General features: G+C 39.8%; 1 protein-coding gene, 1 non-coding gene and 1 pseudogene across 4 annotated transcripts; all 3 read left to right on the top strand.

The window, feature by feature from the left end:
* ANO6 (anoctamin 6) lies at nt 157,255-390,784 on the top strand. 2 transcript variants are annotated; one of them, XM_005680057.3, is made up of 21 exons: nt 157,255-158,142; nt 214,202-214,261; nt 257,621-257,700; nt 297,966-298,094; nt 314,109-314,174; nt 314,954-315,241; nt 315,463-315,576; nt 318,592-318,707; nt 326,337-326,471; nt 337,921-338,026; nt 341,930-341,990; nt 350,242-350,384; nt 353,391-353,468; nt 359,767-359,992; nt 361,031-361,200; nt 361,412-361,509; nt 367,904-368,034; nt 375,231-375,436; nt 379,714-379,913; nt 381,652-381,757; nt 387,676-390,784. In XM_005680057.3, exons 1-21 carry the CDS (start codon nt 158,070-158,072, stop codon nt 387,883-387,885), a joined length of 2,796 nt encoding a protein of 931 aa, XP_005680114.3. In that variant the 5' UTR covers nt 157,255-158,069; the 3' UTR covers nt 387,886-390,784. The 2 variants fall into 2 exon arrangements, with proteins under 2 accessions (XP_005680114.3, XP_017903388.1); XM_018047899.1 differs by lacking the exon at nt 214,202-214,261 and having other exon boundaries at nt 157,258-158,142.
* On the top strand, nt 277,365-278,903 carry LOC102169161 (annotated as a pseudogene). Its single transcript, XR_001918051.1, has one exon. The product of XR_001918051.1 is annotated as a mitochondrial fission factor pseudogene (transcript).
* TRNAS-GGA lies at nt 319,115-319,186 on the top strand. The gene has a single exon. It is a non-coding gene; the product is annotated as a tRNA-Ser (tRNA).

The raw sequence follows: 576,716 nt of genomic DNA, 5'->3' as shown, positions 1-576,716 counted from the left end.
TCAGGTGCTTTTGTGTATGTTTGGAGGAGAGAGATTTTAACTACTGGATTACACTAGTTTTCTATATTTTTATTGAGTCACCTTTAATAAGTTGTATTTCCTAGAAATGTATTCACTGCAATTTTATAGGAAAAAATATAATATACTTTTTTCTGTATATGTTCTGTGAAATTTCTGAGTATTTTTTATTCATAATATTATTTATTTATTAGTTTTATTTTCTCTTGATTAGTCTTGCTAAGTTGGTTAGTAACTTTTATTAATTTTTACAAAATATTAAATTGACATTTTGACTCTATTTTATTGTTGTTATTGTGTTTAGTCATTTCAGTTCAATTCAGTTCAGTTCAGTTGTTCAGTCGTGTCCGACTCTTTGCGACCCCATGAATCGCAGCACGCCAGGCCTCTTTGTCTATCACCATCTCCCGGAGATCACCCAAACTCATGTACATCAAGTTGGTGATGCCATCCAGCCATCTAATCCTCTGTTGTCCCCTTTTCATCCTTCCCCCAATCCCTCCCACCCCCAATCCCTCCCAGCATCAGGATCTTTTCCAATGAGTCAGCTCTGCTCATGAGGTGGCCAAAGTATTGGAGTTTCAGCCTCAGCATCAGTCCAATGAACACCCAGGACTGATCTCCTTTAGGATGGACTGGTTGGATCTCCTTGCAGTCCAAGGCACTCTCAAGAGTCTTCTCCAGCACCACAGTTCAAAAGCATCAATTCTTTGGCACTCAGCTTTCTTCACAGTCCAACTCTCACATCCACACGTGACCACTGGAAAAACCATAGCCTTGACTAGACAGACCTTTGTTGGCTTCAGTTCAGTTCAGTTCAGTTCAGTTCAGTTCAGTTCAGTTACTCAGTCGTGCCCAACTCTTTGTGACACCATGAATCACAGCACGCCAGGCCTCCCTGTCCATCACCAACTCCCGGAGTTCACTCAGATTCACATCCATCGAGTCAGTGATGCCATCCAGCCATCTCATCCTCTGTCGTCCCCTTCTCCTCCTGCCCCCAATCCCTCCCATCATCAGAGTCTTTTCCAATGAGTCAACTCTTCGCATGAGGTGGCCAAAGTACTGGAGTTTCAGCTTTAGCATCATTCCTTCCAAAGAACACCAAGGGCTGATCTCCTTCAGAATGGACTGGTTGGATCTCCTTGCAGTCCAAGGGACTCTCAAGAGTCTTCTCCAACTTCAGTCATGTTTAATTCTTTGTGACCACTTGAACTGCAGCCCACCAGGCTCCTCTGTCCATGGGATTTCCCAGGCAAGAATACTGGAATGGGTTGCCATTTCCTCTATGGGATCTTTCCAACCTAGGGACCAAACCCAAGTCTCCTGCATTGCAGGCAGATTCTTAACCTCTGAGCCACCAGGAAGAATCCTATTAATTTAGGTTAATGTCAGGGCAGGTAGACAGCCAGATGACAGAGTTAGGAGGACACTGACCTCCTTTCCCTCCATGAATTCATCAAAAATACAGCAACATGCAGAGCAGCTCTTGTTGGAACAACCTAGAGACTGGCAGAAAGGGTCTTCTCTAACCAAGGCCTTACAGAAAGATTCACATGGAATCTGGTAGGAAGGGAGGAGAAGCAATCTGCTTGGGATCTGCACACCTGATGGAGGACCCAGGAAAGGAGAGGGATACCACAGGTTAAGGGATCTTATCCAGGGAGCAAGGGGTTCAAGCCACATATAAGACACCCCAGCACTGGGGTCCAACACTAGGAAGGCAAATCTCCTTAGCTGGACTGAAAACTAGTGGGGCTTACCAGAAGGTAATAAGAAATGGAGACTCTGCTCTTGAAGAGCATACACGTGCTTCCTTACTCCCAGTCACAATGCAGAAGCAGCAAATTGAAAACTGCTGGTGCTCTGGCTGGCTCGTCAGGACTGCCCCAGCGCAGCTCTAAGCCTATACCAAGCACATGATCCTGCCCATCTTGCCCCCAGTCCTGCTCTCCATTAGGGCAGAGGCTGCCATTGCCAATGGCAGTGTGTAAACTTAGAGGGAACAGAGCCAGCTTGGACATGACTCTATCTCTGATCAGAAAGAAGGTAGCCATTGCCAGCACACACATCCCTACCTGCATTTAGGAGGAGTGAACCTAGCTGCAGGACAGAGACTGACACTGCTGGCAGGAGTGAAACCAGCACAGTAGTGTGACCTCAACCCCTGTGGTCCTGACCCAACCTCTAAGCAAAGCACACACAACAGGGAAAAGTGAAACCAACACAGAAGTGAAGTCCCATGCCCTAAGGCCCAATGCCACTTAACCAGTCAAGGTAGAGACTGCCATCACCAACATAAGAGAAATCCAGTTCCTTTAGGGATTTTGCTCCAGCACCCTGAGCCCTGCACTTATACCTGATAAGACAGGGACTACCACTGGGCATCAGAGAAGCCCTGGATCACACCTGGCTATAGCCGTAGCCCCTCCATCTTTGTTGCTGCCTCCCACCAAGGTGGTAGCTGACAACATACCCTGGGGGAACATGTGACCTGTGCTCACTTCAGAATTAGCCTTCCTCCAAAGCCAGTGGGCACACACAGACTGCATAGAAAGCTCCCATACAGGGGCACCTCTTTAAGACTAGGATAGGTAGGCAGAGAAAGTTAAACAAAATATCAAGACAGAAGAATATTCTTAAATGAAAGAACAGGAAAGGAAACCTGAAAAAAAAACCCTAATGAAAGAGGGATAAAAAAATTTATCAGATAAAGTGTTCAAAGCAGTAATAAGAATACTAACTGAACTTATATGAACACAGTGAGAATTTTAATAAATAACTAGACAATATAAAAATGAACCAGTCAGACCTGAAGAATAAAATAGCTGTAATGAGAAATAAGCTAAAAGAATTAACATCAGATTAGGTGACACAAAAGAATGCATAAATGATCTAAAACAATTATGGAACTCACCCAATCAGAATAGCAAAAGGAAAAAAACTTTTACAAAATGAGAAAAGTTTAAGGGACTCCTTGGACAGCAACAAGCATACCAACTTATGCATTATAGGACTCCCAGAAAAGCAAGAGAGAAAAGGGTCAAAAATGCATTTAATGAAATTATGACTGAAAATATCCTGATCCTGAAGAAGGAAACAGATATCCAGGTTCAGGAAACAGAGAATCCCAAATAAGATGAACCCAAAAAGACCCACACCAAGACATAATTAAAATACCAAAAATTAAAGGGAGATTTCTAAAGGCAACAAGAGAAAAACAGAGTCACATAGAAGGGAACTCTAATAAGACTATCAGCTGATTTTTCTGTAAGAACTTTGCAGGACAAAAGTGAGAGACTTGGTACAAAATCCAATAACCTAGGCTATTCTATACAGCAAGATTATCATTCATAATTGAAGGAGAGATAAAGAACTTCTCAGATAAGCAAAAACTAAAACAGTTCCTCAGTACTAAACCAAACCATAAGGAAGTGCTATAGAGTCTTCCCCAAGTGGGAAAGAAAAGGTTACAATAAGAAAAATTTATAAGCAAGGAAAGATAGATATATAGTAAAATATATCCCACTAGTGAAGATAAATATATAGTAAGGGGTGTGAATCAACCACTTTGAAAAGCTAGGACAAAGATATAAAAATTGTAAAATCAACCATAGCTATAATAAATAGTAAAGGATAAATATGAAGATGTATAATATAACATCAAAAACACAAAATGCAGGAGAGGGCAGTAAAAACAAGGTAGATCTTTTAAAATGTGTTTGAAGTTTAAATCAGTTTAGAACGAGTAAATATTGTTATGCTGCGGCTAAGTCGCTTCAGTTGTGTCCGACTCTGTGCGACCCCATAGACGGCAGCCCACCAGGCTCCCCCGTCCCTGGGATTCTCCAGACAAGAACACTGGAGTGGGTTGCCATTTCCTTCTCCAATGCATGAAAGTGAAAAGTCAAAGTGAAGTCGCTCAGTCGTGCCCGACTCTTAGTGACCCCGTGGACTGCAGCCCACCAGGCTCCTCCATCCATAGGATTTTCCAAGCAAGAGTACTGGAGTGGGTTGCCATTACCTTCTCTGAAATATTGAATGAAATTGAATGAAATATTGAATATGAATCCCATAGTAATCACAAGTCAAAAACCTACAATACACACAAAAATAGAAAGAAATGAACACAAGCATACCACTAAAGAAAGTCATCAAACTACAAGGGAAAAAGCTAAAAGAAGAAAAAAAACAAAAATTAAAAACAACCAAAAAACAAGTAATAAAATGACAGTAAGTACATACCTATCAACAATCACTTTAAATATCAATGGAATAAATATCCCAATCAAAAGACATATAGTCATTGATTGGATGAAAACACAAGACCCATCAGTGTGCTGCTTACAAAAGACTAGAGCTAAAGACAAGTTTAGACTGAAAATGAGAAGATATAAAAAATTTTTCATGCAAGTGGAAACAAATTAAAGTTGGAATAGCAATACTCAGGTCAGACAAAATAAACTTTTAAACAAAACCTGTAACAAAAGACAAAAGAGAGTGTTTTATAATGGCAAAGGAGTTAGTACAAGAAGAGCATATAACATTCACCTAATATAGGAGCATGTAAATATATACAGCAAATATTAGTAGACATAAAGGGAGAAACTGAAAGTAATACAATGATAGTAGGGACTTTAACATAGCACTTACATCAATGGATATATCCTCCAGAGAGAAAATCAGTAAGGAAACGGTGGTCTTAAATGACACATAAGACCAATTGGACTTAATAGATATCTATCACACATTCTATCCAAAAACAGCAGAATACACGTTCTTTTCAAATGCATACAGAACTTTCTCCAGGATAATGAAATGATTGGTCACAAAACAAGTCTCAACCAATTTAAGGGGATAGAAATAATATCGAGGATTTTTACATCTGCGTTGATGTGAAACTAGAAATCAATTACAGAAAGGAAAATAGGAAAAAAATAAACATGAGACTAAACAACATGTTACTAAAAAACTAGTGGGTCAACAAAGAAACCAAAAAGAAAATCAGAAACTACTTTGAGAAAATTGAAATTAAACCACAACTTTCCAAAATCTATATCAGTTCAGTTCAGTTCAGTTGCTCAGTTGTGTCCAATTCTTTCGATCCCATGAACTGCAGCACGCCAGGCCTCCCTGTCTATCACCAACTCCCGGAGTTTACCCAAACTCATGTCCATTGAGTCGGTGATGCCATCCAGACATCTCATCCTCTGTCATCCCCTTTTCCTCCTGCCGTCAATCTTTCCCAGCATCAGGGTCTTTTCAAAAGAGTCAGCTCTTTGCATCAGGTGTTCAAAGTATTGGAGGCTCAGTTTCAACATCAGTCCTTCCAATGAACACCCAGGACTGATCTCCTTTAGGATGGACTGGTTGGAACTCCTTGCAGTCCAAGAGACTCTCAAGAGTTTTCTCCAACATCACAGTTCAAAAGCATCAATTCTTTGGCACTCAGCTTTCTTCACAGTCCAACCCTCTCATCCATACATGACTACTGGAAAAACCATAGTCTTGACTAGATAGACCTTTGTTGAGAAAGTAATGTGTCTGCTTTTTAATATGCTGTCTAGGTTGATCATAACTTTCCTTCCAAGGAGTAAGCATCTTTTAATTTCATGGCTGTGATCACCATCTGCAGTGATTTTGGAACCCCCCAAAATAAAGTCAGCCACTGTTTCCACTGTTTCCCCATCTATTTGCCATGAAGTGATGGGACCAAATGCCATGATCTTCGTTTTCTGAATGTTGAGCTTTAAACCAACTTTTTCACTCTCCTCTTTCACTTTCATCTAGAGGCTCTTCAGTTCCTCTTCACTTTCTGCCATAAGGGTGGTGTCATCTGCATATCTGAGGTTATTTACATTTCTCCCAGCAATCTTGATTCCAGTTTGTGCTTCTTCTAGCCCAGAGTTTCTCATGATATACTCTGCATGTAAGTGAAATAAGCAAGGTGACAATATATAGCCTTGACGTACTCCTTTTCCTATTTGGAACCAGTCTGTTGTTCCATGTCCAGTTCTAACTGTTGCTTCCTGACCTGCATACAGATTTCTCAAGAGGCAGGTCAGGTGATCTGGTATTCCCATTTTTTTCAGGATTTTCCACAGTTTATTGTGATGCACACAGTCAAAGGCTTTGGCATAGTCAATAAAGCAGAAATAGATGTTTTTCTGGAATTCTCTTGCTTTTTCAATGATCCAGTGGATGTTGGCAATTTGATCTCTGGTTCCTCTGCCTTTTCTAAATCCAGCTTGAACAGAAGTTCATGGTTCATGTATTGCTGAAGCCTAGCTTGGAGAATTTTGAGTATTCCTTTACTAGCATGTGAGATGAGTGTAATTGTGCAGTAGTTTGAGCATTCTTTGGCATTGACTTTCTTTGGGATTGGAATGAAAACTGACTTTTTCAAGTCCTGTGGCCACTGTTGAGTTTTCCAAATTGGCTGACATATTGAGTGCAGCACTTTCACAGCATCATCTTTTAGAATTTGAAAGAGCTCAACTGGGATTCTCCACTAGGTTTGTTCGTAGTGATGCTTCCTAAGTCTCACTTGACTTCACATTCCAAGATGTCTGACTCTAGGTTAGTGATCACACCATCATGATTATCTGGGTCGTGAAGATCTTTTTTGTACAGTTCTTCTGTGTAGTCTTTCCACCTCTTCTTAATATCTTCTGTTTCTTTCAGGTCCATACCATTTCTGTCCTTTATCAAGCCCATCTTTGCATGACATATTCCCTTGGTATCTCTAATTTTCTTGAAGAGATCTCTAGTCTTTCCCATTCTATTGTTTCCCTCTATTTCTTTGCATTGATCACTGAGGAAGGCTTTCTTATCTCTCCTTGCTGTTCTTTGGAACTCTGCATTCAAATGGGTATATTTTTCCTTTTCTCCTTTGCTTTTCACGTCTCTTCTTTTCACAGCTATTTATAAGGCCTCTTCAGACAGCCATTTTGCTTTTTTGCATTTCTTTTTCTTGGGGATGGTCTTGATCCCTGCCTCCTGTACAATGTCACGAACCTCTGTTCATAGTTCATCAGGCACTCTATCTGATCTAGTTACAAATCTATTTCCCACTTCTACTGTATAATTATAAGGGATTTGATTTAGTTCATACCTGAATGGTCTACTGGTTTTCCCACTTTCTTCAATTTAAGTTTGAATTTGACCATAAGGTGTTCATGATCTGAGCCACAGTCGGCTCTGGGTCTGGCTTTTGCTGACTGTATAGAGCTTCTCCATTTTTTGCTGCAAAGAATATAATCAATCTGATTTCGGTGTTGGCCATGTGGTGATGTCCATGTGTAGAGTCTTCTCTCGTGTTGTTGGAAGAGGGTGTTTGCTATGACCAGTGTGTTCTCTTGGCAAAACTCTATTAGCCTTTGCCCTGCTTCATTCTGTACTCCAAGGCCAAATTTGCCTGTTACTCCAGGTATTCTTGACTTCCTACTTTTGCACTCCAGTCCCCTATAATGAAAAGGAAATCTTTCTGGGGTGTTAGTTCTATATAGGATACAGCCGTTCTAAGAGAAAATTTTATAGCAATACAGTCCTGCCTCAAGACACAAGAAAATTGCAAATAAACAATCTAACCTACAATTTTAAAAAATTAGAAAAAAGAAGAAACAAAGCCCAAAGTCAGCAGAAGGAAGGAAATAATAAAGGCCAGAAAAAAGTAAATAAAAGAGACAAAAAAATGATAGAAAAGATCAATGAAACCAATAATTTTAAAAAATAAAATTAATATTCCTATAGTCAGCCTCATTAAGGGAAAAAGAGAGGATCCAAATAAACAAAGTAAGAAATGAGATAGAATATCAACCAATATCACAGAAAAAAAACTCAGAACACTGTAACAGTTATATACCTACAAACTGGACAGTCTAGAAGTACAGAAACATTTAAGACTCTGGACAAAGATATCAAACAACTAAGAGACAAATGTGCATAGGTGCTTAGTTATGTACGACTGTTTGCGACCCCATGGGGATTCTCCAGGCAAGAATACTGGAGTGGGTTGCCATGCCCTCCTCCAGGGGATCTTCCCAACCCAGGGATCAAAGCCAGGCCTCCCGCATTGCAGGTGGATTCTTTATCAGCTGAGCCACCAGGGAGGGCCAACAGAGACAAATAAATATAAGTAAAAGTATATTTACTAGACAATTTCTCAAAGCTAGGCCTAAGTAAAGAAATAATGCCTTAATAATGCCTAATTAAGGAAACAATTTTCTATGTCTTTCTTAAATAGCCAGACTGCCTTTTTAGTGAAGAAATAGATTGTTTTACCAGACTAAAAGGATTTTACAGGCATACCTCGGAGATATTGTGGATTCAGTTTCATTGTGGTGACAATACAGTGAATAGGCAAAAAAATAAGTTACATGATTTTTTTGGCTTCCCAGTGAATATAAAAGTTTCATTTATACCACACTGTAGTCTATTAAGTATACAATAGCATTATGTCTAAAAAATTGCAGTTTGCCAAAATGTGACAGAGACACAAAGGGAGGAAATGCTATTTTTTAAATGGCACCAATAGGTGTGCCTGATTCAAGCTTGCCACAAACCTTGAATTTATAGTTGCACACTTCATATACTATTTTGTATAGTGTAAACATACTGTTCATAGGCACTTAGAAACCAAAAAGTTTGTCGAACTCCCTTGATTAAAATATTTGCTTATTGCAGTGGTCTGGAATGGAATCTGTAATATCTCTAATGTATGCTTATAATCTATCTTTTCTTTCTTGCTTGCTTTTAAGGTTTCACTGTAATATACCTAATGGTTACTTTTTACCCTTTTTGAAAAATCCTTTTCAGAACTGGTAGTGCTTCCTGAATGTGATGATTCATATAGTGGATCGATTCTAAAATATTCTCAGCTATTATCTCATTAAATGTAGCTTCTCTTCAGACTGTTCTTTAATCTGTCTTTTCTAAAATCCTACTGGACCAATTCCAGACACTTTTTGCTTGATTTTCCAGTTCTCTTATCTACATTTTCATCTTTCATTTCTTCAGTCTTCTAGGTAATTTCCTTATATCTATATTCTAGACACTATTTCAACAAATTAAATATTTGCTATTTGATTTAGTGAAATTTTTACCTAACTGGTTATATTTTCAACTTTAATTTTTAAAATTCTATTTTTAAATCTTCTTGGTCATTTGTAATACTGTAGTGATCTTTTCTTATGTTTTCATTCTTTTAAACGTCTTTACACAATTTAAGAATACTTATTTTATGGGTTCTATTAATAATTCTGTTATCTGAAGATCCTAAAGTTCCATATCTGTTTTTAATGTGTTGCATGAAATTTGCTTTTGCTAGATTGCTTCCTTATGTATCGCAGCATTTGATCATGAGGTCATTTTTAATGGAGTTGTATCTTAGAGAAACCCACTATGAACCAGTCAAGTTGCTCAGCAGTGTCCTACTCTTTGCGATCCCATGGACTGTAGCCTACCAGGTTCCTCCATCCATTGAATTTTCCAGGCAAGAGTACTGGAGTGGGTTGTCATTTCCTACTCCAAGGGATCTTCCCGACCCAGGGATCAAACCCAAGTCTCCCGCACTGCAGGCAGATGCTTTACCACCTGAGCCACCAGGGGAGCCCCCACTATGATCTGACTTTAATGTGTATCACTCTAGAGATACTTTGTGGCTGCTTGTCCCAATTTTTCCAGCCTGGCTAAGATGAGACTTTGGGAAGATGCAAATTGAGCAATTGAAACTGAAACCCAAGCTATATATTTCAAGTGAACAGGTCATATTTTACCCCATAATTGTTAATTGTTTAATAGCAGTAGGGATTTTAAGACACCATATTACCAAAAATGGAAATGCTTCGTTTTTCAATAGGAACCAGATTAATCTTTTTATAAAGTATAAATCGAGTTATATAACTCACCTGCTTAAAACTCTTCATGGTTTTCATTTCTCTTTTTCAGAATGGTACGTGTTCTTCTAAGCCCTGGATGATCTGCCTCCTGGCATCTCAGTTTCCCCTGGGTTACTGCTCTTTCTTTGGCTCCTTTGAAGGTTTTTCTTTTCCTCCCTATCCCTGAGCCTTTTCACAATCTCTTCCTGCTGCCAGAAAGCCTCTTTCTCAGCTTCACCTGGAAAATGCCCACATGCCTTTTTGGTCTGAGTTTAAGTGTCACTTCCTTGGGAAACCTTCCCTAAGTTCCCTAATCTTACAGTCAGCTGAGGTTAAACTCATGTTATCCGCTCTCAGAGTACCCCAAAGCTTGTGTCTAAGTGTAACCAGATCGTCTGTTTTTCATTTAATGGCTGTCCTCTGCACCTTATTAAGCTCCAGGTGAATGCAGCTTGGTCATCAGTTCTGTTCATGTGAATATACAGCTCCATGTGCGTGATGCCAGGCTGTCAGTTCTGCTCATTCCTACTCGTAGGTACATTGCTTATGTTGAATAATAAGAAAACAAAGCTTACTATTGTGTTTAATGTTTTGAAACAGACAAACATTTTATTTAATAAAAACTTGCTGCAAAAAGCTGTATCAGTAAATCAAACTGCTGTTTCAGATACAAGGAATTATATGGAAGTTCTTAGAGTGCTGAAGACTGAAGAGCTTAATTCTAGACAGGAAAATATTTTTATAAAGTAATTTATGTTAAATTCGATTGTTTCTGAAGTAACCAATAATAAGGATAATTTATAGACTATTCCTATTGCCTGCAGAAGCCATTGTTATTACCTTTTTACTATTTATATTTCTCAAATCTTGGCATCTATTAAAAAGCTAAGAACAACAGTTTATAAAAGACAAGCTCTGTTATAATGATGATAACATCTAATTAAAAAGTTCCTTTTTCTTTATATTGAATGGCAGGAAATTTAACAAAGAAATATGTCACTTATGATAAAGCACAGAGCATTCAAATTTAATCTTAAAGTATGTTTAGTTAGCTAGCCAAATTTAGCCTCTTTAATACATACACATTTTACAAGAAAGTATCTGAATAAACAAAGTACTCTTTGATTCAAGCAATTCTTTTCATCACCTCCATTTAATAAAAGCTGATTTGTTTCTTAAAGGGAGACTCAGATTTCTGATTTCATATTTTTTCTTTCTCAAAGAGGAAACATATTATTCTCTCCATGTGTGCCACATTATATATGGTAATAAATACATGTTGAATAAAATGTTCAACTACCTGAGTGTCACTTCATCATGACTGATTGAACCTCATTCAACTTCTTAATCCCAGGAGGGCATCAAAATGACTCTTGTTGGGTTTTCAAGCTTGTATATTTTTTCCTGCTTTCTTTTGAAAACTATTTCCAATGTGCTGTTTTAGCACCAGTTCTTATCCCTGACCTGAATTATTGCAAAAAGCATCCCAGCCACATTCCTTGCTTCTTACCTGTATTTTCTCCAACCACACCTCCATGCCAATGTATCATACAACATTTCTTCACTCAAAATTAACTAGATGAACATTTACTGAGCTACATTGGTAGCCTGGTATTGTTCTGCTGCTGCTGCTGATGCTAAGTCGCTTCAGTCGTGTCCAACTCTTCTGTGACCCCATAGATGGCAGCCCACCAGGCTCCGCCGTCCCTGGGATGCTCCAGGCAAGAACACTGGAGTGGGTTGCCATTTCCTTCTCCAATGCATGAAAGTGAAAAGTAAGGGAACTTGCTCAGTCGTGTCCGACTCTTAGCGACCGCATGGACTGCAGCCCACCAGGCTCCTCCATCCATGGGATTTTCCAGGCAAGAGTACTGGAGAGGGGTGCCATTGACTTCTCCATGGTATTGTTTTAGGTACTGAGAACTCAGAAGTGAACAAAACAGGTGCTTCCTGTGTCTCATAGAACTTACTTTCTCAAGTGAAAACAGACAACAAACAAAGAATAAATATAAATTGTGTTGGCAGGTAAAATCGACTGCTACTAAGAACTAAAAAGCCACTTGATGAAAGTGAAAGAGGAGAGTGAAAAAGTTGGCTTAAAGCTCAACGTTCAGAAAACGAAGATCATGGCATCTGGTCCCATCACTTCATGGCAAATAGATGGGGAAATAGTGGAAACAGTGTCAGACTTTATTTTTTTGGGCTCCAAAATCACTGCAGATGGTGACTGCAGCCATGAAATTAAAAGACGCTTACTCCTTGGAAGGAAAGTTATGACCAACCTAGATAGCATATTCAAAAGCAGAGATATTACTTTGCCGATTAAGGTCCGTCTAGTCAAGGCTATGGTTTTTCCAGTGGTCATGTATGGATGTGAGAGTTGGACTGTGAAGAAGGCTGAGTGCCGAAGAATTGATGCTTTTGAACTGTGGTGTTGGAGAAGACTCTTGAGAGTCCCTTGGACTGCAAGGAGATCCAACCAGTCCATTCTGAAGGAGATTAGCCCTGGGATTTCTTTGGAAGGAATGATGCTAAAGCTGAAACTCCAGTACTTTGGCCACCTCAAGTGAAGAGTTGACTCATTGGAAAAGACTCTGATGCTGGGAGGGAGTGGGGGCAGGAGGAGAAGGGGACGACAGAGGATGAGATGGCTGGATGGCATCACGGACTCGATGGACGTGAGTCTGAGAGAACTCCAGGAGATGGTGATGGACAGGGAGGCCTGGTGTGCTGCGATTCATGGGGTCGCAAGGAGTCGGACACGACTGAGCGACTGAACTGAACTGAACTGAATTGAAGAAAATAAAGCAAAGTGAGGGGAGGAATGCCAAGTTATTTTGGTTGGGACCTTTGTAAATGCCAATCTAAGAAGGTAATAGTATCTTGACAAATTTCTGAATGGACACAAATCTCGAAAATATCTAGGACAAAGGATTAGCAGCTAAGGAATGTGGGCCTGAGATGAGTGCACACTTGGTTTTGAAGAACAGTAAAGAGAATAGTGGGGCTACCCAGGTGGTTCTGTGGGTAAAATAATCTGCCTGCAGTGCAGGAGATGCAGGGTCCATCCCTGGGCCAGGAAGATCACCTGGAGAAGGGATGGCTACTCACTCCAGTGTTCTTGCCTGGAGAATCCCATGAACAGAGGAGCCTGGTGGCCTGCAGTCTGTAGGGTCACAAGGAATTGGACATGACTGGAGCAGCTGAGCACACACACAGGCAAGGAGACCGGTATGGATGGGACGTGGTTGGCCAGGGAGAGAGAGGAATTCATCTTGGAAAGAGAACCTGAAGCCAGATCATGTATACCTTAATAAGCATCCAAAGGACTTTTTTATTCTAAGTGTGATAGGCAACCATTGAAAAGTCAGGAGCAGGGCAATTAGGTGATTTGTTTACATTGTCTAGTAGTCACTCAATCCTCTAAGTAGGGAAACTGGAAGGGAATCGTATGCATTTAAGTAAGGGTAACGGTGGTGTGGAATAGGGTAGAGAGGTAGTAGAGGCAAAGAGTAGTCGTCGTGAAACTGAAATTGAAAGTCACTCAGTCATGTCCGACTCCTTGCGACCCCAAGGACTCTACAGTCCATGGAATTCTCTAGACCAGAATGCTGGAGTGGGCAGCCTTTCCCTTCTCCAGGGGATCTTCCAACCCAGGAATCAAACTGGGGTTTCCTGTATTGCAGGCAGATTCTTTACCCACTGAGCTATGAGAAAACCCCTGAAGTGGTCGTATTTGAGGACTGTTTTGAATTTAGTTCCCATATTTGCTTCTGTACTGGGGAGTCAAGAATTCCTCCTTTTGTCATTTTCCCTGAATCCCATGAGATTCCATGAGGTGCGATGAGATCAGTTTTGGTAGTTTTAGTTAGGGATGGCCTATTAGACATACAAGTGAAGATATTTCTTAGGAAACTGGATACAGGAGCTTGGAGTTCAGGGAAAAGTTGAGGTTAGAAATACACATTTGAAAGTCATCAATATATAAATAGTATTTACTTATTTTTATTTATTTTGGCCATGCCACATGGCATGGGGATCTTAGTTCCCCAACGAGGAATCAAACTCTTGCCCCCTGCCATGGAAGTCGGCACTCCTAACAACTGGACTGCCAGGGAGTTCCCTATAAATGGTATTTAAAACCAAGCAATTGGGTGTGATCATCCTAAAAGTACTTTCTAATCATTTTCATGCAGTGGCCCACATAAAAATTATACTACTTGTACACTTGAAAAACAAGCTCCCCAGCTGGAGCAGTGGTAACGTATCCGCCTGCCAATGCAGGAGATGCAAGAGATGCAGGTTTGGTCCCTGGGTTGGGAAGATCCCTGGAGGAGGAAATGACAGCCCTGTTCCAATATTCTTGCCTGGAAAATTCCACGAACAGAGGAGCCTGGTGGGAGATGCAAAGAATTGGAAACAACTGGGTGATGGAAAACACACACACACACTCACACACATGAAGAAGCAAATAGATAGTATTGCCTGAAGCTTCAAGTGATGGTCCAGAGACTTCAGGAATCACATTGTGGAAATATTTATAGTTTGTGTGTTCATGATGGTTAGGACAACTGTGAAAAAAGAATATCATGAGCACTCCAACAATTACAGGTCAAGAAGTAGAAGAGTTCAAAAGAGTCTGACTAAGAGTTGCAGTTAAGGTTAGAGGCAAACTAGGACCATGTGTCATCCTAGAAGCCAAGTAAACAAAGCAATTGAAGAAGAAAGAAGAACCAACCAGTCAGCTTCTGCAGCAGGACTGAGTAAGGCAGGGATCGAGACTTGACTATTATCCATTTTAGAGATAAACTGAGGCTCAGAGAGGTTGCCCAAGGTCTTGGATGGGACATGAGAGTCTGCACTTCTAGTAGGATCCCAAGTGATGTAGAAGTTGCTGTTCACGAATCATACTTAGTAGCAAGGCTCTTCTCGACCAAACTCTGCTGCTGAGTTCTCCTTACTTTTTAAATTGGAAACACACTTTTTAAAAGGAATGACTACATTTGACAAAACTGAGTTCGTAGGGACCTTTATTATTTTAGCCTAGACATGAAGACTAAAGCCTGATTGGAATGGGTCAAAGAATATAGAAGTCTATTTATAGTAGCCAAGACATGAAAGCAACCTAAATGTCCACCAATAAATGAATGTATCAGAAAGATGTGGTATATATATATATATACATTTATATATATATTTATATATATTAGAATATAAATTAGCCATAAAAAAGAATGAAGTAATGCCATTTGCAGCAGCATGGATGGACCCAGAGATTATCATATTTAGTGAAGAAAGAGAAAGACAAATACCATATGACATCACTTATATATGGAATAATTAAAAAGTGATACAAATGAACTTATTTGCAAGACAGAAATAGACTCAGGGATAGAAAACAAACTAATGCTTAACAAAGTGGAAAGGATGAGGGAGAAATTAGGAGTTTGGGACTAACAGATATTCACTGCTGTATGTAAAATAGATAACCAACAAGGACCTACTGCATAGCACAGTGAACTCTATTCAATATCCTGTAATAACATATAATGGAAAAGAATCTGAAAAAGAATATATATGACTGAATAACTTTGCTGTATACCTGAAACTAACACATCATTGTAAATCAACTATACTTCAATTTAAAAAAAGAATATAGGAGACGAAGAAGTGGCAATGCATTTAAGGAAATCTCTTGAAGAATTTTATTATAAAGGGGAGCAGAGTGATGGAGCAGTATCTGAATGGGAATGTGTAAGGTTTTTTGTTTTGCTTCATTTTCTAAGGCACTAATAAGAATAAGAAAAGTGTTAAGGAAAAAGTGATAATTCAGAAAAAAGGGCTAATGACAGAAGCTAAGTCTGAGGGTAGGTAAGAAGATCCTCACCTGCATACCTGGGCTACTGTTCCATGTACAACCGGATTACTTAGCCTTACGTAGGAGTCTAGACAATTTATCCATTTCAACAGGTCGAAAAGCAAAAGCTGTAAGTGCAGATGTGATTGGTTAGTAGATTTAAAATAAGTTCTTAACCAATTACTTTTCCATATAATGAAATAAATAAAGATACCAACAGTGAACGAGTGGAGCAGGAGTCAATTTTACATTTGAGAACAAAGGAAACCGTGGTTTTTTTGTAAAGTATTCCCAGAAAATAAGGAAGTGAACTGACAGATGTTGGAGATCCCACTTAAGATTTGTGGTTGTAAATTTAAAGCGAGAGCATTCTGTATGATTTTGGGTTTAGCTGCACCAGGAGCAGAGAAGATGGAGAATTGGACTTAAACATGGTTTGTGTTTTTTTCCAGTGAATTCAGCAGGGGGACAGAAAGGCAAGAAGCTGAGTTTAGATTGAAGGGACTTATTATAATAATTAACAATGGAACCTAAGCTGGGTAAAAAGAGTTGCGAGTACACAGGTGGGTGATGAACTGAAAAAGTTGGTGAGGTCAATGGGCTCAAAAAATTCCCATGGGCTCAAAGAATTGTGAAAATCTTAGTGTTTGAAGAACTGAACTAAAAGGATATTAAGTGGTGCTCTCTAGAGAATAGGCACTTGCTGTTGGGAGCGCTACAGACTGAATGTTTTGTCCCCTCAAAATCCATACTTTGAAATCCCAACTCCCAATGTGATTATATTAGGAGGTAGAGACTTTGGAAACAAATTAGGTCATGAAGATGGAGCCCTCTTGAATGGGATGAGTATCCTTATAAGAAGAGATTCCAGAGAGATGGTTTTTCTCTCAGCCATGTGAGGATACAAGAGGAAGATGGCTTCTGCAAACCAGTAAGAGTGCCCTCACCAAACACTGGATCTACTTTGATCTAGGACTTGACTTTGAACTTCAGAGCCTCCAAACTGTGAGAAATAAATGTTTTTGTCTAAGCCACCCAGTCTATGGCATTCTGTGACAGAAACCTGAACTGATTAATGAGATGGGTTGGATGGTGGTGGTGGTGGTGGTTGTCATTGTATGATAATGACAAGTTCTATGGAAGTAGGTACCAGGAGGAGTGAAGACAAGATCACAGGCAGGAGGATTTGGCTTGAAACAGTCGTGTGGAAACAGAAATGACCAAAAATGATGACAGTTCATTGAGTCATGTGCAGGCGTTTAAAAAGCAGTGAGGGATGTGCTAAAATCTTCAGTGAATAAGGAAAAGTCCCCAGAAGGATCATGGGTGTCTGCAGTGTGGTGGCGTGAAGGATGATAAACCAATATAATTCATCAAAAGAAGAGGAATTTTTAAGCAAGGAGGTAAGAACGGTTGTTGGGAAATAACAAAAGAGTAAAAGGGCAACCATCTCACTTTCAGGTCCAGTGATTTGCAAGATGGAGGTGGGAGCAGCCATTACTTGAGAAGGCTTGGGTGATGCTCTGCTCTTAGAGAAGTACAAGATTCGTGTTAGAGCAAGTATGTGGATGGAGCCTTCGGAGAAAGAAGTCGAGGATAGAGGGGACTTTGCTGATGGCAATGAGAAGCTCCAAAGGGCATCATGGAAGGATTTGGAGATCAAGGATGGGTGGGATTTGGGTTAGACTATTGGATGTACAGGGACAGCAAGTGTTCAGGCAATACAGGAAGACCTTAAGGGCCTAAACTTCCTGTGATGATTTCGACTGGGGTATATGACATATTAAGAACAGGGATTTAGTAAGGAGTTTGTTTCCTACCTTTCCAGTCTGATCTCGAGCATACTCCTCTGAAATCCTCTACCCATTCAATTTAAAACCTTCCACACACCAATATACTTGGTTCAAACTGATCCTACTGCACACTATGGCTTTATCACTGCTCTCTCCTGCTGCTTCTAGGAAATTTCCCCATGTTCTTACCAAGTTAGGGTTCATTTCTCCACATATCATTATAATTGCCTAATATAATCTGCCACTTACCTATTCACTTATATATAATTATGTCTCCCACAATAGATTGTGAGCCCCTGAACCACAGATATAGGATGGTTTCTATTCTCCATAGAACCTAGAACTGTTGTCAAAGGTCAATAGAAATGTACTGACCCGTTTATTGAATTCTCCCCTTTATTCACCCTGGGGCCTCCAGACTTCAGCACTGTACCTATGATGGTAGTAAATACCCTGCAGGGACCCAGGTAAAGGTAGTCCTCCTGTCTCTACCCCATTCTCCCTCATCTCAAGCAAGACTGGCCAGTGCCTTTGGGGATAGACAGCATAGAGCTGAAAAGTCATTTTTGATTTGTAAACCATAGAATTACCCACAAAGATGTGAACATAAAATACCGCCCAAGTTGTACTGGAAATTAAAAAAAAATAAATTATTTCTTGCAATATGTGGTCTTGTTTCAATATAAAAATACAACTCAAGGAGTTCAATATCTCAAGTATGGAAACTAAAAGACGCTGGCCTCATAGTAATGATTAGGGCCAAGAGTAACTTAATTTCATGAAGTTATTTTGCTTACCAATTTTAAATATACACACACACATGTTTATAGAAGCTAATTTTTGTTTATATAATTAAAACTACTTGAGAGTATTTTAAATCAATTAGCTGTATCTGCTTTTATTACAACAGGTGATAAATAGGTACAATTGTTCTGTTATAATGTAACTTTAATAGTATTCATATAACTTTATGTTCCATAAAGTGAAAATGTGATTTCACAATGTTAAAACTTTTTTTCCTACATAAGCATCTTCTACTACTTTAACTTTGCTGAAAAGATTTAAAGATATACCCATTTTATTTTTAAATGTGTGCTTGTATTTTGTGTTTCTTTTTCTGCTTAGTGATACTTAATCTTATTATAAACCTTTTATGTGATTTGTATGCATATTACTGCTTTTCAAAGCTGATGAGCTGTTCTCACATTCTTTCAAACACATAATAGATTGATTTTAAAGTTCCCAAATGTTATAAATAGTTATTTCTAAAAAAGTTCTCTGTGAAATTAAAACTTTTCTGTGAAAAACAGATGAATTTTAGCTTATTTAAGCTTTTCAATGACTGTCAGTTAATTTCTGTGAATACTGTAATAGAGTACTATAAAGACTTTGAGGGTGGAACTGAGAGTCAATGTATTCAGATGATTTTATGGGTTCTGGATGGAGAATTAAGTTAAAGTACACTGTTTTCAAAGTCATATGCTAGGCCAAGAAGGTATAGGCTTTCAGAGTGTGTCAGGCTGCTTCAGTTCAAATCCCAGCTCTGCCACTTACTAGAAATGTGACCTTGGGTGAGTTACTTAAGCTGTCTATGGCAGACATTATTGTTCACTATACAAAAGACATTCTCTACCTATTCTCCTTTGCCTTTTTCTGGTTGACAGAGCCTTCACATCCCTATAGAGGCCAAAAATACCGATGATTCTTGTGACCTCCCTTGAGGTTAGGTATTGGCCTGTGATCCAATGCTATCCAATGGGCGGTAAAGAAAGCCTGCTAGAGATATCCTAGGACAGGTTTCCCTCACTGTTAAATAGAAAATAGGAGGTAATGAATGCAATGCAGTTTTTCTTTGACCAGATATTGTTCTGTCTCTGATGCCTGAAGTTGTGGCAGCCATCTTGAAAAATATGAAAGGGTAAGCCAAAGAACCAACCTGAGGGGAACAGAGGAGAAAGAGTTTGGATCCTTTATGACATTACTAAGCCTCTGGGAAAATCCAGGCACTTTTTAGCAGAGTTTCTGTTTTGTTAAAGAAAACTGAGCATTGAAAAATTGATGCTTTTGAACTGTGGTGTTGGAGAAAACTCTTGAGACTTGGACTGCAAGGAGATCCAACCAGTCCATTCTAAAGGAAATCAGTCCTGAATATTCATTGGAAGGACTGATGCTGAAGCTGAAACTCCAAAACTTTGGCCACCTGATGAGAAGAACTGACTCATTGGAAAAGATACTGATGCTGGGAAAGATTGAAGGCTGAAGGAGAAGGGGATGACAGAGGATGAGATGGTTGGATGGCATCACCGACTCGGTGGACATGAGTTTGAATAAACTGTGGGAGTTGGTGATGGGCAGGGAAGCCTGGTGTGCTGCAGTCCATGGGATCGCAAAGAGTTGGACATGACTGAGCGACTGAATTGAACTGAACTGTTATGTTATATTAAAATTTTTTCTCATGATTTAACCCATATTTTATAGGGCCTTCTGTGAGTTTCCCTAGTATACTCTCCAGTTCAATATTAGACAGATACAATGGTAAGCAGATACCCTTGTCTTGTTTTTCATTTTAAGAGAAAGCTTTCAACATTTAACCATCATCAAATTTGATGATATCTCTAAGGGCTTTTAGAAACCCTCTATCAATAAACCACTCCTAGTTTACTAAAAGAATTTTAAATTATAATGGAAGCTGCATTTTTTTGCATCCAATTGCAATGATATTTTTCTCCTTTACTTCATTAATGTGACAAATTATACTAATTCATTAGCAAATTGTATCTAATCTAGAATTTTTGAAGACCCAACCAGTTTATGATATAATTAATCTAGTATATATTTTGGATATTATTGTTGAATTTGATTCGTTATGTCCATCCATGTTTATAAATAAGATTGACTTCAAGCTTCCTTTCTCATAATGTCCTTGTCAGACTTTTGGATTGAAGTTATACTAACTTGTTGAAATGAGTTCACAAAAGTGTTTTTCTACTTTTCTGGGAGAGTTTTACAAAACTGAAACTATTTCTTCTTTAAATATATTTTAGAATTTGCCACTTATGCTATGTGGGCCTGGAACTTTGTTTGTAGGAAAATTTTGAGTTTAAAATTAACTTTTTAAACAATTGTAAGAATATTCAAATTTTCTTTTTGGGTCAGTGTTGGACTAAATATGTTTTTCAGAAATGTGTTGATACCTATTTCCCCTCGTTTGTTATTCTACTGGTATAAAATTATTTTTAACACCCTTTTACTATTTAATATCTGCATGATTTGCAAAACTGCGCTCTTTTAATTCTTAGCATATTAGTCAAGTCTTTTACATTTTTTCCTAATCTTTTTGCTTTCCGCTTCATTAGTTTCTGCTTCTATTTTATTTCCTACTGTTTAGTTTCTTTGAGTTAATTTTGCTATTCATTTTCTGACTTCTTAAGATAGATACTTAGGTAATGAATTTCAGAATTTTTTCCAAGTATTTTGCATTTTAAGACTACATATTTTCAAAGCACTGCTTTTACCGAAAGTTTTAAGTTTCAAAATATTTTCTAATTTCCAATGTATTATAATTTCTCCTTTGACATATTGATTACTTACAAGTGTATTTTTAGTTGCCTAATATGTTGGGATTTTCAAATTATCTTTTCATCATATTTTTTAGCTTACTCAATTTTGGTGTGAAAACATCCTTTGAAATTTTTTGAAATTTGCTTGTGTATGATCAATCTTTGTGAACATTCTGTACATGATTAAAAATAATGTACATTCTGCAGTTGTTGGGTAGAGTGTTACGTCTATTTCCATCATGTCTATATTGTTAATTGTGTTGTTCAATTCTTCTGTATCCTTGCTTCATTTTATTTTATGTTTTGCTTGCTCTCTATAACAGTTACTCATTATAATCATGGGTGTTTTCTTTTTTCCAGTAGTTTTGTCAATTTTTTTCTTTGTATATTTTGAAGTCACTTTTTTTTAGCCACACCGCACAACATATGGGATCCTAGTTTCCTGACCAGGGACTGAACCTGCACACCCTGCATTTGAAGCACAGACTCCTAACCATTGGACCGCCAGAGAAGTTCCTGAGGCCACTATTAATTTCATACATTTTTATAACCATTTACCTTTCTGTAAAAATGAGCCTTTTCTGTTATTTTACCTTTAATTTTTCTGACTATATAGCATACATACTTTAGATGAATCTGTTATAAAGATACATAGTTGTATATGTTAATTCAGCCTGACAATATTTTTCTTTTAATTGGGTTGTTCAATTCATTACTACTTAAAGTAAGCATTGGTTTACTTAAATAAAAATATGCCATTTTACTCAGTTTTTCTATTCATCTTGTCTCTTCTATGTTCCTTCTCTCCTTTCTTCCTTTATTTTGGATCAATTATTTTTATTATTTCATAGTTTTCCTCAACTAGCTTGGAAAGTAGTTCTACTGTCTTTTGTTATTCTTTAATGCTTTTTCAGAGGTTTCAATGTTCATACATAATTTATCAAAATCTAATCTTAGTTGATGCTTTTACTCCCTTCTGAGATAATGAAACAATCTTGGAATACTGAACACCATTAACTCTGTTCCCAATATATATGCTATATATGAAACTGTCATGTTTCAACTCCATATATATTTTTAATTACTTGAGTCATGATAATTATTTTATATAGTTAGTATTTACTTATATTTACCCACATTTTTATCATTTCTATTCTCATTTTTCTCTTCCTTACTCTCTGACTCTTTATTTACCATCGTTTTCCTTCTTCCTAAAAGAACTGTCAGGTTTCATATACTATGAATCTGCTGGTAATAAGTTCTCTCCATTTTTAAAATTTTATCTTTACTATGGAAGGATATTTTGATTGGGTAAATTATTCTAGATTGGCACATTAGCAGTTTCATACAATTGCCATCTGATTTTCACTGTTACAGTTGATAGATCACATCTCAGACTGTTATTACTTTAGTGGTTATCTTTTTATCCCCTGGCTGTTTTTCTTCTTTTTAATTGTTTGTTTTTTAATTTCTATTATGATATATCCAGATATGAATATTATTTTATTTATCCTGAATCCAGTTATATCCAGTTTCTTAAACCTGTTGTTCTTTCTTAAAACTTTGTTGTCTTGCAGCAACTTTTGGAAAAAATCAGCCATTCTCTCTTCAAATATTGCTTCTTTCCATTTTCTTATCTCTTTCTGGTACTTCATTTAAATATAGATTAGACCCTTATATTCTTTCCTTGTGTTTTCTTTCTCCTTTTTCTTTTCATCACCTTTTGCCTTATCTCTCCATCTGAAGTTTGGATATTTTCTTCTGAACTCTCTTTTCAGTTCACCAATTCTTTCTTCATTTGTGTCTAATACAATGTTTAATCAATTCATCAACTTCTTGATTTTAATTGCTGTATTTTTTACTTATAAAATTATTTGGATAAGGATATTTTGTAGGGGTCAAATGTCAATATTTTTTGTAGTTTCTAGCTCTCAACTGAATTTTTTAATTTTACTTTTTATATCTTTGAACTTGGCAAGGAAGTTATTTTAAAAACAGTATCTTATTAATTTAATATCTGAAGCTTCTGGGGTTCTGGGTTTTTTTCTGGGTTTTTTTTTTTTTTTTGGTCTGCTGTTGCTACTAATTCTCTCTATGCTAACTAACTCATTTTGTGTCATGTTTTCTTTTATTTTGTACCACACATTGTATATAAACATTTGTTTGTGAAATGATTTTGAGACCTGGGATAATGTTACCATTCTCCAGAGAGGATTTTCCATCTGCTTTTGCCAGGCATCTAAGGATTTTAGCAATCAAGAATTACCTTTAATCAATGTCAAGAGCTGAAATTATCTAGGACTCACAGAAGGGCTGGATTGCTTGTTTCACTTTTGTTAGTAGAGTGTAGCCCTTCAGGGTCCCAAGCCAAAGTATTCACATGCGCACTCAACATTAACAGGTCCTTGACTCCAACTTTTGTTGCCCTAGTCCTATGAACCTATCAAAAGTATTCCTCAGCCATCCTTTGCAAACTTTCAAGCTCCAGCAGGGGAACTGTTCTCATCTTCTTGTATACCCTTTCCTCAAATACTAAACTCATATTTCTCTATTTCTATATTCTTCTGGATTGAGGGCTATAATTATTCACTGCCTCATCAGCAATGTTCAGTTCAGTTCATTTCAGTCGCTCAGTCATGTCCAGTTCTTTCCGATCCCATGGACTGCAGAACGCCAGGCCTCCCTGTCCATCACAAACTCTCAGAGTTTACTCAAATTCATGTCCGTTGAGTCAATGATGCCATCCAACCATCTCATCTGTTGTTCCCTTCTCCTCCTGCCTTCAATCTTTCCCAGCATCAGGGTCTTTTCCAATGAGTCAGTTCTTCGTATCAGGTGGCCAAAGTATTGGAGTTTCAACTTCAACATCAGTCATATCTTTTCTCCCAAGGAGTAAGCATCTTTTAATTTCATGGCTACAGTCACCATCTGCAGTGATTTTGGAGCCCCAAAAAATAAAGTCTGTCACTGTTTCCACTGTTTCTCCATCTATTTTCCATGAAGTGATGGGACCGAATGCCGTGATCTTAGTTTTCTGAATGTTGAGCTTTAAGCCAACTTTTTCACTCTCCTCTTTCACTTTCATCAAGAGGCTCTTTAGTTCTTCTTCACTTTCTGCCATAATGGTGGTGACATCTGCATATCTGAGGTTATTGATATTTCTCCCACCAATCTTGATTCCAGGTTGTGCTTCATCCAGCCCAACATTTCTCATGATGTACTCTGCAGGTAAGTGAAATAAGCAGGGTGACAATATGCAACCTTGACATACTCCTTTTCCTATTTGGAACCAGTCTGTTGTTCCATGTCCAGTTCTAACTGTTGCTTCCTGACCTGCATACAGATTTCTCAAGGGGCATGTCAGGTGGTCTGGTATTCCATCTCTTTAAGAATTTTTCAGTTTGTGGTGATCTACACAGTCAAAGGCTTTGGCATAGTCAATAAAGCAAAAGTAGATGTTTTTCTAGAACTCTTGCTTTTCTGATAATCCAATGGAAATTGGCAATTTGATCTCTGGTTCCTCTGTCTTTTCTAAATCCAGCTTGAACATCTGGATGTTCACAGTTCATCTACTGTTGAAGCCTGGCTTGGAGAATTTTGAGCATTACTTTACTAGCGTGTGAGACGAGTGCAATTGTGTGGTAGTTTGAGCATTCTTTGGCATTGCTTTTCTTTGGCATTGGAATGAAAACTGACTTTTTCAAGTCCCGTGGCCACTGCTGAGTTTTCCAAATTTGCTTGCATATTGAGTGCAGCACTTTCAGAGCATCATCTTTTAGGATGTGAAATAGCTCAACTTGAATTCCATCACCTCCACTAGCTTTGTTCATAGTGATGCTTCCTAAGGCCCACTTGACTTTGCATTCCAGGATGTCTAGCTCTAGGTGAGTGATCATACCATTGTGATTATCTGGGTCATGAAGATCTTTTTTGTATATCCTTCTCCATCAGAGGGCCGACAAACTGAAAACCACAATCACAGAAAACTAACCAATTTGATCACATGAATCACAGCCTTGTCTAACTCAGTGAAACTATGAGCCATGCCATTTAGGGCCACCCAAGTCAGAAGGGTTTGGTAGAGAGTTCTGACAGAATGTGGTCCACCGGAGAAGGGAATGGCAAACCACTACAGTATTCTTGCCTTAAGAACCCATGAACAGTATCAGCAATGTTATGTTCAAGCAAACATTTTGGGGGTTCCTCCCAACTTTTCCAGTTGTCTAAGTCTAAATTGCCTATCTTCCAGTCCCTGAAACTACTGATTTACTTTCTGGGCTTTGATCTCCTCAGGTGTAAAATGATAAAAACAATGATATCTCTATCTTACAGATGAAAGAATTAAATAAAATTACACAGGTAAAGTGCTTAGTAAAGTACTTATATGTAGTAAGTGCTCAATAAATGTTGCAATAATAATAATAATAAAATAATCATAGCATCATTCTGATTAATATATTTGCAAAATGTGTTTCTCTTTAGCGCTGAGCAGTCCAAGACAGAACTATTAAGGCAAGCAGAACTTTAAAGAAATGCTTTGTACTTACCAAACCAGATATAAACCCCAAATCTCCAACATGTTCCCCAGATGTCTGGCCATCAAAGTCTTATGCCAATAATTCTATATAGTTGGCCAATCAATGACTTTACCATAGGCCAGAGGCAGAATTTGTCCAAATCATAAACATTTACAGGTTCAAACAGATACTTAGCTATCAAAAACACATACTCAAAAGGAAAATTCCTGAGCATAAAAATTCCATCTGTGTTAATCTGTCTTTTTTTGTGACCTTTTTAAAAAAATAGTTTACTAAATTTCTTCTAATGATATCAAAATCACCATTTAAAAAAACTTCCCCCTACTTCAGTTGGTGTATCTGTTAGGATTATTTCAGTTGTGTATAACAGAAAAACCTAACACTGCTCATGACTAGAATCATAGTTCCATAAAGTTATCCAAGACTCAGAATCCTTGCAGTTCACCACTCTGCCATCTATAGGACGTGAATGTAATCCTCAGGGTCCATACGGCTGCTAGAGCTCCAACATCACATGTATATTCTAAGCAGTTGGATTTTGGGGTGAGCATGGAGGTAAAGAAACTCCTTCCTTTTAGGAAGACTTCTTGGAGAGTCTACACAATACTCCTGTTTGTCTTTTATTGGTTGGAACATAGTCACATCATCACCCCTAGCCACAGAAGACTGGGAAATGCAGTCCTTTACCCATGCATAAGTGTGTTTATTCACTAAAGAGAAGGGGCTGAATCAGAGTCATGAGTTAAAAGTCTGTGCTTCAAAGTTCTATGGACAAAGAAATAAAGAGAGTTGTGATGAATTTCCTGAAAGACAAATTGAGTTGTGAAAAGATATTTTCCAGGTGACTTTATCCCTACTGCAACCAGCAGCCAGGGGGACATCTTGAAGAAAGGAATCAATGCTTAAGGACCTGGGCTGGAGGGAGAGAGAAAAAAAAAATTATTAGGGAAAAGAAAAAGGACTAAAACTTTATAGTCAAAAAGAAAGAGGTAAAGAGTGAATTTCTGGAGATTTTGCTACAATTTAGAAAACGTCAATTAAATGCCACGTTTCTGGTTTTCAGGTGGAATACTTTTGTACTATACCATTGGATGCACAGGAAGTTAAGTCAGAACACCTCTAAAAGTGTGGCTGTCGCTTTCATGATGAATACTTTCAGAAATGGTCCTTAAACACTTTATTCTGCCTCTTAATTAAACACATGACAGTTCGATTTCTCACTCATGAAATATTCTCTCCAGGCCATGTCCAAAACAGCACTTCAGCTGGCTGGGTTTGTAAGGAATTATGCACAGCGCCTGCCTCTGCTGAATTCCATGGGACTCCAGTGGATTTTACACAGTGATGTCAAAGGGAAATACAAGATATTTTGTAAAGTAGGTTAGCATCCACATTTCCAAATAATTACTTGGTTTGGGGACCATCTATTCATTTAAAACATTTTCTGGGAATTCCTATTTTTTTATCAACTTTCCTCCTGAGTCTCCAAGAAATTGTAATACATATTTATGCTGTTAAATTTCTAGTGACTATTCTAAAATATATCAGTGGATCTAAATTCTAAGTGCTGTTATGTTTTAAGATGCAAATCTACATTGTACAATGCTCCTTGCTTTCTTTTTCCTTTAAGGCTTTCTTACCTCTGGCCTGGGCTTTAAAATATTATAGCTTATTATAACCTGTCTTTGATGCTGGAAACCAAAGTTAAGAAAACCTACTTAATTCAACAAGAACAAAAAATTCTTGGAGGAAAATTTGTGCTTTTGTCTTTGTTTAGAAGCAAATGAAAGTTTAGCTTTAAAGAGGGAAGAGAGATAGGCCACACTGTTTCTTTTGCCTGCTTGCCAGATGATGCTAACACGTCATTGTTTTTTCTCACTCAGGCATAAATGCCTGAAAACTCCTTTTTCTTCTGCTTACCATTGCCTTAACTGGTAATACTCTTCTCAGACAGCAAGATACCTGAATGTCTAAACATTTATCTGTACTAATACAGGCACATTTCATGTGAATGCCTGCCAGGCAGGAACTAGGCTGTCAGCTTCATCCCATCAGAAAGACTTTCAGTCCCCAAGACTGATGGCAGGTTCCAATTGTTAAGTCATTCTTGCTTGGACTGAATTTTAAAGTCAGGCTCCTACTGTTAAAGAATGGCGCTCTAAGAGGGTATTTAGCCAGAAATGTTGCAATTCCAAATATAATACTCTTAGCTATGGATTTTGTTCTTGTGGTCATTATTTTTTAAATTTGGGTACTGAGTGAAACTCCAGGGCAGCAAATAATGTGTAAGGGCAACCAATACTGCATAATAGTTCTTGTTTTGGTACAATCGCTTTGTAGTGATTTATTAAGGGAGACTGAAAAAGCCTGATTAAAATGCATAAACAGTGCTGAACAGTAAACAACCATGTCTAAGGATGAAAAAATGGGACCCACATGCTGTGCATGGAAATTGCCCTTAACAACATGGCCTATTGTTGAACAGATAGGAAGCCAAAGGTTGCTTGTAATCAAATTTGAAGTTTCCCATCACTTATAAAAGCAACACTTCCTTGTGCAAACGTTTCAATTTGTTGTAGTTAGAAACTGCTTCCTGACTTAATCCTTATAGAAACCAGGAGTTCTTTTGACTGTCAGGTAGATAAAAAAAAAATTTAGACTGAGAGCCCACTAGACTCGAAAAGACCAAATGAAACCAAATTTGTGTATTGAGAGGGGAATAAAAGCTAAAGACTCAATAGGAGAAAATTAAATCAGCAATAGAATTCAAGAAAAAATTTTCTTGGTATTTCTTTTAAGCAAAAGAAAAAGAATTTAGTAAGTTGGCTAGATACTCAAATCTCTTTTCTCATTCAAAAATAAAACACATTTTAAAGAAAAAAAGATTAAAAAAAAAAAAAAACTGGCTCACTGTAGCCTAAACGAAACCTATGGGAAAAGATTCGAAGAGAATAAATCATTAATAATATAAGACTTATCTGATGGGCTTAATTACATAAATACAAATACTTATATAATAGTTCCTAAATTTTATGCTTTGAAGAATAATGACTGCTAATTGAAGAAACAATAAATTAACTGCTAAATATTTAACCATGTTTATTCTTCCACTGTTTGGATAGAGTATAAAGAAAAATAAGTTAAGTAGTGTCTTAGTTAACATTGGGAACATTTTTAAATGTTTTGATAACTTTTCCAAAGAAATTTAAAGAATGAACAAGAAAGTCATAACATTTTATTCTCCTAACCAAATATCCTTGTAGAGTAAATTTCAAAAAAAAAAAAAATTCACAAATCTCTTATTGTTAAGCAATTAGGTCTTTTTCATTTCCCAATACTAGCATTGTAATGAATATAATTATACCATAATCTGTGATATATATTTAAAATTATTTCTTTGGCATGAATTCCCTCACCTATAATTTAGAAATTCTGGAGCATGAAACTTTCAGTTACTGAAAAATGGCCTTCCATAAAAGTCTTACCAATTTTCATCTTATTAGTAGTACATAAGACTATATCAAAACCAGCATTTGCTGTAATTTATTCTTAATCTTTACAGAATTAATAAGTTAAAATGGCTTTTTTAATGATATCTTAATACACCAAAATGTTGTATCCAGTGAGTTTTAGTTATAATTATGTGTTTTGATTTGTTTTATCTCTTATTATAGGTATAAATGTGGTCAATACAAAAACTCAAATTAAGATTACATTATTATTACTCTGAAGATACATGCTTAATTGTAAAATAAAAGAATCACTTCTATAAAGAACCTGAAATCACAAATTCATGGAAGGAAAATGTTCTTGGATAGTAATCTATCCATGACTCTCCCGGTCCCTGTAACCATCACAAGAACATCCCTTTGCTTGGAAACAGAGTGGTGAGTCCATGAATGTCCAGGAATATGTTATCCCAGGAACAGGCCTGTGCACCACTTAGACGTGTAGGGAAGTGTTGCGGCCTGTGATCCACAGAGCTGCCAGCTATGCTGTGTTGTGCTGTGCCTAGTCGTGTCCAAATCTTTGCAGCCCTATGGACTGCAGGCTGCCAAGCTCCTCTGTCCATGGAATTTTTCAGGCAAGAATAATACTGGAGCAGGTTGCCATTTCCTTCTCCAGGGGATCTTTCTGACCTGGAGATTGAACCCACATCTCTTGCATCTCCTGCATTGGCAGGTGGGTGCACCACCTGGGAAGCCCTACAGGGAGAGAAATGCTGATACGGATCGAGTGAGACCTCAGAGGCCAGGACCAACAACAGAGGTGGCAATGAAAGGACTCTTGCCACTTCAGAAGCAGAAAGTAGGCTTTTCAGTACATTAAAGAGAGAGTGATTACCTTTTACTAAAATCACAAGATATCAATTGTTAATAATTGCAATCATCCTGCTAAGCTAGCTCTCTGCCTCTAACTTCTTGCTTCACCAAACCGTCATTACTTTGCTAGACATGTTTCATCCTGAAACACAGGATGGATTATGCTCTTCTCAGAGTAAGTACTTAGGCTCTTCCTACACCTCCACATCTTTGCCATGAAACTCGTAGCACCACATCCGAGACCCTTCTCCATCCAACCCTGACCTACCTTTCTCAGCATCAACTTCATCTAATTTCTCTGTACATTCTGCACTCTAAACATTGGTTTACTCACCACTTCTCAGATATGTACTATGACTATTTATTCCTCCAAGTTTTTGTTCATGTTTATTGTTCCATGAGCCTAGAATACCCTTCTTTGCTTCTCTGGTCACAAAATCCTACCCAAATTCTTTCCATCAAACTTAATCACTCCTTCCTCTGGAGTCTTAAGACACACTCTATTTGGCATCTTTCCTTCTGCCTTGTAATGATGGTTATTCACACTCATGCTTATAAGCATATGAGAAACGGTGACTGTATTTTAATCACATTTGATTTCCCCACAGCTTATCTACACAATAAATACTTTGTAAAAGGAAATGCCTGCTCAGTATTTGTTCTGTGAATTGAATCTTTAATTACCAGTTTTAGGTGCTTTCTATAAATGTGTGTGTGTGTGTGTGTGCACGCACTCAATCGTGTCCAACTCTTTGCGACCGCATAGACTGTAACCCACCAGGCTCCTCTGTCCATGGAATTCTTCAGGCAAAAATACTGAAGTGAGTTGCCATGCCCTCCTCCAGGGGATCTTCCAGACCCAGAAATAGGAAGTGGCAACCCATTATGACAAGTTTATGAGAAAAAGACAGTCCTAATTAGTTCGAAAGTAGAGTTGCCAGGTAAAATAGAGAACATTCAGTTAAATTTGAATTTAAAATTCTAGTTTAACTGAAGGTCCTATATGTTCATTTGCTAAATCTGGCATCCCCAGTCCAAACACATGACAGTTTCACCACTGTCAGTGTTAACTTCTGGGCAATAGTGAATTAGTGTAGGTGTGAATCTGTTCACATCCGATTCTGCTATAGCAATATGTGTATGGTGGTGGTGGTTTAGTCTCGTAAGTCGTGTCTGACTCTTGCGACCTCATATATGGTAGCCCTCCAGGCTCCTCTGTCCATGGGATTTCCCAGGCAAGAATACTGGAGTGAGTGCCATTTCCTTCTCCAGGGGATCTTCCCAACCCAGGAATCGAACCCGGGTCTCCTACATTGCAGGCAGATTCTTTACCGACTGAGCTATGAGGGAAGTCCCATGACTATATGTGTTTAGCCACCATGAATCCTCTTGGTGTTAAGGGGAAGGTAATGTTTTGGAAGAAAAAAAGAGCAGAAGAACAAATTTATAGCTTGAGTCTTATAGTCTTACAATTATAGTGGCTATTTGAGGAACCCAGGAGAATATTTTCGTGTATTAATATAAATTCTTCAAATAGCTGGTTGTTCTGATCAACAAGATAGCCAAGGGAAACCTTTGAGGTCTTTGAGACATTCTGCTTTTGTATCCTCACCCAGGACGTTTTTTCACACTGCCCTTGGTTTCTTTTATTGTTTCTCTAGCATCCCAACCACAATGGGGTCATTGTGTGGGCGCTGCTTGTGCCAACCTTTCATGCTTGGCCCTGAGGATGCATGTCTAGCCCAAGCTATTTGATAACATACTCTCACCTTATCCCTCACCCGCACTTTTCACCCCACCTCTTCTCTCTTCTAGTTTCCTAGGCAACAGTTTGTTAGTCTAATAATAAACCAATGCTTGCCATTGTACAATGAGATCAATAGAACCCTCAGGATTCTCCTCTGCTCCCAGATAACATCTGCAGTTTAACACTAACCTTCTGGGGACAAACCCTGGCTCTCCTTAAATTGTCTGATCAAAGAGGGTTGGAATTTCCTGTAGGGGTGGGTGATGTCCTCCTTGAGGAAATTTTTTTTTGGAGAGAGAAACTTTGCAGTATTCTTCAAATCAAATTATGTGAGCAGCTGTCTGCTGATGAGTTAAGCAGAGTTTCTTATTTGCAGAAGTGTAACCAGTATGTTCAGACCTCACCATTCTGACTTCAAAGTAATTTCCTATATATCCAAGTCACACCTGAGTCGATCTCCCAGTTGCCCATAAGGAACTTATTGCTCCTCTGAGGGTGCTCTTCTGAGGGTGCTATCATCATCTATGATCATGACCTCATCAGAGAAGAAAACCTTATGGTCTTCAAGCCTCAGTTCAGTTCAATTCAGTTGCTCAGTCATGTCTGACTCTGCGACCCCATGAATCGCAGCACTCCAGGCCTCCCTGTCCATCACCAACTCCCGGAGTTCACTCAGACTCACATCCATCAAGTCAGTGATGCCATCCAACCATCTCATCCTCAGTCGTCCCCTTCTCCTCATGCCCCCAATCCCTCCCAGCATCAGAGTCTTTTCCAATGAGTCAGCTCTTCTCATGAGGTGGCCAAAGTACTGGAGTTTCAGCTTTAGCATCATTCCTTCCAAAGAAATCCCAGGGCTGATCTCCTTCAGAATGGACTGGTTGGATCTCCTTGCAATCCAAGGGACTCTCAAGAGTCTTCTCCAACACCACAGTTCAAAAGCATCAATTCTTTGGTGCTCAGCCTTCTTCACAGTTCAACTCTCACATCCATACATGACCACTGGAAAAACCATAGCCTTGACTAGCGGACCTTAGTCGGCAAAGTAATGTCTCTGCTTTTGAATATGGTATCTAGGTTGGTCATAACTTTTCTCCCAAGGAGTAAGCGTCTTTTAATTTCATGGCTGCAATCACCATCTGCAGTGATTTTGGAGCCCCCAAAAATAAAGTCTAACATTGTTTCCACTATTTTCCCATCTATTTCCCATGAAGTGATGGGACCAGATGCCATGATCTTCATTTTCTGAATGCTGAGCTTTAAGCCAACTTTTTCACTCTCCACTTTCACTTTCATCAAGCCTGGCCACTGTCAAATCTCCATTCCTCAGCTTCTGCAGAAAAAAAAAAAAAGACTCCCAAGAGCCCACAGTTTCACTGGAAAAATACTCCCACAGAACTACAGACACATTCAAAGCAATACAATTGTTTAATAAGGGTCTGGCCATGTGATACACTAAAATGTAACTGTCATCAGGATGAAGTCAGCGACTTCAGCCCTTTAGCAACTACAGTTTTATCAGTCACACAAGTTATGAACAGGTATGTGAAAGACCCAGTGGGGGAACTGACTGCTGAGTTAAGCCAAACAGAGGCCACATTTGGGTTTTCAGCGTGACTTCTGACAGAAGAATGAACAGCTTTCTCCCTGCCAGCACATAGTTCCATGTTCTACAGTTGTGAAGACCAAGATATACATAGTAGGCTCCCTAGGACTCTGCTTGCTGGCATCTGAAACCAATCATAGCTGGCTTTTAACAAACAAAAATAAAGAGGAGTGTGTTACAAGGATGCAATGATCCAAGGGAATTCAGGGGAATTCAAGGGAATTCTCAGAATTTAAGGGAAGACAAGGCTACCAGCTACTGTAAAAGGGAATCTGGAGAAAATCCATCATCCTGCTCTCCCCACCTCTCCTTCACTCTGTGTTGTATCATTTTTCCCCCTCTTCTGTCATTCATTTCATCTGCTCCTTTAATATGCATGGAGGAATATAGCTTTCCACCATGTTGCAGTCAGCACTGTAAAGATAATTAAAGCTTTATTTGAAAGGTAAGGTTGTAGTTCTCACCATGGCTGTGAGGGACCCAGCCTCAGTGGGATGGGAGGGAAGTGAGGCAGTCAACATGGCTGCTAGGGATCCCGCCTCAGCAGGATAGGAGGAAAATGAAGCAGCCACTGTGAGCCAGAGCAGACACAGCACCATGTCCCTAGGTTTTGCCTGTGACAATATCAGAAGAGGGAATGAGAGAAGTATTGGATATCTTGTTGCATGCTGAGGTTAGACTTGTGATAAAAACATGCAGAATGATTAAAAAAAATTATAATTCACAAAATGCAATGTACTTATTAAATATTGGCTTCCCTGGTGGCTCAGACAGTAAAGCTTCTGCCTGCAATCCGGGACACCCGGATTGGAGCCCTGGGTTGGGAAGATCTCCTGGAGAAGGAAATGGCAACCCACTCCAGTATTCTTGCCTGGAAAATTCCATGGAGAGAGGAGCTGGTAGGCTACAGTCCACGGGTCGCGAAGAGTCAGACACAACTGATTGACTTCACTTCCACTTTAGCAAATATCAGGGCTTCCCTTGTGGGTCAGCTGGTTAAGAATCCACCTGCAATGAGGGAGACCTGGGTTCAACCCCTGGGTTGGGAAGATCCCCTGCAGAAGGGAAAGGCTACCCACTCCAGTATTCTGTCCTGGAGAATTCCATGGACTATATAGATAGTCCATGGGGTCACAAAGAGTCGGACTTTCACTTTTCAGTAAATATCCGAAACCCTTATTCCAGAAGCCTAATTGTTCACTTATTTGTCGGCCTTAATTGCTAAGCAGGATATCTGTTAAAAATAAAACTTAGTTGAATTGGTTTAAAATAACATCACTCTGTTTGGGCTTATAAAGGTTTTTTATTGTAAAATTACCAAAGATTCACCATTGGCAGAGTTCAGACCTTCTGCCTCAGTAAGTTTCCTCAGTGCAATCAGATTTTATTCAGATACTCTCTAAAGAAGTGGAAAATAATCTGACAAAAAGCAACCTTTGGATCCATTCAGCTTTGTGAGGACCAATAGAAGTGAATGAAGCCCTACTCAGTTCTACATTCATTCTTACCCTTTTCTTTGATACCTCTTTAATGCAATGCTTATACTTTCCATTCATCTCTTACAGTCATTTCCAAGGCGTTTTTGTTCATTTTATCTTGCCTGGAAAATCCCATGGATGGAGGAGCCTGGTAGGCTGCAGTCCATGTGGTCGCTAAGAGTCAGACACGGCTGAGCAACTTTACTTTCAATTTTCACTTTCATACATTGGAGAGGGAAATGGCAACCCACTCCAGTGTTCTTGCCTGGAGAATCCCAGGGACGGGGGAGCCTGGTGGGCTGCCGTCTATGGGGTCGCACAGAGATGGACATGACTGAAGCGACTTAGCAGCAGCAGAATCTTTAAAAAATTAGTACATTCTTCCAATTTATGTTTATTTATTTACTGAAAGATATTATAAGCTTAATAAATAATAAAACCTTTAAAATGCAATCTATACTAAATGTAACTAGAAGGTATATTTTCTTCCCACACCCCACTGGTCACCTTGTGCACTAGCCTATCGTTACAAGACTGTCAGTTTGTCTGAGCTGAGTTGTTCTTAGTGTATCAATTTGAGTGTCCTAAAGGACAGTTCTAAACTTTAGGTATAAGCCATTCTTGGTAACCATATCTTAAAATGAATTCTCCAATTGTGTAAGTGCCATGAAACTTTGTCTGTAGCTCCCCCAAACACTGAATGAGACACAGAATCAAACAAGTAAAGTGAATTTTCTTAAAAATAAAAAACTGAGAAAATTGTTATTTTTCAGTAAGGAAAGGCTACACACAGTGAAGCAGGTAGAGGCTTCAGCCTATGGTTGAAACAAACAAAACCCTAGCAGGCACAGGGAAGCCAGCTGGCTAATGTTGCTCTCCAATAATCAAATTATCTTGCTTTTTCTCTGCATTTATTCTTTTTGTCTTCTTCCCAAATCCAGAGAACTTAAGGTGATGTTGACCCTGCCACTATATTTCAGGCCACAGGAAATCATAAGATACAGTAACAGATAAACCAGCAGTCTTCTTCTTGAGTAAAGCCTCTCTCACAAAAGGAACAACCAAAATTTAACAATAAACTGAAAACAGTATTTGTTAAAAGAGTGGTAGGTAACGAATTCATCTCTCTGATCTATAATAAGTGCATATAAATTAATATCTGCTCAGCTGCTCAGTTATGTCTGACTCTTTGTGACCTCATGGGCTATAGCCTGCCAGGCTCCTCTGTCCTTGGAATTTTCCAGGCAAGAATACTGGAGTGGGTTGCCATTTCCTGCTCCAAACAGGGTTGCCAAATAAAAAACACAGGACCTCCAATTAAAATTGAACTTTAAGCAAATAATAATTTTTTAGTATAAATATAATATTTTGTCTGTCAACTTTAACTCTCAAGGAGTTTAATTTAGTGGAGGATAAATGTTCTACAAAGACCATGAATTAATTTTTCAAACTTATTTTCTGTAGTAAAATAGATATAACATAAAATTAACATTTTAACCATTTTAAAGTGTACAGTTAAGTGGTAGGAAGTTCATTCACAGTGTTGAGCAACCATTACTACTACCCAGTTTCAGAACTTCCTCATTGCCTCAAAGGCAAAATTCTGTACATATTAAGCATTCACTCCCTACACCCCGCTCTTCATAGTGCCTGAAAGTCACTAATCTTATTTCTGTCCCTATAGGCTTGCCTGTTCTGGACATTTCATGTAAGTGGAGCCGCACAAGATGTGACCTTTTGTGTTTGATGTCTTTTAGTTAGCATGATGTTTTCAAAGTTCATCCATGTTGGAGCATGTATCAAAATGTCATCCTTTTATGGCTGAATAATGTTCCATCATATGTGCACGCCACATTTTGTTTATCCATTTATTTGTTAGTGGAAAAATTGGTTGTATCTACCTATGGAGTATTGTGACATATGAATTAATTTTATACTTTAAAAAGTAAGTTTTATTAAAGCTATTAAAAGCCTTAAGGGATAATGAAAATCTTTCTCAGAGCTTCCTCTATCTCAATGTGATGTGTTTAAATTACTCTGAGTCAAGTAGATGGACAGGCAATGTTCATTCAACACAGAATCATGTAGTAAGTGACATAAAATAAAATGAGGCAGATATAAATAAGCATAAAATAAAGATCTTGTCATCAAGAAACTTATACCAAATTCTGGGAAATGGAAGTCAAAAGTTCAGCATTTAATCAAAGCAAGCCTGCATTGCCTCTCAGTCAGAAACAGCCGCGTTTAGATTACCCATTCAGGGCTTCTCTTAAAACAATAAGTAGAGTGCATCACATCTGCCTGATTAAACAGCTTCAAAAAAATCTCTTTATGAAACCTTTATCCAAAAACAAATCATATTTTCCAACACTGAAAGCTACAAAAGTTCAGAAATATTGGAGCCCTTCCTCTAGTACCTCCTCACAACACATGTGAGATAACTAACTCCTGCCTTCCCATGTTTAGTCAGAGTTCTTTTGTTTTAGGTCCTCTGAGGTTTGGAGACTACATCAGTAAATTCGTGTTCCAACAGCTGGAGGAAGCTGGCTTACAAAACCTTGTGCTGGCATCATCTCAGAGCATCAGGAAACATGAGAAATGGAAGCAGACGTGAAGGCACCTCCAGACTTCTCTCTCCTTTGGGAGGACCCCAGACAGCCAAAGCCTGACCCAAGGCCAGAGGAGAAATAGAGAGGTGACCTGAGTAAGATGGGGAGGTTAAGAGCAGTCAGACTCAAGATTCCCAGGTGTCTTCTCTCGCTCAACAGGTTCATTCCCTCTTCCAGAACTTACCAGACTTTTCTTCCTTTGCCCTCACTCAAATTACCTGCCTTGCCTTTACGTCTACTGCCCATGGACTAAAATTATGTGTGTTTTTCCTTAAGACTCAGTGTAGATCCTACATTCTCCAAAGAAGCTTTTCAGATTATCTTCCTTCCTGTGATAAAATTAAGAGGATGGCTTCCTTCTTTGGACTTTTATCTCACCCTACGTATTACAATTGTTGAATATTCTAGTTATTCGTGGTTTTGTGTCTTTTTGCAACCCTATGGACCATAGCCCACCAGGCTCTTCTGTCCATGGGATTCTCCAGGAAAGAATACTGGAGTGGATTGCCATGCCCTCCTCCAGGGGATCTTCCTGACTCAGTAATCAAACCCGTGTCTCCTATGTCTTCTGCATTGGCAGGTGGGTTCTTTACTATCAGCACCACCTGGCAAGCCCATGTGTTGTAATTGCTGAATATTCTAGTTATTCGTGGTTTTGTGTTGGCACTTGCTCCCATGCACTATCACCATTCAGCAGACATAATACAACTTCAAAACGTTGTCTCTTCATGATAACAACTACATTCCACTTGTTTCTAAGTGCCTGCATCCTTCTGTTTACTCTGCCACACGCTCATAACAAGTTGACCAGTATCATACATAGGTTTAATACTTTAGAAAAAGTACAGTGTTGAATGGGTGAGTGGTTAATTATTTTTAGGCCCCAATTTCACTAGCTAAGTCTTTTCAAATTAAAAATACTTGAATAGCAGAATAGTGATATTTACCTGCCTGCTGCAAGCTACAAGTGATTGATTGAATCTGTGTATTATCTAGGTAGATAGAGCGTCTTTTTTTTTTTTTTTCTTAAAAGAATTTGTCTTTTAGGGTAAAAAAGAGAGAATTTAGCTCACTCTTCCCTGGATATGTCCCAAAGAATACCTTTCATTCCTTTTTTTCATTAACCACTATTTTTCTACACTTAATTTCTCAATTTAATTCTCTACATCACATCATACAAACTTTTCCATGTTACTATTTTGATGATTTTATAATTATTCCAAATATTCCAATTGGTTATGCAATAGAATAAGTTCCATCTTAATGTGAAAAGTAGAATAAAATCAAGCTCTTTTGGAGAAATTAACCAACACATTAATATCCTTAACCAGCAACACCTGGGTATGTTGCTAGTGTTGCTATGAATTATGTGCTGACTTTTTATGTTGCTCCAATTGCAGTATAGCTGTCAACACTTCACTTTATTAACTCATTCATTCCTCCCATAAATATTTATTGAGTATGATGTCTGAGACACGGAGATAAGTACAGTGCTGTGTACTGGCTCATTTTTCTCCTAATTCTGACAGATGTTATTTACTTTTGCAACCACAAGTTTCCCACCATCCCTGAGAAACTGGTGTCCTCTGGGGAGTTGTTCTTGAGTCTCCTGCTTCGATTACTGGGGATGGCTAACATCTGTCCCAGGTAGTCACTCGCATCTCCAGAACCAATTGTAGATCCTGCACTCTTGGCACTCTTTCCACCATACCTGAAGGTGACCTCAAGTTGTTTCTCAATGCAACACCTCAGGAAGCTCTGTCATTTGGATGATATGCAACAGGAAGTCTACTTCCTTTTCACCTCTCTCCTGAATGATTTTGTCTCCTCCTACAACTTCAACATTCACACCTATGAAGATGGTTCCCAAACTTTGCCTGACATTTTTCCTGAGTTTGAGTTTTGTATTTCCAATAACCTAAAGTCCTTGTTCACCTAGTATTTCAAACTCAGCTTGTTCAAAATCAAACTTATAATATTCTCCAAAAACCTGCTCTTGGGAATTACTTGGGAATCATCTAGCCTAGAGATTTTAGGCTTATCTCTTTTTCTTATCTCTCATTGCTCATTTCCATAAGAGTTTGATCATTAAGTTACATTAATTCTACTTCTTAAATGTCTCATAAATATGTGGCCTCTTATCCTTTACCACCTTCCTAGGTAGGACCATCAGGGACAGTCTATTGGATTCTTACAATAACATCTAGCCAGTAATGAATTACTCACTTCTCCAAATCATTCTCCTCCTTGCCATCAATTATATTCCTGAAGCATTGATCTGACCATATGAGTGGTTTCCCTCATCTCCATCAATGGATCCTTAAAATCTTTCAATGTCACCAATAGAAATATGAATTCCTTCCTGTCCTCCTTATCTCCTTACCTCTCCCCTCCCCTGCACAGCCTCCACTATTGGTGCATGTTGCTATGTTGTATGATGATTAGTTGAATCTGTTCCACCAGGCTGTCGAAACCTAGAGTAGTTTTATTCATTTTTGTATCTATAATATGAATAACTGAGTCTCTAACACATAGCAAAGGATTAGTGAGTGTTCTCGGCATATACCAAAGCAAAGCATACCCCATCTTCTACATCAGTTTCCTCTTTAAAGAGTTGGTTGGGTACCTACAACAGTCAAATTTAAAGAGTCAAAGAGTATATTGGTGGATGCCAGAGGCTGGAGGGAGGGGAGGAAGGAGGGGGAATTGGGAGCTAGCGTTTAATGGGGACAGAGTTGCAGTTTAGTAAGGTGAGAGATTCAGGAGATGGATGATGGTGAAAGTTGCACAGCAGTAGGAATGTACTTAGTGCCACTGAAATGTAGACTTAAAAATGGTTCAAAGAGTATGCTTTATATTATGTGACTTTTACCATAATAAGAAAACATTAAAAAAAAAAAGAGTAGCTGGTTGGTAAAAGAAGATGATTCATTTTGGCTTATATTTGAATCTTATCACATGAACTTGAATTGGAAATTGTTGCGTTGCCAGTATTTTTTTCAAGTCTTCAGTGAAATTTCCTTGGAAAGTTATGCAGTGAGATGATTCATCCAGACTTTGTGAAACAAAATTGTCCCTTCATTTCCTTGTTTTAGAAACAAACAAAAAAAGCCATCATGGCTTGATTGACATCAGTGAAAAAACCCTTTTGTTTCCTATAATCCAGTGTTTTCATTAAGTAATTTGCAATGTAGCGGGGAGGAAAAGAGTATTTGTAGGGGATTCCAGAGGCATTCTGCCTAAGAAAATCTGATTAATTTGAATAGTGGAGTTGGAGCCTCCAATCATACCTCATCAAAGCCCCCCTTTACACTAACAGGCTGCTTCTACTTCTGGGTAGAAATCCCATTTTGTGCAGCCTGCAAGCCCCTGGAAGACATGAATTTTTCAGACTGAAATACATTTCAAAGAGGGAAACCTGCTTATGGCAGTGGTTGGGCATAATAATATGATGAAATCAAACGCTGGCCTCTGTAATGACATAACTCTTTACTATAAAATTAAAAATATTAGAAGGCACATCAGAGTTAATGCAACTAGACCTTAAAATTAAAGCTAAACTAGTACTGTGGATGACAGGTCTCCCCTAAACTGATCTAATAGTATTTTCCTGGATTAAACTGTGTTTAATAAGGCAAATGGATTAATGTATTACAATGTAGTTTATGAACAAATGAAGGCCTCCAGTCCAGATATTGCTGTCAGCAGTTCGCAGTGGAATTCTTTCATGAACTGTGGGAGTTTATTTTAATTATGTAGTCTAAAATGTATGTGAGAGCCTTAAGAAAGGAATCAAGACAGGGAAATGTACAAAAAAAATCCCACAAGGCTAGGATACCAGTAAGTGAATCTTTCCTTCAAAGAAAAAAATGCCAGATTACAAATGAGTGCTCTCTTTAGTTAGTGGGCTAAATTAGTGTGCAGGCCTAGATAAAGGGAACAATGGACACCTCCTGACACCAGGCTGTGCGTCTGGTGAGCATCCCTCAGTGCAAATGTTAGTACTGTGTGAGTATTTATTGTGTTTCTATAAAGTCCTAATGAGCTCCTTGGGTGAGAGTGAAACCCTTTGCTTTTTCACACTGTGCTCAAGACCCCTAAACGTCATGGGGTCAAATCTAAAGAAAGGGTAATGGACCATGAGGTCCAGCTTAATAGACCTGATATTAACACAGCAGCAAGAATGTCACCAAATGCAAAGTTTAGGGCAAGCAATGAATGAAGTATTTGTTACACTTAAAGAATATACAAAGGTTATAACAGAGTAGCAGCACTACATCAATGTCATCATTGCAGGACTTTGAAAATCTCCCATGTATGAAATAACCCTGTAACACATCTTTAAGTTGGTTACAATACATGAATTTGCTTCCCAACCACAAAGAACATTAGAATAGAGAATTATGCGACCTCAATGACTACCTATAATTTTTAGACATTGACAACCTCTTGCCCATAGAAATAAACAGGATATTCTCAGTATCTAATATTCATTGAATGGAAATAAAATGTACTTACTTTTAGTGTTGCTTATACAGTTCATACACTTTAATATATACTTTCTCTAAATGAAACAGAAAAAAATTTCTCCTCTAGTGGTCTGGTTACTTAAAGATAGGACTAGTGTTCCTCGGTTTGAAATAAGTAAAACGTAACCACGCTGAGTATGATGTCATGAAGAGAATCACTTGTGTAAATGTAGGACCCTTTAAGCAGACTCGTTGGTCCATGTAGTTGCTGGCTCATCACAATAATCCTGGTCTGTTATTACAATGAACTTCAGTTCAAATGATGCAATGTAAGCCACAGACCTGAGGTCTAACAGCACCACACTCCATGGTTTTGTTCCTAAGTTAACAGTTAAAAGCATCATCACTCTCTCACATGGGTGAAAATGGAAGATCTGAGGGTATGAGCCAGTAAAAATATTTATGTGTTTATGCATCTTCCATGTTTTTATTTTCTGCGGGGTAAAATAGTTTTCTTTGAATCACACAGGCTATAAATTATTTGAAGACAAGGACTCTATCTTTGGGCCTCCAAGGTGGCACTAGTGGTACAGAATCTGCCTGCCAAGGCAGGAGACTCAAGAGATGGTGAGTTCGATCCCTGGGTCGAGAAGATCCCTTGGACTAGGAAATGGCAACCCACTCCAGTGTTCTTGCCTGGGAAATTTCATGGGCAGAGGAGCTTGGCAGGCTATGGTCCATGGGGGTCACAAAGAGTCGGACATGACTGAGCACACACACACACACACACACACACTCTACTTCTGTTGCTTTATGTTTCTCTTCCCAACACCAAAGATAAAGCCATGCTATTGTTGGTAGATAAAAACAACTCGTTACTTACCAACTCCTCTTTTTTCCATGACTTGATTACTACAAAAGTAGAAAATCGTGTTTATTCAGGAAGTTCAGGCAGCATCAGTTCAGTTCAGTTGCTCAGTAATGTCCGATTCAGGCAGTATATTGTCAAACTATTGATAACTAGATCAGAAGACACATATGCCATCATGTACTTGCAACAGCTTATATATTTTTTTACTTTTTACTTCCTATTATTTATTTATTTTGATTTTGGCTGTGCTGGGTCTTGCTTGCAGCATGTGGACTTATATCTAGCACGGCACAGGGCCTCGAGGCATGTGGGGTCTTAGTTCCCCAACCAAGGATCAAACGCACATCCGCTGCATCGAAAGGTGGGTTCTTAACCACTGGACCACAAAGGAAGTCACTTTCAGCAGATAGTAACTCTGGTCCCCCATTTTACTTTACATTATTGATCTGATTTTCAGTCCTCTTCCCCATCCACTAATTTTCAGAGGTTACTTGAATGTCACTTTCATATTTGTAAAATCAGACCAGGTTCAAATAAACGAAAAACCTCTTAGTCTTCAGATAACTAGTTTCAATGTTCAAGGCTGTAAAGAATGGACATTTATAGACTGGAAATACTCCTGGACTCTTTAAGATACACAGTTAATTGCTGTCACAGCTCTTGGACTGTTTTCTTTAACTAATAGGAAGGGAAAGAATGACATAATCATTTTACTGACTTGTTGCTATTTTTAAAGGCAATGCAGAGAAATTTAGAAGTAGAAACCAACTAATATTTATTAATAAAGAGAAAGCTGGAAGCATGTATCTGTTTATGGGCTTGACCCTAAAGAAGGGAGAGTACAAGCCAGCCGAATGTGTGTGATGCAGGAACGTCAAAACTCTGACCTACCTAAAAATATCACTTCCACGAAGCTGCCAAAATACCTAGAATTTCCATCACTGGAGTCATTGCTGTGCATAAAACATTCACAGAAGGCCCATTAAGATGCAGACACAGTATATTTACCCAATAATATCCATTCTCTCTCCAGTATATATTAGTCAAAAAACACAGGACACAGTCCAGAGCAGATTGTCTGAACTGAAAGAGTGCAGACTGGAGTAAAGTAGGATGTGAAAGGAATTGTGGAGATTCAGGTCATCCTAAGGCACTGTACAGAGAGAGGAATAAGGCACTTCTGAGGGGGGCTTGGGGGTGATGCTCAAGGCTGCCTTTTATGAAACTGGGCACAAAGCCTACTTATGTCTATTAGTGAAGTGTTTTCTTTAATGTTTCTTTAAATTAGTGGCTCTTAAAGAAATTTGCATGTATACTTTCTGGCTTAAAACATATAAAGTATAATTTTTACACTAAAAGTAAGTGTAATTTTTTCTTCTGATCTAATTTTAGAAGTGAGACCAACAGAGATGTTGGAAAAGAGACACTTCCACTTCCAGCTAAGATGAAGTAACAGGGGCCAGATTTACCCTCCCATCATAAATATAAATGATTGAAACAGTGTTTTTCTAGACACTGAACATTAGGAGTTTACGGACAGTGATGCTCAAAACGATGATTTTTTTCAAAAATAGACTTTATTCTTAGACTAGTCTTAGGTTCACAGCAAAATTGTGTGGAAAGCACAGAGTTCCTATATATCCTCATCCTCCTCCATTCACACAGCCTCCCACTAGCAACATCCCACCCCAGAGTGGTATGATTGTTACAGCTGATGAGCCTACATCAGTTGGTTAGCTAGTTGGTTAACATCAGCTAACGCTCAAAGTCCATTGCTTACATTTTCACTCTTGGTGTTGTACGTTCTGTGGGTTTTAACCCATGTGTAATGACATGTATCCATCAGAGTAGTATCATAAAAAACAGCTCCACTACCTTAAATTCCTCTATGCTCTGCCTATTCCTCTTTCCCTTCCTGTTAACCCCCGAAAACCAATGATTTTTCACTGTCTCCGTGGTTTTTCCACATCGTATATTTCAATTCAGTTGAAATATGTTGCTTTTTCAGGTTGGCTTCTTTCACTTAATAATATGCATTTAAGATTCCTCCATATCTTTTCATAACTTGATAGCTCATTCCTGCTTCAGTTCAGTTCAGTTGCTCAGTCGTGTCCGGCTCTTTGCGACCCCATGAATCGCAGCACGCCAGGCCTCCCTGTCCATCACCAACTGCCGGAGTTCACCCAAACTCATGTCCATTGAGTCGGTGATGCTATCCAGCCATCTCATCCTCTGTCGTCCCCTTCTCCTCCTGCCCCCAATCCCTCCCAGCATCAGAGTCTTTTCCAATGAGTCAACTCTTCACATGAGGTGGCCAAAGTACTGGAGTTTCAGCTTTAGCATCATTCCTTCCAAAGAACACCCAGGGCTGATCTCCTTTAGGATGGACTGGTTGGATCTCCTTGCATTCCTGCTTAGCACTGAGATGTACCACAGTTCATTTATCTATTCACCTACTAAAGGATGTTTTGGTTAATTCCAAGTTTTGGCAATTATGAATAAAGCTGCTATAAACATCCATGTGCAGGTCTCTGTGTGAACATAAGTTTTCAATTCATTTGGATAAATATCAGAGAACACAATTGCTGGATCATATGGTGAGAATATGTTTAGTGTTGTTAAAAACTGCCAAACTGTCTTGCAAAGTGGCTGTAACATTTTGTATTTCTATCAACAATGAATGAGAGTTCCTGTTGCTCTACATCCTCACCAGCATTTGGTGTTTCAATGATTTGGATTTTCACCAGTCTAGTAGGTGTGTAGTGGTACCACATTATTATTTCAATTATGCATTCCTCTAATGACATGTGATGTTGAGCATATTTTCATGTGCTTATCTGAGATATATGTATATATGGTTGGTGAAGCATCTGTTCAGGTCTTCTGCCTATTTTTCAATCGGGTTATTTGTTTCCTTACTCTTGAGTCTCAATGGTTCTTTGTATATTTTGGATAGCAATCCGTTCTTTACTTAGTACGTCTTTTGCCAATATTTTCTCCTAATCTGTGGCTTGACTTCTCATTCTTTTGACATTGCTTTTTGCGAAGCAGATGTTTTTAATTTTAATGAAATCTAGCTTGTCAATTATTTCTTCACAGATTGAGCCTCTGACGTTGTATCTAAAAATTTATCACCGTGCTCAAGTCCATCTAGATTTTTTTCTATGCCATCTCCCAGGAGATTTACAGTTTTGCACTTTGTATTTAGTTCTACATTCCATTTTGAGTTACTTTTTTTTGAAGAATCTAAAGTCTGTGTCTAGATCCATTTTTTTGCGTGTGGATGTCCAGTTGTTTTAGCACCATTTCTTGAAAAGCTATCTTCTCTCCATTGTACTTTAGGTAGTCCGTCATCAAATATCAGTTGACTAAATGTCTGTGGGTCTATTTCTAGGCTGTCTGTTCTGTTATATTGATCTGTCTTTTGTCAGTACCACACTGTCTTGATTACTATATTTTATGGTAAGTCTTGAAATCAGGTAGCATTAGTCCTCCAATTTTTTTTTTTTTTGCCCTCCACATTGTATTGTCTATTCTCGATCTTTTGTTTCACCATATAAACTTTAGAATCAGTTTATCAATATCCACAAAATGACTTGTTGGGATTTTGATTGAGATTACATTGAATCTATAGATCACATTGGGAAAAACTGACACTTTGACAATATTGAATCTTCCTCTCTGTGAACATGGCTGAGATGATTACATTTTTAATGTTTTGCATATATATTTATCTAAAGATAAATAAGAGATACTTTAATTTGGAAATTTACTGATATCACTATTAGAAAATAATAATAAAATCAATGGTTTTAAAAAGAAACACATTTTGATGCTCATGATTCTCTAATTCCTCTTCCAGATTTAATTTTCTTTGGCAGACTCATCCTTTCCTGACATATGTTAGAAATTAATTTTTTATTGCCTGTCTCCCCAACTAGATTGCAAGCTCTGTAAATAAATAGCCCTTTCTCCTTTCTTCTCTGGGTCACTGCTGGGCAGTGTGTGATGTGTGTACTGGGGTGAGAAAGGGAGCGTTGGCTAGAAAGAAGGACACACAGAGATTGCAGGAAAATTAACCAATTTATTGTTGCCTGGGGGTATGTCTGACAAATACCGCAAAGTGTAAGTGTTTTCCAGATTTTTATGTACATATTAAAATTAAATACTAAAACTAGGGAAATCTGACAGGATTTTAATTTGGGAGCAGAGAAATAAAAAGTATTTGCTGACAGTTTTCTTCAGTTTTCTGTAATTAGAACATGAGGGAAACCTCTGAAGGTCTTTTTCACCTTCTGTGGTCCACCTCAGCTTGTTTCCTTGAATGAGAATATAAGCACATTACTAAAATCAGGCCCTTACCCTTTCAAATATATTTAAACAAAAATACCATTTGCTAAGTAATAAAACAAAATTTTAAAGATAAGTTTATTGTTCTAGCCCAATAAGACTGAAATGGAAAAACAATTGGCTAGATAACTACAATCTAAACACAAACCAAAAAGAAAATGGTTTTGTTGGTGAAGAATTCTCATAAATATAAGACTACTGTTTCCTGGTCTTTTTTTTTTTTTCTTGTTCTTTTTCTTTTCCATTCCTTTAATCTCTTTATCTCAAACAATTACTTGTAGACTATACCAGTAAAAAAGGAACATACAGAAAGTCATTGTAACAATAAAGTAACTATACCATGACTGAAGTAAAAAATATATACTTTCCTTAGAAGGCAGCAAAGGAGAAGAAATGCAGGACTCATCCCATTAAAAGCATGATTAATTACACTTCACTTACATCATCGACTCACTAGGTCAGCAGTTTAGCTGAAACAGCTCCTGACAGTGATCAGCCTCATCAAAGTTTGGCTCCTTTTCTCTATTGAAATGTTTCTCCACTAAATTGTTTGCATGCCTATGCTTCAAAGCATTTCTTTCTCTCTTCCTTTTAAACTCTAAAACGTATGCTTTCCCTATAGAAGTTACATACAGTCTTATCAGCAGTTGGAAATTGACTCCTTGATTGGCAGTAATGATGATCAGTTAACTGATATAAACAATTGGTAGTTATCCAAAATGTCAGCATCAAACATTAAGTAAAAAAATATGAGATTTCATGTTGTATTCTAAAGGCTTAAACTCTTCTGTAAACAGACATCAAGAATTAATAGCGTTTTGTGGCTTCCTGGGGAAATTCTGTCACCTTGAATTTAAATATAGGAAGCTACAGTTAGAAAAATTAAGTAGACCTAGTTTTAGAAGGAAAACACATTGTTCAAGTCTATACACTATTACCTATGGAGAAAAGAAGAAAGGAGGAAAGCAAACCTTAGGATTTAGGACACAAATTATGTGAAGTTCACAAAGCAATTTCACTTCAAGTCTGAATAGTTCTCAAGGCACAAAATTGTGTACAGCTAGTAATCATAGCTCTAGATCTGTCTTAGATACAACCTCCACTTGTGTGTGGACTCTGTTTTACTTAATAAGCCTTTATTAAAGTACCACGTGTCAGGAAACGTGATATCCACTGACGAGGGAAAATTTGGTTCACCTTCTACTGGGGAAGAGCTACCTTTAAAAAAGATACATTTAACGCCCCAAAGAATTGAAAGCAGGGTCTCAAAGAGATGGCTGTCCACCCATGCCCATAGCAGCAATATTCACAAGAACTAAAACGTGGAAGCAACTCGGACATCCGTGGGCAGAAGAATGGAAGAGCAAAATGTGGTATATACATACAATGCATATATTGAGGCTCAAAAAGGAAGGAGATTCTAGCGCATCCTACAGCATGGATGAAGCTTGAATACATTATACTAATTAAAATACATCAATTACACCAAGAAAACTAATACTGTGTGAGTCTATTGCATGAGGTATCTAAAACACTCAAAATCCTAGAGGCAGAAGGTAAGATGATGGTTGCCATGGTCTGGGAAAAGAGGAAATGGGAGTTATTGTTGAATAGGCACAGAGTTTTGGGTTTGCAAGATGAGAAAAAGTTCTGGATATGGATGGTAACAGTGGCTGACTTTATTTTTTGGGCTCCAAAATCACTGCAGATGGTGATTGCAGCCATGAAATTAAAAGAAGCTTACTCCTTGGAAGGAAAGTTATGACCAACCTAAACAGCATATTAAAAAGCAGAGACATTGCTTTGTCACCAAAGTCATCTAGTCAAAGCTATGGTTTTTCCAGTAGTCATGTATGAATGTGAGATTTGGACTATAAAGAAAGCTGAGTGCTGAAGAATTGATGCTTTTGAACTGTGGTGTTGGAGAAGACTCTTGAGAGTCCCTTGGACTGCAAGGAGATCCAACCAGTCCATCCTAAAGAAGATCAGTCCTGGGTGTTCATTGGAAGAACTGATGTTGAAGCTGAAACTCCAGTATTTTGGCCACTTCATGCAAAGAGCTGACTCATTTGAAAAGACCCTGATGTTGGGAAAGATTGGGGGCAGGAGGAGAAGGGGACGACAGAGGATGAGATGGTTGGATGGCATCACCAACTCAATGGACATGAATTTGGGTAAACTCTGGGAGTTGGTGATGGACAGGGAGGCCTGGCCTGCTGTGGTTCATGGGATCGCAAAGAGTTGGACACGACTGAGCAACTGAACTGAACTGAACTGATGGATGGTAATGATGGTTGCACAACAAAGTGAACATACTTAATGCCACAGAACTGTAGACTAAAAAATAATTAAATGGTAAATTTATACTGCATGTATTTTATCACCATAAACAATTGAGAAAAGTATATTTTAAATTATAAGTATATAATAGAAACATAAACAATGTACTGTAGTCACAGAAGAAGTGATCACCTCTGTGTGTGGTGGAGAGATGCCCAGAGAAGGCTTGCAGAGGAGGAAATAGTTGAGTGAGGCTTCAGAAGATACAGAACACATTAACACTTGCTCAACCAACTCCACTCAACCCCAGATTTACTGACACTCCCTCCCATTCCCTTTGTAAACATGCTTCCTGATGATCATGGCTACAGGTTGCTGGTGGCAGTAACCACCCTCTAGAATGTGCCAGCCTTCCCCTCTCACTTGATGACTTAAGTGCTTATCAAGAGTCAGGGGCATTTATTCCCCGGTGTTTGTGCCAATTATACTTGTTACTGTAATTACTGAATTGAATTAAATATTAGTTAAACATTCTATTTTTGCATGATAAGGAAGAGAATGATTTGTCTATAAAAATGATTGCTTTGGAAAGGCTTCATAAATTAGTCCCTATAAAAAATGAAATTGGTGTTGTATTAGGTGTAGGTAAGACACCTATAGATCACTGGAAGAACACTCTAAACATCTAGATGGATTTTAAGCCTAGATTCCTTTGCAAATGCGCTTAAATTTCTCTTCCTGTTTAATGAAACCAAAACTAGAAATTATAGAACAATGCAGAAAGAACAAAGATAATGCAAGATGAACCAGCAGAAACTTGAATCCGCAGCATCATTCTCAAAGAAAAAATCTTGGCAACTGTACTAAAGTTTGGCAACTAAATGAGGCATTTATATGTTTTAACATAAACAGCTATAGATAGATAGGTAGATAGGAGAAGTGGGAGACACGGATTCAGTCCCTGGGTCAGGAAGATCCCCTGGGGTAGGAAATGGCAACCCATTCCAGTATTTTTGCCTGAGGAATTCCATGTACAGAGTAGCTGTGTGCTACTGGTATGGTGAGCTGCAGACCATGGGGCCGCAAACAGTCTGATATGACTGAGCACAGATAGATAGAAAGAAAGAATCTGTTTTCTACTACATTAGGTATGATATTCCTGGTAAAGACATAGTGATTTAGAGCACAGATTCTGGAACCAGATTGACTGAGTTAAAGTATAGGTTTGTCATTTAGGAGTTATGACCTCAGGCAAGTTAATCAGGCAAGTATTGATACTTTTGTTTTATCATCTGTTTTTAATGAGGCTAATAATAGTGCCTACCAAAGAGATTTTTTCCAAGAGTTAACTTATTTAGCACAGGTAAACCACCTAGGAAAGGCAATGCCAAAGAATGCTCAAACTACCGCACAATTGCACTCATCTCACACGCTAGTAAAGTAATGCTCAAAATTCTCCAAGCCAGGCTTCAGCAATACGTGAACCGTGAAATTCTAGATGTTCAGACTGGTTTTAGAAAAGGCAGAGGAACCAGAGATCAAATTGCCAACATCCGCTGGATCATCGAAAAAGCAAGAGAATTCCAGAAAAACATCTATTTCTGCTTTGTTGACTATGCCAAAGCCTTTGACTGTGTGGATCACAATAAACTGTGGAAAACTGAACTGTGAAAGAGATGGGAATACCAGACCACCTGACTTGCCTCTTGAGAAACCTGTATGCAGGTCAGGAAACAGCAGTTAGAACTGGACATGGAACAACAGACTGGTTCCAAATAGGAAAAGGAGTATGTCAAGGCTGTCTATTGTCACCCTGCTTATTTAACTTATATGCAAAGTACATCATGAGAAATGCTGGGCTGGAAGAAGTGCAAGCTGGAATCAAGATTGCCGGGAGAAATAGCAATCACCTCAGATATGCAGATGACACCACCCTTGTGGCAGAAAGTGAAGAGGAACTAAAAAGCCTCTTGATGAAAGTGAAAGAGGAGAGTGAAAAAGTTGGCTTCAAGTTCAACATTCAGAAAACGAAGATCATGGCATCTGGTCCCATCACTTCACGGCAAATAGATGAGGAAACAGTAGTGTCAGACTTTATTTTTCTGGGCTCCAAAATCACTGCAGATGGTGATTGCCGCCATGAAATTAAAAAACGCTTTCTCCTTGGAAGGAAAGTTAGATAGCATATTCAAGAGCAGAGACATTACTTTGCCAACAAAGGTCCGTCTAGTCAAGGCTATGGTTTTTCCAGTAGTCATGTATGGGTGTGAGAGTTGGACTATAAAGAAAGCTGAGTGCCGAAGAATTGATGCTTTTGAACTGTGGCATTGAACAAGACTCTTGAGAGTCCCTTGGACTGCAAGGAGATCCAACCAGTTCATCCTAAAGGAGATCAGTCCTGGGTGTTCATTGGAAGGACTAATGTTGAAGCCGAAACTCCAATACTTTGGCCATCTGATGCAACGAGCTGACTCATTTGAAAAGACCCTGATCCTGGGAAAGATTGAGGGCAGGAGGAGAAGGGGATGACAGAGGATAAGATGGTTGCATAGCATCACCAACTCAATGAACATCGCTTTGGGTGGACTCCGGGAGTTGGTGATGGACAGGGAGGCCTGGTGTGCTGCAGTTCACGGGGTCACAGAGTCGTACACGACTGAGTGACTGAACTGAGCTGAAACCACCTAGGACAGTGCCAGACACAATGCATGCTAAGTGTTAGTATTACCAGTATTAGTAATGGTACTGATATTACTACTAATAACTGTTTTTTGCCAGAAAAGGGAGACAAAAGAAGGAAGGAAAAAGTACATTCTGAGGAGGGAATGCAAACTACTGAGCTGCGATCATGCCAACTGAAGGGGAAGTACATGTGAAAAATGAACGATGACGTGGTCTCAGGCCCAGATGGTGAAGACGCTTGTCCACCGTCTCATTCCTGACCCATCCTGTACCTTTAATTCCCTCTGCTCTCGTGGTCACTTCTTACATGACAGTTTTTGAGATGCTAATAAACATAGAGATTGAGGGGCCTCAAACCCTAATGAATTTGTAATTTAGCAAGAGATTCTGACATATAAATAATATAAGAGAATACATTGAGAACACATTATATACTCTATATCTAAAAATGTGTTTCTTGTGCAAAGAGGAGGGTACAACGAATTGACCAGAGAGAGTATGACAGAAAGTGATAATTGAGCTGGATGTCAAGGATGAATTAAATGTTTCTCTATAAATGATACAACAAAACAATACGCATCTAAACATGGATAATTACTATCACTAGAACTGACAGATAAGGTAATCAAAGTTCCCTTCCCAAGCAATTAGAGCAACAAAGAAATCCTACACTAAAAGTTATGGAAAGTATAACATCTGCATTACATGGTCATGGATGTTTTCTCCTTGATTTATCCTTGATAAAACTCTGAAATATGTCATTGAGTGATTAACATATATATATATCTGTGATTAAGTCTTATGATTTGTGAAATATTCCTTTCTTCCAGCCTCCTGGATTTTAAGCTCTCCAGTTTATATAACTAGCAAGATAAAAATGAACATGAAATGTTGAGAACAACCAAGAAAAGCCTATAACCATTGTTCACTGTCTTTCCCTTCAAGACGATACAATAAAGCAAGATGCCCTAAAATCATTACACTTGGGTATCATTTATTATGGGCAATGTCATTCTGACATTTTTATTCTGCACCTCATGTTGACATTATAGAGATGCGAAGGAGAGAACTAATTTTCCCCTGAACGCTCACCTCAGATTTGAAATGGACAATGAAGAGATCAAACACTCAGCAGTGAGATTCAGCACAGAAAAGCAACTGTTCCCCAGGCACTTGAAGTCAGCTGGACTCCTACCCACAAATTTATTCACTGTGTGACTCTGAAAAAGTTACTGAGCTTCTATAAAATGTGGTCACTAATTCTTCTCCTTCAACATTTCTGGAAAATTAAGTAAAAGAATTAACATGGAATACCTTTAATAAGTGTTTCTTAAATGAATAAACTTTTTATTCCTTGCCTTTTCAAAAATGCTATATTGGGGGTTTTTTAAGCTTCTGTGCTTTTTTGTTTATTTATTTATTTTATCTTTGGCTGTGCTGGGTCTTTGCTGCTGTGCACGGGCTTTCTCTAGTTGTGGCAAGCAGGGTCTACTCTCTAACTGCGGTACCTTGTGGAACAAGAGCTCGAGGCGTGCAGGCTTTAGTAGTTGTGGTGCACAGGGTTAGCTGCCCTGCAACATGTGGAACCTTACCAGACCAGGGGTCAGACCCATGTCCCTTGCATTGGCAGGCAGATTCTTTTCAACGGATTTTTAATTTTAATTTTTATTTCTTTTTGGCTGCTCTGGACTTTCTCTGGTTGTGGAGAGAGGGGGCTACTCTTCACTGCAGTGCGCAGGCTTCTCATTGCTGCGGCTGCTCTTGTTGCAGAGCACAGGCTCCAGGCACACAGGTCTCAGCAGATGCACACATGGGCTCAGGAGTTGCGGCTTGAGGGCCCCGGAGCACAGGCTCAGTAGCTGTGGCACACTGGGCTTAGTTGCTCCACGGCACGTGAAATCTTCCTGGACCAGAGATTGCACCCATGTTTCCTACAGATTCTTAACCATCGGACCACCAGAGAAGTCCTACTGTATTTTTAATTTTTAATTTCCACAGCAATTATCTTCATTTGCCAGGGCTTCCATGACAATGTGGCTTAAACAACAGAAATTTGTTGTCTCATGAGTCTAGAGGCTAGAAGTTCAAGATCAAGGTGTTGGCAGCAACAGTTGGCTCTTGCTGAGGCTGTGAAGAAAAGATGCTTCAAACCTTTCTCTTTGGCATATAGATAACCATCTTCTCCCTGTATCTCTTCACATTATCTTTTCTCTTATGCCTGGCTGTTTCTGTATCTAAATTTCCCCTTTTTATAAGGACAGCAGTGATGAGGACACCTATTCAAATATGATCTCATCTTCGCTTAACCAATTTACATCTGTAACTAATTCCAAATAATATCACACTCTGAGGTACTGGGAGTTATGACTTCAACTTATGAATTTGCAGTGGGGACACAATTCAACTCATAAGTCATGTGTAATCATTCAAGCAACATGGAAATAAAAAAAAAGTTAATGCTCTCTCCCTGTAATCCAATTCCATTCCTCTACTTTTAACATTTGTAATGTATCCTTACATAAGTTTTTCAATGTCTACACACACATGCACATACTCACACTCATTCACACATGCTCATACACATACCACATATTCATCTTATATTTAGACACACACATATATAGTCTTTTTCTGTTATAAAAATCCAATCATACTACACATACTGCTTGGCCCCTTACTTTTTTCATTTTGTAATAAATCATGGACATTTTTCTAAACTATAAACATATGTAAATATTTGCACAATATTCTATAGTATGTATGAATAATAATCTATGCAAACACTTGTCAATATTGGTGAATATTCAGGGTATTCCCAGGGTTTGGAGATGTCCATTTTTAAAAGCAGCAATATGAAGTTTCACTCAGCTTTTTCGTTAAAACTGCTGCTTTGATTTATGTAAGTTAGCTTCCTAGAAATGCATTTCTAGGTCAAAGATAAGCACATTTAAATTCATGTTACCAGATGATTTTCAAAAATGTTTTAACAATTCACACATTCACCAAGAGTGCCTAAGAGATATCAGTTTTCTCCACCCTTTTGCGAAAGTTGATTTGAAGTTTTTTCTTTAATTCTATCTCTCTGATACCTAAAAAATAATGTATCTTTTATTTATTTAATATTAATATCCTTAACTACCATTGAGGTACAGTACCTTTTCAGAATATTTATTGGCTATTTGTATACTTCTTTTGAGATTTGCTAGATCATCTTGAGGACCTATTTTTAAGTTATATTTCCTGTTTTTTATCCATTCACAGGATTTCTTATATACAAGGGAAATTAACACCTTGTTATAAATGCTACAAATATTATTTTCTAGTCTATCATTTGCCTCTCAACTTTGTAATAGTACCTTTTACCATTCAGAAGTTTTAGGTTTTTATGGAGTCAAGGCTGTCCATTTTTTCTGATTTATGAATTTTTGTCTTGCCCATAAATCCCTCAACCCTACCCTTCATTATATTCTAACATTCTCCTTGTACTTGTTGTAAGATACAAATATATTTTGTTTCCCTTCCAGGTGAATATTCCTTTACTTTAACACTGTTTATAAGGTAATTCTCCCTCTTCTCACTAAATTAAAATGTTAGCATCACCATACACTAAGTTTTTACTTTAAAGAATACTTGAGAGTTTCTGCGCTCTCTGTCTCATAGGTCAGTTTGTTCATTCCTGAGCCAATATTCATAATTTCTGATTGTATTAGTCATATAGGAAGTTTTGCTGGCTGGTATGACAGGTTTCCCTTCACTATTTGTATCTTTCTTAATTTTCTTGAGAATATTTGTACACTTTCTCTTCCATATTAACTTGAGAATTATTTTGATGAGTTAAAAACAACAATAACAATAATGACACTCTGATTCAAATTACTTGAAATTTAAACACATACTTGAGAAGTTTAGCAATTTTCCCTGCCCAGGAATCACACACATCAACTATATGAGGTGAATCTGAAAGCTGTAGGTTAGAAAGTTTCTGAAACTTGCCCAAGGCCATACAGTCAGCAAAAGACAGAAACTGCCCTTAATATATAGTGCAAATTCTACAACATTAGTCACCTCTTTTGTTCATATCAGAGACGGAAGAGTAATAAATTAAATTACTGAGGTTCTCCTGAGTAAACTACAAGTCTGCTTAACCATTTACAAGGCTGTCAGGCCCAAGTAGAGCTTGACCAAGTATGGCGCCCATTTATAGGCAAGCTGTTAGCTTTTATTGCAACAAACTGTTTCTCACTCTTTAAAAGATCTAGATAGAATGAGAATAAAACTCCACTTAATAAGTACCTGGAGATTCCTGGCTTAAACACATCTTTACTGATATGAACTTCTGTCATTACAGCTTTATTTTTTGGTTTAAAAACTTATTCTTCTATAATGTTAATACTCATAAAGATTACTGCACTTGTTATGAAGTGATTTAATTGCTACTGTTTTAACAACCACGTAGCAAAATCTCTATCAAAATAAATTTTTGATCTTGAGACAAGGATATGGAGATGGTTTTGGAAAATGGGACACCACCTCGGAGTAGCCAAGGTTAAGTAGAGCATTAGAGGCCAGGAGTAATTTAGAAAGGTGGACAGATTGAAAAGCTGCTGCTGCTAAGTCACTTCAGTCGTGTCCAACTCTGTGTGACCCATAGACGGCAGCCCACCAGGCTCCCCCGTCCCTGGGATTCTCCAGGCAAGAACACTGGAGTGGGGTGCCATTTCCTTCTCCAATGCATGAAAGTTTAAAGTGAAAAGGAAGTTGCTCAGTTGTGTCTGACTCTTAGCGACCCCACGGACTGCAGCCCACCAGGCTCCTCCGTCCATGGGAGTTTCCAGGCAAGAGTACTGAGTAGTTTGCCAGTGCCTTCTCCTAGATTGAAAAGCAAATAGTGCCAAAAGGCCCAAGAACTGGGAGACAGGGCAGAGCAAGAGGCAAGGGGCCATGTCGATACTCCACACTTTCCTTTGGGTTAAGAACTACTACCCAGAGAGCTTCCCAGGTGGCACTAATGGTAAAGAATCTGCCTGCCAATGCAGGAGACACAAGAGACACGGGTTCCATCTCTGGGTCAGGAAGATCCCCTGCAGTAGAAAACGATACTCTACTCCACTGTTCTTGCCTAGAAAATTCCACGGGCAGAGGAGCCTGATAGGTTACAGTCTGTGAGGCCACAGAGTTGGACTCAACTGAGCGACTGAGCACACACCCAGACACTAGCTGACAAAGGAAGCAAGTTACCTGTGAGAAATGGGCTGGCTGCCTCCCTGCATCAATGCCACTGATATGCCTCCTAGTCCTAGAGCTGGCACTATTTTTCTAACAGGAAAGCTGGTCACAGTTCCAATTCTGCTGCTCAAAAACAAAGCCCCTTTTCGAAAAGAAAGACATTTCAAATATATATATATATATATGGAACAACAGAAGAAGGTTAGTTTCAAGAAAAAAACCTAGTCTGAAGCTAATTGATAAGAAATGGACCAATCAGGCAGCAAATAGGAAAACAAATTATGGACTAAACCAGCCAAATTAATAACTTATTAAAGTCAGTTAACTAATCAGTCAGTACTATTGAGCACCAGCTACAGGAAAAATCAGTTACATCAGATTTGTTTAAAGCACTCAGTTTAATGACTGATCTTGGATGCGCATCACCAAAGTGTTTGGTGCTTTTGCCCACTTCCACCCCCTTTTTGTTCTCAATAGAATAAAATTAGATGCTGTCCCTCTTATAAAATCAAAGTGGTGATGCTGAAGGCAAATTTTCTACTCATTCTTTTCGTGTGTTATGCTTATTTTTTTAAACTATTGGATCAAAGACATGCTTATACTATTTCCTCAAAAAAAAAAAAAATCCAGGGGTCTGGCATAAATTGATGTAATTTATGAGAAGTAATGTCATAAAAATTGAGAAGTAATGTCAAATTATTACTCCAGAATATAAAATAAAATATCAGTAAAATGTTCATTAACATACTAAGAAGATTGGTTATCTCCTAAATTTACCATACAGCGTGTTATAGATTTTCTTAAAACATATTCAAATGAAAGGGAAGTAACTTTAAAATAAGTTACAATATGTCCATTATTTAAGAGTTTAAATAATATATCTCAATATTCTGCTAAATGCACAGTATTTTAATATAGCCAGGGGTTCAAAACAATTTTATGTTATTTTTAATAGACATGTACCTTTACTAAAAAAAACCCCAATGGACTAAAAACAAAAAGCACCTCATAGGAATGGAGTTTCGTGAAAGGGGTGCTGAATTAGAAGTTACGCGTTCGATACTATGCTGTGTTTCTGTGCTATAGAATATTACACATTGTCGGTAGAAGATGTGAGACAAGAACCAGTCACAAGCTTTGAGAACTTAAAAAATCCTATCAAATGCAAAATGTTCTATTATCACAAAATATTTTATTATCATACAGGACTCTGTGGAATGACTAAGTAAAAATTGTATCAATATCAAAATGTATATTTGAAAGAAAAGCTCACTAGTTGAAGATTTTGCAATGTTTTTGTAATGTAAATTTGTTTTTTTTTTTCGGATTTAATTCATTTGGTTTTCTTAAAATGAAGTTGCTTTACTGTACATATAAGGTAGTTTCATTTTTGTTCTTTTGATTCGTTTGAAACACTCTGTACTCAAAGCTCCCCTACATGTTTAGTATGATTGTTTTCAGTGCAAGCCCTCCTTGTATGGACAAAGAAAACAAAGGCAGTGCTGCCACCAACAGGAAAATGCAAGTCCCCGTGCCTCCGCTTAAACCAAAATTCTCCATTTCCTCTACTTACACTTCTTAGGAAATAAACTAAAGCACAATATGGGCAACAGAAAAAAATGGAAGAGAGCTCCTTAGATGAATGAAACTTATATTAAAAAATAATTAAAACTGCATCTTGTAATAGCGAAAAGAAGAAAAGAGGAGGCCTCCTGGGATAATAGACACAAAGGCATATGCTCTGGGTATAGGCGCAGTATGGGCTTTGCTGGTAGTGACTGGTCACTATTATTAACAAGTATTTAGTAAGGAATCTCTGTGAAAATATTCTCCCTTCTCTGCATGACTAAAATACAAAGAAAAAGACAAAGAAAGTACTAGCATGCATTTAGTAAATAATTTAGGTTGGTATAATATAAATTTCATGACTGTACTATGGTGTAAGGGTACAGATGTGTAATTTGCACTCTACTTGCTGAAAAGTTTTGCTTTTATTGCAAAAATAGAGGCTTCATGTTACAAAAGCATCACTCAAAATGACCAAGGAAAATGAAATACTAGTATTTAAAAAGTATATAATGTGATTTTTTTCTTAAAGCTGAAAGATTTATATAATTATAAATTACAGTTACATAGTGATATATATTGATTATTATTTGATTATATTTAAAATTTGGATGCAATGAAGAGGTAGGTGCATGAATCCATTTAAGCTTTTATAGCTCTTATATTCACAGGTTCTCATGGTCCTTGATCTAGAATCATCTCTGTGAACATTAGAAAAAAATTAGAAAGTATTCTTTCTGTAGTCACAGTTATGAGAAGAAAATTGCAGGGTGCAATTAAACCCCCAGCTCCCCCCATCCAGTTTTTTAAACTATTCAACCCTTCTCATTTCAAATAGCTCAGAATTACAAAAGACCAAATTCTTCATTCAGTTACACCCACACGATTCCCACTGCTTTTTTGTAAACTGTATTAAACACTTCAAAAGCTGTATTTATCACCAATGAATATGGTATTTATTTATTTTACTTCCAATTAATATTTTATTTGGTGTTAAATAAGTTTTTTAGAATTTTCATGAAGATCATCAAAGGTCCTAGAAAATCAGTTCTAGTCAATGTGTTTTTAATTCTTGATTTTCAACCACCTGTTAAGTACTTTATATATAGCAGTTACTTTTTGAGGTTCTGAGTGTGCTAAAATGAACATGATACAGTCTTCTTGGTTCAAAACTAAGAATTAATAAAGGAATAATTTTCAGCTCTAACCTATGAATATATGAATTTGATGCTTTTGAACTCTGGTGTTGGAGAAAACTCTTGAGAGTCCCTTGGACTGCAAGGACATCACACCAATCAATACTAAAGGAAATGCTGAAGCTGAAACCCCAATACTTTGGCCACCTGATGCGAAGAACTGACTGATTTGAAAAGACCCTGATGCTGGGAAAGATTGAAGGCGGGAGGAGAAGGGGATGATGGAGGATGAGATGGTTGGATGACATCACTGATTCAATGGACATGAGTTTGAGCAAGCTCCAGGAGTTGGTGATGAACAAGGAAGCCTGGCATGCTGCAGTTCATGGGGTTGCAAACAGTCAGACAAAAATGAGTGACTGAACTAAACTAATGAATACATGTACTTCATGAAGATACTCCATGGAGAATTCATAACATAACTATGAGAAGATATTATAACAAGTTTTGGTGAAATATGACACCATAATTTTCTAATAATTTTCCTACCTGGTTTCATCCATCTTTTAGGTATCACGGGTCAGTACTCAGTGTTTCAGTGTTGAATAGCAAGACTTTTACCCTCTATCAGATTACATTATTGAGACCACAGCATTCTGAGTATGTGATTCTTTAAAAATGAATATGACATGATTTAACAATTCTTAAAAGCGTGGAGAGCACACATGGGTTCCAGATTACTCCACCCCCATTTCTTCTTTCTCGGTAAACATTCAATTCACAGCACACAGCTGTAAGAAGGTGTGCCATGTTGGGTTTGGAGTTGGGGCCAGGCCACCATGCTTCCTAGTCTGCATTTGCACAATTGCCTCTTAGCTAGAATTGTTGCTTCCAGACTCACCTGCATGTCAATCCATTCTCTGTATACTCGATCATCTTATATCTATTTAAAACTCTTTAGTGTGGTCTTAAAACCATCAGTATAAAATCCAAACTTCTTGAAATGACATATAAGGATCTGACTCTTCCTTAACTTCATAATCTGACCCTTTCTTAACTCCAGCTGTACCAACTTCTTGCTGTTTCCTTAATCTATCCTGTTCTCTTTTGTGTCCTTTGCATATTTTAGCCCCTTCACTAGGATTCCCTTCTTCCCTTGGGTTTCCTTATTGTGGCTTTCCTTTATGAGTCCTTCAATGCTCTGCTTAGTTATCTTCTTCTCCAGAAGTTTTTCTGATCCATAAAGGAGTCAAGTAACTATCATAGAATAGATTAGGAGCCTACTAAAAATTGTACTGTTGGGCTTCCCTGGTAGCTCAGATGGTAAATCATCTACCTACAATGCAGGAGACCTAGGTTTGATCCCTGGGTCAGAAAGATCCCCTGGAAAAGAAAATGGCAAACCACTCCAGTATTCATGTCTGGAAAATCCCATGGACCAAGGAGCCTGGTGGGCCACAGTCCATGGGGTTGCAAAGAGTCGGACACGACAGCGACTTCACTTCAAAAATTGTACTGCAGAACTTTGAGCTCACCCCCATTCTATCTTAGTGCACATCATTTTTTTGGTGGTCATGTTTCCCCCAAAGCAGAGAGACAGCTTTATTCATCATTGAACCATCAGTCCCTAAATGTGCTTAATAACAATATACTGACTAAAGAATTGAGGAGTAAATTTGTTGTCCCTAGAATGACAATGATAGGCTTGTCTGCTCACATAATCACATAATCTGCTCACATAATCTACCAAACTGAGCATTCATGGAAGATGGATAACTCACAGGAGGAGATTCTCTTGCTATGAATTATGCAAATAGAAATCTGAATGAGGACAACTGACAAACCATTTTCTTTTGCCTTAGCATTAAGAATCAACTTGCATCTGATTTTCAGTTCACTGATGAGCAGGATGATACAACATGGAAAGGAGATGGAGAGCTGAATGCAGACTGAGGGGTCATATGCCATGTCTATTTGTCCCAAAGAACCAATTAGGGAGGGGTGATTAATAAGCCATAATCAGTTGTCTAATCACCTTTCAGGCTGGGTCAAGTGGACAACTATCCTCCCTAGATGACACCCTTGTCATCTCCCAACCATAACACCTCTCCACACATGAATATCCAGATTTAGATTCATTACTCACATAACAAAAGAGAAATCAATACAGGTTGACTGAAGGCCCAGTCATGAAAGGAGGTCGGGTCATGATGTATTCCCACAACTGCCACTGATACCAAATTTTCTTCATTACCAGATAGGTACATTTAGACCAGGAAATCCTTTGCAGCACCAGCAACCTATTCCATTCATTTTCTTAACATTTCTGTTTTTCTTTATTCTTGTGCTGGTGTTGCTTTTAATTAGTATAACGTCTTACACTTAAAAAAAAGAAAAAAACTGAATTCAGCCAATGTCAAAAATATTTCACAGGGATTAAAACCAAGAAGATTAAGAACCTGTTCCCAGAAACTATTTCTACTGCTGGTAACATGTCTCTTCTTCACCTGTTAGAGCAAATTTCCTTTAGCTCTCCAGGATTTTCACCTTAAATGCAGGGGGAAAAATACTAAAAATATTTTTTAAATTTCAAGAGCTCCAAGTAAGAGTATACAAAATTTTATATTAGGAGTGAGCTTTGCCATCAAAATAAGCAGTGTAGGTATCTTGATAGCATCTTCTTTATTCTCATGTTTAAGAAAATGTCTATATAAGATTTTTTTGTTTGTTTTCCTGTTAGGTTAAGCAGCATCACTGATAAAGGCAATATACTGGAATATACTACAGGGTAGTTTTCACTCTTCCAGGATTTGATTAACATTTCTTCCAACTGTTATTTCCCTTAGCTACAGGATGATAAATGGCATATATAAAAGTTAGCCTAGGGCACAGTAAGACTATGTGACTTGTGAATCATCAAAGACTAATTAAATAATGGCTAATCCTGGTCTAAGATTTGAGTGTGTTAAAACACATCATAAATGATGTCTGATAGCCACAAAATAGCAAGAGGATACCAGGCTCTGAGTCTCAGTCCTGTTCATGCAACTCTAGGTTTATAATTTGGGGCAAGTCAATTCACGATCCCTGCCTTCCTCCCTTCATTCATTCACTGGGCAAGGCACTGAAAATACAAAGATGACTTAATAAAGGCCTCACAAGAAGGCTCTGACTGTTTCTTTATCTATTAAACCAGGCTTTTAAAATTTTTATTTTATTGAAGTACAATAGATTTACTGAGTTGGCCAAAACGTTCATTCAGGTTTTTTCTTAAGATCTTATGGAAGATGTTTTAATTTCTGTTGTCACAGAAAAGTGATACAGTTATTCACATATATATATATACATATATATTTATATATATACACACATTCTTTTTCATTATGGTTTATCACAGAGTAGTGAATATAGTTCCCTATGCTACACAGTAGGGCCTTGTTTTTATCCATTCTTTATATAATAGTTCGCATCTGCCAACCCCTAAATCCCAATCTTCTCCCTACCTCCACCTTGACAACCACAAGTCTATTCTCTGTGTCTGTGAGTCTGAGGTTACTGTTTCATAGATATGTTCATTTGTATCATATTTTAGATTCCACATGTAAGTGATATCATATATATTTGTCTTTTTCTTTCTAACTTACTTCACTTAGTATGATAATTTGTAGTTGCCTCCATGTTGCTCCAAATAGCATTTAAAATGACACTTTCTTCAGTTCTCTTCAGTCACTCAGTCGTGTCTGACTCTTTGCGACCCCATGAATCGCGGCACGCCAGGCCTCCCTGTCCATCACCAACTCCTGGAGTTCACTCAGACTCACGTCCATCGAGTCCGTGATGCCATCCAGCCATCTCATCCTCTGCCGTCCCCTTCTCCTCCTGCCCCCAATCCCTCCCAGCATCAGAGTCTTTTCCTAATGAGGATTAAATAAATAAAATGTGTGAAAGTACTCTGTAAATGGTTAGGAGCAATGCAGATGTTTTTATTATTATAACTAAAAATGTTATTCTTTTATTATAACTAAAAATAATATTATTATAACTAAATAATATCAATATTATATTTATATTAATATTATATTATAATATAAAATCATAATAATTATTATAATAGTATTATTATATAATAATATAATATAAATAATATAAAATATTATAGATATATAATATAAATAATATAAAATAATACAAATATAATATTATATTATTATTATATAAAATAATGTGAATATAAAATTATATTATTATAATATTATATTATAATTAATGTTATATTATAATTAATTTTAAAAATATTTAGTTATAATATTATAACTAAAAATAATGATGAGGATGAATAGAAGACTTCATTAAAATATTTGTCTCACTTTTTAAAACTCGTTGGTATTTGGAAATAAATTCAAACTTACAGAAAAGTTGTACAAATAAGAATAGCACAGAGAATACACATATACCTTTCACCCAGATTACCTATTTATAACATTTTTTCAGAATGACTTCAGGAGTATTAAATAGTGCCAAAGAATTGATGCTTTCGAACTGTGGTGCTGAAGAAGACTCTTGAGAGTCCCTCAAGGAGATCAAAACAGTCAATCCTAAAGGAAATCAACCCTGAATATTCATTGGAAGGACTGATGCAGAAGCTGAAGCTCCAATCCTTTGGCCACCTGATGTGAAGAACTGACTCACTGGAAAAGATCCTGATGCTGGGAAAGATTGAGGGCGGGAGGAGAAGGGAATGACAGAGGATGAGATGATTGGATGGCATCACTGACTCAATGGACATGAGTTTGAGCAAACTCCGGGAGATAGTGAAGGACAGGGAAGCCTGGTATGCTGCAGTCCATGGGGTTGCAAAGAGTTGGACATGACTGAGGGACTGAACAACAACTTCGAACCTTATTTCACTTGAACCTTAGAACAACTAAACATATTCAGGTAATTGATTATTATCATTTTGCAGATAATGCAACAGCGACTCAGACACATTAAGTGATTTTCCCCATAATCAGGTGCTTAGAGGCATGAAATACAAGGCTTCTGGTTTCCTGTCCAATATACTTCCCTACTACACTACTGTAAAGAGGCACTTTAAGAAAAATTAAATATTAAATCAACCAAATACTTTTTTAAAGAAATAAAACTCATTATTTGGGGCTCTACTGAAAACAATACAGGTGAGAGATTTTTAGCCTCTGAAGAGTAGGAAAGAGTAAGGCATCTTAGAGTCGTCTAATCTCTTTAAGGATTTTTCTCAAATTGGGCAGTCAGCTGAGGCTTGAGATATCTGTGACAATCATATCCATTTCAAGTTAATTTTTGTATGTGCTGCAGGGTACAACTTGAGATTCAGTTTTTTTGCATACAGGTGTCCAGTTCTTCCTGCACCATTTATTTGCTGTTCTGAATAATAAGATAGTCAAATTCCAGAAAATCTAAAACATCAAAACTGTACATAGGCAATGTGCATCAGTTAGGGACTGATTCCTTATGTAGGGTTTCATGATTCTTAAACATGTGGTCATACCCTTTAAATAGACCTCTCTAGGAGATAGAGTTAGTGTTTAAAAGTTCTCCCAAAAATCATGAGGATCTGATTTTTTTTCCCAAAATATAGTAAAATAAAAGGTAAGCACACATGATATTGTATACCATGACACTTTCATTAGGAATTTTCTTAAAGAAATCAAGCAGAAGTTAAAGACAATAAAATTCCAAGAAGTTTAAGTGAAGCAATTATCAGAATTCATCATTCAAGGCATAAGAATGCAGAGAATAAAAGCTGCAGTTCCCTAAATGTGCTGGCCACCCGTGCGCCAACTCCAGATTGACTTGCCAGTTCATGATGAGTTGAGTTGTTCGAAAACAGGCCACTTGGTGGCACCATGGTGCTGCTGCAGGAATGAGCCTGTTGATTTGGATAAAGGTTCATTTAGGGACTAATCTCTTACGTAGGGTTTCATGATTCTTAAACATGTGGTCATACCACAGTGTGTGCCAACAACAGAAAATTGCCCTAGTCATTTGCGCAAGGGAAGAAAAAGAAAAGAGCATTCTCTCAAGCAGAGAATGGGCAGGATTTAAGAGGACTTGTAGGGCAAGCTGAACAAGTAGGTGGGTGAGGGCCAACTCAACTTGGCTTTTATCTATGTTCTCAAGACAGAAAGGCCTCTGCAGGTTTTTTTCTATCTCTCTCTTTTTATGTCTTGATGCTGAGCAGAAAAATGGCCACTGAAAACTTCAGCCCAAATGAAAACTCAAATTGAGCTTCGTTTGCTCCTTAATAAATATTTATTGAGCACCTGCTTGCCATAATTATTGAGTATAGGTAGTTACATGGCAGAAAACAAAACATGGTTTCTATCTTGATATAGCTGCAGTCTACCTAAGAAAACAAGATGTATGTGTGAAACAGTAGTGGCTAAATTGTATGCTAAAGAGACTACCAACTGGGGGCCTTCCCTGGTGATCCAGTGGTTAAGAATCCCTTCTAGTGCAGGGGACAAGTGTTCAGTCTCTGGTCAGGGAACCAGAGACACCTCAAGGCAACTAAGCCCAAGCACTGCAACCACTGAGCCAAATTGCCGCAGCTAAAGAAAAGCTCCCATGTTGCAACTAAAGAAGCAGGCACACTGCAATGGAGGTCCTGCGTGCTGCAACTAAGACCCAACGTGGCCAAGTTTTTAAAACAGAAAGGAGAGTACCAACTGGAAACTGTATCTGTGAAAGCCTTCCTTGAGCAGGTGGGACTCCAGCTGACCTTAAAGAATGCCTTCATTGTGGCTGGCTGCCTGTTGCTGCACAGCTGAGCCAATCGTGCAGGAGGGAGCAGAGCCGATGGCAGTCATTCTGGAGGCAAGGCTGGGGAAAGAAGGTCATGGCCTCCTGCTCTGCAGGAGTCAGCTGGGGAGCAGCCATTCCAGCTAGATTTCCCTACCCCTCCATCCAGCTGAGCCATTATTCCACGTAACTGTTGGCCACTGATCCACTGTTTTAAATTATGCAGACTTTTTTCCTCATAGATATTGAAGTAAACACAACCGATGAATTCATTTATTTTATAAAGTTGAGTTGGACATTTGAACACCAAATGCATGGAGTATTTATGAAATAATTTGGTGAATCATGAACCTAGAGAATAAGATCCATACTTCTTAGAGGAGTGTTGATGATGTTTAAAAACTTGAGCTCAACTCATTCTGAAGTATGTAGGAGTGAAATGACATGAAGCCTGGGGTATTCTTTTACATATTTCAGCGAAGAAAAACAATATATATAGCAATGTTGTATAATTTTGATAACTATTAATTCTGAATGATGGATATAGAGGGATTTATTTTACTATTCTGCCTTTGTGTATGTTTGAAATGTTCTATGACACCTTTTTCTTAAAAGGTCAATTGATGGTTTGAAAAGATAATTCTGGGACTGGGCAATATGGAACCTGAAACTAAGGGAGTTGGGTCCAGATGAGAATGTAGATGAGGAGAAAGTGAAGCTGATGTTAGCACTAAGATCTCCAGCTGGAAAGAGCACTGTTGACCAATTTATTCTACCTAAAGAAAGTGAAGTCGCTCAGTCGTGTCTGACTCTTTGCGATCCCATGGGCTGTAGTCTACTAGGCTTCTCTGTCCATGGGATTTTCCAGGCAAGAGTACTGGAGTGGGTTGCCATTTCCTTCTCCAGGGGATTTTCCTGACCCAGGGATCAAACCCAGGTCTCCTGCTTTGCAGGCAGACGCTTTACCCTCTGAGCCACCAGGGAAGCCCATTCTACCTAAAGTGTGATGGAAATAATGTCTGTCCTCCCAGAGAGATTTACCAGTTAAAAGAAGAATCTTTAGGAAATGGACTGTTCCACTTGCTCCAACCCACTTTCCAAATTTGACAAGTGGGGATTAAAGAGGTATTCAGTCAAATGTGGGTTGTCAGGGACTGGGCATTGGGAAGATAACAGCACCAACTAACACGGAATGTGTGCATGTTTAATTGTTAAAGTACTTTTGTATGGATTCTCTCAAATATATAAGAAAAGATGTTCTCACATATGTCTGTTTTCTAGAATTATTATGGCATTCTCTTATCTGCAGCCTAAAGAGGAAGAGGCTAGCAAGTCAAGAAAAGCTGAAATAGAAACATTTTTTAAAATGAACAACCATGTTATAGCAGGCAGAGCAAAGGACTGAAAATAAGAAAAATTAGCTTAGAATTCTGGTTCTTCCACGTTGGAGAGTGGTTGAGGATAAGACATTTAATTTTTCTAAAATTCAGTTTTTGCTTCTATAAGATAAGGGTGCTAATAACTCCACAGGTGGCACAAGTGGTAAAGAATCCACCTGCCAGTGCAGGAGATGCAAGAGACTCAGGTTCGATCCCTGAGATGGGAAGATCCCCTTGAATAGGAAATGGAAATCCACTCCAGTATTTCTTGCCTGGAAAATTCCATAGACAGAGGAGCCTGAGGGGCTTTAGTCCATGGGGTTGCAAGGAGCTGGACACAACTGAGCACGTACACACACATACAGACAATAACCTCACAAGTCCGCTGTAAGGAATAGAGTGTGTAGTGAAGTGATTTTTGAAGTGCTTGCTTGTGGTCATAATTTGCACTGTAGGTACGATCTCCTCTGACTTCCCTTGCATGCACCTCGCAAGGCCTCAAGTCCAAGAAGAGGAGGATAAACACACAAGATTGCAAATGATCGTTCAATAGAGACCCAACCAGACATGAGATGAAAGCCGCATGTGAATGATAGGAAAAGCGGAAGACCCTGTTTGGGGTCCCCCAGGTGGCAGACAAGATAGAGTAAGCCAGCAGATTGAGAGAGAAGTAGGAAAGTATGGGAAATGACTTCAAAAGGAGAATAAGAGCAAGAAGAGGAGGTAGATGAATTGGGAAATTGGGATTGACATATATGTACTACTGTGAATAACAAGATGTCTAATGAGAGCCTACTGTGTAGCACAGGAGGTGGGGGAAGAAGGTACAATCTGTAGGACATATATTGTTAAGCTTAAACATGTGTTCCAAGATACATTGCTGCTGCTGCTAAGTCACTTCAGTCGTGTTCAACTCTGTGCAGCCCCATAGAGGGCAGCCCACCAGGCTCCCCCATCCCTGGGATTCTCCAGGCAAGAACACTGGAGTGGGTTGACATTTCCTTCTCCAATGCATGAAAGTGGAAAGTGACAGTGAAGTCGTTCAGTTGTGTCCGACCCTTAGCGACCCCATAGACTGCAGCCCACCAGGCTCCTCCGTCCATGTGATTTTCCAGGCAAGAGTACTGGAGTGGGTGCAGACAAATACTGTTTGATTCCACTTACATAAGATACTTAAACAGTCAAATTCAGAGTCAGAAAGTACATTGGTAGATGCCAGGGTCCGAGGAGGGAAAGGAAAAGAGGACTTGGCGTTTAACAGGAACAGAGTTTCAGTTTAGAAAGGTGAAAAATTGGAGAGATGGATAATGGTGAGAGTTACACTGCAATTTGAATGTACTTAGTGCCACTGAACTGTACAATTAAATATGGTTAAAATAGTATGTTTGATACTATGTGAATTTTACCACAATTTTTAAATGCATTTAAAAAAGGAGACTAATATAAGGAAAACCTCTTTTTACTCCCAATGTTTCCTGCCCTGTGGAGGGAGTTTTCTAAAGGAACACTCCAGGCCTCTCCTTGCCCTCTCACATAACTCCCCCACCAGACGGATGGAGAAGCCATCTATCTGCTTGGTGACACCGGACAAACAAAAAATAGCCCTTTCCTCTTCCTTTCCCTTTAGCATCTGCCTGACAGCCAAGAGCAGGAATTCTGGACTGCTTATATTTACACTGGGTAAATATAACATGGGTCCAGACAAAAACAGGCTTTCCAATACTGAAATCCAGGATTAGACCGAATTACCCACATATTCCATGGGGCTTCCCTCGTGGCTCAGATGGTAAAGAATTTGCCTGCAGTGCAGGAGACCCAGGTTCAGTCCCTGGGTGTGGACTGAATCTGAAGAAGGGAACGGCTACCCAACTCCTGTATTCCTTCCCAGAGAATTCCATGGACAGAGGAGCCTGGTGAGTTACAGTTCAAAGAGTCACAAAGAGTCAGACACAACTGAGCGGTTAACACTTTCACTTTCACCCATGTATTCCTTACTGAGCACGGAACTCTTCATCTTCCCTCATGTGTGTGTTAGTTGCTCACTCGTGTCTGCCTCTCTGAGACCCCATGGACTATAACCCGCCAGGCTCCTATGTCCGTGAATTCTCCAGGAAAGAATGCTGGAGTGGATTGCCATTCTCTTCCTCTCATCTTCCCTTATCTCCCCATATAAACCACCTTCCATAAATTATAAAGCTCTGGTAGATGTCATAGCTTTTTTTTCAGCTTATCTTTACAGTCTAGGGAACCTTCCACAGTCCCTATTTCCTGTTACACACAATGAGTCTGGCACAAGTCGCCAGTAACATATGGAGCAAATGTTGCCAGATCTTAGTTGTTGTTTATTCTATCTGAGAGTATCTGAACTATCATCGGTTCAATACATTTATATTCATTTTAATTGTGCTGTGTTCAAACTTACTCTGCTATCTTATTTTATACTTTACTGTACTTTATTTCTGATATTCTGTCTTCCATTAGTAAGTAAAATTTTGTCTGATGTGAAAATTATGCATTCTGTTTTTATTTTTCTGGTGAGTACTCATTGTTAGATTTCTTTTTCTGTAAATTTCTTAAACTTATGATCCATTTTTCCCTGAATAAGACAAGTACTGCAACATACTCTAACTGTCCTTTTGTCTCTCCTACCACACCCTTATCTTGAATTGTCATGATAATACTATCTAGAATTTTAGACTTCATTAAAGGTTGTTAGATACTTTTTAAAATTTGGCTTTGTATGTAAAAAATACTTACCTAAATTATTAAATCACTCTCATTACTCAAATATTTCTATACAAAAATAAATGAATGTGGGAAAATTATGCAGTATATATTTGAGTTTAAATTTGATGGAGACTCTTCTTCAATCTACTTGTAAATCTACAGGAACAATAAAGTAAAAATTGGTACCAAAACTAAGGAAAATTTTATTAATGTGCTAAGTATGCAGATTTAAAAGGCACATTACATCCCAGACAAAATAAATGAAATTAACCATCAACTATTCTGGCAAGTTTCCTGAACATCAAGGATAATGAAAAATTTCTGTAGCCTTTCACACAAACTGTTCCGTTTCCTATTGAGGAACAAAGCCAGCTTCACTTCAAATCTCATGTACCACTAAATGCCAGAAAACACTGAATCAAAGATCACAAGTTACAAGGAAGAGACTGTGAGGCTCAAGAATGTAATAAACTGATAAATTTCTGATAATTTACTTAGGCCATAGATACATTATCTCAGATATGTAAAAACTTATGTTCTAACCTACAGAGAAAAAATCAAAACTTAGAAGAGAAAATATGTGATATAAAAAATGTAGTTGCAACTTAAAAAGAAATTAAAAATGAAACTTATTCTAAATAATCGTGGAAAATATGGTTACAAAATCAAATTGATATGGTAAGAATAATTCAAAAGAAAAGGTTTGTAAAAATTATAATTTAATAATAAATGCAATCTGGACCCCAGATTATATTAACAATATAGGTGGATGTGAAAAGGAGAGACAAGTGTATGCATATGGGTCTGGCTCGTCCTTCTTCCTGACATGAAATTTAATGCAAATTCTATGATTCTCCTCATTACCTTCAGGTAATAATTAATATGTCAAGTAATAATTAAAATTTAAACACTATTTAAAGACAACTCCCTTCCCCAACTCAGGCCTTTTACAAATTAACCCTCTGAGAAAATTTGTTTGGGCACTGTTACTGATCCTTCCCATCTTCTAATGTAGTTTTTCTTTTGAACTCACTTTTATTGAAACTTAGAGGAGGAAAGGAAATCAGCATAAAGATGAATTAGCTCCATGAATAAATTTGAAGGGATGCCAATAAATAAAAATAAAGTTGCTCAATGATTACATTCCAAGGGTTGTACTTGTCCAATGCATGTAATGGTTCCACAATTGCACCCTTTGTTTTCTTTCCTATTATCTCTCCAGTATCAAGAACTGCCAGGCCCATCATAGGAACAGGGCAAATAGTTGTGATAAAGGAGGAAGTATATGATGCAAATAAGAGATGCCCTAAAACAAAATGACAAAGGTTAGAATACAAGGATGGACCAAGATATTCCAGCCAAGGGGAAATTAAAATAAAGCAGAAGAAAAAAATTTAAAAAAATAAAATAAAGCAGAAGAAGCAGGATAAATTTTGCAGAGTTCAAGTAAAAAAGAAAGAAATAACATAAAAGGCATCAGTTCACAATAAAAAAGTATCATTAACCTTTAAGCTGTAAATAAGATAACTTTGAAATATAGAAAGTAATGAGGGGAATTCCTTTGCAATCCCATGATTAGGACTCAGTGCTTTCACTGCATAGGGCGTGTTTTCAATCCCTGGTCAGGGAACTGCAAGCTATAAGGTAGGGCCAAAAAAAATAAAAATGAAGAAGAAATAAAATAATGATTATTAAAAATAAAAGCAGAAACAAAAAACATGTTATTCTAGAAGATCATTTTTAACCTTTGACAGATCAAGCACAAAAAAGTAAACAATGACATATAGCATTTGCAATACAAGGGGGAAAGGAGGCCTATAAAAAATATGTAGTTCATTGTTGCCTTTGCAGCAACATGAATGGACCTAGAAATAATCATACTAAGTAAAATAAGTTAAGCAGAGAAAGAATATATCATATGATATCACTTATGGAATCTAAAATAATGATCCAAATGAACTATTTACAAAACGGAAATAGACTCACAGCAATGCAAAACAAACTTATGGTTTCCAAGAGGGCAAGGTAGAGGGTAAATTAGGAGTTTGGGATTAACATATACACACTACTATATATAAAACAGGTAAACAGCAAAGAGCTACTGTATAGCACAGGGAACTATACTCATATCTTCCAATAACTTATAATGGAAAAGAATCTGAAATTTTTATTTTTAAATCAATTTTTATTGGTGTATAGTTAGTTTACAATGTTGTATTGCTGCTGGTGGTGCTAAATTGCTTCAGTTGTGTCTGACTCTGTGTGGCCCTATGGACAGCAGCCCACCAGGCTTCTCTGTCCACGTAATTCTCTAGGCAAGAATACTGGAGTAGGCTGCCATTTCCTTCTCCCAATGTTGTGTTAGTTGCTGCTATATGACAAAGTGAATCAGTCATACGTAAGCATTTGCTGTTGTTCAGTTGCTAAGTCATGTCTGAATCTTTTCAACCCCATAGACTGTAACCCACCAGTCTCCTCTGGATTGCCATTTCCTTCTCCAGGGAATCTTCCCAACCCAGGGATCAAACCCATGTCTCCTGCATTGGCAGGTGGATTCTTTACTGCTGAGCCACTAGAGAAGCCCGTATATATACATATATACACTCCTTTTAAGACTGTATTCCCATATAGGTCAGGGCTTGCCTGGAAAATCCCATGGACAGAGGAGCCTGACAGGCTACAATCCATAAGGTCGTCAAGAGTCAGACAAGACTGAGGCAACTTGACACACGTGCATGCCTGTATAGGTCATTATAGAGTATTGAGCAGAGTTTCCTGTTCTTATTATTTATCTATTTAATACATAGTAGTGAGTATATTCGGAGAAGGCAATGGCAAGCCACTTCAGTACTCTTGCTTGGAAAATCCCATGGACCGGGGAGCCTGGTGGGCTGCAGTCCATGGGGTCACTAGGAGTCGGACATGACTGAGCAACTTCACTTTCACTTTTCACTTTTCACTTTCATGCATTGGAGAAGGAAATAGCAACCCACTCCAGTGTTCTTGCCTTGAGAATCCCGGGGACAGGGGAGCCTGGTGGGCTGCCGTCTATGGGGTCGCACAGAGTCCGACATGACTGAGGCAACTTAGCAGCAGCAGCAGTGAGTATATTACTTTGTCAACAAAGGTCTGTCTAGTCAAGGCTATGATTTTTCCAGTGGTCATGTATGGATGTGAGAGTTGGACTATAAAAAAAGCTAAGCACCAAAGAATTGATCTTTTGAACTGTGGTGTTGGAGAAGACTCTTGAGACTCTCTTGGATTGTAAGGAGATCCAACCAGTCCATCCTAAAGCAGATCAGTCCTGGGTGTTCATTGGAAGGACTAATGTTGAAGCTGAAACTCCAATACTTTGGCCATCTGATGCGAAGAGCTGACTCGTTTGAAAAGACCCTGATGCTGGGAAAGATTGAGGGTAGGAGAAGAAGGGGACAACAGAGGATGAGATGGTTGGATGGTATCACCGACTCAATGGACACGGCTTTGGGTGGTCAACTGGAGTTGGTGATGGACAGGGAGGCCTAGCATGCTGCAGTTCATGAGGTCACAAAGAGTCAGACACAACTGAGTGACTGAGCTGAAATGAGTGAGTATATGTCGATTCCAATCTCCCAGTTTATCCCACTCTTCCTTGGTAACCATAAGTTTGTTTTCTACATCTGTGACTTTCTGTTTTGTAAATAGATTCATTTAATTTTTTTAGATTCCACATTTAAGATATATTATATATATATATATATATATATATATATATATATATATATGATATTCCCAATCTGGAGATCCGGCAAAGGGGCTGAGAACCCCCAGGGAATTTGACTTTGAAGGCCAGCGGGGTTTGATTACAGAATTTCCATAGGAGTGGGGAAACAGACTCTTGGAGGGAACAAACAAACCCTTGTGCCCACCAGGACCCAGGAGAAAGGAACAGTAACTTCACAAGAGACTGAACCAGACTTGCTTGTGAGTGTCCAGGAGTTTCCAACAGAGGCATGGGTTGATAGCAGCCTGCCTTTCGGTCAGGGGCACTGAATACAACAGTCCTGGGAGCATAAGTACTAGCATAAGTCCTTTTGAAGGAGTTTGCGATTATACCATTAACCCTACCATAGTTTGGCCTCAGGCCAAATTACAGAGAGGGAATGCAGCCCTACCCTTCAGCATAAAATTGAATTAAAGATTTATTTAGCATGGCCCTGCCCACCAGAGCAAGACCCAGTTTTCCCTACAGCCAGGCCCTCCCATCAGGAAACTTCCACAAGTGTCTTATCCTCATCCACCACAGGGCAGACAGAATGAAAATCACAATCACAGAAAACTAACCAAAACTTATCACATGGACCACAGTCTTGTCTAACAGAATGAAACTATGAGCCATGTCACGTAAGGCTACCCAAGACAGATGGGTCAAGGTGGAGAGTTCTGAAAAAAATGTGGCTCACTGAAGAAAGAAATGGCAAATCACTTCAGCATTCTTGCCTTCAGAACCCCATGAACAGCATGAAAAGGCAACAAGATAAGACACTGAAAAATGAACTCCCCAGGTCAGTAGGTCCCCAGTATGCTAGTGGAGAAGCATGGAGAAATACCTCCAGAAGGAATGAAGAAGCTGAGCCAAAGCAGAAACAACACCCAATTGTGGGTGTATCTGGTGGTGAAAGTAAAGTCCAATGCTGTAAAGAACAATATTGCACAGGAACCTGGAATGTTAGGTCCATGAATCAAGGTAAATTGGAAGTGGTCAAAAAGGAGATGGCAAGAATGAACATAGACATTTTAAGAATCAGTGAACTAAAATGGACTGGAATGGGCAAATTTAATTCAGATGACCATTATATCTACTACTGTGGGCAATAATCCCTTAGAAGAAATGGAGTAGCCCTCATAGTCAACAAGAGTCTGAAATGCAGTACTTGGGTACAGTCTCAAAAACAACAGAAAGATCTATGTTCATTTCCAAGGCAAATCATTCGATATCACAATAATCCAAGTCTATGCCCTAACTACTTATGCTGAAGAAGCTGAAGTTGAAAGGTTCTATGAAGACCTACAAGACCTTTAGAAAGCTAACACCAAAAAAAATGTCATTTTGGAATGTAAAATAGGAAGTCAAGAGATACCTGGAGTAACAGGCAAACTTGGCCTTGGAATACAAAATGAAGCAGGGAAAAGGCTAACAGTTTTGCCAAGAGAGCTTACTGGTCATAGCAAACACCCTCTTCCAACAACACAAGAGACAACTCTACACATGAACATTACCAGATGGTCAGTACTAAGATCAGAATGATTATATTCTTTGCAGCTGAAGATGAAGAGGCTCTATACAGTCAGCAAAAACAAGTCTTGGAGCTAACTGTGGCTCAGATAATGAACTCCTTATTGCAAAATTTGGACTTAAGTTGGAAAAAGTAGGGAAAATCACTGGGCCATTTGAGTATGACTAAATCAAATCCCTTACAATTATTAAGTGGAAGTGACAAATAGATTAAAGGGTTTAGATCTGATAGACAGCATGCCTGAAGAACTATGGATGGAGGTTCATAACATTGTATAGGAGGCAGTGATCAAAATCATCCCCAAGAAAAAGAAATGCAAAAAGGCATATGGCTGTTGGAGGAGGCCTTACAAATAGCTGAGAAAAGAAGAGAAGCAAAAAACAAAGGAGAAAAGGAAAGATCTGAATGCAGAGCTCTAAAGAATAGTAAGGAGTGATAAGAAAACTTTCTTAAGTGTACAATGCCAAGAAATAGAGGAAACCAATAGAATAGGAAAGACTAGAGATCTCTTCAAGAAAATCAGAAATACCAAGGGAACGTTTCATGCAAAGATGGGCACAAAAAAGGACAGAAATGGTATTGACCAAACAGAAGCAGAAGATATTAAGAAGAGGTGGCAAGAATACACAGAAGAGCTGTCCAAAAAATCTTCACGACCCATATAATCACGATGCTGTGATCACTCACCTAGAGCCAGACATCCTGGAATGTGAAGTCAAGTGGGTCTTAGGAAGCATCACTGTGAACAAAGCTAGTGGAGATGAGGGAATTCCAGCTAAGCTATTTCAAATCCTAAAAAATGATGCTGTGAAAGTGCTGTACTCAATACAACAGCAAATTTAGAAAACTCAGCAGTGCCCACAGGACTGGAAAAGGTCAGTTTTCATTCCGGTTTCAAAGAAAGGCAATGCCAAAGAATGTTCAAACTACCACACAATTGCACTCATCTCACACACTAGCAAAGTAATGCTCAAAATTCTCCAAGACAGGCTTCACCAGTTCTTAAACTGAGAACTTCCAGATGTTCCAACTGGATTTAGAAAAGGCAGAGGACTACTCCCCCTAAAAGGCAAATCTAGAGGGAGAGAAAATGATGTTTTTCTTGAGTTTGAATGTACATGGACACAAGGGATCTTTTAGGGGTGATGGAAATGTTTTAAAAGTTGACTATAGTGACATTTGTGTAACTCCATTAACAAGCTAAAATTCATGAAATTGTAAATTTAACACAGATGACTTTATGTTGTGTAATTATACCTCAATAAAGATGCTTAAAAACTGAAAAAAAAAAGAAAAGAAAAGACAGAGAAACCAGAGATCAAATTGTCAATATTCATTGGATCATAGAAAAAGCAAGAGAATTCCAGAAAAACAGCTATTCTGCTTCATTGATTATACTAAAGCCTTTGATTGTGTGGATCACAACAAACCATGGAAACTTCTTAAGATATGGGAATACCAGACCACCTCACCTGCCTCCTAAGAAACCTATATGTAGGTCAAGAAGCAACAGTTAGAATCACACATGGAACAACTGACTGGTTCAAAACTGGGAGAGGAGTACTTCAAGGCTGTATATTGTCACCCTGCTTATTTAATTTATATGCAGACTACATCATGTGAAATGCCAGGATGGATGAAGCATAAGCTGGAATCAAGATTGCCGGGAGAAATATCAATAACCTCAGATATGCAGATGACACCACCCTTATGGTAGAAAGCAAAGAAGAACTAAAGAGCCTCTTGATGAAGATGAAAGAGGAAATTGAAAAAGCTGACTTAAACTTCAACATTCAGAAAACGAAGATCATGGCATCCAGTCCCATCCCTTCATGGCAAATAGAGGGGGAAACAATGGAAACAGTGACAGACTTTATTTTCTTGTGCTCCAAAATCACTGCAGATAGTGACTGCAGCCATGAAATTAAAAGACGCTTGCTCCTTGGAAGAAAAGCTATGACCAACCTAGACAGCATATTAAAAAGTAGAGACATTACTTTGCCAACAAAGGTCCGTCCAGTCAAAGCTATGGCTTTTCCAGTGTTCATGTATGGATGTGACAGCTGGACCATAAAGAAAGCTGAGTGCTGAAGAATTGATGCTTTTGAACTGTGATGTTGGAGAAGACTCTTGAGAGTCCCCTGGACTGTAAGGAGATCCAATAAGTCAATCCTAGAGGAAATCAGTCCTGAATATTCATTGGAAGGACTGATGCTGAAGCTGAAGCTCCAATACCTTGGCCACCTGATGCAAAGAGCTGACTTACTGAAAAAACCCTGTTGCTGGAAATGATTGAAAGCAGGAGGAGATGAGGACAACAGAGGATGAGAGAGTTGGATGCATCACTGACTCAGTGGACATGAGTTTGAGCATGATCCAGGAGATGGTGAAGGACAGGGAAGCCTTGCATGCTGCAGCACATGGGATTGCAAAGAGTCAGACATGACTAAGGGACTGAAAACAACAATATATATATAGATATAATTGTCGTTGTTAAGTCCCTTAGTGTATATACATATATTATATATATATATATATGAATCACTTTCCTATATACCTGAATCTAACACAACATGGTAAATTATCCATATTTCCATTTTTTAAAAAAATTTTAATTGGAAAAAATATATAGTTTTCTGTTTTAAATATGTTTATAAAAATTGATAGTTTACTATATTCACTAGGTTGGCCCACCAGTCATTCTGAATTTTATTACTTAAGACCAGAAACTAAACAGCTGTATTCTCCCTGTAGCTGGGGGTGCCCACATGGCTCTGTTCTGGCCAAAGACACAGCAACATGAATCTCCTAGGGCTGCCTCATTGCCTCACTCCTCGTGTCTGTCTAGCCCATACATGGAATACCCAACATGGCCACGCCATCTCTGCAGATCAGGAGAGCAGGAAAAGAGAGAGCTTTGTTCCTTCATGGTTGTCCTGAACTTCCTACTGTTCCAGTACATAAGTCAGCCCCTTGTTCTGGGACATAAGTCAACCTCTTCCTTGAGTGTGTTTTCTGGTACTTGCTGCTAGGTATAACACTAACTTAAATGGCTACAAAGGAAATATCAACAAATACACCAACGCAACGGAGAAGGCAATGGCACCCCACTCCAGTACTCTTGCCTGGAAAATCCCATGGATGGAGGAGCCTGGTGGGCTGTAGTCCAAGGGGTCGCAAAGAGTTGGACACAACTGAGTGACTTCACTTTCACTTTTCACTTTCATGCATTGGAGAAGGAAATGGCAACCCACTCCAGTGTTCTTGCCTGGAGAATCCCAGGGACTGGCGAGCCTGGTGGGCTGCCGTCTATGGGGTTGCACAGAGTCGGACACGACTGAAGCGACTTAGCAGCAGCAGCAGCAGCAGCACACCAACACAAAACCTTTCTGTACACAGTCTTTAACTAAATTCAAGAAAACTAGAAATAAATATGAGTTTTTAAATCAGTTATAAAATTTAGAGTATTCTTCTCAATGATGACTGGCAAAGCAGGAAATAAGCATGCAAATATATACTGGGACTAAAATAAAATTAAGGTACTAAATTGAGAATTCTCAAAATATAATAAATTAGCAATTCTACCCCCTAGAATTCTTTTTCTACCCTTTCTGCTTTCTTTTTTCCCTAAAATTTATCACTTTCTCATATACTACATAACCTACTCTATCTTTTACTTAAGTTCCACCTTCTCCTACTAAAATATAAATGTCACAAAGCCAGAGATTTTTGTCTGTTTTATTCAGTATTAAATTCCCAGCCCTTGAAATATTGCCTGGCTCACAGTAGACTTTCAATAAAATTGTTGAATGAATTAATAATTTCTCTGAAGGCAAATGCGTAATTTTAATTATTATTATTAAAACCATGAATGAAAATAAATAATCCCAACTTGTTGAAAGAGATAAATTATACTCAATTATCTAATAAAATATCTAAGTAAAGAAGAGAAAAATAATCAAAGTAAACAGTAATTAATGAATTTTGAAAAGTAGGTTGAACAGTTAAATGAAGAATCTCTTGGTGAAAAAATATAATGGATAAACTTCTAGTAAATCTAATCAAGAAAAGTTGAAAACCACAATAAAACAAAACTAGGGACAAAAAAAAGCTATTATAACAGCTAGAAAAAGAGTAATTAATGATGGTAGAGGTCCATTTCTAATTCCTTGCCCATAAAATTTAATCTTAAAAAACAAACAATTTTCTGTGAAAATATAAATTTAAGAAAATCACCAAAATCTGCATAGAGGAATAATCATCTATAACAAAGAAATGGAGGGTAATCAAACCATTATTTTTAAAAACAGAAAACTTTCAGGATTTTTCCTACTAGTTCTTTTCAACTTTCAAGGAAATATAAGTCTCTTGTGCACAGAAAACTATTAAGAATATAGGAAAACATGAAATTTTTGTTGAATTGCATCAAGTATCTTTTCACTATCCATTGATGTTATTTTCTCTGAGTCTATTCATCTGATTTATAGTGTTAATAAAAATTCTAATAACAAATCATTGCTGCATTCTTGTGGTGTAAAAATCTTTTTCTATACTGTTGAATTATGTTTGCTGGCCCAACAGCACAATAGAAAATTAAACAGCCAATTAAAGAGTAGGGTCTAAAGGAATTTTTATGACATGAGAAAATGCTTACAAAATAGTGTTCTTTAATCATTTCATTTCCTCTAATTAGTTGAAAATTACACATCTTTATTCTTCCGGTACAGTATTTCTCAACCTTAAATTCCACCTTGTCTGGAACTCCACTGTCATCTCGACTTTTAATATTTCTTACAGTGTGGCTCATGATAACTGGTGGTCTCCAGCGGTCTATCAAATTATGTTCCGGGATCTTGACAATTTTAGATGAGAAAAATAATGAAAGTATTTTGTTCACATACATCCCCCCACTTTGAAATATAGATTTAATAATGATTTTTACAGAAATCCCATCACTACCTAGAAACTGTTGTGTTTTTTAAAAGGTCATGTCAGATCGCCTCAGGTAATAATAGTATGAAATTCTTCTGTTAACTCATTTTTATATTAATTGCATATTTGCACATTTTCATTAATTAAAAGACATAATCCAAAAGAGCTGGGCAAGTTAGACCCCATTTTTCTCCCCCGGACTCAGCAGCTGGTAGGAAGCCCGTCTGCCTCTAAAGTCATGGCATCATCTACCTGTTTTCTCTGTGTACTCCACTTGCGGAAGCTAGCATTTTCCCACATCATTGGCACATCATTCGCATATTTGCATTATTTGCATGCTCTTTGCATTTGGTATATTTGCATTTTGTTTTTTGCCTTAGAACTCAAGTTCAACAAAATGGATCAGTGGGTCAAGAGTATTAGATTAAGGGGTAAGAGGGTTAAGACAGTAATTGACAAGCTGATTCAAAGATGTGCATGGAAATACAAACAATCTTCAGGAGTCAAAACTGTCTCAGTTAAAGAATAAGATTTATTTTATTAATTTAAAGATATTTTTATGATTTTGAATGATTGGTACAGTATAGGTATATTTCTTGAATAGCATGAACCTGACATTTTAGGACTGAAATATGTAGAAAATAAGATTTCAGACAGTAGAAACTAACACGTTGAAAAGCAACTACATTCCAATAAAAATTAATTTAAAAGAGAAAAAAGAGATCAGACTTTTTAAAAAATTTATTGAAGTATAGTTGATTTACAATGTTGTGCCAATCTCTGCTGTACAGCAAATGGCTCATATATACAGGTATATATATTCTTTTAAAAATTATTTTCCATTATGATTTATCACAGAATATTCAATATAGTTTCCTGTGCTATACATTAGGACCTTGTTGCTTTTCCATTCTAAATGTAGTAGTTTGCATTTACCAACCCCAAGCTCCCAGTCCATCCCTCTCCCTCCCGCCTCCCCCTTGGCAACCACAAGTCTGTTCTCTGAGTCTGTTTCTGTTTTGCAGATAGGTTCATTTGTGCTATATTTTAGATTCACATACCAGAATTTTTAATAAGATATCAGAAGTGAAGATATCAGAATTTTTAATATGACAAAACAAATAGCACAAAATTATGGTGCATTGGACTCTTTCCCATTCAGTTCAGTTCAGTCGCTCAGTCATGTCTGACTCTTTGCCACCCCGTGAATCGCAGCACGCCAGGCCTCCCTGTCCATCACCATCTCCCGGAGTTCACTCAGACTCACGTCCATCGAGTCAGTGATGCCATCCAGCCATCCCATCCCCTGCCGTCCCCTTCTCCTCCTCCCCCTGTCCCTCCCAGCATTAGAGTCTTTTCCAATGAGTCAACTCTTCACTTGAGGTGGCCAAAGTACTGGAGTTTCAGCTTCAGCATCATTCCCTCCAAAGAAATCCCAGGGCTGATCTCCTTCAGAATGGACTGGTTGGATCTCCTTGCTTGAACATTTTCTTCAGCTGTCCAAAAAAGACAATGACAATACTGGATCTGTTTAAAAACTCAACACCCAAATGCTGCAACTCTTCACCTCCTCTGAAAGGAAGAGGGGTCCAGCTTTCAGTAAAGCAGGGAGTACCGGTGGTAGTCCACTGGAAGAGGGAGTTCCCTGCTTGTTTGGTGCTGACATCCGGCTGAATGTCCCCTCTGTCAGAAAGCCTACTGAACTCTATTAAGGTTTTATGCCATGAGAACGTGCCAAAGTCTCTTGTTCCCTTCCCTCCTTCCTCCCCCTAACTGTGAGTTCCAGACAACTGCAACTCTTTCTCTGCATCCACAGCTCATGCTAGACCAGCACCAAGAATTATACTCCCTTTATTTAAGAAGTGGTCGGAACTTTAATCTGGAGGTCATGAGTTGGCTTGCAGCCAATTACGCAGTATGGGGGAGAGAAAAGGGGTCAGCTCCACCAGTCACAATTAATTATCCTGATCATTGCCCTCAACCCCCTTCGTGCTCTTCGTAGTGTCCGGACCTTTCCTGGAGCTTGTCCAAAGCTTCCTGAGGAAGGAGACTGAGTTGTAGGAAGATGCTCCTTATGGGTATTTTGGGTGGTGTTTTTTCTTCTCTTAGCTGCCCTAGCAGAGGAGGAAGCAGCAGAAAAAAAGGTGAATGACAGTAAACAAAAGAAGAAATAATTTGACAAAGCAAGTTCCCTGAAGGTCTAGAAAAAAATAGAATTGAGAACACAGATAGAATAGGAATAGCATCATTTTTTCTTCTGTTAAGAGGAGAGAAGTGAGGAAAGCAGGAGGCAAGGAGAGCCTTAGAGAAAAGATCACAGTGCCTTGGGTGTAATAGGAACTCAAATACTTATTGAATTCAATAGAGGTTAACTGGGCTTCCCAGGTGGCGCTAGTGGTAAAGAACCCGTTTGCTGATGCAGGTTCATAAGAACCCCTGGATCAGGAAGACCCTCTGGAGGAGGGCATGCAACCCACTCCAGTATTCTTGCCTGGAGAATCCCCTGGACAAAGGAGCCTGGAGGGCTACAGTCCATAGAGTCACAAAGAGTCAGACACAACTGAAGTGACTTAGCACACATGTAGCTGTTAACTAGTGACACAAACTACCAGCTCCTAGTGAATAAGAAAGTGTCATTGAAACAGAATATCCAGGAATCAGCTACAGGGAAATGTAATATATCAATAGATATTAGAACAGAACACTGGGCTGGATCAGCCATGAGTTCACCTAATAGAGCAAATGGGACACTCAGTAGTTGCCCATTACTTTAAATATGATTACCAAATGCATCACAGTAATCAACATTCCAGGGCTAACCTGCCCCAGAAGCACAAGTGCCTTCCCTCCCACCTTTAAATATTTCCAAAAGGTTAAAGTAAATTAACAAGGACTGAGCTCTTAAGTGTCAGGCTCTATGCCAAATACCCTAATACACTGCAGTTTCATTTAATTCCTCACAACAACACTATGGAAGAAAGTGACTCAGAGAAATTAAGTGCTTTGCCAAAATTATGGATCTAGAAAGCAGAGCTGGAATTCAAACTCAGCCCCACTTCACTTAAAAACCCACTCTTCGCACATATGACAATGCAACAATGAAGAAAACAGTTTAACCTCCAGTAAATTAATTGCATGCCAGAAAGAGACCGTTCAGGTATCAATACCTAACAGTGACAATATCCAGCAGAAAAGCGTCACTTAACCTTACTCTTTTCTATAGGCCTGTAAAGCGTTGTAGATTTGTGGGCATTTTCAGAAAACTGACAATTTTGTGTGAACAGAGCATAACTTTTTGTCCCTCTCTAGACTTCCTCTATTCCAGTGAGAAAGCAATTTTTAAATGCCTCCTATATTTCTCTCTGAATCTGAGGTCCTCTATTATTTTCTGTTGTCAAAACTCAGACAAACCTTATTATTTTATTAGGTCATGGGATGATTTATATGTCTCCTAGGGGAGTGACTGTGGAAGGGAGAGTGATGGGGCGCGTCAGGCCCCGAGTGGACTGAGCTCACCCATTAAGTTAGCCAGTCTGCCCTGCTCTTGACAGTTATTAATGCTCCTGCCTCCTGCTGCTTCCAAGACTTGTTCTTCAGGAACGCCAATTCCAGGTGTTACTGTTGCATCATGGCAGCACTTAACAGCCCAAATGTGCCAGTGGTTTAGTCTTGCTGGAACAGTTCCCTAATTGGCCCCCTTCCAATGCATCATCTAGGAAGCCCAAAGAGACCAGCATGAGCAGTCAGCCTCTGGAACAAACCAGCACACCTTTGCTCGGGCAACTTCCAAGTTCAAATTGTTTCTCAGGAAGCAAAGCATTGTGTACTGCTTACTATCCATTTGTCCAACAGTTCTTGCTTTACCTTCATCAACTGGGTGAGCCCTACAAGCTGACTGCCCACAATAACAGCCATTTCTTGCCATACGCTGGGCAAATAGGGACAGAGAGAGGTGTGATTCCCTTGTATCAGTTGCGTCTACTAGGTTAAGCTGGGTAACAAACGACCCCAAATCTCAGCAGCTTACAACAACAAAGGTCTCATCTGTGTTATATGTCCACCGTGCGTTGGCTTCATCTCTGCACCATGTCCTCTTCACTCTAGGACCCAAGTGAACGGAGCAGTCTCTCTGGGGAATATTGAGTCCGTGGCAAGGCAAATGAAGCATGACAGAGTGCAAGCTCGTTCTTAAAGCTTCTGTCCCCACTTCATCAACAAAGCAATCATGTGGCCACTTCTGATACCAACAGAGCGTGTGTGCATGCATGCTAAGTTGCTTCAGTCATGTCCGAATCTGTGCAACCCTATATACGATAGCCCTCCAGACCCCTCTGTCGATGGGATTCTCTAGGCAAGATGCTAGAGTGGGTTGCCTTGCCCTCCTTCAGGGGATACCAATAGCTAGGGAACATGAAACCCTCCTTCAGGGTACAGCATCCCATAGAGGGGCAGCAAACGTTTTGAGCATTAACACAATTTGTCACCCTCACTGTGATAGTGACCTGGTGTTACATCACCAAGTTCCCTTGGAAGAAGCATCACCTGTGAAGCCCCAGTCTCAGGACATCACGAGATTCTGCCAGGACAGCAGAGACCTGCTCATCTTCTCAGTCACTCTGGCCACGCTGAGTTCAGCGCCTCTGACACTGACAGATGGCACTCTCCTTAGAGACTCCCTGAGGTGAGTCAAGGTGTTGCTCCTGGTTTTTGTAATTCCTAGGTTGTGTAAGATCCTAGTACCTAAAGCAGATCTCAGCCCTTGCCCAGCCCCCGAGTCAGAGTGGCTAGAGAAATTCCTCCACCGGAGGCCACATTTGTGCCAGTGAAGGACACTGCACTCTGACTCACTTCTTTTTACAGCCTGACAGAGACCAAATTAGATCACTTTGAAGGAATACATTATGACCCATCTGTCCATTCAAATAAATCACTGACCTTTCTCTTTTTTTTGCCCGAGTAGAAGGGTGTTCGAAACAGTTGTCTCTGTGATAAATCTTTACCAGTTTAGTAGTATAAATGTTGTTGAGCTTGACGTTTTATGCTATGATTATTTCTGCATTAAAATGTAAAGGACTCAAGAAGATAAGGCAGCCCTCAGCAACATCAGGCACATATGAAATCAAGATGATTTAATGATTTGAATTATGTTAATATACAGAAAATGCTCGTGCAGAAAATTCTTTTTCTAAATATGATTATTCAAAATTTACTAGTTTAAAACCATTTCAAAATGTTAATAATATAATAATTTTAAATATACCATTTGGGATACCATTCACATAAATTATATGTACACATATGTATAGTTTATTGAGCATCATGCATTTATAATTCATATAAATCAGGGAGACAAAGAAAATTCACTCAAAATGTGTCTTCCATGGTGATATCAGAGAAGGCACTGGCGACCCACTCCAGTACTCTTGCCTGGAAAATCCCACAGATGGAGGAGCCTGGTAGGCTGCTGTCTATGGGGTCACAGAGTCGGACATGACTGATGCAACTTAGCAGCAGCAGCAGAAGCATAGTGATATATTATGCCGCTGCTGCTGCTGCTGCTAAATCGCTTCAGTCATGTCCAACTCTGTGCGACCCCATAGACAGCACAGCCTCAAAACTGCTGGACTATTGTAGTTGTTTTTAAACTCACATTAAAAACAGCTGATATTGCTTCATTCAACAAATCTTTACTCAGCACCAATCACGAATCAGGCACTGTTCTGGGCACCAGGGATACAGTGAGAAGAAAGCAGATAAAAATTCCAGCCTTAGATGCATGCTTTCAAATGTTCACTACAGTGCTATTTACAATAGCCAGGACATGGAGGCAATATAAATGTCCATCAACAGAGGAATGGATAAAGAAAATGTAGTACATATATACAATGGAATATTACTCAGCCATAAAAAAGGAACGAACTCATTTGCAGCAACATGGATGGACCTAGAGTTTGTCATACTGAGTGAAGTCAGACAAAGACAAGTACCATATGGTATCACTTAAATGTGGAATCTAAGAAAAACTGGTACAAATGAACCTATTTATAAAACAAAAATAGAGTCACAGATGTAAGAAAAAAACTTACTAGGGAGGAAAAGAGGGGAGGGATGAATTGGGAGACTGGGATTGACATATACACAGTACTATATATAAAATAGATAACTAATGAGGTCCTAGGCTTCCCTGGTGGCTCAGATGGTAAAGAATCTGCCTGCAACACAGGAAACCTGGGTTCCATCCCTGGGTCGGGAAGATCTTCTGGAGAAGGGAATGGCTAACCACTTCAGTATTCTTGCCTGGAGAATTCCATGGACTGAGGAGCCTGGTAGGCTACAGTCCATGCGGTCCCAAAGAGTCAGGCATGACTGAGCGACTTTCATAATAAGGACCTACTATATAGCACAGGGAACTAAATATAATGTAATGACCTATATGGGAACAGAATCTGAAAAAAGAGTGGAGATATGTGTGTGTGTATATATATATATATATATATATATATGGCTGATTCACTTTGCTGTACAGCAGAAACTAACACAACATTGTTCAACTATACTCCAATAATTTTTTTTTTAATTCCAGCTCTCACAGAACTTAGGTCCTAGTTGGAGGAGAAAGATGACAAAAAATAGACAGTGTCTATTTTCTGTACACATCACCTGACCAACTCTCTAACCTTCTCCATCCCAATCTATGAGTCTGTACAGACCACACAACACACTTGCCCTCTGACCTCTGGTTGCATTTGGCCAAAGGGAGGCACTTGTGACAAAAAGTGAGAGTAAAGTTGGGGCATTTATTCATCGTGGAATGGCCACATCCTCCTCTCAAAGGCAGCCCTCCTCCCGCCTCCATCCTCTCTACACTCCTCTCTCCATTCTAGAGATTGCCCCTTCCCTTGGCCTCTCCACTCCTAGGAGCAGCAGCGGCTCCCCACCCTCACGGCCACCGTTACGGCCCCACGGCACTACACCAACCCTCACAGGCTTCTCTAAACCTTGCCCACACTTTCCTTAATATTCCCTTTATCAGCCTGTCCTTGGATCACCAAGTTCAAGGGGATTGTTTCCTGTTATAACCAACACACAAAAAAACACAAAGAAGCAGACTATATAGTAATTTAAATGTTGGTAAGTGCTGTTGGTAAAAACAAAGCAGGGAAAGTTGAGAAGGTGTAGTGGGTTAGGGCAGGTGGGTGCTTCTTAAATCCTGTATTCAGAACAGGCTTCATCAGTAAAAGTATGTAATCTATTTGCATACCTCCTAGCAGAACTTTGGCTTCCCTGGTGGCTCAGATGGTAAAGCGTCTGCCTGCAATACGGGAGACCCAGGTTCGATTCCTGGGTCAGGAAGATCCCTGGAGAAGGAAATGGCAATCCACTCCAGCACTCTTGCCTGGAAAATCCCATGGACGGAGGAGCCTGATAAGCTGCAGTCCATGGGGTCGCAAAGAGTCGGACACGACTGAGCGACTTCACTTTCTTAGCAGAACTTTCAAAGGAAAATTTATTAAAAAAAAAAAAAAAACTTAAAATGTAAAACCTGGATTTGAGGACCATCGCTGGTTGAAGCAGAGTTGGGGTGAAGGCTCAGAATTCTCCCACATTGCCTGGTCCTCCTGGGCCCCCAAAGTCACACAGGGTCCTCCCACCATTGACTTCTGATACATTGCTATTGACCCTAGAACTCTTAGATACTCAGAGCTAAGGGTGATCAAAAATACTTAGTTCTTACTCCTCTCCAAGTTTTATGCCACGTTGTTCCTTAGAAACATAAATCTACTCATCTCACCCTCAGCAATAGCTTTTATAGAACCATGATTTAATTGTGTTCTTGATTTTTCATATTTATTTGTAATATTGGCATTAAAGATCTTGTCCCTGTTTTTTCTGTGTCTTTTTTTACAAAGACCTATATTATAAATTATATCAGGAGCAGGAAAATCTGTCACTCTTGATGAGATAAGCTGTTTCCTTCTGCTGGACAAGGAAACGTATGTATTCTTTCATGTCTTCCTCTTGGTGCTGGCTGACGGGAAACTCAGAGCTAAGGGTCTTGCTTAACTGCTATGACTTTTTTCAAAACCGTTTTCTTAGTGTAATTTTCCTCTCCAGGTTCTCTTTGTTTGGCTTTTGTTTTGTATGTTTTGCATCATTGCATTTATGGTTTTCTTATGGAGGTAGGTAGGCTGGAAATAAACATCATGATGCAATCTAATTGAAATATTTGACTGATTTTGATTAACTTCTTCTGGCTATATCTATAACATCAAAATAATCTATCAATTATAAAAATTTTTGGTCTCTATGCTAACCAAAATAAGCAATTTGACTAATTTTTCAAGGTACTGTCTTTCTTCATTCATGAAAAGAGAAAGCAATACCTCTGAATAACTTATTATTGCCAAGGTTGAAGGCTCAGTGTGTGCATGTCTGCTAAGTCACTTTAGTCGTGTCCAACTCTTTGTGACCCTGTGGACCATAGGCCACCACATTCTTCTTTCCTTGGGACTCCCTAGGCAAGAATACTGGACTGGGTGGCCATTCCCTTCTCCAGGGGATCTTACCAACCCAGGGATCAAATCTACTTCTCTGAAGTGAAGTGAAGTGAAGTGAAGTTGCTCAGTCGTGTCCGACTCTCTGCGACCCCATGGACTGTAGTCTACCAGGCTTCTCCGTCCATGGGATTCTCCAGGTAAGAATACTGGAGTGGGTTACCATTTCCTTCTCCAGGGGATCTTCCCAACCCAGGGATCGAACCCAGGTCTCCTGCATTAGAGGGAGATGCTTTAACCTCTGAGCCACCAGGGAAGCCCCTACTTCTCTTAAGTCTCCTGCATTGGCAGGCAAGCTCTTTACCACTAGCGCCACCTGGGAAGTCCTGAATGCTCAGTACTGAGAACTTAAAGATGAGTATTTCCTCATACTCAAGGTATGTCCTGTCCTCAAGGAATTTATTGTCTAGAATTAGTTATTTTATTCTTTCAAACTTCTCATTCAGATCCAGTATTTATTTGTAGTTGAAAACTAATTTTCAAACGAATACATTTATTTCTTAATTTTACTGCAGTATAGTTGGTTTATAATGTGCTGTTTTCAGGTGTACCACAAAGTGATTCAGTTATCATATATTCCTTCATATTCAGATTCTTTTCTCAAATAGGTTATAGCAGAAAATTGAGTAGAATTCCCTGTGCTACACACTATATCCTCATTGGCTATATGTCTTAAATATAGTAGTGGTGTGTGTGTTAATCTTGAATGTATTTTAATCCATTTTTGAAAGCAAAATTAGTTTTCCCATATAGTTCTATTCTCTCATGCCAAAAGATACAGAGAGAAAAGAGATAAAAATTCTAAACATCTTACAACTATAGATTGCCCTCAAACAAGTATTAGATTTTTTAAAAATGCTTCCTACAGTAAGCATTTGTGGAGGCCCGCCAAGGCTCTGACAAGTCACTGGGGCCATGTGCTTTTGCTCTTGAGCCCTCCTACTCTCCTTACATCAAATCCTCCTAAAACATTTAAAATCAATATTTGGCTTAAAAAACCTGAAATGTATTCCCCTATCAGGTCAAGCTACCTTTTTACATCAGTCATAATTCCTAGCAAGTTTTGTAGCTTTCCAAGTTTGATAAATTATTGCATGCCATTGACTGTGTTAAAACTATCCATCAAGGTGTTTTAAGATCTGCAGCTTACAGACATGATGAGCCCCAGTGAATCTCCAGCTTCTATACTGTTCATTCATTTGACAAATATTTGCTAAGCATCTATAGTGTTCCATGCTCAATACCATGTGCTGGGATATAAAATGGTAAATGAGACAGATATGTTCTCTGCCATAGAGCTGCATCTAACAGAGAACACAAACAGAAATGACTCGATACCTATTGTATCCAAACACGCCAACTTAAGCTCCTCTGCATAATTCTGAGAATACCCAGAAAAGGCTCACACTCCGCTGTGGTTGTCCTCTTATGTAAACTTCTGCTCCCCTAATTTCCCTAATCATTTCTGGCAGCAGCAGCATCACTTTTATATGCCTACCCAACAGTTCACAGGTGCACATTGTCCCCAAACGCAGACTCCCTTTATTCCACAAAGCACAACTGAGGATTCAAAAACAGAGATTTGCAGGGGAGAGAGACAGAGCTTCAACTGGGTTATCAACTCTCACTGTTATCATATCCTGGAAGTAGGGTCCTCTCTTGGCAACCTCTCCATTGCCCCCAGCCAGCTGCTGTGTTGCTGGAACGAACGTCGGTTCAAATGAGGCTCTGGCTCTTGCCCAACCTCTCCTTCCATGTCCACAGCCCAAACATTCCTTTCCCTTAAGCCCAACCAGTAGGGGCTACACCAGGGAGCCCCATAATAATCTGTAAAAGTTGCCAACCTACATGGAATGACAGCAGCTATTTGCACTCCTAGAGGAAGGAGTTTAACCCTCTGTGTTTCAGCCTTTCCCTTCCAGACTGGCCCCTGGGATTTACTTAACTTAGCAAACCAAGAGGCCCACTGCAACAATTTCTTCCAAATTAAAAAGTAATCTTCCTTTGAAAGATAATTCTGCTACATCCCCAGACATGAGGGCAGTTTTTGAAATAACATTTTTATTTGCTTTATAGATGTACAAATATATATGATGGGGAGAAAGTTATACATACACCCACACAGCATTTCTCAAATTTCCAAAGTAATTATTCCTAACAAGCAAGAATTCCAGGAGGAACTGGGCATATTATCTCAAAGCAGCCTATGCCAAGCATATTATTTCTTTGGAGTCTTGAATTTTGTCTTCTAAAACTCACATATACTTTTGTATTCCACTTCATAACATGCCCATTTATTTCAGTATGTCACAGCTGAATGAAATACATTAAAACCCAGCCATAGTGCTCTAAGTGGGACCCACAAAATTCTATGATATAAAATACAGAATTTCATCATCCCAAGATAATTAAAATGACTGGGGCATCCTAAAGACTTTGGAGTTTTGGGGATCCCCAAGTTATATACACCTCACATTACAAAGTCATTTGCATTATTGTGGGCATGATATATCCTCATACTTTATAAAAACAATGTAGTAGGTGACTTGTAGCCCCCAAATGTGCTAAGGAAAAAATATAAACTAATCAAGTGCCACTGGGATATGGATTATTGGTACTTCTTAGTGTTCACTCACTTCTAAATGACTTGATCCCATCCATCACCTTTGAGAAGCCCACCATCTTTGAGAAGCTCACCACCCTTGAGAAGCTTATGCTTTATTCTCTTGCCTTGACAAAATTAAAAATCAGTGCATGCAATGAAAACTTTGTGTCACTCTCAAGGAGTTGAAACCTTAAACATTGTCTTCACCCACATCTTCTGGGAAACAAGAATCTATAGCAAAGATTAAGATGCTGATATTTTATACAAGAGGAACAAGCCATGAGCCACGAGGGTGATAGAAAAGGGAAAGTCCGGTAAGGCGCAAAGCATTATCTCAAAGTCAGGATGTTAATCTTGAAGAGGTTATTGGATGGATCTGCTTAGCACATGCAAACTCTCTGGAAGGATAACAGTGAGAAACCATACTTTAGAGTAGCTCATGGGAGAGCAAAAAGAGAGGGAATTGATCTGTCTCCTGTCTCAAAGGTTTATGGTAAAAGAATCCCACTCCCTTATGCTTCCATTCTCTGGGTGACTGCAGTTCTATCATGTTCAACAATAAATTCTGTCATATCCATCCTGATTCCAAAGTGAATGAACTTCACATAAAGCCTACATTATTATTCCTCTAAGTTGAATTCTCTAATCTATGCAATTTTATAGCAGTTATTAGTTGGTAACCTCCAAACTTACTATTTAATAAATAGTACTTTATATTTTTTCTACAGTTTACTATGTTTGTGCATTACTTGTGCCTCTCATCATGTTGTTGACTGCTGTAAGTCAGGGACCAAAATAATATAATTGTTAAGAACATGGGCATCGGACAACTTACTAACCAATTTAAGTCTCGATTTCTTAACAAATGCACTCTTTCAATAAATAACAAGTGAGATAATTCTTGAAAAATACCTTTTAAATGCTTTGCATGTAGCACTTAAGAAATATTTTACATTGTTAATGCCCATAATTGTTATTAAAATTATTTTCATACCACAAATCAATGAATAAAATACAAATGTTCCATAAATGTCCAACAAAAATTTTTGTTTAGTGATTGACCCATGTAGGCTATGATTTCATAAATAATGAATCTAATAAGAGAGAATAAAATACTTCTCTAAGTTATTTTTTATGTATTTGTCAAGTGAAGGAGTTAGACTAAGTTATCTCAAAACCATAAAATTATTTGCTATTTGTTAAATGTATCTGTTGGAATATCCACTTGCAATTTATTCTAGTTACTAGCAAATATAAGTACAACATGTACTATTATTGGAGAAATTATGAAAATAAACATGGGGTGATTAAGATGTGATTCACAATGATGACATAGATGATGTTTGACTTAGATATCAAACTGTCCTACTGAAATTAAATATGTACAAAACTAAGCTCATCATCTTGCCCCATAAAGATTTTATTTTCTATCACAGTGAGAAGTATGTCCATCCACCCAGGAGTTTATGACAAAGACAAGAGTGTTGGTCTTGACATTTCCTTTACTCTAAGCCCATCTTATTATAACTATAATCTATTTCCATATATCATGTGAATCTATCACATCCATCTCCATTAGCACCACTTAGCTCAAGTCACCATTGTATGTCTCTTATAATAACTTGATAATCTCCTAATTTGTTTTCTTACAGTTATTCCTGAACCCTCTAATCCATTCTCCACACTCCCTAATATGCTCATTTTAAAAACAAATCTGTTTACTCCACTTCCAGGTTATAGTTGTTGTGTCCTCTATGGGAGATTATATTATTCTTAAAAAAAAATCCTTACTCCGTCTCCTATCATCTCCTTTAGAAGATTATACTTTGTGCCCCCTTGATGTTGAGCGTGACCATGTGGTTTACTTTAACCCATGAGATATTAGTCGCGTGACAGCCAAATTTTTGCCTATTGTTTGCTGCCAGGCTCGCTCTTTGGGGCTTCTGCCATCACCATGAAGAGAACTTCCTCAGCCGCTGACCCTTAGACTGCTGCTCTAGAACAATCCATATGAAGCAGAGCCTCTTAGCTGACCATCAGACCTGCAGCCTCTAGCCAAACCAAAGTAACTCAAATGACATGTAAACAAGAAATAAACACTTCCTGTCTCAAGCTCCTGAGATTCAATGGTTGTTTGTTATGCAGCAATAGCTAACTAATACAGCTACCTGTAAAATCAACTTAAAAATTTTAATATGCCCTTATACCATGCTCCCTCTTTTTCCTCCCCACACTATGCTGTAATCACTCTGTCAGTTCTTCAGATCTACCAAACCCCTTCTCCAACCTGGAGTCTCTACACATGTTGTTCTCTTGGATGGGCTATTATTTCTCTTTCTTGCTCTAGCCAACCTCTACTTACCTTCAGTCTATCCTTACATGTCCCTGACTCAGAGAAACCAGCCCTTAAATGCTTCCTCATTCAAACACTGGACTATTTCCACTTCACATTGTGCATTTCTTTCATGACATTCATACAAATTGTAATTTGTTACTTTGGGGAATGCTTATTTAATGTCTCTTACACTAAATAGCTCCATCATATCAAGGACAATGTCAGTCTTACTTACGTCTGTTCCTTCATGACTGCTGCTGCTGCTGCTAAGTCACTTCAGTCGTGTCTGACTCTGTGCGACTCCATAGACGGCAGCCCACCAGGCTCTGCCGTCCCTGGGATTCTCCAGGCAAGAACACTGGAGTGGGTTGCCATTTCCTTCTCCAATGCGTGAAAGTGAAATACGCTCAGTCATGTCCGACCCTTCGTGACCCCATGAACTGCAGCCCACCAGGCTCCTCCATCCATGGGATTTTCCAGGCAAGAGTACCGGAGTGGGGTGCCATCGCCCTCTCCGTCCTTCATGACTAGTACATGACAAATATGGTAAATACTTGAATAGACAACTTGAGCCACTCACAGTTCTTTGATTAGAGAAGACTAAAAGAGTAGTTACACAGTATTTATTTATATCAAATGAAGTCAATAAATTTGTACTTTAAAGCCCTTCAATTGCAGGTTATTTTGCTCAAATAGACAATTTTCATGTCTTTCAAGAATTCAGTTTACTTATCCTATTCTTGTCACTACAATACATCTAAAGATGTCACGAGTCTGAAATGATAGTTAACAATCTGCCTTTTCCTTTTTGTATTTCTAGCAATAACATTTGACAACTTGAGTTATGATTTCCCATAAGTACATAAAATATTAAAAGAAGTCATAACACACCAGAGCTTATTTTTTTTATGTTAAAGACATTTTTTAATTAAAATGTTGCTAAGGGAGAAAAGTAAAGTGAAAATATCTTGAGTCTATAATCATGATAGGGGAGGAAGAGGCATACCAGGTAGCATTAAAAAAAAAATCAACCTATTATCCCATATTTGCAATAAATGGTAATTGCAAGAAAAGAAGGGGAGGAATGGGAAGTGGAAGGAGGCAAAGAAGGAAACAAGGGGAAGAGAAAAGGAAGGAAATAAGAATTTTCCTTTTCATCAGCTCCTCTGGTCAAAACTGAACTGGAACAGAAATGCCTGTCTATAAAATAAGTAACTCTTATTAGGCTTCTAACTAACTGACAAGGAGTTAACAAACTGTCTGAAGGCTGGAGCTCAGTCTGGCCACTCTCTGCTAAAGCAGCTGTAAGCAACAGACTCTGTAACCTTCAGAGCAGTTGCTAAGAACAGCAGAGAATGGGTCAGCCCATACAGGAAAAAAAAGGTCAAATCAGCATTTTTGCACAGAAAATTTCAAGGTAAACCTTCTCACAGTGTTTTTTGATAGTACTTGCTATATCATCTAAAATCTGTTTTCCCATCACTGTAAACCACTTAGCAAACAAGACCAGGTAGGGTAGATTTTATCAGACTTCTCTTCCAGAATGACCCACACAGAGGGGCCCCAAAGCACCTGCATTTTGATACCTGAAGACAAAAACGATTTGATAATAAGCTGAGTTGAATCCTAAGGATTGTTTGCATAAGTGGTTGGATTCTCTGAAGTAATATGTGTAAGATACTTAGCACTACATCTAAGTAAGAAATGACGTTCAGATCCGCTCAAAATAATACCTCTTTCTGGAATTAGGCACAAGATTAAAAGAGAAATTGCCATTTTCTTACAAACCCCAACTAGTCAGCACCATTGATTGACTGACAGATGCTTATCGGACAGAAAGTGTATCCCACACCCTGGATGCAATTTACTGGTCTGGGATAGGGAAAATGATATCTGTTAAGATCATTCAAACTTTTCCTTAGGCTACAGTATTTGTTTGTTTATTAACTTGGGACTAGAGAGCATCTTGGCCTCACCTCAATGGTACATTGGCAAGGAATGAGGAGAAAAGCTACTGACATGTTTCCCACTGTGTCATGAAAGCCAGCAATATGCAGAGAAGAACAGAAAGAAGATAGAACAACCTAGTGGCTGCCAAGTCCATGTCCCCATCACTCTAAAACCAGCTGGAGTCCCAGCTTCTGTAACTTGCAACCCAAAGCTCTGGCTCATATACACTGACATCAAGTAACAATTCAACACATGATGAATTGTACTGTTGAGTGTATCGACCATGATTGAGAGATCCCAAATCAAGACTTAGCCTGATAAAGGATTTCTCATGTTTGGGATTCTTCTATATCAAATTCTTACAAATGTGTAAATGCTTAGTGATACTTTGTCAAATATTTAATCTGTCATTGTTTTACAAAATAATGCAATTGTATGGTGGTAAGGATAACCTTCCTGGAAATATCCAGGAAGTATGGATGCCCTAATCTTGGGTGCTGAAAACAATAGATATCATATATAAAAACACATAATTGGACTTCTCCTCCATAAATGAAAATAATTCTTAATTGGAAAAGAATGAGTTAAACTGCAATGCTTAAAATCTACATTAAGATTGTTATTATATTCCTATGGGTACCAGAACAAATATATTATCTGACTATTCCTATGGAGAATTTTGTATACAAAACTATGAAAAGAGAATATATTTATGATATTAAAATGCATCCAAATGCTATCAAGCTCTAAGCAAAATAGATTAGGTGGCTCAGCGGTAAAGAATCTGCCTGCCAAAGCAGGAGACACAGGGTCTAGCCCTGAGTTGGGAAGATCCCCTGGAGAAGGAAATGGCAACCCACTCCAGTATTCTTGCCTGAAGAATTCTATGGACAGAGGAGCCTGGTGGGCTACAGTCCATGAGGTCACAAAGAGTCAGACACGACTGAATGACTGAGTACGCATGTACAGCTGGTCGTCCAAGACCATTCCTCCACCTAGGATGGAGTTAATCAAAAGCGTGAAAGAGACAAAACTTGTTTCCCATGTTTTTGTCATAAGTGCTAGATATTATATATCATGTATCACATACATGTATATATATCATATGATATATCACATATCTTTTATCACATATCACATATAATATATCACATATATATCATAGCACTTTACATCTTTGTGAACTGTGAAGATATTTCTTAGGGAACTCTCTTGGCAAAATTCAATGCTCTTTTTGCTCTGGATTCCTATAAGATTTTGCTTCATGTTGAATCTCTCATAGTGTGTATGGTACAATATAAGATTTCTTTGCTACAATTTTAGATTTTCAAGGGCAAAGATTGTTTTGAAAAACAATAAGTATTAACCAAATCCATTGTTCTTGCCTCAAAAGAACTGAATTGAAGATATGAGTTAAAATTCAATCACTAAAGATTACATTAAGATAAGCTTGCATTTCTGTCACTCAAGGACAGAAGCTGTGACTGTTTTTTGACCATTACCCAAAGTAAGAAATACATTATACTTTGTAATACAGTACACATGTACATAGATACATAAAACCAAAGGAGAAATTTCACAAAACAATATTTATTCTTGAAACACGTGACAAACTCTGTCATCTAATCTGTTTTCTTTTCATTTTATTAATAATGGTTGTGATACATTAAATCAATTTCATGACCCCCTAATGGGTCATGACTCATAGTTTGAAAACATTGTTCTAATGAGAACCTGTGATTTAGTGCATGCTTATCAAATAAGATAGGAAAACAGAGGACTTTGCAAACCAGGTGAAGTGTCAAATGGCCATTATACCTACATACCTATTCAATTTATACAAAAGTATAAACTTATAGAAATATTAGCCCAGAGGCAAAATTTAGGGCACTCATTCTCTCACTCTAGAATATTATTCATCTACAGATTACAAAATCTGCATTAGGTAAGGGAAACAAAATCTTGAAGGATTTGTTCATTCCTTCAGTGATTTACTGAGCACTGCATTCTAGATGCTTGCACTACAGAAGTGAATAAATATACAAAATTCCTGCCCTCATAGAATTTACCTTCTAGTGAGGATATAGAGAAAAAAAAAACAGATAAATGAAATACAATGTCAGGCAGTGATAAATTTTTCAAAAGAAAAATGAAACATACTTTGGAAGGAATGATGCTAAAGCTGAAACTCCAGTACTTTGGCCACCTCATGTGAAGAGTTAACTCATTGGAAAAGACTCTGATGCTGGGAGGGGTTGGGGGCAGGAGGAAGAGGGGACGACAGAGGATGAGATGGCTGGATGGCATCACTGACTTGATGGACGTGAGTCTGAGTGAACTCCGGGAGTTGGTGATGGGATCGCAAAGAGTCGGACACGACTGAGCAACTGAACTGAATTGAACTGAAGGGGCTAGAAAGTGGTGAAGAGGAAAGGGCTGTTGCAGACAGGGTGGTCCCTAAAGTCTTCTCTGTAAAGATGTATCAAGAAGGCATTGTGCTTAGTGAAATAAGTCAGACAGAGAAAGGTCAATACTGCATATTCTCATTTCCATGAGGAATCTTAAAAATGAAACAAACATGAACATAACAAAACAGAAACAGACTCACAGATACAGAGAACAAACCAGCGGTTTACCAGCAGGGAGAGGAAAAGGGGAGGGGCAAGATAGGGGAAGTGACTGACAGGTACAAATTACTCTGTATACAGATGGCCAATAGGTCATCTGAAAGGGGCTCAACATTATTACTAGTGATATGCAAATAAAACTACAATGAGCTACCAACTCACACAGCCAAAATGGCCATCACTAAAAAGTCTACAAATAATAAATGTTGGAGACAGTGTGGAGAAAAGGAAACATTCCTGCATTGTTGGTAGGAATGCAAATTGGTGAAGCCACTACGAAAAATGATATGGAGGTTCCTCGAAAAACGGTATGGAGGTTCCTCCAAAAACTAAAATTAGAGTTGTCATATGATCCTACAGTCCCACTCCAGGGCATAAATCTGAAGAAAACCATAATTTGAAAAGATACATACACCTCAATGTTCATAGCAGCACTATTTATAATAGCCAAGACATGGAGGCAACCTACATATCCATCAAGAGAGAAATGAATAAAGATGTGGTATACACACACACACACACACACACACACAATAGAATACTCAGTTCAGTTCAGTTCAGTTCAGTTCAGTCACTCAGTCATGTCCAACTCTTTTTGACCCCATGAATCGCAGCATGCCAGACCTCCCTGTCCATCACCGTCTCCCGGAGTTCACCCAAACTCACGTCCATTGAGTCAGTGATGCCATCCAGCCATCTCATCCTCTGTTGTCCCCTTTTCCTCCTGCCCCCAATCCCTCCCAGCATCAGAGTCTTTTCCAATGAGTCAACTTCTCGCTACTCAGCCATAAAAAGAGTGAAATAATGTTATTTGCAGTAGCATGGATATGTCGAGATTATCACACTAAGTGAAGTAAGTAAGGAGCAAAAAGACAACTGCCATAGAATATCACTATATCATAGAATCTAAAATGTGATGAACTCATTTATGAAGCAGAAAGAGACTCACGGGCATAGAAAACAAACTTATGGTTACCAGAAGGGAAAGAGGGTGGCAGAGGGATAAATTAGGAGTTTTAGATTAGCAGGTACAAGCTATTTTATTTACAAAATAAACAACAAGGTACTACTGTGTACCATAGGGAACTGCATACAATATTCTATAAAAAACTATAATGGGAAATAATATGAAAAAGAATATATGTATATAATTGAACAGCTTTGCTATATACCAGAAACTAATACAGCATTATAAATCAACTCTAATTCAATTTTTAAAAAACTCTTATGTATAAAATAAATGAGTTACAGTTTGTATTATAGAGCATAAGGAATATAGCCCATATTTAAACTTTAAATAGAACATAATCTATAAAAATATTGACTCACTATGTTATACACCTGAAACTAATATAATGCTATAAATCATGCTTCAATAAAAATAAATAAATAAAACAAATGGCTCAATAATTTAAAAAAGAAAAGAAGAGAAAGCAGCAAGTACTGCAAATATGTTTGTGTGAAAGAAAGGAGAGATGTTAGGCAGATGGCAGGACTGATAGCTTTAGCTATCACATCAGTGGTGTAGATGGGTCCAACCCCATCTCTTCCAAGGGAACCACCTTGAACATAATCACTGGCCATCTGGAAGATAAAGGCAGTCATGATGGCAATATCTCCTACCTCCTCTTCCAGCATGCCAGCCTCAACATGTGGACCAGGTATGGACATTTGACCCAAGGTATCCTAGATTTGGGGTTGATTTCAAAAACTGCATAGAAAATAGCAACTATATCTTGCTATGGATTGAACTGTGTCCCCCTCCAGGTTCATTTGCTGAGGCCCTAACACCTAATACCTCAGAATGTGACCTTATTTGAAAATAGGATCATTGAAGATGTAATAAGCTAAGATGAGGTCCTATTGGAGTAGATTGGGCCCCTAATCCAATATGACTGATATCCTTACAAAAGGGGCAAATTTGAACATAGATAGGCATTCAGGGAGAACACCGTGTGAACATGAAAATGATCACCTACAAACCACGCAGAGAGACCTGGAATAGCTCTTTCCCTCATAACTTTACAAAGGAACCAACCCTACCAACACCTTGAGCTTAGACTTCCAGCCTCCAGAATTGCTAGACAATCCCTCACAAACTAATACATCTCCCCTGGGGAGAAGTTGAGTGTATTCTATGTGCAGTAGGATGGAGAATACACAGGTGAATTGTGGCACCTGTGGCAGGCTGCTAGTTGATCTATTTCATATTAAACATATCCTCACTTTTTAGCTGAGCCAAATTATGTACATTTCTCACTCTCCAGTGCAGCTACATTTGGCCTGGTCACTAAGTTCTGGCCAATGAGCCATAATCAGATGTATCTGGTGGCAGCTTCCAGTGGTACTCCTTAATAGACAGCCTAGAGCTGTCCTTTGCCCCCCTTTTTTCTGCATTCTTTCCTGCTATCTGGTGTCTGAAATGCAGATGTGATGAGTGTATTTAAGCCAAGAGTGACATCAGGAGTTGCTGCCATGAGGGATGAAGAACCAGAGTAAAAGGAGTGAGTAATCAAAAGCTTGGTGGAGCAGAGACATCACACAACAGTGAACTGCTCATATCCGGACTTAAACATAAGAAATAAGCGGTATTTTATCTTGTCTAAACCACTGTCTTTGGGTGGGGGAAGTGGGGGCGTTACTATTACTTGCTGTTGAATCTAATCTTAAACAATACAAGAACAGAGAGTGGAAATAGAAGACAAGCAGTGACTTAGCAGCAGCAGCAGCAGCAGCAGAACCCAAGAGACGATTTTAGCTACAGAGGTGGGGGAATCAGACTGAGAATGAATAATCAAAGAGATAGGAAGAAAACCAGGAGAAAATTTTATCTGAAAAGCTAAAGAAATAACTAAAAGCACGGAGAAACAATGCACTAGGTATTACCTGATCAACTGTTGTAAGAACCAAGAACTATCACATGGTAGGTCTGTGCTTCTCCAATTTTAACATGTGAAGGAATCACTTAGTGTCTTGTTAACATGCGGAATCTGATTGGGGTGGGGCACTTCTAAAAAGCCCCTGGGTAGTGTCAATGCTGATGGTACACTTGAAAGGCAAAGATTGAGGCCAGAATGCTTCTCAAAGTGTGCTTCTTGAACCAGAAGCATCATCATTACCAGGTAACTTGTTTAAAACGCACTTTCTTACCCCACACCCCAGACCTCCTGAATCAGAAACCATATGGGTGGGACACAGACATCTGTTTTAACAAACCTACCATGCAATTCTTTTTTAAAAATCTTTTATTGGTTTATGTAGTGGATTTACAATGACGTATTAGTTTCAGCTGCAGAGCTAACTGAATTAGTTATATATTTATATACACACATATCCACTCTTTTTTAGATTCTTTCCCCATATAAGTCATTAGAGTATTGAGTGGACTCACCTGTGCTATAGTAGGTCCTTATTGGTTGTCTATTTCATTTATAGTCGTGTGTATATGTCAGTCCCAATCTCCCAATTTATCCCTCCCTCCCTCTTTCCCCTCTGGTAACCAGAAGTTAGTTTTCTACATCTGAGACTCTATTTCTGTTTTGTAAATAGGTTCATTTGTACCATATCTTTTAGATGGCACATATAAGCATCAAGGGAAATGCAAACCAAAAAACCACAGTAGATACGCACACAAAAGAAAAGCAACCCAAACTCAATTCTAAAGATGGTCACCAAACCACAAGAGAAGAGAACAAATGTGGAATGGAAGAAAAAAGACCTACATAAATCCAAAATAATTAAGAAAATGGCAATAGGAAAAGACATATCAATAATCACCATAAATGTAAACGGATTAAATGCTCCAAATAAAAGACATAGATTAGCTGAACGGATACAGAAACAAGATCCATATATATGCTGTCTACAACGGACCGACCTCAGACCTAGGGACACATACAGACTGAAAGTGAGGGAATGGAAAAAGGTATTCCATGCAAATAAAAATAAAAAGAAAGCTATCCTGAGATTGTGATATGCACTGCAATCTGACATCCACTGATGTGAGCAATTATAAGAACCTCATGATGGCGACCACAGAAGCTGATCACCAACCGTGGGCTATGCCACTGGACACTTTTCTTACATCATTTCATTTGGTCCTCACAACAATCCATTTTATCAGTGAAGAAACTGGGACTGAGAGACGTTAAATACATAGCCAAGGTCATACAACCAGCAAGTGGTAGATCTGAGAAACCACATCTGTCTGACACCATAGCCCATTCTCAGACCACTTTATCAACTCACTTCAAGGGTCATCAATGATATAATCAAACAATTTCAGCAGGATATCAAGACAGAAGCCAGCCTGCAGGGGCTTTGGAAGTGAGAAAGTAGGGAAAATGAGTGCAAATATTTTTTCAAAAACTTGAATAAAGAAGAGAAATAGAAAGCTAGAAGGTAATGGAGACTGAGCATGGGCTTGCTTATTTTTAAAAGAAAAAAACAGAGAAAACAAAATGAGAGCTTCAAGATATCAAAATGATTCAGTTCAGTTCAGTTGCTCAGTTGTATCCAACTCTTTGAGACTCCAAGGACTGCAGCACGCCAGACCTCCCTGTCCATCACCAACTCCCAGAGCTTACTCAAACTCATCCATTGAGTCAGTGATGCCATTCAACCATCTCATCCTCTGTCATCCCCTTCGGTTCCTGCCTTCAATCTTTCTGAGCATCAGGGGATGTTCAAATGAGTCAGTTCTTTGCATGAGGTGGCCACAGTACTGGAGCTTCAGCTTAAGCTTCAGTCCTTCCAATGAACACTCAGGACTGATCTCCTTTAGGATGGACTGGTTGGATCTCCTTGCAGTCCAAGGGACTCTCAAGAGTCTTCTCCAACACCACAGTTCAAAAGCATCAATTCTTCGGCGCTCAGCTTTCTTTATAGTCCAACTCTCACATCCATACATGACTACTGGACAAACCATAGCTTTGACTAGATGGATCTTAGTTGGCAAAGTAATGTCTCTGCTTTTTAATATGCCATCTAGGTTGGTCATAGCTTTTCTTCCAAGGAGCAAGTGTCTTTGCATGGCTGCAGTCACCAACTTCAGGGATTTTGGAGCCCCCCTCCCAAAATAAAGTCTCTCACTATTTCCATTGTTTCCTCATCTATTTGCCATGAAGTGATGGGACAAGATGCCATGATCTTGGTTGTCTGAATATAGCCATGAAATTAAAAGATGCTTACTCCTTGGAAGAAAAGTTATGACCAACCTAGATAGTATATTCAAAAGCAGAGACATTACTTTGCCAACTAAGGTCCGTCTAGTCAAGGCTATGGTTTTTCCAGTGGTCATGTATGGATGTGAGAGTCAGACTGTGAAGAAAGCTGAGCGCCAAAGAATTGATGCTTTTGAACTGTGGCGTTGGAGAAGACTCTTGAGAGTCCCTCGGACTGCAAGGAGGTCCAACCAGTCCATTCTGAAGGAGATCAGCCCTGGGATTTCTTTGGAAGGAATGATGCTGAAGCTGAAACTCCAGTACTGTGGCCACCTCATGCAAAGAGATGACTCATTGGAAAAGACTCTGATGCTGGGAGGGATTGGGGGCAGGAGAAGAGGACGACAGAGGATGAGATGGCTGGCTGGCATCACTGACTCAATGGACGTGAGTCTGAGTGAACTCCGGGAGTTGGTGATGGACAGGGAGGCCTGGCGTGCTGCGATTCATGGGGTTGCAAAGAGTCGGACGTGACTGAGCAACTGAGCTGACTGAACTTAACTGAGTGAGCTTTAAGCTTACTTTTTCAGTCTCCTGTTTCAATTTCATCAAGATGCTCTTCAGTTCTTCGCTTTTTGCCGTAAGGATGGTGTCATCTGCATATCTGAGGTTATTGATATTTCTCCCAGCAATCTTGATTCCAGCTTGTGCTTCATCCATTTCAGCATTTCTCATGATGTACTCTGCATATAAGTTAAATAAGCAGGTGACAATATACAGCCTTGATATACTCCTTTCCTGATTTGGAACTAGTCTGTTTCTCCATGTCCAGTTGTAACTGCTGCTTCCTGAACTGCATATAGGTTTCTCAAGAGGCAGGTTAGGTGGTCTGGTATTCCCATCTCTTTCAGAATTTTCCACAGTTTATTGTGATCCACACAGTCAAACAATTTGGCATAGTCAATAAAGCAGAAATAGATGTTTTTCTGGAACTCCGTTGCTTTTTCGATCCAGTGGATGTTGGCAATTTGATCTCTGGTTCCTCTGCCTTTTCTAAAACCAGCTTGAATATCCGGAAGTTCATGGTTCACGTATTGCTGAAGCCTGACTTGGAGAATTTTGAGCACTACTTTACTAGCTAGCGTGTGAGATGAGTGCAATGGTGGTTTGAGTATTCTTTGTCATTGCCTTTCTTTGGGATTAGAATGAAAACTGACCTTTTCCAGTCCTGTGGCCACTGCTGAGTTTTCCAAATTTGCTGGCATATTGAGTGCAACACTTTCACAGCATCATCTTGAAATAGCTCCACTGGAATTCCATCACCTCCACTAGCTTTGTTCATAGTGATGCTTTCTAAGGCCCACTTGACTTCATATACCAGGATGTCTGGCTCTAGGGGAGTGATCACACCATCGTGATTATCTGGGTCATGAAGATCTTTTTTGTACAGTTCTTCCGTGTATTCTTGCCATCTCTTCTTAATATCTTCTGCTTCTGTTAAGCCCATACCATTTCTGTCCTTTATTGAGCCCATCTTTGTATGAAATGTTCCCTTGATATCTCTAAGTTTCTTGAAGAGCTCTCCAGTCTTTTCCATTCTATTGTTTTCCTCTATTTCTTTGCATTGATCACTGAGGAAGGCTTACTTATCTCTCCTTGCTGTTCTTTGGAACTCTGCATTCAAATGGTTATATCTTTCCTTTTCTCCTTTGCTTTTCGCTTCTCTTCTTTCCACAGCTATTTGTAAGGCCTCCTTAGACAGCCATTTTGCTTTTTTTGCATTTCTTGTCCATGGGGATGGTCTTGATCCCTGTCTCCTGTACAATGTCACGAACCTCCATCCATAGTTCATCAGTACTCTATCTATCAGATCTAGTCCCTTAAATCTACTTTGCACTTCCACTGTATAATTGTAAGGGATTTGATTTAGGTCATACCTGAATGGTCTACTGGTTTTCCCTACTTTGTTCAATTTAAGTCTGAATTTGGCAATAAAGAGTTCATGATCTGAGCCACAGTCAGCTCCCAGTCTTGTTTTTGCTGACTGTATAGAGCTTCTCCATCTTTGGCTGCAGAGAATATAATCAATCTGATTTCAGTGTTGACTATCTGGTGATGTCCATGGGTAGAGTCTTCTCTTGTGTTGTTGGAAGAGGGTATTTGCTATGACCAGTGCATTCTTTTGGCAAAACTTTATTAGCCTTTGCCCTGCTTCATTCTGTATTCCAAGGCCAAATTTGCCTGTTACTCCAGATGTTTCTTGACTTCCTACTTTTGCATTCTAGTCCTGTATAATGAAAAGGGCATCTTTTTTGGGTGTTAGTTCTAAAAGGTCTTCTAGGTCTTCATAGAACCATTCAACTTCAGCTTCTTCAGCATTACTGGTTGGGGCATAGACTTGGATCACCGTGATATTGAATAGTTTGCCTTGGAAATGAACAGAGATCACTCTGTCATTTTTGAGATTGCATCCAAGTACTGCATTTTGGACTCTTGTTGACCATGATGGCTACTCCATTTCTTCTGAGGGATTCCTGCCCGCAGTAGTAGATATAATGGTCATCTGAGTTAAATTCACCCATTCCAGTCCATTTTAGATCTCTGATTCCTAAAATGTCAACATTCACTCTTGTCATCTGTTTGACCACTTCCAATTTGCCTTGATTCATGGACCTAACATTCCAGGTTCCTATGCAATATTGCTCTTTATAGCATTGGACCTTGCTTCTATCACCAGTCACATCCACAACTGGGTATTGTTTTTTCTTTGGCTCCTTCCCTTCATTCTTTTCGGAGTAATTTCTCCACTGATCTCCTGTAGCATATTGGGCACCTACTGACCTGGGGAGTTCTTCTTTCAGTATCCTATCATTTTGCCTTTTCCTACCGTTCATGGGGTTCTCAAGGCAAGAATATTGAAGTAGCCTTGAAGAGATACCCCATGTCCAAGGTAAGAGAAACCCAAGTGAGATGGTTGGTGTTGTGAGAAAGCATCAGCGGGCAGACACACTGAAACCATAATCACAAAAAACTAGCCAATCTGATCACATGGATCACAGCCTTGTCTAACTCAATGAAACTAAGCCATGCCGTGTGGGGCCACCCAAGATGGGCGGGTCATGGTGAAGAGGTCTGACACAATGTGATCCACTGGAGAAGGGAATAGCAAAACACTTCAGTATTCTTGCCTTGAGAACCCTATGAACAGTATGGAAAGGCAAATACATTAGAGATTTCAAAACATTAATTTTGAGCGCAATCAGGAGAGGGTGGGTAAGAAACAAAAATTATTGATTAAATCATGGGTGCTTTGAGAAAATAGAGTATTTATCCAGGAAGGAGGAGAAAGTTGGGTTAAATATATTGATAATGGTGAACTTTGAGTATCTTGGATTATTTTACAGAAGAGAAACAAATCTTATTCTTATAGCTCCAGAGAGAATACCATGGAATGGAAGTTTCCAGGGATAGATTTCACCTTACAATGAGAAAGAATAGCCTAATGATTCAAGTTATTTGAAAACAGAATGACTTGCCCTTTGAGACAGTGATTTTCTTATTACTGAAAGCATTTAAGGAATAGCTGTTTGACGTCCATGAAGCAAGTTGTATAAGGGATTCCTGCAAACTCACCAGGCATTTTAACTATGCGAAAATTCTGTGCTGTGTCCCTGTACTGCCTGTTCTTTAGGAAATCAATGAAGTATAGTACTGCTTATGGTAAGAATAATTTTCTTTGTGTAGTTCATATCCTGAAGCCTCCCTGCTATAATCTGTAAGTAATGGGTATGCAAAATAGGTGACTGTCTACATCTTGAAATTATTAAAACAATTCATGTATTTAAAATCATTTGAGTGGTGATTCAGACTTCAAATCAGGGATTCTAAATTCTCACTTTTTAAATAAATCCTGTTTTTAAGCCTCTACTCACTTTCCTCAAGATCATTTTGACCATTTAGACAAATGACCTCGATTTTTCTATCATGTTAAATTGGAGCTTCTTTATCATATATTTTCAGCACCCCTCCTTTTAGCAGCTTTTGCTCAGAGCATTCTGCAAACATCACCATGACTGAATAGGTAGAAAGTCTCTCATCCCATATGACAGACATCAATATTTCCAAAGCAGAGGAAATTACATTCCAACGAGTTTATAAAAAAAAAAAAAAAAACCAGCATACCTCAACAGATCCAAATCGACACTGCAGAGACTGCTGTATTCTTTTTTCTCTTAGCCTAGAGACAGCAGCATGACCTAAACAGGTTTCTGGCTGCTTCACTGTGGACCACCAAGCCATTGAAAATGGAGACAAAAGTAAAGTCTTCCGCCCTCCAAGATGAACACAATTTACCAAACTAAGTGGTGGCTTTTTTGCCCACTGATTAAAAGCGGGAAGGAAATGGCAACCCACACCCAGATACTCGCCTGGGAAATCCCATGGACAGAGGAGCCTGGGGTGGGGGGGGCGTGGTCACAAAAGAGGCGGACATTACTTAGTGACCAAACAGTAACAACGGTAAAAGGGCAGAACAAAGGCATCGTGGGGCGTGCCGGAGGGTGACACCATCTGTTGCACCTGTTGTGAACAACAGTTGATCCCAGACCATATTGTAGATTGCAATCAAGAGTTGGCATTTACAGAATTGCTATCTCCTCATGGGTTCAAATTTATTGCTGTAGCAAGTGTTTTGTGAAACTTGATTTAAACCTCAGTTTTGCCAAGTTTTAAGTGATCAGAACCCTCTGTCTCTTAGGATAAACTAAAGAAACAGGGCATTGATCATTTGTTCTTGGCTTGTGAAGTTGGAAAGGTTATACTCAAGTTTTTAACCCGAATCACAATATGTGGATTTGCTTTTGAGCAGAATAATGTCCCCCTCACATACCTGTGTAATGTTTTGTAGAATACAGTAATTAATATATAATCAGATATACATCATACACAGATACGTGTGAATATGTGTGTATATATAGATATATGTAAGATTTTGGACACGTTACTGAAACTTCAGGTTGAAAGTGGCAATTCCACTGAACACACTGTCACATGGTATTTGCAAGTACATGCATTATTAGGAACATATCAGGAGAGAATGAAAAGAACAACTACCAAATGCAGTCCGTTCCTTTGCAATAGTTAAAAGAAAAACAATATTTTTATTTGGTGTTTTATGTATCAATATTTGCTTCCTTCTCACAAACTTGAAGGTAGATCAAAATTCACAAACAATATAGTCTAGAAAGGCAGAATTCTAAGATTCTAGCCTATCCCTGAAAAATAATTTGTGGGGGGCACACACCATAATGTATTTCAAAAGCTACTATCCTAACTGTTCTAACCTTTTAAAGCACCAAATAATCCTCAAATGAGCCTTTTAAATTTATTTGTAAAGCAGTCGTGCCATTTTAGTTAAATCAGAAGAATTTTTGATAGTGTTGTCATTCCTATTAAAATTAGAATGTTTCTTTCTGATCCAACTCCTGTACTGTTCTGTGAATCGGTTCGTTTATTCTAGTTCTGAGGGAAAGGAAAAGCAGAAGGGAAGAACACTGCTGTTCTCTACCTTGGGTAAGAGGGCTATTAACATTTGAACTGTGGTGTTGGAGAAAACTCTTGAGAGTCCCTTGGACTGCAAGAAGATCCAACCAGTCCATCCTAAAGGAGATCAGCCCTGGGTGTTCTTTGGAAGGAATGATGCTAAAGCTGAAACTCCAGTACTTTGGCCACCTCATGTGAAGAGTTGACTCATTGGAAAAGATGCTGATGCTGGGAGGGATTGAGGGCAGGAGGAGTAGGGGACGACAGAGGATGAGATGGCTGGATGGCATCACTGGCTTGATGGACGTGAGTCTGAGTGAACTCCGGGAGTTGGTGATGGACAGGGAGGCCTGGCGTGCTGCGATTCATGGGATCACAAAGAGTCGGACACGACTGAGTGACTGAACTGAACTGAACATTAGACCACTAGGAGGCAGCACGTAACTGGGAATCAGGACCCCTGGGTTTGGTCCTGCTCTTCGTTAACTCATCACTGCTCCTTAATCGTCATCTAAACAAGGAGCTCCCCTTTCCTTATCAGAGCCATGCCAGAATTTTTATTTATCGATTGTTGTTTTCAGAAAAGGCAATGGCATCCCACCCCAGTCCTCTTGCCTGCAAAATCCCATGGATGGAGGTGCCTGGTAGGCTGCAGTCCATGGGGTCGCTAAGAGTCGGACACAACTGAGCGAATTCACTTTCGCTTTTCACTTTCATTCATTGGAGGAGGAAATGGCAACCCACTCCAGGATTCTTGCCTAGAGAATCCCAGGGACTGGGGAGCATGGTGGGCTGCCGTGTATGGGGTCGCACAGAGTCGGACACGACTGAAGCGACTTAGCAGCAGCAGCATTGTTGTTTTAGGATGTTGTTGAGACAGTGATCCACTTGGAGAGCCTGACATGCTGGGGGACATGGGCTGGGATATACACCAGTGTATATTTGAGGAAAGATGGAAGCTCCTGAGGAGGCTCCATTCCGAGGCTCAGTGTCTGGGTCCAAGGACATTGGGAAGATGGTCAAAGGGAAGGACTTTGAGTACAGCCAAGGGTGTGCTCCTTTCCCTTACATCTAAACCGGGATATGTCGCCAATTTTATCTGCAGGGCATGTGCAAATAACTATCAATCTGATAATTTACAAGAAGACTTGGACATCTCAGGGATCAAAACACTCATATCTCTGTGGTCAAAGCACTCTCTCCCTTTAGGCAGGCTGACAGGAAAAGCAAGCAGCAACCAGAAGATTATAAGGTGACAACTGTTCCACAGCATCTGGGTATGATGCATCTGTCTTCCACAAACAGACTTGGTGGGACCAGTACATTTGACGTCTGATAGCTAAAGCCCAATTTCTGCTCTTGGTATGGCGTACACACTGCCCACAAGTGCTGCTTTTTGACATTACTTTTTCCCACAGGCCTCGGAAAACAGTAATTACGTGTCTTAAAAAGAATCTGAATTAATGATCCCTGACTTCCCTTCTGAATTAGTATTTGTGAGTTTGTGATATCACCAAGACTTAGCACAGCTGAGTGGTGAACAAGTTCTGGCCAACTGCCTGGTGTCAGATCTTGCTGCTGTGGCTTGCTATACTGGCTGGTTAAATTCCTTAATATCTCTGTGATTCCACCTTCTTCATCTCTAAAATGGGAAGAATAATAGTATCTATGTTCCAAAATTGTCATCAAGATTAGATGAGTTAACACATGAAGCATTTGACATGGTGCCAGCCACATAGCGTGTCCTTCAATTTTAACTCTTTTGAGATTGCACTTACCTGTTTTCTTTGTAATTTTTTTTGTGGACTTAATGAGTCTAAAATTTAGACTGTATTTCAAAACAAGGTGTGCTATAACACAATCTAGTCTTAATATTCACATGCTGATTAATCAGTTGACATAGCCAGTTTTTTAGTAGGAAGTATTTTATATCTATAAGGCTTCCCTTGTGGCTCAGCTGGTAAATAATCCCCCTGCAATGTGGGGGACCTGGGTTTGATCCTTGGATTGGGAAGATCCCCTGGAGAAGGGAAAGGCTACCCACTCCAGTATTCTGGTCTAGAGAATTCCGTGGACTGTGTAGTCTAAGGGGTTGCAAAGAGTGGGACACGACTGAGTGACTTTCACTTTCAAGCTGATTACCTGGTTGACATAGTTAATTTTTTAACGGTAATATTTATATTACTATTAGCACTGTGCACTTCCCAAGTGGTGCTAGTGGCAAATGAAAGGAGATATAAAGCGACGTGAGTTTGAACACTGGGTGGGCAAGATCCCCTGGAGGAGGGCATGGTAACCCATTCCAATATTCTTGCTTGGAGAATCCCTTGGACAGAGAAGCCTGTCAGGCTATAGTTCATAAAGTCACAAAGAACTGGGCATGACTGAAGCAACTTAGCAGCACTAAAATAAAACTTCTTTTTAAATTAAAAAGCATGTATTCCTTAGGCACAAAGAAAATAGATAGCTACTCCTGGCTGAAGTCTTTTTCAACTAGAGCCATGGCCTTCAAAGGGAGACAGTCTATTGATCACTTCCAGAATTGTGCCAGAGAGAAAAAGAGACCAGAAAAAAGAAAGCCCTTGAAGTCTCTTTTGCATGCATTAACCAAGTCCAAGGTGAGCTTTCTACAGAAATATGTCAGGGTTTGTTTGTGCTATCTTATTCCTATTCTCACTGTAGGGTCAGAGTAATTAAGGAAAACTAATCATTCCTAAGTACTGGATAAAAGTTGTCAAATAAGAAGAGAAGAGCTTTAAACCACATAGATGGAACTCATTTTGCAATTCTTCAGTTCAGTCACTCAGTTGCATCTGACTCTTTGCAATCCCATGGACTGCTGCACTTGAGGCCTCCCTGTCCATCACCAACTCCCACAGATACTCAGACTCATGTCCATTGGGTCATTGGTGCCATCCAACGATCTCATCCTCTGTCATGCCCTTCTCCTCCTGCCTTCAATCTTACTCAGCATCAGGGTCTTTTCAAATGGTCAGTTCTTCACATCAGGTGGCCAAAGTATTGGAGTTTCAGCTTCAGTATCAGTCCTTCTAATGAATATTCAGGACTGATTTCCTTTAGGATTGAACTGGTTGGATCTCCTTGTGGTCCAAGGGACTCTTAAGAGTTTTCTCTAACACCACAGTTCAAAAGCATCAATTCTTTGGTGCTCAGCTTTCTTTATAGTTCAACTCTCATATCCATACATGAGTACTGGAAAAACCATAGCCTTGACTAAACTAATCAATCTAATTACATGGACCACAGCCTTGTCTAACTCAATGAAAGTATGAGCCATGCTGTGTAGGGCCACCCAAGATGGACGGGTCGTGGTGGAGAGTTCTGACAAAATATGGTTCACAGCAGAAGGGAATGGCAAACCACTTCAGTATTATTGCCCCGAGAACCCCATGAAAAGGCAAAAAGATAGAACACTGAAAGATGAACTCCCCAGGTCAGTAGGTGCCCAATATGCTACTGGAGATCAGTGGAAAGATAACTCCAGAAAGAATGAAGAGACGGAACCAAAGCGAAAACAACATCCAGTTGTGGATGTGACTGGTGACTGAAGCAAGGTCTGATGCTGTAAAGAGCAACATTGCATAGGAACCTGGAATGTTAGGTCAATGAATCTAGGCAAATTGGAAGTGTTCAAACAGGAGATGGCAAGAGTGAACATCGACATTTTAGGAATCAGAGAGTTAAAATGGACTGGAATGGGTGAATTTAACTCAGATGACCATTATGTCTACTACTGTGGGCAAGAATCCCTTAGAAGAAAAGGAGTAGCCATCATGGTCAACAAAAGAGTCCAAAATGCAATAATTGGATGCAATCTCAAAAATGATAGAATGACGTCTGTTCATTTCCAAGGCAAACCATTCAATATTACAGTAATCCAAGTCTATGCCCCTACCAGTAATGCTGAAGAAGCTGAAGTTGAATGGTTCTATGAAGACCTTCTAGAACTTACAAGACCTTCTAGAACTAACACCCAAAAAAGATGTCCTTTTCATTATACGGGACTAGAATGCAAAGTAGGAAGTCAAGAAACACCTGGAGTAACAGGCAAATTTGGCCTTGGAATACAGAATGAAGCAGGGCAAAGGCTAATAGAGTTTTGCCAAGAGAACGCACTGGTCATAGCAAACATCCTCCTCCAACAACACAAGAGAAGACTCTATACATGGACATTACTAGATGGTCAACACCAAAATCAGATTGATTATATTCTTTGCAGCCCAAAATAGAGAAGCTCTATACAGTCAGCAAAAACAAGACCAGGAGCTGACTGCAGCTCTGATCATGAACTCCTTATTGCCAAATTAAGACTTAAAATGAAGAAAGTAGGGAAAACCACTAGACCATTCAAGTATGACCTAAATCAAATCCCTAACAATTATACAGTGGAAGTGAGAAATAGATTGAAGGGACTAGATCTGATAGACAGAGTGCCTGAGGAGGTTCATGACATTGTATAGGAGACAGGGAGCAAGACCATCCCCAAGAAAAAGAAATTCAAAAAAGCAAAATGGCTGTCTCAGGAGGGCTTACAAATAACTGTGAAAAGAAGAGAAGCAAAAAGCAAAGGAGAAAAGGAAAGATATACGCATTTGAATACAGAGTTCCAAAGAATAGCAAGGAGAGATAAGAAAGCCTTTCTCAGTGATCAATGCAAAGAAATAGATGAAAACAATAGAATGGGAAAGACTAGAGATCTCTTCAAGAACATTAAAGATACCAAGGAAACATTTCATGCAAAAATGGGCTCAATAAAGGACAGAAATGGTATGGACCTAACAGAAGCAGAAGATATTAAGAAGAGGTGGCAAGAATACAAAGAACTGTACAAAAAAGATCTTCATGACCCAGATAATCACGATGGTGTGATCACTCACCTAGAGCCAGACATCCTGGAATGTGAAGTCAAGTGGGCCTTAAGAAGCATCACTACGAACAAAGCTAGCAGAGGTGATAGAATTCCAGTTAAGCTATTTCAAATCCTAAAACATGATGCTGTGAAAGTGCTGCACTCAATATGCCAGCAAATTTGGAAAACTCAGCAGTGACCACAGGACTGGAAAAGTTCAGTTTTCATTCCAGTCCCAAAGAAAGGCAATGTCAAAGAATGCTCAAACTGCTGCACAATGCATTCATCTCACACAATAGTAAAGTAATGCTCAAAATTCTCCAAGCCAGGATTTAACAATATGTGAACCATGAACTTCCAGATGGTCAAGCTGGATTTAGAACAGGCAGAGGAACCAGAGATCAAATTGCCAACATCTGCTGGATCATCGAAAGAGCAAGGGAGTTCCAGAAAAACATCTATTTCTGCTTTATTGACTATGCCAAATCCTTTGACTGTGTGCGTCACAATAAACTGTGGAAAATTCTGAAAGAGGTGGGAATACCAGACCACGTTACCTGCCTCTTGAGAAACCTATATGCAGGTCAGGAAGCAACAGTTAGAACTGGACATTAAACAACAGACTGGTTCCAAATAAAGAAAGGAGTACATCAAGGCTGTATATTGTCACCCTGCTTATTTAACTTATATGCAGAGTACATCATGAGAAACACTGGGCTGGATGAAGCACAAGCTGGAATCAAGATTGCCAGAAGAAGTATCAATAACCTCAGATATGCAGATGACACCACCCTTATGGCAGAAAGTGAAGAAGAACTAAAGGGCCTCTTGATGAAAGTGAAACAGGAGAGTGAAAAGTTTGGCTTAAAGCTTAACATTCATAAAAGAAAGATCATGGCATCTGGTCCCATCACTTCATGGGAAATAGATGGGGAAACAGTGGAAACAGTGTCAGACTTTATTTTGGGGGGCTCCAAAATCACTACAGATGGTGACTGCAGCCACCAATTAAAGATGCTTAGTCCTTGGGAGAAAAGTTAAGATCAACCTAGACAGCATATTAAAAAACAGAGACATTACTTTGCCAACAAAGATCCAGATAGTCAAGACTATTGTTTATCCAGTAGTCATGTATGGATGACTATGCATGGAGAGTTGGACTATAAAGAATGCCAAGCACCAAAGAATTGATGCTTTTGAACTATGATGTTGGAGAAGACTCTTGAGAGTCCTTTGGACTGCAAGGAGATCCAATAAGTCAATCCTAAAGGAAATCAGTCCTGAATATTCATTGGAAGGACTGATGCTGAAACTGAAACTCCAATACTTTGGCCACCTGATGTGAAAAACTGCCTCATTTGAAAAGACCCTGATGCTGGGAAAGATTGAAGGCAGGAGAAGTGTACGACAGAGGGTGAGATCGTTGGATGAGATCACCGACTCAGTGGACATGAGTTTCAGTAAACTGCGGGAGTTGGTGATGGACAGGGAGGTCTGGCATGCTGCAGCCCATGGGGTCACAAAGCGACTGAGCGACCCGAACCGAACTGATTAAGCGGACCTTTGTTGGCCAAGTAACGTCTCTGCTTTTTAATGTGCTGTCTGGGTTGGTTATAGCTTTTCTTCCAAGGAGTAAGCATCTTTTAATTTCATGTCTGCAGTCACCATCTGCAGTGATTTTGGAGCCCACCAAACCTAAAGTATCTCACTGTTTCCATTGCTTCCTCATATATTTGCCAAGAAGTGATGGGACCAGATGCCATGATCTTTGTTTTACGAATGTTGAGCTTTAAGCCAACCTTTTCACTCTCCTCTTTCACTTTGATCAAGAGGCCCTTTAGTTCTTCTTCACTTTCTGCCATAAGGGTGGTTTCATCTGCATATCTGAGGTTATTGATATTTCTCCCAGCAATCTTGATTCCAGCTTCTGCTTCATCCATTCCAGCATTTGTCATGATATACTCTGCATATAAGTTAAAGAAGCACGGTGACAATATACAGCCTTGACATACTCCTTTCTTTATTTGGAACCAGTCTGTTGTTTAATGTCCAGTTCTAACTGTTGCTTCCTGACCTGCATGCAGATTTCTCAAGAGGCAGTTCAGAAGGTCTGATATTCCCATCTCTTGAAGAATTTTCCAGAGTTTGTTGTGGTCCACACAGTCAAAGGCTTTGGCATAGCTAATAAAGCAGAAGTAGGTGTTTTTCCAGAATTCTTTTCCTTTTTTGGTGATCCAACGGATATTGGCAACTTGATCTCTGGTTCCTCTGCCTTTTCTAAATCCAGCTTGAACATCTTGAAGTTCATGGTTCACGTACTGTTGAAGCCTGGCTTGGAGAATTGTGAGCATTACTTTGCTATTCTTAGTAGATACAATTGGCTTTACTTCTTTTAAAATCATTTTTAAATCATTTGATCCATGTAAAATACATTATCCTAAGCAATTTTTTTCTCTCCTTTTAAGGGTTTAAGACTTAACAAACAGCAAGCTAAACTGTAGTTAAATGTGTAAATCATTTGTACAAATAATCAATATTAGGATTTATTTCAGAATATAATAGCCAATGTAACACTTAATCTTGAGTAAATGAATAATTCGTCAAGGACTTCCTGACTTTTCATTAATTTATAATCACATGGTTAGATTTAGACCCATGACTTGGGTAATTTCAGGATATAAAATAATAAAAATATTATAGAACAAATTATTGAAAATGTGGGATCTAAAGAGCTTGATTGATGCTGTGAAATCATTGTTTTAATAATACTTTCTTTGGTTGTTGGATTATATCCAGTGCCTCAATGCCAATTTTTATAATTTGAAAAATTCCCCACACTTTTCTTTGTTTCTAGTACATTCTACCCATTATTTTATCCTTCTAGAATTGTACATACATACCATGAGGGGCAGGTCAACATATACTGCCACTAAAAACTAAAACAAAAATCAAGTCCATTTTCCCTCTTTTTCAACAAGGGTATCTGAATGGTGATATGCGTGAATTGGCATAGGAACTTCCTCATGGAGAAATTAACGACAACGAGCTAGAGTTTTCAGAGAGAAGGATGCCACTGCACAACCAGAGGCAGCGCCATGGGTCACAGTGCCTCAGTGGGTCTCCAGGGGCCAGGTTTGGTTCGCTACTTTGTTGGTTCTCTGCTTTGAGCTTCTGCTCTGTAGGTTCAGACGCTCAATTTGGTCAATGTGTTTAGATAATCAGCCTCTTTGGCACTCACATTAACCAAATCATCCGTGATTGATGCATAAATCAAAATCCTAATTAATTAGATTGCAGTGAAAAAAACATGTATTCTTTCCTGTTACCATAATATCCAAGCTGACCAGGGATGGTGTCACATTGTGTGACCAAGGTGCCTATGTGCTCTTTTGCACGTAGCAGCCATTCAATAGGTATTAACTAAATTTTTGAAAACAAGGGGGAAAAAAAGGAAAGAGAGTAAGGGAGTAAGACTAAGGAAGAGATTATTTCAAATTATAAAAGCTTGGTATTCCATCCCACCTCCTTAGAAAAATATTCCTTTTATATCCTAGTTAATACTAGTCATACTAGTATTTCAGATTCCATTTTGTCTCTTGAGAAAAAGAAAATGTGTTGATTATTTTAGCCTCCTTGGTTTTCAGCCTTCATTTCCCTTTATAAGTTAGTCTTTCTTTAGAGAGATTACATAATAACTGGCATTAGAGACTCAACCCTAATCACCTTGCTCAGACTCCCCAGGTGTCTCCAGGTACATATTAATAACAGTTTCTTTGTTCTCGGAGAAAATCCCTTCCAAATTCAGAGTCTTCCTTTTTACTTGAATATATCATCCACAAAGAGCATCTGAAAGAACAGCTAATGCTCCATGGAGAAGACAATACATTTCCACACATCTCCCTCTCCTGACCCCCTAAAAGAAAAAAGGCAATGGTAAGTAATTGAAGGATGGCTGGTATCTTCAACAAGAAAAGAAAAAAAAAGAAAAGGGAAAAAATCCTTCATTTCCAATTAATAAATTTTTATATTTGAAGTAAAATGCTGCTTGTTACTACAGAATTATGCGTGTGTATTGACAGTGCAAATCTCATCCTGTTTGACTTTTGGGGCCTAGGGTTGTGCAATATTTTTCCATGTGAAAAAATTTTTTAAGTCAAATAATTCTCTTATTCTACTTCTTGGCCCAAACCAGGACTGTGCATATCAGAAATAAAGAATTGCTTAACTGACAGCTCAAGGCCTCTGTGGCTCCTGACTGATCAATAACTAAATAGCTCTAAGTCCTGCTTAGAAAATGTACAGAGTCCATAGGACCAGATGGTGTCCCTGCATGATGCCAAGGAATCCTGTAGATCCTATTCTGGGTCACAGCCTCAAACACAATATTGAGTTGTGAAGAAGCATGCAAATAAGTCAAACTTCCTCTCAGCTTTCTTTCCAGCAAATGTCCAGGGCAATTTTCCCTGTTAAGGCTATCACTATTATTTTTGTTATTAATGCTAAAAATAATAATGACAATGTTGAGAATTATAATCATTGTGATGATACTAATGACTAACACTAACCAAAAGTCCCTTCTGGCCAAATCTTCCCTATTATTTTATAGATATTGTTACATTTAACTTTCAGAACAACTCTGTGAAGTCTTTTTTTAAAATATAAATTTATTTATTTTAATCGGAGGCTAATTACTTTACAATATTGTATTGGTTTTGCCATACATTGACATGAATCCACCATGGGTGTACATGTGTTTCCTATCCTGAACCCCCCTACCACCTCCCTCCCCACCCCATCTCTCTGGGTCATCCCATTGCACCAGCCCTGAGCATCCTGTATCATGCATCAAACCTAGACTGGTGATTCATTTCACATATGATAATATACATGTTTCAATGCCATTCTCCCAAATCATCCCACCCTTGCCCTCTCCCACAGAGTCCAAAAGACTATTCTATACATCTGCATCTTTTTTGCTGTCTCTTATACAGGGTTATTGTTACCATCTTTCTAAATTCCATATATATGCATTAGTATACTGTATTGGTGTTTTTCTTTCTGGCCTACTTCACTCTGTATAAAAGCTCTAGTTTCATCCACCTCATTAGAACTGATTCAAATGTATTCTTTTTAATGGCTTTTAATTTTAATTGGGTCCCATTTGTTTATTTTTGCTTTTATTTCCAATATTGTGGGAGATGGGTCATAGAGGATCCTGCTGTGATTTATGTCAGAGAGGGTTTTGCCTATGTTTTCCTCTAGGAGTTTTATAGTTTCTGGTCTTACGTTTAGATCTTTAATCCATTTTGAGTTTATTTTTGTGTATGGTGTTAGAAAGTGTTCTAGTTTCATTCTTTTACAAGTGGTTGACCAGTTTTCCCAGCATCACTTGTTAAAGAGATTGTCTCTAATCCATTGTATATTCTTGCCTCCTTTGTCAAAGATAAGGTGTCCACAGGTGTGTGGATTTATCTCTGGGCTTTCTATTTTGTTCCATTGATCTATATTTCTGTCTTTGTGCCAGTACTATACTGTCTTGATGACTGTGGCTTTGTAGTAGAGCCTGAAGTCAGGCAGGTTGATTCCTCCAGTTCCATTCTTCTTTCTCAAGATTGCTTTGGCTATTCGAGGTTTTTTGTATTTCCATACAAATTGTGAAATTATTTGTTCTAGCTCTGTGAAAAATACCGTTGGTAGCTTGATAAGAATTGCATTGAATCTATAGATTGCCTTGGGTAGTATGCTCATTTTCATGATATTGATTCTTCTGACCCATGAACACGGTATATTTCTCCATCTATCAGTGTCCTCTTTGATTTGTTTCACCAGTGTTTTATAGTTTTCTATAGATAGGTCTTTTGTTTCTTTAGGTAGATATATTACTAAGTATTTTATTCTTTTCATTGCAATGGTGAATGGAATTGTTTCCTTAATTTCTCTATTTTCTCATTATTAGTGTATAGGAATGCAAGGGATTTCTGTGTGTTGATTTTATATCCTGCAACTTTGCTATATTCATTGATTAGCTCTAGTAATTTTCTGGTGGAGTCTTTAGGGTTTTCTATGTAGAGGATCATGTCATCTGCAAACAGTGAGAGTTTTTTTTCTTTTTTTCCAATTTGGATTCCTTTTATTTCTTTTTTTGCTCTGATTGCTGTGGCCAAAACTTCCAAAGCTATGTTGAACAGTAGTGATGAGAGTGGGCACCCTTGTCTTGTTCCTGACTTTAGGGAAAATACTTTCAGTTTTTCACCATTGAGGATAATGTTTGCTGTGGGTTTGTCATATATAGCTTTTATTATGTTGAGGTATGTTTCTTCTATTCCTGCTTTCTGGAGGGTTTTTATCATAAATGAATGTTGAATTTTGTCAAAGGCTTTCTCAGCATCAATTGAGATAATCATATGGCTTTTATTTTTCAATTTGTGAATGTGGTGTATTACATTGATTGATTTGCAGATATTGAAGAATCCTTGCATCCCTGGGATAAAGCCCACTTGGTCATGATGTATGATCTTTTTAATGTGTTGTTGGATTCTGTTTGCCAGAATTTGGTTAAGGATTTTTGCATCCATGTTCATCAGTGATATTGGCCTTTTTTTTGTGTGGCATCTTTGTCAGGTTTCGATATTAGGATGATGGTGGCCTCATAGAATGAGTTTGGAAGTTTACCTTCCTCTGCAATTTTCTGGAAGAGTTTGAGTAGGATAGGTGTTAGCTCTTCTCTAAATTTTAGGTAGAATTCAGCTGTGAAGCCGTCTGGACCTGGGCTTTTGTTTGCTGGAAGATTTCTGATTACAGTTTCAATTTCCGTGCTTGTGATGGGTCTGTTAAGATTTTCTATTTCTTCCTAGTTTAGTTTTGGAAAGTTGTACTTTTCTAAGAATTTGTCCATTTCTTCCAAGTTGTCCGTTTTATCGACATATAGTTGCTGATAGTAGTCTCTTATGATCCTTTGTATTTCTGTGTTGTCTGTTGTGATCTCTCTAATTTCATTTCTAATTTTATTGATTTGATTTTTCTCCCTTTGTTTCTTGATGAGTCTGGCTAATGGTTTGTCAATTTTATTTATCTCCTCAAAGAACCAGCTTTTGGCTTTGTTGATTTTGGCTATGGTCTCTTTTGTTTCTTTTGCATTTATTTCTGCCCTAATTTTTAAGATTTCTTTCCTTCTACTAACCCGGGGGTTCTTCATTTCTTCCTTTTCTAGTTGCTTTAGGTGTACAGTTAGGTTATTTATTTGACTTTTTTCTTGTTTCTTGAGGTATGCCTGTATTGCTGTGAACCTTAGCACTGCTTTTATGGTGTCCCACAGGTTTTGGGTTGTTGTGTTTTCATTTTCATTCATTTCTATGCATATTTTGATTTCTTTTTTGATTTCTTCTGTGATTTGTTGGTTATTCAGCAGCCTGCTGTTCAGCCTCCATATGTTGGAATTTTTAATAGTTTTTCTCATCTAATTGAGATCTAATCTTACTGCATTCTGGTCAGAAAAGATGGTTGGAATGATTTCGATTTTTTTGAATTTATCAAGTTTAGATTTATGGCCCAGGATGTGATCTATCCTGGAGAAAGTTCTGTATGCAGTTGAGGAAAAGGTGAAATTCGTTGTTTTGGGATAAAATGTCCTATAGATATCAATTAGGTCTAACTAGTCTATTGAATCATTTAAAGTTTGTGTAACCTTGTTAATTTTCTGTTTAGTTGATCTATCCATATGTGTGAGTGGGATATTAAAGTCTCCCACTATTATTGTGTTATTGTTAATTTCCCCTTTCATACTTGTTAGCATTTGTTTTACATATTGCAGTGTTCCTATGTTGGGTACATATATATTTATAATTGTTATAGCTTCTTCTTGATCTTTTTGATCATTATGTAGTGTCCTTCTTTGTCTCTTTTCACAGCCTTTGTTTAAAAGTCTATTTTATCTGATATGAGTATAGCCACTCCTGCTTTCTTTTGGTCTCTATTTGCATGGAATATCTTTTTCCAGCCCTTCACTTTCAGTCTGTATGTGTCCCTTGTTTCGAGGTAGGTCTCTTGTAGACAATATATATAGGGGTCTTGTTTTTGTATCCATTCAGCTAGTCTTTGTCTTTTGGTTGGGGCATTCAATCCATTTACATTTAAGGTAATTATTGATAAGTATGATCCCGTTGCCATTTACTTTATTGTTTTGGGTTTGAGTTTATACACCCTTTCTGTGTTTCCTGTCTAGAGAAGATCCTTTAGCATTTGTTGGAGAGCTGGTTTGGTGGTGCTGAATTCTTTTGATTTCTCCTTCGTATTTGAATGAGATCCTTGCTGGGTACAGTAATCTGGGCTGTAGGTTATTTTCTTTCATCACTTTAAGTATGTCTTGCCATTCCCTCCTGGCCTGAAGCGTTTCTATTGAAAGATCAGCTGTTATCCTTATGGGTATCCCCTTGAGTGTTATTTGTTGTTTTTCCCTTGCTGCTTTTAATATTTGTTCTTTGTGTTTGACCTTTGTTAACTTGATTAATATGTGTCTTGGGGTGTTTTGCCTTGGGTTTATCCTGTTTGGGACTCTCTGGGTGTCTTGGACTTGGGTGATTATTTCCTTCCCCATTTTAGGGAAGTTTTCAACTATTATCTCCTCAAGTATTTTCTCATGGTCTTTCTTTTTGTCTTCTTCTTCTAGGACTCCTATGATTTGAATGTTGGGGTGTTTAACATTGTCCCAGATGTCTCTGAGATTGCCCTCATTTCTTTTAATTCTTTTTTCCTTTTTCCTCTCTGTTTCATTTATTTCCAGCGTTCTTCTACCTCAATTATCCTATCTTCTGCCTCCATTATTCTACTGTTGGTTCCCTCCAGAGTGTTTTTTATCTCATTTATTGCATTATTCATTATATATTGACTCTTTTTATTTCTTCTAGGTCCTTATTAAACCTTTCTTGCATCTTCTCAATCCTTGTCCTCAGGCTATTTATCTGTGACTCCATTTTGTTTTCAAGATTTTGGATCATTTTCACTATCATTATTCGGAATTCTTCGTCAGGTAGATTCCCTATCTCTTCCTCTTTTGTTTGGTTTGGTGGGCATTTATCCTGTTCCTTTACCTGCTGGGTATTCCTCTGCCTTTTCATCTTGTTTATATTGCTGTGTTTGGGGTGGCCTTTCTGTATTCTGGCAGTCTGTGGAGTTCTCTTTATTGTGGAGATTCCTCACTGTGGGTGGAGTTGGACAGGCAGCTTGTCAAGGTTTCCTGGTTAGGGAGGCTTGTGTCGGTGTTCTGGTGGGTGGAGCTGGATTTCTTCTCTCTGGAGTGCAATGAAGTGTCCAGTAATGAGTTATGAGATGTCCTGGATTTGGAGTGACTTTGGGCAGCCTTTACATTGAAGCTCAGGGCTGTGTTCCTGTGTTGCTGGAGAATTTGCATGTTTTTGTCTTGCTCTGGAACTTGTTGGCCCTTGGGTGGTGTTTGGTTTCAGTGTAGGTATGGAGGTGTTTGATGAGCTCCTATCAATTAATGTTCCCTGGAGTTAGGAGTTCTCTGGTATTCTCAGAATTTGGACTTAAGCCTCCTGCCTCTGGTTTTCAGTCTTATTCTTACAGTAACCTCAACACTTCTCCATCTACACAGTGCCTATGATAAAACATCTAGGTTAAAGGTGAAAAGTTTCTCCACAGTGAGGGACGCCCAGAGAGGTTCACAGAGTTACACGGAGAAGAGAAGAGGGAGGAGGGAGATAGAGGTGACCAGGAGGAGAAGAGGGAGAATCAAAAGAGGTGAGAGCAAGCTAGCCAGTAATCACTTCCTTATGTGCTCTCCACAGTCTGGTCCACTCAGAGATGTTCACAGAGTTATACAGAGAAGAGAAGAGGGAGGAAGGAGACAGAGGTGGCCAGGAGGATAAAGGGGGGAATCAAAAGGAGAGAGACAGATCCAGGCAGTAATCAGTTCCCTAGGTGTTCTCCACAGTCAGGAACACACAAAGAGATTCACAGAGTTGGGTAGAGAAGAGAAGGAGGAAGGAGGAGATAGCGGTGACCTAGTGGAGAAAAAGGAGAGTCCAAAGCGGGAGAGAGCAGTCAAACCAGTAATCTCACTCCCAAGTAAAAATGGGTACTGAAGATTGGGTTCCTAAAGGTACAAAATTGATAACAAATACCAAAAAGCAAAGATTAAAAATCTAGAGTAGAGGTTGGAGTCTCAAAAATACAATATTAAAGAAAAAAACAAAGTCACAAAAATTATAAAATACATATATGAAGTTTGCTTTAAAAAATAGGGTCTTTTTTTGCAAAGTAATAGGTTATAAAAATGAAAATTAAAGGAGTAATAGAGGACTTAAAATTTTTTTAAAATTTAATTTAAAAAATGATAATAGTAAAAATATATCTAGGACTTTCTCTGATGTGGACAGTGTGGAGTCAGTTCATTTTCAGATAGTTCCTTGATCCTGATTATACTTCTCAAGATCTATAGGCCCGTTCCTACGTAGTTGGTGCTAACTGCAGGGTTTTAATCTATTGCACCTGTCACTTCCAAGGCGGTTCCCTCTGTTTGTTTTATCTTCTTCTGTTTGCTGGTCTCTTCAGCGTGTAATTTCTGCCCTGACACAAGGGGGTGGTGGTGGACACATTTTTAGGCTCAGTTGTGCTATGGGGAGGGAGGAACACTGCAAACAAATAACACTGGCGTGTGCTCCCACTGTCTCAGCCACACTGGGTTTGCACCACCACCCCCATACCCCTCCCCTGCTCACGACTGTGTGCTTTCCCAGTCTACACTGCTCCGGCTCTAGGTTGCTCTGCCGGGAACTGTCTGAGGTGGGTCCTGCGTTGAGTGCATTTCCCAGTTCTAAGCTGTTCAGGTTCAGGTTCCCAGGTACTCCACAAAGGCACACTTGAATGGGCCTGCATTTTGTGCCCTTCCCCGGTTCGAGCAGCTCAGGTGACCAGGTGCTTGGCGATTGTGGTTGCTGTGACTTATCACCTCCCCCATCCCTGCCGCTTGGTTTTCTGGATGTACAACCAGTGCACCTTCTCAGATGTGCCGTGTGTCTCGTTTGGGGAGCTGATCTCTGGCTGCAACACTCCTGACGGATGTTGATTATCCAGAATCCTAAGAAGTCTTGGTTAGCAACAAAGTCTGATTGCAGTTTGGTAGATGATGCCTCTCTGGGGCTGTGATTGCCCCCTTTCGGCTCTTGCTGCCCTCGCCTGCCTGTCTTCAGCAGGGGATGGGCCGGTCCGCAGCCGGCTAGCTCTGCTCGCTCCTTTGTTCTGTGAGCAAGCCTGGCAGTGTCTTAGATTAGGGCTTTCTGTGGGATAGCTATCCCACAGTATGGGTTGCTATCTCAAGTTAGTCCCATCAGATTGCCCTCGGGGCTTTCAGGCCTGGTACTTACCCTAAGCAATGCAGCCCAGCACCTCCCTGCCCAGACCCCGCTTGCTAGTGCTGGATGCAGGAGTCTGTGCTGCTTCTCCACTGTGAGTTACTGTTGGGCACATAATCTGTGGGTTTTATTTATTTATTTTGCCTCCTGGTTATGTTGCCCTCTGAGGTTCCAAGGCTCGCCACAGACTCACCAGTGAGAGTGTTTCCTGGTGTTCAGAAACGTCTCTCTTTTTTAAGACTCCCTTCCCCATTTGGATCTCTGTCCCTACCTCTTTTGTCTCTCCTTTTATCTTTTATATTTTTTCCTACCTCCTTTCGAAGACAATGGACTGCTTTTCTGGGTGCCTGATGTCCTCTGCCAGCATTCAGAATTTGTTTTGAGGAATTTACTCAGCATTCAAATGTTCTTTTGATGAATTTGTGGGGGAGAAAGTGGTCTCCTCCGCCATCTTAGGACCGCCCCCCCAATTTTGTGAAGTCTTATCCTTCTCATTATATAGATGAGAAAATTGAGACCTGGAAGATAAAAAAGAAAAAGCAAAACTTGCTTACAATCATACAGCAATTAAGGTGCATAATCAGTATTGGAATTTTGGATTGACTCCAGAGCTTGGTTTCTTAAACAAGTAGTTTAGGGCTTTCTTATCTTAAATCTCAGTAGGAAAATTAGTTGCATGATACATGCTAACTAGAGAATCTTGTGTGTATGTTAAGCCACTCCAGTCATGTCCAATCTTTTGCAACTCCATGGACTGTACCCCACCAGGCCCTTCTGTCCATGGAATTCTCCAGGCAAGAATACTGAAGTGGATTAGCCATTCCTTTTTCCAGGGGATCTTCCTGACCCAAGGATCAAACCCGGGTCTCCCACATTGCAGGCAGATTCTTTACCGTCTGAGCCACAAGAGAAGCTTAGATTTCTAAAAATCTCATTAGATTTCTTCTTAGATATCCATCCCCTTTGGTCAATCTTGACTTATCTTAGGCAGATATGTATGTATTGTCATAAGTACATATGTATTCCTAGCTCACCAATCTTTATGCTCTGCTAACCTTTTTATTCCTTTAGGATTTATATCCCACCCTATCAGAGAAGGGGCTTCCCTGGTAGCTAAGCTGGTGAAGAATCTGTCTGCCATGCAGGAGACCTGGGTTCAGTCCCTGGGTTGGGAAGATCCCTTGGAGGAGGACATGGTAACCCACTCTGGTATTCTTGCCTGGAGAGTCCCCACGGACAGAGGAGCCTGGCAGGCTGCAGTTCATGGGGTCGCAAAGAGTCAGACATGACTGAATGACTAAGCACAGCTATCAAAGAAGGGGACCTAGAAGAGGTGGAAAATAGATCACTTAATTGTGTTATCATAACAGCTTTGGATACAGCTGAGAGAATTAGGAACTAAAGTACAAAATTAAGCTTCAGGATTATCTAATTCTTTAGTCCTTCATTCATCTGAATCTAATGAGATGACTTAGCCATTAGCCAAATTCCACTTACAACTGTGATGTTAAGTATTGGGGGTAAAACTTCATATATTTCTGCCATTTTGCCCTAAGAACATTCACTTTATGTTTCTTTTTTAAGAATGAAATTCTGTAAATATGATTTATGAATTATGATTAAATTGCTGTTAAATGATAGCTTTCCTAGTTTTGTAGTATTGATTCAAGTTTTTAAAGTGATTATAAACCCAAGCTAATACATAATTGCTTTAAAATATCTATTTTTTCAATTATCTTGCTTTTCTTTGATTTTGTAGAAAATAGCAATATTAGTAACAGAAAGATATGCAAAAAATTGAGAGTCTATAATTATATATAGAGTAGACAATCTACAGTTTCCTTTAATGTTTAAATCTTGACTTTTAGGATTCATTGAAGGAACCCTAAAAAAATTAAAGATAATATTACTCTCTAATATCTAAATAGTATTCCTGCACATGAGTTGTGTTTCTTCTTGTTCCATCCCTGTAGAAATAGAAAATAGTTTGTCACGGGACCAGCCAAGGGTTAACTTATATGCTATGAAATGTTCTGTACTTTATACATATGAAGAAGACCCAGAAATCAAATTTTAATAGGATTCCAGTTTTGGACAGCAATCAAAAATTTTCTCTATAGTAACAATTACACACACCACTGATCTGAGATCAAATATTTATGTCTTCCCCCACATGCTACAGAACTAGCATTTTGCTAGTTACTGTTATTACCAGGGCAATTCAGTAGAGGGCAAAAGAGACCAAAAATGTCATTTCACAGTGGAAACTCTAAGAGAAAGCAATGACAAAGCTGGAAAAGATTAAGCACAATTGGAAATGAGTCTAAACTGAAATAAAGTATAATGTTTGAGTAGATATTTTTAAGTTATAATTTTAATTTCTACTAAGGTACCGTTGTTTTGCCTATCATTGAAACACACATAAAAGAATACAAAGAAGCCTGATGTTAACAGGAAACAAAAGCCCTTCATTTCCTGAAAGTACTTTCTTTTCTAGAAGTGTATTGTTTGGAGAAGAGTCTTCCATTACGCCTCAGGGAAAATTTAGCCATTTTCTTAAAAATGACATATAAAGTGTTCTTTCTTTTGGAAAAAGTTTGCTTCCTTTGGTGTCTAACATAGAAAGCAATAAAAGAGTAAATTCTTCTCATGCAGGACCCCATTAAGCAATGCCAATGCCTCATACAGCTTAAAGAACAAGAGCTTTCTTCACATTGCTATTATCATCACCACCACCATGATCATCACATTACCAACTGCTATACTGTAATATCTTTGGAAGTGTAATTTTGCAGCCTGCTCCAGTTACTTTTCAGGTTTATAGCTGCCCATGAAGAGTTTATGATTTAGGAACTTAGATTAAAGTATTATATTGCCATTCTTACAAGACTTTATTTCTTTTCTGTTTATATTTTTGGTGATTTTATTTGGTTCTAAGGAAGCTGTAAAATTCTATTATTTCTTCCAGTGCTGTGCTGTGTGCTAACTCACTTCAGTTGTGTCTGACTCCTTGTGACTCCATGGACTATAGCCCAGTAGGCTCCGCTGTCCATGGGATTCTCTGCAAGAATACTGGGGTGGGTTGCCATTTCCTTCTCCAGGGGATCTTCCCAACCCAGGGACTGAACCTGCATATTTTGTGTCTCCTGCACTAGCAGGCAGGTTCTTTACCACTAGCACCATCTGGGTAGCCCTGGCTGCAAATGTGCAACCCAACAAGCCTCCCTATGACCTCTTCAGTCTCCACTGAGCCTTCTAAGCTGGGGACAGATCCAATGAGATTATGGTCCCTGAGAAAAGTGCTTGAATAATCCAAATGTGTAGATAGAACCAGAGACAAGACACGATAACTAGTAATGAAAGACAATTCTGAGTAATAGAATGGCATGTTTGGCCAGAGTTCAGGAAAGGGAGAGAACACTGGATCTGCTGGCAGCTGGGCAGACTTCATGGAAAAGGGTCTTGCACAGGAATAAGGTTTCCAGATCACTAAGATTAGAGGAAAGTTCCTCCAGATAACATAAATGGCTAATATGAAGGCTTGGAAATAGAAGGAGTAAAGATGTTCCTGAAGTGGTAAATAGATCTGTCTGCCTATAATGTGGTATTCATGAAGACAAGAAGTAGGAGGTAACTCAGGTTGTCTCAAGTCTTGAATGGCAGGCTGAGATTTAAATTTTGTTCTCCATTGATGTTGGAGTTATTGGAGATGTTTAGAATAGGAAAGTAGCAGGATGAAGGTGGTATTTTAAGATGTTTAATGCAGAAGCAAAGTACAGAATAGATGTGAGAGGAATGGAAATTACCTCTCTGGAATGGGAAGACACATTAGTTATTCCTATAAAATGTGAGGCATCTTTCTTTCATTTACTGAGTGTTTATTATAAGATGCAAACAATTCCAGGTCCCAAAGAAACAGTAGTTAACAAAGGTGGAGCTAGATTGTATGGGGCTTGAAGTTCAAACAATTTGAAGATCCCTCTTTAAGAAAGAGTACAAAATAACAAATACCAAATTAAATATAAGGAGAGAGTGGCCAAAATGGCCAAGCTGGAAGACCCTGAGCTCACCTCCTCTTATAGGCACAAAAAAATTATAGGCATTATGGAACAATTACTGACAAGAAAGACCAGAGAACTAGCAGAAAATATCTTCAACAACAAAAGATGTAAAGGAGGAACCAACCATAACAGGACAGATAGGAGGGCTAAGACACATTATAGCCAAGACCCATGCTCCTGGTCAGGTGAGCCACAAATGGGAGGATAATTACATTTGCAAAGATTCTTCCCAAAGAGTAAGGGGTCCAAGTGTCACTTTGAGCTCCCAAGACTAAGGGTCTTGCATTGGGAAGATAAGCCCCTAAAACATTTGGCTTAAATTCCAGCAGAAATTACTTTCAGGAGACTCAGAGTGCTGTGGAAAATATAGACTACACTCTTGAATAGCACAAACAAAATGTCATGCTTCGGGACCCAGGGTAGACACAATAATTTGAAGGGAACCTGGATCAGACCCACATGTTCATCTTGAGGAGGCTCCCAGAGAGACAGGAGGCAGCTGAAGCTCACGCTGGGGACATAGACATGAGTGGCGGCCAATTTGGGGAGCTCATTCCACCACAAGGACACTGGTGCTGGTAATTGCCAGTTTGGATTGCTCCCTCTAACTTTATTAGCTCCAGAACCTAGCCTTACCTATCAGTTTGTTGACACCAATCCTGGGACACTTCAGGCCAAATTGCTAGCCAGGCAGGGGCACAGCCCCACCCACCAACAGGCCTGATGCCTTAAGACCACCTGAGACCACAGCTGCCCCAGGACCTAACTATACCTGCCAGAGGGACCAGGACCTGGCCCTGATAACCTATTCTAGGAACTGCAGGACCCTGCAGCCAGAGATCATGGAACTATATCCACCCACCAGTGCACGAGCACTAGCACTCAAACCAGCCTCACCTGCCAGTGGGCAGGCATCAGCCCCAGGAATCCCTGACCCTACCCCAGCAGGCTTACACACCACCTCCAGATGTAAAGACACATATAGACGGAAAGTAAGGGGATGGGAAAAGATATTCCATGTAAAGGGAAATTAAAAGAAAGCCAGGGCAGTAATACTTATATCAGACAAAATAGGCTTTAAAACAAGGACTGTAATAAGAGAGAAAAAGACATTACATAATGTCCAAAGGGTAAATACAAGAAGAAAATAAAACAACTGTAAATATATATGCACCCAACATAGGAGCAACTAAATTCATAAAGCAAATATTAACAAACAAAAAGGGAGAAACTGAAGATAACACAGTAATAGTAGGAGACTTTAAAACCCAACTGACATCATGGACCAACCCAGTCAGAAAATCAATAACAAAACACTGACTTTAAGTGATACATTATATCAGATGTACTTAATAGGTATATGTAGAACATTCCAAACAAAAGCAAAATATACATTCTTTTCAAGTGCACATGGAACATTCTCCAGGAGAAATCACATGCTAGGCCATAAAATAAATCTCAGTAAATTTAAGAAGATTGAAATTATATCAGGGATCTTTTCCAACCATATACTGCAAAACTAAAAACCAACTACAAGAAAAAAACCACTTCAAAACACACAAACACATGGAGGCTAAACAATATGCTACTAGACAGTCAGTGAATCACTAAAAAAAATCAAATGAAAAAAATTTAAAAATAACTAGAGGTAAGTAAAAATGAAAATATAATGATCCAAAATCTTTGGAACTCAGCAAAACTGGTTCTAAAAGGGAAATTTATAATGATACAAGGCTACGTCAGGAGAAAAAAAAAATCTCAAACAACCTAAACTTACACCTAAAGGAACTAGAAGAACAAATAAAACCCAAGTAAGTAGGAGAGAATTCATAAAGATCAGAACTGAAAAAAAAAAAAAGGAACTTAAAAATAGAAAAGATTGGTGAAATTAAGAGCTGTTATTTGAAAAGATGAGCAAAATTGATAACTCTTTAGCCAGAGTCACCAAGAGAAAAAGAGAGAAGGCCCAAATCAGTAAAACCAGAAATAAAAAAGGAGCAGTTACTACCAACACCACAGAAATAGGAAAGATCATGAGATTACTACAACAATTATATACCAATAAAATGAACAACGTTCAAGAAATGGGCAAATTTATACAAATTACAAGCTCCAAGACTGAAGGAGAAAGAAATAGAAAACATGAATAAACCAATTACCAGTAAGGAGGTTGAATCAGTAATTTAAAAAAACAAACAAACAAAACTGTCAGCACATAGGCCAGTTATTGCACAAGCCATTCACTTTTTAAAAGACCCTTCTGACTGTGAAGAGTGCAGTACAGTAAGACAAAAATAGAAACAGGAGTTACTAGAAATATCCTGGTAAGGGCTGATGCTTGCTTCACTATGGTGGTAGCTGTGAATGTAAAAAGAAGTTCATGAACTTTGGTATGGAATGAGAAAGATACCTTCACCTAATGGTTAAAAGCATGTATGGCATATGCTGAAATTAAAAGTAAAGTAAGGTATTGGGACTTTAGTCATCAGGGAGTTACTGAAGATTTCTTGAGGGTAATTGATTGAATGAAGGTAGTGCTTTAAGAAGATTCAAGTGGGAATACAGTGCAGAATAGATTCAGGTAGAAGCAAAGTGCAGGAAAAGGAAAGAGATCTGACACAGGAAATGTGTTAGCAAATTCATTATTTCCGTGGTCCAGGAACCAGATGTTGAATCCTAAACCACAACATAAAGCTGCAGGTTGAAGCAATAAGAGAGGCAAAATCAGATGGTAATGGGCTGTTGGAGAGAAAGAGAGAACTGAAGGTCAAAGGCAAAATATTTTAGAAGTCAAAGTCTGAAAAAAATGAAAGTTGCAAAAAGAAAAAGTGTGGTCTGTAGAATCAAAGCTGCAAAGTGTAGTGAAGTCATTCAGTCATGTCCAATTCTGCGATCCCATGGACTATAGCCTACCAGGCTCTATCTGTCCATGGGATTTTCCAGGCAAGAATACTGGAGTGGGCTGCCATTTCCTTCTCCAGGGGATCTTTCCTACCTAGGGATCGAACCCGAACCCAGGTCTTCCACATTGTGGGCAGATACTTTAGCATCTAAGCCACCAAGGAAACAAAGTGTAGTAGGATTGTATAAATGTTACATTTGCCAATTAGAAGCTCTTTCACAAGATTATAGAAAGCATTCTAGAATGATTGGATCAAAGACAGAGGTCCAAAATTTCAGGGACTATAAACAAGTAAAAGAAGGAAAAAGGATTTGTGGTGACTGTGATCCCGACAACAACCTTATACTTAGTGATTACCCATCAAGTGCAGAGGGAAAGGGAAACAAGTACGTGTTTTACAATGAGAAGGCCAGCATTAAAGGTTGCTATTTGTTCACCCTATACATTCTATGTGAGAATTGAATTTTCTTATAAAGATTAAAAAAATAAGTAAAAACAAACAATGGTTTCTCAATTATAGAAACAATGCTTTACAATGAACATGGCATCCTTTTTTCATTCTGAGCTACAGTTTTTCTTCCCTTTTCAAAAAAAAAAAAAAACTGTTTCTTTCTTTGCCAAGAATATGAAAACATGGTTTATTCCTTTTTATGCTCAGAAGTAGTTTCAGGGATCTCTGTTTGTAAGTGTGATGGGAGCAAAGAAACCATTTTTTAAAGAAAGGCATTTCACTTATTGACGTTTTACACATTATCCAGTTTTGACCAAACCGATACTTTGCTACACTGGACAATCTTTAAAGTATCTCCTCTGATAGATTTGGCAAAGAAATGGAAGTTTTTTGAAGTTACTGCATTTTTCTTTCTTTCTTCTGTAACTTATTCAACAAGTAGTTCACATGAGTCACTAGGCCAGGTTGCTTAAAATTTGAGATATTTCCAAGAAAACTGAAGGGGTGGGAGAGGGTGATATTGGCATCTATAGGAAGACAAATTAATATTCTAGAAAAATGCTCCTATGTTTCTGAAAAGTTGACACCTAATTTTAATTGCTCATTCATAAACTATAATAGTAAAACATTATTATTATTCTCCTCTGCAAATAAATGGATGGTGAGGCAGACTTCTTTAGCTATTGTGTTTAAGAGAGAGTGGCAAGGTACTGGATTCAAGTAAATCTAAGCTTGAATTCCTGTTTCATTACCTACTACCTATGCCAAAGTCTACTAACTACTCTAAATGTTCATTGTCAATTTGTTTTAATTGAACATAAAACACTTTATTTTTAAAATATTTTTAATTGATGGAAAATTGCTTTAGAACATTGTGTTAGTTTCTGCCATACAACAACGTGAATCAGTCATAATTATTTATTTATTCTCCTGCTCCTGAGCCTCTCTCCTCTCCCATCACCCTGCTCTAGGTCATCACAGAGCTCCAGGTTGGGCTCTCTGTGTTATAAAGCAACTTCCCACTAACTATCTTATATAAAGTAGAACACACTGTGTTTTAGCAGAGTCCAAGGCTACGCATCTATAGATTACATTTCTTAGCCTCCTTTGCAGCTAGATGTGGCCATGCATCTAAATTCAGATTGGAAGGATATGAGCAGAAAAGATAGCTCCAGTTTCTGGGTTATCTCCTTCAGGACAAAGCCACTTGTGCAATATATTGGGTTGGGCAAAGTTTCCTTCAGTTTTAAAGTAAAAATAACAGACACATTTTTCATTTTCCTCTAGAACAGTGTATTCACCATTTTGTTTCACGACCTTCTGTCATTTTTCAGGCAACTTCATAGTTTCATCTTTCTGGAACTTTTCATCTTTTTGAGCAAACAACTGTCCCACGTGCCTTTTACAGTCTCCCAGGGAATTGAAAATTTTTTCCACTACGAGAATTTTGTAAAGACAGAAATAAATGGAAACCCTAAAGTACCAAGTCTGGTGAATATGGTGGATGAATCAGAACTTCCCAGCCAAGCTGTAACAGTTTTTGCCTGGTCGTCAAAGAAACATGTGGTCTTATGTTATCCTGATGGAAGATTATGTGTTTTCTGTTGACTAATTCCAGGTACTTTTTGTCGAATGCTTTCAGTTGGTCTAATTGGAAATAGTACTTATTGGAGTTAATCCTTTGGTTTTCCGGAAGGCTCACATAATAGAGGACTCCCTGCCACCCCCATCATATACACAACATCACTTTTTTTGGATGAAGACCGACTTTTGGTGTGGTCATTGATTTTGCTTGCCTGATGATCTTTTTCATCCAACATTATTGTACAGTATCCACTTTTCATTATCTGTCACAATTTGCTTTTAAAATGGTACATTTTTGTTATCTTTAGGTAGAGAGTCACATGCAGAAATACAGTCAAGGTTTAATACAGTCAAAAGGTTTTTCTTGCTTAACTTATGTGGAACCCAAACATCAAAGTGATTAACATAACCAAGCTGGTACAAAAGATTTTCAACACTTGATCTGGATATTTTGAGTATGTTGGCTATTTCCCACATGGTATAATGTTGATTGCTCTCAGTTAATGTCTTAATTTGAGAGCTATCAACTTCCAACTGGTCTACCTGATGGTAGAGATTGGTCCAGTGAGAAATCTACAGCACAGAACTTTGCAAACCACTTTTGACACATTTGATCAGTCACAGAACATTTTCCATAAACTGCACAAACCTTTTCTGCATTTCAGTTGCATTTTTACCTTTCTTGAAATAATAAGACATAATATGCTTTAAAATTTTTTTCTTCCATCACCAATATTAAAATGGCTACACAAAAATTCACCAATTTTGATAATTTTTTAAATGTATGCTGATACAGCAGTTGTCACAATACAATCTAACAATTGTTTTGAATGAAGTTAAAAAAACTAAGTGCTCCTAGAGCCATTTTATGAAAAAAACCAACAAACTCATTAGCCAACACATTATTTTCTTTCCTTTCCCATAACCTGGAACATGCGTATGTTGGTGACTGAGCTTTGGCCATGCAGGAGATGGCAGTAGCAATAGAAAGGGAATCTGGGCCCCAGAATAACCCTATAGGATAGAGTTGCTCCAGCAACCTGGAATGCTCACACTGGGGCTGTTAAGAAATAAACAGAAATAAGGGCTTCCCTGGTGGCTCAGATGATAAAGAATCTGCCTGCAATGCAGAAGACCTGGGTTCAATTCCTGGGTCAGGAAGATTCCCTGGAGAATGGAATGACAAACCACTCCAGTATTCTTGCCTGTAAAATTTCATGAACAAAGGAGCTTGGTGGGCTACAATCCATAGTGTTGCAAAGAGTCGGACACAACTGAGCAAATTTGACTCACTCACTAATTAATTAGGCCACTACATTTTCTGGTTTCTTCATTACAGCAGTTCAGACTGTAACTTCAACAATTCTTGTGTAAACAGAATAATACCTACATCTCATCTTTGTTGTGAAGCCTAAGTGAGAAATACACAGGAGGACTGGAGCCTGGCAAATGAAAGGAGCATGATAAATATTTGTTGTCTTCCGTCCAACAACTTAGGAACACATGTTTTTTGTACTTTTTCAATGAATCTAAAGTATAGAGACTGAATGTCAGGGTTAATGATACAGCTGAATCATACACCTGTATATTTTGCACAGTACAAAATACACTCCAGTCTAAGACACTCCAAGTGTTGTTTGAATAAACTCAGGAAATCATTGAGTTAATCAGATGAAGTCCAGTTGGTCCAGCAACAAGGTTCCCTGTTAAATCTCCAGTGTTTAGCACAACACTGGCCCCTGATAGGCCCTAGATAAATTCCAAGCTGTGAGTGCTCAGGAATCTCTAGTGATAGCTCTACAGTTGTGAAGGTGGATTGATGTTGTGAAAGTGAAAGTGAAGTCACTCAGTCGCGTCCGACTCTTCGAAACCCCATGGGCTGCAGCCCACCAGGCTTCTCCATCCATGGGATTTTCCAGGCAAGAGTACTGGAGTGGGGTGCCATCGCCTTCTCTGTATGTGTGAAAGTCCCTAGCAAATCAAAAAACTTTTAAAAAGCACTCAGAAGTTTTCATCACACTGTAAGCTCCCTGCCCCCAACTTTTTTTTTTTTTTTGCATTCATGCACATTTTAAATTAAATTTTCCCAATACCCCAGTAGGTAGGTAAGATATATTCCAGAGACAACATTAACATGGCATATTCAAAGACATCTAGAAGCTAAGTGTACAGCTGAGCTGGAATTCTCCTTACTGTGGTGCTTACAATTCAGTGACTAATCTATGTATAACATGTGACCCTTAATATCTCCAAGGTAGCTGTTTGGATGTCATGCCCTCCACAATTTCCCAGAACTAACTGAGCCATTCTAGACTCAGAATGGTCCACAGAATAGGCAACCATCTCCTAATTTTTCATCAGGAAAAAAATGATCTAGGGGGTCACCAGGTCAATTCATCCATGATGTCCCATCACAGCAATCAAAATTCTAGTCCAAACTGTCTTCAAGATTTCATTTTTCACCACCAGCCCTCCAGCCTTTTCATCATATCCACACCATTGCTGTGTTTCTTTTCCAGCATGACCTTGGCTTTCCACTTCTGTTTCTTAATGGCTTAATGGCAAGAGCGGTATGCCATTGAGCCTGATGTCATTATTTTTCAAGTCCAGATATCATCTCAGACCTTGGTTGTTGAGGAGCAAGACAATATGCTTCTTGAGGGCCAGTACTGTGTCTTTTTTCCAGTGAATCCCAAGTGCATAGCACACAGTAAGACTCAATATTTCTTGAGTGTAGAGAATATTGATACATTATAAAAATGAGTTAGCTATTTTTATCTTCATCACTTCTCTCCCCTCCCCCCAACCCAAGGAAGGAGCAAAATGACATGCAAAGTTAAGCAACTTTTCCAAGCTGGCTCGGTTTTTAAGTAGCAGAGTCAATATTTGCCCCAAACCTGGACTTTAGTGGCTCCATATTTTAAGATCTTTCCACTTTCAGTCTAGATAAATACTTTTTTTGAGAGCAGACTTTGAGACAAGAAATATATTTGAGCACTAACAGATGAAGAAAAACAACCTTAAGGGGAAAGCATTTCAAGCATTTTTGTACATTTTACAAACTTGTCTAGGTACTATATAACCCTACAGCAGTGGTCATTTTTCCTACTCATTACTTTTAGAGACTATAAACTATTCTAAAGCACCCCTCCCATCTTATTCCAATGATCTTATAGTATAATTTGAACTTGGGGATCCCTATGGAAAAAAAGTTTATAGAATTTTCTCCAAAAAGATCTTTGTTAAATAGCCAGACTAGCAAATCTCCAGCCTTCAACCCTGGGTGGTATTTACACTAGAGAGGAAAGAAAAAAGAGAGAAACCACCAGCAGAGCTATCATGTTCTAACTGGAGTTCATTTGCAACACTCCTTATACTGTCATCATGAGTATCAGAGCAATAGAAGAGTCACCGATCCTCGACAAGATAAGTTGCTGCTCTTCAGCGACGGGATAAGCAGAATTTGTTTCTCTGGGCTGATAGCTGCTGAGGTTTTGATTATAAAGAGCTGGTTATAACTGACTCAAGACTCAGAATTCAGAAGGGGACAGAGTTTTTCTTCCCAACATACTTTCCCTCCCAAAGTCTCTACTTTTATAAGCCATTGATATTTTTAGAGGCATGTTGTTTTTGCAACTGATATGAAAGATATTGGCTTAAGTACATTATAGTTGGATGCTTATGCAGTGATATTTACATATTAAAAAATCAGGTGAGAATGAAAAATTCCAGATGAAATTTTTTTCTCTGTTTCAATTCAGAAGCACTTTCTCCACGCTATCTCTGAATTACTAACTTGAAAGACATAAACTTGTAATTGAGCATCCTTCTGTATTTCTTCTTAGGATCCACTCAACTCAAATAAACTAAATTAATATTTATTTGTATTTAATATTGTATGTATGCCCAGGTTCACAAGGTTCCTCAAGTATTATCTTAAATATTGTACTGGGTCTCAGATATTCATGATCATAAGGGCTTAATACTTTTTTCTTTCTGTCTTCATTCTTTCATTTTAGCCCCTTACTTCTCTTACCACTTACTCCTTTTTTTCTCTAACCTGAATCACAACGGAATCATGGTGGACTCTGTTCAGGGTGAGTGTTTGGAAACCATCTCAGTTCCCTTCCGATTTTGCCCCTGGATGTGGGGATAGAAAAATATTCTTAGATTTTGCCACCATGAGTCTTAACTGGTGAACACTCTTTTGTGAGAAATTGTAGCTGCAAAGAACAGTGGTAGAATTTGCCTTCAATCCCATTTGCTTTTCTGGAGCAATGATTGTACCTGTATAGTTTTGCACTCACATAGAAATCAAGTCTACCCCACAGCTACCCCAGTGGTAATGAAATACATGGGCAAGGAAGCTCCTACCCTACACAACCTTCCCTCTCCTGAACTTTGGGTCTTTTAAGATGCTTATTATATCTTGATAGAAAAAAGGTTTTTCTCAAATTAGAACATATATGGAAAGATAATAAGGGAACAGAAATGTATTGGGGGAGGGGAGACCTTGGGAAGGAAGGACTTTAAATTGTTGACTTAGTGAAAAGGGGAAAAAAAATTTTATGAAAGCAATGATCTTGCAACTTGTAGGCATTCGGTAGCAAACACTAAGCCTCTTTTCTATTTTCTTACTGCTGTTATGGGAGACAGGAGTGGGGCAGGGGAAGAGTGGATAGGACAGCTTGGGTATAGCCCAAGGACAGAAGAATAAAGGGAAGCAGATTTAGATCAGAAAAATTCCTCATGAAGAAGAAGCTATGTAATGTCTCCTTTTAACACCTCATTTCTAAAATGTAGTCAGTTTTCTACTTGGAGGAGATATGAAAGTACCAAACAGCTAGTAAAACCAAACCATGCCAAATGTGGTACTAGTTGGATATAAAATAAACTTCCTTAGTAATCCACACTTGCAATCTGCATGTAGGAAGAGAATGAATACTCTCAAGATTCATTCCAAAAAAAGTATAAAATATGTAATACAGTTATGATTGTTTAGGAACACTACGCCTTTCATAAATTACTAAGAAAAAACTTTATTATTGGTTACAAAATTCATTTTAATTATGTTGCTTTGTTGAGTTCTTTTTTCTGGAATCCAGGAGATAAACAATAATTCCTTATTGCCTGCACACTTCTTCCGCTGGTCTCGGCAGTTGGGTTGGGATCCCCAGCTTGCTCTCATGACCTTTTGGCACAGCGTCTAGTGACAGCTTTACTGGGGAGAGCTGCTGGGACATAGTACATCTGATTGTCAAAGAGGCAGCCCCAGTTTGCAGTGAACACAGTGTGGCATCCATGGCTTCACTCTAAGGTCAAACAGGAGACATCTTCTAATATGTTCAGTTTTATTTTTTCAATTTTTTCACCATGGGCTTCCCTGATGGTTCAGACAGTAAAGAATCTGCCTGCAATGCAGGAGAACCAGGTTCAATCCCTGGGTCACGAAGATCCCCTGGTGAATGGAATGTCTACCCACTCCAGTATTCTTGCCTGAAAAATCCCGTGGACAGAGGAGCCTGGCAGGCTACAGTCCATGGTATCACAAAGAGTTGGACTCGACTGAGAGATTAACACCTCACTTCACATATGTATACACCATAGGTTTTACCTCCATTACTGGAGCATATTAAATGGAGTACAGAAAGATTCCAGCACGGTGTTTTATATTCTCATACCAAATTGAAAAAAAGGATCTGATGCTCAAATACAATTAAGACATGTTTTGGTAAATAAAGGGAAGCATAATTCATTTCAGTAGGGCTTCTGTGAGTTTCTAAGGGAGGCACAGAGTGGGGCATTTCCATCATGTCTTTAACCACCAAAGTCTCTTTTCTTCTTTTCAGCTTTTAATTTTTTTCTCTTTTAACCAGGACATGCCAAAGGACTGGAATACTAAACTGAAAGACTGTTTTAAAGTCTCTGTATGTCAATGATTCAACAGACCTTTCAGAATCAGTCAGACACAATGATGAAGAATAAGCAGCTATTATTCATCAGGCATTATCCTAGCTGTTGGGTGGGTGGATTCGTGCGTGCTAACTCACTTCAGTTATGTCTGATTCTTTGTGACTCTATGGGCCATAGCCAGCCAGGCTCCTCTGTTCATGGGTTCTGCAGGCAAGAATACTGGAATGGGTTGCCAAGCCCACCTCCAGGGGATCTTCCTGACCCAAGGATTGAACCTGCGTCTGTTACATCTCCTGCATTGGCAGGCAGGCTCTTTACCACTAGCACCATCTGAGAAGCCCAGGGGATTAAAATAGACAAAGTATTTGCCCTCAGAGAACTTACATTTATTGAACAGAGATAGGTAACAAACAAATAAACAAGGAAGCTTCACAAGTGCTGTGCAGAAGATAAAAGAGCCTTATGGGATCCATTTGAACTGAGAGCTGAATGAAAAAGAAGTCTTCCATGTGAAGACTGGAAGGAATACTTTGAGGAAGGAAGAGCAACAAGTATAAAAACCTTGACATGGAAACCCATTTGACTGATGTTTGTAGAAGTGAAAGAAGAAAAAGTAGCTAGAGTGGTTCCAACAAGAGTAAAGTGAAGGGAGATAAAGGCAGTGACCAGCAGGGCCAAGTAAGGGCATATATTTGTCCAGCTAAATGTAGCAATAAGACACTGGATCCTCTTGCCTGGGATTTGTTAATTTGTTATCATTTTTTCATTTTTTATCTTGAACTACTTTCAAAATTCAGAGAAGATGCAATATACAAAGAACTCCCATATACCTTCCACCTATGTGCCCCTCAAAACCATAGCATAACTATTGAAATTGAGAAATTGATACAAACCTGTAAGCTAAGAGACCCCATTTAATTTCTATAATATTCCTAATAATATACTTTATAGAAAATTGTCATCTTTAGGTAGAAGATTCAATCTAAAACCATGGGTTGAATTTAATTGTCATATCTCTCTAATCTAATTCAACCTGGAATAGTTCCTCTGTCTTTCCTTGTCTTCTAAGACCTAGACATTTTGAAAGGTTGCAGGCCAACTATTCTGCAGAATGCCCCTCAGTTTGGGTTTCTCTGAGGTTTCTTCAAAATTAGATTCACATTATGCATTTTTGGTAGGAAATTCACACAAGTTGTGCTGTATTCTTCTCAGCCAACATGTAAGAGAGTGCATGACATTAATTTGTCTCATTCCTATAACACTGATTTTGATTCAGTTCAGTTCAGTCACTCAGTCGTGTCCGACTCTTTGTGACCCCATGAATCGCAGCACGCCAGGCCTCCCTGTCCATCAATATCTCCCGGAGTTCACTCAGACTCACGTCCATCAAGTCAGTGACGCCATCCAGCCATCTCATCCTCTGGCGTCCCCTTCTCCTCTTGCCACCAATCCCTCCCAGCATCAGAGTCTTTTCCAATGAGTCAACTCTTCGCATGAGGTGGCCAAAGTACTGGAGTTTCATCAGTTCTTCGGCGCTCAGCCTTCTTCACAGTCCAACTCTCACATCCATACATGACCACAGGAATAACCATAGCCTTGACTAGACAGACCTTAGTCGGCAAAGTAATGTCTCTGCTTTTGAATATACTATGACAATTCCATGCTCTAAAGGAGTATCCACCACTAATGGAGTTGGTAATGGTGGGAACTGAGCTGCAGGAGTTGCTTGTATATTTTTGAGATTAGTTGTTTGTCAGTTGCTTCGTTTGCTATTATTTTCCCCCATTCCAAAGACTGTCTTTTCACCTAGTTTATAGTTCCCTTTGTTGTGCAGAAGCTTTTAATTTTAACTGGGTCCCATTTGTTAATTTTTGCTTTTATTTCCAGTATTCTGGGAGGTGGGTCATAGAGGATCCTGCTGTGATTTATGTTGGAGAGGGTTTTGCCTATGTTCTCCTCTAGGAGTTTTATAGTGTCTGGTCTTATGTTTAGATCTTTAATCCATTTTGAGTTTATTTTTGTGTATAGTGTTAGAAAGTGTTCTAGTTTCATTCTTTTACAAGTGGTTGACCAGTTTCCCCAGCACCACTTGTTAAAGAGATTGACTTTAATCCATTCTATATTCTTGCCTCCTTTGTCAAAGATAAGGTGTCCATAGGTGTGTGGATTTATTTCTGGGCTTTCTATTTTGTTCCATTGATCTATATGTCTGTCTTTGTGCCAGTACCATACTGTCTTGATGACTGTGGCTTTGTAGTAGAGCCTGAAGTCAGGCAGGTTGATTCCTCCAATTCCATTCTTCTTTCTCAAGATTGCTTTGGCTATTCGAGGTTTTTTGTATTCCCATACAAATTGTGAAATCATTTGTTCTAGCTCTATAAAAAATACCACTGGTAGCTTGATAGGGATTGCATTGAATCTGTAGATTGCTTTGGGTAGTATACTCATTTTCACTATACTGATCCTTCTGATCCATGAACATGGTATATTTCTCCATCTATTAGTATCCTCTTTGATTTCTTTCACCAGTGTTTTATAGTTTTCTGTATATAGGTCTTTAGTTTCTTTGGGTAGATATATTCCTAAGTATCTTATTCTTTTCGTTGCAATGGTGAATGGAATTGTTTCCTTACTTTCTTTCTCTACTTTCTCATTATTAGTGTACAGGAATATAAGGGATTTCTGTGTGTTAATTTTATATCCTGCAACTTTACTATATTCATTGATTAGCTCTAGTAATTTTCTGGTGGAGTCTTTAGGGTTTTCTATGTAGCAGATCCAAAATCACTGCAGATGGTGATTGCAGCCATGAAATTAAAAGACACTTACTCCTTGGAAGAAAAGCTATGATCAACCTAGATAGCATATTCAAAAGCAGAGATATTACTTTGCCAACTAAGGTCTGTCTAGTGAAGGCTATGGTTTTTCCAGTAGTCATGTATGGATGTGAGAGTTGGACTGTGAAGAAGGCTGAGCGCTGAAGAATCGATGCTTTTGAACTGTGGTGTTGGAGAAGACTCTTGAGAGTCCCTTGGACTGCAAGGAGATCCAACCAGTCCATTCTGAAGGAGATCAACCCTGGGATTTCTTTGGAAGGAATGATGCTAAAGCTGAAACTCCAGTATTTTGGCCACCTCATGTGAAGAGTTGACTCATTGGAAAAGACTTTGATGCTGGGTGAGATTGGGGGCAGAAGGAGAAGGGGACGACAGAGGATGAGATGGCTGGATGGCATCACTGACTCAGTGGACGCGAGTCTGAGTGAACTCAGGGAGTTGGTGATGGACAGGGAGGCCTGGCGTGCTGCGATTCACGGGGTCACAGAGTCGGACACAACTGAGTGACTAAACTGAACTGATGTAGAGGATCATGTCATCTGCAAACAGTGAGAGTTTTACTTCTTTTCCAATTTGGACTGCTTTTATTTCTTTTTCTGCTCTGATTGCTGTGGCCAAAACTTCCAGAACTATGTTCAATAGTAGTGGTGAAAGTGGGCACCCTTGTTTGTTCCTGACTTTAGGGGAAATGCTTTCAATTTTTCACCATTGAGGATAATGTTTGCTGTGGGTTTGTCATATATAGCTTTTATTATGTTGAGGTATGTCCCTTCTATTCCTGCTTTCTGGAGAGTTTTTTTAATCATAAATGGATGCTGAATTTTGTCAAAGGCCTTCTCTGCATCTATTGGCTTTTATTTTTCAGTTTGTTAATGTGGTGAATTACATTGATTGATTTGTGGATATTGAAGAATCCTTGCATCCCTGGGATAAAGCCCACTTGGTCATGGTGTATGATCTTTTTAATGTGTTGTTAGATTCTGATTGCTAGAATTTTGTTAAGGTTTTTTGCATCTATGTTCATCAGTGATATTGGCCTGTAGTTTTTTTGTGTGTGTGGCATCTTTGTCCGGTTTTGGTATTAGGGTGATGGTGGCCTCATAGAATGAGTTTGGAAGTTTACCTTCCTCTGCAATTTTCTGGAAGAGTTTGAGTAGGATAGGTGTTACCTCTATAATTATGTCTTAATATCATTAAATATCTAGGGAGTGATCCAGTTTCCTCAGTTGTGGAGGGTTTTAAGCAGGAACAGAATATATTCATCTAGAGATTTTCAAAGAATCTCTTTAGTCACTGAATGAAGAATGGGTTGTAGGGTAGCAAAGAGGGAAATTAAGAAGATCAGATAAAATTTTGCTGACTGCTTTAGTCAGCTATGATGGTTACTTGGATCAGAGTGCATCATGGGAGATAACAAAATGCTTAATGCATTTTGGAAGTAGAACGAATCAGATCTATTGAATACATAGGATATGGATGGGAGAAAAATAGAGGAATGAAGAAGCATTCCTTTGATTATACCATCATTTTCCACCCCTTCTTTCCCTCTGTTGAACTTATCTTCCAAAACCCCATCCTAGTTATATCAAACTGTCCACCTATTTGATACATGGACCTGAGTATCAGAATGTGCCTGGAAAAAAAATATGAGCATGCTAACAGGTTTTATTTTATATTCTTGACCTCATATGTGTCTCTAGTATGATCCTATGATGTTTCACTAGTACATTTACTTTCCAGCTCTCTTAGATAGTATTCCAAACCTTCTCCTTGCTTAAACATCCTTCCACATTCTCATGCTTGCTACTGACCTCTGTTTTCTATTTTAGGTGTTTCCATGTTACTCAGTGGGTAAGGAATCTACCTGCAATGCAGGAGATGAGGGTTCAATCCCTGGGTCAGGAAGCTCCCCTGGAGGAGAGCATGGCAACCCACTCCAGTAGTCTTACCTGGAGAATCCCATGCACTGAGGAGCCTGGTGGGCTACAGTCCATAGGGTAGCAAAGAGCAGGACACTACTGAAGCAACTGAGCATGCTAGCATGCAGCATCCACAAGTAAATAGAAATTATTTGATAGTTTTCAGATCTTGAGCACATTGTATTACATCAATCACAAAAGGACAAACACTATATAATCCTATGTACATGAGGTGTGCAAAGTAACTCAACTTATAAAACTTTCTGTTCTATGGTGCTTGCAGGGCTAGGAGGAGGGGAAATGGGAGTTTTTCAATGAGCATAGAGTTTCAGTTTTGCAAGAAGACATTCTAGAGATCTGTTGTACAACGTGAATATATGTAACCCTAAGGATCCTACACTTAGAAATGCTTGCTGCTGCTGCTGCTAAGTCGCTTCAGTCGTGTCCGACTCTGTGCAACCCCATAGACGGCAGCCCATCAGGTTCCCCCGTCCCTGGAATTCTCCAGGCAAGAACACTGGAGTGGGTTGCCATTTCCTTCTCCAATGTATGAAAATGAAAAGTGAAAGTGAAGTCGCTCAGTCGTGTCCAACTCCTAGTGACCCCATGGACTGCAGCCTACCAGGCTCCTCCATCCATGGGATTTTCTAGGCAAGAGTACTGGACTGGGTTGCCATTGCCTTCTCCTAGAAATGCTTAGGATGATAAATTTTACCTTACATGGTCTTTATCACAATTAAAGGGGGGAAAAAATATCTTTCAGTCTGCAATGCAATCCACTCCCAGTCCCCAGGTTTCCTGTCCCTGGCTACTGCCTCCCCTACCATCTGGTCTCAGGCACTTCCACATTCAAGCAGAGGTGCCAATGAAAACAAAACAGAGATATCTGTGCAGAGCTACTGCCACAAGAAAACCCTGCCAATACAGAAAGAAACGTGAAGGTGCCTAGCGGAAAGTCTCAGAACTTTCAGGCTGCAGCCCAGACTACAGAGGAAGTTGCCCTATGAGCCTGTCAGAAAGAAGAAGGTGTTGGGACCCCTGAAGAAGTCTGAGGAAGATACTAAAAACGGAATGTAGGTGAAGGAGGACTGGCCAGGACAGCACAGCAAGTAACAAATTTTAGCATTACCAACAATTACTATGCCAAGGAACTCAGGAAGCGGAGGAAAAGGGACGTGTGTGCTGCTCGGGGTGGGTGAGAACTGACTTCCCCCAATGCCTGGAGGATAGAGCCAAGACCCAAGTATCTGGCTCTTTTCATTTTTTTTAATTCAAGAATTTTGAGGGGCTTCAAGTCTAGTTTTGGGGGGAAATTTAATGTTGAGCTGGGCTCGCCACTCCATTCTTGGGCGGGTTATTTGTTGCCTTTACTATGCAACCAGAATGACATTTAGCGCTTGTCAAAAACGTCCCAGTGGAGCACTTATTTAACTTGGCTGCCTATTCTAGGACATCTTTTGTGATTTCTTCCATGATAATCTACAGGGCAAAAATGTGTAATTGCTGAAAATAACACATGAAAATCAACACATAAATAAACGTTTCTTTATAGATAGCCATTAGTGCAGATTGTTTACCTGCTGAAACAGCCTTGTCTCAGAGCTGTCTCAGACTTTTCCAAATGTTGAGTCAAGAGACAGGAGAATATAAACCAGGGTGGGCAAATGTTCTGTAAAGGTGAATATTTTCAGATGTGCAGGCCATTTGGCTCAGTAAATGATTCCAAGAAGGCTTAAATAATTCTGAGAGTTGACTACACTCATACAACAGGTTCCTTCTTGTGAATTGCAAAAATATCTAGAAAAGTTCTAGAAAAAGGAATTTTACCTCACATTCACTCACAAAGTGATTTGTAAATTAAATGCTAGTGAAAATGAAGATTATAAGGCAGGTCAATGGGCCATGGGGAATCATGCCTTCGTGTGGTTTGTCCACTTCCCTAAACCATTACTCTAGTTGTTATAGAAAGTTATTTCTAATTTTTGGAAGTGTGAGACCCTCGTATCATTTTTTCCTGATGCCTCACCTAGCTTGGGTCCCAGGTGGCTCTAGTAGTAAAGAACCCACCTGCCAATGCAGGAGACTCAGGTTCCATCCCTGAGTGGGGAAGATCTCCTGGAGAAGGGCATGGCAACCCACTCCAGTATTCTTGCCTGGAGAATCCCATCGACAGAAGAGCCTGGCAGGTACAGCCCATAAGGTCACAAAAAGTCAGACACAACTGAAGTGACTTAGCACACACCTAGCTTAGCAGAGTATTATATATTTTAAAATGGGGTTAAGGACTTCTCTGGTAGTCCAGTGGTTAAGAACCTGTTTGCCGATGCAGGGGACACAGTTTGGATCCCTGGTCTGGGAAAATTCCACATGCCATGGGGCAACTAAGCGCATGTACCACACTGCTAAGTCCATGCGCTAGAGCCTGTGAGCTGCAACTACTGAAGCCCTCCAGCCCTAGAACCCAGGCTCCGCAACAGGAGAAACCAGCACAATGAGAAGCCAGTGCCCCACAACTAAAGAGTAGCCCTCACTTGCTACAACTAAGGAAGCCAGTGTGCAGCAACGAAGACCCAGCACAGCCCCAAACAAATAAACAAACATGAAAAATGGGATTAAAATCAAAATAACTTTAAAGTTTTGTTATAGAAATCCCCCTCCTCACCAGCAATGACTTAGATTCTGTAGTATCAAACTGGCTGTGTGAACATTTAGGGATATTTGATATTTTCCATCCTGTACTGCAGCTGAGGACCAGCTATAGGCCAAGCTGAAGCCTCCACTCAGTTTCATAGCAAAGAACATAAACAAAACAAACAGAACAAAAGCCAAGTCGGAAAGTTTCTTTTTTAAGAAAGCGTCCTGCCCACCTCTAATCTACCTGTCCTGACACTGTGGTTCCAATCTAAGCCAGTATTGTAGGTAATCCTTATTCTAATTGTTGCTATAATCCTTCTGCCACTGTAGGAAAGTGAAGCAGCCCTGAGTTGGGGCGGGCTTTGGAGACTGCCAGAGGGGAGGCACTTTACTCACTTTGTTCCAACCTCTTTAAGTGAAGTCTGTTTGTCAATCTTCCCTAGCAAAATAAAACCAAAAATATCTACCTCTGAAAATTTAGTAACCAAAGAGCTCTCTGAGACTTTGCTGGTGGCTGAACTGAACAGTGGTTAAGAATTCATTTCTCAGTGCAAGGGACATGGGTTTGACCCCTGGTCTGGGAAGATCCCACATGCCCCAGGACAACTAAGCCTATGCGCCACAACTACTGAGCCCACAACTGAACCCCATGTGCCTAGAGTCCATGCTCTGCAATAAGAGAAGCCGCACAATGAGAAGTCCATACACCCCAGAATAGTAAATAAATAAATAAATAAATAAATAAATTTATTGTTGTTGCTTGGTCACTAAGTTGTGTTTGACTCTTTGTGACTCCACTGACTGTAGTCCACCTGCCAGGCTCCTCTGTCCATGGGATTCCCAGGCAAAAATCCTGGAGTGGGTTGTCATTTTCTTCTCAGGGGATCTTCCTGACCCAGAGATCAAACCCTCATCTTCTGCATTGGCAGGCAAGTTCTTTACCACTGAGCCACAAGGGAAGCTCAAATAAATAAATATTTTTTTAAATTATTTGGATTAATTCATTGCTTTTAAGCAGGGCTACAGGTAATCTGGCCTAAATTGCCCTAAAGAAAACAATTCTAATCCCAAATTTCTGCTTTGCCAATATTAGAACACTCTTTCCTCAGAACTCAGGTTATCACATAATCAAAGAGATTAATACCCTTATCAAAGACCACTTTCCCACTTCATTTACTCATTTTTCTGTACATAAGAAAGATGGATCTTGGGGAATGATAATAAATCAATATAGAATCTAGAAAATCAGTTACAATCTGAGTTCTCTCTTCCCTGGAGCAAATCAACTCAATCCTTGGTACTAGCTCGGAAGCTGACACATTCATTTGTCTTTTCTTCAATAAATAGAGAACACGTGAAGAAGGAGTTTACTTTTACCAGGAGGTACAAGTTGCCAGGGCCCTTTTTTAAGATTATAAACTGACAGGTCATTTCCACATAGAGTGGGTGGAGCCATCAATTTTGCACCCTAGCCTTGCTACTTGTGAATGTGATCTTACCTCGAGAGGCCCTATAGTAGGGTGGTTAGAGGCAAAGACTCTGGAGTCACACTGTTTGGGTTCAAACCTTGATCTAATGGAAAGATCCGTCATTTGTTATGTAGCTTGGTGCTCTAACTTAGCACCAATAATGGTAGAATAATCTGCAAGTGTATATCTCCTATTATAATGCCACAAGGAAACAACAGCATCTCTTATGACAGATTCTTGCCAAAAATATTTTGCTTGAATCTAATAACCTCTCACTTAATGTCCAGTTTACAACAAATGCTAGACATTGAACAGCATTAGGGGAAAAAAATCATTCACATTCTCTTCTCTTGAAAACATCAAGGAATATAATCAGTTGCATGTGTGAAATGTATAAGATGTATAAAAGCCTTGACCATTAAAATCTCTGAGGTTTAAATATGGATTAGGTATTAGTTGGTATGAGAGAAGTATCTTCTTTGTGAATATATTATTTCTGTAGGGATGGTATGTTATGAGGTCTCCAGGAATAACATGATTCAGTGAAATATACGCAAAGAGACAAACAGATAAAACATATAAAACAGAATATTTGCAATTGCTGAGACTTGGTAATGAATGTATAGATGTCTGTTACGTTATTCTTTCAACTTTTCTGTATGTCTGAAAGCTTTCCAAATAAACATTTGAAGGGAAAATGATAGCTTCTACAGCTCCTATCTAAACATTTACCAACACACCTGCATCAGCATTCATATACTATGTCTTTCCTGTGGTTTTTGTGATGGAAGTTTTATTTTGCTTTGTACAGTCATTGTCTTCATGATTTCACAGAGCTTACCACTTTCACTTACCTGAGGACATTATGTCAGCAATTTTTCCTTTTCTCTCCCACATGAAAAATTTTCCCTCTTTTGGCCCACATACCTTTCTATCTACTGATGCATTTTCCCACTACCTTTTACAAAAAACCCCAATTCAATTTCATAAATATTTACTGAATACCTACTATGTGCTGAGGATATAGTAATGAACAAAACACAAAACCACCACTCTCGTGGAACTCATCTTTTAGTTGGTGAACACAGATAATAAACAAAATAAGTAAACAAATGATGTATGAGAGGAGACTAGGAACTAAAGAGAAAATACAGCAAAGTAAGAAAGAGGGTGTACGTGTGTAGATGTATCCAGGTGTGCTAACAACCTGTATAAAACATTGTACAGACAGAGCCTTATACCAAGGCACATGACTTGCCAAGCAGAGCCTCAGCTAGAATTCAGGCTTCACTTTATTTCCCTTGACAAGACACCTGTATAGAATAAACATCCTGCACAACCTTGTGGAGTGACTCTGGAGCTTTTGCAATTTAAATACAGTGGCTTTGTAAATACCTTCCATTTTCGTAGTGTTAGAATGAAGAGCTGTTGTTGAGCAGAGAGCAATATGATCTGACTCTGGTGATGCTTCCAGCATCACTTTGACTACTGTGTTGAGAATAGACTTCAGGGAGACAAAGGTAGAAGCAGGGAAACCAGGTAGAAAAATAATTCAAGGAAGAGAGGATGATGTCAGAGGAGATGTTTGTGGTAAAGGTGGTGTTTAGTGGTTCAATTCTAGATGTATATTTTAATAGACTTAAAAGAATGTGATGGCATGGATGTATGGTATACCAGAAAGAGAGGAATTGAAAATGACTCCAGGGTTTGGGGCCTGAGCAATCAGAGGATGAATTGATTATTTGAGATGGAGATTATGTATAGACCAGAGTTTGGAAGAAGATCAGAAGTTTCACACTGGATTCGAAATTTTCGCTGCTTGTTAGAATCCAAGTGGAGGTGGATATAGAAGTCTAGAGTTCATGTGTCTCAGAACGTTTCATGTCTCCTCAAGAGGGTTATCTGCAGTCATCATTATCACTTCCTCTTTCTTCCTTCCCCTGTGCACTTGTGCTATGTTAAGAAATGCACTTTGTTTTTGTCCCTAGTTTTCTAGCACAAACCTCAAATACTTGGAACTTTCCTTTAAAAAAAATTTTTTTTTTCTTTATTTGGCTGCACTAGGTCTCATGGAAAAGCAATGCAAAAAAGCAAAATGGCTGCCTGGGGAGGCCTTACAAACAGCTGTGAAAAGAAGAGAGGCGAAAAGCAAAGGAGAAAGGGAAAGATATAAGCATCTGAATGCAGGGTTCCAAAGAATAGCAAGAAGAGATAAGAAAGCCTTCTTCAGCGATCAATGCAAAGAAATAGAGGAGAACAACAGAATGGGAAAGACTAGAGATCTCTTCAAGAAAATTAGAGATAACAAGGGAACATTTCATGCAAAGATGGGCTCGATAAAGGACAGAAATGGTCTGGACTTAACAGAAGCAGAAGCTATTAAGAAGAGGTGGCGAGAATATACAGAAGAACTGTACAAAAAAGATCCTCACGACCCAGATAATCATGATGTGTGACCACTAATCTAGAGCCAGACATCCTGGAATGTGAAGTCAAGTGGGCCTTAGAAAGCATCACTACGAACAAACCTAGTGGAGGTGATGGAATTTCAGTTGAGCTGTTCCAAATCCTGAAAGATGATGCTGTGAAAGTGCTACACTCAATATGCCAGCAAATTTGGAAAACTCAGCAGTGGCCACAGGACTGGAAAAGGTCAGTTGTCATTCCAATTCCAAAGAAAGGCAATGCCAATGAATGCTCAAACACCCGCACAATTGCACTCATCTCATATGCTAGTAAAGTAATGCTCAAAATTCTCCAAGCCAGGTTTCAGCAATACATGAACCGTGAACTTCCTGATGTTCAAGCTGGTTTTAGAAAAGGCAGAGGAACCAGAGATCAAATTGCCAGCATCCGCTGGACCATGGAAAAAGCAGGAGAGTTCCAGAAAAACATCTATTTCTGCTTTATTGACTATGCCAAAGCCTTTGACTGTGTGGATCACAATAAACTGTGGAAAATCCTGAAAGAGATGGGAATACCAGACCACCTAACCTGCCTCTTGAGAAATCTGTATGCAGGTCAGGAAGCAACAGTTAGAACTGGACACGGAACAACATACTGGTTCCAAATAGGAAAAGGAGTACATCAAGGCTGTATATTGTCACCCTGCTTGTTTAACTTCTATGCAGAGTACATCATGAGAAACGCTGGGCTGGATGAAGCACAAGCTGGAATCAGGATTGCCAGGAGAAATATCAATAACCTCAGATATGCAGATGACACCACCTTTTTGGCAGAAAGTGAAGAGGAGCTAAAAAGCCTCTTGATTAAAGTGAAAGAGGAGAGCTAAAAAGTTGGCTTAAAGCTCAACATTCAGAAAAGTAAGATCATGGCATCCGGTCCCATCACTTCATGGGAAATAGATGGGGAAACAGTGGAAACAGACTTTATTTTTCTGGGCTCCAAAATCACTGCAGATGGTGACTGCAGCCATGAAATTAAAAGACGCTTACTCCTTGGAAGAAAAATTATGACCAACCTAGACAGTATATTCAAAAGCAGAGACATTACTCTGCCGACTAAGGTCCGTCTAGTCAAGGCTATGGTTTTTCCAGTGGTCATGTATGGATGTGAGAGTTGGACTGTGAAGAAGGCTGAGGGCCTAAGAATTGATGCTTTCGAACTGTGGTGTTGGAGAAGACTCTTGAGAGTCCCTTGGACTGCAAAGAGATCTAATCAGTCCATCCTAAAGGAAATCAGTCCTGAATATTCATTGGAAGGGCTGATGCTGAAGCTGAAACTCCATAACTTTGGCCACCTGATGTGAAGAACTGACTCAATGGAAAAGACCCTGATGCTGGAAAAGACTGAAGGCAGGAGAAGAGGATGACAGAGGATGAGATGGTTGGATGGCATCACCAACTCGATGGACGTGAGTTTGAGTAAGCTCTGGGAGTTGGTGATGGACAGGGAAGCATGGTGTGTACAGTCCATGGAGTTGCAAAGTGTTGGACATGACTGAGTGACTGAACTGAACTGACTTGGAACTTTTATATTTGGTTTCTCTTCTGCCTAAAACTCTACTCCCTCAGACAGTTTTATGTCTTGATCTCTTACTTCCTTCAAGTCTCTGCTAAAATGTCAAGCTGTGTGGTTATGCAACAATGTAACAATAGGCAACAAACACCAGATGTACTTGAGATATTCTGAAAATAGGGTGGATGCCATGGGATTTAGCAACTGATTGAATAGGAGGGAAAAGAGAGAGAGGAAGGAGTCAAAGTGAGGCTCAAATCATTGGCTTGTGTAACTAGTGGTGCCATTCTTAGTTTAGGGAAACAGATATGGGGCAGAGGTTATAAATTTAGTTTTAAACCTGCTGAATCTGAAATGTCTTAACAAATATCCAAGTGAAGATGTTCAAGCAAGTAGGCAGATACACCATGTGCAACACAGAAAGCTGAGCTGGAAATAAATATCCTGAAATCAAGGCCAACTCTATAATTTGGAGGGCCCAATGCAAAATGCAAATTCAGGGTCCCTTGTTCAAAGAGCCTTTGAGATCCATGAGCTGCTTGGTCCTCCTCCCAAAAATCTGTAGAACTGAATGCTCTGGATGGGGGTAGAGAAGTTGAGCCCCTTCCTATGGCCCCTAATCTCTAAACCACATCAGACGCACACCTCCAAGAGACTACATTTTCCAGGCTAGGATGCACTTGTGCATGGGTCAGAGGCTCATTACTAACAAGTCACCCCTAGGTACACTGTGGCATTGACAGTCCAGGACAGCTGCCACAATGCCCTGCACACAAAGGAACCTGACCTTCCCTGCGCCTGTGCCCAAATCTCTCCCTGGTCCTGGATGAGGTGATGGGGAGAGTGTATAGGAGTGAAATGCCAGAAAATGAGAGGAGCTGGCAGCTGAACCTATCCCAGGGAGGCAAAGAGGTGGCAGAAGGCATGCTCCACTCTGTCAATGGACTTCACTTACAAAACAAAAACCCAAAGATACTGTTAGTAAGATCTTCAAGCTGGCAACCACAGAGCATTAAGACCTCAAGACTTCAAGTATATTAAGCCCTTCTGAGTGCAGGGCCCTGTGTGAATGAACTGTTGGTATGGCCATGAAACTAGCCCTGCTCGGAAAAGATAATACAGTTACAAGACTGAATGAGTTCAGTAGGGAAAGATGAGAAGAAAAGAGGTCTGAGGATGGGAGCCAGAAAAGTACCAACATTTAAGGCATGGGCAGAGAAAGATGGGTCATTCTGTGGCCAAACAAAGCTTACAATTAATCAGAAGACCAATGAAGGAGAAGATACTTGGTCTATGATCTCTGACTTGGAAAAGCTTTGCCAGTCCTATCACTTGGCCACGGACTGTTAGGCACATTTTATTTCATAAAGTATTCATGATATAGATGATAATTTTTCAGAGTCAAAGGTGTGGTTCTTATCCAGGCCTGTTACCTTGATTATTTTTGAAACATATATTACTCAGTTGAAAAAACAATGCATGAAAGAAGCTGTAGGAAATAAAATTGATTAAATGAAATAACTGACTACTAATAATAAATTTACAGCTAACCAAAGTAAATAATTCATTTCCCTTCTAGCAATAGTCACCTTTATATATAAGTCTAGCAATGTCTCTGCAACATTTATCAGGCAAGAAAAATGTAAACTTTAAATCTGTGGAGAGTTTCAAATGACTCAGTGAAACCTAATGGAAAATCAATCACAAGAGTTTTCTAACTACTGATTAATACTGAACAAAATCCTAGGCCCAAAGAACTAGACTATTTGGTGAAAGAATGATAGCAGGGAGTTGATGAGAATTTTAAAGGTTTAGAATTGGTGGGGAGGGACTTCCCTGGTAGTCCAGTGGCTAAGACTCCATGCTCCCAATGCAAGGGGCCCAGGTTTGATTCATGGTCCATGTTGCCAGTGCTGGGGGCCCAGGTTCGATTCATGGTCAAGGAACTAGATATCACATGCCATAACTAAGAGTTCACATGGAGCAGCTAAAGATATTGCATGCTGCAACTAAGACCTGATGCATCCAAAGAAATAAATAGATAAATATTTTTTAAAAAATTGGTGGGAAAAAAAGTGATTTTAAAAAATAGCTTAAAAATATCTCTGTAGGGGTTTACAAAGTGACTTAAGAACACAGATTCTGGAATAAGCTGCTTGTTGACTCCCAGCTCAACCACTTAATCCCTGTGTGATTTTGGACAAGCTAATGGCTCTGTGCTTGAGTAAAGGAGTGGTGAATCCTAGGGTTATTATGAAGAGTAAATGACTGAATGTAAAGCATTTAGAGCGATTCCTAGGTGCCACAGGAGTAACGAATCTGCCTCCCAATACAGGAGATGCAAGAGACTGGGATTGATTCCTAGGTGAGGAAGATCCTTTGGAGTAGAAAATGGCAACCCACCCTAGTATTCTTGCTTAGAGAATTCCATGAACGGAGGAGGCCAGGGGTCTACAGTCCATCTGATCGCAGAGTCAGATACAACTGAGCAAGCAAGCAAGCACAACAGAACATTGAGAACTGTGCCTAGCACATAAAAACTACCATATGCATTTTTTAAATGAAAATTGTGAATGTTAATCACATTCACATGTAACCAAAATACTTCTGGAATTTCTATTTTAGTAGGAACCATATTATAAGCATTAGGGGCAAAGTTTACTAAATGAAAATAATCTTTTCTCCTCATTTTTTTTCTTCAGCCTCCTATCTTTAAAATGCTGTATTGGTTTCTCTTTATAGTAAAACTAATTTTCCACCAAAAGTTTCCTTAAGAAGCAAATATGTTTCCTGGATATTTCCTTAAAAGTAACTTCCTCTTGTCTTATAATGCATATTCATAGCTGTTTTCCCACTCCCACTGACAGTTGAATTCAATGCTTTATTTCTTTCATAAGAAAACATGAGAAATAAGTATATAGGAAAATAAAATGCACTTCTGTCATCTGAACATTCATTCTCATTATCATAACACTTTTGGACTTGATTGGAAAAATACAAAAAGTTTCAATAAGTTTTAGGGAAACAATGAATATAACAAGGGTTTCAAATGTACCTTCTAGCCCTTTGGAGACATCACAATGGACCCATGGGAACACACCAGCTTCTCTGGAAAAAAGTTCTGCTGATGTACAACCCCAGGAACCCGCAGTTCAAGTTACCCCATCTGTCTGAAAGCAGAAATCCCTTTGTATTTGTCTTACTGCTCCCTCTGGTCACCAGGAATGCATTCTTATACTCTCTGCCTCAACTTTATTTCAGTACCTTGTTTCCTCTGGTTATGATGGTTTTTCATATTGCTCAAGGGTTCAATTCACACCTAACCATTGCTCCAGAGTAGAATTCACACCTAACCATAATGGAGGTCTTCGCTTCCTTTGCCCTTGTGACACGGAGGATGAAGCTTTCAAGAAGATCTCTTGGCAATCATCTTCCGACCACTCCCTGCATGCGCCCCTACGGGCAGGAGTAGGGGGCGCTTCTCCCTTCCCTAACCTAACCTCACTAGATGCGGAAATCCTACCTCTTGTGAACGTGTCTTTGGGTCTCGCTCTCTTGGTCTTGTTTTCTTCTGTTGTTTCTCATCTACGAGTTTGGCCTCTTCTCTGTAATTGCCACCTCCCCATTCTCCAACAGAATACATGTTTCCCCACTTGGAGTCAGAGTAATTGATACTTTAGGATCCGCCATGGGCTCCACTTCCCTTTTAAACACCATCCAGACTTGCTCGCCTAAAGGGTCTTTCCTGGGGGCTGCAGCAGCGTCTCTCCCTTCTCGCGTAGCAGATATCAAAGAAAGCGAGCCCAGGACGTGCCCATATATGAACCTGAAACAGAGAGCTGCCTCGTTCGCAGTTGACGCTCTCGCCTCCCCCCTTCGGCGAGTTCACTGGCTGGCACAGCGCGGATACCAGCGACTCCCTTCTCTCTTCGCCTGACTTCCTTCTGGGAGCTCATAAACCCGCGGCAGTTCAATCACTCCGCAGCGAGCCCCGGCGCTCACTGGGCATGCTCAGTGGCCCGGCCCGGCTCCGGCGGCCAGAGGTTGTCTTGGACGCACCACTTGGGTCCGGATTCACCGAGCGCGGGCTGAGCACAGCGGCCCCTGAGCCGGGAGTGAGACGCGCCTTGCCGTCCCTGCCCGGGCGCCCGCCCCGTCAGAGAGCCGAAGTTCCGGACTCCAAGGAGCCCCCAACTTTGCGCCAAGTTCCGAGCTGCGGGGGGAGACATGCCCATGATGACCAGGGACGTTCTGCTAGAAATGGAGCTGGAGGAGGACGACGAAGAAGACGGGGATATCGGTGAGCGAGGGGTTTCCGGGGGCCGGGGCGGGGCGGGGAGCGGTGTGGCGCGGGGCCGGGCGCCCGGCCCCGAAATCCTCAGCCCACGCAGGAAGGACTCGGGGACTGCGCGTGGGCGCCGCACCCTTCTCGGCGAGGGAGGTTGTTGGGACCCGCGGCAGGTCGGGGGCAGAGGAACCGGGAGAAGGAAGCCTGCGCCGCCCGCCTGCGGCCGCAATGCGGTCGCTTCCAGCCGCTGACCTGCCGCCTCCCGGCTCAGCTCGCGGCGGGCGGGCGAGCGGGTGGCCCCGGGGAAGGCCGGGGAGGCGCGGGTCAGTTTCGGGACGGGCGAGGGACGAGGGCCCTGATCGGGCATCGTAGATACGGGGAAGCCCCCGCTCGCAGGAAGTCTTGACTTTGGACAACAACTTTGGGTTATTTTCTCCGGCTGGAATTGGAGCGGGGGATTCCGGGGAGCCAGCGCGGGCTGCGAGCCCGAGGGCGGGGTTCAAGGAGCGCGCCCTGGTAAGGAGAGAAGGGGTGTGACTCGCCTGAAGCCACCTCTGGGTGAAAGCAGACGCGCGGCCCTGGTACGGTGGGCTGGGGCTGGGTGGGGCTGGGTGGGGCGGCCCGGGACTGATTTGAGTCCACTGGGCGTGGGCCGGGATCCTTTTTCCGCAGCGCGGGCGGGGGAAGTGATGCAGTGGAGGAAGCCCTGAGGCAGGGTGGACCGCTGGGCATTTCCTACTCGTCCAGGGGTCCCCGGAGCTCAAGGGGAAGCCCTGCGTGCCCTATTTCTGGTTAAAAATTCTGTAGAAGTGGTGCACGGAGAGGGAGAGCTGTTTAAGAGTTAACCGAAAGGGGTGGGAGGAAGTGAGGAAGGGGATAGCAGTTGGAGGAGTGGAGAGAAAGGTCCCTAAAGAGAACACTGTCAGCTAATGATGACAGATAGGGCGCATCCGGAAGACTGGCAATTAAATTACCAGGCCGACTCCGACTCAGTTTCCTGGACGCCAAATCAGTTTCAATAACGTAACAGTTCCTGCTTACGTACTAACACTCTTCTCTAACATATTCTAATATATTCTTCTGTAATAACTTTAGTAGTAACTTTAGGAGTTAGGTGTGGTTTTTCGTTCCCATTTGGGTACTGCTCATGTATTTATTTTTCTGTTGTTTTCAACTCTCTTGAGATATAATTGACATTTAACAATGTGTAAGTTGAACGTAAAACATGTTTGACAATTTATATATTGCAAAATGATCACCACCAGACAGCTAACCCCTCCAGCATGTCACTTAATTACCATGTCTTTTTTTGTGTGTGGTGAGAACATTTAAGATCTAACCTCAAAAGATACAGTGTTATTAACTCTAAGCACTATGCTTAGATACCTGGAACTTACTCATTTTATAATTGAAAGTGTACCCTTGACTAATATCTCCCCACTCGCCCCCTCATTTTAGTGTTTCTGTGAGTTCACCTTTTAAAAATATTTCACATGTAAGTTACACAGTATTTCTCTGTCTTATTTCACTTAGCATAATACCTTCAAGTTCCATCTGTGTTGTTGCAAATGACAGGATTTCCTTGTTTTTCATGGCTCTAATATCCCATGTTATATGCATGTACGTATACTTATACACATCACATCATCTCTGTTCATTCACCTGTGGACAGATAATTATTGTCTTTCCATATCTTAGCTATTGTAGGCACTGCTCATTTAAATCCAAAGCCAAATTGAATAGAAGGTATTATATACTCCATACTTTCATTTACTTGAGAATAATTAATTAGGTATTCATCCATATGGAGGGAGCAAATAGTAGTGTTCATTTTTATGGGAGAGAAAACTGAAGCTCACAGGTTGATTTGCCTAACTTCTCACACAGCTTATTAAGATTCAAACCCAGGTTTTCTGACTTGCAAGACCTGTGCAGATTGATGCCCTTCCACCTTGTCGCTCCAGCTGTCAGGGTATTATACTACTGTTCAGCAGGCTGTAACCTGTAAATCCTGTTTCCTGCAGTCCTGTGGAGGTCCTGTAATCTAATCCTGCAGGCCTTCAAAGTCAGATTCCCTGGGGATTCCCAGTCTCTTGGCTGGATCCCCAGGCTGGAGAGCCTGATGTGGGGCCTAGAACCTTTACAACAGTGTGAAATCTTCTTTGGTATTACTGTTCTCCAGCTTGTGGGTTGCCCACCTGCAGATATAGGACTTGATTTTATCATGGTCGTGCCTCTCTTGCCATTTAGTTGTGTCTTCTCCTTTGTCCTTGGATGTGGGGTATCTTTTTTTTGGTGGGTTCCAGTGTCTTCCTGTCAGTGGCTGTTCACCAGCTAGTTGTGATTTGGTGCTCAGGCAGGAGAAGATGAGCACTTATCCCTCTACTCCTCCAGCTTGACCCAATTTCCTCAGTATACGAATACTGATTGTTTAGTCACCAAGTCGTGTCTGACTCTTGCGACTCTGTGAACTGTAGCCCACCAGGCTTCTCTGTTCATGGGATTCTCCTGGCAAGAATACTCGAGTGGGTTGGCATTTCCTTTGCCAGGGGATCTTCCAGAACCAGGGACTGAGCTTGGATCTCCTGCATTGGCAGGTGGATTCTTTACCATTGAGCCACCAGGGAAGCCCAAATTCTTATTACATACAAATATAAATCATAGGAGAAAACTTTAAAAAGTTGTAATAAAATTAGCACAATCTGTTTCATAGGAAAACAGTTTTGCCTGTTATGGTGAGGTGTCACTGTTTACATTGACAGTTGTAAATAAAGAAGGGTGAAAACCCAAATAAAAAGTAAGCAAGACTGAGCTTTGTTAACCATGCCATCAAGAGATTTCACTTTAGGGGAAAAAAGCCTAACTTGGGCTAGTCTGTATTTACCTGATGGCTGTATCAAGTCAAGCAGTGTAGGTGTATTTAAGAAAATAAATATCTCTATTCTTCTTTCATCCCACCCTTCAGAGTCTACTGATATTAATACTTTATTGTATATAGGGGTCAAGTCAACATATTTTGTGTCAGTCAACAAATACCAGATTTCAACAATTTGGAGTTGTTATACAAATTTAATGTGGGTTGCAGTGATTTTATATCAGGAGATGTTTACCATACCAGTGGAAAGTTTGTCATTGTAAAATAAGCTTTTTTAGAGCTTACCAGAAGTACGCTAATGGTATATAACCTTTTATGAAATAATTATAATTGCCAACTATGGGAGAGAAGACTCTGGTGATATGAAGATTATAATTTTAGCCTCTACCTCTAGTTTTGTAATGCAGGGCTCTGCTAAACCTGTTGACTAACATATTTCTCCCAGCGCTTGTCACTACTGAGAGTTGTGTAAAACTCACGCAGTTACTGAAGGTTTCTATGAAACTTGTCTATAGCTATTAACTTTGTACTTCAGAGCATAAGAGTTATTTTGACGCAATTTCCTGGGTAAAACCTCTATCATCAATTAATTGGCAAGAGACAAAAAGAAAAACTATTTAAACTAGATACTTCTAGTAGACTGGGATTTGCACTGCCCCCCCGCCCTTTTTTAGATGTGTGGGTTTCTGCTTACTTTCAAAGCATTGTTGAGTGCTGTAAGGGTAAGGCTTGCTTCCTTGTTTAGCATGAAATAATCGCCAGAGGTCTGTGAAAGAGCCTAATGGCATGGGAGCATTTTTGCAAAATGCCACTTATTTTCTAAATCATTTCTAACAATGAACCACAGATGTTACATCTGGGCAGTGATGGCAGGAGGTATTTGGCTCATGGCCTTTATTCCCATGATAGAGATCAAAGTTGAGGTAGGTTCTGTGTGCCTGGTGTGCAGAAGGTCCTTAGCCTCCAGAAACACTACCCCCACATCCTGCACTCACTGATCATTGAATTAAATTAACATCTCTTCCTATTGGTGTAGAAAGTGATAGAAATATCTTTTATAATCAGAATGTAGATATTTAGTATGCTGTTTTGTTTCTTGCATTTCCATTGTTCAAACTTAGCTGAAGGAAGAAAATTGTTCTCCAAAAAGAAGGCTTATCAGGATCACTTCAGATAGTTTAGGCAAAAGGTTTTTGTTTATAGTTGTGTCAACTAGAAAAAAAGCATGACCTGAAAGTTGAGAATTATGTTTTGTTCGGGAGCTTATTGAGGATCATAGCCTGGGATGACAGCCTCTCAGGTAGCTTTGAGGGACTGTTTCAAAGAGGCAAGGAAGGACCCAGGATATATAGGAGTTTTTTTGCTTTAAAAGCATGAAGAACAAGAAACATGTAGTTGAACATCAAAAGATTCCTGCTAATCACAAAACCAGACATCTCAAGTTAGAGGTTTTAGTGCTTTGTATGGGAGAATGCCAGAATCTGGGCTTATTGAAATCATTCCTTTGATATTCATCTTAACTATTATCTAGGACCTAGTATCCTGTTTTCCCTCCATCCTGAATTCCCTTCAGAGTTCATCATGGGGTGGCTGCAGTGGTTGATGAGTTTATGGCAGTAACATCTTCATTTACTGAAAGGGCTGGTGACATTTTTTGACTACTTTGGATTCCAGACTACCTATGGTAGAGTTTACTCTCTGAGCCCACAGTTAATAGTCCTTCACTGGAGTGGGGGATGGGTGGGAAGAGGCCTGTTAGCTTTGAGAGGTGATAGTCCACCTATACCTCTCAAGTATCTTTGTTAGCTTTCTTTTTACTGTTGCATTTTTATATAGACATATCTTCTGCACTATCTCTGTCCCCTCACTACAAACTTTACCTTTAATCACTTGCAAATCTGGTTCTTGTACCAGTTTTTCTTTGTAACCATTAGTTGAGCAAACCTGTGCTAGTTGTAGGATTAAGTGCTGAGCTTGTTGTGGGGAGAGTAAGGTACATGTCCTGGCCATAGAGAGTAGTTTCCACGGAACCAGCCATTTGCAGTAGGTGCTGTTATTGAAGTATGTCCACAACCATGGAGGAGGACAGGAGATGGCTGCACAGAGGAGATTGCTGGGCCAGCTGTTGAAGAAGCAGGCAGGCAGAAAGTTTGGAGTTCCAAGTATTGCCTGTGGTGGAGGAGAGCAGTGACGAGTCTGGGAAGCCAGGAAAGTGTGGCATCATGAAGAATCCTCCAAACATTTTAAGGGTTTTGGATTTTACCCTGTAGGTCAGTGGTCCCCAGCTTGCATCAGGGACTGGTTTCGTGGAAGACAGGTTTTCCATGGATGGGGTGGGGGATGATAGTTAGGATGATTCTCATAAGAAAAATGAAGCCTGGATGAATGAAGCCTGCGCAGTTCACCACAATAGGGTTCATGCTCCTTTGAGAATCTAATGTTGCTGCTGATCTGACAGGCCGCAGAACTCAGGCAGGAATGCAAGGGAAGGTCTGTAGCCCAGGGGTTGGGGACCCCAGCTGTAGGTGATCTGGAGCTCATGAAAGATGATTAGGAAAGGAGTGATAGAATCAAATTTGCTTTTGGAAAGGTCTCCCTGTCAGTGCACTGGGAAATGGGTTGGAGAGGGGAGATGGTCTGTAAGCCTTTCTGGTAGTCAGGTTCAGAAATGGCCAGTGGTGGTCATGGGAATAGAGAGAAATGGAACTGAGAGCTTGTGAGCGGGGCAGCACCTTCAAGGTCTTGGCGACTGAAGGCTTCCAGCAAACAGAGGAGTCCAAGGTGGGAGCTGAGAGATTAGGTGGAAAGTAATAGCAGGAGGAGGAGAACAGATGTGCAGGAGGGGAGAATTTTGCATTGTTCTGCAAGCCTTACACTTTTCTCTTCTGCTGTAGCTCAGACCATTCCCCTTCCCAGCAATACTAGACTCTCCTTCTCTTTCTCAGCAGCTCCCTCCCGTTCCAAACCCATCACAGTCCCAGAAAGCGATTGTTGATCTCTCTGAGCCCAAAGTGGCCACCAGTGGATGTTGACACTCCTAATTTTTCTATTCCACACAATTAGCACTCACCTTGTATTTTTGTTATTCATTATCTTTGCATTAATTCCACCAACTATAATGTAAATTTCTTGAGGGCTGAGACTAGGTCATGTAAAATATCCCAAATATTATAGACATTCCACTCCTGTAATTTAAGAAAATTCTCTCTTCCTCACCCTCCTCTAAAATGTAATAAACTTTCTGCGATGTTTTGTGTGTTTTCTGTTCTAAGTTAGTCCCCTGGTAGCTCTGCTGGTAAAGAATTCGCCTGCAATGCAGGAGACCCCAGGTCAGGAAGATCCGCTGGAGAATGGATAGGCTACCCACTCCAGTATTCTTGGGCTTCCCTGGTGGCACAGCTGGTAAAGAATCCTCCTGCAGTGCAGGAGACCTGGGTTCGATCCCTGGGTTGGAAAGATCTCCTGGAGAAGGGAATGGCTACCTACTCCAGTATTCTGGCCTGGAGAATGCCACGGACTGTACGGTTCATGGGGTCTCTAAGAGTCGGACACGACTGGGTTACTTTCAGTGCCTAGAATGATGCTTGATATCTTCAGTGGAAACCAAGTAAATCATTGTTGAAAGGAAGAAGAAATGAATTACTCTGAACAATTAATTAATTAATGTAAGTTAAGTAAATTTAATTAAGTAAATAATAAGCATAGTGGTTAGTGGTTTTTATGGCCCTGGGGAGTTCTTTTCTCTGGCACTTGGAGATGTGCACAGTCATCTATTATAAAAGTGCGGATTGTACATGTTCGTCCAGGCTCTCTGCTGGGTTCTGTGGTCCCTGACCTTCCAGTTCCTCACTATCTGGGAAGGAGGCAGATATGTGAATAGATAATCGCAGTCATCTGTGATTAATGCTAGACTGTGATCAAGGTGTGTACCAGTGTCATGGTGGCACCAAGGACAAAATATGTGACCTTGCTTAGGAGAATCCAGGATGGCTTTACAGAGGCAGTGCTGGCCCTCAAGGAATGGCCAGGTAGGTGAGGGGATGTGGAGTGTTCTGAGCATTCCTAAATGTTGCCTGATTTCTCAGCAAATCATCCTCGATGCTGTCCTTGCCCTATTTGCTCTGACAAGCGGCTCTTATGTATATGGTGTGCGTGTATATGTGTGTATTCTCTACCAGGGTATGATGGCTAAAAAGCAAACTATTCTTAAAGTCCTTCTGTTTGAGCATAGTCAGTCTTACCCTGTTGTGTAAACCTTTTGTTACTTTCAATTTCAAATCCACAATGTATCTTCCATGTTCTAACTCGCAAGTCTAATAATTACTTTCCAAAAGATTCCCCAGTGTTCTCTTAGCTGTCTCATTGTTCTTTGGATCTGACACAAGCAGCTCTAAAAGAAGAAAAGAGTTCTACACACATACCCTATCCCTATTTTTTTCTCAAGAGGTTGCAACAATCACATATGTTGATTGCCATGTGTTTCTTTTTTTCTTTCTTTTAGAAACCAAGAAATTTAGACTCCTGTAAAGATTACCCTCAGAGATGCTATTTAAATTCTTCCATTCTTTGGAGGAAGATTATAGTATGTTGTTAAGATCTCCACAGACTAGCTTTATTTATATTTTTTGGCCATGCTAAGCAGCATGTGAGATCTTAGTTCTCTGACCAGGGATCCAACCCGTTCCTTCTGCAGTGAAAGCATGGAGTCTTGACCACTGGACCACCAGGGAAGCCCCAGTCTAATGTTTAGTTAAAGGATGATCTTGCACTCTCAGTGTTATTTGTAGCAAGTTAGATTAAAATCATTGTATTTTATAGAAGTTTCCACTCTAGCTAATTCTTTAGGTTTTCTTCTTTTATCATACACATCACTTTGTGTTTTGCATTCCAGTTACTTTAGCACATTTTAGCAAACTCTATAGCCTTAGAAGGAGAAGTGCTACCTTATTTCTTTTATACCCTACAACCTAAGTATTATAATGCTTTTCACAGAGTCCAAGTATTTGTTAAGAGATGGTATTTTAGATTGTAATGCGAAGCTTTTTTTGTTACAAGTTATAAGCTGGTTGATCTGCTTTTGATACAAATCATTCAGGGTTTGGATCTATGCAAAAATCACTAGTTTTAGAACAGAAAAATATATTTCCAGTCACCTTCAACCAAGGAAATGTACTTCTTGACTGATTGGTAACTCATATGTAAATGTAGAGATTGTGAGAATTTAATACAGAGTAGTCATTGTTTTATGTCAGTATTGCTTTTCCTTTAGTTTTGTCTTGCCTTTTAAAATGCAACTAAAATTATTTAACACCCATCTTAAAAGAAGTAGCCAGTTTAAAGACTGCTTGATGAAAATGTCAACAATAGAATATTTTGGACATGTGCCAAAGAGCAATCCAAATACTATTCAGCCCCAAATCAGACGGAATGTTTGCACAGAAGACAAGTTGAAGGGTTAATAGGCAGCTTTCTCTGCCATGGTGCTTATTACTGCCCTGGCTACATGTCTGAATATTAATTGAAAGAACTTGATACAGTAAGTTGTTCAGCAGCCAAAAATACAAATGGAAGAAAATGTATTCTTTTGTGAAGTCCAGATGTTGCTTTTATATTTAATGCTTTCAATCTAGAGCATTGAAACTCTACTGTTTCCCACATTATTTGAAAATACAAATACTTGAAATTGGGGGAAAAAAGGATATTAGTCATTAAAATTCTCTTTTCTATAATTTTTATTTTAACTTTGGCAGAACTTGAGCCAGAGGTCAAAGTCATGTAAATAGATGTTCTTTCACAGAGTGCAATTATGCAAATTATGGGTTTGTTTATAAAGCTTGTTTTATATAAACCAACATTGTGTTTACATAATTTATTTTTTTATGATTTCTTCAGACATTCTATCTAGATGTTTGAAAAATAATCTTTGGCTTGGCGCAGACAAGATGATGGTGAAATTTTTCTTCTGGCATCACTATTTGTTTTTACTTTTTTCTGATTTGTGCGAAGTTTCTAATAAGTTATTCCCCACTAAATTTAAAACAAAAATAATATAACCTCCCCACATATAAACCCTTAACATTATTTTAAATGTTTTGTTATAATTTATATTATGATTTTAAACAATTGCATTCATTTGTTGTATTATCTCTTTCTGCTGTTACTTATTAAACAAGTCCTGAATGCTCAATCTGTGTAAAACATAAGATACTTTTATTTTTCTAAAGCCAACAAGCAAAAAAAGAAAAACCAACAAATCAAACCCACCTTTGTTTCTGAGTAATACAGATAGTGAAGAAAGAGTGTAAGCTCACTGATCACAGAGTTGGGCACGACTGAAGAGACTTAGCAGCAGCAGCAGCAGGGAAAGTAGAAGATTTTAAAGACAGAGCCTCTTGCATTCACTGCGGTGAGTTATTCCCTAAAGAGGACAGTTTAAAGCAAAAGGAAGAAAGAGCCTATGAAGCCTGTGCTAATACAGAATTGTGAGGAGGGAAGACAGGCCTGTAGTCGGAAGAATTAGTGGTTGGCTTTGGGCCCTTAGAATCTATCAACTGGAGCAAGTTTCTTGACTTCACAGCCTGTGTTTTCGGCCTTTGGGGGATTGCTAAGAAGAGGCAAGGAGGCTGGTATAGTGCTGGTGTGCTGAGTTGCTTCAGTTGTGTCCGACTATTTGCGACTCTATGGATTGCAGCCAGCCAGGCCCTCTGTCCATGGGATTCTCCAGGCAAGAATACTGGAGTGGATTGCCAGCCCCTCCTCCCGGGGGTCTACCCAACGTCACTTATGCCTTCTGCATTGGCATGCGGGTTCTTTACCACTGGTGCCACCTGGGAAGCCCCAGCAGTGCTGGGTATGGGGCATTTTCACTCATACTACCTGAGTGGCAGTTACAATATCACCATCATAACGAATTCTTTTACTAAACAGCAGTCATAGAAACGGCTGCTCTTAACCTCGGAGAGCCCTAAGTCCTTCCCCGCTGTCTGTCTTGGGCTGCTCTGTGTCACATTATGCGCTCAGGAACTGCCCACTAAGTGTCAGGTTGAGGGAGATCGTGACCGTGGCTGTGCTGCAGACACATGTACTTAGAGATAAAAGAGTTGAAGAATAGTATGTGGTTTCTGCAAAGAGATAATTACTATGTGTTTTCCTATATTCTTACTGATCTTCAGACGGGATGATAATGTTCTTCAGATTCCAAGAAACCTATTTCAGGGGGAATCTCTTTCAGGGAATCTTAGCAAAAGATTCCAACAGCTGACACTTTGTGGGCTCCCGATAAATGACTCATAAATGTAAGACGGTATTTTCATCGGTAGCACCTGTGGCTTTTCCCGTTCTCCCAATTGCTGTCAGCCCCCGTGTGTCACCATGTAATTGTATGCATAAGAAGAGAGGAAGAAGACTTTTAAGTAAGAGGTGAATAGCTTTTATTACAAATTGAGCTTTTAGAAGATCACAGGAGGACTGAGGAGGGAATGATTGATGGTGAGATTATCGGTGCTCAGTGTTCTCCGTGATTCCTTTGTCTGTACTGAATGGTGGATACTGGAGCATTTCAGAGAGTTCAGCATTCCGTGGAGAAAGGGCAGTCACAAGGCAGTGAAGGAACGATTATTGACCTGATGTTAACAACTTCTGTGAGGGCTTCCCTTATGGTCCAGTGGTTAAGAATTTTCCTTGCAACGCAAGGAACACGGGTTCAGTCCCTGGCCTGGGAAGACTTCACATGCCGCGGAGCAACTTAGCCCGTGTGCCACAACTGCTGAACCCATGTGCTGCAAATACTGAAGCCTGAATACATTTGAGCCTGTGTTCGGCAACAAGAGAAGGCACCACAGTGGGAAGCCCCTGCACCACAATGAAGAGTAGTCCCTGTTCATGGCAACTAGAGAGAGCCTGAGTGCAACAAAGAAGGCCTAGCACAACTGAAAAAAAAACCAAACAAACCCCTTTGACATTCTTCCCACCAGCCCTCTCCCAATTTCTGACCATTGTGTTTGCAGGCACTGTCAGTCTTGGCCCCACATTCTCTTAATATCTTCAGAGATTATCCCTGGGTCTCTGAGAGAGGACCTTCTCGGCCTTTGTTGGCCCGGCATACTTAAACCCACTCTCACAGGGTTGGGGGATGCCTTGGGAATCGACATCTACTTTGATCCAGAGGGGAGGAGAGACGAGGCCCCAGGATCCCTAACCACCAACAAAGTCCTGGATAAGTGTAGATATTAGGGATCAGGTAAAAGTGGTCTTTACTTGAGGCTTGGATTTGCAGATGAAAACTTCACTTTCGTTAGAGGTACTTATGTTGGAGGTAAAAGAGGATGACTCTTCCCTGTGTTGAAAGGTTATTTCCACCATCTTTTACAGATAGCCTGACCTTGGCCAAGGCTATGGACCTGCTTCCTATTGGACTGTGAATGTCTGTAATGAAGGAGAAAAGGGCCACTCTGTTGGTTTGTGGTCCTTTTAATTTATCCCACACCAGCTTCTCCTGCTGTCATTCTAATCTCCTCAGGGTCTGTTCTCTTGCCCCTGTCCCAATATTTTCATCAGGCCCTTAGCCTGGGTCTGCAGAGATGGAGGCCACCACTACTAAAGTTTTGTGCAGATAGAAGTTCAAATTCTAACCTATAAATTCACTAGCTGAGTGACCTTGAGTGATTAATGTAACTTTCTCCTCACCTGTAAAATGGAGTTAATATTAGAACCTATTCAAGGGTGGTTATGTAAAAAATGACATAATTTTAAAAAGCTTACTTTGCAGGATTGTGGTGTCTAATAGAATAAAGCCCTCCATAATTAGGAGATAATGTTAGTATTGTGGATAGATGTTTTATCCTGTATTTTAACTCAGGTACATCTCTCTTTCTTTTTATTAGAGATTTTACTACTCTTTCATTTATACAGCTCATTGTTCTTTTTGTCTTTTTCATTAAACTAAGGGCATCTTGAGAGCTATTATCTCAGTGAGCAGCATAATGCCTGGCACAGGCATTATGATCAATACAATCTTGGTGAATGAGTTAGGCAATGAATGAAAGATATTGATTATTGAAGAGTGGTATGGTATAATTGGAAAGGTGGAATGTTGGATACAGATCTACCCTTGGGTAGGTTCATGTAACTTTGGAGCCTTGGTTTCCAGATCAGAAAAATGAGTAGAAATAATAATACAGAAGGGGTAATGATATATACTTTATAAGATTTTTATAAAGTTTAAAACATACAAAAGGATGAGGGACAGTTCCAGGCACATAATGGGCCAATAAATAATAGTGGCGTTCATTATAAAACAATTAAAAAGGGAGAAATATAAAAAGTGTGTTAGTCTCTCAGTTGTGTCTGACTCTTTGTGACCCTCTGAACTGTACGTAGCTCTCTAGGTTCCTCTTTCCATGAAATTCCCCAGGCAAGAAGACTGGAGTGGGTTGCCATTCCCTTCTTCAGGAGATCTTCCCAACCCAGGCATCAATCCTGGGTCTCCCACATTGCAGGCTGATTCTTTACTACTGAGCCACTGGAAGAAATATAAGTGACTAGCATTACTTAAGTTGGATTTTCCAGTAGATGCATTTCACAGTAGAATTATATCATGGATATATATAATTTTAGTAAGAAAGGTAAGAGAATATAGGATAAAAATTCATAATGAAATTTAAGTGATACTTTGATAAGCTTTACACTAAAAAAATGTGTAAGAAATAGGAATGTCTCTTAATCTAAAATTTAAGATTTTCTTTCATCAAGGCCTAAAAGGTGATTGTTGATATTGATCATGTGAACTTTTAATAAAATAAACATTTAATAAGATAGGAGTTTTAAATAAATATGTAATTTTACTTATCATGTGAATGATCAGTTATTTTTAATGGGAAAATTCTAAAATGTTTAATTTTCCCACAAGATTAAAATTTCTATTAGTTGAGTTTTATTGAAAAGTTTGAAGTCACATAAAAAAACCTGTTAAAAGAGATGGATGTGGCACAGCTCAAAATGACAAAACATAAACACGTAAAGAAATTGTTACCCTAATGGGGTGAATTGCTTTACATTTAGTGATATAAAATACGGAAATAGACCATACATAATTTGCAAAATAGGTATATGAAATAAGGTTTCTCATTTTATAAGCTTGACGTTTGGGAATGAGTCAGCCCATATCGGTTTGTTAGAAATGGAACACTGCCAGGTCCCCCTCCAGCAGCATCAGACCTAAGAAAAGTTAGACATTCCATTCCTTTTGGGTAGGCGAGAGCAAAGGAAAAGGGGGAAGGCCGCTTTGATCGCCAGAGTTTACTGTTGTTTGCATTATATGTAAGTCTTCCCAGAAGTGACTTTTCAATAAAACCCAGAGTTCCATCCTTCAGTTACTGCACTTAGAACTGCGTTTCTTGTCCCCTGGGTTTCAGCCTATGCTCCATCCACAAGATGCCTGACTGGCTCGTATTTCCTGCCTCCATTTAAATTTAGATAATGTTTGGTGCTCACAGGGTACATGCTTCTATAACAGGCATATTGCAGCTTCCAAGTCACAGAGGAGACGGGAACATTTCTAGCAGGCCTTGCCATTCACTGTTAATGGTGAGCAGCACAGCAGATGGCTTTTGAGCAATGGGGTAATCATGGTTTTCTTGAGGCTTACAGTTGCCTCAACTGTGGCGAGTGGCTTGTTTTGTACTTCAAAACGCTTATTTTGAAGACTTCAATCACAATCTTGACTAACTTATTTGGCACATACACAAAAATCCCTTTGAAAGCTGATCATAGTATTGCTAGCAGTGGCCTTCAAAGATCAGATCTAGTTTGTTGCTTTTTTAAAAAGTCATGTGCAGAGATTTCATTTAGCTCTAAGCTGGCTTGATCTCACCTCACAAGTTTTATTAATTTGGTAAATATTTTCTGAAGACCTCCTACAGGTCATGTGCTGCTTAAGGTCTGAGGGCACCAGAAGACTCCATCTCTGGTGAAGCTTATAGTCTAATAAATAATCAAATACCATCCCCCCACACCCACATGGAAATCCATTTATTTACCTAATGTCTATTCAGCACGCTCTCTCTGCCAGGTGTTGTGCTGGGCACTAGGAATTCAATACACAAGACAGAAGAAACAGCCTCTGCCCTCAATGAGTAGGCCCACTGGCAGGGAAGACAAACATGCCAACCAGTCACCAGCAAATTTATATTTAAAGATTGTGAAAAAAGAGGCAGAACCAGGGCAGCACAGCCAAGAACAGAAGTGGGGCATATCCGAATCCCGGTCAGAGGACTGGGCCCTCCCTGGGGGATGGCTGACAAGTGCAGCTGTTGTTCTCATAATTCTAAAAATAGCACGACCTTAGACTACAGTCTTTAAAAGGCACGTCGTCTTCGAGAAGGTTCAAGATGTACACTAGATTAATGTGTACAACACCACACGTGGTTTCAGGCTCACAACTCCAGTTGTACGGGGGGGATCCTCCATATGGGAGCTTTGTTGGTATTGCTTTCAGTAGCTGTTAATGCACCTTGCAAAAGTGAGCAAGTAGCATTGCTGCTGTGCCAGTGGGCCTGTGTCTGTGTACCCCTGGGTAGATTGGCTAGGATGTTACCACTGGATTGAAAGTGGAAGTGTTAGTCACTGAGTCATCTTCGACTCTTTGCGACCCCCATGAACTGTAGCCCTCCAGGCTTCTCCATCCATGGGATTTTCCAGGCAAGAACACTAGAGGACGTTGCCATTTCCTCCTCTAGGGGATCTTCCCAATTCAGGGATCGAACCTGGGTCTCCTGCATTGCATTGCAGGCAGACTCTTTACCATCTGAGCCACCAGAGAAGTCAAGTGAAAGTTGCTCAGTTGTGTCGACTCTTTGTGACCACATGGACTACACAGTGCATGGAATTCTCCAGGCCAGAAAACTGGAGTGGGTAGCCTTTCCCTTCTCCAGGGGATCTTCCCAACCCAGGGATCAAATCCAGGTCTCCAACATTGCAGGCAGATTCTTTACCAGCTGAGCCACAAGGGAAGCCCAAGCACTGGATTGGAAAGGAGCAAAACTTATTTCTCTTTCTTTGTGGCTCAGTTTAGGATAGTGTTCTGATGGAAGTTGAAGGAGAAGGTGAGGTATGGCACAAGCAGTTCTGTGTATTTCCCTTGCGCTTCCAGAGGAGGAGGATGGATGGGGAGGTGGGGCACATACCTCTTGTTCTCCGTGCCCCACCCTTTCCTCTCCTGACTTGGAGGGGCAGGGAGCTAGCAAGAATTCCTTTTCTAGATTCTCAGCCAGAAACTGGTTCTCTTGTCTTCCTGCCCCACCAGCTGAGGGGTGTGACTCATTCCTGTTTGGAAGTGACCAATGTTAGCTGGGAGTCATAACCAAGCCCCTGAGGCATGAATCAGAATTTGTATGATGGTGGAAAAGCCCCACAGAGACTGAGGTACATATTCAAGAATTTCTCCCCTTGACAAATCCTATGACTAGTGTGGTGGTGGTGGCAGTTTAGTCACTAAGTTGTGTCCAACACTTGTGACCCCATGAACTGCAGCCTGCCAGGCTCCTCTATCCATGGAATTTTCCAGGCAGGAATACTGGAGTAGGTTGCCATTTCCTTCTCCAAGGAATCTTCCCAAACCAGGAATTGAACCTGGATTTCCTGCACTGCAGGAGGTCTCCTATAATACTTTCTAATAAATAAGGTCCTACTGTATAACACAGAGAACTACATTCAATATCCTATGTTAAAGCATAGAAGGGAATATAAAAAAAATCACCTTGCTGTACAGCAGAAATTAATGCAACATTGTAAATCAACTATGCATCAATAAAAAAAATATTGAACCTAAAATAAATATAAAAAAGAAACACTCTCTAGAATTCCTTCCCTGTGAATAGCACCCTGGTATTAGAGTATTATGTAGTGGTGGTTTAGTTGCTAAGTCATGTCTGACTCTTGCTACCCTATGGGCTGTAGCCTGCCAGGAATGTCCTTAGAATTCTGCAGGCAAGAATACTGGAGTGGGTTGCCATTTCCTTCCCCAGGGTATCTTCCTGATCCAGGAATCAAACCCGGGTCTCCTGCATTGCAGGCAGATTCTTTACCAGCTGAGTTACTGGAGTAGTATGGAAGATGCAAATTAAAACTACTTTTGTGTTTTCAATTGATAGGGCAGAAAGAAACAGATGCAAATTGTTTCCATTTGCTCTTAAAACATCCTGTTGTTTTTCTGTGTTAGAATCTTTCATACATGACTGAAATCTAATAGGCAGTATGGTTGTATTGTTAAACTTATTGTTATATCCATTACAACTAGTTCCTTTCAGATGGAGACTGTTTTCTTATAAATGCCATTGAGATCTAGAGATCTGGAGATGCCATTAACCTTTTGCCATGCTTTTTATCTGAACGCTCCACTCCTGGTCATGTTTACTTAGTTCAGTAGTATTTTTTTTTTTAACATGTAAAAGACATATTTCACATCCTGTAAGATGTAGTTAAATGCTCAGTTTGGTAAGTTTTGACCATTGCATAACCAGCCACCCAAAATAAGACAGAGGACATTTTCATCACCCTTTCAATTCAAGCTGTCACCACCCCCTCCCACAATCCAGGCAAACACTTAAGGATATCTACTACATAAATTGGTTTCACCTGTTCTTAAACTCCATCTAAATGGAATCATAGAGAATTTAGTCTTTTGTGTAGCTGACTTCTTTCACTTAGCGTAGTTCTTTTCGAAGTCCATCCATGTTGTGGATGAATGGCTGCTGCTCCTGCTGCTGTCGCTTCATTCGTGTCCGACTCTGTGCGACCCCAGAGACGGCAGCCCACCAGGCTCCCCCGTCCCTGGGATTCTCCAGGCAAGAACACTGGAGTGGGCTGCCATTTCCTTCTCCAATGCATGAAAGTGAAAAGTGAAAGCGAAGTCGCTCAGTCGTGTCTGACTCTTTGCGACTCCATGGACTGCAGCCCACCGGGCTCCTCCATCCATGGTACTTTCCAGGCAAGAGTACTGGAGTGGGTTGCCATTGCCTTCTCTGGGATGAATGCCTAGTATATTTTAACTGTAAGAATATCTGGAAAAATATTTTGATTTAAGTCTTAACATATTACATCTCTGATAAACAGCAAACTAACAATACTTAACCTTTTGATTCTGTCTTTAAGGTCAAGTATTTTTTGATCTTAGTTATTTTTGTACTTTTGTAATCTTTTTAGCTCATACAATGCCTTGCCTGTAATAGGAAATTAGCAAATGTTTTCTTTAAGTTGGGAGAGAATGTGTGAGGAAAATGAACTCATATCTCATTTTATAGAAATTCAGATTTTAATTGCCCTGCTGTGGTTGAAAACAAACAGCATGTTCATTCTGAGCATTAGCCCACTAACAGTTTTACACTCCAGAGTGGACTGTTTGTGGGCACTTTTCTCCAGGGTAAGAAGTTCAAGTGTAACAATAATTCATTTTTCTAAAAGGTCAGTTGTTATTGACTTTTTTTTTGACTAGTAAAAATATCTAAACAGATATTATTAGCTTCATTTGGTAATTGAAGAGCTCTGAAAACAAGGACATTTATAGTGATCTGTCCAAAATGAAGGAGTGATTCAATGTTGGTGCAAGATATTCAGTTCCAAAATATTTGTTCTAGCACATGTGTTCCAAGTTCCCAGAGAAGTTATTGACACTGACGTTGGTTCCTCTTAAGGGTGACTCATGATTTCTTGAGTCTGGTTTCCACTGTTAGTCATCTGCACTGCTTGGATTAAAGCAGGCTGTTAGATTCTGCCGGATTCCAACCTTCACAGTATACCAATCCCCCCCCTCCCCCCAACCCGCCCCTGCTCCCACGCCCTTGATTCCCACCTCCTGGCTCAGCCACTCAGCAGTCTGGAACCAATTCTGACTCCAGGCAAGCAGGATTTTATAACTGAACTTTTAGTATCAGTGCAGTGTCAACTTGTGCTTGTGTTTCGGTTCAGTCTTTTAACCCTAGTTGCCTAAACTCTTCTCAGAAGCATGCCTAGAACGCCAGTCTCTCTAGCTGTTCCGGTCCTGTCTTAGTCTCATCAGCGTCTCCTCGTTTCTCTCATTCGTGGGAAGTGAAGGCCTTCCTGTTGCTGTGTGGTACCCCCTGCCCCTTGCCAGGCCCCCATAGGCCGGCCTGTGTCCCCAGATTTGATAACATGAGCTGTATCTCTGTCCCTTTCTCGAGCTGTTTTACCAGTGGTACCTTAAATCTTGGCAATTTTACATCAAAATGTATTTCTTTTCCCTCCATTTCATTAGTCATGCATGCTGACTGTGAGTAAGAGTGGGATACAGTTTGCTGCAATAAGAGATAGGAGATGTAACTTCAGCCCAGCACCTAAGAAAGAAATCAAGTGTTTACTGGAATGTGGGCATACCACCTTCTGGGTCTGGTAGAAGTCTGTGCCTGGCAGTAAACAGTGCTATTCAAAAACAGTTCCCACAGCTGAGGAGGGACCAGGTTGAGCACCAGGGTACCTGAGCTGAGCTGGTACTCAGCTGAGAGTGTGATAGCTGGGGCTAGAAACCTTCTTTCCCTGTTCTTCGATATGGAAAGTGGATATTTTCTGTCTTGTGCATGTACCCTTTTAAGAAGAGTCCCCGGTCAAAATTTCCAGTATTTGAAAATGTACTGAAAATCTAAAAAGTAGAGAAGCACTCTGAGCTTTCCCCTTCCCTTGCTGATGCTGATGGCGTTTCTGAGCCAGTGTGCCTCTGCCTTCACATTCCCTGGTCATCACACCCTCTGGCAGGTGGCCTGCCTCCTGGTTCCTGCACTGGGCTTAGCCAGGCACTTGCTCTCAGGCCTCCTTCCTCCCAGGCCGCCTCCACAGCCTCATCCTGAATCTGCCTGGGCCAGGCTGACTGTCTTTGGAAATGGCAGAGGCTATCCCCAGGTCTCCTGCATTGTAGGCAGACGCTTTATCCTCTGAGCCACCAGGGAACCCTATATATGATGGAAAGAGGGTTCTTAACCTGCGTTTGGTGAGGGAAATTAGCTAAGGTGAACACACAGGCAAGACAGCCCTGACCCTGTTGGGACAGAGGCTAGAAGACATCAGGTCGCATTTTAATTATTTTAGAAAAGTGATAAATGCTGTGAATAGGCAGACTATTGAAGGTTTATTATCAGACTTCGGATGACACTAGTGTGTGTCCTTGTCATTCATTTCATTAAGCTTTTACGTGTGAAGCTGAAGAGAGATTGAGAAAGATTCCCTTCAGAATTTAAGCTTTTATACCGTTTCTAAGGTTACAGAGTTTCACATGCCTTTGAAAAACGCTGATGTGACTGCTGAGTTTTAATCTGCTACTGGAATAGAAATGTATGTATTAATATTTTGTAAACATGTAGAAAATCCATAATCTGTGACTTTTATTTGCCCACAAGTAGTAAGAGATTATTTGGATAATAAAATATGGTGACAAATTGCTTTGTAACTTTTTGAAGTCTAAGTGAATTTATTGCACATTGGAGTCACCTTGTCCATCCGTGCATTCATTTTTTGTTTTTGTCTTTTTTTTTACTTTGGCCAGGACATATAGCATGTGGAATCTAGTTCCCTGACCAGGAATCAAACCTGTGCCCTTATAGTGGAAGTGTGGACTCAACCACTGGACCATCAGGAAAGTCCCACATTCTGAACTTTTAAAAGCACCACTTTCTTAATGTTATCTGCTCATGACAACCTGGAATAAAGCATTTTATTTTTCTATGAATCTCTCTCCTCAAATATAAAAGAGTGATTGAATCTACCTGCTTTCTGTTTTTATTAGAGTGATTATAGATGCACTTTTTGGTATAATTCATTACTGCAGTTAAATAAGAGAGATTCAGACATAGTACACTTTCATTTAATCTCCTGGAAGAGTGTGTTGTAAAGAAATCTTTAAATAACTTAAATTGGAAGCTTATTTTCTTGTAGGAATAGTATATAAAGGAAGATTATACCGAGGGTTTGTGTTTTTTTTTTTTTTGGTCCTGTGTTTTATAGAAATAATCACAAAATACTTGAATCCAGTATAGGTGCTATACAAAGCTTTTCCTGTAACTTAAAAATTGATTGGTCAGGGAAATCCAGTAACCGTATAAAATCATACTTGATTTTTTAAGACAATAGAAAAGCTTCTGTTCATGTTCTTCATGACTCCTGCCGTATTTTTATTGTAGTCATTAGAGGATGAGTGAGTGGAAGACTTTGCGAGTGGATGGGTTTGCAGAAGGCTCTTGAAAGGACAGTGTCTGTGAGGCATCTTTGGAGAGGCTTGTGGGAGTCTCTGGCATGGAGGGTGGCCTCTCTTTTCTTCTTTTCGGCCATGCTCTGTGACACATGAGATCTTAGTTTTCTGACCAGGGATCAAACCTGTACCCTCTGCAATGGAAGTGCAGATTCTTAACCACTGGGTCACCAGGGAATTTCTGAGGATGAACTTTTTGAGAAACTGAGCAGAAAGATGCTTGCTGCTGCCCTATTTCTGTTCATATTACTCGAGCTACTAATTAGGTTCTTGACTTGGGTCAGTAGATTGACATGGGTGGGCTTGGGAGTAGGAAGACTCTTGGATCCCCTAAACTGTATGAGAAGAGGGTTTATTTGCATATTTACAGGTCTCTGGTGAAAGGAATCCATGTTTCATCAGACTCTTTTTTAAAATTTATTGTTTTATTTTAATTGGAGGCTAATTACTGTACAATATTGTGATGGTTTTTGCCATACATCAACATGAATCCCACCAACCTGAAACCACTCCCACCTCCCTCCCTACCCCATCCCTCTGGGTTGTCCCAGAGCACCGACTTTGAGCGCCATTTCATGCATCGAACTTGCACTGGTCATCTATTTTACATATGGTATTACACATGTTTCAGTGCTGTTCTCTCAAATCACCCCACCCTCGCCTTCGCCCACAGAGTCCAAAAGTCTGTTCTTTACATCTGTGTCTCTTTTGTTGCCTTTCATATAGGATTGTCATTACCATCTTTCTAAATTTCATATATATTTGTTAATACACTGTATTGGTGTTTCTCTTTCTGGCTTACTTCACTCTGTATAATAGGCTCCAGTTTCATCCACTTCATTAGAACTGACTCAAATGTGTTTTTTTTTTTACAATTGAGTAATATTCCGTTGTGTATATGTAGCACGGCTTCCTTACCCATTTGTCTGCCAATGGACATCTAGGTTGCTTCCATGTCCTAGCTATTGTAAACAGGGCCGCGATGAATATTGGGGTACATGTGTGACTTTTAATTCTGGTTTCCTTTGTGTGTATGCCAAGCAGTGGAATTGCTGGGTCGTATTGCAGTTCTATTTCCAGTTTTTTAAGGAATCTCCACACTGTTCATAGTGGCTGTACTAGTTTGCGTTTCCACCAACAGTGTAAGAGGGTTCCCTTTTCTCCACACCCTCTCCAGCATTTATTGTTTGTAGACTTTTTGGTGGCAGCCATCTGACCGGCATGAGATGGTGCCTCATTGTGGTTTCATCAGACTCTTAAGGGACTTGTTGATCCAAAAGGACTGAATTGCCAATTCAGTGAGACTGGTAGGGCTATGACAGAGAACTCCTGCCTTAAGGTTTGTCAGCTGCACAGGCTGTAAGCTCACTAACAGCGCTGCCTTTTGTCATCATCTGCTCCCACACTGGCAATCCTAAGGTCCACCTGGTTTAAAATGTGTTCATGACAGTGGCTTCCCTTGTGTGGCTGTACTGGGGGAAGACTAGGGAAGGAACAGAGAATGTTCTTATTATATGTGTGTTCTTTATGTTTCTTGACTTTTGACCTTCTGTTTTAATTAGGAATCTTTGGTCACAGGGGACAGAAAGGCTAATCAAATGGCCTGAATAATCAAGGGAATTTATTCGTACAAGAAGTGAAAGGCTCAGGGGTGGTTTTAGTTCCAGGAGCCAACCTTGCCCTCAGGTCTGATGGAAGGGACTCTCAGCTGCACCAGCTCTCATTGTAGCTGAGGACAGGAGTGGTTTCCCACCTTTTACTACATCATCCACAGAAAGAAAGCATTCGGGTAACTTCTTAGCCCTAGAAATCCCACCAGATAACACTGATAAGATTATATAAGCACCTCTGTAACCACCATTGTGGTCATGAGTCACAGGGTCTCTTGGTGAGCCCCCAAGAGTGGAGTTATTTACGCCACATAAAGCACATTTTCTTTTGAACTTTTGTATCATTAAATTCTGAAACTAAAACTGTGGTGAAATAATCAGTTAGTTCACAGTACTGAAGTGTAGTTTTTAATAGTCACAGTAACTTATTAGTTTTATGTTTGCTTTTTCTTAATATAAAAATTGGAGTCATAATATCTTTTCTATTGTTCTGTCTTAAAAACAAACAAAACATTAAAACTGATTTTTCTTTGAGGGAGGAGGCTCATTAGAGCCCTCCTCTCTTTCCTTGTGTTGGTGGTGTTGACAGCTCTTTATAGAAAAGATATTTCCCTGGCTTAATGAGATTTTTTTACTGTGGTGCCACAAATGTTTTTCAAATACCTCTCCAGTGTAAAGCAGCAGAAAAGTCTTGTTGGGAAGGTTTTCTGATATTAGGATGACTGAATTAAAATCTTTACTCTGATGCTTACTGGTTGTGCAAACTTAAGTAAGTTGGTGATTCCCTGAGCTATTTTCTCTCTTTGTAAAGATAAAATGAGAAAATGTACTTAAAGGACTTTGTACAGTGCCCCGGACTAGTAGCTGTTTATATTAGCCAAATTATGCAAATTTTATAATTTCAAGTAAAATTATTATAATGTATACAAGAAATTAATTATAGGCATTCATGCATGGGTTCATGGCTAATTATTATGTCTATAGAATGAATATGTTCATTGTAATTTTGCATAGATTCTCTTGGGTAGGATTCCAGAAGTTAGATTGACATTTTAGTAAAAAAAAAAAAAACCCAAGAAGATTGTTAAGATGACAGAGATAGCATATGGTACATTAATATTACTAATAAGCAGTACTTGGTTATTGAATTAAATATGAAAATATCAAGAGGGAAATTAGCTTAAAGTGCTGAATTTCCAAGTCTGAGTGTAAGTACACAGTACATCTATAATTGATTTTATTCCTCGGGGGACTTTATTCAGTTTGTACTAGGGCTCACTTTTCATAATATTGTAATAGGGATTAATAAAAATGAATATATTCATTTACCTTCTGCAGTAAATAGTTTTGATCAGAATTGTTGTATCAGCGACATTCTGTGGTGCCAGTGAGTACAAGACTGAAACCTATTGGAAGTTTACTTTGTGGCTTTTGGGTTTCTTGCACTTTCCAGTTTGAGTTTTTCAGGATTTTTTTAACCTGGGTCAGTATAGTGCCTGAAACATTTCTGCACTTGGGAATTCAAACAAAATAAACATTGCTAACCCTGAGGCCAGAGTAATGGGGCTGAGGTTGTTGGACTCTAAAACAGAAAACTGACCAGTAGCCTGTAATAATGTAGAGGCCAGCTATGGAAAATGCATACAGAGGGAATCCTAGTAGATTCAGGGAATTCATTCCTATAATTAAGATACTGGTATAGATTGTTAAACACTTAACGTGTTCCAAATATAGATTTTTCCCTAAGAATGTTTAAAAGTAGACCAAGCAGGGGTTGGGTTGGTGTGATTGTTACAGCCTTGCTGCCTGTGATGGTATACCAGATGATTCCACGTGGGTTTGTTCCATCCCACTTTCTAATGAAATCCATCAACCAGAATTTAATTGTCTGCTGTATGCCTATCAGTGTTAAACACTAAGCAGTTGTATAAAAAGAGGAACATATATTAAGCACCATGTATAATTACACATATTTTATATGTATTAATACATTTACTGGTTGTAATAATGCTACTGTTACCAAATCAAGTGTGGCTGCTAGCTGCTTGAAAATCAATACAGGAGAGGGAGAGGGAGGGAGAAAGAAATGTTGATAGAAAGCAAAGTTGCTTTTAATCAAAATGCTGACCATCTGGGGAGATAGTGGACTCAATGTTCCCTTAAAACCACCTTCAAAGATTCTGCTAGTCCATGAAAGCTTTTTTAAGGAAAATATTTATCTATTTATTAATTTGACTCTGCCAGGTCTTAGTTGTGGCATGAGGAATCTTTAGTTGTGGCGTGCAGGACCTAGTTCCCTGACCAGGGGTCAAATCAGGCTTCCTGCGTTGGGAGCACAGAGTCTTCGCCACTGGACCACCAGGAAAGTCCCTCAGCTATAAAAGGTTTTCAAAAGAAAAAGGAAAGTAATCGTTGAATAGGGGGTCAGAGTCATCTCCATTCCCCACTGTGTGGAGGCTTGTGATTTTTCTTTAGATTGTATCTTATTCACACAGTTTGTTCTCAAGACTACTGAAGGGGGAACTGGGGAAGAGATCTGGTTACCTGTTAATTACTTATATTTCATTTCTACTTCTTCGGTCTGTGGAAAGACCTAACAAGTTAGGCAAAGTATTGTGTGACTGAAAGATTTGAAAGCTGTGCTTGGACCTGAGATGAGTAGAGCCTGGCAGTTTAAGGTTTAAGGTTTAGTGACAAGACAAAGAAGCCTCCTGCAGAGAAGCTCTTTTCTGCAAAAAGCTCTTTCCTGCCTGAAGTTGCTTACAAACCCCCACTTGTCAGAATATCATTCCATTTCCATGGGATAATGGACAGAGGTCTGTCTTCAGTAACTTCTTCCTGCTGACATAGGATACCATATTCTTTCAGTGGGAAATATTGACAGAGGGCTGTACCATATACAGGCAGGACAAGCTATGATTATTTTGATGTCCGCAAAAAATATATATTATGGGCAATAGTGTTAATCCCATTCTCTTAAGGCCAGTTCTAGGAATTGTGCTAGCCACTGACAGTATTGCTCAAGATGGGGAAGCTTATGTTATGGCTGTGGTCTGGCCATCACGCAGTCAGCTCTTTTCCTCTGATGTCAGTTAAAGTACTTGTAAAACAACTCAAGTATGTGCATCAGATACTGTGATTCTATTGACCTAATCATTAGCTGCTTGAGCCTGGTCCTTTGTGACTCAGGGAGGCCTGGGAGACTTCAGATTCTCTACAAACAAGGGGCAGGAGACATGGATGGGGCTTTGTACTTGCGGGTGGAGGGCCCACAGAGTTCTGCTTTGTTCCACGGTTAGATAAGTGCTGTTATTATAATACGCTTTTTATGGATGAAAAAAGAGGGTCAGGAAAGTTAAGTAATTCACTAAAGTGACACAGCAAGTAAATGAAGAAAGCAGAATTGGAACTTAGGCTCAATCATTATGCTGATTCCTAGACAGTCTAGTTATGGATACCAAAATGAAAATGAAATAAGAACAGTATACATGTTTGATTTGCTAATGTACTGGAGGACTATGGATCTTATTTCATAAGGAATCTCATTGCCATTAATTTTGTTTCTTCTGCTTGAGAACCCTGCTGATTTTCCCCTAGGTAGAAGGCTGATCTGGATATAATAGTGAGTCCTTGGAGTTAATGAAGGAAAGAGTTTGATAAATACTGGTATAAAGTTACCTTTTCCCCCCCTTGGCAGGCACATGTAATGGTTATAACTTCCCTTTGTGTTAACTTACAGTTAACACAGCACTTGAGTCTCACTTGATTCTTACAACAATCCTGTAGTGTTGGCAGGACATCTGTTTTATGGATGATGAAACCCATCTGCCATGTTATGCTGAACTTGTCACTACACTATTGTGTTGCTCAGTTTAGAAACCTTTTGCCAGATAGTGTGGCTGCATTTGTGTGTGTGTGTGTTTATAGGGAATATACATGAGATAGTAAAGAAAATGTTTCATGTAAGTAAACTTTTTAGGAAAGAAAAATAAGAATTTGGAGTCAAGATGCCTCGATGAACGGGAATCTGAGTGAACTCCGGGAGTTGGTGATGGACAGGGAGGCCTGGCGTGCTGCGATTTATGGGGTCGCAAAGAGTCAGACACGACTGAGTGACTGAACTGAACTGAACTGACCTGAAGGAATATGGAAGAAGACACTGGCAAAAGGCATTTAAGCAAACGGTTATACCAATAGCTGGTATTATGGGTCCCCACTGAGTCAGTCTTAGAATGTGTCAACTGGAAAGAAAAAAAAAAGCACACCCTGAAAGTTGAGAATTATAATTTACTTGGTGGACAAAACTGAGGACATAAGCCCAGAAGATAACCCCTCAGGTCACTCTGAGAGACTGCTCCAAAGAGGTAAGGCAGGAGCCGGTATTTATGGGAGTTTGTGCAAAAAAGACCAGGTAGTTGAAACATCAAAAGATTACTGTTAGAGAAAACCCGTACAACATTGTAAAGCAATTATGCTCCAGTTAAAAAAAAAAAAAATGTGTTAGTCATGGCCTGTAACGTTATCTTGGAGGATTTTGATGATTCCAGCATTGACTGCTATAATTAGTTAATCTCAGCATTTAAAGTTGTGCGTTATTCCCTGTCTGATTTACTTCACTCAGTATGACAATCTATATAGCTTATTTGTGGAGTCTAATAAAAGGGAACAGGTGAGCTTATCTAAAAAACAGAAATAGAGTTACAGATGTGGAAAACAACTTATGGTTACCAGGGGTTAAGATGGGTAGGGAGGAATAAATGGAGAGATTGGGATTGACATATATATACTACCATGTATAAAATAGATACCTGATAAAAACCTACTGTATAGCACAGGGGACTCTACTCAATATTCTGTAATGGCCTATATGGGAAGAGAATCTAAAAAAGAGTAGACATATGTATATGTATGACTGATTCATTTTGCTGTACACCTGAAACTGACTTGACATTGTAAATCAACTATCCTCTAATAAAAAAAAAGAAAGCCAGATATCTCAGGTTGAGGAATTTAATATTTTTCTATGTATCAGTTCAGTTCAGTCACTTAGTCATGTCCAGCTCTTTGCGACCCCATGAACTGCAGCATGCCAGGCATCCTTGCCAAACTCATGTCCATTGAGTCAGTGATGCCATCCAGTCATCTCATCCTGTGTCATCCCCTTCTCCTCCTGCCCTCAATCTTTCCCAGCATCAGTGTCTTTTACAGTGAGTCAGTTCTTTGCATCAGGTGGCCAAAGTATTGGAGTTTTAGCTTCAACATCAGTCCTTCCAGTGAACACCCAGGACTCATCTCCTTTAAGATGGACTGGTTGGATCTCCTTGCAGTCCAAGGGACTCTCAAGAGTCTTCTCCAACACCACAGTTCAAAAGCATCAATTCTTTAGTGCTCAGCTTTCTTTACAGTCCAACTCTCACATCCATACATGACCATTGGAAAAACCATAGCCTTGACTAGATGGCCATTTGTTGGCAAGGTAATCTCTGCTTTTTAATATGCTGTCTAGGTTGGGCATAACTATTCTTCCAAGGAGTAAGCGTCTTTTAATTTCATGGCTGTAGTCACCATGGGCAGTGATTTTGGAGCCCCCAAAATAAAGTCAGCCACTGTTTCCACTGTTTCTCCATCTATTTGCCATGAAGTGATGGGACCAGGTGCCATGATCTTTGTTTTCTGAATATTGAGCTTTAAGCTAACCTTTTCACTCTCTTCTTTCACTTTCATCAAGAGGTTCTTTAGTTCTTCTTCACTTTTTGCCATAAGGGTGGTGTCATCTGCATATGTGAGGTTATTGATATTTCTCCCGGCAATCTTCATTCCAGCTCGTGCTTCATCCAGCCCAGCGTTTCTCATGATGTACTCTGCATAGAAGTTAAATAAGCAGGGTGACAATATACAGCCTTGACGTACTCCTTTTCCTATTTGAAACCAGTCTGTTGTTTCATGTCCAGTTCTAACTGTTGCTTCCTGACCTGCATACAGATTTCTCAAGAGGCATGTGAGGTGGTCTGGTATTCCCATCTCTTTCAGAATTTTCCACAGTTTGTTGTGATCCACACAGTCAAAGGCTTTGGCATAGTCAATAAAGTAGAAATAGATGTTTTTCTGGAATTCTCTTGCCTTTTTGATGATCCAGCAGATGTCGGCAATTTGATCTCTGGTTCCTCTGCCTTTTCTAAATCCAGCTTGAACCTCTGGAAGTTCACGGTTCACGTATTGCTGAAGCCTGGCTTGGAGAATTTTGAGCATTACTTTGCTAGCATGTGAGATGAGTGCAATTGTGCAGGAGTTTGAGCATTCTTTGACGTTGCCTTTCTTTGGGATTGGAATGAAAACGGACCTTTTCCTGTCCTGTGACCACTGCTGAGTTTTCCAAATTTGCTGGCATATTGAGTGCAGCACTTTCACGACATCATCTTTTAGGATTTGAAATAGCTTAATGGGAATTCCATCACTTCTACTAGTTATATATGGAAGATGCAAGAGTCTGGGCTTACTGAAATCGCTCCTTTGATATGTACCTCACCTATCTGTGGCCAGCATCCTGTGGTTTCTCATCTTGAATCTCCTTGGGGTACATCACTGACTGACGGCTTGATGATGGACATCCGGTTTCTATCCTGAGGCTCCTCAGGGCTCATCATAGGGCAGCGATAATGTGATGGCTTGATGGCTGCAACACTCTTTGTTTACTGATATGGCAGGCAGTATTTTTTCGTTGACTGATGCTACTCCAAGGATACCCGGTCTGGGCTCATTGGGCTAGCCTTAAGCCAAAAGTAAGACCTGCTGTTTATAACACTTGCTTTCTTGAGAATGAGTCTGTTGTGGAGATGCAAGCTGGTACTCTGAGGTCAGGATTGTTAGTCTGGTGATGGAGCTCAGCCTCACTGAGCTTTAGGTTGTCTTAAAACTCTAATAATACTTACTGGTGGTACCACATAGGACTTTTTGTAGGAATGAATTGATAGAGTAGGTGTGAAACTGCTTCAGAAAATATTGAATTTGAAGCTAATACAGAGCATTATCCCAACTGCTATAATATCCTGGGCCAAGAGTAAGTAACTGTAACAGTCTGACAATTTGAATTTGATTTATTAAGTATTCTGCCAGTTTATAAAGGTTTGCAAAATCAGAAGTTTCCACCCCCTCATCCCCCCCCCCCCGCCCCACCCTGCCACCTCAGGACAAATGCATTGGCAGGGCAAGATATTCCCGTTTTGAAGCATTTTAGGGATCTCTTTTTTGTGTGTTTGGGATAGGGCATGGAGGATATAGGTTTGTTAAGGAAAGAAGAGACACTCTGTCAGATATTAAACTTGATTTTCAAAAATTTGGATGATATTTCATGGAATTTTAGAGTAAATTTCTTCTGGAGGAAAATGATACTGAGGATCCTCCAGATGATTCAGTTGTTTTTGACCCTCTGACCTTTTGATACTTGCAATGACCTTTAGATACGTACAGAGTGCCGGTTACCTACACGCCAGTATCTTGTCTGCTTTCCCTTTTAAATGGCTGCCAGCACCTGTTTCTTTATCTTTGTGTTGTCTTCTTTTCCTGCTAATTAACAGTTTAATGAACCATAGCATCCAAAAGACTGAAGTGCTTAATGAGAAATCTTCTGACTGAGCAGATTGTTGACCTGTACCTTCAGGTTCATATGGAGCCTGAAGAAACTTGTGAAAATGCCACACAAAAGGCCAACCTTGTGAAGCTTAGTGTTGACTTTTAACATCTCGTTCTGCTAACTGAAAAGATATAAGTAAACCTCAAGAACTGGGTTACTAGTGCTAATCACAGGTCATTGATTATCTTAACAAGTTGGAGCAAAATATTGACTATATAAATACTAGAAGAAAATGTCAGTGAAAATGATCTATCTATAATAGAAGTAGGAAAGATTTTTACTGGGGCCAAACTGAGGACTACTGCCTAGAAGACAGCTTCTCAGATAACTATGAGAGACTGCTCTGAAGATGCATGGTTTTCAGCCCTGCTTTGTATCTCGTCAGAGCAAAGAACATTAAACAAGTGCATGATACCTTCCTTCAAGGTTTCAACAAAAAAACAGATTATCATATACACAGTGGATCAGTATGGCTTTGGCACCTGGGAAGGGAGTCTTATCATCAAAGGTGGACCAACATTGCATCCCAGGAAGGGAGGCATTTAGTCTTTATTTTTGACATGGACATTCTTTCAGTTCAGTTCAGTTCAGTTGCTCAGTCATGTCCGACTCTTTGTGACCCCATGAATTGCAGCATGCTAGGCCTCCCTGTCCATTACCAACTCCCAGAGTTCACTCAAACTCACGTCCATCGAGTCGGTGATGCCATCCAGCCATCTCATCCTCTGTCGTCCCCTTCTCCTGCCCTGAATCCCTCCCAGCATCAGTCTTTTCCAACGAGTCAACTCTTCGCATGAGTTGGCCAAAGTACTGGAGTTTCAGCTTCAGCATCATTCCTTCCAAAGAACACCCAGGACTGATCTCCTTTAGAATGGACTGGTTGGATCTCCTTGCAGTCCAAGGGACTCTGAAGAGTCTTCCCCAACACCACAGTTCAAAAGCATCAATTCTTCGGCACTCAGCTTTCTTCACAGTCCAACTTTCACATCCATACATGACTACTGGAAAAACCATAGCCTTGACTAGACGGACCTTTGTTGGTTTACTTCTGGTCATTGTGCCTTTTCTTTAATAATCGAAGCAGATGTACAATGTGTGTTTGATAGGCCACAAACAGGCTGTTCTAATTAGTATCAAATTCAAGTTAACTCATGAAGAAGCAAGAATGTCTTCCCTGTATCGCAATATGTGAAAATTTCTTTTATCAAAAGCGCCACCAAGTTTTACCCTGAAGATACTTCACATGAAACTAGAATAGAGGTGAAACGTTAGGCATACCTTTTGAAGCTAACACTACTATCCACATTACTGAAGCAAATTCTGGTTAGAAATTTTATTTCAGACTCTCCAAATAGTAATTCTTCCCATTTTCACCCAAGGAAAATGTTTAAGATAAAGGCACGAGAAAGGAAATATGTCAGATTGTCCTTAATTTTTAATGGAAGATACAACTTCTAAGGACATACCCTAATACTACTCTGAGTTCCCACAATAACAGAATAAAAATGTGGAGATGGGATGTGTTGAAACCAAGGTGGGCTCTTTGAAAGAACAGACCTGGGAGCCCCAAAACCTATTTTTTAGTTTTAACCCAATTGCTAACAAGAGACCCTGGACACTTAACTAGTCTGGATCTGTTTCCTCAAAAGCAAATAGCAAACAGAGTTTCAACTGGAGATCATCAAAGCACCTTCCAAATTCTGTGATTCTCTGCATAGTTGCTACATAACAAACTCTCCTAAAGCTTAGTGACTTAGAACAATAGCCATGTGACTTTACACAGACATTCAGCCATGGCTCGGTGAGTAGTGCCCAGCTGGCAGATAGTCATGTCCCAGACGGCTTCATTCATGTTTGTCTAACCTTGGCAGGGAGTCTAGAAGGCTGAGCTCAGCTGGAGCTGTCCATCAGCTTGGCAGCCTCAGGGTGGTGGGGTTTATGATAGGGTACTCAGGGCTCAGAGCCCCATGTTCCCGTGGATGAGAAGGGACCTGCGTGACCTTTGAATTCACAAGCACCATTTCCATCATACTCGATTTGGAGGAAGCAGTCACCACTCTACCCAGATTCAAGGGGAGGGGACACAGCCTCCATCACCTAATGAGAGAAGTTTCAGAGAATTAATGGCCATATTTTAAAGTTGCTATAGTCCCATTCACCATGGGTGGTAAAGTTTGTTCACCTGTGGTAAAACTTGCTGTTTTAAATTTAGCCTTCTCAAAATCTTGGCAGGATAGAAAAATCATCCTTATGCCCTAGGAGAGAATGCTGACGACCAAAATTAATACCCTGTTCTCCATTCATTTTTTCTTGACTGTTCTCTGGAAATGTTCATTTAATTTTTATAAGCTTTTATTTGTTCAGTTTACATCTCAAGGTCCCTCAACCACTGTTTAAGCTTTACTATTATTATTATACAATATAAAGAGTACTAAGATCTTGAAAAGTGGAGCTTGAGAGCATATTTCCAAAGGTTTGAAATGGGGTGAAATGAACAAGGTGTTTCCCAAAGTTAGTCTTTTTAAAAAAAATTTATTGATGTGTATTTGATTTACAATGTTGTGTTAATTTCTGCCGTACAGCAAAGTGATTCAGTTATACGTATATACCTCTTTTCCATATTTTTCAGTATGGCTTATTAACAGGATATTGAATATACTTCCCTGTGCTATGCACTCAGATCTTGTTGTTATCCATCCTGTATGTAACTTGTGTCTGCCAATCCCAAACTCTGAATCCATCTCTCTCCCGCCCCCTCTGCCTTGGTAAGTCTGTTCTCTATGTCTGTGAGTCTGTTTCTCTTTCATAGATAAATTCATTTGTATCACAATAAGATTCCATATGTAGGTGGTATCCTATGGTATTGTCTTTCTTTTCTGACTTACTTCTCTTAGGATAATAATCTCTGTGTCCAACCATGTGGCTGAAAATGCATTATTTCATTCTCTTTATGGCTAAGTACTAGTCTGTTGTCTATATGTCCCACATCTTTATCCATTCATCTGTTGATGAACATGCAGGTCGTTTCCATGTCTTGGCTATTGCGAGTAGTGCTGCTGTGAACATCGGGCTGCGTCTGTCTTTCAGAATTATACCTTTGTCTGAATATATGCCCAGGAATGGGACTAATGGAGCGTATGGTAAATCATTTTAGTTTTTTGAGGAACCTCCATACTGTTGTTTTCCATAGTGGCTGCACCAGTTTATATTCCTGTCAACAGTGTAGGAGGGTTTGCTCCTTTTTCTCCACTCTCCAGCATTTGTTGTTTAGAGTGTTTAATGCAGGTCATTCTCACCTGTGTGATGTGGTGCCTCATTGTGGTTTCGATTTGCATTTCTCTAATAGTTAAGGATCCAGCCTTCTTATTTCTGTGTGGTTAATTGAAGTGGAGAACCTGGGGCAAGTGCTGGCTTTATCTGGCTGAGCACACAAATAACCATGAAGAGATTATTTCAGCAATTGGAAAACTGAGGGTAATTTGTCGTTCAACAGCCAAACTACCTGATCTGATGCATCATGTTTCTGTAATATTCCAGTTAACTGAAACACTTTGAACTCATCTCTCCTGGAGACCTGTATTTATTCTGAACATAACAGGTGACGTAAAGGGTTTAAAGAAATTAATAGCTAGATATTATAGGAAAGTGGTCAGAAATTTCTAAACACAAACCTATCTGTATCTCCAAAGATGCTTAATCATTTTTTTAGAAGTCAAGGTGATTTTTTAAATTTTAATCTTATATTTTGGTTATTTTTTTAAGCTATTGTTTTTATTAGCTATAATGTACAAGAAATGACATCTCTCCTTTGCTTCCTGGACAGAGGCACATGCTGAAATTTTCTGACAGTCAGTGTCCTCATTAGATACTCATTTTGCTGCTGTGAAGGGATTTTGTTACCCAGGCCCAAAAACCTGAGAGCAGGGCGCTTGCACCAGCCACCACAGCAGGGCACCCATTCACCCACTGTGCGCCCAAAGAACTCTCACATTTTTACTGAGGCTCAAAGTGAGCTAGGAGATGGTGGTGGTGATGGTGGTGGTTGGTAAATCACGTCCGACTCTGCCAACCCTATAAACTTGTAGGCTGCCAGTTCTTCTGTCCAAGGAAATAGTGGGGGAAACATTTACTTTATTTTTAAAAAATGTTATGTTGTCTTATTTCATTACACTTTATAGATAATGGTTTGTTCATTGATGCACCTAAATATAAATAAAAGTTTTGTCCCTGAGGGGACAAATTACAGTAAGGACCTGGTCTTTATAATCTCTTTCTCTAAGTTAGCTTTGGGGATTTGTGGAAACTTCACATAACGGGATTTCTGGCTCATTCAGATGCTGATGTCTTCCTCTTGAGACTTGCTCAGGGAAAAAAGTTACCATTGTATTGTTCTTGCTTTATTCTCTGCAGATATTGAAGATATCAACACCTTTATTAGCCTTTTATTGATTAACCTTTTATTAACACTTATTGTCTTTTAGTAGTTAGCTTTTTATGAAAAGCTCTTTGTGTCTATTTTTTAAAGTGGCCACCCTTCCTTGTTCTGTCAAAAAAAATTTCTTTGCTTTATTATAGTGAGATGGTCTATAGATGAGCATAACATAAATTAAGATCCTTTCAGAGAGTAGAGAACATTCTATAGTGTGGGTTATTTAACATCACATTTGTTTAATGGCATAAAAATTACATTGTCACTGGAAGAAGATGAGAAAACACAGAGGAAAACACAAAGTGATAGCAGCTAAGAATGTTTACCAACATTTTCTTTATATCAGGAGTTAAACATTTATGTTTGATAAAATATAAATTAAATAAAAAATACATAAGAGCCAGTATGGCACAGGCCCCAGCTAATCAGAGTGGGTTGATCTTTCATGATCTATATTGTCTGGTTAAAACTGGTCTTGGGTTATGTCTCTCTGGATAGTTCCCCATGTATATGTAGGCATGCTGTATATTGTAAACAATTAGCTTTCTTACTTCTGCCCCTTAAAAGTGTTTGAATGTTTTCATAGTCTGATTCTACCAACTTCAATTTGTGCGTAAGAAATACAGAATTGAAAAATAAATTTTTTCCTTGTTTATTTGTCTATGAATTTACTTTTGACTTACCTTGGGGTTCTCAAGTGGCACTAAAGAACCCACCTACCAGTGCAGAAGACATAAGAGACACAGGTTCGATCCCTGGGTCAGAAAGATACCCTGGAGGAGGGCATGGCAGTGCACTCCAGTAGTCTTGCCTCGGAGAATCCCATGGATGGAGGAGCCTGGAGGGCTACAGTCCATAGGGTTGCAAACAGTGGGACATGACTGAAGCGACTTAGCCTGTGCGTTTAGGTTGCCAAACATAATAATGAAAGAGTCCCCTTTAGTAACTGTAAGAGGATATGTACATCTTGTTAAAGGCAGAGAACATCTTAGGAAAAGATGCGTGAAAGTGAAAATCACTCAGTCATGTCCAACTCTTTGCCACACCATGGACTGTAGCCTTCCAGGCTCGTCTGTCCATGAAATTCTCCAGGCAAGAATACTGGAGTGGGTAGCCGTCCCCTTCTCCAGGGGATCTTCCCAAGCCATGGACCAAACCCAGGTCTCTTGCATTGCAGGCAGATTCTTTTACCATCTTGTAGAATGTCCTCACCCTGCTGTGTCCCCGCTGGGCTTTCTTGGTTGAAGTCAGGAGTCTAGACTGTGCATCTCACGTCTGTCCAAGATCCTGCCCTGATCCAGTTGCAGAGAAGATAGAATTCAGAAAGCTTAAACACACAGTTATTCATTGTTTGAAAATAATTTTTGAGAAGTACATTGATGCCATTAGTAATGACAAAATGTGAAATGTGGGTCCATGGAAGAAGCCCAGGATTTAGAAAGTATTATTCTAAATTTGTACATGATTACAAGTTAGAAGGTATACAGTATGATTAACAACTTAGATTTAGATGATTAGCCTCTCACAACATTAAAATGTCAAAATGTATAAATAAGTTTTTCCTTAATGAGTGCCTTTAAAGTTATATGAACACATTAAGTTGCTTTGAATGAGTTGTTATTTTGGCTGTAGGTGAGCAGTATCATAGTTTCCTTACCTATACAATAAGGAGTTTAGATAATACCTGACCTCCCCCCCCACCCCGCCCCAGCTAGCTGATTGCATAATTGTACATTAATAACTCCTATAATGAGGCTAGTCATATTTGGTTTACACTTTAGATTTTCAAAAGCGCTTCAGAACTCTGCGTGTTATTATTCCAGAACACTCACCTGTCTTATGAATGAGGGGGTTGATGCATGCTGGATGGTACAGAAAGAAGTGAGTAGGGAAAGACTTATGAGTTCTAGTTGAAGAGTTGGGGAAGGTTACTCCAAGATTCTGGAAACTCAGATTTGTAACACAGTTGTCCACACCTCTTGGAAGTAGGCCAAGTAGGAGTGAAAGCGTGGGGTGTTACTGGTGATTGCCTGCAGGCAGTACGTGCTAGAACGTGGCTTTGCCTGAGTGATGACTACTTTTCCTGTTTTACTTTCACATGGAGAACACACATGGCCAAAGAATTGAGGCCATAAAACTTGCAATTGGATATTTTCAGTATATCTCCCTTGCTTTTATTGTGGTCTGTGGGGAAATATATATGTTGGTGGGTTATTTATTTACTTGCAGCTTTATTTTTGAGCCTATTGCTGTGGTTTACTGAAAGCCTACCAAGATTAGAAACCACCATGAGAAATACGAGCATCATCAAGAGTCAGAATACCCGGTCCAGACCTGTATCTACCCCTCACTAGCCTTTGACTAATAAGTGTCTTACAGTTCACCAAAGCCTGCACAGATCCTAGACACTAATTACGCTATGGTGGACATATGGTATTCTGTGAGAACTGCTTATTAGTTAGACCAGAGTACTCAGACCTGAGTTGATTTTTGTTTCATGAAAGCCCACAAAATAGGTAATAGTTTTAATAATGATGATGATAACAATAATTATAATAGTTTATTATAATTATAATAAACTATAATTATAACTCAATCTTTATTGAGTATATACTGTGAGCCTCCTGATGAAGGTGAAAGAGGAGAGTGAAAAAGCTGGCTTAAAACTCAATATACAAAAAACGAAGATCATAGCATCTGGCCCCATCACTTCGTGGCAAATAGATGGGGAAACAATGAAAACAGTGACAGAGTTTTATTTTCCTGGGCTCCAAAATCACTGTGGATAGTGATTGCAGCCATGAAATTAAAAGATGCTTGCTTCTTGGAAGAAAAGCTATGACAGACCTAGACAGCATGATAAGAAGCAGAGACATCACTTTGCTGACAAAGGTCCATATAAGTCAAAGGTATAGTTTTTCCAGTAGTCATGTCCTGATGTGAGAGTTAGACCGTAAAGTTGAATGCCGAAGAATTGATATTTTTGAACTGTGGTTTTGGAGAAGACTTGAGAGTTCCTTGGACAGCAAGGAGATCCAACCAGTCATAAAAGAAATCAACCCTGAATATTCGTTGTAGGGACTGGTGCTGAAGCTGAAGCTCCAATCCTTTGGCCACCTGATACAAAGAGCCGACTCATTTGAAGAGACCTTGATGCTGGGAAAGATTGAGGGCAAGAGGAGAAGGGGTGACAGAGGATAAGGTGGTTAGATAAGGTGAGTCACCGACTCAGTGGACATGAGTTTGAGCAAACTCTGGGCGACAGTGAAGGACAGGGAAGCCTGGCGTGCTGCAATCCACGGAGTCACAAAGAGAGTCAGACCCGACTGAGCGACTGAACAGCAGCTGTGTGGCAGGAGCTCTTTTATGTCCTTCACGTTAAGGCATTTACTCCTCACAACAGCTTTGGTTGGTTAGGTGCTCTTATGATTCCATTTTTATAGGTGAAGAAACTGAGACACAGAAGGATGAGGTAACTTGTCAAGGTCATAATATCAGCGAGTGGTTGAGCTGGGTATTGAACCCAGGCCACCTGGCTCCAGAGGCCATTTCTTTGACCATGGTTGCAGCCTCTTTCCCAGAAGACTGGGCTGCACAAGACTGGGCAGGATTGTTGAAGGCATGAAAATGCTAAAACTACTTGTACTTAAAGAACCAACTCTTTATTGTCACATTTTAAGTTTTTTTATTTTGAAAATACGTGTAGTTTAGTATCAGTAATTTGTGTGTGTGTGTGTTTTTTTTTAGTTTGACTAATCAAGTGTTTATCACACTTTGGAGTGAACATAAAAGGATGACATTTAACTCTTTTCAGTAACTATGCTGCTGCTGCTGCTGCTGCTGCTAAGTCGCTTCAGTTGTGTTTGACTCTGTGCAACCCTGTAGACAGCAGCTCACCAGGCTCCCCCGTTCCTGGGATTCTGCAGGCAAGAATACTGGAGTGGGTTGCCATTTCCTTCTCCTTCCTTCCTTCAGTAGCTATACTTATGATTAAATGCATTGTGGATATTTCTCAAAATTATAAATATAAACGATGAAACCCAGTTATCAGTTGAAAATGAAGTTGAAATTCCACTATGACCAAGTTCTTCTATAAACAGATAAACTCAATATATTTGAATGCATAAAGTTTCCTAGTTCTGTGATTTTAGTGTATATTTTTATCTAGTGTATATTTTTATATTTTTATGCCATGAGATAATGATATTTTATAACCCTGTCAAGATTTGTATCAAACTAGTAACTCCTTTACATACTTTATAGTTTAGAGTAAGCTCATTTTTTACTTAAACTTGCCATGATAAATGTTTCTTACACTGTAGACAGTAAAAATTAAGTTGCCTGTCCAGATCATCAAACTCAATAAAACTTTATTCCTGTTTACTAGAGTGTTCTTAATTTTATAGCACCTTTTCTTTCCCCCCTATCATTTAGTTGTTTATTCTTTCCTCTCTCCTTCCTTCCCTGATTTTATTATTCTGGTGTTTTTTGAGAATTTGATATATTGGAAGCCCTTAATCTTGCTCACCTTTGAACACTTAGAGATGATTAGCCATCATTACCGTATTTTCCCTCTTCTTGGAATTCTCTCCTTCATTAAAAGCAGAAATGTTGCTGGAGGTAATTGTGACAGATGTTCTTCCTAAAGGAATCATCATGAAATCATAGGATTCTCAATTTAGGAAGATCATCCTAAAGTTATTTATTTTAAAGTTAATTTTTATTGGAGTGTAGTTGATTTAAGATGTTAGTTTGTTCAGCAAAGTGAATCGGTTATACATACACATATATCCACTCTTTTCTACATTCTGTTTCTTATAGGTCATTAAAGAGTATTGAGTAGAGTTCCTTGTGCTATATAGTAGGTTCTTATTAGTTATCTATTTTATATATGGGGGCACTTCCCTGGTGGCTCAGTGGTAAGAATCTGCCTGCCAATGCAGGAGACACGGGTTTGATCCCTGGATTTGGAAGATCCTCTAAAGAAGGAAAGGGCACCCACTCCAATATTCTCACCTGGGAAAGAAACCCATGGACAGAAGAGCCTGGTGGGCTCCAGTCAGTGAGGTTGCAAAGAGTCAGACACAACTTAGCAACTAAATAACAACACAACAGCATTTAAAATACGGTAGTGTCCATATATCAAGCCCAATCTCCCAATTTATCCCTCCGCCTACCCCCATTGTGTGTTAGTCATTCAGTCCTGCCTGACTCTTGAGTATCCCCCTTGGTAACCATAAGTTTATTTTTTGCATCTGTGGCTCTATTTCTGCTTTGTAAATAAGCTCACTTGTACAAGTCATTTTATTAAATTTTGGTATCTACTAGATGTGACCCCAGTTCGGGTGATTATCAAGAGAGGAAACTATGACTCCGGCAGTTCCTGGATAGATAGTGCTTGCATCTCCTTCTAGCCCACATCTCGCCACTATAATCTTGAAGTTGTTGCCTCTCTTTTTATGATTACACTGCCATCAAGTTGAGTGTGCGTATGTTGTGTATACATACATACTATTGACAAAAATGACAGAAGATTTAAGAATTCACAGTGTTTGGCCTTTCCTGGCTGTATCAAAAAACTGACACAGTAATCCTTTCAAATTCTGTCCCTTTCCTGGCTTTCTAAGCCTTCCAGTCTTTACCTAAGGCAGTGAAGGTAATTTATTTTCATATCTGTCTTTTGGTCGTTGTGTTGGTACCTTGGAAGGGCTGGTGTTTTCCATTTATTTGATTGTTCCTACTGTTAATCATTACAAAATCTTGTTATTATTGCCCATATATAAATCAGAAAAAACAAATTTGATTTCTAGCATTCTAATGTGGTAAAAAATTCATGAGTAGAGGAGACTTTTTATGCAAATGTAAGCAACTGACAGAGAATAAATATGGACACAAACTCTTGCTGTTATAATCATCTTTTGACCTCCACCACCTTTTGTATAGGCCAAGTAATGACTGTTTGATATTTATTATAAAGCATATTAAATTCCTTGATTAACTGAACCTTTCATTCTTCTTTTTTTTGTTTCACATAGCAGTGAAAATAGATTGTTCTATTATCATTCTTGCCAGGAAACTTACAAAATGTATAATGTTATTCATAAATGTATTTTAAACTGGAGATGTATTAATGTATTATTGGGTGTACTGAGAAGAAAACATTTCTTCTCACATTTGAATGGCAGGCACATGATTATAAATCTACTTCCTACTGAATATTAATTGTCAACTCCATATGGCTGGTGGATAAAGCCTGGAAAGGCAGCCAGGAGATGTAAATTCTTATCCTCATCATGGACTTTTTAATCTGATTTTGTTTAATCATTGAAGTTGACTGAACGACCTTCAAATTGAAAAAAAAAAAAAATTCTTCCTAAGAAGTTCCAGGGCAGGATGGTCTCGATATTCTTTCTGCTCTGTGTCTGCCTGTTTCTTCCTTCTTGGTCTCCTGCTTCTTCGGCTTAACTTGAAATCCTGGTGTTACTTAAAGTATCAGTCTGGGTTCACTTTTGTTCTTACTCTCTGTATATATATTTTTTCTTTCTTTTTTCCCCTCTGGTTGCACAACTTGCTGGATCTCAGCTCCCCAACCAGGGATTTAATCTGGGTCACTGGCTTCTCTGGTAGCTCAGTTGGTAAAGAATCTTTCTGCAATGCAGGAGACCAGGTTCACTCCCTGGGTCAGGAAGATCCCCTGAAGAAGGAAATAGCAACCCACTCCAGTATTCTTGCCTGGAGAATTCCATCTCTGGAGGAGCCTTGCAGGCTGCAGTCCATGGGGTCGCAAGAGTTGGACATGACTTAGGAACTAAACCTACCACCATGGAAGTGAAAGCCAGTGATCTAACCACTAGGCAACCGTACGTATATATGATGAAAGAATAGTATTAGTGGTTTTCTCAGTATGGTAGGGTTCTAAATGTTTATGACTTTTCCCCATTTTCTACAACTATCATCTATTACTTTCAAGTGGAAAATAAAAAAATGTCTTTCAGTGACTTCCTACCTTTACAAAATAAATCTGGGCTCCCTTACACCTCCTCCAGTACCTTGCATAACCTCAGCTTTCTTTGCTTTACTCTTACAGGTTCCTCCTGCCTGTCTTTTTAGTCACCGTGAATACTGAATTACTTCATTCCTTGTACATGCTATTTCCTGTCTGTGTGCCCCTCTGCCTGTAATGTCCACCTCTACCTTTTCTCATTTACTGCTGTCCCTCCTCTGGGATTTATCTTAAAGTCGCTCATCCCATAAGGTTGACCATTAGGATATCAGTGATAAAACTATCTGAATTTGTGTCTGTTTCACTCAGTGGACTCTTTTTCTCCAGAATAAGGACCTTACTAGAAGCTGGAAATAAAAGATGATTTAAGTTACAACCCGTATGTACCCTCGGGTTGCTGTAACATAGCTGGGCATGGAAAAGAGTTCGACACTGAGAATGGGGACAAGTTGAGTCTGAGGTGGGTTCTCCAAGGTGCTTGGAACAAGATAGAAATTCAAAAACATTCAAAATGAACAGTATGCCCCTCCCCGTAATCCATGTATGGGCTTCAGGAGTTTGTGACTCTCCAAAAGGTGTGTATAATGTTTTATGTTTATGTGCTTCTGAGAAATTTTCTGGAGACGGGATCCTTGAAATTCACCATTTTCCCAAAGAGTTGCATGGCCTGTGAAAGGTTAAAAACCATTCTTGATGAATATTCTACCACTAGAAATGGGTGAGGCCAGGGGTAGGGGATAAAAAATGATCAGAAGATAAACTGTACCTAGCTGCAGCTGAAGGGGATGCATGTGGGCACCCACAGGGCAGTCACTCGCCGGCTGGGACCACCAAGGGCCTGGTCACCATTGGCACTTCTGGTAGTGGCTCCATACCTGCTTTTCTAGTTCCTTTCAACAAGCAGGCCATTCCTGCCTTTTTGTTTGCTCCATCCAAGTCATAACAGTGTTCTTTTCCTGATAGTCGAAGCAACTCTCCAGGGCAGGAAGCACGATGAGGTTGAAAGCCTCGGAAGGGAATGGAAGCACCATATGTTTTATTCTGAAAATAAAGAGGTGAATATGTGAGGAGAATATGAACGTATATACAGTAACCATAGCAATTCAGTGACAGTGGTATTAAACAGACTGCATTAACAGATTACAACATCATTAACCCCCCAGAGACACTGTAGGGTCAGCTCGTTCATTGCTCAGCAGCCAGTAAAGAGGCGTGTGAATTGCCTGACTCCTAGAATCCTGTCCGGGCAGGCCCAGTGTCCTCTGCTCCTGCTCCTTTCAGCTATAGTAACACCTGGGCATACCTCTGTTGTAGAGCATGTCGCACTGTGGTGAACTTGGTAGTACTCTTTTCTTCCACAAGTCAAGACTAGCTTCTTTTTGAATGTCCAGGTTTTAGTGCTAGGCCCAGGACATGTTTATTGAAAGAATGCACTTGAGCTTTCTAGCCTGAAGGTTGTGGGCTTCAGAGTTTGGCCTGCACAAAGGGCAGCCTGAACAACTGAAGATTTCCATTATCTTTGCTTGATTCCTTTCCTCCTTTGCCCTGTGAGGCACTGAAGAGAAAGAGCTAATAAGAAAGGGAGCAGATCTTCTGCATAGATAAGACTGCTCTTTTGAAGGAAGGGATTTGATGCATTATTGAATCTGATGCAATCTCAGAAGCTATCAGCTTGCTGAACACTGTTGATAATGATGACGCAAAGGAAGGGACAAAGGTTACAATGGAAGCAGACGTGGAGGGCACTCTTGGTCACACTTGGCTCTGTCTCGGGCATACCCACACGCCCCCATCAGTTAGCCCAAGTCAAATGACCTTCAGAACCATAATGATTCGTTGTATTTTCCAAGGGCAACACTGGGATGCATAGAACAGGTGACTGCCTTGTGTGAAAGAATTCAGAGGATTCCTTACAGTGTGGGAAGAATTCACAGAGGGCTCAGAGGAGCCACAGCATGTTTAAAGCAATGAAAAGTTTTAAGATGGGAACACTGAAGGAGGAATTGAAGGGTGGCTTCATGATCTCAGGTGTATGAAGTACACAGAGTATAGTGATTAGTATTTTCCTATTACTAAAGAAGGCTGCCCAGGTGGCACTAGTGGTAAAGGAACTCCTCCCACCCCTGCCTCCCCCGACTGCCACTGCAAGAGATGTGGGTCTGATGCCTGGGTTGGGAAGATCCTCTGGAGTAGAAAATGGCAACCCGATTCCAATATTCTTGCCTAGAAAATTCCATGGGCAGAGGAACCTGGCAGGCTATAGTCCATAGAGTCACACAGAGTTGGACACAATTGAAACGACTTGAGAAGGCAATGGCACCCCACTCCAGCACTCTTGCCTGGAAAATCCCATGGATGGAGGAGCCTGGTGGGCTGCAGTCCATGGGGTCGCTAAGAGTCGGACACGACTGAGCGACTTCACTTTCACTCTTCACTTTCATGCATTGGAGAAGGAAATGGCAACCCACTCCAGTGTTCTTGCCTGGAGAATCCCAGGGATGGGGGAGCCTAATGGGCTGCCGTCTCTGGGGTCGCACAGAGTCGGACACAACTGAAGCGACGCAGCAGCAGCAGCACACATTACTAAGGAACAGAGAATAGAAAATTGTTTTGAACTATATCATGAGGGCTTCTGAATTAATGGGATAAACTAAAAGATTGTTGAAACTATCTTCCTGTACTCCAGTCATGTTAACTCGATGAGTTATAGACAGTTGATTATTTCATTTATACTGTTCCTTTGCCAGATTAGACTCTTGATCTAAAGAAGGAAACAGAGAAAACCAATGATACGGATTGAGACCTACTGACCGCAGGCTCTGCTCTGGGTTTCCTATGTCTTGGATTTGCTGATATCATCCCATTTAATACTCAAGGGGTAGGTATTATTATGGCTATTTATTTGAGGCCAGGAACACTCAAGATGACAATCATAGGTGGCAGTCCTAGGTCTTTGTTATATGTTAACTTCAGTCCTGAGTTTGTGCAACTCTAGAGGCCTTGCTTCTCATTTATCCGTAAATGTGATGAATCTCATGTTTACTGAGGTCTTCTGGATGCCTCATTCTCTATGAGGCGTTCCAGACGGGCCCATCCCAGGTCCGGAAAGCTTTCACCTCTGAGAACAACCATGCATTTGATCCAGTTTGGCACTTGAATGTCCAAAAACAGTCATCTGTTGCTATTTCTCAGCCAGGACAAAACATACTTAAGGAGAAGAAAATTTGTAATATGTGCTTTCTAGCATAGCAAGAAGAAAAAGACATTTCAGTATAATAAAGTTAAAAATTTTAATCCTGCGTGCCTTTTAATTTTGCATGCCTTTTGGGTTGTCTTCATAGTGTAGGCAAGCACAGATGGTATGCAGTATACAAGCACATCAAGGATCATAGCAAGGTGAATGATTCCCATCCAGATTAAACCTGTTGATAGACAAACCTTCCTATCCCCAGCAGCTGCCATACCACATATTTTTCTGACTGTGAGTGTTATACAGTCAGCCCTCTATATCCACAGGCTCTGCATCCACAAATTCAATCAACCGTGGATCAAAAATATACCAAAAAACATTTCTAGAAAGTTCCAGAAAGCAGAACTTGAATTTGCCACAAGCCAACAACTATTTACTTAGTATCTACACTGCATTAGGTATTATAAGTAGTCTAGAGATGACTTAAAGCATATAGGAGGATATGTGGAGGTTATATGTAAATACTTCACCATTTTATATGAGGGACTTGGGAATCCTGGATTTGGGTAACTTCAGGGGATTCTGGAACCAGTCACCCGCAGAGACCAGGGGGCAACTGTAAGTGGGCCATTGTAGATATTTTGGGGAAAAAAACAGAAAACTGTAAATAAAACAAAAATCACCCATAATGCTACTGCTCAAAGATAAACCAAACACGAGCACCTTAGTGTACTTCTCTCCAGTTTTTTAAGAACACAGAATTTTATATAGAGTTTAGACACACAGTATCCTATCTTTTCACTTGCCTCATAAGCATTTCCTAATATTTATTCTTCACTGTGGCAAAGTATACAATACATAAAATTGACCTTTTAATCCAATTTCAGGCTCGTAAAGAACCCGCCTGCCAATGGAGGAGACGCAGGTTCGGTCTCTGGGTCAGGAAGATCCCCTGGATGAGGGAATGGGCTACCCACTCCAGTATTCTTGCCTGGAAAATCCGATGAACAAGGGAGCCTGGTGGGCTACAGTCCATGGGGTCACAGAGAGTCGGACAAGACTTAGCGACTGAGCACGCATATCCAATTTCAGATGTGTGATTCAGTGGCATTGTATATGTTCACTGCTCTTGTGTTTAGGATCTTTTCATCAGCAGCATTCCTTATATTAAAAAATGCTTCCCTAACCACATTTAATAGCTGCATGATACGCCACAAGGCAGAATTGCTGTGGAAACCTTTGCTAGCAAACATGTCTCAAATAGTTACTGTGCTCACTGTCAGGTAGACTTTATGGGTGAAGCTGTGAACAAAACAATTTTTGCCTCCTGGATCTTAAGTCTACTGAAGAGGTTGTCTACCAGCCAGCAGTTTGATTATTGTAGAGGGTAAGCACGGGTCTGTGGAGGAGAGTTTAAGTGGAGGTTCAGTTTGGTTCAGTTCCGTTCAGTCGCTCAGTTGTGTCCGACTGTTTGTGACCCCGTGGACTACAGCATGCCAGGCCTCCCTGTCCATCACCAACTCCTGGAGTTACTGACTCATGCCTATTGAGTTGGTGACGCCACCAACCATCTCATCCTCTGTCATTCCCTTCTCCTTCCGCCTTCAATCTTTCCCAGCATCAGGATCTTTTCAATGAGTCAGCTCTTCTCATCAGGTGGCCAAAGTATTGGAGTTTCAGCTTCAACATCAGTCCTTCCAATGAACACTCCTGATTTCCTTTGGGATGGACTGGTTGGATCTCCTTGCTGTCCAAGGGACTCTCAAGAGTCTTCTCCAACACCACAGTTTAAAAGCATCAATTCTTCTGCGCTCAGCTTTCTTTATAGTTCAACTCTCACATCCATACATGACTACTGGAAAAACTACTACATCTACATAGTCTTGACTAGATAGACCTTTGTTGACAAATATGCTGTCTAGGTTGGTCATAGCTTTCCCTCCAAGGAGCAAGTGTCTTTTAATTTCATGGCTGCAGTCACCATCTGCAGTGATTTTGGAGCCCCCCAAAATAAAGTCAGCCCTTGTTTCCACAGTTTTCTCCATCTATTTGCCATGAAGTGATGGGACCAGATGCCATGATCTTTGTTTTCTGAATGTTGAGCTTTAACTTTTTCACTCTCCTCTTTCAGTGGTAAGTTGAGGTACCATTTACACAGTCATCCCTTGATTATTGTATCTCTGAGGTGTGGCAGATTGTTTTACTGTTATGCGTAATACTGTGAGATAATTGTAGGTATAAATATTTGTTCGCATTTCAGATTATCTTATGAAAATTCTGAAGAGGAGAATTCCTGGACTACTGCTTGTGACAGGGCCATAAGTGTGTTCTGTTCGATCTCTGGTTGGTGTCAATCACTGTACCATTCTCAAGGTAGAGAATGGTGACCTAACATTTTCACTGCCTATTGCACCTGATGAACTCCATCAGCTTTTTAATGAATTCATGTCTTATTGCACTCGGCAGGATTGTGTGAGGCATTGGGGTTGAGTGAAGAGTGTTGCCTCACTGGGAGGAACGTGGGAGCGCAGAGGCAGAGGGATCATGGCTGAGGTGGACATCGCACAGGGAACATTTGGACTGTCTGGCTGTTTGTACTCATTTCATAGGCTTTGGTTTGGATCAGGCTTCAGGGCTGTGCTCTGTGTATATGCTGACAAGCTTGGCTCTCTTCTGTGAAACTCTAGATGAGTGCACTTGAAACCCACTGTGCAATAAAAACAGCCTCTTAAAAAAAAGCATCTGTTTATCATCTGGACAGAAAACTTCTGGTCTGTTATCCAAGCTACAAGAGACTTTTGGATATGGTGCAGTATTGCCCTGTTCAGACACAGATGAAGAGTCAAGGGCTTAGAGAAGTTTCACATTCTAAAGGAGATCGGTTGGATGGACAGAGAAGAGAAATTCAACTCATTTCTCTTGATTTATCTGGTGGTCACCCCATTACCTGACCATGTTGTCTAAGCCTTTGTTTTTCTAAGAACCCTTTCTTCTTCCCCTCCTAAATTCCTGATTTTGTTCTCTGCTGTTTTCTTCCAAGATTTTACTCATTTTTAGTATTGAATATGTATGTTGTTATTTAGTTGCTAAGTTGTGTCCAACTTTTTTGCAACCCTATGGCTGTAGCCCACCAGGTTCCTCTGTCCATGAGATTTCCCGGGCAAGAATACTGGAGTGGTAGCTGTTTCCGTCTCCAGGGGATCTTCCTGACTCTGGGGTGGAACCCATTTCTCCTGCTTGGCAGGTGGATTCTTTAACTCTGAGTCCCTAGGGAAGCTCATTGAATGTATATATGGGCTGGCTAATACCTATCTTGAGTCATCACATGATGCTGGTGTGTTTGCATTCCTTTGGTTGACTAATTTCTTTGGCCGCTAACTCTCTCTTCATTTTGGCCTTGTTGTTTATTGGAAAGTTTCTCTTGGCTCTGGCAAAGCTAATCAGTTATTCTTTATTTTTTTCCTTACTCCCTTTGTGTTAGTCCCTTTGGTAATTTTGTTGGGTTTTGTGGGGGGGTTTTGTTAGTTCTCTTTTTTAAATTAATTTTAAGAAGTAACATATATTCCAGTGAGATAGTGAATGTGGAAACCTGGTTCAGGGCCAAAGAGTAAGCAGTTTTTAAATAGATCATGTATGTTGATAATAGTAAGATTAGCACAGATTAATACATTCTCTGATGTATTAATTTCATCTGATACATAAAGGTTAGTTGGTAAACCTTTTACTGTGAATACACATGTATTTGTGTGTGTGTGTCTGTCGCTCAGTTGTGTCAGATTCTTTGCCACCCCATGGACTGTAGCCCACCAGACTCCTCTGTCCATGAAATTCTGCAGACAAGAACACTTCTGTGGATTACCATGCCCTTCTTCAGGGGATCTTCCCAGCCCAGGGATAGAACCTGGGTCTCCTGCATTGCAGGCAGATTCTTTACCGTTGCCTGAGCCACCAGGGAAGCAAATTTATGTAAATGTGGGTCTCCTTTTTTTATGTGTAGTAACTCTTCCTTCTAAGGTCAACTTGACCAAAAAAAAAAAAAAAGAAGTTAACGTGTTGTGTTGGACTACATGTTGCTATCTTCAGTAGAACTTCATCTACCTATTGACTCTAAATATAGAGCTGTGAAAGTGAAGGTCGCTGTCATGTCCGACTCTTTGCTACTCCATGGACTATAGAGCTGTGGTCCAGAAAACGATCTTAAAAAGCCAGAGCACCAAATTTGGTGTGAGGCTGTCAGCCCCAATATGAGGTAAAAATTATTATGCAGTTGGAAAATTCTGTAGTTTAGATTCTAAACAATTTCTGGTAATCAGTATCTCAAAATAATTTAGTTATCAGGTCTTTTCATTTATGAGAGAAAGGAACAATTCCTCATTTATCTAAAGTCTTTATGTTGTCTATTCCATCCTTAATTAAAAAGGCATTGGCATTTTTATTATAAAAATAGTTATTCTGGATTTATAGCTGAGTCTGTTAATTTTTCATTCCAATCCCAAAGAAAGGCAATGCCAAAGAATGCTCAAACTGCCGCACAATTGCACTGATCTCACATGCTGGTAAAGTACTGCTCAAAATTCTCCAAGCCAGGCTTCAACAATATGTGAACCGTGAACTTCCAGATGTTCAAGCTGGTTTTAGGGAAGGCAGAGGAACCAGAGATCAAATTGCCAACGTTCACTGGATCATTGAAAAAGCAAGAGAGTTCCAGAAAAATATCTATTTCTGCTTTATTGACTATGCCAAAGCCTTTGACTGTGTGGATCACAATAACTGTGGAAAATTCTGAAAGAGGTAGGAATACCAGACCACCTGACCTGCCTCTTGAGAAACCTGTATGCAGGTCAGGAGGCAGCAGTCAGAACTGGACATGGAGCAACAGACTGGTTCCAAATAGGAAAAGGAGTACGTCAAGGCTGTATATTGTCACCCTGCTTATTTAACTTCTATGCAGAGTACATCATGAGAAACGCTGGGCTGGATGAAGCACAAGCTAGAATCAAGATTGCCAGGAGAAATATCAATAACCTCAGATATGCAGATGACACCACCGTTATGGCAGAAAGTGAGGAAGAACTAAAGAGCCTCTTGATGAAAGTGAAAGAGCCTCTTGAGAAAAGTGAAAGAGGAGAGTGAAAAAGTTGGCTTAGAGCTCAACATTCAGAAAACAAAGATCACAGCATCCGATCCCATCATTTCATGGCAAATAGATGGGGAAACAGTGGCTGATTTTATTTTGGGGGGCTTGAAAATCACTGCAGATGGTGACTGCAGCCATGAAATTAAAAGACACTTACTCCTTAGAAGGAAAGCTATGACCAACTTAGACAGCATATTAAAAAGCAGAGACATTAGTTTGTCAACAAAAGTCTGTCTGGTCAAGGCTATGGTTTTTCCAGTAGTCATGTATGGATGTGAGAGTTGGACTATAAAGAAAGCTGAGTGCAGAAGAATTGATGCTTTTGAACTGTGGTGTTGGAGAAGACTCTTGAGAGTCCCTTGGACTGCAAGATCCAACTAGTCCATCCTAAAGTAGATCAGTCCTGAGTGTTCATTGGAAGGACCGATGTTGAAGCTGAAACTCCAATATTTTGGCCACCTGATGTGAAGAGCTGACTTATTTGAAAAGAACCTGTTGTTGGGAAAGATTGAAGGCAGGAGGAGAAAGGGATGACACAGGATGAGATGGTTGGTTGGCATCACTGACTCAATGGACATGAATTTGGGTGGACTCCAGGAGTTGATGATGGACAGAGAGGCCTGGCGTGCTGCCATTCATGGGGTCACAAAGAGTTGGACACAACTGAGCAACTGAACTGAACTGTTAATTTAGTGTTTTAAAACTGATTAACCTTTAACCTGTATAGTTACTTTTATACAAAATCAACTGAAAAATTGATTTTGGAGTATCTTGACTTTTAAAGATCATTTCAGACATCTGATTTTCCTGTGTTAGGTTAGGTCTCCTGTATTTGATAAATTAAGTTCTGGAGATAAGGAATGAATGCTCTTCCAAAACAGCCATATCCATCCTCTGTTTAAGGGACCTGAGAATCCAAGGAGACACACCTTGCTTCTGCACCTCACACTTTTCTCTCACTCATTTCTTTGTCTAGCTTCCAGCATGGAATACTCATGATGATAATAGCAATTACATTTTCTTAAGTGCTTATTGTCAGGCCATATGTTCTGCCCACTTTAGTGTTCACAGGCATAGGTATGGAGTTAGGGTAGTGTGATGCCCATTTTATAGATCAGGAAGCAGACTTTGTCCAGGAGGTCACCTGATTGTCTCCTTTGAGTGACCCATTGATTGATTGATTCTTGTCACTTCCCTACTGTCAGGAGCCGAGTTAGGCATTACTGACAAAATAGAGGCACAGCCCTAAACCCCCTCCCTTTGTTGCGTAGGCACGGACCCGGAATGAAGGAGTTAGGTTTTGTGATTCTGACTTGTTTTTTCCTTTCCTCGGCTGAGCTGACTGAAGAGACTATTAAGGTGCTTATTGTTTTTGAGAGGAGCAGGAGAAGGCATAAAGCCTTCTGCAGCTGTGCTCAAAGAATAATTCATAAAGTTAATCACTGACATTTGTTCAAGGACTTTTACAAAAAAGTGTTCCAGGGTGAGCACAGAGGCTGCAGCTTGAGACCGTGGGAGGGATTCCTATCTGAAGCCTATTTGTGAGAAAAGTGTTTATGGCAAAGGAGTTTGCTGAATTTAGGGCTTAGGAATAATTAAAATAGTTAGAAGCTAAAGATTTAAGGATTGCTGTAATGTTACAATATTCTACTATAGCTTATAAAAATCAGGGACTTTAGAGATATTATTAGCTAGAAGCCCTTTCTAAGAAATAGTGAACTTAGGATACTAGGGGCAAACAGGACTTAGAAAGATAAGAAAGAAACTGAGGAATGTGGTATGCAGCCCAGACGTTAGCATGAGTTACAGTGTATTCACAAGGACACATGAGAAGAAGTAGATAAGAGAATCGCTGAGGAAGGAACTCCTTTTGAGGGGCAACAGTGACTTTTGGAGAAAAATAAATCCTGGTCAGTGGGAACTAAAGATATCAAACCTCTGACCTAATGATTTTGTAAAGGTATAAAAGAGAATCATAAGCTTGAAATAAACAGGCAGTCCAAGAAAACTGAGAGGCTGCCTCAGTTTCTCTCACCGACACCGCCCACCCCTTCAGGCTGAATCCCTGGCTGCTGGAGCTGGACTCCGGCACCCTGCCACCTCTGGTCCAGTCTGCACGTCAGTGCTGGTCCCGTCTGTGTTCTTTAGTATTCTCTTTTAGAAACATCTTTAAAACCTCCCCAGACGTTAATCAGTCTACAGGTTGGCCCCAACTTCTTTTCCTTTATATCCCATAACCTCCTTATACAGGACCTGCCCCACAGGCCCTGGGGTGAGCATACTGTGTCTTTTCCCCACTGCCCCAGCACAGGCAAACACCTGTGTGCCAAGCACTCTGTTAGGATCTTAAGTACACAGTTCTTGGTTCAAAATTTTTTCCTCAGTGCCCAGGCAGACCTGGACACATTACCTCTCCTTAGCCTCCACATGTCTAATCCAAATTGGTTTCCAACTCTTGCCCTTGGTGAAGCTTTCCCTAACCAGTCAAAGCAGCAGTGAGTCTGGCTTCCTCTGAATGGGACCTACACTGCCTGTACCAGATATATGTCTTCTAGATTTATTCTTCTTCTCATGTGCCTGAATCTCAGCCTACTTCTAGGTTATGGAATCTATAAGTAAAGTCTGTTTCAGTTTATCTTTGATTACTATACTCTACTTTTTAAAGGGAAGATTGATTAATCTATAAAAATATATAAAATTTCATAAATTTTAGCCTTGGACTATCATACTTTCAGTAAAATATATTGCATTGTGACCTGAGACCAGATGTATTAAAGTATAAAAAATCAGATGGGTGCATAAATATATCATATGGCTGTTTCTCTGGACTATTTTTTAAGAAACCCAGATACCAAATCTTTTATTTTTAAAATTGATTAATAGTATTATAGTTACACTTTCTTCTCCATTAGTTATCAGCGCAAGAAGAAAGCCTTTTGAATATGTGAAGCCTTTAAAAGACACTAATAAAATATCTTGAACTTTGAGTTATGAGAGTTGTTAAAAATATCATAAAAGATAAATGACATGAATGGACTGAGTCCTGACTGAGGTGGGAACCCTGTTCTAGTCCTGGCTCAAGTCACTAACCGGGGTCACCCTGATTTAGTCAGAAGCACAATGAGCCTCAATTTCTTCACGTCAGATGAGGCCATCTACATCATTGCAGACATGGTGGGGTTTTGACCACTGAAGACTTCTGGGTACCTCTCTCCATGTTATGTTAGCTTGAACTGCATCCATCTGTTTGTGTATATACAAGTGTTCCTGGGAGATATTGTGGGCTCGATTTCAGACCACCATGATGAAGCAAAGAATGCAGCAAAGCACACGTCACAGTATAGTGAATACTGTGATAAAGCAAGTCAAAATTTTTATTTCCCACTGCATATAAAAGTTTACACTATTCTGTAGTCTATTAAGTATATAATAGCATTATTTCATATAAACAATGTGTATAACTTCATTTAAAACTATTTTATTGCTAAAAAATACTAACCATTACCTGAAAGTCAGAAAGGCATCTGACTTTCATTATCAGAAAGTTAGCATCTTTTTGCTGATGGAAGGTGGTTGCTTTTGATCAGGGTGGTGGTTTCTGTGGCAGTTTCTTAAAATAACCCAACAATGGAGTTTGCCACATTCCTTGACTCTTCCTTTCACTTGAATACTTAAGAGGCCCTTGTAGTGTTATTAATTAGCCTAGTTTCAATATTGTGGTAAGTATCTCAGGGAATAGGGAGACCCAGGGCAAAGGAGCAGGATGGGGAACAGCTGGTCAATGGAGCAGAACACACACAATATGTATTATTTGTTGTCTTATGTAGGTGCAGTTCATGGCACCCCAAAACAATTACAATAATAATGTCAAAGATCGCTGATCCCAGATTGCTGTAACAAATATAACGACAGTGAAAAAGTCTCAAATGTTGTGAGAATTAGCAAAATGTGACCCAGAGACATGAAGTACCAAATGCTATTTTGGAAAAATGGTACCAATAAACTTGCTTGATACAGGATTCCGCCAGCCCTTCAATTTGTTTAAAAAAAAAAAAGAAAAGGCAGTATCTGCAAAGTGCAGTAAATGAAGTGCAATAAAATAAGGTCTGTTTGTACTGTGTTAGTGTACTAGGACCTCCCTACAAAATGCCAGACTGGGAGGGCTGAGCACTAGCATTTATTTTCTCACAGTTCTGTAGCCGGTGAAGTCCAAGGTCAGGCTGTCAGCAGATTTGGTTTCTTCTGGGGCCTCTCTCCTTGGCCTGCAGACCTCACCTTGTCACTGTGTCCTCACATGGTCCTTCCTCTCTGTGTGAACACCCCCAAGGTCTTTCCATATCCATATTTCCTCTGTTTTTAAGGACACCGATCAGATTGGACTAGGGCCCACTCTAACAATGTCGTTTTAACTTTATCATCTCTTTAGAGGCCTGTCTCCAAATAGAGTCACATTCTGAGGTATCAGGAATTAGAGCTTCTACAGATGAATTTTGAGGAGATGCAGTTCAGCCCATGATATCTATTTAAAATAGCATTCATTTGTTTTACATTACTTAGAGACTAGTACAAACAGAAAACCAAAAATAGCCTTCCTTGTTAATGCCTGTTATTTAAAAGCAGTGAGGTGGTAGGCACATGAAAAGATAACTCAGACTGTATTGAGGTTGTAAAAGGAAGAATGACACCCTCCTTGCCCCCTCCTCCTACTATAAGGCAGCTTCTTTAAAAACATTTACACCAATACGTGTTTACTGTACGGAGTCCAGGAGCATTTTTTTTTCAGGCCCTAATGTATCATCCAGAGTACATATTATGTCTGCACATGCTCTGAATTCGCCTTCTTTTAAATGGCTATCCAATATTTCGTTGTGTGCGTACCAGATTTTAATTTAACTAGTCATTTATTAATAGGCACTCAGGTTGTTTCCAACCTCCCCAGCCACCACGCCCCCCCGCCTTTATAAACAATGGAGTTCTTTTAAATACCGATCTTGGAAAGTATAGTAACAGGTCACCTAATAAAAATAACTGGCACCTGATTTTGGTGACAACAGCCAGTGTTTATCACCTTCCTGTTTCTTGGTTCTTATTGGGATTGTTGTGAAAGGTGCGTGTCTTTCTCACCCTCCAGTCCCTGACCCTATGCTAGTACCTCTTCTTCCTGCATAATGTGAGGGGAGGACCTTCCCTGGGCAGCCTTAGGTCATCTTTGTCCAGTGGTCCTTCCTCCTCAGGGAAAAAGGCTCTCCCAACTCAACAGCCATAGGCTATTTCTAGTTAAGCAAAACCATTTTTCTTGCAAGAATTGCTGTTTCCGTGTCCACAATGACACATGAATCCTTTCTGGCTGCTCCTACCCTTTGGAGAGGGGCCAGCTTTCTAATGGAATGTGAACAGTCTTACTGCTAATCAAGATTTAGAGCTGAGACCAGGATGCCCAGCCACTCATTGGATTTGCAGACCCTCCAAGCTAACAGCAGCAGCTCCAAGATTAAGTACAGAGCAGGGGCCCCAGCCCTGTTCTCTAGGCCCTCTCTCTGTTCCCAGACCCAGCCTCTTAGCCACAGGTATCATCTGGTGTTATTTTATAAGCTGTGCCACCATGCAGATGTTCTTTTCTGAAGAATTACTTTCATTTCTAACTCATTTCAGGAAATGAGGCAGTCTATCAGAGGTGTTCTTCATTTCCAGACCTCCAGAGAGTTCATTTTCTCCTGGGATTTCTAACCACATGTGGGCAGTGCTTTATTTACCCAGATGTGGGAAATAACAGTAATGAACAGCCTTCATCTGAAGCAGCTCTTCCATCCCTGAAGAATTTCATGTGAGGTCCCAGAGGTAGCTTATGCTCTTATTAATGTAAATATTTCTGAGACTTTGGTTTCATGACGCTTGTAGACATGCTGTGTGTATGAGCTTGGTGCAGGCAAAATATAATTTAGCAACAGATTTAAAAGGTAGTCTGGAGTGTTTCTAATTACTGTTTGTTTAGTTCAGTATTGCCTAATAAGTGGATTTAAGTAACCTTGGGGGTAGGGAATGTAATGTTCATATTACAGTCAACCATGCAAATCAGATTCAGAGTATTGCAGAGAACACACCATGGAGTCATTTTATAGACGCAGTTCATGGAATTTTGAATTTAGAACTGAGAGCATTTTGGGATGGACGTTTTCTACCTGTCATGCATCAACATGAATTATACACATATCCCAAAATCAGCCTTACTGTGGGGTACAACTCTGTATAAAATCTATGGGTAGCTTTTGCCACTCAGTTCTTTCTTTAATTTGGCACAAAAATTCTCATTCTTATGGGAGAAATGGGCTTTTCTGTCCTTCCCTTTCCCATCTTTCATTGGCCATATTGGAAACTGAAGTTGTGAGAGGGCCTAGAACAGTGGTTCTCAGCCTGAGCTGCACCAGGGAATCAGCCTGGGAATCTTCAAAAATACTGATGTCAGGGTCCCACCCCAGAGAGTCTTGCTTAATTTCTGGGAATGCAGGCTACACTGGGAGGATGTGATGGCGCACTAAGAGTTGAGAACCACAGGCTTGAGGGCTCATCTCACCCAGGGGTTCTCAGCCCAGACTGCAGGTAAGGATCACCTGGAAAGCTGTTGCAAAAAAAAAAAAAAAAAAAACTACTGCCCCACCAGTTAAAACCACATTTTGTGGGGGATCCAGGATCCAGGAATTTTAGAAAGCTCCCAGATGATTTCTGATGCACTGCAAGGGTTAAAGTCAACTGACACAATCTAACCATTCCATATCCTAGATGAGGAAAAGGAGAGCTGGAAAGGTCAGATGGCTTGCTCAAGGTCGGATCCTGGTTGCTCTGCAGGCAGGTCTGGAATTCAGGTCTGACGCCTTTGACTGGTTTGTCTGCTGCCTAGCCTGGCCCAGGTATATTTGTTTGTTGTATTTATTGATGCCTCCTCATTCTTTAGGTAATGTTCCTGCCTCCAAGAGGCCTTTAATGGCTCCTCCCACTCTCCCATCCAGCCTGGGTAAGATGTCCATCCTTTATATTTAACAGCACTCTCCTTACCATTCCCCTCAGACTGTCAGCTCTAGAAGGACAAGATCCATGTCTTTCTTGTGCTTTTGGTAATTTGCTGGCATAGGATGAAGAAGTGCACGCTCAGTAGTGTCTTCACACGCTAGCAAGTTGATGAAAGGACAAGAAAGACAGCGGCCTTGTCCTTCTAGAGCTGACAGTCTGAGGGCAATATTTGGTGAATTGAAATTCCCTAACTCTTTATTTGCCAGTTAGCCCTCATGAGTTGTTAGAGCAAATGTTATTGTTTCCTCTCCAACCGCCCACTGTGTTGTGGGTCAGGATCTCAAACACAAAGACTGCCCACCTTTGCCTTGCAAGAGAGAGAGTTGGGAGGGGGAGACTTTATCAAGGAGATTTTGATGACAAAGTAATGAAAGCAAGATTTCTATGACTTTACCTGTTGCTCAGGGTAAAGCGTGTGTATAACACCTAGGGACTTCCAAATAACATAAGTGTGTGGTGGTGGTGGTGTAGTTGCTAAGTCATGGCTGACTCTTGCGACCCCCATGGACTAGGAACCTACCAGGCTCCTCTGTCCATGGGATTCTCCAGGCAAGAATACTGGAGTGGGTTGCCATTTCCTTCTCCAGGGGATCTTCTCAACCCAGGAATCGAACCCGGGTCTCCTGCACAGCAGGCAGATTCTTTACTGACTGAGCTACCAGGGAAGCCCTATACACAAGTGTGTGTAGCATCAGTGAAGGGAAGCACCTAGCGTTACCGTAAGACAAATTGAAAATAATACTCTTTTATAAAAAATTTTTTTTTAATATCCTTTATCATGTTGTGTATGTAACTAACCACATCCACTAGCATAGCTGAATTAAATTCTTTGGCTTTTCTGGGTGAGTATTTTAAAGTCTGTTCAACTGATTAAAAGAGATCAAGATGGCAGCATAGAAGGATACAAAACTCACTCCTCACATAAGCGTAGAAAAAATTATATCTACAAATAGAATAATTCTCACAAAAAAACAACCAGACACTTGGGGAAGATCTCTTAAATGGACAGAGCTGCTCAAGAAAGATCCCCGTGGAACTGAGTAGGACTGAAAATAATGAGACCAGCTCCCCTGGCAGGGATCTATAAAGGAGAGAGTGTCTGCACAGGCAGGTTGCTTTGTGAAACTCCTGTGTCTGCTGGGACGCCTGCCAGGACGGATAGGGAGCTGGAGGGGCCTGGACTCTGCTCTTGAGGAACATGCACATGCTGGCTTGCTAGTAGTCAGGACAGAGTGAGTCCAGCACTGACACTGAGGACTGCCACCTCAGTGCATTTCCAAGCCTGAAATTCATGATAGGTGGGGCAGCTAGTATGTGCTGCTGCTGCTGCTGCTGCTGCTGCTGCTGCTAAGTCACTTCAGTCGTGTCTGACTCTGTGCAACCCCATAGACGGCAGCCCATCAGGCTCCCCAGTCCCTGGGATTCTCCAGGCAAGAACACTGGAGTGGGTTGCCATGTCCTTCTCCAATGAATGAAAGTAAAAAGTGAAAGTCCTAAAACTCCAGCGAAGGCACCCTGGGAGAAGACTTGGTCTAGCTTCATGGTGACAGCCTGGAGGACTTGAAGTGTGGTCCGTTGTTCGTATGAGTAGGGCAGGATATGGGTCCTCCAGGGGAGCTCCATTGTTATTGATAGCTACCTCATAGCAGGGCTCGGCTCTGGTGATTTATGCTCTTGTAAGCATGTACAGGGTGGGGTTAGGGCTGACATCTGAGCATATTTGCCGTCCGAGAGTGGGGGCAGGTTGGAACAGCAGTGGACTTTATTCAAGTGCATGTGACATGGCTGATGGCATCACAGAATCCCATGTCCTTGGTGGACAGGCCCAGGCAGGAGTGTGTAGCAGTTTCCTCATCCACCTCACACCAAAGCTTGGAGCTAGATCTGGGGTGGACGGGTCTAGGAAGAGACCTGACAGAGGCAACGTAGGTAGGCCACCTTAGTTTTTGGAGCCACAGTGCTCCGGACCCTCCACCAGCTTTGCACTAGGTCTGAGATGAATATATCAGAGAATGGAATGTGACCTTGGGCTAATTTGGGCAACATCTTGGATACCTGCATGAGAAGCACATAGGTTCACTGTGACCACATGAGTCTCACTTGCTTCAGAGTGAGACTTATATATTGTCCTTATATATTTAAGGACAATGGAGCTTTATTGAACCTGACCCTCTGGATTTCTGCTCCAACAGCTGTGGAGCAGACCTCACAACTGAGAGGGCTGTGACAGCCGAGGAGCAAAGAGGAGGCACTGCCCAACCCCCAGTGCAGGAACTGGACACCAGAATGTCAGTCGCACCCCCTATCAAGGGGATGATGCCCAGCACACTCTGAGGAAAGATGTGGCGGGCATTTCTACCAGAAATAGCTCCAGCACCAAAAATATTGGACACCCTACGCAGGAATGGATGTACTCAGTCCCTCAGTCATGTCTGATTCTTTGCAATCCCATGGACTGTAGCCTGCCAGGCTCCTCTGTCCATGGGATTTTCCTGGCAAGAACACTGGAGCTGGTTGCTGTTTTCTCCTCCAGGGGATCTTCCTGATCCAGGGATCAAACCCAATTCTGCAGCATCTCCTGCATAGAAAAGAGGCAAGAATCTATAGGAAAGGGAAAAATCATAATAGGAAAGGCAAATATATAAAATGATTGAAGATCATTTAGCTAAGCCAGGACATAGATTAAAAAAAGAATCAGAATTTTTTTTGTGTGTATGTGAAAGTAGTTATAACTACAATTAATAGAAAAGATAAACAAGATGTCAAATAGGACCTCAAAATCACAAAATGTGGAGGGAGGGGGGTAAAAAAAAATGTTTTAGAATGTGTTTGAACTTGTATGACTAATAGTCTAAAGACAGTCATTATAGTTACAGATCACCACACTTAAAAACCAGGGTAACCATGAATCAAGATTATATAGTAGATTCACAAAAATAAATAACAAACTCAAGAATAATTCAGGAGGAAACCATCAAATCACAAAAGGACAAACAAAAAGATGAAATGAACAAGAAGAATTACAAAGTTAACTAGAAAATAAGGTTTAAAATGGCAGTTAATATATATTTATCAAGAATTACTTCAAATGTCTTTGGACGAAATGCTCTGAACAAAAGACATAGAATTACATATTGGATTAAAAAAAAAAAACAAGAACCTACAATATACTGCCTATGAGGGACTCATTTTAGGTTGAAAGACACACATAGATTGAAAGTGGGGGGATGGAAAAAGATATTTCATGCAAATAGAATCTGTAGGAAAATAGGGTTAGCAATACTCATATCAGACAAAGTAGGCTTCAAAGCAAAGTCCATAAAGAAAGACAAAAATGGGATGAGGGGGACACATTTATACCTGTGACTGATTCATGTCAATGTATGGCAAAAACCAGCACAATATTGTAAAGTAATTAACCTCTAATTAAAATAAATAATTTAAAAAGAAAGACCAAAAAAAGACACTACATAATGATAAGGATTAATACAAGAAGAGAATTTTACACTCATTAACATATGTACACCCAGTTTAGAAACACCTGGGCTTCCCTGGTAGCTCAGGTGGTATAGAATCTGCCTCCATTGCAGGAGACCCCGGTTCAATTCCTGGGTTGGGACGTTCCTCTGGAGAAGGCATAAATTACCCACTCCAGTATTCTTGGGCTTCCCTGGTGGCTCAGATGGTAAAGAATCTGCCTGTAGTGCAGGAGATGTAGATTTGATCCCTGGGTTGGGAAGATCCCCTGGAAGAGTGATGGCAATCCACTCCAGGATTCTTGCCTGGAGAATCCCCATGGACAGAGGAGCCTCATGGGCTATAGTCCATGGGGTCACAAAGAGTCAGATACAACTGAGTGACTTAAGCAGAGCACATAGAAGCACCTAAATATGTAAAACAAATACTAACAGACATAGAGGGAGAAATTGACAGAAATACAGTTAGAGTTGGAGACTTTAATACCACTCTGACATCACTGGACAGATCAACCAGACAAAATTAATAAGTCAACAGAGATATCAAGTGACTCAATTTAACTTAATATACAGGACACTACATCCAAAAAATACTGAATACACATTCTTTTCAAGTGCGCCTGAAACATTCTCTATGATTGACCACGAATTAGAACACAAAACAAGCCTCAACAAATTTAAGGGGATAGAAATTATTTCAAACATTTTTGAGCACAACGGAATGGAACTAGAAATCAACCACAGAAAGAAAAACAGGAAAAACAAAAGGCATCGAGACCAAACAACATTTTTCAGTAAAACCAGTGGATCAATGGTGAAGTTAAAGAAAACATCAGAAAATTCTTCAAGTTCAGTGACAATGAAAACACAACCTTACAAAAATCTGTAGGGTGTAGCAGAAGCAGTTCAAGAGTTAGAACTGGACATGGAACAACAGACTGGTTCCAAACTGCGAAAGGAGTACGTCAAGGCTGTATATTGTCACCCTGCTTATTTAACTTATATGCAGAGCACATCATGCAAAATGCCAGGCTGGATGAAGCACAAGAGGGAATCAAGATTTCCAGGAGAAATATCAATAACCTCAGATATGCAGATGACACCACCCTTATGGCAGAAAGCAGAGAGGAACTAAAGAGTCTCTTGATGAAAGTGAAAGAGGAGAGTGAAAAAGCTGGCTTGATATTCAGCTTTCAAAAAATGAAGATCATGGCATCCAGTCCCATCACTTCATGGCAAATAGATGAGGAAACAATGGAAACAGCAACACTTTATTTTCTTGGGCTCCAAAATCACTGCACATGGTGACTGCAGCCATGAATTGAAAGACGCTTGCTCCATGGAAGAAAAGCTATGACCAACCTAGACAGCATATTAAAAAGCAGAGACATTACTTTACTGACAAGGTCTGTATAGTCAAATTTATGGTTTTTCCAGTAATGTATGGATGTGAGAGTTTGACCATAAAGAAGTCTGAGTGCCAAAGAATTGATGCTTTTGAGCTATGGTGTTGGAGAATGCTGTTGAGAGTCCATTGGACTACACAGAGATGAAACCAGTCAATCTGAAAGGAAATCAATCTTGAGTATTCTTTGAAAGGACTGATGCTGAAACTGAAGCTCCAATGCTTTGGCCACCTCGTGTGAAGAACTGACTCACTGGGAAAGACAGCCGATACCACCGAAATACAAAAAATCCAAAGAAAATTCTGTGAACAATTTGGCAACCTATAAGAAGTGAATGAGTTTCTGAAAATATATATCCTGTCAAAACTGAATCAATAAAAAAGATATTTTGAACAGACAAATCACTAAAAGTGAAATAGAATCTATAATAATAATAGTAATAATAAAGCTCCGTACAAACAAAAGTCAAGACCAGAATGATTCACTGGGGAATTCTACCAAACATATAAAGAAGTCCTTCTTAAACTATTCCAGAAGATTAAGGAGAAGGGAGTACTCCCAAATTCATCTGTGAAGCCACCATCACCCTTATACCAAAACCATACAAAGATTCCATGAAAAAAGAAAATGATAACAGGTAAATACCTTTGAATATAGATGAGAAAATTCTCAACAAAATATCACCAAACCAAATCCAACAATAACAAAAAAAGATCATACACCATAATCAAGTTGGATTCATTCCAAGGTAGCAAGGATGGTTCAGCATACACAAACCAATGTGATATACCACATTAACAAAAGAAAAGACAAAAATCATATCATCATCTCAGTAGAGGCCAAAAATTTTTGTAAAATTCAACATCCATTCATGATAAAAATCTCTCACCAGAGTGGGTATAGAGGGAACATTTCTCAACATAATAAAAGCCATTTATTACAAACCCACAACGAACATAATACTTAAGGTGAAAGCTGAAAGCTGAAAGCTTTTTTTTTTTTACCAAATTCATGAAGAAGGCAAAGACACCCACTTCTCACCATTTCTATTCAACATAGCATTGGAAGTCCTAGCCACAGCAATCAGACAAGCAAAAGAAATAAAAGTATCCAAATTGAAAACAGAGAGGTAAGAGTATCATTATTTGCAGATAACATGGTATTTTATAGAGAAACCTAAATATGCCACATGGAAACTATTAGAACTGATAAATTAAGCAAGGAAACAGGATCCAAAATTAATATATAGAAACCTGTAGCATTTCTTTGCCCTACAATGAAATATCAGAAAGCAAAAGTAAAGATCTCATTTATAATCACACCAAACACATACATATTCACACAGAGAGAAGAATGTAGGTGTAAACTTAACAAAGAAGTCAAAAGACCTCTATGCTGCAATTACGAAAGATTGATAAAGGACACTGAAGGTGATTCAAAGAAATGAGGGGAATACCATGCTCTTGGATTGGAAGAGGATATAACATTGTTAAAATGCTCTTAATACCTACCATACCTATAGCACTCTACAGATTTAATGTGACCTCTGTCAAAATTCCCAGGACATTTTTCACAGAACTAGAATGAATAATTCTAAAATTTATATTGAGCCACAGAAAAACCAGAGTTGCCAAAGCAGTACTGAAGAAAAACACAACTGGAGGCATAACCCTTCCAGATGTTAGACAGTGCTACAAAGCTATAATAATCAAAACAGAATGGTATTGGCACAGAGATGGACATAAAAATCAATGGAACTATATTTAATATCTTATAATAAACCATAGTGAAAATAATCTGAACATATATATATATATATGTACCTGAAAAATAAAAAATGAAAATAACAATGAAAAAGTATCACTCTTCTGTCATCTCAGTTGCTTAAGGTCATGTTTATCCTATTACCTTGTTATTTGAAAATTGGTTCCAGATTTTCATTATTTATGTTTACTATTATAGCCATTACAGAAATTTGTCTTAGAATATAGTCAGTATCTCTTTACCTTACAGGTGGCCTGGAGGCTCCATACAGGGTAGCAGAAAGTTGCTGTTTTTCTCATTTGGAGAATTCAAAGTTAAAAGCTTTTGGAGTCAAGTCTACCAACTGGGCTACATTGTTGGGTAGATGTTAAGATGGATGTAAAGAGGTTGCAGTCAGTAGCCAGTAATGACCCATGTGTATGAAATCTTTCTGAAGTCTTACTAAGATTTCATAGGTTCAGAGTTTTTATACTGCACGTAAGTGACAGTATAGCAGAGTATAAGGGAAGCCACTGTTCATTGGGAAATCTTCCTCAAACTAATGTCCTTAAAATTTTCTGGAGAAAGCTAAGTTACTTAGCTGGAGGTAAATATACAACATTTTATATTATAATTTCATTATATTGTGGAATAAAAGTCAACATTTGTGTAACTTTTTAAGGTAAGAAATTTTAAAGAAGCATTTTAAATTTCTTTGAAATTTTAAAGAACCACTTTTTCCAGGCTCTTCTTTGCTGCTACTTGGATGAAAAATTAACCAATAAAGGTTTTTGCTAAGTAACCAACTTCTGTCTCACCAATTTTGAAGGCTGAGGAGTACATCCAAGGGGAAGGAGGGAAAGGAAGAGTCTACTAAATATGTAAGACACCATGTTTTCACCCATATTGTGCCATCAAATATGACTGCTCAGCAAATTAGGAATTATTCACATTGATTTTTGCATGTGAAGAGGTCTGTACTCACCTCTCCACTAGGGAGCAGAGCCAGAATCTGAATCCTGTCTGTCTTGATTCCAGAGTCCTAGTACTTTTTCCTTAACACGGCCTTTCATGAGAATGAAGATATCTCCAAAAGAGCCTGGTTATTAACTCTGAGCATTTGCTGTGCTGGTGGAAGAAGGCTGGCCTTAGTTCCCCTAGAGTTGCTATTAAACACCAGTCAGTTAACATTTACAGACGTATGTGACACAGTTAAAAGCACGTCCTCACAATGTCTTATAAAGTTCTGATTTTAAAATGACATGTTGTTATTGTAGTGACCCTCAAGAGTTCCAGTGTATTCATTGTCATGATTTTAAAGGGAGGAAAGAAATGGTCAGCAGTGGCTATTTTTAGCCACAAGACATACAGTGTCAGAATTTTGTGGTCTCACTCAGACATCATGCCTTTGATTTGAGGGAGGCAGCAAAGCAAAATGATTGATAGTTTATGCTTTGCCCTGCAGTTCCTGAGCTGGAGAAGCCTGGCTCTACTATATGCTGTGTGATGGTAGGCAAGAGACCTGACCTCTATGCCTTAGTTTCCTTGTCAGTAAGACAAAAACAGTAACAGCTTGATTGCTGTGTATCTGCTTACAACTTTGATACAGTTAGTGCTCAGAAAGTGTCCCTATTCCAGGAATGTTATCTCAGAGCATCCTTCATGAGTCACAGAAGCCCCTGCACTTTCTTCTGGAGCTTGTGCTTATCTCAGCAGCCCTGGGCTTGGCCGACCACTCCCTCCTTCCTGAAATTCTTCCTTCCCTTGGCTTCCGTGATGCTCCTCCATCTTGATTCTGCTCACAGCTCCCTCAATTCTTCCATATCCTCTGCTGGATCTGTCTTTCCCCATTCCTGGTCCTTAAACTTTGCAGCCCCGAGGGCTTTGTTCTCTGTCCTATTCCCCATCTTAACTTACTCCTCTGTGATCTTCACTTTCGGGGCCTCAATACCTTAAATGACATGTTGATGACTTCACAGACTTATCTTCAATTCCTATCTCTCCCTTGCTTTGTCTGTTTTACCTCTTGACTTGTTTGTCTAACAGACATCTCAATTTTGACACGTCCAAAACCCAGTTCTTGATTTCTTTTCTAACCCCACACGCCTGTTGTTGCTCATCTCAGTTGCCCAGCCACGAAACTGAAGTCATCTTTGATCACTGCGTTTCTCTCCCATCTCATATGTGAGCCATTAGCATCCATTCCGAATGCAAGTGCTCCTAACCTCCCACCCACACTCCTAAATCCAAGTGCAGACTGCCACCAAATCTTGTGGGAATTCTGCAGCCACTGCCTAAGTGGGCCTCAGCTGTGTACCTTTCACTCCAAGTTCAGACAACAGTCACAGCGATCCTTCTGTGTTAGACTTTTATAAGATCTTCAGTGGATTCCCTCCAAGTAGTGTACAGTTCGAACTCTCAGCCATGTTGTACTTAAGGCCCCTGCTCCCACTCTGTCTCTTCCTGCCTGGCCTGTCTCTTTTTAAGTGCCCTAGACACACCAGACTCTCTCTGTTCCCTGGCAAGCTGCATGCCCTAGCCCTACCCCAGAATGCTGTCCTCATCCCCTCTCACCTCCCAACCCCCTCCTGTCTAGAATTCCTTTTTTTGCACTTCATTTAGTTCTCTCTCAAAGCCACCCACTCTGAGCTGGCTCTCTGACTCATTTGAAATATCACTGTTACTCTGTGTCCCCTTCACATGCTTTACTTGTTTTCAAAGCATTTCTCCCCACCCGAAATATGCGAATGGGTATTTGTTTATTACCTCTGTCCTCTGGCATGGTGAAAGCTCCCTAAGGATGATGTCCTGGTGCTTAATACACATTTTCTGAACAACTGAAGGAATAGGGAATTAATGCTCTGGTGTGTGTGCTCAGTCATGACAGTCGTGTCTGACTCTTTGTGACCCTATGGACTGTAGCCTCCAGGTTCCTCTGTCCATGGGATTCTCTGGGCAAGAATATTGGAGTGGGTTGCCATTTCCTACTGAAGAAAATCTTCTTGACCCAGGGATCAAACTTGCATCTCTGGCATCTCCAGCATTGTCAGGTGGATTCTTTGGTGCTGAGCCCCCTGGGAAGCCCCTAGTTCTTTGGTACCCCTATATTAAAAATGAAAGAGCCAGATATCTTCTTAGACCCTAATATCCCTGTCTCTCCCCCCCCGTTTTCTCTGTACCCTTTTAGAATTTCTAAAATGTCTGGATACACTATGGCTCTTTATTACTCATGTTACCTTTACCCTGGATGGTCTGATACCTTTTCTAATCACTCTTGTGTGGTTTCTCAGGGTTATTCAAGTTCCATGTGTCTCTGCCTCCAGTAAGTACATTCCCATCCTGCCTTACTAGATCTCTGAGTAGCTTTCAGCACAGTTTTCCATTCTGTTCTTGAAATTCCCTTCTACCTACTAGCCATTTGTTGGTCCTTTGCTGGCATCTCCTTTTGGGGACCTCTGAATGTGGAGAATTCTTCAAGTTGTGCCTTAGGCCTGCTTCTCACTCTGCACGCTTATTGGTTCCCAGGGCTTCGCTAAGTTGCTTCCGTCGTGTCCGACTCTGTGCGACCCCATAGACGGCAGCCCACCAGGCTCTGCCGTCCCTGGGATTCTCCAGGCAAGAACACTAGAGTGGGTTGCCATTTCCTTCTCCAATGCATGAAAGTGAAATGTGAAAGTGAAGTCACTGAGTCGTGTCCAACTCTCAGCGACCCCATGAACTGCAGTCTACCAGGCTCCTCCATCTATTGGATTTTCCAGGCAAGAGTACTGGAGTGGGGTGCCATTGCCCTCTTCGTCCCAGGGCTTTACATACCATCAATTAGCTGACGACTCCCCATTGTACGTATGTGTCCAGTACTGACCTCTTCTGACCTCCAGGCCCCACATCTGACTGCTTCCTGGACACTTTCGGATGCCTCATGCTCAAGGAGAACTCTCGATTCACTTCCAGAGCATATCTCCCTGAACCTGCCTTTCCACATCCCATCTTGATAGCATCATCCTCCCCATTTGCAAAAAGTCAGAAACTTGGGTATCATCCTGGGTTTCTACTTCATTGTCCTCCTTTGTTCCGATACCTTTGTTGTTCAGCTGGTAAGTCATGTCCGACTCTTTGCCACTGCATTGACTGTAGCACACCAGGCTTCCCTGTCCTTCACTATCTCCTGGAGTTTGAGTCAGTGATGCTATCTAACCATCTCGTCCTCTGCCATCCCTTCTCCTCTTGCTCACGGTCTTTCCCAGCATCAGGGTCTTTTCCAGTGAGATGGCTCCTGGCATCAGGTGGCCAAAGTACTGGAGCTTCAGCTTTAGCATCAGTCCTTCCAATGAATTTTTAGGGTTGATTACCTTTAGGAATGATTGGTTTAATCTCCTTGCTGTCCAAGGAACTCTCAGAAGTCTTCTTCAGCTCCACAGTATGAAAGCATCAATTTTTCAGTGCTCAGCCTTCTTTGTGGTTCAACTCACACATCTGTGCATGACTACTGGAAAAACCATCGCTTTGACTATATGTACCTTTGTCAGCCAAGTGATGTCTGTGCTTTTTAATATGCTCTCTGGGTTTATCATAGCTTTTCTTCCAAGGAACAGGCGCTTTTTATTTTGTGACTAGTCACTGTCTGCAGTGATTTTGGAGCCCAGGAAAATAAATCTGTCACTGCTTCCACTTTTTTCCCATCTATTTGCCATGAAATGATGGGACCAAAGGGCTTCCCCTGGTGGCTCAGTGGTAAAGAACCTGTCTGCCAATGCAGGAGACATAAGAGATGTGGGTTCGATCCCTGAGTAGGGAAGATACCCTGGAGGAGGTCATGGCAACCGACTCCAGTATTCTTGCTTGGAGAATCCCATAGACAGAGGACAGAATCCCATCCACAGTCCAATCCCATGGACTGGTGGGCTACAGTCCGTGGGGTCCCAAAGAGTCAGACACAACTAAAGTGACTTAGCAAGCAACATGAATGATGGGACTGGATGCCATGATCTTAATTTTTTGATTGTTGAGGTTCAGGCCAGCTTTTTCACTTTCTTTTTTTTTACCTACATCAGAGGCTCTTTGGTTTCTCTTCACTTTCTGCCGTTAGCATGGTATCATCTGCATATCTGCAGTTGTTGTTTCTCCCGGCAGTCTTGAGTCCACCTTGTGAATCATCCAGCCCAGCATTTTGTGTTATGTACTCTGCATAGAAGTTAAATAAGCAGGCTGACAGTACACAGCCTCGATGTACTCCTTTCCCAGTTTGGAATCAGTACGTTGTTCCATGTCCAATTCTAACTGTTGCTTCTTGACCTGCATCCAAGTTTCTCAGGAGGCAGGTCAGGTGGTCTGGTATTCCCATCTTTAAGAATTTTCCAGTTTGTTTTGATCTATACAGCCAAATACTTTAATAGTCAGTGAAGCAGAAGTAGATGTTTTTCTGGAATTCTCTTGCTTTTTCTATGATCTGGGATTTGATCATAGATGGATGTTGGCATTTGATCTCTAGCTCCTCTGCCTTTTCTAAATCCAGCTTGTACTTCTGAAAATTCTCAGTTCACAAACTGTTGAAGCCTAGCTTAAAGGATTTTGAGCATTATCTTGCTAGCATGTGAAATGAGTTCAGTTGTATGATAGTTTGAGCAAAGACTTGTCCTCCTGTTTCACTGTCACAATTATATGGTGAGGAAACGGAGGCTCAAAGAAATCACACATGTGCCCGAGGTCACACAGGTTTGTGTCTGCTCTGCCACAGTGTGACCCTTCACTGCCATTACTTCATGAGTCTTTGCACCAACACTGGATTTGCCTCATGAAAAGCTTCTTGCCCTCCACAAGCTGCTGCTTGAAAGGGAGCCACACGGGCAATGAGGTGAGGCCTCAGGCTGCCCTATGGGAGCTGTTTGGGGCACAAGCCCTTCTCAGGACCAGTGCTTACTGCTGATCTGTGGAGCAAGTGGCATCTTCAGGAAGCGGCTGGTGCCAGCGACAGCCTGACTCATGGCTGACAGTGTCTAGCACCTGGTCTGTTGTGTCTCCTCTTGCCACGGCGTGTGCATGCATGCTTGGTGGCTTCAGTCATGTTCAACTCTGCGACTTCATGGACTGTAGCCTACCAAGCACCTCTGTCCATGGCATTCGCCAGGCAGGAATACTGGAGTGGGTTGCTATTCCCTTCTCCAGGAGACCGTTCCCAGCTCAGAGATCGGCAGGGCACCCAGAAACACTGGGATGCCATTCTCTGCTCACCTGTCAGTGCGTGTGTCCCTCCCCCCGCCTCCTCTTCAGCCTCACTTTATTCCTCAGCCTCTGACTCCTTCAGCCTTCAGTTACACTGACTGCTTTTAGTCATATGCTTCAACACAACAAGGCTTCTGATTCAGAACCCTGGGCTTGCTTCCCCGCCCGCCCTCCGCTCCCCCTTCCACCCCAATCCTGAATGCTCTTTCTTTCTGAGTGTTCTTTCTTTAGTCCTGCATGACCAACTCCGTCTCATCCCTCAGGTCTCAAATATCACTCCTCAGGGAACCTCCTCTGACCGCACTACTCAAAAATTCTTATTTTCTCTTTTATTCTCTACCATGACCACTGTACTTCCTTATCCCTAAGCAGCTTGGAAGAAAAGTTATGACCAACCTAGACAGCATATTCAAAAGCAGAGACATTACTTTGCTGACTAAGGTCCATCTAGTCAAGGCTATGGTTTTTCCTGTGGTCATGTATGGATGTGAGAGTTGGACTGTGAAGAAGGCTGAGTGCTGAAGAATTGATGCTTTTGAACGGTGGTGTTGGAGAAGACTCTTGAGAGTCCCTTGGACTGCAAGGAGATCCAACCAGTCCATTCTGAAGGAGATCAGTCCTGGGTGTTCTTTGGAGGGAATGATGCTAAAGCTGAAACTCCAGTACTTTGGCCACCTCATGCGAAGAGTTGACTCATTGGAGAAGACTGATGCTGGGAGGGATTGGGGGCAGGAGGAGAAGGGGACGACAGAGGATGAGATGGCTGGATGGCATCACGGACTCGATGGACATGAGTCTGAGTGAACTCCGGGAGTTGGTGATGGACAGGGAGGCCTGGCGTGCTGTGATCCATGGGGTCGCAAAGAGTCGGACATGACTGAGCGACTGAACTGAAGCAGAATCAGTTACTTTTAAAGGATTTATATTTAGTTGTTATTATGGAATATAACTTCCCTGAAAAGAGACTTCTGCTTTATTAGCTGTTGCATCTTCTCCCTCTCTCACAACACTGATGCATAGTAGGTGCTGGAACATGGATTCTTGTGTTGATATGTGTCTGTCATGAGATGTTTAACATGAGCTCTTGCCCCCCCCTCCTTTTTTTAAAGGAAAAGAATTAAGCTTTTATTTTTGTCAAAGTTTAGTATAATTAGTTTATAGCATTTTACATAATTAGAAAACTAATACTTCAAGATTTGTTATGAGAAATAGCAGCATCTCCTCTTTCATTTTCTATTCCCCAGAGGCATGTGTTTTCAACTTTAGCTGATTATTTTAGTAATTACTTCAGTATCTTTAATTAAGATATTTGTGTTGTTACTTATCTATTTTATTTTGAGGAGTTATCAATTGCTGAAAAAGTCAGTATTTAGCTTCCTTCATCTACCCTTGCCCCCTCCTTTCCTCACACACTCTTCCAGCCCCCACCCTCTTAGCTGTGTTATATTGTAATTTTGTATTATAATTTTGGTGAGATCAATAAGCAGTGTTTGTTATAGCTCATGATACTTCCTACAGAAGAGCCCTGTAATGTCGTTTGATTACTTTTCCTCTCAAGACGGCCCAGCAGATACTGACTTTTCCAATCTCTTAACTTTTTATGGACTTATGAATATTCAACCTTAGGCTCTACCCCAGTTGTAAATCTTCTCCCCAAATTAGCCAGCATAGAGGATCTACCAGATTCATCTTTGGGGGAAATTCCTCCCAGAGCCTCTGATCTGTCTCAGTTGCTTTCTCAGTCATAAAACAGCTAGGGCTTCCCCTTTGCCGCCCTTCTGAGGTCTCCTTTTGACTCTACTGTTTTGGAGCTGTCAGTCTCTAGAACTTATGACTTATTCTTTGTTTGTGTATGACTTCATTTTGGTGGAGCACATTCTCCAGTTTTTATGAAAAAGCGGATGTGAAAGGTGACTTTTTGAGACTTGTAGATCCGACATTGCCTTTGTTCTCCACTGGCATTTAATTGATGGCTTGACTAAGTTTATAATTCTAAGGTAGAAATCACCTGTTCTCAGAATTTTGAAGTTTCTGCCATCCATAGTTACATTTGAGAAATTCCTGTCATTCTGACTTAAAAGCCTTTATATGAAAGCTGTTTCTCTGGGAATTACTATGATGTACCTTGGATGCACTTACAGGTGGCTCAGTGTTAAAATACCCACCTGCCAATGCAAAAGACGCCAGCTCAATCCCTGGGTCAGAAAGATCCCCTGGAGAAGGAAATAGCAACCCACTCCAGTATTCTTGCATGGGAAGTTCCATGGACAGACGAGCCTAGCAGGCTACAGCCCATGGGGTTGCAAAGAGTTGGACACAACGAAGCACCCACTCAGGCACATACTTTGGTGTAGGTCTGTCTGCACTTTATATGCTGGAAACTCAGTTGGCCTTTTTACTATGGAAACCCCATTCTCCCACATTCTACTTCTGTCCTTTCTGTAAAGGAAAAACAATGTCCTTTAATTCTGGGAGAAAATGTCCTTTGATTTTGGAAATCACAATTACTTCTTCTTTTCTTTGACTATGAACACTGTTATTTGGATATTAGCTGTCCTGATTTGGCCCCTAAACTCTCTATCTTTCCTGTGTTTCATCTCTGTCATCCTATTCAACTTTCTTGGACATTCCTGAATTCTCTTTCAGGCCATCTATTGAATTTTTAATCTGCCTTCATTTAATGTCTGTGAGCTCTTTTTCATTCTCTGTTTCTCTGTCTGTAATAACATCCTGTCCTTATTTCATGAATATACTTTTCTCAGATCTCTGAAGATGCTTGAGTCTTTTTTTATTTTTAGATTTCATCTTTTTGTGACTTTCTCTTTCCTCTAAGTTGCTTTGGTGTTTCTCTGCTATGTGCTTACCTTAATATCTGGAAAGTCTTTCTGTTTCCTCCTGTTTTAGATTAGCCTTGAAAGTGAATGGGGTTTGGCAGTTTGGAGCTTCATTCTATGGGGACCAAGCTATGCTGTTTGTTTTATTTTGGAAATTCTGCTGTTAGTATAGTTATGTCTTTTTTTAAAAAATGAGCCTAATCAGATTCCCAGTGAAAATATGACTAGTCAGAAAGCCAAGTTGAAGGCTGGTGGCCTGTTCGTTGAGCAGTAATTTTTCATTTAATCTCTTCGGTATGGAATCCCCTTCCCAGCTATGCCTAGACTCCTCTAGTCCAAAGACCCTTTATTGGCTGTTTTCAGGAGATACATTTCTAGTCTTCTCCTAGGTGGCACCTGGGGGGTTGAACAATCACTTGTCTTCAGGGATTGAGGAAGAGTACTGAGGGCCTTAAACTTCTTAAGCAGACTTTCAGCTGTTACCCTGCCCCACCTCTACCACCATTTCCAGAGGAACCTGGTGCCACCACCCTCAGAGTCTTAGGGATTTATCATTTAAATGGGGCTGCTTCTAAGTGGTCCCAGTTTGGGACTGACTGAGCTTTCTGTAGTCTATTCAGCCAGTTGCCATTTGTCTGTTTGCTCTCCATCTTTCACAATTGTGTTACTCTTTCTAGTTCTATTCTCTGTCTTTATCTCTTTTATGTTCTTGTATTTGAGGAGGTAACAGAACTAAATGCATATGTTTAGTACTTCTTTAAATAATTGTTAATGAGGCATTTGATCATACTTGTGAAACAGATTTCTACATATACTCTGAATCTCCAGTTTCACCAAATTCACTTCTTTCCTTGCAGTCAAGAGTTGGGGGCTGGTGTGTGGTGGAATGTTCTCTGGGCTGGGATTTAGGAGACTTGGAGTCTTTCCCCAGATTTGCTGCAAACCATTTAACTTTGGGTCTGCTGCAATGGCTCAAGTGATAAAATAATCCTCCTGCAGTGCAGGAGACTCAGGAGAGGTGAGTTTGATCCTTGGGTTGGGAAGATCCCCTGGAGGAGGAAATGGCAACCCCCTCCAGTATTCTTACCTGGGAAATCCCTTGGGCAGAGAAGCTTAGCAGGTCCATGGGCTGGCAGAGACAGACATGACTGAGCACGCATGCATGCATTTAACTGTGAGCATTCTCTGTCATCATTATTTCCTCATCTAGAAGACCAAGGAATTGAAATAGATAATTGTCAGGTCTCTTTGTACCCATAGATTTGTTTTATCTCTAAATAGATACTTATGTGTAACTGAGCACTAGATTTAGTAACAAAATTGCAGCAGCCAGCTGAAAAAATCCAGAATGTAAGCTTCTCCTTGTATTTGTCAGTTTCTGTAACTCTGACATCTTTGAAGTCTCAAGTAAAATTGCAGCCCATATTTCATGAACAAGAAACTATTAAAAGGTTAAAAATTCTGATTTTTTTTTCCCCTCTGTGCTGTTTTCAGGCGATAGCAGTGCAACTCCAAAGCATACTTGGATTCAAGTTCTCATAAGTAGATAAAGTATTAGTTTTGAGCCAGGAGGACAAGAAAGATAATAAAGAAAGAGGTCTATTTTTCCCCTTTTATCTTGTGGCAGGGATGACTGTCTTGATTGTAACCCACCAGGAAATGTGCCCTTCCCATCCAAGCCATGTGTGAGTAGATAATAGCCCATCTATATTTCCTCTCTGCTCCATGTTGCTGTTTCTCAGTTAGATGGAAAGACAGAGTGGACATTTCACGTCAGTATGGTTTTGACTGACGGGTGTGATCGCTAACCCAGTGTGGTCAGCAGTGGTCAGTACAGTGACTAGGGAGAAAATGTGGTGCATGAGGCCAGTGACTTGTGGGTCAAGAGACCAAACTTCCTTAGAGCAATGAGAGCCACCCCTGCCCCACTAGCTAAGAGAGGATCTCCATGGAGTGGGGTGTAGGAATTATTTCATCAAAGTCCTCCAGGTTATTATGAAACACTTGTTTCTAGTACTGACTCTGGGGAACTGTTTCTCAGGAGCAAGAGGTCAAAAAGGAAAAAAATCTTGAGCATTGGAAGAGTTCAGGGCAAAGCCAGCAGAAAAGAAACTGAACCATTTACACCTAATGGCTCTCATCAATCACAGATATGATTTCTACTTCTCACTGCTTTCTTCATGTCCTTATTCACACCCTTTCCCCTCGTGCCGAGTAGAGCATCTCCATAAACCAGAGAGGAAGTGGAAACCTTCAGGAGATGCTCTCAACTGCCTTTCTTTCTTTTCCATATATAAATATGTGTGTGTGTGTGTGTGTGTGTGTGTGTGTGTGTGTAATGTACATGTAAATTTTTGTTTACACTCATCTTTGCTTCTCTGATTGAAGTTAACCCCTCTCTGTTCATCAGGGCTCCCTTCTATGTGTTTTTCTTTCACTCTTGCCTATCAACATGTGTGTGTATATGAATACATAATATATACTGTGTGAATATATATTTCATCTTACAAAACAAAGCACAACAAACAAAAATATACCTTCCTCAACTCAACTGCCATTCTGAGTTCTGCTGTACCTTACTCATTTATTCCGTGTTCAGTCAGGCAGTATTTATTAGGGTCAGTTGTATGCAGAGACCTTGACTAGGCACTGAGGGTCTGCATCAGATTAAATAGACATGACCCCTGCTCTCATTGTACTTACAGTCTCTTTTTAACTACACTTCTTTTAAAAATTATTGTTCTTATTTTCCTCCATTGCAGAAATAACACATGCCTGTTGTCATAAATTTGAAAATCTCTTCTTAATGGGAAGCCACTAGAGGGTTTAAAGTAGAAGAGTACTTGGTCAGAATTGTATTTTCAAAGGTCTCTGGCTGCTCTAGGGAGAAAGGATTGGGAGGGGAAAAAGTTGCTGGCAGGTCAGGAGATTAGTGCTATAGTCCAGATAAGGGCTCCTGGAGGCTTGCAGGGTAAGAAGAGAGAGGAAGACAACATCAAGAAACACAGAGCTCCATACGCTGGTGAATGTTGGCTGTGGGGATGAGGGGGAGAAGGGAGTCCAGGAGAACATGCAGGCGTCTGACTGGATGAGCTGAATAGGTGGTGGTGCCATTTACTGAAACAAGAAGTAATGGAGAAAGAGTAGCCCTGTGGGTGTTTGCATGCATGTGTAAACAGAAGTTCTGTATGAACACTGCATCTGAGACACCTGGGAGGTTTCTCAGTCAAGGCATCACATAGGCAGTTGGATGTATAAACCTGGTGTTCAAAAAAGACATCGGAAATAGAGTGATGCACTTGGAAGCTTTGGCCTAGAGGTGTTAACAGATGCTACTGGCACATTACAGAGGAATGGGCCTCAGATAGAGCCCTGGATATATTTAGAAGTGAACGTTCAGTTAGGGAGGAGGCACCAACAGAAGAGACCAGTGAGATGTAGGAATCTCCAAGCGAAGGAAAGCAAGGGAAGAGAATCTTCACAAGAGGTCACGGTCACACGGTCAGTTATGTTAATGACTGTTGAGATGTCACTAAGGTAAGGGGGAAAAAAGCACATTAAGTTTATCTGTGTGCACCTCATACATGATTTTAGCTAGAGCCAGGTGCCAGGTAGTAGAGGCTGATCCCCATTGGAGGCCCACCAACTCACCCAGTGTCCTGGTGGGAGTAAGTAAGGATTTTGGACTGTGTTATAATGCAATAGGTGCAGTGGGAAAGGTTGATGAACTTGTGTTTCCTTTTTATGGTAGCGTCTTATCTTTATTGTTTTATTCTGCTTACTAAAACAGTATATACTCACTATAAAGTTTTAAATTAAAAAAATAGGACCGAGACTCATCTCCATAATCACATTCTCTCATTTCTCTCACATAATCACATTTATAACCACTGTTAATAATTTGAGGCACATCCTTCAGAATTTTCGGTGCATGTGCTACCACGTACATACACTTTTTAAAAATTGGGTTTATTGCTATATAGTCTGCTGAAGCTCGTATTCTTAGATTCTTATCCATATATTCTTTTTCTGTTTTTATTTATTTATTTTTTAAACTTTTTATTTTATTTTTTACTTTTTTAAAATTTTACTTTACAATACTGTATTGGTTTTGCCATACTGGAGTATAGCTGATTAGCAATGTTGTGATAGTTTCAGGTGTTCAGTTCAGTTCAGTTCAGTCGCTCAGTCGTGTCCGACTCTTTGCAACCCCATGAATCGCAGCACGCCAGGCCTCCCTGTCCATCACCACCTCCCAGAGTTCACTCAGACTCACGTCCTTCGAGTCCGTGATGCCATCCAGCCATCCCATCCTCGGTCGTCCCCTTCTCCTCCTGCCCCCATTCCTCCCAGCATCAGAGTCTTTTCCAATGAGTCAACTCTTCGCATGAGGTGTCCAAAGTACTGGAGCTTCAGCTTTAGCATCATTCCTTCCAAAGAAATCCCAGGGTTGATCTCCTTCAGAATGGACTGGTTGGATCTCCTTTCAGTCCAAGGGACTCTTAAGAGTCTTCTCCAACACCACCGTTCAAAAGCATCAATTCTTCGGCGCTCAACCTTCTTCACAGTCCAACTCTCACATCCATACATGACCACAGGAAAATCCATAGCCTTGACTAGACGGACCTTAGTTGGCAAAGTAATGTCTCTGCATTTGAATGTACTGTCTAGGTTGGCCATGACTTTCCTTCCAAGGCGTAAGCGTCTTTCAATCTCATGGCCGCAGTTTCAGGTGTACAGCCTGTATATTTTAGACCTCTGGCTACTTGCAGCAGATATATAGTATCTGTTGTGCTGTAGCATTCTCTGGATATTTGAGTTTTATTTAGACATTTTTGCTCCCTGACATAATGCTCCTCAGAACAGACTTGTACATATTACTTGTGTATTTTTTCATATGTGTACACAAATTTCCATTTTAAAAATTCCTAAAGTGGAGACAGAGGGCATGCACATTTGACATTTTGATCCTGCTACATTGCCAAGGAAAAAAGGTTGGTTGTTTTTTTCTTTTTTAAGATGGAAGAATTTTGAGCATGAAAGATGTCCATAAGGGGCAAATACAAGTAGATGAAATCACAGGCCAAAGTGCTGAATGGCTGGATGTTCACTCATGAGCGGCTGAGTGGGAATGGAAACCAAGCCGTGAGAGAGGCGCTAGGCTGAGGAGGGTGGGCACAGTGAAGAGGGGCGGAGGGCAGGGTCTGCAGCCACTCTCATCCCTAGGGCTTTGCCCTGTGCTGGCGTGTGGCAGACAGGCAACAGATACTTGCTGTTTGAATGAACAAATGAATGTAGTTTTGTTTATGGGGCAACAGAACTCAATGATGTTTTCATTTGAAAGCATCTAGTTTTCCATTGTCTCTCCCAAATAGGAGGTTAAGATTTCCTACTGAAATTGGTGAAAAAGGAGCTGAAGAGCTTAAAGGGCCTTCTAGCTTAGTGACCCCAGATGCCCAGGTCGGTCAGGACTCCTTGTCTAGGCATCTCTTATCTTTCTCTCCAATCAGCCTGTTGATTCTAAGGCCTTAATATCACTGGACTTCATCTAATTCTGTTTATTCCCACTACTACCATCATTATGTTATTTAGATTGATGAAAAAGTAATTACAGTTTTGGACCATGAATTTTAAATATTATAACTAGACTGAAACACACCTTTATTAATCAGAATGGGAACCATTACAGTCAACACATTTTTGCCAACAAGAAATAAGTTCGTTTATTCCTGTAACATAAAAATCCGCACTTTGGGATTCAGTGAACTCTTGGAAAGTATTTTCTGCCTCCTGCTGGTTGTGGAAGCATTTTCCTTGAAAAAAAAGTTGTCAGATGCTTGAAGAAGTGGTAGTTGGTTGGCGAGAGGTCAGGTGATAAGGCAAAACTTCGTAGTCCAGTTTGCTCAACTTCTGAAGTATCGATGTGCTGTCAGGCGTTGTCATAGAGAAGCGTTGGGTCCTTTCTGTTGAACTGTGCCAGATGCAGGCATTGCAGTTTTCGGTGTATCTCATCGATTTACTGAGGATACTTCTCAGATGTAATGGTTTCACTGCTGGGATTCAGAAACTATAGTGGATCAGATGGGCAGCAGGGCACCAAACAGTGACCATGACCTTTTTTTGGTGTAAGCTTGACTTTGGGAAGTGCTCTGGAGCTTCTTCTCCGTCTAGCCACTGAGCTGGTTGTCACCAGTCATCATATAAAATTCACTCTCATCGCATGTCACAATTCAATTGAGAAATGGTTCATTGTTGTGAAGAATAAGAGAAGACAACACTTAAAAACATTGACTTTTTGATTTGTGGTCAGCTCACGAGGCGCCCACTTATCGAGCTTTTTCACCTTCCCAGTTTAGTGTCAGTGCGGATTTTGTCATAGCTGACTCTTAGATGGTCTCCTGTTTCCTCAGGGCTCATGTTAGAGGCAGCCTCTTCCAGCCCGGCCAAGCTGGCTCAGGAATCTCTTCTGTTCCCCAGCCGTGTGCAGGCATCTGTTCTCTCTGGATGTCACTTGTGTGTTTATTTACCTAAAGCCCACATGCCAATGTCTTAATGGCTGTTTTTACTAAGCTGTAGTGCTTAGTTCACATTGCATGCTAAATAAATGATAGGTATTATTTTGTGTGAAATAAGTATGCTTATATAAACTTGCTACAGGGACAGGAAGGACCAGGAAAAAAAAACGGCGTGAGATAAGCTCACAGAACACCAGTAACATAAGACATTTGATCCTGGAACAAGTCTTAGGATTATTACTCACTGCTTGGGGAGAGGCAGTCATTTGTATTATGATTTCGGTTATTAGCACATTAAATACATAGATTGAGAAAATTTAAATATTTTCTTCTCTAAGGTGATTTCCCTAGGTTCAGGTGATCTTTTTATTTTAGACGTCTCATTAAAGAACTACTTGGTGATATTTTCTAGAGTAGAAACGCCTGGACCATCTTAGCTGCCTCTGGTCAGCTGGAGGATAATCACAAAGCTGAAGTCCCTAATGGGATTCTAAAAGATACAGCTTTCCAGCTCATTAAAAGAGCTCCTAAATTGGGGTGGAATGTTCCTGTCTGGATCTGCCTGCCTCCCCTGTCACCACGCCCCACCCCCAGCTGCCAGGGAGAGAAGCAGGAGGTCTGTACCAGCTGGCAACTGAACTAGTATTTCAAGCTACACAATCAGAGCTTAATGAACGAAGAGACATGAGGAGTTGGTTATTCTTCTATGGAGCAAAGAGCACAGGTTCAAACCTTCTAAGGCATTACATTCCTAGCTGAGAAGCACTGCGCTCAGAAGACTGAGAGTGAGGATTGGGAATCATCCACGTCCCTAGGCCCATCTGGAGCAGTCCTTGTCGCTAGGGCTGCAGTCCTGCAGAAAGAGCTCAGCACCCTGGGACTCGGGCAGATACTTCTTGCTATGATTCCTCCCTTCGCGTCCAAAATCGGAGCTTCCTTCAAACAGCCACCTATTAATAGTACAGTTTCCAGGTCCTAAGTTAGGACGGTCATGGCCCTTGCCACTCCTTCGACAGAAGGGCCCAGGTCTAGGTGTCCCACCTTTGAGCAGTCCCCTGAGGCTGTTAAAGGGTGAACGAGGAAGAGGATGAGGCTTGTGTTGTTGCAGCTGTCCTTTATTTTCTTACCCCGTTTTCCTGGAGTGGTGGCAGCACTAGAGGCTGTTTAGATGGGAATTCAGTCACCTTCATGGCATGGACCTTCTGTTCTATTTAGCCTAAAATAATGTCCTGAACTATTAAAAACTGATTCATTTGGAAGAAATTTTTGTTGTCTCAGCCTGCTATTCAACTGGTGGCTTGAACAATGTGTGTATATATTCAACTTTAAATAATGGACAGAAATATCTAAATATTAATATAGTAGAGAATGCATGAAAATTGGATTTACATTTCTTCATTTTCAGGATTAGACCGAATTTACAAACACCTTCCTTAGTTTTTGATACAACGAAAGATTTAATAAACTGGTGTCAGCATTCTTATTCTGTGACATATTCCAAAGGCTGTACTCCTTTTTAAAAATTGAAAAGAGCTTCAGGAAGGTTCAAAGGTAACATTTTCCCCCTCTCTGATTATATAATACATGTAGCTAATATTTATCTAATGTTTACTCTGTGCAGGCACCATGCTAAACATTTTACAGCTCATTTCTTTTGCCAAACAGCCTTAAGAGGAAGTATCAATACTATTAGCCCCATTAGTCAGTGTAGACTCTGAAGCATAGAAAGGTTGGTTAAGCTGCCGAAAGTCACAGAGTTAGGAGGTGATGGGTCTGGATTTAAATTTGGGTCTGTCTGACTCCAGCAGGCAGCTAGTCTTGGAGAAATCAGGTATCCGTTTGGCCAGTCATTCAGTGGGGAATTGTGGAGTGTCTGCTGTCACCCAGATACTATCCTAGGTGCCTGGGATTCAGCTACAAACAGGGCACAATCTCTGCCCTCGTGGAACTCACATAATCTGTAATGAAGTGAAGTGAAAGTCACTCAGTTGTGTCCGACTCTTTGCGACCCCATGGACTATACAGTCCATGGAATTCTCTAGGCCAGAATACTGAAGTGGGTGGCCTTTCCCTTCTCCATGGGATCTTCCCAACTCAGGGATTGAACCCAGGTCTCCCACATTACAGGCAAATTCTTTACCAGCTGAGCTACAAGGGAAGCCCAAGCATACTGGAGTGAGTAACTTATCCCTTCTCCAGTGGATCTTCCTGACCCAGGAGTTGAACTGGGGTCTCCTGAATTGCAGGCAGATTCTTTACTAACTGAGCTATGAGGGAAGCCCTCACTTACAATCTGTAATAAGTGATTATTAAGTACTAAAGTTAAGGTGAGCAAGGGCTCTGCTCTGGGGCCGTGTAATTTAGGATTTGAGGGACAGTGTCTTGGAGGCAGGGATATTTTACAGAGACTTGAATAATGCAGGAAAGCAAGCTATCCAAGGCTAGTATAATATAATAAGTACAAGCACAGCCTGTGGGCTCCTGGGTTCAAATTAGGATTCTCCTGCTTATGAGCTGTGTAATCTTGGGAAAAATCCCCTCATCAGTATAGAACAAACTATTATATAGTACTTATCTTTACCTATTTAGGGCAGTTGTGAGGAGGAAATGGGTTCGTATATAAAAAGGACTTAGCATAAAACAGGCGCTGGAGCATAGTAAGCACTTTCCAAGTATTAGTCTCTGTTGTCTAGGCCCAATGGGAATGGTGACATGTAATTGGTTTCTGGGTAGATTGTGAAAATTCAACTGATGTGATTTATTGAGGAGCCAAATGTGAGGGTAGGAGGGTTGGGGGTCAGGGATGATTCCAACAGTTTTGGTCTGATTAATTTGATGAAATTACTGAGATGGGGGAGATTTGGGATATAGCAAGTCTTTTGTAGAGGGCTTTTCTGGTGGCTCAGATGGTTAAGAATCTGCCTGTTAGGTTGGGACCAAGGATCAAGCCTTGGGTTGGGAAGATCCCCTGGAGAAATGAATGGCAACCTACTCCAACATTCTTGCCTGGGAAATCTCATAGACAGAGGAGCCTGGCAGGCTGAATCCATGGGGCCCCAAAGAGTCAGACATGACTGAGCAACTAACGCTGTTTACTGTTCTCTATGGTTAGTGATAATTCACTATTCACAAGTCTTTTATAGAGTGAAGGCAGAGTGTAGGGCAGAAATCAACAACTTTGGTTTGAGCATGTTAAGGCTGAGCTGCTTCTTGACATGTTCACATTTATATTATGTTCACTGTGAAAAATTTGAAAAATATAGACAAGTAAAAAACACCTATGCAGTATTGCTCTTTATAGCATCAGACCTTGCTTCTACCACCAGTCACATCCACAACTGGGTATTGTTTTTGCTTTGGCTCCATCCCTTCATTCTTTCTGGAGTTGTTTCTCCACTGATCTCCAGTAGCATATTGGGCACCTACCAACCTGGGGAGTTCCTCTTTCAGTATCCTGTCATTTTGCCTTTTCATACTGTTCATGGGGTTCTCAAGGCAAGAATACTGAAGTGATCTGGCATTCCCTTCTCCAGTGGACCACATTCTGTCAGACCTCTCCACCATGACCCGTCTGTCTTGGGTGGCCCCACACGGCATGGCTTAGTTTCATTGAGTTAGACAAGGCTGTGGTCCATGTGATCAAATTGGCTGGTTTTCTGTTCCTATGGTTTCAATGTGTCTGCCCTTTGATGCCCTCTCACAACACCTGTCGTCTTACTTCGGTTTCTCTTACCTTGGACATGGGGTACTCCTCACGTCCACCCCACCTGACCTTGAATGTGGAGTAGCTCCTCTTGGCCCTCCTGTGCCCGCGTAACTGCCACTCCTTGATCATGGAGTTTCTCCTCTCGGCCGCCACCCCTGACCTCGGGCGTGGGGTTGCTTCTCTTGGCTACCGCCCCTGACCTCGGGCGTGGGGTAGCTCCTCTCGGCCACCGCCCCAACCTCGGGCGTGGGGTTGCTCCTCTCGGCCACTGACCCTGACCTAGATAGCATATTAAAAAGCTGAGACATTACTTTGTCAACAAAGGTCCATCTAGTCAAGACTATGGTTTTTCCAGTGGTCATGCATGGATGTGAGAGTTGGACTATAAAGAAAGCTGAGCGCCGAAGAATTGATGCTTTTGAACTGTGGTGTTGGAGAAGACTCTTGAGAGTCCCTTGGACTGCAAGGGACTCAACCCTTGCAGTTGTGGACTGCAACCAGTCCATCCTAAAGGAGATCAGACTTGGGTGTTCATTGGAAGGACTGATGTTGAAGCTGAAACTCCAGTATTTTGGCCACCTCATGTGAAGAGTTGACTCATTGGAAAAGACTCTGATGCTGGGAGGGCTTGGGGGCAGGAGAAGAAGGGAACAACAGAGGATGAGATGGCTGGATGGCATCACCGACTCGACGGACTTGAGTTTGGGTAAACTCCAGGAGTTGGTGATGGACAGGGAGGCCTGGCATGCTGCTATTCATGGGGTCACAAAGAGTTGGACATGACTGAGCGACTGAACTGAACTGAACTGAAAAAACACCTGATATTCTGCTACCTATTATCTTTTGCTTAAGTTTATTTTTACCTCCACATAAATTTTAAATATCATAGTGTATATAGAAGTTTTTTTTTTTTTCTTAATACCCTCTTCAGTTAATTGGAAAATGATTCATGGCAAAAGGGAGAGTTAAAATACAAGCCAGGTGATAAGAGCACTGTGAGAGCCCTCTATACCCACCACCACTGACATAGATTATGAACTTGAGAGAGGTTTGTTTTTTTTTTTTTTTTCAGTTTTTTGTCTACACTGGGTCTTGGTTGTGGCACATGGGCTCATGGGCTTCTTTAGTTGTAGAGCATGGGCTCAGTGGTTGCAGCTTGCAGGCTCTAGAGCTTGAGGTCTGTAGGCTTAGTTGCCCTATGGCATGTGGTATCTTGATTCCCCAACCAAGGATTGAACCCACATCCCTGCATTGGAAGGCAAATTCTTAAGCAGTGGACCACCAGAGAGGTCCCTTTAGAGAGGTTTCTGCTAAGGAGGGTAGAGCATGACACAGATCTTATTTCTGCTCATCTAAGAACTCCCAGTCCCTACTGCCTTTCAACCTTATCCACAATTGTTGGCAAACTTAAACTACCCTTTTTTTGCTCTCTCATTGTAGTAAAATATATATAACGTAAAGTTTACCATTGTAACCGTTTTGAAGTGTATGGTTCAGTGGCATAAAACAAGTTCATGTTGTGTAACCATCCCCACCGTCCATCTCCAGAGCTTGTTCATCTTGCAGAAGTGAAACTCTGCACCCATTAAACAATGGCTCCCCGTTTTCCCTCCCACCGGCCTCTGGTATCCACCATTTACATTCTTTCCCTCTATATTTGACTATTCAGGGACCTCAGGTAGGTGGAATCATAGAGTATTTGGCCTTTTCTCATTGGCTGATTTCACTTATAATATCGTTAGGATTCATCCATGTTGTTACATGTGACAGAATTAGCTTTTAAGGCTAAACAGTGTTCCATTGTATGCTTTGTTTATCCATTTATCCGTGGAGGAACACATATTGCTTCTACCTCTTGGCTGCTGTGAATAACACTGCCATGAACATTAGTGTACAAGTATTTGAGTTCCTGCTTTCAATTATTTTGGGTTTGAACTGAAATCTCATTTTATAATCTTTTTCACATTAAATACATTGTTAAAATTTTCCATGTCATGAGTATTTTCCTCCAAAATTAAATAATTGCATTATGTATCATCATAGAGCTGTCTCCTATTTAAGAAAGCAAATATTGTTTCATAGAAATAGAATTATAAATTCAAAGGGTATGACTTGTATTGGAACTGTTGCTGCATTTGTCAGATTGCTACTGAGCAGCTTAAACAATCCAACAGTGGCAATATCTGTCCTTGCATCTTTGCTAATGTTTGGTATTAATAACTATTTTCTGTCAGTTTCATAATTAGAAATGATACATCAATTCTGATTTTCCTTTTATGCAAATTTAGGGTTCAATTTTTTGGGTTAGAATTTATTTGTAGCTGATTACTGGGGGAAATTTTGATTTGCTAATCACTCAGCTTGTGAGATTGAAGAAGGAAATGGCAACCCATTCCTGTATTCTTGCCTGGGAAATCCAATGGAGAAGGGAGCCTGGCAGGCTACAGTCCATGGGGTCGCAGAGAGTTGAACACAACTTCTAGGGACTAAACCACTACTACAGCCGGTTTGTGAGATGCTGAGAAGTGATGAAAGTCCAGGAATCTTTCCTTCTTAGTCTTTCATTGTAAGGTAGTTGCAAGTTTTTTGCTCTATGTGTATCTGACAAGCTGCTGTAATAAAGCTTTTCTGTTATTGTGTTCTAAATATACTCTTAGTAGTTAAACTCGCATAAATCCTTACTCACAATTCAAAAATCCAAAAAGTGCTAGAAAAAAATTTTTCTGGTAATTCATGTTACAAAACCTGTCAGATCTGATGGAAAAAACCTGACCATAGCCAACATGAGACTCCTTATGTTTTTTGCTCATCCCATTAGAGTGTTCACATTTTTGGCTGCAAAACATGATCATGGTTGAGTAAGAGATGCTGTCCCAGGCCCCGCTGAGGTTGCATAGTAATACACAATATATACAGAGAGGAGTTATTTTCTTTCTGAATTCTGAAAAATTCTGAACTTTGGCATCAAAAGTTTTAGATAAGGGAATGTGGACCTAAAGTGTTTTGTTTTGTTTTGTTTTGTTTTCCTTGTATTTCTGTGTTCTCATCTCTCCTAGGCTTAAAAACTGATTTTGAAATCAGGCCTACTGTGGTAGGTTAAGCATGGAGTTATGACTCACATGTGCTTTGAGTTTAAAGACAATAGAAATGTATGCGTGGTGTCTTCTTTCATCCCCAGGACATGTATAATCACTGTAATCTGGGAACTGACAGATCAATGACTAGAACCAAGTTTCAGCTGAACCACAGCCGACTGCACACTCAGGGTGGTGTTCCATTGGGAACCCTGGGGGTCTTAAGAGACTTGAAGCAGTTGGACTGTGGAGTGATAGTGATAGCTTTCCAAGATGTTGTTGGAACATACCTCTCTAATTGATACCACTTGTCCTTTACAGAGCATCAACCATCTTAGCCAGTGTTTTAAAAAATAATACCAAATTGGTAAAATTAAATAAAAATTAGTTCAATTTTAAGATTGACTGTTGTTTATGTTATTAAATCTAAAATTTTGAAAATACATTTGTTAAAATGATAAAGGATGCAGAAATGAAAAAGCTGACTCATAGTCATGTGGAATTGCAAAGGGCCCCAAATAGCCAAAACGATTTTGAAAAAAGAATAAAATTGGAGGACTCACACCTACTGATTTCAAAACTTACTAGAGATCTACTGCAGTAATCAAAACAGTGAGATAACATGCATATGGAATAAACGTATAGACCAACAGCACAGAATTGAGAGTTACGAAATTGCCCAGAAATGACCAATTGATTTTTTAAAATGGTGCCAAATACACTCAATGTTGAAAAGAGTCTTTTTTTAAACAAATGTTTTTGTGATAACTGGATTCCATATGCCAAAAGAATGCAGTTGGCCCCCAACCTCACATCACATATATAAGTTAATTCAAAATGGATCAAAAACTTAAATAAGAGCCAAAACAATAAAACTGTTAGGAGAGGATAGAGGGAAACCTTTATGACCTTGGATTTGGTAGTGGATTCTTAGATAGAACACCAAGAGTATGGACAACAACAGCAAAACAGATAAATTGGACTTTTGAAAATGAAAACTTCAGTGCAACAGAGGATATTATCAAGAAAAGAAAAAAAAAATAATGGTGGGAAAAAATTTGGAAATAATATATCTGATAAGCCTTTAATATCCAGAATACATAAAAAACTTACAGCTTTACAAAAAGACAATCCAAGTAAAAAATGAGCAGAGAACTTGAGTAGATCTTTCTCCAAAAAAGATCTTCAAATGGTCAGTTGTGCATGAAAAGATGCTTAGCATCATTTGTCATCAGGGAAATGCAAGTCAAAATCACGACATCATTTCACATATGCTAGAATGGCTGATTTTTTTTAAAAAAGAAAATGATAAGTATTGACAAGGATACGGGGAAGTTGACACCCTCCTGCATTGCTGATGGGAACGTAAAATGGTGCAGCCACTACAGAAAACAATTTGGTGGTTCCTTGGGAAGCTAGAAATAAAATTACTGCATGACTCAGCAATTCCACTACTAGGTATATACACAGAAGAATTGAAAACAGGAGACCTAAACAAACAGGTATACACTGTTGTTTCATTGCAGTATTATTCACGGTAGCTGAAAGGTGGAAACAACTCAAGTGTTCATCAACAGATGAATCGATAAACAAAATGCAGTATATACCTACAATGAAATGTTATTCAACCAAAAAAAGAGAAACAAGTTTTGATACATAATGCAACATAGATGAACCTTGATGTGATTATGCTAAGTGACCAAAAGGACAAATATCATGATTCCACTTATATGAAACATCTAGAATAGGCAAATTCGGAGAGACAAAGGAGATTTGAGGTTACTGTGAACTAGAGGAAGGAGGAAGTATGGAGTTGTTGCTTAATGATTCCCAGAGTCTCTGGGGTGATTTTTAAAAAAGAAGAAATTTTGGAAACAGTGGTTATGATTGCACAACATTGTGAACAGAGTTAATGCCACCAAATTGTACACTTAAGAATGATTTATATGGCAATTTTTGTGATATATATTATGTTACTACAGTAAAACTTTTTTAGATGATGAAACTGATAAACTCAATTAGAATCTGATAGGTTTGTGATATATATTGGGCTTTCCTAGAAAAGCATTAGCTCATCTGGTTGGGATGTGAGAATGAATAATGTGAGTTCAAAAAGAAACATGTTTAACTTCCAGGAATATCTTTGGAGCTGACTTATTGGGAGAGGGTTGTGGGAATAGGGAGAGGCTATTGAGAGGAACTGAAACAACACTAAGCATCACTGGGAATATAACAAGATGGAGAAATTATATTTCCTGGAGCTCTTCTCGGGAACAGTATTGTTATTTGTAGATGGGGGAAATCCTTAGAGTTGCCACTTGGGGTAGGGCTGGGAGGATGAGATGCCCAAGGGACTCAGCGAATTGTCCGTTTCCTTCTTCCATGGTGTCTTCTGTGCTGCAGGTAGGAAATGTTTCTGGCTGATATTTTGCTGGATCAGTGGGTAGGGTGGAGGAGAGGCAGAGTCCCTTCTTTTTATGAATATTGTCCAAACACTAGAAGACTGCTGTCTTGAAGGGACATTCTCCTGTTGGCCTGTTTTGTATATGGATATATCTCAGTGTGGATCAATGCAATATATTTCTGGAAATATAAAATACCTTTATTATTACATAGATAATTAAGTTCATTTTGAGGAACTGAGCGCTAGTAACTTTTCTAGACTGACAAACGCTTATAATTCATTCCATCATTTGTTCATTGCCCAATGGAGCATCCTTAATATGCTAAGTGTTGTTCCAGGTTCTAAGGAAATAAAGGAGCTTAAGACAGTGGCTTGCTCTCTGAGAGCTCATAGACCAAGTAGAGAACAAAATCAAGTCATGATCATACAGTGTGATAATGAGATGGATAGCCTTTCTCTCTCTTTTTTTCACCCAGATTTTCTCTTCTTGGAGGTAGCCAATTTGTGAGAAAGTAGGCATGGCAACCTACCGCAGTGCTTTTGTTTGGGGAATCCCATGGACAGAGAAGCCTGGAGGGCTACAGTCCATGGGGTCACAAAGAGTCGGACACAACTGAAGTGACTTAGCATGCACACACAGTACTCTGTGACTGAGATGCTGTTCAGTATAAGCTGCAAATTAATTTACTTAAAATAATTACTCCATTTTATATCTCTTTTCTATACTTTAATGAGAAGACCAACTGAAAAATACCATATTTTAATATTAATAGCTAGTAATACAGTAATTCAGTTTTTGATTCCATAGTGACACAGTGGATTTTATTAATACTAGACCTGCAAAGTTTAGTGATTTTGTTACCAAGGGAATATTTCATGCAAAGATAGGCACAATAAAGGACACAAATGGTATGGGCCTAACAGAAGCAGAAGGTATTAAGAAGAGGAGGCAAGACTACACAGAAGAACTATACAAAAAAAATATTCATGACCTAGATAACCACAATGGTGTGATCACTCACCTAGAGCCAGATATCCTGAGATGTGAAGTCAAGTGGGCCTTAGGAAGCATCACTACAAACAAAGCCAGTGGAGGCAATCGAATTCCAGTTGAGCTATTTCAGATCCTAAAAGAAGATGCTGTGAAAGTGTTCCACTCAATGTGTCAGCAAATTTACAAGCTCAGCTATGGCCACAGGACTGGAAAAGGTCAGTTTTCATTCCAATCCCAAAGAAAGGCAATGTCAAAGAATGCTCAAACTACCACACAATTGCACTTATCTCACACACTAGTAAAGTAATGCTCAAAATTCTCCAAGCCAGCCTTCAACAGTTCATGAATCATGAAATTCCAGATCTTTAAGCTGGATCTAGAAAAGTCAGAGGAACCAGAGATCAAATTGCCAACATCCCTTAGATCATCAAAATAGCGAGAGGGTTCCAGAAAAAATATCTACTGCTTTATTGATTACGCCAAAGCCTTTGTGTGGATCACAACAAATTGTAGAAAATTCTTAAGGAGATGGGAATACCAGACCACCTGATCTGCCTCCTGAGAAATCTGTATGCAGTTCAAGAAGCAACAGTTAGAACTACATGTGGAACAAAAGACTGGTTCCAAATCAGGAAAGGAGTACATCAAGGCTGTATATTGTCACTCTGCTTATTTAAGTTATATGCAGAGGACATCATGCAAAATGCTGGGATGGATGAAGCACAAGCTGGAATCAAGATTGCCAGGAGAAATATCAATAACCTCAGATACTAAAGAGCCTCTTGATGAAAGTGAAAGAGGAGAGTGAAAAAGTTGACTTAAAACTCAGCATTCGAAAAACAAAGATCATGGCATCCAATCCCATCACTTCATGGCAAATAGATGGGGAAACAGTAACAGACTTTATTTTCTTGGGCTTCAAAATCACTGCAGATGGTGACTGCAGTCATGAGATTAAAAGACACTTGCTCCTTGGTAAAAAAGTTATGACCAACCCAGACAGTATATTAAGAAGCAGAGATGTTACTTTGCCAACAAAGGTCCTTCTAGTCAAAGCTATGGTTTTTCCAGTAGTCATGTAATGATGTGAGAGTTGGATTATAAAGATAGCTGAGTGCCAAAGAATTGATGCTTTTGAACTGTGGTGTTGAAGAAGACTCTTGAGAGTCCCTTGGACTGCAAGAATATCCAGCCAGTCCATCCTAAAGGAAATCAGTCCTGAATATTCTTTGGAAGGACTGATGCTGAAGCTGAAACTCCAATACTTTGGCCACCTGATGTGAAGAGCTGACTCATTTGCAAAGACCCTGATGCTGGGAAAGATCGAAGGTGGGAGGAGGAGGGAATGACAGAAGATGAGATGGTTGGATGGCCTCAGCGACTCGATGGACATGAGTTTGAGCAATCTCCAGAATATGATGATGGACAGCAAAGCCTGGCGTGCTGGAGTCCATGGGGTCGCAAAGAGTCAGACACGACTGAGTGACTGAACTGAACTGAGACCTGCAAAGTGTGTAAGACCATGAGGTTGAGACAACTAATTTAACCTTAACATAAATGGTGACATTGAAATAAAAATTTAAACAAAGGGTAAAATGGAGTTGAGAGGAAGGCATTCTAGACCAAATGTACTTAAGATAAGGTTGAATATAAAAAGGATAAAACTTGATGACTGATTAAATATCAAAAATGGGGAAAAGAAAAGTAAAAAACAGCTCAACTCTAGTTTGGGTGGTTGAATTGATGATAATACATTAATCGAGAAGGCAGATACAACATGGGGAACTCTGAAACAAGGCAGTTTTTACCATAATGTAGGGAGTGTATTTATTAATTTTCAAAATTACTTGATGGGTAGGTATTAATAGTACTAGGTCCCAGTCATGACTCCAAAAAAACTCCAGAAAAAAAGAAAGTTCTTGCCCTAACAAATTTGACATATCCATGAGTGGTTTTTTTGTTTGTTGCCTTCTTCTCACTTTAGCTATTTTTTTTCACTTCCAGAATTATCTGAGAGGTGGGGGTGCACACTTTTATCTTTCTGAGGATGGGAAAAACAGAACTCTAAGTGAATCCATGAAATTCGATTTGGAATTTGCATTCCAGGAATGATTAGAGGAGAATGCCACAGTTTTTTTTTTTCATTTAAATAGTATTGTCATTGAGTTTATATGCTCGTAAAAGCTGTGGTAAGAGACTGATCCATCCAGATTCAGGAAAGTGGGAAAACATTTCCTGATTCACATTTCTTTTCATTGAAAGCAATAACCAACAGTTTTTAAGATTGAGGTCATTTAAAAATATTTGCTGAATTAGTGTTATCTTTTTCTATGTTTAAACTTCTTTTATTATGTTAAAAAAGAGAATGATTGGTAGGGATAATCAACCTAAAAAGTCAAAAGGAAAATGGATGCCTAACATGGTAAAGGATGACAAAATTTATTAAAGAATGAAGTTTAAAAAAAAGTAGTTATGTAGTATTAATATTTAACAGTCTTCAAGTCACTTTTATATATGTATCAGTTAGTTTATTTTTCACTTTCTGATGTAGGTATTATAGAAAGTGAAAATGTTAGTCACTTAGTGATGTCCAACTATTTGCGACCCCATGGACTGTAGCCTGCTAGGCTCCTCTGTCCATGGAGTTCTCCAGGCAAGAATACTAGAGTAGGTAGCCATTCCGTTCTCCAGGGGTCTTCACAACACAGGGATAGAACCTGGGTCTCCTGCATTGCACGCAGATTCTTAACTATCTGAGCCACCAGTGAAGCCTGTAGGTATTATAATCTACATTTTAATGGTGAGGAAACTGAGATTTAAGGTTGATGGATTGATGGATGTGCCTGAAGCCACAGGGTTACACGGCATAGAGGTTTTATGAATCAAGCCCATTGCCCTGGGTAGTAGAACACAGCCATCTTAGCCTGGAAAGAAATTTTCCTGTCTTTGTCTTTTATATTTCATTATTAACTTTCTTTTCATTGATAATGACTCTTTGGCCCCATTTTAGAATTGCAGTTAATATTTTGAGGCCTATAATCTGTAAATTTACAGCCTCTGGAAATAGGGAAAAGAGATTTTCACTTACCTGTCATCAAAATTCAGTAGATCCTGTGAAACTGAGGCCAGAGGAAGAGACGCTGGAACCTGGAGACCAAGTATGATACCATAGGATGATAGACGTAGGGTGTAGGCTTAGCCTTAGGTGGTGTGGGGATGGAGACTGGGCAAGCCTGCATTATATCTGGATATTATGGAGTGATAGGAAATGGTGGTCCAAGTGTGTAGTTTCTTTAAAAATAGTGGCTGGTGGGTGTTGGTATTCAGGTCACATATTAGATACATGTGATATCCAGTTTTCATAGACTTGTAGTCCAGTGGGCAAAGAGAGTTTCAGGTATAGGACTACCTGGCAGATCACTAGACATCCTGCCCAATCTGAATACCTGAATGTATCTTCATATCCTAACGTGATATGGGCCATTGTTTTAACATTTCTTTAATTGTACATTCACTAAATCATGGGATTCCTGAGGACAGTTTCTATGCCATCTTCATCCTGATATTTGTACTCAAACTGCTTAGCTCCATTCTTGGCACATGAATATCTTTAATTACTTGTCAGGATATTGTATTTGTTTATTTTGTGGAGCTTTTCTATTAATTTTTCTAATTGTGAATGCTATATCAATAAATTTCACTGCATTTTTTTCATTATTTGCTTTTCAAGAAACTTTTCTGACATACTCATAGTGCTAATTTAATTTCTTATCAACTAATATTTAGCATTAGAGGGCTTCTTGGAATTATTTAGAGCAGTTTAGGAGACATTAGTATATTAAAAAAGGTGTACAATTTTGGAATTAGGTTCCCATTATATCACTTCTAGTGGTTGATTTCAGGCAACTAATAACCTGCAATTTTTCATCATCTGTGAAAACAAGGATAAAAAGAAGATGAAGTAAGATCAAACCTTTAGAAGTGCCAGACATTTTATAATACACCCAGGGAGTTTCTGTTTACATTTCTTTATATCATGATATAAAGATATAATTATGTATTATATATGATATAATGATTTTTTATAATATAATCATATCATGACATGATATGATTAGGTTCTGTGTACAAGAACTTAATTTATGTTTAGATAATGTTTTATTTTTTACAACATGCTTTTGACTTGTCATTCGTGTTCCTTGCACAACCTGTGAGATAACCAGGGGAAGTAATTTTATCACTAGTTTCAGATAAACTGAGAATAAGTCATTGCCCAAGATCATGCAGCTAAGTTGCAGATCAGCCCAGTCAGTCTCTTTAATTCATGCCCTTTGCACCTGGCCATGGTCTGTTTTTCTCTGCAGTCTCTCATATACTTGCTATTCCTCTGATGATTTCGGTCACAACCAGTCACCGTAAAGAACATGTCATTTGAACCCAATGGCCTGCTGTACTGATGCTTTGTGTATGCCTAATTCTGATTACTTTTATTGTGGGGACACTGCTTAGCAGGCATTCTGGGTCTTACCCATGAGGTTCTCGTGAGGTCATTTTGTGTTTTCTGATGGATGATAGATTATCAAAGTTATAAAATGTAGATAATGGATCTTTTTATTACACATTTTAAGTAAATCTTACTCATCTTTGCTGTAGAAGTTTTCTCTTCATTTTGCAATTGGAATGATTTCCATTTCTGATTGATGGACAAGTAATCAGGTGAACTGCAACTTTCTGCTGAGGTTTCTACTGTTTTCTTGTTAACCCATTATTGTGAGTGGACTTCTACACGTTTCTATTGGGCCCTTCATGGATGTCACAACTATTACCACCAATGACTTTATTCCTTTAATCTTTCTATAGTAACTCATTGATAAAGTTTTAAAACTTTTTTTTTGTTTGTTTGTTTGTTTTTAATTTTAAACTAATTGTTATGTGATTCATAAAGTTAGGAAAACTAAATACTGGATTTCTTTTGATCAAATCCTCAATTATTTGAGTTTTTCTAGTAATAAATCAGTTGATATCTGTGTATACTGTGTTTTCTTTGGTAGTCCTACAATACTCCATTAGTCTGTCTAGCCTAGCACTTAACTAATTATCCTGAAAATAGCATTTATCATGCTTCAAATTCCTTTACTCAAGAAGAGGCAACTTTGGTTCTTCTTGGTATCCCCAGGGCCTAAGAAGACAATGACTGTGCAAAATATGTATAAACTGGGCAGTGAATGTTTGTTGAACCTGATTTCCAATTGAACTTTAATTTCACATCCATACAAAATGTTATTGACATGTCAAGGCAAAGACTTTTCATAGAATAACCAGTTTTCTCAGCAGCTCTGATGAACAGATAACATAGAAGTCCCACATGCTTTTTATATTCCAAGTGCCAGAACTAAATGAGCTAATCATGATGCCATTCAAGGAGGTACTTCTGTAGTACAAAGTGAAGCATTATGGCAATGCTAAAAATGCATTCCCAAATATTACATTTTAAAATGACTTATATCAAGAAGAAAACAAAATGAACATTTTTGCCTTTTTAGAATTTTTTCCCTCTGATTCTGCACCTATTTTGATAAAAAGCCCTCAAAGTGTCACCTTGATTTTGACTATTTTATTTTTGCTGAGAAATGAAGTTTTTCAACTACGTTAGATTACCAGAAATGAGAATGTCAAAGAGTAACCAGGGCCCCTTAGTAGGGAAGTATAATTATCATATTAGCATCATAAATCATTTGCTTCTCAGTACTACATTAGGTCATGAGAGCAACAGCTGCAGCTTTGTTCTACCTAGATGATGTTTCAATAAAGCCATTTCTGTTTTATTCACTTAAATTTACAGTTTCTCCTTTGCATTGACATTAACTAGTGAATCTATTAGTTTCCATTACCAGCAGAATAACTGAAACTATAAATAGTTCTATATTTTCTCTCTCAAATACTGTCAAGCTGCATAGATGCCTTTAATTTGATAGAGCATCTGGGTAATACATCTGCTTTCTTCTCTGTGTATAGGCAAAATTTGTACTTTCTTAAGCTTATCCTTTCGTTTAAAAGAAAAAAACACTGATAGCAGCTCTGTCCCATCTGCTGACCCCAGGTACATAATGGATAAACTGAGCATCTATTTATAAAAGAATACAGATAAGATGCAAAATCAAGTCGTCCCTTCAGATTGATGGTAATCATTTAAAAAAATACCTGCAGTATTATGTTTCATTGACTTGGTAGTTCTGACAGAAAAAAAAGATGAATCATAAATACCACAGGTATAATTTATTCAATATCTTGCTTCTGTGAAAAGGTTAGATCTTTTCTTTTTCCTCTAAACCAAACTACAAAACACCAGTTGATAACCCATCCTCATAGCCACTAGTCTAAACATATATTTTGACAACTTTTAAAGGTGATCTGCAAGCATGTAATTATGTTGGACAACTCTTGGTCTGATGTTGAAATAACCAGTTTATTCCAGTTCCCTGAGTGCTGGGAGCCAGCGTGAGGAATTCCACCTGTGACAAGGTCATGCGGCAGAGGCCTTGATGGGCAAGGTGAATCAGGCCTCCCCCTGGTATTTCCTGAGCATGTACCCCCCAAAAATAAGAATATGCCTGCCTTATTGTATCGTACTTTTCTGACACTCTCTGGAAAAAGTTAATTCAGGGCTTCAGTCTCCTGCAAAAGAATGTCTCGGCTTAAAACCCCCTCTGATAACTCTCTAGCTTGCCTAACAGGTTCCCCCGGACCTCTTACAGCTTGTGAATTGCTTGCAGCCCCCCATCCTGGAGAGGAACAAAGCTTAAAAACATGTTAAAGATACAGAGCCCTTGCTAAAGAGCCAAAAATCATATTGGTGACAGGATTTCATTGTTGACTCAATGATTGCTGCCAGGCCTCCATATTGTTTATCTTTTAGGCACCTGGGAGGATGTTAATCAATGTAAATGGGATATGAAAAGGATATATAATAGTTTTGATGTTAACAACACTAGACCTTTGAGTTAATTACTTTTATTATAATCACTGTACTCCTTTTAGTTGTTATAAATTGCTGTATCTTTGCTATGTAAGAATGTAACTTTATTTAGTGCTTTCTGAGAGTGGCACCAGACTTTGGGAACAACACCACAAATAAGTCTTACGGTTGACAAACCCTTATCAGAAAAAAGGCTGTAAAATGTTAATTGGTCCTTTTGGCCGGAAGATGATGTAAATCACCTAAGAGAGAGAAAAGCCTGGTTTTGATAAGAGTCTGGGCTGCTAACGCTGCATAACTTTGTATTACTCACTGATCTCTATGTATAATCAAAAGTATAAAAGGCCTTGAAGGACAATGGAGGTGGGGCCAGTCATTGGAAGGACCGGTTTCCCCCGTGTCTCCTCTTTACTCTGATTTCAGGCTGAATTCCCATCTGGGGCATGGAGGCTCGCTGTGTCTACTTACTTGTCCCGGCTTCTAAGATCCGTAAGAGAGAGAGCCCAAGGCGGGGCACTCTCCGATATTCAAACAGACGCTTTTGGCCTATCGTAGATGGTGCAAGCTCCTTGTCTGGAACTTTATTGGCTTTCCACATAAACCAAGTTATTCAGCCTCTTTTCTCCACTTAATTTTACTACTACACTGTTTCTTCCTAATCTAATCTTATATTAATAAATAAATAAGTTTTTTCCTCGCCTACTCCATCTCACCTTTGAATCACCCTGGATCCACCAGGGCTGGAGCCCGGCACCTGAGTGTAACAGACTGTGCGGTACTTTCTGTCATCCACCAGAGTTCTCAGGAGCACCTTACTTTTGGCTCAGGTCTCAGCTCTGTAAGCCTTGCTTGGCTCCCCTCATCTGTTTCTTGTTTCTGCTTTGGTTCACTGTGATGAACTCAGTTTTTCAGAAGCATTAGAATCATTTGTGTCCTTTTCTACTGGCATTTTCTTGCAATCCATAGGATTACAATTCATAGGATTATAGTAGGCAAGATTCTGAGTGAACCTAAGATCTAATCCCAATATTGGGGTGGTGAAGTGCCAAAGCTAAGTAGCTGAATTGTTGACTGATAGTTTGGTTTTGTTAAACAGTCACTTAGATATCTCTTGGTGACCTTCACCTATACATACTCAGCTGTTCTTTGGGCCATTGAAGGGAATTATTCTGGTTCTATAGGAACCTAGCCTTTTGTTCACAAAATCCTCTAATGGATTTTTAAAAAATTAATATGCAGTTAAAAGTCACTGCATTTCATAACATTAAAAATAATTTAACATAACTTAATGCTTATTCCATGCTCAGTCTCCCTTGTTTTGATAAACAAAAACCTTTACAGCTAGTTTCTTGAAGTTAGGATCCAGTTGAGCACCACATGTAGCTAGTGGTTGTTGAGATATTGTGATTTGTAATAAGTGTATGTTTACTCTTCCTTGGTTCTTGGCACAGAGCTCTTTTTTTTTTAATTTTTAATTTTTTGGTCATGCTGTGCAGCATGTGGGATCTTATTTCCCTAATCAGGGATTGAACCCTCATCCCCTGCATTAGAAGCACAGAGTCTTAACCACTGGACCACCAGGGAAGTCCCAAGGGTGACTTATTTGTTTATTTACATTTATTTATTTTTGACCGTACCTTGTGGCTTGTGGGATTTTAGTTCCCTGACCAGGGATGGAAGCAGTGAGAGCCCGGAACTCAAGCCACTAGACTCTGGGGAATTCTCATGGAGCTCCTTTTTAAAAAACACTTGGAATTTCCTAAGTGATGAGAGGGATAAAGATGCCTTTTATTATGTTAATAAGGTGCTCTGATAGCCCCTAGGTAACCAAAGGAGCGGGGGAGGGGGGGTGGAGGGGGGGCGGGGGCTGGCTACCTGGGGAACCCACAAAGTGATTTGACGATAGAAATTTTCAGTTCCACCTCCCTGGCCCCTGGGTAGGGGAGAGGACAAGTTGAATCAGTTGCCAATGGCCGCTGATCATCAATCAGTCATGCTTCTGTAATGAAGCCTCCATTGGGCTTGCCTTGTTGCTCAGATGGTAAAGAATCTGCCTGCAGTGTGGGGGAAGGTTCGATCCCTGTGTTGGGAAGATCGCCTAGAGAAGGGAAAGGTTACCCACTCCAGTATTCTGGACTGGAGAATTCCATGGACTGTATAGTCCGCAGGTTTGTGGAGTCAAAAACAACTGAGTGACTTCCATGTATACACGTATAAAAACCCCAAAGGACCAGATTTGGAGAGCTTCAGGTTGGGGACCACGTGGAGATGCGGGGAGAGCGGTGCACCTGGAAAGGTGTGGAAGCTCTGCCCCTGTCCCCACACCCCCTTCCCCTGTACCTCTGCATCTGGCTGTGCATCTCTGGCCTTTATAACATCCTTTGTAACACACTGGTAAGTGTGAGTAAATGTGTCTCTGAATTTTGTGAGCCACTCTTAACAAATTAGTTGAACCTAAGGAGAGGGTGGTGGGAACCTCTGATTTATATAGCTGGTTAGTCAGAAGCACAGGTGGCAACCTGGACTTCCAGTTGGCATTTGCAATGGGGGCAGTCTTGAGACCGTACATATGCTGTGCAGTCTGATGCTACGTTCAGGTAGATCGTGTCAGAACTGAATTAACTGTTTGGTGGCATGGGAAAAAACACACACTGGAGTTCTGTTCCTTAGGGCTCTTTATTTATTTATTTATTTATTTTTAATTGAAGGATAATTGCTTCACAATATTGTATTGGTTTTTGCCATACATCAACGTGAATCAGCCATAGGTATTCATATGTCCCTGTCTCACCTCCCAGCTCATCCTACCCCTCTAGGTGGTCACGGGACACTGTCTGAAGCTCCTTAGGGTTCTTCAGATCTCTAATACTCAGCATATTTCATATCATTGATTTGTTGAAGAGGCTGGATCTGTTGATACATGAGATTATTTAAATACTTAATAATATTTAAGATCATTTATGTTAGTTTATTTAAGAACATTTTCCTATATGGCCAAAATTGCAATATCACACTTATTGATATTAATATAATCCAATGCTTAATCAATAATCAAATTTTCCTGATTTTGTTTGGAAATCTTTCATATCTGGATCGTTTAAAGCAGGATCCAGCCCAGAACCACACTCTTCAGATGATTGTTTTGTTCTCTTAATGTGGCTTAATCTGGAACAGTCCCTTTTATTCACATCGGGAACTTATTTACAAGAGGAGACTAGTGTCTTGCAAAATGACCCACTCTCTGAATTTGGCTTCTTTCTCTCTCTAACACTGTACTGTCCAATGTAGTAACCACTGGTCCCATGAAGTTATTGAGGTTTTGAAATGTGGCTAGTTCACACTGAGATGTTGTGAGTAAAAGACTAATACCCACAAATGTAAAATATTTAACTAATAATTTTTATATTGAATATACACATTGAAATGATAATCTAGGTATATCAGGTTAAATAAATCTTACTGCTAAAAATAATTTTACCTATTTATTTTTCTTAATGTAGCTACTAGAACATTTTGTTTGGCTCCCAGTGTATTTCTATTGTGCTTTTCAGCAGATTTTGAAATTACTACCCTAAAATGATTTCACATCAGTTTCCTGAGACATAGTAGAGGAAAAAAGGACATCAGTAGGCTAAAGTGTTCCTGAACTAGAATTGTATAACATTTAGTTGCTGTATCCTTACATGTAGAAGCTAAATGATTTTCCATGGTAGATCTAGCCCAGAGCATTTTAAGACCTAATATCCTATAAACATGGCATTGTCCAATAGATGAAACAGCTGCTAAAGATTTTGGGTGTCCTGGTACCTGAAAGCATTAAATAATGTCAGTTTGTAAGTGTGCCACAGGCACGGTAATTAATCTGATGCTGCTGACTTAAAAGCGAAAAAAAAAAAAAATGTATGTAAGTCAGTGAAAGTTCATGCTCATTTATTTTTCCGTTTGTTTCTTTTCAGCCTTGGAAAACCTTGAACAGACAATTGTCTCTGGTTTTGGATCATTGGAAAGTCAGCAGGACTTCCGAACCCCGGAGTTTGTGAGTACTACTACTCTATCTTAAATTTGTATCAGTTACCTAGAGAAAGAGGGTTGGTTTGTTTTAAACTGAGTTCCTGCTTTCAGGGGCTCTAGGTCTGGCACAGGTCTGGCTGGTAGGAATGTGTGTGCCAAGCTCTGGTCCTCTGGGGAGCAGGTTCCGGAGGTAGTGTCTTGGCATCATGCGCTGTAAGCTCGCTCTTCATGCTGCTTATAATGACGAATGAGAACTCTGCAGTAAAATGGCGTCATGTTTCTAAAACTCCCCCTTTATTCATTGGCACCCTTACTACACGTTCTGCTGTCAGTAACCCTGGAAACCAGTCTTTACTGAGCACATCCAGGACATTGACCAGTCCGATTCATGTTTCATTCTGGAGTTTTCAGTCACACAGCCTGTATGGGTACGGCTTGTAGGGCTATTCTGTCGGTTGTTTCTGCTAAGAAGGGGACTAAATGCTCTCACTAAATCAGACTCATTAAAAATCAGCCATGGTTCCTACCCTCAAGGAATTAAAAATCTTATTAGATACTACTGTGATTGTATTAATGCCTTGTTTAAAGAGAATTAAGCACATAGGATGCCTGGTGCAGAATGTCCTTGCTGGCTGGATTTTATGTTGGGCTCTTTGAAGAGGGGGATAAGAAGAAGTGTTTCTCTGACTCATGTGCCATGTTACTGCACCGGATGTGTGAGGAGAGCATGCCAGGACGCACCTGGATTTACTTTTTGCCCCCTGCTGCAAATGGCTTGTCCACCACATTAGCAATGGAAAAAATCTGTTTTTCAAATTTATTTTCAAAATACGATATATAATCACCTCTCCAGTAATTGGCAGAGCACAGTTATTATTGATAGTGACCAAAAAAAAAAAAAAAAAACCCCACCCCACCTCATGATGTGGTTTCCTTCTTCTCATTGATTCTTTCAGAATCGCCCCTGCCATTCAGCCAAGAGTAAGGCAACCAGGCAGGGCTCTGGACTGAAAAAGGATCGCATATAAGACTCTATTCATGGTGCATTTTATTTTAAAGTGTGGGACTCCTGTGGTGTACTCGCAGATTGCCTACTGTGAAAATCACTTGGATATAATAGAAAGACATAGTATTCAATGACTTCCCTATTATATTCAGCGAGATTTTCAGCGAGGCAAAATTGTGACTACTCACCAATATTCCCACATCTTAAAGTAGCAGAGCAGTTTTTGGTTTTTCCGATTTCTGCTATTACAGCCCCAAAGGAGAATTGACACAGATTTTTCTTTTCATGTTTGAGTATGATACTGGCACAGCCTCATGAAGCTGGTCTTTTTCTGTTTTGTTATTTTCTTAACTGCTTTTTACTGATAATCTTTAAGCAACATGTGTGCAGCTCTAAAAAGAGCTGTGTGCAGTAATGACTCTATATATTCTTTAAGGCATGACAGTGGAAAACAAAAATATGGAGACAACCTAAAAATCTCTTTTCAGCATGGGTTTTCTAAGACTAATTGTTAAGACAAGGGTCCCCAAAAGGAAGCATAGCCTGTGATCCTCGAGTTGCACCCCTGGTCGTTCTAGGCTAGTCTCACCAGTCTTCACCCTTTGATAAGGGAAAAGTGGTGGGTTAGCATTGAAGTGGAAGATTACCAGTGTAATTCCCAGGAGACTGTAGCAAAGACACTGCTGAGGTGTGCCAATTTCAAACATCATTATTACATACTGAAATCTGCTTTATTTTCACACGAGGGATTGGTGTGGACAATGCCTGGTAAACACATACAGTTTTCCACTGTCATGCCTTAAAGAATATGTAGAGTCATTTCTGTAGACCACATGATGGTACTGAAATTGTTAATCAAGAATTTCCTTATTTGAGTGGCTGATATCAGATCTCTATGTCCTGGCTAGTATTTTTCTCTAATTGTGTGTTCATATTGTATTCAGGGAGGAATCTGTGATTTTCTTGCATTTTATAGACTTTCACATGTACTTCTGTTTTATTGACTATGCCAAAGCCTTTGACTGTGTGGATCACAACAAACGGTAGAAAATTCTTCAAGAGAGGGAATATCAGACCACTTGATCTGCCTCTTGAGAAATCTGCATGCAGGTCAGGAAGCAAGTTAGAATTGGACATGGAAAAACAGACTGGTTCCAAATCGGAAAAGGAGTTCGTCAAGGCTGTATATTGTCACCCTGCTTATTTAACTTATATGCAGAGTACATCATGAGAAACGCTGGACTGGATGAAGCACAAGTTGGAATCAAGATTGCTGGAAGAAATATCAATAATCTTAGATATGCAGATGACATCACACTTACGGCAGAAATTGAAGAAGAACTAAAAAACCTCTTGATGAAAGTGAAAGAGGAGAGTGAAAAAATGGGCTTAAAGCTCAACATTTAGAAAACGAAGATCATGGCATCCGGTCCCATCACTTCATGGGAAATAGATGGGGAAACAGTGGAAACAGTGACAGACTTTTTTTTCTTGGGCTTTAAAATCACTGCAGATGGTGACTGCAGCCATGGGATTAAAAGATGCTTACTCCTTGAAAGAAAAGTTATGACCAACCTAGATAGCATATTAAAAAGCAGAGACATCACTTTGCCAACAAAGGTCTGTCTAGTCAAAGCTATGGTTTTCCAGTGGTCATGTATGGATGTTAGAACTGGACTATAAAGAAAGCTGAGCACCAAAGAATTGATGCTTTTGAACTGTGGTGTTGGAGAAGACTCTTGAGAGTCCCTTGGACTGCAAGGAGATCCAACCAGTCCATTCTAAAGGAGATCAGTCCTGAATATTCACTGGAAGGACTGATGCTGAAGCTGAAACTCCAATAATTTGGCCACCTAATGTGAAGAACTAACTTACTTGCAAAGACCCTGATGCTGGGAAAGATTGAAGGCGAGAGGAGGAGGGGACGACAGAGGATGAGATGGTTGGATGGCATCACCGACTCGATGGACATGAGTTTGAATAAGCTCCAGGAGTTGGTGATGGACAGGGAGGCCTCGTGTGCTGCAGTCCATGGGGTCACAAAGAGTCCAATACAACTGAGCGACTGAACTGAACTGAACTGATAGCCTTTCACATGTCTGATGCTCATTGTCTGCTGCGTCTTTGTGTAGCATGTGTATAGCTGCTTGTGTTTTCTCCTCAGCATCAGTCTAGCCCATGTTCTCCCAGTTCCACGGTAAACATCCATTCCCCAAACTGCGGTCTCCATGGTAAACAAACAGGAGGTGTAGAAGTCACCTTGAGAATAGGGTTCTCAGGGGAACCTGGTGTGATATTTAAGGGAAACCTGTTTTGTAGACAGAAAGTTACAGCACCAGTAAGAATGGGTGGCTCCCGTTGGATAGGGAGGTGGATTGAGCACACGCCAGGACAAAGTCAGGTAAGTTGACCCAAACCCAAATCTTAAATTACGCCAGTGAGAACAGTGCAAACCTGGGAGCAAAATGAGCCCAAAGACAAAGCAAAACTGAAAGCAGAAAAGACAGAGCAGAATAAAAGGAGCTGAAGAACCCTTATTCTGTTCTTTGGGTGGCATTTTGGAAGGTCCAGCCGCAGTTTGCTGAGTTGAACTGAAATAAAGCAAGTCTTAGACAGTGTTTACTCAGGCCTTATCCTCAAATAGTTCAGATTTTAGAAGGCTCCAGCGCCCAGTGTTTTTATACAATGGAGTGTGTTTATATCGTTTGACCAAGGGGGGAGCACAGAATTCTTATCGTTATTACTTTGTTTGCTTCAGCTGTTGTCTTTCTTTCATTTGAACAAGTCCTGAAAACAGTGCTCCTTGGGGCATGATAAGTACATTAAAGGTTTCCTTCCCAGCCCAGGTGTCTGTACTGCGACTAGTCGAACAAAGTACCATTGTATTGTCTATGTAAATCGTGGGTCGGAAATGCTCTCCTAAACCCCTCCTGTGCCTGCAGACAGCGGCCACCTTGTAGGGCCTTGATCTCGTGATCACGTGTTGTCTCGCGATCTCGTGTTGCTCGTCCCTACCTCCCACTCCATTCTGCAGGTTGAAGTGGGTGAGGTTAGCCGAACCATGCTGACATGTTAAGGGGTAAGTGGAGACGGGAACACTGGTGCGTGAGTTGTTGCCACCCCAAACTTGTGAGGAGCTGGGAACATGTTGAAACTGGACATCGAGCCGCTCTGAGGAGAGATGCATGTGTGGATGAGGGTCAAAGTGAAAGAGCCTTGGCTAAAGACTGACCTTTCCGAGAGTCCCTTGGTGATCTCACTGTGGTGGAAAACCACCTCAGTTGTGGTTCGGTTTTTTGTGCAAGCACAATGAAAATCTGCCTTATGACTGCTTTGTTAACTTAATATTTTATCCCAAACATTTTCCCATTCTGTTCTTTCCCCAGTTTTCATGGCGTTGTAATCGACATGTAGCACAGTGTACATTTGAGCTGTAAGCTCCATGCTGGTTTTCGTCTCTGACATTGATGTCTTTGCTGTCATTTTCTGTTCCCTGTGTCAAAAAACAGAAATTCATCACATTAGAATTTTCAAAGTAGTTAGTTCAAGAGGAATCTCATGGAGTAAATGGTGGCATGGTTGGATGCTCTGTGACCATGTGATTGGTGACTATCATTTTGGGACCCAGACCCTGAAAGTAGATGGGGTGCAAGATAACAGGTATCAGACTCTGAAGAAGGGGATCAACCAAAGTGAGGCTGGGACCTGAGTACCAGAGACCCAGATAAACATGTAGAGTTCAAACTGAGAAGTGGAGACTACAGCACTAGGCAGTCTGGTTAGAACTAAGGATGGGGAACCATTCACATGGTGATGGAGCAGATAAAGGTGGCCCTGCAGAAAGGCAGCGCAGACATGGGGCATCCCAGGCTCCCGCTAGTGTCCCCAATCCCAGATATAGTCAAGAGCAAAGGTGATATGACGTGTCGGTGCAGGGACGCAGCAGGCATGACTGCCCAGCAGACCCCAGGTTGATTCTAAACCCCAAGGAGTAGGAGAAAACCTGGGGGTTGGGAGCTAATAGGCGGAAAGTTTGGGTAGTGGTCCAGGCTCTTTGTAGAAACCCTGCCTCTGTTGGCACTATCCCAGGAACTCACATGGGCCTGATTGCTTGAGTATACATAGGGTGAAGGATAGGGTATGGAGAAGAATTCTCATCTAACAATCATGGATCTATCCAGCAGCAAGCTGGGTAGAAACCAGGCTGCAGTCAGTATGGAAGCACATGGAAAGAAATAACAGGGCTAAAAAGTTACATTTTAAGATTTAAGTCTTGAGAATAAGAGCCTCTTTTTTGAGCTTTTCAAGTTTTCGAGTTTCAAATAGTTCAAGTTTTTCCAGAACCTGAGATTTATGTCTGACTTTCTGGATGTTTTAGAGGCAGGACTTCCCTGACAGTTCAGCTGGTAAAGAATATACCCGCAATGTGGGAGACCTGGGTTCAATCCCTGGGTTGGCAAGATCCCTCGGAGAAGGGAAAGGTCACCCACTCCAGTATTCTGGCCTGGAGAATTCCATGGGCTGTAAAGTCCATGGGGTCACAAAAAGTCAGACACAACTGAAGGACTTTCACTTTCAGGCTTCTTCTTATCCTTTATCTCATGTCAGTTGATGATGTTTCCTTTGTTTAGCTTCTGTCAGATTTGGCATAAGTAATACAAAAAAGTTTAGACTGGCAAAAGAGTATAGGATTATAACAGGATAAATCAGGGAAGATGATGAGAAACCACAGAATTTGGAAAAGACAAAGAGTCTCAGGAAGATGAGAATTAAAGTGGAGCAGATATGTTCCCTTAGTTCAGCACTCATGATTATGCAGAGAGAAGGATGTGGGAAGAGTACTTATGCCATTTGGAGTCTTGTTTAACTGCATTCTCTTTTTGAGAGAGGATACTACTACTAGGGCTTCCCTGGAGGCTCAGCGGTTAAAGAATACAGCTGCAATGCAGGAGACACAGATTCGATCCCTGGGTCGGGAAGATTCCATTGAGAAGGAAATGGCAACCCACTCCAGCATTCTTGCCTGGAGAATTCTACAGACAGAGGAGCCTGATGGGCTACTGTCCATGGAGTTGCAAAGATTTGACCATGACTGAGCATGCCACTACTTAATAGAAAATATAATTGATTTCCTGAAATTCAAATTTGATTGTCTTTAACTAGGTGAAGATAGATGTGACCCTGAAGAGTTAAGATATTAATTCATTAAACAGATATATATTTAATATCTACTATTTTAAGGACTATGGTGGACAAACAGAAAGCATCCTGCATGTGTGGAGCTTGCGTTTTGGTAGTGCAGGTATAAAACACAAAATAAATAAAATACATAGCATGTCCCATGATACTGAATCCTTCAGAGAAAGAAGGATTATTTGTGTGTGTTGTGGAGGGAGCTGGTTATGGTTTTCAGCAAGGTGTACAGCATATCTCACTGAGAAGGTGATGAGTGGAAAGACCTGAAGCAGGGGTGCCGGAACAGACTCTTTGGAAATCTAGATGAAGAGCATCCCAGGCAGACAGAAGTACATGAACAAAAGTCTTGATGTGGGAATTGGTGAAATGTTTGAGGAAATGGAAGGAGGTCAGTGTGACCGGAGTAGAGTGAGGGGTGGTGAGAATAGTAGCTAGCGGGGACTTTACAGGTGATTCCAAACACTTTGGTTTTACTCTGAGTTGGGAACTTATTTGAGGATGTTGTCTGGGAAAAAAAAAAAAAGCACAACCTATCAGTTGAGAGTTATGTTTTATTCAGTGGACTTTCTTAAGACTTCAAGCCCAGGAGACAGCAACTCAAATAACTCTTATTGCTCCGAAGAGGCAAGGGGGCAAGCAAAGATATACAGAAGTTTTTGCAACAAAGGACCAAGTGGTCAGTCTTAATGAGAAAATACCAGACATCTCAAATTAACGAATTTAGTGCTTTTTTATGTAAGAGAAGGTAAGAGTCTGGGCTCACTGAAATTACCCCTTTGATATGCACCTTAGCTCCCTGGGGCCTGTATCCTCTGTTTTCTCATCCTGCGTCTCCTCAGGTACACCATCAGGGGTATCTGCAGCAGCTGCCTGTCTGATGGGCTTGGCAGTGGGCAGTTTGTCTCCATCCCGAGTTCCCTCAGGGCTCACTGTCCAGGAGGCTGCCATGTGATGGAACATCCTTTGTTTACTGGTATGGCAGTCAACATTTGAGTTCTCAGGAGTAACCCTTGGGAGAGCTTCCCTGGTGAATCAGACAGGAGTGAGGAGGAAGAATTTCTGGAATGATGACCTTGAGAGGGCAAGAAGGGGTGGTGGGGTGGGTGTCCCCCCATAGCTGTAGAGACAGTTTATTCTTAGGGACAGGAGGGAGGCCAGCCTGTTGGGGCCCAGGTGGAACAGTTCAGTAGATTTACTAGTAGGAGCTTGTTGAAGTTTTTACTTGATTGCTTCCTATTTACCAGTGAAATGGGAAACAAAGCCTAGCTAAGGTTGAGGAAGAAAAGAGATGAAGAGGTCTGAAGAGAGAGAAGTTATGAGACAGTCATCTGAGAGTGAATGCACTGGGTAATGGAACATGATTGCCTGGGGGCCCTAAGAGCCCACTTGAGGTCAGTTGTTTTTCCTATTCAAGTCCAGCTTGGGGGGAGCAGGTGTGGAGTAGGTAGAATTTGATTTAACTTATTTGCGGGTCAGTTCTGCAAAGCAAGACCAGGATGAGAGAGTTGCACAGTCTTTGTAACAGTAGAGGACCACACATGAGGAAGAAGAGACAGTAGGATCAATAGATTTAGTCTGTAGTGGGGTTTGGTAATTTTCAGAATTTGTGGTATTGAAGAGTGAACTGGAAAGATAGGAGGCTGGAGTTGGAGAGTCAGACGTATATAATTAAAGGAGAAGTTGCAGTAAGTGGTACAGAGCAGGTCTGGGCTGTGAGCTCAGGAATGCATGGCTGAGGAAGGGTAGAGCCACAGGGAAAGGGTGTGGGAAGGATTACATTTGTGGAGAGAGAAATCCCTAAGAATTATGTCCGGAGTAGTGTGTTGGAGAAGTAGCAGTGAGCCAGGCCTTAAGTCTCCTAGGAATAAGGGGCAGTGACTCGAGAATCAATAGACGGCTGCAAAAGGAGAGCACTGGAGAGGCTAAAAGAAGTCTGGAGAGTGGCCAGAGGGAAGCTAAGAAACAGATGAAGTGGTGAGTCGTTTAAGGTGTTGTGTAGGGGTCGTCATCTCAGGATTTCTCAACCTTAACACCACTGACATTTTGGTCTGGATTTCTCTTTGTTGTGGAGGCTGTCCTGTGCATTATAGAATGCTTAACAGCATCCTTGGCCTCTGCGCACAAGATGCAAAGGACCCTCTCCCCAGCCAGATAGCTCCAGACATTGCTCAGTGTCCCCTGGAAACAAAACTGTCCCCATTTGAGAGCCACTGAGTGAAATGACCAACCTAGACAGCATATTAAAAAGCAGAGACATTACTTTGGCAACAAAGGTCCGTCTAGTCAAGGCTATGGTTTTTCCAGTGGTCATGTATGGATGTGAGAGTTGGACTTTAAAGAAAACTGAGCACCGAAGAATTGATGCTTTTGAACTGTGGTGTTGGAGAAGACTCTTGAGAGTCCCTTGGACTGCAAGGAGATCCAACCAGTCCATCCTAAAGGAAATCAGTCCTGGGTGTTCATTGGTAGGACTGATGTTGAAGCTGAAACTGAAATACTTCGGCCACCTGATGCGAAGAGCTGACTCATTTGAAAAGACCCTGATGCTGGGAAAGATTGAGGGCAGGAGGAGAAGGGGACGACAGAGGATGAGATGGTTGGATGGCATCACTGACTCAATGGACATGGGTTTGGGTGGACTCTGGGAGTTGGTGATGGACAGGGAGGTCTGCTGCGGTTCATGGGGTCACAAAGAGACACAACTGAGTGACTGAACTGAACTGAGTGAAATGAATACTGAAAAGGCATTGAGGTCACTGGTGTCCTCAGATAGAGCTATTTCTCGGGAGCGTGGAGATGCTCCTGTAATCCATGTTAGGGCGGATCATGGAACAAGGAGGAGAAAAGAAGGTAGAAAATACCGAGCTCTCTTTCAAGGAAGGGGTTTGACTCTGAAGGGCTCAGAGAACTAGAGGAGAATATGAAGGCCAGGGATGTTTTTTTTCTGTCAAATGGAGAAACTTGAACAGGTTTTAATGTTGATAGGAAGGATCCACATGTGAGGAACTGTTGACTCTAGAGGAAAGCACAACTTTGAAGATGGCCGTGGATGGTTTGTAGATGTAAAGGAGTCGGCCTTCCGCAGGAAGAGCATTGTCTCCTGAGGCGCAGGGGCGGTGGGCTGATGCTGGTTTACGGCTTTGATAGGGAGAAGCTGAGGGAGTTCCCATCTGACTGCTTCAATTCTCAGCTGCTGAGAGTGAAGAGAAAACTAAGTGTGAGGAGTCAGCATTTTGAAGTACCTGTGGAGAACTGGGGACCAAGCTGACCTGGAGAAACTAAGGAAAAAGTGCTAGGCTTTCTGAAGGCCCATGTGGGGCCGAGGACCCTCAATTTATGATGACGCCAAGCTACCCTGCTGCGGCTTCTCTCCAGCATCACTCAGACACCGAGAAAGTACATAGCCAGCTTTAGCCAGAGTCGGAACTTTGCTCAGTGACCTTGATGGAAAGAGTTCTGGTAAGAGTATTACTGAAAGGATGACCTGGTTATGGAACCTTAAGAGAGAAGGAAGAAAAAGAGGATCAGCAGATTAATTAGAAAAAGTCATGGGACCTCTGTGGTCACTGTGAAATGAAAAGATGTTGTCTTCAGAAAGAGGGGTTCTTGAGTAGGTGACTTTGGAACAGAAAATGTTTCAAATGATGACAAGGCCCAGGGTGGGACCTTGGCAGTGAATACATGAAAGGGAGAAGGACGTTGGAGATGGAGAGTCCAGTTACTGAGAAGCCGCTGTGTGCTGGTCTTATCTGTGGATGCAGATGTGCTTCTGGTCTGATGGGGGACCTGGAACAGAGAGGGACAGTGTGAGCTGGGGCCAGATTTGCTCTGAACTAGAAGCAGCAGCTAAGAAGTAGGGGATGCCAGGCTCTAGGAAAGCCTGGGGGTATATTCTACTTGCATGGACCTAAAAGGAGCTATTTTTTCCCCCCGAGAACACTAGAGAGTGATGATCTGGAAGTGAAACAGAGAACCAGGAAACTGTCAGTCTTTCTGTCCCTGAGGTGTGAATGCTGTGAGGGGAAAAATCAGAGTCAGCTGAGTCTACAGAGTTTTGTTTCCATGTTTTGATTCAAAATGGTTGGTCAAGTTTTGTTTCAAAGTAGGCTCAAGGATCAATTTTCATCTTTATTTCCTGCACTCTCCCCCCAAATCCAGACTTCATTTTTTTTTTTTTTTTCTGGTCTAAATGACCCTGAGGCAACTGAATTGGTGCTAGGTCTATTGAGAGAGAAGATGGTTTATTTTATGGTCAATCCAAAGTCTTCCTTGGAAATCCCGAGAAACCCAACTTAAGTCCCAAAGACTGCCTCAGACTCCAAGATCTTCAGGATTGAGAAGACTGGGAATAAAGCTTCCATTCAGGTATTTCTATTCTCTTGTACCTTCTGCACATAAAGAAACAGACTGGCTTTGCCTTGTAGCTTTATGGCACTAAGTTCACTAAACTAAAGGAGAAAAAAAAAGCACCACTAAAAAAGCATTTCTCCAAAGAAGACATACAGATGGCCAAAAATCACATGAAGAGATGTTCAACAGCACTAATTCTTAGAGAAATGCAAATCAAAACTACAGTGAAGTATCACCCCACGCAGGTCAGAATGGCCATCATTGAAAAGTCTACAGACAATAAATGCCGAAGAGGGTGTGGAGAAAAAGGAACCTTCCTACACTGTTGTTGGGAATGTAAATTGATATCCCCATTATGGAGAACGGTATGGAGGGTTCCTTAAAAAACTAAACATAGAGCTACCATATGATCCTGGAATCCTACTCCTGGGCATATATCCAGGAAAAAACTGTAAGTTGAAAAGATATATGTACCCCAGTGTTTGTTGTAACACTGTTTACAATAGCCAGGACTTGGGAGCAACTTGAATGTCCATTGACAGAGGAATGAATAAAGAAGATGGGGTACATATATACAGTGGCATATCAGCCATAAAGAAGGGATGAAATAATGCCATTTGCAACAATATGGATGGACCTAGAGATGATCATTCTAAGTGAAGTCAGTCAGAGAAAGATAAATATCTTATGGTATCACTTACATGTGGAATCTAATAAAAATAGTATGAATGGACTTATTTATAAAACAGAAATAGAAATATTGAAAGCAAAGTTATGGTTACTAAAGGGGATATTGGGGTGGGTTGGGGCAGAGAGTGACAAATTAGGAGATTGGGATTGACATGTATTCATTAATATATATAAAATAGATAACTAATAAGGACTTACTGTGGGCTTCCCTACCGGTGTTAGTGTTAAAGAATCCACTTTCCAATGCAGGAAATGCGAGAGACACAGGTTCAATCCCTGGGTCAGGAAGATCCCCTGGAGGAGGGCAATGCAATCCACTCCAGTATTCTTCCCTGGAGAATCCCATGGACAGAGGAGCCTGGTGGGCTACAGTGCATAGGGTCGCAAAGAGCCAGACACAAGTGAAGTGACTTAGCACACAGTACAAGAGCCTACTGTATAGCACAGGGAACTCTGCTCACAATTTTGTGATAACCTATATGAAGCTATATATATACACGTGCCTGCTAAGTCACTTCAGTCGTGTCTGACTCTTCATGACCCCATGGACAGTAGCCCTCCAGGCTCTTCTGATCTTGGCATTCTCCAGGGAAGAATACTAGAGTGGGTTGCCATGCCCTCTTCCCAGGGATCTTCCTGACTCAAGGATTGAGTCTGGGTCTCCTGTGTCTCCTGCATTGGCAGACAGGTTCTTTACCACTAGCACCATCTGGGAGGCCAGACACACACACACACACACACACAACTAATTCACTTTGCCATATATCTGAAACTAACATAACATTGTATGTCAACTCTACTCAAATAAAAAACCGTTTAAAAAGAGGGGATCTCACCCAAACAAAGGAATGTTAATTTGGCATAAGGATGGTCAAAATGGAAAAGGAGATCAAAGGTAAATAGACTAGTAAGATTTCCTAAATTGGTCCATTTGCTGTGGTAGAAATTCACAGGGCATTTCAGTGTTGAAAGCTTTTTGTGCATTCAAGAGAAAAAAAGTGATGGTGTTTTTCCTGAATCTGGAGGAAGAGGATCTACTCATATGCTTTATGTGATTGATTCAGAATCCGGGGCCTAGGAGCAAAAGGCAGTCCAAGACACAAACATCTGAGAAATTTCTTTCCGAGTCACTTCTTTGGAATGCAGAGTGTATTTTCCCAGAGAAACAGTCATCAGTTGTGAGTGGGCTTCTATACCCAGCCAGGTCAGACTTGATAAACGCAGCTGAACACAGAGTGCTAAGAAGTGTTCATTCCGTGCATTAGCATTGATCCTCTGGAATACTCCAACCTTATTTTTTTCCATTATTACTAAAGCAGGGCAAATAAAACTAAGATGCAGAGTGAGTGAGTGAGTTGAGGCCTGTGAACAAATGCTTAGCATCATGAAAGAGAGAAGGACAGACTTTGAGTTATGTTAAACCCTGAAGAAGCAGTGAGGAGTCCCACACCTGAGGAAGAAAATTTAATGGTAGATAATGACAGAGAAGAAAGGAGCTCATCAGCTTCTAAATGACTACTTTTGTCTTTTCTGCTAATGAAGGTCATCTTTTGATTGAAATGGCTCAAGTTCTAGTATGGGGCTATAGAAGCCCACACCGCACTAGACAGTTTTAGAAAGGAATACAATTATTCCAAAGCAGTTTAAGCTTCCTGACTAGAAAAATTATGTATCTATCAGGGCATTAAAAGAGCTTATAAATTTGTTCATGGAACCACAGCTGATAATCTTGGGGTCATATGGGGACCAGGACAGGTGCCAGAAGAATAGAAAGAGGGACAAATGTGACAGTCTTCAGAAAGGGATGGGGTTGGGTGGAAGTTGGGCATGGTGGACTGTATTCTGATAAATGGAGACACTGAAGCTGGAGCATTTATCTCCAGGCATATTACAGCTGAGGTTTTGTTTTTTGCTGTTGTTGTTTTTTTTTGTTTTTAGCAGATGGGTTGTGACTGTTAAAAGAAAAGGTCATCAGGAACCAACTTGAGTTCAGTAAAACAGTAAAAATAAGTCATAAAAATATATCATGTCAAACTGATAGCGTGTTCCTTTTCTTTGCTTTTTTTTTTTCTTTTTTTTCATGGGCATTATTAGGCTTTTAGAATAGGAGAAAGCTGCAGACATTTTGTGTCTTGAGTTTAGCAAGGTGTGTGGGAAAATAATCATTTTTAAATACAGATTGAAGAAATGTGGGCCTAGTGAGAGTGTGCTTATCTGGGCAATTGATCTTGCCAAGACTGCGGAATAAGGATGGAAATCAATTTCTAGAGGAGACAAAAATCAATATGAATTAAAGTCAGCTCCAGCTCCTAATTCGTAAGTACCAGTTGCCTAAGGAAAGATCACAAGAGCTGAGGCCAATAACTGATCACATGAAGAGGCTGTAATTAAACTCAGTATGAATTGAGCATGTAATAACGATGTCAGAAATTTTATGTGAATCTGGGTTGCATTCATACCTATCTGTCCAAAACCAAGAAATTACTAGACTTCTTCTGTTCAATATTGGTGAAGCCACCTCCCCATCTGGGTGCTCCATTTGAAGGGAAAATGTATTGAGAGGAGAAAGATGAGCTTGGTGGTGGATCCTGACCCAGGCAAGATGACAGCAGGTACATATTTTGACAGTGGTAATAGGTGGATGATGGTGTAAAATATGGTATGAAAACCTAGGGATAGAAGGTATACATAGGCAGACAGATTTCATCTCAGGAGAAAGATGGTCTCGTAATTGAGCTACCTTGGAGTTGTTCACAAACGGACAGACTGGATGATGGTCTCGGCAGATGATGAATGCTTGGCCAAGCCAGCAGGGAAGGAAAGGAAGGGCATGCGTGGTTTTTGTGCTGCAGGACTTGGTAGCTGATGGAAATTGGGAAGGAGGGAAAGAGGATGTTTCTGGGAACGTACCATTTAGCCAGTTACATTTGGCTCAGGGATGCATCTGAGTCGCTGTTGTTCTCTTTTTTATTTCCTTAATTCAACCTGTTGTCATCAGCAGCCAAATTACATAATTAATTAAAACTCTTTCCTTCACAGAACAGTGTTCATTCTACCTGGTTTTAGTCCCATTTTCAGAAGCCCTTGACTGTAAAATGCTTTGTGAATTGCTCTCCCACAGTGCATCCCATTTGAAATTCAGCAAGCTATCTGTTATCTGGGGAATGTCAAAATTAATTTGACAAAAACATGCATGAGGAAAGCAGGGAGCCCTGGGCATTCTGAACAAAGATGTGATAGCAGTATTTACCATGGAACTCATTTGATTATAAGTCATCTAGAAGCAGATCGCAGTAATGGCCAGAAAAGCCCACAAAAGCAAAAGAATTGAGTTAAAGCTGAAAGTCTGCCAGTAAATGACCTGACCGTGCCATGACCTAAAAAACAGCACTAATGTCAAAAGTTGTAATAAAAATTTAAAGAGAAACACAGAACTTGGTGGAAATGTAAACACAATATGAATTCACAGGATTCCTAGAAAATTGAAAAGAGGAGCTCAGTGAGATTTCAGCTGTAGCTGACCCTCCTGCATTTTGAACTCTTCATTAATTTGGAAGGCTTAAGGGCTTTGGAAAGAGGATTTAAAATTCTTTCATTCCTGAAGTCTTAATACTTAACTGTAGTTTTTCTTATTTCAACAATAATAATAAAAAGTGCATTTTTACTCTTAAGTCTCAAATATATTCCTTAAGTCTGTCTCTGGTTTGAGGAAAAAAGAAAACAAAAACCAACAACTATAAATATGCTTTTACCCTGAAAACCCTAACAGCTCCTTCAAAAAAGGAAAATGTATTTACAGTTCCTTCTCCCAAGTCACTTTTTGAAATGTAGATTAATGTGATCTGACAGATTGTAATGGCTACTAAAGAGAATTTTCATTAATTATAATGGACAAACCAATAATATGGATCTTTACAATGTTAATATGAATTAAAACAAATCAAGTCAAGGCCATACTTGAAGCCGGAGTAAAATTTGACTGTGAAGTCCAAATCCATTAGAATAAAAACACATGATGAAAGTTTTGACAGATCATTTAGTGATGCTAATGGTATCACCACCCTTTCATGAACTTCCATGAGCCTCAAGTGTTTTTAACAAGTAAACTAAATAAACTGTCTTGTGAAAGAGGAAATAAGAAAGTTGAGAGAGGTGAATGAGAGGAGGCACTTGTGTAACTTTGAAAAGTGTTATTTTTTTGAAACTTTTTTTCTTGTTTGTAAAAGAAAGTCCTAAAATCACCCCTAGGAAACTAAGCATGATGGAATTCCAGGAGATTGGAAGCCCTCCATCCCTTCGCAGCTCTGCTGTCAGGCCCTTGGGGAAAAAGTTGATTTTCCTTTTAGAAGCTCAGTCTCCTCGAGTATAAGTTCAGTTCAGTTCAGTTGCTCAGTCGTGTCTGGTTCTTTGCGACCCCATGAACTGCAGCATGCCAAGCCTCTCTGTCCATCACCAACACCCAGAGTCCACCCAAACCCACGTCCATTGAATCGATGATGCCATCCAACTATCTCATCCTCTGTCGTCCTCTTCTCCTCCTGTCCTCAATCTTTCCCAGCATCAGGGTCTTTTCAAATGAGTCAGATCTTCGCATCAAGTGGCCGAAGTATTGGAGTTTCAGCTTCAACATCAGTCCTACCAATGAACACCCAGGACTGATTTCCTTAAGGAGGGACTGGTTGGATCTCTTTGCAGTCCAAGGGACTCTCAAGAGTCCTCCAACACCATAGTTCAAAAGCATCAATTCTTTGGTGCTCTGCTTTCTTCACAGTCTAACTCTCACATCCATACATGACCACTGGAAAAACCATAGCCTTGACTACATGGACCTTTGTTGCCAAAGTAATACCTGTGCTTTTTAATATGCTGTCTAGGTTGGTCATAGCTTTTCTTCCAAGGAGTAAGCGTCTTTAAATTTTATGGCTGCAGTCACCATCTGCAGTGATTTTGGAGCACAGAAAAATAAAGTCAGCCACTGTTTCCACTGTTTCCCCATCCATTTGCCATGAAGTGATGGGACTGGATGCCATGATCTTAGTTTTCTGAATATATGAAAGAAAAATCAGCAGTAGGTTTTCTCACAAGAGTGTCGTTCAGTGACTGCACAGGGGTTGAAAAGCATTTTAGCTATCTGAAAAGTGTGTTCATAAAATAATAATACAGTGAGAAGTCTTATCTAACATTTATGGATTGACTTAGAATCGGCAAAGCATCTTGCAGGCGCCGGGCTAGCCAGCCTTGCAGTGGCCCCAACCCACATTCTTCAGCCCAGCCAAACCCTCCTCCTGCTCTTGCAGATTAAATCAGACTGTGTTGATCTCAGGAATTGGTTTTGCTCTCCTTAGAGCGAGCTCACAGGAGCATTTGTAGCTTTTGCTGTTAAGAAAGTAGTCACAGACACTTCGGAGCCTACCAAACGATCTCTGGGTTGAGAATTAATCATGCCTGGCAGTATCACAAATGCCAACAGTACAGTCTGTTAATAAATACATATAGAGAGCATTTATTAACACTTGCTGATAGAGTTTTCAGTTGAAATAAGAGCTACTTAAATTATGCACTGTTTTGAATAACCACTATCAGCTTCTCTAAATATTGCAGTAAAACTTTTATTTATTCTATCACATAATAATTCATTAATCAGTGTGCTTCAAAGAATAATATTAAGCTGTATATCTCAGTGTTTGCCCTCAAGACCAAGAGTGGGTATACTGTTGCCTGTATGCCCTGCACACTGTATTATTATCTGACAGATGTTAAATCATGTGACTGATGCTGGTTGGTTGGCTGGTTAAAAGAATGTAAGACGGTGTGCTGTGTTTGATGATTTTCAGTGGCACTTATAGCAAAGGTGCCAGAGGAGTTCAGCTTGGACTGTAGTTCTCAACCTTGGCTGTGCGTCAGACTTGCTGGAGAAACTCTTTTAAAACATGAATGCCCAAGCTCCCCCTTCATGTACGAATGTTGCTCTTGTCTATGTTTATATACAGAACCTGAGTATGTTTATATAAAGTTTACGAAGTTGACTCAAATGTGCAGCCAGGTCTAGAATCATTGTCTTTGAGAAATCAGGTTTGTCTTTTTGAAGAAGGTGGTATGTATTGCAACCTTGAAGAGTACATTTTATCAGGTGCTACCAAGGTTTTACCATAACGCAGAACTCATAGAATATCTAGACACAAACACACACGTGTAAGCATATGTATGTATGTATGTGTTTGGCTCTATCTGTATGGGTGTATGGGCTTCCCAGGCAGTGCTAGTGGTACAGAACCTGCCTGCCAACGCAGGAGGCATGAGAGACACAGGTTTATTCCCGGATTGGGAAGATCCCCTGGAGAAAGGAATGGCAATGCACTCCAGTGTTCCTGCCCAGAGAATCCCATAGATAGAGCCTGGTGGACTACAGCCCATAGGGTAGCAAAGAGTTGGACACAACTGAAGCAATTTAGCACACACACATACACATACATGTATATATACAAATGTACATGTATGTATCTATATTAATACACACATACAGAGAAATATTTATTACAGAGACTTATTTCAAGGAACCTGCTTCCACAACTGTGGGTTCTAATCTGTGGGGCACAGAGGCAGGAAGGGCAGGCTGGAAACCCTTGGGTAGGGGCAGACACTGCAGTCTAGAGACGGAATTTCTTTTTCTCAGAGAAGCCTCTGTTTTTTTCTTAAGGCCAGCCAGGCCTGCCTACATGAGCCCCACTTAGATCATTGAGAATAATTTCTATTCCCTAAAGTAATCTGATTACCACATCAGTTAACCACATCTACAAAATAAGTTCATAGCAACTCTTAGATTCGTGTTTGATTGCTTAAGTTCCCTGGTGTCTCAAGATGGTAAAGAATCCGCCTGCAATGTGGTAGACCTGGGTTCGATCCCTGGGTTGGGAAGATCCCCTGGAGGAGGGCATGGCAACCCTCTCCAATATTCTTGCCTGGAGAATCCCCATGGACAGAGGACTGGTGGGCAACTTTCCATAGGGTCAAAAAGAGTCCTATACGACTGGGCCACTAAGCACAGCAGCACAGAACCCAGGCAAGGTGACCCATAATCCTAACCATCTGGGTAGATATATTACTGGAGGGTATCCAAATAGTATGGCCTAAGTCAAGAAATGAAAGTGGAAGAGAGTGAGGTATGCTCAGTTTGTATCCAGCACAAGGCTGATCTAGGGAAGTGGAAGAAAATGAAGTTAAAAAGTTAGTTCTGTGAACTTATAGTTGCCAGGGAGGGAGAGTGGGGAGAAAGGATAGTTAGGGAGTTGGAATTGATAGGTACACACTGCTGTATTTAGAATGGATAACCAAGGACCTGTTGCATAGCACAGGGAATTCTGCTTAATGTCATACAGCAGCCTGGATGGGAGGAGAGTTTGGGGGAGAATGGTTACATGTGTACGTACGGCCGAGTTCCTTTGCTGTCCACCTGAAACTGTCACAGCATTGTTAATCGGCCATACCCCGGTATAAAATCAAAAGTTAAAAAAAAATAAAAGTGATAGTTTAGGGTAGACTGTGGCAGTCTCCAGCTAAGGGTCTGGACTCTGAACTGAGGAGACAGAGCTGTGTCTAGGGGCAGCACTGACCCGGTCCCATCTGTTCTGTGTCTGTGCTGCCAGTTAGTCGCACGTGGTGGGAGAGACACTTGGAAGTGGCTAGTGAGAGAGAGGAACTGCGTATGTAATTCCGTCTCATTTTAACTCGGGTAAATTAAACAACCCCTTGCAGCTAGTAGCTGCTGTATTGAACAGTGTAGCCGGAGAGAGATCAGTGTGGCATGAGTATGTAGGGGGCGTGAGAAGGAGAAACGGAACATAAGCTGTCCAGTGAGCAGCCTCCTCTGGCAGTCCCTGTGCGGGGGTGGGTGGGGGGACAGAGGAAGTGGGAAGGGGGAGAAGGGAGTCAGTTTACCGTGTGGTTGCCCCTCTCTCCATCTTTCCCACCACTTCTCTGCCTTCCCACTATCTGCTCCTCTCTCACCCAAGCCCTGCCTATCTGTCCCATGTCCTCAGAGCTCACCCAGACTCACCCACTCTTCTCACTCACTTCCTCAGATTCGATGAAAAGCTCTGTGTTAACACCTCCCAAGTTTATACTTGCAGCCTCAGCTCTCTCCTCTCAACCCCAGACCCCTGGCATCTCCACTTGGAAATCTTACTGATTCATAATCTTTCCCCTCTAATTGTATTTCTCTTCCAGAGTTTAGAATTTTGGTAAAAGTAATCTCCATCCTTTCAGCCACTTGGGCTGGAAACCTCAGAATCTTCCCAGCCGCTTATGTCTGACCTGCAGATTCAGCCTGTCCCTGTCTTCTTGCCCCCCGCAGAAGCATTGCCACCTCTCTTTCCGGGACTCACACAGTCCCCTGTGCACACTTCTGCCATCCATGATCTACTTTCTGAGCAGTTTGTCTAAAAAGAGAAAACACATCAATTTGTTTCTTCTGTGATGTGTAATAAAATTTTCCTTCTGATGCTTTAGCTATCATATTACTAAATGCCATAGGATAAAGGGTTAATTAATTTCAGTTGATTTATTTAATAATATTTATGCATTTAATATTTCTATAACCCTGTAAAATAGATACAATTGAGAAATTTCACTGAAATATCCCTTGGGGCATATATTCCAGTGAGAGAGACAGACATTAATCAAATAATTACACAATTAAAATTGTGAGAGACGACATTTAAAGATGAATATAAGGTGCTCTGAGAGAAAGTCAGAGAGAGACTCAAGCTACAAGGAAGGTCAGGAAAGGGCTCCATGAAGAGTCAGGAATCATGGAGGGGGAGTCAAGGAAATTTAGGAGGTGGAAACTACAGGTGCAGAGATAGGGGAAAATACTTGGATGGAACAACATAGTCATTCAAAATGTCAATGAGGGTTTTCTCTCCCCACCGGCTGTGGGCAACTCCGGCCGGTGATTTGCCCGGGGGGCCTCCGTGTGCTCGGCCAACGGCCTCTGAGACCGCCCACCGGAGTACCCCAGGAGCCGGTGGGCAGCAGCCCTCGCCGGGGACCCTCCAGCGGGCCCAGAGGGGCAAAAGTGGCTCTAAATCCAGCACGTGCATATTGAGGCAAGTTAATGGATTTACTATGAAGCACAGAAGCAGATAGTGCCAAAGAGCAAGCAGTAACTGGTACACATTTAGTGAGCGGGGCAGCCTTTCCTTCTCCCACTGCTGCTGAGATGGCGGAAATTAGTCGAATTCAGTATGAAATGGAACACACCGAAGGTATTAGTCAGCGAATGAGGGTCCCAGAAAAATTAAACGTAGCACCACCAAATGCTGACCTGGAACAAGGATTTCAAGGAGTTTCAAATGCTAGTGTGATTATGCAAGTTCCAGAGAGAATTGTGGTAGCAGGAAATAATGAAGACATTCCATTTTCAAGACCAGCAGATCTTGACCTTATACAGTCAACTCCCTTTAAGCCTCTGGCTCTAAAAACACCACCTCCTGTGCTTACTCTGAGTGAAAGACTGCTAGATTTTCTGGATTTAGAAAGACCTGCTCCAGCCCCTCAAAATGAAGAAATCCGTGCAGTTGGCAGGCTAAAAAGAGAACGCTCTATGAGTGAAAATGCTGTTCGCCAAAATGGACAGCTGGTCAAAACTGACTCCATACCTGTGTTGCGTGGTGGGTCTGCTGCCGCCACTTCTAATCCTCATCTTGACAGCGTCAGGTATGGCATTTCAAATATAGATGCAGTGATTGAAGGAACTTCAGAAGACATGACAGTTGCAGATGCAGCTTCATTAAGACTACAGATAATCAAACTAAATAGACGTCTACAACTTCTGGAAGAGAACAAAAAACGGGCTAAAAGAACGGGTCATGTATGCAATTACTGTAGCATTCTGGCTGCTTAATAGCTGGCTCTGGTTTCGCCACTAGAGGTAACCTCAGCTCTCAGAAATATTGTCTCAACAGCTGGAAATATAAAGAATTTGCAAACTTAAAAAAAAAAGTGTCAGTGAGGGTTAATGTTAGTGAGAATTTCCTGGAGATCCAGTGGTTAGGACTCTGCACTTTGATTGCCACAGGGACACAGTTTCAGTCCCTGGTTGGGGAACTGAGATTGCACAAGCGACATGGTAAGGCCAAAAACAAACAAAAACATGTTAATGGAATATAGTAGCTGACAACTGCATTGGGATAGAGCATAATCTTAAATTTTCCAGACCACCTGGAACAGCCTTTGGAAACTGACAAGGCATGAACCTTGTCTGTTAAACACTTTGACTTGACTATATTATCTCAAGGCAATTCAGCAAGTATCTGTTGGCCTACTTTACTAGTTGTTATAGGTTAAAAACAGTTCTTTTCCTTCACATTATAATCCAATTAAAATTATAGTATGTATACATAAAAACAGGTGGCATTATACTCTATATGGGCTTCCCTTGTGGCTCAGCTGGTAAAGAATCAGCCTGCAATGCGGGAGACCTGGGTTCGGTCCCTTGGTTGGGAAGATCCCCTGGAGAAAGGAAAGGCTATCCACTCCAGTACTCTGGCCTGGAGAATTCCATGGACTGAATAGTCCATGGGGTTGCCAAGTCGGACATGACTGACTTCACATACTCTATATGGTATCATACAATTACAATTTATATAATGTAAAATTAAGAGCCAGAATGAATGTTATAGAACAGCAGTTCTAAACTTTTTATATTCTTATACTTTATGCTCTTAATAAAATATTGACCCCCAAGAGCATCTTTAACATGGATATATCTATCTGTATTAAATAATTGATAGTATTAGAACTGAAAAAATAATTAAACAATCCATAAGAAACTCAAAATATGAAAATTTTTTACATATGAAAGTATTTTATGAAATGTGGCTTTTCTAAAACAAAAATTAGAAGAGTGGCATTATTTTATATATTTTACAGATCTCTTTAAGAGAAGACAGCTGTTTCTTCTATTTGAGTCTTTTAACTTTATTTAAAAGTTGCAGTATGTTGTTTTGATTGAAGTATATGACATAGATGCAGCCTTACAGAAAGAGTATTTTAAAGCCTTTTTAGGTCGATGTCAATATTCTTCTTTGATGCCACATTAAAATTCAACAAGTATTAGTTCTTAAACATTGCATGTGATACGGAATGCAAAACCATTTCAATGAGCTTTTGTGTGTTAAAAGCCTATCTTGCATCTTATTTATGTGCCTGTTGTCCTTTGCATTACCTGTTTGGAAAAATGTTTGTTCTTTTCTTCTGCCCATTTTTTAAATTGGATTGTTTGTTTTTTGATGTTGAGTTGTATGAGCGTTTATATATATTGATTATTAATGCCTTATCAGTCATATCAATTGCAAATATCTTCTCCTGTTCAGTAGGTTGTCCTTGGGAAAACCTGTTAAGTGTAACTCGGCCCCATTTGTTTATTTTTGCTTTTGTTTCCTTTGCTTTAGGATATGGATCCAAAAAGATATTGCTGCAACTTATTTCAAACAGTATTCTGACTGTATTTTCCTCTAGGAGTTTGATAGTATCCAGGCTTACATTTAGGTCTTTAATCCATATTGAGTTATTTTTGTGTATGGGGTTAAAGAATGTTCTAATTTCATTAGTTTACGAGTAGCTGTCTAGGCATAGAAAAAGATGCTGAACATCACTATTCTTTAGGGAAATGCAAATCAAAACTTCAGTGAAATCACCTCACACCTGTCAGAATGGCTGTCATCAAAAAAAAAAAAAAGGAATACAAATGTGGGGAAGGATATGAGAAAGGGAACTCTCCTATCTTATTGGTGAGAGCAGCCACTGTGGAAAATAGTATGGAGGCTTGTCAAAAAACTAAAAATAAAGTTACTATATAACGCAACAATTCCATTCCTGGGTATATACCTGAAAGCAACAAAAACACTAATTTGGAAAGAGGCATCCACCCCAATGTTTATAGCAACATTAATTACAATTGCTAAGGCATAGTAGCAACATGGATGGACTTGGATGGTATTTTGCTAAAGTGAAGTAAGTCAGACAGAGAAAGACAAAACTGTATGATATTGCTTATATGTGGAATCTAAAAAATACAGCAAATAAGTGAATAAAAGAAAAAAGAAGCAGATTCATAAATAGAGAGCACAAACTAGTGGTTACCAATGGTGAGAGAAGGGAGGATGGCTAACATAGGGGTGGGAGGTGAAGTCTGTCTTGCATTTTGATTGAATCTTTATCCAAGCATGATTTTATCATTGTGCATAGGGCAGTTGGAAAATATTGGTTCATTGAATTAACTAACTTACAAATTGTGATCCATTTCATGATAAAATATAAAAAAATATATATCTCCAATCTCCATTTCATCAATCTCATCAGAAAATCCATTAAATATTGGGAACCTGTCAAGTTCCTAGTGGCAAATACAAGTTGTCTTAAATTCTAATATGTTAATTGCTCAAAAGCGTGAATTTTATCATTAGCAACAAATATTGTCAGCTGTTTTCCTTGAAATGACAGTTTCACTTTGTTCATTTTGGGGAAAATATCTGCCAAACACTCAGGCTTGATAACTGCATTTTGTGTCAGTTGTCTGTCAAGTGAAAGTGGGGTCTGTGGAAAAACCCGACAACTCAAAAATTGCTTGGCGATTTTCCTGAAGACCACCGTCATCCTTTGATGCACAGCAGGAGTGCTTGATGAGTACCTCCATTTCTTTACAGAATATTAAAAACCCAGGTACTCAAGGATCAAGGTTTTATAAAGTTAGTAATTGTTTGAGCTTCATGAAGAACATTCCTGGGTGAAGTGATTCACAAATATAGAGAACAAACTAGTGGGTACCAGTGGGGAGAGAGAAGGGAGGATGGCTAATATAGAGGTGAGAGGTAGAGTCTGTCCTGCAGACTGTGAGTTGGTGGTGGTGAAGAGCACGATGATGACTTGCACGGTTTGGTGCCACTGCTGAGTTGTGCTGTGGTGCTGGTTTCTGTACCGTCATTGTAGATGTTAACACAATGAGAAAAAGAAATAACATTTTAGTATTATATAAAAATGCTTGTGACCTCATGGGCCCCCTCAGAGGGTCTCAGGAATCCCCAGAGGTCCACAGAACCCACATCCATTGGCACGGACAGTAGTCTGGTGCCGGAGAAAGAAACATGAAGCCAGTTGTTAGGAAGGCTTTGTGAGAGAAGAACTTGAGCTAGACCTTCGAGGAAAATTAGGATTTGGATCAGTGGCAAGAAGCACGGAAGGGGTTTCCAGAGGGGAAATCATGTGAGCAAAGGAGGAGAGACAGAAAGCAGCATGATACAGTCAAAGTCTGATGAGAAAGCATGGCTGGGTGGAGGGTTAGGAATGGAGACTGACAGTAAATACAGTGTGAGATGAAGCAGATTAGGAGAGATCTGAATACCTATCTGAAAAGTTCGCACTTTCTCCAGAGGACATTGTGGGTAACAAGGTTTTTGAATCTGTGATTTGAGTGTGTTGATTCAGGAACATCCATATAGTGACAGTGTATAAACTGAATTGGCAGACAAGACAACTGGATACTAGGAGATGACTTGGGATATTAATTGTGATCTAGTTAGCGAAGGTCCAGAGCATGGGCTAGGGTGATGGTAATAGAAGAAACTAAGTGAAGTGCAGACTAATGGCTTCAAAAGTAGAAGCAATATGAGAACTAAAGACAAAAAAGTCAAAAGGTTACCAGTATATTATATTTTATAACCCCAGTTCCTTGCCAAGGACATTGTTAGGAAAATGGATAAAAAGTGGGTGTTTCTGTGTAAGATCATACATGAAGCTTTCTCCTCCCTGAAAAATCAGAATGCTTCCTTTTTTCTGATAACAAGGACTGTATCACTGAACACACTTCCTTCTTGCTCTGCTGCCCGGAGGCCTTGTGCCAATGTCCTGTTAAAATCACAATTAAAATTGTTCCTGTGGTTAGCACATTTCTTCCTTCTATGTTCGATAGCCCTGATTCTCCATCTATGTTTATTTATTTGTTTTTTATTAAGGTATAGTTGAGATATAGTTGGGGTTCGATCCCTGGGTCGGGAAGATCCCCTGGAGAAGGATATGACAACCCACTCCGGTGCTCTTGCCTGGAGAATCCCATGGAGGGAGGAGCCTGCTAGGCTACAGTCCATGGGGTCACAAGGAGTCGGACACGACTGAGTGACTTCACTCACTCAAGATATAGTTGATGAATAATACTATATATTAGAGGTATGCAACACAGTGATTCATAATTTTTAAAGGTTATACCCCATTTACAGATATTGGCTATATTCCCTGTGTTTACAATATTTCCTTGTAGCTTATTTATTTTGTACGTAACAGTTTGTACCTCTTAATCCTCTACCTCTGTCTTGCCTCCCTCCCTTCCTTCTTCCCAATGGTAACCATTTAGTTTGTTCTCTGTGAATGACTTTCTTTTCTGTTGTATTCACGGTTGTGTTCAGTTGTTAAGTCATATCTGACTCTTTGTGACCCCGTGGGCTGCAGCATGCCAGGCATCCCTGTCCTTTACTATTTCCCAGAGTTTGCTCAAATTCATGTCCATTGAATTGGTGCTGCCGTCAACTATCTCGTCTTCTGTTGCCCGTTTCTCTTTCTACCCTCAATCTTTTCCAGCATCAGGATTTTTTTCCAGTAAGTCAGATCTGTGTGTCAGGTGGCCAAAGGATTGGAGGTACAGCTTCAGCATCAGTCCTTCCAATGAATATTCAGGGTTGATTTCCTTTAGGATTGACTGGTTTGATCTCTTTGCTGTCTGAGGGACTCTCAATAGTCTTCTCCAGCCCCACAGTTTGAAAGCATCAATTGTTTCTTTGACTATATGAACCTTTGTCCTTTGTCGGCAAAGTGATGTCTTTGCTTTTTAATATGCTCTCTAGGTTTGTCATAGCTCTTCTTCCAAGGAGCAAGCGTCTTTTAACTTCATGGCTGCAGTCACTGTCTGCAGTGATTTTGGACCCCAAGAAAATACAATCTGCCACTGTTTCCATTGTTTCCCCATTTATTTGCCATGAAGTGATGGGACCAGATAGGGATGATCTTAGTTTTTTGAATGTTGAATTTTAAGCCAACTTTTTTATACTTTTGTTTTCACCCCATCAAGAGGCTCTTTAGTTCCCCTTTGCTTTCTGCCAATACGGTGATATCATCTGTGTATCTGAGGTTGCTGATATTTCTCCCAGCAGTCTTGATTCCAACTTGTGATTCATCCAGCCCAGCATTTTGCATAATGTACTCTGCATAAATTAAATAAATAGGTGATAATATACAGCATGAGATACTCCTTTCCCAATTTTGAACCAGTCAGTTGTTGCATATCTGGTTCTAGCTGTTGTTTTTTGACCTGCATACAGGTTTCTCAGTAGACAGGTAAGGTGGTCTAGGATTCTCATCTCTTTAAGAATTTTCCACAGCTTGTTGTGATTCCCACAGTCAAAGGCTTTAGCATAGTCAATAAAGCAGAAGTAGACGTTTTATTGGAATTCTCTTGCTTTTCTATGATTCAGTGGATGTTGGCAATTTGGCCTTGTTTTATTTTTAGAGTCCACATATAAGTGATATCGTACAGTGTTGGTCTTCTTCTGTCTGACTTGTCTCACTTAGCATAACGCTCTCTTCAGTTCATCCATGTTGTAAATGGCGGAATTTCATTTTTTTTTCCACCTCTGTCTCTATTTACAATTCATTAATCTTACTATTTTCATTCTGTTTGATGCCAGATATCATAGAACCTCTTTTGAAAGAGACTGGGGTAAGGGGATTAATATGTTAACTCTTACCATATTTTACTCGTTTCTGGGATGGAGCCCTTTGCCTCAGTCACAGTTTACTCAGAATCTGAAGAAAGCTAAAAAGCCTCTGACATCCAAAACCAAAGCACCACGACCATTTCAAAGAAAGTCAACAAATTTGGTTAATCTGGTTGCCCAAAGCAGATATAAGCAGTATATCTATGATAACTATATATCACTATCATAAAAGAGTAGTGGAATACCTATTAAAAACTGGTAAATTCATAACAAAAGAAGAGACTGTAATCTGAGTGGAAGCAGAGAGAAACAGCAAGATGCAGGTGAAAGTTCATAATGACTGTAAAGTATGTGAATGCACTTAACATAATCAATTAAGTAGTCAAAAAAGAACTATTTCATGTTAAGTAAAGAACACCAAGATCCCACATTTATTGAGCTTTTACTATGTTCTGGGCTCTGTTTTGTTGCTTTACATGCACATCTCACTTAATCTTCCTAAGAACTCTGAATTTCTTTCTATGATTTCCCCCCTTTTTACAGGTAAATAAATTCAGTTTAAAGAGATAAAATGTATACACAGAGGCACACAGCTAGTTGTATATAGTTGAGTTGCGATTTGAACCCAGCTTTGCCAGATACCACAACCCATGTTTTTTATTTTTAATTGAAGCTCTCTCTTCATTTTTACCTCCTTAATAATAATATAGTCGTAGTAATAGTAGTTGTGTTCAGTATCCTCTCTAAAGATCAGAAATGTTATGTACTATATTTGGGGAAATTTTGAGCACAAAAGGGTTAAAGTAACCTTTGAATTGATGTAAAGTTCATCTGAGTACTCATTTCCTCAGAACACTTTATTTCTTAAGACGTCCCAATATTTGATTGGGAGGAGGATTTTTTAAGATGTTATTTATTATCTGTAGTCAATTAATAGATTTTTGTGCCATTGTTTTAAATGAGTCACTTGGGTTTTTTAACTTTGTTTTGGAAACATCTCTGCATCCTCATTTTGATGCACAAAGAGCAGTCATTCTTGTAAATTGCGTCTTGAGTTACAACAGGAAAAATAGTATCTTTATAAAGCATTAACCAACTGACAGGAGTTGGCACAATCCTTGCTTTGCTGGGCACCAGATGCTCTGGTTTGTTTTTCTTCCTCTTGCTATGAATGAGGTTGCAAACATCAATTCCCAGAGACATGGTCCGAGAAGATTATGCCCAAGGCCCATGTTGTGACATGGGGATATAACAGTCCAATAGGAGAGTCCAGTGGATGACAGGACGCTTGTGCTGCAAACCCTAAGCAGCCAAAAGTAACTCAGGGCTGTTCTTAGACGGCACAGGGAAATCTCCTGTGGAAGAGAAAGAGCTCTCTGGGAATGATGGATTGTCATTTTGAGGGAGTCTGCAGAAGAATTACATGGGAACCTAGTGAGGAGGTGAACACCTGTTGCCTTAGTTACGCCCTCAGTTATACCTTATGCGTCTTCTTCAGCTCAAAAATCTGAAGAGCAGTATCTTGAAACTCCCTTTTCTGTTTATTCTCAGATCATATTCACATTTTATGAGATTGGCTTTCATTCAAAAGCATGAAATATCAGTGGTAACCCAGGCCCCATGCAATTCAGGTGACTGAGAAAAGAGGGGGCAGTTCACAACTGTGGATTTGGTGTATTAATTAGCCTAACAGTTAATATTTCTGAGTCATAACCACTTAATTTTCCAAAAACTGAAACTAAGTATGCTGTTGAAATCAGATTAATTAAGAGGAACTAGAGAGTAGGTGGAGGAAAACCTATGGTAATAAAGTCAAGCTAAAATTATTGTTAAGTCTAAGGATCTTAAAATTATAGATGGGATAGTATGCTAGTCCATTAAGTCATGAAGGATTTGGTTATAGCAATATTATTTTTGTTCTAACTGATTCCAGAATATGAGATTGGGAGCTATTTCTTAAAGATCAAAAAATGTCATTTAGGACAGCCATTTTGCCTGCATGGAAAATCTATTGCATAGTCTTCCTTGAGAGGTGACACAAGCTGAAAATGTTAGTAGGTTCAAAAAAGTTTAAGATAATTGGAATGCTGTTAAATCTATAATGGAATAGTAAAACTTAGGGGATATCGAAACCTTTAGAGATCCGCCTCCAGGAAGATAATCATTCTCTTAAAAACGTCCTATTGCACACTTGTCTTGTTTCATCATGAAAGTGAAAGTGAAGTCACTCAGTCGTGTCCGACTCTTTGTGACGCCATGGACTGTAGCCTACCAGCCTCCTCCCTCCATGGGATTCTCCAGGCAAGAGTACTGGAGTGGTTTGCCGTTTCCTTTGGGACTGTCTTACAGCTTAATCTCACGCACATTTGTTTCTCTAATGTTACCACTACCGGAAGAGAACAGTGCAAGCAGATGATGGTTTCTTCTGGAAAAGGGGAAGTATCCACATTTTCCCTCTTCTTTTCCTTTTCTTCCTTTTCCTTTACTTTTTCCTCTTGTTTTCTGCAGATCACTTTTAAGGATGGCTAAGCGAAAGTTGTAAAAATGGTGGACTGCCTGTGGGGAAAAAGGAAAGCAAAACAACTTTGAAATTGGGCTAATGCAAATCCCAACCCCAACTGCAACTGTGGGTATAAGGAAAAGTTCACTCAGAGTCCCTCCGCTCTGGGAAGGCTCCTAAACTAATAAGCATCTTCCCACTGTGGAAAGCTTATTATCTGCTTTGGTTGCTTAACTCCTTTTAAGGAAGCTTTATTGTAAATGTCATGTCATAGTTCTATTTTCATATTTCCTCTAGCCTGGTTCATAAATTTTAAGAATGTAATATTCAAAAACATAGGGAACTCTGTTTGCTAAAACTACTGCTTCCTTGGCAGAGGCTAGAGGGAAATATTGAACCACAGTTATGCCTGAGGGATTATGCCTCCACCCTCATCCTGTGTTTGAAACGTGATGTTCTAATAATAGAACTCCAGAGTTTATTTTAACACAGGCAAACAAAGGCAAAATACATAGACCAAACTAGGGAGCCATTGGCATATGAACATTCCTTTATCAATATAACAACACAAAAAGAAACAGCAGCAGTAGCAGCATTTTCATGGCACAATCTAATATTATTTATAAATGAACTACATATATTTCTGAGGGGAAATGACTGAAAGTAGTCAATTGCACTATTTGGAAACTATTTATAGTCATTTACAAATATAAAATCACAAGTCTTTTTTTTAAGAATTTGTACATCAGTTTTTAACCAGCAAGAGAAATCATTTGTAAACTAAATAAGCAGTAAGTTCTATAGTCTAAAGAATATGAATCAAAATATATACTAATATTTGGTAGTTGCATAGGAGGCATATAAACTGTAATGGAAAGTATATCCAGGAGGCAGTGACCTTCGCAAACTACTCTCACACATTCCAGTTAAATGTCTACATTTCAGAAAACACGTCAGCACTGTTGAGGACAGAGTTGGTGGACAGTGCCCTAGAGTCTTTCTCTCTTTTTCTTTTGGGAAGTAACTGTATGGTTTGCTTCTATATTAGCATTTACTTACAGTGTGGTCTTTAGAATCTCATGAGTAAAAACCAAAAGAACCTACTGGAAAGGGATTAAATAATAAGATAGTTAGGTCAAGAATGTATAATAAATAATAAGATAGTTCACTTAGGTCAAGAATGTGTGTGTGTGTGTGTGTGTGCACGCACTCAGTCGTGTGACTCTTTGCAACCCCATGGACTGTAGGCCACCACACTCCTCTGTCCATGGAATTTTCCAGGCAAGAATACTGGAGTGGGTTGCCATTTCCCACTCCACGGGATCTTCCCAACCCAGGGATCAAACCCACATTTCTTGTGTCTTCTGCATTGGCAGGCAGATTCTTTACCACTGCACCACCTAGGAAGGCCAAGCTGAGAATAGTAATTGACATTTCAGAAAAGCAGTAATTCAGCTGGGCAGTACCCATAAAAATGTTCAGTTCAGTTCAGTCGCTCAGTTGTGTCCGACTCTTTGTGACCCCATGAATCGCAGCACGCCAGGCCTCCCTGTCCATCAGCAACTCCCGGAGTTCACTCAGACTCAGGTCCATCAAGTCAGTGATGCCATCCAGCCATCTTATCCTCTGTCGTCCCCTTCTCCTCCTGCCCCCAATCCCTCCCAGCATCAGAGTCTTTTCCAATGAGTCAACTCTTCGCATGAGGTGGCCAAAGTACTAGTGCTCTCTAATTAAAAGGTGAAAATGAAAAAAAAAATTTTTTTTTGCTATCATGGGAAAAGTGAGAAAGAATGAAATCCAGTGAGGGAAAGGCACTTCATTCTCTACTGGTGGAAGTGTTCATTTTTATAAATATTTTGGATGATGTTTTGGCAACATATATATCAGAAAACTTCCAAAACTTAAAATATTGTAGAATTTAGCCTAAGGAAATAGTCATTGAACATGTACACAGATACGTATGTACAAAGATGCTCCTTGCAGCAGTTTATGAAAGCAACAGATTGGAAGCAACTTGTACATGTTCATCAGTGGAGGAACTGTTTAGATGGTATTGCAGCTATTAAACATGATGGTGTAGAGCTTTATATCAAGCTAAATAAATGGTTGTGATGAGTGTGTTTAGAACAGTGTGTATAGTATGGTATTCTCTTAGTGAACGTGCATGTGTGTTTGTGCGTATATGTGAGAGAGAGATCTGAAATATTGACAAGCTTGGCTCCTCTTTGGGAGATGGGAGTACATATGACTTTTATTTATTCCTTTATACCTCTCTGTATGTTCAGAATTTTTTTGTTATTGAGTGTGTATTACTTTTATCATCAGGAAGAAAAGAAAGGTATTTTTTCCTAGGAGAAAAGCAAACCGAGCTCCTGCTAAATGCGAAGACTCAGCAGAGAACTCAGGGTGAACAAGAACTACTGGCCTTCAGAAGTTGATAGTGTGTTTGAGTGGAGGAGACAGTGTAATTTGCACAGATGTCATTCTGGGTCACTCCTGAGTTGAGTTTCCCCTGATTGTCATGGAGTCACTAACACGGGATATTCTTGGACTCTAACAGAATTGTAGTCACAGAGACCTCCTCCTTGAATGAGTAACTTTTCCACTGCACTTCTTTCCCCTCAACATGTTCTTGAAAAGTGAAGTCAAAGTGTTAGTCGCTCAGTCAAGTCCAACTTGCATTTGCAACTCACAGACTGTTTGCCTGCCAGGCTCCTCTGTTCATGGAATTCTCCAGGCAAGAATACTGAAGAGGTAGGCATTCCCTTCTATAGGGGATCTTCCCAACCCAGGGATTAAACCCGAGTCTTGGAGAAGGAAATGGCAGCCCACTCCAGAGTTCTTGCCTGGGGAGCCTGATGGGCTGCTGTCAATGGGGTTGCACAGAGTCTGACACGACTGAAGTGGCTTAGCAGTAGTAGCTCCTGCCTTGCAGGCGAATTCTTTACCGTCTGAGTCACTAGGGAAGCCCACACATTCTTGAATGTCTCATCAAAAACATGTTCACTAATCCCCATAACATGCCGTTGACTTGACTGACTTCCTTTTGGCCCTCTTGTACATCCATGTGTTTATTTCTCCATACTCCTGGTAGTGAAAGTGGAAGTAACCCCTGGGACTAACGTGTTACTCCCATCCCTGCTTCTCATAATACTAATCTTCCACCTTCAGCATTCAGCCTTCCACTCCTGCAGTTCTTGGCATTTTTCTTTGTACTTTGCGTTTTCTCACTATCAAGTATTCTTTTGGGCCAAGGAGGTGGCCTGAATAAAAGGAATAAAAATTAATCAAGTCTCTGCTATCCTTTGCACTAATTTTGCACAATTGTTTAGAGAAAAAAAAATGTTCCACTAATTCTTATGCCTTGAATCTGCCTGGACTCTGCTACAGTTAGGGAAAACACCAGAATATATTGATACCTAATTTATAACTACATGGCATATAAATACATTTTCACTATGTTCTAGATTTCATGGGATCTAAATATTCACATAAAGGCTTTTGCTTCTAAATTTTTGTTTCCCTACAACTTGCTATGGGCAAGGATCCAAGGTTTACTGAAAAATAGAAAATCCTGTATTTTCATTTTAGTTTTCTGCTATGATTAAGTTTGTTTTGTCTTTTGTGTTCTTCTTAGAATTAACTAACTACTTTCTTTTGCTAGTCTTAAGGACTATAGAGAGCCACATGTGTTTTCCACATTCACATATCAGTTGCTCTTTAATTATGTGCGTGTTTTGATATTGCTTATTTTTCATAATGCAATTCCTCAACTATCATTGTTAGACAGTAAGGCTTTTTGTGTCCTGCTTTCTGTAAAGGTTGAGACCATTAATGCCAATAAACCTGGAATACTCTCTGATCTCATAGTAAACAACAACCCTGTCAGGGCAGGAATAGAGGGTATGGAAATTCTCTAGAATTTTTTAATCCGATACAGTCAGATAATATCACTTGCTATAAGGCAAGTTTCTAGCATCATTATACATAAACAAGAGTTTGAGCAAAGATAACAATCTGGTTGCTTTGTATCCAGATCTTGGGCAAATCATTTAACATTTGCATTTTAAACTCTAGGAGTAGATGCCTCTGTTGTGAAATAGGACTTCCAATTTGGGTTTTGCAGGGTTTATTTGCAGAAACATTTTGTTTACTTATTTAGTGGCTCACATGGTGAAGAATCTGCCTGTAGTGCAGGAGACCTGGGTTCAATCCCTGGGTCAGGGAGATTGCCTGGAGAAGGGAATGGCAACCCGCTCCAGTATTCTTGCCTGGAGAATTCCATGGACGGAGGAGTCTGGTGGGCTACAGTCCATGGAGTCACAAAGAGTGAGACACAACTAACACTTTCACGTGTTTTATTTAAAGACATTTGAGAAGTGTGAGGTTGGACACATGTTGAGGAGCAAGTCCTGGACTCACCAAGTGCTGATGCCAAGGGTTCCAGGAGGGTGCTTTGTGAGATCAGCTGCTTATCTCTAACTGAAATAAAAGCCATGGAGCAGTGTCACCCAGGCAGCTGTCTCCCAAAGTTCTCCCCGTCCCCAGCCTTTCTTTTTCCACCATGTAAGCATCATGTGACCCTTCGTGTACCAGATGCGTCCTGTTCAAGAAGTCCAGTGCCTTATTGGACTCTGAGATTACTTGAGAAGTTTTCCTACCAAGTAATTTCAGTTGTTTCTTGGTAATCACAGGGGACTGGTTTGACCCCTGTGGATACCAAAATCTTTGGATGCTCAAGTCCCTTATATATAATGGCATAGTATTTGCATATAGCATGTGCACATCCTCCTATGTCTTTTTATCGTCTCTAGATTATTTATGATACTAGTACAATGTAAAGGCCTTGTCAGTAGCTGTGGATACAATCTACATAGCATGTGAACAGTTGCTAGCACATGGCAAATTCAAGCTTTGCTTTTTGGAACTTTCTGGAATTTTCTTTTAATATTTTTTAGCCTGAGTTTGGTTGAAGCCACAGATTTTGGTAGAGTAGTTTTGCTGCTTACAGTTTTATCCCGATTTGGTTAAAGGGCCCAAAGGCTCTTCCACTGAAGGAAAGTGAAAGTAGTGAAAGTGTTAGTCACTCTGTTGGGTCAGACTCTTTGTGACCCCCATGGACTGTAGCCTGGCAGGCTCCTCTGTCCAGGGATTTCCCAGGCAAGAATACTGTAGTGGGTTCCCATTCCCTTCTCCAGGGGATCTTCCCAACCTGAGAATTAAAGCTGGGTCTCCTGCACTGCAGGCAGATTCTTTACTGTCTGAACCACTAGGAGATGCCCTGCAAATAAAAGGAGGAAAGAAGCCAGCTAAGAGCAGGGAGACCTGGAAAGAATCACTTGGGTACATCATACCTGACCTTTCTTATCCCTTCTCTCCTACATTGCTTTTCCAGGACCGTATTTCTTAGCTCACCCCTTGCTCAGAACAAGCATGTCTTTTCTTCTTCCCAAGCATAAATTATGAGTGCTAACAACCTAAGACAGAGGTGATCGGGGCATTCTTCTGCAATGGTTGGCTGGTTGGCTTTTTGTTTATTTTGATATAATGACAAATGAGCATGGCTAGTATTTTTAACCATTGCAGTCTTTACAGCTTTGGGCCAGATTGCTGCACATGAGTAAATGAATCCTAAATTGGGGGAATCTAGTATCCTTGGGACCAGAGAAGGCAATGGCTATGAACAGATACAGCATATTATAGACCCCAAACTGTAATCAGAAGTTTATTCGTTATTTTTCCAGGACAAAAGAAGTGGCAACAACTAGAGACTCTTGACTTTTTTGACATTGAAGACGTTTGCCTAAGACCCTTAGGGTAATAGTAAGTTACTCTGATAAACATAAAAATTAATAAGCTTCCTGGTAGAGAAGCAACAGTTGGAACCAGACATATACAAAAGACTGGTTCAAAATAGAGAAAGGAGTACGTCAAGGCTGTATATTGTTACCTTGCTTATTTAACTTATATGCACAGTACATCATGGTTGGATGAAGCACATTCTGGAATCAAGATCACAGGCAGAAATATCAATAACCTCAGATATACAGATGACACCACCCTTATGGCAGAAAGTGAAGAAGAACTAAAGAGCCTCTTGAGGAAAGTAAAAGAGGAGAGTGAAAAAGTTGGCTTGAAGCTCAACACTCAAAACTTGAAGATCATGGCATCTGGTACCATCACTTCATGGGAAATAGATGGGGGAACAGTGACAGACTTTATTTTCTCGGACTCCAAAATCACTGCAGGTGGTGACTGCCACCATGAACTTAAAAGACATTTGTTCCTTGGAAGAAAAGCTATGACCAACCAAGACAGCATATTAAAAAGCAGAGACATTACTTTGCCAACAGTCTGTCTAGTCAAGGCTAAGGTTTTTCCAGTAGTAATGTTTGAATGTGAGAATTGGACCATAAAGATGTCTGAATGCCAAAGAATTGATGCTTTTGAACTGTGGTATTGGAGAAGACATGAGTCCCTTGAGCTGCAAGGAGATCAAACCAACCAATCCTAAAGGAACCAACTCTGAATATTCATTGAAAGGTCTGATGCTGAAGCTGAAACTCCAATACTTTGGCCATCTGATGCGAAGAGCCGACTCATTAGAAAAGACCCTGATGCTGGAAAAGATTGAAGGTGGGAGGAGAAGGGGCTGACCAAGGATGAGATGGTTGGATGGCATCACCGACTCGATCACATGAGTTTGGGCAAGCTCCAGGAGTTGGTGATGGAAAAAGAAGCTTGGCGTGCTGCAGACCACAGGGTTGCAAAGAGTTGGACACAACTGAGTGACTGATTGAACTGGTAGAGAAATCAGTACCCATACATAAGCTCTGATCTCTAAGATAATTTGACCTGATAAATTTTAAACCATCTGCTAAAGTGTTTTTAAACTGAAGCTGCTGAACTGGAAAGATTGTTTCAGGGTTTTGGGTTTTTTGTTTTTTTTTTCGTATTTCACCTTGATGCCATTTGACTTGGTAGAAAAAAACTAAAGATCAAATTTTGAGTTGACCTCGAGAGTCAGGACTAGAATAATCCATTTCTGATTAATCAGTTGTTTAAGATGATCAGTATTTATCCTAGGAAACTATTGAAACTTTACTTCAAAACTTTAGAAGAGGGTTGTTTTGGTTTTTAGTTTTCTGTCATTTTAATACCTGTTGGATGAGTCAGGCCTATAGTGGAACTTATAACTTAAAACAATCCAGCCTTTTTTTTATACAGCACAGATGTGTTCATAGGTCAGCCTCTTTGATGTGGGACAGTTTCCTTCTTTGTTAGGAATGCTTTCCAGCCCAGCGTTTTGTTTCTCCCTTCTTCCCAGTTGTTTTCTGCCTAGAGATGGGAAACCTGGATTTCACAGCAGTACAGAGTTGGCACCTTTCCCCCAGGCTTGCATCCTAATAATACCATATCAGAGTCTGACCTAGTTATTTCACACAGGCAGCTTTTGCCAAGCCAGTGGGGTTTTCCTCCAACAAAGGGCCCTGGTCTTCTATCATGCAGAAGAGACATGCCTGCAGACCGGATTATCTGGTAGCAGGCTACCAACATGTGTAGCTGAGTGAGGGCCGCGCAGGGAGGAATGCCAGGGGCCCCATGCAGACATAGTTCTCTTTCCATGTGTCATTCTTAACAACCTGACTTCAGTGAGGTCCTGCGGATGCCACCAAGGAAAGGCAGCAGAACGTGGGCTCCAGAGCACAAGCTGCTTTTGTACATGTTTCAGACGTCTGTAATGATGGCCAGGGTTTTGTGAATGTGTTCCACCCTACACCACTTCCTCTTGGCCTCATAGTTTTTCCCTCTACACACAGTTTTCCTCTAGTAACTGCCCAGGTTGTCACCAGTAGTAACATCTTCAGTGAAAGAAAGAGAAATTGAAGATAGGGGCCTCAAGGACTCCATTGCTGAAATGAAAAAAGACAGGCCTTGGCATGTTTGTACAACTTTTTAAAAATACAGTTTTAACTTATGCTTTTAATTCAAGTATGCTTGATTTACAGTGTTGTGTTAGTTTCAGGTGTACAGCACAGTGATTCCGTGTTATACATATATGTGTATGTTCTTTTCAGATTCTTTTCTGCTATAGGTTATTACAAAACATTGAGTATAGTTCCCAGTACTCTATAGTAGCTCCTTGTTGGTTATCTGTTTCAAATATAGTAGTGTATATATGTCAATCCCAAACTCCTAATTTATCCCCCGACCCTTTCCCCTTTGGTGACCATAATCTTGTTTTCTGTGTCTTGTATAACTTTAAAGACTCTCAAAGTTTACCAATTTTAAAGACCGGAAATTGCAAATAAAAGACTTGAGTAGGGGCTTCAGCCTTGGTCATTGATGTGTCTATTTCTGTGGTCCCTCAGTGCCCTGGCTGGGCAAGGTCTCAGGCCAGGTCACACTGTCCATAGTGAAGGTCCCTAGTCAAATGCAACCTCAGTGAAGTGCTGCGAGTTAGCTTACATTGCCAGAGTGCATTCTGCTGGTGAAATATCTTGCTGAATGAAAGGAACTGCAAATACTGTTAACAATCTTCAGATGCTCTGTGGTAAGAAAGAAGAAAGGAAAGACAAGTAGCAGGTGGTATTTGTTGTTGTTGTTTAGCTGCTAAGTTGTATCCAACTCTGCAACCCCATAGACTATAGCCTGCCAGGCTCCTCTGTCTATGGGATTTTCCAGGCAAGAATACTGGAGTGGGTTGCCATTTCCTTCTCCAGGGGATCTTCTCGACCCAGGGATCAAACACATGTCTCTTGCTTGGCAGGTGGATTCTATACCACTGAGCCACTTGGGCTTTCCCATCGAATTGTATACATTTGGCAGAAAAACACATCGTATCCAAAGTGTGACAAAAATGAGAAAGTGGTTGTGGTAAAATAAGGTGATTTATGTACTAAATGATGCTGAGTGCAGAGAATAAATCACACTTAGTAATTAAGGCTGGAGAAGGCAATGGCACCCCACTCCAGTACTCTTGCCTGGAAAATCCCATGGATGGAGGAGCCTGGTGGGCTGCAGTCCATGGGGTGGCTGAGAGTTGGACACGACTCAGTGACTTCACTTTCACTTTTCACTTTCATTCTTTGGAGAAGGAAATGACAACCCACTCCAGTGTTCTTGCCTGGAGAATCCCAGGGATGGGGGAGCCTGGTGGGCTGCCGTCTATGGGGTCGCACAGAGTCCGGACACGACTGAAGCAACTTAGGAGCAGCAGTAATTAAGGCAATGGCACCCCACTCCAGTACCCTTGCCTGCAAATCCCATGGACGGAGGAGCCTGGTAGGCTGCAGTCCATGGGGTCGCGAAGAGTCGGACACGACTGAGCGACTTCACTTTTACTTTTCACTTTCATGCATTGGAGAAGGAAATGGCAACCCACTCCAGTGTTCTTGCCTTGAGAATCCCAGGGATGGGGGAGCCTGGTAGGCTGCCATCTCTGGGGTTGCACAGAGTTGGACATGACTGAAGCGACGCAGCAGCAGCAGTAATTAAGTGGTTTCAGCAAGTGACTGCAAAGTCCTACCTTCGCATGAATTTTGAATGGAAGTAAACTTGAAAGATTAGAAAGTATTATTACTTAGTTAAAGAGTATTTCAACTCTAAAGCAAAATTCACATTAGCATCTTGACCAGCTATGTGAGAAACACAAACTCAAGTCTTTCCTTAGAGCAAATAAAACAATTCTATCCAAATCCATATGGTAAGAGATTGTTTTAAGCTGTATTAGAGCTGTTCTGGCATTATGACTTTGTTTTTACACCATAAGGCTTTTAAGCTCCAAATTAAAGGCTCATTTATTTGCTATTGTTGCTGGAATTTTTGTTTGTTTTTTGCTAGGAGTGAGTGGGTATTTTGTGTGGATTTGGGGACAAATACCAACGACTGCTGTGTATTTTGTGTGTATCAAAGCATTTTTTGGCTTTTGTTTAAGGTTATAAAATGATACTTTTTATAAAGTGATGTGGTTCAGAGAGAAGTCATGAAAATTGATGAAAAGGTTAGATAATATGACATAGGTAGGATGCAGGCATTCCCTCAGTCGTGTCCAGTTCTTTGGTACCCCATGGACTGTAGCCTGCAAGGCTTCTCTGTCTGTGAAATTCTCCAGGCAAGGATGCTGGAGTGGGAAGTCATTCCTTTCTCCAGGGGATCTTCCCAACTTAGGGATCAAACCTGAGTCTCCCACATTGCAGGCAGATTCTTTACCATTTGAGCCACCGGGGAAGCCCTGAGATTTTCATAAACAGTGCTATGCCTTAGATATTTTTTCTCTTGTTTTAAGAACTTTAGTCCTTCAGATAGGCATCTCTGGTTACTGTGTTTATTTCCAAACCTGAAACTCCTTTTCTTGTCGTTGTGGGAATAATTCTGGGATAATCCAGAATGCTGATATTCCCCCATATATTTGTAGAATAATGCTGCTGCTGCTGCTGCTGCTAAATCGCTTCAGTCGTGTCCAACTCTGTGCGACCCCATAGACGGCAGCCCACCAGGCTCCCCCGTCCCTGGGATTCTCCAGGCAAGAACACTGGAGTGGGTTGCCATTTCCCTCTCCAAGAATAATGCTAACCTGCTCAATTCAAGGACTTTGTTTCAGCAAGAACAGACCATGCTTGCAAAGATCACGTTGGTCATGCCCTCTTGGTAAAGTAACGAGTAAAGCATGTATTTCTCATTTTCTGTAAACATGCTGATGTACCTATTAAAGCTACAAAATAAGCGCTTATGAACTGACACTTTTCAAGAAGCTATATTAAAATTTATCTTTCTTTTCCACACAGGAAGAATTTAATGGAAAACCTGACTCCCTCTATTTCAATGATGGTCAGCGAAGAATTGACTTTGTTCTAGTGTATGAAGATGAAAGTAGAAAAGAGACCAATAAAAAGGGTTCAAATGAAAAACAAAGAGTAAGTTTATTATCCTATTTTCTTTTATTTTTATTCTTTATAATATTATAAAATGAAAAAAATAAACTGCTGTTTTTGTGTAAGCAATGAAGTGAAACTGGTGTTTGCAATATCGAGTCAGGCATCCCTTCATATTTTCTCTGTTCATCATTCCCTCAAGGCATGGTAACAAAAAACATTAAAAAAAATTTTTTTTTTTTTTGAGTTTTAAACAGAAACTTCCTCAGGCTCTTAAGCTGAAGGCAGATTTTCTTCCAAGGAATTGCCCTTTCTATCTGTAAAAGAGATTTATACTAAAAGCACACTTGGCTATTTGCAACTAGATATGAAAGGAAGCTAATAATAAATAATGGCAACAAGGATAATAACAACCAACCAGTGTCAGGGTATGCTAACTCATGGATGGTTTGTATATTTTGCGTGCATGTTCTCATTTAATTCTCAGAATACCCTTGTGGTGGTGGTGGTGGTTCAGTCGCTGAGTCGTGTCTGACTCTTTGAAACCCCATGGACTGAAGTACGCCAGGCTTCCCTGTCCTCCACTGTCTTCCAGAGTTTGCTCAAATTCATGTCCATTGAGTTGGTGATGCCATCCCAACCATCTCATCTTCTGCAACCCTCTTCTCCTTTTGCCTTCAGTCTTTCCCAACATGAGGGTCTTTTCCAGAACAACCTATAAGGTGCCTTTTATTTTCATACCATTCTGGATAACAAAATTGGCCCTTAGAGTAAACAATTGCCCAAGTTCATGGACTCTAACATAAGAACAATTCAAAGTCTGGTCTTGAATCACGAACGCATGCTCTTGACGTCTCCCACTTTCTTCCCATCCTTTCCCTTTCATTCATTGCCAGTCAGACTTTACCCTTCCTTTGCATCAGGCTCTTTCAGGTAATGTGGCCATCTTTATCTCAAGATATTAAGCCATTTAACCTGCTAAATATATAACAACTTCCTGGAACTTCTTTATCAAACTGCATCAGACGAAAACAAGATAAAAAAGAAAGTATACACGTGTGTCACTTTTACCCACTTTGAAAATCGCTTCTTCGTTCTGTTTTTGCTTTTTCTCACATTTGTGCTGTTACAAATACACAACTTTAATCTGTCCCTCTCTGGGCTTTCTCTCTAAAATATGTCATCCTTAAATCTATTGATTTCTGTCTAATTTTTCAAACCACGGATGAAACCTACCTGAAATGAGGAAACAGTCCTTTTTATTATGTTTTTGTTTGTTTGGGAAAGGGTAGTTTTGGAGGGAGGCTTGTATTTGCGTAGTGTCTTAGAATGAGCCCAGCTTTTGGAACCTGATATTCAGATTCTGATTCCACCACTGTAGTGTTTGGAGTAATTCTAGTTGAGGCAACACAAGCCTAGAATTACTGTGACTTAATAAAATAAAAGTTCACTTATGGCTCGAGTCAGTCATGGCGTCCCTGTTTGGCACAGTGTCTTGGAGGTATGGGCAGGGCTTTGTTGCTTGCAGTCATTGAGGAACCCGGGCTGACACAAAGGCTTTGCCATATTCAGCAGGTCATTTCTGAGATCACTCTGGGCATCAGTAAATGGTAGACAGAATAAGGGAGAGGATGAAGACTACACTCATGCTTCTTTACCTGTCTGGGTTGGAACTGACATCATCAGTTGGGTTCACATTCTTTTGGTCAGAACTCCGGAAGGTGGAAAGCATAGTTTCTGGCTGGACAGACATTTCTCAGTAGGAATTCCGTGCTGTGGACGGGAAGCATTAACTTTTGGACATCAGCGGCTTGTCTTTGCCACAGTTTCCAGCTAACTGTGTGAGCTGGATGAATTTTCTTATCAGTCTCATATTTTATTATTATTTGGAGATGCCTTTTATTTTTACATTTTGACATCTCTGAAATCAGGGTACATCTTTAAAAAAGTGTATCATAATTTCATTGGATGAATTTTTATTGGCACATAAAGTATTGGCTCACCATACAACCAGAGGCATCTTAAATTCTGGAAAGTAGGAATCTCAATACCTAGTCCAGATAATTATGTTTAGGATTGAATAAAATAGTATAGAGATGCTACATAAATTTTCAGCACAGGTTAGATAATAGATGTTAATTTTTGTAACTTCTCTTTTATTTGGGGTATACACTGGTATGAAAAGGCATCACTCTCTGGTTATTATATAATTTTGTCACTAAACTAGCTTAGAGTATTTTATCATTTTCCTGTGAACACTAAGATATCTTCTGTGCAGTCAGGGTCATCATCAAATATTTATTAGGCATCCATATGCTGATGGCTTCCCTGGTGGCTCAGAGGTTAAAGCGTCTGCTTCCAATGCGGGAGACCCGGCTTCGATCCCTGGGTCGGGAAGATCTCCTGGAGAAGGAAATGGCAATCCACTCCAGTATTCTTGCCTGGAGAATCCCATGGATGGAGAAGTCTAGTAGGTTACAGTCAACAGGGTTACAAAGAGTTGGACACGACTGAGCGACTTCACCTTCACCTTCAAGCTGATGGAACTGAATTGAGCACTATATAAAGTAAGTTAAACAAACCTAATCCATTACAGTATAGAGGAAACAGTTTTAGTTTTATACAAGGGCTTCTCTCCCATGGTAAAGGAGCCTAGAGCTAATTACATTATTAACAAGGTCTGCATTTGAGTTATACAGAAACAAAGGTGCTGAAGTAACTTTCATAAATCAAGAGGAAAAAAAAACATCATTAATTTTTGTATATGAACTCATGGGTTGATGTACCATGATGTTGGTGTTTATAAGCTATGCTTTTAAGTGTTTTGAGACTATTTATACATGTTACTTAATTTAGATTCTAGTAGAATTTGAAGCTCAGCTTGGGAATCACAGTTTTATTAATTGGAAAATCATTTGCAAGTTCCATCACGCTCTCTGTCAAGCCGTATTTAGAATTTAGGACAATGCCAAGGAAAGGCAATTTCAAAATTCTCTTTTCTTTGAGGGAAAAAAAAAAATTATGTCTAAATCACATTGATTTCCTAAAACAGCCCCAAGGTTGACTTTGCCAGGGGCTGATCTAAAAAGTGTTGTTAAATTCTTGTTTAGAGGTAGAGAAAGATAAAACTGATAGTGCCATGAGCATCAAAAACATACAGGAGTGATAGTCTACATCTGCATATGAGCAAAAGAGAAATTATTTTTCTAGCCAAACCTCCAAATACCATAGAACTTTGTCCACTTGTATTAGTGAAAATACCTCAGAATCTCACACCTCCCTTGAAAAAGCATAAACCATCTATATTACCAATGGGGTTGATTATAAGTTGTTCCAAGAATAAGTGTTTGTTTAGGCCATACTGCTGTCCATGGCATGGAATCAGTTCGAATGTCTTTTACTGGAAGTAACAGGGAAACCAAACTCATAATGATTTAAGTGCTGAAAGGAAATAATAATTCTCTCATTTAAGAAATAGTGCGAAGATAGGTGCAGTTCTGAGTTAGATAATTTTTTGGCTTAATGGGATCATCAGGACTCGAGCTTCATTATATCCTTCCACCCTGCCATCCTCAAATGTTGGCTGTTCTTAAACTGTCTTCACTTCATTTCATGTTTGTTGCGTTTCCAGACATCAGTGGCAGTAAGAAGGAATGCCCTATCTTTCGGCCCTCTTTTAGAAAGGGGAAGAAATCTCCCCTCGAATGGCAGACTTCCTTTCATTGTTGATTGTCAACCACTGGCAAGATGAATGAAACTACCATCATTAGCACAGACTAATCAAGACTAGCCTTTCTTTTCCTAAATCATCTGATCACTTGGTATCTGAAAAACCGTCAGCTTTTCTTGGTAATGAAGAAGGGGAAGATGACTGTTGAATAGGCAGCCAGCAATGCCTGGCAGATCTCATGGTTAAAATATATCTAAATAAGTTTGCACCATATTGTGAAGAGCAAAAGTGTTTTAAATGAAACATGTTTCCATATATTCCTCCAACTCTTCCTGCTCAGTTTTGTTCGTCATTCTTCTTTCTTCCATTTCGCTTATCTAGAACTCCTAGTGGGTGACATAACTGACCTGTTCTGAATTTCGTTTTGTCTGACACTTGGCCTCCCTTCTAAACAGATGTGTTTATGACTAAGTAATGATATAATGCAGATGATGATAAAGAGAATAGAAAAGTCTAGATAGCACAAGAACAGTATACGTCATCCTGAATGTAATGCTTTTTTATCAGCAGAATCCATCCCTGAAAGTTGATAGAAAAAATATTTCCTGGAAGTTGATGAAAAGTTATGGAAGTATAAGTTTATCTTGTATATCAGACCTTAAGAATTCTTTGGTGGATCTGGCCAGTAGAGAGTACAGAGTAAGAAGTTTTCCAAAAAATAAGTGTTTAAGTTAAATTACATCCAAACCTTCAAATAATGTGAAACAACTGACTAATTGGTTATAGATCCCTTGAGCTTTTAAAACTGTTATCCATTGTTTTATATGAGTTATCATGAGGCTGCAACGGTTTACAAAGAAGCTAGATGAAATCCCTTGGGAAATGGTTAAAAGTTCACCAGAAAATTCTAATAAAATGAACACAGTGTACCAGTCCATTTATTAAGATTTTACATACTTTAGTATGTAAAGTTTTATAATAATGTCTGAGGATCTTATACATTTTTATTAACTATTATATTACATTTTTGTTGCTGTTGTCAGACACATTTAATTAAAAAAAATTTTTTTTGCTTGTGATTTAGTATTTTGTGTTAAGAAAGAAGTCTATTGATTTTTTTATAAGATCTAGTTACATTGAGAAACTTTTTAGTTCCAATAGTTTCTAATGCTTGTTTTAAGTTTATTCAAAGGAAAACCATATTGTCTCCAACTGACAGCTTCACCGTACCTTTCTTATACTTCATTTGTTATCTTGTCCAGATGGTATGGCTAAGACCTCTTGAATAAAACCTGCAGCACATAGTAGTCACCACTGTATTGTTCCTGAGTTTGGTGCAAGTGTTTCTAAAATTTCATCATTAAATACACATTTGCTATAAATTTTTGGTAGTTTTCTTTTAAAAAGTTAGGAGTTCTCTTCTAGTTGATATTGCTATGAGTTTTTATAATTGGATTTTAAATTTTATCAAATGTGCTTTCTTTGTATCATTGCTTTATCAGTAAGTCTTATGTGCATAAAGTATATGATTATTTGTAGCTAATAAGATGATAGCTAACAGTATAGAATATTCAAACATCATTCATTATTGGTTTTAATATGCAATGTATCATTTTTATAGTCACTAGCTTTCTACTTATGTTAATACTATGTTATAACATAGTTTATTTATAATTCATTAAAAAGTACTTGAGGTCACATACAGAATATAACATAAATAAAAGTAATTAGATAAGGATATCAAAGCTATGGTTTTTCCAGTGGACCATAAAGAAAGTTGAGCACCAAAGAATTGAAGCTTTTGAACTGTGATGTTGGAGAAGACTCCTGAGAGCCCCTTGGACTGCAAGGAAATCCAGCCAGTCAATCCTAAAGGAAATCAGTCCTAAATATTCATTGGAAGGACTGATGCTGAAACTTAAACTCCCAATACTTTGGCCACCTGATTCGAAGAACTGATTCATTTGAAAAGACCCTGATGTTGAGTAAGACTGAAGGCAGGAGGAGAAGGGAACAACAGAGGATGAGATGGTTGGATAACATCACTGATTCAATGGACATGAGTTTGAGTAAACTCTGGGAGTTGGTGATGGACAGGGAAGCCTGGTCACAAAGATTGGACACAACTGAGTGACTGAACTGAACCGAACTGATCATGGTGACAAAAATGTAAAAGCCAGAAAAATAAAATGAAGCTATATATCAAAGTAATAAGCAAAATTACCTGTTATTAACCATAAAGTCCTGTTCAGAAATTAGAGTTCAACTGCAAATTTGCCTCTTGAGTTTCCTAGTAGCCAAAGAAAATAGAGGATGTTATCAACACCATGGTTTAAAGTTTCAGCACAATAAAAACCAAACTGGTTTTTCAAAAGAAATATAATCTTCCTGGTCTAAAGATCCCCCAGAAAGAAATTTATCCCATAGAGTCTCGTAAAGGAGAAGGTGTGATTGAGTTGACTTAACATTGACTTGTATTCTCCAAATTGAAGAAATAAAGGGATGGCAGAAGGGGATTATGAAGAATAGTATTAAAAATTTCCTAAAAATGACATTTTTGCCACAAATAGTCCATGGAAAATATTACGCTGGGTGAAGTGATGGTGACAGCTCCTGTTGGGTGGCTTCACCTCCTCAGAGAACTTTTGGCAGGTGTTCTGTCTTTTGTTTTTGGATTTGAAATCAGGTTTGGCTTTAACTCCTTAATCTTTTAAACTAAAGCAGGAAGTTCTTCATATTTTTATCTCCTTCCCTTACACTCTACTTGCTTAAACTAAGATTGTAGGTTAAAAGGAATAAATTAAGTTAGAATCAGCAGTTTCAAATTAAAACTACAAGATGTGTTGCTGGTATAAGCGTATTTGGTTTTATTTTTGCGTACTCAGCACAAGAGAAGTGAATCCAAAGCTTGCTTCATATTTCCAAAATGGGACGTGTCCTTGGGCCCAATCCTTAAAAACAGACAAATGCAGAGGACAGTGAAATTCTGAAAAGTAAAATCTGTTTATTCCACTTCATCTCAGAAAGAGGTGGAGAAGAGAAAAATCCTTTTCCAGATTAGTCCTTCTGAGTTAGTTTTGAATGAAGAAGCTGTCATTTGCCCTGGACCTACAGGTACTTGTGTCTCACTTTCTGTAAAAGGATAAACAGCTGGGCAACGTCAACTATACCAAATTCTCAAACAGAACAGGCATGAAGAAAATAAATAATCATAAAAGAAAAGCTTGCTTATGTGCACAGGAAAGATATGCTCTAAGAAAATAGTATTTCCTAAAAAACTTATGGTTGGTGGGAGGGAAGGGATAGTTAGGGACTTTGGGAAGGTCACATACACACTGCTGTATTTAAAATGGATAACCAACAAGGACCTATTGTATAGCACATGGAACTCTGTTCATTGTTACGTGCCAGCCTGGATGGGATGGGGTTTGGGAGAGAATGGATACATGTATATGTATGGCTGAGTTCCTTCACTGTTCAACCAAAACTACAACATTGTTAATGGGCTAAACCTCAATACACAATAAAAAGTTTAAAGTTTAGGGGAAAAAAGAAAATAGTAAATCTTTAACTTGCCCGATGATAAGAATAGTCTGCTTTGCATGTTAAAACTAGATTATCCAGGCCCATCCTGTATGTACTGAGCCAAAATGTAGAGAAGAGAGGCCCTAGAATCTGCGTTTTAATTAGGGCACTTCAGGTTGTTCATATAAGCAGGAAGAAAACGCTGCCCTGAAGTGTTCACAGTAGTTATCCTAGCAGTGGATTGATAACAGGTGATTTTTTTTCCTTCTTGAAAAATTTATGTTACCATTTATTTATTTTCATAATTACACCAAAAATGCTAATTTAAAAAGAAAAGTTGGAAATAAGCGTCAGCTACATATTCACTTCCTTTCTATGCTTATCATTTAGGATGCTGGTCTGTTTTCTGTCTGCTCATGAACATATGTCACCTACTAAATCAGTCCTCTAACATTCAATATTTATCAACAACACGTGAATTTAAGTCCCAATTAAATAATTTATTCCTGCTTACCAGACCTTACCAAGTAAGAAGCACTTTGAGTAATTAGAAAGAAATATTTTTGCACAAATTAAGTACCTTTGGTTTACTTCTTACCCAACTTCATAGACATAACAAAGATTGGCAAGTTGAAAAGGACATTGAGAGCAGTGTCAGTATTTTGCCTAACAAAGCTGGAAGAATATTTGAAGTAAATCTATTTCATTAATCTCAACTGATTTATGCTGATATATTATCGTCAGAGTGTATTTAGCAATCTTCTTAGACATTGCAACCCCTGGTTTTTATGCATAAAAGCAGAGCAACATAAAGGAAATGGTAGAAATTGGTGTTTAAAATCTGTTTTATTACTGTATAATTCACAAGCAAGTCCTTCCCAACAATGACTTTATTAAGCCAATGAGATGTGCAATCTCAGGTGCTTAGGGGACAGAAAGCTGCCTTAATTACGCCAGTCTGTCCTTTGTGATTTTGATTGCTTTATTCTTTATTTCTCTGACAGCTTTATTAACCTCCCATAAGAGGTATGAATAAAATTTCAGTTTCTGGGGTGGGATAAGTGTTCTTATCCTTCTCTACTCTGAACCCCAAGTACCATTCTCCACTGACAGTAGCAGAATCATCTGCCTCTTTTTGTGATGTCCATAGATCCTCAATGATTATAGTCTCTTTGGCTTTGCTAGAAGTAGGTTGAAAAGAAAGAGAGAGATCCAGGTTACAGTGCCAGTGAATTTACTCTCCTAGAGACAGAGGAACTTACAACATAATCTAGTATATGACTGGGCTTTTTTCAGAGCCGGTGAGTCTGGTTGAGTCATTTTGTGCTGCCGAATACACATCATAGACTATAAACATAGGTTTAGGTTCTTACCTGTACGGTTTCCAATAAGGTACATAGATAATTTTTAATTAAAAATTGTGTGGCCTCAGATACTCATTTATTCAGCAAATATTTATTGAGCAATGAGTATGTCATTCAATATGCAATATTAATTTTCTTTCATTTTTAACATGGAAGACAGCTCTACCCTAATTTTTTTTAAATGTCAGGAACACGGTTACTTATCCAAGTGTAAATTCTACATAGCAGTAAAGCTGATGATCTCATATTAAATAGATTTAAGCAATCTTTTCTTAAGTAAGCAGTCTTTTCCTGATATATTCCTGTTTGACAAATATAGCACATATGCTAATTTACTTTAGCTACCTGACAAACCAAGAAAACTGGTTTGATCAATTTTTAACATATTCCACTAGTTCTTTGTGAACTGCCATGCCAAAGGGAAATAACAAGAACTGTCTTATTAAAGTAACACCAAGGTGATATATTAACATTTTTAAGCAAATAAAAATGCCCTTTCCTTGGTTCAAGTATTTAAGTATTTATAGTTAGTAATAAAACAGAGAGCATTATAAACCAACTCCAAGATCTGCCAATTATCAAGAGATATCAGGTAAATATCTTAGAAGGTCTTTGTAAAGAACTAAATAAGAACTAAAATTGGATACGCTATAGTATAACTTTTTCTCAATGGCAGTACAGCAATATCTATTAAAGAAGTTAAAGTTGCATGCACTTTTCAACAATTCTGCATCTAGGACTTTACTCTGAGAAAGATACATAAAACTTATTCTACAAGAATTTTCATAGTTGTGAAAAATTAGAAACAACTAAAACGTTCAAAGGAGATTAGCCCTGGGATTTCTTTGGAGGGAATGATGCTAAAGCTGAAACTCCAGTACTTTGGCCACCTCGTGCGAAGAGTTGACTCATTGGAAAAGACTCTGATGCTGGGAGGGATTGGGGGCAGGAGGAGAAGGGGAAGACAGGATGAGATGGCTGGATGGCATCACTGACTCGTTGGACGTGAGTCTGAGTGAACTCCAGGAGTTGGTGATGGGCAAGGAGGCCTGGCATGCTGCGATTCATGCGGTCGCAAAGAGTCGGACACGACTGAGCGACTGAACTGAACTGAATAATCTGTGGGTCTGTCCTAGTTGTTGCAAATGGAAACATGTCTTTCTTTTTACACCTGAGTGGCATTCCACTGTGAGCGTGTGTGTGTGTGTGCATCTGAGCTCACAAGTGTGTGTGTATCACATCTTCTTAAGACAATCACTGGATTGTGTCCTCATCTTGGCTCTTGTATATAGTACTGCTGTGAATATTGGGATGCATGTATCTTTTCAAATTAGAGTTTTTGTTTTTTCCAGTATATACCCAGGAGTGGAATTGCTGGATAACATGGTAATTGTATTTTAGTTTTTGAGGAAACTCCGTACTGGCCTCACTAGACGCTGCACCAGTTTACATTCCAATCAGCAGTGTACAGGAATTTCCTTCTCTCCACATTCTTGACAGCATTTGTTACTTGTTGACTTTTTAATATTAGCCACGCGTGGGGCTGTATCATTGTGTTTTTTTAAATATTTTTGTTTATTTGGCTGTGCCAGCTCTTAGTTATGGCGCGTGGGATCTCCAGTCTTTGTTGTGGCCTGCAGGCTCTTTAGTCGTGGCATGCAGCCTCTTCGCTGTGGCACGTGGGATCTAGTTCCCCGACCAGGGATTGAGCCTGCGCCCCCTCCATTGGGAATGTGGAGCCTTAGGCCTGAACCACCAGGGAGACCTTCTCATTATGGTTTTGATTTGCATTTGTCTAATAATTAATGGTGTTGAGCATCTTTTCATGTGCCTGTTAGTCATCTGTATGTCTTCTTTTTTGCAAAAATGTCTGCCCATTTTTAAATCAGCATTTTTAAAAAATATTTTGAGTTATATGAACTGTTTACATATTTTAGTTATTAGCCCCTTTTTGGCCTCATCATTTGCAAATCTTTTTTCCCATTTTCTTTTCGTTGTCTTTTCCTTTCATTAATGGTGTCCTTTGCTGTTCAGAAAAGTTTGATTAGGTCCTATTTGTTTATTTTTGCTTTTATTTCTTTTTCCTTGGGAGACTTAGCTAAGAAAATATTGCTATAATTTATGTCTGAGAATGTTTTGCTTGTATTTTCTTTTAGGAGTTTTATGATGTCATATCTTATATTTAGGTCTTTAAATTAGTCTTTAAACCATTTTAAGTTTTTATTTTTGTATATGGTATGAAGGAATGTTCTAATTTCATTGTTTTGCATGTAGCTGTCCAGCTTCTCCAGCACCACTTATTGAAGACACTCTCTTCTCCATTGTATATTTCTGCCTCCTTTATTATAGATTAATTGACCATAAATGAGTGGGTTTATTTCTGGGCTGTCTATTCTGTTCCATTGATATGTGTGTCTGTTCTGAGCCAATACCTTGTTTTTTGTGTTTTTTTTTTTTTTTTTGATTCGTGTAGTTTTGTAGTATAGTTTGAAGTCTAGAAGGGTTATACCTCCAGTCTTGTTCTTTTCTCCCAGGATTGCTTTGGCGGCTCTGGGTCATTTGTGCTTCCATATAAATTTCAGAATTATTTGTTCTGTGAAAAATGTCATGGGTATTTTGATAGAGAGTGCATTCAATCTGTAGGTTACTTTAAGTAGTATGACCGTTTTAACAATATTAATTCTTTCTTCAGAGAATGAAAAGGATATATGAAAGTGAAGTCACTAAGTCGTGTTTGACTTTTTGCGACTCCATGGACTGTAGCCTAGCAGGCTCCTCCGTCCATTCATGAGATTTTCCAGGCAAAAGTACTGGAGTGGGTTGCCATTTCCTTCTCCAGGGGGATCTTCCTGACCCAGGGATTGAACCTGGGTCTCCCGCATCATAGGCAGACGCTCTTACCAACTGAGCCACCAGGGAAGTCCAGAAGGATATATCCATCCATTATACATCAAAGAAGGTCCTGAGGACCAGGACGACATAGTGTATAAAGAGTCAAGAGGAGAGTGAGCTAAATGACTCAGGTTTAAGATCCAGTTCCTGGAGTTCTGGTAAAATAATGTCATTGGTATCCCGTTGGAGGGATTAGATGTCACTGGGTGGCACATTGTGGAGGCTAAATGATTAGGGTTGCTTATTTTTGTTATGATGTTTGACATTAAATAAAAGAGGTGAGGCTCTGAGGCTTACAAGGTAGAGAGGACTTTTATTTTTTCTAAGGAATAAAGGAGGCTGAGCATATTTGAAGACAGAGAAAGATGATAACAATGGTTAACATGTCTTATTATGGGCTTATTATGTGTCAGGCCTTATGCTGAGGACTTTATACTTACGAAGCTATTTCTTACACCACCTTTGAGATGAAGCCACAGATACTTGCAGTTTATTTGCCCAATGTCACAGAGCTAGCAAATGGCAGGACCAGAATTTAAATTTTGACTTGGAATCTAACCATGTCTAGTTTGCACCATGCCGCTTGTCACAGTCATGGCTGATCCAGCGGATACAGCTAAGGCAGGAGTAGTTTGTGTTTGCTACGTGTGATGATGCAACTGCCCTCTCGTGGGGCTAGTTCTCTGCAGGTTCTCTGAAGTGGCCCCCTTTTGTCATCTGGTAATTTAGACTCCCAGGGGATCAAGAGATGTCTTCCTGCTCTGGGTACCCTGGAGCTATTTGTTGCTAGCATGTTCCAGAATTAAACTATATCTCTCTTTCTCCATCATGTCCTGTTATGCCCATAAGTAAAGTTCTTGGAGCACTGTGGGGGAAGGGGAGCTCAGGAAAGAGGCGCCTCATTGCTACACTACATTCCTCAGTCAATTCCCACAAAACCGGCAGCCATCCACGCACCATCCACTCATTCCTTCTTTCATCAGACATCTACTGCTTGTTTCTTCCACATTAGGCCCCTTCTAGGTGCTAAGGATATCAAGATTAAAAGACAGACATCCCTAGGGACAGGAATGATAACCAAAGAGCAGCTAGGCCTGAGGCAGGATTTCATATTCTTTAAGAAAGGAAACATTTAAGGTATTTGTTTGCTGAATAAGAGCAATGAAGATAAAGGACTGAAAAGAAGAGAAGGTATTGCCAAAGCAAACTCAGGAAAAACAGGAAAAAGACGTGATCTGCTGACACCCAGGAGAAAGATGGTGTCCTCCTAAGAGAGGCGGCATGCACAGGACCTTTTGTGAGTGGCTGCATTTGTCTGAGGAAGGAGACCACAGCACTTGAAGAGTCCGAGAGTGAAGTGTCAAATGCAAGGAGCACCTTCAAAGTTTGGAGCCACTCCCCAGTGGAGGAGGGGGGCCAGGAAGGAGACAGTTGTGCATCACGGTATGCTTTTGATGGGAACCGTGGAATTTTATGAGACCAGTTAACACAGATATTTGGTTTCTTATTACCATCTCTTCATTGTTCACACACCCATTAAGCCATGGGAGAAGCTGCCGTTTTAACTGATTCTCCTAGCCTTCTAGAAGCTGTGTTGCTGGAGAAGAGTCTTGAGAACCCTTGGACTGCAAGGAGATCAAACCAGTCAATCCTAAAGAAAATCAGTCCTGAATATTCATTGGAAGGACTGATGCTGAAGCTCCAATACTTTAGCCACCTGATGGGAAGAGCTGACTCACTGGAAAAGCTGGGAAAGATTGCGGACAGGAGGAGAAGGGACCACAGAGGATGAGGTGGTTGGATGGCATCATTGACTCAATGGACATGAGTCAGAGCAAACTCTGGGAGATTGTGAAGAACAGGGAAGCCTGGAGTGCTGCAGTCCATGGGGTCACAAAGAGTCGGACACGGCTGAGCGACTGAACAACAACCTAGTCATCTAACTAGAAGGACATTTGTCCATGTGAGTTAAAAGCCTTGAGTCTGAGCTTTCACGTCCTAACTGAAATTATTGCTGCCTGACTCCTTGAGGAGACAGAAGACAGTTGAATTCTACTTATGACCTCTAGTGGGACAAGCTGGGTCGCCATTTGTACAACCTCAGGTTGAGGCATCTCCCCAGAAAGACTCAGTGTCCGGTCTGCACAGAACACCCCTCCCTATCCTGCACAGTGATTTTGGTTTTAAGCTAACAGGTTTTCCCTAGTTCATCGTTATTACTCTATGAGAATTCTTGCTGGCAAGTAACAGAAATTAGCTCTAATTTAAGCAGACAGAGAAACAAAGAGTCTATTAGTAAAGAATTTTAGGGGGCTCGCAGATTCACTGGAAGACTCGGACAAACAAAACCTGGAAATGAGGCAGCCAGAGGCAGTGCTCCAAATTCCATTTCACAGCAAGGTTGCTCCCCAGGGTCCAGAACTGCCTGTGGTCACTTCTGACCAGCATTGCTCCCCGAAAGCTCCTGCTGAGACCTCTGCCACTGCTGTCACTGGCTCCCACTCTCCCAGCTGCCCCAGGAGGAGTTCTGCTTGGCCTGACTTCTTTGCATCTCCAGCTTCTGATTAGAGTCTTAAGTGGTCTGCTTAATAGCTACTCACTTGCCGGCAGCTAAACTCAGGGGAGACAAGGAATAGGTGTGTCTGTTTTTACTTGCTGTAGGGGACGTGGGCTCTGGCGGGAGTGGAAATGCTGAGTGGCCATATAGAATGACGAGTGTCCATTACAGTGCTTTAGGCCCATGAATGAGTGTCCCGGTCCTTTCGTATTGGACAGAGTCCTACATCCCTGGATGCTGAGTTTGTAGATCCTCTGCAGCAGACCTTTCAAATTGCTCTTTGAATCTTCGTCACTTTGAAGAGTGCTCTCAGGAAATGTTTGTAGAACAAATTAATGTTTGTTGAGTGTATTCTTTCAACAAACATGTACTGGGCATGTACTCCTGCTGAGTACTCTTGTCAGGTGTGGCTGGAAAGATCAGAAATGCTTTTATACAATAGTAAAGAAAGACTCCATCTGGAACAATGCTTGGGCTGCCATGCAGGAATTGAAGTATGAGGGTTTGAGTCTAAGGTAAAGAAATACTGCTTGGGTACCAAGCAGAGTGGATCTGAACCACCTTCCCAGTTGAAGTGGGCAGATGGTGAATGAGGAGTAGAGAAAACTGAAAATCCTAGCAAAGTGCATTGCAAAGATAGGGGGTGGGAGGTGGGCAGAGGGAGCAACCGCCTGCTGGGAACAATGGGAAAGCTGTACCTCCACACCCCCATCTCACCCCCTAGCTCTCATCTCACTGGACTTTCCTAGGTAAGTTTGGCGTAAGTTTGGCTTATCTGTTTATAGCACTTGCTGTTTTTCTCTGAGTGACTATTTTGTGCTCAGGTTGTAACAAACGTGTTATATTTGTAAAGCTCTTAGAACAGTGTCTGGCACAGTAAGTATTAATACTATATAATTTTATGAAATATATGAAAATAAAGCAATATTCTGTTTCTCATACTTCCACAAAATATATTAGGGTTTCCACTGGCACTCACATTAAGTCAAATGCCAGGTGTATTTGTTCACCTCGGACCTTTTTACATGCAGCATCCACTTTACATTTATTAGGTGCTTTCTATGTTCCAGGCACTGTGTGGCACAGCAGCTGAGCTTCCTCTCTGCCCGTCCACAGTGGGCAAAGCATGACCCGTGCTCCATGGGCACAGTGGCCTGACTGCCCAACCCACTAGATACAGAACATTGGCCCAGTAATTCCTCTCTATCCTGTTAACTGCTGAAGCTAAAAACTGATTTTAATGCAGCATTTTTAGTTGTCTTCAGTGGGAGAATTGGTCGAATTCATCTCCTGTGATTACGAAAGATGGAAATTCCAGTTTATATTTTATGTGGTTTTGTTTTTGTTTTTCAGAAATATATTCTTCCTTTACTTCCTCTGTTTTTAACATCTTAGTTGAGATATGTTTCACCACGTGGTTCATATAAATGGCTCTGTAACATGGTCAGATATATTATCAGCTCATTTTGTAGATTTAGGTGTTTGTTTTATGGCTTCACTAACATTTCAATCTTACAAAAGGAAAACTTTCTTACATTTTACCAAAATTGTGTGTTGTTTTATTAAAATTGGTCAAGGCATGCAAAGATGAAATATATACATCCCAAACCAAACTATTTCAATGTCTGATGTAGAAACAAAATTATAAGAATCTAGAATGTCAGATCTGGACTGTAACTCTGGTATATTCCGTGGGTGAGCGGAACTCCAAAAACTCCACTTACGTACACAATCTCTCATAAGCCAAAAAAAAGTCTTTGAAATTGTGCCAAAGCTGGAGACTTTTATGTACCTCAAGTGGCCAGAAACCTACAGGACAACCAAGGGTCCTCCAGAGTCCCGAGAGAATCCAGTTAGTCTCCGCAGCATTGCCTCTGAGGAATCTCAACCCCCACGTCTCCGTTGCTTCTGTGCTGTTTTGAGCAAATGTGTCTCTTCATTCAGTTCAAATTGGTTTGATTATTTTTTTTAATTAAAAAAACACGTAGCTTTTTTTCCCCCCCTTGGTAAAACTGAAGGCCTGACACATTTCCAATTTCTTTTGGCAGAGAAAAAGACAAGCATATGAATCTAACCTCATCTGTGATGGTCTGCAGCTAGAAGCCACCAGATCCGTAAGTGTTAGACCCTTTCCAGATGTCAGCTGACTGTTGCTCCTGGGAACTAGCCTGTCACTCGGAGTCCTGGAAGGGCATTTGAAACATGTAACCCCAGCCACGCCTCAACTGCAGGCTGGGACAGGAGTCAGTCAGAATCTGCATTATAGAATATATGTTTGTTACTGATAAAAACCGTGGATCTTTCTTAATAGCCAAAGAATCTAATATAAAGCTATGTATGAATGTATTTATTCAAGAACCTTTTTGAAGATTTTTATATAATACAAATGATAGTTTACCCCCCAAAAATTAGAAGAGGTAAGAATCGTGGAATTGAAAAATCATCTGTACTTTATCCATAAATAATCTTGTCCTTCTAAATATTTTCTTTTGCTCAAATATATACATTTTTCCCTTAAAAGGAAATTATCATTTCACAGTTTTAAAGTTTGCTTTTCTCTCTTATCATATAGTGAATGCATTTCTATATTAATAATTATAGTTCTTTTAAATCCTTTTTAATGATCACATAATGACATTGAACAGATATATAATAAATAGCCTTCTGCTCAGTTTAAGAATTTTAAAACTTGTCATTACAATAATACTACAATATAGTGTTTTTATGTTTAGTTACTAATTTGGACTAATAAGTAACACATTTGCTTTTCTTCATCTAAAATATTGGTGCTTTTATGAAAGAACTAAAACATAAGAATACTCTGTTTTAAATTTGTGAAAATATCAATAGTTGATTTGCTTTCCTGGTTTGTATGCTTATTCTTTCAATATAGCTTGTGGATGACAAGCTCGTATTTGTAAAAGTACATGCCCCGTGGGAGGTGCTATGTACCTATGCAGAGATAATGCACATCAAATTGCCTCTGAAACCCAATGATCTGAAAACCCGGTCCTCAGCCTTTGATAATTTCAATTGGTTTACCAAACTCCTCCAAGTGGATGAAAGTATCATCAAGCCAGAGCAAGAATTTTTCACTGCCCCATTTGAGAAGAACCGCATGAATGACTTTTACATTCAAGACAGAGACACATTCTTCAATCCAGCCACCAGAAGCCGCATTGTAAGTCTAAACCCAATTTAGCTGCTGTCTTGGGGTGATTTAGAACCTACTGTTGAAGAATTCATGGTCTAATTTGGTTGGTTTGGTTTGGGTTTTAAAAGCTGCCCAAAAAAAAGAAAGAAAGAAAAGTAATACACCTACAGATTCCTGTTAGGATAGTAAGCAATGATTGGCTAGTTACACTGTATAAACTACACACTCTATTTTGGAATCTTTTTTAGGTTTACTTCATTCTTTCTCGGATAATGTACCAAGTAAGGGACAATGTTAAAAAGTTTGGAATTAACAAACTCGTAAGCTCTGGAATCTACAAAGCAGCTTTCCCTCTCCATGATGTAAGTCAAATGGCAAAATTGAAATAAAATATCTAAAATGTATTCTAATGTTAGGGAAAGGCTAATCTTCTTGAACTTGTTTCTTCCTTGGTAAAATGAAGACATATTGCAAGATTGTAAATTCATTTAGGGCAGGAATCATGTTGTATTTTTACTGCTGAATCCCAGGCAGAGGGGAAACCCCTTAGTTAAAATGAGTGAACGAATGAATAGACAGCATTTCTCAGAGTTAATGTGTGGACTCAAACTCAAACACCTTCCTAGCTGGAGGATCTTGTGAAAGTCACTTAACCTCTCTATTCATCAATTTCCTCATCAGTAAAATGGGGATAATGATAGTACCTATCTCATAGAGTTGTTCTGAGGATCAGTTCATCCACATGGATGTTAGAACAGTTCTTGGCATATAATAAGTACTATATATCTGTCAGCTGTTTTCATAATTACTGACATATTATTATCAACCGGAAAAGTATTGGTTCTTTGTAAGAAAAATACGTTAGATTATTTCACTTATCATTTTCTGTAATTCGGGCAGGCATTTTCTCCTCTGAAATAACCATTTTCAAACTGTGTCCTGGAATATCACAGGGCTTCTAAAAAGGCATCTGTCAGGGTTCTTGTCAGGATGGCAATACAGCAGAGTGTTGACATTTCTTAAGGACGGCATACTGAGATGACAGCAACTCCTCAAATTCAAGAGCACTCCTCTAGCTGATAAGATCACTCATGAAATGAAAAATTTTAAATGTGCTGTAGAAGCTTAATCATTCTATAAATCCAAGGATGTTTTACCTAAGGTTTTAAAGTTCTGTCATTAAAATAAATAAAATCCTGTTTTATATTGCTCTGTTACTTTGTTATATTCACTATCAGTTTATCTGGATCTCTAAGGCCAAAGAGTACATCATGAGTATTGCTGGACTGGATGAAGCACAGGCTAGAATCAAGATTGCCAGGAGAAATATCAATGACCTCACATATGCAGATGACACCACCCTTATGGCAGAAAGTGAAGAAGAACTAAAGAACCTCTTAATGAAAGTGAAAGAGCAGAGTGAAAAAGTTGGCTTAAAGCTCAGCATTCAGAAAACGAAGATCATGGCATCTGGTCCCATCACTTCATGGGACATAGATGGGGAAACAGTGGAAACAGTGTCAGACTTTATTTTGGAGAGCTCCAAAATCACTGCAGATGGTGACTGCAGCCATGAAATTAAAAAACGCTTACTCCTTGGAAGAAAAGTTATGACCAACCTAGACAGCATATTAAAAAGCAGACATTACTTTGCCAACAAAGGTCCATCTGGTCAAAACTATGGTTTTTCTAGTAGTCATGTATGAATGTGAGAGTTGAACTGTAAAGAAAGCTGAGTGCTGAAGAATTGATGCTTTTGAACTGTGGTGTTGGAGAAAACTCTTGAGGGTCCCTTGGACAGCAAGGAGATCCAGCCAGTCCATCCTAAAGGAAATCAGTCCTGAATATCCATTGGGAGGACTGATGCTGAAGCTGAAACTTCGATACTTTGGCCATCTAATGCGAAGGGCAGGAAAAGATGTAAAGACCATGATGCTGAGAAAGATTGAAGGAGAAGGGGGCGACAGAGGATGAGATGGTTGGATGGCATCACTGACTCAATGGTCATGAGTTTGAGTAAACATTGGGTGTTGGTGATGGAGGAGGCCTGGCGTGCTGCAGTCCATGGGGTCACAAAGAGTCAGACATGTGTGAGCGACTGAACTGAACGGAAAGGCCAAACAAAGCAAAGACTGATTGATAATTGCTACTGTGAAGTACATGTATTTGTGGATGAAGACTATTGAAATGTACTGTGTAAGAAACTAGGACAGTATGCATGGTCCTTGATACACATGCACAGAGAACTGGGAGCTGGATGGGGAAGCAGATGCTGAGTTTCCTGGCTAAAAGACCCAACAGAGCAGTCCAACCTGACAGTCCCTGTGTTTTATATTTGTGCACCGACAAGACTAGCAGTGAGCATGATATGAACTTGGGTACACTTGCAAATAGCTGTCGTGATTATCAGTATGGGATGTCAAGGCTCTGTAGTACTCACTGGACATCTGCCCATGCCCAGTTCTTTTCCACTAAATCTTCTGTAATTGCACTGGTCCCACGTCCAGGCTAAGGGATGATCTCATGAGATATTTAGAAGGCAGGGAAGTAGAGGTCAGGACTCATGGTAAAGCTTTAATATTAAAAATTTTCTGGTTGATAATAACATCTGTCAGTAGTTATTATATGCCAGGAACTTTGAACATTGCTGTGGATGAATTGATCATCTTAACAACTCTTTGAGGTGGGTAGTATTATTATCCCCATTTTATTGATGAGGAAATTGATGAATGGAGAGGCTGACTGACTTCCAGAAGGTCATCCAACTAGCAAGTGGTGGAGCCAGGTGATTCTGGTTCTAGTATGAGGGAAGGAAGGTGAGTCAGGTGGGAAGAAGAGAGATTGCATTTAAGCAGAGGCAGGAAGTTTGGTTTCTTGAATAAGCTAAATGTATAACATCACATCAGGCTTTTTTTGTTGTTTATATTCTGTATTTTCACAGAATAACTGCTGAATTGAGGGACAAAAAAGCCTGGGTTTTAGAACTGACCCCGTCACTAACCAGCTGGTTGCTCCGGGTGTCTAAGGAGGGGACTGGGCTGTCAGGCGTTCCTCCGCCATGAGCGTTTGAGCCCTTGAGCAGCCCAGGTTTTCTTTATTTAGAGCTGGTCCATTTATAGTACATGAGTATCCAGCGGTGGTCCCTGGGATTGTAACATCCAAGCATTCCTTTCCACCCACATTCACAAATGGCCCTCCAGGCATTAGTGTTACTCCCAGTTGAGAATTCCTAAGAACTACATGGTATTTCCTTCCAGCAAATGAGACCCCTTATTTACAAATGACTGTGATATGTTAGGGCCGCATTTAGCCAGCAGAACACGCAAACACAAACGCATACCGATTGTGATGCTCGTTTCTTTGCTGCTTCTTCCCAGTGCAACTTCAGCAGCCCATCGGAGGACCTCAGCTGCCCCAATGAGCGGTACCTTCTGTACAGGGAATGGGCTCATCCTCGAAGCATATACAAAAAGCAGCCCTTGGATCTTATCAGGTGAGTTGTAGTGAGTACTCCACTGGGAAGGGCTCAGGGTTGCCCTTGTGGTTTCTAAGTGTGACAGTCCTCTAAGAGTATTGCCAAGCAGGGAAGCTCACTGCAGCTCTGAGCTTTGTTGCCCAGAATTTTTATTGGGGGCTCATTACTAGGCATGATTGATTGAGTCACTGCTCACATGGCTCGATCTCCAACCCCCTTTTCTCCCAGTGGTCCTGCAGTATCACATGGTTCCAATCATGTGATTGGTCTTTCTGGCCTGGCCAGTCCACATCCTGAATCATCTCATTTGCACAAACTATTTAGAGTCTACCGTGAATAACGAAGTCAATCTTATCTTGGGAAATTCCAAGGCATGTGAGACTACCCAACTGGAGATCAAAGACCCACCAAATTCTTCATTAGCTTCCCTGGTGGCTCAGAGGTTAAAGTGTCTGCCTGGAATGCAGGAGACCCAGGTTCGATCCCTGGGTTGGGAAGATCCCCTGGAGAAGGAAATGTTTAATTCTTCATTAAACAGGAGTAAATGTTAGATTTAGCTTAAATTGTATGATGGTGGTGGTTTAGTTGCTAAATTGTGTCTGACTTGTGACCCCATGGACTGTAGGCTGCCAGGCTCCTCTGTCCATGGGATTTCCCGGGCAAGAATTCGGGAGTGGGTAGCCGTTTCCTTCTCCAGGGGATCTTCCTGATCCAGAGATTGAACCTGGGTCTCCTGCGTTGCAGGTGGATTCTTTACAACCTGAGCCATGATAAGAGATGCCAGTTTTCACTGTTTTCCTGTATCTTCTATTGGGTACCATTTCCAACAGTATGTGAACATAATGTCCAGCATGTGTCTTCTCAAAGCACCAGTGTCAGCTGCTCTCCAGAAACTTACATTGCTTGGGCAAAGCTGTTGGAGAAAAATAGATCAAGAACAACTAAGTACATAAATAAGTAAACAACATTTCTGAGTGAAATGAAGAAAATGACATAGTGATGAGATGGAGAGGAACTAGGAAGTGTGGAGGAAAGTGAGTCAAGAAAGTTATCTTTGAGTAAGTGAGCATGTGAGCTGAGATTTGTCTAGTCGAAAAAAAAAAAAAATACCCAGTATTTTAAGGATCTGGGAAAAAGTCATATCGGGAAGAGAGGCCACTGGTACAGTGGCCTCAAGGCACAAAAGCACTTGTTAAGCTTGAGGAAATAGTGAAAACCAGCGCTAAGGGGAAAGAGAAAGATGACACACAAGGTTAGAAGGGTATCGGGAACGTGGAAAGGAGTGTAGACAAGTGCAGTGAAAAGCTGCTGCACTATTTTAACCATTCGAGTAATTTTATCTCACTCAGATTTTGCAAAGATACTGTGGAAACTAAGTGATGGAGGAGGCAGGAAGCAGGGAAAGCTGGTAAGAGGCTATTAGCACAAACCAGATGAGAAGTCCTGGGGCAACTATGGAATGTGTTTGGGGAGTCAGGTTGACAGGACATGGTTATGGATTGGATATGTGGGATGAGAAGAAGAGGGTCAAGGTGGACCCAGAAGCATGTGCCTGTTCTTCCTATGATGTCTCATTGCCTGTCCACCTGAACTTGGGGAAAACCTCTTAATCTTAAAAGTGAGAATTTTAAAACACTGAAGAATTTTCATTTTGTTTTACATTTTATTAAAGGAAATTTTGGGCCTCCCAGGTGGCGTTAGTGGTAAAGAATACACCTACCACTGCCGGAGACAAAAGAGATATGGGTTTGAACCCTGGGTCAGGAAGATCCCCGGGAGTAGGAAGTGGCAACCCGCTCCGGTATTCATGCCTGGAAAATTTCTTTCCTGGCAAGCTGCAGTCCATGGGGCCACAACGAGTTGGACATGACTGAGCACAAGGGAAATATTAAACATATACAATAGTAGAGAAAATAAATAATACAGCAAGTTTGCCTATGTCTGTCACCCATCTCCAAACATTATAAACTCATAGTCACCGTTGTTTCAGCTTTTTCTCTACTTCCTACTGGGTCATTTTGAAGACAACTCCAAATAGCATAATATTTCATTAATAGAATGACAAGATTTCTTTTAAATATAACCAGAATACTCCTTTTGTTTAAAGTTGTAAAATAATCAGTATTCATGTTTTCCTGTCACAAAAATACATTTTTTAACAGTTTTTTTGTTATAATCAGTATCCAAACAAGGTCCAGATGTTGCAAGTAACATCTCTCAAATAGCTGCTAATCTACAATTTTCCAGTTTCTTTCTTGTTTTCCTCATAATTGTTTCTCTGTTTTCTATCTGGCTGATTTCATTCTCCCCTGAGGTGTTACTTGTTTCTCTGTCGTGTGTATTTGCTTTAGCAAAGTGATTTGATCCTCATCTAAAGGCTTGATCTGATTGAGATTGAACTTTGCACAAGAACACTTGTGTGAGTTTCATATTTCTGTCAGTGGATATATAATGTCCAGTTGTCTATCTTTTCTGTGATGATAGCAGCCATTAATGAATGTTGTCTCGATTCGTCATTTCCTCAGGGATTTTATTTATTTGGCCATTTGTTGTTGCTCAGTCATTAAGTTGTGTCCGACTCTTTCCAACCCCATGGACCTTAGCATGCCAGGCTACCCTATGCACTATCACTCAGAGTTTGCTCAGATTCATGTCCATGGAGTCCGTGATTCCAACCATCTCATCCTGTCGCCCCCTTCTCTTCCTGCCCTCAATCTTTCCCAGCATCAGGGTCTTTTCCAGTGAGTCAGCTCTTCACATCAGGTGGCCAAAGTACTAGAGTATGATTTCTTCCTTTATTTACTAGTTGGATTAGAATCATAAAGAGACAGTTTCTCTCATTAACTCAGATACCCTGGAGAATAAAATTTTGAAAAAGGATGTTTATATACATGTCAGTATTTGAAGCTGATATTTATATGAGGGTTCTCTTCCATTATTTTCATTTTGTACTAAACTTATAGCATCTGTTGGCAGAGTGATTGGTTTGATGGCTTTTTATCATTCTCTGTGGGTTTTTGTTTGGGGGCCGGGGTTCTATGAAGAAAACAATTTCCCCAGGATTTTACAATTAAAATACAATTAACTATTCTCTGCCCCTGGTCCACCTGTCCCCTTTGAAGCTTCTGTCAACTTTAAAAAGAAATGTACAACATGAGAGTTGTGAGTTAAGTTTTATTTGGGACAAAATGAGCCCAGAGACAGCATCTCAGCTCTGAGAAACTGCTCCAGAGAGGCAGAGGGAGAGGTCACTATATATGTGATTTTGATGAAGGGGGATACATGCAGTCAAGCACATATTTTGTTTTTGCAGAAGGTTTCTGCTAGTCATGAGAAACCATCTTCACTGAAGCACTGAAGAATTTTGGTGCTTTTCTAGATATGAGGAGATTTAAGAATTGAGCTCATAAAAACAGCTTCTGAAAAGATTTAACTATCTGAAGACCTGTTCTGCCAGTTTTCCTCAGAGCACAGCGTGCCTCATTTCTGCTCTTTACCCTGAGCACCTTTCAGGGGATGTTGAACATCAGCAGCTGCATGATTTAATCCTTGTACAGGTAGATGGCAAGTGCCAACGGCAAGTGTCAGTGTGTAGTTGACACGTCCCATTAGTAACCCCTTTAGCACTCAGGATGTTAAACCTTCCTCTCTGGTTCCCAGGGATTAGCAGAGGGAAAATGAACTCTTTCCCAAAAAGCAAGTCAAGCAAGCTGGAAAAAAACACCTGGAAGAAACAGACCTTGCACAGGAAAAAAAAAAAGCAAGTTTCCTATAACACTCGCTCAGAGTGCCAAGAGAATACATGATATCCACATTACAAAAACAGGGTTCTTTAAAGAAAAGTAAAGAAAGGATCATTCTGAGAGTAACATGTAGCTCTTAGGAATTAAAAGTGAGCAGAATGGCAGGGGGCAGGAGGGAACAGCAGTATTAAAAAATGATGTTGAAGAAGTTGTACCAAACATGGAGTCAAAATATGAAGAGACAGGGGGAAAGATAAAAATTTAAAAATCAGTCCAGGATGCACAATGAACAAATAATAGGAATGCTAAAAATAAGGCCAGAGAAAATGTAAGGAGGGAATGAGAGAAATATTTCAAGACAAGTATCTGAACTATTGAAGAACTGAGCACCCTGAGGCTCTGTATGGACGAGCATGCAGAGCACCCAGCTTGGAGGATGGACAGGGAGCCATCAAGTCACTGAAATGTGGCCTCTCAAACACTGAAGCAGACAGAAGGTCCTGCAAGCTTCCAGAAAGAAAACCAGGCTTCATACAAAGGAGCAAGACTCAGAATAGTTTTGCATTTCCCAACATCAACGCTTGAAGGTACAAGAAAAGAGAGCAACAGTTTCATATTGCCAAGGAAGGTGTTTTTTTTTCTTTTAACTCACTGTCCCATATATGGCCAAATTCTTCATTTGGCGTGAGGAAATTTTCATAATTTAAATGTGCAAAGTAATGGAGGAAGTACAGAGGTACTCCACTCAGAAAGAAAAATACATGGGTCCAATAAATGGGAGTTCCCAGCCTAAAAGAGGGGCATGGAGAGCCCAGGTAACAGCTCTTGCAGGACTCCGAGCATGTCATTAGTCCAGGTGGCAGGAGAGAGACTGAAGAGATTGATTCCAGGAGATGAAATTGATAGACTGACTCATGTGTCAGAAAGCAGTGAGAAAGTTACACCTGAAAGGGAAGTCTGGGGTTGAATTGTTGCTAAGTACTGGAAGAAACACAAGCTAGAATCAAGATTGCCGGGAGAAATATCAGTAACCTCAGATATGCAGATGACACCAGCCTTATGGCAGCAAGGGAAGAGGAACTAAAAAGCCTCTTGATGAAAGTGAAAGAGGAGAATGAAAAAGTTGGCTTAAAGCTCAACATTCAGAAAACAAAGATCATGGCATCCAGTCCCATCACTTCATGGGACATAGATGGGGAAACAGTGGAAACAGTGTCAGACTATTTTTCTGGGCTCCAGAATCACTGCAGATGGTGATTGCAGCCATGAAATTAAAAGACACTTACTCCTTGGAAGAAAAGTTATGACCAACCTAGATAGCATATTCAAAAGCAGAGACATTACTTTGCCGACTAAGGTCCATCTAGTCAAGGCTATGGTTTTTCCAGTGGTCATGTATGGATGTGAGTTGGACTGTGAAGAAGGCTGAGCACTGAAGAATTGATGCGTTTGAACTGTGGTGTTGGAGAAGACTCTTGAGAGTCCCTTGGACTGCAAGGAGATCCAACCAGTCCATTCTGAAGGAGATCAACCCTGGGATTTCTTTGGAAGGAATGATGCTAATGCTGAAGCACCAGTACTTTGGCCACCTCATGCGAAGAGTTGACTCATTGGAAGAGACTCTGATGCTGGAAGGGATTGGGGGCAGGAGGAGAAGGGGACGACAGAGGATGAGATGGCTGGATGGCATCACTGACTTGGTGGACGTGAGTCTGGGTGAACTCCAGGAGTTGGTGATGGACAGGGAGGCCTGGCGTGCTGTGATTCATGGGGTCACAAAGAGTCGGACACGACTGAGCGACTGAACTGAACTGACACAGAAAACTAAACAGTGAACCACCAAGACAATTATTAACTCCAGAGAAAACAAAATATTGCCCAGAAAAGAAAAAGTAAGCACAGCAGATGATTTGATGCAGCTGTGAACAGTCTTTATGGTATCTTAATAATGCAAAGCAAGGCTATTACTCTAACCAAAATTATATTGTAACTATGTCAAGAGGATGCAGGAAAGGAGTTATGGGTGTATAGATGAGACGGGGGTTGAAAGAGAGCTTAATTCTAGTCTTCCAAAGTAAAGCATCAGGAGGTGATATGTAAAACTGAGAGGTCAGTGAACTACAGTACAAGTATATTATTTACAGAAGTGGAGGTAAATATTCCTAGAGTCAGCTATAAGAAGTGAAAGTGGTTACTTCTCACCAGGAAATGGGAGCGGTTCTTGAGGGCGGCTTCTTTTTATACCTAGTGTTCTAGAACTGACTCTTTATTGACTGTATAGTTATAGCTTTGATTTTTTTAAAACCAAAGCTGAATTTTTAAAAATTGGTATTAAGAATTGGGATGTTTGGGGCAGAGAAAGATAATGATCAGAGGATATTACATTTGAAGGGATCCTCATTTTCCCCAGCCTTTCAACAAGAACCAGGAGACAGGCTTTCTGTTTAGGATTCAAAAATTCTTTCTCAGCTTCTTGTCTAAGCAGTGTAACAAAGGTGCCTTGGGAAGTACTGAACCCCCTGTCACCGTAAATATCCAAGTGGAGTGACCAGCCCTCTTGCAGGGTGTTTTTACTACTGGGCAGTTGGAATGGGCAACTTCTCGCATTCTTTCCGATTTTAACTGTGGCATTTCCAGGGCAGATGTTTGATAGAAATGTATTACAAAGAGCCTAACAGCCAAGAGTCCAAAATGTCCCAAACCCACTGCCAGGCTTTTCTCTCCCAGGCACCATCTCCTGAACTGTCATTCGCCTGCCACCCGTGAGCCCGACCACAAAGCCCAGTCACAGGAGAATGGACACACTGCACTCCCCCCAGCTCGTGATTCCATCTCGGTCTCAGCCCTTCCTTTTCCCCATGGGTGTAGCCCATGCCCAGGCCTCTGACCAGGGAGCTAGTCTCAGAACTCCCCTGTGAGGGCTGGTCCAGCTCAGGGATGTTCCTCTGGGAAGTCTTCCAGACTCCAGGCTGCTCTCAGAGCTCAGTCCCCACTGGGCTAAGCCCACCGAGCTCAGCTCAGTGTCAGACTGAGCCAGAAGTCTCCTAGAGGCCTCAGAGCTAAGGCAGTCGTCTACAGGCTGTACTGAGCCAGAAGTGAAACGTGAGCCAAGGAAAGGTATATGCCAGAGGTGCCTAAACAGCCATCTTACTGCTTTGTCCTCATCCCTAAACCCTTTCTCTCCCTTTCAGGAACAATCTGGCCCTGTTTCGTGCCCTGCCTCTTTTTTATTTTGACTACCTGTTCTCTTCCATTTACTCCAGATTAATTTACAAACATTGAAGAGTCTTTAAAACTTAGGAAAAATAGAAATGCTGCATACAAAGAATACAGGACAGTAGATTACTCAGTCATATCCATCCTGCCCTTTCCTATTCTCAAAAGGAGTTTTATACATAGTTTGGTTAGAGAGACATTCCGCTCTTAGTTATTATTATTATTATTGGCATTTTCTTATTATTTGTGATTTTACATTACATGTGCTCCAAGAAAGTTCTCAAAATAAAGCAAAAACAGGTAATTGAACAAATGGTTCATGTTCATTCTTTTCATAAATGTCAAGAATAATCTTTGGGGAAACTTACCAGATCTGCCAGTCTTTATGAAGAGTGATGATAATATCCTCTATCTGCTCCATATTCAGCAATTTCCCCTCTTGGTGTTATTCTAGTTTACTTGGCTGCAGCAGGTTAACCAGTGGTCAGTACTTCTGTAATATATAAACTACGTCTTATTTCACAGTAGAACTGGGGGCCTGCTATGAAAATGGATATGTTTTTAAATGTGCATTGAGTCAGAGGTTTAAGTTTGAAGCCCCCTTTATTTATAATCATAAATTAATATGAGGATAAAGCTGCAGACTGATCATATGTCTCCTCTGAAAATAACTTCTGTCTTCCTTCAGGAAATATTATGGAGAGAAGATTGGGATCTATTTTGCCTGGCTGGGCTATTACACTCAGATGCTTCTCCTGGCAGCCATCGTGGGAGTGGCTTGCTTTCTCTATGGATATTTCACTCAGAATAACTGTACATGGAGGTAACCTCTCCCTATTCCTTGTTACCGTGCTGAAAAGCTGCTTAGACATGAGATTATTTTCCGGGTCTTAGACTGTTTTAGTAAAAGAAGACTCATTACAGAACACTTACTGCTTCGGATGATTCATCTCTTTTGTCATAAGCATAATAACTAAGTGAAATGGAAAAAAAATTTTTTCTTAGATAATGCAGCCCAGCCTCTGACAAGACTGTTACCCTTAGGAAACACTCCAGCATTTTAAGGCAATACTTTGAAAAAGAAAGGAGGTTTGAAGAATGGAACATCTTTGAACTTTTGGCCCCCTGAGGAATGCTTCATTCAGCCCTACAGATGTGAACCTAGAGCAGCTCTGATTGCATCAGGGTTTCAATGGCAAAACTGGCAGAACCAATGTTTCTATGTTTTTTAGAAATTACTTCTTTTTTCTTATAAATTTATTTAATTTACTTGTTTTTGGCTGCACTGGGTCTTCGTTGCTGCATGTGGGCTTTCTCTAATTGTAGCAAGTGGAGGCTATTCCCTAATTGCAGCAAGTGGAGGCTATTCTCTAATTGCAGCAAGTGGAGGCTTCTCATTGCTTCGGCTTCTCTTGTCATGGAACACGGACTCTAGGGTATGGAAACTTCATTAGTTGTGGCGCACGGGCTTTGTTGCCCCTTGGCATGTGGAATCTCCCCTGACCAGGGATGCAACCCATGTCCCTTGCATTGGCGGCCAGATTCTTAACCACTGAACCACAGGGAAGTCTATGCCTTTGTTATATATATTAAGTATATATCATAAAACTCAAGTAAATGATACTTTTTGTTTGTTTTACTTAAAAAAAAAAACCGCAGTGTTAGAGGGCTAAAAAAGTAATAAAGAATGAGTTTGTGCTTGATGTTGAAATTAAAATACCAGCTACACTGTGTGAAGAGAAATACCTGGGTCCCAAAACACTGACTTTACCATCTCTGATCTGAAGTGTGTTACTGATCCTTTGTTTTTGGTGACCTCAACCTCCAGAAGGGGTGCGGCACTGAACCAGGCCTTTTCTCTTGTTCATCTGGCCTCTATCCAGGTATGACAGCCAGATCAGAATTTCTGGGCAACAGTGACAAGCTGATGACCAAATTTTTTTAGCCTGCAGCAGATGAGCCTGACTCCAGAGGCAGGAAGTGTACATGGCAGTTCTGATGTATAGGCGTAATTATCCATTCTGTTTAACAAAGGATTCTGAGTGTTTGTGCCCATTATGGCTGTTAGCTTGAAAGCTGCAGATGGTCCTTGAAGTACTTGCCTCTCTTCACTGAAAAAGAGTTTAGGGCTAAAGGCTGAATGTTTATAGTTTTTTCCCTAATTTTGTCTTTGGCTTCTCCATTGTTTTGTATATTGTTCCAACCAAAAAAAGGTATCTCAAAAATATGCTTTCAGAGTGAAAAATTAGCATTTTTATATGGTTCTTGCATGGTGGTGGTTCTCATAATTTATTTTATAAAGTCACCATACAGTCACTCCACATACTTCCTATATGTGTTTACAGTTAATTTTATTACGAATTGAGTAGATTCACAAGAATAGAAGATAGATAAGATTAGAAGATGGATTTAAGATGTAAGGAAGAATGATCCATTACCCAGTTTAAGAAGAAAACATAACTGTTACCCAGGAAGTTCTTTGCTCAGTTGCATCCCCTCACTTTCCACTTTGGAAATAACAACTATACTAAATTTTTATTTTTGACATACACTGTATGTTCTTTTTCATATGTACTTGTACCGCTATACAATATAATTTTGTGTGCTTTTGAAAATATCTGTGCATAAGTGGAAGATACTGTAGGTATTTCCTCTTCCATAAAAGGCCTATTTAAAGCTTATACACACTTTAAAATATCAACTTTTTTGAGATATAATTCATATACCATAAAAGACAGCCTTTGAAAGTGTATAATTTGTGGTTTGACGTACTTCCACAGAGTTCTGTAACCCTCACCGCTATCTAATTTTAGAACGTTTTCATCACCCCATAAGGAACCAGTATCCTTTAGAAGTCATTCCCTAATTTCTGTTTCCCTTGGCCACTGGCAGTTACTAATCTGCTTTCTGTCTCTACATATTTGCCTATTATGGACATTTCATTATAAGTGAACCATACCGTGTGTGCAGTATGTGGTGCCATCTTTGTCATCTTTCACTTAGCATGTTTTCAAAGGGGGCTTCCCAGATGGTGCTAGTGGTAAGGAACCCACCTGCCAGTGCTGGAGACGTAAGAGTTGTGAGTTCGATCCCTAGGTCAGGAAGATCCTCAGAAGGAGGGCATGGCAACTCTCTCCAATATTCTTGCCTGGAGAATCTCATGAACAGAGGAGCCTGGCCAGCTACAGTTCATAGTGTCTCAAAGAATTGGACACTACTGAAGCAGAGTTGACTCATTGGAAAAGACTGTGATGCTGGGAAGGATTGGGGGCAGGAGGAGCAAGGGACGACAGAGGATGAGATGGCTGGATGGCATCACCGACTTGATGGACGTGAGTTTGAGTGAACTCCGGGAGTTGGTGATGGACAGGGAGGCCTGGCGTGCTGCAATTCATGGGGTCGCAAAGAGTCGGACATGACTGAGCGACTGAGCTACTGAACTGAACTGAAGCAGCTTTGCATGCATGAACACAGTGCTCTCAAGATTCATTCATGGTAGAGCATGAATCAGTACTCTGTTCCCTTTTGTGGTCAAATAATATACCATTGTGGAGAAGGAAATGGTAACCCACTCCAGTATTCTTGCCTGGAAAACCCCATGGACAGAGGAGCCTGGCAGGCTACAGTCCATGGGGTCAGTAAGAGTCAGACATGACTGAGCGACTTCACTTTACTTTAATATGCCATTGTGTGGATATACCACATTGTCTATCCAACCATCAACTGATGTTTGGGTTGTTTCCATTTCTTGGCTATGATAAATAGCTACGACAAGTATGTACAAGTTTTGTGTGAATATATTTTCTCAATTCTTTTGAGAATATATTAAAAAATGGAATTGCTAGGATTTATGATAACTCTAGATTTAACATTTTGAGGACCTGCGAAACATTTTTTTTTGTGACTGCACCATTTTACTTTCCCAGTAGCTATAAATGAGTATTCTGATTTCTCCACATCTTCATCAACACTTGTTATTGCTGAATTTTGAATGAATAAGCAAACAAGTAAATGTGTGTGTGTGTGTATCATTCTAATGGGTATGAAATGGTATGTCATTATTGGCTTTGCTTTGTATTTCCCTAATTCCCAGTGATGTTGAGCATCTCTTCATGTGTTTATTTTGCCACTTGTATCTCTTACAAGTGTTCAGTACAACTGTTGAGTTTTAAGTGTTCTTTATATATTTTGTGATAAAAAAGTGAAAGTGAAAGTCACATCCAACTCTTTGAGACCCCATGGACTGTATAGTCCATGGAATTCTCCAGGCCAGAATACTAGAGTGGTCAGCCTTTCCCTTCTCCAGGGCATCTTCCCAACCCAGGGATCAAACCCAGGTCTCCCGCATTGCAAGTGGGTTCTTTACCAGCTGAGCCACAAGAGAAGCCCAAGAATACTGGAGTGGGTAGCCTATTCCCTTCTCCAGGGGATCTTCCCCACCCAGGAACTGAACCAGGGCTTCCTACGTTGCAAGTGGATTCTTTACCAACTGAGCTACTATGATAAAATCCCCTTATCAAATATTTTCTTGTATTCCATGGACTTTTTCACTTTCTTGATGTTGTCCTTTGAAATACAAAAGCTTTTCATTTTAATGAAGTACAGTTTACTGAGATTTTTCTTTTGTTGTTTGTACTTTTACTGTAATATCCGAAAAAAAGCATTGGTAAGCCAAAGCATGAAGATTTTCTCAGTGTTTATCTTCTAAAAGTTTTTTTTTTTTTTTTTCAGTTTTAGGTCTATGATTTCATTTTTGTAAACAGTATAAAATAGAGATTCAACTTTCTTTCTTGGCAGGTGTGTATTCTAGTGTTCCAGCACCATTTTTGTAAACATAATCTTTCCCATTAGCACCCTTGTCAAAAATTGTTATTGTCATTCAGTCATTAAGTCATGTCCGACTCTTTGCAACCCCGTGAACTGCAGCACACCAGGCTTCCTTATCCTCCACTATCCCCCAGAGTTTGCTCAGACTCATGTCCACTGAATCAGTGATGCTGTCTATCTATCTCATCCTCTGCTTCCCTCTTCTCCTTTTGCCTTCAATCTTTCCCAGCATCAGAGTCTTTTCTAATGAGTCAGCTATTCACATCAGGTGGCCAAAGTATTAATTACTAATTACTAGTACGAAGTATTAATAAAGTGCAAAAATAATTGGCCATAAACATAAGAGTTTATTAGGGACTGTCAGCTCTTTTCTGCCAATACATATGTCTGTCCTTCATGCAAGTCCCACACTCTATTGATTGTTATAGCTTTTTACTAAGTTCACGATTGCTTTGATTTTTCTGGGTACCTTGCATTTCTATAATTTTAGAATCATCTTTCTCATTTCTGAAAAAAAGTCAAAATTGCATTGAATCTGTAGGTCACTTTGAGAGCTATTACCATCTTAACAATATTAAGACTTCTAATTCACAAACACACAATAGCTTTCCGTTTATTTAAGTCATCTTTAATTTCTATCAATATTTTGTATTTTTCAGTATATATATTTCACACTTCTTTTCTCTAATCTTAAGTATTTTATTATTTTTGATGCTACTGTAAATGAAATTATTTCTTTCATTTTATTTTTAGATTATTCATTAATATAGAAAAATATAGTTACTTTTAATATATTGATTTGTCTTATAACCTCGATGAACTGACTTATTAATTCTAGCAGATTTTTGGTAAATGTCTTTGGATTTTAATGTGCAATATCATGTCATCTGGAATAGAAATGATTTTCCTTATTTCTTTCTAATCTGGAGATTTTTAATTTATTTTCCTTATCTGGTTGCCCTGACTAAAACCTCTGCTGCTGCTAAGTCGCTTCAGTCGTGTCAATGTTGAACTTGGGAGGAATCTGTTCAGAGTTTCACTATTAAGTATAATCTTTGCTATGTGTGTTTTTTTCCCCTTATCAAGCAGAGGACATTCTCTTCTGTTCATTGTTTTTGATCCATTATTCTATCAGTATGGCATATTATATAAATTGGTTTTTGTTCATTGAACAATCCTTGCATTCCTGGATACATCCCACTTGATTTGATTTACTGGATTTGATTTGCTAATATTTTGTCAAAGATTTTTGCATTTATATTCATAAGAAATAGTAGTCTGTAGTCTTTTAGTGATGCCTTTGTCTGGTTTTGGTATTGGTGTAATACTGGTTTCATGGAATAAATTGAGATATGTTTCTACCTCTCTATTTTTAGAAGAGTTGGTGAAGCATTGGTATCAGATTTCTTTCCGTGGCTGATAGAATTCACCAGTTAAGCTATATTGGCCTTGACATTTCTTTGATTATTAATTCAGTCTCTTAACTCATTGTAGATCTATTCAGGTTTTCTATTTCTTCTTGAGTCAAGTTCAATCATTTATTTTTTCTAGGAACTTATCCATTTCACCTAGGTTATTCCATATGTTGGCATATAATTATTGACAGTAATCCCCTATATTCCTTCTCTATTTTTGTAATGTCAGTAGTAATGTTCCTCTTTTCGTTTCTGATTTTAGGAATTTAAATCTTCTTTCTTTTTTTCTTGAATAGTCTAACTAAAAAGTTGTCAGTTTTATTGATCTTTTCAAAGAACCAACTGTTGATTTTTCTCTGTTGCTTATCTATTCTATATTCCATTTATTTCTGCCTTTTGTCTTTTGATTGGAATATTTAATTTATTTATGTTAAAGTACTTTCTGATTAGGGCTTCCCTTGTGGCTCAGCTGGTAAAAAATCTGCCCACAATGTGGGAGATGCTGGGTTTGATCCCTGGGTTGGGAAGATCCCCTGGAGAAGGGAAAGGCATTTTAGTATTCTGGCCTGGAGAATTCCATGGACTGTATAGTCCATGGGGTTGCAAAGAGTTGGACACAGCTGAGTGACTTTCACTTCACTTCACTTCACTTTCTGATTAAGTTGGCGTTACATTGGAGTTACATCTGTCATTTTACTACAGTAAGTCCCCTACTTAGGAACATTCAAATTGGGAGCTTTCAAAGATGCAAACGTGCATTTGCATATCCAGTCATGTAAGTTAGTTAACATGTCTGGGATACATTGTCACGCATATGCATTGTCTAGAAATGATGGTGCTTTTGTGTACTTTACAGTACTGTATAGAGTACAGTAAGTACAGTAGTACAGTATTTTTATATCTTACTCGATGCCAGCCCCTGTTGTACTGTACTACTGTAAGATTAAAAATGTTTCATTTTATTTTTGTGTTTGTTTTTTATGTCTTATTTATGTGAAAGTATTATAAACCTATTACAATATAGTAATATATAGCTGATTATGTTATTTGGGTACCTGCACCTTGTTGTGCTTAATATATATAAATATATATTATGTAAAAATGTATTTATATATTATATATTTTTTTAACCTATGTAGTTACCTCTACCAGTGATCTTTAGTTTTTCAAGTGAGTTTGACTTACTGCCTACTGTACTTTCATTTAAGCCTGAAGGATTCTTAGTATTTCTTGTAGGGCAGGTCTGCTAGCAAAGGAGTCTTTCAGATTTTATTTTTGTAGGAGTGTCATCATTTCTCCTCTGTTTTTTGAAGAATAGTTTTGCAGCATATAGAACACTTGGTTGACTGTCTTTTCCTTTTTAGCATTTTGACAGTATGATCCAACTGCCTTCTGGTTTCCATGGTTTCTGATTAGAAATTAACTGCTTATCTTACTGAAAAGTCTTTGTATATGTGGAATGACTTCTCTTTCGACTTTCAGAATTCTGTCTTTGTTCTTGACTTTTGATACACTGAGTCTGATGTGCTTATGTTTGGATTTCTCTAAGTTTATTCTACTTTGAGCCTGTTGAACTTCTTGGATGTACAAATTAACGCTTTCATCAAATTTTGGAAGTTCTTCAGCCATTATTTCTTCACATATTCTTTCTGCCTCTTTCTTTCATTCCTTCTGGCTCTCCTATTATGTGTATTTTTGATGGTGCCCCACTCATCTCTGAGGCTACATTCATCTTTTTCATTCCTTATTCTTTGTGATTCTCAGACGAGATAATCTCAGTAGACCTAATATTAAGTTAGCTGACTTTTTCTTCATCCAATTCATTCTGCAGAGGAACCTCTCTAGTGAATTTTTTGTTTTACTCATTATATTTATATCTCTAGAATTTCTAGTTGGTCTTCAAGTAATTTTTAACTGTTCATATTCTCTGTACAGTGAGATGCTCACCTACTTTATTTCTTTAGGTATGATTTCTATTAGTTCTTTGAACATATGTATGATTGCTTATTTGTGTCTTCATTTAGTATGTCCAATGTCTGGACATCCTCAGGGAGTTTCTATTGGCTTCTTTTTCACCCTGTGTCATGGCCAAACTTTTCTGATTCTTTATCTATCTTGTAATTTTCTGTTGAAAACTGGGCATTTCAATTATAATGTGGCCAATCTGAAAACCAGATTTTACCCCTCCTCAGAGCTTATTGTTGCTTCTGTTGTCATTGCTGCTGATGATAGGATTTATTTAGTTAGTTTCCTGAACAAATTCTGTAAAGTTATATTCTTTATCATGCATGGCCACGAGATCTGTATACAAAAGCTTAGTTATCTGTTAATGATTAGACAGTGATTTCTTTAAATGCCTGGAATCAGTCGTTTTATTGAGCCTTTGCCAGGTGGCTCTGTGTTTGCATGTTCGGGAATGCCTTCAGCACTCCATCAGGCAGTTGTTATATTCACTATCAGTTTTATCTGGATCTCTAAAGCCAAAGAGTACATCATGAGTAATGCTGGACTGGATGAAGCACAAGCTGAAATCAAGATTGCCGGAAGAAATATCAGTAACCTCACATATGCAGATGACACCACCCTTATGGCAGAAAGCAAAGAAGAACTAAAGAGCCTCTTGATGAAAGTGAAAGAGGAGAGTGAAAAAGCTGGCTTTAAACTCAACATTCAAAAAAAAAAGATCATCGCATCCCATCCCATCTCTTCATGGCAAATAGATGGGGAAACAATGGAATCAGTGGCTGACTTTATTTTCTTGGGCTCCAAAATCTCTGCAGATGGTGAGTGCAGCCGTGAAATTAAAAGATGCTTGCTCCTTGGGAGAAAAGATATGACCAACCTAAACAGCATATTTAAAAGTAGAGACATTACTTTGCCAACAAAGGTCCGTCTAGTCAAATCTATGGTTTTTCCAGTAGTCATGTACAGATGTGAGTTGAACTGTAAAGAAAGCTGAGTGCCAAAGAATTGATGCTTTTGAACTGTGCTGTTAGAGAAGACTCTTGAAAGTCCCTTGGACGGCAAGGAGATCTGACCAGTCCATCCTAAAGGAAATCAGTCCTGAATATTCATTGGAAGGACTGATGCTGAAGCTGAAACTCCAATACTTTGGCCATCTGATGCAAAGAACTGACTCATTGGAAAAGACCCTGATGCTGGGAAAGATTGAAGGCGGGAGGAGAAGGCGATGACAAGGATGAGATGGTTAGATGGCATCACTGACTCAATGGACATGGAGTTTGAGTGAACTCTGGGAGTTGGTGATGGATGAGGAAGCCTGGCGTGCTGCAGTCCATGAGGTCACAGAGTCAGACATGACTGAGCAACTGAACTGGACTGAACTGAGGCTACCTTGGTTGTGAGACTGTTGGTTTTAAAGGGGAACATGAAGCTGAGGTTATGGGGATGGGGATAAGCCAAGTTAAAATGCCACAAAACTCGCTGGAGAGGGTGTGGAGAAAAGGGAACCCTCCTACACTGTTGGTGGGAATGCAAACTAGTACAACCACTATGGAGAACAGTGTGGAGATTCCTTAAAAAATTGCAAATAGAACTGCCATATGACCCAGCAATCCCACTGCTGGGCATACACACCGAGGAAACCAGAATTGAAAGAGACACATGTTCTCTTTCAATGTTCATCGCAGCACTGTTTATAATTGGCAGGACATGGAAGCAACCTAGATGTCCATCAGCAGATGAATAGATAAGAAAGCTGTGGTACATATACACAATGGAGTATTACTCAGCCGTTAAAAAGAATACATTTGAATCAGTTCTGATGAGATGGATGAAACTGGAGCCAATTATATAGAGTGAAGTAAGCCAGAAAGAAAAACACCAATAGAGTATACTAACACATATATATGGAATTTAGAAAGATGGCAATGACGACCCTGTATGCAAGACAGCAAAAAAGACACAGATGTGTAGAGCGGACTTTTGGACTCAGAGGGAGAGGGAGAGGGTGGGATGATTTGGGAGAATGGCATTGAAACATGTATACTATCATGTAAGAATCGAATCACCAGTCTATGTCTGATGCAGGATACAGCATGCTTGGGGCTGGTGCATGGGGATGACCCAGAGGGATGTTGTGGGGAGGGAGGTGGGAGGGAGGTTCATGTTTGGGATCGCATGTACACCCGTGGTGGATTCATGTCAATGTATGGCAAAACCAGTACAGTATTGCAAAGTAAAATAAAGTAAAAATAAAAATTAAAAAAAAAAACTCACTATTTTATGGAAAAGATTTAGTTGTTTTTTCTCAAACACTTCTCATGCTATTGGAAACCTTTGTTTAGTTTCTGCAGAGGTTAATTTTGACAGATTTTGTCAAGTTCTTTGCTTTGTGGAGGGGCATGTTTTCCAAGATCTTTACTCAGATATTCTTGAAGTGTTTCTCATGCCCAGTTATTTTTTACTGAGTTATTTGCAGTGCTAAATCTGCAGTTCTAATCCTATTCACATTGGAGTCAATCTGCATAGTTTCTTCTAGAGTGAGCAGTGTGCAACCTGTTGTTATTAATAATTTGCTGGGTTTTTCTTATTAACTTGCTGGAGTTTTTAAAATACTCTCGTGAGTAGTCCTTTGTCACTCCTGTATATTGCAAAACTTCTGCCAGTCTGTGGCTATTTTTTTCCCCTCTCTTTGTAGTGCTTTAATGAGGTTCTTACTTTTAAAAGATTTTGAATGTGTTAATATTTTTCTTTATGATTTATGCCCTTTTGTTTTTCTTTAGTAGTATTTGCCTTTACCCCAAGGTAATCTAGAAACTATTCTGTAAGTTGGTGCTCTTGTGGTTTTATTTTCTACCTGGAACTGATTCATATGTGATAGGATTTAGGGGTTCACTTTCACCTTGTTCTGTATGGATATTCCACTGCAGCAGCCCTATTTATTCAAACATCAGTTTTTACCTTACTGGTTTGCTGGGTCAGTGCTGCCTGTTATATATCAGTTTTGGTGTACACAGAGGTCTCTTGCTGAACTCTTTGTTTTTCTCTTTTGCTCAGTTTCTCTTAACTTAAAGGGCTTCCCAGGTGATTCACTGGTAAAGAATCTGCTTGTCAATTCAGGAGACGTGGGTTTGATCCCTGGGTTGAGAAGATCCCCTGGAGAAGGAAATGGCAACCCACTCCAGTATTCTTGTCTGGAAAATCTCATGAACAGACGTTGGTGGGCTACAGTCTGTGGGGTCACAAGAGTCAGACAGGACTTAGCAACTAAACAACCCCAGTAGCACCTTGTCCTTTAGGAGATGTCTTGACTGTTCTAAGGCTTTGCTTTTCTATTAAATTTATAGCTCAAATAAGGGAGAAATGACATCTTCAAGTATTGATTCTTCCAAATGATGAACATGATAATTTACCTATTTATATAGGTTCTTCACTCTTTTACAACAGTTTTAACATTTTCTCCATATAAATTTTGTACATTTTGAATTAGATTTTTGTTGCTGGACTCTTCATATTTTTAAGTTGTTGAAAACAGTTATAAAATATTAAAATTCTTAACTGTGGCAGGTCTTTAGAGACACAGTTTCTTTTTTGTGACCCTACACATATATACTGATTTTGTGTCCAGCAAACTTACTAAACTCATTTATTCTAATAATTTATCTGCAAGTTTTACTGAGTTGTCCATATAAACAATTATGTAATTTATTAGGGATAGGAGGTTTTTTTCCTTGCCATTCCCCTTGTCTTTGTTTTTTTGTTTGTTTGTTTTTTACTATGTTGGCAGTGGTATCACAACCAGTGAAAAGAAGTGGTGATAGTGGAACATATTATCTTGTTTCTGATGTAAAGGAAATACTTTCAGCCTTTAACTGTTAAGTATAATGTTTTTTATAGGTTTTATACAGCGAGATTTTATCAGGTTAATGAAGTTCATTTCTACTCCTAGTTTTATAAGAATTTAGTTAGTTTTTTTATCATGAATGGATGTTGGATCTTATCATTCTGGTAAAAAGTCTTGTTCATTAAATTTTTAAAAATTAAACTTTATTTTTCTATTTTCTTTAGCAAAGAAGTTTGTGATCCTGACATTGGCGGCCAGATCATAATGTGTCCTCAATGTGATAAAGAGTGTCCATTCTGGTCACTCAATGTTACTTGCGAGTCCTCAAAGGTATTTTTTTCAAATCACAAGTAATGAAAGCTTTTTTTGCCTGCTAATAATTTTAATACGACATAGTACTTAAATTTTTTTCCTCTTGAGGAATTTAGAAAGGTAATTTTCAGCTAAGCCTTTATTTTCAAAGATAGATATAAAATACATGTGTTATTCCTTGTTTATAAATAATACATTGAAATTAAAAGCCTTATCAATAATCTCCTGAAAGGTCAGTGAAGAACTGTAGAATTGAAACTGCTTGAATATTTCAAGTAATCAAAACAGATTTCTCAAACCTGCTTATCTGGCTTATCTCATAAATACTGTTTAACAGGTTTACTGTTATAAGTATTTTCCTTAATTCAAGTATGGAAACCTGAAATCTGTACTTGTTTTTCCACTTTGAAAGTATGCTAAAACTCTCCTTGGATTTTTAAAGACTTTGCAGATCAGATTTAGACTGTATTTATAAAAATGCATAAGAAAGGTTTTGTCTTCAAATGGTAACAGACATTCACTTTGTCTCTAAACATTCCTACCAAACACATCTGGTTCCCCTTACACATGCAGATAGATCGTCTTGAGCTATATGACTTCTTAAAATCCAGGAGGTTTAGCAAAAGCATTGAGACTGGAGGGAGCTTTCTGAAAGGCATACCAGAAAGACTAGACAGGAAGAAGGATGGTTGGCTTGCTTCAGGAGGTTTTCCTGGCAACTTTGACCTTCTTAGAATTCGTCCCTGTCTTGATCTCTCTGTCCCCTCACTCTGCTATGAAAGTTTAGGAATATTTCTATGATCTCAGAATATTCTGATCTGCTCCATGTACACAGCTAATATGGTGATGCTACTTTATAGTTTAGACTTCGCAAACTTATGCCTGGATTATCACTTGACACACGAAAGAGTGCTGTGAGGCACGTAGAACAGGTGTTCCCTCTATTTTACAGATTAAAACACTGAATCTGCGGGCTTAAATAATTTGCTCAGCCACCCGCCTGGTAACAGGCAAGCCAGGAAATGACAGCACATCTGCCTTCCTTGCTGTTACCGCATTCCTCACTGGCTGCCTGTAGGACCATGCACTTCACTCTTGAATGGAACTCAGTTTGAAAAATTGCTCCACCACTTAATTAAGAGGATCGCAGGATATTGTCAACACGTGTATTTTTATACTTTATGAGTTAAATTAGATTTCATCGCCCACTCCCCTTCAACTAACACAAGTTCTAGACTATAAATACCCATCATAGATCACTCAAAGTGAAAGACTTGGAGGTAGCAAGAGAGAAGCTGCCTTCCAGCACCGTTGACTCATAAAGATCCATAGTGTGTATCTCCAGGCCACAGGATTTAAGGCAAGTGCAAAGGATAATACCAGAGGCAAACTGTACTCCACAGAGTACAAATGGAAATTCCATTTTCCTTAAGAAATTTCCACACTGTCATGTTTTGGGGGAAAAAAAGTGAATCATTCTCTTCCAGTTTCAAAAAAAAAATGCTTTGAGTCTTTTCAGACTGATTTACAAAGGGAGGGACGTGTATAAAAGAATGTAAAAGAATGAAAAGAAAAAATAACATAAAAAAGGAAAAAAGAGAATCACCTTTCCTGTTTATTGATTAATTCAGTCATTTCTTCATTAATACATTTTATAGTCATTTCTTTCCTTTTGGAATATTCACTAGTTGATATGTATGCCAGAATTATTAATAAATTAGAAATAGATAATCAGGATCAAGGAAATGAAGAAACAGTTATGAAAATAATCAGGATTGATACTGGTTTTGTGACTGAGCAATAAATAAAGTTCTTAGCTTTTTAGCTGGCAAGATAAAGAGGAAATATGGTTAAGTTATAATGTTTAGGTCTTTGAAATGCATTGTTCCATAATTTTGATTTTGTTCCTTTGCAGGAAGAAAGCATAGCAAATTGTCACTTTTCTAGATTCTAAGTTTTCTAGATTTCTCTCCTCCACTTAAAATCATCATGCCTGCATGTGCAGCTCTCTCTGACTTCCTGCTCCACATGACTAACGCAGTGTGCTGACTCGGGGCCAGTGTTAGCACAGCCAGCTTTCCCTCTCTGCCATCCTGCCAAGCAAGCTAAGCTAAGCTTCTTACCAAGAAAACGCTTTGCTTATCTTCCCCCTTACTTCCTGCTTCCATGTTGTTTCTGGGGCATGTAGAGCAGAGAGGCCAACCATCTTATACTTTCAGTTCCTCGATTCTTACCCATATGGCAAAAATGGTAACTTCTTCCAAGACACCTAACTGTCTCTCATAGGAGTGCAAGGCACATCTTGCTTTGCAAGATGTTTTGAGCTCAGCAGCTGCGGTGAGCTTGGCCTTAGCAGTACACCTGCCTTTTCTTGCTGTTTCTTTCCCTCCCACTCCTCTGGTATTGACAGATGTGCTTCCAGTGGCTTTTTCTCAGCATAATAGGATTTTCTCTTTCTGGAGTGGGAGGATAGAGGCATCAGGGCAAATAGGGAGGTATCACTTAGAGGTTTGCACTGATTCCTAGAAGAGAAGTGACACTGGACAGAATCTTCAATAATAACATTATAACGTGCAGAACCGTATTTCATGGGACTTTTCCTATAATAATTTTTCAATAAAGGATAAGACATGACATTAAAAGAGAGCTTGGAAAAGATGGTTCAAGAGAGTCAGAGCTGAAAGATTTGAAATCTGGGTTCTGTGTAATCCCAGGACTAGAGTAGGTAGGGAGCTCTGTTCCCCAGATTGATCACTCATTTGTTAATTCTGTCTTCCTTGAGCTGGATTTTTGAGAGGAGTAACTGAATGACAGTTTGGGACTGTTCTTTCTGCTCAGGAAATATATGTGTGATTGAGGCGCATCTACATGATTTGGAAAAGGATATATAAGATGGGTAGGTGGATATTATTTTACAGAAATAACCTTAACATATTTTATTTAGATGGAAGTTTATTCATTTTGCATCAGTATAAGGGCAACCCAAAAAGAACTTTTAAAAAGTCAAGTTTTTTACTTAGAAGCAGCTTTGAATTTTCCTTAGCCCTGAAGAGTTTGCTTTTTATTTATTTATTTTTTAGCCTATAGCTTCCTTTTCTAGCATGTCTTCTTTCCTTTTCATAAGATCATTCATAAAGTTGATATTGTGTTTGCCACTTTTTCTACTAATTTTGTAGACCTTTTTAGGAGATATAAAAATGCTCACTGATGAAAAATTGGTAGCTAATTGGAAATTTTTTCAGGAATTAATAGAGGGAGACAATTAGCAAAAGTTTGAAAGTTAGTAAGCTAGTAAATAGAGTATGTAGTGTATTCATTCATGATCACTGTACCCTTTTAATGTCAGCAAAAGCACTTTGCATCTTTATCCTGATGAAAGCTTCTGTCAGCCATGATAGAAAAGTCATCACTGGATTTGAGGAAAACAAGCTCTGGAGGCGAGCCATCTTAAAGTAAACCCCAGCTTTGGGCTTCTCAAAAAAACCAGGAATTCGGGAACTTGCCCCCTGACCAGGGTGGGATGATAAGATGCAAATCATAAATCTCCAAGTTGTTTGGAGTTCATTGTCCTCTTAGGGCCATTCTGTTTCCTCGAATTCACTCTGATCGTCCATAAAAAGAGGCTGTTATTCAAAAGTATGTTAGAGGCTTTCAACAAAATGGAATCTTAGCAGCTGTGCTTATTTCTTTATCAAGACACAGAAAGATTCCTTTGGAAAATGTAGTCTGGTAAAAGCTGTGTGCTTTCAGGAGAATGAGAAATCTCATCTGTAAGTATGTAGTAGATGTGGTGATTGTCAAACTAGGCAACAGATTTAAAAGAAATTTCCAGACGGTAAGATATACAAAGCAGCGCATATTTGATGAATTCTAGTAGGTGAAGAACATAATTCATGTAAATGTCATTATTGTATTTTACAGAAATTGTGCATCTTTGACAGTTTTGGAACCCTAGTCTTTGCAGTATTTATGGGGGTGTGGGGTAAGTTATATATATATTTTTTTCAGTTTCCTTTTGCCTCTTAACTGAAATCAAACAAACAAAAACCCTAAAATCACATAAGTACTGAACTTAATATCTTTATGCGGTTTTATATAGAGAGACTTATCAAAACAACCCACTTTTAGTCTCTTGGATTGCCCAAGCTTCAGCTCGCCTGGAACTCCATGTTTATCATTCTTAAGGCCATTGTATCAATTACTGCATATAAAAATACCTCAAGATGTATTGTTTCTCATGGTTCTCCGTGTCAGGTGGGAAATTCGCCACCAGGGTTGGTGTACGGGGCTCAACTGGGCCACCTCGTCCTGGTGTGCATGGTTTCTCAACCTCCAGGAGCTGGACCAGCATTCTTCACATGGCAGTTCAGAGCTCCAAAGAGACGCAGGAAAGGAAAAGTACACATCAGGCATTTGTTAAGCCTACATTTGCATCTAGTTTGCAAATGTTCCATCAGCCAAAGCATGCCATGGTCAACCCAATGACAATGTGAAGAGACGGGAGGACAGCTCAAGGGCTTAGATAATACAGGGAGGCATGGTTCATTGGCAGCTATTGTTGTATTAGCATCCCTAGCTGTGATCCAACCTAATTTTCATGGGGTTGGGGTTCAGGAAAAGCAGCAACATGGGGATTCCAGGTAAGCTTTCTTATTTACATACTTCTGTATGAGTGACTAGTTAATAAATACATGCTGCTACTCTTATCATAATAACATTCTGTTTAATAAATAGGACAGATGTGATCCTTAAGAATATAATTTGTATATAGAAGTTTTAACACTATATATTATTTATCTTCAAGAGCATCATTAATGTAATGAGGCAATTATCATTTTATACAGACTATGACATGTTTAATTGATGTAAATGTTCTACCATAGGAGAAAAAAAATGTTCATTTTCGAAGATAAATGCATTTCCAATTTCATTGTGTGAGTCTGGGGTAAGACAGTTCAGGATGTAGATAGGTGGGGGAGGAAACAGAACCAAGTTTCTTATTTTGGAGAAGACAGCCTGTCAACACATGCTACTAACATACAGATACCATTGTTAATAGGTGTTCCTGGCGGTATTTCTCTTTTGCAGTGGTTGTGCCTATGAAGGGTCCCCAAATGAATCACAAAACAGACAGGCCAATCACTTTGGACACTTTTAAGAGATGTTAGTTGCCACTCCTGCATAGAATAAACTGTAAGATAGCCAAATGTACCTAATAAGTCACATTGTCATTCAGACATTTAGCATGTTTTGGCTGGAGACCAAACAGTAGCTAATATTTGCCACATGGAAGAATAAAGATCAAGGTCATATATTAAGATTCTCTGTACTCCTTCACTGTGAAATACACCTTTCATTTTTTTCATCCTGGTAAGAGGGTTAGTGCTGAACATGTGGACAGGGGCAGTTTTAACTAAATTGCCCAAACCTCAGTCTCAACACTAATTCATAATCTATAAAATTCAAACACATCTATTGAACTCCGTATGTTAATAGAGCTGATAGCCCTAATTAAAAGAGACTTCTTAAATGAAGCAAAAATTACTAACTTTGACACGAAAGAAAAGCTTCAAATTTCCTAACCAGCTCTGCTTTCTGTGATCATTAAACTACACCATGTTTACAGAAGTGACAGGCATAGTGAACTGCTGATTTTATTTCATCAGATTTTAGAATGCAGAAAACATTTCAGCCCTGCTCATGGCACCACATGTGTATCTTTAAGGATATGTGTGTGTATGATGAAGTTTTTATTTTAAATGCCTTATTGCTTTTCTTGTTACCTCTGCCTGATGAGAACTACTGCTGGGAACCTCATTACAGAAAGCCTGCAATTGCAAAACTGAAGTTTTTCATATCACCATCATCATATTCCTGTACCATCTCTTGTGCCCAGATGTATGTTGCAGAGTATTTTTCTTCTCCCTGGAAACTATAAAAGTTGAAAGTAGAAAACCTTGTATAATAAATTTAGCGTAAATCATGTACTTCTTTGAAAAATAGCCCTCTTTTAGGCCAAGCCAGTCCATCTGCTGCTACTGACTCCTCGAGTGCTAAACACCAACTACTCCCGGTGGAAGCAGAGGTTCTGAAAGCCTTCTCCCCTCTCTATTCCTTGTTGTTTCTTACCTACCTCTCTTCTCCCCACCAGCCTCTTGGCTGCATGACTGCCATTTTTAATTTTCACCTTTGAGTTCTAGGGTGGGCCTAGTGATTTCTAGAAAAACTCAGAAACCTAGCTCGTAAGAAGGGGGATTTCAGGAAGCCGTCACCCTAACTAGCTGCACTTGGAGATCAGAAAATGACTATTAGAACTATTCGTTTCAGGTCTCTGCTTCTGTGGCTGCATCCACACTAGCAAAATGATGCAACTCCTATAACCACCTCTGTCTACATTCAGCTGCATTTCTGATGTCAGTGACACACAGGTGCATCTGATGGGCATGTTAAAAACCACATCTGGACTCCTAGCTGCAGGAGAGTCTGAGAGATGTAATTTTTTTTAGAATTACGATTTTTAAAATTTATTCAAATATAGTTGATTAACTACATTGTGTTAATTTCTGCTGTACAGCAATTTCTCAATTATACATATACAGGAATTTTTCATATTTTTCCCAGTATGGTTTATCACAGTATATTGAATATAGTTCCCTGTACAATACAGTATGACCTTGTTATTTATCCCGAGAAATGTATCTTCAGCCTTGTAGTCTTTCAGTTAGGAAGTAGGAATCTAGGCTAAGCAAACTCATCTGCCTTCTGAATGATTACAGAAGTCTGAATAGTTTCCAGACCCAATAAAACCCGCCAGGCCTTTAGCAGCAAACTGTTAAAGCAACCAGAGCGATCCCAGCTACAGAGTGTGCCTTGTCCTTAGACATTGCTGGATACAACCACCTACACTGTGTATTGGAATCTTCCATCAGATGGCTATTTTCTTTATAATATCCTGATTAAGAGGACCAGCTGGTTTTGGTTCCCATGGTCCTGGGCAGCCTTCTCTCTTTTCTTATTCTATGTTCATTCTATGTTCTTATGGAACGTATTCCATGTTTCATATTCTATGTTCATTTTATTATTCTGTGTCTCTCTCGGTCAGCTAGAGCTGCCTGGTACATGGTTTGCCAGAGAATGTAAGTGCCGTGCTCCCCTCTGGAGTCCAACCAGTTGTTTTATTGCAGGAAGAGAGAGTACAAAAGATATAGAACAGGAAATCCGTGTCTGGCATCATGCACAGTCACCCCAGGTCCCCGTGCTGTCACTCTGGGACATGCAGCACCGTGAGCAAGCAGCCACGTGGCCCAGGACACTCCAAGCATTGAGTGGTTATACTGGGCTATGGGTTCTGTCATGGACCATGCTGAGTTCTTGGCTCTATGAAACGAGGAACTAAGAAACTCCCACCCATTCTTGCAGCCCTCCAGGGTTTTGAGGATTTGCTACCCACTCATTATTTTTCATCAGGCCATTTCTGGCTTGCACAGCAGTCCTATCACTTCCCACTCAGAATGCGTCTACTTCAGGATTTGGTAAAAGCATCCATTTTATGTTCAAGTTCAGGAAGGAAGGGGAAGGGTATCCACTGTCCTTTCCTTATAGCAACTGATTAAACTGCTTCTCTTGCTTTTTGTAAGAAGTTTTATTTTCATAACTCATCTCCTGCTAATACTGTTGTTAGATTATTACTGAGCAAATGAATGGCTGTTACACTCCCATTCTAGAGATGAGGAAAATGACACTCAGGCAGATGCAGCAAATTACTAGAGGCCCCCAAAGACAAAAAGTGACAATCAGAACAAGGGCTCTTAGGTACTTGGTTGTCACCAGCCCTTAAATCAGTGACAGGATGCAGGGAATAGTAATAAAGTTGCAACAGACTTTTAAAAGGATGCAGAAATATTTATTTGATATAATTGCACTATCTTATCTGGGGATCTGAGAAATGGGCTAGAAAATAATGGTTCTACAATCTTGATCCTAACTCACCTATGCAGGTATGGGCCCTTCTTTCTGGATCAGGAGTAAGAAAGCCCAGCCTCACAAGATCAGTCCTGTTCATTTCATCCACCTGCTTGTAGATGCCAAAACACAGTAGGACTTTCATGTCCTGCATCACAGATTTTTTTCAAATAGTTATGTTTGAAGATATAAATTCATGAGAGCTGCTCTTTCAAATGAAGTGAAAAGTAGTTTTCTTTACTTAGCAGAAGAAGAAAATAAGAATTTTCTTCATTGAAAATCAATAAAAATTTCAAAAATAGCTGTATTTCTCATATTTCAATTAAAGTGACAAAATTTAGAGAGAGTCCATAAACACAGGGAAAGTATCCAAAGTGGCTTTAGAGAGCTTTTTCCAGGCTAGCCTTATAAAGAGGCTATTAAAAGAAAGATACCATCTTCTAACCCACCCACAGTCCCCTTCTTGAGGTTGGAAAGGGCCAGCATGTCCCCTGGGAGTGGTCCTGGGTCAAGTGAACCATGGGACAGGATGGTACATATGATATTTTCTCAGTCTCTCTCTCCTGAATAACTCCCAGCACTCAAAGGGCCAGAGCCACCACAACCTCACCCATCAACAGTTGCACCCTCCTCTCAGCTCCTCCAGGCCCTCAAGATGGGCAAAGCAGAGAGTGGTAGACAGTGGACGGTCAGGCATAGCAGGGAGCGGCTCGAGCGAGCTTGGCCCGCCAAGTAGACGATTACATCCTTCAGCTGAACCAGGCAGTGGCCGTCCTCCAGTTTTTGGAGTGACTTCCCACAGTACATTCATTTAGCTAATACTTACCCAGTGCCTGCTGTTTGCTAGTGTTTCAGCCACGGACAAAACCAAATCCCTGCCCTCACGGACATCGTAAATGATAAATGCAGGAGCAAACAAAGGTCAGGATGTGTGAGTGCTATCTATTGTGACACGCACAAGTGGAGATCAGAGTAGGGAATAGAGTGTGTGTCTTTTTTGCAGAGTGTACACTAGCTCTGGACTGATTTCATAGCTGCAGAGGGGAAGACAGAGTGGAAAGAACATCATGGGTGTGAAGTGTAATGCAGTGTTGGCAATAGAATTCTCAAATTAAAAAGTAGGGGTCTTCTATTAAATAAGGTGTGTGGTGGTATGAGCCCAGGGGTCTTTAGTAAGTGGGTGGTGGTTCTGTTTCATGTGCAGCCCGAGGAAAGCTGGCTCATTCCCCAAAGCTGGGATCTCTTTGGAGTATCTGCATGTGAGACGAGCATGGGTCAGATGGGGAGCAGGACCAGTCAGTCACAGCCTAGTCCACAGTTAGCTGGTGCCCTCAAGGCTTTCACCCCATGGACACTTCATTTCCCCCGAATGGGGGAAGAGCGCGAATGGCTGGGCAGGTTCTCAGTGGTGGAGGCATCACTCTCTGTACGGAACACTCACCACTGTGCATCCTTTGCACTGACTGGGCTGAGCCAGATGAGGCTGTAGAGTAGCTGAGCTGTGGTACCACGCTTCCGTTCCAGCAAAGTGGTCTGTTTTTGAAGGTTCTGGTCAAGGAGTCACAAGTGCTGTCTTACCCATAAATGAGGGACAAACTCTTTCATTCTGGGAAGGGCATGTAGAAGGAGAAGGGCCTGCCCTGAAAGCAGGAGCTGCTCTGGGGACCGGTTGAAATCTTTCTAGCTTCCCAACCACATAGGAGATGATTAGTGGCCTCCCCCACTAACTGTGCTCTTTGCCTCCTTTGACAGCAGCATCCGTGGCAAAAAGCCAGGCTGCCACCCATATATGCTTGTGAACATCAGGTAATCACAGCAGCGGCATCATGAGGGTTAGTGTATCCACAGAGGCAGTGTTGGGACAGAGGGCAGTTACTAGCTTTATGTCCTGGAGGAGGAGAATCAGACACTGGGCAGGCAAGCAGTGATGACGTCTCAGCAGAGTGGGTGCTGGAACAGAGCCAGCAGGAGGCGGGTTATGGAGCAGGCAGCTTGGGCAGTTAGGCTTAGTCGTAAGAAGGGCTTGGGCTCTGAAGCCAAGCATGCCTTGCTTCGATACCTGACTCCTTATCTCAGGCAAGTATTTGAAGTTTTCTGTGCCTCTGTTTCCTGATGTCCAAAATGGGGGTGGTAATAGCAGTTACCTCAGAGGGTCATGAGAGTCTTTATAAATGTTAGGTCATTTAGCTCAGGACAGCCTGTAAGCTGGTTCCTATTTCCCCCATTTTCCATAGAGGGAAGCAGGGACTCAGGCTGTGGAAGCGTTGTAACCAGTAGTCAAACACCTAGTGATTGTCACAGCCAGAATTCAGACTTGATTCCAATGTCCAGATTATCTCTGCTCTCACTCACTGTTGTTGGAACATCAGTGAAGTCACAACAAACACTGCCGGAGGTGGGTATTTTGAGCATTCCCGCTGTCCTCGCCATTGGGAAGCATTGCTTTCACCTTCCTCATGGCGCATCTTGAGGTTTCCCCCGCATGTCCAGCTGCCCGTGGCAGGGTCTGCAGGATTTCAAGACAGCCTCTGTTTGCCCTCTACCCAAAGGCTCCCTGCTCTCTGCAGGTTGATTCTTAACCCTGACTGCCCCGTCGAGCTTTCCAAAGACAGAAAACAATGTCAGACCGATGAAATCAGCACCTTGAGGGTGGTGCCCAGGCTGAGACCGTTTTAAGAGCCCTCAGTGCTTCTCATGCAGCCAGGGTGAGAACTGCCGCTCCATAGTCCCTGCAGAGCTCATCCACTCTTGCCCCAGTTGCCGCTGCAAACAGGACAAATTCTCTGCTCAGTCTGGGTCTTTCTCCCAAGTTCTAGACTTTTATCTGCCTACCAGACATCTCTCCTGGGGCCCACAGGCAGCTGATCAGAACCGAATCAGTTGTCTTCTCTCTCAGACTTCCTCCCTTTCCTGCCCTTCTTATTTCAGGGAATGACACAAGAATTCAGGGCACTGCCAAAGCCAGAAACCTGGCAAGCATCCTTGATCTTCCCCTTTCATCACACCTGCGTCCAATCTGTCTACCTGCTAAAATGCCATCTTCTCCCACCTCCTAGCTGAAGCATCCTGGACCTGCCCTTGGGTCTAGCTGCCTCTCCTCCTTCTTGACCGCCTTTGATGTCTCCTCCATCTTTAAGGCACACAGAGTCCTTTGTGATATTCGCCTGCCATCTGTCCACCTGGTGGCCCCACCCATCTCACCACACTCTGGGCTCTATTCCAGACTATTTGAACTTCCTGGAAAGTAGTTCCCCATGTGTCTCTTTAGCATCTTGCCTTTGCACACACAGCTCCCTGGGGGAAATGGCCTTAACATTCTGCCTTTACCTGATCAGCTCTGTGGCATCTCAGAACTCACCCCAGAGGCCCTCTTCTCCGGGACAGACTTGTTATCGATACACTGTGACTCTGTGTGCCCAGACCACCCAGCACTTACCTAGATCACAGCCCTCTTAAGCGTCCACTGTAAGTAGCACTTCACTGTCATTCCTGTATACTTAGAAGCTCCTTGAAGCAGAGACCATATCTTTTTTTCTCTTCATTCTCAGTACTCAGTAGAGACTCAGAAATATTTGTGGGTGTAACTGGTTATTCCAGAATTTCTGTGTAGAAAGGGTTAATGGGTGGAAGAAGTACCTAGGGGATTTACCCTGAAACCATATTTTCAATGAACACTTAGTGTTGTTTCTGTCTAATATTTGAAGTGTCAAGTCTTGAAAAATAATAAAGATTTCTTAAAATTATTTTACTCATACTTTATACAAATTTGAAAAATGTATTTCCATATTTAAGAATATTATTTTAATTGGGGCGACTTGGGAAGTAGAAAATAAAGATTTGGGGACCACTAAAGCGTTCTCATCCCCCAGGCCCTTTGGAGGGAACGAGGGAGAGGGATGCAAGGGAAAGCAGACTAAAAGATGGACCATGGACGGCTTTGAATTATTATAGTTGCCTGTGTTTTTATTGGCAGTAATGTGCTAGTAGCAGATGCCTTAGTGGTAGACAGGATCACATTCCTTCTGACCATCACACTACTACCCTTCCCATGATGTAGCCTGGTTTCACAAGTTGGATAAATTATCACTTTCCTTAAAAAATAAACATTAGCTCACTTTTCTGTTTTAAGTATTAGTGTCATCGATAATTAAAATTGGATTTTATTGACCATGTACAAAAGTGTTTTGAGTAATTAATATTATTCAGTACAGATTTCTGAAGCATCACTGATCCTTGAAGATCCGCATGACGCTTTTCTTTCTCTTTATTAGTAACCTTGTTTTTGGAGTTTTGGAAGCGGCGCCAGGCAGAACTTGAGTACGAATGGGACACTGTTGAGTTACAGCAGGAAGAGCAAGCCCGACCAGAATACGAGGCACGGTGTACTCACGTGGTGATAAATGAGATCACTCAGGTAAATAGGATGTCGTCTACATGCAATTCAATCTATATATTGCTGGGGTTCTCAAACTTGGTTGCACACTGGAATCACCGAGGAGCTTATAAAATGTTGATGCCCAGCTTCTGTCTATGTACACTCATGGTACTCAGTGGAATAGGGTACATTCTGGCACAGAAATTTTTTTAAAGCTTCTTTGGTGATTTTTAATGTACAGCCAAAGTGAAGGAGCACTGTTTGGAATTGTGGACACAGGAGACAACTGTGGTCCTTTCTCTCTTAATAACAGTAAAATGAAAAATACGTAAACTCTGAAAGAAATGTATAAAAGATGTATTGATTTGTATCTTTTCATACCAGTAAAAAAAAAAAAAATAGACAGTGACATAGAAGGAAAGACATTGATTTTCATAGTTGATTCTCAATTTTTCACATGCACCCTCATTATTACAGCCCTCTCTTTTTTTTTTTTTTTTTTTGATACAATATTGCTTCTGTTTCATATTGTCGTTTTTTAGCCACAGGGCATGTAGGATCTTTGCTCCTTGACCAGGGATTGAACCCACACAGCCTGTATTGGAAGGCATAGTCTTAACCACTGGACTGCCAGGGAAGTCCCTACAGCTCACTTTTCGTCATAGACTAGCTGTCTTGCACTAGGCCTCAGCCACTGCTCCCCCTTCTGGCTGGAATGTGCACAGAGTAGTGTGACTGTTATCCTAAAATCGGAGAGTGGATAAAAGGGGAAATGTTTGTTGAGATGCCGCTGTATTCAGGCCCCATATTAGGCATTTTTATAACTAGACAGGTAAATATGCTGCTTTTACTGTTGCTTCAGAATTTAAAAATAAAATGCTCTATCTCTTTGTATAAACATTTCAAAGTCAGTGAAAGATGATTTTTTAAAATCATCTGCATTATTGCTTCTTTCCATCAACATAGAAAATTTAGAGCCGATTGTATTTGCAGTCATCAGTATAAGGACAGTAGGTTTTGAATACGAATAACTCTCGGAAAGAAAATGCTTTTTACCAAGAGCATCTGAAAATGGCTCCAGCTGTAGATTTTATAAATTGAATCACAGATTTACAGAATGTTGGCACTAAAAGGGTCTGGAGAGAGCAGTTCAACCTCCTCATTTTATAAATGGAAAAAAAATGAGGTTCAGTTACCCAAGAGAAGGTGACAGTTGTCTTTTATAATGTAACAGGCTCCAAATAATTTCCATTATGAATAGTTCTCTTGTTTACAATGAAAGACGGGGGTCAAAGCATGTGTTTGTGAAAGATTGTACATTCAGAAAAGAAGGCTGAAACTTAGACAAAATCAGATGTACATAATGTTTTTGAGTACTGAAAAACAAATGCCTGTGTTATTGGCAACGTATGAAAAATACTGAGGAAAAGATATTTTAGAAATTTAAACCTACCCATTTTAAATTTAAAATTGCCAGCTAATAAGTTAAATTTCCATTGTAGCATTGCTTGGTAAAAAATTGAAGATGAAGGTTCATTTTTTTCCTTCTTATTCCTCACTTTGCTTTTATTGCAAACACATCCTCCATTGTATAGAGAGGCCAGCAGTGTTATGGTGAAGCCCTGGGAATAAAACATATGGAATTCATATCCAAACACAACAACTTACTAGCTGAGTGATATTGGAAATTTGTTAACTTCTCTGTGCCATAGTGTGGCCAGCTGTAAAACAGAAATACGAGAGGTGTTTCCTCATATGACTGTGGTAAGCTGATGGAGTTAATGAATAGAACCTACTTGGAATAACTAAGACCTGGAACAAAGGAAATGCCATGTATATGTTTACAGCTATGATCACATGGTTGATTGGGCCTCTCAAAAAAATCTCAATATATTTATATAAACTATAAAACAGAAATGCTAAAAACTCAAGAGTTACACTTTATTAATACAAAAGTTCAGTCAGGAAACTTACGATGGATACCTGGTACTTGCAGATATCTGGGAAACTTTCTGTCCTGCACAGGCTCTTTGCTATCACTGCAGTCACTTATGAAATCTGAGACAAGCTCAGAAATAGCGCTGTCGGATACCCAGACTGTTGAGCTCAAATCATAGCAGATAAACAGTATGTTATTCACACTTGCCTTTTCAGAAACTGTTAGTAAAATAAACACTGCACTGGTTTTGTTGTGTGTATGTTTGAAATTGTTAACCAAAAAAAAAGAAAAAGCATGCAATTTTGAATAAGGAGGCTGAGTCTGAAAACTAATTTTTTTAAAAAAATCAAGCCTAGGCTTTTGAGACCGTGTGTTTTTTAAGAGCACCCAAGAATGCATTTTTCCTGGAAATCAAATGTTAATTTTGTATAGAGGCTGGGATAAGTTAATGATTTTATCTTTAAACTCTGTGTGTGTGTGTGTGTGTGTGTATGTGTTTGTATGTGTGTTTATCAACTTTAAATGTACAATATGATAAATTTTGAAACACATATATATATGTATATATATATATACACACACACAGGAAGGCAACCACCACCACAAACATAAACACAGAACAATTCTTTTATGCCAAATGTCACCTTGTATATTAATAATTTTGGATTCTAGATCCTCCCCAAAATCCTCACCTTGACAAGCACTGATCATTTTTTTTTCCTATAGCCGTAGGAAAAAGTGATTTTCCCTGTAGTCTTGTTTTTTTCTGGAATTTTTATATAAATGAAAATGCCTAGAATGTAGTCTTCTGTGTCTAGTTTCTTTTAATTATCACAATCCTTATGAGATTCACCCAGACTGTTTGATGTGTTCATAGTTCTCCTTTTAGTAAGTAACGTATCATTATATACATATACTACAGTTTGTTTATCCTTTGAATAGATTGATGATGGGCAGTTGGGATTTTTCTAGTTTGTGTTATTATGAATAAATTTCTGTGAACATTTACATATAAAAATTAAACCTAGGATACAGCAACCAATTAGGAGAAAAATCATTTTGTTGGAGAAATCCTTGATTGACTTTTTTTTTTCTTTTTTAATTAGGAAGAAGAGCGTGTTCCCTTCACCACCTGGGGAAAGTGTATACGTGTAACCCTCTGTGCCAGTGCTGTCTTTTTCTGGGTAAGAATCTGCAACAGGTTTTTTTCAGTATCTAATTTTAAATGTTGAGAAAACTGGAAAGTCGAGCTGGAAACTGTGCAGTCTCATAAAAAAGACTGATTCCAGAGAACAATTAAGCCACCACATGGAGTGGCTCTCAAGGTTTCACAGTAACTCCTGCTACCCATGACTCTTCCAGCTTTTTTTTTTTTACCTCTATTCTTTAAATCAGATCCATGGTTCAGGTTTTCTAGTTTCTAATAGAGAGACCAGATGGGAGGCATCAACTATTCTAAAATTTTCCAAGAGTAGCCTTAATAAAAAGATAATAGGAACTATCAAAAAATAAAAACTTCTGAAAGACATAAAAGAAGTCTTAAATGATTCTAGATAAAAAAGACAGTGCTTGTAAAATATCAGAACTTAAAGCAATTTTGTGTTTATTATTAATAAAATCATATTGTTGCTCTTCAGTCACTAAGTTGTGTCTGACTCTTTGTGACCACATGGACTGCACCACACCAGGCTTCCCTGTCCTTCACTATCTCCTAGAGTTGCTCAAACTCCTGTCCACTGAGTCAGTGATGCCATCCAACCATCTCATCCTCTATCACCGGCTTCTCCTACCCTCGGTCTTTCTCAGTATTAGGATCTTTTCCAGTGAGTCAACTCTTTCCATCAGGTGGCCAAAGTATTGGAGATTCTGCTTCAGTATCAGTCCTTCCAATGAATATTCAGGGTTGATTTCCTTTAGGATTGACTGGTTTGATGTCCTTGAAGTCCAAGGGACTGTCAAGAGTCTTCTCCAGAACCACAGTTCAAAAGCATCAGTTTTATGGCCCTCAGCCTTCTTTATGGTCCACCTCTCACATTCATACATGACTACTGGAGAAACTACAGCTGTGACTATATGGACCTTTGTTGGCAGTGTGATGTCTCTGCTTTTTAAATACGCTGTCTAGGTTTATCATAGCTTTTCTTCCAAGGCGTGAGTGTCTTTTAATTTCATGGCTGCAGTCACTGTCTGCAGTGATTTTGGAGCCCGAGAAAATGAAATCTGTCAGTTTCCACATTTCCCCATCTATTTGCCATGAAGTGATGGGACCAGATGCCATGATCTCAGTTTTATGAATGTTGAGTTTTAAGCTAGCTTTTCCACTCTCCTCTTTCACCCTCATCAAGAGGCTCTTTAGTTCTTTGCTTTCTGCCATCAGAGGGGTATCATCTGCATATCTGAGGCTGTTGCTATTTCTCCTGACAGTCTTGATTCCAGCTTGTGACTCATCCAGCCCAGCATTTTGCGTGATGTACTCTGCATATAAGTTAAATAAGTAGAAGGACAGTGTATAGCCTTGACATACTCCTTTCCCAATTTTGTATCATTCCGTTGTTCCATGTCCAGATCTAACTGTTGCTTCTTGATCTGCAAATAGGTTTCTCAGGAGACAAGTAAGGTGGTCTGGTATTCCCATCTATTGAAGAATTTTCCACAGTTTATTGTGATCCACATAGTCAAAGGCTTTAGCCAACTCAGTGAAGCAAAAGTAGATGTTTTTCTGGAATTCTCTGCTTTTTCTGTGACCCAGCGGATGTTGGCAATTTGTTCTCTGGTTCCTCTTCCTTTTCTAAACTCAGATTGTACATCTGGAATTTCTTGGTTCACTTACTGCTAAAGCCTAGCTTGAAGGGTTTTGAGCATTTCCTTGCTAACATGTGAAATTGGTGCAATTGTGCAATAGTTTGAACTTTCTTTGGCATTGCCTTTCTTTGGGATTGGAATGAAAACTGACCTTTTCCAGTCCTGTGGCCACTGCTGAGTTTTCCAGATTTTCTGGCATATTGAGTGCAATACTTTAACAGCATCACCTTTTAGGATTTGAAGTAGCTCAAATGGAATTCCATCACCTCCACTCGCTTTGTTGCTGGCAGTGCTTCCTAAGATCCACTTGACTTCACATTCGAGGATGTCTGGCTCTAGGTGAGTGACCACACCGTCATGGTTATGCAGGTCATTGAGACCTTTTCTGCACAGTTCATCTGTGTATTCTTGCTACCTCTTCTCAGTCCCTTCTGCTTCTGTTAGGTCCTTGCTGTTTCTGTCCATCTTTGGGGGGCTTATTATTAATAAAATCATATTAGTAACATAATGAGTTTTATTAGCTCAAGAGACTTACCTCCTGGCTCAGCAGTAAAGAATCTGCCTGCAATGCAGAAGGCACAGGAGACACAGGTTCAATCCCTGGGTGGGGAAGAACCCCTGGAGAAGAAAATGGCAACCCATTCCAGTATTCTTGCCTGGAAAATTCCATGAACAGAGGAGCCTGGCAAGCTACCATCCATGGGGTCACAAAGAATCAGATACAACTGAGCACATGGTGCAACATTAGCTTAAGGATATCTAGGTTAGAGAATAGGACATGAAGCCCAGATATGAGCTCAATAATAATTTAACATGAAAAGGAAGGCATTACAAATCAAGGAGATCAGTAAAGATTATTCAGTAAATGGCAATGAAACAGTTGTTAGCTATTTGGGAAAAAAAGGAAAGATTGAAATCATACTCTAAACCACATTCTGTGATAAATTCCAGAAAAGAAACATTTAAAAAGTAACATCATAAAAAATTAGAAGTAAATATTGATATATATATATATATATATATACACACACATATATATACACACACACACACAATTTCTAGATGTGGAAGAAGTTTCAGAGGAAAGTATTATCCAGTTTCTATGTATCAAAAGCATCCTAAATTTAAACAGAACATCCAGAGGAAATATTTGTCAACAAATAGGACAAAGGGCTATTCAATACATAAAGACTTCAGAGCACTTCTAAGATAACACCAAAAATCTCGGGAGTTAAGAATGCAGAGGAGATGAATATGCATTCAGAAAGGAAAAAAATACAATGGCAGATGTCAAACCTCAGTGGTAATAAAATCAGTGCACATGAAAATGAAATACAGTTTTTCACCTCTCAAATGATAAGACTCTAAGGATGAAGTGCCAAGTGATCACCTACTCTCATACCTAGACTACTGAATTTATACGCTGCTCAAATGGCAACCCACTCCAGTGTTCTTGCCTGGAGAATCCCAGGGACGGGGGAGCCTGGTGGGCTGCTGTCTATGGGGTCGCAGAGTCGGACACGACTGAAGCAACTTAGCAGCAGCAGATAGCCTTCTTAGGAAGCAGTTTGGCAGTACGCATCAAAAGCCAAAAATATGCTTATGCTTTAATCTACTAATTCAGCTTTTAAAAACTTTTAATCAGGAAGTATTTCAAAATGATAAAAGTCAGCATGGATTTAATCAGACATTTTATATACATATATAATATTTGTGTTGATATATAAATATTATATATACATATATAAAATCTCTGCCAAAAGTGTCCTCCTTCCACCCTTCATACAGTAGAATATTAGCCATGAAAATGTATGTCCACAAAAATATTTTATGACCCGTGAAAATGTTATGATTATGATGGGCTTAGGAACAAAGTTAATACATAAAATAATTTTTATATGCAAAGAGTAAATAGTTCTGAAGGAATTATGCCTATATATAGATGCATTCTTTCCTATTTTTATCTTTTATTCATTTTGATATTTGAAGTCTTTCAATTATAGGTGACAGAAGATCAGTCTCCAGTTGGTTTAAACAAGAATCAAAAAATGGGAATGGGTGAGATTTCTTGGTTCTTATAACTGAAAAATCTCATGTCTGAGGTGTGACTTCAGTCAAGGGTATTGTAGCCCAGATGATATCAAGGCTGGTTTTGTTCTGACCACTCTGTGTCCAGTGGCATCCTGGTACAGTGCTTCTAGGCATCCCTCATGGGCACAAGGTGGCTGCAGTTTTCCAGATCTCACATCACATCCAAGCCAGGAAAGGTCTGCTTAGCAGTTTCCCCTGTTGACAGAGGAAGCTCATCTGTCGTGTGGGCACTAGCACTATCTCCTCACATCTCTGTGGCTCTTAGTAGATTATTTGCCCATCCTGAAATCAGGGTGCTGAGCAAATAGGATGAGACACTTCCTTGTCTCAAACCAATTGGGATCTACGTGTAGAGCCTAGGGAGGGTGGGCAGTAGAGCCCAAACCACTAGAATAAAAATAGAGAGGAGGTTGTTTACCCTAAAACAAAACTAGGCGCTCTTCTGAGACAGGGAACAGATCCCAGGCAGCAGAAGCAACCAGTGTCCAGTGTCCACAACCAGGGTACTTTCCAATTTGCTCTGAAAACATACATTAAAGTCATGATCAGAAAAAACGAAATGTAAGAAACTGGAGGAAGGAGGATGAAAAGTTTCCCTGTCTCTTTAAGAAGTACTGAACCCATTAAGTGCTCTGAAGAAAAATGGAAACATGTCAAGTTTCTAAAAGTTCTGAAATGAATTAGAATCCAACCATGTAGGAGGCAGTGCCATATAGAATTTCCTGTTTCTTGGACTCTGAGAATCTCAGTTCTCTCACTAGTTGCTTAACTGGAGGCATATTGCTTCATCTGTTTGTGGCTCTATTTCCTCATTTATAAAAAGAAATACAATACTACTACAATATTTTTAAAAATATGTGGATGCTGAAGCAATAGTAAGCATTTAAAGAATCTCAACTATTAATGATTACTGAATTTTAAAAATTACTAGCAGACTTAAAAAAAAACCAGCTATTTCAATGGCATGTATGTGTTATACATTTCTCTCCACCTTAACTAATTTTCACACATACACACACAGTATTATTTCCTTTCACAAGTGTGAAGCCTTAACTGTGAAGAAAAGGAGATAATGAGAGAGATTAGAGGAGGAAGTATAATGCTTCACCCACAAACTGATGGCTTCAAAAGTAAGGAAAACATCTTTTTAACTCTTTGAGGCACCATAATCATAGCTAAAATTAAGACAGTGGTTTTCATGTGCCTGGGCTTAATGCTCTGTTTTTACCTGTAGTAACTCATTGAAGTCTCACAATAATCCTAAAGATTAGTTGCTGTTATTATCCCCCCATTATATAGGTGAGGAAATTGAATGCCCCAAAGGCTAAGTAATTTGCACTAGGCGGAAGAGCTGGGATTCGAACTCTGGAGTGCGGCCAGGCTCTACTGCCCCCAGCTGGTAGAAACCAGCTGCCCTCTGTAACTGTAAACAACATGCCATCATTTGCTTGGCCCCGTAATTCACATTCACTGTAGCTTTCTCTATTATGGCAGTCATCACAGGCCATCAGAGACACTGAATACCTGCTTCTGGAATGTGTCCAAGAAGGTAGATACAGGGAATGAGGTTTAAAAATGGGACCTTCAGCGTGCCCCGTTCAGAGGCCAGAGAAAACCCACCTAGTGAGGAGGTGTCTGCCGTGTTTGACACCTGCACTGATCCTGGGTCTGCGCAGTCAAAACTACAGTGGCTTAGGGAAATGAATCTTGTGCAGGTGAGGTATAAATAACTGCCAGTTTAAGATCTCAAGATCCAAGTATAAAGCGCGTGTGAAGCGTTTGCCAGCAGAGAGCTGCCTGCTGCCGTTTCCGGTAGTGACCTCGGGGCACCTCTGCAGCTTCACTGGTTTTCCTCAGGGTCTGCCCAGCTGTGGGAATGAAGACAGCAACCAGCACCTGCTCACCCAGCCCCTTGAGTCAGTGAGAGCTTCTCTGTTGGAAGGAAGCACATCCTTTTCATGGACTATGCCGTGCTGTGCTTAGTTGCTCCGTGCTGTCTGGCTCTTTGCAACCCCCATGGACTGCAGCCCACCGGGCTCCTCTGTTCATGGGGATTCTCCAGGCAAGAGTACTGGAGTGGGTTGCCATGGACTACAACTAAGCAAAAAACGCTCATTTATAACCTAAGTAATTCCATACCTAGAAGGGATATTTTCACTGGTTCTGCGATCACAGAATTTTTTTCTTCTACCAGAACATGCCACCAGGCACTCCATTTTGAAGAGACTGTAAAGATTCCCTCTCTCTGTTTCTTTTTATTAGGGCTTCTTTTTTAGAGCTGTTTCAGGTTTACAGAAGAAGTCACAGAAAGTACAGAGCTCCCACAGACCCCTCCTTCCCTGCTCACAGTGGCTCCTGCTGTTAGCATCATCCGTTAGCGGGGGCGCCAGTTCTTTTGACTGGTATTACTCCCTCTGCTGTCTTTGAAATTTAACATGTCTGATTTTCACCCCTCTTGTGGCACTTATGTGAGATTTAACATCACTTTGCAATGCACCTTGTCCATTTCAGCATGGGACCGGTTTTTAAGTGTAAAAGTATGATTATTGACGAGTCTCACACTGCTGTGTTAATATATTGTGTTTTCAGATCCTGTTGATCATTGCTTCCGTTATTGGGATCATTGTCTACAGGCTCTCCGTGTTTGTTATATTTTCTGTAAACCTTCGCAAGATCTCTAATGGAACAGACCCAATCCAGAAGTATGTAACTCCACAGATGGCCACGTCCATCACTGCTTCCCTCATCAGCTTTATCATCATCATGATTCTGAACACTATATATGAGAAAGTGGCAATCATGATTACTAACTTTGGTAAGGTCCTGCTGTATATCTATAACATGGGTCTTTTCTAAGCCATTTTTAGAACCAAGTAAAAACAGGGACTGTATATTTTAGGCATTCTAATTCCAGTATGTTACGATTTTTAGAAAATTTCAAGTATAAACATATTTTCTCCAGCCTGTCCAAGAAATGAATTATCTCCAGGTTTGCATTAGTAAAAGGGACAAAGCAAAGACAGTCATTATGATGTCCAAGCTCTGTGTAAACAGATCAGTGCTGAATAATATTTTCAATTACATTGTATTATGTACCCTATTGTTGAAAGTAAATAGTCTCTTTATTGCAAATAAGTGGAAGAGGGTCATGATGCCAGTGGTAAATCTGCTCCTGTACTGCCGAGAGGACAAACCGTTAGATTGTTATGTGTCTTCCCCCCACGCTGTTCATATCAATATAGCTCCACTCTCATCAGCTCTGGCGATTGTTGTAAATGTTTCTTCTTTCTGGCTTGTATCCCAGGCAGCTGCTTAGTAGCCAGAGTTAAGTGCTTCCTACACACTGCCTGTGGCTGGGTCGTTCTCCAAAATGTGATGTTCAGTGGTCATCTTCTGAAGATGATAATACTGGTTTAAATTCTAAACTCGGAGGACAGCCCATTTTGTCTTCCCCCAAATGCTTCTAACAGAGTTTCCCTTTCCAACAGACCTACCTTATTGCAGTTCAGGAAGACAAGAGAATATCATTTAGCATACTGTTCAACATTAATTTTCTGTCTTATATTGAAAGAGGATAGTTCTTGCCTATTTTTTTTTATCATGTGGTTATAAATTTTAAGGAGCAGTTGACTACTTTTCTGCCCTTTGGGATATTGTTTCTCCTAGGGGGGAAATTCAACAATGTGTAAGCTTGGAATTAACATTGTAGCTACATTAAGAAATTCAGAACAGCTGAAATGGAAACTGTGAATTGTATTTTTTTAATCATGTTAACTCATGTATCAGTATGATTTTGATTAGAGTCTCAAAGCTGTTTGCAATTTTAAAATCTTAACGTTTCTTTTAACTACAGAACTCCCTAGGACCCAGACTGATTATGAGAACAGCTTAACCATGAAGATGTTCTTATTCCAGTTTGTCAACTACTACTCTTCGTGTTTCTACATCGCATTCTTTAAGGGCAAATTTGTGGGTTATCCAGGAGATCCAGTTTATTGGCTGGGAAAATACAGAAATGAAGAGGTGTGAATATAGAGTTACGTTCTCTTGGCAATTTAAGCTGTTGCGTGTTTTCTCTTAGTTACCCAATGAAAAGTATATTCCTTACATTTTCATTGTATATTCCTTACAATTTTTTTTAGCCTAAACTAGAATTTTAGAAAAATAAATAAAATTAATGACTATTTCATGTTAGATCCATCTAAAATTTAATTGGGACTTTTTAATATTTCAGTGTGACCCAGGTGGGTGTCTGTTTGAACTGACAACACAGCTGATAATCATCATGGGAGGAAAAGCAATCTGGAATAACATACAAGAGGTGTTACTTCCGTGAGTACCGAGTTGTGTCATCTTGAGAATAGAACGGCCCACCCATCACACTCACTTCCCTGCATGTCCACATTGCTGCACGCCCACCTCTAACATGGAGGAGACTCTCTGCTTATTATCCAACCAACAGTGTTTAATAATGATATTTTAAAGCCTTTCTATTAAACATAAATCCCCATCTGCTATAGTTTCTGCCTATTAGCCCATCCTTGGGGGCTGATGGATCATAGCCCTCTGAGAGATGGCCCTTGTTGGAGCTTCAGACTACGTTTTTTCACAGCTTGTTACAACTTTCTCCACCTTTTATACATGCATTTAAAAATCAGTAATAGTAATTTGTTGAGTTCTAAGTATGTGCCAGTCAGTGTATTAAGTGCTTTATATACTCTCTCATTTAATCATCCAAACAATGCTTATTTTTATTTCCCTTCTGCAGATGAAGAATCCATGTCTTAATTAGGTTAAATGATTTGCCCAAGTTCACACAGCCAATAAGAGGCTACTGTGGGTTCAAATGTAAAACCCCATGGCTCCAAATCCATATGCTTTTAAGAACAGAGGTTCACTTATGGTCCTAAAGCACCAGGCTATGTAGCAGTTTAGGATACAGTTGTCAAAAATAACTACAAAGGTTTTGACTTACAGTTTTTTTCCTGGAAATGAGAACAGATGTTAGCTAAGGTCACTCTGTCTTTTTCAACGAAACCCAATCCTATATCAGAGTGGACAAGTCCAATGCCATCTGTAACTTCTGCATATTTCAGCTTATTGTCTCAATATTCTATTGCTGCTTTAACAAATACCCCACAATTAATGGTTATTGGAAGAAAATGGGGGAGGGGAGCCCCACAAAATAATAAATTGAATATTAATATCCTGTGGGTCCCGAAACTCAGAAGTCTGCAGAGGTCTCACTGGGCTAACATCAAGGTGCTGGCAGGGCTGTTTCCTCCAGGCTCTAGGGTAATCTGTATGTTCGCCTTTTCTAGCTCCTAGAGGCTACTTGCATCCCTTGACCTGTGACTTCTTTTCTCCATCTCACAGCCAGCAAGGTTGCCTGTCTCTGACTCTTTTCTGTGGTTACATCTCCCTCCCACACCCCTCTCTACCTTCTCTTCTGCCTCCATCTTGCACTTTTAATGACCCTTTGAGTACACTGGCCCCACCTGGATAATCAAGTCTTGTCTCTCATACAGTCAGCTGATTAGCACCCTTACCTGCATCTGCACCCATAATTTTCATATGTTTCAGGGATTAGGATGTGGACATCTTTGGTAAGAATTTCCCTGCCTGCCACACTGCCCTTATCAAGGTGATTTCTGGCTCTGAGTTTCTGTTGTCACAAAACTGTTGACCCCTCTCTTGTCTTGCTCCCACATCGGTACTCTGCTCCTGCCGGCCTGAATGCCAAATGCAACCTTCTCAGTGTCCTCCAAAACCACTCACACAAGCAGGCCTTATTGATGTTTGGGGCATAGAGGAGAAACAGGCAACTTGAATCTCGAAATGCAGACTCCATCTCTTTAGTCTTTCATCCCACTGTATTACTGAGAATCTCGTTGCTGTTGTTTACTTATCACCCTTCTCTGTAGGCTCCAGAATACGGGCATTCTGCCATGTCTTCCTGCCACCACAGCCAGCTTCCTTCTCATCCTTTCTTCTCCCTCTCCTAACCTTTCTTCTCTCTCCCTCATTACCAAGTTTCTGTTTATTCTCTTTGTAGAGCAGTTAATTTCTTGTCTTTTTGTTTGTTTGTTTGTTTTTGAAGAGCAAAACCTTGTGGGTTTCAGCATGTCCTTCCACATTTCTTCACTGGAGCTTTATCTTCTGTCTTCAGTGTGAATTATCAGGGTCTGTCTGTAAATAAGGACATTCTCTTTAGTCCAGTTCCATCCATCCCCCTCAAAAACAGATTCTGATCTTAGCTGTGAAATGAATGCTTTTTTGCCCTACTGTGCAGTAGACAGCCCTTACCTTGGGCTCACAGTTAGATTTTTTCCAGATGAGTAAAAGTAGGTTGTGTGCAAATAATACTATGTTTCCATATGAAAATGAATATATCAAATAGAGGAAAAGCTTAACTCAGATTACCAAAAAAAAAGCATTTTCTGAAGGAAATAGGTTAGTTACCTAACACTGAGTGTTAGTGAATAACTCATCAGTGAGCTACTTTCTGATTTAAACAGTCAAGGAGAAGGGTATATTTCCTAAACCGGTACTGAGAAATTCATACAAAATGGAATTTGTTCATGTGAAATAGTTAAAAATAAAGGATACATTATAGTATAAGTGGTTTGTTTATACCTTCACTTCAAGGAAACACATTATTGTAAATTCTTGTGAGCTGAACTTTACCTTCAGGTATTTTTATTACTCACCTAGAATATTTAGGTAATGTATTTTGAATTATGTTTGCCTTCTTTGAAAACTGGAAGTGCTAAATGTTAGGCAAGTTAGGGACTTCTCTGGTGGTCCAGTGGCTAAGATTCCATGCTTCCAATACAGAGGGCCAGGGTTTGATCCTCAGTCAGGGAACTAAATCCCACATGCTGCCACTAAAGGTACTGAATAACACAGTGAAGATCAAAGATCCTGTGTGCTTCAACTAATACTAAGCATAGCCAAATAAATAGTTTTTTTTTTTAATTAGGCAATTTAGAGAATAGCTTCTGCTCTTTATAAAGGTTCCAGTTTCCTTCCTTCCTTTTCATACAACATTCTAACATAACAGAGATATATCAGTTACTTTTGCTATCAGAACTACACCTATTCCAAAAACACATAGAAAGGGGAAAGAAAACTTACAAAAGGTAGTGGCTATTTTCACACCATTTAAATATGTCAAAAGGAACATGCATACTTAATTGCTTAGTCATGTCCAGCTCTTTACAACCCCATGGACTGCAGCCCGCCAGGCTCCTCTGTCCATGGGGATTCTCTAGGCAAGAATACTGGAGTGGGTTGCCATGCCCTCCTCCAGGGGATCTTCCCCACCCAGAGAGCAAATCCACATCTCTTCTGTGTCTCCTGCATTGCAGGCGGATTCTTTACTGTCTGAGTAACCCATGAAATGAATTTCATCATAAATTCACCTGCTTCCACCCTCAGCTCCACTTGGGGTGCTTGCCTAGGGTTCTCAGAGCAGATGAAGGCCATATGATGCTGTCATCTAAGCTCCCTTTAGGGGGTTGGGGAGATCTCTCAAGCACATGCATCAGCATGTGGCATTTAGTAGGTCCTCAGTAGAGCCAGCTGAGTGAATGAGTGACTCATGTGCTTCAAATACAAATGTCAGTAAATTAATGGAATTGTTCATTGGACCCAGAGAACAAGCCTAGACCTTTTGGCCTTCCCAGCCTCACTTCCTTTTTTGATAATTGGAGCATTCCTGGGAATTTTATTCTGTACTTGACAAAAAACTAGTACAGTTCTGCATTAAGCTACTCACTAAAGAAATTTTATGATAAAATGTTAAAAAAAAAAACAGAGTTAAACATCCAAAATGTCTTAGCATTGTCCTTTGGTGTTTAGACAATGGATGGCTGTAATTCTCTTCTTTTATATGTTTTCTATATTTTCCACAGTGAACATTCACTATTTAGATAATAAGAAAAAGCAGACTTTTTACAGGAGGAAATATCTCTTGTCAAGATATAATTTGACTAGGGAATGAATCAGAGACATACAATAAGAGAATCCTAAGTACAAGTATTCTTCACTCTATACACTCAGTCTTAAAATTCAGAAACAGTAAACTCAGGAGTCAAATCGATTCAGATAGTGAAGGATGCTTGTATTCAAAATTAGCAAGTGGAAATATCCTAAACAGAAATGGTGATGATCTATAATATATGGATAAAATGTGGTAATAAAGAGACAAAGACAAAATGAGGTGTAAAGTGTTTCACACCACACTTTGCATGTAGTAAATAATAAAGGACAATTTTTTAATGATAGTGTTAAACTAATATGCATGGTCCATTCCTAAGAAAATTACTTTGTAACCCATGCTTAGAGGAAGAATCTTTTTCCCCAGCCTTGACCAGGGGAAGAAGTATCTAGTGTGTCTATACTTTTTTAAAGTTTTATAGCTGATTCTCATGGGCAATTAAATTGCTATTCCTGTACTAGAATAATAACCCAATAGAAAGACCCAAAAGACCACGAACAATAACAGGTGAACTTCAAACCAAGATTTCCTGCTACAGATGAGTCATTCAACTCAGACTGAGCAAGAGGCTCAGAGTGTGAAGCTCAGAAAAGCAAGCTAGTCAGGGCTTCTGATTGACCTAATATGATTGGTGATGGGAGGCAGTACAGTACAAGGAACAAGCGCCAGATGAGTTAGTCATGCAAGTGACTGCCAGGACAGAAGTTTCATCCTGAATCCAAGTCATGATGGATTTGGGTTGCTGACTGTGAAAGACCTGCTTCTCTGGAGCCTGGAGAGGATTTTGCGAGAGGCTGAGGCTGAAAGTATGAGGGCAGAGCAGAAACTAAGCCAATAGAACCCAGTGATCTTGAGTTTGGGTGTCACGAAGGGAGATGGATGCGTGTGGTCTTTGTTGCCACGTGTACCACAAGGGCCCTTGGAATGTCTGAAGAACGGCACATTCCCAGCCAAACCTCAGACTTGAATGATTACAGAGCTCTGGGTTGTGGCCTCGGAAGTAACACCAGCAACAAGTGCTCCACGTCATTCTTGTAAGTGCTGAAGTGAGATGCAAGCCAAGACTCTAAGTAACTTAGCCCTCATTTACTGTTGGCCTCAGCCAATTAGCCTCTGTTTGTCAAAAGAAAATCTCACACAGGGGGTTTTGATGTGTTAGGAAGTTTGCTAAATCCGCATCTGTTCTGAGTCATTTCATTCTGACAACAACCCTGGGCAGTGTAGGTTTTATCACCCCATTTTACGTAAATTTGACTAAAGTTATAACGAATAAGAGATGAAGTGTGGATTCAGATCCAGGGATATGTCTGAACCCATATCCCCTCCACTTCCACAGCCTCCTGCTCTTCCCCTAGTGTCAAAGAAGAAAGAAGTGGGGAAAGATTGTGAAGCCAAGGGCACCGTTGCTTGTAGAGAAATCTCCCCTTAGCAAGCCTGGGGAAGTGTCAGTGAGCAGTTCACACTGAGATCAGGAACAGTGGGAAATCCAGCATGGTCAGCTATTTGTAATTCACATCTTACAGTTTGTGTAGGTGGGTGGGTATGTGTGTACATACAGGTGTTCACGTGCAACACATACAGTGGTCTTTAAGTGGAATCCTTATAAATGTGCTGTGTAATCAGCCAGAGCCTAACCAGATGCTACGTTTTTTGCTGTTGTGGTGCATCTTCTGATGAACTCGACAAGTAAACCACAAGCCAGCTGTTACTTCAGGGGACAGCAGCCCTATAAGCTAGAGCTGCACACCTTGTTTCAACGCCAACTGTTTCCAATTTCTTTTCAAGAGAAATTGCCATTAAAAAGGGGTCGGTGAGGGGGGGCATTCAGCTGGCCCAGAATCTTCTGAGAAAGAAAAACACATAACCCAAGAGGAAACACAGGACTGCTCTGGGGGGAGCTTCCAGCACTGGGGGCAGAGCACTAAGCCAGGATTCCTCCGAGCTCTGCACTGACTTTAAGGAAACGTGTCACATCTTTGGTCTTTTAATTTGTTCAGCTGAAAACAGGGCCTTGGATCTGTCTTAGCCAAAGTCAAAGGATGTCACTTTTCTGCACAGTGCCCTCAATGATTCCCCACTTCCTTCAGTGTAAAAAAACGCCCAAATCCTCACTGTGGTCTCTTAGGCTGCAACCCCCACAATCAAGAGACTTACTTTTCTCTTTGCCCTGGACCACATGGGCCTCCAGGCTTCCCTGATGGCTCAGCACATAAATAATCTGCCTGCTACACAAGAGACGCAGGTTTGATCCCTGGATCAGGAAGATCCCCTGAAGGAGGGCACGGCAACCCACTCCAGTATTCTTGTCAGGCAGAGAGTCAGAAGTGACTGCGCATACATGCACACTGGCCTCCATGCTTTGTTTATCTTCTCTGGTAATTTTCAGTCTGGAAAGATCACTTTGGATAAGAGCAGGAAAATGGTGGGGGCTGGGGGGGGCGGTGCGGAGCTAAAGTTAATCAAATGAGGAAAAGTATTTTTAAAAAACACAAGAATAGGAGGTAGGAGGACAAATCATAGTTACAGTTGTGATAAAACCAGGTATGTAGTCAATATTATTCTTCAAAATATTTTGGGATAGAGAGGCAGAAATAAAAATAAATTTAGCATGAAAACAAGAAATTGAATTCTTGGAAAGATGATGTGTTCAGCTCAAAATATCAGTAATACTTTTATGCTCTTGGTCTGACAGTATTCTGACTGATAATGTGATCTTTTTGGCAGCTGGGTCATGAACGTGTTTGGACGGTGTCACACCGTTTCAGGAGCAGAAAAGATAATCCCACGATGGGAACAAGACTACCATCTGCAGCCCATGGGCAAACTGGGATTATTTTATGAATATCTTGAAATGAGTAAGTCACTAGTGAAATTTTGGGTTGCTTGAAATATATTAGAACATGCTTTGGATCCCCAAAGCATCGATTATAGAGCCAAATTATTATCTAGCCTATTGAAATGGAGTCCATTTTTCTCCACTAGGTAAAATTATACAACCAGGCTTTCAAATACAGTGACTGTGTGTATCTTTGTCAATATTTGTGTTACACAAAGCTGAAAATTTATTACACAGCAATGAAATGGAATATTCATTGAGGTACATCTTCACCATTAATTCTGAGGATACGTACCATGTTGTCTAAAGATGAACTCAGAGCTATTATTAGCCGTGACTCAGCCCTGGCTGGAGTTCATGCAGCACAGCTGTTGGCTGATGCCTTCTGAACAGATAAGCCCATGGGAACAAGGGTCACAGGGTCTCCCCAACCCCCTCCCCATCTCACACTTGCCTTTGACATTGTATCTATTGCTTCTGGTTGGTGGTTTCTGCCTAATTCCTTGAGTGACCTCATGGCAAATCACTGGCTTGAATTTGAAACTGTTTTGCTGGTCTGGAATTAAGATTTAATACAGGCTCCCTCCTTCTTGGATGTCTCTGTCTGTTTCTGTAGTATTTTTGCTTGGGCTCTCTTTCTCCTCACTTGATTTTGAGCTGTTGGTTGCCTTTAAATGAATGCATCTCAAAATAGATTTCCATTGGAAACACCATCTTTTCTATTATGCATGACACACTTTTATCTAATAGAAGGCTAACAATGGACATGTTTTGTATCTGTGCCCTTTCAGCTCACCATTGCATTGAATTACAGTTTTTTAAGCTTAGGAAAACAGGAAAGGATTTTGACAGGTTTTGCATTTATGCATGTGGGTTTGTGTGTTTGCAGAGACACCCCTTTGTGGTTCCTTTATAAGTCTGCAGATAGAGGGAGGTTTTTATTAAGTCACATTCTATATATAAAATAATTGCTTTTAAAAATATACATTATATGTGGAAACCCATCTGCTTCTGAATGGTTCCTCTTGTAGTTTCTTTAGTCAACAATGCTTTGCAGCAAGAAGTCTGATTTGAATTTCTCTTCTGCTTTTGTTATGTTTCATGACCAGGTTCAATTAAGGGTGTAGCCACAGTCCATAATGTAGAAGCTATCTTTATTCTGTTTATTTTCAAAAGGACTACAAGACAATTATCTGTATTCCAAAATGAGTCATAATTGTAAATATTTCTTACTGGAGCCATTATCAGCATTAATAACAATAATAGTATGGGGCAGAATACCATTTGTTATTTTAACACAAAAAAAACTTGGAAAAAATTTATTTTTCTGTAGTTAGTCAAATAAATGGTATAGAAAGCAAAAGTTATATGGTCATGCTTTGGGGAGAAATTGATAGGACTTTTAGAATTTCATAGTCTCATTAAAATAATTACCAGCTAAATAACTTGGGCTCTCATGGATGGACTTAGAGATTATCATACCAAGTGAAGTAAGTCAGAGAAAGACAAATATATCACTTATATGTGAAATCTAAAAAGATGATACAGTGAACTTATTTACAGAACAGAAACAGACTCACAGACGCAGAAAAGAAAATTACGGTTACCAAAGGAGGAAAGGGAAAGGGATAAATTAGGAGTTTGGCAATAACAGATACATACTACTTTATATAAAATAAACAACAAGGTCTTGCTGTTTTCATGCAGGAAACTATATTTAAAAATAATAATAAAGATAATAATTCAGCCTCACCCTCCTGCATAAGACAGGATGGAATAACAGTGGTTATAGAGAGATTTTTAATTTTTTTCTTTCCCATTATGAGTTTTTTACAGGATATTGAATATAGTTCCCTGTGCTATACAGTAGGACCTTGTCATTTATCCATTTTATATATAATAGTTATCTACTAATTTCAAACTCCTAATTTATCCCTCTCCCAATTTTTTTTCAGATTAAGTTGCTTCCCTATTATTCACATAACTCCTAATGAATTAGAAAATTAATCAGTTTCCAAGCATAGGCCGTCTGTTATTCTGTATTCGAAACCAAAGTGAAATCTATGTTTTGTTCTCTGGGTTTATGGGAGATAGAATTTCCAGATGCCTTTCGAATTATTTTTGTTGCTCTAAAGTTAACACAGAGTGCCTGCGGTGGTGAGCTCATCCCCACAGTTTACTCATTAATGATAGCACCATCTACCCTTTTAGATGCTGAAGGGGATCATCTTCTGACAGACAACCCTGGAGGCATCCCCTCATGCTTGGTTAGGACTCGCGAGCAGCTACCAGCTCTGGTCCCCATGAAGGGACCTAGAACTCCCCTCTGCCTGGACAAACTTTTCCCTTTTCTGCCTGAAAGGCTCCCTCCCGAGCCTCAGCAGGAGCCCTCAACTTTTCACGCAGATTCCCTGCTCTCCCCTCTGGGTATCAGTAGCATTTGACTCTTGTCCTGCCTCTCTCCCGAGCTGGACTGATCCTGTTGGAAGCAGCGCTCAGGCCTCTGCATCTTCCAGTCCTCAGCTGGAGCACTGCTGCCTGGACCCTCATGAATATTTATTTAAGGGGCTTGAGCTTGGAGTTCAACACACACAAATACAGCTGTTAATTGAGTGAATAGTAGCATTGCCCCAGCAGCCCCCACCAGGTTCTATATGGCCTGTGTTTTTTTGAGTGAAATTCTTTTATTTTGGTAGTGAATTCCCCACCATCCTTTGAGATTATTAGAGTAATCCTGGGTTGTTAACCAAAACTGCTTCCCTAAGTATATGGCCCTGACTTCTGAGAACTCAGACACAGGACATAGGAGAAAGAATTGTCTGTCAAATTTAAAATCTGAAAGCCATAGAGTACTGTTTTGTACTTAGAACACTATACAGCGTAAACACCAGTCTCTTGATTGCTTAGTGGTACCTTCCCAGTGTGCAGGTGCGATAAATGAAATGCAGGGAAGTGATGAAATGGGCTCTGTTCGTCTCTGGTACTGCCTCTTCCATCCTTGCATGTTCACTTGATCTTACCCTCATATATTATTTTCTCCATTTAATTTACTGGAATTAATATCACTGGTTCTTCAACATCTCCTTGTACCTACTCCTTTCTTTCCCTCTACAGTGCTACACCCACCCAAGCGTCCCCTACACTGTCCAGGACCAGGCCTGTCTTCCCCTACTCCCCCATCTCTGCTGTTTCTGCCTACCACCTGCACTGATGCTTCCTCATCTTTGCAGGATGAACATTCCAAAATGGCAGCTGGACAATTGGGAAGGATTTGTAGGCCTCTCATATCTTAATCACTTATTCATTCATTCATCCATCCATCCATCTCACAAACATTGAGCAACTGCTGTGCCAAACACTGTATCAGTTGCTGAGGATACCAAGCCAAGCAAAACTTGGTGTCTGGCCTCCCAGGGCCAAGCGAGGGATAGCAAGTACTTGGTGGATTGCTAAGCAGGTGAGCACAAATCAGACTTCCTAGAACAGGTGATAAACTAGATTTTGGAAGGGTGATTGGAAGGTAGCTATCAAAAGTGTGATAGAGATAATGGACATTTCATGCAGAGAGATGGATGCAGTCACAAGTACAAAGACATGAAACAGCCTGGCCAGTTCAGAGAACGGCAAGTAAACAAGGTATGGCTAGAACAAAGGAGCCATAGAAAAAAATATCAGGTGAGCAAGGGCTATACCCTGATGGGTCATGTGTGCTTAGCCAGGACACCTGAACTTATCCTTAAAGAAATATGGACACTTCTGAATATTTGTAAGCAAGAAAAGTGCATAATGTGTATATTGAAGAAAATCCAATTATTCTGGCAGCAGAATGAAAGATAATATTTTAGGTTGTGCCCATATTTGGTGGGAAGAGGATGTATAGGGGGCCACACCAGGTAACCAGACAAAAGCACCTAAGTGGAGTCCATGGGCTTAGGTAAGGAAGACAGATTTGATAGGTGTTAAAGAGATGACTAGTGTGGCAGGTGAGGAATAGAATTGTTGAGCTAACTTCCAGGAGACTGAATACAAGTCTCCTGGATGGAATACAAGGAGAGGAGCTGATTTTGAGGAAACGGTTCTAAGGTGGATATTTTGACCGTGAGGTGTCTGTGAGACATCAGAGAGGTGAGGTCCATTATTAAGTTGGATTCACCAGTCAGGAGCTAAGAGAAGCTGCTGCTGAGGCCATGGGGATGATTCAGGCCTGCCAAGTGGAGAATGGATGAGGAGGCCCTGGGGAAAGGGGGCATTTAAAGGGTAAAGTGTGGGGAAGAAATCCATAAGGAGAAGAAGAGCAGAACAGTTGGGAGAAAACTGGCAGCGACGGGTGTGAACAGAGAGACGTCTTATCACCTTACTTGAGAGGGATGTGAACATTGACTAAAAGGAGCTTAATGTAAAGGGACAGGGAGGCAAAAAAACAAGAGCTCGGGTCCCCATAGCTGCTAGGACTATGGGGAAAAATACAGGAAGCACGATAGTTAGACAGCCTTTAAAAATATGTGTGGTGGGAGGAGGGGTACAGAAGGGAGGGGGCAAATGCATACCCATGGCCGAGGCATGTTGATGTATGCAAAAAGCCATCACAGCATCGTAAAGTAATTATCCAGCAGTTAAAAGTGAAATGTGTGTGTGTGTGTGTGTGTGTGTGTGTGTGTGTGTACACACACACTTCTACCTTGGTTTTTAAAAATTATTTAAGTAAACAAAAATCAACAGGGAGAAACATTCCACAGAGAAGAAAATATTTGGCCATGTCAAAAGCTGCCTGGGGTGGGAGAGAACTGCCTAGTAATCAGATAAACAAGGACTGAAAATGTACATTGGCTTCGGCACGTGCAGCCACCAACGGAGTGAGCAAGACGAGTTTCAGTGCCGTGGTGAGGGCCGCAGAAGACGGAGAGCTTTGAATGGCAGAGAAATAATCAATGTTGGGGCTGCTTCAAGAAGCATGACTTATTAATAAAAAAGAAAGCATGTCAGAGAGCAATTCAGGATCAGGAGCAAGTTTCAGGCGAGGGTTATTTTTGTTTTTACAATGGATGTTTTTTGCCTTGCTCCGTTGATAGGCCTTGGCTGTTCTTGGTTTCAAAAGTTTTTTAGAAAGTTCCTCTCACCTGAATATCAGAAGAGATTAAACCATCTTGGTTTTTTCTGCTTTTTTTTTTTAAATTAAAAATGTTTAAACCATCTGGAATTTCTTTTGATATCAAAAGTGAAGACTCCATACCAGCTCTTCTGATGATTTAGCTAATTACTTTAATACTTGAATCTACTGATTTGAAACATCCATTTTTATAATATACTGAAATCCCATGAATATCTCCATCTGTTCTTGAAATTTATTCTATTTAATTCATACTGTCTATTAATGCACTAGTTCTGAATTGTTTCAATTACCATAGCATTATAGTATACATTAATATCTCTTAGAGGTGGTCCCATTTTATCCTTTAGCAGAAATATCGCTAACACTGTTATTTAAACATCCCACCTCATTGTTTTACTTGTGTAGTTATATACATTTTTTGAAGAACTTTAGCCTCAACTTTCTGCTTTTTTTCCTTAATCCACTTGGAAGTATTAACTAAATTTGCATTCAAATTCTAAATTTTATTTTTGGAGAAGGAATTTAATATGTCCCCAAACTTGAATCTTCCCAATTAAGAGTATGGCGTATCATACCATTCATTCATCATTACTTGTTTTTCTCTATTTTTAAGTCAGTTATCATAACCATCTTAACATTTCTCACTAATTTATTTCCAAGTAGTCTGTGCCTTTGTTCTCATTGTAAACTATGTCTTTTCTCGTTTGGATTTTTAACTGGATTTATTGCTGCTGCTGCTGCTAAGTCACTTCAGTCGTGTTCGACTCTGTGCGACCCCAGAGACGGCAGCCCACCAGGCTCCCCCTTCTGACTTCTCTTGAGTATTAAGGGGACCTGGCAGCATGGGGCCCTCATTCCAATATGGCACCTTTCATTAGGACATCCACTTGCCACTTTGCCAGCTACTGTACCCGTGCCACACATTTCTGTTACTTGCCGGGCCCCTGGAGGCAGATAAGTTCTTTTAGGGTTGGGTGAGTCATGGATGTTGACATCACTGTCGGTGCCATGCTCTGTGATATCGCTAGCTGTGGTCCTTGCCTGTCTGATTTCCCTGAATACAGTGGCACCTGCCTGGCCTGTAGATCAGCCAAGTCTTTCCAACCCTGACTGCTTTCCTGCAATACATTCTGGCCTCTCAGATCAGAAGCAAATGTCAGCTCCTCCTACCCAGCTATACCTCCACAGTCTTGCCCTTCTTCGCCAGAGTGGTCCCTGCCTCTTGGCTGAGGAGTAGTCCTAAAGGGGCTGTAAATTTTCCTCTCATCCACTGTCTCAGTTACAAATACCTATGGTAGTTTATGTCAAAGGTCTGCCAGTTAGATCCCTGGCCTTATCACAGCTCACTGCACCCTCCCTGTGGTCCAGCCCCCCCAACCCCTCCAAGTCTCTGCTGCCCATCTATAGCAAAGCCACATAGATTTCAGACAAAGAGAAAAGAATCGCTAAGCCACCAGCACACTTTTAACTTACTGTGACCACACACTGCCACAATATCAAAATAAAAGCTCCTGAAGGATTATGTTTTGACTTATTAAGACACTTATTGCATGCATTTCCATGATTTGTAGCAGTGTCACAAATTCTCAGAATGTGCTTCCCTTGCGTTCATAGACTCAGGGGAGCTTGCTCATTTGCCTATTTTCCGTATATTTTCTCTCAACATTCTCCCAAAGGTACATTTCTTATTTCTTTTTAACTTTAGATATTTCCACAATATCCCTTTTCTTTTTTTTTTTTTTAATCTTAAATCACAAATCCTCTCCCAACATTCTCTTATTTCTACACTGGGAATGAATAATTTTACTTAAAGTGCCCCAAGTTTATTGCCAACAAGTAATGGTGGTTGATTAAAGATTTTTAAATGTGTTATTCCTATCGTGTATATTTGTGAAGTAAGCAGGCTATATTTAGACTTCTTTCCAGAGACCTTATGTGTGTCTTTTGATTTGATTCTTTCACTGTTGACCATTATTATTACCATGACTGTCTTTTCTCTTTGGGATTTAGTTCACTGCTTGCCTTTCTCTCTATAAGAGTAAAGGAATGCGTGTCGTCCTTCCATCCACCCACCACTCCATGATGTGTGTCCGTTCCATTGACAGTTATTCAGTTTGGGTTCGTCACCTTATTTGTGGCCTCTTTTCCACTGGCCCCTCTGTTGGCTCTGGTGAACAATATATTGGAAATAAGAGTGGACGCGTGGAAACTGACTACCCAATATAGACGCATGGTGCCAGAAAAAGCCCAGGACATCGGAGCATGGCAGCCCATCATGCAAGGAATAGCAATTCTGGCTGTGGTGACCAATGTGAGTAAATAGGCTTTGCAGGGTAAAGACCTTCAAACATCCAAAACTGCATGCGTGTTGCTCCCTAAGGAATCCAGTGTTTGGTATTTCATAATGTGGGAGGAAGATGCTAATACTTTACATCATGTAAACAACATAGTTGCTGTAAATGTAATTGTTGTTATTTTTAATAAATTTTGTTTATAATTATTATTGGTGACTTACAAGACCTCTTACAGAGGCAGTTGCTAAGAATAGTGACTATTATGCTTTTGTTGCTCATTTATTAGTTTTATTCAGTAGAAACATGGTAATAATATTAACAGTAAGTACTAACTCTTTTAGTCCTCACATGACTATAAAAGGAATTATCAAATAGTACTTTTATAATGGAAATAGAAATCTATCCATTTAGAGTTTGTAGACCCTAAAATAAGAACAGTCATTCCACCATATTTTACTGTATATTCCAAACTATCAATTTAAACTAGTAACTACTTGGTGAAGAACTATGTGCTTTGTGTATTCCCCATCATTCCTTACCTTCCTTGTGTCATGGGACAGAGGTTCTTCAAGGAGGTGGATTTAGGGCAGGTCCCAACTCTCCTCCTCGCCCCACCCTTGGTCTTTGCTATCCAGTGTTAGTCGTTAGCTAAGCACCTTCGTGTCCTGCATGTGTCTGAGTGATGAGGGAACAGAACTCACTTGTTGCAATCTGTACTGATTATGGACCAGTCTGAACAGTCTGTCTGCTTCCCTACTGCTGCCCCCATGGGTCAGCAGGGAGCTGTCAAGCAGAGCAGTTGCCAATGCCAGCCCATCAGGGAACCTCCTTCCCCAGAGGTATCCAGACACTCAAAGTTATTTCCTCCCTTATTCCACTGCCAATTTCACTCCCAGGTTAACAAAATAATACTCCAGTTTTAACTTCTTAATCAAGTCCCACTTGCCTTGAGTCCCCTGCCTTTTCCCACGAGCCCTTGTAGAAACAGAAAAGAATCTGGCAGTGCCTGTGGGTCAGGCTCCCAGCTGAGGGGCGTCCACCCAGACCTTAACACTTCCGAGCTTCATTTTATCATTTGTAGATTGAATAATTCCCTGTCACGTATTTTCAGACTATTATATACCACAAAGGATGTATGGGGAATTCAATGAGTCAGTGCAGGGGATGCACAGAGCCTGGTCCTTGTGGGGATATTAGCAGCTGCTCTGTTATCACTCCTAGAGGAGGGCACGACAAGCCACTCCAGTATTCTTGCCTGGAGAATCCCATGGACAGAGGAGCCTAGTGGGCTACAGTTCTTAGGGTCGCAAAGAGGCAGACACAACTGAAGTGACTGAGCACGCATGCACGCATTCACTCTGTTATCTTCATCACACAGCAGCATTTACAGCAACTCTGTAAGCTTTGCCGGGTGTCGAAACTAGAGGCACAAGAATCTTACAATATGTCATTGTCTAGACCATGGTCACAGTTTTACACAATAAGTTATCTGGAACCCAGCTTTCACCCCCAAGAACCCTCAGTTTATTTGGATCACTTGCTGTCTCTCCTTTTTGGAGAAAGTTGGTAAATCACACACACAAAAACAACTGTGAGGTTATATCCATTTCCATTCACCCAGGTATCCCCCACCTTCAGCATCCACTGTGCTGCAAAACATAGGCTGATGTTCAGAAATACGACAGTGAGGCCTTTCAAGCTCCACAGTCATAAAAGTATGAATCTGTCATGTTCAATATACTATATGACATGAAGCCAGGCTGGAATGTGGAGTTACATGCTTTAAGGAAATTTTTAGCAACAGGGTTTGGAACTAAAAGGTTTTTGTTTGACCTTCAGCTAACCAGAAAATTCAATTGACTCCTACTCCCCACTACTCGAGCATCCTGTCTTAATTGTATGCGGCACCTTCTCCTCGTCACCCCAGCATGGCTCCTCACCATTAATGCAGATGGAACATTGGCTGTATCTTCAAGGCTGCTCTACCTGCATGTGTGTGTGCACACAGGCACACATGTACCCACTGATTGGTGCTACTGGTTCTCGTCCAGTAGTTGTTTGTTCTTATAATTCAGGTGCTGGCTTATTATACACTAGAAAAATTGCTTATTCAGTTATCAATTAAACTGTAGTGACTAGTGTTAGTTGGTCAGTTGTGTCCAACTCTTTGCGACCCCATGGACTGTAGCCCACTAGGTTCCTCTGCCCATGGAATTCTCCAGGCAAGAATACTGGAATGGGTTGCCATTCCCTTCTTCAGGGGATCTTCCTGACTCAGGGGTTGAACCCAGGTCTCCCGCATTGAAGGCAGATTCTTAACCATCTGAGCTACCAGGGAAGCCCAATTAAACTATGGACAGTCCTTTTTTCCATATTAAGGTGTTAGAGATTCCAAGCTGCAGGTCCTCTTGCACATAATTCTATAAGAATTAAACATGTATTTTATCCCCTCGCATACCTAATTTTTGCCTTCCCAGCCTCACATGCTCAGTAACAGCTAGCTTTCCATAATAGGGGAACTTTTAGGAAGGAGGAAGAAGAGAACAGCTCCTCAAGATTTGAAAGGGCATCAGGCCAGAGTTTGGTATAAAATCATTCATTTTAAAGCTGCTGGTTCAATAAATAAGCTGAATTGACATGGTTGTGTCATGCCAGAGCATCTGCTATTGAAGACCAATATTAATTTATTTTGCTATCAATGGGAAATTGTGTTTGGAACAGCATGGGAAACGAAACACACTGCATTTATCTGTGCTCCTGTGATGTGTCTTAGAGCAGCTGAATTCCAGAGGAAAGAATATCTTGTCAAAAGACAATAGAATTATCTTCCGTATTGGAATTTATGTAGCTTCTTGAAGTACATCTGCAGGTGATTCTGTAAAAAGATCTAGTTGAATTAAATGATAACAGGAAATTTTAATCTGTTGAAATCTGGGAAAAGTAAAATAGTCTTGCCTTACACCACCACCACCACCACCGACAGGCAAGAATACACACCCAGAGAGACTTTGCATCAGAGGCAATAACAGAGCTGGTTCTGGCAGGGGAAATTTTGCAATAGAAAAGCCCCTCAGTTGTTGTTCTTGCTTTGCATGGGATCTTTGTTGGCTTGTGGTCTCACTGCGTTTAAACCATATGTTCAGATGAATACTGTTAAAATCATGTTGTGCAAAACATGTTTGTTCTTCTGCTTCAGAAATGGCTGAAACATCTAGCTGTGTTTATTCACATAGAATTTGGATTGAAGTATATTCATTACTTTCTCCTTCCGTGACACCAGTTTTACATGTTGGAGAGTTTAAAGCCCAAATTTGAACTCTGGAGAAATTCATGTAATTAATAATAGCTTTAGATCCTATTGAAAGTCTCCCTGACACAGATTCAGATTTAAGACTGATCCATATTTATTCCTTTAATGTGGAAACACACTAAACTCTCTTAAAGTTTTTTGATAACTATAATCTTTCTGACTTTATCCATTTAACCTTTTGGAAGTTGAAAGGCTTAGACACTAAGTCTAACAAAATAGATATCATTGCTTGATTATGTGAATAGAACAATCCCAACACAGTTTCTTGCTATTATATTTTATTGAATAATAAAGAATTCTTGCTCTCTAATAAAGCAACAGACATAAGTATATACTGAAAGTTTAAATCAGACTGTGGGGTAGAGTTATCTCAACAAGTCAAGATACTATAGGGGAAAAAGTATAACTTTGAAGGAAAATATTTGTTATCAGTTAGTATTCTATTTTTAAGAGACAGTGATTAAAAAAGCAATTTTTATCAATTATTTATCTACAAAAGAATCATATAAAGCCAGCTTATTTTCATAATATTGATCTTAGTCCTTTCACATGCTAAAGGACCTTCTAAGTCATAAAGATTAAATTATATCAAGTAGTGCTCCAGGGTTGATTGAATTTTATTATATTCTATTTTTTAAAATATGTTACATGTAACATATGCAAGTGGCTCTCAAGTTATCCACAATACCCTAGTCTACAATTATTCTTACTGTACTTAAGATACATAATAGACAACTATCAAGGCCTTGCTTTTTAACTGCAGGTGAACTGCTGGACATTCCCTTCAAAGACCAAAAGCAAACAAACTACTTTAAAGCAGCTGCTCAAAAGTTTTAGGACATTCACTACTTATATCCATTTGACAATTCCTGAATCTTTGATTTAAAAAACTCAACTGATGAAAATGTAACTTTGGCATGTCTGTTAACCCTGGCTATAAAGGCTCTAAATTAATACCCTCTCTACCATTTTCTTCCAACACAGGCCATGATCATTGCATTCACATCAGACATGATCCCCCGGCTGGTCTATTACTGGTCCTTCTCCATCCCGCCATATGGGGACCACCCAGACTACACAATGGAAGGATACATCAACATAAGTCTCTCCATCTTCAATACTGCCGACTTTAAAAGCAGAGTCAAGGAAAGTCCATACGCTGGGTCTAAATATGACACGTGCAGGCAAGTTCTGCTTACACTTCTTCTTTTAAAGGACTTTCATTGTAATTTCATTCTATTTGGTATTTAAATGAAGTTGCTAGATATTTTTTTTCTCGCTTTCTTTTCAATCAGACTTTAAAAAGTATAAAATATAAAAGTTACTACAGATTAAGGTTAGAACTTTCAAGCCAAACCATAAGGCAGGATTGCATTTTATTTTTCACAAATTGTAAAGTATTTCTATCACTTTTTAAAAGATGTGTTTGTTTATTTTTGGCTGTGCTGGATCCTCATTGCTGCTGCTGGACTTCCTCTAGTTGTGGCGAGTGGTGGCTACTCTTGGCTGTGGTGTGCAGGCTTCTCATTGTGGTGGCTTGTCTTACTGCGGAGCACCATCTCAGAAGTTGTGGTGCAGGGACTTAGTTGCTCCATGGCAAGTGGGATCTTTCTGGACCAGGGATTGAACCCGTGTCTCGTGCATTGGCAGGCAGAGTCTTAACCACGGTACCACCAGGGAAGCCCCCATAAGGCACAATGTTAAAATGAGAGTTTCAAACGATAACAAAAAGACTTATTTGGAGGAAAGCCTTACATCTTAGAAATTAAGAAACTCGGAGAGTTCCAAAAAGCAAGATAATTCAGTTGTTACAACTAATGTTTTATTCAAGTACAACCTGACGGTACTGAATGATGACAAACTAGTACCATCACTTAACAGAGCAACACAGAGACAGAAACGGCTGATACCTCGGCCCAGCCTAGCAGTGTTCTCTAAAAGTATTCCAGAGCTCTTTGCGTTGATTTTAATGGCTGATAAGATCAACTGTGAACAGTGTACATCAACTAAGTTACTAATTGATAAGTTTGTTGACTGCATGGTATTGTAGTTTTGTTTTTTTCAATCAAAGTCTAAAACCTAAAGGGGCTTTAAAGTTTAAACTCCTCAAAGCTGTCTCCTATTCACATTCTCAACAACACAATGAAAAACCATAAATAAGCCCCAAATAAATGTTTCTAGATTACACATAGCAAAGCCTCTTCAGAATCACACACTGCATCTACTTACTCTTACTTTACATAATTCTAAAGAGTAATTAGACTTCCAGGTCTAATAGGTTACAGGTGGACAGTTAGAGATTTGCTACCTAAGGGAGATACAAGCAATAGCAATAGCATATGACGTCAAGCAATAGCATATGATGTCTGACAACAAGGAAATTAGGTAAGAAAACTATAAAAAAAAATAGTTAATATTCTCTGTAGCATGTTTCTGAAAATATGGTAATTTGTTTTAGTTACACTCTTTTGAGGAAGCAGGGATAAATTTTGATATTTTTGTTCTTTTTTTACAAAGATGGAAACCATCATTACCATCTTGTATAGTATATGACATGTATATGACATCTTGTATGGTATATGACACATATGGTATATGATACATGAAGTATTACTGCAGTAATTATTTCAGGGTTTTGTCATCAAATTAAACTCCCGGAGAAACTCCGGGCATTCCCTGGTAGCTTCATGGTCCTGATTCTGGGCTTTCATTGCTGTGGTCCCAGGTTCAGTCTCTGGCCAGGGATCTGAGACCCCACATGGCATGGCCAAAAAAAAAAAACAAACCCAGAAACCCTTGGAGAAAATTTATGAGATGACCAATTTAAAAGAGTGTTGCATTAAGTATGACTTTTTTAATGGGCCCTTGTTTACATTTGATTAGAAAGAATGATCTCCTGAAATGCCCCCATCTGTTTTCCAGGTATCGTGATTTCCGGTACCCTCCTGGACACCAACAAGAGTATAAACACAACATCTATTATTGGCATGTGATTGCAGCCAAGCTGGCTTTTATCATTGTCATGGAGGTAAGAAAAGTTCACTTTGAAATAGTTTATAAGACAGTGTATTTGCAGATCATTTATTAATTTTTAAGTGTTGCCACTTAAAATACACAATATGTCTTATCTCTTGTTAATAATTATTTCTATAACATTTGTTAAATTTGACCTGAGAATACCCATAATGCTCTCAGTAATTAAATGAAGTTGGTTGTCTGCTGTAAAGTTGAAAGCATGTGGGCTTGCTGCTGCTGCTGCTGCCAAGTTGCTCCAGTCGTGTCCGACTCTGTGCGACCCCATAGACGGCAGCCCACCAGGCTCCCCTGTCCCTGGGATTCTCCAGGCAAGAACACTGGAGTGGGTTGCCATTTCCTTCTCCAATGCGTGAAAGTGAAGTCACTCAGTCGTGTCCGACTCTTAGCGACCCCATGGGCTGCAGCCTACCAGGCTCCTCCATCCATAGTATTTGCCAAGCAAGAGTACTGAAGTGGGGTGCCATTGCCTTCTCTGGCATGTGGGCTTAGGGAGATTCAATTCCTTTCAGTTCAGTATTAATTGAAGGCCTTTTTATTTGGGGAACTGGGCTCCATATTAGGCTATGAAGAGGTTTATTCAAGATAAGTAAGATATCTTCCTGAAGAAACTTTTATTGCTGTAATAGTTTATTTGTATTGCATTTTCACATTATACCTTCTTATAATAATTTTTTACATCCCTGAAATTTACCAGCTCTGAAAAATACTAAGGTGGCTATCAGTTTGAAATTGATCTAGCCAACTTTACTTCTTACACTGAGTGAATAACTACTACTAAATTCTAAAGGTTCAAAAGTTACTTGATTGGTGTGGTCAGTTAGGATCACATTTAACTGCAAGAAACAAAAAACCCATCTACAGTGGCTTAAACAAGTAAGAGTTGATTTTTCCCACATAACAGATTTCACTGGAAGCAGGTGGGTACTCCTGGATCAATTCCGAATCCCTGGTGTAAGGAATGTATCTGTCTTCTGTAGGTTTACTTTCATTACATGTCACTCTATGGTTGTAATATGACTACCACAACTCCAAATAACACATTTATGTTCTAGGCAGGAAGAAGCTGAAAAAGGGTGATGCTAGCCATACCTGTTCCTATGTTAGGAAAGAAAAAGTTTTGCCAGAAGCCCCTGGAGCAGACCTTCACCTGCATCTCACTGACTAGAACTAAGGACATGGTTCCTCTTAGCAGCTAAGCAGGCTGAAACAGGAGGTATTTGGTTTGGAGACAGGCTACTTGGCTTAGATAATTTTTCTAGTATTCAGTTCAGTTCAGTTGCTCAGTCATGCCCGACTCTTTGCGACCCCATGAATCACAGCACCTCCCTGTCCATCACCAACTCCCGGAGTTAACTTAAACTCATGTCCATCGAGTCGGTGATGCCATCCAGCCATCTCATCCTCTGTCATCCCCTACTCCTCCTGCCTTTAATCCCTCCCAGCATCAGGGTCTTTTACAATGAGTCAACTCTTCACATGAGCTGGCCAAAGTACTGGAGTTTCAGTTTTAGCATCATTCCTTCCAAAGAAATCCCAGGGCTGATCTCCTTCAGAATGGACTGGTTGGATCTCCTTGCAGTCCAAGGGACCCTCAAGAGTCTTCTCCAACACCACAGTTCAAAAGCATCAATTCTTCGGCATTCAGCTTTCTTCACAGTCCAACTCTCATATTCATACACGACCACTGGAAAAACCATAGCCTTGACTAGACGGACCTTTGTTGGCAAAGTAATGTCTCTGCTTTTGAATATGCTATCTAGGTTGGTCATCACTTTTCTTCCAAGGAGGAAGCGTCTTTTAATTTCATGGCTGCAGTCACCATCTGCAGTGATTTTGGAGCCCAAAAGGATAAAGTCTGACACTGTTTCCACTCTTTCCCTATCTATTTCCCATGAAGTGATGGGCCCAGATGCCATGATCTTCGTTTTCTGAATGTTGAGCTTTAAGCCAACTAAATAGTTATCAGAAATTAACTGAGGAAAGTAGTTCATTAGTTCACTGTATCACAAGTAGAGTACAGTATCTGATATGTTGACAAGAGTTACTAGTTTATATTCAAATATGTAGTTGCCAGTGTTTAGATGGCTCCATTTGATATCATTATGAACTGGGTACTGTGAGGGGCCATCTCACTATAAAACATTTAGAACCAGCTAGAAACATGATTTCCTTTGCAGTTTTAAGCTTACTGGAAGGAAAGAGAATATAAAAAGAGGAAAAAAACATAATGGCTTAAGATAGAGTAGTGAGCACCTTTGAAGTTCAGGAGTGCTCTGAGAACAAGTTCTGTTATTAGGCCTCCAACTAAAGGTTCAAGGAGACCAAGCCTTGGGTCAGAGTGAGGCAGACGAGCTGAACTTTAGACCCTTAGATTCAGCCAGGGACCACGCAAAAGGCTAGATTTGTCTCAGAGCAGATGGAAGTGTACATCGTCTCTGAAGAAAAGTATCCTTAATTTAGACCTCAGTTTTTTTCCCCAGATTGGGATAAACAAATATGAACTAATTATCAAGGATTAACAATGACAAAGGGGAAATTTAAAATAATAAAATGAATGAGATTTAGCCAGTAAAACCTGAGAACACTGATTTGGACTCTCAGTAACTCTTAAGAGTTTGAATTATCAGATAAGGAATATATATTAACTATATATGAAAATGTTTAAATAAATGATCAAGCCAAAATGAACAATAAGAAACTATAAAAAATTACAATGCAATTTTGGAAAGTAATTAAATAGAACTTTTAGAAATATAGATAGTTGTTGAAATGAAAATATTCACATACAGATAAAACAGAAGTTTAGACAAATCTGAAGAGAGAATTAGTGAAATGAAAGACCGATCTGAAAAAAATTATCACTAGCACATCACAGAAAGATATGGAAAATACAAAAAAAAGAAGTGATATGGAAGACAGAAGGAGAAAAACTACTTTCAAAAAAAGTAAAAAAAAAAAAAAAAAGGATAATGGAGAAGTAGTATCTGAAGAAGCCCACATTTATTTTGCAAGCACTGTAAGGAAAATGCATCACACCAATGAGAAGATCTTATGTAACCAGAGGAAAAAAGATAACCAAGAACATTAAGGTTAGAATGAGAGTAGACTTTTTAACAACAGCATAGAAGCCAGAAGAGAGGGGTCTAGTATCTTCAAAATGCTAAAGATGGTAACATAAACTCCAGTGATAGCAAAACTTTGAGTAACTGGAAAATTTGACCACAGTGAAAACACCAGGCCAGGCTTTCTAGGAGAATGATACCAAACGTTCTACAATACTTTATTTCAATCGTAGATAAACTCCTCCAGAGATCAGGTGGAAAGTTAGAGGAAATACTCCCCATCTCCTTTTAGATCCTAAAGTCAGACAAGAATAGAATGAGAAAGGGAAATTATAAGTTAGTCTTTCTCAATACATAAGATGCAAAGGTCTTTTTAAAATGTGCAGACTGAATCTAGCAACATATTTTCAAAAGATAACATCATACCACATTGGCTTTGTCCCAGAAATGCAAGGGTGGTTTAATAGAAAATACTCATATCTATAAATATTACCTACCTCAGAAATAAATGGGGGGAAAAAACCTAAACTAAATCTCTTTCTGACCTCAGTTTTTGCCTTTTTACTACTATGTGATTTCCATCATTCACACTCACTAATATCTCTCTCATCTCAAAATATTCTCCATTTTTCACACCACCTAACTTAAAGAAACATTTGACACAACTGATCACTCCTCCTTGACACTCTTCCTCACTTGGCTCCCAGGAACACACATATTTTGCCTTTCCTCCTACCTTACCAGGCAGTCCCATTTTTAGCTTCTTTGCCAGCCCTTCCTTTTCTTCTTAATGATCCTGGAGCTCATTCCTTGGTTGTCTTTTCTCTTTACTCACAGCCTTGGTGATTTCATGCAGTCTGGAGACTTTAAGTGCTATCTGTATGCCTGTGACTCATTAATGGATATCCCCAGAAAACCTCTCTACTGAGCTCAACCCATCAATCCAACTGCATCCTTGACCTTTCTGCATGCATATCTAACAGATACCTCAAATCTACTGCCCTAGATTCCCATATTTTCTTAAATCCACTCAATATTCTCCCCCTACCCTGCCCTAAATCTGTTCTGTCCACAGTTTCTGCCTCTCCCTTCAATTATGGCAGTTCATCTGAACAGTTGCTCAGGCCAGAATTCTTGAAGCCCCCCTTGTTTTCTCTCTGTCACTTATTTCACATCCAATCCTGTTAGCTTTTGCTTTGAAAATATGTCACAAATCTGACCACTTCTTACCAGCTGTGCAGCTGCCCCCAAGTTGGAGCCACCGTCATTTCTTGCTCAAATTAGGGCAGCAGTCTACTAATTGGACTCCCTGTTGTCTTCACAGCTCACTTCGAGTAAAACCCAGAGTCCTTATAATAGCATTTAAAGCCCAGCACAATCCAGCCATGCTCTGTTACTTCCCTGATGTTACTCACTCAGCCTCCCTGGAATACACCCAGTAGGCTTCCCCCATGTGGACTCTGTGCTAGGTGTTCCCTCTGCCTAAAATGTCCTTTCTCCTGATGTTTAACTTCCTTAAAGTCTTTGCTCAGTGAGGCATGTCTAAACTGATCTACATAAAATCTATATAAATTTTATCTCCCACCATAACACTCTTAATAAGTCTATTCTGTGTTATCTCTATCCTCTTGCTAGGTTAGGGTTTTTGAATGGTGCATAAATAAAAAGGTTTTCAAGCTCATTAGTCATTAGGGGAATGTGAGGAAAGCTCAAAGTGAAATAAAGTCCATTTCATAGTCATCATGTTCATTTAAAAAAAAAAACAAGTGATGATAATAAGTGCAGACAACAACAAAGAGTGACTGAAATCATCACACACTGCTGGTGGTAGTGCCAGCTGTTTTGGAAATGTTTGGTACCATCTTGTAAAATTGAACATTCATGTAACATAGCATGGATGGAGAAGCCTAGTAGGCTGCAGTCCATGGGGTCGCTAAGAGTCGGACATGACTGAGCAACTTCACTTTCACTTTTCACTTTCATGCATTGGAGAAGGAAATGACAACCCACTCCAGTGTTCTTGCCTGGAGAATCCCAGGGACGGGGGAGCCTGGTGGGCTGCCGTCTATGGGGTCGCACAGAGTTGGACACGACTGAGGTGACTTAGCAGCAGCAGCAGCAGCAGCAGGGTCTCAGCAGTTCCACCCCAGGTGCCGCTCTTGAGAAACTCTCACAGGTATTCTCCAGAATCCAAGTGTATGAATATTCCCAACATCATTGTTTCTAATCCAAAACCTAGGAACTAGCCCAATACCTTTTGATAGGGGAACAAATAAAGTATGTTTACACAGTGGAATGTTATAAAGAAGTGAAAATGGACTACAGTTATACACAGTAACATTGATGAATCTTAAAAATTAACTTTGAATGGAAAAAAGCAATTTCAAAAGATTGCACCATATTGTTTTTATAAGGCCTAAAGTGAGTAAAACTAAACAAGATATTCTTTGGGGGATATATACATACTTTGTTAAACTATTCAAAAATAAATGAAAATGATCTACATATACTCAGATAGATAGGTTAGTGTTTACCTTTGGGGATGAGGCCTGGGAATAAGACAGGAAAGGAACACACATAAAAATGTCATAACATCATCAGTGCCATGGTGAATGTTCTAGATGTTAGGGAGATAGATTCTTCTCTACATAGCAAATAGTATGGTTGAATTTATGAAGTAACAAAATGTAGATCCGTGGCAGAACCACGCCATGGAGGCGGAGCTTAAGCACCTACCACCCTGTCCTGATACACTGTTGTAACGACCGACAAAAATAAGTGGAAGAGACTCTGAGTTCCCCTCCCATCTCTCTGTGACTGACATTTATTTTTTTTTTCTCTCCCGCAGCATATCATCTATTCTGTGAAGTTTTTCATTTCATATGCAATTCCAGATGTATCGAAAAGCACGAAGAGCAAGATCAAGAGAGAAAAATACCTAACCCAGAAGCTTCTTCATGAGAATCACCTCAAGGACATGACCAAAAATATAGGAGTCATCGCTGAGAAGATGATAGGAGCAGCAGTAGAGAACAGTTTACGACCAAAATCCGACTAAGAGCGTAATGTTCTGAGAAGCACTTTAAAGAATTTAGCTCTGTCAAAAGTTATTATGAATCACTAATGAGAATGTTTAAGTCAAATCACTTTGGCAAATAGGAGTCTTAACTATCGCCATTTTCATGCAGATTGTTTTTCAGTTTCAGCTAGTGATGCAGGAACTGGAAAATGTAAAATTGAGTTCAAGAAGGGCATAAAACTAATCACCAGAAAGACCAAAAATGTTACTTTTTTGGATAAATTGGAATTTTAATCACACACAGGAATTCTCTTCATGTGCTTAAAGAAACAACATCTACCAAAGCAGAGTGGATTTTTTTCCTCGTTTGATTATTTTCATTCCTTTCTGTTCTCAAGCACATGATCTTTTTTTTATTTCTAGGCACTGTTTTGTTTCTTCACTTTTGCTAGAGCTGCTCCAGAGTTATCCTTCCATTACAGTACCATCATTAAAGCTCTTGTGTGATTAAAAATATCTAACACAGAATTCAGTTTGAATGCTGTATTAAGTTGCAGATAGACCCAAGACTTTACAATATTTAGGTGTATTATCACGTTCCTATAGAAAAGGAAACCTCAGGTAATAAGAGGAAATAGTTTCAGTCTTCATCTTGGCCTATCTTTCCATCTCAGAGAAAGACTCTTAATGGATTGAAATGAAGATAGCATTTCTGAGCATATTTGTGCTATTGATCAGGATAATGAATTTACATCTTCTAAAGATACATCATATCTTGAAAAAAATGAAATCAAGTGATTAAAATTACATATTTATCAACATAATGGTTTGGAAAAGATGAGCCTATCAAGTCCCCACCAGTTGCCCTTTATCTGTTAGATCTAGGAAGTACAGTATTGCAAGGACCCTTGTGATTGGCTCACAGCCATTGTATCAGCACAGTGCTGTGCACGTCAAGAGAACAGCAGGTCTCCTCAGTGTGACCTCACTGTGTTCCTAAGAGGGGTTCTGCACGTCCTAGTGATCAGCCTACCAAAGCATCTGCCATAGTGAAGGTAGCTCAGCACATCCTCCCTTCTCTTACTTTCTGCCCAGGAACTTGTTTGTAATTGCATGTTTGCACCTGGGGAGTGTTTTTAGGGAGGGAGACGGAGAAACAGGAGGATACCCAGATTATTCCCAAACAAGAAAAGAGACTGGATTTGATTTGAATTTTCAGCCTCCTATCAAGCCAATCAGGCAATTAAGTGTCAAAAAAAAAAAAAATTTTGGTTTGGTCACAAACCCTGCGGTCAGCTGGAGGTATCTTCCTGGTGAACTCCTGTCCCACCGTGTACATGTTGCCCTCGGTTTATTCAGCTCAGCGTTCTTTACTGCACTTTACTGCCTTTTGGATGCCTAGCCCTCTGATAGGCTCTAGAGAAGACACAGGGCCCGTACCTCTCACCCGTTACTGGTGACAGGGCAGGGCTGGGTGCAGAGAGAGTGTCTGGCACCTCGCTCTCTCTAAATGGGCCACTCGCCACCCATTAAGATGCTGCTCAATGCCCAGGTGCCACAGGAGCCGAGGCACTTAGAATCCCAGCAGCGAAGAGAAAGGAAACACTTTTCAGTGAGCAAATCGACAGGCTTGCTATAATATAACAGCTTCACTCCAGGTCATAGTTCTAAATGCCTGCCATGAATGTTAACAAACCAGGTTGTGGGGGGCTGGGGAGGGGGGAGGCGTGGCGGGGTGGAGTATTAATGTAGGATTCAGCGAAACAGTGTTCTGGACTTTTGAATTGTCCCAGTGAATCAGGATCATTTCACTAACTTTCTTGATAATGTTAAGGGTATGTGTGATCAAAGAGTGCTCATGACAGGCCACATGCGGTCTGGTCACAGAGGGAGCGAGAAATGCATTCTTCCCAGTGGGGAAGCATTCTCGCCCCTTCCCCAACTCACCTGGGACACTGCTCCTGAAAGTGGTGCCTCCTCTGCTCTATTACCTCTTCTCTTTGAAGTGTAGGACTTTCTCCTAGCGTTGGATTTGGCAGTTACTCACTGTGGAACTATAAACAAGGAAATGTTCTTGCCTTATCTCCTTGTATATAAAATAGAACTTGAATTGTGCATTTCTGTTTTCATAAATCGTCTTCATAGTTCAAAATGTGCTTCTGTGGACAGGAGGGAAGAAAACCTCTGCGTTTTTAAAGGCAGCAAATATGATACATGATGCTGCCAGTACTCCCCAGATGGCCAGGTTGTAATGGAGACCTAGGGTCATCTGTGACACCGCCATTGTTCATGTAAGTCTAGTGCTGAGTTGTGGGTGATGAACATGTGGGGCTGTGTCTGCAGGCACTTGCGGGCTGGATCTGTAAATGTGAGCAGAGGCAGCCCCCTGGCAAAATGGATGGGTGTGGCAGTGGACCCATGAGGGAAAATCTGGCCCTAGACCTGCCCTGTTAACCACTAGAGAAATTTTACTTTGTATCCTTTTGTGATGCCTGTGAATTTTAACAGATCAAAGCATTAGACCAAAATACTCAGGAGATTTTTCTCTAAATATCCCTGATATTTTAGTTATGTCAATAGGATGGGAAAGCTTTCATTTTTGTTTGAAAACTAAACCATCTTGCAAACTGTTTATCACTGAAAGTCTTCCCTTATAATTGCACGTGCATCTTGAATTTCAGAAAACATTAATTCACAATAGGGGAGCAGGACATGCTCTTTGTTGAAACACTTCTTGTACCATTTTCTTGTGTCCATATTATATTTTAAGATGTTTGAAAAGTTAAAACGTATGAACAGCTTAAGTCAAACTGAAATATTCATGATGCTTTTCATACACTGTGGCGTAAGATGTAAAGTTTGTAATATTTTGCAAATTTCTGTGCATTTTAATATTCTTTTTATAATTATGAGCATTTTAATAAATTCATTTTTAAAAACAATACTGTGACCTACTCTGTATGCAACTGTCATAATGTTTTTAAGGAAGCAGACGTATATCTGTTTACCGGTTATGTGTCACTCAGATAGCATGTGCACTTTTATGTGGATTATACCTAAAATTATGTTTTTCATAACCTATACTTACTTAAAACATGATTTTTCTGGGGAAAATGGAGGGGTAGGATTTCAGTCAGGGCTGCTGCAGAAGTTGTTGGGACTGAGCCTGCACAGGGCACCAACTGGAAACCAGGTATGGCAGTGTTGCGCTGCATCAGCTAGTAGGAAGAGGTGCTTCCCGTTAATGGTATAACGATGCTTCTGCATGCTAAACCCAGAGAAGGCAATGGCACCCCACTCCAGTACTCTTGCCTGGAAAATCCCATGGATGGAGCAGCCTGGTAGGCTGCAAGTCCATGGGGTCTCGAAGGTTGGACATGACTGAGTGACTTCAGTTTCACTTCTCACTTTCATGCACTGGAGAAGGAAATGGCAACCCACTCCAGTGTTCTTGCCTGAAGAATCCCAGGGACGGGGGACCCTGGTGGGCTGCCATCTGTGGGGTCGCGCAGAGTCGGACTCGACTGAAGCGACTTTGCAGCAGCAGCAGCATTGTAAACCTGGGGCATGTCACCTGACATGAGGCAGTGTCACCCAGACAGGACACATCTCTAATAAGGCTCAGAAATGTTCTGTTTGGACCTGCTGGGGCCTTTGAGTACAGAAGGGAAAATTATGGAAAAGAATATAAAGGAATTTTTTATTACAGAACCTTTTTTTTTTAAATCCTATAATACAACATAAAATCCAGATTTTAACTCATTCCATCCTTTGATTTTTTTTTTTTTTTGACCAGCTTAAATCTCATTAGGCTTCCAATAAAACTAAGTCAAAAAGTGTCCATAACTGGACAATCAGGGTAAAGTGTTTTCTCTGATTCTTAAATGATGCTCTTGGGACAGGTACTGATGATGTTCTTCTTCCCTTCAAATATTTTAAGTCCAGTAAAGGAGCAACTAGAAATTCTTCAGCAGCACCTCCTTCTTATTTGGGGGAAATGGTGAAGTCTTCAATAACTGGTATCTATCTGAGCCCATCAGGTACTCTGCCAGATGTTTACTTACACATGATCTTACTGCCAACATGATTTTATTACAAGGAAATTTTAAGTAATTGTTTAAAAAATTATGACAGTACATGATTTAAAAAGAAATACACATGTTCAAAGTAAACAAATGGAACCTGATTAAACTTAAAAGCTTTTGCACAGCAAAGGAAACTAAAGGCCAGGTGGAAAGTCAACCCTCAGAATGGGAGAAAATAATACCAAATGAAACAACTGACAAAGGATTAATTTCCAAAATATATAAGCAGCTCATACAACTTGATACCAGAAAAACAAAAGACCCCAATCAAAAAGTGGGGAAAAGACCTAAACAGACATTTCTCCAAAGAAGACATACAGATGGCTAACAACACATGAAAAGATGCTCAACATTGCTCATTATTAGAGAAGTACAAATCAAAACTACAATGAGCTATCACCTCACACCAGTCAGAGTTCAGTTCAGTAGACTCTGCAACCCCATGGACTGCAGCACACCAGGCCTCCCTGTCCATCACCAACTCCTGGAGTTTACCCAAACAAACTCTGTCCATCGAGTCGGTATGCCATCCAGCCATCTCATCCTTTGTCATCCCCTTCTCTTCCTGCCTTCAATCTTTCCCAGCATCAGGGTCTCTTGCAATGAGTCAGTTCTTCACATCAGGTGACCAAAGTATTAGAGTTTCAGCATCAGTCCTTCCAATGGCTATTCAGGACTGATTTCCTTTAGGATGGACTGGTTGGATCTCCTTGCTGTCCAAGGGACTCTCAAGAGTCTCCTCCAACACCACAGTTCAAAATCAGCTTTCTTTATATTCCAACTCTCACATCCATACATGACCACTGGAAAAACCATAACTTTGACTAGACTGACCTTTAGTGGCAAAGTAATGTCTCTGGTTTTTAATAAGATGTCTAGGTTGGTCATAACTTTTCTTCCAAGGAGCAAGCGTCTTTTAATTTCATGGCTGCAGTCACCATCTGCAGTGATTGTGTAGCCCCCCCAAAATAAAGGTAGCCAGTGTTTCCCCATATATTTGCCATGAAGTGATAGGACCAGATGCCATGATCTTAGTTTTCTGAATGTTGAGTTTTAAGCCAACTTTTTCAAGCTCTTTCACTTTCATCAAGAGGCTGTTTAGTTCTTCTTTGCTTTTTGCCATAAGGGTGGTGTCATCTGCATATCTGAGGTTATTGATATTTCTGCTGGCAATCTTGATTCCAACTTGTGCTTCATCCAGACCAGCATTTCACATGGTGTACTCTGCATATAAGTTAAATAAGCAAGGTGACAATATACTGCCTTGATGTACTCCTTTCCCAATATGGAACCAGCCTGTTGTTCCATGTCCATTTCTAACTGTTGCTTCTTGACCTGCATACAGATTTCTCAAGAGGTAGATCATGTGATCTGGTATTCCCATCTCTTTCAGAATTTTCCACAGTTCTCTGTGATTCACACAATCAAAGGCCTTGGCATAGTCAATAAAGCAGAAGTAGATGTTTTTCTGGAACTCTCTTTTTCAATGATCCAATGGATGTCAGCAATTTGACCTCTGGTTCCTCTGCTTTTTCTAAATCCAGCTTGAACATCTGGAAGTTCACAGTTCACGTATTGCTGAAGCCTGGCTTGGAGAATTTTGAACATTACTTTGCTAGTGTGTGAGATGAGTGCAATTGTGCTGTAGTTTGAGCATTCTTTGGCATTGCCTTTCTTTGGGATTGAAATGAAAATGGACCTTTTCCTGTCCTCTGACTAATTTTGAGTTTCCCAAATTTGCTGGCATGTTGAGTGCAGCACTTTCACAGCATCATCTTTTAGGATTTGAAATAGCTCAACTGGAATTCCATCACCTCCACTAGCTTTGTTTGTAGTGATGCTTCCTAAGGCCCACTTGACTCCAGTCAGAATGGCCATCCATCATCAAAAAGTCTACAAACAATAAATGCTGGAGAGGGTGTGGAGAAAAGAGAATGCTCTTGTACTCTTGGTGGCAATGTAAATTGATAAAACCACTATGGAAGAAGGTATGGAGATTCCTTAAAAAAAAAAAAACTAGGAATAAAACCACTGTATGACCCAGCAATCCCACTCCTAGGCATATACTCTGAGGAAACCAAAATTGAAAAAGTCGCATGTATCCCATTATTCATTGCAGCACTATTTACAATAGCTAGACCATGGAAGCGACCTAGATGTCCATCAACAGATGAATGGATAAAGAAGTGGTACATATACACAATGGAATATTACTCAGCCATTAAAAGGAATGCATTTGAGCCAGTTCTAATGAGGTGGATGAACCTAGGACCTACTATACAGAGTGAAGTAAGTCAGAAAGAAAAATATAAATATCATATTCTAATGCATATAAATGGAATCTAGAAAAATAGTACTGAAGAATATACTTACAGGGCAGCAATGGAGAAACAGACATGGAGAATAGATTTATGCACATGGGGAGAGGGGAGGAGAGGGTGAGATGTATGGAGAGAGTAACATGGAAACATATTATCATATGTAAAATAGATAGCCAATGGGAATTTGCTGTACGGCCAAGAAACTCAAACAGGGGCTCTGTATCAACTTAGAGGGGTGGGATGGGCAGAGGATGGGAGAGAAGTTCAAAAGGGAGGGGATATATGTATACCTATGGCCGATTCAGGTTGAGGTTTGACAGAAAACAACAAAATTCTATAGAGAAATTATCCTTCAATAAAAAAATAAATTTAAAACAAAAAAAGAAATACACACGTTAAAAGAAGAAAATCTCAAGTTGTACAAAGTGGCTAAACAGGAAACCTAAGTCCTGCTATTACCCTAGCTCAGGCCAGGCCACTCCCCAGAGGTCCCAGGAAGTACGAGTTAAGTCCACCAAGGGCAGTCTGTTTGCCCAAAAGAGACTTCAGAGATGTTCTTTGGGTTTTTTTTGTTGCTGTTGCTGTTGTTGTTGTTTTTCAAAGTATAGTCAGTGTGTTTTCAGATCATAAAAGCTAGTCCTTTCCTTTAAACTTTGAAGTTGAGCCCAAATCCTATTCTTTTCGTAAATTTAGCAAATTTTACCAGTTTTAAAAAGACTTCTGAATGTTTGGCTCTATTTGCAAACTTAATGAAATGCTTTAAAGTATCTGAAATAACAATTATTAGTTCAGTCTGTTTCCTTTCTAAGTACTACAATTTTACAACCATGACCAAGAAATCATAAGTGGGGGAACTGCAAAGTCTTCCTTCTCCTGCTCATCTCTTTAGAGGATTCCTTTCACAAACCCATGTTCTCCCGTGTGACCCCTCATTACTGGGAGACTGAAGGTACAAGCAGACAATGGCCAGACCATACATAAAAATATAACACTGACCCACAACCTGCAGCAGCCAGCCTAGGAAACCAACCCTTTATCTATAATAATCAGACTAGGAAGCCAACCAGACTTGTAGAAGTCAGACTATTTTCTTTCTAGTGACAGTCCAGGATGCCAAACAATAGCCTCTGAAATAATCAGCCCCCAATATCCAGGACTTGATTAATAACTGACAGCTTCCCTAATTTTTATCCCTACTTCTCTCTTAGGACCAACCAGAGAAAGCCAAATATGCACCTCTCACCGATCGCGCAGGATGCCCTCTGCTATTACCCCCTTCCAGCTTCCCCATGCAAATTGCCTCCGATCAGAGCGCACCTGCAGTCTTCCCGTTTTTCCACTATAACCTATCCCACTCCTCTGCCTGCCTTTGAGTCTCTGCCAAAACACATGTGACAGTCCTAATTCCTTTGCTACAGCAAGCTCAGAATAAATAGGCTTTGCTTTTTCTCATTTAGTTGGTCTCCTTCTTTTATTTTTTAGTGGAGGATAATTGCTTTACAATGTTGTATTGGTTTCTGCTATACATCAACATGAATCAGCCAGAGGTATACATATGTCCTCTCCCTCTTGAGTGGTCTTTACTGCTACTAAGTTATTTAACCTAAGCTCTAGCTTCCTACCATGAAATGAGCCTAAATATTTCCACCAGTCAGTGTCATTTTGAAGTCCCTAGTGTGTCACACTGGATTCAGTGTGCCAGGAAGTAAAAAAAAACCACAGGATGAATACAAGGCATCTCCTTGGAGGTGAGTGTTTCAATGATCAAGGGAGAAATTATTGTATTAAAATAATCACAGATATTCTATGGCATTGAATGCAAAATATGAGTGCATTTTTAATTTAAAATAGCAGTCTTCAAAGGAATTATATGTTTATGGTGAGCTGCTTCATCTAGGCCCCTAGGTCATACCTATACTTTCCTTTCTTCATGGGAACTTGGCTGGAAATATCTATGAAATATTGACATATTTTGAAAGTACCTTGTCAGCCATAAGATTCGAGAAGAATGGTTCTCAAAGTGTGGTCTAGATTCCTTTAGGAGAGTCTGAGACTTTTTCATGAAGTCTACAAAGCTATTTTCATAATTGTATGAAAACAGTTTTGGCCTTTTTCACTCTCACTTTCTTACAAGTGTACAGTGGAGTTTCCAGAGGCTACAGAACACAGGATTTGGCCACAGATTGAACACAGAAGCAGTTATGAGCATCCAGCTGTAAGCCAGACATGAAAACTATAAAACAAGGCACTATTCTCTCATTTTAGGGCTTCCCTCATAGCTCAGTCAGTAAAGAATCTGCCCACAATGCAGGAGACCTGGGTTCGATCCCTGAATCAAGAAGATCCCTGGAGAAGGAAATGGCAACCCACTCCAGCATTCTTGCCTGGAGAATCCCATGGACAGAGGAGCCTGGCAGGCTAGAGTACATGGGGTTGCAAGAGTCAAACACAACTTAGTGACTAAAGAAAGAGAGAGAGATTCTCCCGTTTAGAAAAATGGTTATTTTTCATTTAAACATTTTATGTATAACATGCACTAGGGTTATTTTTAAATTAAGCAAATTTTTAAATTTTCTCAGTTTTAGTTTCTAATATATTAAATATTAATAGATGTTATTTACATAAAAGCTTTTTGGAGCTCCAAAAACTGCTTTATAATACTTTAAGATTGTAAAGAGGCTTGATGACAAACAAGGATGAGAACTACTGCTTTATACTAATAAAAAATATGAATCAGAGCCAACCATCACGTTCATGTTGGATTTGGACAGTAAAACTCCAAGTGTGACAGTGTCAGAAAAAAAAAACAAAACAGTGTGCCCTTTCAACTCTCAATGCATGTAAAATGCATCTTGTGGTCACTATCAATGACTTCTATTAAAGCCCAGCTCCAGCACAAGACTGCACTGGTACTTCTGCTCTGACAAACCTTTTATCTTTGCCTGAAACCTGCAGAACTCTTGATCTTGTTTCCCAGATGTCTGTCCTGGGCTGCACAGTTTGATGAGAACTGCTGCAATTTCTTTTGTGTATCTGCCACATTCAGCACATATTTCTGTATATATTTTGGATTTCAGACTGTTTTGGAAATCCAGGGGTCCCAGAGGAAGAAGTGTGACCAACAATATTAGTGGGCTAGATGCCAAAAGTAGTCAGAACTACATATCCTGGTGCCATTTAGAGGCCCATTGGAAAAACATGATTGAATACTGATCCTATAAACCATATGCAAGGAGAATTGCCATTAAAAATAATCTTTTAATATTTTTATAAAGAAGGATAGTGTATTTACTCATTGTTTCTAAGCAGATGTGGCAGTAGAATTTCAATAAATACTTGTTGAATGAATCAATAAATAAATCAATGAATACCTTACCTTCCCTGATACCAAGTTTTTCCATTCAAGAAATTTAGGAAGAATACCCCAGAATGTAGAATAAGGTTAAAATGGAAATCACAATTGGCACTGCATATGGAAAACCCTAAAGACTCCACACAAAAACTACCCAAACTGGTAAATGAATTCAGCAAGGTAGCAGAATACAAGATTAACATACAGAAATTGGTTATATTATTTATACTAAAAATGAAATATTAGTAGTGAGATATTTAAAAAAAAAAACCTTTTAAAATAAATAAAATTCTTGGAAATAAACCTGACCAAGAAGGTGAAAGACTTATATGCTGAGAACTATAAAACATTAATAAAGGAAAAGCTGAAGATGATTCCAAGAAAGAGAAAAATATCCCATGCTCTTGGATTGGAAGAATTAATATTGTTAAAATGGTCATACTACTCAAAGCAATCTAAAAATTGATAGCTTATTGTGAATGATGTCAGATTCGTGATCTCTGAAGAAGATTTAGCTTCGGGACCAGACACCAGGCTTGATCACTCAAGAGCTTTTGTGTAGCAGTTTTATTAAAGTAAGAAAAGGGACAGAGAAAGCTTCTGACACAGACATCAGAAAGGGGGTGGAAAGTGCCCCCTCGCTAATCTTTAGCAAGGGAATTGTATACTTTTTAATTAGTTATTACAATAAATTGAAAGAATGTCTCAAGGTTGTAAAAGGTTTACCAGACCCACTCCCACAATTTACATTTTAGGATAACAGGATTAGAACTTAACAAGAGAAAGATCCTACCAGACCCACTCCCATAATATACATTCTAAGATATCAGTATTAGTCAGAAGATTTTCAGGAAGGAGAAACTGTCCTCAAGTAGGATACATTGTTATTATATAATCCCTAAGCCAGTAAAGTTGCTCAGTTGTGTCCAACTCTTTGTGACTCCATGGACTGTACCCTACTAGGCTCCTCCATCCATGGAATTTTCCAGGCAAGAGTACTAAAGTGGGTTACCATTTCCTTTTCCAGAGGATCTTCCCGACCCAGGGATCACACCCAGGTCTCCCACATTGCAGGCAAAAGCTTTACCATCTGAACCACCAGGGAAGCCCATATAATCCCTAGTAAAGAGTTTAAACTGAGTTGTTTGTTGTGTAGTCATCAGTTCCAGGAAAAAGAAAAAGACCATTCTATGTGACTAAGAAATTAAAAGACACTTACTCCTTGGAAGAAAAGTTATGACCAATCTAGATAGTATATTCAAAAGCAGAGACATTACTTTGCTGACTAAGGTCCATCTAGTCAAGGCTATGGTTTTTCCTGTGGTCATGTATGGATGTGAGAGTTGGACTGTGAAGAAGGCTGAGCACCAAAGAACTGATGCTTTTGAACTGTGGTGTTGGAGAAGACTCTTGAGAGTCCCTTGGACTGCAAGGAGATCTAACCAGTCAATTCTGAAGGAGATCAGCCCTGGGATTTCTTTGGAAGGAATGATGCTAAAGCTGAAACTCCAGTACTTTGGCCATCTCATGCAAAGAGTTGACTCATTGGAAAAGACTCTGATGCTGGGAGGGATTGGGGGCAGGAGGAGAAGGGGATGACAGAGGATGAGATGGCTGGATGGCATCACCGACTTGATGGACATGAGTCTGAGTGAACTCCGGGAGTTGGTGATGGACAGGGAGGCCTGGCGTGCTGTGATTCATGGGGTTGCAAAGAGTCAGACACAACTGAGTGACTGAACTGAACTGAACTGAAGACTAGGGAATGTAGAGAAAAATTAAAAATGTGTCCTTTCCTCCTCCGTGAGAATTCCAGACCCCTACCTCCTCCTTGAGAACCCCAGACCCCTCTTTCCTCAGGGACCCCCAGACTTCTTATCAACCTGCCTAGGAATTGACTCTCTCAAGATTTCATGCAATCTCTATCAAATTACCCATGACACATTTTTCACAGAACTAAAACAAATAATCCTAAAATCTATATGGAACCATAAAAGACCCAGAATCACCAAAGAAATCCTGAGGAAAAAGAACAAAGGATAACCCTCTCTAACTTCAGATAATACTGCAAAGCGTATTGACACAAAATCAGACATATGGATCAATGGAACAGAGAGTCCAGAAGTAAACCCACTCACCTATCATCAATTAACCTTTGACAAAAGAGGCAAGAATATACAATGGCAAAAGGTAACTTCAGAAAGTGGTGTTGGAAATCTTGGACACATAACCTATAAGACAGCCAGAAAACAAGATGGGATTAGAAAGCCCTTATCTATCAATAATTAAATAGAAATAGGTTGAATTCTCCAATCAAAAGTCATAGAGTGGCTGGATACATTTTTTAAAAATCAAGACCCAAGTATATATCACTTAAGAGAGACTCACTTTAGCCTTAAGAACAAACATAGGCTCAAAGAGAAGGGATGGTAAAAGAGGTTCAGTACAAGTGGAAGCAAAAAGAGAGCACAGGTTGCTATACTTAAATCATACAAAATAGAAACTAAGCCAAAAGCAGTAATGAGACAAAGTAATTATGTAATGATAAAGGGATCAATTCATCAAGAAGATATAATAATTGTGTGTGTGTGTGTATACACAGCATTGGAGCACCTAAATATATTAAGCAAATGCTAATAGATCTAAAGGGAGAAATAAGGAAAATAAACAGATAGTAAAAGAGTTCATTACCCCACATTCAATAATGGATAGATCATCTAAACCGAAAATCATGAAGGAAACACTGGACTTGAACCACACTTTAGACCAAATGAATCTGAGACATACACAGAACATTTCATCCAACATCAGCTGAAAATACATCCTTCTCAAGTGTACATGGAACATTCTCATATAGATCACATGAGAGGTCACAAAACAAGGCTTACAAAATTTAAGACTGAAGTCATGCTAGGTATCTGTTCCAACAAGAATGGTATGAAGCTAAGTAAACAGTGATAAGAGGAAAGCTGGAAAATTCACAAATATATGAAAATTAAACAACACTACTGAACAGCCACTGGGTCAAAGAAGAAATGTTTTTAAATCCAGAAGTATCTTGAAACGAACAAAAATAGAAATATAGCATATCAAAACCTATTGGATACTGCAAAGCAATTCCAAGAAGAAAGTATATAGTGATAAATATCTATAATAGAGAAAGAGAGAGAGAGAGAAAGAGGAGGATGGAGGGAGAATGGAAAGAAGAAGGGGAAAAGAGGGAAGGAGAAGGGAGGTAAGGAGGAAGAAGATCTCAAACAAACTAACTTTACACCTTAAGAAACTAGGAAAAAAAAAAAAAGTGAAGCCTAAAATTATCAGAGGAAGAAAACAACAAAGCTCAGAGTAGAAATAAATGAAACAGAGACAAGAAAAACAAAACAAAACAAAAAAACACAACTAAGAGCTATTTATTGAAAAGATAAAGTTGACAACCTCCAGGTAAACTATGAAAAAAGAACACCAAAAAATGTAAAGCAAGAAATGAAAGAGGAGACATTACAACTAATGTCTCTTAAAGAACAAGAGACTACGATGGATAATTTTATGCCAACACATTGGATAGCCAAAAAGAAATGGATGCATCCCTATAAACATATAATTTACCAAACCTGAATCATAAAGAAATACAAAATATGAAAAATCCAATAATAACTAAAAAGACTGAATAACTTAAAATTTCTCAACAAAGGAAAAGTCTAGCACCAGATGGTTTTAATGGTAAATTCTACTAAATACTTAAAAGAATTAACATGTATCCACCTCCCAAACTCTTCCAAAAAATAGAAGAGGAGCGAACACTACCTAATTAGTTTTACAAAGTCAGATTTACTTCATACCACAACCAATTAAAGACATTACAAGAAAAAGAAACTGCAGACCAAATTCCTGATAAATAAAGATGCAAAAATTCTCCACAAAATCTTAGCAAATTGAATTCAACAACACACTAAAAGAATCATACACCATGATCAAGTGGAATATATCCTAGGATGCAAATATGGTTCAGTATACACAAATTGATAAATGTGATAAACCTGCAGGTCAGAAGGGAGTGGCATGATATATTTAAAGTGATGAAAGGGGAAAACCTAACAACCAGGAATACTCAAGCAAGCAAGTCTCTCATACTGATTAGGTGGGAAAATCAATAGCTTTAAACAAGCAAAAGTTGGAAGAATTCAGAGCCATCCAACGAACTTTACAACAAATGCTAAAGGAAGTTCTCTAGGTGAAAAAGAAAAGTCTACTACTAGAAATAAGAACATTGCAAAATGAAAAAGCTTACCAGTAAAGGCAAACATACAGTGAAGGTAAGAAATCATTCACACTCGAAACTATAAGGAAGGTTAAAAGTCAGATGTCCTAAAATCATCTATATCCACAATAAACAGTTAAGGGATACACAAAACAAATAGATGTAAAATATGATATAAAAAACAATATATGAGCAGAAGAAAATATAAATACAAGATTTTTAAAAAGACATTCGAAAATTAAAAATCAGCAACATAAAACAATCATATACTCCTATAAAACCCTCAGGGTAATTGCAAAACAAAAATTTATAATAGATATACCCTCAAAAGAGAAAAAGGAATTCTAAGACAGCTCTGAAGACAGTCATCAAATCACAAGAAAAGAAACAAAAAAGGTGGGAGGTGGGTGGGGGTGGGTGGGGAGATCTACAAAAATAAATCCAAAACAATTAACAAGATGGCAATAAGACCATCAGTTCAGTTCAGTTCAGTCGCTCACTCGTGTCCGACTGTTTGCAATCCCATGAATTGCAGCACGCCAGGCTTCCGTGCCCATCACCATCTCCTGGAGTTCACTCAGACTCATGTCCATCGAGTACATGATGCCATCCAGCCATCTCATCCTCTGTCGTCCCCTTCTCCTCCTGCCCCCAATCCCTCCCAGCATCAGAGTCTTTTCCACTGAATCAACTTTTCACATGAGGTGGCCAAAGTATTGGACTTTCACCTTCAGCATCAGCGCTTCCAATGAACACCCAGGACTGATCTCCTTTAGAATGGACTGGTTGCATCTCCTTGCAGTCCAAGGGACTCTCAAGAGTCTTCTGCAACACCACAGTTCAAAAGCATCAATTCTTTGGCGCTCAGCTTTCTTCACAGTCCAACTCTCACATCCATACATGAGCACTGGAAAAACCATAGCCTTGACTAGACAGACCTTTGTTGGCAAAGTAGTGTCTCTGCTTTTCAATATGCTATCTAGGTTGGTCATAACTTTCCTTCCAAGGAATAAGCATCTCTTAATTTCATGGCTGCAATCACCATCTGTAGTGATTTTGGAGCCCCCCAAAATAAAGTCTGACACTGTTTCCACTGTTTCCCCATCTATTTCCCATGAAGTGATGGACCAGATGCCATAAACTTCAGACCTAGAGACACACAAAGAGTGAAAGTGAGATGATGGAAAAAAGTACTCCATGTAAATGGAAATCAAAAGAAAATCAGAGTATCACTACTTATATCAGACAAAATAGGCTTTTAAATAAACACTATTTCAAGAGACAAAGAAGGACACAGACACTACATAATGATTGAGGGGTCAATGTGAGAAGATATGAAAATTGTAAATATAGATGCATCCAACACAGGAGCACCTCAGTATATGAGACAAATATTAACAGACATTAAATGAGAAATTGGCAGTAACACAATAATAGTAGGAGTCTTTAACACACCACTTATATCAATGGACAGATCATACAGACTGAAAATCCATAAGTAAATCTATGCTTTAAATGACACATTAGATCAAATGGCCATAATTGATATATAGAGCATTTCATCTGAAAGAAAAAGAATATACATTCTTTGAAAGTGCACATGGAACATTCTCCAAGATAGATCACATGCTAGGACACAAAACAAGTCTCAGTAAATTTAAGAAGATTGAAACCATATCAAAGCATCTTCTCCAAGCACAGTGCTACAAGACTAGAAATTAACTATAAGAAAAAAATTGCAAAAAAAAATCCCACAAACACGTGGGGGCTAAACAGTATACTAGGAAACAGCCAATGACTCACTGAGGAAACCAAAGAGGAAGCAAAAAATACCCAGAGATGTCAGGATCTATCCCCAGTTGGATCCAGGGTATCTTCAGGGTGACAGCGTTGGCGACTCAGATTTAGAGATAAGGAAAGAATGACAGGGGGTGACCAAGCTTCAGTGAGTGAGGCCCGTCACTTTATTTTTAGAGAGGGCTTTTATACTTTGAGTTGTACATACAGCAAGGTGAAAAATGCAGAGTCAACTCAACATTCCATCAGTATTAACTTATTGATACCAGGTTCTTTCCTGCAAGAGTCTTATTTTTTGTACATTATCTTCTGGCCCGGAGGCCTGTTGATATTTTATGACCCCTTTTTGATAAAGGTTGGTCAGCCAGAAAAATAATTTTCCCTTAAAGTGTTTCTTCTTAAATTCCTAGCCTGCCACCCTTAAAGTACAGAGTTACATTTTTATGGACCAAAGATTTAGCGGGTTACAGCAAGAAAGAACTTATTAACTCAAAGTCTAATGTTGCTAATGCTAAAGCTGCTGCTTGTTTTTTCTACATCCTGACTATATGCACTCCCAGGAACACAATGGATAGGGATGTGAGAACTTGGCATCAAGCATTCACTCAACACTGTTGCAAGAGTCTGGATAAACCTGCCAAGTAAGCTAGAATGCTAACAGGGGGTTTGAAACACTCCTTTCAAGCCCAGGAGATTTATCAACTAGAGCCCTAAGTTGATTTTTTCCAGAGAAAGGTGGTCGGGGATAGACCCTGTTAATGTCAGAAGAGTTGGTGAAAGGCATAAAATAGTAAGACAGACATATTCTGGTTTTGGGGTAGATGCTCAAGCAGGTCCAGGAGGTCTGTCAAGTCCTGAGGCCTTGCTTATGAGGACTCTACCACATGACCTTGTCATGGGTGGGATGGCCCAGGGAGTGCCTCGAGTCCTGCATGACCTTGTCATGGGTGGGATCTCCCGAGCTGGCTCCCAGCACAGAGACAAATAAAAACAAAAACGCAATGATCCAAAACCTATAGGAGTCAGCAAAACAGTTCCAAGAGGGAAGTTTATAGTGACACAAGTCTAATTTAGGAAACAATAAAATACCAACTAAGCAACTTAACTTTACATGTAAAGAGACTAGATAAAGTGGAACAAACAAGACCCCAAGTTAGTAGAAGAAAATAAATAATAAAGATCAGAGTAGGAATAAAATGAAATAGAAAAAGTTGACAGAAAAGAGCAATTAAATTAAAAACTGGCTCTTTGAAAACACAGACAAAATTGATAAAACTTTAGCCAGATTAATCAAGAAAAAAAAAGGAAAGAGCCCAAAACAATAAAACCAGAAATGGAAAAGGAGAAGTTACCACCAACACCACATAAATTCAAAGGATTGTAAGAGACTACTATGTGCAACTCTATACCAAAAAAATATACAAACCAGAAGAAATGGACAAATTCTTAGAAAGTACAACCTCTCAAGACTGACCCAGGAAGGAATAGAAAGTATAAACAGATCAATTACCAGTATTGAATTTGAATCAGTAATTTAAACACTCCCAACAAACAAAGGTCCAGGACCAGATGGCTTCACAGGTCAATTCTACCAAAAATTTAGAGAAGGATTAACACCTATTCTTCTGAAACTATTACAAAAAATTGCAGACAGAGGAACACTTCTAAACTCATTCTATGAGGCTACTACTACTCTGAAACCAAAACCAGACAATCAAAAAGAGTAATAAAGAAAATTACAGGTCAATATCACTGAAGGACAGGGAAGCCTGGCAGGCTGCAGTCCATGGAGTTGCAAAGACTCAGACGTGACTGAGCAACTGAACAACAACAAAATAGGTGCAAAAATCCTCAACAAAATACTAGGAAGCCAGGTAAACAAATCCAACACCTTAAAAGGATCATACACTATGATCAAATGGAATTTTCTCAGAGAGGCCAGGATTTTTCAATATCTACAAACCAATAAATGAAATACATCACATTAACAAACTGAAGAAAACCACATGATAATCTCTATACATGCAGAAAAAACTTTTGATAAAATTTGCCTTCTATTTATGATTTTTAAAATTCTCCATCATACACAATAGTGAAAAGCTGAATGCCTTTCCTCTAAGATCAAGAACAAGATAAGGATGCCCACTCTTGCCACTTTCATTTAACATAGTTCTGGAAATCCTAACCATAGCAATCAGAAAAGAAAAGCAAACAAAAAGAATCCAAATTAGAAGCAAATAAGTAAAACTGTCATTGTTTGCAGATGATAACATACTATATATACATAGTAAATTCTAATGACACCACCAGAAGAAATTCAGTAATGTTGCAGGTTGTGAAATTAATACACAGACATCTGTTGCATTTCTATATACTAACAATGAAATATCAGAAAGAGAAATTATGAAAAAAATCTCATTTACCATCACATCAAAAAGAATAAAAACAAACCTACCTAAAGCAGCAAAAGAGCAGTACTCCAAAAACTGTAAGACACTGATTAAAAAAATAAGATGACACAAACAGAAAGATATACCACATTCTTGGATTGGAAAAAAAAATCAATATTGTTAAAACAAAAAAACTAACCAAGGCAATCTACAGAATGCAATCTTTATCAAAATACCAACGATATTTTTCACAGAACTAGAACAAATACTTTTTAAATTTGCATAGAAACACAAAAGACCCTGAATAGTTAAAGCAATCTTGATGAAGAAGAACAGAGCTGAATGAATTATTTTCCCTGACTTCAGAGTATACAACAAAGCTACAATAATGAAAACAGCATGATACTTGTACAAAAACAAACATATAGATCAATGGAACAGAACAGAAAGCCCAGCAATAAATCAATACCATTATGATTAAATAATTAATTTAAAACAAAAGAGGAAAAAATATACAGTAGAAGAAAGATGGTCTCTTCAATAAGTTGTGCTGGGGAAAATGGACAACAATATATAAAAAAATGAAATTAGAACATTCACTAACACTATATGGAAAAATAAACCAAAATGAATTATAGACTTAAACATAAGTCTGGATAATATCAACTCCTAAAGGAAAACTTGGGCAGGACACTCTTTGACATGAACTGTCACAGTATTTTTTTGGATCCATCTTCTAGAGTAGTGGAAATAAAAGCAAAAATAAATAAATGGAACTTAATTAAACTTAAAAGTTTCTGCATAGCAAAAATAACCATAAGGAAAACCAAAGGCAACTTATGAAATGGGAGAAAATATTTGCAAATGATGTGACCAACAAGGGACTAAATTTCTAAAATATATGAACAGCTTATACAGCTCAATGAAAAAAAAATCAAAATAGATTGAGACTGACATATACACAATACTACATTTAAAATAGATAACTAGTAAGAACCTATGTTCTTACACAGGGAACTCTACTCAATATTCTGTAGTGGCCTATATGGGAAAAGAATCCAAAAAAGAGAGTGGATATATGGGTATATGTATAACTGCTCAAACTACTGCACAGCTGCACTCATCTCACATGCTAGTAAAGTAACTCTCAAAATTCTCTAAGCCAGGCTTCAGCTACACGTGAAACGTGAACTTCCTGATGTTCAAGCTGATTTTAGAAAAGGCAGAGGAACAAGAGATCAAATTGCCAACATCCGCTGGGTCATGGAAAAAGCAAGAGAGTTCAGAACAACATCTATCTCTGCTTTATTGACTATGCCAAAGCCTTTGACTATGTGGATCACAATAAACTGTGGAAAATTCTGAGAGAGATAGGAATACCAGACCACTTGACCTGCCTCTTGAGAAATCAGTATGCAGGTCAGGAAGCAACAGTTAGAACTGGACATGGAACAGACTGGGTCCAAATAGGAAAAGGAGTACGTCAAGGCTGTATATTGTCACCCTGCTTATTTAACTTATATGCAGAGTACATCATGAGAAACACTGGACTGGATGAAACACAAGCTGGAATCAAGATTGCCGGGAGAAATATCAATAACCTCAGACATGCAGATGACACCACCCTTATGGCAGAAAGTGAAGAGGAACTAAAAAGCCTCTTGATGAAAGTGAAAGAGGAGAGTGAAAAAGTTGGCTTAAAGCTCAACATTCAGAAAACGAAGATCATGGCATCCGGTCCCATCACTTCATGGCAAATAGATGGGGAAATTGGAAACAGTGTCAGACTTTATTTTTTTGGGCTCCAAAATCACTGCAGATGGTGACTGCAGCCATGAAATTAAAAGACGCTTACTCCTTGGAAGAAAACTTATGAGCAAGCTAGACAGCATACTCAAAAGCAGAGACATTACTTTGCTGACTAAGGTCCATCTGGTCAAGACTATAGTTTTTCCAGTAGTCATGTATGGATGTGAGAGTTGGACTGTGAAGAAAGCTGAGTGCCAAAGAATTGATGCTTTTGAACTGTGGCATTGGAGAAGACTCTTGAGAGTCCCTTGGACTGCAAGGAGATCCAACCAGTCCATTCTGAAGGAGATCAGCCCTGGGATTTCTTTGGAAAGAATGATGCTAAAGCTGAAACTCCAGTACTTTGGCCACCTCATGCGAAGAGTTGACTCATTGGAAAAGACTCTGATGCTGAGAGGGATTGAGGGCAGGAGGGAAAGGGGACGACAGAGGATGAGATGGCTGGATGGCATCACTGACTTGATGGGCGTGAGTCTGAGTGAACTCTGGGAGATGGTGATGGACAGGGAGTCCTGGTGTGCTGCGATTCATGGGGTCGCAAAGAGTTGGACATGACTGAGCGACTGAACTGAACTGAAAACCGATTCACACTACTGTACAGCTGAAACCAACACAACATTGTAAATCAACTATACTCCAATAAATATTTAATATATATATATTTTTTAAATAACAAAAATATAGTCAGAAGAAAAACATGAAAAAAAAAGAAAATCATCAAAAAATGGGCAGACCTAAATACACATTTCTCCAAAGAAGGGATACAGATGGCCCCAAATCACATGAAAAGATGCTCAACAACACCGAGTACTAGAGAAATGCAAATGAAAACTACAATGAAGAATCACATTATACCTCACACCAGTCAGAATGGCCATCATCAAAAAGTCTATAGACAATAAATGCTGGAGAGAGCTTAGAGAAAAGGAAATCCTTCTACACCATTGGTGGGAATGTAAATTGGTGCAATCACTACTGAGAACAATATGGAAGTTCCTTAAAAAACTAAAAATAAGAGTTATCATATGATCCTGAAATCCCACTCCTGGGAAAATATCTGGGAAAATGAAAACTTAATTGAAAAAGATACATGCACCCCAATGTTCACAGCAGCACTACAGTAGCCAACACATGGAATCAACCTGAATGTCCATCATCAGCTGAGTGGATAAAGAAGACATGGTGTGTGTGTGTGTGTGTGTGTGTGTGTGTGTGTGTGTGTATGCAATATGCATATATATATTTATATATATAATATATAATGGAATATTAGCCATAAAAAAGAATGAAATAATGCTATTTGCAGCAACATGGGTGGAACTAGACTGGTAGATATAGAAAAAAACAGAGTTACCAGAGGGAAAATGAGGAGGAGCGATAAATCAGGAGTTTGGGATTAACAGATACTCACTACTATATATAAAATAGATAAAAAACAAGGACCTACTGTATAGCACAGGGAAAAATATTCAACCTCTTCTAATAAGCTATAATGTAAGGAATATGTAAAAAACATATATGTCTGTGTGAATATACATATACACACACATATATATACAACTACATTTAACAGGGAAGCCTGGCATGCTGCAATCCATGGGGTCATGAGGAGCTGGACATGACTTGGCGACTGAAAAACAACAATATGTATATGGCTTCCCTGGTGGCTCAGATAGTAAAGAATCCACCTACAATGCAGGAGAACTGGGTTTGATGCCAGGGATTGGGAAGATCCCCTGGAGGAGGGCATGGCAACCGATTCCAGTATTCTTTTTTTTTTTTTTTTTTTTTTTGAGTATTTTATTTTATTTTAATTTTTTTTTATTTTTTAAATTTTAAAATCTTTAATTCTTACATGCGTTCCCAAACATGAACCCCCCTCCCACGTCCCTCCCCACAACATCTCTCTGGGTCATCCCCATGCACCAGCCCCAAGCATGCTGCACCCTACGTCAGACATGGACTGGCGATTCAATTCTTACATGACAGTATACATGTTAGAATTCCCATTCTCCCAAATCATCCCACCCTCTCCCTCTCCCTCTGAGTTTGGAGAATCTCATGGACAGAGGAGCCTGGCAGGCTACAGTCCATGGGGTTGCGAAGAGTCAGATACGACTGAGCAACTAAGCACATATATGTATGTGTGTGTGTGTGTGTGTGTGTGTGTGTGTGTATATACACATGTACATAAATTAATCAATTTTCTGTATACCAGAAACTAAAACAACATTGTAAATCAAGTATACTTAAATTTTTTTAAATGGGCAAAGGATCTGAATAGGCATTTTTCCCAAGAGGACATTCAAATAGCCAACGGGGACATGAAATTTACCACATCACTAATCATCATGGAAATGCAAGTCAAAACTGAATGAGATATTACTTCACACTTGTTAAATGGCTTTCATCAAAAAAGAAAAAAAGGAAGGAAGGAAGAAATAAATAATAAATGTTGGCAATAATAAATATGGAAAAAAGGTGACCCTCAGGTACTGTTATTGGGAAGCTGGTGAATCTACTACAGGAAACAGTATAGATAATCCTCAAAAGATTAAAAATCGTATGATCCAGCAGCCCAATTTCTGATTATACATCCCAAAGAAATTAAAACGAGATCTCAAAGAGATATCTGAACTCCCATGTTTACTGTAGCATTATTCACAGTACCAAAAATACGGAAACAACATAACTGTCTTTCCTCAGATTAATGAATAAAGAAGGTATGGTACAAAGGAATGTTATTCAGCCATGAGAAGGAAGGAGATTCTATCATTTGTGACAACTTGGACGAAATTTGAGGGCATTATGCTAAGTGAAATAAGTCAGACAGAGAAAGATAAATACTATATGATATCACTTATCTGTGGAACCTGAAAATTGCCAAATACATAGAAACTAAAAGTTAGAATAGTGGGGACTGGGGACTGGGGATGGGGGAAGTAGAGAGATGTTGGTCAAAGAGTACAAACTTTCTGTTATAAGATGAATAGATTCTGGGGATCTAATGTACAGTACAGTGATTATAGTTAATAGTACTGTATTGTGTACTTGAAAGTTGCTAAGAAAAATATGTCTTAAATGTTCTCATCACACACACACACACACACACACACACAAGAAGAAATGGTAATTACGTAACATGATGGAGATGCTAGCAAACACTATGGTGATAATGATTTTGCAATATATAGCATATCAAATCAACATGTTATATACCTTAAACTTATACAATGTTATTGTCAATTATATCTCAAAAAGTAAAAAAAAATTTAAAATAAAAAAATGTTCTGGAGTTTCATTTATTCTGTATATTTCTCTAACTGCATATGCTAACCATTCTATAAGTCATGTAGCAAAGTGATTAAGAGAAAAGATGTAATAAGGGAACCCCTTCGTGGATCACAGCCGTGTCATGGGGCCTGCATAACTCAATGAAGATATGAGCCATACCGTGCAGGGCAACTGAAGATGGATGGGTCATAGTCAAGAGTTCTGATGAAATGTGGTCTGCTAGAAGAGGGAATGACAAACCACTCCAGTATTCTTGCCGCAAGAACCCCATGAACATGAACAGCATGAAAAGGCAAAAAGATATGACACTGGAAGATGAGTCCCCTCAGATCATAAGGTGTTCAGTATGCTACTGGGGAAGAGTTGAGGGCAATTACTAATAGCTCCAGAAAGAATGAAGTGGCCGGGCAAAAGCAGAAAAGATGCTCAGTGGATGTATCTGGTGGTGAAAGTATAATCTGATGCTGTAAAGAAGAGTATTGCATAGGAACCTCAAATATTAGGTTCATGAATCAAGGTAAATTGGAGGTGGTCAAGCAGGAGATGGTAAGAGAGAACATTGACATTTTAGCAATTGATGAACTAAAATGGACTGGAATACATGAATTTAATTCAGATAACCATTATATCTACCTCTTTGGGCAAGAATCCCTTAGAAGAAAGGGAATAGCCCTCATAGTCAAATAGCCCTCTAGGCTATTTGAAAGAATAGCCTTTCAAACAAAAGAGCTTGAAATGTAGTACTTGGGTACAGTGTCAAAAACAAAAGAATGATCTTGGTTTATTTCCAAAGCAAACCATTCAACATCCCAGTAATCCAAGTCTAGGCCCAACCACTGATGCCAAAGAAGCTGAAGTAGACTGGTTCTATGAAGACATACAAGACCTTCTAAAACTAACACCAAAAAAAGATATCCTTTTTTTCACAGGGGATTTGAATGCAAAAGTAGGAATTTAAGAGATACCTGGAATAACAGGCAGGTTTGGCCTTGGAGTACAAAATGAAACAGGGCAAAGGCTAACAGAGTTTTGTTAAGAGAACATACTGGTGATAGCAATCACCCTTTTCCACCAACACAAGATGTGATTCTACGCATGGATATCACCAAATACTCTTTGCAACCCCATGGACTGTAGCCTACCAGGCTCCTCCATCCATGGGATTTTCCAGGCAAGAATACTGGAGTGGGTTGCCATTTCCTTCTCCAGAAGATCTTCCTGACCCAGGGATTGAACCCAGGTCTCCCGCATTGTAGACAGATGCTTAACCATCTGAGCCACCAGGGAAGTCATACTGAAATCAGATTGATCATATTCTTTGCAGCTGAAGGTGTAGAAGTCAGCAAAAATAAGACCTGGAGCTAACTGTGGATCAAATAATCCATTCCTTATTGCACAATTCAGACTGAAATTGAAGAAAATAGGGAAAACCACTAGGCCACTCAGGTCTGACCTTAATCAAATCCCTTATGGTTATACAGTGAAGGTGATGAATACATTCAAGGGATTAGATCTGGTAGACAGAATGCCTGAAGAACTATGGACAAAGGTTCATAACATTGTACAGGAGGACGTGACCAAAATCATTCTAATGAAAAAGAAATGCAAGAAGGCAAAGTGGCTGTGTTAGGAGGCTTTACAAATAGCTGAGGAAAGAAGAGAAGCAAAAAGGAAGGGAGAAAGGGAAAGATAAACCCACCTGAATGTGAAGTTCCAGAGAACAGCAAGAAGTATTACCAGCAACAAACCTAGTGGAGGTGATGGAATTCCAGCTGAACTATTTCAAATCCTAAAAAATGATACTGATAAAGTGCTGCACTCAATATGCCAGCAAATTTGGAAAACTCAGCAGTGGCCATAGGACTGGAAAAAGTCAGTTTTCATTCCAATTCCAAAGAAGGTCAGTGCCAAAGAACTTTCAAACTACCACACAATTGCACTAATTTCCCATGCAAATGAGGTTATGCTCAAATTCCTTCAAGCTAGGCTTCAACAGTACAAGAATTGATAACTTCCAGATGTACAAGCTGGGTTTAGGAGAGGCACAGGAACCAGAGATCAAATTGACAATATTCATTGGATCATAGAGAAAGCAAGAGAATTCCAGAAAAACATCTACTTCTGTTTCATGACTATGTTGCAGCATTTGGCTATGTAAATCACAATGAACTGTGGAAAATTCTTAAAGAGGTGGCCTCCAATTAAAATAAGTAAATAAATATTTTTTAAAAAGAGATGGGAATACCAGACCACCTTACCTGTCTCCTGAGAAACCTGTATGTGGGTCAAGTTAGAACAGCAACAGTTAGAACCTTACATGGAACAACTGACTGGTTCAAAATTGGGAAAGGAGTACAAAGCTGTATCTTGTCACCCTGTTTATTCAACTTCTATGCAGAGTACATCATGCAGAATGCTGGACAGGATGAAGCACAAGCTGGAATCAAGGCTGCTTGAAGAAATGTCAACCACCTCAGATGTGCAGATGATACCACCCTAATGGCAAAAAAATGAAGAGGAACTAAAGAGCCTCTTGATGAAGGTGAAAGAGAAGAGTGAAAATGCTGTCTTAAAACTCACCATTTAGAAAACAGATCATGGCATCGTGGCAACAGTGACAGATTTTATTTTCTCAGGCTCCAAAAACACTGAAGATGGTGACCCCAGGCATGAAATTAAAAGACACTTGCTTCTTGGAAGGAAATCTATGACAAATCTAGACAGTGTATTAAAAAGCAAAGACATCACTTTGCTGACAAAGGTTCATGTAGTCAAAGCTATGGCTTTTCCAGTAGTCTTGTGTGGATGTGAGAGCTGCACCATAGAGAAGGCAGAGCATAGAACTGATGATTTCAGACTGTGGTGCTGGAGAAGACTCTTGAGAGTCCCTTGGACAGCAAGGAGATCAAACCAGTCAGTCTTAAAGGAAATCAACTCTGAATATTTATTGGAAGGACTGATACTTAAGCTGAAACTCTAATACTTTGGCCACTTGATGTGAAGAGCTGACTCACTGAAAAAGACCCTGATGCTGAGAAAGATTGAGGGCAACAGGAAAAGGGGTCAACAGAGTATATGATGGCTGGATGGCATCACCAATTCAAGGGACATGAATTTGAGTAAACTCCAGAAGAAAATGAAGGACAAGGAAGCCTAGTGTGCTGCACTCAGTGGGGCCCCAAAGAGTCAGACACGACTGAGTGGCTAAACAACAACAATCCTGCCCTATAAGAAAAGCTAAAAGGAGCTCTTTGAGTTCAAAGGAGCCACACAAAAATATAAACTTTTCTGTTAAAGGTAAGCTGCTACTGCTGCTAAGTCACTTCAGTTGTGTCCACCTCTGTGCGACCCCATAGACAGCAGCCCACCAGGCTCCCGTCCCTGGGATTCTCAAGGCAAGAACACTGGAGTGGGTTGCCATTTCCTTCTCCAATATTATTAAACCTAGGTACAATGAAAATATTCTACTTAATGTTAATTACTCTAAGACATGTCTATATTAGACATGTCAACAAACAAACATTAATATCAGGTATTTAATACTGAATATTTCCCAGTTCACATGAACCTGGAATTTATTGTTTAATTTAGAATTATTTGATTTGTAAGCACTTACCTTTTTTTAAGCCAAATAAATAGAGCTCATTTACAAATTAACCTCAAAAATATTAATTACCCAGAGACAAAGATATACCAAGACATATTTAGACAGACGCAGTGCAAGATCTAGCTTCATTTTCTAAGTTTAGCCATGAATTAGATATTACAATATAAAATTTACTAGTTTATTTAAAAAAAAAACAGTTGAAATTAAAATTTTTAAAGTCTTTTCCCCCTTTTCTCTCAGTCTCAGGAGTTAGAGATGGTCTACATAAGACCTAGATGGTCTCAAGGCACAGGGAAAGAAAATCAAGTTCTAACAAAATGGCGGCAGGTCTAAACCAAATGGTGGCCAGACAAAGCAAAATCTGCAGGTGGCAGGAGATGTCTGTAAGGCCATCCCTTTCGCCCCCCTCTCCTGCCTCCTCCCCCTTCTTCTTTCAACCTGGCTTCCTTTCCTCCCTTTGAAATTTTTGATGTTAGTACTTGGATCTGAAGTTCTATGTCTCTATAGAAGGTTTTCTGAGAGACTGTATTCTTGTATTTAAAGGAGTGTCTGATGAGGACTACTTTTCTGTGAGTATGGTTTCAGTGTGTCTGCCCTCTGATGCCCTCTTGCAACATCTACCATCTTACTTGGGTTTCTCTTACCTTGGGCATAAGGTATCTCTTCACGGCTACTCAAGCAAAGCACAGCCGCTGCTCCTTACCTTGGATGAGGGGTCATGGTGGAGAGGTCTGAAAGAATGTGGTCCACTGGAGAAGAGAATGGCAAGCCACTTCAGTATTCTTGCCTTGAGAACCCCATGAACAGTATGAAAAGGCAAAATGATAGGATATCAAAAGAGGGACTCCCCAGGTCATTAGGTGCCCAATATGCTACTGGAGATCAGTGGAGAAATGACTCCAGAAAGAATGAAGGGATGGAACCAAAGCAAAAACAATATCCAGTTGTGGATGTGACTGGTGATAGAAGCAAGATCCGATGCTGTAAAGAGCAATATTGCATAGGAATCTGGAATGTCAGGTCCATGAATCAAGGCAAATTGGAAGTGGTCAAACAAGTGATGGCAAGGGTGAACGTCGACATTCTACAAATCAGCAGACTAAAATGGACTGGAATGGGTGAATTTAACTCAGATGACCATTATATCTACTACTGCAGGTAGGAATCCCTCAGAAGAAAAGGAGTAGCGATCATGGTCAACAAAAGAGTCCGAAATGCAGTACTTGGATGCAGTCTAAAAAATGACAGAATGATCTCTGTTCGTCTCCAAGGCAAACCATTCAATATCACAGTTATCCAAGTCTATGCCCCAACCAGTAATGCTGAAGAAACTGAAGTTGAATGGTTTTATGAAGACCTACAAGACCTTTTAGAACTAACACCCAAAAAAGATGTCCTTTTCATTATAGGGGACTGGAATGCAAAAGTAGGAAGTCAGTAAACACCTGCAGTAACAGGCAAATTTGGCCTTGGAATGTGGAATGAAGCAGGGCAAAGACTAATAGAGTTTTGCCAAGAAAATGCACTGGTCATAGAAAACACCCTCTTCCAACAACACAAGAGAAGACTCTACACATGGACATCACCAGATGGTCAACACAGAAATCAGATTGATTATATTCTTTGCAGCCAAAGATGGAGAAGCTCTATACAGTCAACAAAAACAAGACCAGGACCTGACTGTGGCTCAGATCATGGACTCCTTATTGCCAAATTCAGACTCATATTGAAGAAAGTAGGGAAAACCGCTAGACCATTCAGGTATGACCTAAATAAAATCCCTTATGATTATACAGTGGAAGTGAGAAACAGATTTAAGGGCCTAGATCTGATTGATAGAGTGCCAGATGAACTATGGAATGAGGTTCGTGACATTGTACAGGAGACAGGGATCAAGACCATATCCAAGAAAAAGAAATGCAAAAAAGCAAAATGGCTGTCTGGGGAGGGCTTACAAATAGCTGAGAAAAGAAGAGAGGTGAAAAGCAAAGGAGAAAAGGAAAGATATAAGCATCTGAATGCAGAGTTCCAAAGAATAGCAAGGAGAGATAAGAAAGCCTTCTTCAGCGATCAATGCAAAGAAATAGAGGAAAACAACAGAATTGGAAAGACTAGAGATCTCAAAAATTTTAGAGATACCAAGGGAAAATTTCATGCAAAGATGGGCTTGATAAAGGACAGAAATGGTATGGACCTAACAGAAGCAGAAGATATTAAGAAGAGGTGGCAAGAATACATGGAAGAACTGTACAAAAAAGATCTTCACGACCCAGATTATCATGATGATGTGATCACTCAGCTAGAGCCAGACATCTTGGAATGTGAGGTCAAGTGGGCCTTAGAAAGTATCACTACAAACAAAGCTAGTGGAGGTGATGGAATTCCAGTTGAGCTGTTTCAAATCCTGAAAGATGATGCTGTGAAAGTGCTACACTCAATATGCCAGCAAATTTGGAAAACTCAGCAGTGGCCACAGGACTGGAAAAGGTCAGTTTTCATTCCAATCCCAAAGAAAGGCAATGCAAAAGAATGCTCAAACTACTGCACAGTTGCACTCATCTCACATGCTAGTAAAGTAGTGCTCAAAATTCTCCAAGCCAGGCTTCAGCAATACCTGAACCGTGAACTCCCTGATGTTCAAGCTGGTTTTAGAAAAGGCAGAGGAACCAGAGATCAAATTGCCAACATCTGCTTGATCATGGAAAAAGCAAGAGAGTTCCAGAACAACATCTAATTCTGCTTTGTTGACTTTGCCAAAGCCTTTGACTGTGTGGATCACAATAAACTGAGGAAAATTCTGAGAGAGATGGGAATACCAGACCACGTAACCTGCCTCTTGAGAAATCTTTATGCAGGTCAGGAAGCAACAGTTAGAAATGGACATGGAACAACAGACTGGTTCCAAATAGGAAAAGGAGTACGTCAAAGCTGTATATTGTCACCCTGCTTATTTAACTTATATGCAAAATACATCACAAGAAACGCTAGACTGGAAGAAACACAAGCTGGAATCAAGATTGCTGGGAGAAATATCAATAACCTCAGATATGCAGATAACACCACCCTTATGGCAGAAAGTGAAGAGGAGCTAAAAAGCCTCTTGATGAAAGTGAAAGAGGAGAGTGAAAAAGTTGGCTTAAAGATCAACATTCAGAAAATGAAGATCATGGAATCTGGTCCCATCACGTCATGGGAAATAGATGGGGAAACAGTGAAAACAGTGTCAGACTTTATTTTTGGGGGCTCCAAAATCACTGCAGATGGTGACTGAAGCCATGAAATTAAAAGACGTTTACTCCTTGGAAGAAAAGTTATGACCAACCTAGACAGTATATTCAAAAGCAGAGACATTACTTTGCCGACTAAGGTCCATCTAGTCAAGGCTATGGTTTTTCCGGTGGTCATGTATGGATGTGAGAGTTGGACTGTGAAGAAGGCTGAGTGCCAAAGAATTGATGCTTTTGAACTGTAGCTCTGGAGAAAACTCTTGAGAGTCCCTTGGACTGCAAGGAGATCCAATCAGTCCATTCTGAAGGAGATCAACCCTGGGATTTCTTTGGAAGGAATGATGCTAAAGCTGAAACTCCAGTACTTTGGCCACCTCATGCGAAGAGTTGACTCATTGGAAAAGACTGATGCTGGGAGGGATTGGGGGCGGGAGAAGGGGACGACAGAGGATGAGATGGCTGGATGGCATCACTGACTCGATGGACGTGAGTGTGAGTGAACTCCAGGAGATGGTGATGGACAGCGAGGCCAGGCGTGCTGTGATTCATGGGGTCACAAAGAGTCGAACATGACTGAGCGACTGAACTGAACTGAACTGAACTGATGATGACTGCCAGGTTTATATGTGTGTGCTTTAACTCTGTGTTCTGTGTTGTGATTTTTGGTGGCCATTTTGCTTTGTCTGGCCACCATTTGTTTTAGACCTGTCAAAAGGTAAATACATGGACAAATATAAAATGTAGTATTACCATAATCTTATTTTATAACTGTACCTTTTTTTATTCTACAGATTTAAAAGAAAATACACAAAAAAGTCACAAATCTCTTTCAATATACATATTACATAAAGCTTTAACATAAATCATACATATAATAATAATAATACATGACCACTGGAAAAACCATAGCCTTGACTAGATGGACCTTTGTTGGCAAGTAAAGTCTCTGCTTTTCAATATGCTATCTAGGTTGGTCATAACTTTCCCTCCAAGGAGTAAGCGTCTTTTTATTTCAATGCTGCAGTCACCATCTTCAGTGATTTTGGAGCCCCCCAAAAATAAAATCTGACACTGTTTCCACTGTTTCCCCATCTATTTCCCATGAATTGATGGGACCAGATACCATGATCTTCGTTTTTGAATGTTGAGCTTTAAGCCAACTCTTTCACTCTCCACTTTCACTTGGCGTGCTGCGATTCATGGGGTCGCAAAGAGTCGGATATTACTGAGTGACTGAACTGAACTGAATATATATAATATATATATAATAGACACTTATACATATAATATGTATATATTATACATATATATATTATATATATTTAAAAATACATTATATAAAGATTTAGTTTGTGACAAATAACAGGAACAGAGAGATAAAGGAGTAGATTTTGTATGTATCTAATTTTAAGTTGGTAAGTTTCAAATAGTTATATGATTATTTAATAATTTATAAAAATATCAAATCACAGTGTTATATACAAGAAACAAATGTAACATTGTATGTTAATTATAATTCAATGAAAACAAGATAGTTATCTTTGTGCGTGACAAGTTGCTTCAGTCCTGTCAGACTCTTTGTGACCCTGTGGACTATAGTCCACCAGTTTCCTCTGTCCATTAGGTTCTCCAGGCAAGAATACTTGTGTGGGTTGCCATGCCTTCCTCCAAGGGATCTTTCAGATCCAGGGACTGAACTGGTGTCTTTTAAGTCTCCTGCTTTGGCAGACAGGTTCTTTACCACTAGTGTCACCTGAGAAGTCCATTATATCTTTAGGATGTTATATATAATCCCCATGGTAACCATAAAGAGAATATCTAGGATTTCCCTCATGATTCATTGGTTACGATTCCACACTTCCACTGCAGGGGTCACAGGTTTGACCCCTGGTAAGGGAATTAGAATCCCACATGCTGCATGGCACAGCCAAAACGAATATAAGAAGGGAATAAAAATGTGTAACTACTTAAAAAAATCAAATACCATAAAAGGAAGGCAGTAAGCAACCAAAAAAAAAAAAAAAGTTGTAAGACATTTGGAAAACAAATAAGAAAATAGCAATAATAAGTCCTTCACTACCAGCAGCTACTTAAAACCAAAATTGACTGAATTACCCCATCAGAAAGCATAGATAGGCAGAATGACTTTAAAACAGGATCCAACTATGTGATGTCTATAAGAGACCAACTTTACATCTATGAGCTTATGCGGGCTAAAAATGAGATGATGGAAAAGATATTCCATACAAATAGTAACCAGAAGATAACAGGGGATGCCATTCAAGACAAAATAAACTTGAAGTAAAAAACTATTATAAGAAATAAAGAAGGACATTGTATAATAACAAAAGTGTTAATTCACCAAGAAGATATAACAATTATAAGCATGTTTGCAGGAAATATCAGAGCTCCAAAATTTATGAAGCAAAGAGTAACAGGTTAGAAAGGAGAAGTAGACAGATCTACAATAAGAGTGGGAAATTTCAGTAACCCACTTTGAATAATAGAACAACCAGACAGAAGATCAATAAAGAAATAGTGGACCTGAACAGCATTATAGACTAACTGAACCTAAAAGACATGTACAGAAAACTTCACTCAACAGGGGCAGAATACATGTTTTCCTAAAATATATGTGGAACTTTTAGGAGCTTGGGATTAACATTTATGCACTACTATATATAAAACAGATAACCAGGAAGGACCTACTGTATAGCACAGAGAACTGTACACAATATATATGTATATATTCACATCTGAATCACTTTGCTGTGCACCTGAAATATGACATTGTAAATCAGTGATTTTTCAATAATTTTTTAATGGAACAATTGAATTTTTTTACATGGAGCAATTTTACACGGAATAATTTTTTTAATGGAACAACTGAATTTTTTTACATGGAACAATTTCTAGGATAAACCATAAGTCAGGTGAAACAGCCTTAAAGAATTTTAAAAGATTGAAATTAGACTAAAAATCTTTTCTAATAACACAGGAATGAAATTTGAAATCAATAGCAGAAGGAAAATGAAAAATCTAAAAATATGTAGAAATTAAACAGCACAGTTTAATGTTTGGGTTAATGGAGAAACCACAAGGAAAATTAGAAATATCCTGACTCAAGTAAAAATGAAAACACACAACATACCAAAACTTATGGGATTCAGCAAATATAGTGCTAAGCAGGAAATTCATAGTAGTAAATGCTTATGTTAATAAATAAGAACAATATCAAGCCAAAGCCAATTTTTTACCTTAAAGAACTAAAAGAGAGGAAGAACTGAGCCCAAAGCTAGCAGAAGGAAATAAAGAGTGAAGATTAGAAAAGAGATCAACAAAAACAGGAAATAAATAAAATAGAGAAAATCAATGAAACCAAGAGTTGGTTGTTCAAAAAGATCAACAAAACTGACAAAACCTTAGCTAAAGTGATGAAAAAAGGGAAAGAACTCAATTAATATCAGAAATGAAAGAGAAGATATTATAATAGATTTTACATAAATAAAAAGCATTATAAGAGAGTACTATGAAAAATTGTACATCAAATTAGATATCTCAGATGAAATAGAAAAATTACTAGAAACACACACACACAAAATTAAACCAATCCTCCTCAAACTTTTCCATAAAACCCAACAAGCCAAAAAACCAAAGAGGAGGGAGTATTTTTTATGCTAACTCATTGTGTGAGATCAGCATTACATTGATACCAAATCCTGACAAACACACTACAAGAAAATTTCAGACCAATATCAGAACAGATAAATATTGCTGTTAAAATCCTGAAGAAAGTAATTAGCTGACAGAATTGGCAACACATTAACTGGGTTATGCACTGCAGCCAAATGGGATTTATTTCTGGAGTACAAAGATAGTTCAACCTGCAAATATTAATCAAAATAATACACCACATTAGCAAAATGAGGGAGAGTAGGGGATCCATAATCTTTTCAATCAATGGAAAAAAAAGCATTTGACAAAATTTAATACTTTTTCATGATGTAAATACTCAACAACCAGGAATAAAAGGTAACTACCTCAACATAATAAATGACACATATGAAAAGCCCAGCACTAACATCATACTCAATGGTGAAAGACTGAAAGCTTTCTCTATAGGATCAGCAGCAAAACAAGAGTTACAACTTTCCTCATTTCCATTCAACATAATACTAAAAGTCCCAGCCCAAGCAATCAGACAAGAAAAAGAAACAAAAGGCATTCAAATTAGAAAAGAAGTAAAATTATCTCTGGTTACAGATGACACTATCTTATACAGAAAACCCTAAAGACTCCACAAAGAAACTATTAAAACTAATAGATGAATTCAGCAAAGTTACAACATTCAAAATTAACAAACAAAAATCAGTTGCCTGTCTATGCATTGTTCTTGCCTGGAGAATAGCAGGGACGGTGGAATCTGGTGGCCTGTCATCTATGGGGTTGCACAGAGTTGGACACGACTGAAGCAACTTAGCAGCAGCAGCAGAAGCAACTTAGCAGCAGCAGCAGCATTAACAATGAAAAATCAGAAAAAAATTAAGAAAATAATTCTATTTATAATAACATCAAAATGAAATACTCAGGAACAAACTTAACTAAGGAGATGAAAGACTTGTACACTGAAAACCAGAAATTATTGCTGAATGAAATTAAAGACATCAATAAATTGAAAGACATCCCATGTTAATGGATTCAAAGATATAAAGTTGTTAATATGTCAATACTACCCAGAGTGATCTTTAGATTCAATATAATCCCTGTCAAAATCCCAAAAACTTTTTTTGCAGAATTAGAAAAATCCATCTTAAAATTCATATAGAATTTCAGGGAATCCTAAATATTTACAACATCTCAAAAATGAAGAACAAAGTTAGAGGCTTAATACTTCTTGATTTCAAACAAGAAACTATAACTATAAAGGTGTAGTAATCAGTTCAGTACTGGCAAAAGGACATATTATATCTACTTAAATGATATCCTGTGTCCGATCATTCAATATCAGGTTTGGGGTATATAATTAGCTTTGTGCTGTTTCTGCTAACATTATCACACAAAATGGTGTATTTGCTGCTGCTGCTGCTGCTGCTAAGTCGCTTCAGTCGTGTCCAACTCTGTGCGACCCCAGAGATGGTAGCCCACCAGGCTCCCCCGTCCCTGGGATTCTCCAGGCAAGAACAGTGGAGTGGTTGCCATTTCCTTCTCCAGGTATATTTGCTATATGTTTTGAAATGTGAAGTCATATTTGTGTTTCATCTATAAGAATCCTGCAGAACCTGAGTAAGGAGACAAGCCTTCTTGGGGAATGTTCATTTGCTTTTGCTAGATGCCCCAGGGTCCTCTGATACAAGAACCACTTTAATTCCTCAGTCTAGAGTTCCCTAGTCATTCAGGTAATATAAATTCAATTCCCAAGCCCTCACATGGAAAGGCCTTGATTATATCAGGAAAAAAAGTTTTTTCAACCTGGAGCTTAGACCATGACAAATAAATGTCCTTGTCATTTCTCTTTGCCAGCAGGTGATTTTTTTTTCTAGTCCATTCTTAATGTATTTCTTGAGGTCTTGATTTTGAAGGAGTCTCTAAGCTCCAGTTCCCCATCTGGCATGGGTCTAAAGCTTCATTTTTTATCCCCTGTTCAACTGTTAAAATGAAAGCCTCTTGGTTATAAGAATTGGCAAATGTTCCCTAGAAAGCCAGTGCTTCAGGGTGAACTTGCCACACAGGTTTCTAGCTCTTTCTTTGTTTTTGGCTCCTGGAGATTTCTCTCATATTCTTATGATTTCAGCTCTGTGTTTAAAGAATATTTGCTGTATTTTATCTAGCGTATTGAGGGATTTTGTACTGGGTGGTTTTTTCAGGATATTTAGCCTACCATATTGCCAGAATTATGGGCCCACAAGTTACTGTTGTAATAAGGAAAAAATGAAGTTTTTTCCCCCCTTAGTATAAGAGAATGAAAACAAGGCGGAGTCTGATCAGGGTCCACTATTGTAAGATCTTTATCAGACATCTACCCCCCATGTTCACTTTTATTATTTCTCCTCTGTTTCACAGGTTGTTTTAGTGGTAAACTACTCAAAATGAGATAGGCCTGGGTCCTTAAGGACACTGCTATGGTGGAGTGGAGGGTAAAGCAGATGGAAACTTCGTCTTGTTATGAGTCTAGATCAGAAAAAGGAAGAACTCTAAACACTAGAGTGGGGCAGGGTAGATCATGGAAAGAAGGGAAAAATTAGGCTGATGAAGGGCACAGGGAATCACAAGTTCAAAACATATAAATATTCAGGTGTTGGGGAGAATTCTTCAGCACCCCTAAATCAGGGTATTCTTACACTGCCCTTTTATCAAGTGTATTTATCCAGATGATCTCTAAGATTTAATATGTACTTTAAGGCAACAAATTTGCTGACCCCTATATAAACTCTCTACTTTAGACTCCTTGTCTACTTATGATCCACTGTGACCAATCAAAGATAATGAAGAGGTCTCAAAGGATGTTTCCTTACCATTTTGCTGGCGACATCCCAGCCTTTGTTTTCTTCCTTGCCTCCGCACTCCTGCTATACTACTCCCTATCTAATCCTCAGATATGTAAAACCTGTTTTCTGATTTCATCAGGAAAGAAGACAACTCATGGTGAATTGAAATGCGGCACCCAAACCACATGTTCATTCCTCCCTCAGCCAGGAATGAAACTCCAGATTGATAGGCTTTGTACCTCTGTCTTCTGACCTCTCCTCTGTCTGCACACCTCTTTTCCACCACCACTGAGGACATAAGTTCACACTGTAACAGGAGGTGATGAAGAATTTCCCAGAGAAGAGAACTTTAAGGAGGGCGTTTATGGCTTGAAGGTTCCTCACAGATTTTGTATGGTTTAGTATAATGTTCTCTGAAAAATAGAAGCAAATGCTGGGCATCTCAAAGATATCAAGTCAGCCCAGTTTTTCTAAATTCATAAGATTTACATTACATTGTGGAAAACCAAAGGAAAGCAAATCAAGTGAAAATTTCCTTTTCTGAAGATTTAGTAAACTATGATCCCACAGCAGAGAAGGCAATGGCACCCCACTCCAGTACTCTTGCCTGGAAAATCCCATGGACGGAGGAGCCTGGTGGGCTGCAGTCCATGGGGTCGCTAAGGGTCGGACACGACTGAGCGACTTCACTTTCACTTTTTACTTTCATACATTGGAGAAGGAAATGGCAACCCACTCCAGTGTTCTTGCCTGGAGAATCCCAGGGACGAGGGAGCCTGGTGGGCTGCCGTCTATGGGGTCACATAGAGTCGGACACGACTGAAGTGACTTAGCAGTAGCAGCATGATCCACAGGCAAAATCTGGGCAGCCACTGGCTTTTATAAATAAAGTTTTATTGGAACACAACCACAGTCATTTGTTTGTGTATTATCTGTGGCTGCTTCATACTACAATGGCAGAGTGGCTGTGACAGAAACCATGTGACCTGGAATGCTAAAATATGTACTTTAAGGAAACAAATTTGCTGACCCCTATAAAAACTCTCTATTTTAGACTCCTTGTCTACTTATGATCCAATGTGACCAATCAAAGGTAATGAAGAGGTCTCAAAGGATGTTTCCTTACCATTTTGCTGGTGACATCCCAGCCTTTGTTTTCTTCCTTGCCTCCGCACTCCTGCTATACTACTCACTCTCTCCCTCACTATGGTTTTTGCATGTCTAAAAGAACACCTGTAGTACTCTCTTCATTGGATCACTGTGCAAATTAAAGAAGATAAGATAAAGTACTTCATGTAGGACATGGCACATTACAAACATTCAACAAGTGGTGGCTATGATCAAAATCCATTCAGCACCTATTTATTGAGTTGGTTATAGTTGAGTTGTGCCCTCTCCCCAAATTTATATGTTGAATTACTAAGCCCAGTCCTTCAGAATATGACCTTATTAGGAGATAGTCTTTACTGAGGTCATCAAGTTAAAATGCAGTCATTTAGGATGAAACTTAATTCAACATGACTGATGTCCTTATAAGAATGGGAAATTTGGGTACAATCACTGACAAAAAGAAGATGACTTGAAAGCCCAGGGAGAAGATGGCTGTCTACAAACCAGGGGGAGAGACCTGAACAGCTCCTTCCCTCACAGCACTCAGAAGGTACCAGCCCTGCCAAATCCTTAGTCTCAGATTTCTGGTCTCCAGAACTACAAGTTAATAAATTTTTGTTGTTTAAGTGCTGTGGACTGAATGACCCCTAAATTCCTACGTTGAAACCCTAGTACCCAGTGTGATGACATTTGGAGGCGGGGCTTTTGGGAGGTAATTAGATCATGGGAGTATACCCCCCATGAGGGGATTAAGGTCTTTATAAAAAGAAACACAGGAGAGTTTTCTTCCTCTCTGTCTCCTTGGTTTGTGAGGACATAGCATAAAGGTGTCCGTCTGCAAACCATGAAAGGCGTTCTCACCAGGAATCAAATCAGCAGGCACATTGATCTTGGACTCCCCAGCCTCCATAACTCTGAGAAACAAACTTCTGTCTCATAAACTACCATCTGTGGTATTTTTTGTTACAGCAGCCTGAACTAAGACATTAAGTCACCAGTGTGTGATACTTTGTTACAGCAGCTCTACCAAACTAATAAAATTTCAATAAGAAAACAAACAAACAGATAGTTAGGATGAAATATCAGGATGTCCTACTTTGGATTGGGGCTTCCCTGGTGGCTCAGAGGAAAACGAATCCATATGCCAGTGCAGTAAACACAGGTTTGATTCCTGGGCCAGGAAGATCATCTGGAGAGGGAAATGGCAACCCACTCCTGTATTCTTGCCTGGGAAAATCCCATGGACAGAGGAGCCTGGTGGGCTACAGTCCATGGGGTCATAAAGAGTCAGACATGACTTAGCAACTAAACAAGAACAACTACATTGGATTAATAACTCAGCTCCCTGAGATGATGTTTGTGTTGTAACTTTAATAGTTATAAGGTGTAAACTGTATGAAAATCAGCAAAACTCATTCCAAATGGAAGAAATAATAAGCGCAGAGGCCCTGTATCAGGAATGAGTTTGCTGGTACTAATCCTGTCTCTCCTACATTTTTCTTACCTTGAACATGGACGTGGTACATGTGATGTTTGAAACTATAAGAGCCATCTTGGGTACATGAGACAATAGGCAATAAGGTCAAATGCTAACATACTAAGGATGGCAGAGAAAAAAGAGAAACTAAGTACTTTGTGGAATCATTAAACAGCTGCACCAATAGCACCAACTTCCTACTCAGGATTACTTGTTCTGGGAGGTAAATTAATCCCTTTTTGCTTAAGTAATCATTAATCAGTTTTTCCACCACTTGGAGCCAAAAAGATTCTTAACAGATATAGCATTGTACAATGTGGCAAAGATTACCAAACTTTGAAGTTTCTTAATCTGGGGAATGACAAAATCTGATTTAAGTTTTTCAAAGAACATTCTGTGAAATTAGAATTGTAGAAAATGTGGTCATAGAATTTGGAAATATTTCTTTCAAGACTTTGTATGCTATGATAATCTCAAATCTTAGCCTAAATGTAATAGGAAGCTACTATAGGAAACATCAAAACTTACCTGTATTTTTAGAGGACCTCTTGCAGAGTTAGGATATTAGTCAGGGAAAATATGATGGTGGATTGACAAGAAGGATTTCAGAAAAGATAGAGAAAATTGAGGAATAAGAATATTCTGTCTACTCCTGGAAGGAGAGAAACCTGTTAGACTGCTAACATAGTCATCAGAGTGAATGGAGCTTAATGGCTTTGGGAAACATTTTGGAAGTAGTCTTGAATGCACTTGCTAATTAATGAGATGTAGGATGAATTGAGGGAGAAACAGGAGTTGAGAAAAACTCTTACCTTTTTTTTTGCCAGAGCAACTGGGTAGATGAAGAAGATACTGTTTAGAGCTGTGGTTCAGGAGCTAAGTTGTGTCCAACTCTGTGACCCCATGGACTGCAGCACACCAGGCTCCTCCGTCCATGGGGTTATCCAGGCAAGAATAATGAAGCAGGTTGCCATTTCCTTTTCCAAGGGATCTTCCTGGACCAGGGATCAAAATTGCATCTCCCACATTGGCAGGCAGATTCTTTATCACTGAACCAGCAGGGAAGCCCAATTGGTTAGAGAGGTCAGCACAAAATTGAGAGTTCTGTTTTCACCAGGTTTTAAGTTTCAGATCTTAATAAGACTTCTGAGACAGGATATCAAGGAAACATTGGATATATGTTTGTGGTGGTTCAGGGATGACTGTGTTCAGGGATGACTTTCAACTTAGATATGTAAGTCTGGATTCATCTGCATGCTTGTGTAAGACTGAACATGATCCCCCAGGAGGAGAAAAGACCACTGCAAACCAAAGTCTGGCACTTGTCAATCATTTAAACAGTGATCATGGAAGGGGGAGGAAGAGATTTGGAACTATCACAAGGAAAACTAGAATCATGTTGACTGTGGAAGGTAGGAGAGCATGTTTCAGGTAGGAGCCAGGGGCTCATTCATTCAAATGCTGACAGGTCAAGAAAAATAAGAAAGGGACATTTGTATTTGGCAAGATGATAAACCTTGAAACAGTTTCTGTGCATTTATGTAGACAGAAGCCCCATTCAAGTAGGTTGTAGAAATCATTAAACATAAAAAAAGAAGACACAGCAACCATAGACAATTATAATGGGAGAGTTGGGGAAAACACCTGCACTTCCCCAAAAGACTATATTCTTTCCACTTGCCTTTTTTCCTACTGTTTCCCTTTGTGCTATGTGGTCCTCTGGGCTAGGGCAAAGTGAGGAGAAGTGGTCAGGGAGCATGGTGGCTCTGGGCAGGAGGAAACACTCTCTTTTCTTTTATTCCTCTTCTAACCCCACACCACCACTAAAAGTTAGATCATGGTCAAAAAATGATCTTCAGCCTGGCATCAGCTTCATTTTGTTCTTTCATTTAATTGACTTAGTTTCTCAAAAGCAGCAGAGAATGAGTTGTGTTTGTGTTGGTTTATTTTAATGTATAATGAGTGATTCAAATGATTGCACATCACACATTCAAATTTTGTTGAATGTGTAATCATTTAAATGAACACAGGTGCCACGTGCCTGTGAGTGCCTGGAAAAACCACCCTCTGTGCTTCATGTGGAAAAAAGATGATGTACTTGGCTGTATACACCTCATATCTTAATTTCTTTTTAATTTCATTCTTCCTCTACAGCTTTGCTTTTTCCATCCAATAAAGCATGCTGAACCCTGGGTGTTGTAAGGTAGATATTTGGCCCAACAGCAAACCCCAAAGCCACACATGAAGCAGTAAGCTTGCGAATGTGAAGAGTATTTTTAACTTTGGGAATAAAAAATTATAAATCTGTGCTCTTCAAAATTAGCATTTTCAGGCAGGTATGAAACCCTAGAAAAAAGGGTGAGAGAAATTAAATTATCCTTCCTGATGATGCTCCTGTGAGGTTGGAATAATGCCCGTGCCATTTCTCCCGTGTCACTCCTGACAGTTTAGTATCAACCCTCAGTTTAGTGTCAATCCTCTCAGGTAAGCTAATGAAATCAATTCTGGTATGTTTCACTGTAGTGCTGACTGGAATGGCATTATTAAATACGATCATGTTATTTCATAATTAACTTACCTTTTGTTGTACAGACAGGAACTACATCTAGTGAAATGAGAGCACTTGGGGTTTCTTTGACTAGACCCCCGAACTGTTGATACACCTACGTCACTAAATCCCAGTTGAAGCTTAGATGTACGACGCAATTCATTTTCACTACTTAATCTGTTACAGTCATTATGAGTGAGTCAGAAGTCCTTATGCCCTACCATAGCTAAGTGTCCAAAAATTCCCTCACCACTATCACTGTTACACCTGAACACATATAAGAATCAGTGAGAAACCAGGGCTTCCTCAAAATGAGGCATGTGGACCACTCTTAGTGGGCTCTCCTGAAGAACTTATTAGAAAGCTCTGATACGTGTTTCAATCAGGATCTCTGAAGCAAGCTCTGGTATCAGCATTTTTAATAGACCCTCCTAGGGTATGTATGCTGTTTAATTTTAAGAGAGAAATGACTAAGAACAATTGAACTCAAGTGTTTTGTTTTAGCCATATTTCAGATGAGATGCCACTTACTTGTCACTGAGCCATTTTCTGTGTGTGAGAGAGACAGACAGAAAGAAAGAGACACTGGATCCTATTGTGTTACAATTGGGATGGACGGCTAGGTTCCCAGCCAACTTTCTCTTCCTTGGCAGTGCTGCCCTCACAGATTCTACAAAAGTAAGCAATGTATTTAAGTGGTCGTGGTGCCACCACTGTCATCAAAACTGATTCAGCATCAGCTGTACATCTGACTCAAACTGAGTTAATCAAAGCCTCTCAATAATTTAAACTGAGAATGTAAAACTGTAGTAATTAGTGATAGTTTGGAGCAGAGAGTGGAAGCGGAGACCCTCAAGGCTGGGAGTTAGGGGATGATGTGGATGCATGAGTGAATCAAGAGAGCCAGACCATAGGAAGAAGCAGAAGGTAAAGCAGATGTCCTGGAAGAGAGGAAATGAAATACACTATGGAGAGAAAGAGAAGCTAAGCATCGGCGGGAGACAGAGAGATGAAAAGAACTGGAATCTTGTTTCATGAAAGCCTTCTAGCTTCCAATTCCAGACTCTCATTAGTCTCAGCTGTCCTTTCAGGTCTCAGATTCCATTTGCTTAAACTGTTGTCCATTAGTTTCTGCTGCTTGTAACCAAATGCCCCCTGAATTAAACAGGAATTCTTTGCTCTTCAATGTTCATGGTAAGCTAAGATGGTTCCTAGTCTGCTACCAGGACCTTCCTGGTGAATTAGTAAGAAAACAAAAATACGTGAACTGTCCCGTTTTTCAAACTGCTCTTTTATACTCATAGAGTATAATTAAATTCACAAAGCAGGGACTTCCCCAACTGTCCAGAGGTTAGGACTACACCTTTCCACTGCTGGGTACCTGGGTTTGATCCCTGGTCAAGGGGGAACTAAGATACTGCAAGTCGCGTGGTGCAGCCAAAAAAAACCCATAAACAACAACAACAGCAAAACAACTCATAAAGCAGAAATGTCAAATACTTGGGTGGCAAGTCCACTAGCCAGGGTGTTATTGTTCCCTGCTGTCCCTTTGGAAAAGTCGAGAGACAAACTGGCAGGAAAAATCCAGTTGCCTTCAAGGGTCATCTGTGTGATTCTAAGCCAATAAGTATATCCATATCTTGAATGCCCACAGCTGAGCTCAACAAAAAAACAAACAAAAAGCTGAAATCCTTGCTTAAAAAATAATAAACGGGAAAAGCCACCAGTGTTTTCAGCAGCCAACACATGGCCTTCCTGCTAATGGAGCGCTGGGAATCAGGGCCTCTGTCCACTTACTGTGTGCATTAGGCAGAAAAGAATGTTCATTTCCCCTGCAGACAGATTCCAGAGATCGGGAGGAAAGCTCTGAGAATCGGATGGCATTCCACGCTCCCCCATCGTCTCTCTTCCTCTCCCCTCTCTCCCACTCCTCACTCTACTTCCCCTGCAGCTGTTCCAGAAAAAGAAGTCAGGAGCTGGAGGAGAGCCCCAGGCTGGTCTGTGGAAGAATAGGCTGTGCCAGGTTTTCAGCTGCAATTAATTTTCCAGATAAGCCCTGAACCTCTGAAACATATTTGAAATTGAAATGCTGATACAGTCGTCAACCACCACGGTACATGACCATAAATCTTGAGCACAGATAGTTGTTGGTAATAGAAAAGTACAATATACATTTAATTAGTGTGAGATTTAGGAAATGTGCAGTGTAATAAAACAATATTCTAATTAGGGTTGGGAAACTGAATACTATTTGTGTGGTACTGTCAAAGGAGTTTTTATGAAATATGCAGAAATCTGCTTTTACTAAGCCAAAACAAACAAAAACAAAAAAACTCCAAAACCCAGAAGAAACAAGGTCTTTATGCCATTGAATTAGTCCCAGGATGAGTACCAGGTTAAAAACAAATGCTTGGTGGAAGTGGAATGGTCATCCCAGGGGGGAAAAATTGAATCAGTGTGAAAGTTCTGGCTTGATTCTTAGTGAAAATCCAGGCTGTCCTTCCATGTTTATTTTCCTGTGAATTTATGCTCTAAACTTCCTAACTTCCTGTTCAAAACCTATCATCTGTTCCTGGAAACGCCACTTGTGCCTCTGTGATTATTAAGGGTGCATTTCCTCAGAGTCTCTAACTTCTACAAAGGAATTGGGAATCTAAACTGCCTCTGGGAAAGAACAACAGCCTAATGGAATTAAAGCATCTGGGTCAGGAATGTGAAGTTGCTCAGTCAGTTAGATCCTAATCCCAGCCTTGACTGTAATTTTCTGTGTGACCTTGAGAAAGTCAGTTAACCTTGAGAAGCACAGTGAATACCTCTGTGCTTCAATCCTTTTATCCAAACACTGAGGGCAGCAGGGTTTCACCTGGGCAATGTTCATAGACCTCAGGTAATTCCTATATTATAACGACTTTAAGTAAAAAGTGATGGGAGAAACAAGATTATCTTAAACAAGCTTACCTCTTCCCCTCTGTCACATATACATACATGTACTTGTAATAACAACTGGGGAAAAAAACCAAGCAGTCGTTGCTTAGCTTATTGAATTGGTTTTTATCTTTTAAAGAGCAGATGTAAAGACTTTTTAAAGTCAGGATACTTAGTATTTAGAAATAGTTTATTTTAATTATAAAACAGAAAATTTCCCCCAGATCTAATAAGCCATGTGAAAATGGTAAAAATAATTTTAATATCTGCCCAAAGTAAAATCTAGATAATGGGCATTTTTTTTGGAGATGCTCCTCTGGAAAAATAGATCTATATATATTTCAAAGTTCTAGATTCAAAAGACCAAGTTTAAAGTTTCTGTGTGATTTGGGGCATATTAATTAACCCTTCTGTGGCTCTGTTTCCTCATTTGCAAAAATATTGCCTTTACCAAGAAAGTGGGAGGAATAATTTGGCCAAACTTAGGCAAGGAGATCAAACCAGTCAATCTTAAGGGAGATCAACCCTGAATATTCACTGGAAGGACTGATGCTGAAGCTCCAATATTTTGTCATCTGATGTGAACAGATGACTCATTGGAAAAGTCCCTAGAGCTGGGAAAGATTAAGGGCAGAAGAAGAAGAGGGCGTCAGAGGATGAGGTGGCTGGACGGCATCACCGATGCAATGAATATGAACTTGGGTAAACTCCAGAAGATGGTAAGGGACAGGGAGGCCTGGTGTGCTGCAGTCCATGGGGTCGCAGAGAGTGGGCAACTGAACAACAATAACAACCTCATTTCTTTTTCTTCACTTGGAGACGTTACTATACAAATGTGAAACAGAATCATAGAATTTCATATCTGGTAAATTTCTAAAAAACCACCTGTCTAAACCCTTCCTTTTATAGATACACTGAGTCTCAGAGAGATTCAGTGACATGTCCAAGGACACAGAGGTGGCCAGGTCTTGCCTGGCCCTGTGCAGTGGGCTTCTGCCATACCGCGTCTGCCTCCTGGCTTTGAAGGAGGCCATGCCACTCCAAAAAGTAAACAGGGGAAGCTTTCATAGCCAACCAGTACAATTTGTCTCAGTTCTACAGTCCTGCACATTTGTGTAGATGTTGCCAACCTTTTTAATACTCAAAATACATCAGGTGATATTACTATTTTTTGACAATCAGCTAGAAAACCCAGAAAGAGGAATTAACAGCTTATAATTTTTATAACACTTCATAACACTAACTATTAGGAAGAGTGATTTTGACACTTTTATATGATTAGCTATGGTTTATTGTAAATACTGCATTTGCTTAGCTAAAGTCTATCCATCCTTGATTTCTGCAGAGATGCCTCACCCACTTAAGATCTTAACACAAAGTTCACACACACAGAAATGACAAAATAGGCTCCTAAGGGATAGCACCTAATTGGTATGGATTTCTTTTAGGGCATATTTTGCCTATCCCATTAGCCACTGGGAGGGACCCTCAAGTACAGAATGGCCTAATCCTCTGCTTCCATTTGATTTATCCACACTGAGTCAAGCTAATAGTTTGTAAAGATGCTCCCTAGCTTTTGGATTCTTATACCATAAAATGTCTGCACTCACCCCTGTATCCCACCAAAATTAGGAATGTATGTAACCTTTTCAACTTTCAATTTCCAACTTCTAATTTTTCTAAGTAACAAAAAAATAGCTAACCAACCATCTCCATTGTTTTATAAATGAAAGGACAATTTAAACAAAAGAATCGCATTCTCAAAATAAACCTTTATATTAAATACTTAGACCTCATGGAACCCTAACCACCTTATTTGACAATTTTTTTTTTTTTACTTTTTTTTTTTTTACTTTATTTTTTTTATTTATTTTTTTAAAATTTTAAAATCTTTAATTCTTACATGCGTTCCCAAACATGAACCCCCCTCCCACCTCCCTCCCCATAACATCTCTCTGGGTCATCCCCATGCACCAGCTCCAAGCATGCTGTATCCTGCATCAGACATAGACTGGCGATTCAATTCTTACATGATAGTATACATGTTAGAATGTCATTCTCCCAAATCATCCCACCCTCTCCCTCTCCCTCTGAGTCCAAAAGTCCATTATACACATCTGTGTCTCTTTCCCTGTCTTGCATACAGGGTCGTCATTGCCATCTTCCTAAATACCATATATATGTGTTAGTATACTGTATTGGTGTTTTTCTTTCTGGCTTACTTCACTCTGTATAATCGGCTCCAGTTTCATCCATCTCATCAGAACTGATTCAAATGAATTCTTTTTAATGGCTGAGTAATACTCCATTGTGTATATGTACCACAGCTTTCTTATCCATTCCTCTGCTGATGGACATCTAGGTTGTTTCCATGTCCTAGCTATTATAAACAGTGCTGCGATGAACATTGGGGTACATGTGTCTCTTTCAATTCTGGTTTCCTTGGTGTGTATGCCCAGCAGTGGGATTACTGGGTCATAAGGTAGTTCTATTTGCAATTTTTTAAGGAATCTCCAGACTATTCTCCATAGTGGCTGTACTAGTTTGCGTCCCCACCAACAGTGTACGAGGGTTCCCTTTTCTCCACACCCTCTCCAGCATTTATTGCTTGCAGATTTTTGGATCGCAGCCATTCTGACTGGTGTGAAGTGGTACCTCATTGTGGCTTTCATTTGCATTTCTCTAATAATGAGTGATGTTGAGCATCTTTTCATGTGTTTGTTAGCCATCCGTATGTCTTCTTTGGAGAAATGTCTATTTAGTTCTTTGGCCCATTTTTTGATTGGGTCGTTTATTTTTCTGGAATTGAGCTGCAGAAGTTGTTTGTATATTTTTGAGATTAGTTGTTTGTCAGTTGCTCTTAAACAGTGACAACTTCATCATAGAAAATCATCAGATGAAGTGTATTTCAGAAGTTTAATGGACTGAGATCTTAAGTGTACTGGACAAAATGCATTTACATTATCTGTTTTACTTTCTAGTCCTTCAAAACCAGAGGTCAGTGAATTACCTGTTTGTAATAGCTAACAAATGCAGATGTCTGACCTGTACTCCAGATCTTTTAGGGGTCAGAACTTCAGCTATCTTGAGTGTGATCTTGTGGAATGGCAGGAGTACAAGAAGCCAACCAAAACCACTTAAGAACATTTCAAGTCTCTGTGTCCTGAACTTTCATTGGTCCTGCCCAACATCAATGAGACACAAAAATATGCTCTCCCTACTCTTGTGGGAGGCACTGCCTGGATGTCTTGAATTCTATAACAAGGAAGGGAATAAAGGATTGGAACATAATCCAATCTACAGCTTAATATCTGAAAACTCACCATGCTACACAAATAATGATGACCTACCTCATTATCCAGGCAAGTAATCAAGAATTCTATTCTTCTTAATAACAATTTCCTTAGAAGTGTCTGCAGAGACAGATGCACATAATAGCAGGCCTACAGCTTGGTTTTCATCTTAAGAAGCAGGTAGTCTATCACATTCTATAGCAAAACAAGGTTTGCCTTTTATTTTTCCTTTTAATAATTTAAATGTTAAGTCCTTCATAATATGCATTGTACCATCTTATCTGTTTGAAAAACTTCTCAAGGGCAGACTTGTCATAGATCTGCTGTGTAAAACGTAAGAGCAGTTTATCCATCTGTTTTACTTCATTGCCTAGGGCAGTGCTTCATTAAATCTAGTCCTCAGAGAGCAGAACCTAGGCACTGGTGTTTTTTAAAAGCACTTCCAGGTGACTCAAAAGTGCAGCTATGGTTGAAAACCATTGGCTGGAGCCTTTGACCCACGCTTGATTAAAAATACCACAAAGAAGTTGTACCACACACTAAATCTCCTTCTGCCAGAAGAACTACAGAGCTAGTTTGCAAGAAGATAGTCTGTAAAATTTCCTCTGCGGTCCACTCAGACCGGTAGCATTGTCTGGGAGCTTGTGAGAAATGCAGGCTCTCGGGCCTCCTACAGACCTACTAAGTCAAGAAATTATAGTTTAAAAGATCTCCAGGTTATTCATATTCACATTAAAGTCCACAAAGCACTACTGAAAATCCTAAAGTCTAATTAGGCAAAACAAATCAGTTTCCCTATAGAACAATTTTCTTTTTATCAAGTTCTTAAAACTCAAGTCCAGGATTCATCATCAAGAATATTATAGGTGAATGAATTGCTATAGTGAGATATGTATGTAATACAGTATCAGTTCAGTTCAGTTCAGTCACTCAGTCATGTCTGACTCTTTGCAACCCCATGAATCACAGCACACCAGGCCTCCCTGTCCATCACCAACTCCCGGAGTTCGCTCAAACTCACGTCCATCAAGACCGTGATGCCATCCAGCCATCTCATCCTCTGTCGTCCCCTTCTCCTCCTGCCCCTAATCCCTCCCAGCATCAGATTGGGTCTTTTACAATGAGTCAACTCTTCACATGAGGTGGCCAAAGTACTGGAGTTTCAGCTTTAGCATCATTCCTTCCAAAGAAATCCCAGGGCTGATCTCCTTCAGAATGGGTTGGTTGGATCTCCTTGCAGTCCAAGGGACTCTCAGAAGTCTTCTCCAGCACCACAGTTCAAAAACATCAATTCTTTGGCGCTCAGCCTTCTTCATGGTCCAACTCTCACATCCATACATGACCACAGGAAAAACCATAGCCTTGACTAGACAGACCTTAGTCAGCAAAGTAATGTCTCTGCTTTTGAATATGCTATCCAGGTTGCTCATAACTTTCCTTCCAAGGAGTAAACGTCTTTTAATTTCATGGCTGCAATCACTCATCTGCAGTGATTTTGGAGTCCCAAAAATAAAGTGACACTGTTTCCACTGTTTCCCCATCTATTTGCCATGAAGTGATGGGACCAGATATCATGATCTTCATTTTCTGAATGTTGAGCTTTAAGCCAACTTTTCACTCTCCTCTTTCACTTTCATCAAGAGGCTTTTTAGCTCCTCTTCACTTTCTGCCATAAGGGTGGTGTCATCTGCATATCTGAGGTTATTGATGTTTCTCCCAGCAGTCTTGATTCCAGCTTGTGTTTCTTCCAGTCCAGCATTTCTCATGATGTACTCTACATATAAGTTAAATAAGCAGGGTGACAATATACAGCCTTGACGTACTCCTTTTCCTCTTTGGAACCAGTCTGTTGTTCCATATTCAGTTCTAACTGTTTCTTCCTGACCTGCATACAGATTTCTCAAGAGGAGGCAGGTCACGTGGTCTGGTATGCCCACCTCTTTCAGAATTTTCCACAGTTTATTGTTATCCACACAGTCAAAGGCTTTGGCATAGTCAATAAAGCAGAAACAGATGTTGTCCTGGAACTCTCTTGCTTTTTCCATGACCCAGCGGATGTTGGCAATTTGATCTCTGGTTCCTCTGCCTTTTCTAAAACCAGCTTGAACATCAGAAGTTCACAGTTCAGGTATTGCTGAAGCCTGGCTTGGAGAATTTTGAGCATTACCTTACTAGCATGTGAGATGAGTGCAATTGTGCGGTAGTTTGAGCATTCTTTGGCATTGCCTTTCTTTGGGATTGGAATGAAAACTGACCTTTTCCAGTCCTGTGGCCACTGCTGAGTTTTCCAAATTTGCTGGCATATTGAGTGCAGCACTTTCACAGCATCATCTTTCAGGATTTGAAATAGCTTAACTGGAATTCCATCACCTCCACTAGCTTTGTTTGTAGTGATACTTTCTAAGGCCCACTTGATTTCACATTCCAGGATGTCTGGCTCTAGATAAATGATCACACCATCGTGATTATAAAGTAGTATACTGATAATATGTTCAATTGCTCAGTTGTGTCTGACTCTTTGTGACCCCATGGACTGTAGCCCACCAGGCGTCTCTGTCCTTGGGATTTTCCTGGCAAGAATATTGAAGTGGGTTGACATTTCCTCCTTTGGCGGCTCATCCTGACTCAAGGACCAAACCAGCGTCTCCTGTGTCTCCTGAATTGAAGGTGGATTCTATACCACTGAGCCACATTATAGGGACTTCCCCTATAATAATATAATAAAATGTAGTAAATATATTCTCCCTTTCCAAATAAATTTATTTGCAGAGGTTCAGTTCAGTTCACTTCAGTCGCTCAGTCATGTCTGATTCTTTGTGACCCCATGGACTGAAGCACGCCAGGCCTCCTTGTCCATCACCAACTCCCAGAGTTTACTCAAACTCATGTCCACTGAGTCAGTGATGCCATCCAACCATCTCATCCTCTGTCGTCCCCTCCTCCTCTCACCTTCAATCTTTCCCAGGATCAGGGTCTTTTCAAATGAGTCAGCTCTTCGCATCAGGTGGCCAAAGTATTGGAGTTTCAGCTTCAACATCAGTCCTTCCACTGAACATTCAGGACTGATCTCCTTTAGGATGAACTGGTTGGAACTCCTTGCTGTCCAAGGGACTCTCAAGAGCCTTCTCCAACACCACAGTTCAAAAACATTGATTCTTTGGCACTCAGCTTTCTTTATAATCCAACTCTCATATCCATACATGACAACTGGAAAAACCATAGCCTTGACTAGACAGACCTTTGTTGGCAAAGTAAAGTCTCTTGCTTTTAATATGCTGTCTAGGTTCTTCATAACTTTTCTTCCAAGGAGTACGGGTCTTTTTATTTCATGTCACCATCTGCAGTGATTTGGGAGCCCAAAAAATAGTCTGCCACTGTTTCCGCTGTTTCTCCATCTATTTACCATGAAGTGATGGGACCGGATGCCATGATGTTTGTTTTCTGAATGTTGAGCTTTAAGCCAACTTTTTCACTCTCCTCTTTCACCTTCATCAAGAGGTTCTTTAGTTATTCTTTGCTTTCTGCCATAAAATGGTAGCATCTGCATATCTGAGGTCACTGGTATTTCTTCCAGCAATCTGGGAGATTTGCAGTGGAGGAACCCCCAAATTGTGTAAGGAGTAGAAGGACTGTTCAGCTATCCAACACAGTGGTACTTTGTTACCACTTTATTTCATTGTGGTGGAGATAAAATAGGGAAGATGTGGTCCTTGCCTTTCGGCTGCTTATTCTAATAAGGGATGCTGACAAATAAACAACTAACCAGAACTCAGTGTGATCTAAACTCCTAAATTAAATGGATTCCAGATCCCCTGGACTGGGTTAAAATTCTATTCCTAACTGGGTTATTTTAAGCAAAAGTACTTAACTTTTCTAAGTCTCAGTTTTCTTATCTATGAAATAAACATAATAAAATAGAAATAAAACCCTAAACTAGAAATACAACAATATGTTCAGGGTTGTGACTCTCAAATGTTAGTGTGCAGTAGAATCAGCTGGAAGACTTGTTTAGCCACAGATTGCCCCAACCTTTGCATTTTCCAGTAAGTCTGTAGTGGAACTTGAGAATTCCCTTTGCTGCTGGTCTCAGGAATCACACTTTGAGAACCACTAGGCTATGGAAATAGATTCAAAAGAACAGAATGCTAGAATTCAGGTGGGTGGCAAAGGATGAGTCAAATGTTGAAAGGCAGAGATGAGAGAGAGAGAAGTTCTGGTTGACACAGTAATCAGTGTGGAGCACACCTGAAGGTCTGTGGAAAGCCTGCTAAGACTGGAGTTCAGGACATGTGAAAGAAGGAACAGATAAGACTGGAAAAATGGGTCAGGGCCAATTCATGGAGCATCTAAGGACAGCAGCAAAGGAGTTTGAATTTTATTCTGCATGCAGAAGGATTGAGAGAGGGTGTTTAGGGATTAAAAAAAATTTTTTTAAGACATGGTCCAAATTTTCCTCTAGGATAGTAGTTTAGTTAGCAGTGAGGAGGATGGACTAGAGAGGCAAGAGGGTGGAAATCAGGAGAGGAGGCAAGAGGTCACCCCAATGATGAAGGAGAATGATCCATCAATAGGGCCACTGCCAGAACAGCTGGTGACCATCATATTTCTGGGAAGCGCTGGGAGAGCCCATGATTGTAGAGAGACGGAAAAGAAGGAGGGTCATTCATTCAACATGTATGCATTGAGCTCTTGTTATATTCCAAGCACTGTGCCAGGCACAGAGGAAATAGCAATGAACGAGACAGACAAGGTTTTTACCTTCATGAAACTCTTGGACTAGCAGGGAAGACAAGGCATGGCAGTGAGGCCAGCAACAAAAATAAACTATGGACAATGCATGTAAATGTCAGCACTGTAGATGGGGCTGGTTGCCTCCCCCAGACTGGAGAGTGAAGGAAAGTTTCTGGAGGAAGGAAACACTTGAGTGTAAATTACCTGAATTGGCCAAAATGCTTAACAGGGCCCACGAGACCCTGCATGTTCTGGACCCTCCTCTATTTTCAGCTTATGACAAGCTATTGTTTCTCTTACTCTTCACGCTCTGCAACTGAACCTCTTTCGATTCTTGTTAGCCTCAGGACCTTTGTACATGCTTTTCTCTTGGCTTGGAATTTTCTTCTCTCTCATCTCAGGAATTATTCTACGAGGTTTAGCTTAAATATCACTTCCATAAAGGTTTTTCTGTGCCCCCAAGATTAGACTATGGTCCCTGTTTTACTCTCTAGAATGTTCCTGTGTTTCAGTTTGCTAAGCCCACGGGGCTCAGTGGTATAAAGAATCTGCCTGCCAATGCAGGGGACACAAGAGATACGTGTTTGATTCCTGAGTCAGGAAGATCTCCTGGAGGAGGAAATGGCAACTCACTCTAGTGTTCTCACCTGGAAAATCCCATGAGCAGAAGAGCCTGGTGGGCTACAATCCATGGACTTGCAAAGAGTCGGACACAACTTAGTGACTAAACAACAACATTATCACACTGGTAATTAATGCATTATTTGAGGATAATCTGCTTCACATATGTATCCCCTATTAGATTATAAGGTCTGTGGGACACTTGTGTCTTTTCTATACCTGTAGTGTGAGTTCTTAACACAGTGGCTGGAACATAATAAGTATTCATTATTTTTCTTTATAAATGAAAAGCAAGAACTAAAAGATAAAATGGAATAGTTAGGCAAAAGGAATGAGAAGGCAAGGAACAGTCGGCATGGGCCCTGAGGGAAAACAGAGCACTCAATAAAGGAGCTACATGGAGACCGCTGGGGTTGGGTTCTAGGCAGAGAGAGAGAAGAGGCCTGAAGGGGCAGTCAATGGGAAAACACTGAAGGGGTATGAAACCAGGGAATCTTGCACCAAATTTATGTTTTTAAAAGACCATACTGGTTGCTTGGGCTTCCCAAGTGGCTCAGATGTAAAGAATCTGCCTGCCAAGCAGAAGATGCAGGTTTGATCCCTGAGTCAGGAAGACCCCCTGGAGAGGGAATGGCTACCCACTCAAGTATTCTTGCCTGGAACATCCCATGGGCAGAGGAGCCTGGTGGGCTACAGTCCATGGGGTCGCAAAGAATCAGACATAATTTATCAACTAAACAACAACAACTGGTTGCTTGTGACTTCTCCTGCTCTGGTGAGTGGGAGTGAATAATAATATCACTAGGAGGATTCTCCAGGAGTCCAGATGCTAGTAACCTTAGGGTAATGAGGTAGCATATGAAGGGCAAGATAAGGACACTTGAGCAAGACGTTTAGAAGATGGTCCTGATAGAACTTGGTGGTGGATTGAATGTGTAGATAAAGGAGAGAAAAGGTAGTCATGGGTGACATGTAGTCTTTGACTCATTTTATCATCAGTGGCATTTACTGAGATGGAAACAATGAAACTTCTGGGTGTTCAATAGCTCCTCCTAGCAATGGCACAGAGTCCTAATTAACACACAGACGGTATGAGGCTGAGATTCAGGCAAACATACAGCTACAGAACCTACAGGCCACCCGAGGGACCTTAGAGACCCTTCCAAAAGACAGTTCTGTTGCTAAAAATGTTTGATTACTGCTGTGCTGTGCCATGATGCCAATGCCCCTACACCTGGTAGACTGATAGTGATATACAATCCCAATTTGCTCAGTGAAGTATAGCAATGTGATTATAGATTTCTACTTTATATGCAGAAGTGGAGATTTTTCTTCTTAATCAGAGGCTGGCAAAATGTTCCTATAAATTTTCCTATAAAGGTAAACATTTTATAAACATTTTAGTTTTAGTAAACATTTAGTAAACACTTCATACTTTGTAAATGATATAATCTCGGTTGGAACTCTTTAACTCAGCCATTATACCTCAAAAGCAGCCACAGACAATGTGTATAAAAGTGAACATGGCTGCGCTTCAATATGAATTGGTGGACAGAGAGTTGTGAATTTCATATAATTTTCACATATCACAAAAAAATCCTCCTTTTGAGTTTTTCAACTAACTAAAAATACAGAAGCTTTTCTTAGTTCACAGGGTGTACACCTACAGGATTTGTCCCATGGACTGAAGTTCATGGATTTCTACTCTGAACAAAGGACTTTTCCATAGAGATACAGAGTTACAAATATAGGTAAAGGACAGCAGGTTTAATGCTGCATGGAGATCTCTTGTAACGCAATGGGGCAAAGGGGGAAATATTCCTAGCCCCCAAAAGAAATGAAAGTTTCTCATGATTCCAGGCAGTGAGCTGCCAAAAGAAGAGAAGGAAAGGTAGAACCATTCTCTTTTGTCTGTTTGTTAGCAGCAGATCTCAACGGCTCTACTAGGGAGTGCCTTAGGCTGCCAGGTGCGGTTCTGACTCATATTCTTTTTCCTACTCAGAACCCAGGTACATCAAGTGAACCAGACCTAGCAACTCATCAGTTCTTTTAAGATATAAAGCTAAATACTGATCACATTCTTAGTTTCCATGTATATCACTGGTTGTTGTCATTCAGTCACCCCGTCGTGTCCAACTCTTTGCGACCGCATGGACTGCAGAACACCAGGCCTCCCTGTCCCTCACCGTGGTACCTAAATTCAAACCTCTGCATTACCATCAAGTTGGGTAAGCTAGCCTTATTAAAGACTGACAGACTTCAATGACATCAGGGACAATACGAAGATTAAAGAAAGGTGCTGTCATTACAAACAGACATTTGCTTAAGGAACCTTGAGTTGTGTCTAATTCTCCCTAGATCTCCTAGCAAAACGGTCAAACTCTAAAGGCTTTCCACAGACTGCATTCGTGTGTGCTAAGCTGCTCCAGTTGTGTCCGACTCTCTGCGACCCTGTGGACTATAGCCTGCCAGGCTCCTCTGTCTATGGGATTTTCCAGGCAAGAATACTGCAGTGGGTTGCCATTTCCAACTCCAGGGGATCTTCCCAAGCCAGGGAGCGAACATGCATCTCTTATGTCTCCTGCATTGGCAGGCTGGTTCTTTACCACTAGAACTATCTGGGAAGCCCTGTCCACAGACTTAGAATATGTTATCATCAAGCTGGATAAACATGCTATCATATATGATCATTAATCATCTTTTTATAAATAAATTATAATTTATATGCATATAATTATCTACTCAAAGTGTTTAACTTCTGGACTATGAACTATTTGAGGCTATGGATCTTATCTTATTCATCTCTGAATTATCAGTGTCTACCATAATTACTATCCCATATTTAATACTTCATAAATGTTGGTTAAATGAGTTCATAAAAATGTCATTATATTATTAAAATTGTTAGTAGGTGGAAAAAGGAATATATGCTTTTGTTCCAAATTAGGAAGCCTCATCTTAAAATTGACACTGAGGAATATGCTTTGTGAATGCATCTCTCTGTAAGAATACTCTGGAGAGTAAGGAAGTCTGTGATAAAATAAAGGCATAGAATTACTTGCTTATTTACCTGAGGACCAAGTGGGATTTTACTCATTAAGTACCCCCTGGGGAAACACTGCTGGATCTGCTTACCCGATAGGGTAAGTCCCACCCCACTTCTCTCCTCTGTTGCCATCTTTCACAGCATAAACTGAAAAATGTGGGAATACACTTTCTCAGTATTCTCTGTAGCAAAGAAGGCCATATGACCATGTTATGGCCAATCAGCTGTAACCTCAAGTCTCCCAGGGGTTCCTGGGAAATTTATGTGTGTTCCTGACAAAGAGTCTGATAACTGGCGCCAACTTTCCCTCTTCTTCCTGCTTTGAATGTGGGGTAGTGGGAACTTATTAGCACCCATGAGGGTAGAAGAACTGCAATGCTTGTTCTGACATCATTGAACTGATGAACTGAAGCCTGAATCTTTCTGCTTCCAGGCTTCTTATATTAGAAAATGTAACCAGACTTATTAAACCATTGATGGATAATATTTTTTCTTGCAAATGAACATATGCCTAACTGGTACAAAACCTACTTTACAAAATAAAAATTTGTAAGCACCAATTCAGTAATCTCCAAATGTTACAGTTCAGTTCAGTCGCTCAGTCATGTCTGACTCTTTGCAACCCCGTAAACTGCAGCATACAACACAGTCATTAAACAGTATCTTATTACTTTCCATTTAATGGAAGATTATTTGGAAGGTTTCTTTTAAAACTTCTGGCCCTCTGGGCCTATAGCTATTTAAACCATCGATATTTACTGGGATTTTTGGCACCTCTTTTCCCTTTCTCTGAGCATTAAACTCTCAAGAAAACCTTAATTTCTTCTACTCAACAATCTGAAGCACAAAATTATTAATATTCTGCAGTTGTTTCCTCTTAAATGATGTGAATTTAATTTTATTTATTCAGTTTATGTATGACATATTTCTAAAAAAGATACAAGGCTATTTACTTTTTAAAAGATTTATACAGGAGAGTGACATCAATAAGATGGAAGAATTGTAAGCGCTACACCCTCATTCTCCCACAATATTAAACAAACAACTTACAAACCAAAGCAGCTTTGCAAGAATTCTAGAAACCAGTTAAAAAGTTGCAACAAGCAAATGCCTAACCAAGAAAATGGCACACTAAAGATGGCAGGAAATTTTATGGCACTTCTGCTCACTCTTGCCCCATCTCCTGCTCATGGCAGTGTGGCGTGTTGGGAGGAAGGTGACCAATTCCTGGTTGCTCCCTTGGGACAGCAAGGAAAGAGTAGAGCTTGCTTGCAATGTTCTGGATTGTGTGGGAGATGCCCAGAGTCCTGGTTTCTTTCTCATATTACTTGGAGCACAGATGGGAATGCTGGCTTAGTTTGGGTATTGTGTTGGAGGTCTCTGGAAGCAGTGGTGGGGCCTGAGAACTGCAAGAAGACTGCAGAACTGTAGACTCAGTTGGAATTGTAAATGAATGAAGGGATACTAAAACAAATTTTACAGAAATAAAAATTATTATAAGAGAATAGTATAAAAATTGCATACCAACAAACTGAACACTCCAAGTGAAATGGACAAGTTCTTCGAATCATAAAACCTACCAAGACTGAATTATGAAGAAATAAAAAGTCTGAATACCCAAAACTAGTTAGGAGATTGAATCAGTAATCAAAAAACTTCCAAAAAAGAAATGTCCAGGCCCAGAAAACTTCACTTGTGAAGTCCTCCAAACAGTTAAAGAAGAATTAATGCTAATTCTCTAAACACAAACTCTTCCTAAAAACTGAAGAGGAGGGATCAATACCACAGTCATTTTATGATGTCAGCATTACACTGACACCAAATCCTGGCAAAAACACTAGGAGAAAAAATTACAGACCAATATCTTTGATGAATACTACTGCTAAAATCCTCAAGAAAATATCAACAGACAGAATTTAACAGTACATTTTAAAGCCTTACACACTATGACCAGGTGGATTTACTCCTTGAATGCAAGAAGGGTTCATCATACAAATATTCATCAGTTGAATATACCACATCAACAGAATAAAGAAGGGAGGAACCCATGATCATTTCAGTTAATGCGGAAAAAGCATTTGACAAAATTTGACACCTTTTCATGATAGAAAGATGTAACAAACTAGGAATTAAAGTAACATGATAAATGACACATATGAAAAGCCCAGAGCTAATATCATACTTAATGGTGAAAAGCTGAGAGCTTTACCTCTAAGATCAGGAATAAGATAGGAGTGTTTACTTTCATGACTTTGATTCAACATAGTACTGGCAGTTGGAGAAGGCAATGGCAACCCACTCCAGTACTCTTGCCTGGGAAATCCCATGGACGGAGGAGCCTGGTGGGCTACTGTCCATGGGGTTGCAAGGAGTCGGACACGACTGAATGACTTCACTTTCACTTTTCACTTTCATGCTCTGGAGAAGGAAATGGCAACTCACTCCAGTATTCTTGCCTGGAGAATCCCAGGGATGGAGGAGCCTGGTGGGCTACCGTCTGTGGGGTCGACTTAGCAGTAGCAGCAGTACTGGCAGTCCTAGCCAGAGCAATTAGGCAAGAAAGAGAAATAAAAGGCATCAAATTGGAAAGATAGAAGTGAAATTATCTCTGTTCACAAATAATATGATTTTATATGTAAAAAAGATAACGCACATATTGTGCACATGCACACACACACATGCTTATTAAAACCAATAATGCATTTAACAAAATCACAGGATATAAAATCAGCCTGTGAAAATCAGTTGTGTTTATAAGCACCAACAATAAACAATTTTTGAAAGGATATTAAGAAAACAATTCTATTTATGATGGTATTTAAAAGAATAAAATCCTTAGGAATAAATTTAACCAAGCAGGTAAAAGACTTGTACACTAAACACTACAAAATATTGGTAAAAGAAATTAAACACTGATAAACGGAAATATATACTCATGAACTGCAAGACATTAAAAATACATTTACATATTTACTTATTTAATATATATATTAATATATGTATTGCATATGTAATACCCAAAGGGATCAATAAAATCAACATCAAAATCCCAATGACATTTTTTCTTAAATGGAAAATTCCATCCTAAAATTCAAATAGAATCTCAAGGAGACCCAAATAGTCAAAACAAACCTGACAATAAATAATAAAGTTGGAGGTTTCACACTTCTGAGTTTCAAAACTTACTACAAAACTGTAGTAATCAAAATATTGTGATACTGCAATAAACAACAACAAAAAGCACCCAAACAACTTGATTTAAAAAGTGGCAAAAGAAGATTAGAACACACCCTCATATCATGCACAAAAATAACTCAAAATGGCTTAAAGACTTCAATGTAAGACATAAAACTCCTAGAAGAGAGCACAAGCAAAACATTCTCTGACCAATGTTTTCTTAGGTCAGTCTCCCAAAGCAATAGAAATTTAAAAATAAATAAATAAACAAACAGGACCTAATCAAACTTACAAGCTTTTGCACATCAAAAGAAGCCACTTGAAAAAGACAGTTTATGGAATGGGGGAAAATATTTGCAAATGATGCAAAAGACGAGAGCTTAATCTCCAAAATATACAAACAGCTCATACAACTCAACAACAACAAAAAACCAAACAACCCAATCAAAAAATGAGCAAAAGACCTTAATAAACACATCTCTAAAGAAGACATACAGATGGCAAATAGGCACATTAAAAGATGCTCAACATCACTAATTACAGAAATGCAAGTCAAAACTACAGTAAGATACCACCTCACATCATCAGGGTGCCATCTTTAAAAAGTCTACAGATAACAAATGCTGCAGAGGGTGTGGAGAAAAGGCAACCCTCCTACACTGTTGGTAGAAATGTAAGTTGATGCAGCCACTATGGAAAACAGTGTGGAGATCCCTCAGAAAACTAAAAATCGAATTAGCATAAGATCGAGCAATCCCATCCTGGGCATATACACAGACAAAACTATAATTCAAAAGGACACATGTACCCCTATGTTCATAGCAGCACTGTTCACAATAGCAACATAGAAACAACCTAAATGTCCATCAGGAGACAAGTGGATGAGGAAAATGTGGTGTGTGTGTGTGTGTGTCTGTATACATAGAGATACACATAATGGAATACTACTCAACCATAGAAAAGAATGAAATAATGCCATTTGCAGCAACATGGATGTAACTAAAGATTATCATATTAAGTGAAGTCACAAAGAGACAAATATCACATAATAACACATGTGGAATCTAAAATATGGTACAAGTGCAATTATCTACAAAACAGACTCACAAACATAAAGAGCAGACTTGTGATTGCCAAGGGGGAAGGAGGAGGGAGAGGAAAGGACTGGGAGTTTGGAATTAGCAGCTGCAAACTATTATATATAGGATAGATAAATAACAAGGTACTACTGTATATCACAGGGAACTATATATCCTGTAGTAAACCATACTGAAAGAGCATTTTTAAAAAAGAATGTCTATGTCTATGTAACTGAGTCACTTTGCTATACAGCAGAGATTGGCACAACATTGTATATCAACTATACTTCAATTTTTTTAAATGGCAAAAGACATTTGACATTTCTCCAAAGGAGATATACAAATGTGACTGTTCTCCAGAGATGATATACAATTGACCAAGAAGAAAATAAAAACATGCTCTATATCACTAATTGTTAGAGAAATATAAATCAAACTCACAATAGGATGGTTACTAGTAAAGAAACATACAATTTTGGTGAGAATATAGAGAAATTGGAACTCTTGCACACTGTTGGTAGGAATCTAAAATGGTTAGGCACTATGGAAAACAGTATGGGAGCTCCTTGAAATTAGAAAACAAAATTTCCATATGATCCAACAATCCAAACTCCTGGTATATCTCAAAGAATTGAGAGTAGGGTCTTGGAGAGTTGTATACTCAAGTTCATAGTAGCTTTATTCAAAATAGCCAAAAGGTTGAAACAACTCAAGTTTTCGACAGATGAATGGATACACAAGATGTAGTATATGCATATAATAGAATATTATTCAGCCTTAAAAAGCAAAAAAATCTTTTTTAAATTGGAGGATAATTGCTTTACAATGTTGGATTGATTTCTTCTGTATAACAACAAGAATCAGTCATAACTGTCTATATATATACCCTCCCTCTTTAGCCTCCCTCCTACCCACTCTGCATCCCACCCATCTAGGTCATCACAGAGCACCAGGCTGGGCTCCCTGTATCTATTTTTATCTATTTTACACATTATCTTCCCACTAGTTATCTATTTTACACATAGTAGTGTATATAAGTCAGAGAAGGCAATGACACCCCACTCCAGTACTCTTGCCTGGAAAATCCCATGGGCGGAGGAGCCCGGTAGGCTGCAGTCCATGGCGTCGCTAAGAGTTGGACACGACTGAAGCGACTTAGCAGCAGCAGCAGCAGCAGCAGCAGTGTATATATGTCAATGGTACTTTCTCAATTCATCTCACCCTCTCCTTCCCCTGCTGTATCCACAATTCTTTCTCTATGAGCAAGGAAACTCTGACACACAGTGAAATGTGCATGAACTTTGAAGACATTATGATAAGTGAAATAAGGTAGTCATGAAAAAAAGTACAAATACTGTGTGAATTTATGTGAGGTACCTGATTGCTGTTTATTCGCTAAGTTGTGTCTAACTGTGACCCCATAAACAGCAGTACACCAGGCTCCTCTGTATTCTACCATCTCCAGGAGATTGCTCAAATTCATGTCCATTGGGTCGGTGATGCTGTCTAGATTCGGTGATGCTGTCTAACCATCTCATCTCTACTGCCAACCATCTCATCCTCTGCTGCCCCCTTCTCCTTTTGCCTTCAATCCTTCCCAACATTGGGGTCTTTTCCATTGAGTCAGCTCTTTGCCTCAGGTGGCCAAAATACTGAAGCTTCAGCTTCAGCAACAGTCCTTCTGATGAATTATTCAGGATTGATTTCTTTTAGGTTTGACTCGTTGATCTCCTTGCTGTCCAAGGGACTCTCAAGAGTCTCCTTCAGCACCAAAATTTAAAAGCATCAATTATTCGGCCATCAGCCTTCTTCACGGTCCAACTTTCACATTCATACATGACTTCTGGAAAAAACATAGATAGCTTTGACTATACAGGCCTTTGTTGCCAAAATGATGTCTCTGCCTTTTCTAATACTCTGTCTAGGTTTGTCATATATCTAATGGGTTTCAACATTAAAGAACAACAACAAAAAACGAAGATCTTGGCATCCAGTCACTTCATGGCAAACAGAAGCGGGAAAAGTGGAAGCAGTGAATGAGGTACCTAGAGTAGTCAAAATCATAGGGACAGAAAGTAGAACAGTGGTTACTAGAGACTGAGGAGAGAATGCATTTTTTATGGGTACACAGTTTTAGTTTTTTAAAATGAAACAAATTCTTTAGATTTGTTGCACAATGATGTGAATATCCTTAACAAAACTGAACTGTATGCTTAAAATGGCTAAGGTGGTAAATTTTATGTATTTATATATTTCATTACAATTTGTTAAAAATTTAAGACATAAAAAAAAGCTTAGTAAAATAGACAAAGCTACTGACAACCAGAAACAAACAAAAAAGAAAATTAAAATATTCTAGCACATTAGGTTAACATGGCTCCAGTGTTTAATCATTATGTATAGTTTCCTGTCATCCAGGGCAAAAAAGCAAATAACATGATGGGTTTCATAACTCTTTTGATGAAAGGGGAGAAAAAATTAGTTCTCTGAAAGAGGTATGTTTTTTATGGCATAACATCCTGATTCTTATTCCTTTGTAGAGAGCCTGATATTTTGTTCATTTCATTTGTTTGTTTTGTTTTCGCTATTCACTGAAAACTTTTATGAGGTTGTGTTTGACATGGAAAATTTTACTGTGATGTGTCATCTGCCCATCCTCCGGTGGACACTCTCAAACTGAAGATTTCTGTCTAGGTGGGAATATTCTATTATTCTTTTGATTATTTCCTCTCCTCAATTCTTTTTCTCCTCTTCTGTAACACTTGCTATTCTGTAACATGCATCATACTGATACTGGAATTTATGGACTTACTTTCCATGTCTCTATTTTTCTCTCATATATTATCTCTTTACTCTCTTGCTTGATAATCTGGAAGAATTCCTTAATAATTTTCAATATTCCCACTTTCTAATTGGTTCTTTAATCATCTCGTTCTTCTGCTGACAATTTATACGTTTATTTATCTTCATGACAATTTTTATATTTATATTTATAGTATCCCCAATTGGCTCTTTTTAATTGTAGGGTCTTCTTGTTTTGTGGGTATAATATCTTCTCTGAAGGTATTAATCTTGGCATTTTAAAATATATTTATGTACTCTATTAACTCTCAGGTATTGACTTTTAAGTTTATTTGCTAAATCTCTTTCAAGGTGTTACTTTCCTTATGTGGTTAATGATTTTTAGTTGTGTGTATTCATCTTTGTGACTGAGACTCCCTACTATCCTCTTTGTGGCTACTACTTCTATTAATTGCATCTTGATTATGGCAGTTAAGGGCAAAGCTCTTAAACTCCATGTTCTCATGTCTTACCTAGTTTGGGCATTAGCTTTCCTAGCAAAATGACATTGTAATAGTTTAAGTAAGTCAAGTTCTACAGACAGACTTCAAGGTACAGTACCTATTAGAGGCCAACTTCGTTGGAGAATATTCATGCTTCTGGAATTTCTGTATATATTAATGCCTAAATTATATGCCTCTTGCTTCTGAAAAAATTCAATCTTATCTAGATCAGCTTTAAATAAGCCTTGATTAATCATTTAAGGAAACTCACAAGGTGGGAAATTAAGAATGCATTCGCTGAAGAGGATAACGTTTTTTGTTAAATGTGCTAGTTCTATACTTCTTCATGAAAGGTCAAGGGATAAAGGAATTTGGGTTAGGTTTTGGAGGAGGTGGTTTTATCCTACTTGTTACTCTGATGGTGAGGAAACCCACAAGCAGAGTAAGACCTGCTATTCTATTTCATTTTACAATTTATTTTTTTTAAGTTTACATATTTATTTATTTTTGGCTGTACTTGGTTTTCATTGCTGCACGCAGGCTTTCTCTAGCTGCGGAGAGCAGAGGCTACTCTTTGTTGCGGTGCTTGAGCTTCTCATTGTGGTGGTTTCTCATGTGGCGGCGCACAGGCCGTAGGCACGCAGGCTTCAGTAGCTGTAGGGGCCCTAGAACTCGGGTTCAGTTACTCTGTGGCGTGAGGGATCTTCCCCATCCAGGTCCCCTGCATTGGCAGGTGGATTCTTAACCAGTGGACCACCAGAGAAGTCCAGACCTGCTATTTTAAAATTTCAAAGTATTTTTCTTTTTCTTTGCAGGCAAAGATTTGATTTAACTTTGTACTTCTGTTTTTGTTTTCTTTTTTTTTTTTTTAGGGATTGGATGGCAGGGGGAACTTTTAATAAGACTGTAGATTATGAAAAGGTAAAGTTGACATCCCAGAGGAGGCAGGGTTTCTGATCTGTATAAAAACACAAAAGGTCATTTCTTTGTGAGTAGAGTTGATTCCCATCTACTGTGTCCTTTAGGAAGACTGTGTTTAGTCTCTCACAGAGAGACATGTTCGACTCTTTGCAGCCCCATGGATGGCAGCCCGTCATGCTCCTCTGTCAATGGGATTCTCCAGGCAAGAATACTGGAGTGGTTTGCCATGCCCTCCTCCAGGGGACTTCCCAACCCAGGGATCAAACTCCCACACTGAAGACAGATTCTTTGCCATCTAAGTCACCCGGGAAGCCCTTAGGAAGATTGGTGCATGCTAAATAGAAATGTAGACTCTACAAGCTCTGAAATTTAATTTTTGTTCTTGGAAATGTTTGTGTGTCTTGCATAACCAAAACAAGGTGTGAAATCTTATCTTTACCTCTTGATTATGAAGGAACCCTAAAGCACCGGACTGCCAAAAGAGCAAGAACTGCCAAAAACTTAACCCAAGCTATTCTCTGGTGTGTTTTTAAGACATATTCTGATGTTGTCATGATATCCAAATCAGCCACAGCAGGATGGACCCCCATCCAAAATGTGGTTTGTCTGTGAAGACTGATGTTGTCACAAGAACACCAAAAGAGTATGAAGAGATTTATTATTACGTAACTGCAGGCTTCCTGGGGCAAGCAGGGCAGGTGTCCCAGTGTCCCAGGCATGCCCAAAACGGCTCAAAAGAGCAAGAAAATGGGACTGACTTTGAGCAGTTACTGTGGTTAGGGGATGGATCTGGGGTGAGGCTGTCCCTGCACAGGCAAAGGCTCTCATCTTCTGAACCACCTACCATCCTGAAGGAAGGAGCAACTGGACTTGCTCCATCTTTTTCCCAGATGTGGGATGTGAGAAGGAAGAATGAGGCTTAAGACTATGTACTGCAAATATCAGTAGAATCAGGCTACTTATTATACATTCTGAACTATAGCTAGCTTTTGTGGGACCTTTAGGGCCAACTCCTTTGAATAAAAATAAGTTCTCCTTATAAAAATATGTTGTTTTGGGACTTCCTTGATGGTCCAGTGGCCAAGACTCTGCACTCCCAATGCAGGGGGCCTGGGTTGGATCCCTAGTCAGAGAACCAGATCCCACATGCTGCATGCAACAAAGAATTCACATGCTACAACTAAAGACCCCACATGCTGCAACTAAGACTGGCGCAACCAAATAAAGTAATTAATTTCTTAAAATATTTAGGAAGACAGACTAGTGGATACAGTGGGGAAAGGAGAGAGAGAGAGACAAATTGAAAGAGTAACAAATGAAACACATATTTTCTCATATGTAAAATAGATGGCCAGTGGAAATTTGCGGTATGATGCATGGAGCTCAAACTCGGTGCTTTGTGACAGCTTAGAGCAATGGGATGGAGCAGGAGACGGGAAAGAAGTTCAAGACGGAGGGGACATATATATATGTATATACATATCTATGGCTGATTCATGTTGATGTATGGTAGAAATTAACACCATAGTGTAAAGCAATTATCCTCCAATTATTTTTGAAAAAAGAAAAAAATTAAGAAAGGTAGGGTGTTTCAAGATGTTAACCTTGCCCAGGAAAAAAATTACTTCAAGATGGGCCTTAAACTGTGCTCTAAAATACAGTTTCTTTTCTGGAGCTTCAAGGAGTTTGGAAACTTGAATTATAGAAGGGGAGATGCCCAAGGGCACCCTTCTTGGGGTGAGAGCAGGGAGCCTTCACAGCTTCAGGGCAGGCCAGGTACTGGAGAGAGCGTGTCTGGTAGGGGCCTGTGGAAGGGCATTTTCATGTGTTTCAATGGTCTATGCCACAATCCTCTGCATGACACCTCAGGTTTTAATAAAGTCTTGTTAAATAGGCAGCCTGGTCCCAGCTACCATGTTGGAAATGTAGGGACTGGCCTGCACATCTGTTCCTATACCTGAAGCAAAGCAGTATAGAGAGAACTATGGCAGAAGACCCATCTCAAGGCAGTGAGAAGGGCCTATAGAAAAGCTAAACAGAGGTCAGGACCGGATGACCAGCTAAAGTGACATAGCAGGGGTACACTGGTGGGACGGGTAAGCAGGAGAGAGTGTTCTCAGAGATGAGAGAAAGAATCGAATGTCTATAGGCAAGTGGAATGGAGCTTCAGACTGTTGAAAGTTGGGCATTAAAGGGAAATGAAATGTGAGATATTTGGATTTTGTAAACATCAGATAAGAAGTGACATGAAGATAAACTCAAAATTTTCTTGTTTTTAATAGCTTCAAAAAATTTTTAATAAACAGATTAGATATTCTCACAAGGAAATTCACACAGTACCATTAGAACAGAATAATATTCAGGATTCTCTGTATCTTCTTCACAAATGAAATAAACTTACCCCAGGAACACAATGATTAAGAGGCTGTGGCTGAGCAATGAACTATAGTGGGCAGGTGACTAGGTCATATAGTAGGAAATATTTAGAAACATTATACAAAATTTATATTAATCAAAAGGCATAGAGATCAACGGAATGAAATAGAAAACCCAGAAATAACCCCACACAAGAACATTCAACTGATTTTTTATAAAGATGCAAGAAACGATTTTTGAAAAGGTAGTCTTCTCAACCAGTGATACTGTGGCAATTGAATATACATAGAAAAAGTGAATTTTGACCTATGCCTCATACATATGCAAAAATTAACTTGAAATTGATCATAGACCTTAATGCAAAACATAGACTATACAACATTTAGATGACAACATAGGAGTAACTGTGGTGATCCAAGGCTTAAACTTGATACCAAAAGCATGATCCCTATTAGACAACATCAAAATGAAAAACTTTTGCTATGTGAAAGGGCCTGTTAGGACAAAAATACTAGCTAGAACATGGAATAAAATATTTGCAAGCCATACATCTGACAAAGGATTCATATCTTAATATATAAAGAACACTCAAAAATCTACAGTAAAAAAAAAAAAGATAATTCCAAAATAGGCCAAAAACATTAAGAGACATTTCACTAAGGATATATGAATGGAAAATATGTATATGAAAAGATATTTGATGTTACTTGTGATTTATGGAGGAAGTGAGTCTTAAGCCTGATTCAGATAATAGAATTCTAGATATTTATAGGTAAGAGTATAAGATATAAGCTCAAAATTTCCAGTGGATCTCAACAACACTGATCTATTATTTATTCCTCAAGTTTAACTTTTTCTGCAGAAATATAGCACTATGTCTCATGTGTGCTAAATATACTAGACATACATATAGTTATATACATATGGTTATACATATCATTATATTTTTCAAATATTTAGGATATTTGAACACAAAGTAGTCCATGTTATTTAAGAATTATTTATTTAGAAAATTTTTGGTGTGGTAATGTTTTTTTAAAAGTCCCTGTCTTAACATGTACCCCAATGTTCATTGCAGCACTGTTTATAATAGCCAGGACATGGAAGCAACCTAGATGTCCATCAGCAGATGAATGGATAAGAAAGCTGTGGTACATATACACAATGGAGTATTACTCAGCCATTAAAAAGAATACATTTGAATCAGTTCTAATGAGGTGGATGAAACTGGAGCCGATTATACAGAGTGGAGTAAGCCAGCAAAAAAAACACCAATACAGTATACTAATGCATATATATGGAATTTAGAAAGATGGTAACGATAACCCTGTATGCGAGACAGCATAAGAGACACAGATGTATAGAACAGTCTTTTGGACTCTGTGGGAGAGGTAGAGGGTGGGATGATTTGAGAGAATGGCACTGAAACATGTATAATATCATATACGAAACAAATCGCCAGTCCAGGTTTGATGCAGGATACAGGATGCTTGGGGCTGGTGCACTGAGATGACCCAGAGGGATGGTAGGGGGAGGGAGGTGGGAGGAGGTTTCAGGATTGGGAACACGCGTGCAGCCGTGGCAGATTGATGTGTGGCAAAACCAATACAATATTGTAAAGTAATTAGCCTCCAATTAAAATAAATAAATTTAAATTTAAAAAATAATAAAAAATAAAATAAAAATAATAAAAGTCCCTGTCTTTTAGACATAAATACTGAGGTTTTTGTTAATAAAATATTATATCTTAGATTTGCTTACAAATAATCCAGTGAGGGATGGGAAAAAGTAAGTGGGAAAATGGATAAAACAAGATTGACGAAAAACTGAAAATGATTGAAGTTGGGTGATAGGTATATGTTGGCTTATTAAAGTGAAAGTGAAGTCGCTCAGTCATGTCTGACCCTTTGCGACCCCATGGACTGTAGCCTACCAGGCTCCTCCGTCCATGGGATTTTTCAGGCAAGAGTACTGGAGTGGGTTGCCATTTCCTTCTCCAGGGGATCTTCCTGACCCAGGGATTGAACCCAGGTCTCCCGCATTGCAGGCAGATGCTTTACCGTCTGAGCTACCACTTTCTTCAACTTTAAATTTTTTCATAATACATATTAAAGTAAACTAAAATATATTTACATATGTGTTTCTATGGGAATAGGAAAACAAAATCTGAAAAGATACATGTCAAACTATTAACCATGGTATCTCTGGAGTGTAGAGTTAGAGTAGAAGGAAGGTAAATTTATATTTTTTACTTTAAAAACTTTGAGATTTTTACAATGAACACACATATTATTTTTAATTAGAAAGAAACAAAGAAAATTTAAAATTTATAATTTATTTTTATAATTAACCCTTTTATTATCAATTTACTTTTCTGCACAGGATTTTAGTTGCATCACATGGGATCTTTGGTTGCAGCATGTGGGATCTAGTTCCCTAGCCAAGGATCCAACCTAGGTCCCCTGGAATGGAAGCAGAGTCTTAGCCACTGGACCACAAGGAAACCCCCTATAATTAATCCTTTCAATTAGTTGATTATACTTTATAGAAATGAGTGCAATTGTGCAGTAGTTTGAACATTCTTTGACATTGCCTTTCTTTGGGATTGGAATGAAAACTGACCTTTTCCAGTCCTGGGGCCACTTCTGAGATTTCCAAATTTGTTGTCATATTTAAGGCAGCACTTTCACAGTATCATCTTTTAGGATTTTAAATAGCTCAGCTGGAATTCCATCACCTCCAATAGCTTTGTTTGTAGTGATGCTTCCTAAGGCCCACTTGACTTCACACTCCAGGATGTCTGGCTCTACATGAGTGATCACACCACTGTGACTATCTGGATCACGAAGATCTTTTGTATACAATTCTTCTGTGTATTCTTGCCACCTCTTCTTAATATCTTCTGCTTCTTTAGGTCCATACCATTTCTGTCCTTCATTGTGCCCATCTTTGCATGAAATGTTCCCTTGGTATCTCTAATTTTCTTGAAGAGATCTCTAGTCTTTCCCATTCTATTGTTTTCCTCTATTTCTTTGCACTGATCACTGAGGAAGGCTTACTTATCTCTCCTTGCTATTCTTTGGAACTCTGCATTCAAATGGATGTATCTTTCCTTTTCTCCTTTTCTTTTCACTTCTCTTCTTTTCTCAACTATTTGTAAGGCCTCCTCAGACAACCATTTTGCCGTTTTGAATTTCTTTTTCTTGGGGATAGTTTTGATCACCACCTCCTGTACAATGTTACAAACCTTCGTCCATAGTTCTTCAGGCACTCTGTCTATCAGATCTAATCCCTTGAATCTAGTTGTCATCTCCACTGTAAAATCATAAGGAATTTTATTTAGGTCATACCTGAATGGTCTAGTGGTTTTCCCTACTTTCTTCAATTTAAGTCTGAATTTTGCAATAACAGGTTCATGATCTGAACAACAGTCAGCTTCTGGTCTTGTTTTTGCTGACTGTATAGAGCTTCTCCATCTTCAGCAGCAAAGAACATAATCAATCTGATTTCGGTGTTGACCATCTGGTGATGTCCATGTGTAGAGCCACCTCTTGTGTTGTTGGAAGAGGGTGTTTGCTATGATCAGTGTATTCTCTTAGCAAATTCTGTTAGCCTTTGCCCAGCTTCATTTTGTACTCCAAAACCAAACTTGCCTGTTACTCCACCCTTAAGGCAGAAAGTGAAGAAGAACTAAAGACCCTTTTGATGAAGGGTCATCAAAACTCAACATTCAAAAAACAAAGATCATTGCATCCAGTCCCATCACTTCATGGCAAGTAGATGGGGAAACAATGGAAACAATGACAGATTTTATTTTCCTGGGCTCCAAAATCACTGCAGATGATGACTGCAGCCATGAAATTAAAAGACACTTGCGCCTTGGAAGAAAAGCTATGACAAAACTAGACAGCATATTAAAAAGCAGACATTACTTTGCCAGCAAAGTTCCATACAGTCAAAGCTGTGGTTTTTCCATATGGATGTGAGAGTTGGACCATAAAGAAGGATAAATGATGAAAATTGATGCTTTTGAACTGTGTTGCTGAAGAAAACTCTTGAGAGTCCCTTGGACTGGAAGGAGATCAAATCAGTCAATCCTAAAGGAAATCAATTCTGAATGTCCTTTGGAAGAACTGATGCTGAAGCTGAAGCTCCCATATTTTGGCCACCTGATGTGAAGAGCCAACTCATTAGAAAAGACCATGATGCCGGGAAAGACTGAGGACAGGAGGAGAAGGGGACGACAGAGGATGAGATGGTTGGATGGCATTATCGACTCGATGGACATGAGCAAACTCTGGGAAATTGTAAAGAACAGGGAAGCCTGGCGTGCTGTAGTCCATGGGGTCACAAAGAGTCGGACGTGACTGACAGACTGATCAGCAACATTATAGAAAGTTTTCCAATGTGTAAAACTTTAAGGAATCTCAAATATTGCCTAAAATTTCTGGAAGAAAAATAATATAAAATGTATTTTGAAGCTAACCTTGAGGAACTTCCTGTCCATACCTCGATCCAGATATTATGGCTTTTTAAATTAAATAAAATAATCCAATTGTGCTGGTTCATCCAGCAGACTTACATTTACTACTTTGAGGAATATGAATAGAGTTAGACAAATTATCCACTGGAAATATTAAGCAATGATCCAAAAGAATGAATTTACCTCAGGCTCAGTTCTTGAAGTCTGAATATTTGATAATATACTAATTCTATTTCTAACCACTAGGGCTCAGTATCTTCTTTAAAATGTGAAGTTAATGTGTTTTAGAAAACAGAAAGATCACAAAACCTATTCTGAGTTGGTGCTGAGCTGAAAAGAGACTGTCTCAGTGATGGTCTCTGGTCTTCTTTAAAACAAGAGTCCAAGGAAATCTGTGAAAGATGGGGGTGGGTCCTTATTAAGACACTTTTATTTTGCTTTCTCCTGAAATGGTTCAGAAAAATGTTGTTTGTGAATTAAAAAGAAAACAAGATTGCCCCTAGTGACGGATTTATATTTTCAGTCATTGTTAGAACCTCTTCTTCTAGAATGGTTTTCTAAATTATGATGGTTGAATTCATTGAGACAAGCTGAGCAGAAGTGAGCATCTGCTGTATAACAGTAGGTAAACTGAGGCAGGTAGTTTGGAGCTCTTCATTTGAATGGCTGACATCCCCTGTTTTTGTATTGATGGACAACCTTTCACCACTGAACTTCTTATTTTTAGATTTGCAAGGAAATTCAAGGTGAACACAGCTACCGGAGTATGCTTTGGGGGATGTTCAGATAGGTCTGTTTCCCAGTGCAAACCTTTTGGTTCTCACAGTGAATCTCTTATGTTAGCAGGCTGAAAGGCTGGTCACATTCATCAGAAATACTGACAACCTAGTCCTATAAATACCTCCTTCCCCTGAAGCAGTTTCCCCTCTCTAGGGAGAAGTATTCGTGTTCCTCTTCTCGTATTCCTGGAAGGGAGTGTCCACAAACACTTCTCTGTGACAAGGAGGTGCTAGAGAGGGAGCATCCACCCCATCTTCCTCTGACCTCTTCTCCCCATGGGAAGAGTTTGGCTTATCTGATTGCAGTTATCAGGTCACACTCTCCACTGAGTGGACCTGGTGTGCCCAGAGCCGCTGCACATGTGATGTGTGTTCTCCACTCTCGTGGCACAGGGTTGCTCCTCTAGTCTCTCTGGGTCAGTACAGGCCACGGGAGCTGCCCTTGCCAGGGCTGCCAGGTGTCCACTCTCCCTTTCAGCCTGGACAAGTGGGAGTATGCTCTGCAGTTCTGCTGTCTTGCATTGGGATGGGTGGTCAGGGAGCCCTAGTCTCTAAGGTGGACATGATCAGAAAGTCCTAGAAATATATCACCCCCTCTAGTAACCCATCTTTTATCATTTATCAGCCAGGATCCTGCGGAATGAAATTGGAGTGGATGGCGAGTAACAGATGAATGCACAAAATCTCATCACAAACTTCCCCCGAAGCCCTTTATACGGGAAATGAAAACATTCTAGCTACTCACATTGCCTTCACATATGGAAACAGATCCACTCTGTAGAATTGGTCTGTGCCCAGTTCTGGGTTACACATGCAGATTCATACGTGAAACCATAAGGGCTTTCCACTAGCAGAACGAGTGTTTGTCTTTCTCTGGATGGTGGGAGTAAACAAGCACAACTTCTTTAGTTTTCCTTCAAAAAGAGAAGACTAAACATTGATATTTGTGTACTTTTAAGATGTTGAAGAATAATTGCATGAGACAAGATTTTAAAGGGAGGGTTTCTGTTTCTTTTTAGTTTTATCCTTTCATCTCTTAGACAGGATAACAATCTCTGTAACAGAGAGCTCTAGTAGCTTATAGTTAGAGTGCCAGATGTAGCAAAAATAAGACAAACAAAACAAGATGCCTAGGTAAATTTTAATTTTAAATTTAAATAATTTTCAATGTAAGTATGCCCCATGCAATATTTAGGTGGACATACTTAAAACAAAAATTATTTGTGCATATCTGAAATTCCTACTTAATGGAGTGCCCTGTATTTTATTTGTAAGACTGTATATGGGCAACCTTATCTAGTAGAAGACATTCACCATCAGTTCAGTTCAGTTCAGTCGCTCAGTCGTGTCTGACTCTTCGTGATCCCATGAATTGCAGCACTCCAGGCCTCCCTGTCCATCACCAACTCCCAGAGTTCACTCAAACTCATGTCGCTAGTAAAGTAAGGTTCTAAATTCTCCAAGCCAGGGTTCAGCAATACGTGAACCGTGAACTTCCAGATATTCAAGCTGGTTTTAGAAAAGGCAGAAGAACCAGAGATCAAATTGCCAACATCGTTGAATTATGGAAAAAGCAAGGGAGTTCCAGAAAAACATCTATTTCTGTTTTATTGACTATGCCAAAGCCTTTGACTGTGTAGATCACAATAAACTTTGGAAAATTCTGAAAGAGATGGGAATATCAGACCACCTAACATTCACCATAGTAGCCTAAAATTTTTTGAAAGCCTAGATATTATTTATTAAATAGCATTTTCTTTATTATCAGTTAGTAATATTCTTTCCTTCTTTTTTTCTTTCCTTTAACAAATATTTAGTAAGCATCTATTACATGTCAGATACTGTTTTATGTGCTAGAGTAACATAATAAGCAAGTCAAAGAATAAATAAACATAATTTCCAAACAATGATGAAGAAAATAAAACAGGTGATATGATAAAGAATATCTGGGTTGAAGTCCTCTCTGAAGAGCTAGTATTTCAGCTGAGTCCTCAGGAACAAGAGAGAGGCAGAAGGTTTCACAGGATAAGTTGCAGGCAGAAGGAACCATAAAAGCCTTAAGATGGTGCATCAGTTTCCTACGTGCGAAGTCACTCAGTCGTGTCCAACTCTGTAATCCTATGGACCATAGCCTGCCAGGCTTCTCTGTCCATGGGATTCTCCAAGCAAGAATACTGGAGTGGGTTGCCATGCCCTCCTCCAGAGAAACTTCCCGACCCAGGGATCAAACCCAAGTGTCCTGCATTGGCAAGTGGGTTCTTTACCAGCTGTTGTAAAAAACTATCACACACTTGATGATTTGAAAAAACAGAAATTCATTCTCTCCCAGTTCCAGAGGCTAGAAATCTGAAAACAACGTGTGTGCAGATCCATGCTTTCTCTGGAGGCACTGGGGACAGTCTATTCCTTGCCTCTCCCAGCTTCTGGTTGCTGCCAGATTTTCTTGGTTTATGTCTGAATTTCTCTAATCTTCAAGACCAGCATCTTCAAATATTCTCCTCGGTGTCTGTCTGATGAATCCCCCTCTTGGACATCATGATGAGACTTAGAGCCCACTAGATAATCCAGGATAATCAACCTCTCCATCTGAAGACACAATCATATCTGCAAAAAAATTACATCTTTTTTTTCCATATAAGGTAACATTACTTTATAGAGATGGGAATATCAGACCACCTGACCTGCCTCCTGAGAAATCTGTATGCAGGTCAGGAAGCAACAGTTAGAACTAGACATGGAACAACAGACTGGTTCCAAATTGGGAAAGGAGTATGTCAAGGCTATATATTGTCACCCTGCTTATTTAACTTATAGGCAGAGTACATACATCATGTGAAATGCCAGGTTGGATGAAGCACAAGTTAGAATCAAGATTGTCATGAGAAATATCAATAATCTCAGATATGCAGATGACACCACCCTTATGGCAGAAAGTGAAGGAGAATTAAAGAGCCTCTTGATTAAAGTGAAAGAGGAGAGTTAAAAAGTTGGCTTAAAACTCAACATTCAGAAAACTAAGATCATGGCATCCAGCCCCAATCACTTTATGGCAAATAGACAGGGAAACAGTGTAAACAGTTACAGACTTCATTTTGAGGGGCTCCAAAATCCCTGCAGATGGTGACTGCAGCCATGAAATTAAAAAATGTTTGCTCCTTGAAAGAAAAACTGTGACCAACTTAGACAGCATATTCAAAAGCAGAGACATTACTTTGCCAACAAAGGTCTGTCTAGTCAAGGCTATGGTTTTTCCAGAAGTCATGTATGGATGTGAAAGTTGGACTATAAAGAAAGCTGAGTGCTGAAGCATTGATGCTTTTGAACTGTAGTGTTGGAGAAGACTCTTGAGAGTCCCTTGGACTGCAAGGAGGTCCAATCAGTCCATCCTAAAGGAGATCAGTCCTGAATCATTGGAAGGACTGAAGCTGAAGCTGAAATCCAGACTTTGGCCACCTGATGTGATGAACTGACTCATTTGAAAAGACCCTAATGCTGGGAAAGATTGAAGGCGGGAAGAGAAGGGGACGACAGGATGAGATGGTTGGATGGCATCACCTACTCAACGGACATGAGTTTAAGTAATCTCCGGGAGTTAGTGATGAACAGGGAAGCCTGGTGTACTGCATTCCATAGGGTTGCAAAGAGTTGGACACGACTGAGTGACTGAACTGAACTGAAGGTAACATTCACACGTTTCAGTGATTAGGACATGCCATTTGGCAGGGAGTGTTTTCAGCCTTCTAATAGCTGTGGTGACAGCACAGAGAAAGGTGTGGGGACCATTAGGGCTGATGGGTAGTCAGGGCCTGGGGTGAGTCAAGATAAGGGATTCAGGTTTTAAGTTCATTGTCAATGGGTAGTCAGTGAAAGAGTTTAAACAGGAAATAGGGAGTGACAAGGTTTACATTTTTAAAAGCATTTCTGTGGTCCCTTTTTTGGAAGCTAGACATTAGAAGGGCCTCAGATGAAGGGAGAAGGACTGTTAGAGCCATGGACTCTGACAGAGAACAGCAGTCTGAGGCACTGGTAGCTTGAATTTACAGGGTCGTGAGAGAGGAGGGGACAAGGTCAAACAGAGGAGGTAGATTTTGGAGAATGAGCCATAAGGACTTATTAATGGCTTAGCTGCTGCTGCTAAGTCACGTCAGTCGTGTCCGACTCTGTGTAACCCCATAGATGGCAATCCACCAGGCTCCTGTCCCTGGGATTTACCAGGCAAGAATACTGGAGTGGGTTACTGTTTCCTTCTCCAGTGCATGAAAGTGAAAAGTGAAAGTGAAGTCACTCAGTTGTGTCCGACTCTTCGCGACCCCATGGACTGTAGCCTACCAGGCTCCTCCATCCATGGGATTTCCCAGGCAAGAGTACTGGAGTGGAGTGCCATTGCCTTCTCCAATTAATGGCTTAGATAGGGAAGTAAAGACGGGCTTCCTTGGGGGTTCAGTGGTCAAGACTCCTCACTCCCAATGTAGGGGGCATGTGTTCCATCCCCGGTCAGGGTCTAAGATTCCACATGCCACAAAGAGCAGCCAAAAAAAAAAAAAGGAAGTAAAAGCAAAAGGAACAAAATAAAAGAGAGAGTATCATAGAGTTTTCCTAGGTTTGGGGTTAAATGTTAATAAGAAGACAATTTTTAATGTTTGATGGACTTTGGTAAGAATGTCCAGTCTGCTCTAGGGAGAAGACTTCACACAAAGTCAGGAAGTAGATTTTGTCCTGTCCTAAAATGCATTTGATAAAGCAAGCTTCTCTTCAGGAGAGGCATTCTTTCTCTTCCATTCAATATCAAGTCTTAACAAAGGCATCACGCTTTGGAGCAAGGTTAAAAGCGCGAGAGCAGTGCCATGACCATGATTGACGACGATATGACAAGCTCCTGTTAATACTGCAAACCTCTCGCCTTCCAGGGCAGTTCCACTTGGCAGGCAGCATCTTTCATGTCCACGGTGAAGAGTGGCTCAGCCGCCAGGATATCCTGTGTCGGTGATGTTTTCCACCACTCGGTGATCATCAGTAAAGAGTGGATGGCAACAAATCAATGGCAAGTTGGGCAGAAATAAGAATGATGGCAAGAACGTATGTGAGTTAGTTCTAGTCTGTGTTCGGTCATCAAAGACTGGTCACCAATGAGCACTGCAAGCCATTCCACCCCTCACAGGCCTCAGTATCCGCAACTGTGTGGGGTAAGATTGTTGAGAAGATCAAATGAGATAACGAATGTGCCAGTACTTTGAAAACAATGAGGACCTAACAGCAACTTGTCATGATTATATCAAACCTTATTGTGTATTTTATTGTATTTGATTCCTGCATAGCGCACGGCACTTAGTATAGATTCAATAACTTTTTTGATCAAATTTCAGCAAGTACAACCAATGTGGCCATACACCAGATAGAGTTGTTTGGCAAGTACTGATGGATTGATCATTAGATATTGGTACCATGGTTCCCTAATTCACATTCAGATGTCCTTTATCAGGAAGAGAAAATGGCCAGCTCCAGCTTCCCTCAGTTTGATACAAAGGATTCTGGCCTAAAGCATGATATATCTGGGTCTTGCACCCTCAAATATGTTGCAGATAACTTCACTGAACCATCAAATTATTAATGATGGTCACTCATAGTCCAGCATTAGGGCTTTAAAGGGTGATCATTTTGTCCAAAGCAAAGTTTTTGGGTGGGCCTGACTGGAAGAATAAAATTTTTCATATGGTTCTTAAAGGTTTTATTTACGTAAAATAATGTATTAGTTTGGGTTTCCATCAAGTAGATTTGGGGAGGTAATTGACCTACTGAATCTACCCACTGGCCATGTCTGTGGCCTGAGATCCCATTACTTGGATGTTGGAGAAACGATAGTAGAATTCTATGTCTTCTCATATACAGCACTGTCTAAAGATAGTGAAACTCAAATGATAAATTATAAATGCAATTTGATTCTCTCCATATTCTCTCTCATCAACTAAAATTGTTCACAAAATTTAAAAGTTAGATTTATAAGCTAATTTTTAAAAAGATAAGTCATCTAAATCCACTATTTCTTGAATGGGTTACTTTTAAAATACTACCCAGTTTTATATAGAGCTACTGTCACATCCTTTTCATTTCTTTTCAAAAGTCCAACCTCTGTCTCCCTTTTTGTCTCCATATGGTCTTCTGTTTTGATAGAAAAGATTAAATGTCACACTTAATTTAAAATCAATATTTTCTGAGACTGAGCTGCAGGCAGTTGTAGACATGGCCTTAAAGAGTAGCATTTTTACAATAGAGCATCTTCCCAAATATACATCTTCAAAAATAATTTATCATAACCATAGCTATCATCATAGCTTTATTAGCATTTGTGAATATTACATGTCAAAGTCCATCAATTTTATTAGCCAAGCCAGGATAGAATGTTATTGAAGAACTGATGAAGATAGAATAATTGTAACTGGTAGAAACAGCAAAGCTCTGATTCAGTTTGATGTTTATGGAATCATACAAAGTAGGAAGCCTTTGGGTCATCTTGTTTATTTTCATGGTATTAAGGGCAACTGGATATTATCTGATGTCCTCTGAATTTATTTTGGGAGTTAGGTAGATCAGGAAATACAAGTAAAGAATGGCAGTGACCTGTAGCTTTTAAAAATTCTGTGAAAAAAAAAATAAAAATAAAAATAAAAATTCTGTGAAGTAGCCTGGCTTCAAAGGAGAGTGCCCAGCCTGGTTCATAGACATCATCTCATTCTACACAAAAACCTTGTGCAGATGAAAAACAACATCTACTCTGAGTATTAAACAATTATTTATCTAAATATTTCCAGACCCTCAAAGAAAATTAGAAAGATTTTTATAATAATCCCCTATAAAAAGAAATACAGCCTTACATTCTACACCTTTCATAAAAATTCATGTTACAGAGGAAATTCTTGAGCATTTGCTACAGCTGGCAAACCCTGCTGGGGGCCCCCACAGAACATTAACCGGTAAGTCCAGTATCTGTGTCTAGAAGTCCATGAACCCCCGAGTCATGTCCTTGATCCCACACAGGTGGGCGTGACTGGAGGACATCATTATTTCTGACCTTGTGAGTCAGTTCAGAGTCTCCTGGGGTAGAAAGAAAGAGGTGTTTTTCCAGAAGTTTTTCTTTTCCCAGAAGCTCAGCTCTTTATTTATACCAACATCCTCTTAAGAGTAAATGGGCTTCCACTTACAAATCCTGAGTGCCACTTTTAAATTGCTATTTGCTCTGAAGATCTCTGTCTCTTCAAGCCCCCTCACCTCCCTCCCAGGTTCCTCCCAGCCCTATCTTCTAAGAATTCTTCCATCAGGTAGGGAAGCCTCTATCCTCTAAACCAGTAATTCTCAAACTTGAGTGTGCACCCAAATCACCTGGAGAATCCGTCCCTCATCACCAGAGATTTTGACTCACTAGGTCAAACTTTATGACTGAGAATGTGCACTTCCAACCAGTTCACAAATCACACTTGAGCGGCACTGCTTTAAGTCACATTAAGAGCATCTGAATTGCCCAGTTTTAAATTTCCATCTCGTCAGTCACTATTGATTTTGCTACAGCAGAGGAGACTTTCCTCTATCCACAATGATTCTCACTTCTTTGAGTGCTAATGGTCTGACTTGTCATGATGCTGCCATTATTCATCACCTCAGTTTGAATATTACAGTTCTGTCTGCCAGTAGTGAATGGAAACTTTGTCCAAATTTGATTGTTGCATTCTTGAATTGCATTGCTCCTCAAGTCCCATACAGGGTTAGATTAGTAGTGTTCTCCATCAATTATATTCTTGGAGGGAGAAGTAGCTGTCGTCTTTTAGCTCCAGCTAGATTCAGAGCAGTCACCTAGCTCAAACTTTCACCTACATTATCTGCTATGGTATGAATGTTTTGTCTCCCCAAAATTCGTCGTTGAAACTTAACCCCCAAAGTGATGGCATTAGGAGGTGGGTCCTTTGGGGTGGGTCCTTTGGGTGACTAGGTCATGAGGCAGAGCTTTCATAAATGGGATTAATGTTCTTATAAAAGAGACCCTACAGAATACTCTACCCCGTTCTGCCATTTGAAGATACAATGAGAAGTTTGCAGCCCAGAAGAGGACTCTCATCTAACTGTGCTGGTACCCTGATCTCAGAGTTCTAGCCTCCAGAAATGTCAGAATTAAATTTCTGTTGTTCGGAAGCTGCCTAGTCTCAGTCTAGATGGACTATGACACCATTATATCCTGCCTTACCCATAACTCCTGCTGACTAGTGCACTCTACACATCTTATCTTTACAACTGAATGGGTAAGAAGTGAGTATCTGACCCCCAAAAAAGAGGATTCCAAAAAAAAAACCAATGTGAGCCAATCCTTGCCTTGTACCTGATTTGAGGGGGAGAGCTTTGAGACTTTCACCATTGTATGATGTTACCTGTAGGTTTTCTGTAAATAGTCTTTATCAACTCGAGAAAGTTCCCCTCTATTCTTACATTACTGAAAGTTTTTATTCTGGATGGGTGTTGCATTTTGTCAAATGCTTTTACTGCATCTATTGATATGATCACATGGTTTTGTTTTGGTTTTTCTTTTTAACCTGTTAATGTAATAGATTATATTTACTGATTTTCAAATGTTGAATCAGCCTTGCATACCTGTGATAAATCCACCAGTCATAGTATATAATTCTTTTTATACATTTTTGATTTAACTTGCTAATATTTTGTTGAGGAATTTTTATATCTATCTGTGAGAGATATTGGTCTATAGTTTTCATCTCTTGTAATGTCTTTCCATTTAGTATTAGCATAATGCTGCCCTCATTCGATGAGTCAGAAGTATTCCCTCTGTTTCTATTCTCTGAAAGAGATTTTAGAGAACTGGTATAATTTCTTCCTTACCTATTTGGTGCAATTCACCACTGAACACATCTGGACTTGCTGTTTTCTGTTTGTTCCTTCAATTTCTTTAATAGATTTAGGCCCTGAACCTATATAATTTCTTTGGTGTGTGTTTTGTGTTTACATAACTTTTTCACCTTTTTATTTTCAAACTGTTTCTTTACATTTAAAATATTTTTCTTATAAAGCACAAATATTTTATTCAGCCTGACAGTCTCATTGTTTTCATTAAAGTATCAGTGTATTTATATTTAATGTAAATATATATAGCCACACATAAGCCTGAAGTGAAGTGAAGTGAAGTGAAACTCCCTCAGTCATGTCTGACTCTTTGCGACCCCATGGACTGCACAGTCCATGGAATTCTCCAGGCCAGAATACTAGAGTGGGTAGCGTTCCCTTCTCCAGGGGATCTTCCCAACCCAGGGATCGAACCCTGGTCTCCCTCATTGCAGGTGGATTGTTTATCAGCTGAGCCACCAGGGAAGCCCATCCTCCTGCTCAGTTTTTTTTTCTTTAATGGAATACAGTTGCTCTGCACTGCTGTGTCTGTTTCTGCTGCACAGCAAAGTGAATCAGCCATATATATATCCCCTGTTTTGGGGATTTCCTTCCCATTTGGGTCACCACAGGACACCGAGCAGAGTTCTCCGTGCTATAGAGTAGATTCTCAGTTATTAATTGCATACATAGTGGTGTATATGCTGTGCTTAGTCACTCAGTCATGTCTGACTCTGTGACACCATGGACTGTAGCTCACCAGGCTCCTTTGTCCATGGGATTCTCCAGGCAAGAATACTGGTGTGGGTTGCCGTGCCCTCCTCCAGGGGATCTTCCTAAACCAGAGATCAAACCCAGATCTCCCATGTTGCAGGCGAATTCTTTACCACCTGAGCCACCAGTGAAGCCTGGTGCATATATGTGATAATTTCTTCCTTACATATTTGGTAGAATTCACCACTGAACACACCTGGGCTTGTTGCTGTTTATTCATTAAATTTAATAGATGTTGGCCTAGTCAGATTGTCTATTTCTTCTTTAGTAAGCTTTAACAGATTGCCCTTTAAAAATTGGCCCATTTCATCTAAAATATAATATTTATGGGCATATTTCATAGTATTTGTTTTGTTATTCTTTTAATGTTCATGGGATCTGTAGTGATGGTCCCTCTTTCACTTCTGATGTTATTGATTTATGTCTTCTCTCTCTCTCTCTCTTTAGCCACCCTGAAGCATATCAGTTTTACTGATCTTTTTAAGAACCAGCTTTTGGTTTCATTGATTTTTCTCTACTGATTTCCTGTTTTCAAGTTTATTGTTTTCTCCTATGATTCTTATTATTTACTTTCTTCTGCTTACTTTGGATTCAATTTGGTCTTCTTTTTTTCAGTTTCCCAAGGTGGAAACTTAGATGACCGATTTTAGGTCTTTCTTCTTTCCTACTACACACATTGACTTCTATCAAGTCTGCTCTAACCACTGCTTTCGCTGCATACTCCAAATTCTTATAAGTTGTGTTTTCATTTTCATTTAGTCCAATATATTTCAAGTTTTATCTTGAAGTTTCTTCTTTGATCCCTGTGTTATTTAGAATTATTTTATTTAATCTCTACTTATTTGGGGATTTTCCAGGTATATTTCCATTATTGATTTCTGGGTTGATTCTTTTGTGATTTGAAACCAGATGTTATAATTTTTATTTGCTAAGGTGTATTTTATCTTCCAGAATGTGGTCTACCTTGCTGATGTTCCATGTGAGCTTGAGAATAACGTGCATTCTGCTGTTGTTGGAATAAGTAGACTATAGTTCTCAATTATATGGTGTTGCCTGAAGATACTGTTGAGTTCAGCTGTCTTCTTACTGGTTTTCTGCTGGTGTATTTCTGGTAAGGGTGTAGTGAAGTCTTTGACTATAACAGTGGAGTCATCTATTTCTTCTTTCAGTTTTATCAGTTTTTACTCTTACAGTTTATGTGCATGCATGTTGATAATTGTTATATCTTCTTAGAGCATTAACCCTTTATTCATAATTTTTCTTGCTTGAAATTGATATGCCTATGCTTGCTTCCCTTTGACTAGTATTAGCATGGCATATTCTTCTCCATCCCTTTACTTTTCACAACATTCCTTTATTTATTCGGCTGCCTCAGATCCAGTTGCAGCATGCAGGATCTTTGCTGCATCGTGTGGGATCTTTCACTGTGGGGTGTGGACACTCTAGTTGCAGTGTGCAGCTCAGTAGTTGTGGGACCTGGGCTCTCAGTTGTGACTTGTGGGCTCCAGAGCACATAGGCTCAGTAGTTGTGGAGCACGCGTGGGTTTGGTTGCTCTGTGGCATGTGGGATCGTAGGTCCCCCACCAGGGATAGAACCTGTGTCCCCTGCATTCCAAGGCAGATCCTCAACCACTAGACCACCAGAGAAGTCCCTCCATCCATTTATTTTAATCTACATGAGTCTTTATGTTTAAAGGTAATTTCTTGTAGACAATATATATCTAGACGTTGCCAGATGATTCTGGCAATCGCTCACTTTCAATCAATGCATTTAGTACATTGCTGTTCAAAGTAATTATTAATATAGTTTGATTAATATCTACCCGTTACAGTTCAGGATTTCTAGAGCTGGCACTGGTTCCTATAGCAGTTTCTGCTTGTGAGGCTCTGCTTCCGTAAGCCGTGCCTGCTTAAATTAGTCTGTTTGTCTCTTCAAACTTGGAGGTAGCAGTTTTGCCTTGTATCTTCTGTTTTCTAACAGATCCTAGAAGAGTTGCTGATTTTCCAAAGGGTTAAGTTTTTTACTTAGTGTTAGAATGAAGCAATGACGTCTAACCTCCTTCCATGTAGAATTAGAAACTAAAAGTCTTTGTTATGTTTTTGAACAAAGAAACAGAAGAAAGCTCAAGTCTGTGTAGACACCTAAGCAAAGAATTTCTAGAAATAGGCTGAGGCAGCCACACTGGCCAAAGCACAAGATAAGTAACAAGAGGAGTAGGAAGGTGATCAATTAGAAAGACAGATCAGATAGTAAGGTTTTCTACAACCACCAAGACGCTAGATTTCAAGTTCTCTTGGCCAGACGGCCTTGTGCAACACCAAACCAAATCAGTAGCCCTGCACACAAGTTTTTTGCTGACAGTATTATTGGATGAGGCTGAGAATAATTTGCCAGTAAGCAATTATTGAGATAAAAGATACTACTGAATACAGAGGAATGTTCTAAGGTTAAACGTAAAGAATGGCACAAGAAGAAGAGATGCTTTTTTCATAGAATCAAAGGTCCATGGATGAGGGTGGATAGATGTCCCTTTTTGGACCTTAAGGGTTTGGGGACATAAACCAAGTCAATTTATCCAATTATTAAATTCAGGGTTTTTAAAATATTCTAAGTTACCTCTAAGTTTGTCTCTAAGTTTATTTCAATAACCTTGATCTTTCCATCACAAGAATGACTATAACTCACTTCAGTGTGTGTATATGTTTATACTGAATGTTTATCAAGTTCTAGGTTCTCTGTGCTAAAGATACAATGGAAAAATAATCTAATTTCTGCTTTCATGAATTCAACTTCTCATCACTATGTAAATAAGTAAAAAGAGTAGGGAAGCAATAGCATTTGAAAGGTTTCATCGCATGGAATACAAGCAACAAATATGGTGTATTTCTTGATTTATTTATATATATTTTCTCCTGGTACATATTTTGGTTCTACTTCCTTGTTGTTCTAGGTTGCCTAATTATTCTAACTTTAATGCTGGTTATTTGAAAGTGAATGTAGAAATGAAAGGTAAAACAAACAGTTATGAACTAGCTTTGAGGTAATCATTTTGCCCATTTGTGATTTTTCTTATATTGTTAGAGTAGTCACAAGCTAAGTTACTTAGGGTTTTCAAAAAATAGGGCAGTGGTCCTCTGACATTATAAATAGCCATTGCATGCCATCTTTTGGCTTCCCTAGTGACTCGGTAGGTAAAGAATGCGCCTGCAATGCAGGAGACCCAGGTTTGATTCCTGGGAAGATCCCCTGGAGAAGGAAATGGCAGTGCACATCAGTATTCTCTCCTAGGAAAACCATAGACAGAGGAGCCTGGCGGGCAACAGTCCATGGGGTCGCAAGAGTCAGACATGGCTTAGTGCCTAAACCACCGTGTCATCTTTTATATCTTAGGAATTAAGTAACCCAGTAATTTTTCTTCTTTTGCCACAAATATGAAGACAAACATCTGACAATTTTGTAAGAAGTTAAGTTTTAAAAAAATCTTGAAGAAAATAAGATCTTAGGGAATTAGGTATTTAAAGTTTCACAGAGAAGTGATCCACAAGATAAGTCACTGTACTCTGCTCACTGCAAATTGTGCTAGCCTCCTGGATATCAGGAGGGAGCTCTTCATGTGAATTCGGATATAAAAAGACCCTCTCCAGGGACTCCCTGATGGTCTAGTGGCTTAAGACTTTGCCTTCCAATGCATGGGGTGCAGGTTCAATCCCTGGTCAGGGAGCTAAGATCTCATATGCTTGGCAGCCAAAAAAACCCAAAACATAAAACAAACAATATTGTGACAAATTAAGTATACAGTTTAAAAATGGTCCACTTCAAAAAAGATCTTAAAAAAAAAAGACCCTCTCTACCGTCAGATCTTCCCTGGTGGCTCAGATGATAAGAATCTGCCTGCAATGCGAGAGACCTAGGTTCAATTCCAGGGTTGGGAAGATCCCCTGGAGAAGGGAATGGCAACCCACTCCAGTATTCTTGCCTGGAAAATCCCATGGAGAGAGAAGCCTGGTGGGCTACAGTCCATAGAGTCACAAAGAGTCAGACACGACTGAGCGACTGACATTTTCACTTTCACTACAGTCAGAGCAAATGGAGAATTAACATAATTGCTTGTATCATATATTTTAAGAATCACAAAGTACCGTGCCTGCAGGGCCAGACAGTTAATACAAACATGTGACAAGGGCTGTGCAAGGATACTGGCACGCTGGCAAGCATGTTCACTGTTTAAAGGCTCCACTCAGCAACAGCAGCAGGGCTGCGTAGAAACACAAGCTCAGGACTCCCAGGGTGCCCCATTTTTCAATTAAAGTATAAATGGTAATGTGTAGTCTTTTAATTTCAAGTGTTGCAAATGATTCACAAAACTTCACACCCTTTGCAGGATACACAGAAGAATTCTTCAGGTCAAATATACACCACAGCCATCATGATCATCCAGTTGCAACATCCAACCTGGTTTATTACTTCAATTCTCTACTTCATCTGATCAAAATTTTGTATTACTTCCCCTATGCAAAGAGAAGATAAGCCCTGGAGAGGAAGAAGTGGATATGTGAGGAAGTGGAAAGTCGTTCTATAAAAAAAGATTTTAAAATTCCACTGTGCCTTCTGAAATGATATTAAAAAAAAAAAAAAAAGCTTTGACATCTCTTGCTAGAATAGTAGAGCCTTCTTGACAGGGAATTGTCTGCTCTGTTCTGTGGCACTTTAATTATTCTAGGTTACACGTTTGACAATCTCTATATTTTTTAAAATTTGAAATCCTATCACTCTTTCTAGAGCATCCAGAGCTCAAGTCTAATTTTAACTAATCCAGTATATAGAAGCTTGCTTGCTTTTTTGTTGTTGTTTTTTGTCTTATTTTTTTAGGATTCTTTCCTCATAATAAACATCTGGGAAGTGGTTAACATTGTGTAGCATTCTCATAAATTTTTATAAAGCACAATGAAAAGAAAAGCAAGTGAAAGTTTCTCTTCTCTATATAATCTAAAAAGATCTTCCCACAGACCATGTTTTCTTATCTTCCCTGAAGAGTGAGCCATAAAACGTGTCACTGGCCACTAAGAGCAATTTTCAGATGATCCTCATGAGAAGGGGAAAGCCTTCCATATATTTATGACTTTTCACAATCTATTTCCTTCATTTTCAAAATCATGTCAGAAGTCTTATTGCCACGACACACGATGCCCGGTAGAGACAGTTTGATGTGGCTCACATCACTTCCGATAACACATCACTCAGAGCAATTATATATCGGCTCCACGTGCTTTTTACAAAGCAATCTCAGGAAGACCTTTTCTGTTTTTCCAACTCAGTCTTTAAGTTGAATATATTGTCTATATCCTAAACTAGAATTGACATTTATTCAGTCATTCAACATGTATTTATTAAAGGCTTCTACATTTATGAAGGCACTCTGCTAAGAATCAGGAACAAAATGTGAATCAGATGGGCACAATCCTGCCTTCATGGATCCAAGGAATCAGATATTAATCAGACAAATCATCATATAATCACAAGCTTTGATAAGTACAAGCACACTGAAGGAGGATCAAGAAATGCAGTGAGAGTCTAAAACAGGGAATGTGTCATTACCTAATCAGGGGATGGGGGGGGATGTCTTCATGGAGGAAGTGATGCTGAAGCTGATAGCTCCAGAGAGGTTAGGTGGCAACATAGGGAAGAAGTGAGATAGGATGTTCCACTCAGACAGAACTGTACACATCAAGGGCTGGGGAGGGAATATGGCACATTTAAAGAGCTGAAAGCAAGCTAGCATGACTAAGGTTCATAAAAGGAAGAGGGTGCAAAATGAAGCTTAATAAGTAAGTAGGGACCATATCATTATCAATTCCTAGGAAGAACAATGGGGAGTGTTGATAGATTTGGGACTAAGAAGCAAATGTTTTCATACTTGTATTATTAAAGGATCTCTCATTCTGGATAGGGAGAGGAGATACAAAGAGACTACTTACAAGGTGTATTAACCAGGTGTCTATGAGGTTTTGACATTTGAGTCAAATGTCCACTTTGCTGACCCTGGAAATACTGCTCTTCCAGGGAAGAGATAATTTCTAGAATTATCTAGAAATTCAAGATAATTTCTAAAGACAGTAAAGGATTCCCTTGCCAGTGTTCCTCTCACATGCAAACCAATCAGTCCAAAGCCCAATCCCCAACCACTTTTACCAGCTTTTACACTCCTGGCCACTGTCCACCTGCCCCAGTCACCCCAGGGACAGGTGACAGACAACCAGGGACATCTGCTATGCCTCAAAGCCCACTGGAATTATTCAAAGCAGCACTTCCCATGCCCGTTTACCCTGCCTCACCCATTTCTTCCCATGGAAACCACAGGAAAGGCTCTTGCCCACAATTTCCCCTCACTCCCTCTGCTCCCGACCAGTCCTGGTGCTTCCCCATGCGGGCGCCCTGCATGGCATGTCATGCTTCCTGTTTCTAGAGACCTGTGCCTATAGACCCTTCACGACAGTCATCTCTATCAGCAGGTCTTACCATACCCAATTAAAACAAATGCTGGGTACATTTTAAAACACAAGGCCAGGGCAGTAAGACAAGTGACTTCTGATAGTGTTTCAACTAAAATGGTCACAGTGGAGATGGAGAAAAAAGCACAGTTACAGAAAAGTTAAGATGGGTTGGATAAGGAGGTGAGAAAGAGTGAGGTATCTAAGTTGACTTCTGAGTTTATTCGATGTTCAACTAAACAGATAAAGGCGCCATGTACAAAGGAAGAAATGAAGGAAAAGGATCGAGTTTGGGAGAGAGGATGATGAATAAAATATGCTTTCAAAATGGGCAGAAGGCTTAAATAGACATTTCTCCAAAGAAGAGATACAGATGGCCAAAAACCACATGAAAAGATGCTCAACGTCACTAATTATTAGAGAGAAATTCAAATTGAAACTACAATGAGAGACCATCTCACACCAGTCAGAATGGACATCATTTAAAAGTCTAAAAATTATAAATGTTGGAGAAGGTGTGGAGAAAAGGGAGCCCTCCTACACTGTTGGGAATGTATGTTGGTACAGTCACTATGGAAAACAGTATGAAGTTTCCTCCAAAAACTAAAAATAGAGTAACCATTTGATCCAGCAATCCCACTTCTAGGCATATATCCAGACGAAACTATAATTCAGAAAGATACATGCACCCCTATGTTCATAGCAGCACTAGTCACAGTAGCCAAAACAGAGAAACCACCTCAATGTACATTGATGGATGAATGGATAAAGATGTGGTGTGCGTGTGTGTAATACACATACAATGGAATACTGCTTAGCCATAAAAAGAATGAGCTGATGCCATTTGCAGCAACATGCATGTAACAAAGATTATCATACTAAGTGAAGTAAGTCAGAAACAAAAATTCTGATACCTTATGATGTCACTTATACATGAAGTCCAAAACAGGGCACAAATGAACCTAACTATAAGACAGAAACAGACTCACAGACACAGAGAACAGACGTGTGGTTGCCAAGAAGACGGAGAGGGAGGGATGGACCGGGACTTTGGGGAAAGCAGATGCAAACTATTACATTTAGAATGGATAAACAAGATCCTGCCATATAGCACAGCGAGCTACATCCTGTCTCCTGGGATAAACCAAAATGGAAAAGAATGTAAAAAAGAATGCATTTGTGTGTATAACTGAGTTACTTTGCTATATAGCAGAAATTAACATAATACTGTAAATCAACCATTCTTCAATTAAAAAGTGTGCTTCCAAGACAACCAAATGTAAATGTTGCAGGGACAGTCAACTTAAGCTTATATTCAGAGAAAGGAATCCCAACCACTCTTGTCTGTCTACCCACAGATGAGGACTCAAGGCAATACTATTTACAGACTGTGAATTTTTCCCCTAATATATCACATTTCTGGTTGATGTAAATGACATTTTAAATTAGAAATATTACTATATTTATATCTTACTGGTGGTGAAAAATTAATTTTGACATGTCGTAGATGCTATTTGATACACATCTGTCTGCCTGCTATCCACGTCAAACTAAAATCCATTCTCATAGTGAAATATTCTCCAACTTGAGCCAAATTGCCTGAAAGTACCCTTCATTCTATGAACCATAAGGATAGTTCTTCCTTTAATGTGACAAGAAATCACATTGTCAGATTCTCCTGATTCACCCTAATAATTGCACTTACTTGAATCACACTGCAACACAAGTTGTTCTCAGATTGATCTTTAAATTTATGGGATGAAGAAGATAACAGTTACGGGAAAAATTCCAAGTTGGCTGTCATTCTTGTAATTGGCTGGTCTTTTCATAGTTTCAGGATAAAAATAGACCAACAGGGTGATAGGAGTGATTCCCCCTCCCTTTGAAACTGGAACAGAAGAGGTGCTAAAATAATGACTTTGCCACTATTCCTTTTACCAGGGTTGTTTCAGGGATTTTTTTCCTCTCTTTATCTGTATTTTGAGAGTTTTTTAACAAAAAGATTTCTAAAGTTGTTATCTAGCTTAATTTTGCCTCTGGAGTTGAGGAAAAGAAAGAAATCTACACCCTTTCAGGGGAGGAAAACTATTTCCATGGTAACTAGTCATACTCCCTGGTGGCACAGTGGTAAAGAATCCACCTGCCCACGCGGGAGATACAAGATACACGAGTTCGATCCCTGGGTCAGGAAGATCCTCTAGAGTAGGAAATGGCAACCTGCTTCAGTATACTTGCCTAGAAAATCCCATGGACGGAGGAGCCTGGCAGGTTACAGTCCATGGAATCACAAAGGGTCGGACGCAACTGAGCACACACAATAGTCTTACTCCCAGAATTCTGATCCTGGGTTGTATAAGTCTAAACTGCCTACAAGTAGCCAGCTGTTACTTAAGAAATATAACTGTCTGAATACAGCAAGATAAGCAAGGGTGTAACCAGTTCTTATAGTTTCTTAGTGAGATACAAGCAGGAGGATGGCACTGGTGATCACATCCATGATGCCACACAGACATTGGTGAAATCTGACAGATTTGAGGAAGACTGCAGAGTCAAGCCAAGCCTGGAAACTAATCTATACTGGAGAAAGAAGAAAAGAATTCCAAGTCTATTTTATCTTGTTTCTCACTCACTATGGAATAAGGGAACATCTATAACATACTGTCACTTTATTGTTGTTGCTGAGTCTCTAAGTCATGCTCGACTCTGCAACTCCGTGGACCCCAGGCTTCCCTGGCCTTTACTATTTCCCAGAGTTTGCTCAAATTCATGTCCATTGAGTTGGTCCAAGGGACTCTCAAGAGTCTTCTCCAGGACCACGATTTGAAGGTATCAATTCTTCTCTTTGGTGCTCAGCCTTCTTTATGGTCCAACTCTTACATCTGTACATGACTACTGGAAAAACCATAGCTTTGACTATATGGATCTTTGTTGGCAAAGTGATGTCTCTGCTTTTTAATACACTATTTAGGTTTGTCGCAGCTTTCCTTCCAAGGAGCAAGCACGTCTTAAATTCATGGCTGCAGTCACCATCAGCAGTGATTTTGGAGCTCAAGAAAATAAAATCTGTCACTGTTTCCACTTTTTCCCTTTCTACTTGCTATTCTAAATAATAATAATTAAGCTTTTAGAGCAGTTACAATGCACTAGGCATTTTATCATGAATTTACTTAGAGTATCTAATTTGAATTTCATTACAACTCAATGAGGTAATTATTGCCATTATCCCCATAAAATAAAAATAAATACTATATATGTCAAATAATATATTCTCCCCAAATTGTCAATCAAAAAAAGTCCCTTCATATTCAATTCCATAGAAAGTTCTCCCATATTATAGGGCACTGTTTTAGTTACTGAATTTTGAACATCAGAACAGTATGAGAAAGACATATTTTCCTGAAATGATCATAACTGGTGCTAGTTTCAGATGCTTGCGGAAGTAATCTAATAGGATTGTTTTTTTAAGGGTCAAAGATATTTAACCCAGATTTATTCATCACTCCTGTGGGACCACTAATAAAATTCATGACTCAAGTATTTTTAATCATTCTAGGAGGTTATATTGAAACATAATTATGGTTCACTTAATGAATTTAAAATCCACTCTCTCAATGTTATGCAAATTTATACTTACAGAGTGGGATACATTTTCTAGTGACAGTATCAACCAGATTCAGGAAGCTTTCATTTTTTCACACTTGGATTGATGGGAAGATATACTCCAAAAGATGGTGTACAGCAACTCAGAGAGTGGCCAAAGGAATGACTAAGATACTTGGGAAGAGTCTGAGTCTAAGTATTTCATGAAATATGAGACTGAAAAAAAAGCAATATCTCTAAATTAACATTATTTCATATGTAACAGAATTTAAACATGTATAACTAAAGATATAAATAAGTTATATCTTCAAATTGAATCTTTTTTTCTTATGTTTGTATATTTAAGTTGACCAAAAACATATTTTTGAGGCCCTCTCACTGGAAAAGTGAAAATTCACCATAATTTCAAATTTTCCTGATTTGAGCATCTGTATTTCCCCCAAGGTCCCCACCGTGTTAATGAAGGGTGGAATCAGGATTTGAACTCAAGTCTTTAGAATCCAAAACCTGCCCTTATTCACTCTTCTTTATTGCTCTGTGTGTGAACACAAGCTTTTCTCTTTAACTACTTTAAGACAGTGTGACAGTTAATTTTCTGTGTAACGTGGCTGGGCCATGGTGCCCAGATATGTGGGCCAACATTTTTCTGGGTGTTGAGGGATAATATTCTGAATAATAAGATTAGTATTTAAATCAGTGGACTTTGAGTGAAGCAGATTGTCCTCTATAGTGTGGATGGGCCTCATTGAATCAGTTAAAGGCCTGAATATAACAAAAGATTGACTTTTTCAGAGGAAGAGGAAACTGACCTTGAATATTGACTCTTTCCTGGGTCTTTAGTCCAATGGCCTTCAGACTTTCACCACAGCATGAACCCTTCCCTGCTCCTCCAGCCTGCCAGTTCACTCTGCAGGTTTTAGACTTGCCAGTCTCCACAATCACTTGAGTCAATTCCTTAAAATAAATCTCTTTCTAAATATACACACATCCCACTGGTCTTGTTTCTCACCAACACATCCTGATTCATACAGACAGAAACCAAATTCTCAATGTCTTTGGTATTAGCTGCTTTAACCCTTTTTTCCCATAGCAATCTCTGAATACAAGAAGTATTCAAAATGCTTGTTCATAGACTTACATTTAGAAAATATTTTTTAAAATACATTTTATCTTAGGCTACTTAAAACTTTCATGATTTGCCTTTTGCTGATGCTTCCCTGTGGCTCAGATAGTAAAGAATATGCCTGCAATACAGGAGACCTGGGTTCAAACCCTGGGTCAGGAAGATCCCCTGGAGAAGGGAATGGCTACCCACTCCAGTATCTTGCCTGGAGAATCCCATGGACACAGGAGATTGGCAGGCTACAGTCCATGGGATCACAAAGAGTCAGACATGTCTGAGCGACTAACACATTTTCACTCCCTCTCACCCTTTAGGTGTTTTTAAAAGAGTAGTTTGACTAATGCATAAACATAGACCTCCCTAGTTTTTCTCTTCCTGTCCTATCATGCTCCCAGCTTGGTTCCCAGACTTTCTGGTTTGTAGTAGTCTAATGGAGTGTCCTAAAGTAGGGAGAGTTGGAAAAAGATTTGTCAACTGAATCAGAGGATGGGCATAGGCTTTCAGAATTCAACCCAGAGGTTTAATTGTGTCCCACTCAACAAACCTTCTAGGAATTCCTCTGATGTGGAAGGCACTGGAGTGGGCCTATACAAAATACAAAGATGAATACTTATGGCACCATAGTCCTCTCATTCCCCTAAATTAGAAACTTCAGAGCTTTAGTAGTAATAAAACTGATTGCAATTACATACTTGATGCCAGCATTGGGCTATGTTTTTTATTTTCTAATTTTCTTTTATTTCAAAGCAACCTTATGATCTATTAAAGATCATCATTTCCATGCCCATTTTACAACTGAGGCTAAGTAATTTGTGAATAGGTACAGAGTAAATGGCCAAAGCAGGATTCAAAATCCAGGGAAGAAGTGAAGTGAAGTCACTCAGTTGTGTCCGACTCTTTGTAACCCCATGGACTGTAGCCCACCAGGCTCCTCGGTCCATGGGATTTTCTAGGCATGAATACCGGAGTGGTACACTCTAGTATTTTTGCCTGGAGAATTCCTTGGACCGAGGAGCCTGGCAGGCTACAGTCCATGGGGTCGCAAAGAGTCAGACATGGCTGAGCAATTAAGAAAAAAGAATGATTGCAATATCAGAGATCCTACCTCCTAATTCCTGCTCTTCCCCCTTGCATTTAGGGGGGTTCAAGCTCAACCCTGTGCTTTCTGCTCGTCGGTCCCCACATACACAGCATCAGCCAAGGTAAATGGTAGACCACAGTGAACATGAACTCCCAAGAGGATTAAATAAGACACCTAAGGAGCACAAGTCCTGTAAAAGAAAAATGACAAAATCATACAACTTGTGTAAGAGAAAGCAGAATTGATTTTTATTGGTTAGAACAAGAATTATCTTGATAAATATCAAGATAGAACAAGAATTAAAATATGTAAAATAAAAATCCTCAGAGAACAGATAAAACATGAAGCAGGAGAAGCAACTTGAAGGAAAAATCTATTGAAGACACTTGATATAAAAAACAACTCAATAAACTGAGTGGCAGAATAAATAGAACCAAAGACAATCGATTAGCCGAAACACCAGGTTGAAAAACATCATAAAGGACTAAAAGAGAGAAAGCATAAAAAACAATTTAAAGATATGGAGGAAAGTAATAAAAATGTCAAGATCTATGTAATAGAAGCCATAGTAGGAGATAAAAGTAGATTGGAGTAGGAAGGCAGGGCAGGAACCATTAGAAGAAATAATGATCAAGAATGAAAGAGAAATGTAAGACCCCAACTTTAAAGAACTCACAGATTCTAGAACTTATAGAAAACACCAGGAAAAAAAAAAAAAAAAAAAACGCTTACAACTAGATTCATCAAAGTGAAATTTAAGAACATCAAGGACAAAGAGAACATTCTAAAGGACTGCTAGTGAGAAAAGCAATCCATGCATACAAACAAGAATCAGATTGCTGTTAGATTTCTCCAAAACAACAGCACTCAATACAGGATGATAATGGAGTAATGTTCTCAAAGTTGTGTAGAAAGCAGCATTCACTGAAGCTACAATTCTACGTCCAGATAATGTACTTTTTGAATGTGAGGGCATAATAAAAATATTACCAAGCATAGTCAATAAGTTTACTATGTGAATCACTTAGAAAGTACACTTAGGGCAAGCAATCCAATGAGAAGTAAAACTGGAGAGGGAAAGAAATAGCATAAATAAGTAAATACTATTGTTCGTCAAATCAATGAACTTCAAAGTGACAAATGAAACTCAAGAGGTTAGGATGGTATGGTGGTTAATTTTATGTGTCAGCCTGGCTAGGCCACAGTATACAGATCCTTAGTCAAACATGTCTGAATGTTGGTTTGAAGGTATTTTTCAATTTAACAATGGTATCAGTAGATACCAAATAAAGCAGATTACCCTCTGTGATGTGGGTAGACCTCATTCAATCAGTTGAAGGTTTTAAGAAAAAAGACTGACATTTTTGAGGAAAAAGAAATTCTGCCAGAAGATTGCCTTTGAACTTGAACTATAACATCAGTTCTTCCCTGAGTCTTCAGCTTGACTGCTTCCTTATAGATTCTGGAGCAGCCAGCCTCCACAATAGTGTATGCCAATACCTTGATGGATACAGGTGATGTGCTATAAGAAGATATTAAAACATTTACTTACATTTATTTTTAATAGCCTTTTTAAAAAATCCCATCTTAGTGAAGCTATTATAATGTGCATAATCTATTAATATAGGGTAACAATTTAAAATTGTGTGTACATGCAAATGGTCACAGTTGGAATTTTTTGTTTGTTTGTTTCCTAATATGGGCACATGATCAAAAAGTTGACAATCACTTCTTGGTCTTTTGACTAAGATCCAGTACAAAAAATCTGCACTTCACTAACTAAATAATGACTAAGTAATATACCCTTGAAAGTACATAATGAAAACTATGGTGAATTAGTTGCTATGTCATGTCCAACTCTTACAACCCAGTGGACTGTAGCCTGCCAGGCTCCTCCATCCATGGAATTCTCCAGGCAAGAATACTGGACTGCGTTGCCATTTCCTTCTCCAGGGGATTTTCCAGACCTAGGAACTGAACCTGGGTCTCCTGCATTGCAGGCAGATTTTTTTAACTGACTGAGCTATGAGGAAAACTCAATGAAAATTATACTATAGCGTATACCAAAATGGAGGGGAGCTGGGAGAGAGGAGCAGAAAACAATGGAAAGGAAAGCAAACTAAGGTACCTATTGTATTTTGAGGAAAGAGGTCGGGAAGATTCCACCAGAGAAGGGAATGGTTGCTACTGCTGCTAAGTCGCTTCAGTCATGTCCCACTCTGTGCGACCCCATAGACAGCAGCCCACCAGGCTCCGCCATCCCTGGGATTCTCCGGGCAAGAAAACTGGAGTGGGGTTGCCATTTCCTTCTCCAATGCATGAAAGTGAAAAGTGAACGTGAAGTCGTTCAGTCATGTATGACTCTTAGAGACCCCATGGACTGCAGCCCACCAGGCTCCTCTGTCCATGGGATTTTCCAGGCAAGAGCACTGCAGTGGGGTGTTATCGCCTTCTCCAAAGGGAATGGTTACCCATTCCAATATTCTTGCCTGGAGAATTTCATGGATAGAGGAGCCTGGTGGGCTGCAGTCCATGGGGTCACAGAGTTGAACACAACTTAGCAACTGACACTTTCACAGATACTGATGACCTTAAGATATTGATAGGGGAAAATAATACACATAATTTATTCTGAAGTATTAATTCATGAATTTAAAAGTTTTCATTTCTGCTTTATAAAACAAAACTAAAAGCTTCTTCAGATTATAATATATTTAAAGTAAAAAGAAAGAATTTTTTGAAGATTCACATGAAATAAACACCTTAAGAGAACAACATAACATCTTGCAAAATTGAGGGCTTACTGGCAAAATTTTAGGGGAGGAGAAAGTTAACAGATATTTTGCAGACAGGAAAAGAACTCTATGAGGAGATGAACTATAGAGATAGGCCCTTTGGCTTGGGTGGGACTTTTGTATACAAAAAGAAAATGGTGAGAAAATTGTAGACATGAATAACATGAGTGAAGACACATAACTGTGCAGCTGCTGAACGTACAGATGTTCCTGAAGTCTGAGTGAGAATGCTCACCCCAAATCATCTCAGAATTTCTGTAATGTAATCCGAGTCAGGATAAAGTTGTTCTGTCACTGAGCTGTGACCGATCCCATGGACTACAGCATGCCAGGCTTCCTTGTCCTTCTCTGTCTCTTGGAGTTGGCTCAAACTCATGCCCACTGAGTCAGCGAAGGCATCCAAGCATTTCATTCTCTGTCACCCCCTTATCCTCCTGCCCTCAATCTTTCCCAGCATCAGGGTCTTTTCCAACGAGTCAGCTCTTGCATCAGGCAGCCAAAGTAACTAGAGCTGCAACTTCAGCATCAGTCCTTCCAATGAATATTCAGGGTTGATTTCCTTTAGGATTGACTGATTTGATCTCCTTGCTGTCCAAGGGACTCTTAAGAGTCTTCTCCAGCACCACAGTTTGACAGAGTTATCAAAAGCACAGAGTTGTCTTCAAAACTGAGACTTTTGCAGTATTTTTCACTTAAGAATACAAACATGAATAAATAAAATAAAAATGTATTGTCTAAATACATACACAAACAAAGCTTTTTCAGGTGTTGCTAAAGAAATATACATCTAGATACCCATACATGAGTCTCACTGTTAAGCATCAAGCACTGAACATGGTTGCAAAGTCAAGTACATAATAAAACAATTGAGTGAGAGAAGGAAATATGATTTAATTTATAATTAATTTTATCTCATGCATGTTAATTTCTATCTTTGTGAGTGTTTCATATCACAAAATATCAGTAGAAAACAATAAATGGGAAACATTAATAAACAAACATGCACATATTTTGGATGGGTATTCTTTGTTTTCTTTTATGAGAGTTACATCTTGTTAATATGTAATTGTACCACTCTTTTAGCAATGACTGGTCAATGGGAAGTTTCAATAACCTAGAAATTAAATGAATTATGATCAGTATCCTCTAAAATATATAAAGAATGATGCCTAAGTACAGTCTATTTGTATCTGAGTATGCTATTCAATAAATTTTCTTTTCTTGGCAAACTCATTTCCAAGGCAAACCATTCAATATCAAGTAATCCAGCCTATACCCCAAACAGTAACACTGGAGAAGGGGAAGTTGAACGGTTCTATGAAGACCTACAAGACCTTTTAGAACTAACACCCGAAAAAGATGTCCTTTTCAATATAGGGGACTGGAATGCAAAAGTAGGAAGTCAAGAAACACCTGGGGTAACAGGCAAATTTGGCCTTGGAATATGGAATGAAATAGGGCAAAGGCTAGTAGAGTTTTGCCAAGAGAACACACTGGTCATAGCAAACATCCTCTTCCAACAACACAAGAAAAGACTACACATGGACATCACCAGATGGTCAACACCAAAATCAGATTGATTATATCCTTTGCAGCCAAAGATGGAGAAGCTCTATACAGTCATCAAAAACAAGACTGGGAGCGGACTGCGGCTTAGATCATGAACTCCTTATTGCCAAATTCAGACTTAAATTGAAGAAAGTAGGGAAAACCACCAGACCATTCAGGTATGACCTAAATCAAATCCCTTATGATTATACAGTGGAAGTGAGAAATAGATTTAAGGGCCTAGATCTGATAGACAGAGTGCCTGATGAACTATGGACGGAGGTTCGTGACATTGTACAGGAGACAGGGATCAAGACCATACCCAAGAAAAAGAAATGCAAAAAAGCAAAATGGCTGTCTGGGGAGGCCTTACAAATAGCTGTGAAGAGAAGGGAAGAGAAAAGCAAAAGAGAAAAGGAAAGATATAAGCATCTGGAGAATGGAGAGTTCCAAAGAATAGCAAGAAGAGATAAGAAAGCCTTCCTCAGTGATCAATGCAAAGAAATAGAGGAAAACAACAGAATGGAAAAGATTAGAGATTTCTTCAAGTAAATTAGAGATACTAAGGGAACATTTCATGCAAAGATGGGCTCAATAAAGGACAGAAATTGTATGGACCTAACAGAAGCAGAAGATATTAAGAAGAGGTGGCAAGAATACACAGAAGAACTATACAAAAAGGATCTTCACGATCCAGATAATCACGATAGTGTGATCACTCACCTAGAGCTAGACATCCTGGAATGTGAAGTCAAATGGGCCTTAAGAAGCCTCACTAAAAAAAAAAAAAAAAAAAAGAAGCATCACTAAGAACAAAGCTAGTAGAGGTAACAGCATTCCAGCTGAGCTATTTCAAATCCTGAAAGATGATGCTGTGAAAGTGCTGCACTCAATATGCCAGCAAATTTGGAAAACTCAGCAGTGGCCACAGGACTGGAAAAGGTCAGTTTTCATTCCAATCCCAAAGAAAGGCAATGCCAAAGAATGCTCAAACTACTGCACAATTGCACTCATCTCACATGCTAGTAAAGTAATGCTCAAAATTCTCCAAGCCAGGCTTCAGCAATACGTGAACTGCGAACTTCCAGATGTTCAAGCTGGTTTTAGAAAAGGCAGAGGAACCAGACATCAAATTGCCAACACCTGCTGGATCATGGAAAAAGCAAGAGAGTTCCAGAAAACCATCTATTTCTGCTTGATTGACTATGCCAAAGCCTTCGACTGTGTGGACCACAATAAACTGTGGAAAATTCTGAAAGAGATGGGAATACCAGACCACCTGACCTGCCTCTTGAGAAACCTGTATGAAAGTCAGGAAGCAACAGTTAGAACTGGACATAGAACAACAGACTGGTTCCAAATAGTAACAGGAGTATGTCAAGGCTGTATATTGTCACCTTGCTTATTTAACTTATATGCAGAATACATCATGAGAAACGCTGGACTGGAAGAAGCACAAGCTGGAATCAAGATTGCTGGGAGAAATATCAATAACCTTAGATATGCAGATGACACCACCCTTATGGCAGAAAGTGAAGAGGAACTAAAAAGCCCCTTGATGAACGTGAAAGAGGAGAGTGAAAAAGTTGGCCTAAAGCTCAACATTCAGAAAACAAAGATCATGGCATCTGGTCCTATCACTTCATGGGAAATAGATGGGGCAACAGTGGAAACAGTGTCATACTTTATTTTGGGGGGCTCCAAAAGCACTGTAGATGGTGATTGCAACCATGAAATTAAAAGACACTTACTCTTTGGAAGGAAAGTTATGACCAACCTACATAGCATATTCAAAAGCAGAGACATTACTTTGCCAACAAAGGTTCGTCTAATCAAGGCTATGGTTTTTCCAGTGATCATACATGGATGTGAGAGTTGGACTGTGAAGAAAGCTGAGCGCTGAAGAATTGATGCTTTTGAACTGTGGTGTTGGAGAAGACTCTTGAGGGTCCCTTGGATTGCAAGGAGATCCAACCAGTCCATTCTAAAGGAGATCAGCCCTGGGTGTTCATTGGAAGGAATGATGCTAAAGCTGAAACTCCAGTACTTTGGCCACCTCCTGTGAAGAGTTGACTCATTGGAAAAGACTCTGATGCTGGGAGGGATTGGGGGCAGGAGGAGAAGGGGACGACAGAGGATGAGATGGCTGGATGGCATCACCGACTTGATGGACATGAGTTTGAGTGAACTCCGGGAATTGGTGATGGACAGAGGCCTGGCATGATGTGATTCATGGGGTCGCAAAGAGTCGGACACGATTGAGCAACCGAACTAAACTGAACTGAACTGGCAAACTTGTACTCATCTTTTATGCCAGTGAAATTCATGAATCCCCCTTCTGTCACACAGGGCCCCTTCCATGGAGACTGACCAGCAAGTACCTTCAATCTCCCTCTCATGTTCAGGGACACACCCCACCACATGATTCTGCTAACTAAAAAAAACATCCAGACACCTTGATTACCAGTGATTCATCCAGAACTAGACTGAAATTGGAACCAAAGTTAGATTAACTAGGTTCTACTTCCTAGAGATTTGGAGTCAGAGACATTGATTAAACTTCGTTCATCAGTAGAAGTGAAGACACGCCTATTTAGGGACTTTGGAGTAGGCACATTCTTCTTGAACAAAAGGATGGAATCCAATCTTTGCTTAGCTTTGCTACCAGAAGCATTACATTGCTGCTTTACTCCATCTGTTTAAAACTCCAGTGTTTTTATTTTCCTCTCAACTTCTACTCTTGAAAATTTTCAAACACACAGAAAATTTGAAAGAATAATATACAAAAATCTTTACACCCTTTACCCAGATTATTGATGTTTTGTCACATTTGCTTGCTTAATCTGCTCTCTCTCCAAACACAGACACACATTTTGAGCTTAATCAAAATCAATTTAAAATTAAATTGCAGAAGTCATGGCACATAACCCTAGATACTTCAGCAAGTTTATCTTAAGAATAAAATAGTCTCCTTCATAATCCCACATTAAAGAAATATAATCTAATATTATTATATTCTCCCACTTGACATATATGTATATATATGTCATATATATGTAAATATGTGTGTGTATATATATATATACAGTAAGATATTGAATATAGTTCCCTGTACCATACAGTAGGTCCTTGTTGCTTATTTTAGATACAATAGTGTGCATATATTAATCCCAAAACTCCTAATTTAACTCTCTTCCTGCTATTCTCTCTGGTAACCATAAATTTGTTTTCCATGTCTGTGAGTCTGTTTTATAAACAACTTCACTTGTATCATTTTTTAAAGATTTCACATATAAGTGATATCACATAATATTTGCCTTTCCTTGTCTGGCTTACTTCAATTTAGCATGATAATCTGTAGATCCATCCATGTTCCTGCAAATGGTATTATTTCATTCTTTTTATGGCCAAATAATATTCTATTATATACATGTATGTATATATATATACAATGGAATGGAGTATATACATATATCTCACATCTTCTTTATCCATTTATCCTTCTTTATCTGTCAGTGGACATTTAGGTTGCTTCTATGTCTTGGCTATTGTAAACAGTGCTGCTATGAACATTGGGGTACATGGGTCTTTTTGAATTAAGAGTTTTCTCTGGATATATGCCCAAGAGTGGGACTGCAGGATCATATGGTAGCTTTATTTTTAGTTTTCTAAGGAACCTCAATACTGTTCTCTCCACAGTGGCTGTACCAATTTACATTTCCACCAACAGTGTAGAAGGGTTCTTTGCTCACACTTTCTTCAGCACTTAGTATTTGTAGACTTTCTAATGATGGCCATTCAGACTGGTGCAAGGTGATACCTCAGTTTAGCTTTGACTTGTATTTCCCTCGTAATTAACATTATTGAGCACCTTTTCATGTGCCTGTTGGCCATCTGTATATTTTCTTTGGAGAAATGCCTGTTTAAGTCTTCTGCCCGTTTTTTGATTGGATGTTTGTTTTTTTTTTGTTATTAAGCTGTATGAGCTGTCTGTGTATTTTAGAAATAAATCTCGTCTGCAGTACATTTGCAAATATATTCTTCCAGTCTGCAGGTTGTCTTTTAATTTTGTTCATGGTTTCCTTTGCTGTGCAAAAAGCTTTTACGTCTAATTAGGTCCAATTTATTTTTGTTTTTATTTCCATTCCTCTAGGAGACAAATCCCCCCAAATATTGCTGCATTTAATGGCAGCTTTCTGCCTATGTTTTCCCTCTAGGAGAAGGGAATGACTCCCAACTCCAGTATTCTTGCCTTGGGAATTTCATGGACAGAGAAGCCCGGTGGGCTGCAGTCCTGTGGGGTCGATAAGAATCAGACATGACTGAATGACTGACACTTTCACAAACAGTATGCTTTATGGTGTTCAGAGTGTCCCAAAGGTGAATTATAGTATTGAATCTCAAAGACTGTAGGCATTAAACCAAGCAAGAGAACAAAACATAATGGATAGAACATGGGTTTTCAAAGCAGACAGCTCCTCAGGACTCTGCCACTTAAAGCAAATTACTTAAAGGCATGGGGCTTCTGCTTCTTCACCTACAAAATAATACTAAAAATAACTACTTCATAGGGCAGGGATCTAGCCTGTTTGGTGCACAGCTGCATCCCCAAGCCCTTCGTCATCCAGGAGACCCTTCATAAATACCTGTTTGTTGACTATACGAAACATCCAGAACAGTGACTTCTATATAATAGTAGCACAACAAAGGAGTTGCTAAAGAAAGAAGAGCTTTAAAAAACATGATAAATAAAAGCAGAAGGTGTTCTTAATACAGTGTATAAGAGAGTACATGACATTTATATGAAGAACACATTTTACTGACAATGATGTAAAGTTCTCATCCTAAAGTTTACTAGCCTCATAATTTGTTTTAAAAGATTACATTTTGGAAGATGCTGAGACCAGTGCAAATGAAGTCCTTATTTCCAAAACTTAGGAACTAAAGACAATTTAAGCCTTGGACAATTAGAAGTAGATGCCAGCTCTTATCTTCATCTGGTGTTTTATGAGAGCCATTCAGTGATGTACATGGTTGTGTCTGAATAATCTACCAGATGGTCCAGCTGTGAGAATGTTATTGTTTTCTACCAATTCGTATTATTCCCATGGTTTCACAAGTTCTAGTTTTTGAACCATCAAAAGATACCACAGTTTTTTCCTTAAGCTAAGACAAAATAATAGGTTTCCCAAATCCATCACAAAAGGCCTGACAGATCTATAGGTGAATTCACAGGCAAGTGTCAATGCTTTTTATAACCTCTATTAAAGATTATATGTTCTGTTTACAAGGCCTTTTCCTTACTAGAGGAACTAAAGTTTCTACAGAGAATTCTCATACGAGTGGGCCATGTACCTTTGCCACCCCTGTCAATTAGTTAATGCACTTCGTGGGAAAGAATCCCTTGTCTCAAAGGTCATTTTGTTATTTCTCTTTACTCTCTCTTCTTCAGTGCAGAACTGCTTACCTAATGTTATTTGAGTGAGTACGCTGGTCATTCAAAGGCACTATATGTTCCCAGCTATCTGTATCCTACAAGAAGGATAAGCAATAAGAACTCACACAGTGTGAACTATAGTCTAATAATTAATATCTTATGCATTAGTAGATTCAGGGCTGAGGGCTATGCAGCCATTCAAACAGTTAAGCATGAATTACCACACTATAATTCAGAGCCTTAAGCCTTTTTCTACACATAGAAACAGATGTCTCTTTTGCTAAAAGAGGGAAACCAGTAGTAATGCAGATGAAAAAAATTACGTGTTTTTTTAATTCCAGAGTGACCCCGTTTACAGCACCTAGAACTAAAGCACATAATATTCATCCAAATCCCCCTGAAGCAGCCCTTACCTACATTGATCCCAGGCCTCTGCCTTCCTGGGGTACTTGCAGGGCCAGCAATGAATCTGAGCATTTATCCAGAGGGTCATATAATTGCCCCTTGTACCTGCACAAAGGCGTTCTTGTAACAATAAAACACACAAAAAACAACGTCCCCCAAACCCAAAGACTCCACTGGAGACTACATTTAAGCATGTTCCTGTTTGTAAATGTCCAGGAATAGTCCCCCAAGGCATTTCAGAGAAAACGGGCACCCTCAAAACCTCTTGTTAGAGCCTACAAGGTCCTACACCATCTGGCCCCAGCCTGTGTGTCAGACCCAATTGCCTTGCATCTCTCCTCTCCCACGTTGCTCCCGCCACACTTCCCATGTTCCTGTTCCTCACAAGAGTCAAGCATACATTCGCATCAGGGTACATCTCCTTTTCTTCTACCTAGACAACTCTTCAATCAGACGTCTGTATGGCGAGCCAGGTACTTCATCCAGGTATTGGCTCAAATGTCAATCCCTTAGAGATGAAGGAAAGATATGTAATAAGGAGTAGAATAGGACTAAAAAAGAAGGCCTCAGAGAGCCCTTTCTAAACCATAATTCATAAACACATTTGATGCCACTTTTTTTGTTTCTTTACCATTTTTTCCTCACTAGCATTTACGACTACCTTGTTTTAAACTATGTATGTATATGCTGGAGTCTGTCTCTTTCACTCCATGGTAAACTCCATGAAGCCAGTTCCTTTATTGTTTTGTTCTCTGCTTTTTAGCATCAGCCTTAGAAAAATGCCTGATACATAGTAGGCCCTAAAATACTTGTTGAATGGAAGAATGAATAAATGCACTCCATTCAAGAAATGAAAGACAAAATTTTTTTTTTCTTTTAAAGAAATGGAAACACTAGTCTTTCAACTCAGCCATTTGACTGCTTTCCTCATTATATCCTTTTTTCACTTAAATGACCAACTTGTTTGTGATGTAATGGTCAGGGCACACCTCCAAGTATTTGCTCTGGAAATGGATAAAATCTGGTGTCCCTTCCACTTACAGTGACTGTAAATGGAAAGAAAAGCAAAAGTTCTCCAACCTGAGCCTGTTCTTAAATATGATCTTGAATTTTGAAGTATTTAAAGACAAGCTGTCATTTCAAAGCTTCCACTGGTTCTTTGGAGAGCTTAAAAAAGAAACCTAGGGAAACACATTAATGGGATTTTGACTGTGAATGACAACACATTGGGTTTGTCTTGGAATGAGACTTGAGGTTAAGGAAACTAAATTTCTCAGCATAATAACTAAGAAAAATATTCTGCTTGTACCAAAATTCCCAGAAGAAAGATTTTTAGATTTGAGGAAGAAAGAAGACGGAGAAGCAAGTTTGTTGGAGAAAATGAGTATGACAAGATGGCGACAGCTAAAGAGGAAGACAGAAAGGAGAATACAAAAATAAGATTATGGTTCTGCTTTACCTCTGCATGTAGGTACAAAAACCCTAAATAAAATATTAGTCACAAATTCTACAATGTTAAATGTATCTAATACATAAAATGGATTAATTCATTGTGTAATAAAATTATAGAATAAACAATAAAATACATCAAAACAATATATCATAGCCAAGAATGTAAGGAACACCATCAGAAAATCAATATAAAAAATATATTATTGTAATTTGTGACATTAATAAAGGGGAAATAATGGGATTATCTCAATTTGGGCTTCCCTGGTGACTTGGAAGTAAAGAATCTGCCTGCAATGTGGGAGACCTGGGTTTGATCCCTGGGATTGGGAAGATGCCCTGGGGAAGGGAATGGCTATTCACTCCAGTATTCTTGCCTGGAGAATTCCTTGCAGAGGAGCCTGGAAGGCTACAGTCCATGGGGTCACAAAGAGTTGGACATGACAGTGACTTTCACTTTCAATTGATACAGAAAAATATTTGATGAAGTTAATGCCCACTAAGATAAAAAAATAATAATGATAACAAGCTATGAATAGTAAAAAACATCCTTGGTAAAAATTTTACACCAAAACCCACAATGTCATACTTAACGAAGGACTTTTAGAGTCATACTTTTTACGATTAGGAACAAGGTAAAGACACCAGTGTTACCTGCTACTGGATACAGTATTGGAGGTCATGGCCAAAATGATAGGGAAAGAAAAACAGGGAAAATGTGTTTATTGATCATTGCATGATATATATTTCCCTTTACATACTGCTGTGGGTGCATTCCACAAACTGCTATACACTTTATTTTAACTTTTATTCAAATAAAAATATTTTCTAATTTTCCTCATGACCTTCCCCTTGATCCATACATGGATTCCTCAGAGGTGTGTTGATTTATTGCAAATATTTGGGGATTTTCCAGATATTTTTCTCTTGTTGATTTCTCATTTAATTCCATTATGATCAGAAAATTTACTTTGTACGATTTCAATTATTTTAAAGTTTTACCTGTTTGCTTTATGGCCCAGACTATAGTCTATCGTAGTGAATGTTACTCATGCAATTGAAAAGCATGTATTCTGCTGCTGTTGGGTTTGTGCTGTGCTTCCTCACTCAGTCATGTCCTACTCTTCACGACCCCATGGACTGCAGCCTGCCAAGCTCCTCTGTCCATGGAATTCTCCAGGCAAGAATACTGGAGTGGGTTGCCATGCCCTCTTCCAGGGGATCTTCCCAACCCAGGGATGGAATCCAGGTCTCCCACAATGCACGCAGATTCTTTGCTGTCTTGAGCCACCAGGGTTTATTGGGTTTACTGTATGATAAATGCCAATTAGGTCATAGTTGATAGAGTTCTTTCAGTATTCTATATCCTTAATAATTTTATGCTGCCTTGGTCTACCAATTATAGATGAGAGAGGAGTACTAAAACCTCCAACTATAATTGTAAATTTCCCTATTTTTCCTTCTAGCTGTAACAATTTTCAAGGCTCTATTGTTACGTGTATACACTTTTAGGATTGTTACATCTTCTTGATGCACTGATCCCTTATCATCACGTAATGTTCTTCTTTATCCCTGGTAACTCCAGTACTCTTGTCTGGAGAATTCCATGGACAGAGGAGCCTGGCAGGCTACAGTTCATGGGATTGTAAAGAATCAGACATGACAGGGCAACTAACACTTTCATTTTTTTACCTTCTTGATGCACTGACCCCCTTATCATCACGTAATCTTCTTTATCCCTAGAAACAGTCCTTGTTCTGAATTTCACTTTGTATGAGATTAATATAACCACTGCAGCTTTCTTTTGATCAGTGTTTGCATGGTTTGTCTTTTTCTACCCTTTCATTTTCAATCTACCCATGTCATTATTATTGAAGTGAGTTTCTTATAGACAGTTGGGTCATTGTTTAAATCCATTCTGCCAATCTTTGTTTTTTCATTGGTGTATTCAGATCATTTACATTTAATGTAATTAATGATATGATTGGACCATAGTCAACCATTTTGCTAGCTGCTTTCTATTCGCTTTGTCTATTCTGGGTTCCATTTTTCCTGCATTTTTCTTCTTGCTTTATATCTCCACAGTTGGCATTTTTGGAAAATTTTTAGTGGTTACCCTAGAGCTTATAATGTATACAACTCTAAATAAGATTGCTTCATGTTTAGTATCAGAACCTAACCTTGAAACAGTATACCCCCATAATTTTCCTCCCATCTTTTTAAAGAAGTTTTCCTATATCTTACTTTTAAACCAAACTATATTGCTACATTTTTACAGACACTATTTGCCTTAGAGCAATTAAAAATGAGAAAAATATATTTCATATTTACTTTCATTTTAACCATTTCCTAAGATCTTTACCTCTCCATGTAGATCCGGGTTTCTATCTGATATCATCTTCCTTCAACTTCAAGAGCTCCCTTTAACATTTACTGTAATGCAGGTTTTCCAGCAAAGAAATCTCTCAGCTTTTTTTTGTTCACCAAAACACTTTGCTTCATTATTTCTTCTCTGTTTTTTTGCTACTTTCATTGAATTCTGGATTGACTATTTTTCTTTCAGCGCTTTAAAGGCTCAATTGTCTTCTAGTTTCTGATGAGAAGTCAATTGTTGTGGGCTGAATTGTGTCCCTCCAAAATTCATATGTTGCAGCTCTAATCTCCATTATCTCAGAATGTGACTGTATTTGAAAATAAAGTTAAAATCAGGCCATTGGGGTGGACTCTAATCCAATTCTACTGGCACCCTTAAAATGACAGGAAATGTGGACGTAGAAACCCCAGAGACACAAATGCTTAGAGGAGAGACCATGTGAGACACAGCAAGAAGGTGACTCTGTAAAAGCCAAGGCAAGAGATCTTGGAGGCAAGAAATTGTACCAGCCCTTTGATCTTGGTCTTACAGCCTCCAGAATTGAGACCATTAACTTCTGATTTTTAAGCCACCTAGTCTGTGATATTTTGTTATGGCATCCCTAACAAGCTAAAACATGTGAATTTTTATTTTTTTCTTCTCTATGCAATGCATTTTATTTATCTGGGTGCCTTTGAGATTTCTTCTCATCTTTGATTTTTAGTTGCTTGAATATGATGGTCTAGATATGAATTTATCCCTTTGGTCATTCTCTGGGTTTCTTTGTGTAATTGTTTCACTGTTTTTGGAAAATTCTCAGCCATTATCTCTTCAAAGATTTCTTCCATCTCATCCTCACTCTCTTCTCCTTGGACTCCAAAAACCCTACATATCTTAGATTGTTTAATATTGTTCCAGAGATCTTAGATATTTCTTACAGTTTTCTTTTTTCCCCACTTCTCTTTCTTTATATTCAGTTTAGGTAAATTCTATAGATCTACCTTCAAGTTCTTTTTCCATTTGGCTATTTCTTATAGTTTCCATGTGTTTGCTGATCTCCCTATCTGATTGTGTATAGTGTGCATTATTTCCAAAAGAACCTTTACCATATTAGTCATAATTGCTTTAAATTCTCTGTTCAATAGTTCCAACATCTGAGTCATTTATGAGTCTGACTGTGTTGATAATTTTATCTCTTAAGAATGAGTTCTCTTTCTTGCATGTTTGTAATTTTTCACTGAATGCTGGATATCATATATAACAAAGTAGAGACTGAGGTAAATAGTATTTGTGCCTGGAATTTGAACATGAGTACAGTTTTACTCCTTCTCAGCCTTTGGGCTGTGTGTGTGTGAGTGTGTGTGTGTGTGTGTGTGCATGTGTGTGTGCACATGCATGGTAGGGGAGGTGGACATGGTGCTTAAGAGGGAGATAGTCAATCTAGTCAGGGGTTGAGCCAGGTTTAGATTTTATCTCTGTTCTGATTATCTTCAATGTGCCACTCTTTTCAAACTCCTCTAGCATCACCTGTACTTATGTGGAGACTGGCTTGGCAGAGAGGTTTTCTCAGCATTCCTAAAACTTCATGTTCAGCTTTACGTTTTACCTCTGGACCTGTACCTTAGAAAGGGCCTGCCCATCCCCAGGAAGACTGCTGTTGCTTATTTCTTGGTGCTTTTCACCTTTTTGGGAGTGGGTGGTGGGGTAAAGAGGAAGGAGACTGTTGTCTTCATCCAGCCTCTGCTATTGCTGCTGCTAAGTCGCTTCAGTCGTGTCCGACTCTGTGCGACCCCATAGATGGCAGCCCACCAGGCTCCTCCATCCCTGGGATTCTCCAGCCAAGAACAGCGGAGTGGGTTGCCATTTCCTTCTCCAATGCGTGAAAGTAAAAAGTGAAAGTGAAGTCGCTCAGTTGTGTCCAACTCTTAGAGACAACATGGACTGCAGCCTACCAAGCTCCTCCATCGTAGGATTTTCCAGGCAAGAGTTACTGGAGTGGGGTGCCATCGCCTTCTCCTCATCCAGCCTCACTCTTAAGCAAACTCTATGTCCCCGCATCTCAGAGGTAAGACTTTTTTAATAATCCTACCTCTTACCCAGGTATGAGGCATAAGAGACCTCTAAAGGCCTAGGTCAGTTGGTTTCTTGTCCCTTCGCTTGAAATGGAGGGCTTTTTCCCCTCCTACTAACCCCTCAACCACAGAGGTGTTCACAATGTCTTAAGGGGTTTCAGGCTCTCCCTCCAGGGCTTTAATGACTTCATCCTTCCAAATAAAAAAGGATCCAGGCAGAGCTTCATGGCTTTTCCATAGAAGGAACTGTTTTCCTCCTCTAATCCTGCATCACAGATGTTGCCTTTCTCTAGGTTTCCACCTACACTTAATCTTTCTTGTGAGCATTGGTAAAGAAGGGCTTATGAGTAGACGCAGATTTTCCTTGCTCATGTGGCGCCTGGGCGTTCTGTATTGTCACACTAACCCATCCTTAGCTGCTAGCAGATCATTACAACATTTTACTTAATTCTTCTTACCTGCTGGCACAGTGGGTCCTGATCTGTGCCAGGACTGCACCCTGCTTTTCCTTGGGGAACCCTGGCTTTCCTTTGACTTCTGTGAACTCAATTTTTCTCACAGACTCAAGAAAATTTATGGTTTTGTCAATTATTAAAGCTCTTCTTATTGGTAGAATGGAAGCAATATCCTAGCTTTCCACATCCTATTTGGAAACAATAAATTCTAATATTCATATTTGGATTACATTCTGTCCCATGCTTTAATTTCTCACTGAGTCCCTGCCTTTCAGTAAAAGTCCATTATATCCTATAGCATTGTCAGAAGGGCTTTTAAAAAGAAGGAAAAAGAAACATGCTTTGGATGAAGCAGTAGAAGCAGGGCCAGTAGGGGGCAGATGACCACAAGGTGATCAAAAATTATGTTGACAGCAAGTATACGCAATCACGGGCGAAAGACAATCATTGGAAAAATATACTTCTTCCCAAACTGGAGAGAATTTGATGGGAAGTATCTTTGACTTTTCAGTTGTGCTGTTTAAGAGGAAGAATAATTGGGCATTGTTGGAGAACTTGGGCTAATCAAATTACAGGCATATAGACAAATCATTGTAGCTGTTTGTCATCAAACCTAAGTAACATATCTGTGGTCTAAAGATAGGAGATTAACCTCTTTGCATACAGGAAGCTAATATTAAACTCATGAGCTTATTTAGGCCTAGTTTCCACCACACTCTTCAATAGAATTATCTGAATCTCACCACAATAAAGGAAATAAGAACCTTGGGTGCCTTCTTTCTTTTAAAGTAATGATACAATTTGGGTTCTAGTGTTACTCTCTGTATTAGGTATTCTGATGATGAAACTTGAGATTTAATTTTTATCATACCATCAAGAGGAAAGAGGATCAAACTTCAGAGGCTATCTCAGTGTCTGAGTGAGTTTTTCCAACCTAGCAAAATCAGATGGTATGATTTCTTGCTTGGTGTTTCTGGTAGAAAAGGCAATTTTCAAGACTGAAATAGCAATTTCTTAGCCATCACTGAGGCTCTTAAAATCCATTTTTTAAACTCACATAGACTTCTATGTGTAAATGAAAGAAGACTCCTGGAAATACACATTTTTCTATTTTGAGAGATAACTCACTCAAGCACAAAGTTAATACAGTTTATTACACCAAAAGTAAAGTTGCATTAGAGTGAACTCCTAACAGATGAGTAAACACACTTCACGAGAACGCGGCTGACATGTCTGCTATGCTGAGTTTGTCTCCTTCAGCTTCAATGCCTCCTCAAATATTTCATTCCTGCTTCAGCCCTGCTGACATCAGACAGTCCTGTCCTCCTTAGAGAGATTTTTGAAACACACTTAGACCCTTGAAACTTTAGAGCTAAGTGTTAGGTGGATGACTAGCCTTTTCTTATTCTGAGTGAGACAAATATTCAATAGTGCCTAACTCATTCAGTTGCTGTAAGGAGAGTTGTATGCAGGGCACTTAGAGTACATGCATAGAGGTTGGATATTTACTAATATCATCATCATCGTCATCATTTTTACAACATCAAATATCAGGTCAACTTGCTACCCATCTTATTAGTACCACCTTAGTTCACTCTTGAGCATCATCTGTGTTCCAGGATCTATTCTAAGAGCTTGTGTGTAGTAAAGACAGAACACAGACCTTGTCTCCTTTACCACGTGACAGCAAGACACTTCGTCTCCTGCACCTGGGTTTCCTCCTCAATAAAATGAGACTAACCAGGAGGAGTAGGGTGAGGTAGACAGACATTGGCAGAAACTGGACAATGAGTGTCTCCTTAAATTTTGTACCCTAGGCGCTTTGCTTGCCTCACCTTCATCCAAGCCTCTAGGAATAGTAAAACATACCGCACATGGTTGGTGTACCATCATGGAGTTGAGGAAGCAGAGAGCAGATCATATTTGCCTGGTATGGAAGCGCGATGCAAAAAGACTTGTCCAACGAGGGAATTATTAAGCTGAGTCCTAAAGGATGAGAAGTTCACTAGGAAAGCATTTCCTATAGGTATATCAAGGAGTGAATGATGGGTTGGAAAATGACAATGTGGCTTGGAAGGAAATGATGATGAGAGTTAAAAGCTATCATTTACTCAGCACTTGCTATGTGTAGGGCATGGTTAGGCATTTTGCAAATACAGTTGACCCTTGAATAACATGTGTTTGAATGGTGAGGATCCACTTATACAGAAGTTTTTCCAATGATATGTATCATAGCACTACATGATCCATGGTTGGTTGAATCTGTGGGTGTGGAAACTCAGATACAGAGGGCTGACTATAAAATTACACATAGATTTTCAGTTTCTTAGAGGATTGTTGCCTCAACTCCCACACTGTTCTGGGGTCAATGGCATCATCTTTAACGCTCACAATAGCCTTAAAAGGTTGGTATCATGTTTCCCATTTTACAGTATAGCCTCAAAGAGCTAAGCCCAAAGAGGCAAGAAAAAAGAAGTTACACTATGTTCCATTCATGCTATAACAAATTGCCCAAAATTTGGTTGCTTAAAACAATACAACTTACTACCTTACAGTTCTAGAGGTCAGAATTCTGATACAGATCTCACTCCACTAAAATCAAGGTGTCAGTAGGGCAGCATACCTTACTGGAGGCTCCATGGGTGAATCTATTTCCTTGCCTTTCAGCTTCTGGGTGGTGGCCTCCATCGTTAAAGCTAGACGGTCAACTTCTCATATTGCATCACTCTTTATTTTGGATGTGCTGGGTCTTTATTGCTGTGTGTGGGTTTTTCTCTAGTTGTGGGTCAGCGGGGGCTAGTCTTCACTGTGATGTGCTGGCTTCTCATTGGTTTCTGGAGCGCAGGCTTCAGGCGAGCTGACTTCAGTAGTTGCGGCACCCGGGCTCAGTACCTGTGGTGCGTGGGCTTAGTTGCTCTGCAGCATCTGGGATCCTCCCAGACCAGGGATTGCACCTGTGTCTCCTGTACTGGCAGGCAGACTCCTAACCACTAGACCACCAGTAAAGTCCCTATTACATCACTCGACCTTTATCTGTAGTCATATTTCCCTCTCACACTTCCACTTTTTAAAGACTCTTGTGATTATATTAGGCCCACCCAGATAAGGATAATCTCCTTATTTTAACGTCAGTTAATTAGCAATCTTAGTTCTATCTATAATCTTAATTCCCCTTTGCCATGCAGCCTAACATATTTTCAGGTTCTAGAGATTACAGCATGGACATCTTTCTGTGTGTGGTACATGGAGGGTGATTATTCTGCCTTCCTCACAGGGCCAGTTAGTGGCAGAGTTGTTAGGTTAGAGTCCATTTGAGTTTTATCCTGTGTTGGAAGGGAGGCATTGAAAGTTTTTAAGCACCGCAGTGACATAAACAAATCTGCATTTTACATAAAAAATCCTTGAGTCAGAATGTAGCAAAGAACTGAAAGAGAAGATAGAATATTGGGATTAGAGAAGCTGGTAAGAATGAATGAAGCAGCAGGTTTTGAAATGGAGCGAAGCATGTGAATTGAAGGATGTTTCAGAGGCAGACAGCTCAGAGCATCATGATTAGCTGGATATGGAAATAAAAGGAAGGATTCAAAGATGAACCCCAGATTTCCTAGCTTAGGTGATTGCAAGGGCTCTCCTTTTACTTTATATTTTTATTGACTTGCAACTGTTTTGTAATTCATTCATTCATTTATTCACCAAACATTTGTCCAGTGCCTATTATATGGCTGACTGTTGTCACAGCACCTGGGATACATCATGAACCCAAAATGCAAAAATCCCTGCCCTGTAGGAGCTTACTTCCTACTTCCTAATTCATAAGCAATAAGCATAATAAATAATATAGGTCCTACTGTATAGCACAAGGAACTATATTCAATACCCTGTAATAAACTATAATGGAAACAAATATGAAAAAGAATGTATGTATATATATACTATATATGTATAACTGAATCACTTTGATGTACAGCAGAAATTAACACAACACAACATTGTAAATCAACTATAAAAAATAAAATTATTTAAAAGGCAGGGTAAATGGTATTAGGAAGAGTGAGGGTAAGAGGGGGTGCAGCTGTTACAGGGGGGTCAGAGTAAGACTCAAGCGGAAGGTGATGTTGGAGCACAAACCTGAAGGTGTGAAGGAATCAGCCCCAGGGATGTCTTGGGAAACACATTCCTGGCAGAGGAAATAGCTAGTATGAGGCCCGGCTTTGGGGGTGTAGCAGAGCTGGGGCTCGTGTATGGTGTATTTGAGGGAAAGAAGGAAGCAGTGTGAGTGGAGCAGCATGAGCAAGGGACAAGTAAGAGGAGATGGTCCTTATTCTTTCCAGTGGGGAGAAAAGGACTTGCTGTGTAATTGGGCTCTTACAAGAAGGGGAGGGAGAGGGTATAGCACAAGTCCTGTGCTCCTTGCAGGTAGGAAGAGCGCCCTCTTCACTGCTCACTCTCTTTGGAACCTTCATCATCCATGAATCCTCTTGACATACAATGCAACTGAGGAGGCAACATGAGCCAAGCTCTAACTATACGGCAGGCTCTATAGGAATTAACTCATTTGATCCACAAAACAACCCTATGAGGTAGATAGGTTGATGAGCCCCATATCACAACCAAGGAAAATGCACCAGACAGGATGGCTAGAAAGTGAGCCTGGGATGCAATCCAAGACAGCCCAGCTTCAGTCTGCTCACTCGACCTCTCCTCCCCAGAGCTACGCTGCACAAGGAGCTGAAGGGTACTGGAAAGAAGTCCTTTCCATTTGAAATCATCCACTTCCTAATCCCTAAAATCCCATCATTAACACTTCACTCCTGCCATAAGCACTGGCCCAAACTTAAACAGGTGATATGAAAAGCTCCTTATCCCCTACAGTGAACGAGTCCATCTGTCCATTCTGTGATAGCTATTGATCATCTACTAAGTGTCAGGTCTCAGCACTAGGACTTTTCTCCATGTCAGGGAGGGCACGGCAGTCAGAAAGCACGTGTCAGAGAAGAAAAGTAGGGCCATAAGGACAAATTTCAATTATTTGAAGTTTTGCCTCGGGAGATGTCCACATTCATCACTTGGTAACCATTAAGACACCACACAGCATGAGGATGCTCATCCTTTCTGCTGGATAACTCTCCCTCCACAGCTAAGTGCCTTACATCTATAGTCTAATTCTTGTCGGTTTTGTCACACTGTTATTACATACAGTAATGGCGTATAAGATATTAGCCTGTCATTATATATAAATGTGCCTAAGGAAAACTCATTTCCAAGAATCATTTTTGAAAATGCATCCAGAAGAGAGGTAAAAGCTTATTTTCTGTCTCCAAGGACAACAGAAAATAACTCTGAGGCTTGTATGAGAATCATTTAAGGTGGACTTTATGCCCCCAGGAATACCAAACCCACAAATACATTTTTGGGTGTTACGTAAAGCCCAGGAAAGAGTTAAGCTGGTAAGAAGAAGCAGCTTTCATCTCCTGCAAACTGCTATGCCTTGAGGATATGAATAACCCGGTCCTTTCCCCCACTTACCATCCCTCTATTTATTTTATTATGGCTAATAACACGTGACCAGAAAATCGTTTTTACCATTTTCCCTTTGGTGCCATTAAGTTTCATTTCCTTCTTTTAATAATACAGCATCAGGGATGGGTTTGACATTAGAACACTTTTCTTCCTGTTATCTATCAAAGTAACACTTTACTTGATTACAAAATATACGTTTCATACAACTCTCTAAACCCCCAGTTTGTTATATCCCTAAGGGTCAAATGCTGTGTTCCCCACATTGTCCCACTTTATTTGCTTCTGATGACTTCCACCACTGAGATGTAAACTCTATGGAAGCCAAGACGTTGTGTGTCTTGTGTCCCCAGAACACTGCCTAAATGTGGCAGGTGTTTGAGAATGCACGTTGAATGACCAATGAAATGCTCATCTATTCTAACCTCTTACACCCTCTCTCCTCTGATCATACACAAAAGAGAAAAACCTTTTTCCACATGAAGAGTTTGTCTACAAAATGCAATGGAAATGGATTCTAATCATACCCAGAAAAATTATTGATCTTAGAATATTTGAAAGTCAAGTCCTGACTAAACCAAATACTAGCTCTGTGACATTAGACTACTTGGTTTTTCTGTGCCTCAGTTTCCTCATTTGCAAAACAGGACTAAAGATTGGATTCATCTCATAGAGCTGTTGTGATCATTAAATAAGTTCATTTTTGTAAAAGGCTTAGAACCATACCAGATACACAGAGGTATTCGATTAATATGAGCTATTATTTGGTTTATTATTGCCACTTTGTAATAAGTTGTATTTTACATGGCTTTCTTGAGCTATTATTAATTTCTGTTGTATATTTTAAATAGAAATAATTTTATTGCTCTTTGAAATGTTACAGGATCATTATAAAATATGCAGAGAGAGAATGTATTAGCTAGGCAGTTTCTAAAAAATATTTATGTATTTATTTGGCTGGGCTGTATCTTAGTTGCAGCATGCAGGATCTTTGATCTTAATTGCATAATATAGGATCTTTAACTGAAGCATGTTGTGGCATGTGGGATCATGTTCCCTGACCAGGGATCGAACACAAGTCCCCTGCATTGGGGAGCACAGAATCTTAGCCCCGGACCACCAGGGAGGTCTCACTACACAGTTTAAAAATCTGGGCTGTAGTGTTCAAGCCAAAGCTCATGTTTCTTGAAAGAAGTCTCTCTGAATTTTCAAAATGCTCTGCAGATAGAAACTTCTGAGCAAATATTGATTGACTGATTGACCATTTCAGGAGAACTGAACAAGCAGCAGAAGTGAGCTTCAACTGCAGAAAGTTTTATTTCTAAATTTATCTAAAATTTTGACTAATATGATATAACTCTTTTTCAGGTTATTGTGAAGACAAAATAATGTATGCGAAGTGCCTGAACCATATGATTGCTCAATAGATGCTATCATTGCTATTAAAATAGCAACTAACAGGGAAAGAGATTAGACACTGTTTGTCTTGATGAGTTAGTCACTGACCTATAGAAGGTGAAACAGATTCCTCTGACCACCACCCTGGATTTGAGGATGTTTTCTTTAAGATCTTGGTATTCTAACAAAGATAGACCAGAACATGGAAGTCAAAACATAGAATAACTGCTCATCCTGACCCTTCCAGCAACCAAAAATTATCTACCTGATATTTGTTAATTAATAATATTAAAAGTATGTTTGTCAAATTTGCTCCCTCTGCCTACTAACCTTGTGAAGCAGTCGCGCTTTCAATTAGCATTTTGTCCCCTCATTCAGCTAGCCCACAAAAGAGAAAACTATTTAGGAAAGTATTGACAAGCACCACTGCACGTGGGAGAGAGAGGATGACTACTGAGCAAGCTTCAATTTGTGCTTTTTATATCAGAGTCGTTTAATTCAGGGTTTTTCAACCTTGGTACTACTGCCATTTGGGACCAGGTAATTCTTTGTTGTGGGAGCTGTTCTGTGTATTATAGGATGTTTAGCAGCATCCCTGTCCTCTACCCACTAGATACCAGCAGCATCTCCCTCTACCAAGTTTTGACATCCTAAAATGTCTCCAGACATTGCTAAAGGTTCTACTGGGGGCAAAGCACCCTAAGGTGAGAACCACTGATAAATGCATATATGTTTTGCTTAGCATTTTACACTTTGCAAATGCATTTAGTATTCACAATAGTTATGTGAGTAGGCTGGGTATATATTCTCCTCCATTTTATAGACAGGGGAAACATAATTCTGTATTACTAAATGTTGTGACATTCAAATTTAAATTTTGAACCACTGGAGACGGTATCATGGGAGAGACTGGAAGACAACAGTCTGATTATTTTAATTAAGTATTTTTAGTAAAAATACTAAGCTTCCCCCCTTTCTTGAGAACTACAAAAGGGATGATCAGGCAGCCAACCTTAAAGGGGACCCCCTAAACAAAGGACAAGTATGAGATGCAGCCATGTAATTTAGAGTTAATTTTGGATCCAATTCATTAGCTGTAAAGATAATGGTTTGAAGAAAAATTTGCCTGTTCCTGCAGAGATGGAAAATGGGATAGCATGTGAATAAATGATTCTAATAGCTGGGATGATTTATCTTTAGGAGGTATGAGCATTCTATCTCTAAAGAAAGTCTGCCCATTAATTAAAATTGTTATGGAGATGTACAAAGAAGATTAAAATAGCTAAAAGCCGCAGTATCAGCGGGCCTAAAACCAATGTCTTGGAAAATAAAGAAACTTCCCGGAGACTGGGACTCATAATCTACATATATTAAAAGAAGAGAGGTTTCTAGATGCCAGGATGAGCTGGAATCTTAAGGTGCTGGGGAAAAAGATGAGGCCAAGGTCACTAACTTTCAAGATGAACCCCTAAGTAGCACAAGCAGGCACCTATTAATTTGTTCATGTTATTTCACTCATTGTGTAGATATCAACACAGCCGCTTATTTCTGCTCCTATCTGCTGGGGCTTCTTACTACATCAGAAGTCAGGTTTGTAGACAGTGAAAATGTCATCACATTAAAAACAATCTGCTCCACATGTGTGAGATAATGGGATTGGGGGTTAATGAGCTCATGTCTGGGATATCGATCCAAATGTGAATAACTTGTAATTGGCCATCACTCAATGCCAGCTTATAACAGTCCAGGCTACATGAATGGGATATTTTATTCACTGAAATACAGAACCACAAAAACCAAAACCTGCTCACAGAATTGGCCAATTGCCAAACATCTCCCCTCTTCCCTTTCCCCTCACTCCCCTACTGCCAGTTAAATACTAAATTATAGGAAAATACAAGATAATACATAGACACATCATAAATCTTGGCTGAGCAGGCTCTATGTATACAATGGAAAAGCTGTGATTTATGACATAGCAAGTCTACTTCTTTTTTACCAGTAAGCATCGCTTTCATTATCTTGCCATCACAAACCCAGGTTTCAAAAGATTTGATCTCCACATACTAAGGTTATTTAAAACAAGAATGTTTCAAATAACGCCCCATCCAGCTCTAATTCCCTACAGTTCTATCTATGGCATCACCCTTTTAGATGAAGATACTAAGAATATTATTTACACACCATACATGTATATAATAGAATACTACTCAGCCATAAAAAATAATGAAATAATACCATTTGCAGCAGCATGTATGCAACTAGCAATTGTCATATTAAGTAAAGTAAGAAAGACAAATACCATATGATATCACTTATATGTGGAATCTTAAATATGGCACAAAGGAACGTTATCTATGAAACAGACACACAGACATAGATAATAGACTTGTGATTGCCAAGTGGGAGGGTGTTGGAGGAGGGAAGGAGTGGGAGTGTGGGGTTAGCAGATGTAAACTATTAAACATAGGATGGATAAACAACAAGGTACTGTATAGCACAGGGAACTATATTCAATGTCTTATGATAAACCATAATGGAAAAGAATATAAAAAAAGAATGTCTACATGTGTATAACTGAGTCACTTTGCTGTACAGCAGAGATTGTCAAAAAAAAAAAATGTAAATTTAAAAAATGATAGGAATTGGAAATTCTATAGATGTTTCTTATAAGTGGCCAAATATGTAGAAAGCAAAATGGGAAACCTTATTAGGCTCTGGAAATTCATATCTATTAGCCATATATGTCAATTGTTTACCATATATGACCAATCACCATTCAGCACAATAATAATTATGTCTTTAAAATGCATGTGAATCAAACAAATATATTATTCATAAACCAAAATACTATCTATAAATAGTAACACTGGCAGTTTATCAGTTAAATATAAAAGAACAGAGCCCCCAAAGCTAGAACTGGTAAGTTAACTGAAGGAAAGAAAAAGTCCAGAGAAACATAAGGTATCAGCCTCTACTTAGTGAAGGCTTGAACAGCTGAGATGCCATATTGGACCTCCTGAGAGTTAGAGGGCAGCAGATGTGAAGGACAGGATACAGCCTTGGAGTTGAGCTTGAAGGCTATGGCTATCATGTATTTGTTGTGTCATAACTGGGTAAGCCCCTAAAGCTCTATGAACCTTAGTCCTCATATCTACATGTACATGCCCTAAAACTCATTATGTGGACTGAAAAGATGATGATTGCTAAGGAACTTGTCACTTAGTAGGTACCCATTGAAAACTAATTTCCTTTCTTATCCAGTGTTGTTCAAGTCAATCCTTTCCTGGACTGTAATTACTATTAATCTTGAACTGATGAAAGATCAAACATCTTCAAATGAAATGGTTAAAAGAAAAGTGGGCAGAACATGTGTGTGAATATATAGCTATTTGACAATGTGTGGCCACATTCATCCATAGCTCATATAAAACACTCAATATGCTAGATAAATCCCTGCCTATGATGCTATGGAACTGGGACTCTGAACTCTTACTCCCAAAAGTCACACGTCAGTTGTGAGAATCAGATGAAAATGAAAAGCCCTGGTGAAAAGTCTGATGGAGTAGGAAATGGCAACCCACTCCAGTATTCTTGCCTGGAAAATTACATGGATGGAAGAGCCTGGTGGGCTGCAGCCCACGGGTTCACAAAGAGTTGGACACAACTGAACACGAAGAATCTGAAGTGGGGTTTGGATTCTTTTGCACAAAGACCAACACTAGGGGGAGACTCTGTCCCTCCTCAGCTGAAAAAGGCTTGTAACTCTGCTTGCACCATCACCACCCCAGAGCCCTCTGAACATCTCCTGAATAATATCAAGTTCTATAATTGGTGAATAGAGTTGGACAGGCAACAAATGCCACTTGTAGGATGAGAGAACGAAGTTCAAAAAAGTGACAAGAAATCATTTTCCCAAAGTCATTCATAAAGTCTAAAAAAAGTAAGAATTTAAAAGTCACAGCTAACTAACATTATCAATTACCCAGCAATGTGTTTTTGTAACTACAATATTTTATTTTTCTTGGTATACAAGTGATATTTAATGGTTGACAGTATCAGTGATATTAATGATAACAATGAAAGTAATAATACCTAATGTATACAAACTTTATGCATACTTCTGTTTGTTAATTCTTCCAACCATTCATTGGTTGGTACACTAATATTTAATAAATTTCTCTGTTCAAAATTAAAATCTAGAGAGGTTAAATGACTTTAAAGTAGTCCAGAATAGTGGTTAAGAGCACGGATTGCAGAATCTAACTAGGTTCAAGTCTCAGCTCCACCACTCGCTAGTTGTGTGACCTTGGAAAGTTAAGCAACCCTCTGTTCTTTATTTTCCTCATGTGTAAACTAAGATTAATAATAATACCTACCTCCCTGGATTGTTGGAAGAATGCAAAACAGGCATTCTGTTTTGCACACTGTAAGCACATCATAAGTGTGTTAGCCACTACATGACCCAACATCACATGCTTATTTTTATTGATTTATACCTCAGTTGGCTTCTCAGGTGGTGCTAGTAGGAAAGAACCTGCCAGCCAATATGGGCAGTACAATACAATATAATACAAAGAGATTCAAGGGATTACATCCGACAGACAGAGTGCCTGAAGAGCTATGGGTGGAGGTTTGTGACATTGTACAGGAGGCAATGATCAAGACCATCCCCAAGAAAAAGAAATGCAAAAAGGCAAAATGGCTGTCTGAGGAGGCTTTACAAATAGCTGAGAAAAGAAAAGAAAGGCAAAGGAGAAGAGGAAAGATATATCCATTTGAATGCAGAGTTCCAAAGAACAGCAAGGAGAGATAAGAAAGCATTCCTCAGTGATCAATGCAAAGAAATAGAGGAAAACAATAGAATGGGAAAGACTAGAGATCTCTTCAAGAAAATTAGAGATACCAAGGGAACATTTCATGCAAAGATGGGCAAAATAAAGGAGAGAAATTGTATGGACCTAACAGAAGCAGAAGATATTCAGAAGAGGTGGCAAGAATACACAGAAGAACTGTACAAAAACGATCTTCACGACCCAGATAATCACGATGGTGTGATCACTCACCTAAAGCCAGACATCCTGGAATGTGAAGTCAAGTGGTCCTTAGGAAGCATCACTACGAACAAAGCTAGTGGAGGTGATGGAATTCCAGTTGAGCTGTTTCAAATCCTGAAAGATGATGCTGTGAAAGTGCTGCACTAAGTATGCCAGCAAATTGGGAAAACTCAGCAGTGGTCACAAGACTGGAAAAGGTCAGTTTTCATTCCAATCCCAAAGAAAGGCAATACCAAAGAATGCTCAAACTACTGCACAATTGCACTCATCTCACACGCTAGCAAAGTACTGCTAAAAATTCTCCAAGCTAGACTTCAATAGTATGTGAACTGTGAACTTCCAGATACTGAAGCTGGTTTTATTTTTATTATATATATATATATATATATATATATATATATATATATTTGCCTGCTATGGGTCTTGGTTGTGGCATGTGGGATCTAGTTCCCTGACCAGGGATCGAACCTGAGCCCCCTGCATTGGAAGTATGGAGTCTTAGCCACTGGACCACCAAGGAAGTCCCCAAGCTGGTTTTAGAAAAGGCAGAGGAACCAGAGATCCAATTGCCAACATCCACTGGATCATCAAAAAGCAAGAGAGTTCCAGAAAAACATCTACTTCTGATTAACTGACTATGTCAAAGCCTTTGACTGTGTGGATCACAACAAACTGTGGGAAATTCTTCAAAAGATGGGAATACCATACTACTTGACCTGTCTCCTGAGAAATCTCTGTGCAGGTCAAGAAGCAACAGTAAGAACTGGACATGAAACAAAAGACTGGTTCCCAAATGGGAAAGGAGTTTGTCAAGGCTATATATTGTCACCCTGCTAATTTAACTTATATGCAGAGTACTTATATGCATATATATCATGTGAAATGCCAGGCTGGATGAAGTACAAGCTGGAATCAAGATTGCCAGGAGAAATAGCAATAACCTCAGATACACAGATGACACCACCCTTATGACAGAAAGTGAAGAGGAACTAAAGAGTCTCTTGATGACAGTGAAAGAGCAGAGTGAAAAAGCTGGCTTAAAACTCAACATTCAAAAAATTAAAATCATGGCATCCAGTCCCATCAGTTCATAGCAAATGAAACAATGGAAACTGTAACAGGCTCTATTTTCTTGGGCTCCAAAATCACTGTAGATGGTGACTGCAAACATGAAATTAAAAGATGCTTGCTCCTTGGAAGAAAAGCTGTGACCAACCTAAACAGCATATTAAAAAGGAGAGACACTACTTTGCCAACAGAGGTCCATCTAGTCAAAGCTATGACTTTTCCTGTGGTCATGTATAGATGTGAGATTTGGACTATAAAGAAAGCTGAACACTGAAGAATTGATGCTTTTGAACTGTGGTGTTAGAGAAGACTCTTGAGAGTCCCTTGAACTGCAAGGAGATCAAATCAGTCAATCATAAAGGAAATCAGTCCTGAATATACATTGGTAGGATTGAGGCTGAAGCTGAAGCTCCAATACTTTGGCCACCTGATGCGAAGAGCTTACTCATTGGAAAAGACTCTGACGGTGGGAAAGATTGAAGGCAGAAGGAGAAGGGGACAACAGAGGATGAGATGGTTGGGTGGCATCAGCAACTCGATGGACTTGAGTTTGAGCAAGCTCTGGGAGTTGATGATGGACAGGGAAGCCTGGTGTGCTGCAGTCCATGGGGTCACAAAGTGTCAGACATGGCTGAGCAACTGAACTGAAGTAAAGAGATGTGGGTTTGACCTCTGGGTCAGGAAGATCCCCTGGAGGGGGCCATAGCTACCCACTCCAGTATTCTTGCCTGGAGAATCCCATGAACAGAGAAGTCTGGCAAGGTACAGTCCATAGGGTCGCAAAGAGTTGGACACGACTGAAGTGACTGAGCATGCACGCACGCACACACATGCATCAATTACTTAATCACCGCCTGTGTCAGCACAGTCTTAGGCACTGGGGGAAAGCTATGTCAAAGATCTTATATTTTGTTAGGAAAGAGATTATGTGATCCTTGTAAGTGGATGCCATGCGGCTCACAGAGGAGAGAGGTTAGTACCAGGTAAGTGATGGGTAATGCCAGAGCCCAGACTGGACATCAGCAAACATCAGCATCTCCAGAAAGGGATTCTCGTCAATAGCTCTGAAGGTATTTTCAAGCTTTATGGATGGAGACGACTCTAAGAATAGTAATAGCTAATGCTAACTCTGAAATTCTCTGGCCAAATCAATTGACTTTTGGGATTCCATTTCTTGATACAAAAAAAAAAAAAAATGCCACTCTCCTTAAGGTTGCTTTAGGAAAGAATTAAAATTACTATGCAAGATTCCATTTTTTGTGAAGAATCTTACAAAGGCATGAAACCTGGCAGTGAGATCAGTGGATAACTGTCAGATCACCAAACACCTTTTCTAAGAAGTGAATTTGTCAAAGCAGAACACACAGAGCAACGCCAGGGGTGTTCACCATAGTGTCCCAGAGCCAGGAAATGGGGTTCTTGTCTGGTGGCTTCCAAAGCTCTCACTACTAAGAACACCTTTTCCTACTTATCCATCAAGAACTCCATGTTTTTAAAGCTACCATGTTGAATATATTAAATAAAAATAAATTCTCTACTGTGACTCATTGGAGAGCATTTCATGAATGTTAGATGCAAGTGTTACCATCCTGAGCTGTATAATGCAACAAAACAAAATAAAAATTTACCATAACACACTTATTGGAGAAAAATAGGAAAATAGAGAAAAGAGTAAAGGAATGGGAATGCCACCCTTAATTCAGTCACCACTGTAAGGTTTTGACACATTTCCTTTCAATCTTTATTTTAGGCATTGTTTTTCTTAAAGTAATTGAGATCATATTGTATATTCCTAAGGCAAATAAAATGGACATTTCTCTAGGTACAGGTGAAGAGCAATTGGGTACCATTTGCCCTTCCCAAACTGTCCCCTCAGCACACCCTGAGACTCTGTACCACCCTGCAATACCCTTATCATAGCACTTCCAACAATGTACTAAGTTAATCTATTACTAGATGTAATTTTCCCTCTGCTATGGTCTGAATGTGTCTACCCAATATTCATATGTTGAAACCTAATCCCCAAAGTGATGGAATTTGGAGGTGGACTCTTTGGGAGGTGAACAGATCATGACAGTGGGGTCCTCACAAATGGGATTAGAGCTCTTCTTATAAGGGAAACCTCAGAAAAATCCTTTGCCCCATCATCAAGTTAGGTTACAGCAAAAAGGTAGCATCTCTGAATCAAGAAGTGGGCCCTCACCAGACATGGAATCTGCCAGCACCTCTATCTTGGATTTACCAGACTTTATAACTGTGGTGCTAGAGAATACTCCTGAGAGTCCCTTGGACAACAAGATCAAGCCAGTCAATCTTAAGGGAAATCGCTGAAAACTCACTGGAATGACTGATGGTGAAGCTGAAATTCCAGTATTTTTGTCATCTGATGTGAACAGCTGACTCATTGGAAAAGTCCCTGATGCTGGGAAAGAATGAGAGCAGAAGGAGAAAAGGGCATCAGAGGATGAGATGGTGGTATGGCATCACCAATGCAATGAATGTGAACTTGAGCAAACTTTGGGAGATGGTGAGGGACAGAGAGGCCTGGTGTGCTGTAGTCCATGGAGTCACAAAGAGTCGGACCCGACTGGGTAACTGAGCAACAATAACTGTGACAAATAAATGTATATTGTCTATGAGTGACCCAGTTTATGATATTTTTTGTTAGAATAGCCCGAATTGGACCAAGACACCTTCTGTACTATCAAACTGTGTCTTACTCATCTCCATACCCTCTGCAACTTAGCTGGCATATAGTATACATTCGATACTTTTTTGCTGAATTAAACTGTGATAGATAGAAAGATAGGAAGCCTATTACTGCCTTGGCATATTACAAAAGGTTTGGCTCAGTTCTCTTATTTTACAGATGAAAAAATGAAAACCAGTGTGGCCTAAGGGACACAAGTTTCCATGTAGGACTGAGTGATCAACAAAAAGCAACAGATGCCAACAGAAGATGGTATATGTTGGAATTCCTTCACTTTAAGATAACCACTGTTCATAAGTGGCCATCTTTCATGCAATTTGCACAAATAGGATAATATGTAATATTTATAAAGTTGCAGTCTTTTCATAAACTAGTCATGTACAGATATGAGAGTTGGACCATAAAGAAGGCTGAGCATTGAAGAACTGATGCTTTGAACTGTGGTATTGGAAAAGACTCCTGAGAGTCCCTTGGACTGCAAATATATCAAACCAGTCAATCCTAAAGAAAACAACCTAGAATATTGATTGGAAGGACTGATGCTGAAGCTGAAGCTCCAATACTTTGGCCATCTGATGTGAAGGGCCAACCCATCAGAAAAGAACCTGATGCTGGGAAATGTTGAAGGTAGGAGGAGAAGGGGACAATAGAGGATGAGATGGTTGGATGGCATCACCAACTCAATGGTGATGAGTTGGAGCAAACTCCAGGAGATGGTGAAGGACAGGAAAACCTGGCTTGCTACAGTCCATGTGGTTGCAAACAGTTGGACACCACTGAGCAACTGAACAACAAACATCTTTTTTTTAAACTTCCCCCTCCTTCAGTCCCTCCCTCTCTATTAGACATCCGTCTGTTTCATCTCAACTCCCATGTAACCAGTGTTAATGAACTGCTTTGTATCATTTCATGACACTTACGTGCTGCTAGAAACATGAACAAACAAATACATATACGACATGCAGTTGTCATCTGTTTTTCAAAAACAGATGGGATCATATATATACACTTCTCTAAAGTGGGTCCTGTGGTCAGATGCTATGCTGTCTTTGGTTTCGTGCCTGGGGATCAGGCATTTTGTAAGTTCCTAGATAAGCTTTGGCTGCAGCTTTGCAGATAGGAAAGGCAAACCCATACTGAGAACATGGCATCTGTATCTATGAGGACAAATCACTGGCTCTTCCAGGAGGAAAGGAACCCAGTGTAGTTGAATTGCCACCAAGGCGCTGGTAGTCTTCTTGAGGAACTGTGTTCATTCTTTTCCTTCCAGGCCCCTGACCAGCCATTTAGGCCACTGGCCACAGCCCAGATTTCTAACAACCACTCTAAGCAGCAAATTTGTGCCATCCCCTGAGGTCCTTGCCAGGGTTAAACGCCATGTACTGAGAGAGTTTCCTAAGGCCAGTGAATTCTTGTTTATTCAGTTTAATGTTCTGCCTCCTTGATTACCTCCCATCAAAATTTATTCCCAGGCAGACTGCCCTGGCTCCTGCCAGCGTGTGCTAGCCAGTTCCTTGGAGGAGTAATCTTTCCTTCCTTATCAGGCCTAGCGCAACCCCAGGGTGTTTCTGCTGGGAATTCACCTCATTATCACACTGGCATTCAGGAGAGGAGCAGGGCTACTCCTAGGAGAGGCACGTGCTGCCTTATTGAGGCTAGTCTCTGCAGCGTCTTCCCACACGGGGAAGGGCTTGCCCCCTTCATAGAGAGGGGCGGGCAGAAACTTTCGTGGGTTCAAAGGAGTCTACAGAGCCAGAATCCTTGTGAACCTCCACCTAGATGTCCTTGTCACACATATCAGAGTCCTAAACATTCCCAACCCTGCTCTTAGTGCTACACACCTGGCTTGTTGAGTGTCGAAAGGTTTCCCAAGCTCCTTGATTTTAACTAGCAACTTCTGTACTTGCTTCTCATCTCCACTTACACTGGCCTCTCAACACCCCCAAAAAGCTTCTACAGAGAGGCTCTCAAGCTCTCGCATTTAGCTTTTAGAGTTTTAACAGCCCTCAGTCTCTCATATCTCTGCAGAGCATTAACACAACCTCTAAACATCAACCAAAGCCAATGCCCTTATTTGCATTTTAAACAGCTGACACATCAAGGGTGTTCCTATTCACCAGGTCACCAACAGGGAAATTTTTAGCAATTGGGCTGCCACCTGTACACCTGTACAAGGACTCTCTGTGTCCTATAGGTTACATGGTGTGAATGAACAATACCTCCATCCCACAAGATGTCAGCATCCTAATCACCAGATCAGGTAAATACACTTTCCTACATGGCAGAAAGGAATTTGCAAATGTGATAAAACTAAGAATCTTGGGATGGGGGATTAACCTGGATTATATATTGATGGATCCAATGTAATCACAAGTCTTTAAAACTGAAAGATGAAGACAGGAGAATCAGAGTCAGAGAGAGATTTGAAGATGTTATGCTACCAGCTTTGAAGATGGAGGAAACATTTGCTGAATAATTAGAAAGACAGAACATCTCTGCACATGCCATTTGCCTTTCAGTTGTGTAGACTGCCAGTCTGTAAGCTTAGTCCATAGGTTTAGTCCATAGAGTCAAGTGAAAATATTCAAAATGACCAGAAATAATATGCTTCCTACTAGCAAATTAAAAATACATGATATTAAAAAGAACATTTATTGAGGCTTTTTTAAAGTATAAGGTTTAAAAAAATTAGGAAGAAGAAAAGCAGGTGTAGGCTAAAGTAAAAATTCCTGATTTTTTTCTAACACATGTCCCATGTGTAACGTTTAGTGACAATGGGTTATAAGTTTCTGCACAGAATGTGGTTTCTGGATATAACTTCACCCTTTCCTTTCTTCTACCACTACTAAAATCATAATTGGGATAATATCTAGATATTTAAAAGTAAAACCTGACTCAGGAGTCAGGCTTTGACTGTATTTGACATGGACCTATTTTGTTACTAGAAATAAGGACAAAAATAGCCAAAATTATTATAGTTACAGTTAATTTCATACAACTGTAGTTATTTTAATAATAACCATAAAAATGATATTTGCTGCTGCTGCTGCTACTGCTAAGTCACTTCAGTCGTGTCCGACTCTATGCGACCCCATAGATGGCAGCCCAGCAGGCTTCCCCGTCCCTGGGATTCTCCAGGCAAGAAGATTGGAGTGGGTTGCCATTTACCTGGAGGAAATATTTTTAAATGTTTGTTGAGGAGCCTAGCACTCAGAATACTCAATACATTTTAGATGATATTATTATTGTTGTTTTTGAAAGTAACAACTACCAATTACATGTAGATGTTTCATAATCAGGATAATCTGTAGCCATAAGAGTAACTTCTGGGTCCTCCTGTGTCCTTGTCACGTGTTCTCCATCCACCTCTGATGTCAGCTATGGAGGGTTACATGCCTGCTCTCCCACCTCATGCTGCAAGTATTCCATCTCAAATGGGACTCTGCATTCAGCATTCTGCACTATACTTTGGAGCTTATTTGTCTGGGCATGAGGAATACAGCCTGAACATGCAGAGCTTATGGGGAAACCCTCAACTGATAGGGAGCAAGAACCACTGTCTTTCAGGAGGACAATTCTGGGTGGCATTCTGTTAGCTGTTCAGGTGACCTCAGTAGAATTGCCCTCCTCATGATGTTCCAAGCAAACTATTCCTCCTCTCCTGACTCAGGCCCAACTCCCTCACTCCTGCTTCCTAGGATCACCCCCTAAACAAACCACCTGCATCCAATTCCTTATCTCAGGCTGTGCTGTCAAGGCAACCCAAATCAAGGTGTTCCACTCTCTAGCTCTAGGTAATAACCAGATATATAAACTGGAACTGCTTTAGATGGGTGGTCCCTGATGCAAAGCAAAATCAGATTATCCTTATTTTACTTCAAAAAATATTTTAAATGGAAGGAGAGAACATTTTCAGATAGGACATTTTATAAAAGAATGTTCATTATATTATATTCTGGGAACCCCTAAAAAACATGTAGGAAATAACTATGCTTAAAATTAGGAGAGAAGAGACAAAAGAGAGAGAAAAGCCAAGGCTTTCAGCAACCTGGATCATTATTTCCATATTCAGCATTGATGAGTCAGGTCATCACTGATCCCTGTTCGATTCTTTCTGTTGCAGGCCTTTAAGGAAATTTTCTATGTAACTTCTTGGATGTCTGATCAATTCAAGCCTGAGCTTTTCAGCTGAATAGGGTCCTGGCAAAGTTCCAGAAGCTGATGGACAGTTTGTACTGGCCATATCACAGGTATTTGACTGCATGTCCAAGGATATGGTGGTAATAGCCAGCATTCTTGAGAACATTTAAGTCCCTTAACAATTGTGAGTGACACAAAAAAATTAGAATATCATAAAGCCCTAAAGAGATCAAGTGACCAAGAAAAAATACTCAGATCTGTTTGAGTAATTGCCTTGAGAGTATTGACCATATAACATTTTATCCAACAGGTACATTTAGAACATTCACTATGATATAACAGTTAATAGTTACAGAGCAGTTTTACATGAATTATCTCATAAACATCCCAACATAACCTATAGGATGGGCATATATTTTCTACTTCACAGATGATGCAACTGAAATCCAAAAAAGTATTTAACATTAGGAAGGTGCTCCATGAACATTGGTGAATAAACAACATACCTGACATCAGATCAAATATTCTAACTCTCAATTCTCTGCTCTTTCCCCTACGTCCTGCTATCTAGTTAGACAGGACCAAGTACCGCCTCTAACAGGAAATGCCAGTGAAAAGTCCTTGTTCTCTGCCTTAAGGACTCATAATCTCATTGTGGAGCAAAATCAAGTGCCATACTTAATGGAGTGAATTGCCTCTGTGTCACAAAGTTTACAGAGAGAGCGATGAACGCCGGCTTATTAAGGGAGGTTAGGGGAGGCTCTCTAGACGGGAATAGGAGTGAAGCTGAGTCTTGAAGGATGGTGAGTATTTTCATGGGGCAAAATCACTACAACCAATCAGGAGGATGTTGAGGAGATAACAGCTTTGGATTTCAAAAACCTAACAGGTTTTTTATTAACTATTTAATATTCTTTAATGTGCTTTCAGTTTCATTTACTACAATGGGTAGCTCAGCTGGTTAAGAATCCACCTGCCAGGCAGAAGACCCCGCTTCAATTCCTGGGTCGGGAAGTTCCCCTGGAAAAGGGATAGGCTACTCACTCCTTCCCTGGTGGCTCAGATGGTTAAGAATCCACCTGCAATGTGGGAGACCTGGGTTGGGAAGATCCCTGGGTTGGAAAGATCCCCTGGAGAAGGGAACGACTATCCACTCTATTACTCTGGCCTGAAGAATTCCATGGACAGAGGAGCCTGGCAGACTACAGCCCATGAGGTCGCAAAGAGTCGGACACAACTGAGCAACTTCCATGTAAAGTTTTTATGAGCCACACGTATCTTAAGTTCTTTACTTAAATCACTTTTCAGTTATCAAGGATCAATTAGCTCAGTTCCATGATTTCCAACCTTTTTGAGCCTGTGGCCCAAGAATCTTATGTGGAAGCCAAATACCATATAAAGAGGAGCTATTTTGGCAGAAGAAGGTTGGATACAGGTGATTAAAGACCCATGTAAAGGGGGTTGTTCACACAAGGCAAGGCCTACCAGCCATCATTCTGCTATGTTAGACATGATACACATATCACTTTATGTCAAGCTAGGAAAAGAGAAAGTACTTCATTATTTTAGCTGAGAAAATAAGATATAAGGACCTGGTTTGATGGTGTTGGAGCACTGAAAGGCAAAAGGGAATCCAAGGTAACACAAGACAGGTTAACTTCTCTCCCTTAGGGCTCAGGAAACAAAGGGAGAAGGTGGGAGTGTTTAAATCCTCTGATGTTGAAAGAAGCACCCCACTGAGCTGGTACTCAGATCTCAGGGAAGGGGACTCTGCTCTGATGATCCTAGTACCTCTGATGTGGGATGATGAGGCAAGTTCTGGGGGAGCCAATGACAAAGTTAGGGACTGGGACAAATTGCCATTGCGAGGATGAAGGGCCATTGCTGGGGTGACCCTGGTGGTAGCAACAACAACAAAAAGACAGAAGGACCAAGTCCCTCCTTCTTCCTCCTGCCTGCCAGTCTCCTCTACTGTTTCCTGTTGGTGGGACTCAACAGGAGCCAGCTGGTGGAGAAAAAAGGTGGTGTGCAGAGTCCCAACCCCAGCATCACAGAGCCAAGAGTCAAAGGGTAGAGCTGAGAAACACAGATTCATAACAAATATCATGACAAGAAGGATTGGGCAAGGTACCAAAGGTGGCTCTGCCCTGAAGTTTTATGGCTATTGGGAAAATAATTCAGAGTTTATGTCTCACAGATTGCAGACCAGGTGTTCTATCTTATCTCTGAAGAACAAGGTATTGTACATTCAGTTGAACATGAAGCTTAAGTTAGTAAGCACAGCTATTGACAGAAACACCAGGGCCATGGGATGAAGGACCAACATAGAGCCTCAAATTCTGAAATATCTCACTTTTCCATATTTCCTGGTTCAGAAGTTATTAATAAGTAGTGATTTATTCTCTTCTTTACATATCTTCTTTCTCTTCAGACAGCTTTATTTTCTGCAATTTACATGCGTAAGGATGGACAAATTAGTGATACAGCCACTAACTGCAAGTCTATTAAATGTATGTACCATTTTCCCCATCTGTGAACTGGGATGATTAATCCACAGAAATGAGGGTTCTCATTAGTGATTATCATTCATTCATCCAACAAATGTATTTTAACAACTACCCTATGCCAGATATTGTTTCAGGGGCAGAGGTTAAAACACTGGATGAAGTAGACAAATCACCCCTAACAGTGCGGAACCGGAAAAACTCTAAGGAATGGAAAGTCCACTCCAGTGACTTCCAAAGACTGTTCCATGATTTTCACTTAAGAAATCACAAGCGAGGCAGCCAGAACTGTAGGATGTGCTGTGAGGCCATCAGGGACCCAGGTTCTTTCCACCTTTCTGCTCAGCTCCTCATCAGGCTGCTTTAGTACGCCTGCTTGCTGTCTCATGATCATGATCATGCTGTCAGGATTTATATCCACATTCCAATTAAGCAGGAGGAAGGGAGAAGGACGTAGCAATGCCTGTGTTAGAAAAGTGAAGGCTTCCCAGAAATCTCGAACAGACTTCTGCTCATGTCATTGACCAGAAACCAATGTCAGGGTGAACATTTTTGCTGGACATATTTCCACACCAAATAAAACTGGAAATCTGCTGGTAAAGGAGAAAGGGCACTGGATAATTCTCTAGCAGTCTCCACCACAGCCCCTGGTCACGGAGTTTATATTCCAGTTTAGTGGATTGTATTAATAGGGCTTTGCGGTTGCAACCACTGGAGTCAACAGAAAAGGAATTTGTTGGAAGGATGTGGACCAGCTCACAGAATCGAAGGGACATTGGAGAGTCATGTCATTGAAAGACAGGAAGCAGGGCAGCCTCTGAGTGGTCTCGTTTGGTGACAGTGGTTTGAAAAATGAACCCCAACCACAGAAGATGTAATGCAAAATCTTACAAGAGGACTCCAAGGGCTAGCTTGAGTCCTAGCAACCCTGCCACATCTGCACACAATGGGAGAGGTGGTTCCCCAAAAGAGAGTCAGGGAGCACTCACCAGGAAAAGGGGTCAGGGAGCTGAGCAGGTCAATGGCTCCAGGACACTGACCAAGAGACTGATATCTGTGAAAGGATTTCAGTTTTCCAGATAACAAATTCTCAAGTGCTATTAAGCACTGTAAAATTCTTAATACTATACCTTGATCTTAAAACCACATTTGCTCCTGTTCTTTAATACCTCAGGAAAATCTAATTTTCACTTTTCTAAACTGAACCAGAACCACAAAAAAAAAAAAAAAAAAAAAGCTTGCACTAAAAGGAAAACAGACAGCAGAAGATTTGCTATCTTTTGGTAACATTTTATATAAAGATTCTCTTGAATGTAGGTTAGGGAGCTATTAAAAAATTAAATAAGGGAAGAGCATCACTTCTGCTATTTGACTTGAAGATGTTCACAGCGGGACAACATAAAATCAGAATTTTATAGTGTTGCCTGAAAATAACACCATACCTTGAACTAAAAGCTCATAGGCAGATCAGGCCATTAAGGACTATTACCCATGTTATTACTGCTAAAATATTTATATATTATAATTTCATAATAAGGTGTTTCCAAAGAAAATAATGCTGGCTGAAAATGCATCTATTAATAAAGCCATTCCAGCATAGTGTTGTTTGAAAATCTCTGCAGAAGCAAAAGCCAAAAACATCAAACAATTGTTAGAAGTTTGGATTTTGCCCCTCTAAATGCCTTTTTCCTGAACTTTGAAAACTGTTACAGCAAATAAAGACCTAGAAAATTAAGCACAAGTGTGAAATTTGTTAAAAATAAAGAAATTTATATAGGTCCAGGTGCCACTGTTATTCACATTCTTTTTCTATGGTAAAATTATTTCAACTTTGAATCAGTTTTGAAGTCTTCCTTTAGTTCAGTTCAGTCACTCAGTCATGTCTGACACTTTGCGACCCCATGAATCGCAGCACGCCAGGGCTCCTTGTCCATTACCATCTCCCAGAATTTACTCAAACTCGAGTCCAGTAATCAGTTCAGTTTAGTTCAGTTTCTCAGTCATGTCCAACTCTGTGACCCCGTGGACTGCAGCACACCAGGCTTTCCTGTCCATCACCAACTCCCGGAGTTTACTCAAACTCATGTCTATTGAGTAAGTGATGCCATCCAGCCATCTCTTCCTCTGTTCTCTTCTCCTTCTGTCTTCAATATGTCCAAGCATCAGAGTCTTTTCCAACAAGTCAGTTCTCCATATCAGGTGGCCAAAGTTTTGGAGCTTCAGCTTCAGCATCAGTCCTTCCAATGAATATTCAGGACTGATTTCCTTTGGAGGGACTCTCAAGAGTCTTCTTCAAACGACAGTTCAAAAGAATCAGTCCTTAGGCACTCAGCTTTCTTCACAGTCCAACTCTCACATCCATACATGACTACTGGAAAAACCATAGTTTTGACTAGACGGGCCATTGTTGGTAAAGGTTGGTCATAGCTTTTCTTCAAAGGAACAGCGTCTTTTAATTTCATGGCTGCAGTCACCATCTGCAGTGATTTTGGAGCCCCCAGAAATAAAGTGTGTCATTGTTTCCATTATTTCCCCATCTATTTGCCATAAACTGAAGGGCCCATATGCCATGATCTTAGTTTTCTGAATGCTGAATTTTAAGCCAACTTCTTCACTCTTCTATTTCATTTTCATCGCAAGGCCCTTTAGTTCCTCTTTGCTTTCTGCCATAAGGGTGCTGTCATCTGCATATCTGAGGTTATTGATATTTCTCCCAGAAATCTTGATTATAGCTTGTGCTTCATCCACCTTGGCATTTCTCATGATGTACTCTCAGTTCAGTTCAGTTCAGTCGCTCAGTCATGTCCGACTCTTTGCTACCCCATGAATCGCAGCACGCCAGGCCTCCCTGTCCATCACCATCTCCCGGAGTCCACTCAGACTCACATCTATCGAGTCCATGATGCCATCCAGCCATCTCAGCCTCTGTTGTCCCCTTCTCCTCCTGCCCCCAATTCCTCCCAGCATCAGAGTCTTTTCCAATGAGTCAACTCTTCGCATGTCAGTTTTCATTCCAATTCCAAAGAAAAGCAATGCCAAAGAATGCTCAAACTACTGCATAATTGCACTCATCTCACATGCTAGTAAAGTAATGCTCAAAATTCTCCAAGCCAGGCTTCAGCAATACGTGAACCGTGAACTCCCTGATGTTCAAGCTGGTTTTAGAAAAGGCAGAGGAACCAGAGATCAAATTGTCAACATCCGATGGAACATGGAAAAAGCAAGAGAGTTCCAAAAAAACATCTATTTCTGCTGTATTAACTATGCCAAAGCCTTTGACTGTGTGGATCACAACAAACTGTGGAAAAGTCTGAAAGAGATGGGAATACCAGACCACCTGATCTGCCTCTTGAGAATCCTATATGTAGGTCAGGAAGCAACAGTTAGAACTGGACGTGAAACAACAGATTGGTTCCAAATAGGAAAAGGAGTAGGTCAAGGCTGTATATTGTCACCCTGCTTATTTAACTTATATGGAGAGTACATCATGAGAAACGCTGGACTGGAAGAAACACAAGCTGGAATCAAGATTGCCGGGAGAAATATCAATAACCTCAGATATGCAGATGACACCACCCTTATGGCAGAAAGTGAAGAGGAACTAAAAAGCCTCTTGATGAACGTGAAAGAGGAGAGCGAAAAGGTTGGCTTAAAGCTCAACATTCAGAAAACGAAGATCATGGCATCCAGTCCATCACTTCATGGGAAATAGATGGGGAAACAGTAGAAACAGTGTCAGACTTTATTTTTGGGGGCTCCAAAATCACTGCAGATGGTGACTGCAGCCATGAAATTAAAAGACGCTTACTCCTTGGAAGAAAAGTGATGACCAACCTAGATAGTATATTCAAAAGCAGAGACATTACTTTGCCAACTAAGGTCCATCTAGTCAAGGCTATGTTTTTCCCTGTGGTCATGTATGGATGTGAGAGTTGGACTATGAAGAAGGCTGAGCACCAAAGAATTGATGCTTTTGAACTGTGGTGTTGGAGAAGACTCTTGAGAGTCCCATAGGTTAAATAAGCAGGGTAACAATATACAGCCTTGACGTACTCCTTTTCCTATTTGGAACCAGTCTGTTGTTCCATGTCCAGTTCTAACTTTTGCTTCCTGACCTGCATACAGATTTCTCAGGAGGCAGGTCAGGTAGTATGGTATTCCCATGTATAAAAATTAAGAATTTCCCACAGTTTGTTGTGATCTGCACAGTCAAAGGCTTTGACATGGTGAGTAAATCAGAAGTAGATGTTTTTCTGGAACTCTCTTGCTTTTTCCATGATCAGTTGGCAATTTGATCTCTGGTTCCACCACCTTTTCTAAATCCAGCCTGAACATCTGGAAGTCCAAGGTTGACGTACTGTTGAAGACTGGCTTGGAGATTTTTGAGCATTACTTTGCTAGCGTGTGAGATGAGTATAACTGTATGGTAGTTTGAGCATTCTTTGGCATTGCCTTTCTTTGGGATTGGAATGAAAACTAAGCTTTTCCAGTCCTGTGGTCACTGCTGAGTTTTCCAAATTTGCTGGCATAATGAATGCAGCACTTTCACAGCATCATCTTCCAGGATTTGAAATAGTTTCGCTGGAATTCTATTACCTCCACTAGCTTTGTTAGTATGATGTTTTCTAAGGCCCACTTGACTTCGCACGCCAGGATGTCTGGCTCCAGGTGAGTGATCACACCATCGTGGTTATCTAGGTCATGAAGATCTTTTTTGTATAGTTCTTCTATGTATTCTTGCCACCACTTCTTAATAGCTTCTGTTAGGTCCATACCATTTCTGTCCTTTAAGTGCCCATCCTTGCATGAAATATTCCCTTGGTATCTCTAATTTTCTTGAAGAGATCTCTAGCCTTTCCCTTTCTATTGTTTTCCTCTATTTTTTGCTCTGATCACTGAGGAAGGCTTTCTCATCTCTCCTTGCTATTCTTTGGAACTCTGCATTCAGATGCTTATATCTTTCCTTTTCTCCTTTGCCTTACTTCTTTTCTCAGCTATTTGTAAGGCCTCCTCAGACAACCATTTTGCCTTTTTTGCATTTCTTTTTCTTGGGGATGGTCTTGATCACTGCCTCCTGTACAATGTCATGAACCTCCATCCATAGTTCTTCAGGCACTCTGTCTATCAGATGTAGTCCCTTAAATCTATTTCTCACTTCCACTGTGTAATCATAAGGAATTTGATTTAGGTCATACCTCAATGGTCTAGCTGTTTTCCCTACTTTCTTCAATTTAAGTCCAAATTTGGCAATAAGGAGTTCATGATCTGAGCCACAGTCAGCTCCCGGTCTTGTTTTTGTTGACTGTATAGAGCAAGCACTGGCCATCTGGTGATATCCATGTGTAGAGTCTTCTCTTGTGTTTGTTGGAAGAGGGTGTTTGCTATGACCAGTGCGTTCTCTTAGCAAAACTCTATTAGCCTTTGCCCTGCTTCATTTTGTACTCTAAGGCCTAATTTGCCTGTTACTCCAGGTATTTCTTGACTTCCTACTTTTGCATTCCAGTCCCCTATAATGAAGAGGACATCTTTTTTGGGTGTTAGTTCTAGAAGGTCTTGTAGTTCTTCAACTTCTTCAGCATTACTGGTCAGGGCATAGACTTGGATTACTGTGATAATGAATGGTTTGCCTTGAAAACGAACACAGATCATTCTATCATTTTTGAGATTGCATCCAAATACTCCATTTCAGAGCCTTCCCCGGTGGCTCAGATGGTAAAGCATCTGCTTACAATGCAGGAGACCCGATTTCAATCCCTGGGGAGGGAAGATCTCCTGGAGAAGGAAATGGCAACCGACTCCAGTATTCTTGCCTGGAAAATCACATGGATGGTGGAACCTGGTAGGCTACAGTCCATGGGGTCGCAAAGAGTCGGACACAACTGAGCAACTTCACTTTCACTTTCACTCCGTTTCAGACTCTTTTGTTGACCATGATGGCTACTCCATTTCTTCTAAGGGATTCTCGCCCACAGTAGTAGATATAATGGTCATCCAAAATCACTGCCGATGGTGATTGCAGCCATGAAATTAAAAGACTCTTACTCCTTGGAAGAAAAGTGATGACCAACCTAGATAGCATATTCAAAAGCAGAGACATTACTTTGCCAACAAAGGTCCATCTAGCCAAGGCTATGGTTTGTCCAGTGGTCATGTATGGATGTGAGAGTTGGACTGTGAAGAAAGCTGAGCGCCGAAGAATTGATGCTTTTGAACTGTGGTGTTGGAGAAGACTCTTGAGAGTCCCTTGGACTGCAAGGAGATCCAACCAGTCCATTCTGAAGATCAGCCCTGGGATTTCTTTGGAGGGAATAATGCTAAAGCTGAAACTCCAGTACTTTGGCCACCTCATGCGAAGAGTTGACTCATTGGAAAAGACTGATGCTGGGAGAGATTGGAGGCAGGAGGAGAAGGGGACGACGGAGGATGAGATGGCTGGATGGCATCACTGACTCGATGAACATGAGTCTGAGTGACCTCCAGGAGTCGGTAATGGACAGGGAGGCCTGGCATGCTGTGATTCATGGGGTGGCAAAGAGTCGGACACGACTGAGTGACTGAAATGAACTGAACTGAACTGAACTGAGTTAAATTCATCCATTCCAATCCATTTTAGTTCCCTAATTCCTAAAATGTTGATACTCACTCTTACCATCTCCTTTTTGACCACTTCTAATGTGCCTTGATTCATGGACCTAACATTCCAAGTTCCTATGCAATATTGTTCTTTATAGCATCAGACTTTACTTCAATCACCAGTCACATCCACTACTGGGTGTTCTTTATGTGTTGGCTCCATCTCTTCATTCTTTCTAGAGTTATTTCTCCACTGACCTCCAGTAGCATATTGTGCACCTACCCATCTGGGGAGTTCATCTTTTAGTGTCCTATCTTTATGTATTTTCATACTGTTCATGGGGTTCTCAAGGCAAGAACACTGAAGTGGTTGGCCATTCCCTTCCCCAGTGGAACACATTTTGTCAGAACTCTCCACCATGACTCATCCATCTTGGGTGGCCCTACATGGCATGGCATATAGTTTCATTGAGTTAGACAATGCTGTGGTCCATTTGATCATTTTGATTAGTTTTCTATGACAATGATTTCCATTCTCTTCATCGTCTGATGGATAAGGATAAGAAGCTTATGGAAGCTTCCTGATGGGAAAGACTGACTGAGGGGGAAACTGGGTCTTGTTCTGATAAGCAGGGTCATGCTCAGTTTGGTCACTCAGTCGTGTCTGACTCTTTGCAACTCCATGAATTGCAGCACCCAGGCCTCTCTGTACATCACCAACTCCAGGAGTTCACCCAAACTCTTGTCCATCGAGTCAGTGATGCCATCCAGCCATCTTATTTTCTGTTTTCCCCTTCTCCTCTTGCCTCCAATCCCTCCCAGCATCAGAGTCTTTTCCAATGAGTCAACTCTTCTCATGAAGTGGCCAAAGTACTGGCATTTCAGCTTTAGCATCATTCCTTCCAAAGAAATCCCAGGGCTGATCTCCTTCAGGATGGACTGGTTGTATCTCCTTGCAATCCAAGGGACTCTCAAGAGTCTTCTCCAACACCACAGTACAAAAGCATCAATTCTTCAGCACTCAGCCTTCTTCACAGTCCAACTCTCACATCCATACATGACTACTGGAAAAACCATAGCCTTGACTAGACGGACCTTTGTTGGCAAAGTAATGTCTCTGCTTTTCAATACGCTGCCTAGGTTGGTCATAGCTTTCCGTCCAAGGAGTAAGTGTCTTTTAATTCCATGGCTGCAATCATCATCTGCAGTGACTTTGGAGCCCAAAAAAATGAAGTCTGACACTGTTTCCACTGTTTTGGCATCTATTTCCCATGAATTGATGGGACCAGATGCCACAATATTCATTTTCTGAATGTTGAGCTTTAAGTCAACTTTTTCACTCTCCTCTCACTTTCATCAAGAGGCTTTTTAGTTCCTCTTCACTTTCTGCCATAAGAGTGGTGTCATCTGCATATCTGAGGTTATTGATATTAATCCTGGCAATCTTGATTCCAGGTTGTGCTTCATCCAGTCCAACGTTTCTCATGATGTACTCTGTGTATAAGTTAAATAAGCAGGGTGACAATATACAGCCTTGACCTACTCCTTTTCCTATTTGGAACCAGTCTGTTGTTCCATGTCCAGTTCTAACTGTTGCTTCCTGACCTGCATATAGGATTCTCAAGAGGCAGATCAGGTGGTCTAGTATTCCCATCTCTTTCAGAATTTCCCACAGTTTATTGTGATCCACACGGTCAAAGGCTTTAACATAGGCAATAAAGCAGAAATAGATGTTGTTCTGGAACTCTCTTGCTTTTTCCATGATCCAGCGGATGTTGGCAATTGATCTCTGGTTCCTCTGCCTTTTCTAAAACCAGCTTGAACATCTGGAAGTTCACGGTTCACATATTGCTGAAGCCTGGCTTGGAGAATTTTGAGCATTACTTTACTAGCATGTGAGATGAGTGCAATCGTGGGGTAGTTTGAGCATTCTTTGGCATTGCTTTTCTTTGGGATTGGAATGAAAACTAAGCTTTTCCAGTCCTGTGGCCACTGCTGAGTTTCCCAAATTTGCTGGCATATTGAGTGCAGCACTTTCACAGCATCATCTTTCAGGATTTGAAATATCTCAACTGGAATTCCATCACTTCTACAAGTTTGTTCATAGTGATGCTTTCTAAGGCCCACTTGACTTCACATTCCAGGATGTCTGGCTCTAGGTGATTGACCACACCATCGTGATTCTCTTGGTTGTGAAGATCTTTCTTGTACAGTTCTGTGTATTCTTGCCACCTCCTCTTAATATCTTCTGCTTCTGTTAGGTCCATACCATTTCTGTCCTTTATTGAGCCCATCTTTGCATGAAATGTTCCCTTGGTATCTCTAATTTTCTTGAAGAGATCTCTAGTCTTTCCCATTCTGTTGTTTTCCTTTCTTTGCATTGATCGCTGAGGAAGGCTTTCTCATCTCTCCTTGCTATTCTTTGGAACTCTGCATTCAGATGCTTATATCTTTCCTTTTCTCCTTTGCTTTTTTGCTTCCTTTCCTTTACAGCTATTTGTAAAGCCTCCACAGACAGCCATTTTGCTTTTTTACATTTCTTTTCCGTAGGGATGGTCTTGATCCCTGTCTCCTGTACAATCTCACGAACCTCCGTCCATAGTTAATCAGGCACTCTAGCTATCAGATCTAGTCCCTTAAATCTATTTGTCAGTTCCACTATATAATCATAAGGAATTTTATTTAGGTCATAGCTCAATGGTCTAGAGGTTTTCCCTACTTTCTTCAATTTAAGTCTGAACTTGGCAATAAGGAGTTCATGATCTGAGCCACAGTCAGCTCCCAGTCTTATTTTTGCTGACTTCTCCATCTTTGGCTGCTAAGAATATAATCAATCTGATTTCAGTGTTGACCATCTGGTGATATCCATGTGTAAAGTCTTCTCTTGTGTTGTTGGAAGAGGGTGTTTGGTATGACCCGTGCGTTCTCTTAGCAAAACTCTATTAGCCTTTGCCCTGCTTCATTCCGTGTTTCAAGGCCAAATTTGCCTGTTACCCCAGGTGTTTCTTGACTTCCTACTCTTGCTTTCCAGTCCCCTATAATGAAAAAGACATCTTTTTTGGGTGTTAGTTCTAAAAGGTCTTGTAGGTCTTCATAGACTATCATTCAACTTCAGCTTCTTCAGCATTACTTGTTGGGGCATAGACTTGGATTACTGTGATATTGAATGGTTTGCCTTGGAAACAAACAGAGATCATTCTGTCATTTTTGGGATTGCATCCAAGTACTGCATTTCAGACTCTTTTGTTGACCATGATGGCTACTCCATTTCTTCTCAGGGATTCCTGCCCACAGTAGTAGATATAATGGTCATGTCAGTTAAATTCACCCATTCCAGTCCATTTTAGTTTGCTAATTCCTTGAATGTCAACGTTCAGTCTTGCCATCTCCTGTTTGACTATTCCAATTTGCCTTGATTCACGGACCTGACATTCCAGGTTCCTATGTAATATTGCTCTTTACAATTGGACCTTGCTCCTACCACCAGTCATATCCACAACTGGGTATTGTTTTTGCTCAGCTCCATCCCTTCATTCTTTCTGGAGTTATTTCTCCACTGATCTCCAGTAGCATACTGGGCACCTACCGACCTGGGGAGTTCCTCTTTCAGTATCCTATTTTTGCCTTTTCATACTGTTCATAGGGTTCTCAAGGCAAAAATACTGAAGTGGTTTGCCATTCCCTTCTCCAGTGGACCACATTCTGTCAGACCTCTCCACCATGACCCACCCGTCTTGTGTGGCCCCACATGGCATGGCTTAGTTTCATTGAGTTAGACAAGGCTGTGGTCCGTGTGATTAGATTGACTAACTTTCTGTGATTATTGTTTGTGAGTCTGCCCTCTGATGCTTCTCGCAGCATCTACCATCTTACTTGGGTTTCTCTTACCTTGGAGGTGGGGTATCTCTTACGGCTGCTCCAGCAAAGTGCAGCTGGTGCTCCTCACCTTGGATGAGGAGTATCTCCTCACAGCCGCCCCTCCTGACCCTGAACGTGGAGTAGCTCCTCTCAGCCCTAGGAAGATCTTCCCAAGGGAAGGTACTACAAAATTTAGTCCCATCAACGTCAGTTTCTTGCCTCAACTGCCAGGCACTGGGGAAGCTGGAAGATCTTCCCTTCAAGATTTCCTGACGTGGCACCAGCTTCCCCAGTCCATGGCATTGAGGAAAGAAACTGACATTGATGGGTCAGTTCAGTTCAGTTCAGTTCATTCGCTCAGTCATGTCCGACTCTTTGTGACCCCATGGACTGCAGCATGCCAGGCCTCCCTATCCATCACCAGCTCCCGGAATTCACTCAGACTCATGTTCATCGAGTCAGTGATGCCATCCAGCCATCTCATTCTCTGTCATCCCCTTCTCCTCCTGCCCCCATTCCCTCCCAGCATCAAAGTCTTTTCCAATGAGTCAACTCTTCGCATGAGGTGGCCAAAGTACTGGAAGAAATCCTAGGGTTGATCTCCTTCAGAATGGACTGGTTGGATCTCCTTGCAGTCCAAGGGACCCTCAAAAGTCTTCTCCAACACCACAGTTCAAAAGCATCAATTCTTCGGCGCTCAGCTTTCTTCACAGTCCAACTCTCACATCCATACATGACTACTGGAAAAACCATAGCCTTGACTAAATGGACCTTAGTCGGCAAGGTAATGTCTCTGCTTTTGAATATGCTATCTAGGTTGGTCATCACTTTTCTTCCAAGCAGTAAGCGTCTTTTAATTTCATGGCTGCAGTCACCATCTGCAGTGATTTTGGAGCCCCCAAAAATAAAGTCTGACACTGTTTCTACTGTTTTCCCATCTATTTCCCATGAAGTGATGGGACCAGATACCACAATATTTGTTTTCTGAATGTTGAGCTTTAAGCCAACTTTTTCACTCTCCTCTTTCACTTTCATCAAGAGGCTTTTTAGTTCCTCTTCACTTTCTGCCATAAGGGTGGTGTCATCTGCATATCTGAGGTTATTGATATTAATCCTGGCAATCTTGATTCCAGCTTGTGTTTCTTCCAGTCCAGGGTTTCTCATGATGTACTGTGCATATAAGTTAAATAAGCAGAGTGACAATATACAGCCTTGACCTACTCCTTTTCCTATTTGGAGCCAGTCTGTTGTTCCATGTCCAGTTCTAACTGTTGCTTCCTGACCTGCATACAGATTTCTCAAGAGACAGATCAGGTGGTCTGGTATTCCCATCTCTCTCAGAATTTTCCACAGTTTCTTGTGATCCACACAGTCAAAGGCTTTGGCATAGTCAATAAAGCAGAAATAGATGTTTTTCTGGAACTCTCTTGCTTTTTCCATGATCCAGCGGATGTTGGCAATTGATCTCTGGTTCCTCTGCCTTTTCTAAAACCAGCTTGAACATCAGGAAGTTCACAGTTCATGTATTGCTGAAGCCTGGCTTGGAGAATTTTGAGCATTACTTTACTAGCATGTGAGATGAGTACAATTGTGGGGTAGTTTGAGCATTCTTTGGCATTGCTTTTCTTTGGGATTGGAGTGAAAACGGACCTTTTCCAGTCTTGTGGCCACTGCTGAGTTTTCCAAATTTGCTGGCATATTGAGTGCAGCACTTTTATAGCATCATCTTTCAGGATTTGAAATATCTCAACTGGAATTCCATCACCTCCACTAGCTTTGTTCGTAGTGATGCTTTCTAAGGCCCACTTGACTTCACATTCCAGGATGTCTGGCTCTAGATGAGTGATCACACCATCGTGATTATCTAGTTCATGAAGATCTTTTTTGTACAGTTCTTCTGTGTATTCTTGCCACCTCCTCTTAATATCTTCTGCTTCTGTTAGGTCCATACCATTTCTGTCCTTTATTGAGCCCATCTTTGCATGAAATGTTCCCTTGGTATCTCTAATTTTCTTGAAGAGATCTCTAGTCTTTCCCATTCTGTTGTTTTCCTTTCTTTGCATTGATCACTGAAGAAGGCTTTCCTATCTCTTCTTGCTATTCTTTGGAACTCTGCATTCAGATGCTTATATCTTTCCTTTTCTCCTTTGCTTTTCGCTTCTCTTCTTTTCACAGCTATTTGTAAGGCCTCCCCAGACAGCCATTTTGCTTTATTGAATTTCTTTTCCATGGGGATGGTCTTGATCCCTGTCTCCTGTACAATGTCACGAACCTCATTCTATAGTTCATCAGGCACTCTATCTATCAGATCTAGGCCCTTAAATCTATTTCTCACTTCCACTGTATAATCATAAGGGATTTTATTTAGGTCACACCTGAATGGTCTAGCGGTTTTCCCTACTTTTTTCAATTTCAGTCTGAATTTGGTAATAAGGAGTTCATGATCTGAGGCACAGTCAGCTCCTGGTCTTGTTTTTGTTGACTGTATAGAGCTTCTCCATCTTTGGCTGCAAAGAATATAATCAATCTGATTTTGGTGTTGACCATCTGGTGATGTCCATGTGTAGAGTCTTCTCTTGTGTTGTTGGAAGAGAGTGTTTGCTATGACCAGTGCATTTTCTTGGCAAAACTCTGTTAGTCTTTGCCTTGCTTCATGCTCAGTAAATCTTTAATCCAATTATCTGTTGATGGTTTGTGCTGTGTTCCCTCCCTGTTGTTTGACCTGAGGCCAAACTATGGTGGAGGTAATGAAGATAATGGTGACCTCCTTCCAAAGGTCCCATGCATGCAGTGCTACACTGAGTGCCCCCAACCCTGGAGCAGGCCACTCCCGACCCATGTCTCTGCCGAACACTCCTGAACACTCACAGGCATATCTGGCTCAGTCACATTTGGGGTCACTGCTCCTTTCTCCTGGGTCCTGGTGCACACAAGGTTTTGTTTGTGTCCCCCAAGAGTCTGTTTCCCCAGTCCAATATAAGTTCTTTCAGTTCTGTGGTGGGGTTAATGGTGACCTCCTCTAAGAGGGCTTATGTCACACCCCAGTCTGCTGCACCCAGAGCCCCTGCACCTGTGGCAGCCCACTGCTGACCCATACCTCCATAGGAGACACTCAAACACAGGTCTAGCTCAGTCTCTGTGGGGTGTCTGGAAGTAATTCTGTCCAGTAGCTATTTTTAAGACTTATTTTTCATACAATCACATTTCTCCCAGAATTTTCATGCCACTGAGTACCATCATACTAATCTCACAAAAATAAGAAAATAATGGATCTGGTACAGGGAAGGTATGATTTGTTGAAAACCAGCAAGGACTTGGGGAGATCTGATTATACCAATTTTCTGTACCCTTCTAAATAGAACAATTGTATTTCTCTGTCAAAGTATGGGGGAAAAAAGACTTGACAACAGGGAAAGAGTTATTAATTGTGAAAATAATTTAAAAAAAAATTCTCAGAAATATGGCTGTCATATATTTTTATGCCAGATCCTAAGGAATGGGAATCACCCAAATTTCCACTCAGTTCCTCAAGCACAGAAGGGAAAATAATCAACTGTTATGGGAAATGGTGGGGCCCAACATTTGAAATAAAACACCTTGGTGCTGTTCTTTGAATTTTCAGATGTGTTTGGCAATATGTATATGCAGTATGCTTGATGAGATCTTGTACTGAAAATGTTAGAGGGGAAAAAAACTAAGTCTTCCAAAATGTAAAATTCAAGATACTATTTGACCTGCACTCTTTTACTTGGAACGCCTTTGCAGCTGTTGCACTAGTTTAGCGAGCTGCAAGCATCTCTTGAGTACTACCTCACAATTTTTCATTGTTGTGCAATTGCTCTTTACCCCAACAAATGGGTTTTTTGGCAAAACATGCTGGAAGATTTCCTCGTACCTCAAGGATGAGACTATTTCTTTTGAAATGCACACATTGAGAGGTGGGGAAGAAAACATCCAAGATGCAGAATTTATGGGTTTAATGAAATGTGAAAATTGGAAAAGAGATACATCCCTTCTGAAGATGGCTTTAACTCATTAGCAAACTGGGTTAATTAAGAAGTATTAAAGTCAGACAGGTCTGTCTAAATGTGATGAAAACTTCTTTTTTTAATTACTCTTTTTAAGCAGAGTAGTTGTTTTGTGTTTGGCTGGGTTTGGGGTGGGTTTTTTGTTTATTTGGGACTTTTTAACATTTTGGTGCCGTCTTCCCTGGATGAAGCAAGGCATTCCCAGCCAAACAGTGTTAAGCTAATGCTCGGAAAGCAGAGTTTCCTCCTTCCCTCCTGAATCCACCTGCTCATGACCATAAGCCCAGCTCCAGGCGGGAAGGTGTTTAGAGCAGCAACTGGAGCAGAAGAGACATTGGAATGGTCACACTGAGCTGGTTTTAATTCTCTTATCCTTTCGTTCACATTGGCTTTCTTTAGGAAGCCTGTAAAATGCTGATTTTTTTTTAATTGAAGTGCCATTAACAGACAATACAATTCATCTTTCAGATTGTACTCTGTATTTTGACAGTTTATGCAATCATGTAACCAATCCTGCAATCAAGGTAGAGAATACTTTCATCATCTTAAAAAGATCCTTCATGCTCCTTTGCAATCAATCCCCAGTCCTACCCTAGCCCCTGGCAACCAAAGATCTAATTTCTATTTCTGCCTTTTCCAGAATGTCATAGGTTGATAAATGGAATCATACAGTTTGAAACCTTTTGAATCTGACTTCTTTTACTTATCAAATTGCTTTTAAATTCAATAATGTTAGGCTTCCCTGGTGGCGCAGAGGTTAAAGCATCTGCCTGCAATGTGGGAGACCTGGGTTCAATCCCTGGGTTGGGAAGATCCCCTGGAGAAGGAAATGGCAACCCACTCCAGTATTCTTGCCTGGAGAATCCCATGGACGGAGGAGCTTGGTGGGCTACAGTCCACGGGTTGCAAAGAGTCGGACATGACTGAGCAACTTCACTTTCACTTTCAGGCTTCCCTGGTGGTCCAGTGGTTAAGAATCTGCCTTGCAATGCAAGGGACACTGATTGCATCCCTGGTCAGGGAAGATCCTACATGCCACGGGGCAACTAAGCCCGTGTGTCACAACTATTGAGCCCTCCTCTTGGAGCCTGGGAATAGCCACTACAGAGCCCACCAGCCACAACTGCTAGAGCCCATGAGCGCTTAGGGTCTGTGCTCCACAACGAGAGAAGCCACCACAATGAGAAGCCTGCACACTGCAACTAGAGAAAACGTGTGCAGCAATGAAAACCCAGCACAGTCAAAAATAATAAAACATAAATAAGTGATTCAGTGATGTTGTGCATGTATTATTAGTTCATTCCTTATTGTTGCTGAATAATATTCCATTATAATTATAAGAATGTACCAAAATTCATTTATCCATACAGTAATTGGCTGCTTGGTTGTTTTTAGTTTGGGTTATTATGAATAGAACTGTTAAAAAAAAGAGAGAGAGAAAAGGTTTCTCTGTGGATCTATAAGAAACTGTCAAACTCTTCCCCTAAGAGGCTGTACCATTTTGCATTTCCACCAGTATATGTACCAGAGTTCCAGTTACTCAGTACCTTCACCGGCATTTTGCATTTTCAGTTGTTGTTATTTGAGCCATTATAGCAGATGTATAGTGGTACCACACTGTGATTCTAAACTACATTTCTCCAGCCACTAATGATACTGCCCCTAATGACACTGACATCTTTTCATGTGCTTATTTGCTATGTGTACCTCTTCTTTGATGATGTATCTCCTCAAACCTTTTACCCACATTAATGGTTTGTTGGTTTCCTTGAGTCTTGAGGGTCCTGTGTATTCTGGTTACCAGTCTTCTACCTGTCCTGTGGTTTGCCCTTTTTCTCTCTTCGTGATGTCATTTTAAGAACAGAAGTTTTAAATTGTGATAAAATCTAGTTTATCAACTTTTTAAATGGATTTTTTTGGTGTCCTTTCTAAGAAATCTTTGCCTAAGTGAGTGTCAGGAAAAATTTTTCCCTATGTTTTATTCTAGAGATTTTATAGTTTTAAGCTTGCTGCTAAGTCACTTCAGTCGTGTCCAACTCTGTGTGACCCCATAGATGGCAGCCCACCAGGCTCCCCCGTCCCTGGGATTCTCCAGGCAAGAACACTGGAGTGGGTTGCCATTTCCTTCTCCAATGCATGAAAGTGAAAAGTGAAAGTGAAGTCGCTCCATCGTGCCCGACCCTTAGCAACCCCATGGACTGCAGCCTTCCAGGCTCCTCCATCCATGGGATTTTCCAGGCCAGAGTATTGGAGTGGGGTGCCATTGCCTTCTCCGAGTTTTAAGCTTAAACTTAGGTTTTTGATCCATTTCTAGGTAACATTTGAATACAATATGAGGCACTATCAATATGGATGACATTTTCTACAAATGGATGCTCAAATATCCCAGCACCATTCACTGAAAATGCCATCGTTTCTATTGTATTGCCTTGGCATATTTGCTGAAAATCAGCTAATATTTGTGTCTGTTTCTGTGCTGTCTACTCTATTCAATTGCTTTACATGCCTATCCTTTTGCCAATATCATGCTGTCCTGGTTGCTGTAGCTTTATAGTAAGTCTTAAAATCAGGTACAGTTAGTCCCCAGCTTTTTTTCTTTTTCAAAATTGTTTTGGCTATTGTAGATCCTTTGCCCTTCCATATAATTTTTAAGATCAGTTGATTACTTTCTACAAAAATTCTCCTGGGATTTTGATTGGAATTATACCTAGTTTATGTAACAATTTGGGAGAAACTGACATTTTGACAAAACTGAGTTTTCTGATCCATAGGACAGCACTTTATTTAGATTTGTACTATTATTGTCTTCAATGATTTTTAGCCTTTAGCATACAAATTTTGCATGTATTTTGTTAGGTTCGTCTTTTTAAATTTTTTTTTATTCCTTTTATTTTTAATTTTTTTTACTTTATTTTGCTTTACAATACTGTATTGGTTTTGCCATACATCAATATGAATCCACCATGGGTGTACACGTGTTCCCAATCCTCAACTCCCCTCCCACCTCCCACCCCATATCATCTCTCTGGATCATCCCCATGCACCAGCCCCAAGCATCCTGTATCCTGCGTTGGACATAGACTGGCGATTCGTTTCTTACATGATAGTATACATGTTTCAATGCCATTCTCCCAAATCATCCCACCCTCTCCTTCTCCCTCAGAGTCCAAAAGTCCACTCTACACATCTGTGTCTCTTTTGCTATCTCGCATACAGGGTCATCATTGCCATCTTTCTAAATTCCATATATGTGTGTTAGTATACTGTATTGGTGTTTTTCTTTCTGGCTTACTTCACTCTGTATAATAGGCTCCAGTTTCATCCACCTCATTAGAACTGATTCAAATGTATTCTTTTTAATGGCTGAGTAATACTCCATTGTGTATATGTACCACAGCTTTCTTATCCATTCATCTGCTGATGGACATCTAGGTTGTTTCCATGTCCTGGCTATTATAAACAGTGCTGCAATTGGAGTATAATTTCTCTACAAGGTTGTGTTAGTTTCTGCTGTATAACAATGAGAATCAGCTATGTCTACATATATCCCCTCCTTCTTGAGCCTGCCTCCCACCCTTCTAGGTCATCACAGAGCACTGAGCTGGACTCCCTGTACTATACAAAAGCTTCCCACTAGCTATCTATTTCACACATGGTGGTGTATATATGCCAACACTACTCTCTCAACCCATCCCACTGTCTCCTTCCCCCACTGTATTCACAAGTCTATTCTCTATGTCTGCTGTTAGGTTTATCTTTAAGGATTCTCTGGATCCATGGACTGTAGCCCACCAAGCTCCTCCATCCATGGGATTCTCCAGGCAAGAATACTGGAGTGGGTTGCCATTTCCTTCTCCAAGTGTTCTCTGTACTGGATGTTATTTTAAACATACTTATTTTACATGTAAATTGAATGTACTTTCAAAAAATTTCTGTTTCCAATCGTTCCTTCCTAGTGTATAGAAATACAGCTGAGTTTTTTAATGTATTGCTCTTGTATTCTGAGAATTCACTAAATTTGCTCATAAGGTCTAACAGCCTTTTATTAGATTCTCTGGGATCTTTTATGTATACAATCATGTCATCTGAGAGTATAAACAGTGTTAACTTTTTCTTTCCAAAACACACATCTTTTATTTGCCTTTCTTGCCTTATTATGCTTTTTTAGAACTCCAGTGCAATGGAAATTCTTTCTTGTTTCTGATCTTAGTGGGAAGATCTAAAAGTTAATCACCATTGGTTTTTTTTTTCTGTAGATTTCTTTGGTAGATGCACTCTATCAGGCTGGAGAATTCCCTTCTATTCCTAGTTTGCTAAGAGTTCACTTACTTATTTATTTGATGAATAGATCTTGAATTTTATCAATCTTATTTACATCTATTGAAATGATAATAAGTTTTCTCTCTTTTCGACTGTCCATGTAATGAATTACATTGATTTTTCAAATGTTGAACCAGCCTTACCTTTTTTGGGATAAACCTCAGTTGATCAGGTTTTATTAGACTTTTTCTATATTGCTGGACTCAATTTGTGAATACTTTGTTAAAGTCTTTCAGATATGTGTTTATGAGGCATATTGGAGCACTATCAAGATAATGTTGGTTTCACAAATGTGTTGGGAAGTATTAGCTCCTCTCCAACTTTCCGGAAGACTTTTGAGCAGAATATGTTAAGTAGTATTCACCAGTAAAGTAATCTGACTTGGAGGATTTTTTAGGGAGACTCTAAATGTAGAGTCAATTTACAGGACTATTCCATTCCTTTTTTTGTTGTTGTTGACTTTTTTTTCCTTTTTTTTCCACTATTAGTTTGTATTTTTCAAAGTTTTGTTTTGTTTTGTTTTTTAAGCATGTTCAGCTTTAACACATGGACTAAAGAAGATTGATTATTCTGTCTCACTGGAAAAACTTCTTTGAGAAATCTGAGCTTTAAAAAAAAAAAAAAAAAACACCCCAGGGTTAATATATATGTCAAAGAAGATAAAGACTAAAAGTCACTGCATCATAACCTGTCAACATGAGCCCCTTTTTTTCTGTTTAAGATGGTTCTGGCTGAAACTTACAACTTATCTGGCCTGAAACAAATATGATTAGAGCAACTTTTACTTCCTAGATGAATTAATTCAACAATAACGGATCAACACTTTGCTTTTCTGCTTCATACAAAGCACTTTGCAGCATACAAAGCAAAGAAGCCACCACCAGGGAGTTGCAATCTATCCAGGTAATCTACTGGAAATATCCATAAAACCAGGTATGATCAAGTACAAATCAATATACAGTGAAGTTTCTCTTGAAATGCTGAAGAAGCAGAAAGGAGCATATTGTAAATTTTATTTTAAAAGGTGAGTTTTGAACTGGATTTTCAAAAAATGGACAAATATTGGCAAGAAATAATAGAGATGATGTTTCTGGTAGGCAGAGGGACACAGATTGAACTATCATTTTCAGGTCTTTAGCAAAAGATGACATTGGAAAAGTACAAGGAGTGAATTGCTGCAGAGAGTTCTAGGGCAATAGTCTAAGGAAGAGAACCAACTCACATGGCTAAATTCCCAGGCCAATTCTTTGAGGTCATTCTTCTTCTCAGTTTCCTGATGAAAGTAATAACAGAGCATTTAAACAACCTTCCCACAGTCACCCATGTCAATAGTAACTTGCCATCTGAACTCAGATCTAAGATCAGAACCAGACTTCTCTTTTTTGCAAGCTAAATAAGTTCAGCAATGCCCAACCAGAGGTTCTCCACTGCAGTGTTAGCATCTACTGTGAAGTGAACTGCAAGCAGTTGGTTGCTAGTAATATGCATTCATCTACTCATTCAATAAATATGCATTGAATGCTTTGCTTTTTGCCAGCACTGTGTTAAGTTGCCACAGATTCAGCAGCAAACAAACATTCATCCTATCATCATGAAGCTTATTTTCTAGTGATGAAAATAAGCACTGAAAAAGTCAATATATGTGTACTTGAGACCTGTTTAGAAAGAAGAACATCACCGTGTGGAAGCATTAAAAAGGGTATATATCTGACAAGAATATACAATGCAGAAAAGAACGTCTCTTCAGCAAGTGGTGTTAGGAAAGCTGGACATCCATATGTAAATCAATGAAGTCAGAATACTCCCTTACGTCGTGCACAAAAATAAACTCAAAATTGCTTAAAGACTTACATATAAGACATGATACCATAAAACTCCTAGATTAGAACATAGGCAAAACAATTCTCTGACATAAATTGTAGCAATGCTTACCAAAGTCAGTCTCTCAAAGCAAGAGAAATAAAAGCAAAAATAAACAAGTGGGACCCAATCAAACTGAAAAGCTTTTGCATAGAAAAGGAAATAATAAACAAAAAGAAAATACAGCGTATGAACTGGGGAAAATATTTACAATCGATGCAACCAACAAGAGATTACTTTCCAAAATATACAAAGAGTTTATACAATTCAATAACACAAATCCAAATTAATACAATCAATAAAAGGGCAGAAGACCTAAAAAGACATTTTTCCAAAGAAGACAAAAAAGATAACAACAGGCAAATGAAAAGATACTCAGCATCTCTAATTGTTAAAGAAATGCAAATCAAGATTACAATGATGTATCATCTCACACCAGTCAGGATGGCCATCATTAAAGTCTACAAATAACAAATGTTGGAGACAGTGTAGAGAAAAGGGAACCCTCCTACACTGTTGGTGGGAATATAAATTGGCACAGTCACTGTGGAAAACAGTATAGAGATTCCTCAAAAAACTAAAAATAGAGATGTCGTATGATCCAGCAATCCCATTCCTGGGCATATAACCAGGCAAAACTCTAAATCAAAAAGATACATGCACCCCATGTTCATAGCAGCACTATACACAATAGCCAAGACATTGAAGAAACCTAAATGTCCATCAGTAAGTAAATGGGAAAAAGTGTGGTATGTATATATAACACAATGAAATATTACCCAACCATAAAAGAAGAATGAAACAATGCCATTTGCAGCAACACGAATGGACCTAGAGATCATCATATTAAGAGAAGTGCCAATTCTGCCAACTATGCCGATAGTCTTGCTGTTTCTCACTGTTCACTGAACCCAGGGTAGGCAAGGCACAAGCAGGGAACTGGAGGAAAACTCAAGGAGTCCTAGGAACTGCAAACACATTTATTCTCTCCTGATCGCCACGACAGCCATAGCAGCAGACATTAAGCATTCTCTCCTCTTGTTCTCGACCCAGCAGACACAGCTGTAGCACGCCTATACCACCACACCACCAAAATTCAACAATAATGCAGCCATAACAGAGCCCCAGAGGCTTTTTCAGGTGGAGCTTATAGGTGCTTACAGAATAAAAGTAGACCATAACTAAGCAAGTACCTCATGACACGCATGCACAGTGCTATAAGAGATTTCAGCTGTTACACAGTCATTATTCACAAAACATAAAAGATAGGAGACTGAAAGATGAACTCACCAGGTTGGTCGGTGCCCGATATGCTACTGGAGAAGAGTGGGAAATTACTCCAGAAAGAATGAAGAGGTGCAGCCAAAGCAGCCATACCCAGCTGTGGTATGGTGATGGAATAGGGTTTGATGCTATAAAGAGCAATAGTGCGTAGGAACCTGGAATGTTAGGCCCACAAATCAAGGTAAACTAGAAGTGGTCAAACAGGAGTTGGCAAGAGTGAACATCAACATTTTAGGAATCGGGGAACTAAAATGGATGAATTTAACTCAGGTGACTAATATGGGCAAGAATCCCTTAAAAGAAATAGAGTAGCCATCATAGTCAACAAAAGAGTCTGAAATGGAGTACTTGGATGCAATCTCCAAAATGACAGAATGATCTGTGTTCGTTTCCAAGGCAAGCTATTCATTATCACAGTAATCCAAGTCTATGCCCTGACCAGTAATGCTGAAGAAGTTGAAGTTGAATATAGAAGACCTTCTAGAACTAACACCCAAAAAAGACATCCTCTTCATTATAGGGGACTGGAATGCAAAAGTAGGAAGTCAAGAAACACCTGGAGTAACAGGCAAATTTGGCCTTTGAATACAGAATGAAGCAGGGCAAAGGCTAATAGAGTTTTGCTAAGAGAACACACTGGTCATAGCAAACACCCTCTTCCAACAACACAAGAGAAGACTCTACACATGGACATCACCAGATGGTCCATGCTGAAATCAGATCGATTATATTCTTTGCAGCCATGATGGAGAAGCTCTATACAGTCAGCAAAAACAAGACAGGGAGATGACTGTGGCTCAGATCATGAACTCCTTATTGACAAATTTGGACTTACATTGAGGAACGTAGCGAAAACCTCTAGACCATTGAGGTATGACCTAAATCAATTCCTTATGATTATACAGTGGAAGTGACACATAGATTCAAGGCATTACATCTGATAGACAGAGTGCCTGAAGAACTATGGATGGAGGTTTGTGACATTGTACAGGAGGCAGTGATCAAGACCATCCCCAAGAAAAAGAAATGCAAAAAGGCAAAATGGTTGTCTAAGGAGGCCTTACAAATAGCTGAGAAAGGAAGAGAAGTAAGGCAAAGGAGAAAATGAAAGATAAGCATCTGAATGCAGAGTTTTAAAGAATAGCAAGGAGAGATGACAAAGCCTTCCTCAGGGATCAGTGCAAAGAAATAGAGGAAAACAATAGAAAGGGAAAGGCTAGAGATCTCTTCGAGAAAATTAGAGATGTCAAGGGAACATTTCATACAAAGATGGGCACAATAAAGGACAGAAATGGTATGGACCTAACAGAAGCAGAAGATATTCAGAAGAACTGGCAAGAATACACAGAAGAACTATACAAGACCTTCATGACCCAGATAACCATGATGGTGTGATCACTCAACTAGAGCCAGACATCCTGGAATGTGAAGTCAAGTGGGCCTTAAGAAGCATCACTGAGAGCAAAGCTGGTGGTAATGGAATTCCAGGTAAGCTATTTCAAATCCTAAAAGATGATGTCGTGAAAGTGCGTCAATCAATATGCCAGCAAATTTGGAAAACTCAGCAGTGGCCACAGGACTGGAAAAGGTTAGTTTTCATTCCAGTCTCAAAGAAAGACTGTGCCAAAGAATGCTCAAACTACCGCACAATTGCACTCATCTTACACGCTAGCAAAGTAATGCTCAAAATTATCCAAGCCAGGCTTCAACAGTATGTGCACTGTGAACTTCCAGGTGTTCAAGCTGATTTTAGAAAAGGCAGAGGAACCAGAGATCAGATTGCCAACATCTGCTGGATAATCGAAAAAGCAAGAGTTCCAGAGAAACATCTACTTTTCCTTTATTGACTATGCCAAAGCCTTTGACTGTGTGAATCACAACAAACTGTGGAAAATTCTTAATTTTTACAGATGAGAATACCATACTACCTGACCTGCCTCCTGAGAAATCTGCATGCAGGTCAAGAAGCAACAGTTAGAACTGGACATGGAACAACAGACTGGTTCCAAATCAGAAAAGGAGTACATCAAGGCTGTATATTGTCACCCTGCTTATTTAACCTATATCCAGAGTACATCATGAGAAATGCCAGGCTGGATGAAACACAAGCTGGAATCTTGTGCTTTGACTGCCGAGAGAAATAACAATAAACTCAGATATATAGATGACACCACCCTTATGGCAGAAAGCGAAGAGGAACTAAAGAGCCTCATGCTGAAAGTGAAAGAGGAGAGTGAAAAATTTAGCTTAAAACTCAACATTCAGACAACTAAGATCACGGCATCTGGTCCCATCACTTCATGGCAAATAGACTGGAAAACAATGGAAACAGTGACAGATTTTATTTTGGGGGGCTCCAAAACCACTGCAGGTGGTGAACGCAGCCATGGAATTAAAAGACACTTACTCCTTGGAAGAAAAGCTATGATCAATCTAGACAGCATATCAAAAAGCAGAGACATTATTTTGCCAACAAAGGTCCATCTAGTCAAAGCTATGGTTTTTTCAGGAGTCATGTATGGATGTGAGAAGTGGACTATAAAGAAAGCTGAGCACCGTAGAATTGATGCTTTTGAACGGTGGTATTGGAAAAGACTCTTGAGAGTCCCTTAGACAGCAAGAAAATCCAACTAGCCCATCCTAAAGGAAATCAGTCCTGAAGATTCATTGGAGGGACTGATGCTGAAATGAAACTCCAATACTTTGACCACCTGATACCAAGAACTGACTCATTTGAAAAGACCCTGATGCTGGGAAAGATTGAAGGCGGGAGGAGAACAGGACGACAGAGGATGAGAATGATAGTGGGATGGCATCACCCACTCAATGGACATGAGTTTGAGTAATTCCGGGTGTTTGTGATGAACAGTGAAGCCTGGCGTACTGCATTCCATGGGGCTGCAAAGAGTCAGACACGACTGAGCAACTGAACTGAACTAAACAAAACATAGTGAGAGCAAGAGGGCATGGGGTGAGAGAGCTTGACAACATCATCTTGGCTAATTTGCTCTTTCCTTACAAGAAGTAAGTCAGATAAACACAAATATCATATAATACACTTTTATGTGGAATCTAAAAAAAGGATACAAATAACCTTATCTACAAAATGGAAATAGACTCACAGACATAGAAAACAAATTTATGATTACCAAAGGGGCAAGGAGGGGATAAATTAGGAGTTTGGAATTAACATATATGCAGTATTGTATATAAAATATATTTTTAAAAGGACCTACTGTGTAGCACAGGGAACTATATTTGATATCCTTTAATAAACTACAATGGAAAATAATTGGAGAAAGAATATATATACATATGCATATATGGTAGCTCAGCTGGTAAAGAATCTGCCTGCAGTGTAGGAGACCCTGCTTTGATTCCTGGGTTGGGAAGATCCCATGGAGAAGGGATAGGCTTCTATCCTTTCCAGTAGAATACCCACTCCAGTATTTTTGAGTTTCCCTGGTGGCTCAGACAGTAAAGAATCTGCCTGAATTGTGGGATACCAGGGTTCTATCCCTGGCTTGCGAATATCACCTAGAGAAGGGCATGGCCCACCCCAGTATTCTTGCCTGGAGAATCCCACAGACAGAGGAACCTGGCGGGCTGCAGTCCTCCATGGGGTCACAACGAGTTGGACACAACTAGTGACTAAGCACACACACAGCACATATATGGCTGAATCACTTTGCTGTACACCAGAAATTAACAAAACATTATAAACTAATTATACTTCAATTTAAAAAGGGAGGGCAGAGGGACATAACCCTCTCCGGAGGCCTTTGTAAAGAAGTTACCATTAAGCTGAAATTTGCAGTAATTAGCTAAGAGTGTGTGCGTGTGCGTGTGTGTGTGCGTGCATGTGTGTGTGTCTGTGTGTGTCTGTGTGTCTGTGTGTGTGTCTGTGTGTGTGTCTGTGTGTGTGTGTGGTGAGGCGCTGTTTCAGCAGCAGAAGGAACAATAATAAAACATCATACCTTGTGTCTTGGGAAATTATTGTAGCATTTTTAGCAAAGGAATAACACATCAAATTCTTCAGATATAGAGTCTTAAAAATTCATTCTGATTGCTTGGTGAAGAATAGACCTTAGGGGCAGCATGCCAGAGATCATTGAGAGAAGGGCTGCAGTACTAGGAAGAGAGAAGAGGGTGGCAAAGGTCAGCCTTCCTTAAGAGCTAGTTTGAACTGGACGTGGAACTTGACAGAAAGAAAGGAACCAAGCACAAGTTCCAGATTGGTGACATCTACAAGACAGCTGGTAGTGTGCCCTTTACCTAAATTAGGAAAATTCAAAAAGAATAAATGTAGGATTATGGGAAGGTGGTAGGCAGATGATAAGCTCAGTTGAGGAGAGTTGAATGGGATGTGTAGTAGTTAAGAGTATGGCCCATGAAGTCAAACTATCTATTCCAGCACTACCATTACAGCTGTATGACCACAATAAGTTATTCATCCTCTCTGGATCTCAGTTTCTTCATCGATAAAATGGTGATATTGATAGTACCTCCTTCATACAATTATTATTAAGATTAAAATTAGTTGCACATGTGGAGCTGTTTTAGTACAACACCTGGGCTTTATTTGGAACTATTATGTGACTTTGAGATGTTAAACAGCTGAATGTATTGCTTCAAATGTCAGGAAAAGAGTAGGGTCATTGTAGGATGGAGCTTTCTTGTGTTTGAGGGGGGACATGTAACTAAGTTGGAGTACTTATTAATAAATAGGCAGTGCAAGAATCTCTTGCCCTGGGGCATAGAGGGGCTGATAATGTTTGAGAAGAAAATGACTCCCTCCAAGGTCCCTGAATAATTACAACAAAAAAGCCTCCATGCCAACCTCAGGCAGATATGTAGCATAAGTGAGAAATAAATCTTTAAGTCAGTGTTTCAGGACTGTCTGTTATTACAGCATAACCTAGTCTGTACTGACTGACACATCAATGAGCTGTTTTATTATGGAAATGACACGCAAACATTGAGAAGCTGTGAGTCGAGGGGAGGGAAAGATGGCGGAGGAATAGGACGGGAAGACCACTTTCTCCCTCACGAATTCCTCAAAAGAACATTTCAACGCCGAGCAAACTTCACAAAACAACTTCTGTAGGCTGGCAGAGGACATCAGGCAACCAGAAAAGCAGATCATTGTCTTCAAAAACAGTAGGAAAAAATATAAAAGACGAAAAAGGAGACAAAGGAGGTGGGGAGGGAGCTCCGTCCCGGGAAGGGAAGCCTGTCCCGAGAAGGGAATTTTAAGAAGAGAGGTTTCCAAACACCAGGAAACACTCTCCCTGCCGAGTCTGTGGCGAGCCTTGGAAACACAGAGGGCAACATAACAGGAAGGAAAAATAGATAAATAATTAAAACCAAGAGATTACAAGCCCAACAGTAACTCCCCCAGCGGAAAAGCAGCACAGACGCCTGTATCCGCCACTGGGAAGTGGGGGCAGGGCAGGGACGCGCGGGAGGCGCGGGCTGCAGAGCTTTGTAAGAATCCGGCAGGAACGCCCCACGCACAACCAGAACGATCTAACTTGGGCTAGCAAACCAGACTGTGGGATAGCTACCACGCGAAAAGCTCGAACATAAGACACCGCCAGGACCGAGCACAGAACAAAGGACGGAACGGGAAAAGCCGGCTGCAGACCATCCCCCGCCGGGGACAGGCAGCCAGAGTCGTAAGGACTGGAAAGGGGCAATTGCAAACTCGGAGAGACTTTACTTACCTAACTGCAAGCAGGCTCCTTTGCTAAGACTTCTGGGGGTGCTGGACAGTCACAATCTACCACACAGGGTGCGCCAGCGGCCCGCCCAGAAAGCTGAGCAGCAGCGGCAGAAAAGGTGACAAGCCGCGGTGATCGCGCTCGCCAAACTCCTGAGCTACTTGGACCTGGGAAGGGCACAAAGCGCAGTTCCAGCCGAATCTGTGCCTCTGAGGGCTGCCTGAGCGCCGAACCTGAGCGGCTTGGACCGGGGAAGTGCACGCAGCCTAGGGCCGGCCCCAGACGGTTCCCGGCTGAGCATCCTAGAGCCGGAGCGGTTTGTGCACCGCGAAAAAGGACAGGTCAAGCCGGGCAGAGATACTGCGTGCACACGACAGTGCTATTTGTTAGCAGCAGCCCCCCTCCCCACAGCGCAACTGTGAGCCTAAAAAGCCAGCAAACAGAAGAAGTTAAACAGAGGGAACCACCTTGGAAGTGATCCCACACGGCCCATTACACCAGAAAGGGCCAGATATTTTTAATATTTATAAAATCATTCCTTTTTTTTTTTTTTTGCTTTTTTTTTCTAACTTTTTTTTAATTGTTAAGTCTTCTATTTCTCCTCTAATTTTTATTTCTATAACCTATTATTACTATTTTTTTTTGTTTGTTTTTTAAAAAGACTTTTTTTTTTTTTTAAGGCAAACACCATATACAGTCTTTGGATGGTTGTTGATGGCTTTTTTTTTTTTGATTGTTTGTTTGTTTGTTTGTTTTTTAATAATTCTTTTTCTTTTTTTTTTTTCTTTCTTTCTTCCTTTTTCCTTCTGCTTCTCTCTAATATTGTATCTTTGAAAATCCAACCTCTACTCTAGATTTTTAATCTTTGCTCTTAGGTTTTTGTGGTCAATTTTGTACATTTAAAAACCCAAACTTCACTATCCCAGTTTACCTGAGAGCGAGATTACTGGCTTGACCACTCTCTCCTCCTCTGGACTCTCCTTTTTCTCCACCAGGTGGCCTCTGTCTCTTTTCTCCCCCATCTCTCCTCTATCCAACTCTGTGAATCTCTGTGTGTTCCAGACGGTGGAGAACACCTAAGGAACAGGTTACTGGCAGGATTTGTCTCACTCCTACTCATTCCTCTCTCTGATCCTCCTGGTCACCTCTGTCTACTTCCTCCCTCTCCTCTTCCCCGTATAACTCTGTAAATACCTCTGAGCGGTCCAGGCTATAGAGCGCACATAAGGAAGTGACTACTGGCTAGCTTGCTCTCTTCTCTTTTGATCTCACCGCATCTCATTCCAGTTACCTCTAACTACCCCCTCCATCTTCTCTTCTCCTTATAACTCAGTGAACCTCTCTGAGTGTCCCTCAATGTGGAGAAACTTTTCATCTTTAACCTGGATGTTTTATCATCGGTGCTGTATAGATGGAGAAGTCTAGAGGCTACTGTAAAAATAAAACTGAAAACCAGAAGCAGGAAGCTTAAATCCAAAGCCTGAAAACATTAGAGAACTCTTGAATTCAGGGAACATTAAGCAATAGGAGCCCATCTAATGCCTTCATACCTACACCGAAACCAAGTTCCACCCAAGGGCCAACAAATTCCAAAACAAGACATACCACACAAATTCTCCAGCAACACAGGAACACTCCCCTGAGCTTCAATATACAGGCAGCTCAAAATTATCCCAAAACCTTTGATGTCTCATAACCCATTACGGGTAACTCCATTGCACTCCAGAGAGAAGAAACCCAGCTCCACCCACCAAAACTCCAACACAAGCCTCCCTAACCAGGAAACCTTGACAAGCCACTGATAGAACCCCACCCAAAGTGAGGAAGCTCCATAATAAAGAGAACTCCACAAATTCCCAGAATATAAAAAAGCCACCCCAAACGCAGCAATATAACCAAGATGAAGAGACAGAGGAATACACAGCAGGTAAAGGAACAGGAGAGTTGCCCACCAAACCAAACAAAAGTGGAAGAAGTAGGGAATCTACCGGAGAAGGAATTCCGAATATTGATAGTGAAAATGATCCAAAATCTTGAAATCAAAATGGAATCACAGATAAATAGCCTAGAGACAAGGATTGAGAAGATGCAAGAAAGGTTTAACAAGGACCTAGAAGAAATAAAAAAGAGTCAAAATATAATGAATAATGCAATAAATGAGATCAGAAACACTCTGGAGGCAACAATTAGTAGAATAACGGAGGCAGAGGATAGGATTAGTGAAATAGAAGATAGAATGGTAGAAATAAATGAATCAGAGAGGAAACAAGAACAACGAATTAAAAGAAATGAGGACAATCTCAGAGACCTCCAGGACAATATGAAACGCTCCAACATTCGAATTATAGGAGTCCCAGAAGAAGAAGACAGAAAGAAAGATCATGAGAAAATCCTTGAGGAGATAATAGTTGAAAACTTCCCTAAAATGGGGAAGGAAATAATCACCCAAGTCCAAGAAACACAGAGAGTTCCAAATAGGATAAACCCAAGGCGAAACACCCCAAGACACATATTAATCAAAATAACGAAGATCAAACACAAAGAACAAATATTAAAAGCAGCAAGGGAAAAACAACAAATAACACACAAGGGGATTCCCATTAGGATAACAGCTGATCTTTCAATAGAAACTCTTCAGGCCAGGAGGGAATGGCAAGACATACTTAAAGTGATGAAAGACAATAACCTACAGCCCAGAATACTGTACCCAGCAAGGATCTCATTCAAATATGAAGGAGAAATAAAAAGCTTTACAGACAAGCAAAAGCTGAGAGAATTCAGCACCACCAAACCAGCTCTCCAACAAATTCTAAAGGATATTCTCTAGACAGGAAACACGAAAAGGGTGTATAAACTCGAACCCCAAACAATAAAGTAAATGGTAACGGGATCACACTTATCAATAATTACCTTAAACGTAAATGGGTTGAACGCCCCAACCAAAAGACAAAGACTGGCCGAATGGATACAAAAACAAGACCCCTCTATATGCTGCTTACAAGAGACCCACCTCAAAACAAGGGACACATACAGACTGAAAGTGAAGGGCTGGAAAAAGATATACCACGCAAATAGAGACCAAAAGAAAGCAGGAGTGGCAATACTCATATCCGATAAAATAGACTTTAAAACAAAGGCTGTGAAAAGAGACAAAGAAGGCCACTACATAATGATCAAAGGAACAATCCAAGAAGAAGATATAACAATTATAAATATATATGCCCCCAATATAGGAGCCCCGCAATATGTAAGACAAATGCTAACAAGTATGAAAGGGGAAATCAACAATAACACAATAATAGTGGGAGACTTTAATACTCCACTCACACCTATGGACAGATCAACTAAACAGAAAATTAACAAAGAAACGCAAACTTTAAATGATACATTAGATCAGTTAGACCTAATTGATATCTATAGGACATTTCACCCCAAAACAATGAATTTCACTTTTTTTTCAAGTGCTTATGGAACCTTCTCCAGGATAGATCACATCCTGGGCCATAAATCTAAACTTGATAAATTCAAAAAAATCGAAATCATTCCAAGCATCTTTTCTGACCATAATGCATTAAGATTGGATCTCAATTACAGGAGAAAAACTATTAAAAATTCCAACATATGGAGGTTGAACAACACACTTCTGAATAACCAACAAATCACAGAAGAAATCAAAAAAGAAATTAAAATATGCATAGAAACTAATGAAAATGAAAACACAACAACCCAAAACCTGTGGGACACTATAAAAGCAGTGCTAAGAGGAAAGTTCATAGCAATACAGGCATACCTCAAGAAACAAGAAAAAAGTCAAATAAATAACCTAACTCTGCAACTAAAGCAACTAGAAAAGGAAGAGTTGGAGAACCCCAGAGTTAGTAGAAGGAAAGAAATCTTAAAAATTAGGGCAGAAATAAATGCAAAAGAAACAAAAGAGACCATAGCAAAAATCAACAAAGCCAAAAGCTGGTTCTTTGAAAGGATAAATAAAATTGACAAACCATTAGCCAGACTCATCAAGAAGCAAAGAGAGAAAAATCAAATCAATAAAATTAGAAATGAAAATGGAGAGATCACAACAGACAACACAGAAATACAAAGGATCATAAGAGAATACTATCAGCAGTTGTATGCCAATAAAATGGACAACGTGGAAGAAATGGACAAATTCTTAGAAAAGTACAATTTTCCAAAACTGAACCAGGAAGAAATAGAAAATCTTAACAGACCCATCACAAGCACAGAAATTGAAATGGTAATCAGAAATCTTCCAGCAAACAAAAGCCCAGGTCCAGACGGCTTCACAGCTGAATTCTACCAAAAATTTCGAGAAGAGCTAACACCTATCCTCCTCAAACTCTTCCAGAAAATTGCAGAGGAAGGTAAACTTCCAAACTCATTCTATGAGGCCACCATCACCCTAATACCAAAACCTGACAAAGATGTCACAAAAAAGGAAAACTACAGGCCAATATCACTGATGAACATATATGCAAAAATCCTCAACAAAATTCTAGCAATCAGAATCCAACAACACATTAAAAAGATCATACACCATGACCAAGCGGGCTTTATCCCAGGGATGCAAGGATTCTTCAATATCCGCAAATCAATCAATGTAATTCACCACATTAACAAATTGAAAAATAAAAACCATATGATTATCTCAATAGATGCAGAGAAGGCCTTTGACAAAATTCAACATCCATTTATGATAAAAACTCTCCAGAAAGCAGGAATAGAAGGAACATACCTCAACATAATAAAATCTATATATGACAAACCCACAGCAAACATTATCCTCAATGGTGAAAAATTGAAAGCATTTCCCCTAAAGTCAGGAACAAGACAAGGGTGTCCACTTTCACCGCTACTATTCAACATAGTTCTGGAAGTTTTGGCCACAGCAATTAGAGCAGAAAAAGAAATCAAAGGAATCCAAATTGGAAAAGAAGAAGTAAAACTCTCACTGTTTGCAGATGACATGATCCTCTACATGGAAAACCCTAAAGACTCCACCAGAAAATTACTAGAGCTAATCAATGAATATAGCAAAGTTGCAGGATATAAAATCAACACACAGAAATCCCTTGCATTCCTATACACGAATAATGAGAAAGTAGAAAAAGAAATTAAGGAAACAATTCCATTCACCATTGCAACGAAAAGAATAAAATACTTAGGAATATATCTACCTAAAGAAACTAAAGACCTATATATAGAAAACTATAAAACACTGATGAAAGAAATCAAAGAGGACACTAATAGATGGAGAAATATACCATGTTCATGGATCGGAAGAATCAATATAGTGAAAATGAGTATACTACCCAAAGCAATTTACAAATTCAATGCAATCCCTATCAAGCTACCAGCCACATTTTTCACAGAACTAGAACAAATAATTTCAAGATTTGTATGGAAATACAAAAAACCTTGAATAGCCAAAGCAATCTTGAGAAAGAAGAATGGAACTGGAGGAATCAACTTGCCTGACTTCAAGCTCTACTACAAAGCCACAGTCATCAAGACAGTATGGTACTGGCACAAAGACAGACATATAGATCAATGGAACAAAATAGAAAGCCCAGAGATAAATCCACACACATATGGACACCTTATCTTTGACAAAGGAGGCAAGAATATACAATGGAGTAAAGACAATCTCTTTAACAAGTGGTGCTGGGAAAACTGGTCAACCACTTGTAAAAGAATGAAACTAGATCACTTTCTATCACCGTACACAAAAATAAACTCAAAATGGATTAAAGATCTAAATGTAAGATCAGAAACTATAAAACTCCTAGAGGAGAACATAGGCAAAACACTCTCAGACATAAATCACAGCAGGATCCTCTATGATCCACCTCCCAGAATTCTGGAAATAAAAGCAAAAATAAACAAATGGGATCTAATTAAAATTAAAAGCTTCTGTACAACAAAGGAAAATATAAGCAAGGTGAAAAGACAGCCTTTGGAATGGGAGAAAATAATAGCAACTGAAACAACTGACAAACAACTAATCTCAAAAATATACAAGCAACTTCTGCAGCTCAATTCCAGAAAAATAAACGACCCAATCAAAAAATGGGCCAAAGAACTAAGTAGACATTTCTCCAAAGAAGACATACGGATGGCTAACAAACACATGAAAAGATGTTCAACATCACTCATTATTAGAGAAATGCAAATCAAAACCACAATGAGGTACCACTTCACACCAGTCAGAATGGCTGCGATCCAAAAATCTGCAAGCAATAAATGCTGGAGAGGGTGTGGAGAAAAGGGAACCCTCCTACACTGTTGGTGGGAATGCAAACTAGTACAGCCACTATGGAGAACAGTGTGGAGATTCCTTAAAAAATTGCAAATAGAACTACCTTATGACCCAGCAATCCCACTTCTGGGCATACACACCGAGGAAACCAGAATTGAAAGAGACACATGTACCCCAATGTTCATCGCAGCACTGTTTACAATAGCCAGGACATGGAAACAACCTAGATGTCCATCAGCAGATGAATGGATAAGAAAGCTGTGGTACATATACACAATGGAGTATTACTCAGCCGTTAAAAAGAATTCATTTGAATCAGTTCTGATGAGATGGGTGAAACTGGAGCCAATTATACAGAGTGAAGTAAGCCAGAAAGAAAAACACCAATACAGTATACTAACACATATATATGGAATTTAGGAAGATGGCAATGACGACCCTGTATGCAAGACAGGAAAAAAGACACAGATGTGTATACCAGACTTTTGGACTCAGAGGGAGAGGGAGAGGGTGGGATGATTTGGGAGAATGGGAATTATAACATGTATACTGTCATGTAAGAATTGAATCGCCAGTCCATGTCTGACATAGGGTGCAGCTTGCTTGGGGCTGGTGCATGGGGATGACCCAGAGAGATGTTGTGGGGAGGGAGGTGGGAGGGGGGTTCATGTTTGGGAACGCATGTAAGAATTAAAGATTTTAAAATTTAAAAAAAATAAAAAATTAAAATTAAAAAAAAAAAAGAGAAGCTGTGAGTCTAAGTAAAAGATTTTGTATGTTTAAAGCAGATTCATATTCTGCACATTACTTCCTCTGGAGATGGGTTTCCTTCTAAGTATGGGTCTAGACTATGATTTGCAATCTAAAGAAAAAGCTGCTTGCACTATTTAAAATAGCCAAGATGTAGAAGCAAAATGTGTCCATTGACAGATGAATGAGTAAAGATGTGATAGATATACAATAGAATATTATTCAGCCATAAAAAGTAATGTAATAATGCCATTTGCAGCAACATTTTTGGGGGCTGGTGCATGGGGATGACCCAGAGAGATGTTATGGGGAGGGAGGTGAGAGGGGAGTTCATGTTTCAGAACGCATGTAAGAATTAAAGATTTTAAAATTAAAAAAATTAAAATAAATGGACATAGAGATTATTACTCTAAGTGAAGTCAGATAGACAAATATATGATATTGCTTAAATGTGGAATCTTAAAAAATGTTATAAATGAACTTATTTACAAAAAGAAACAGACTCACAGATTTAGAAAACAAACTTATGGTTACCAAAGGGAAAGTGAGGAGGATAAATTAGGAGTTTGGATTAATATATACACATTATATATATACAATGGATAAACAACAAGAATTAATATATACACATTACTATATATACAGTGGATAAACAAGGACTCATTATATAGCACAAGGAACTATATTCAATACCTTGTAAGAACCAATAATGGAAAAGAATCTTGAAAATAATATTTTATATGTATGTATGTATGCTGCTACTGCTGCTAAGTTGCTCAGTCGTGTCCAACTCTGTGCGACCCATAGACGGCAGCCCACCAGGCTCCCCGTCTCTGGGATTTCTTACCAGGGGGGCCAAGGAACCCTGGAGTGGGTTTGCCCATTTTCCTTTTCTCTAATGCATGGAAAGTGAAAAGTGAAAGTGAAGTTTGCTCAGTCATGTCTGACTCTTAGCGACCCCATGGACTGCAACCCACCAGGCTCCTCTGTCCATGGGATTTTCCAGGCAAGAGTACTGGAGTGGGGTGCCATTGCCTTCTCCGATATGTATGTATACATATATGTATATATGGCTGAATCACTTTGCTATAGACCTGAAACTAACACAGCATTGTAAATAAACTATATTTCAGTTAAAAAAGGTTTTTAAATAAAATCAAGAAGCTGCTTGTCTTATAGTGACATGTAGCTTGTGACTGAGGAGTTGCTACTAGAACGTTAGAATCTGAGACCACAGGAAAAATGTGTAGGCCCAATTTTTACTTCATAATGGGAAAAGCATGAAGAGAAGCTTGACGAGGTTTGGCACAATTCAACTTACCTCATGTTTAAAACTACTCAACACAAACTTTGAGAAATTAGAAAAGAGGAAACTGTTCTTTTCTCTATGGTTCAGAAGATAGAAACATAAGGAAGTGACCCTCTTTGTGTCTGTTGCACAAAGCGGGACAGCTGGGTTCTGCTATGGTTTCCTTGAAGGCAAAGCTCCAGCTGTGGTAGGCAATGAGGTCTCTCCTGTTAGCAGAGGATGTACCCACTCAGTCATCCTGGGAAAAGGGAGATCCAGGAACTGAGAGTGACAACAGGGAAGGCAGACCCTAAGTTGGAGATGAAGGGGAATCTCCTTCTTAGGGCTTTACTCTCAGGCGTGGAGACCTGTATATCCAGACTGCATGGGAGTGAGAGCAGCTAGCACCCTTGGCAGGGTAGCTGGCTGGCAGCTAGTTGGAAAAGAAACCCTACAGCCAAGGAATCATTAAGTAAGACATCCCCAAATGATGGTGGGCTGTAATAGAGGGCTCCAAGAGCCTCTGTATTTAATAACATTTCTTTGCTTTCATTTCCTATTTCCTGGCCTTCTAGTAAAAGTTGTGATTAACATCAAAACCTGGTTTCCCAGAAATCCCACTACTGGGCATATACCCTGAGAAAACCATAATTCAAAAGACACATGTACTCCAGTGTTCATTGCGTCCTACTTACAATAGCCAGGATATGGAAGCAACCTAAATATCCATCGATAGGTGAATGAATAAAGAAGTTGTGGTACATATACACAATAGAATATTGCTCAACCTTAAAAAGGAACAGATTTGAGTCAGTTGAACCAAGGTAGATGAAACTAGAGCCTGTTATATAGAGTAAAGTGAGAAAGAGAAAACAATATCATCTATTAACAGCTATATATGGAATCTAGGAAAATGGTATTGGTGAACCTACTTTCAGGGAAAGAATGGAGACACAGACATGGAGAACAGACTTATGGACACAACAGGGAAAGAAGACGGTGGGATGAACTGAGAGAAGAGCATTGAAATATTTACATTAACCATATGTCAAATGGATAACTAGTGGGAAGTTGATAACACAAGGAGCTCAACCCAGTGCTCTGTGACAACCTAGAGGGGTAGGTTGGGTGGAGAGGGAGGGAAGTTCAAGAGGGAGGGGTATATGTCCACCTGTGGCTGATTCACATTGCTGTACAGCGGGGAACCAACACAACATTGTGAAACAATTATCCTCCAATTAAAAAGAAAAAACAGAAAACAAGCAGAAATCTGGTTTCAGTGTGACTAGGAGGAATTAAGGAAAAGGTCTGTGTCTGTGCTTCATGCGGTAATAAAGGAGTAACGCACCTTGAAGTCAGCATGGCAGAGGTGGTATCAATCTGTGTCCAGGACAGGGATCAATGGGTTGCAACTGAAGGACAGCCGAGGACAAGCAGAGGGCTGGGAGCCCATGTAAAGCACTCCTGAAGACTCCCTGGAAGAAATTAGAAGGAACCTGAGAAGGGCAACCTGCTCTCATGCAGGTGGAGACTATCGATCAGGAGGCACTAGGTTAAACCATGACCTCATTTGCACTGGTGAAGCCAGAGGGATATGGGTTACAAACAATCCAGAGAATATACCTCCTCAGGACCAGAGGCTCTGTGGGAGTTTGTCTGCCAAGTGGAAATTGCTGGCACATGTATCAGGTGAAAAACATTTGAGACATTCTCTTCTAGGCAACGGGGAACCTCTGTGGGCTTTCATGCAGAGAAGCGAAGAGATGAAAAGAAGATTTTGAATTTTTACAATTTTTGAGTATCATCAGAGTGAACAAAGGCTTGTTTTTCAATAACTATTCTGTTAAGAAAGTTATAAATATTGTAAGAGAAGTGTGTTTTCAGTGGAAATGAGACAGTAAATCAAGCTTGAAGCTTATAGGTTTAGCTAAGTGGAATGCAGGTGAAACAGAACCTCAATAAATCAGGAATTCCAACCTGAATGAAAGCAGTTTGTTAATTAAAACTCACAGCCCAGTATAAGATTTACACAATTCTTAAGTGACACTATGGAAATACATCCTCTTCCCAAGAAACTCTGCTCTTCTTACTAAACAATAGGATAAATCATGATCCTCCAATAATACCTTTAGGATTGCCAGTGTTTCCCACGAAGTCTGCAAATGGCCTGGACATGCTCATGTCACTTCAGGAACAAAATTCACAGCTTTAATTTGCTCAGTTTTCAACTTTGAAGCAGCAATAGCACAAATCTCAAACTGTAGAAGTTGAGCCAAAAAAGGTGAGAGGGGGACTGAGGAGACTAAAGAAAAGAGGAGTGGAATGCAGTTTTCTGTGGAGCAAGGGCGCCCAAGGGTGAAATAACTGAGGGCAAAAAGACAAAAGTCACCCATACTCAAACGAGAAATGGAGTGAAGCAAACGTCTGATGCAGAAGCCAGTGTGCTTACAGTGGAATCGCCTTATATCCGTGTTTAACTTATTGAAGTTCAACCACATGCAATAAAGGAAACCACATAGATAAAGGGAAAGAGGGAGAAACAACTTACGTGGGTATAGCTGATTTTGCACACTCTTCCAGCTCAATGAACCATGCTCTGCAGTGAGACCAAGACGGGCAACAGGAGTCTGGTTTTTCCTGAGCTTGTAAGTGTCTCTCAGTGTGGGTGCATCTGTGTCAGTCCTTCAGCTGTGTCTGACTCTTTGTGATCTCATGGACCATAGCCTGCTAGGCTCCTCTGTCCATGGAATTCTTCAAGCAGGAATACTGGAATGGGTTTCCATTCCTTTCTCCAGGGGATCTTCCCAAGCCAGGTATCAAACCAGGTCTCCTTCATTACAGGCAGATTCAAAATGAAATGAAATGAAGTCAGTGAGCATCTGACTGCACAGAATATGAATCTAGGGTTTAAAGATATGTATTTTTTAAAACAACATAGTTATCATATTCAAGCCAACTACTTCACCAGATGCCCAATATGATGGAGCTCAAGGACATGAAGGAAAAAGGGAAATCCTATTAGTGGATTAATTAAAAGATGTATGTTAGTCTCTGTATTGGATAGGATGCAGGCATATAAGCAGAACCACCATCTGTGAGACAAAATAAGGAACATAAGCATTAGACCTTATACAATTATGGAAGTTGGTAAAAGGTTTATGGAAAGCTGTTGTCCAGGCATTGGGAAATGGGCCCAAAGTTGCTGTAGGTCAGGAAGACTGGCAGTGAGAAGGAAAACTGGATGTGAAGTGAGGGAGGGCAAGGATAATCTGGAACTTACAAGGGTAAACAGGAACCCAAAGAACAAGATGGAACCTGTTATCTATCTCTTACCATCTCTAGACTTGATGAGGCTGGTGATCCATAGAAGGAGGTGGTGCCCTTCACTGTGGATCGCTTGGTCCAGGACTGAGGGAAGCTAAAGGAGATCTGAGTGAAATCAAAGGGGCCACAGGCCCAGCTGCAGCCCCACTGCCAACAAGATTAGATGTGGATAGCAACAGCAAGCATAATCTGCTATGGCAGGGCCTCAACTCACCCTTGCAAGCATCATGGCTGCCATTTCCCATCTGCCTTTCAAATCACATGCAAGGCAACCACAATGGCCAACCCTAATCCAGAAGCAGACATGGACAGGAATTCTAGGAAAAGTAGTTTCAATTTAGCAGAACTGATACATGTCTCCAACACTAAGCTTCTAAGGAATTTCCAAGGATGATGCTGATGAAATGCTTACCTTGCCTGCCGTCTTTAGACATACCCCTTGTTAAGACATAACTCCACTAATCAGAGTGATGCACACTAATGTTATCAGTGGGAAATCTGCCATGCACTTAGGCTACAACATTATGGCTGGGACATGCTTTCCCTCTCTTCTATCATTAAGGCAATTATGGTCTCCCTACTGAGAATACAATTGAGTCTACAATATGATGTTGTCATCATTCTTCCCAGAGAGCCTCAGTGTTTGAAAAGTTATTTTTAAATATAAACTTTTTTCCATATGTGTTGTGCTTTTTAAAACATAACTTGAAAAGCTCTTATTTGTTGCCATTGATCTACCAACCTGACATTTGTTACACAAAAAAACACTTTTTTAAAATTAATTTATTTTTTTAATTTTACTTTACAAGACTGTATTGCTTTTGCCATACATCAACATGAATCCACCATGGGTGTACATGTGTTCCCAATCCTGAACCCCACTCCCACCTCCCTTTCCATACCATCTCTCTGGGTCATCCCAGTGCACCAGCCCCAAGCATCCTGTATCCTGCATTGAACATAGACTGGCGATTTGTTTCTTATATGATATTATACATGTTTCAGTACCATTCTCCCAAATCATCCCATCTTCTCCCTCTCCCACCGAGTCCAAAAGACTATTCTATACATCTGTGTCTCTTTTGCTGTCTCGCATACAGGGTTATTGTTACCATCTTTCTAAATTCCATATATATGTGTTAGTATACTGTATTGGTGTTTTTCTTTCTGGCTTACTTCACTCTGTATAATTGGCTCCAGTTTCATCCACCTCATTAGAACTGATTCAAATGTATTCTTTTTAATGGCTGAGTAATACTCCATTGTGTATATGTACCACAGCTTTCTTATCCATTCGTCTGCTGACGGACATCTAGGTTGTTTCCATGTCCTGGCTATTATAAACAGTGCTGCAGTGAACACTGGGGTATACGTGTCTCTTTCAATTCTGGTTTCCTCAGTGCGTATGCCCAGAAGTGGGATTGCTGGGTCCTTTGACAAAATTCAACATCCTTTTATGACTTAAAAAAAAAAAAACCTCTCCAGAAAGCAGGAATAGAAGGAACATACCTCAACATAATAAAAGCTATATGTGACAAACCCACAGCAAACATTATCCTCAATGGTGAAAAATTGAAAGCATTTCCCCTTAAGTCAGGAACAAGACAAGGGTGCCCACTTTCACCACTACTATTCAACATAGTTCTGGAAGTTTTGGCCACAACAATCAGAGCAGAAAAAGAAATAAAAGGAATCCAAAGTGGAAAAGAAGAAGTAAAACTCTCACTGTTTGCAGATGACATGATCCTCTATATAGAAAACCCTAAAGACTCCACCAGAAAATTACTAGACCTAATCAATGAATATAGTAAAGTTGCAGGATATAAAATCAACACACAGAAATCCCTTGCATTCCTATACACTAATAATGAGAAAGTAGGAAAAGAAATTAAGGAAACAATTCCTTTCACCATTGCAACAAAAAGAATAAAATACTTGAGAATATTTCTACCTAAAGAAACTAAAGACCTATATATAGAAAACTATAAAACACTGGTGAAAGAAATCAAAGAGGACACTAATAGATGGAGAAATATACCATGTTCATGGATTGGAAGAATCAATATAGTGAAAATGAGTATACTACCCAAAGTAATCTACAGATTCAATGCAATCCCTATCAAGCCACCAGCAGTATTTTTCACAGAGCTAGAACAAATAATTTCACAATTTGTATGGAAATACAAAAAACCTCGAATAGCCAAAGCAATCTTGAGAAAGAAGAATGGAACTGGAGGAATCAACCTACCTGACTTCAGGCTCTACTACAAAGCCATGGTCATCAAGACAGTATAGTACTGGCACAAAGACAGAAATACAGATCAATGGAACAAAATAGAAAGCCCAGAGATATATCCACACACCTATGGACACCTTATCTTTGACAAAAGAGGCAAGAATATACAATGGATTAAAGACAATCTCTTCAACAAGTGGTGCTGGGAAAACTGGTCAACCACTTGTAAAAGAATGAAACTGGAACACTTTCTAACACCATACACAAAAATAAACTCAAAATGGATTAAAGATCTAAACGTAAGACCAGAAACTATTAAACTCCTAGAGGAGAACATAGGCAAAACACTCTCCGACATAAGTCACAGCAGGATCCTCTACGACCCACCTCCCAGAATACTGGAAATAAAAGCAAAAATAAACAAATAGGATATAATTAAAATTAAAAGCTTCTGCACAACAAAGGAAACCATAAGCAAGGTGAAAAGACAGCCTTTGGAATGGGAGAAAATAATAGCAAATGAAGCAACTGACAAACAACTAATCTCAAAAATATACAAGCAACTCCTGCAGCTCAATTCCAGAAAAATAAACGACCCAATCAAGAAATGGGCCAAAGAACTAAATAGTCATTTCTCCAAAGAAGACATACAGATACAGATGGCTAACAAACACATGAAAAGATGCTCAACATCTCTCGTTATCAGAGAAATGCAAATCAAAACCACAATGAGGTATCATTTCACACCAGTCAGAATGGCCGCAATCCAAAAGTCTACAAGCAATAAATGCTGGAGAGGGTGTGCAGAAAGGGAACCCTCTTACACTGTTGGTGGGAATGCAAACTAGTAAAGCCACTTTGGAGAACAGTGAGGAGATTCCTTTAAAAACTGAAAAAAAAAAAAAAAAAACCTCTTTTTAAGCCTGAGTAACACTAAGAACTATACGTTTCCTTTTTCTTTTTGTTTCCCAAAGTGTTTGTATTGGTAAAACTTCCAATATTCATAACTCTGAGATTTGATACTTTTCTGGAAAACAATTCCATTATGGGAAAAGGTTATGGCACTTTATTCCCCTTAAGCCATGATTTACACAAGTATATGCTCCATCCCAGTAATTTCTCAGAGTGCCCAAGAGCTTAGTGATAGCTGAATTCTGAGTAAGCCATTAGCCTGGATGACCATTAACTAATAACTGCTATTATATGCTCTTTAATGACATGGTGAACTCATCAAGGTCAGGGCCATGCCTCATCCATATTTGTATTCAAAGCACCTGGCATCTACTAAGCACTCAATAAATATTTATCAAAAGGCTGAATGGTTTTTTTGTGTGGAATTTTAAATGTTTGTCTGTAAAAGCCTGACTCTGGATGAAAGACTGAGATCCAGAACTTCAAATTCTAGGTGAATATGGAAAACACAATTGAGATCAGTGACAAAGAAAGAGAGTTATTCTCAATCTCTTTGCTCTTATTCATTTCCATCAAAAACTGTTTCTTGGTTATATACTGTATATCAAGCCTTGCATCGACTATAGAAAAATCAAAATAAATGAGACAGAGGCCTCACACTCAAGTATTTCACAGTCTCATCTGGCCTAAAGACACAGAGGCAAATAATTAACTGTATGCAGGGTGATTGCTTTAAACAGAGATGTGTATAGAGAGCAAGAAGGGAGCAAATGTATTTTCTAATTAAAATCTTAAACTACCCAAAAAAAGGAGGACGGAGTTGCAGGACTGGTGCATAAACGGTGTGGTTCTATTTTTCACTTCCAAAATTCAAATGCCCAATCTGAGGGCAGGGGGAGTTTACTAAACTCCACACCTCCTTACAGCTCAGGTCCACCCACAGTTTAAGGAAATTAGTGCTTATTAACATACCTGAGCCTGTAAAACAAGAATAGTCACTTGGATATGGTTTTCCAAACAGAACTCAGGCGGTAGTCATTCATTCCAGTGAACTGTTTCTCAGATGCGCACAGTGGAGTATTGTATAACTATAGTGAATCTTTAAGAAGAATTGAGTTTGTGTCTGTTGTTATTCACTTATTTGTCTAGTCCCTACAGAGCACCTGCCAGGACTGATGGATTCCTGATTGGTTACCAGCCATGAAGCTGAGGACCAGCGATTGCTAAAATCAAGGAGCTTGAGTCAGATGATAAATAAGCTCAAAAGAATATGACAATGTCTAAGCAGATAATAATGGCACAATATTAAAAACAAAACAAACAGACAAAAACCTTGGGGAGAGTTTGGTAGACCTTTAGAAAGGAGATATTTTTACTGAATCTTGAAGACTAACTAGCAGTCAGTCCACCAAAAGCAAACCCTTCCACAGATAATTGGTAAGATTTCACCAAGCGTAATTTCAGGTAGCACTTTTAATGACTTTGTAATCATCCTCTTTAGGTACTGATTGACCCTACAGGTAGCCAGTGAAGCAAATTCTCCAGTACCACTGTGAAGTTTCTCTGAAATTTTGTGTGGTTCCAAAAGAATTGGGACCAAGCAAGATATCCAAATACATATATTGGATCACTGTGTTAACTGACTAAATATATAAAATGTGAAACTATAGCTAAGAGAACATGAGCAGGTCAGGTCTGACCTACTTTCAAACACCATTCTTATTTCTGTAGTAGCAAAAGATCAGCCTCGCCAAGAACATACTTGGATCTACCAAATTAACAAGTATTTACCTGATGGCTAGTCTGTGTAAATTATCTAGGCTCTGTGAGCTTGATAAAAGAAAATTTTCAAATGACTAAAAGTACCCATATTCTAAGGGGTAAGGACAGGCCTTCCACATGGCCTTTATAGGACCAATAAAAGGGATGGGTCAGTTGCCAATTATGTCTCCTCCCCAACACAATTCATTCATTTACTTCTCCTATATGTCTTATTTCTGATTTTATGTTCTATAAGCTTTTTTTCATTTTACAGATTTTTTCTAACTATCCTCTGGTTTGGAAATCCCAGAAACTCAGAAAGTAACTCCTTAGACAACCCATTCTGTTATTTACCGATTTGTTTTAATTAAAATCTCCATTAACTTTTCCTTCATCAGCATATAAATCATAAATTGCAATCAATTGCTGAATAGAATAAAATCTTGCTTATAACTGATTAAACAACTTAATAAATGATTTTGCCAGTCCTTTTTATTCTCTTAGTTCTAGAGAGCTGCTTTCTAATTATTTCACAGTTTAGTAACTTTTACCAAATGTAGTAAAGTAACTGTTGTAAAAGTAAATGATTACAAAAGGTTAAGTTTCCAAATAAATAGATCAAACCCTGCAGTAGAGTCCACTCATTTATTTATACCTGGGTGCACATCTAGGCATAACAAGACACATAATTGAGAGAGCAGCTAAATTAGGCAATGCGTAAAAGGTTTGTTCAAAGTTCCATTTGAGACACATACATGTGGAAATCATAGAAGCTATTATTTGCATAACATATATCAAAAGTTGTGCAGCACAATAGAGAGTGTATCGATTCCAGTAACTCCCCTAATAACAAAGGAGATGTATTTCAATTATTTGAACTTGTGGTCAGAAATCTCATTACCAGAGGTAAAAGTCCTAGAAATCTTAGGTATGTCTTCCAGAATATTCTTTCCTTGTGTCAGAGAACTTCCTACCCTGAACTTTTAGCAACATGAGAATACTGGGCCGTTTTAGCCTTTTTGAGAGGGACCTTATTCTTGTTTTAGGAAAACTACTTAAATTGTGACAATAATAAAAAATTAAGACCAAAAATGTATTGAGCTATTATTATGTTCCAGGAACTTCATAGACATTGTCATTGTTAATCCTAACAACAACTCTCCCACAGAGATATTAGTAATTATTCCAATTTTACAGGTGAGATAATTAAGGTCCAAAAAGCTTAAGGAATTTGCCGAAGACCCACAGCCACAGCAGGTTAGAGCCAAAACTCAAGCACTAGTCTGTCTGACTTAAAAGCCCAAAATCCCAACACGTCTCCAAGCCATAGGGATTGATGTTTTACAATCCAGATATTACTTATCTCCAAGTGATGCCTGCAGTTTCCAACAGCCTGAGGTCTCAGCCAGCCTCTGAGCTCTCTCTATGCTACCTGCAAAAGATCTGGACCTGCCACAGTGTTCCTTCTTCTTCCTGGCTGACAGGGCCCAGCACTGAGGTTTTAGAGGGTCTAATTAAAAATACCCCCCTTCCCCACTCAGATTTAGAACTAATTAACAAGACCGACTCAGGAATTGGTGAAGATAGGAAAGTCAGCTCTACTACCACAAGGACCTCATGAGAGGACAAAACTAAGGAACATAACCAAACAGGCTCACTCAAGCTGTCTGCACCCAGTGTCCCCCTCCCACCCCTAGATGTTAGGACCCAAGGCCAAAGGAAGGCTTGGGACTACAGGGCAGATGTACTTACTTGGGGTGGCAGCCTTGGGCTGGTCCAGGGCAAAGAGGGGGAAGAATCAAATCTCTCACTCTCTCAGCCTTTTAATAAATTAGTTCTTCCCACCGTGAGTCATGGATCTGAGGCTGTGGTCCAGTATCAGGCTAGGCACCCATTCTACACAAGGAGAGGTGAGCAAGGGGACACAGAGGGCTGCTCTAGTGGAACGGCCTCCAGTGGAAATCGGAGTGGCAGAGGAACCCAACTCCCACCTTGTAAGAACTTTCTTTAAACCCTTTCCAAGGGCTTGTGGCTTTGTGAAAAATAGGTTTTCACAGGATTCTATTAAACTAAATATGATTATACTTAAAAAGAAGAAAAAAATCAAAGGAAATATTTCCTATTGTTTCAAAGGTGAGTACTATCAATAGACACACTCATGCATTAAGAAAGAAAGAGAAAATAATCTCCATCTACAAAGAATCTATCATTTTGTTGGTGTTTGCAGAGGAGGAAGTGTGAGAGGAAAGGAAAAAATGCATGATCTGCATGGTGGTTGCAAGACTTATTTGCCCCTAGCTCCTACTCTCTACCCTCCTGCCCCTCACCCTATGCCCCCTGGAGCCTGCCCTCATGGGCTGCATCAACAGCCTCCTCCCCAGCTGGGTAAAGCCGGTGAAGAACACTGCCATGTGCTGGAGGACGGGTGCACAGGAAGGGGTTTATTCCTGCAGGGTGCCGTGGCTTGGCGCCATCCCTCTGCTGAAGGCCACAACTTGTGTCCTGCGGTGCCTCTGACCTTCTGGAACCATCCCCTCACCAGCCCATGCAGTCCTAGTGGTGCAACCAAAGGCCCGGGCACTGAGTCCCAATGCATTTCCCTAGCTCCAACCACAGCTTCAGAACTAGTCCCTTTACCAAACCCATTACACCACTTGATTGCGCACTCTCTTTCCTGCCCAAGACCCTGACAGATAAATACATTCATAAGGATAGCAGCAGCTCTTTGTAGCTTCCAAATCTTTTTTTAACCTTTTAAATCCAAGCTCGCCTGGACTCCTGCAGTGGCCTCCCAAGTGACAGTTCACACCCACCAGTGCCCCCTCTCAACCCATTCTCCACCCACAAGACACTCCCTTCTGTTTAAAAATCCATCTTTGGCTTCCCATAGCACTCAGAATAAAATCCAGATATTCTTCAAATTCTCAGAGACTGACCCTTCTTTGCCAGCCAGAGCACATCCTTCAAGGAACAGGTTCTCTCCCACCTCAGGATCTTTTTTCAAATGCTGGAATCCTAGCTGCAAACTCTTTTTGCCTAGCTAGTGCCTACTGACCTCATCTTAAACATCCCTTCTCACCCTTCTCAACATCTCCCACCTTCCCCTGTGTAGGGATCTAGTTCTCATCCTTAACTAGATCAGGCCCACTTGTTATGTGCTCAGTTGCTCAGTCATGTGTGACTCTTTGTGAAAATCATAACTCTATGATTTTCCTTCCAGGCCCTTATACATTTTAAAACAATATGTATATGTGATTGGGCTTCCCAGGTGGTGCTAGTGGTAAAGAACCCGCCTATCAATGCAGGAGAGGTAGGAGACGCAGGCTACATCTCTGAGTCAGAAAGATCCCCTGGACAAGGGAACAGCTACCCACTCCAGTATTCCTGCGTGGAGAACCTCATGGACAGAGGAGCCTGGCAGGCTGCAGTCCCTATGGTTACAAAGAGTTGGAGATGACTGAAGTGATTTAGCATGCACACACATATGTGTGGTTATTTTTATTGTCTCTTTCTAATTATAAGCTCCATGAGGGCAAAGTCTGAAATTATTTTGATCACCATTTATATCCCCATGCTTCATACAGGTCTGACACAAACACTCCGTGGATGTTTGTTGGATGAATGAATGATCTCTTTTAAGTTCACATCAGCCTTGGTTGATACAAGTGAAAACAGGAGGACCCCATGTCAAGAGGCCTGAGTGCTAAGGCCTGAGCCCAGCCCCTGCCTCCTTGAGTACAAAGACCCAGTTAATAACCCCCAAAGCCTCCACTGAATCACACTTAAAATAATGATCCTTGCTTCACAGGACCGTTGTCCTGTGAGATCGTTATCCAGGCACAAGAGGCTTATAAACTGTAAAGTGTGATGCACATGTCCTTGTTAGTAGCCCAGTTCTCCAAAGAGAAACTGGCGCTCAGAAGAGAACAAAGGGACACAGACACAGCACTAAACTTGTCCCCAGGAAGGGAAGGCGAACAGCAGGAGGGAGTAGTGAGCTTCCTGGGGTGAAACCGGGTGACTTCAGTCCAGAAAGACTCCATGAAGAATAAAACACAAGCAGAGATTTGAACAAAGAGGGCTTGGTAATTATGTTCTTAGAAAGGGGAAGTTGCTGTCTGTGAGTGGTGAGGCAAGCGGTTGAGCCTGCCCAGAACTACAGAGTCAAAATATTTCCTCTCCACAAGAGAGCATATGTTCCAACCGCATGTGCTGCGTTATGCCTTCCGTGAATTTCACTCTGTGTAGAGAGGAAAGGATATGGTTTTAGAAGAAAAATATGATGGGATGATGTTTGGAGATTTTTCTGATTCTTCTTATTACCAATCCGCTTCATTTCCTAGTGGTGCTGGTTTAGTCACTCAGTCATACCCGACTCTTGTGACCCTTTGGACTGTAGCTCATCAGGCTCTCTGTCCATGGGATTTCCCAGGCAGGAATACTCGAGTGGGTTGCCATTTCCTGCTCCAGGGGATCTTCCCAACCCAGGGATCAAACTCGTGTCTCCTGTACCTCCTGCATTGGCAGGCAGGTTCTTTACCACTGAGCCACCAGGGAAGACCATTTTTTCCCTTATGTACCAAAATATCCTCACACTAAGCTTAGCACCCAATTTCCTCTTTTACCAGTAAACGTTCTCAACTTCCATGATTCCCAGAAAGTTATATATCAAGTGGCCCAAGATCACACAAGAGAAATTAGGGTTTGAAACATATCTCTGAAACAAGTTCCTCCATCACAGCCTCCCAGGTGGTGTCAGTGGTAAAGAATCTGCCTGCCAGTACTGGAGATATAGGTTCCATCCCTGGGTCAGGAAGATTTTCTGAAGAAGGAAATGGCAACCCACTCCAATAATCTTGCCTGGAAAATTCCATGGTCAGAAGAGCCTGGCAGGCTATAGTCCAGGGGCCACAAAGATTCAGACATGACTGAGCACATGCGTGCGCGCGTGCGCGCGCACACACACACACACACGTCTTTCAATTAGTGTCATTTCATTGTAGTGTTTAGTTGCCAAGTCATGTCCAACTCTTTTGCGACCCCATGGATTGTAGCCCTCTGGGCTCCTCTGTCCATGGGCTCTCCTAGGCAAGAATATTGGAGTGGGTTGCCATTTCCTTCTCCGTCATTTCCTAGTACCCCTCACTTTTTTCACCCATTGGGTGAGCAGCATTATTCCCTCAGGGACAAGAAGATTCAACCAAAAGCCGAAGCTTTTGCATTTTAGATGATTTGTTTTTTAAATTTATATACCTAAGCCCCAAGTAAACTCAGGGCACAAGACAAAAGATCAGAAAAATATGTAATGATCTTCAAGTAAAGCTGAGGTGGGTGGGGGATTTGGAGGAGCAACAGAGATGGGGGCTGTAGGGAAGTTAAAATAATTCTGTTCCTAGAAAGAGGCCTTGAACCCTGGGCCCATGCATGGTCCATCTTCTGCCACTTTCCTGAACCCATATATCAGGATGTGGGGGTAGAGCTGAGGCACGTGGCAATGCTACCAGCTCCAGACAGGTTCTGAGACCCCATGCACTTCTTTCCAAGGTAGAACCCAGAATTGTTGTAAGCCAGCCTGATGGGGGCAGAGGAAAGTCCTGAAGGGGAAGCTAAGCGGGAGCACCAGGACAGTCTGAGAATGCCTCTCAGGTGCCCAAGAGCAGTGCATTCATGCCCGGAGGAGTGGCAGCAGTGACCCGAATGGACCCATACGAACTCAGCTCTAAAGGAACAAGGACACCAGCCTGAATGCCTGGGGCTACAGCTGGCAAAGGCCAAATGGCCCTTAGCTGCCAATACAGCAACACCCCAAAGTCCGCCAAGGGAAAGGGGCTGAGTTGTTAAGATAAAACTTCAATGACTGGGTTATAGAAAAATGATGAGAGGTTATTTTTATACACCTGAGTGAGTGGACTGAAAATCTAGCCCACTTAAGTAGTAACACAGAGGAATGTGGGTTAATTGTCAAAGGAGCTGGAGAAGTCTGGATTGGGAAGGCCCTGGTCTCCACCTCCCCTACACACAACACACAGACTCACATGCTCTTACTTTCAGAGGCATTTTTCTTTACATCATATTGATTTCATCTCCTCATTTAAACAAATTCACACAATAGGGACTTTACTGCATCTCTTTCTGAGCACAATCCCATCTTTCAACCTCCTTGAATTTCTTAGCCTGTAAATTATGGAGGTTTATCCCGATGCCCCTCGGCACCTTCCCAAGTCATCTTTCATGTCAAATATTTTTTTCATGGTAATAAGAAAACAACTCTTGATGTGTTTAACACAGCAGCCAAGGTGTACCCAAGGGGTGTAATTAGCGCTTGCTACATTAGAAAGAAAAGGCAAGGTATAATACAGTAGTCCTTTCCTAAAAGAAAATGGTAAGGTATGCGGGGAGAGAAATTGCTTCAAAATTGTCTTTCTTCCTGAGGTACTTGGAAGTGATATTTACTGTGGTTCTGTTAATTATAGGATGAAACAGGGTTACTTAGCATATGCCAGGCATCCACTCTCTCTGAGGGACTAAAATAGGCTGCCTATGGATTGCTGAGGTCGTTTGCAGGGACCAGCACCACTGAGGGTTTCAAGACGCCTCGTCAGGTGTGCGGTAATGAAGACAACTGATGCTATTAGCAGCGCTTAACTAGTGTGGGGTGTGTGTGTCTGTATGGAGGTATTGTTTTCACTGTCATCAGTCCTGTCGGAGTGGGTGAAGAACTGGCTCTCTGCCTTCATAATAAAGCATTCCAGGCTCTCTGGGTTGTTTTGTTTCATCTTGTTTCCCTTCTTCAAATTCTGTTTTCAAAAGCGCTATGACTCATATTCAAAACGTTTCCAATTTTGCCGCATCGGCGGCCTCTTTCTAGCACTCGCACCTTATTCTGGGATTTGAGTAATCATTCCCAAACATTGCGCTGTTTGTTCTAAAGTTTAATTTTCTCTTGGATAAAAGAATACTTTTGTTGACCAGAAGTTTTAAAATGCCACCAAGAGATGTCATGGGTCATCTTTAATGCAAAACCTCAGATATTATTTAAACCTCACACACATTTTAACAATTTTTTCTTTAAAAATCCAAGGCACTGGAGAATTTGGAGTGAGTTTCAGGAGAAAAATGATTTTATTTGGTTGAAATTACATATTAATTTGTTGCAGCTGGGTGAAGGATAGGGCATTTTCTTTGCATCTTAAGAAATACAGTGAAAGCATTAAACAGAATGGATTAGGATTTAATGCTCTAAATATTAAAAGACGTGCCATTTGGGTTTAAATCACTTCAAAGTCAAAGATGGTTCTAATGATGGAAGCCAGATTTTTGCCTTGGTTTTCAAGATGTCTTCAAAATGGAAGGTGAATCCTAAAGGAAATTAATCCTCAATATTCACTGGAAGGACTGATGCTGAAGCTGAAGCTCCAATATCCTGGCCATCTGATTCACAGAGACAACTCACTGGAAAAGACCCTGATGTTGGGAAAGACTGAGGGCAGGAGGAGAAGGGGGTGACAGAGGATGAGATGATTGGATGGCATCACCGATTCAATGGGCATGAGTTTGAGCAAACTCTAGGAGATAATGAAGGACAGGGAAGCCTGGCATGCTGAAGTCCATGCGGTCGCAAAGAGTTGAACTCAACTGAGTGACTGAACAACAACAACCACCACCGAGATGGAAGGTGGAACCACACAGAATCTAACAAAGGTTAGAGAAAAAGGTGAGATGAATATACAAATTCCCCTCAAACCGTCTTGAGCTAAAAGATAAAGACTTAGGATTCTTTAAAGATGATACTGCAATGTCACAAGTAAAACAATATATAATAACTTAGATCTGAGGTCACCTGAATTCTATATTAACCATACCACACACTCTAGCACTTAGCAAGGTGTATAATATATTCAACAAAGGAAACAGTGAAAGTAAGTTAAAAAATGTCAGGCAGAAATAAGTGAAAAAATAATAAGTGCCAACATATCAAATCCCCCCATAGTATTAACATACATATATTGTTTCTTGAAATGAATGAACATTTTAGGAACAATTTGTTAATGTTTGGGGTTATTATTTCATCTCCTACTATAAGATATTTTGACCTTAAAAATTAAACTGAGATAGAAATAATACTGCCCAATCTCATCTCTCTATAATATTGATCTAAATTACACTCAAAGTTAATAGGAAAAATTTTTGACATTTGAAAATCATCCAAGAAATTTCACAGAAATCATCAAAATAACTAAGGCACCATTTTTCATTGATTCTAAGATTAAGTTTTCCCAGGACTTTAAACTCTATGAGATTAGGATATATCTGACAGTCAAAGGTATTTTACAATGATAACTGACAGCATTTTTTCCTTAATAGTACATAAAATAATAATGCATTTTGGAATTAATGGTGCATTACAATCTACAAAATGTGAGAGTTTAGGGGCATATTCTGGGGATTCTTATAGGCAAAGTGAGGGGAAATTTTTCCTTTACTTTCTCAAAGTTGGTCGTCAGAATTCACCTTGGTTATCTAGAGTTACATGGCTTTCTAGAGCTGCACTGCCAATTACCACAGCCACCAGTCACATGTAGTCATTTAAATGTAAATTGATTGAAATAAATAAGAGTACTAGCCCAGGCTCAGGTACTCAATAGTCACAAATGACTTGGACCACATGGATTTGTAGGACATCTTCTTAATTGCAGAAAGCTCTTTTGGGCAATAGAACTATTGGACAATGCCAGTCTTGAATGCTGACTTGATCTCATAAACTCTTCAGATTTGAGCAACAGTATAGAAAGGTCACAAAAATTATAATATCTGTCTCAGGGGTAGCATATTACATTTCATTTGGACATTTGTTTTACTTTATACAATAAATATTTAATATTCCATATTATGTCCATATTTGTATAGATTTCAAAATTATGTTGCTCATGTGTGGTGCTTATCATTATGTTGATAAGGCATTATTGTGCATTTATCAATGAAGTTGGGTTATCTAAGGTATTGTATTTATAGAATCTTGTTAAACGTGAGCATCAAGAAATTTTTATAGGAAGGTATAAATGGGAGAAGAGGAAAGATATTGTGAAAAAAGTGAAAGTGAAGTCGTTCAGTCATGTCCCACTCTTTGGGACCCCATAGACTGTAACCTGCCAGGCTCCTCCGTCCATGGGATTTTCCAGGCAAGAATATTGGAGTGGGTTGCCATTTCCTTCTCCAAGGGATCTTCCCCACCCAGGGATCAAACCCAGGTCTCCTGCACTGCAGGCAGACTCTTTACTGTCTGAGCTACCAGGGAGTCCCAAGATATTGTGAGTAGGACCCAAATATGCCAGGTACTGTGGGGCTTCCCTGGTGGCTCAATGGTAGAGAATACTCCTGCCAATGCAGGAGACACAGGTTTGTTCCCTGCGTCAGGAATATCTCCCGGAAGAGGAAATGGCAACTCTCTCCAATATTCTTGCCTGAGAAATTTCATGGACAGAGGAGCCTGATGGTTGCAAATAGTCAGATACGACTTAGTTACTAAACAACAACATGCCAGGTACTGTACTAGGAGTTAAAAATCCAGGTGGCTTTAGCAACTGGGTGTACGGTGATGCTAGCGACTGAGACAGGAAATCCGGAGAAGGAACAGGAGAACTCATGACACTCGTTGAACTGGAGGCTGATGGGACATACAAACGTAGATCCAGATCGTAAGCTGGAAGTGATTCCAAAATCCACGTCTCTCCACCATGCAGGAGCCACACTCAGAGGCAAAGCTGCAGGGCTTCCTGGGAGCTCTAAGCCACTGTGCACACCTGGGCAGTAACCTGATCCTCTAACCTGTGTCCTCTAACCTGTCTCCAAGTGCAAAGAATGGTGTACACTATTATGAGTGCACACTCATAATACTAATGTCTTAGCAGTTGATCTCATATGTGGCAAGCCCTCAGCTTCCTAGATGAAAGGTGGTACAGAACCACAAAGTGAATCTCGCTGACTCGGAGGGAAGGCTGGCACCCCGAATCACCAGTGCCCTGAACTCCTGTGGCTCTCACCAGGGCATCTGGGTATCTCTTTCCATGTTCCTCTTCACGAGTTGACCCAGCCCTCCCTAAAGTGAGATCTAAAATGCCCTCAGAAAGGGAATCAATCATACACAATTAGCAGTAAAATTTGGGTATAATTCTGTACCTGAGAAGAAAACATCACTTCAAATAAATTAGTCAACAGAAAGTTCTTTTATACAGAAAAAACCAAAACTTGGATGGTTTCCAGTGATGCAAACCTTCCAACAGGGAGTGAAAAGGAGAGCAGGAAAGCCTGTTTTCTCCCACTGCAGTGGATACTGTTACGAAGGAGGTGTGTGGTTTGCACAGAGGGCTAAGGATAGCTCGTTAACAGATGGCTTACCTATTCTAAGAAAGAATTATCTGCAAACAGCAAATACAAAAGAAGCAAATGTGTTGAATCATCCAAACCGACAAAAAAGAAATGTGACTCGGAGGATGTTTCCCACAACTTGAAGGCTATTTGCAGCAGGAAAGCTTATTTTGGAGGCAGAGGGGTTCATCAAGGGTGGGGGTAGGGTGCAGAAAAAGGTGTCTCAATTCCAGAACCTTTTATTAAAGCTTGTTTTTCTTGTCTGAATCTTTTGGTTCCTGTGTCTGTGACAGTATTCATAATTCAGCCCCAGTGTGCCAACAAACCCCATATGTTTCGGTTCTCTCCTTATCTTTCAAGCCAAGATAAGGTTGAAATGAGTATATTGCAAGAGATTTGTGATAGAATACACAAATATACACACAGTGGCAGAGGGCGGGCATGTGTCTTACTCATCTTTGTTTTCTTCAACACAGCACAAGACTTACACAAAGAAGGCACTCAGTAAAAGTTTCTTAATTAAATGTGCATGCCCTGGAAACCAAAAAGAAGAAAGTCTCCAGCGGAGAAGGTCTTTCTTTACAGACGGAAGGGGGAAGTAGCTGTGAGTCAGATAACAGGACGCATGGGCAGGAAACCATCTCCAGCCATATTCAGGAAGAAAGCATTGTCTTTTCTCCCACTCTGCTTCTCATTCATCTATTCATCTAACAGACTTTGAATCAATATATAAACTTGCTATGTGTTGCTTTGAGTGCTGGGGACATAAAGATGAATAGGACAAAGTCCTGACATGGAGCTGATAGTGTAGTGCGGGAGGGAGAGATTTGTGGTAATAACATTCAACACCAGGTATTTGGATGAACTCTTTTACAAGCATTACTTTATTTAAACTAATTCCTTCTCAAATGTTAACGTACCTGCCATCATCTGGGAATTTTGTTAAAATACAGATCCTGATTCAGTAAACCTGGGGTGGAGCCT

Source organism: Capra hircus, chromosome 5 (genome assembly GCF_001704415.2).
Source record: "Capra hircus breed San Clemente chromosome 5, ASM170441v1, whole genome shotgun sequence".
Lineage (NCBI taxonomy): Eukaryota > Metazoa > Chordata > Mammalia > Artiodactyla > Bovidae > Capra > Capra hircus.
The sequence above is the reverse complement of the archived record's forward strand: the minus strand, read 5'-3'. Positions and strand labels throughout refer to the sequence as shown.

Coding starts and splice junctions, on each gene's coding strand:
- ANO6 (XM_005680057.3), top strand. CDS start 158,070: ATGCCCATGATGACCAGGGACGTTCTGCTAGAAATGGAGCTGGAGGAG. Junction 353,469..359,766: donor CCAGTGCTGTCTTTTTCTGG/GTAAGAATCTGC, acceptor TTGTGTTTTCAG/ATCCTGTTGATCATTGCTTC. Junction 368,035..375,230: donor TTATGAATATCTTGAAATGA/GTAAGTCACTAG, acceptor TTCCATTGACAG/TTATTCAGTTTGGGTTCGTC.